Below are 576,716 nucleotides of genomic sequence, written 5' to 3' on the forward strand. Positions count from 1 at the left end.
GCAAGATCTGCACCCAGAAATACAAGGCAACCATCAAATATGTTTTCAGGGAAATTACCCCAGAAGAACCTCTTTGCCTGACATTTGCTAATGCAGCATTAATTATTTCTATTTTGCCACTCTATAATTGGGACAGAAACCAAAGCATTTTGTACGTTGACTCTTGCAGGAAAATCTCTAATAGCCATTTATAGCTGACATGATAGAGCAAAAATAAAAAACCCTGTGCTCAGAAAGGCGAGGAACATCTCGCCTCTACGTTGCCATTTTTAGCTATCCAAATGCACACAAGTATTCAGAGGCAGAGCCTGGAGAAGGGCTCTCTTGTCAACCACAGGGTAACTGATATTGATGGAGAAGAAAAAGCCAAATCTCGACCTGGCTGCGGGGACACTGTGCCCGGGCTGTGACTAACGACAGAGAGCATCTTCTAGGAAGAGATCTTTCATTTAAATTAAACCCTGTTTTCTGCTCACTCATGGTCACGCATCCATTGGCAACCTGAGCCAACGTGACCACTTTATGAATTACTTTTTTCCTCCAAGTGCAAATTAGACCCAAAAGGAAAACAGCACCATCCTTCCCCAAGAAGGCTGCTGTCACCTGCCCCACATTCTCATTCACCGCTGAGTTGAACTCGATGGTCCTTTTGGGTCCCTTCCAACCCAAGATATTCTATGATGCTATGAGACTTCATGCTGCTGAAAACATTTTTGGGGTCCGGAGAAGCTGTTGCTGCTTGAAACCCTGTCGCCCTCCGAGGCTTTGCTACCCCCGCAGACACCCCAGTACTGATGCGCCTTGAAATAACCTCCCGATAGACAGAGCAGGAAAAATACATTTTTAATGAAGTGTTTTTGGCTGAAGTTTTTATAACTGAAAGGCCCCAGAACAAGAACAAAAGCTTCCTTTCAGGCAAAATAAACATTAGATGAGGAATTTAATCAAAACCAGCACAACTTTGAGGTGGGGGAGAGGGATTGTGCAAAGATGATGTATTGCTGTGTTTTGGAGAACATTAGGTCTCCTGGCCCAGGCCACCCAGGACAAGGCTTGCTAGTCCATCGGGACAGCATCTCACCGACTGTCATGCATCTCCCATCCCACCATCCTGATTTTACAAAAGATAAGCGTCCAAACTCTGGGCTCTTGTCAGAAGCCCGTAGGTGACCAGGGCTGGTCTCTTAGGGGGAGACTCAGAGCTGGTCCCACAGAGGATCCCATTTTGCAGGGCTGCAGGGCTCCACTAGCCCCTCACCTTCCCAAACCAAGGCTGCTGCTGCTTCAAAGCCCTAGTTCATCAGGGAGTAGACAAAAGTGGGGAGCTGGCTCTGTGCCTGCAGGGACCCCACATCTTTTTATCCACCAGAGAGGATGCTTCAGACCTCTTTCCTCTTCAGCAGGTGACCCACACAAGCATCACCTCATCCTGCCATAGAGAACAGCCCTGGATCAAAGACCTGCCTTGAATATATATATATAAAACTTTTTCCTTTTTTTTTGCTTCTAATAATAAAACATTTAGTTCTAGGTCACTAAGCAAAGGAGATGGAAGAGGAGAGGGAGAGCTGCTCTGATCTCGTTTGCAGCTTTTTATAGAGAAATGTTCTGCTTAACTGCCTTTCTGAAGAAAAAAAACTGTCCACTGTATGAAAGGGGACTGGCTATCAGCCAAGGCTGCCTGGCTTTAACCTGCCGGAGTTATCAGCTCTGGGGTCTCGCTGGTAACCAAAGGTAAGTAGTAATTTAAAGGAGTGGTGTAAAAGCTCATTTTCCTTGGCTGGAAGAGCCAGATTTTCACAGGAGAGCTGAACAGCAATAACTAGCCCCAAAAGCATCTGTCTGTGGCAGACCCTGAGCAAGGAGATGGGGAGGAAGGGCCCCAGGCCAGCTCCAGCTGGGGGGGAGCAGGGCACTGCCCAGACTGGGACCCTCTGCACCCAAAGCACCCCAGAGACATGAGACCCAGCTCTGCCCCTTCCCTCCCCTGGCGCCCCAGTCTCATCCAGCAAACCACAACAGCTCTCCAGTGACACATCCCCCTTCCCACATGGGTCCTCAATCGCTTATTAATCATTCCCCATCAGTCACGCTCTCCATCACTTCACTGAGTTTTATTCCCCTTGCCTATATTTCCTCTAATTTGTTGGCTATTTCTGGTATGAAGGAATAACTCACGGGTGGTTTCCCCACCGCCGTGAGCTGCGGCACGTCGTGGGAGCCTGGGCAGGGGGTGAGGCATCAATAAGGCAGATGAGGGAAGAGGATGGCACAGGGATTTGGACAGCAGTGGGTGATGTGAAATCCCAGGCACGCAGGCTCACACCCAAAAACCCACCAGTGACCATGACATGGCCACGGCCACGTACAACCTGCTGGTGAGAGCCCAGGGAGCTCACCCAGCTCTGCAACCCAGAAAGCCTCCTCCAAGAGCACTGGCCACAGCGAGGGGTCTGGATTTAGTCTTTCACTAGCACTTACATGCAGGCAAATACTGTAAGAAATCAACTTGCTTTGCCACAGATTGCAGCGTTATCGCAGGAGTAACACTGGAGAAATAAAGGGAAGGGGAGCACGGAGCTAGTGCTGGGATTTGGCTAGATTAAACAGAATATGAATTTAAACTACTGGAAGTTTATAGGCTCCTGTAGCAATATCCTATAAAGCTTTATGCGTATTGATTTAGATAAAGAACAGTTTGCTTATTTTTTATTCTGCATTATGAACGAATAAGCGAGTGAAACCCAAGTCATTACTGAAAAGCAGGCGCTCACGTAAGCCTTACAGAAAATGTCTGTCTCGTGGCTTGATAGCCATAACAAAAATGATTAATAATCTGCTGCAGACATTTATAATTGCGATAGCTTCCTCTTGTGAATTTAAATAGCTTTCTTGAATTACTGCCTTTGACATAATCAATAAAGCTGAGTTATTGCTTTATCAGGCAGCGGGGGTACAGCAGGGGGGAAGCAGAAACCTGGGGAGCCAAAATCCCTCCAAAAATTCTAAGCCAGGGGTTTGTGCCCAGCAGGGCTGGGCCACCGTGGCCACAGATCCCCCCTGGACTTATTTATATCCCCTTAAACAGACTTGACAGCAAGCTAGAGTCAGAATGGGAATCCATCATGGCCCAGCAACAAATATTTAATGACTACTTGTAAACCCAAGCAATATGTTTAACCTTTCCCATTCCCTATAAAAGGGCTCTTATTTAGCCTAAGCGGGCTCTGAAGTTAAATATAGGGTATTATGGCATGCCAGGGTCTTGGGGGGACATGGGGAGAGTTTGTCGGCCAGGATTTCCATCCTCTCGACGTGGAAAACAGCATGAGCTCTACCCCAGGGTAACCCACGCCAGCAGTACAGGGCAGCGATGCTTCCCTGTCCCCACATGAGATTTTTCATAACAACCAGCATCAAGAAGAAATATTTTATTTTCTAGTTTCAGATTAAAACCAGGGATTTATAGATGTTTTTTTTCCTCCTCCTCTGAAGAAAATAATAATATTTCTTTCTAATAGGCAGAAAAAAGCAAGAACTCATTTCAAGCTTTCAGGAGAGTGCTCTGATTTGGCAATACCCTGCTTTAATTCAATGCTCTTTCACACAAACTTCATAAATTAAATACAAATTCTACAAAACCACCAACTAAATAACTTAAAGGCCAGAGCAGAAAATCCCAAAGACATTCTGCCCCATGCACTGTCCTTCTCAACTCATCAATGTGACCATCACAGCACCTGCTTCTCCTCCTGCCCCTGTAAAGATGGTCAGGATGGGTTTGAGCAACACCAATGAGCTTCTCAAGCAGCCTGGAGATGCTTTAGGGACAGATCCTGCTTTCTGGCCCCATCCCATTCTGGTGAGAAGAAGCCTAAAAATGTGATCATCTAAAAATAATCTCCCTGAGGTCAGCAGTGTCTTGGGGAGCAAGCAGTCTCACAGAAGAGAGGTTTCCATTTTTTAGGCCAAACTAAATGTTGACTTTTTATTAGTTTGGGTTTTGTTTTGTTTTGTTTTGGTTTTTTTTTTTTTTTAAGCTGGTTATCTCATTCCCTGACCGGGAATGGACACAACCACCCTGGTGAGAACCCAGTTTCAAATTTGGCAACCCACCACAAACAGATAATGCACTGACAAGTATTTTATAGTCAGATAAATACAGTTTTTTTGTTTCTAAGTTCATGCCTTTGATAGATTCCTTCAAGTGCAAAATATTTAATTTTAATAAATGCTGAGCTATATTAGCCTTAAACTATATTTTTCCATGAGAATCCTCTGCTAGATCTCCCCAGTGAGCAAAACCACCCCCAAAATTAGGAAGAAAATTCTCCTGAGGTTAACAAGGACTTCCCATAACTCACTCTGACTCTCTGTCCTAATAGAGATGGATGAGTCACAGGTGGGGCCGCTCAGAGAAAATCACATTTTTCATTTTGATAGCACCTTTTAACAGAAGCTCTCAAAGTGCTTGAAAAACCCTCAGTGCTCCTTCCCAGGCGTGGGTCAGGGAGGGAAATCCCCCTTCATGGAGAGGACCAAGTCAAGCTCTTTGCTTTTGCTCTCCCCCTGCTCCATCCAGCTCAAACCCAGTACGATGCCACAAAAGCCTCATCGGCGCAGGACAGGAGCTCACGCTGTGCCCTAAGGTCAGCATCCTGGACCAGTGTTCCCCCAGACACAGATGAAGATATCCCCAAGCTTTCCCGCAATCCAAAAAATAATAAATAAATTTTGAAAACCCACTACCATTTTGCTCCATCTGTGCTCTCAGTACCATGGGGGAGACAGCACAACAAATATTTCCAATGGGATCACTTCTTTTAAAGACATAAATGAGCAAAATCTTGTTAAGTTGAAGACTAGATACAAGTATAAAGTGAGATTTTCCTGTCTGGGAAGGAAATGTTTCTTTTTCTTGACTAACCAAACTGTGCAGCATCTTCTCTTGTCACCTTAATTCCCCAATTGCTCACACCACATGTTGGGTAAAGCCTCGCGCAGCAGGAGAGCACCTACCGTGCTCCCAGTAACATCTCCTCTGGGGGGGGGAAAGGGGGATTAACACATGTAATCGAATCCCAGTTTTAGTGGAAACCTTTCTTTAATTTAATCAGCATCACAGATATTGCACTAGTGACGAGTTAAGCTAATATACACGGACACTGTTCATGAAGAAATAAAATGATTGAAAACCAGATGTGACACTGGGGCGGTGGGTTGACTCGTGGAGATGCTCAACACGTGCCTATGGGTTTGCCCAACCCTGAGCCCAGGTGGTAAGTCCCACAGTGCCCATGGAACAACATATGGATGGGAGATAAAACTAAATTTAGGAGCATCATTTTGGGGAGAAGCCGGTTATTTCTCTCAGATGAGGGTTAAGCAGTAACACAAAGTTGCGGCATGAAACAGTCACCAAATGCCAGCTCAATGCCCCTCAGCAATACACCCACGTGGGTTTAGGGTCCCATCAGAGGTGGAGATGACCAGACCTCAAAGCTGCCAAATGAACTACCCCAAACACAGGCTTCATTTGGTGAACAAGATTGCCTCTGCCCCAAAGCAGGTCCTGTATTCCTAGCTCAGCCTCATAAAATCTCAGGAAAATAAGAAAAAAAAAAGTCTACTGCAGCAGCGACTGCCACCGAGGAGGCTCTGCAGGAACGGCAAGTGCTGGCAAGCAGAAGGTAATGTTCCTGCATTAACACCAGAGCGATGACATCTTCAAGGACAAAAATTAAGATAAAGCTCCTGTTCCCAGCCAAAATGATTGACGATGGCAGGGGAAGGCACAGGTTCTGAGGAAAGGGGAAAAAAAGCAACCTGAAAACTGGAGATGCTCACTCAGAACTGCTGCTCAGGGTAGCACCAGGCTGAATCCTGCCCCATCTGGGGTCACCCTGGCTGCGAGCCTGTACTGCTCCTCACCCCCGTCATCCTGGATTGTGTCCCTCTCACCGTGGCCTCTTGGCACCAGTGCCAGCAGCCTCCCTCTCTTCCTCCCCCCACACTGTACCTTGGGGGATTGTGAATTTTTAGGTCATTTCCATAATAAAATGATTTAAAAAGCAGAGGGGCCAGCTCCTGCTCTCGGCTGCACAGAGGAAATTCCTGTCCATCTCTCAGGGGCTTTGCCTCATCCGTGCATCAGTGCTGGAGTTGCTCCCACCACCACCTTTTAATCATTTCTAGCTCTCACTTCCGCCAGCTCCTCATTCAGCTGCTCCACTCACCAAATTTCATGACTCCCTGAGAGCAGAAGAAAAAACAACCTCCAAAAAAAATCTATTAATGCTGAAAATAAACCTATTTAAAGGCTGCAAATATGGGACTAAGTGATGTGGAGCAGCAGAGGAACAGCCAGCAGAGCTCTTGCCCCACAGAGAACCCTTTGAACCCTTGAGCATGCTGGCCAAAAATTGTAACCACGGCATTTGGTGAGTGCCAGGATGTCTGTGACGTGGCTGGAGAAGGTGACAGGCAGGACCAGAGCAGGGACAATGCGTGCTTCATCCCTCACAGCCCGCAGCGACACCAAAGCAGAGCCCACGGAGCCCATCAAAATGATCAGGACTGGTTTAAGTGGTCCCAGTCTGACTTTTAGAAGCGTGCTTTAAATAGGGAGTAATTGGCTCTTTGGGGGAATTTTTGCTGTGAATTCCTACAAAAGACAGCTGCCTTGGCATCCCCTGCCACACAGGTGTGTAAATATCCCTAAACAGACACTGGAGCATCCCAGGGACCACGAGGTACAGCCCCCAGGGTGAAAAGCTTGTTCTGAATAAGGAAAAAGCTTATGATGGGGAAAAGAACTCGTGTTTTTTAGGCACAGATACAGAAAAGGTGCAATAACATGCAAACCAAAGCATGAGCCCTTCACCCTCCCCCTCTGCCTTTTCCAAATGGGGAGGAAACAAAGGTGGCAAGCAAAGCCGGCGCGCTGGATTTAAGAGGATACCTCTGACCTCGTGCTTTCCCTAAATGACGGCACCAGCTGAGGATGAGGGAAGAAGGCAGGAGCTGAATCCAGGCCTTGGGGATGGTTAAGGAAATATCCCCTCCCTCCAATTAGCAAGGCCTGGAAAAGCCCCAAGCACAGCTCTGGATGGAAAGTCTGGAGGTTGACGCGTTAGGTTTCCTCTCACTGCTTCATGTGCCTTCTGCCATATCGCCATCATCTCTGGAACATTCACATCTCTCAAGCTGTAATGCACACGTGTGCCAAGCAGGAATATTTTAAGCAACCCTGGCACTCAGGTGAAATTGTACATGGAATTATGGATGGAGGAAATGTATAGAAATGACAATATGCAGCGTGCTCAGCACAGCCTGGTGCCAAAACATTTAAAGAAGTTATAAGCTGACTGTAGGAATGGGATTTCTGTAGCGTAAGAGTTATCCTCTAAAGGACAGGCATGGATCTGGCAGATCAGCATTCATGGACAGCCAAGAAATGCTCCTCAATCTGCCCGTTCCCCAGGCACCCAGCTGTGTTCGGAAGAGCAGCCACGTAACGAGCCGCTCTCTGTTTATTAAGACATACAAACATTTTTGTGCTGAAGTTTTTATGATCACTTTAGTAGCAAAAATGTAAACTGGGCTTGAAGATACACAGGTTTTAACCATCTGCCTCACGAGGTGGCTGCAAGGTCTGGCTGTCGCTGCACACCATCTCTTCTTGCCACCCATACCCACACTGATGCTTCACACCACCCATGCCCACACTGAGGGCCATCAAGGGCTGGCACAGCACTCTTCCAGGTAAGGCACACAGGGGGGTTTCTGCTCTCACAAACACATTGGAAACTTTCTATAAAACCTGCAAAAATCCAAAGTCCAAGCCTTCGTCTTATTGGGAGGTGACTGGTCTGGGGCACTGACCTGTTGGGTCCCTCTGGCTCAGCAGACCCAAAACCCAGGGGAGTTAAGGAGATACCTAAGGAAGCAGGGTTTGGGAGGGTTGGTTTGTATTTTTTTGTAAACCTCCAATGATCAAAAGATCTTTTCCAAAGCTTGGCCCTGTGACACAGACCCCAGGGAAACACCCAGACTTGGCCCCACAGACATGCCATGGAAGAGCATCTGGGGTATCCCAAAGCCAGGCATGGGAACAGGCATTGTGTCCTGTCTTCCCACAGCACAAAAAGGGAGAGAAGGAGAAGTAACATCTGCCTGGCAACTGCCATCTCCCATGGACACATCTCCTGCAATGGGAGCAATTTCCTCAGCAAACACCCAGAGCTCAGGCCACATATTTAAAGGAATAAATTTAAAGGCAGCGTCTAGTAAAAGTAAGTCGTTCTTGACAAGAACCAGTTTCCCTGTTTCTTGGCTCTTGCCCTGGACTTGTGGGGATGTTGAAGATATCACCTGCTATATTAAGCATGATATGCAGCTTAATGGCCAAAGAACGCAGATCTGGCCTTCTGCCTCCCCTCCCACCCATGCTCCCAGCTCTTAAATAATTTGCTCCCTTCAATGTTTTTATGCTAACAGGTTTTCAGGCACAGCAGAAATCCACCATCAGCAGTTATGGAAAGAAAAGGAGAAGGAGACGAAAAGACACAGACAAGTTCTCTAAACCCAGGAGAACCTTGTTTGCAATTCAATATAAACAGGCACCATATAAACATTAAGTCGGGCGATGAATCTCCGGCTTCCTGCAGCTTTGGGACCTGCCCTGCTGCAAGGGCACGCTCAGGGCCAGCCCCTGTCATCCCAAATCCATGCCAATGTTTTGGGGATCATGCCAGCCCTCAGACCTTTGCAGAAACACAGCCCTCGTGATACATCAGAAATCAGGCGCCCCAAAATAAAGGCATGAAAATCCCTTTGATTGCTGTAGGAAAGGAGGATTCAGCCTCTGGCAGCGAGGACAAGCCTCCACGGCAGCCTCTCGCGGGCCGGCCCCATCCCAGGAGGATGGGGAAGCAGCCCCTGCCAGGGTTTATACCAATTAACGGGTAGTTGAAATACAAATTGCTTAACCAGCAGCCGGAGGTGCCGGGGGACCGCCGGGGCTGCCGTCCATCTCCCCCCGCACCCCAGCAGCTTCAGGCTGACAAGAGCTTAATTGCAGCTGGGGGGAGAGAGGAGCCCTTCCCACTGGCAGCCAAGCTGCACATCCCTGGAGGCATCCTCCCCGGTGAACACGTTGGTTATTTAATAATCTGCCGGAGTCAGGCGCTTTCCCAGGCCCATGAAACACCTCTTCATTAAGAGAAGGGAAAGCAACAGCTTTTCCACCTCCTGAGCAGCAGCGGGGCTCCCACCAAAGCCCCTCACCCCCATGCCATGCAGCACATTTTTCTCATCCAGGCGACCACATCATCTCCACTCTTCATTGCTTCAGCGCGGTGGCTTTTTGCAGGCAGTAAGCCAAAAACATCAGTGCCATGGCCCAGCAGCCGTTTGGCAACGCTGGGTCGTCCTCCGAGATCCCAGCCAGGCACAGCCCCGCTCTCATCGGGCTGCCCACCGCCTTTGCGGAAAAGGGGGAGAAATCTAGCGAATTAATCTGTGCGAGATGCATTACTAATTTGACAGGGGAAAGGAAAGGACCACAGATAAACTTTAATGATATAACTGTATCCTATAATTAACAGTTAACATGCAGGGAAGATAGCCTTCGCATGGAGTCGTTGCTACCAAGGAGAAACGTGGTCATTTATATTCCGCGTGGGTCTGGGAGCAGGTGAGGAAGCTCCCACACACACCACAAGCACTCGCATGTGTAAATAATGGCTCCTTCCAACGAGGGAAAGAATATGCAGCAAACAAAGTTTTGTGCGCTTGCTCAAGCATCTTATGTTTAAATAATACGAGCTAAGTGATGCATTTCTGCTCCGGCACTAATCACTGCCAGGGGCCTGCGGCTCTGTTAGGCAAATTGCCTTCTTCAATCATCTAGGACCATCTATGGCTTCTCTGGACCCACAGTTGTTCATTATTAGCCTCAGTGCTCTTACTCACGCATGAGTTTTTGCGGAGAAAATCAGAAGTGGGGAATTAATAGCCCACACATGACTCGTAACCGGCCTGACAGCTCCAGGCAGTGCTCAGCATCCCCCTGCCACGATGCCTGGAGAAAGGCGGTCTGGAGGAGACGCCGTCCCCCACCTTCTGCCCATCTAACGCATCTCATCCAAGCCTGTAACACAGCCCCGAACCTCGGTCATGCTGGGGAAATCCTGCAGTGACCTGTCAGTGCGGGTGGAGAGGGTTGCCCAGAGGAGAAATAAAGACCAGAGTGGCTGAAAGGAATTTCTAGTGAGTGCAGCAAGTGTCTTTTCCTCTGCAAGCATATTCAGGGCTTTCATTGCCAACCTAAACATTATTCTAACTGTGAAACCAAGACCATAATACATGTCACGGTTGGAGACTAGCAGGTTTTTATAACAAAATCTGGAAAACAACAGTCACACACTTATTTTTAATACATCACAGCTTTTATCTAACTAGGTAAGAGGAGGAAATCCTTCCCCCAGGGCCTTGTGAGCTGCTTGGAAATGGTGGATCCCAGAGCAAACCAGCCGAGGGGTAAAGAGGACACACAGACATCATGCTGCTATTAAGGCTGTTGTACTTTTCCAACGGCTAAAATTGCAAGTGCACATTAAATATCTTATTGAGACTATCAGCACATACAATTTGCGGTCATTAAATGCATTTCCTTTATGTTTCCCTGAGGCTAGAACAAACCTTACTTTCAGATCATTTGCAAGAAAACTCTCCGAAGACTATAATTTACCTGCTGCCAACACCATAAATCTTTAAAATTAGTTGACTGTTTGCTAATGACCATAAATGTGTTCACTAATACAGCTACTTTTTAATTGGCTCATAAGAAGAGATTTGAGAGGAGAGGAATGCTCACATTTTTTTCATAAAAGTCAATATTACCCCAAGACACCCAAGACAGCACTAGGTAAAGTGCACAGCTTCCTTCCCCCTCCAAGCCAAGCGGTTTGGGGGTAATAACCCCATCCAGGCTTGGATAGCTGGATCCAGGCTCGTTGCACTGCCCAGGGCTGGAAGCACACACAGGTACACCAGAACAGCAAATAACCCCAGGAATTATGGAAAAGGTGGGATATTCCTACTGTCAGGAGGGAGGTGGGAATGCAACCAGCGACTCGGTCCAGCACGGTGCCCGGGCACAAGCAAGACACAAAAAAGCAAATGAACCGAGGGGGTTTCCCTGAGCCATACACCCCCCTGCATCCCTGCAGCATCCCCACCGCAAAACCATTCGCTTCAGAGCCGGCTCCATACGGTTACGCTCGCCTCCCGCGCAGGGCAACAGTTCTGCCTGAATTCCCACATTTATTCTTAATTACCTCATGAAGAAGTCAGATATATTGACCGCCGTCTGTTCAATACATAATTCATGTGCCAGGAGAGGCAATTTCCAAAAGTTCACCTTGTTGGATCCTTCCAGGGGAAGGGAAAACGGGTTTTTTTTCTGGGCGTCAGCAATTGTGTGCTGTTAGCAGAGATGGATCCCTACACGCTTTACAGGGGCAGCGGATTTCCAATCACCGTTGCAAAACATGGGGGCTGCAAATATTAGCGCTTGGAGGCATTTTGCAAGGCAGACATTTTAATTTAAATCGATGAGTTATTGATTCATTTTTCATGCTGGAAGGAGAGAGCACAGTGTGTATTTCTGCCACTCGATCTGTACTTCTGATGACCTCAGGCGCACAGTATAAACCTGATGTAAAATATTTCCTTTCCTAATAGGGGAGCTTTTATGGCCTTGGACCTGAGTGTGCAGAAAGTCATCTGGGAAAGGATGCCTGAATAGGAAACCGTGGCAAGGAAGGTAATTAATGTTCAGCGCATACTCTCAAATTAGCCTATCCCTGAATAGGAAGGAAATGAATCACAAGCTGAACTTTTATATAGCCTCAGGGTCTTCTCAGACACTTACAAAATTTCCTGGCGTACAGGAGCTGATAAAGGGCTCTGCTCCCCACTCCTATTGGGCTTGGGGAAGAGCAGCAGAACGAAGCCAGGGAGGAGAGACCCATTGCCCCTCGGGAATCTGCCCCATGCCCACTGTTTGCTTTGGGAAATCAGGAAGCTGGCAAGGATTTTTAGCAGGGTATCTGCACTAGGGAGCTCTGGACACACAGGCAAAGCTGTCATTTGAACACAACTCTTGTCAGCAGAATCCCTCTGCAATCAATCAAAAAAACCAACCCAAAACATCATCGATCCTTCACACCTACTGATGGGAACCAGCCCCTACCCAGAGAGAGCATCACTTGTGTTTCAGGCAGGGTCCCCTGCTGCGTTCTGCTGCAGCGGGCAGGAAGGGGGCAGGCACCTTTCCCCGGCCATGACGGGGGGGAGATGGCTGCAGACACAACACTGTCTCCCAAACAGCCTGAGATGTGGGAAGACATGTGGCGGACCAGCCTGGCACAGATGTCTGCTGGAAGAGGTGCTGGACCACTCCCTGGGATGCTGATGAGGTGGTACCTGCCCGGCATCCCCCCTTCCCTGAGCTGGGACCAGGGCCTGTGTGCAAAGTCCCTGAGGATCAGCAAGCCCTCACCCCAGGGACCTCATCAGAGATCCAAAACCCAGATGGAGAGAGGACATGGGGCAAGACAAAGAGTCAAGGCACAGTCAAGCCCGACACTGCCCACAGCTGGAGCACTGCCCAGCTCTCATGGAAAAAACATTCCCTTTTCCAGCCATTTTGAACTTTCCCGAGTGGCTTCTCCAGCAACAGCTCCTTTGTCTCCCATAAACTCATCCTCTTTGACCCTGAAGCCATCATCGACATTGACAACATCACAGTGACTTCCACAGCCACCCCTGCCATGTCATGGTGGGGAAAGATGTCCGGCCGAGGAAGGCAACGATGACCAGACCACAGGCACCAAAGACCTTGCTTGACTGCAATCTTCCCAGAAATTTCAATCAAAATTACAGAAGTACAGCCTAGCTATGGAACAGGCTCTGAAGGGAAGGGATTTTCCACAGTTTTTCATGAGATACCAGCAGGTCTTTGCCCAGTCTGCGTAATTGCATCCTTTGAAGTCTGGCTCATAAAACAGCAACAACAACAAAAATCACTTTCATGTCTCTAATAAAGCAGAACTATAAAACCATGAGCCAGCTTCCAAGAAAAGCTGCCCTGTGCGAGTCAGAGCGCCAGCCTGGGTTTTAACTGATTGCATAGCTACAGCCAAGGAGGCCGGGAGGAGCTGGAAAAAGCAGTGGCCGAGACAAGCGTGAGCGGAGGGGCTGTGCTGGGGGACGTTGTCCCATCCCCACAAGGGACAGGGCACAGCCCTGGGGCTCGGCCTCGCTGCGGTCGGGGTCATTTAGCTGGGTGCTGCATCCTGGCCAAGCCCGTGGGCAGGGGGAAGCATGAACACTGCCCCGAGGTGCAACGGAGCTGCGGAGGTACTGGACACCTTGTAGGAAGACATGGTTTAGAAAGTCAGGGAGGAAAGCCACAGTTTGAGGGAGTGCTCAGCATGGTCCTCCTGGGTGTTACCAGCATCCCTCAGAGCATCCCGTGGATGGGGGTGCCCACGGCCAGGCTGGTGCACCCCAGTATGGCACCCAGCTCCTCCCACCAGCACCACTGTGCTTGCGCTAGGACCGAGGTTGCTCCATAGGAGCAGGCACCCGGCTTGCTGCACTGTGGGTCCCACCCTGCAGATCTGCTTTGGCCACTGCATACATGCAAAGACATTTTTGCAACGCCGCTTCTGAGAAATACTGCGGTTTAGCTCCAAAAGCAGCTGCCACGTCCCTCCTTTGGCTGCGAGTTGGCGGAAGCCATGTGCAAGTCAACGGCCTCGTGTCTTGTACCACAGCCCACGCGATGCTCCTGCAGCATCTGGGTCCTGCTGAATGCCAGTGGGAGCTGGGGACCATCAGGATCAGCCCTTTCCTCTGCACCGGAGGGGGCTGAACCAGGACAGAGGCCCAGGTGCCTTCTGCTCCATTTCTGTGTCAGCCCTTGGGGACAGGTTTCCTTCCCCCTGGGAGCCATGCAACACCTCAGCACTCACCTGCAAGAGGAAGTTGTCACCACCACGATAAGCAACGCAGAAGACCTCTCTATTCCCGGGGGCACAGCACCCCAGTACCAGCCCCCTTGCACCATCCAGGGGTGTCCAGGCACTTCTGTAGCTTTTCTTTACCCCTAAATCCTTACTCCATAGAGAGGAATAAGGTCTGGGGAAATGTTTCCCCCAGCTGCCTGACAAGAGATGCCAAGGGGAACGTGCAGTCCTGAAAATGTCCCTAATCCTGCACCATCTCCTGCAAGAGCCTGGGTGTAGGAAGGGGCTGCATTCGGATGGCCTCAGCTGCTTGTTAATCAAGGCTTTTTGGTGAAGGAGATGTCGCATCAAGGGCAGTTTTTCTCCCCAGCACTACAGCAAAGCACCACACAGATGCCAAGAGAGATCTTTGCAGGTAAAGGGAAGAGCTACCTAACATAATCTGGATAATCATTTGGGGGATGTTTGTAGAAGAAACCCTTCTGGTAATATTAAATGATAAATTATGTGCCAATAACTTCCCCGGCACCGATCAGAAGACATTTCAGAGACGAGCAGGAGATGGGGCCAGTCCTGACAGTGACAAATTGGAAGTGCCGGCAGACACACCGCCCTTCCCAATGAGACGGTGAGGAAATGCCATGTGTCAGCATTTACAAATTAAACCTGCAAGCGGCTGCTGCAGCTCCGCCAGACACAGCCGCCTGGTTCGCAAAATAAATTCCTCTGAGTCACTCTGGTTCAGAGGCGGCTCTCTCCAAAATTAGGCTGACTACGGGCTCATTTGCAGAGGGAAATGCAAAAGCCACGTTTGTCATGCTGGCAGCAGGGCTCTGCTTTTAACCCCTTGCTTTCTTCTCCATGTAGCTTCCCAAGGGGAACGCTTTGCGCATTGCATTTTGGCCAAGACCCTGACTTTGAGGAAGGGTTTGATGCTAGAAAGGGAGAGATTTAATGCTAGAAAAGACATTAAGACTTCAATCCCAAAGCTCAGAACATTGCTCCCATGAAAAGATAACTGGGATACCCCCAGGTCCCATCCCTGCCAAAGAATGGGGGCACTTCTCGGTGTAGGCTCACTGTGGGAAACTTCAGGATTCTGATCAGACAAGGACAAACAAGAAAAGAAAATCTAAGCAGTGCCTCTGTCAGGGACAAAGGCTGCTCCAAATGCACCTGCACTTGCCAGCAGAGCAGAAGGACCCTTGGCAAACCTGCAGAGAGCTCCAGAAGCAGAACTACCTCGCCAGAACATGGATTCCGGAGCAAACAATAGCTCTTTGTACTGCTAAAACGCACCAGATGGCTGATGCTGTGAGAATCCAAGTTTAAGAGATGCACTAAGCTGCTGTAGAGGAGGAGCAGGGGTGAGGAACAGAGAAGATCAACCTCAGGCTCAGCCAGTGTTCAGGGTGTGGAGCCATAAAGGGCTGCAGAGATAGCATGGTGTAAGATTAATCCCTGGCTTGCTGAGTACCCTTGCAGGCACGTTCCTGCTCTGCCAAGACCTACAAAAGTGTTCAAAGCCGGTGAGAATGGTCTACAAAGAGATCCAGGGAAGAAGCAGAGCCTAGAGGAGAGATGATTTACCAGGCTCCACAGGGAAATACACCTCTTATGTCACACAAAAGCAGAATGTAGATGTAGAAGTAAATAACAAAGGAGAAAAACTAGCAAAGGCTCGTCCCTAGTGTGCTGCAGAGAAATACCTCTCAGAAAAGTGCCCTGTATGCACTACCCCCTACAAGGCTTACAGCAAGAAGAAATTATGCCAAAGTTAGCAGACTGAAGGGGGGAAAAAGCACCAAGCAGTGAGTCAGAGGAAGAGATTTTGTCTATAGATGGTAGAAATGCGACACAGCGCACGAGACGTAGAGGGGGCAGGTGGGGGTGGAAACAGCCACCAAAAGAGGTGACAAACCAAGAAACGCGACAAGCCATGAAATGCCAGCTGTAAAGCAGGGCAGGCATGGGAGCTGGCCTGAAGATCTCTGCATTATACAGGGCAAGACAGTAAAACTACAACAGCCCAGCCAAAAAGCTTGCATTCTGCAGTGCTGCTGTCATAGTCCCAGTGGGCACTATAAACTGCAGAACAGCAGAGGAAAGATAGAGGCGGATATTTTGAGTAGTGGAAAACCAACAATAATATCAGTTATAACCTACTGAATTCATGAATCAAATGAGCTCAAAGTTGAAATGAGTGATTCTTACCAAGGAAAAACCAAAATTTGTGCCCAGAGAGCCACTGAAACCCAGGGAGATCTGCACTAGGGTTACCAGGGCATCGCTGGAAGGGCTGGAGCATCTTCTGAGCACAGGAAACAGTTTGTGCTGGAAAATGTGAAACTGTGGCATCAGCTCTGAAAGATGTGAGGCTTGCACCCTCCGACAACTGGGACGGAAAGGGACGGAGTGTGGACGGCGGGAGAGGACCAGGCACAGCCGGAGGATGCATGGGAGGGGACAGGCACACACACACACAGGCCTTCCTCACAAGTCCAAACACAGCAACGGAACTGAAATACGCTGTTTTCAACCTAAAAACACTATCAGAGCCACGTGCAGGCAGGCTCCCAGGTTAGGGGAAGGGGCTGCTCAGGTTGGTAGGTACGGGAGCTCTGTGTCCACAGCTGGGTTTGGAGGGCAGCCAGTGTGAGGTTGTGTTTCCACTCTCTCATACCTGGCACCCGGCTGAGCTCGCCCAGAGCAGCCTGCAAAGAGTTTAACACTTCCCTCAGCTGCCAAAAACCACGTGCAGGTTTGCACCCTCGCAGCCCCGGCTGTTGCGGGTCACCCGAGACCCAGCTGGCCCCCAGGACAGTTGTGCCCCTCTTCCTTAGTAATAAAGCCCAAGTTGTTCTAGGCAACAGGATGATGGTTTCCCATGAATTTGTGCAATTCGCCCTGGCAGCTTGTCTGTGCTCCCTGCCCACACCATGGGCACGATGGCGACAGGGAGCTGGCAGTCACGGGTGCCACGCTGCCGGACGTCGCTGGGGTCATCATGGGGCAACCAATAAATCTACAAATCCTTGATTTCCGCCTGTGCCTCACTTTCCACCCCCAAGTCGGACACGCTGTGGCTTTAGCTGAGCTGAACTCTTAGGACAGTGGGGAAAAAGCTTCTGGTGATTTATTTCCCGTCCCAAAGCTATGCCTTTCAGAGGAAGTCTCCCATGCCAAGTCCTATCTTAAAAAAAAAAAATAAAAAAATCACATTCATTAGTCAAGCTCACTTGGCTGACTGTAATAAGAATATAATAAACTTTCCATATATCTCTGATAAACTAGACAGTTTAAGTTATGAGCAGAAAAAGGCATCAATTTTTAAAATGTCAAAATTTGCCATGTAACTTGGGCCAAGCACTTGTTCTTAACGAGACGGTGGAAGGAGTTGGATCCAAGTTTAGAGTCGAAAGAGCTGGAGGAGGACAGGCCAGATCACTGCTTGTGGGTCCTTTTAAAGCCCTTGTTTTCACCAGCAACACCCATGGTGTGTTCCCCCGGTGCTGACGGCTGCCACCTCCTGCTCCCAAACAAGGACCTGACCCTGTCCCGCCACAGCTGGGAGGTGCCGGTGACCCCAGCAGAGCATCCCCAGCACAAACCCCAGCCCCCCGGGATGCTTCCCCCACCACAGCCACCCTTTTGCTGCGGGCACGGAGGTAAAATTTGACAGAGGCTTTGCATTTCCAGGTGTGGGACTCTACCCTTTGCCCTCCAGCCCCAGGTATTCAATGCATTTACATTCACACTCGTTCCATCGCAGGACAAAGGAAAACAGTGACCTTCCAGGCTGACACAGGCCCAAGGCCCCAAGGCTCGGTACCCTGAGCTCAGCTTTGATGGAGCCCTGTATTTTAGCATGCACAAAGCTAGCTATGCTCCTCTGAAAAAGGGCTACTGGAAAGTACTGACACCCTCAGGTAGGGCCCAAACTTATGCCAGCAGTCAGGCCCACGCACAGCCGTGGTGTGGGACCTTCACCTGCCATGCTCCTGATGCTGAGCCCTGTGAACGAGCTGTTGGAGGGATGGGGGCAAACCCTCACCCCGGCCCTTGAGCGATGGGCACCGTGGTTGGTAGCACATGGGGTGCAGCAGAGATCAGATGTGGACTCAATCCCTGTGGGGTCTATCAAACCGTCAGGTCAGGGTACAGAGACTGGTCCTCAGGCCCCATCCAAACCGTGAGACAGCCGGACGAGAGCGCACTAGGACTGTGTCTTTACGCATTTTGCAACCTGCCCTCCTTGCAGCTAGGCACAAAGCAGGACCTCGCCCAGGGGGTGAATCTGAGCACGATCAACCTCAAAGAGTGATGGTCTTTCAGCACTTTAATTACAAAGCAGTAGGCAAGAACAGCCCGCCTGATGTTCAGAAGGAAATTGAACTGCACAAGCACGGCAGACGTATTCCTGCACAGCTCCCCTAGCAACTCTGGGAAAGTTTCCAAATTCCTGCACCATTAACATTTAAGGAATCGTCTCTGAACTCTGGTAGTTAAACAGTGAGGAGAAACAAGACACTCTAAATGGATTTGTTCGGTGTAGGTCAGTTACTGAAGGGGCTGCTTAAATCAGGGCTTGCTGTTTCACACTGACAGCAAAGGTCTGGCTCAAAGCACTTCATCATTTTAAGTTTTCCACCTATTATTTTTTTTTCTTTGACCACTATCAGGCAATGGCAATACCTTACAGTCAGGCCCTCCTGCAGCACACAGCGAAGGTGATGGGACACGGAGCCTGTCGGCTGAGGGCTCCTGTTTGTATCAGCCCTGAGGCCACAGTGATGGGCGGCCCACCGGGGCAAGCGGCCCCTCTGCAGTGAGCTGGGGGTCACATCCCAAATGCCCAGGGTGGGTCGGGTCAGTGGCCGTGCCCGACCACGGCAGCTGGTGCCGGTGGGAAGGGGCTGTGAGCGGCTGAGCCCTCGCTCCCAGCACCACACACATCTGCAATCACAGCCCGCCTCTCCTCTGCTCCCCCTCACGCCGCACCAGAAGACACCTTGATGCTCTGGGAAGGAACAAAAAACACCGTGATTTATTTCCCCGCACGCATCAGCTTGACATCTTTATTGGTGTTTGCAGCAGGAACAGACCTCGGTGCAGGAGAGGGACTGCACATACAGACCCTGACACGCGATTGAATTTCTCTGATGCCCCAGCACAGGGTGCTCTGGGGTCTTGGGACGCCCTTGAGCATCCCTTGCTTGGAGTGAATCATTTCCTGGCTAAATCATCGTAGGGCTGCGGCTGCCAGGATGACAGCATGTGCAGGAGCTCTCTGTGCCTCAGGCTGGGGTTGGAAACTACAGAACAAGGCCACCTTCTGGGATTTTTCTTGAGTGCTTATTGTACATTTGAGCTTGGTCTGAGTGACTAGTCTTGGAGGGTAAGTGGAAATTGTCCCTTTCAAACAAGTTGGAGCACTCCAGCCTCAGACTTTAACACCGGCCTGGCCCAGAAGATACCTAGTTTCTTCCCGCCCCTTTTTTAGTTAACCTGCCCAAGGCTACACAGAAGAGCAATTGTAGTTATAAACTCCTGATTCAGTGTCCTCAATCCCAGATGGAGAACCAGTTCTCTGTCTCCACTATCCTCTTGAAAGGTGCCAAACTCATGGATTTGGGCATCTGAATCTAGGAATCTAATTTTTTTTTTTTTTTTTTTTTTTAAAGCCAGCCATGCACAAATTGCACCTGTATTGGCAGCCAGCAGGTTCTGGTCCAGTTTTGTGCTGCATTTTGAGCTTCCACAGCACGATGTGAGTGGTGCACTCGGCCTGGCGAGCAAGTGAGGCCGCAGCTCCCTGCCACGCTGCCTAACAGCATGCTGTGGCACACACACCTTTCCCTTTTCCAGCCCACCCTGGCGTGCCTGGCTTTGCAAGACACCATCACCATATGGCCAGGCTGCCCCTGGAGCAGCTGTGCTGGGGGAGCTCTCCCTGGCCACCTTCTGGGCCTTTTAAGGGCCTCTTATGTCACTCCGTGCCTCTCAGTCTCCTCCTGGAACAGCCTGAGCAGGTTTCACTCTGCTGTGGCTGTTCACATGATGCTCACAGGGGTGATGCACACAAGTCTGTCCTGGTGCAAGCTGCCAGGCAGTACAAGTCTGGTGTGCCCCAAGCCATGCCACAGCAGAAAAATCACAGCCTCCACAGAACAGAGTGATTTCCATGGCCCCTGCCCCTTTCTAGAGCCAGCGAGCAAGAGAAGAGAGAAAAACACAGTCCAGAAAGTGCTCCAGCCCCAGCTGAGCTGCCCTCCCTGTGCACCCAGCGGGATGCACGCACCCGCCCTGAGCATCAGGTAAAGCGATACCACAAGGGCAGTCATCTATACAGAGAGGTTACAGAAATGACTGAGAATTCACCAAACCCCTGTGAATCTGCATCTCATTAGGCCGGGGACAGAGAGCATATGAAAGCCGTTTGCAGGGGGTTTCAGACTCACAGCACTGACAGTCACCGCACCAGCACAGCCAGGGCTTAACCCCAACTGCCTCTGCAGATCTCTGCTGCTGCTCAGATGTCGAGGGCATTTCCATTTCTCCTCCTGCTCGCAGTCAGCTCTGCAGGCCCCCCGGGCAGGCAGCCTTGCTGCCAAACTCAGCTCAGGTGATCAGACACACAGCTGGGAGTTATTGCGAAGGGAGCAGCTCCTCCAGCTCTGCAGAGAGACTAGGACCACCCAGAGCTTCAAAAGGCAGAGTCTGCGCCCAAAAGTCCATGTGCATCCCAATCCTTGTCCTGTGTCCAAGCTGCTGACAGCATCTCGATGCAATGGACTGTGACAGAGGATTAAGGGCCAGGGGAGAGGAGAGGACAAGTTAACCGAGCAGATCGCTTGTCCGGACACCGCCTGCCACCACGGGGCTTCCATCCCTTCTGGGTCCTTCTGAATAGTGCAATGTCAGGGGACGATTTAAGGGTATGTAATGAAGTCAAAGTCAACTCTAATTAGTTCTTCTAGGACCACCCTGTGTATGAAATGGTTATGCTGAAGCCTAATCACCCTGCCTCTCCCGCAAAAGGCACGGAGCTGTGGGGAGCATATTGGCAGAGGGGACAGTTCTCTGGCAGGGCCGGGGGCTCACAAGAACCAAATGTCCTCATGCCAACAGGCATCTTCGGTGCACAAGGTACCAGTGGCTGCTTTAGAAAAACAGATTTGCCATTTGGAGATGGTACAAAGCACTTGTGTTCCTCTGCAGCCGGAATGTTTGCTAGATGTGTAATTCTCTCCACTAACAAATCCAGGAGGGAAAGAAAAAAAAAAAAAAAAAAAAAAAATCTGTAAGGGCTTTTGTACACTCTCCTGGGACTTTGTTTCAAGTCGAATTGCTACTTACACATCTTTAATTTCAGGTGTTGACCTTGCAACTTCTCCTAATGCAAACTGAGGCTGGACTGCAGAGGCTGCTCCTCTCCCCAGCCCTGGAGGCAGCAGCGACTGCAGTGGGTGCTGCGTCAGACAGCAGCAGTTTTCCCAGCCCCTCGGTGCCAGCGATGGGGCTGAGGCTGCCCCAGACTCTGCCAAAGGACCTGGATCCACAGACACTCACCTTGGCTGGGCTGTGGGTATTTATACCCGGCAGTACTTAAAAAAAAAAAAAACTGCAGAAAGCCAGCAAGCTGCACAGCCCCATGCCAAGACCCTGCGCAAGCCTGGCCAACGGGGCACAGCCAGCCCTGATGTTCAGAGGGAAGCTCCAAAACCTCCAAAGCGGTGTGAAATCCAGCCAGGGATGGGAGCAGGCTCAGAGATAAGCCCTGGATAGTTCATGAACAAACAACCCTCCAAGCAGCTGCAGCAGCAAGGCAGGCAGAGCCCCGAAACACACCCTGGCCATCCAGAGCCAGCATGCACGCAGCACCTTTAGAAATAAAAATCACACTTACTGACACACCGCTGCATGATCCAGCACTCCTCGATTTACTATTATGTATGTCAACAAATCAAAATTCACCTGGTCAATAATGCTGCAATGAGAGCCCATCGCTCAGCCTCACCCGCGGCTCGCAGGCACGATGATGCATTGGCATCAATCACTGGGCGCAGGAGAAATAAAAGTGCTGGAATATTGTTGTCCCAGGATTAATGCCTCTTGCTGTGAAAACAAACGTCCCAGACTTGCCTCAACATTCATTTTTGATAAATGATTTGACTTCGCCTTGACACTCCTGTAGCAGCAGGAGACCATTATCCTGAGACAATGTTTTATTCTATTGACGTTATCTCTTAATTATAATGTGAGTGATACCAAAGAGACCGAGAGCCCACCAATTCCTCAGACAGACTTTCTGCAGTTTCTCCTGTCAGGGTATCCAGGAGAGATTTTACTACAGCAGTTCAATGATCTGCTAGAGTCCAGCCAGGAAAGGGCCCGTCGAGGAGGGGCAGGATCCTTACCCAACCCACCTCCATCGCAGCCAGGGGAGCTGCACCACTGCACGCAAGCTCAAGGACAGTATATTTGTATCCAGTAGCAAGTGGTACGGTGTTTGTGGTTATTGTTTTTTTTTTTTTTTTTTAATTTCTAGAAGCAGGGAGATTTTTAGAAAGACAGAAAGGCCATTTGCATATTTTAAAATGAGATTTTTAGCAAGATTCAAAAGGAATTTGGCATTTACTATACCTCAGAATATAGTTAACATTTAGATTAAGTTTTTGGAAGGGATCATAAACCTTATGCTTCAGTGATTATGCCAGTTGCTAACTACTGGCAGGAGACTGGGGAGGTGAGTTACGCGCTCACCTTTGCTATTTTGGAGTTAGTTCCCCTCCCTGGAAGCACCCAGGAGCAGGCAGAGCCCAGACGCTGCCGTGCACAGCTCAGCCCATGCTCCGAGCAGCCGGGGTTGGACTGTCAGCAGGTCTGATTGGAATTAATTGTTTGCAAGATTTTGTTTTGCAAAAACGTTTTGCATGCAGTGAATAAACAAGACGACGGGAAAGCAAAGCACTCTCTCATCCTTAAATCCCTGAATCAGAGAAAGCATGCCTGCTCCCATCCAAGAGCACTGCAGAGAGGCACATCGCTGCTCTGGAAGGAGGAGAATATCAGAGAACAGCATTTTTAATATTTAAACTGAGCCAACTTAATTAACTTGCAAGAAAAAATGGCACGGCATTTTGTACTGGGATGAGCTTCCTCTACAGCAGAAAACAAAAGGGCATGTCTGGTCGCCAGCTCGGGCTCCCATCAACGCCTCCCTCCCAGCAGGGCTGGTGCACGGGGCGTAGGTGCCCGTGCAGCGTGGCAGGAGGGCTGGACCGGGCAAATCAGCTGTGACGTGTTCAGCCGAGCGGGATCAGAGCGAGATGATGGGGCTCGTCGTAACATCTTCATTCCTACTCCGCAGCCTGAAGTCAAGGCATCTTTGCCGGTGACAGACAGCCCTGCAAGTCTGCCGCGTGCTGTGGGGGCAAAGCAAGTAGCAGTGCCCTGACAGTGCGGGGAGGGTCAGGCATCCCACGGCCACACGTTACGGGGGAGCATGCCGGCAGGTAAGGACACCCCTCAAGGAACAAGGAGCTCCATCAGTGGCAGGGCCGTGGGGACCAAGTCCTGCCTCAGCTTCATGGCAGCACTTGCTGCTCTCGTGTTCGAGCCATACCCAGTTCTCCATCAGAGGTTTGAAACCTGTATGTGAAGCTCTCCATAGGGAGAATGTGTTGATTTGTTTCACGATTTCCATTAATTACCAGGTAAATGAGATCCCTGCACACTCCTTGGGCACCTTGCCTCATCTGTTTGGGCTTTTGACAGCTGCTGGAGCAGTAAGTATGTTTTCATCACATGATGCCTGGCAGGGCATCCTCTCCCTCACTCTGACCTCCAGAATCATCCCATCTGCTTTATTTCAGCATCCCCCCTGCCCCTGCCTTGGAATTTGTTCTCTGCAGCTAAAATCCATACTGGTGCAGGCAGGGGATCTCTGAGCCCTCAAGGCTTCAATTAGCTGGGGAAAAGTGCCTTGGAGCCTCAAGGCTGGCCATGGCTCTTGAGCAAATGCCACCCGGTATGCTGAATTTAGGACCTGGCGAAGGGCTTGCGTCAGGCTGAGCTAATGCACGTGAGGCACCAAGCGAATCGATCACTGGTGCGTTAAACTTTCTCTGCTGAAACCTTTCCTGGAAAGCCAATTAACAGCACCTAGTGCCCGCTCTGGCTGCTCTTATTTTGTAATTAAAGTCAGGTCACAGCTGAACAATAACGACCTTTAGGGGAAGGCAATGAGGAAGATGGGAATAATCTTTGATTTATTGCAAGGGAGAGAGCTCGTAGCCTGGCTGCACATGGGACTCGTGGAGTTACACAAGCTCAATGACTTAGAACCCTATTGCACAGCAGGGGCATGAGGCAGGGCCACTGCACAAGGCAGGGCTCCTTCTCTGTCCCAGGAGACTTCCAGTGATGGAAAGCAAAGCAAGCAGGGTGGGAAGTGCAGAAGATGCATGTGGCTGTGACTGTGTTTAGCCACAGTTAATGGGCAGCTGAGGGAGGTCCTGGGGGATGCCCGCAGGGGTGAGCCAGGAGCATGCAGACCAAGGTGCGTGCAGGCACCTGGAGGACACCAAAACCATCCCCAAACTGCCCCTCGAGGTGAGCCCTCTGCTCAAGTTCCACACAGAAACACACCACCCAGGCCAGGCACGCTCCCACTCTACCGCCTACAACGATCCCAGCCCAGCAAGCTGCATTTCTGATTTAACAAGGATGGTTTCTTACTGGGGCAGGGGGATGTTTTAGATCAGGTTAAGGGGTGGGACATGCTCATATACCTGCTCATTTACAGCATGTGACGTGCCCCAGTGATTTATCGGCACGCAGAGGGCCTGCAACCCACTGCGGCTTTCAAGGATTACTTAACACAGGATGATGTAGATCAAATGCAAATGGGTGGATGGTATGTGAACTACTCCAGCCAGCCAGGGCTGCTAAACCCTCTGGTTTCTTTCACAAGGCTTTGAAATGGGGAAATGTAGCTTCAGATAATTTATTTGCTAGGGGCACTGGGGAAGGCAGGGGAATATTTATGAGCCAAAGAAAATCCACAAGGTATGTCTCTGAGGATGCACCCGCCCGGGCACCAAGCACTGTTTAAGCAGGGAGGAGGGAATGTGATCCCTGCCTTCAGCCCTGGCTGCTGGGGAGAGGCGTCACCTCCTCGGGAGCCCTGCCAGAGCCCCCCAGCCAGCCCCGCCGGGGCATGGAAATTAATGCTGTGCACAGAACATCTTCTAGAGAAGGGGGAAGAGCTGTTTGGCAGCTCTTTGCAGGCGGGCAGGGACTGTCCCTTGGGGGGACCCCGTGGGGTCAGACCAGCTGGCTGGTTATCAGAGGTGCAGGGTGAGCTGAACCCCACAGGGGATCCAGGATGCTCAGCACATCTGGACCCAGAGCAGCCCTGCGAGGATCCCACAAGTGAGGGGATTGAGTTACCAACACTGGGAACTGCTATTTGCTAAAACAGTGCGGAAAAAAAAAAAAAAAAAAAGAAATCCTAATCACCATTTCTTTTTGTTGGCATAGAAGGCAGTTTCACTGCTCCCTGTGGCATCCAGCACACTGGAAACATGGTGCTCACAAGGGAGATAGCTAAGAGGGAACGGCTCAGCATCTTAATTAGGGGCACTTGGTGCAGATAAGAGCCATGCACTGTGAACCTGGCCAGCACGGACTTCTAGCCCCTGTGACGTTCCCATGGATCTGCTTCGCTCTGGTTTCTACATACATGGCCCCAAGCCAGAGACTTACTTGGAAAAGCAGAGGAAGTCTGCAGCGAGGGGGGAAAGGGTAATTCCTTGAAATGCTGTCTTTGGGGATGGGATCTGCAGTTGCTGGAAATTCCTTCCCTGGAAGCTCAGTTGCAAATCTCAGCTCCCTCCCTGTCGTGGCTGCCTGGCCCATGCAGTGCCTCGTGCTCAGCACTACGTGCAGCAGGACATCGCGACCCACAGCTCCACAGTTTGTGGGCACAAGGTGAAGCCTCCTGTCCGTGGCACCAGTGGCTCAGCAGGCATTTTCCTGACAAGAACCAGTTCAGAAACCAGTTCAAATGGAAAAGGTAGAAAGCAGCTAGGTCATGTAGGGAGGTTGGGTTTTTAACAAAGCAATGCAGCCACAAGAGATCTTATTAAGCCTGTAAATCCAGCTGGATGCCCCCAGAAACAGTGCTCAGCAGCAGCTTCTGTGCTCACAGGGGTGAACAGCAGAGATGGGAAGGGTCGCCAGCCTGGGAACCAGGCAGAAACCCCCAGGGTAGCCGTTGACCACTGTGGATTGCCTTTACACGAGGACAACAACCATGCTGGCAAATCCTCGGGACTAGTGTTGGCTGCTGGGGATGGTCCCTGGCCCTGCAAGAGCTGTGAAGGGGCAAGAACAGGGCCAGGCACAGCTCTGCAGACCTTCCTTATCCTGCAGACACTGCACACATCCGAAGCAGCAGCCCGTGCCATCAGCATCAAATCTGAAGCCAGCTCGTGTCTGGGAAAATCATGAACTTACAAAAGGGGAAAATAATAAACTTTTAAAAAAACCCCAACCCCTCAGAAATAGCATTGTCTGCCTGTGTCCTAACCCTCAGGAACCATGGGTTGAGAGATCAAACCTGATTCCTCAAGGGACCGATATCACCATTTGGTATCAATTTTCCATCTGACTGCTCCTTTTTAGGAATTGTTTCTCTTGCTCCAGAAAACGAGCGCTCCCAGGGAGCCACCGAGCGCAGGGAGCCCTGGCTGTGTGCCGGCGGCTCGTCACCGCCCCGAGCCCCACGGCCCCGGATTGCAGCGGGTCCTCCCCGCCAGGCACCACCCCTCACGGATGCACACCGCGATGGGAAGGCGAAACACAGACTCAGTATGTGGCCGTGGTCTGGTTTGCCCCAACAGAGCCAAGGTTTGGCACATGAACCGCCACGGGAAGGTGATGGCAGAGCGACCTGGGGAGCCCCGTGCCCACAGCAGCAAGGATGGAGCATCCCCAAAAGAGCATCCTCAAAGCTCTGTGTGATGGGCTACAGCTGTGGCTCTCACTGCCAGGACACAGTGGCACCTCGGTAAAGGAGCTGCTCAAAGCAGGGCATACGTTATATTTTTTCCTTCCCTTTTTGAAGGGCAGAAGAATTTCTGGGTGGAGGAGCTCATGAACGCACAGACTTTTTCCCAGAAATGGTCCAGCCCTGATACTAGTGACTAGCAAGGCAATAAAACTAAGCCCCTGTGTCCTCATGAGCAGGAGGTAGAAGGACATTTAGTCACACTCTTTAAATGAGGCATTGAACACCATAAAGTTTAACGCCAACATCCAACACACACTTGGGAGCAGAGACTTCTCTGCCAAAGCCCAGCAGCCCTCATTCGCTTTCTGCAACGATGATAACACGCTCGACATGGGTCTCAACACATTTGCACGTGTGGAGGGTGTACCCACGGCACGGCTTGTGCCAGGGGTGATGCCAGGGTCGCCCAGCCCCTCCGCCGTGCTGCAAGGGAAGGGATGCAGGCCGATATCTCTGCAGCACGGGGCACCTCTGGGGCAGGCTGGGTGGCAGCCAAGGCGGCAGCCGGCTGTGCAGAGCCTTGTGCTGGCCAAGCACCGAGGGCCAGGGCTGCCGGGCACCTCTCGTGCCAGCACTGCGGCGCGGAGCAGAAAAACAGTTTCTGCTCGCTGTCAGGCTGAGAAAGGGCTTAAACCCGAGCAGACCCCTGGGCACACCCTAAAGAGGGGGGATCCAGGATGAATCCCCAGCTCGCACATAGGAGGGATGCTGGTTGAAGCTGCACATACCCGTCCAGGACCTGAGTCCTGCACCACAATGCGACACAGCAGAGATCCCTGCCCAAGATAGGAATAAACCCAAGCAGCACAGGAGCTTGGGCAATCCCCACAGTACCCAGGCATGGGCAGGCCACGCAGGCTGTCCTCCAAAATCACGTGAGCTTCTTGTTCTTCCAGCTATTTCCTCCCAAAGAGGTTAATTGCGGCCAAATTCAAGAGAAACCAAGTGTCACAATTCACTTCATCTCCTCCTGGTACTTCTTGCCTGGCCTTTAGGCCACACTATGGCCTCACACAGATGGCTGCATGCACATAAAGCTCAGTCCCCTATAGCTGCCAGGGAGAAAAATGCTTCCCTGTCAAACACCATGATACCACCCCTGTAACTACACCAACATCAGCTACATGTTGGTTTCTTGTTTTGGTTTGTGGTTTTTTTTTGTTTTGTTTTCTTTATTTGTTTGCTTGTCTTATGTGTTTTGTTTGGGGATTTTCAAGCAATAAGAGTCACAGCTCTGCCCCAGGAGACATGCCTGCCCATGACCTCTGCAGCAGCAACCTCACTCACCACTTTGCGTCGCTGAAGGATTTTGTCATTGCCGTAAAAGTCCTGCACGTAGGGGACTGGAACCACAGCTTGTGCGTGCTCAGGAGCAAAGCTGGTTGTGATGAGAACTGGAGCAGCTACACATCAGAGCAGAGGAAAGGCTTGCTAAATCTCAAACTACAGGCTCAAACCAGAGCCTCTTCTGCCTGCCAGGGTTTTAACCCAGCACAACCAGTGATGGGCACCTGGGAGCACTGGAACACAGGTGAAGGGGATAACACAGAGGCTGCTCATGGTGCAGGAGGGTCTGAGCTGGATCTGAGCCCCCTCCCCAGCCCTGCAGCCCCAGAGGGTGGCTGGGCTGAGGTTACTTCAAGGAAGGTGGGATACGGCTGGAGAAAGGGAATGGGAACAGCTCCTGTGCTGCATTTATACCATGTTTACACAAGCACCCTAACCCCAGTGCAAATGGGGAGGGCTGTGTTATCTCTGGTCTGTCTTCCAGAGGATCTGGTGGAGGCTCTGTCACACATAAATGGGGGAAAATAAAGTAGACACCAAGCCCTGAAAGTACGCCCCCATCCTTTCTGATCCCCCCACCTGCACTGCTGCCCAGCTGGGGACACTCAGTGATAAAGCACCTCATGGATGGAGATGACCGGGTCATCTTCCATGGCCACACCGGGCTGGGTGAAAGGAGGCTTCCAAAGTTCTGCATGGTAAAATGAGGTGGTTGTGGTAATTACTGAACCTGTGGAGGCCAATTAAAACCCTTGGGAGAACATAAATGACTCTAACGTGTCTTGGCATGGGGGTGAAGGAGATGGTGGTATGCTGGCTCTGCTGCAGCAAAGGAGTGTGTTGCACCAGGGGTGCTGGCTGTGCCTTGGTGTTTGGGCTGTCACAGCCCTGAGTGCCATGTACAACAGCGAAGGGAATTGGCAAGGGAGAATGAGTCAGGGCCAGGAAAGGACTTGGGGTTATGAGAAGCGTTTTAAAATGAATTGGAAACTTCACAGGCAGGCACCAAGGTGACTGAAGCGCAGGAGAAATATAATCGGAGCGCTCTGAGCTGATAAATAACCACATTGCAGCGTGGCCGACCAGCTGTGGCCGCAGCCGGTGCACAGGGAGGGGGGACGAGCGCCAAGGAGCTCTGCTGATCAATCCAGCTTGGCAGGGGTGTAAACCAGGCAAGCGGGGGCCACAGGGGATGGAAAATGGGCTAATAGCCTGCTGGGCCTTCTGTGCTGGTCCCAGCTCTCGTCAGCGGGCGGGGACCTGGGCGCTCTCCATCCCTGCCTCAGTTTCCCCATCTTCAGGTGGGCGCCCGGAGCGGGGTTTGCCAAGCGCCCTGAGGTCGATGCATGGATTCTATGGGCACGGTGAGTCCGCCCGCCCCGGGGAACGCTGCTGGCCTTGCTGCGTGTCCCCCCACACCCCGGTTTGGTGGCATGAGGGGACACAGGGACGGCACCGCCCCCACCCCCCCCGTGTCTGTGTGTCCGCGTCCCCCCCCCACCCCCCCCGCACAGAGCCCGGAGCCTCCGCGGCCCCACAGCGCCCCCTGGCGGCCGCTCCGCAGCGCTGCACCCCCCCAGCACCCCCCCAAAACAAACCCGTACTGTAACAGGCATACCTGTACTGAAAATAAGAGGTTTTGCAGCACATTTTTCTGCAAAGACAAATAACACCACCCCCCCACACCCCCAGATTGCACCAGGACCAATATTCCAGTGTTTTATTTGTTTTCACCTATACAACAGCAATTAGCACCGGTTTATCATTAAATTAAAGCCTCAAGCAGGTGGGGCTGAGGGTAGTTATCTTTGATCCAGTTTTCATTGATGTAGTTAGCTTTGCCCCATGCTTCTGGGTGTTACTGGTGTGAGCTGAAGCATCCTGTGCCTCCCCTGAGACCGTGCCCCTGCCTTCCTCCCATTTTCGGTTGCCGCTCGCTGAGGCCGGAGGCTGTGAACCACTGTCTGCAGGTGGCTAAGTTTGGTTTCAAGGCCAGAGAGAGTTTACAGCTGTAGTTTAAGCATCACTCTCAGTGAGGACTCATGCCACAGAAATAATTCAGTACAGGCCACAAGAAAGGATTTGGCTAGTCCCAATCTACCTGCAAAACACACTTTGGGCATCTGGGCAAGTTCAGCCTGTGGACCAAGTTTGGGGTAGCTGCTACCCTTCCTCTTCTTGACCTGGGCTGCATCGCAGCTGCTCCTGTGACAAGACAGCCTAAACCCACCTGCAGGACTGGGGATGTAGGAGCTGCTGGTGTCAGTTTTAGCTCCTGTGCTCTTCCTGCCTAGCAAGAGGGACAGAGGTGTAAGAGGAACTTAAACCTTGCCTCACTAGAAGGTCACAGGGCTGTCCTAAACAACTGCAACAGCTTCCAGACCACAACAGTATCCACACCACGCACAGTGCAACAAGTTCTCTGGTTAAAGAGAGACCAGAGATTTCCCCCAACTCTGCTTTGTCCTTGCCAGAGGCACCAGCACTGGCCCCTGTGGTTTTCCCAAGGGCTATCCCGGCTCCTGGTTGGAAGCAGGGAAGGCAGGTGAGGTAGCCAACTCCTGATTGGTAGCTAGCCAAGACTATCTCTGGGCCTTGGGCTTCCTTCCTACTAAAGAGTGACCCCAGCCCACCTACCCCTAGTTAACATCCAGCCCCAGATCCCCCAAGACATCATTTCAGAAATCCGCAATATTTTAATCAAAACCTACTAAGGCCATCAATAACTTTCATGATTGCACATAGCTTCCTCCATCTTAAAAGCACAAGTATCTTCGTTAAATACCCAAGGACAGGGTCCAGCTCCTGCCTTCCCCCTCCCCTCGTGCAGGCAGGACGGGCAGAGCGACGCGATGGCCTCCCAGCATCCATGGTGTGTGGCCGGAAGAGCTGACCCTGGACGGCTGAGCAGGCAGCAGGGACAACTGTCGAGCCGAGTGACAAGTCAGATGTACCACCGAGTTTTTTGGCAAGGCTCATCTCATGCAGTCACCTAAAGCAAGAAGAAGCTAAGTAAAAGGGTTGTGGGCTGGGATCACTGGAGCACAAGGTCATGGCACAGAAATTGGGGTTTTAAAAGACACCACTGTACTCTCCAACACATGCAAAGGCTGGAGCAACCCCGGGCAGGCTTCAGGTACCCTGGGAAGAGACATCACTGAAGACAGCAACCAGAATTGATTTGCGGTGTAGTCCAGTCACATCAAGTGGCAATAAAACCATAAGTGGCTTCAGGATAGCATGAGATGAACGGTGGCTTTTAAAAAGATCACTAAATCCCATCAGTGCTACATATACAAACCTCATTTATTTTAAAGGCTCCTATTAAAGTGCCTTATATTCCTAGCAATAGGCAGTTTTAAATTGCAAAATAACTTCTTGGATCAACCAGTGACCATCTTCATTCCTACTGGCCCACAGGGAGAGGGGCTGTGGCAAAGGCCAGCTCCTTGGGAACAACACTGTATTTTGGGTGTCCGGATGAGGTCTCCCATGCCCCAGCACGGGAATGCTGGTGCAGCATTACTGTTCCGTGGCTTTGCCGTGGTGCGCAGGGTCTCTGCTGAGCTGCCCAGAACAACTTCACCTTCCAGAGACCTCTGGAGATCCAAAGCAGGTCTCACCCCCAGCACAGACGCGTGCCGGGGCCAGCGGCTCAGGCTTCAGCATCGTCCTGGCTCAGCGTGGCAGCGTCGTGTAGGAGCGGCGTTGTCTCGGAGGAGGGGGGCAGTTTGCTCTGCGTGGTGGGGTAGCACAGGCTCTTCTCAGCAGTGGTTCTCTGGAGAGGAGAGGACAGCAGTTACAGCCACACACTCGGCAGTGGCACCGTGCTCAGACCTGACCGTATGCAGGTGCCACCACATCCCCACTTGGGATATGCACGCCCCAAACCTCTTGGACTTTCATGGGGCCAAGAACCCTTTTCTGAAGGCTTCTTAATTTGAAGATTTTTGCATCTCCTCCCCTATCAAAACAAAGTTATTTCCATCCCTGCCCAGTGACACCTCTAACACCCCCGTACACCCAGCCTGAAGAGCTGTGTCATCAAGTGGAAAAGCTATACGGCAAAGTCAGCATGCTGCACAGCATCAGAGAAGATGAAAGGGAGATGGACAGGGTCTTCTCAGAGACACAACAGCTTGAAGACCCCCATATCCCAGCCGCAGTAGAGACACAGACAGCACCCATACCTAGTGTAATGGGAAGTGCAACCTCTGGGGAAGGTGAAGGATGGAAGCTGGTGCCTTCTGGCACCACGAGGAAGGCTCCTGCTCCACCTAAAGGTTTACAACCACAAAATAGGTTCACCACCCTCAAAGTTGAAGAGGAGCCAGATACGCTTTCAAGCAGATCACGTGGGCTCCCTGACCCTAAATCATACAAGACCCCCAGGAGGAAACAGCAAGTGACATTAGTGGGTCACTCCCTGCTGCTGGGGACAGAGGTACCCATCTGCGCACCTGGCTGGTCATCTAGAGACATTTGCTGCTTGCTGGGGACCTGGATTCGGGGTGTTGTGGAAGGGCTGTGAGGCTTACCCAACCCTCTGCCTATTACCCAATACTTCTGTGTGGGCACCAACGATACTGCCAGGGCCACACGTTAATTATCAAAACTGACTACAGCACTCAGGTGGGAGGAGATAGTCAGGGCAAAAAAGCTGATTGATATTCAAGGATCACCTCCTCCAAGCTCAAGATTGGTCCATCCCAACGAGCATCCTGAGTCACAGAAAACTGCCAGCAGGCCTACGTGGGTGAACAAGGAGTTCCTGGCCAAACTCAAATGCAAAAAAGGAAGCATTACAGAAGGTGGAAGCAGGTAACCTGGCAGGAAGAGAGGAACGCCCTCCCAGCATGCAAAGATGAAGTTAGGAAAGCCAAAACCCAGCTGGAATCGAATCTGGCCAAGGATGTCAGAGATAAGAAGAAGGGTTTCTATAAGTACACAGGTGACAAAAGGAAGACTAGGGAACATGCAGGCCTGTCGTTGAAGGAGGCAGAGGACCCCACAGACCAGAGGAAAGTCTGGAGCAAGGAAGACATACCCTTGGTGGAAGAAGATGAGATCAGAAAATATTTAAGCAACCTAGACATACATAAATCCATGGGCCCTAATGAGATGCACCCACAAGTGCTGAGGAGCTGGCTAGTATCACAGCAAGGCCACTCCTCATAATCTTTGAACAATTCTGGCAATCAGGAGAGGTGCCCAAAGCCTGGAGGAAAGCAAGCATCACTTCTATCTTGAAGTTCAAGAAGGAAGACCTGGGGAACTACAGGCCAGTCAGCCTCCCTTCAGTCATTGGGAAGGTGATGGAGCAGCTAATCCTAGGAATCATTTCCAGGCACATGAAGGACGAGAAAGTCATCAGCAGTAGTCAGCATGGCTTCACCAATGGGAAATCATGCTTGACCAAGCTGATAAACTTCTGTGATGAAATGAGTGGCTTGGCAGATGAGAGAAGAGCAGTGGATATTGTCTACCTGGACTTCAGTAAGGCCTCCAACACCGTCTCCCGTAAGAATCTTGTAGAGAAGCTATGAAGTATGGGCTGGATAAGTAGTGAAGTGAACTGAAAACTAGCTGAACAGTCAAGCCCAGCAAGTCATAGGAAGCAGCATGAATTCTAGTTGGAGGTCAGTAACTAGCAGTGTACATCAGGGGTCAATACTGGGTCCAATCCTGTTTAACATCTTTATTAATGATCTGCAAGTTTGCTGATGACATGGAACGGGGAGAAATGGCTGATACACCAGAGAGACGTGATATCCTCCAGAGTGACCTCAACAGGCTGGAGAAAGGGGCTGACATGAACCTCATGAGGTTCAACAAGAGTATGTGTGGTCTTGCACCTGGGGAAGAACAACCCCATGTGCCAGCATATGCTAAGAGTCATCCAAATCTTAAGCGGCTTGGCAGAAAAGGACCTGATGGTCTTGGTGGATGCCAAGTTGAACATGAGCAAGCAGTGTGCCCATGTAGCAAAGGCAGCTAACTGTGTCCTGGGCTGCACAATGAGCATTGCCAGCTGGTCAAGGGAGGTGATCCTTCCCCTCTACTCATCACTGGTGAGGCCACTGATGGAGTACTGTGTCCAGTTCTGGGCTTCCCAGGACAAGAGAGATGGAGCTGCTGGAGACAATCCAGCACAGGGCCACTAAAATGATTAAGGGACTGGAGCATCTCTTATATGCACAAAGGCCAACAGAGCTGGGACTGTTTAGCCTGGAGAAGAGAAGGCTCAGGGAGATTTTACCAACATATACAAGTATCTGAAGGGAGGATGTAACTACAGAGCCAGGCTCTTCTCAGTGGTGTCCAGGGGACAGGACAAAAGTCATCAAGCACAAACTTAAACACAGGAGGTTCCATCTGAACATTAAGAAACACTTGTTTGTTTGTTTGTTTTTTTAAACTGTGAAAACTGTAAAAACTGGAACAGGTTGCCCAGAAAGGTTGGGGAATCTCCATCCTTGGAGATATTAAGAGACATCTGGACATGGTCCCAAGCAACCGGCTCTAGGTGACCCTGCTTGAGCAGGGGAGATGGACTAGATGACCTCCAGAGGTCCTTTCCAACCTCAACGATTCAGTGATTTTGTGATCCTGTAATACAAATCCAGATATTTTATACATCAGAAATTCCCTCTTGAAAGCCTTTTTATCGAGGCTCCCTGCATGCAGGAGGGGAGTGACACCCATCATTTGACTACCTCTGTTACCCCCATGAGTTTTTACCCATTCAAAAACTTACCTTTGGATCTCAAACACTTGGAGGGGGTGAAATAGTCAAGAAAAGTGTTTCCTCACACCAATCCTACTTTTCACCCTGATCCTTACTGATACTATTAGGGCTGCAGGTCATGTACACCAGGAGAAACAATAAGAGCACGTGCTTGCAGCCTGGTTAAGTGTGAGTATTAAGGTATCTAAATTGCCCTGAATAAAGCCATGGGACAACATCATGATATCAAAGCTCGCCAGGAGGGCATGTCTGCTAGATGTGGACAGAAAACATTTCTGTTTGATTGGTTTTAAGCAAAGTTTAATCAAATCAGGATGAGAGGAAAGTGTGTTACCTTGACTGGGTACCCACCTACAGTCTGGCTTCCTGCAACACCATCCCCTTAACCGGAGGCAGCTTTTCAGCAGAGGTGGCCTGGTTAGCCTCATTACTGTTTGAGTTCTTTTTATTGCTGCTCCAAAATAAAGAGCATTTTTCCTAGAAGACAATCAGGCTAGTTTACGGTGCACTTGGACATGAATTCCACAAGGGTTCCAATTTTAGGAGGCTATTTTAAATCACTGTTTAACTAGAATCTAGTTATTAATAAAGATTTCAAAATTTAGGTTAAACTGAGTCCTATTTAAGATTTTGGTAAGTGTCAAGCCAGTTTTAAAATGGTCTGTTTGCCTTTTAAATGCATCACCACACAGGCTTTAGGCTATGTTAGCAGAGGAGAGTTGCAGTGCTGCATTTGGGCATGTTTTACACCTGTACAATTTACACATTTTTTAGAACTGCCAGTCCAACAGATGCATTTCAAACTGGCTCCACTGTAGGTGAGGCTAAGATTTAAGTGTTTCACAGTACCTCATCTGGACTGGGTTTAGAGCACACTGCTCCCTCCAGAAGCCAGAGGCATACAAGATACTCCAGGAAGGAGTTTGGTTCAGGGAGGCCTTCACGCTGGCAGACACGTGAAGGTGCGGTCAATGCCCCCTCTGACATCTCCTGTGACTTCAAGAGAGAGGACTGTGCATGATTAAGCAATCATTGCCAGATCAGCAACACTTCAATCAAATGAGGAACACACCTTGGCTGCAAATTGCTGTCTTCCAGCTCTTATCTATTCATTAGGCAGATTTTCATGTGTTGTTGCACAGGTCTCTTAGAGATTTATAAGGTCATTGAGGCTTTTTAATCACTTTCCAGGTAGTCAGACACTTCCTGCAGTTGATTTTTAGTTCTAGCACTTCATGACACTTTTCACTGAGCGCCCAAATACAGCTGGCTTATGCCTGGGTTTGGAATATTTCACAAGCAGATATTCAGTTGACTTGAGTGAATTTAAAATCCAGCCTTTCTTCCTAACCCTTTCTAGCACGGTTAAGGCTCTTTGATACAAGGGATTAAAACTTGCACAAAGCAGGGTGAGGAAATGCCAGCCCAGGGCTGTATAAGGTCTTAGAAATAGCTGCCCAGCAAATATAGACATTTTTCAGATATGCTGGTGCTATGCACCAGCGTGAAGTCTGTTTGCCAGCAATCACCTGCATTTGCTGAAGCAGAGAGGTTGAGCACCCAAAGCCTGACCATCTTGGGAGCACAGTAAGGGTTTAACACTGAGCCCTTGGCCCTAGCATCGCTCCCACCCTGCAAGGAAGCGCATGGAGGAACAAGGGGATTTGGGATCATGGGTTTAAGTCAATTAAGCAGTTGTAGGCTTGGTTAAAATCCAATTACGTGATACTCTGAGAACCCTGGCACTATTTAAAGTGGGTTTGCATTAGCATTTCAGTAAGGGCAATTACAGGAGGTTGAGGAAAAGCAGCCCCTCGCACGTGTTCACCCCTTAGCCCACTCTCATCCTAGGCATTGCCTTTTTATCCCAAGTAGCCTCTTCACTTCTGTAGCTTTAGAGCCAGCTCAAGCCGTCTGACTGTAGTGCTAAACTAAATAAGCTTGCTCTGATACAGGTTAGGATAGGGAGCTAGATCTCTACTTGCAAGAGCTAAAGCTTTTACAGAGCTAAGTATTATCAGATTAATGTTTTGGAGCCGGAGGCACGGATCTCCACCAAGTGTTTTAGCTGGTTTATGTTCTGTCCTTACAGCTCAGACTCATGTGCCAGCCAGGCACCTCCACTGCCCACCCCATCATGAGCCAACTTCTACGCAGCTGCCAGGTCCCTGGAGGCTTCAAAGGTCTTCCTTCGCTTCTCAGTCAGCCCAGATCCACAAAGGCCCTGAGGGTTTAACTTCCAGAGCTATTTGGAATAGTTTGCAGACAAAGCGAGTGAGTTTCAGGGAGAGTCCAGTCTGGGTTGAAAACCGGTCACGGTGTCTATGCCCCTTCTGCAAGAACACAGCGACTGCATTTTGTTTGTGAACAAGCTGTGCAAGTAGCTCCCTCTCCTTGAGAAGGCTCTGTTCAGATTAGAAAACTGTTGGGACCCTGCAGAGATGCACAGATTTGTGCAACGGCACAGACTTGTTGCTTTCTACGGAGGCTAGGTGGATGAGCTAGGCTTGTTCTTTTATTAGCTGGATGAGCTGAGAAATATCTCCTCCTACAGGAACCCACTTTCATTGATGTTGTGTGAGAAATGCTTTTATGTTATCTATTTGCAACCCAATTTCTAGATGGCCGAAGAAGTCCCACTGCTATGTGTTGGCACCTGGCACCATTAGGACATTATTCATGGCATCAGCCAATGTTTCCTCAGGAGTGTTAGATTGTCAGCCCAATCTACATCATCTGATTAAGTCTGATTTGATTAAAATAATTTTCCACTAGACATCTGCAAGTTCTTACCTGACTTGTTGCCATGAGTACAGCTGCTGAGATAATGAGTGGGACACTCAGTCCAAGGAAGATATACTGCAGGTAATCCAGCAGGGATGGGATCAGCACCAGGTTGGTGTAAAACTGCTTTAGGACTGAGCCTTCGATGGATCCACTCTGCTCAAAAAAGCAAAGTTGTCAGTGGCATTTCCCTCCCATCCAGGGCTGAGGCAGACCAGCTGCACAACTCCTCTCCCACCACTGATTAGGGAATTTATGCAAGATTGAGTCAGGCCAGAAGTTTTTACTAAGTAGTTGGAGTCAGCTGGATATGCACACAGCTGGAGACTGCACTCCCTGGCCCACATTAGCATGGAGATGCTGGCAGCTCTGTTCTGGGCCCTATTTAACCCCACATCTAGGACAGAGCCAGAGGTTTGCCAAGTATAGTGCAGGGTTTGTTCAGCTCAGGGGGATTAATGATGTAGCCAAGTATTGCAAAGCCTTCTGTTGGTGCTTAGTTAGTCTGTCTGGATTAAAGATTTATCCAAAGTGGAGTTTTCCCCCTCCTGCAGGAGAGGCTCTGCAGAATCAGGCTGAAGAAGGCAGCTCACCTCTGCAAACCACAGCAGCGGCAGGACCACTGGCTTAATCTTCCCTGTTTGACTAGGGAAGAAAAAAAAAAAAAAAAAAAAATACACACTTAGATTTCTGGTTGATCAGATCACAATTATTGCTATAATTCTTCCTAAAGGGATGGGTCTGACAGACTGATGGTGGCCAGGAAACCTGTGTAAGGAGGTAGCAATTCCTGCTGCTTCGGTGAGCTGCTCTGCCCTTGAGGGACGAGGCCCAGCTTGGGCCTTTCATGCAAGAGCAGTGCTTATGCTTCCATTTGTGCTTAACCGCCTGACGACAGCAGTAAGTGCCACCCCAAATCTGGGCTCCAGGGACATGAACTCGGTGAACTGGAATGCTGAACTTCATGCAGCTCCAAAGCATCTCAGCCACCTGCATGGTAGCAGAAGGCGGTGCAGACAAGCTCACAGCATCAGAGCTGTCTGCTGGTGTACTAGAGCCAGTCAGAGCAGCAAGAGCACGCTCCCACCCTTGTGGCTATTTAACATTTAGCACCACACAACTTTGTTACAGAGCCCTTCTGTTTGCTTTCATAGAGCTGAGAGGGTCTTTTGGGGCAGAAGCTTCAACTGTCAACCCTGTAGGCAGTGTGTTTCGCCTCTCCGTGCCGGGTGTAACGCCTGAGCAGCAGCACATCGCAGGCGAGCTGCTCCTGCACCTCACCGGGAGCAGCAGCTCGTCCGCCGGCTGTCTGGTCGGGTGTGGGAATGCTGCAGGAGCCGAGCAAACAGGCAGCCACACTGCTAAAGGATGGCGGTTTGAAGTCACTGGAATAGCTGACATTTCACTACATGAGCCAACTGGCTTCTGCAACCACGACAATGGGTAATGTTAAAGCTACTTCATCTTTGGGGAGAGCCAACTCTGCAGTGACCCCAGCGTCAGCAGCACTCCCTGCTCAAGGAAGGGAGATGGACATTTCTAAAAGGTGATTACTTACATTATACCAGACACCTGCTTTATGTACAGGTTCAGTTGGAGCTTGATGGAGCAATTCATGGGGATGCCTGTCATCTGCATAAGAAGAGACCAACCAGTTCACCAGTAAAGCCAACATTTGTCTGGAGAGCTTTGCAGAAGAGCAACCCTCTGCTTTCCATCATAGCTGCACTGGGTGCTGCCTTCCAGAGCAATGGATTGGATCATCCAGAGATCCACCTCAATCACCACACACAAGAACAGGAGCATGGCTGGGGTTTCCACCAAAGCACAAGCATCAGTCAACCAGGCACCAGTTCCCAGGCTCTGGGGATGACTGCTCGTGGAAGGACAGCACTGTCCCCATGGCAGTCTGCAGTCTGTCCCCTTCATTTGAACGCTCACCAGCCAGTGAGACTGTTGCACACAGCAGTGTCCAGGAGGAAGCACCTCCTGAGGGCACAAAGCTAACCTGAACAGAGGTGGCTGCTGCAGAAGGCAGCACGCATTCAGTGAGCAGGCAGCACGACCCAGGGAGGTGTTGTGTGACCCAGGGCTCATGGGACTGAATATAAGCAAGTTCAAATTACCAAGTAACATATGCAATCTGTAAGAGACTCCTTAGGCAGGGTGTTTTAGTAGCAGCTTCAGTGTTTTTTGAAACCTGAAAAGCCTCTTCTGTTGTTCATCCTACCAGCAGCAGGATGGAAATGCATCAATGCAAAAGATACATATGCACAGCAAAGGACAAAACATTTCTCATAAGTAAGAACCAACAGATATCACTGTCCAGCAACACCTTAAGGCCATGAAAACACCACACTTCAAAGCGGGTCTTGTTGACACCCATTAAGGCATTGGTTTCTGATGACACTGCAGTTTTGCAACACATTTTTAAGGGCAGAAAGTTTTTATTGGATTGCCCCTGTCTGTACTCATCAGGCTGCAGCTAGATAAGAATATAGTTAATTTTACTGTTATCAGTAGATGTTTGATACTATAATAAACTTAATTAGATTTCCATAGCTGTGATAAGCAGGAAGAACTCAATGCCTAGATAAGAAGCACAGCTTACCTTACCTCAAGAGAGGGGATTGGTTTCTTGCTTGAGCAAACATCACTGAACATTTGGAAGATCCGACCATGTGCAACACAGGCCGTGGGTGGAAGATCCCAAAGTCCCCTCCCTGTCTGCAGCTGGGACAATGATGGCTCAGGACATCCCAACTCATCACCACTAGAATGGTGGCTTCATCCTTATGCTATAGATATGCAAGAAGTGTAACACAGCAGCAGTCCAGTGCAAAAGCAGCCAGTTAAATGGTCAGGTTGAGAGACTGGAAGAAGCCAGCCCCAAAATTGCAGCGACAGCTTCAACTGCAACATGGTCTTCAGACTTTGCCAGTCAGCTCTCACGACAATACGTGTTTGCAGATTTGGGGCGTAACTGGGCTGCTGCTAGATACACCTCCTGGTGTTGCAGACCTGAGTCAGTAAAAAGAACTCAACTGTACTTATTGAAACAATTATGCTTATAATTAATTCTGCAGTTCTCTAGAAGACAGGTAAATTATTCAATTAGTTTATGGCTTTGACATTTTTATCTGCACATGTCCTCGCCAGTCTTTGCACTATGGAACCTGCTCAAACTCAGTGCCACGAGAGCAGAGCAAGGCTATCACGCAGCCGGTGGTGGGTCCTCCAGATCAGCCCAGACCTTGACAGGCTCCCTCCCTCCCTCACTCACCGGGTGCACATCAAGGAAAAGCGCGTGCTGGTCCTTGCTGGGGTGGAGGCCTTCGACAGCACTCACCAGGGCTGGGTCAGCATTGTAGAAGTGGGGATGGGAAATGAATATCGGTGCATCTGGATGAGAACAAAGACACCTTAAGCTCATCCAAAACCCACCTGAGACTTTTTGTTGAGGTTTTTAAGCTGTTGCAGCACTTGTTCTGAACAGGCTTTTATACTCTTCTCCTCCCAACCAGAAAGCTCTGTCCCTCCCTGCAGCTTATTCCATTGCTCTGGCAGGGTTAAGACCCAGCATTTAAGCCAATTCATGCACCACACAATGCCATGGTAATTTGCTGTGCCCAGACATGGGGTTAGGACACTAAAGCTAAATTCTCACTCCTGTGTGACCTGCATCCAAAGTTAAAATTTCATTTGACAGTTACATGGCCTGCCTCTTCCTACCCTTGCTCCCCTGCCTGCTCCCTCCCCAGCCCAGGGGACATAACACTTGCACTGTATCCTTGGGGCGCTCCCACAAGTGCCAGGCTGTTGTAGGGCCATGGACCAAGAGGACTTTGGGCACAAGGATTTTCTCTCTTTCCCTCCTTGCTGAGATGCCTGCGGGAATGCAAGCGAGAACGCCATGCACACAGACCCCTGTGGTACCTTTTAGCACTCCAGCAGATAGCAGAGCCAATTTTCCAGACAGCCAAGCCAGTATCACATCCCCAGTTTAATATTGGTAGGGCAGGGAGAGTCCGGGGAGGAAAGGACTTACTTAGCCTACAGGTACTGACGTTCTGGATGCCGGACTGCATGCAGGGGCAGAAGCCTTCGTTGGGTGGATAGTCCGTGCCATTGGCAAAGAGAGTTTTCGGTGCCACAAAGCGATAGGTGGGCACACCCTTGAACTTCCCAGACTGCTCGTACACCAGTGTCATGGATCTGGAAGGGTTTCAGTGGAAAAGGATCAGGATGAGTCAAGAGGTTCCCAGCCCAGAACCAGGCCCTTATCTTTGCTGGATAAGATGTGGCTGCAACGTAACTTAGACTTTGAGATCAAGATAAACACTCCAAGCAGTGCTTTGGATGGGGAATGAGTATTTAAGCCATTTGCTTTCCATATTTTAGGCACAGATAAAGGGTTGGTCAGGACTAGTTATGGAGAGAAACCACAGACTTATAAATCTGTTTGCAGTATCCAGATGAGATTTGTTTAAAGGCATGTAGTAATCCCCAGGGCTGCTCTCCAAGAGATAATACCCTCTTTGTGCAAACCTTGGCTCTGAGGTGCTCTATCACAGGGGATGGACACTGGCTAAATCTCTTTTGCAGCACAACTCCAGCCTATAGGCTGTCAGAGGGATGGAAAAATTTTACCACATTATGCAGCAAGATTTCTTCTTGATACAACAGGCTAGTGATGTTATGTTGCATTATTGCTACCAGGTGGCCAGGACAGATGCAAGTTTTCATGAGGGAAGTTTGCTCCCTTCACATGTGAGTGAGGCTTGCCAGGATGCACACAAAGGGGATGCTTATTCCCACAGCTGCTTTCTGACACCAGGCCCAAGGATGGGGGATTTGGGGCATGTTCAGCAGTTACATGCATGCCTCTTAGCTGTGCTCACCTTCCAGTAAGGAGGCAGAGGCTGCTGCCACACATCAGCAGGATAAAACATTTCCTACCTTACAGGGACATCCAGGTAGCTGCATCTCAGCATCAGCTGCCCTTAATGGGCAAACAGCATAGTAGAGGAGTCCTGCATGCCCTGCAGCAAGGTGGGTATGCTCCTAGTCTATCAACTGGTGTTTGTGACTCTTTCCTAGCCAGCTGGCTAGCAGAGAGGCTGAGACAAGAGATCTGGGGAGGAGACAGCACTGCCCGGTGAAGAGGCTGAGCCCCTTCTCCTACAGCACTGTCCAGTGGGAACATCATCTGCTAACATGAAACCAAGCTTGGTTTCCTCCACTTCACTTTATGCCTTGCCTGGAAACACACTCTGTTTCCTAGAAGATTTCTGTAGCTTTATAGAAACAGGTACGTGTATTTAAACTTTGATTACTGGCAAACTCTAAGTTCTTGGCTCCCAGTCATTTTGTTATTTGCATGTCCCTTGTGTAGAGAAATTCCTGCACTAATACTTGGCTCAGCTGACTTTGCTTGTTCACTGAAGAGGTCATTGTTCTCTATTCAGCATTTGCTTGTTTTGCAGCACTATCTACAAAGCCTGAATCAACATTATCTCCCCCAAGCTGGAGACAGTTTTGTGCCATGCCTGCTTCCTGGCCTCCCCTCCTTCCAGCCTTGGGGAGTTTCCACACAGGCAGGCTCTGCAGGGTACTTTAACTCTTGTGTGATCAGCTAAGGTCGGGGTGTCTTATACAGCACAGACATGCACAGCAGTGCATGAACTAGGCACAAAAAAAATGAAGCGGCAGCCTAGGAATGGTGGCACAAGCCCGCACACCCTCTCCCCCCGCGACATAACTTCTGCAAGCATTTAGTCAGCTGAAATCATTCTGCAAATAGTTATAGCTGCATTTCCTTATAACAACTCTTACTTCTCCCTCTTGCCTCCCACATCTTATCTAGACTGTTATTTTTCTACTGATTCAACAAGGGCAAGTTAGACTTCTCCAGTGATCTGGCAGGTATTTATGAATACCACAAGACACTGGCAATTAGACAACTACACTGTTTGCAAAGCTCAGATACTGCAGCACTGAACTGCAGCTGAATTTTAACTACAGAAACGACACCTAAGGTACTCGGTGTGCACAGGACAAGTGTTGCATCTCCCGCCACCTGCACAAGGACAAGCTGGAAGCTGTAGCCTCACCTGCAGGCATCAGGGCTGTAGAACTCCAGCGATGTCGGGGACATGAACGGTGGCCACATCTCCCCCGTGGTCCCATTGATCATGTTGCACTGGCTGCTCCGCCAGTAGTTCACCTGCGGGCCAGATGTTGAGAGAAGAGCTCAGAGCGACGAGCTTGCTGGAGAGTTGGCTTCCACCCCTGCATGGGACATCCGCCACCCTACACTGCTTCCATAGCAGCTTGAGAGAGCAACACTGAAGAGCTTCCAAAGATCTTTCCCATTCAAACATCTGCCCAATTAATGGAAAAACAAGACAAGATCCACCTGTCTCAAGTGCTCCTGCAGTGGTTGATCTGTAGATTCAGTTGATTTTAGTTAGGAGCAGAATTCCACAAGGGAAAAATAAGCACCCCTTTAAACAAGGGTATTTAAAGTAACGCCTTAAACATAGGCCACAGGAGCCTGGGACTTCAACCGTTAGAAGCAACCAGCCCCAACAGCATTTCAAGAAAGTCCAAATGACATCAATGATGAGCTGACTCAATGCTCCATGACGAGCCTCTCATCATATGGCTGCCTTCTGGCAATTTGCTAGAACAGAAGTTGCAGCAGTCGAAGTCCTGTAGAAGTCCTGCCTTCAAGCCTATGACCCAGAGATAGAACAACACTGAGAGCTTTCAGTTTATCTTTAGACCAGCCATTGCCCCCGTATTGGAGGTTTGCTACCTGACATTTACCTTCTTTAGTCCATTCCATGAATCCACCATGTGAACTCTACTGATGTTCTTCATGCCTGTGTTCACTGTGAACAGTCCTGAATTGGAGTTGTTAAGCTGCAGAGAGAAGAAATTAGCTATTAATTCATTATAGGCACTGAGACTGCAATATATTAATGACTTTGCATGCTTCATCAACTCTAGGGGTGCTTCACACTGGAAGGTACTGAACTTTTACTTATTTCAGTTGCCAGTGACAGCTTCCAGCACATGCATTTCTGCCTGAGGGGAAAATTAAAGGCAGCCTTACACAACCACCACCAGCTACACATGGCTGCCCCAAACAGTTTGTGAGGGGGATAGCCCAGACACTTAATCCCAAGGCCAATATTGCTGTGATATTAGTGTTCCCAAGCAACAGTTTACTTACCTCTACAAATAAGCCAAATTTCCCCTTGAAAGGAATCAGGCCAGGAACAATCATATTTATTGTATCTATAAGAGGGTCTTCATACCCCCACATGATCTCCCCCACTGTTCGGTTCACGAACGCCTCCTGTTTCAGGCCAGCCAGAGCTCCACTCAGTAAAAGCTTCACAAAGCTTGGCAGGTTTTCCATCATTACAGCCGCTCCCTGGGAAAGAAAACAAACCTCTGAGATGAGAGCCCAATCTTTACTAAAGCAGCAGCAATTCATCTTTGGTGCCCAGCAAGGTCCCCCTGCTGCACTGCTCTACAGCCCTGGAGAAATCCTTTGGATAAACTGAGGCTCACCATATATCCTCAGTTTGGGAAGAAAGCTCACAGGTTTCATTTCCCCTGAGGATGCTCTGACAAGGCTGCAGACTCGAGTTCAGCTGCTTTGCCAGCCCTTCTGCATACTCTGCTTCTGGAAGGGTAACAGCCCAACATGACAACCAACACCCAGAAAATTGTATTTTGTAAGCTTAACCCACCTGATGGCTTGATTAGCCTTAAGCTCTACAAGAATGCAATCTTTGAGTGAGCACTGGGCATCATTGCCCTCCCCACAAGCTCAGAAGCTGGTACCCATCCATGGAGCGAGTTCTTACCATCATCAAAATGTTTGGCACAATGATGTACTCATCTTCACTGCCGTTGGACAAATCTGGCTGGAAGAAGAGTTGCCGGTACTCCAGGAAGGAGACTGTGTCATTGTCATGGAACGTAATATTTGTTTTATACCTGAACTCTCTGCAAAGAGATAGGAGAGATCATGGGAACCTTCCCCCCATGCAGTGCCCCCGCAACGCCCGTGGAGCAGGGATGGGCCACACAGGCCTGGCCTTGCTTCTGAAGAACAGAGGAAGGAGACCAAATCCCAGCAAGAAGCCATGGGAGAGCAGAGGAGGCACAGGAGGTGTCAACCTCGCACCCCAACCAGGAGTAGTGTCTGGCAGGAGGGGACGGCAGCCTGAGAGTGAGGCATCCCTGACAGATTGGATTCTGCAGCAACCGGCAGACACCAGGTGGTTCTTCCCAGCTGAGAAAAAGGGCCTGCAATGCTCCACAGTAGCACAAGGTTATCCCCAACATCACAAGCCTGTTACAGCTCCCGAGAGAGCTGTAGCTCAACTCACCAGCAAAAACAAAGTCCTTTATTGTGGAGCCTCTGTTTTATGTCCCACATTAGGCAAGGGCACTAATCTTGCTCAGCAGGAACACAAGGACGCTATTAAGCTTTGCTCCTTTGTTTATTCTTATTTACGGTAAGTGAAGCCTCTTCCCCAAGCCAAGTGACTGATGCGATCACAACATACAGAATCCCCGTGGTCTCATGGCGTGACCTGCCTAGCAGAGGGGAAACAAGGGCATATACATACTGCCAGGTTTCCCCACAATGCTACTCAAATAGCTTTGGATTAAACCAGTAATCTGCCCACATGAGCTTGCTTAGGCTACTGACCTGACTTTCCCTATATGTGTAGGCACTAATGTGTTTAGTATCACTGTTGACAGATAAGTTCACATGCTCAACTCTACATCAACCGTCATTTCACATTTTGGGTCCAGAGAAGCATCTGGGGCTTCAACTACCATCCTCAGACATGTCGAATAGACCCAGCCCTGCCTGGGTGGGCCTGGCCAAGCTTTAGTGCTCCATACTGGTTCTCATGACCAGAGCATTCACGTTAGGCAGATTCTGGGTCTCACGTTAGACAAGAGGTCTTAGGCCAAACCGTGAAGTTTGACACTGAGGTAGCTCCAGCTCTGGAGCCGGATTCTTAAATGCACAGTGAAGATGAAATAAGTCTACTCTGAAGATGAGGGTCGCCCACCACCACACCAACACCCCTCATGACTATGCTTGGACCATATCAACCCAGGCCTGGCTGCCCAACAGGTCCCAGCACGGGACTGAGCTCCACAACTCAGTGAAGCACAGACCAGCCTTACCACGCCAGTGGCCAGAGGTCCTGCTTGTGGCTTTAGCAAGATAAGAGCAATTAGAGCACATTTGGGTCACTTTAAAATCCTGTGCCGCTGGACTTGCGCCAAGTCTGCTAATGCCATGCCCTCCTGTCAGAGGAGTCAGACAGGAGCCTGGCAGGCAGCATGGTGGCCAGGTTCACATCTAGCTGGGCCACAGGTGGTAGCTGACCTGTAAACGTAGGGTCCACGCTGGGTCAGCACCGGCTTCGCTCCCTGGAGGACCTCCTTGGGGTTCAGCACTTCAAAGAAGTGCACTGACATATAGAAAGGAACGGGAATGTCCTTCCACATGCCGAAGGAGATGCTGTTGGGGTCGATCCTGACGTTCTGCAAGAAAACGAAACAAAACAAAGAGTAAGGAGAGACACAACTCTTGGGCTCAATGAGCATATCCACCCTTTGCTCCACATCAGGCCCAGCCGAAGGTGGCAGTTCCAGCAAGGGCTCTCCAAAGGATCCAAGCGTGTTATGCAGACCAAAACCAAGCCAGATCTAAACTGGGAACTCATATATGCAGAAGCATCAAGTTCATGCCACAGGATGTCTGTAGGCTTATTTATTCAGGCGCAGCTTTCCAGATCCTACCCACAGGATTTTGGAGCTGCTTTGATGTGATGGAAGCTCGCTCTGCGCTAGACAAGCCAGCACTGAATTATTCACAGCTCTGCATGTTTGACTTGCCTGGCAAAAACAACCCTGTCCCACAGGCCTCCACTCGCCTGCCAGGTTTGGCAGCTCCACGCAGCCAGAAGCAGGCAAGGGCTGGGAGAGGTGGCACATCCACCCGCACAACTGCTTGGGTGCCAGCAGGGAGGGCCCATTAGATTCCCAAAAAGCAGACAGAGAACTGGGATGGCGACCCAGCTGTATCCCAACAGTGCCGTGCAGGACACCTTTGCGTCCTCTCAGCTGCCATCCTGCAGTGACTCATAGTTGGTCATAAGGCAGGTCAAAGGCAAGGCACAATCATGGTTTCCATATCACTGTCCTGTTTGCTGGGAAGTGCCTGAAGGAGCCCAAACATCACTTAAGCCCTCACCAGCTGGCCAGCCCAGGAGCTGGCATCTGGGCACATCTGTCTCTACTCCCTCCCTGCCTCCCGGGGGCTGCCTGATGGACAAGAGCCTGTTCCTTCTTGAGCATTTATTTTGGGTGTGTTCCACCATAATCTTTGCTCCCTTTGCAAGCACAAGCCCTTGCCATGGTTAAGTAACCCAGGCATTTTATGGAAGTGGGTTTAATCCACTAATTGGTGAAGGCACGTGGGCATTACCCTGCTGCAGCTTGGCAGCCCCACAACAGCTCTCCTGCCTTGGAGCAGTTCAATCTGACTGTGCACATATTTGCTGCCACAGGGGTTGAGAAGGAAAGCTGCCGGAGGCTTCCCCACAATGCCCCATTTTTAGTCATTTCATGGTGAGGCTGTGTTACCCACAAGCAGCAGGGTTTTGCACACCCTTCACTCAAGCCCAGACCCTCCAAGCCCTGCCCCTGAGTAGATATCTCCATGGTGCAGTGTAACCCACCCAGCAAACCCTTCCCACCTCCACATCAATGTCCACGTGCTGCTGGCTGAAAGCCTCCATCCTGCCAGCCTCCAGGATTCCATGGCAAAGAAGCAGCAATAGGACACATTTTTATGTAGCCTGCTTTATAATCCTTACTCCCAAGTGTCCAATAGGGTATGAACAGCAACATCTGCTTTCCTTTACTTGCTTATCTGTCTTGCACTCCCTGGATCCCTCATTGCATATGCATTTATTTATATAATATGTACACAGTCAGGTGGAGCTGCATCCCAGCTCTCTGCTATTCTCAGCCCTCTCCCATGTGGGCACAGCAGCTCTAGCTACTCCACAGATGCTGCTAAGCAAGATCTACTTAACAGGGTAGCCTTAGAATTAAGCTCCTTGTATGTTAAACCAGACACGGTCGTATGTCTGAAGTAAAAATAGAATATTTTTCACTGATATGTTTGACTCCTCCTGACCAGGCTGACGTCTGTTCCTGAGGAATTGAAAAGAACTAGCTACTGCCTGTGTCCTCCAGACAGGACCAGAAGAGCAGCAGCTCCATCAACAGTGCCCAAATCCTGCTGCTCTGGCAGGGAGGCTTCAGCCACTCTGCTCAGTAAAACCAAGAGCTGAGGTTTCCTCTTCAGATTGAGAGAAGCAGTCAAGCTATGTGCAAGCGCAGACCAGACCTCATCCTCCACATCCTCCCACCACCATCCTCATCGCCCTGATGAAACAGCAAAGGCAGTGCTGTCAGTCTTCTCCCAGCTTTCAGGCAAGACAGCACAAGAGTTTCCAGGTGGAGAAGAAATGTTGAATGACAGATGAGTTGATGTAGTCTCACTGTGTTAAAGATCTTATCTTAGGCGGGTCCCCAGCACTCCACAAAAGCAAGGTTCCCAGGTTTTTCAGGGCCATTGCTGCAGGCAACCCAGCTCCCAATGCAGATTCAGTTTCTGCAAACACAGCAAGAACTGGGCTCCAAGTTCCCTGTTTCTACTGTGCGTTTCCCTACACTTTATTCAAAGATATCCCCGAAACTACAACCCTTTTTGCAGCTAAGTGCTTCTCCATCAGGATACACCAGCTTGACCTTCCATGCAGATCAGGGAAGCTGGCACGGGCAAGCCAGCCTTCACCCACCCAACACCTGCCACCATTTTGGGTTATGATGCAGATATGGAGACAAAGGGCTTGAGATGAAGGGAGGAGACAAGGGTTGGTCTTTTCCTCATCTTCTGTTCTCATTGTAAATTACTAGGATTTAGCTAATCAAGTAGAAAGAATTGGGATTAGCTAAAAAGAGGGCAGAAAGGTTTTTGCACCAAAAAACATCACGCCTGTTCTGCAAGGGCCATTCAGCCTTTTATTTGCAGGTACCAGCTCCTGACATCCATGAAACTGGACAGAGTGACTTTTACTGCTTAAGCCACAGGACTGTCTGACTTCTACGTTTAAGTAGAAGTTGGTTTCCAGATGAGATTTTGTGTCACACGTAACCACAGCCATTGTCTATGGGGTGTTTATTCACCTCTTTCATCAGAAGAACATTTCCAGATGCTGAGCCGGGTAGGTGTGAGCTTGGAGAAATGCCCGGGCAGGGGGCACACCTCCTTTGGGCTGAGAGAAAAAGGTTTGGCTAAATGTGGGAATGAGCCAATTGGTTCATTACAGCAGGATAACTGGTGTCCCGACAGCAAGGACGGGAGCACTGATTCCCACTATTGTGCATCACTTACTGAACAGACTAATAACTCCATCCATGGCCCCACATTTTAACCGTGGGGGACAAACATCTCTTTGGCCTCAGGACCTCTCTTGTGGATAAGACAGGTCTTCAGAGAAGCAACTCTTTAAGTTTTTGGTCTAGGAGGAGATGGTGACTTGGGGGCTGCTCCATGCACAAGGCTCCTTCAGAGGACTCCTGCACATCATCTGTCCCATTTCCAGTTTGGAAAGCATCTCACCACAGTGTATCTGAGCCTGGTAGTCTGCACACCTATTTATGAAAGGAGCAGCTAGCACTGCAGGTAAAGGCAGTAGGGACAGGAGGAAGGGCTGGTGCTCGGGGCAATGCACCAGCACCGTCCCCCCAGAAAACCTCCAGCTGCACGACAAGCCCTGGCTGAGCGGGGGGTGAGAGCCCCTTCAGCCCAGGCACGTTTGCTGTAACCAAGGGTGGAATACCTTCAAGCTCGGATTTTCCTGCACCGAGATTCTGAGGCTGCTCAGGGCTGCAGCAGTGACGCTGGAGCAGAGGCGCTCCGGGGCTCAGCTGTGCCAGGGAAGCATGCCCGTGCACCAGTCCTGCCCGCACCCCGGCTCCAGCACCCCCCACCCCCAGCTGTGCACCACCATCACCCCTGCACCTTGCACCGACCCCCTGGCTGCACACCAGCCCCACACCAAGCCCCCAGCCACGCACCGGCTCCAGCCTTCCCAGCCCCCACGTACCAAACGGGAACCCTCCGCCACGGACACGCACCCCCCTACCCCCGCCTCCCGGTCCCCGCTGACCTTGACGACTTGCTCCTTGACGATGAGGGGCCCCACCAGCAGCAGGCAGACCCCCAGGAGGGCGCAGACCGCCCCGGCCAGCCCCAACCCCACCGACACCCTTCGCCGGGCCGCAGACATGGCGCGGCACAGCAGCGGGGAGCCCGCCCGCCCCCAACGCCGCCGCTTTATGCCGCCGCGGCCCGGCCCGGTGCGGCGGAGGGAGCGGGGCGGGGCGCGGGGCGGGGGCGGGGCCAACCGCCGCCGAGCCCCGCCCACTCGCTCAGCGCGCCCCGGGCGTGGAGCGGCGGAGCGGGTAAACCTGTGGGAAGCGGAGCCCTGTATGTATGTATAACCATAAAACCATCTAGTAACATAAAAATTTATTTAATGTGTATATATATAACCATAATAACACATCGCCATATAAAAATATATTTAAATGTATCAAACATATAAATAGATAAACGTATAAATATATACATATTACATATGTGTGCGTATATATACATATATACGCACACATATATGGCCCAGGCCACCCCCGGGAGGCACCGGGTCCCTCCGTGGCCACTGCATCGGCAGGCAGGTGGCTGCGGGCTTGCTGTCACAGCAGTTATTCGGTGGTTTTGGGAAAGGGGGCACGCGCAGGAGGCTGGAAGGGGCTTCTCAGGCGGGCAGCCATCGGTCAGGGACATGGGGTCCGGCCCCAGGAGGAGAAAACATCCATCACCTCTGTCTAACCCACCTCTGTTTTTCTAAGGAGTTGGGGGTTTTGTCTATCCTGTGCATCTAAAGTGGTTCTGAAGAAAAGCGTGCTTGAGACTCATCCCTAGAAGTGTCTGGAAGTCAGCAGCAAATTAAAAATGAAGAGTTGGGTTTGACAGCCTATTTTAAAACAATTATACCCATTGCCCAAACTCCAAGTCGATCTGAGATAAAGGGTCTAGAAACTAGAGAGCCCCTACCCGCAAACCGCTGTTCTCTGTGACGTGGGGCGTGGGCGTCGTGGGGAGACACAAGCCCACGGCTCCCCCAGAGCAGAGCCCAGCACAGCAGAGGACCCGACTCTCGCCATGGCCCTCACCTCGGCGGAACACCTGCGTTTATATCTTTGCACTTAATTGTGTTTTTTTGTCTTCTAGGCTTTTTACCTTGCTAGCTGCCTCCGTTTAGTTGCCAGACCAATTAACATGCCTCTTTAATACCGGCTGGGTCTCCGGAGGGGGGGCAGCTGCTGGTCATACCCTGTTTCCCCAGCAGCACAAAGCGGGTGCTGTCTTCCTTTACTTTAAATTGTATTGCTAGAAAGAAATCCTGGGAAAGGAGTTTTCCTTCAAAAACCAATAAACACGCGTAACACCCAAGAGATACCCTGAGGCACCGCGGGACAGTACAAACCTGGTGAAGTTGTCTGAAGCCAGAAGGCAGGTACTTCCACGGTTAGAACAAGAAACATCCTTAATGTTTACAAAATGCTTTGCTGTTTTCATCAAACTGAATGTTGCCGTTCTGTGGTTTATCCTACCCGAGCTCCACGGGGCTCTGAAGTGTTTTACTGCCATGGTTTACAACCCCTTGAAGTTTGCCAAACCCAGCGAAGTGCCCTGCAGAGATCAGCGCTTTGACTGGGTTTACAGGACAAGGGTGCGAGCAGGCAAGCCCTGCTTCACCCAGCGGCTGCCCGCCCGCTTGGGTCACACGCCAGCCCGTTACGTATTTATAAAGCTTTATAGTTTTTACGTACGTTATTGTAGTTGTTTTTGGTTTTTCTTTTTTTTTTTCACCAAGGCATTTTAAAAATAGTAATTTCTTAAAACACAGCATTGCAGTCATTTATGTAAGCTTTTGACATTCATTCCTCGAGGGTCCCCATGGCCCCCTTCAAATGCCTTTTTTTTTTTTTTTTTAAACACCACACTTCCAAGGAAAAGCTTCCCAGGCATGTAGAGAAAGGAGTTATTAAAAGATAACCAGACTGCAGCTTCTTCAAGAGCAGCTCCCTTCGATCCAGAAACACCCACCTCTGAAGGGGGTCAGACACCCACATTTAAGGGCTGAGCACAGGCCCTGAACTGCTGCAGGGCTTCGTTTTTCACTGCTGCAAATTCAGACCTTTGAAGAGGCCGGAGCTCAGCCACAGCACACCGCCAGCTCTTACCCATGGTGAGCTCCAGCTCAGTGGCATTCAAAAGCTTCCTCCAGTTCAGCACAGATCTTGATCCAGACTTGTTCCTTTACAAGCCACAAAGTACTAAAAGCATATTCCACCACTCTGCAATTAGTAATAATTAACAACCAATGTTACTTGAGTCAAACCCTGCTACCCCTCCCTTCCAGTCCAGGCACTGCAGGATCACTTCAGGTTCCACTGAGGTCAGTGAGCAGCTGAAATCACTGTTCCAGCTCCCACAAGCCCTCCCAAATGAGAGTTGCATTTTCACTTCTGTAAAAGGCATTTTTAGGTTTTTACTCTTCAGCCTCCCCCTTTCCCTTCTCCATCCCCATTGCAGCATGGTTTACTGCTCAGGAGCTCCTACATTCAGCACCCTCCACCTCATCAGAAAAATACTTCAGCAGAGACTTTTTTGGCACTGCTTTCATAGCATGTGAGAACTCCTCTGTAACATTTTACCTCATGAACACTCTATTTCCAGTTAAGGCACACCTGGAATGAAAGGACATCCCAGAAAATTTTCAAAAAGCTAGTACCTCTGAAATTAGTTTGCTTAATATGCTTAAGCCTCTCAAAAAATGATGTCTACCCTGTAACTGGATGATGAGACTCACACAAGCCAGGACACTTTCCAAACCCTGACCAAGACCCGCAGCACCAGCCGGGACCCATCAGAGCAGGAGGCTGGCCTGCCACAGAACCCCAGCTCACCCTTCCCCAGCTGCCCCCTCAGTGTTGAAACACAAGGCAGGACCTGGCCATCACCCAGTAATGCAGCATTATCCAAACCTCCCAGCACAAAAACAATTGCCGTGTCACATTACAAAGGCACACTTACACAACCCCAACAGCTGCGAAACATCTGCAGACTGGCACTGAACTTCAGCCAGCACTTCAGAGTTACGAGGCTGCTTACACCACCTCAGGAAAACCGCAGCCAAAGGATTAGTCATGCTTGCCAGGCATGCGTATGGCTTGCATAAGGCAGTTTTGCAATACCTTTGTCTGTAGCAGCTATGTAATTATAGCTTATTAGATATCTAGATTTGGCTAATGGCATAAACAGTTGTTCATGTAACTTGAGACACAAACTTTTGTGGATGCAACAGCTTTATTGGAATGAACAAGTGCAGAGAAACTTTTAATTGGAGGCAAGAAACAACCAGCCAGTTCAGTTACCACCCCTCAGGCGCAGCACAAGGTGCAGGGTAGATTCCTTCTGAATGTTATAGTCGGAGAGGGTGCGACCATCTTCCAGCTGCTTGCCAGCAAAGATCAGCCTCTGCTGATCAGGGGGAATGCCTTCCTTGTCCTGGATCTTGGCCTTCACGTTCTCAATGGTGTCGCTGGGCTCAACCTCAAGGGTGATGGTCTTGCCTGTCAGGGTCTTCACGAAGATCTGCATGCCACCTCTCAGACGCAGCACCAGATGCAGTGTGGATTCCTTCTGGATGTTGTAGTCAGAGAGGGTGCGACCATCTTCCAGCTGCTTGCCAGCAAAGATCAGCCTCTGCTGATCGGGGGGAATGCCTTCTTTGTCCTGGATCTTGGCCTTCACGTTCTCAATGGTGTCGCTGGGCTCAACCTCAAGGGTGATGGTCTTGCCTGTCAGGGTCTTCACAAAGATCTGCATGCCACCTCTCAGACGCAGCACCAGATGCAGTGTGGATTCCTTCTGGATGTTGTAGTCAGAGAGGGTGCGACCATCTTCCAGCTGCTTGCCAGCAAAGATCAGCCTCTGCTGATCGGGGGGAATGCCTTCCTTGTCCTGGATCTTGGCCTTCACGTTCTCAATGGTGTCGCTGGGCTCAACCTCAAGGGTGATGGTCTTGCCTGTCAGGGTCTTCACAAAGATCTGCATGCCACCTCTCAGACGCAGCACCAGATGCAGTGTGGATTCCTTCTGGATGTTGTAGTCAGAGAGGGTGCGACCATCTTCCAGCTGCTTGCCAGCAAAGATCAGCCTCTGCTGATCGGGGGGAATGCCTTCCTTGTCCTGGATCTTGGCCTTCACGTTCTCAATGGTGTCGCTGGGCTCAACCTCAAGGGTGATGGTCTTGCCTGTCAGGGTCTTCACAAAGATCTGCATGCCACCTCTCAGACGCAGCACCAGATGCAGTGTGGATTCCTTCTGGATGTTGTAGTCAGAGAGGGTGCGACCATCTTCCAGCTGCTTGCCAGCAAAGATCAGCCTCTGCTGATCAGGGGGAATGCCTTCCTTGTCCTGGATCTTGGCCTTCACGTTCTCAATGGTGTCGCTGGGCTCAACCTCAAGGGTGATGGTCTTCCCTGTCAGGGTCTTCACGAAGATCTGCATTTTTCTCTGGAAACAGACAGATCGCCGCAGTCACCTTCCCCTTCCCTCCCATAGGAAGGAGCCCAGCTCCACCGACACCGGTGGGGCTGAGCTCCACGGGCGCGGCCCCTCCCGCCTCCATGCCCTGTGACGCCACAAGGGCAGACCCGCCCACACCCCCGAAGGGGCGGGGCCATCCGCCCCCTTCCCGCCCAAGGCGCGCGCGCCCGCCACCATCTTGAGTAGCCTCTGCGCCTGCGCGGCCGCCATTTTACCAGTGGCTCTCGTACTATCCTTCCCCGCACCCCCCTCCCCGCCTATCTCCGCGGCTACCCGAGTGCTACCGATGTGCTCCAGCTGTTACCGCTGAAGGAGAAGGGAACCTCCCGGCCCGCGGCCCGCGCCCCCTCAGAACACAACCATCTCCCGCCCGGCCACCCATCCCGCAACTAAGCCAGGCCGCCGCGGTAAGAGGCTCTCCTCGCCGCTCTCCCCCGGGGGTAGGGAAAGGCCGAGCCGCGGAACACTCACCGCAGAGCTCGCAGGCCCAGCCGACCGCACAACACCCGCCGCGACCTACACAGCTACAACTGCGCCACACATTCCCCTCCCCGCCCTTTATATAGCCTCGTCCGCTCCGCCCCCCGCGGCCCGGACCACTCCGCCAGGCACTATTTTTTTCCTGTGGCGCGCGCCACCGCTGCGCCATGCAGCAGGAGGAGGAGCGGGGGCGCGGAGAAGTCAGCGCCTCGCGGAGGAGTGATGGGGCCGCGAGCGCCTCGCGGGCTCGGCGGAAAACCTGGCGCGGCGGAGCGGGGCGCCCTCGGCTGTGGGGACGCCCCCGCGGGTGAAAAGCTGCTTGTCCGAGCCTGCCGTTTCATTCAGGGCTTTACACGCCTATAGTCGTGTCCCTGTTTCAAAAGCATCTCGTTGATTTTCTTGTGAGGGGCAGCTCTGCCCGGGGGCCTTGCTGGGAGGCAGCTTCTGAGGTGCGGGTAGAGAGAGGAACCGTTGTTTTAGTCAGAAGGAAGCCATGCATTTCTATTTAAGAAGTCTGCGATGGGTTTCCACGTGCTAGAGGGAGAGAAGTGAGGGAGTGTGGTGTCCCCCACCCAGGACTGGGGCCAGTGTGAGCAGGCACAAGCCTGCTGGGACTGGCACTGGTGAAGCTCACAGGCGGGTTTGTGCCAGGCCCCTCTGTGCCACCATGGCCTGTGGAGCAAGGGACAGGGAAAATGAGTGTCCAGCCCCAGGGCAGAGACTGCAGCAGTGGGGATGGAGATCGGGCAGCTGGGAGAGGGAAGAGGTGAAGTGAGGGACAAAGATCAGGTGGAAAAAGAGATCCAAGTCCTGCAGGCAAGCTTGAGATCCATCAGTGAGTATATATATATACGCACACATGAAGTGGAGTGTGCATCTGAGGCACAATGGATAACTCAGGACTAAGGCCTTGCCACTGAGTTGAAATAAATCTTAAATAGAAATAGTAAGTTTCTTACTCCGGTCTCACAGAGCACCTTCTGGTAGGTTTCTGATGCACTCAGGTGGCTTCTGTGCAAAACAGCGATTCGAAGGCATAGCTGAGAACAAAATGGGCCTTTGTTTGCAAGATTCATGAGATGCCATTTGGTTCCATCCACCCACAAAATCCTTCGTTTGCCAGCACCCAAGGAAAAACACTGCCTACCAAATGGACACAGATAACACTTGGGGCTGCGCACCAGTCAGAAGGGAGCAGAAGGCCCAGCAACAGCTTTGTGATTGGTTTGAGGGAAATCTGCCTGCATTTGCCTGACACAGGGAGCTTTTACAGGAGGAGAGTATGCTGGGGAGGTTCTTAGCCTCTGCTGCCTTGCATTTGTTTGTATTAAAACTCAGCATTGTAGTAGTAATAATAATTTCAAACGCCAAGGTCGTTTAGCTGGGAAAACAAAATCCACAAAAGCATTTTTGTTCCTTCTCAGGTTACAAATGTGCTCAGTGTCTTGTATCATGTACATTTGGAGTTGTATAAATATAAAAGATTGGGATAGCCTTTCAGATTTAGGTCTTCCCTTCTCTGAAAGTGAATAATAATGCCAAGCTTATTCTTTTAGTTACAGAGTGAGCACTTGGGGCTGGTCTGAAAATAGTCAAAAAGGCACGTGGCAACATATTTTGTGACAAGATGGGAGTTTTGTAACAGGAAGAAATTAAGGTGATACAGTGCTGTTCTTCATCTAATTAGGGTAGGCAGCCAACCACTGAGCATTCTGAGTCAGTTTGTACCTGATGTCTGAATCAAATGGTGGAGCAGCACACCCCTAAAGGTTTCAGATTTATGTTATGTTTGGATTGCAAGGCAGATGTTAAGCCCTAGTGCAATAGAGTCCTTAAATGTGTCTGGCTGGTTTGCAGAACAGTTCTTTCCCAAGCAGGGAGGGGCTTTCTGTGAACAAAGCCCCTCCGTGTTTCTCCTACACTGTCTGTATGAGTGCCACTTGCTGCAATTTCAAGACAAGCTTGGTGAATAGTAGGATGTTGGTCCTAATAGACCGTGACCTATTGTACTGACAAATAGTGATTTTCTGTGCCAACAAGTCTATTACTTTGTGCCTATTGCTACAAACTCAGGCGCAGGAACCATCTCTTTCCTGTGTTCACATGCAGGATACATTCCAGAAGTGCAGCTGCCCAGAGAGATCCTGTCCAGGGAGCTATTTACAGCAGGGATCTTCACACTTACCAGTGCTGTAAACAAATATTTGGCTCAAAATAACAGCTAGAAGTAACTTGAGTAAATAAATAGCACAAGGAACATCTTAGGCACTCTGGCAGAAAATGTCATTTTACATCTGTCGCCTGTCAGCTCTCTCTACCAGAGCTGGATACGCTGTTGATAACAGCTGCTAGCTGAACTGTGTAGATAAAAGCTGTTTCAAGCTCTACGTGGTCTTGGGTCTCTCTGTGTCATACCCTTCAGCTCTCCCAGCTCTGAAGAGTTTCCTGGGCGAGAGAGACCTGTGCGAGCCTGGCCAAGGCGAAGAGATCAAAGCAGGGAGCTTGTTTTCTGAGAGCTGCTCGGGGCGAAGCCTGGTCGAGGGGCTGCCTGCCAGCCTCCGGCTGGAGCAGGACTGCAGAGGCGAGCAGACACTGCTGAGCCGGGGAAAAGCTCCTGCACGGTGGCAGCCAGTGACTGCAGACACTTGTGGGGTCCCGGGTTTTGTGCCTTCCGCTTTGTCTCTGGCTCCGGGAACGTGGTGCGGAGACCCTGAGCCAGCTCCATGCTGACTGCAGGTGAGCACGCAGCCAGCTCTGCTAGGTGCTGGGGTGCAGAGGTGTCAGGCTGGGCTGGTGGGCCAGTGTCCCCCTGCATTTCAGGGTTTGGTGTTTCCTTCCTCCTTGCGGGCTGCTCAGCTTCGGTGATGAAATACCCGCAGAGGCACAAGGGTCTTGTTTTGTTTGCATAGCGTGGCGGCGAAGCTAGTGACCCAAACCAGACATTTAGTGTCACTGGGAAACCGCCACCGTGGGCCTTTTTGGGCGGCACATTCACGGTGCTGTTTTCTGTTTCATGTGACGTGGCAATTTTAACACCGGCACGGGGAAAAAATAAAAAAAAAAAAAATAAATAAAATAGAAAAGGAAGGGCTTTTGTGGAGATGCCGGGGATTGAACCCGGGACCTCATACATGCAAAGCATGCGCTCTACCGCTGAGCTACATCCCCCTGCCCGTGCTGCCCGCCCTGCCCGCCGGCCAGGTCCGTCCCTCCCGGAGCGGCGGGGCCCGCGCTCCCCCCGCGGCCGTGACCGGGGGCGACAGCGTAGGGCAGGGCTCTGCGTGGGCGCGGGCAGCACCCCCACGCACGGAGGGGACGCGGGCAGGCGTGTGCCTCCCCACCCCGGGGCTGCGAGCGGTGAACGGCACTGGATAAAGCTAGGCGTGAACATCAGGCAATTGACAGAAGTACGGGAGCATCTCTGGGTTCTACACGCAAAACTGCAGGGGTTTTAAAAAAAAAAAGAAAAAAAGAAAAAAAAAAAATAACAAACCTCCCCGTCGGGGAATCGAACCCCGGTCTCCCGCGTGACAGGCGGGGATACTCACCACTATACTAACGAGGACAGGTATACTGACACTTTCCCGCGCTGGCTACAGACGAGTAGAACCGCCGGGCAGTGTTGCACGGTGATCGCCCCACGCGAGGAAGCGCTTCCTGTGGCAAACTATCTCCCCACGCGTGAGCGCCCACAGGAACAGCCCCACACACGGAGCGTGCACGGCAGAGCCAGCCCCCCCGCCCCGCCGCAAAAAGACCCACCATCACCGGGGGGGCGAGCAGAAAAGAACGGCTGCCGAAACCCGGGATCGAACCAGGGACCTTTAGATCTTCAGTCTAACGCTCTCCCAACTGAGCTATTTCGGCCGTTAAAAACCGGTTCACTGGCCGATGATACGACCCCGCCCAACGCACTCGTGGGTGCTGCTGGCTCCGGCTTCTTCCCGCCTTCCACATGTGGGTTTCACCCACGCAGCAGCGGCTTTCCGTTCCTGGGGCGCTCAGGGTCTCCCTCCCTTTCCTTCGTACTGCTTTCCAAACCCCCGCAAGGAGGGGATGGCAGCCCAACACCCCCCCCCCCCAATACCAGCAGCAGCGGGGTGCTCAGAAAGCACGCTGCGGAGAGCGCCGCCCCCCTAGCCCCCTCACAAAAATCAGCGCTGCTTGCTTTACCCCACCCCACGCACAAACCCCAGCGCGGCGGCCGCCGGCGGAAAACGGCAGCTGGGCGAGCAAAACGTACATCCTCCCCGTCGGGGAATCGAACCCCGGTCTCCCGCGTGACAGGCGGGGATACTCACCACTATACTAACGAGGACGGACACACCACCCTCTTTTCCCGCTTTCCCCTCTGAGGACGCCGCCGCCGCCCGCAGCGCCGGGCCCGCCCCGCGCGGAGCCGCCCGCGCAGCTTCTGTTCTGCTTCCGCGCCTGCTGCCGGCGCCGGGGCGCCGCGCGGGGCGCGCGGGGCGGAGCTGGGCGCTGGCCTGACGCGCGGCTCGCAGCGTGTTTGTAAGAGCTGTGAGAGAGCCGGTGCTGCAGCGAGGGGATGTAGCTCAGTGGTAGAGCGCATGCTTTGCATGTATGAGGCCCCGGGTTCAATCCCCGGCATCTCCACTTTTTTTTCCTCCTAAATCCCGTTGTTTTTGCTCCCTCTTGCACGCTTTCCCAAAGGAGCCGCAATTAGAGTAGCCTTGATATTTCCCTTATTTCTTCTTCCCTCCCATAAGCACACAGCAGTTTGCAAACTTCTGCTGCAACTCGTGCTAAACAAAAGGAGCCCAGCCAAGAGCTCACGGCACCCTCCTGGCTGTGGTTATTGCTAAACACTACAGCATTGCAGCATTTGTTATAAACACACAGCTACACCAGGGTATTTTCCTTCTTACTCGAAAGCAAGAGCTGATGTTTCTTCAGCGTTAGATATTTTTAACACTTGTGGCCTGATCTGGAGCCTAAGCAGTGCATGCAGGCATCCAGACTTTTCCGTGGTTGGGTTGCACCAGTTTCCTCCAGAATGGGGGGACAGGAGGGTCACTGCTCACCCCTCCTCACAGCGTGGTGTTACAAGCAGCAGTAAATCACCACAGCTGAGCACGGGGTTTACCCAGAAGAAAGACTAGGCGAATGGAAAGGTAAACTAGCTTGTACCTTTTCTTCTGGAACTACCCTAATTTCCTGCTGCAAAACAAGCAGATGGCATGGTTAAAGTCTGCCCTGTTTCCTAAAGGCTGCTGCATTCCCAAAAGTGCTCCAGCCCATGAAAAGCAGGGCAGCTCAGGAGCACCAGACTATACAAAACAGTACTGGCAAACTGTATGTCATAGCAAAGGCACCAGGAGAACCAACTGCTTGCAGCACCAAGCCAGATATGAGGAGATATTAGGATTAAAAAAAAAAAAAAAAAAAGCATTTAAAGCAAGATTAAGGGATACTCCAAACTCATGGCAAACTCCTAGAGAAGCAGAAAAACAAGTATTAGTACTGTACTGGGTCTGGCTGGGCTGGAGTCGATTTCTTCATAGCAGCTCACACACTGCTGTGTTTTGGATTTGTAACTAAATCAGTGTTGATAACACAGCAGGGTTTGGCTGGTGCGGAGCAGTGCTTGCAGGGTGTCAAGGCTTTCTTTCAACCCCTCTGCTTTGCCCAGGAGTAGTAAAGGAGGGGACAACCAGGAGAACTGAGTGAGCTGGCCAAAGGGCAAGTGTGTGCCCTATAATGGCATGCTTGGATACCAGCTGGTCATCGTGTGGGAGGCAGCAAGTGGTTGCCTTTGCATCATTTGGATTTCTTTCTCTTCTGCTTCGTCTTACTCCCTGTGCTAATTAAACTATCTTCCTCTCAACCCAGGAGTTTTCTCACTTTTGCACTTCCTGTCCTCCTGGAGGGATAGGGAGCGAGCAAGCAGCTGTGTGCTGCTGGCCAGGGTCAGCCCACCACCAGGACCAAAGGTTCAGTCTGTGTTTGGAGCTGCAGTCAGGCAAGAGGAAGGTCTGAAATTCTGCTTATTACAGCATCCCACATGGAAAACATTTCTCCCATCCAAACTAAGAACTATACATATTTATTATAGTCCCTATGACTAATATAGTCCAAAGAGAAGCTTCAGATTAAAAAAAAAAAAAAAAAAAAAATCTGTAAAATACAATGGATAAAATTATCCAAACATTAATATTACAAAATACCAGCAGAACAACTGGTAGGGCTTCTAGAAACACAGAGGGCTTCCCAGAAAACCAGAATAACACCCAGCCTTTTTGTAAGCACAAAAAGGTATCGCTAGAAGTAAAGAAAGTTCATCTGTGTCATCAGATTTCCAAGGAAACCCAAGCTCTCGAAACATCTTGGAGAAAAGGAGTCCAGGCACTTCACAGTGCTACTGGTGGCCACTTCTTGGTTAGATCATCATGCATTGCTTCAGGGATCCACTGACAATAGGCTGCGAGCAAATCTGGAATGAAAGAGAGGAGCGATTAGATGGCTGTGGGAGTCAGGGACTGGAGCAGTTTTGCTGTGGCATCATCCTGCTCCCGGGCTGAGAGCAAGAACCAACTTTCCAGCACCGGGACAGTGTTGGAGCTTGGGCACCTGCATGCAGATATAGAAGTATCAATATCAGAGAATTACTGTGAAAGCCATCACTTTGCTGCTGCCTCTATAAACAACTCTTATAATCTGGTACCCTAATATTGAACAAAATCCATTTTACCTGGAAAAAATTTTCCTGTATCCACTGACAGTATCATCATAGTCTAACTTCCCAAAAGCCCAAACCAGACATTTTAACTGTGGTTAAAACTACAGAAAAAAATTCTTAAAATACAAATAAATGTTGCTTTCTAAAGTACAGGGAACTCCAGTTTTTCACAAGAACCAAACAGAGAGTATTGGTGTTTCTGGTAAGAAAACAGCAAATATTTGGAGCTTATTAAGTGAAATCGTCCATTTTTAAAATTGTAATTCAGTGGTGCTCAAGACAGTACAAAGTCTACACTGATATGACTAATGAGCAAGCAGAACACTTACATTTAGGATCTTTCTTCCACGCAGCCAGTAAAGCATCACGATTATCACACTTTTCTGCAACTAGAGCCTGCAAGAGGGATTCTGTCCTGGGCTGAAGTCTAAGTCAGTCCGAAATAAAATGGTGCAACAAAACAATGTTCATTAGCACGTGTTAGTTACAGCATAGTGTTACAGCATTCAGCTTACCTTTCTGAATTCATACTCTTAACGTTTTTAAAAGGCTAAATATAGATGTAGAAACACACAACCTCTAGGTACAGAGACATGTCATTGGCTCAAGAAAGTTCACTAGAAGTAGTTTCTTCCCCCACCAAAACTTTTTGTTGTTAAAAGTAGCAGCAGCAGCTCCTGTTGCTGACAGCATGAAGTTGTCTGCTCTGCAGCTGCATGACACACGATAAAGCAAAAAGGAATCCATAGTTCCCATGCTGAACTCTGAACTGACCAATACAGGACAACACACTTTGTAATTGTAGGACCCTCAGAAAACATCAGTCACTTCTAACAAAGTCTTTCAAAATCCTTTATCAACTCCAGGAAAACTCACAGAAGACTCAGAAAAAGCTTATTTTGGTAAACAAGAGAGGATCCTGGGGGGATAGCAAGCGAAGCAATAGCTGACAGTCCTTTTGAGTGTCACAGTTCTATAAATATAAATCAAAACCACAAGAAAGATATGGTCTGTCGGAAATATATTTAAAAAAAACAAAAACAAAAAACCAGCCCAAACACCCCAAAACCAACCAAAACAGTAGTGCTCATCTGACAGTTTCTTAGACATGCGAGCAGTTTATTTGTATGAAGCAGCCCACAGAGGTCAGTGTGACCAGCAGGTTGCTTGTGTTCTTCCATACTGCCCTTAAAATTGCCTAATTCTCTTGAGACACTATTTTTCTTGGTAAGAAAACTCATTTTCCTCTCCCTGGAACTACAGCCAAGATCATTATCTGGAACACCCTTCCCAGCATTGAATGCTTTTAATTCAAAAGGAAAGGTGTTCAGTGGAGACAACAAAGTTAAGTTTGTTTTTAACAACTTACTTGGACCATGTCTTCAGCATTATGAGGGGACTGGACAGCAGACACCGGCTGTAAGAACTCAACTTTTCAATGACCTGGAAGATTTGTTATAACAAGTATATAATGAACAAGGTCAACTAATAGTTCTGTGGAGACAATCACCAATGAACTGGGACGACTACAGATTTCCATCCCATATCCTCTGTTACCATCTCTCTCCCATCCATGTCTCCGTATCAGTCCTGTCCTGACTGGCTTGCTAGATGACTCTTGTGTCTCAGAATGGACAAAGACACGAACTACAGCTTTTTCCCATTGCAAAAACAGGACTTAAATTTGGGGGCTTCTTCCACCCAAGTGCTGATTTTCATGCTGTTTTGTATTTTAAAGATATCTTCCACATCCCACCAACTGCAACAAACCAGCCACCAGTAAGTTATGTGGAATGGGCACACACAAGGCTCATCTCCCCCAAAAACAGGGCTAAAACCTTATCGATAACATTAAAGTAGTAACATAGCTGGAACACACTCACCTTTCCTTCAAGCAGGAACCTGGCAAAGTATTTGTAGCGATCAATACCTTCTGGGTAATCAACTTCCACAGCAGGGAGCTGCCAGCTAACTCGATCTGGAAAGACAGATCACAGTGAGTCTCTTAAATGCTCGAAGAGGAGGTTACATTTCCAAAGGAGATGGGACAACACAGGTGCTAAGAGAAGTGGAGAAGATCCAGCCACCACCCAGCCAGCCTTGCTCCTTCACAGGGGGAGCAGATGGTCATGAAATGCCCATGCCAGTGGGAAGATGCTGATATTTAAATGCTACTATTCCCATGTGTTAAGCCCTGTGAACAGTCCAAGCTGAGCTTGACCCTTTTGGTCTGCTGACAGTCTTGTTAAAAGCAGCATTACCTTAACTATAGAGCAGCTCTCGGACAAAACTACCAACTGACACTTTTCAAGACACTTACAAAAGACACTTGGTCTGTGACATCGAATTCGGCCTGTTTCGGGGCAGTAAGATGGAGGAGGATTTTCCAGAGGCTTCCCAAAGTGACAGTATGGAGGCAACAGGGTAGGAATCCACTCGGGTTCGACTGCAGACACACCTTAAGAAGGGAAAACACAGCTGAATGCAGGCTTGCTGCCAAGGGCTGCCACTCGTTAGCAGTCCCATGAATACAGTGCAAGGGCAGGATCTCATCTCCATAGATTTACTTGTATCTAATTTTTCAAGTCAACTTTTTCACATCCTGCTGTTCAGAGACCAGTACTAGGTAGCTATTGCTGACAAGGCTGGTGCAGAGAAGCTATTTCAGAAGCTGAGCTTTGCTCCAGCCAATTCTAGTAGACAAAGAATAAACCCGATCCAATTTTACCCAATTCAGATCTAGAATTTTACACGATCCAGATCTAGAAACCATAAGGATCCAATTCCCAGGAGACACAACCACTCTGGAAGCAGTGCTCCATCACAACAAGGGAAACATTCTGCCAGGGCATTTCTGCATTCCTCACCATATCTGCAGAACAAGTAGGAACTGCAGCAGTCTCACCTTTCATATACAGCTTGGTAGTCTCAACAATTTCTTGATACACCACAAACTCTGGGAGTTGTTTGAAGAGGACTGAGCTTGGATGGATGAACACTGGGTCGTCTAGGAGAGCAGTCTTTAAGAAAGCACAGAAGATGAAGCACAGTAAGATGAGTTACTGGCAATCCAATTTCTTGATTGCATCTAATTTCAGTCTCTTCAAGATGTACATTTATATGGTTTCCTTAAGTGATGGGAGTTTTTAATAACCCCATAATTTTCCGCTTCACCTTCTCTGGAGACATCAAGCACTCTGCAGGATGGACTAGTGACACTTCTTAGGTCTTGTATAACAATTCCTACATGAGGACTGGGAAATTGCAACACTGGAAACTTAAATTCTATGAATAGAAGTTGTAGAAAGCCAGCATGTGGAGCCTCAATGCTGCATCCAGCCAGAAGCCTGGGCTTTGCATTGGAGCATCTTTCTGCCACAGAGGGGAAGAGGAATTCAGTCAAATCAAGCTGTTTACCTTGTAGGCATTTTTCCACTTGTCATCCAGGAGCTCTTCTGCCTGAACCCTTCGGGCAACGTGATCCCCTAGCCCTGCCAGCACAATCTGTCTCAAGTAAGTCACCTGAGCTTCTGTTGGGGGCTTCATCTTTGGATCAACATAGAGACCAGCATCAGTGCAGACTGAGTTCACTGTGGGGAAAAAAAGGTAAGTTAAGATTCAATAGAAAGAAAAAGGTTGCAATGAACAGCCCAGCTGATCTGTCACCCTCCAACAGAGAATAAACATAGCAATTCCTCTCAAAACCCACTTACCTGCTGTTGTCAGCTGCCCTCTCAAGCGCCTGATCTCCAGCACAGCTTTGTACCTGAGCCCATTTTCTTCACAGAATTTACGGGTACACCCAGCATATTCACAGGCCCCCACTGCTCCTGGAAGTGAACAGTCAGGTGGAAAAAATGACTTAGCTGATCAGTTCTCCTAATTAAACCAACAGTGGGACAGTACTGTCATTGTCAACACATGCATATCACAGTTCCCACTCGTCATCAGCCTGGGACCCTGGCAGGATGCCCAGAGAACAGCCTAGAAAATATACTGCTGGACTTAGTCCTACAGCACAGCAATGCCTTTGGTTGTATATAGCTGAGAGCTCAGGGTGATGGGGAAAACGGAATGGAAGTAAACAGTACAGAGAAATTGCTGTCTGCAATACCTAACATCACCATGAGGTCTCCTAGCTTTTGCATCGGCCCCTGCCCAGCCCAGATCCTTTGCATCTGTAAAAGCCTTGCTTTCTTCCCCTTCAGTTTCGCCGTCTCTTCCTCGCTTACTGCTGGCCTAAAAGAAACACAAAATGGCATAAATGAGCATTGTGCTTACGTGCAGAGGAGCCTCTGTGTAAGAGAGGCATCAGCTATGGCAAAGGGAGGCACCCTGTAAATAGGATGTCAGGCTAACACACTCGCCTGTCAAACTCTTCAAAAAGCTCCCGGACGGTCATTGCAGACACTATGGTAATGGTGTATGGCAGACAGTCGTGCTGCCTGCTTAACGCCAACATCTTCGCATAGCGGGGGGCTACGGGAAAAGTGGCCATTATTCTGCCCAGGGGACTAATAGGGCAACTCAGCTTTGCTGCCAGCTGCTGCTTCAGCCTGGAGGAGGAAGAGAAATGTCATGTAACTTCTACATTAGAACAAGCTTGTGTTTCTGGTTTTGGCAGACCAATTCATCTGATGTGTTTTCTCAGATTTTGTTATGTGCTGGTCCCAAAGGCTGGGGGAAAGATTCCTCTCTCTCAAGCAGCTCCCACCTGCCCAGTGTGGCACACTCCTAGCAGTCTTTCCCTGCCCAAACACACCTAAGGCCGGTAAAACAAAAACAGGTGAACTAGAGATTCTTAAAATGATGCCAGTCTCTGTACTCTCAGATGTGAGGGCTGAGATGGGAGGACAGCACTGCCCACTGCCTCGATTGTGGAGGCCGAGCAGCAGTGCAAAGAGGAAATTTGTGGGTGACCACAGACATTACCTTCCTGTCATAGGGGGTTCCTTCAAGGCACCCAGGGCTATCAGCAACTCCTCAGCAGCTGCAAGGGCTTCTGTTGGAGGTGGTGTTGGGAATGGGAAGTTGATTACCTACGGACACCAGAGAAAATGCCTCTCAGTACATCATTGACACAGCTCCCACTGGAAAACAGTCTGAATGCAGTAAGAAGTCCTGGAGGGGAGTGAAACCTTCCCCTCTGGTTACATGTACCAAAGAAAAACATTTAGAATGTTTGCCAGGAGCAAGAGGAAAGGACAAATAATGGGAGGAAATGCTTAGAACAAAACATCAGGAAACAGGAATACCAGCATCACCCTTAGCTGTCACTGACTGCAGGCACCGCCTAGGGCAGGCTGCTTTAAGGACTAACTTCTAGTACTGTGCTTTCTGAAAGTGATTAAGTACCTCCAAAACACAACCCCTGTTTGGACATGGGGTTTTTTCACTACTAAGAATATAAGAAAGCTCTTATTACCTGAACAAATATGTCTGCTAAGGCGTGGTGGAATTCATGGCAGCTTCTGCAATGCGCAGAACCAAAATCAAATGCCAGGATCTTGATTTCTAACACAAGGCACCGACTCAAACAATGATGATAAGACATTTGTGTTTGTTTCTGGCTCCCCGGGGCAACCACTTTAATGAGTGCTGTAGTACAAAGCCAATTTATACCTCACCTTTTCTATATTTAATGCTTTCATTTGCAGAATCAAGTCCTCTACTGGTCGCTTTGTTATTTCTGGAGCAGAAAATTTCTCAAAGTCCATGAAGACTGCTGAAGAGTATAACCTAATGGACCAGAAGTACTGCTTAGAGACTTAAAAGAAATCTTAACTCAAAAGATATGCATGAAAAATTGGCAAGGGATTTAAAAAAAAGGCAGCTGTGGGTACTATTTACCTAGCCAAGCATTTATTTACATGGTTGGGGCACACGACCTTATTCACAAAAAGTTGACTTGGCTTGGAGTGGAATCAATGGTGATCTGGCCACAAAAATAAGGGTTTTCAGCAAGAGAAAGGCCCCTGGAAAGCCAAACTGTCAAACCAGCATCACCAGTGACAGCTCCTGTTTGGCTTCACCTTTCCTATTTGAACGAAGAGCAGACAAAGCCAACATGTTTCAAGCAGCACGAGGTTCTTGTGAAAGGGGCACCAGGATGAGGGAAGTTGTCCAATTCACACTGACACTCACTGGATTTTTTGTTTCCCCTATCCCTCTCCACAGCAGGTAGCTAACCTGTAACAGTGCCCTGGTTCTGTCCGGCCAGCCCGACCTGCCCGCTGGTTAGCTGAAGCTTGAGATATCCAGGTGACTCTGAAAGACGAAACCCCAGTAATTTTGTCGTAGAAACGTTTCTTGACCTTTCCACAGTCAACCACATATTTGATGCCTGGGATGGTAAGCGATGTTTCAGCCACATTGGTGGCTACTACACACAATCTTGTGCCAGGAGGAGGAGCCCTGAATACCTACAAAAAACAGATGGGCATGTGAAATGCACTGCCAGCGATGGAAAAATGACAGGCAGTCAACTTGGATGGGTCGCAAAGGGATGACAATGCATACGGCATTGCAGGTGAAACCCAAAAGTGAGACCAAAGACTTAATTATCTGGCTCTGGAGCTCTCTCTATCCAGCTCAGTTAATCCCTCAGGGACATCCACAGGAGCAGACACCAGTGTTGAGTCATATTTAGGCATACTGCTGCTACCTCCAAAGCCCAAGAGGGAATGCAAGAATGTGTTTGAACTGCCTGTTAGGAGTGTGATCCTGATGTGCCCCAGGCCATGACTAATTTTAACATGCTGCAGGACTGTCACTTTTCATCTCTCCCAGTTTACTCAACTGGCACATTAGGGAGATCCCAGCCCAACTTGCCCACCAGGCCATTCAAGTCTGCCCACTGACAGATAGTCCAAGATGGAAATTTTAACTCACGAAGCACATGTAACTTTAGACAATGATCCAAGATGGAAATTTTAACTCACGAAGCACATGTAACTTTAGACAATGATCACATGTATCTGTAAGAATCATTTACTCCTTGTGACAATAAATCTTTTACCTTTGCTTGTTTCTCTGGTGCCAGCAAAGAATAGAGCGGGAGCACATAGAGTGGAAGGGATGAATCAGATTTCTCATCTGTTAAGAAACAAACCGATATTGTTAAATACACGTCAAGTCAACTTCCAGGCTGAGTCCAAACAATGCCTTCACAAACATCACTTCATTTAAAACTGGTAAAATATTTGGTACAAAGCTGAAGCTGGAAATTCTTAATAGCTTTTCCATGACACAGGTCTGCTGTGTTATCACACCAGTTTAGCCAAGGACAACTAGCTTATGTCGTGCGTTTCACAGGTGACAAGAGATACGTAATTTTTATTTCATAAGTGCCAAACCTTCTTCTGAGTCTCCATCTCCTAAATCAAGGTCAATATCAGACCCTGCAACATCATCATCAGTTTCAGCATCTTGGTCTTCATCTCCTTCATCCACTGGAACAACAGAATAATTGTCCAGATCAATTCTGGGGAGTGCCTGAGAAAGACAGGAAATATGATCACAGAGCATTAAGGGGGGTGACAAACAGCACTTATTGCTTTAAAGGCAAAGACGAGCACTTACTCCAAACATCTGTTGACCTAAGGTAACAGAGGAATTGAGAGATTTCACTTGTATTTTAAAGCTGAGGTTCAGCATTTGGTAACTGTGAGACAGGGGGGCATAACCCAAGTATTTTAAACACCATTTTGTGCCAAGCCAAGCTTATTCACTTGGAGGACAGTGGGAAAGGGTAAATTTTTTTTACTTCAGGCCCCTTCAGCTACCAGGATCCAATGTCAGCAGACAATATATCCATAGAATTAAGATCTTCTGCTAATAAAGCACATGGAGGACTTGTGTGGAAGCCAAACGCTACCCTTCGTCACAGATGTACAGTCCCAATTTTGGGTAACAAATGGCGAGATGAGGAGCAGTCCTGGAGCCAGCAAGTCTGTAACTCCTTCCATTAAAATTTCAATGGTCAGTACTCAATCAAAATCAATCTCCTGCCCATAATACTGTGGGATACATTTTAGCACTCTGCTGCTTATAATGCAGCAATTATCAGTGTAAGTAGTATTGCTGGATTTCCTGAGGGGACAGATGTAGGCTACAAGGCTTCATCAAAGTCTAAAACATCCAGGTGAGAAACCCAGCTACAGAGGAGTACTGTTTTGCAGGGAGGTACCTGCTCCTTTCTGTCTCTTGGAGGAATTCTAGCCATCACACATTACCATAACTTTCTTCCGCTTCCTCGATTTCTTAAATTTTCTGATTTCTTCCACTGATTCTTCTTTGTTATCATCTCTTCCTACAAAGACAGCCAGTGGAATTACTGTTAGCTGAGCATGCTTTCTTCTCGGAAAAGGTAGTGGAAGAGTCTGCTCCCACTCTCATCTTTCTGGGGATTCAAAAAGTGTCACAGTGTGAAAGAAGCAAATAGTCATACTGAAGGCAGAGGGCACAGGGATGACACACAAGTTTAACATTATAATTCCATTCAGGAACCATACAGAGGATTGAAAACAGCATACACAGGAACTGCATGCCTTGAGGTTTAGGAGAAAATTAGCTGAGCTATATTAGAATTTGACTTTCTAAAGTCATCTTGGGAAATCCCACTGTCCTGGAAATAAACAGTAAGCGACAAGCAGCAGCGTTTCCAATTTAATTCACAATCAGTAGAGTAAGTGAAGAAATGCAATGGGTTCTGACCAAAGGATCAAATGCATAGACCTTTTCCCCAAACTCAAAACAGCACAAACTTAATCGGCTCTCAAAATTATCCACAATGAGCCCTTTCCTCAACCCTTGTTTTAAATAAAATTTCTTATTTTTAGATGCAAAGCAAGCTTACTGCTCAGTGGAATAAATTCAAAGTTTAGCAGCTCTTTATTCTATAGCATTACCTGCAGTGTTGTTCTTCTGGAATGGAAAGGCTTTCCTTAGCCTTCTACAGAGAGAGTGAACTTCTGCCTGGCCTGTTAAAAACACCAAAATCCCACCTGCAAGAGAAGAATCACTCAACCTCAGCATAGGTATTTCACCTTGGAAAGCTTCAGATCTTGTTCGTGATAAAAGACAGGTTGAATATACTGTGCAGTAAGAAGGAGGAACAGCATGTTTGACTGCATCTGTCTTCTACTACTCCCTTGAGACGCATGCTAACGTAACTATGATCTAACTGAAGGGTAATTTTCACAAAAAAACCCTTCTAGGTAAAAGCACACAATACATCATTACAGTCCCATGCTCAACTTACAAAAAACCCTCCCCCCGAAAAAACAACCCAGAAAACTTTAGACATGTTAAGTGTAAAGAATTTGAGTGGTTCTCAGCAGTGACCTTACCTGAGGGCAACACTCGATGGATCTTACACACCTTTCTGAAGCACTCTCCACTATAGTCATCTAGGGGGGTTTTCTTGTTAAAATGAACAGTTACAGGGAATTGCCTTGCATCTACCTAGAGAGGAAATACAAAAAAAGTGTTTGTTTGCTGTTGTAACTCCAGCACAATCATTACAGCTTTCATGGGAAAACTAGAAAAGTTCACCCTGTATTTCTGTTCAGCTCCTGTTTTTGGTAACCTGCAAAACACCAGACCCACAGAAGTTATCAGTGTTGTCTACCCTGGAAACCACAAAATCAAGCTAGACACCAAAACTTTTCTCTTTCAAATCATCAACCAAGATTGAGGCTTTCTAGTTCTCCAAAACTGTAACTTACAGTTTTTCAAGATAATCAGATTCTGCTGGAGCAGTTTTCTGATAAAAGTGGAAAGAAAAACACCAAGTCCCAAAAGAAACAATAGTCTAAAAGTAACTACTTTTAAAATGGTATCTGAGAGATCTCAGCACCAACTGGCAAGATTAGAATGCTCCTATTTTTTATTTAGTTTTATAAAGGAAGCCTTCATGTATTTCAGCTGTTACATCTGATGCAGATCCCAGTGAGGAGAACGATACCTGAATAACTGGAGGTGTAACAGAAAACAGCCTGTTGTTATCGGTGAAATCTTCAACACGAAGGGTAGCTGACATGACAATCAGCTTCAGTGGCAGCCCTTTCTGCAGGGACACAAACGTGTTATTCTGTGCCCAAAAGCATGTGGCAAGTAAGCTACGCAGCCCACAAAATCTCAGACAACAAAAGCACCGTGTCAAGTGCCAGAGGATACACACAGCTTCAAAATCAACGTGTCTTAAAATACAGTGGCAATCCTGATGCTGACCGTGACCTGCCTCTAACCCACTCCATTCTCTCTCCATCTGTAAGTAAAACAAACCCAGACGCCCAGCGCTGCCCTGCAGTCCACCAGCCCCCAGCAGCAGTCAGCACCAAACACTCCATGATGTGAGCCCTGAAATGTCTCCTCCTAAGCACTGCTGTTGGCGGCTTATTCCAGTGCCACAGTAAGCATCTTGCTCTCTAGCAGGTTGCTGATTTTAATTATTTACACGTGTCTTGTGGCTCTAGAAGTGTGAAATTAGTTGGGTATTGACTGAAAAATGATCTGTTGGTACTGTTATGTACTATTTTTCCCTTTTCTAGGCTCTGTGCTTCTTCAATCATACAGAGACAAACACGTTATCTGAGCGTTATTTCAGAGTTTCTGGCAGATTTCCATCAATTTTCACATCACAGAGTCTATCCTCCCACAGAGTCTCTTCATGTCTAACATCCCCTTCTCCAGCACACCTGCATCTAATACAGAAATACTGCTTCTCTTACCTTTTCACGAAGAGGCACGATGCGAGACAAGAGGCCTATCAAGATATCTGTGTACATACTCCTCTCATGGGCTTCATCAATAATAATGACTTTGTACTTTGAAAGCAGAAAGTCCTGAGAAGAGAGATCGATTTCATCATGTGAAGCCTTACCACCCAAGCCCACTTATAAGTCAAGACAACCTACAGCTATAGAAACACTGACCCCCATCCTCTTGGCCATCATTTCTCCCACGTGTTTGAGCAGAGTTTAATGCGCTTACCCCACACAAAGCAGCCTAGTTCCCAAGACTCCCTTCCTTGCTTTCATTTTACACCGCAAGATAACCTAATGATTAGGAACTTGAGCAGGAATATAAAGGGTTAAGATGAAATACATCTCCGATGCTGAAACAGATTTTGCTTTGAAAGGTTGGTGACAAACCCGTACATAGCAACTGGACTCTCTTCTTAGCTATACAAAATACTTTCCTTTTTATAATACTGAGAACAGCAACTTACCTTCTGAATTTCTTTCAGCAGCACACCATCCGTCATGAACTTGATTTGTGTTTCATCTGTAACATTGCCTTCATATCGGATTTGATATGAAACCACTCTGAGGACATACCAGGGTAGCCACAAGAAAAAACATAGGGAGAAACAGAAAATTTACATTCAGACCAGGAGGCAGCCTGCAGCGTAAATTAAGACTTGATGGCAAGACCAGACAAAAAGCACACCATCAGCTCCCCAGAGCCTAGCACACACAAAATGCTAGAAGCTGGGATATACAGCGATGTCACTTTGAATTATTTCACTGTTACAGAACAGTCTCTCATGTGGAGACAGACTAGGACTACTTCCCACACACCATCTCCGCAAAGCCCTCCCTAGAAAGTAACTTACAATCATTAGTAGCAGCAAATCTGCATATATTTTCATACATTTTTTTTTTTTATAGGCAACCCCAGAGAGGAGTTGATAAGTAACCTACTCACAGCTCTTCACCAAAGACTGAACATGCAATGTGCAAGTCCTGATTTCAGTCTATGACATACACAGAGCATTTCAGCGTTATCTCCCTAGCAAGGTCTCAGCTTTTTTTTCTCCTCACCTGTGCGACAAGTTCATTTCCTTAGCAACTCGCTGGGACATGGACACTGCAGCCACACGTCGAGGCTCGGTGATCCCAATTGAACCGTTTGAACTAAGAGGGTGAAGGAAAGAAAAGAAGGGGTGGTCAGGGGTGGTCAGGCTGCTTGTTTTCAAGAAACACTTAGAAAGATGACAACAGCATTTCTGCACAACAGTTCTATATTAAGTAGCATCACTTACACAGTATCACCTTTAGTTATAGTTAGAAGAAAAAGACAGAAAGGAAGCTTTGGGATTACCCTTCTATTACACGTATATTGACCTGAAGATGCATGTACCACAGGAATATTTTCCCAAAATGTTGTCTCTGTAGTTCCAGCTTGCCAAACTCCAGTCCCCCTCGACAGACCTCTGGTGACAGGGTCCACTTCAGGAGAAATTCAGGCTGGGGCAGCAGCAGCAGATGGATGCTGCTGGATGCAGCTCACAAGAAGCATCTTATGAGGTACCCAAGCTTATACATGTTACCAATAGCATCACAGAGCCACAGCTATTTTCAAAGACATTCTTAAGAAAGATGCATGTTTTCTTTCAAAAGTAAATACAAACCTCTGTAAGCAGAGGTTAAACTATGTGAGATGGGGAGACAACAGAGCCCCGCTGTGAGAAACAGACCAGTGGCTTTGAAAGAATTTTTTACCTTAGATGCTTCAAAAGATTGCTTACATGGAGAGACTTTTGCAAGTCAAACTTATTCCCTTCAGATTTTTTAAAAGCCCATTCAACATGGCCACTATCACTGCACAGAGAATACCAGGTTCAGTTCAGCCATATCAGAAGAAAAGGAACAAACTCAGAAGTGACTGAGCTCTGCCTGAATTCTTCTAATGACATTTGCTGCATCTAAAAGAAGACTCATACCTGGCATAGCCAGCTTCATAGAGAAACTGAGGTACTTGTGTGGTTTTACCACTTCCCGTCTCTCCACATATGATCACAATGGGATTTTCACTAATGGCTTCCATGATGACTTGCTCTTCAGCAAGGATTGGAAGCTTGAGTCTTGCTTCCTAAATAATATAAAACACACATTTTAGTTGCACTGTTTTGTCTCTCGTTCCCTTTTTGTTTTCTCCAGGATTGAAAACTGCTACCTTCCTCAGATTATAAAACCCACAAAAAGGAATTCTGCAAGCTTTGTGGCTCAAAAAGCTCTAAACCAGCTAATATCACACGAGCTTGTCCAAGAACTAGAGTCATCAGAACAGTTTCCCAGAAAGCAGTTGGCAAGCCCTGCACTTTAATTTGTGAAACTTCAGAGTCCCTGGAGTTTATTAATATAGCACTTCAAGGGAAAACTCATTTCACAACTCTGTCTCACGTGTTCAGACACACGCAGAGCTTTCCCCGTTTCTACAGAATGCCTTACCTACAGCAAAAGGAATAAAACTATCCAGCATACCATACAGCGTAATGGAGAGCTACAAGTGACTTCATGAGATTTTCCAGCAAAGAATGACAAAAGACTGCTAATAGATTCTATATTTAAAACTAGAGACAAATGCATATATCCTAAAACAAAACTAGCTTTCCTTCTGCTAGATTAGACAGGCTTAAAGCTCGGACATACACGTGTACGACTTGCCAGAACAAGAACCCTAAGTGCACACTGCTGCCCTGTGGTATCGACGAGACACAAGGTAATGCTACAGTGTCTGCAGTGATCTAATCTGATGGAAGACACCAGAATTCCCAACCCCCCTGAAAAGCACCTCACTGTCCACAGAGCCTCACCTGAATCTCAGGAGATCTGTCCACTGGAATGAAAACCGCAGGCTTGCAAGATGGTTTCTTGGAGGCTGTCTGGCAAACCGGCGTGCTGGGATCAGCTGGCTGCTGGTTAGCTGCTGCCTTCTTCACACCTTCCTCTGGCTTTTCAGCAGTGTTCAAATCACTGGCTGAGGACTTTTCAGTTTCTTTTTTCTGTTCTTCTTCCTCCTCCTCAGAGCTACTGGGTTCTGCCTCGGGCTCCGATTCTGAATCTGAGCTGTGTCTTCTCTTGTTTGCACCGCTGATGCTCCTGATCTTTTCAGGTACAGCAGCCCCTGGCTCCTGTATCACCCTAGAACAAAACATCAACACGTCTACTACCTTTCGGTCAATGTTCTCCAGGACTCAAGCCAGACATGTCTTCCACACAAACCAAAAAATCGCACCATTAAAGTCACTGCCTGAGCCTGAACCCAGGTTCTACTCAAACAGGGAAAACTTCTACACCTGGGGCATAGAGCAGCACAAGAAGACAGTACTCAGAGAGTTTAACCCAGTTCTCCAAAGATCTCCACTCCTGCAGGTTTTCAGAACCCTGCTAGGTAAAGCCTCGCCTGACCCGATTGCTGCATTTGTATCTAAGCACGCTCTATACTGATATTTATTCATTTCTTCAGAAGACATCTTTATGGTTTAATTTATTTCAACTTCTGTCAAAATGCAGCTCTTGATAAATCCAGTGACTAAGGACCACATCAGCTGATGTCTTCCAATACAACAAAAAATTAAATGTTTATCCACCAACTATGTAGTTCAGCATCATTTGTAAGAGTATGCAGATGTAATTGTCACCCACCTTGACCCTTACGAAACAGAAGGCCAAGTTATTTTAATTAACATCCTCTCAAGAGGACATCATTCAAACAAGAAAATAAATACCATGTTATCAGATAGAAATAGAAAATTAACTCCACCTACTCTGAAGAACCTGTATGCTATAAGAAGAAAAAAAAAAAATAAATCAAGCAAAAAAAAAAGCAAAGTAGGCTGCCAAGTTTTCAACCACAGCAATAAATCATAATGGTTCTTTCCAAAGAACACTTTACCTTTTCGTCTGAAACATGCGCTCCCCAATACCCAGTTTGGAAGTAGTGTACAGAAGTTTCATTTCTGCATCAGAAGCTTGAACCTCATTCAGCTTGCTCAGCAACTCGGCTCGCTATTTGGGAAAAACAGCCAAAATCAGTGCTTATTTTCACCAGGAAATAATTTCATTTCAAGATTTGGTTTTGAGTTTTAAAGGGGTGTGCTCTGGCAAATCTTGCTGTGAAGCTGTAAGGACATTCCTGCTGCTACATGGTCAGTCCTCCCTGACAAAGATTTCAGGCCTGCACTAGAGCAAAAATAGAAATGTGAACCTGACCCTTCATCACTGCTATGAAAAGCTCAGCTGCACCCTTCAAACAACAGCAAAGGAAATGGATTTGAACTAAAATGCTGGAGTGAGGGCTGGAGCAATGGAGGCCTCCCTTCAATTCCCTCACGTGAGACAGCGCTGCCAGAAGGTCAGACAGCCACAGTTTTAAGCTACCTCCAAAAATAGAGTTCATTTGTCAAAACCATTATTCAGACCCTAACACAAACAGGAATTTTGCCTGGAAGGCATCTACAAAGACAGAAAAGCTCTATTTGCATATAGAAAATATACAAGGGTTGGAAATATTTCAGAAGCACTGGCAGTAGCAGAATTAGGGGTGCATCAAGCTTTGCATTCTGCAGCAGGACAAAGCTGCTCACACAATCCGTGACAATGCTTTTAAAGTATAATGTCATTTACTCTGCCAGTGATGAACTTCACAACATGCACCTATTCTGTCAGGGTCAAAGAGAGAACAGGTACCAGGACCCAGAAATTATGTGTTCCTGCAACACTTGATCCACTGAGAGGGAGGGGAATGCGTCCCCCCACCAGTTACACTCACAAGTCCCCTGGCAGTGGCATGTTTTTGCGAAACCGCCCAGCAAAGGGATGGCTAATGCTGTTGTAACATAAACTCTTAAACTTCAGCCACTGCACGTCCTTGAGATGCCCCAGACAGTTCACGACCTGCAAACCACTCGCTGGCCCTGCTGAGCAGTCACCCCACCTCTGGTTTCTCACACCATCACAACAGCATCACGCGTCAGGGACAGCCAGCATCACAGCACGGAGGCAACCTCTGCAGATGCTTATTAACATCAACCTTTTCCACACACTGATATTAAGTTCACTTTATCATTTTAACACAAGTCACACAGCTGGAGTCACCAGCAAGCAGCAACATACCTCTTTTTTCTTTTCCTTCTGCTCTAAAACTTTCTGCAGGTTTTTCTTCTGTTTCTTGCTTAGGGGTTTCTTCTGTTGCTGCACAACACCAGCTGTTTTTTTCTTCTTTGCTTTTTTTGCTGGCAGGACCAGGGCATTACTTCCACCAATTCCTTTAAGCGTGGCTTCATCTGAAAGCATGTTTGATTATTCACCTGTGCCAGGCAGATTATTTTCAGCTCACTGCTTAACAGGCTGATCACAAACCGTACCAGATTTAGCTGTTCTAAACAAACACAACCCTCACACCCAGCCAAAAAAAAAAAATCCCACATCATCATCAAGGGTGAAAGACCATGAAACCATGGACCCGATAACCCTGTGCTTACTATAGCCATGAGGGTAATTTTCCTTGATTTATGTAGCAACATTATGAAATTTTTGCCTTTTTAACCCCCCCAGGGTCAGCGAAGCAGCTCAGGTCACAGCGCGTTTTGGGGCGACCCTGCAGCCTCCATCCTCTCCCAGACACAAGCAATTCTTAATACTAAAAATCTGTGTTACTACAATTTGAATAAAAATAATACAATGTGGTGGGTTTGTTTCAAAAGCAGCATTTTAAAACGCAAATGTTAAATAAATTTTCAATAACTGCTTTAATAAAGAATTGCTTACATGCAGTAATTGGTCTAACAGAGCTATTAATGCCAAGCCTGTAAGATACTTTAACGCTTCCAATGAAAGTATCATAAAATACAGTAGAGACATGGCAATAACCCCAATCCCTGCAACCTTACGGTCACTTTAGCACCATTAACGACCCGAGTTAGCAATAACATCAGGCGGGAACAGGAGGGCCAGGCCGGGCCGCTCCCCACACGGGCTCCGGGCCAGGCCCCGCCGCACCTCCCAGCTCCAGCGGCAGCTCCAGCGGCAGCTCCGGCGGCAGCTCCGGCGGGGGCCGCGCGGGGCCCTGCGGCAGCCGAGCCCTCCAGTTGTGCCGGCGGCGGGCCCGGCCCATGGCGGCGGCGAGGCCGATGGGGCTGGCGGCGGGAGCGGCCCGGCCCCACGTGCAGCCGCCGCTTCCGGGGGGCGCGGGGTCTCGCGAGAAGGGGGCGGGGCGGGGCAGCGGCGCGCGCAGGCGCGGGAGCCCGCAGGGCCCCGCGGCCGCCCCCCCACACACACACGCACCCCACGCCGGTGCCGCCAGGGTTTCATGCCGGATCGGGCCCCCCCCGGGGCGGGGAGGGAGCGTGGGGTGGGACAGTCCGGGCTCCAAACCCGCCCTCCCGAGGGAAGGCTCCAACGCGAGTCAGGGCTCAGGGCAAAGGTTCAGTAAACATTTATTTTAAGCTTTGTCACAATACCATAGTTTTGTGAAAGTCGTCTACAAATACTTAACTACCTAGTACATTGATTGGGTGGTCAGATAAGTAATAAATAAAGGCAGGTGTAGCTCTGTAAAAAATAAGTCTGATATATTTGTAACTACTTAACACCATTATCAGTAGAATCTAATATTTCCCTATGGATCATATGCCAAAAGTATACATACAGCATCTCTTCAGACCAAATTGTTTTTTTACATAAACATAATTGTACAAACTGAAACACTATAATCTTGAAATCTGATGTACAAAACAGGATGTGAAATCACCAACATCAGTGCCGATAACGAGTGCTACCATAGCAAATACCATTTCTGATCAAAAGGAAAAGATCAATTCTTAAATGTGCCGTCATCACAGTTCAATGGAGTTATCCAAAAGTTTAAAATACATGCGGACACAATAAAACCTTTTATTTTCCCCGACAAAGAGAACTTATGGTCATTTACATCATTAGCTGCCAAATACAGATCAGTACGTGAGGCAAATCACACTTAAAAAAATTCTACGCCAGCAAAGAGCTAAGGTTGATACTGGTCTATTTTCCACACAAACGATGCAACAAGTCTTTAAAAGCAAATCACAATTTTAAGGACGCACTATTAAGTACAGCACTGAATTACACCAGATTTGATACATTGTACTCTGACACCCAATACCACTTTTAAAAGCATTTACATTCCGAATACAACAGATCAATTATCTAGAGGCGAGGTGTGTACTTTCAAAGAAATTGCTACCCATGTGAGCGTTGCAAAAACATGAATGTCTTGAAAATACTACAGGAGTTTCAAATATTCGGTCTTAAAGTACGAAGTTGAAAACGCTTCAGACCCTATTGGAATTTCTGATACTGGGCAGACTGGAGCCCACCTGAACGTCAGGGCGATGTTTTCTCACTCAGCGGTGGCCAAGGGGAGAGTGGGTGCAGGGGAACCGTTCCGGGGGTGCAGGAGGTGGCAGGGAAGAGCCCCGATGCCGGGGGAGCACGGGTGCCACTACCCACCAAGACGGTGGGTGAGAGAAAAAGGCTGGGAACCACGGGAGCTGGGGCTTGGCCCCATTTCTGCCACCACCCCGGGGCGAGTCTGGCAAATTCTGGGTCTGGGTTTATCCGTGGGTGACGAAGCGCCACCCGCCCATCTCTGGGAATGGGCACCAGATGCTCCTGTCAGTGGCAATAGAAAAGCAGCGCGACCGCCGTCACTGGAACGAATTCTATAAAACAGAGCAAAAACCTCGATGGATAAGCTAGATGGCTCGGTATGGAAAATATTTGTAAAAGGTATTTACAAAAGTTGAAAGAGATTAAATACAATACCACATTCATGTCCCGAAAGCGCTTTCACTACAGTGCATGTTTAAAAATACAGAGCATTTTTAAAGAGTGTATATATATATATATATATCTCGAAGATTAGATTGTGCTTTAAAAAAAAATCACTACGTCTGAATCTAACATGAAAACTGAGTGCTGGGAAAAATACTGATTAAAAATATCCAATTTTATATATACCGCTTCTCACATAACATTTTGCTATACATGGGATGCAAGTAAATATAAAAATACTTTTTTTCAAGCAGCAGGGTGATCAAAATTAAGAGTATTAATACAGGAGGGCTGATTTTACAAAACTAAGATAAATTATCTGAGCAAGACAGGGAAAACTATAATCCAAATTAGCTTTTATATAGTATTTTAAAAGAAATTTTATCATAGACAACTCTTAATATATAAACGATTCATATTTTTACCTCTGACGTTAAATATGGATTACAGAAAATACAATCTATGCAAAACTGACTCATGCACATAGTCCTACGGAAGTCGATGGAACCACTTACACGAGCGAGGTTTGCAGACTTTGGTCCTCAGGCCTCAAATTTAGCAAAACGCATAAAGACCTGACAAAGCTTTGTTAATCAATTCATAATTTCCAGGTTGGTGTTTCAGCCCAGTCCTTTGTGCGCAACAGCAGGGAAAACTGAGTGTACAGGGAAGACTCTGTAATACTATGGAAAATAAGCCCTAAAAAGGAATAAACTGTCATTTACATTTTCACCTTTACAAAGTGGACTATTTGTTGCCATAGTACTTATCTGTTCGTGCGGAAGATTTTAAGTTACCAAAAGCAGTTACTTTGCAACTCTAAATGTGTATTTCTTGAAAAAAGGGGTGCAGGGGGTTTTACAGATGACGTAAAAAATTAAAACGGATTACAACAGTGCCAACTGCATATGAACTTCAACCGTGTTGAACTTAAGTGATCACAGTTTGGAATAAAGGCCATTAACATGGATTTTAAAATAATCCCTCGTGTAAATGTCACATACAACCCAGAGGTTAGGCAAGTAACACACATTTCAAGAAGAGTATTAAACTTCAGCATAAAGAGAAAAAGAAATTCACCCCACATTCAGTTACATTCAGTTCAGCGTCACATCCAAGCAAAGCCCTGCCCAGTGGAAGGAGCAGCCGAAGAGCAAGTGCCCAGCTGTGCCCAGCAGCCCTGGCCAGTCCCGCCAGAGCCGGCGCTCGCAGGCGCAGCGGTAGCACCATGGTCACTATTCCCACTTGTTCCCTCCCCCTGCAGCCAGGCCCTGCCACAGACCGATTTTTGTGGTGTTTTTGATTTGTTCGCTTAGACATTCTGGAATACACAGTTCTCCAGCTGTGCTCCAATTCACCTCCCGTGGCTTCGACACTGTGCTCATCACTCCGGTTCAGGTGCTTCCCCTCCCTCCCCCCATTTATAACCTCGAATGCTTAGCTGACCGGGTTAAACCACTTACCGGACTTTCTTCCCTGAGGTTACCTTTGTTTCAATGCGTAGTCTACCAAGCTAGTTAATTCTAAGGTTACAAATAAATAGAATCCTCCAAAACTGCTTCAAAGCTCCTACATCACTTGAAAATGTGACTGTTTAATACACCCTTCTCATAAGGTGGCTCACTTTCCCCAAAACTCAATATAGTGAGGACACAGACTTCAAGCAAAAAGCTCCTATAAAACTATTACAATTTTAGAAAAAAATCCAGATCTTCCTGAAGATAATTTATTGCCGCTTATTGGTCCTGAGAAAGCTTTAAGCAACAATACATTTGCAAGTGTTTTAACTGCTGCCTTTTTTGAGAAAGTATGTGGGTCCTGAGATTAAAAATCATGTTTTATTCTATGCACTTATGCTTGGAAAATGCTTCACTGTGAAGATCAAATATGAATTACAATTTGCCACGCTACATCTCTTCCTTTTGTGTCAAGTTATTAAAACAGATTTCTTTTGAGACACCAAATTAAAGTTCTCGAGATGAAATGCAATGAAATAATGCCACACGTGCACTTCTCAATTCCTCATCTTGGACTGGCATTTAAGGACTTCAAATTTATGAAATCTTCCTTATTCCTTATTCCCCACCTCCTATTAAAAGCTATGGTGTGAATTTTTTGGCCTGGATACCAGAAAATTCCTCATCTGATACTCTATGAAAGGCAACTTCAAGGCAATAAAATAAGCCAACAATAAAACAAAAACATTTGCAACTTTGAAAAAAATATGCGGACCCACAGCAGTTACTTCTCAATGGAAGTGTTTGGTAGCTTAAGATTTTTTTTTTTCTTTTTAACTTTTTAAGTGTCAAATTTGCATATGTTTAACTCAATTTCAATATTTGAAAGACTACTCAATTTGTTTTTATAAAAACTTTACAAAAGATGTTTTTAAATGCTTGTAAAAGTAAGCGTTTATCTACTGAGAAAAGTCTAGTACTGGATAAAACTCTCTGAATATACAGCTGAATTTTTTAAATGTGATTTTTTTTTACTACAAGTATAATGGCTGAGTGTATAATCTAGATAAATTAGTCTTACACATGATGAAAAGTTATAACTTCACGCACTTTTTACCATGTGATGTTTTGTTGCTTTGTAACTTCGCATGAGACAGTGCTTAGGAATTTTCTAGAGCTGGTGTACAGTGGTCTATAGGGGTCGGTTCATTGGTCACTGCCTCTGTCCAGGTTTTCAATCACCCGAGAAAGACGTATGTTCAGAAGTCTGATCTGACTATCGAGGTGGTCCATCTTCTCCTCAAGGCTGCTGTTGCTGTTTCTTCTCCAGTAAAATCCAACTGGCCCTGTCATGAAGTAGACTGCTACAACAAAGCAGAGAGGCAGGACTGCGTGTTCTGGGTCACCTTCATACTTCTGGAGGATGTACACGCACGAGAGAGTGAAAAGGGCAACCCTCGCAATCCAGAAAAAGCGACCAAACAGCATGTGCAGGAGATAGAAGAAGAATCCAAGGAAGAGAGATAAAAACCAATAGGCAAGTAAAATGGCACCAATCAGCAGAAGAGCCCGGGTCGGGTTGTTGGCAATTGCTGCTGGGCTGAAATAATGAGTCAAGTTGGAGGCTGAAAAACAAAGGAAAATTTACAGAATATTAATGAGTGTGTGCCAAAGTGGTAAGGGTAAAAATGCAAGCGCAGCTTCAATGGGTCATGCAGCGGGGTCACGGCAGTGTTTTCTAAAGTAAGGGGTAAAGCTAGTTCATCCATTTCTGGATGGACATTTTTCAAATCACTGGCTCAGCTCCAGCGATAGTGATGCAATTGAAGTAATTCCTTTAGAGTAGAGGTGCTAAAGGTTCTTTAAAGACAAACTACTGTAGGGCCTAAGGTCGAAGTTCATACTGAGGCTAAAGATCCTGCTTTGTAAAAGTTACATTCTAAATGCTCTCAATCACACCTTTCCTTCTTCTAGCCCTCCTTTATTTCCTGCACCGTTCCTGGCTGTGTGCATCCATTCAATGATGATACCAAGAAACCAACCATGACTTGTAATGCATTTTATACGGAATATCTGGTTTCAGTCCTCTTGTTTGAAAGTACTAATGGCAAAAATCAAAGCCATGTGAAGCAGATAGAAATACCACTGATGGATGTTTAATGCAGCATGAAAAAATGTAATTACTTTCCCACTCGGCCTATGCTTGTAAACATTGATACAGGCTGATATAGTTCAAGAGTTAACAGGCATAACACTTACCGTCGATTCCAAGAACATCTAACAAATCAGTCCATATTCTCCAGAATGTATCCATTAATATATCCACCCCATTCACAAACCTCTCTGTCAACCTTGAGAAAAACTGAGAAATAAAATTGAAAATTAAAAAAAAAAAAATCCTCAATTCCTTAAACACACTTTGAGACTTAGTAGTCACGAGTAGAATTATAATTCATTAAACAAGAATTGCAGGCTAATTTGAAGTCCCTGAGGAAACAAAACGTAACTCCGTAAACGTTATTTGCCTCTGCAAACAATAAATTTACTTATTACAATTGCCCTTATTCTAAGTATCTTAGCATGCAAATTTGTATGTTGACATGATTTTAAAATGCACTTTATTAGCTTTACCATTGTTCTGAAGTTTAAGGAAAGCACTATTACTAGCAATGGACAGGTTGGATGGGGCTTTGAGCAACCTGGTCTAGTGGAAGGTGTCCCTGCCCGTGGCAGGGGGGTTGGAACTAGATGATCTTTAAGGTCCCTTCCAACCCAAACCATTCTGTGATTCTGTGACATTGGTAAAGCAAACCAGAAAATTAGTTTTAATCAAGCAACTGAGAGATGTCACCAGCATCACACTCAAATATCTCAAATACAGGTTATTTTAACGGTATTATCTCTTCATACTGGCTGTGGAGAGAAGGAACAGAGGAATGCAAAGGTTCGTCTGCCTGCATGCCTTATTTCCTGCAAGTTCCTATGTGGCCCCACAAACACGGGATGCTCGGCTGGTGCAGACAGACCATATTTCAGTCGGAGAGCTTCTCACCAACAGCGGTCTGTCGTGGCTGCCCCCCCACCTAAAATAATCTTTAAATGCCTTTTATTAAGATTTTTTTGCAGTTTGCTCCACGCCAAGCCTCACCTCCCGTTTTTCTTCCCCAAAGCAACGCTCCAGCCGTTCCACCGCCTCACCCACAGCCAGGCTCGCACAGGAGACCAGGCCGCCGGCGGGTCCAGCGCCGAGCACCGCGGCGGGGGCGGAGGGGGAACGGCCAACCGCGGGGCTCGGCCTCACAGAACCGGCTGGTCACCCCCGGGAGCAATGGAAAGGGCGCGAAGGCAAAGGAAACGAAGGGTTCGGGGAGGAGAAGCGGGGGGGAAGCGGCCGGCGCCTCACCTTCTGCAGGGCCCGCACGTTGTCCTCGCCGAAGACGCCGCTGATGCCCTGGTACAGCCCGCTGGCAGCGCGGCGAAGGGTGTTTTGCTTCTCGGCGCCGCGGCTCCGCGCTGCCCAAGCAGCGGGGCCGGCCGGGCCGCCCAGCAGCAGGGCGAGGAGCAGCAGCAGCGCCGGCAGCCGCCCCGCCGCCATGGCCGCCCGCGCCCGGCAGCGCCGCGACTGCAGCGCCGCCTAGAGGTCGCGCCGCGAACTCCGCCGCCGGTGGGGAGGCGGGAGGGGAGGGGGAGGTGGGCACTCCCCGGGCGCACCGCCCCGCTCCCTTAAAGCACTGGGTTTCTTGAAATCACGGAATAGTAACTTCAGATTTCCTGTGCAGCTCCTCGCCGAGCCAAAATGGCCTGCACAAGTCTATGGCTGTGGCCAGCCCTTGGAGAAACCTGCCCTGGGATTCAGCTTGTCCCGGTCCCAACCTCTTCCAGAATTTGGCCTGTCACAATATTTAGCCTCTTCCCGATGAAATTTTCTGTTTAATACTCCACCCGGAAAAACTGTTTTCCCTAACACCTAATCAGGATTTCCCAGGGCCATCGGCTCTCTTGTTGTGAGTGTGCACCCCTTCGAGAAGGTTCTGGCTCTGTTTTCCCTGGATCCCCTGCTCCGGGAGGCGAGCAGGGATCCGGGCTGGCCTTTGCCCTCTCTCAGGCACACTTTGCTCCAGCCCTGCTCAGTGGCCTCTGTTGGACTCACCCCGGTATCGATACCCATCTTGCAGCGTGGAGCCCAAACCTGGGCGTGCTGCTCCAGAGGTGGTCTCAGAAGGGCCAAACTGAAGGGAAGGATCACATCCCTCGAGCTGCCGGCTATGCTCTTGCTAACGCAGCCCAGGACGCTGTTGGGCTTCTTTGCTGCAAGGGCGCACTGCCGACTCGAGATCAACCTTCTTGGTCCCCAGATCCTCTCCTGCGGAGCTTTTAAATTACTCAGCTCTCTGTTTGGGCTCTCCAAGGCTCACCACAACCTTCACAGAGAGTACAGCGAGCTGCCTTGCCTGTGTGGGTATCCCTTTCTGAGGAGATTCCCAGGTGCAATCCCCAAATGACAAAAGGAATATAAAAGTCTAATGTCAAAAAATTACATCTCTTTTCAGTGCACTATCACCTTCAGGTCGAGGGATTCTGAATTCTCTTGTGTCCTTTACCCTTGAGAAACTCTGACTCAGATGTATATGCCGAAATTCAGCACGCTTAGTGGTGTGACTCCCTCTTCTGACAGGCTTTATGTTGATTTTTCCTGATTAACCAGGCTAACAAAAGACCAGTTGGGAAGTATAAATTAGACAATGTTATCGGCTCCTTCTGGATAGTGAAACCTAGCCAGGATGTTAGCACAGCGAAGGAAGAATCCCCAGGAGGTAGAAAAGGACTTTATTGCCTCCAGAGCACATTCTGATTCATCTTTAATTGACAGGAGCCTGAGTTAGACAAAACATGAACACAATGATGGCAATATAAAACCAGATCCATAGGTTTGCAGTGTAGACTCTACACCGACTGATAACGTAAGCTGGGACAGAAAATCTTTGCTGAATTGCCCATCAGGAACTTCAAGGTACGGGGGATCCTGGCATGCTCCCCAGAGCCTCTCAGCGTGCTGGGGAAGGGGTAAGCGGCCTGCGCTCATGCCTGCACACCACTCGGGAACTCTGCTCTGAAAACTACAGGGCAGAGCTCTGCTTTTACCAGCCCCTTCCCAGGGAGTTGCCACAGAGCCAGGGGTGCATCTTGCAGCTTTCCCAGTTACTGCAATAACTTGAAATATCTCTTTTTGATTTTATACCCTGTGTCCTGGATGTTTAAATCTCATGGCTCAACCTAAGTCCTGAGTAGCTGAGTAGATATCTAGAATATAGACAACTTTGCTATGGCCTTTCTCCCAGTTTTAGTCTGGCCAAAACACTTACTTTCACATTTAGCAAAATGGCCTAGACCTTTCAGCACTTATTTATATTTGGCCCTGAAAGTGTTGGGCCCAGATCCAGGAAGGTACTTAGGATCTTACTTGATTTCAGTAAGATATGGATTCTTTATATATTTATACATGGTGCTTTCATTCTCTTTTAAGGTGATCCTGAAATTACTGATATGTCAATACCTGCATATGTTCTGAAGTCTATCTCATACTCTTCCCAAAAGGGGTTGGTAACTGATGTCAGGTATTTTTGAGGTATTCTTAGGAGGTTTCTGGTTACTCGCCCTCAGTGTCACGCTGTGCCTAGACTCCCAGCACACAGTGAAGTGTCTGCTTCTGGGGCATTTCTTGCACGTAAGGAATCTTGTGGTACAAAATGACAGCAGTAATGTAATTAACTGTCATGAGTGCTGTTTTCTATGTCAGTTAAAATTCCTTGACTTACTTCCAGTTGTCATGGCCTTCTCTGGGTCTCCTTGTGTTGTTTCTGGTCCAGTGGGTCTTGTTTCTGCGAATTTGGGAATGTTCCTATTTCTCTACACGAGTTTCCATCATGGGATCCCTCAAAATCACTTCTGCAAAGTGCTTGTTTCTTTCCACCCATTCTTTACAGAGGCTCAGATGCTTATTTTAGTGGCCACCTTTGGAAGACTGTGCTCCGGGTTGTCCTTCATATGAGGTCAGGATAATTTGGGAGTCCTCCCTGGTATTTAATTGATTTCCTGACCTGTCTCAATGAGCCTATTTCAGGTACATTTCCCTCTCCAAATCCACAGCTCTTATGAAATTACACAGTATTTCACTCTTCTTGTTCAAATAAATGAAATCGTGTCTGCTCAAAGAATACATTGCATCATGGCATGAAATATTGATCTCAACCACATCGAACTTTTTAATTAGGACAACTGGGAGGTTTCTAGAAAGGTCCTCTAATGAGGGTCTTACTGTACAGAAGCATGAGTGTACTTCTGTTTCCTGATCTACACTGGAAAACACGTAGGAAGTCTTACTATAGGGATTCAACAACAATCTGAGCAGTATTTAGAATAAATTGGGGTCTTCTAGATGTCAAAGTTTTAGCAGATCATAGGTTTCTCTCTTCTAAAATAATTTTTATGCTGAATAAAATGGCATAGCCAACTGGTGTTACTGTGGACCAGTCCTTAATCTCACTAACCCTTATTTTTCCGTCTTTACTTCATCTCACAGCCTCAACCTGTCATAGCTGATGATCTCTTCATGTCTTGCTGCTAGCTCTGTGAGGCTTTTCTTGTAATGTGTCACAGCTTCTTTTCTTCTGCTTTTTAATTTTCTTTTTCTCTTTTCTTTCCTCTTCCCTTTCTGCAAATGATTTTGATTCTGGCTACTTGTACTCCTGCCACCATGTAGAGGTTGCAGAGATCATGGATGTCAAGTGGGTCAGAAGTTTCTTATTCTTATAAACTCATGAACCAGCAGGTAGCCACTCTGAATATAGGATTTTTTTAAAAAAATTTTCCAAAATCTTTAGATTTCCTAATCCAGGTGTTGGATCAATGATCAGGCCTCAGCATACTGCACAGATTGCCATTAGGTAATATTACGAAACTTTTATCTCACAAGTCCATGCATTTCATCACTCACTTTAATTTCACAGACTCACTGCAGAGTAGTTACCTCAGAGACCACAAACGTAGTGTCATCACCATCATTATTACTGTTAATCAGTTCTGAAGGATATTTTGAAGGCCCCCTAATCTAATCTAAAGCAGAAAACATGATTTAATTTTTAACCGATTATTACTATTAGTAGATGTAAAGCAAGTCTTAAGATTTGAAAATGGTCAGTTCTGGTTCATCTTATTCAGGCTATTTCCCTCCAGATATCCTAATCTATTCTCCAAACTATTTTTAGTAGTCACTGCAGTACTCTTAACGCCCTTTTTCTCATTAAAGACTTGTTTCCTTTTCCTTTTTTCTTCCATTTTTTCCAAAGTCACTTTTGAAATAAGGAAAAAACAGTTTGGGTAAGGCAAAACTGGAATGAGGGCAAGGAACATGGAGGCATAACCCACTCTAAGTAAGGATGCAGTAGTAGAACTGCTGTTAATAAATGAGCAGCGCTGTCAGGCTTTCCTAGAAGCCCACATTTTATCACTAAATTCCCAGAGCACCCCTTCCTCCTTGAACAGTAAATGGGTCAGTCCATTTTAAACTACGCCTTTCAGCTCAGTGAGAGGATTTTTGGGTCCCTTCTCAGGTGATTTGGCTGAGGATTTTCTTGTTAGATACATAGATTGCTTTAAGGTGGAGGAATGCTGATGGTTCCCTGCTGCTTTTTTATCTTAAAACGAGTAATACCGCCATCGCCGAGCCGCCACGCCGGGGTCCCCTGAGCGCTGAGGGGAATCATCGAGGGACCCCGCCCCTTCCCGCCAAACAGGATGAGAGCTCCCCTCCGATTGGGCACACCTCCTTCTGATCCAGCCGTCCACTGGTCGACAGAGAAGAGGGTTTCAGAAACCTCTGCGCCGATTGGTTCTTGGCGGTGTCAGCTCTTCCGCCGTCATCCCAGCCATGAGGAGAGCGGGCTCTGGGCTGATGTGGGACCAGGCGCGCGGCAGCCAATCGGACGCGCCGGCGTTGCGGCCGCCGTGCGCCGCGCGGGATCCGTCCGCAGCGCGGGGCCGCCCGGTCCCACAGCGCCTGAGGGGCGGCGGCCGCGATCGGTGGCTCCGCTGCCGCCCTCCTGAGCGAGGGGACGGCGGGAGGCGTAGGAGCTGAGACCCCCTCGGGGCAGGGATGTGGGGGGCGGCCTCATAAAGGGAGGGGGGCGGATGAGACGAAAGTGAGGTAAAAATGGAAAATTAGGGGTTCGCTCCCTGGGAGCACATTGGTGCTGGCCGTGACATGTTCACCAGCTGTTTGCGGCAGGTGTAATTCTCGGAGAAGTGTAGAAAACCTCACCAAATGCTCACCTTGACACGGCAGAGCAGGCCAGGCTATACGTGGGTGAGGAGCGCTAGGGCTGCACTGGAGATCCCTTGCAGAGTGCTGTGGTGCGGGGTGAGGGGATACTTCATAAACCCCGACCCTGGCGGGTTTGTCTCCCAAGCCAGTATATATATCCGCATTGGTTAACGCTCTGTTATCATAATAAATGTCTTCAAAACCTGGAGGGCAAGAAACATTATCTTTTCGGTGGGCCTGCCGAGAGGAGGTTTCCAGGTTGGTGGTTTTCTCCACCACAGGCTGTGACCCAGCTGGAGCGGTGAAACACCTGGGGCCTGCCTGGGTGCTGGGGTGCACGTCCCACGTCCCTCCCCAGTCCCGGGGCCTTGGCAGGGTGTCCCTTCTGCAGATTTCACACCGCCGCTGACCTGTCTGAGCGCCGCTGCCAAGGCAAGGGAGGTGCGTAAAGGTAGATAATGTGTCCCGATTCCACCCCTAAGCCTATTCAGGTCCTCGAGGCTCTGGCAAGAGTTATTTAAAATTACGCTGTATGTGCGGTCTTTCTGAAGGCAAATAAAAACTGCAGGATTGCTCAAATCATGTTGCCATGGCCTGCAATTTTAATAAAGTAGTTGTATTCGAGCAGCACAAAAATCTAAGTGAAACTCATAGCAAGCACACTACTGCTACACATATTTTACTTTCCTATTTACACTAGGCCTGTACAATTTACTATCAGATTCGTATTTTTTGAGGTTTCTACGAATTAGAAGGGAAATCATGACCTTGAAAATAAGTTACATAAGCAGCGCGAACACATGGTGACTTGTGCCTTGTTATGAAGCACTTCATTGCTGCCGCTTCTTGGCTAAAATCGGCTGTTGCGACATCGGGGTTGTCAATAAGAGACAGACTTCATGTTTGGAAAGAAAAATGGTTTTAATCTAAAGTTCAAGATATGTAGGCGGCGAGTGTTCCAAAAGTGTAACCGGGATATGGAGAAAGGCGTTTCATGCCTTATGATTGGGTCAAAGGGCATTCATCAGCGGGGAACTCAAACCCTTCTGGGATTACTAAACCCGAAACAAACCAAAGTGGCAGTAATTTTGCAGAGATCCGCCGGTTTTCTCCCCGCTGTCGCCGCCGCGTTTAGTGACCTTCAGGGGCGCCCGGGAGCCAAACGGGCGGGCCGCGGGTGTCCGGCGGGCACGGCACAGCCCACCGGTAGCCCAGAGCCCCGCCGCCGGGGTCCCTTCCCATCAGGGCGGAGACGGGCGGGTCGGGGATGCCCCGGGGGGCGAGGGGGGGACGACAGGAACCGGCCGGGGGGTGACGGCCAGCTGAGAGCCCCCGCGGGGTGGCTCGGCCGTGCGGCGGGCGGGCGCCTGCCCCTCATTCATTGCGCACCGATCGCGCCTTCCCCCGGCGTGTGTCTGAGTGTGGGGGGGCGGATCGCCTCGTTCTCCCGGCGGAGCCCCGCCGCCCTCACCGCCCCTCGGCGGGCGGGGCGCCCCGCCCCGCACTCTTTTCCTTCTTCGGCGGAAGGGTTATGGAGTGATAGGGCTCGGCGGCCCTTAAAGGGTGCGCCCGGAGGAGGGGCCGCGCAGTCGGGGCTGAGGGGGGGGCTCGTGTGAGGGAAGGTTAGAGGCTTGGTCGGGCGTTTCGCTCGTTTGCTAACCGCCATGTCCCGGGAGCCCGAAATCATGGAGTCGCAGGTGATGTGGGAGCCTGACACGAAGCGCAACACCCACATGGATCGCTTCCGCGCCGCCGTGGCCAGCAGCTGCGGGCTCCGCTTGGGTGAGCGGGGGCGGGCGGGGAGGCCCTTGGGCTTTGGCTGTGGGGGCTGGCGGGGCTCTGCTTCCCAGCAGCGGGCCTTTCCGCAGGGCTCTGAGTTGTCCGTCTGCCCCTAACCCAGAGAGAGGGGATGAGGTGCCCCTGGACAGGTCCCGGGGGCAGATGAGAGGGTGATGCGTCCCGAGGCTGCGAGTAGGATGCTCTGCCTGTGCCTCCTGGAGAGGCCTCAGGTGCAGCATCTCGCTTAGTGGGAAGGTACGTGCTGATGGGAAATGCAAACAGCCTTATCAGCTACTGGTGCTGCTGCTGGATAGCAGCCCAGGCAGTGCCGGCGTTGGTACCTGCTGTGAGCTCCTGACTGCTTGTGTGTGTAGCTGAGGTCCTGCCTGCAGGGATTTCCTGGGGTGAGCAGCAATTATGAAGTGACATCGTGTTTTAAGGGGATGTGGGAAGGAGAGGTTACAGTTGTCGTGGCTGTGAGGTTAATGTAAGCCTTAGTATGGTGCTGTAACAATCCATGTGTGTGAGATTTGAGTAAAGGCCATGCTTATCTTTGTTTATGAAGAATATGTTTTTGTAATATTTAAATATGCTGGAAAGTAAAAGGTGGTGTGCAAGTTGATTCAGTGGTGGAAGCTAAGGGTTTTTTGCTGTGCAGCTACCTAAGCTCTTGAGCTTCAAGCTCTGTTTCATGCTCATTCAGAAGTATTGGTGACTGTAAATAGGTGTTCAGCCCTTTGGCTTGGAAATGTCCTGTCAGCTTTGAATTTAGCCCTGCTTTGAGCAGGGGTTGGACCTCCAGAGGTGTCTTTCATCCCAGGCTGTTCTGTTTTTTCAATAACTTCTAACTGTGTGTGGTGTCTCCAGGGTATCAGGAGTCAGTGCTGCTGTCTGTGTGAGCTCATCTGCATCATGAACAAGGTGGATTCAGTGCATGTCGGGGTCAAACCCTACAGTTCTGACTAGCTTGTTTAATATTGTCGCTGCTCTCCAAGTATTTGGGGACCAGGTTGCTTATGGAGGGAGTAGTTTTGGCAAGTGGCCTGACAAGTTTGTCAGTCCAGTGTAAATGTGTCTGTGTGTAAGCAGAGACATACTGATCTAGTAGTAATTCTATCTAGAGCTTCTAGCAGTTCATGTCGGGGAAAGTCACACACCTTGATTGGTGCACTTACTATATAGGCAAGCCAGGTCATTATTTTGACTGCTGGGGGATTTCACACTTTAGCACAAGTGTTTAGTGTCTTAATTTTCTTGCTATATAGGACACAAGTTACTACAGGATTTTAGTTAACTGTTGGGTAGAAATGTCATGTAACTGGTACTCATGCTCAAGATTGAATGCAGTTTCAGATGGGGTGCCCTTGTTTATGGCTGTAACAACTAGAGCTCTAACTGCATTTTGAAGTGCCTATCTCCATTCAACATTCAAAATGTATTCCTGTGCATATGTAGAAACCTTTGTCAACTTTCATTAGGTTTGAACTGATGCTTATTGGTCTGTGTGCTAGTCAGCAACTAAGAATGGATTCTTTATGTAACATTAAGATGTGAACTGACTGGGGAGGGTTAAGGGGAATGTACCCCTTTAAATAGCATGGCTCTGCCCAAGCCTGAAAATGTAGTTACAAGATTCAGTGCTTAATTGCTGAATAACAGGCCTGTGCCTCGAAGGACTTGCGTGCTAGAGCTCATTTGGGGACAAACTATATAGACAAGACAGAACAAACTTGATATTGCAAGAAGCCAAATTAGTGGTCACTTGCAGCTTTTTGCATTTATGAAATAATTCAGAGACTGTGGTACAATTGATTTTTGAAAGAGGAGATGGAAGCTTGAACTTCCCTTTGGCGAAGTCTTATCCCCACAGCAGCTGATGTTCAGTGTACAGGATAGTGAAGAGTAATTTAGGTGGAGTGTAAAAAAAGGTTGTGTAGGAGGCTGAGATTGAGGCAGTGTGTAGTCAAAAGCTGAGTTATGGAGAATAGTCTTTACCTTTGCTTCTACTATGTCAGTAATACCTAGGGAGTAATCTCATATTGATGGAAAAGACTGAGTGGAATAAGATGTAGAAGGGACAGACTGGGTGGGGAAACAGCTGCAGTGATCAAGTGTGAGTAACAGTGTAGATATGGTTTGCAATTTTTTCTCTTACAAAACTGGACGATGTCCTCCTTGTAGGAGGACTATGCAAAGATGACTTCTGAAGCAATTAGCTGGATAACAGAATGACAAAACAAAGATAATGGGAGAAAATTACTTCAAGAGGTTGAGCTGAAAGCATCAAGGAGGAAACAGTTGGCAGAGCAGGAAACTGTTACTACTGTCACTGATGGCAGATATTCATATTTAATTCGGCTGTTGGCACAGCTTTAGACAGCATGGACATGACTTGGAAATGTCGCTTTTAAGCTGGTGATGAGTAATCAGCTTCAGTTATTCATACCTAAAACTGTTCTACACATTCAGTTTCAGTATTTAGTTTGAATTGTGGGTTTTTTTTGTGTGCATTCCTTCGGTTACTTCATCTGTCTCACAATAATGTAAGACTTAAACTGCTCATTTCCATGTTTTTAATGCCAGGTCATGGTTTTAATATCTAGCTAGTAAACATCTTGTTTCACTTCATTCATGCTGTGTTAGCATGAAAAGGTAAACTGCAATCTGCCAGACCCCTTATGTGTTCAGGAATAATGCATGCTTCCTTTGTAACAGTGCTGTTGATATTACTGTTAGATAATGAATGCATCTAATCTTGATGTTAACATGCTATCAGAGGTCTTTGGTCCCGGCTGGAACCATATAGCAAATGTCTCTTGTCAGGCAGACTTCTTTATCTTTTGCTGTATGAGAGCATTGTGTTGATGATATGGTAGGGAGTGGAAGTGTCAGCAAGCAGGACTGCACTGCTGTCTTTCACTGCTGGGGTGGTAGATGTTGTGCAGAGTTAATACAAAGGGGCCATATTTCTGTGGTGGCAAATGGCTTGTAGCAGTTGGGTGAAATGAAGCCATCTGTTCAGGTGTTCAAGTAGACTATTTCTGTTGATGCCATAGTCACTTGCCTTCAACAGATCTACTCTGTGTGATCAGTTTTATCTTATTGGTTGTTTTGGCCACAAATTTTCTTTATCCAGGATATCCCTAATTGTAGTTTGCTTAAATTCCTGTAATTATCTGCGTAACACTAACAGATATCTATTACTTCTAGCCAACTACAATGACTTATACCAGTGGTCAGTGGAATCCTTCTCAGACTTCTGGGCAGAGTTCTGGAAGTACAGTAATATTGTATGTTCTCGCCTGTATGATGAGGTAAGTGTTTGTCTTAAACAGTCAAGTGTAACACAAAGGGGACATAAACCAGTTTTACAATCAATCTTTTGATCTGTTCCTGGAGCCTTTGCAGTTGATATGAAGAATCAGTGTACAGTCCTGTATTTCCTCATGGTGGATGGTGGTGTTCTGTTGCTGATACACTTTAAGACACTGAAATCCTCAAGTTCTATTGTCCTAAACAATTCTGTTGTAATGTCCTTGTGGTCATGTGCTCTCTCTCATGGACCTTGGCAGTCCTGTCTGCTTGTGAGGAGTCTACCAATATACTGCCTTCTGCTTTAGGATTATGCTGGTAGAAGTTAATCTTGATATCGTAAATGCTGGCATGCAGTCAAGTTCATGTTTATGTTCTCTGAGTCAGCTTACCTGATAAACACACCTGTTCCACACCAGTTTTGTAGAACTGGTTATGGAAGTCTCTCTACAATCAGATGTAGGCTTGAAATATCTCTTGAGGGAATGGTAGTGGTTGAACGCAATCCCAAGTAGAATACCAGACCGTGCCACAGTGTTGCTTTGGGATAAAGGTGACTTCCTCTTGCAAATGGAGGACAAAGCTGGAGCCCTTGTACAGTGCTGGCATATCAACGTCAGCTTGCAGTTTTCCACCTGAGGAAGATGATGGACTAATTCCTTCAAAAGTGTGATGCAGAGGAACCTTCCTGGGATTTAGCAGAGAGTACAGAACTTGTATGTTAATCCTTGGAGGACATCTGTTCCAAGAACACTCATAGTGCTGGCAGTTCTGCAGAGGAAACTGGTATGTTTTTTTGCCTTGTCCTGTCCTACATTTTTTTGTACTGCATATGATAGCTAAGATGTTCCTCCTGCCATGAAACTGCATGCTCAGGTATCTTAATGTGAACTCACCCTTTAGAAGAGTGAATTCAGCAAGAATGTAATAACTAGCCTGTTTTTTCGAAGTACGTAATCTGAAGACTGTAAACACTTAATATTTTATTTTTTTCTATAGATGGTAGTTTGAAATCTGGTTGATTGTATTTGGATACTGTCTATTTTCTCTACATATTCTGTGCTGCTAGCAAGGCTATTCTAAATTTTCACGAGTGCAAATTTTCCTGAGCAAGCAATTCAGAGGAGCTGTTTTGCATCCTTGTATCTGTACTGAGCAAGCTGGACAGTAACGCTTCTTATTCTCTTGCCTTGCAGGATTAGCACTTCTGGAAGTCTGCCGCTCCAGATACCACCAATGGCTGGTGAACTGGAAGGGAGACTGAAACAGGCAGTAGTGGCCTAAAAGTGGATGGTTCCTGAGGATGAGAAGTGTGAAGACAGGGATGTCTAGGAAGGCTTTAACTAGACTACTTGTAAGCTTCTAGGCTGCTGCATACCTATTCTACAAGGGTCTTGCTGTGATGCAAGATCTTAAAACAGGAGAGGCAGATGCAGCTGATAGACAAGGACTGCAAAGGAAGATACTTGACTTGCTCTTTATGGATAATGCTGCTTGTTTCTAACGTTCCCTCAGTGTCAGCTTCAAGGATTGACTCCAGAGTTGCTGAGCCTCAAAGCTGACTTGCTGTTAATTCTTACAGTTGGCACATTTCTGTTGCATGTCAGGAGGAAAGGCTGGTCATAGTACTGCAGCTGTTCTGTGGTAGCTAAAGAGCTGAAAAGTTTGAAGTGTCTTACACCTTGGTCCCTGCTGCTTGTTGGAAGTAAGCATTATGTTTTGAGGGAAATAAAATTTTCATGAACCAGAGTTGACTCCTTTGTTCCTACCCAGTGAAGTAGTTTCTACTTTCACAGGTCATTCTAAGAAAAACAATAAATTTTTTTGTATATATAATACAGGTGGCCACGTTTTATTTACATTTAGCAGTTTTTAAACATTCAATGTAAACATGCTCCTGTTGCTCTATAGCAATTGATATTCATGTCACTTCCGAAAAGAACAAAGGTACTTGCAGTGTGCAAAGCTATCCTGGTATGGCAGGACTGGCATTATGTCAAGTTACAGGTAGCTGCTGGTTTTAAATGAGATGTAGTCTAAACATTTCTGTTCTTGCTAAAAGAAGTACCTGACAGCTGTTCCTGTGGAAGGGCTGCTTTGAGCATTCTGGTAGTATCTGCTCTCTAGTGTTACATGAGGCATACTGCTTTGCTCTTCACGTTATACAGAATATCACGTGTACCACAGTAAGTCAGGGATTATCTGTTTTGTAGTAATGGTGAGATTCATTCTCAAAGGTATAGTCTCTGATTAGGGTAAGCAGAACCTTTGGTGCATGTTAATGCATGGTTATAGCACAATTAGCAAACCACAGCAAGGAGGGGAAATGCAGTAGAGGTATGGACAGGATATTCCTGATGTGGTGCTTGTTTGTAGCTGCTGAGATTTAGGGAAGTAGTCACTGATCAGCTGCTATGAAGAGCAATTGTAGAACAGGAGCTGGTGGCATGAAGTACAGTTGATAGTTGGTATGCTCAGCAAACCACACAAATTGGCCTTGTATGCCTTAGTGCTGCAGTGAGTAGGAGTAAAGCCTTACTCATTGCATGAGGACTGCAGTCAGCAGTACTGTAGACTGCGCTTTCCCTTTCCTGCAGACTTGCTGAGCATTTCTTGGGACTGTGTGAAGTGAAAGTTTTGCAGAGCTCTGTTTTTATAGACTTGCTGGAACTGGGATCTCTTGCTAAATAATTAGCAGACCTTGAGTTTCTGTTGCTTGCTGAGAACTTCCATCTAAGGGAGAGATCAGGTGGTTCATATAACAAAGTACCCCTACCAAAGAATATGGACTTAACTAGGAGTCTTAAGTGTTACCTGAGTAGAAAAAATGGAGCATCAAGTATGCGAGTCCAGCACCTCATGCTAGTGGAGCTCTTTGAAGGGGTGTTACACTTCAGGGAAAAATAGGGTTATGTTAGATCTTGTCCTGGAAAATGCTAAAAACTTTCTGCCCACTTTTTTTCAAGCTAAGGAACTCATTACTGAGTCAGTTTTAAGAGTGGCTTCTAATTACTGCAGTAATATATTTTGGTATAAAAAAATATTTCTGCAATTTGAATTGATAAACTGTGAATGTTGTAACGATTCTAGCAAATTGTTACAAGCAAAGTTGTCTACTTGCATTCCTATTTTTAGAAAATTAATTTGAAATAAAGTAATACAGTAGAGCACTTCCACATGAGCTTTAAATTCTCATATAAAAATTAACTTCAGGGTTTTCTCCAGTAATAAATACATTTAACATCTCAAAGCACACATATTAGGTTTTCTGGAATGAGGGGTATTTTGAGTTCTAGCTGGCTTTCAGAAGAGCCTTTTACTTGGTCCAAAAGAACATTCTTCCTGTAATGCATGTGCAGTCCATGACAGAGAAACTGAGGGTATAAACTGAAGCTTTTAAAAACACAACTATACAATAAAGTTTCAATTTAGAGATTACAAAGTACATGTGCTGCTGGGCAGCTGAATCTCTAAACAGTGGTGTACTTTGGAAGGAATTTACACATCTTTGTGGCTAATGCTAAGGGACTCTTTACCTATCACTGTTACTAAAGGTATAGTTCGAACTGTGACACGAAAGGGTAATGTAATATTTTGAGGCTTCATTAGTTTAGGATGAGAAGTTGTTTCAGCCAAATATATTTTTGTGACTTCTTTTCATTGCATTTTTCAATTCTTTTTGTGTCTTAGTCCTAAACGGGGAATTACTTAATATGGGCTTCTTAAGTTGTTGGACCCTCTTTTTAGAAAACAGCAAATCAAGGATGGTAGAAGCGTGCACTCCCACAGATTATAATACAATATTTGTTATTTGTAGAGATAAGTAGCAGCACCTCAGCACTCTGGATGAAGCTGTGGAGTACTTAAATGTTTATTACAACTTAATCCTGAAAGATGATGGGTTGAGTGTTTTAGTTATGTTTGCCTACACAGTTTACTTATTTAGTCTAGGGTTAATTTGAATTACCATTGTTTAAGTTCCTGATGTTGGTCTCTGTACTTTATGACTCACGGTGGGGAACAATGTCTACTCATACCTTCCTATGCTTTGATTTTTATGAGGGGGAGGCTGGAGTGTATGGCCTGGTAGAGAGCAACAATACACTGTAACTCAGTCTCTGTTTGGGATGTTCCCAGAGGGAAAACCACAGCGTGATTATGGTTTGCGTGTATCTTGTGGTCTGGATGTAGTCATAGTGGTTTGTTTCACTTATGTTTTTAAGGCTGGTCTGAAGGTAGAACTGTCAGCAAGGAACTTCTGGTTTTGGTGTAATGATGTCTTTGCTTGTGATAGCTGACAAATTACTCATATTTTCCAGCCTATAATTACAGGATCTAGTGTCTGTTTGCCATCCATGAACTGGGAGAAATTATTCTTGCCTAATAGAGTATATAAAGAGCTTAGAATTAATTAGCTGATTTCTGTACAATGCTCTGAAAAAAATTACATTACAGTTTTCCAGGAACGTATTATGTCTTTTTTTTTTCAGGTGATTGATACATCCAAAACTATTGCAGATGTCCCAGAATGGTTTAAAGGTAGCCGTCTGAACTATGCAGAAAATCTTCTGAAGCACAAGGACAATGACAAGATTGCACTGTATGCAGCAAGTAAGAAACAATGAATGGCTTGTATTTATTTATAGTTTGTAGGACTAGGCATTATAAAACAGCTCTGCTTTTTATGAAACCTTGAAATAAACTGACTTGAGTGAGGAGAAAAGAGGAAAATGAAGTCAGTAGCTCTTAAGAATCTATGATACAGCTCTGCAAAAAAGAGCAAAATATGCTCTGGGAATACAGATAATTCTGAAAAGTCCTTGGCAAACTAAAGTTTGTTTTCTTAGAATGTACTTAACTGCATTAAGGTAGTGAAGATCGTACTGTGTTCAGCATCACTCAATATTTGAGCTATTACTTCACACGTCAAACACTTGCCTAATGCTTGCCTTAAGGAAGTATTTTGACACTGCTGCTTGATATTGTCCTTCCTACCTTCTTCCTATGCCTTTTATTTTAGGAATACTAAGGAATATATGGGGCATAAGTAGGAGTTAACTTTACTTTTGATAATACAGAAAGGAAGGATAGTTACATGCATGGAAGGCTTGGAATTTCACTTTTCTGGAACACAAAGCTCAGTTTTAATTTTTTGTTATATTAGAGAAGATATAAGTCTGGTAGAATCTGAGTATACTCATAATGTGGATGTAATGTTAAGACAAAAAAAGTCCTTTTGATGTATTTGTTGACTTTAGTAACTTTAAAAACTGTTTCTAATCTATATTAGATGGGATTAGTTTCTGTGCAGGTGTGTGAGTGCTTCCTTAGGGAGTTGTATTCTGAGCTTCCCTTTTGCTGGACCTAATCCTTATCATAAGACTGAACAGTGATGCTTCTTAATAGCTTAACAATAAACAAGGCAGTCTTACAGTTCATTAGCAGAGAAAATTATGCAGAACTATGGATTGATTGTGTAGGTGTTAAGTCTTAGATTGTGATTTCTGATGAACGGAGGTCACTTTTTGATTTACATGTGTGTTACTATTGTTCTGTTGTCTCACATTGTTTTTAAACAGCTAACAGAATTGTCTTTTACTGCTGAAAAAATAATTCAGTTGCATTTTGCTGCTTAGAGGTATTGAAAGAAACTTCTTTGATCATGTGTGTGTGTGTGTATATATATATATATATATAAATATATATATATATATAAAAAATCAACTACCGGTTCAGAGAGACGGGGAAAATCTGTGACCCAGTTTTGGTGTAATAAGAATTGATCTGGTGAAGTCTGGTAGAAATGAGGCTTGTAACAAAAATCTGGCTTCAAAGTGGTGAACTCATTGCTTCCAAATTCAAGATCATTAGAAAAGCTTCTTCTGTATTTAATGGAGGGAAAAAATCAATGTAGTTAAGTACATCTTGTGCAACAGCTGAAAGCCAAACACTGATTTGCGAGTCAATTCTAAATGTATGTAGAATTGATGTGTTTGATTTGTTAGTGTTAAAAGCTAAAAATGCAACTCGAGAAAAAGTGGAGTTAAATATTTTCAGTTCAAATTATTGAAGGAATTATTATCAACTTAGTGAATTATTTTTTGACATGTGATTACATTGTTCCTCTAGATCTTGTTTCTTGTTAGGAAGTCATGGGGTGTACCGGAGACATAGTCACAGGTGAGGATACCAAAAGGAGCAAAATTACTTTCCAATTGAATACTGTATCAGTGCTGGAGTGAACACATTTCTCTACAGTGTACAGACTTCCACCTGCATTCTTTTCATGACCTTCTGCTGTATTTAATCTTCTTAAGATTTCTTAAGTCAGAGTATTTTTTTTATTAACCCCTTGCTGCAAGGTCAGAATGGTGTTTTGGGAACCTCTCAGGTTCATGTGTTCACTAGGGATGATTGTTTAACCAGTGTAGGTGTAAGAGACCACAGGAATGTAAATATAACTTTCCTAAACAAATTCACTTGTCACTGGCTCCTACTGTGACTCTTATTTGTGACTTCCTTCTCCTGGGATCTTTAATTACGGAGCAAGATCAGAGTCCTGTTTCCTTTTATTCTATGGGAACACAGAATCTGTTGGCAGTTCCTGCTCTGCTTATGAGCTACGTGTTACATTGGCTTCTGTGTTGTTTCCCATCACAACCTGCTCTCTTGCTCCCTGTAAGTCCAAAATCACTGTGATGGAAGTCTAAGAAGGCAAAAGAGTAAAAAATCCTGTTCTCTGCTTAAGGAAATCAGACTGATGGTAGCTGTTCTGCAAGGGCCTGCTGTACCAAGGCCCACACTACATTTTTGTTACAAGATCCTTGGCATACGTGTCTTCCTAAGTGCTGGATGCTGGAAACAGGATGGGTCAAATGGTTAGCAGGAGTCACACTGAGGAAGTACAGGAAGGGACCTTTAAGATGACAAACTTTGCCTTTCATAACATTTAGATTTGTTAATTTTGTTTCATGAGTGATTCATTAACAGCTTATGTAATGTATGACATTTAGTATAAAAATGAAAACACCCTGCAGCTCTTTTCAGAGATGAATGGGGTCCAGTTTAGTTTATTTGCTTTGTGGTACATTTGCAAATGCAGATGCTTAAAAAGCACGTTTAACGTCAGACCTTAATAACTGTATGTGCATGATTTTCTAGTCAACAGTGACTTGCTGTAATAAAACCCAAAGTTGGCACCTTGATGCTGCTTCTTAGACCTAATAAGAAAACTGAACAAAAAGGGGAAATTAGGTTGCTCTTTCTATGTTAGAAAGTAGCCTTGGTGAGTGCAATCTATTTATTATGAATGTTCTTTGAGAACACACCTTTTTCCAGTGAATAGTTTGTATTTTCACAGGTGTATGTTCCTGTCTTCAAAAAATGTCCTTATGCCTACTGAATAAATACTACTGGTCAATACTTGATTCCCATTAAAAAGGAAAGCTTGGTACAGCATAAGAGGAACTTGAAAAACAAAAAGTATAAATACTAGTGGAAACAATTCTCCTAAAATTGCTTTATATTATTTTTCTTCCAGAATTAGTTGTTTGTACTAAACTCTACTTATGTTGCAATGCATAATTTCTGACTGGTTCTTTTAATCTTCTTTCCTCAGAGGAAGGCAAAGAAGAAATCCTGAAAGTTACTTTTGAAGAACTGAGACAAGCTGTAGCTTTGTATGCTTCAGCTATGAGGAAGATGGGAGTAAAAGTAGGAGACAGAGTTGTGGGTGAGTAACTTTTTTAAAGGACAGGAGGTGAAATTTTCTTGAAATATGCAAGTGAGTAGTCAGGGTTATAGAAACATGAATATGAAATACTATTTCACAGAAACATTCTAAATAAAAGGCTCTTATGTTGCTATATTTACATTTCTATGAAATACACTTCTAGAGGAAAGGAACCTGGATTATCCTGCAAGTTCTCTAGCACTGGAGTGGGAAGGAAAATACCTCATTCATAGCTTCACTAAGGTCTGCTTCATAAGCACCCTGTGGAAACAGAAATGATAGAGACTTTGTATCTAGCTGAGCCTTAACTCACATGGTCTGTCCGATTCAGGGGATTGGGGGGAATCTTGGAAATTATAGTCTCAGGTTTGTGGTTCTGGTGCCAGGTGGCACTTACTACCTGGGGCTGCAGGGTCAGTGTGGTGCAGAGTGAATTACAGTTCTTGAGGAATGAACTTGTTCTACCTTCTGCCACCGGTACTTCTCGGAGTAGTGTCTTCCAGAACAGTGGTAATGAAGAGCTGTGAGCAGTAACTTTTCAAGCCATATCAATGTAGAGTTTAAGAGCTAGATCCCTGTGATCCATTCAGTAACTCAAAGTTTTCTGGAGTAATATTTCCAGTCCTAAGACTGTCATGTGGATTTTTCTATATAAACAGCTTTTTGTCTTGTGAAACATTTGTACAGTATACAGTCCAGTCATGGAAAAGAGTTACTCAAGCTGTCCTCAGTCCATTTATTTCTAAATTGCTGGTTTTGATCTTCCAGCTGAGCCACTTAATCTCTGTAGTTCATGTGCTCTGTAACATAGTTTTTTCAGTGTAGTGCAAGACTAAACTGCACTATCCTTGAAGCTCCTTCACTCCTACCTGGTATTCTGCTGATGTGCATATCCCTTTTACTACTGGAATCCCATGTTCTTTGAGCAATACTTGGCCATTATCCTAAGTATGTGCAAATTCTTATATGATGCAAACCCGAAGTGATGAAACTATTTGGTTTGTTTTCTGCATGTTACGAGCCACAACTTGAACTCATGTCTTCTAAACTAGAAGGATATGCATTAGTATTTTTATTAAATCCACAAATACAGCCTGCAAATGTAAAATATACGCGAGAGCTCATACTTCATGCATATGGTAAGAGTATTCCTCAGAACTGGTAACTGAACATTTAATTATCACAGCTGGTGGCTTGTTTTTTTTACATAGAATTAAGAGCTAAATCCTTAATTGGGTTTGAAGCATCCAGCAAAGTCAGGAAGGTTTGCGTGAATGAAGACTAGAGGCTCTAATTTTGTCTGTTTTCAATCTTAACACTGTCACATTCATATCTGACAGTTTGTTGAGGAGCCACAGCCTCTGTCTGAAACCAAACTAAGGAATAGGAAAACTTAAACTCTGCAAAGTTTGAGTATTTAGCAGTTAAGTGTGGTGTTTGCTACCTGTCCTCTGATGTGTATGTCAAATAGTAAAAGTGGGTCGTGTATATTTTAAAAAGCTGCCCCAAAGACATTGGCAAAACAATACATAATTATGCATATAACTGGAAACTTGGACATCATTTAACCAATCAATGTCCTAGTCAAGCTTTTGTTGATCGCTTCCAGTGCTTTATGTAAATGTTGTTTGTCATTGTGAAGCCCATTGAATGAACTATTTTTTGACTTTTGCAATTAACTTTCTCCTGCTGTGTACAAAACAAATTCACATGCTCTGTTTTGTAGACTGCTTTTGGAGATTTAATACATTATTCCTTATTGTTTTATAAGTAAAGAAAGTAGTAATAGGACTCAAAACAGCTCTTCCATATGTATAGCTGATTATGCTAAACTGAAGGATTAAATCTTATGCCTAAGTGGCAAAAAGGGTGCTCTCTACCAGTTTCACATCCCATAATATGATGAAATATGTTGTGGGAAAGTGATGAACAATGCAGAACAGTAATTACTGGATATGTTTTCATATTTTGTGTGAATGAAAACTGCGGGTGTAAACACAGTACAAGGGGGGAGGACTAGCTATAAATGTGTGAGTAGCAACAGATGTAGCTTTGTGTTCCTGTGAGTAGAAACCTGCTGTTCTTTGCTGTCCTAATATTCAGGTTAAAGTCCATTTCTTAGACTTTACATATTGATGTCTAATGCTAAATGAGAGGTTTTTAATCTCTGGGTAGAAAATACTGCTCATCAGGGTAACAGATATAATACTAATGTTTAAATATGACCAGGTGCAGTCATGTTTAATGGGAACATACATTCTGAATTAAGATTGAGGAATTTCACTTGTGTGAGATTGTTTTGTGTTCTAAGCTGTGAATGAAAGTCCTGTTGGCAACCTGGTTATCACTGCTAGAACTCCTCTAATCAAAATCAGTTAGGAATGCTATGCTTGGGAAAAGGAGACAACATATGATGCTGTCATTTTGTGCTCGTCTTGTGAGCATTTCTTAGAAAGGTATACCATGCAGGGGAAACGTGCTCTTTAGCTGGAGAAAACATGCTATTGAAATATAGCTGTAGCCAGTGGTACTAATAATTGAGCTAATAATGCTATTGTCATCATAATTTTAATAACAGTTCCTTTTAGTTAATGACTTTTGCTTAGCACAACTGGAGGGTCCCTGACTCTTGAATCTTGTTTGTTGTTTTGGCAGCTCACCTCTTTACACGTTTAAACCAAAAAAATGTAGTTGATGCTTTAAAAAAATAAGATTGTATGAATAAAATAGTATGCTTCAGATACTGCTTATTTTTATTTATACAGTTTTTTATGTGCTTGAAGGTAGCAATTCCAAGTTTCTGTTCAAAATTCATCCTTAACGTCAGGGCTTCCTTCCACAGAAAAGGTAGGACTTTAAATGTGCACTTTGTCCTGTTCTTGGGAGAGAAAATGTGCACCTTGACTGCAGTGGGAAGCCCGGAAGGATTTTTAGTGATTTCAAGAGGAGGTACAAATTACACTCTGGCTGTCCGGTCATGTTACTGTTATTTAAAAAAAAAAAAACACCACCCAAAACCAAAACAACAAAGCAAAACAAAAAAACAACAAACCCCAAAACAAACAAAAAAAGGAAACAAATACATTGAAAATAGAATGAAAGCCACCGTTTGGATCCCAGCTCCCTAAATCTCTGGAGTTAAGCTCCCATCATTTGAGTAGGCTGCAGCTTTCTTTTTTCCCTCGGCCTTTTTGTGTGTTTCCTGAGCAAAAGTTTCCTGTCTGGCACTTCCACAGCAGAGACCTTTCTGCCCAGCTGCTGTCAGTACCCAGTATCTATGCCAGGCCCCTTGAGCATCTTGATAGCTTAAGCACGTTTTTATGAGCAGTTATAGCTTATTTGTGGAAGCAGGCTCTCATTGTGCTTAGAGTCCTTACAGAGCCCTCTACTTCTGATAACAGAAAAGATTAATAAATCTAGGCAACCTCTTTGTTTTCTTAAAATCACAGTATGTTTTCGGGCTCAGGTAGAGCTTTTTGAATTACCTAGTCTTCACAGGCTTTTTCTTTTCTGGGCAATTTCTCACATCCTGCTTTTTTCCACTCTGCCTCTTTACTCTGGCTGGTGAGACACTCTTTTCCTTGTAATCTTCAGTCAGATGAAACCGTATGGGCTCCCATCAGTTGAGCTGTTGCGCAGTTCTACCTCCTTGCCTTCCCCTGGTGCCCCCAGTCCTAGACTCCTGACTCTGTCAGATTGCTTTGCCTTGGGCAGGAGCCCATATCTAGGGAGAGCTTCCCTGTGCAAGAAATCTGATGGGATTTTTAACAGCAATCCAGCTATTGAGATAGATACACACATATATTTTAAATTTGGTCTCAACTTCTTTCATATGTTTCTCTCTTATGCCAGAGGATATTGGCAGTCTTGGAAAGAGCTAAACTATAACATCACAGTCAGAGGTTGAAGCTGTGGGCTTTTCTCCAAATCTCAAATTGAAATGGGGGAGATATGTTAAGTGTTGGGTAGGAAAGTTTGAGTCATACACCCCACTTGTGGTATCAAAGTTCAGGCTCTCCAAAGCTTGCCAAAATCTGCTAGGACCTAATTTGTTACAAAATTTATAGCAGGTGGTAAAAGGAAGGGTGATTCTTCATGTGGTTTATAGCAGTAGTACAGGACATGCTTTTACTCCTTCTGAAAAATCAGCTTTCAAATAGAAGGGAGATACTTTCTTAATTTTATTGTAGTTGCCTAGTTAGCCTGCCAGGTTCTGATGTCCTTTGTCAGTTTCTCTTAAAATCACTTAAAATATTGAGAATTATACACAGGACCATTAACATAGTTTTCTTCTGAATTTCAACTTCGTGCTTTACTGCCTTTTAGACAAGACTATTTTAACTTTTCATTATACTTAACATATCCCCTAGTTTGTTCAATACAATTTACGGTTGCATCATGACAGTAATAGTATGCTAAAGTTGGAGGTGGGTGAATGTGGGCGAACAAGCAGCAATGTCAGCACTTTTTCAGCTTGATTTCATCCTAGTCTTCCCTTTCCATCACTAAGGAGATAACGCTTAATAGTAAACATAATTGAAGCAGATGTGTGATGAAACATCTCTTTTAAAGATGTCTTGCAATACTATTAGTGATGCTTGAACAGTTGGAAGCGACAGATACAATACCTAATTCAAGCTACATAGATCCACATGTGAAGTATTCCTGGTCTCCCACTGGCCATCTGCTTGGCAAATAACAAAGACTGCAGCAGGAATAAAATAAAACTGGGAGTATCTGTGTTTTTCAGTTCTGGGTAGGTTGCTTCTATTATATCCCTGTAGCCAGCTTTGTTCTATTACAAGTCAGCAGTTAAAAACAAATGAATCTTCCCCATGTGTTCACACAAAAAATCCTCAACAAAACATCAGTGAATTACATTGTTCAAAGCTGGTGTTTTATCCATAGTAACTGTATTAGCCCTAGTTGCTTACGTGGATTTAAAAGCTAGCTTTGTAAGAAGATTAGCATGTTACTAATAGTCTCAGGCCACAGTAACGTTAGGTAGGATGACCACTTTAAAGTCCTGCAGGAGTATGAAATGCTATATTAACATCAAAAAGAGAAACTGGAAGTCTGGTCATGGAATTGTCTCTTCTGTTTGAGAGCTGGTGTAGATCACCAGTATACGCCATTGAGAAGATACTTCAGTTGCAACTCCCTACTTTCCTTCTTCCTGATGCAGTCTTCTAAGGCTCAAAGTGAATCTTTGATGCAGGGTCCAAGTTTTTATTTCCTCATTCAGATGATTATGAATGACTGGATGCCTCTGAGTACACATTTCTTCTACTTCATGAAGGTATTATATGCTTGGAAGGAATGTGTTCTCAACGCTCTGAGAAATTAGACTTTTGACAGTGTCCAGTGTGATTATACCAGAAATTTTTGGACTACAGTTTTCACCTATTCTGTTGGTAATGTGCTGTAGTATAAATGAACAAACCTAACTTTAATCTGAGTGTACGCTAGATTAAGTAAATGGTACCTGACAGAAAATGCTGTCCTGAGCACATCAGGCTGTAACTGCCTCTTAAAAAAAAAATGCATACAGTGTTTTTAAGATATCCCTTGTCCTGCTTAGAGATTTGTCACAGGTTTTAAGTCAAAGTAAAGCTTTTATTTCTTTGTCCTTATGGAGATTTTATACATACATACAGGTCAGGAGGAGTGCTGCTAGGACCTTTAGTATGTCCTACTCTGAATTCCTAGTTGCTGGGTTCCCAATTCCTGTGTTTTAAGCCTTCTATTCAATTACTTTCTAGTTCACTCAAAGCGGGTATGGAGATTGTCCTCTATTTAGTAACAGAAGGTAGTTTCCACCTTTCTTATCAGATTCAAGAAATGGGTAAGTTAAGGTACAGAGATAGAGAAGTACCTTCTGTAGGTTTTACCCATGTTGACAAATGCTAGTTTTGATCCTTAGCAGAAATTCTGTATCAAGGAACATGGAGGCTCTAGTTAAATATATGAACAAGCATATGATGAATATTTAAAATAGCTGTAGTATTATTATTCTGTAGTCCAGAGTTTCTGTACATAGGTCACTGTTCTGTGACCCCTGATGTGAATCCAGCTAAAAAAGTTGGATATTTCATCCTCCTGGTCAGCAACATTCCTGTTGACCAAGTTTTAGATGCTTAAGACCTGTGTAAGCCTACTGAATGCTCTGAGGAGTCAGTTGATATCTCAAGGGGCACAGTCAAATGCAGGGAGTTTTACGTACATGACAGTTGCTGTAATTGGTTTGCAGAATCTCTGATGTGAGAAGGAAATAATTTTTATTTTTGAGAATCCAGTTTTAATTTGAAAGACTGATAGGAGAAGTAGTTTGTGTCATTTAGAGTTGGGAGCCGTTGAGAAAAAAGCAACACGAGTTCCTACATTGCTATGTTTGGAGGATCTCTTTCCAGAATAGAACCACATTTTTATTCGTAATACCTGGTGCTGGGGATTAGGACAAATACTCTAAAATCCCAGTATGCAAGCAGGGTGGCTGCCTGCAATGATCAGGTGCAGATACAGAGATGCAGAGTAAATTACCTTTCACGTTTCATACCTTTTGGCAGTTTGGGCTGATATCCTCTAAAACTCAAATATTGCCTCAAAGCCGACTAACAAAGTAATGATTTAATTGTCTGGCTCATAGTAATAAGTAGAGACTTGTGTTCTTGCCTTGAGGGCTTTTGTAGGAGTGATGAAGAGAAGAACTTGATTATAATAGAACCAGTGCTTGTAAGCTACGGCAAGGTAGTAACTGCTCCAAAGCATGAAGAGACGCCTTCCAGTTTTCACTGCATTCCAGCTCCCCGTTAATCCCATCCACGAAATGATCAGTGGAAATATTTAGCATCAATTACAAAAGAATGGCTTCCATCACACAAGATGACATTTTAGTCTGTTCTGGTTCGTATGTTTCAAATCTCAAATTAATCAGGGAGGAAGACTTCTCTTAAAAGAAAAATAATTAAAATTTTTGGGATACTGTACCTTGCATCGTAAACCTTGACCCTAAGGGAAAAGTAGCACAATAAATAATGCCTTTATGGGTGCAAGGTTTTGCTGCGCTTTATATACTTAAGATCTTCACTGAACAAAACACCACAAACTGTAGACAGTTCTAGAGAGTAATTTATATCTTAACATGGTACAACATTTTTATTCACAATTGTGTTTTTCTTCCAGAAATTGTTGGGCTTAAGTCAATGCTGTTTTCAAAGTTGCTAGTACCAAAAGCACAGCAGTTTACAGATTAACTGAAGTGGTCAAGCTGGTTTAAAAAAACTGATTTTAATGATTTTGACTTGTGAAGAAAATCTGTTTAAATTAAGATTTAAAATCTACTTTTTACAATGTTGAAAAAGGATACATTTTTTCAAGCTGTGTAGACAAACTAGCAAAAATCAAGCTCAATGCCTTCCTACTTGCTAAAATTGCTACTAAGATCTGTGATTTTTAGTTCCTGTCCTGAAAAGTGCATCAGTACATCCATAAATATCTTTATTTTGAATAGAGCCTAGCACTAGTGAGTTTTTGCTGTCCGGTAGATACTTGTGGAGCATCTGCAACTTGCACTGCAGTCCAGGATCTGCTAGTGCTCACCACTTCTGCTAAATGGGTTGGAAAGCATTTTTATTGCCATTTAAGTTGGCTTTCAAACATCGAATTCCAATTAAATATCAGAGTACTGCAATTAGGCCTGTCATGTACCTTTTTTTAAGTACTCTTTGATTGCTTAAAAAGAATGATCTAAAACTCCAGACCTTTCATCTACTTCAGTGCAGTTTGTGAATTTCAGTTGCATGTTTTAATTTGTGGGTTGGATTCTGCTCTGTTGAGAGTCGATCTCAGATACCCAACACCTTCGGGAGAGTTGTGCAAATTGAGCCCACTGAAGATGTAGCTTTCTTGACATTGATTTATTCTGTATGCCTTGATAAATTAAATTTAAATCTTGCTGCGAGCTAATGAGAGAAACCTGAAGAGCTCTGTCTATGTGGGAGTGTTCCAGGGCTTGTCCCACTGTATTATTCACTTATCAGCTGAGACATGGCTTTCACTTGTTTGTGTTCAAGATTCTGGCAGTGTCTACCAGACAATGTTTAGCTTTGTAAAGCTGAATCTCTGCTTTTGAACTGGCTATTTATAATCTTTCCTTCCAGATACTTGTTCTTTCTCTGGTGGCTGCTTCTACAGACCTGTTCTATTCCCCTGCATGATGCTGTATTCTTAGTCTCTATGTACCCTGTTCAATGATTTGAACGTACTCTTTTCCCCCCCAGTTCTTTTCAGTGTGCTGCCCTCTTATCCTCAAAGGGTCATTAATCAAGCAGAAATATCTATAAATTGGGAGTAACCTTGTAGATATAAAAACTGATACAACTTTTTATAAATGGAGTGATTTCTAATTCCTTGTGTAATTGATTTGATTTCAAAGGAAGACGTTACAATTATGTGGAAAACTCGTAAAGGATACTTAAGTCTAGGATTTTTCAATTTTTTGTAAATTTTTTTTCAACTGTTTATTGTATATATTTTCTATAAGATTTGGTATTTTTTGTTTTCTTCCATCTCTAACTGTTCAAATTATGTCATAGGTTACTTACCAAACAGCATTCATGCGGTGGAAGCAATGCTGGCTGCTGCAAGTATTGGTGCTATCTGGAGTTCAACATCACCAGACTTCGGCATTAATGTGAGTAGCCTTACTACTGCGTGTTGCAGAAAAGCTGTCGTTGTGTTTCAGACAAATGTGAAGGTGATAAATGCGTCACAGATTGATCCTGTTCACTTTTGTCTTACTGCCACCTCCTGGCTCAGCCAAGTACACCAGATTTTTCTAGGTTCCATAAACTGAACTAGACCCCGTGCTTTCATTTGTCAGTAATGACTTTCAGCATAGTAATTTGAGTATCTTTAGCTAATTCACTGTTGCGATATTTTCAGGTGAAATCCATAGTCTTGGTGAGCTTTTATTATATTACATGTGCAAGTGAGCAGCAATGCAACAGAGTTGTCTGGGGCTTGGCCTTCCCTTCACAAATCTTTCCCCAGGCTGCTTAGCCATGGTCCAGTTTCTTTGCCTAAGTAGTCCCTTCCTCTGCCTCTTATGTGGGTAAACTGAGCAACACCTCAGTTGGTCTTTTCCAGAAGCCTTTCTGTTTGCCAACAAGATGAGGAATTTCAGGCTAATATCACTAACCTGTTTAACTCTGTTTAGTGTAGGAATAAATGCTGTGTAAATTATGGAAAAAATGATCATGGTATTCAAATACTGTGCCCTGTAAGATTTGGGAATATATTCTGCTTTCTTTGGAAAGTCTTTAGCACACATCATAAGCAGCAACAGATATAAATCACTTACAGAATGGAGTGTTGAACCTTTCTTCTGCATGAAAGCAACTGCATGAAATTGTTGAACCGTTCTTCTTCATGAAAGCAGTTGGAGAATGTACTGTTTGTGCATTGCATAACACAGAAAAATATTAAAACTTTTAGGTTATATATATATGTTATATCTGCAATCTCGGTGTTTAACCCTAGTAGCTGGCTAAATGTATGGAACCGTCATCTCTGGACTAGCACTAGAGGGCAGCAGCATTCCACTTTCTTACTCTTGAGGCTGTATCATTGAGGGGAAAAAATGATTAAAAAAGTCATTACAGCATGTAATGATCAATCTGTTCTACAAATATTTTCTGCTTGCTCAGAAAATGACAGTATGGAATATTTTCTTTGCAATGTGATTTGATCTTTCATCTAGGGGAAGATTGTTCATTTTGCTTGCATTAGAGTACTGGTATGTTTTCTGTCCATGATGATGTGCTGTTATTTTCAGTGCCCAGCTTTATTTAGTTTTTGTGATGGCGTTGCTGCTTCAAAGCTAAGTTTCATTAAAAAACCATTGATACCATTTATTCTCCTTTGGCTTGGCAGCATGTCTTGGCATGAATTCAAACCCTAAAATCTTCAGGGAGATCAGCAGAGGTCCTCAGGGATGCAGGCTTCCACCCTAAGGAAAAGATATTCCTCCTTCTTTGCAGTTGCATTAGTCTTGTTAACATAAATGAAGATATTGTTTGTGTTTTGGGAAATAGTGTGGCGTTTTCAACATTTCAAATCCAATTGTGTATATATGTTTTGTGAAACTTAGAAATGTCACTTTTCAGAACTGCCTACGCATCGCAGACTCTGAATGCCATACATCCAAAGACTTTGCAAGCATTCAGGAAGTCTGCTGTCAGAGAACCAGTGAGCTCCCTCCCACACAGAATGCCACTCTTGGCAGCTTTTACTTCATTTCTCTAGTCCCTGTTATCCATATATGTATATTAATAGGAAAGTGGTTCTTTGCAGCCAGTTCATAAGAAATTGTTGGATATGTAAGATTAAAAAGAGGCTCTGCTCTTAGAACTATGAAAAACCTTTGGTGAGCCCTAGCAAATCAGTGCTGCTCCATTCATAGGGCCCTGCACCATTTTTAGTACTGGATTTAGGGCTCATAGAATAGAATGAGCCAGTCTGATATACCTGAGCTTTTCATGAAAGCAATTCCTTGCTGAGCCATCTGGTTGGATTAAAGTTCCAGTGTAGCAATTACATGTTCCATCTGTTTGTATTGCCTTTGTATCATACCAGAAAGCCCTGTGGGATTTGATCCTGCCAGTGCTAATGAATCCAACTGGGTCTGTTAGTAGGATTAGTAAAACCCTGAGAAGTGTAGTCATCTCTGTTTCTGATTCACACTTCTCTTCAGATTTGATTCTTCTGTTAGAGTACCCTTAGTCTTATTGGTCTACATTTTTAAACATCAGACAGCATGGATATGGGGTATGTATGCATGTGCTCAACATGAATGTGTATGTGCACACACACACATGCTGTGTGTAATTTGGCTGCTTGGTTTGTTCTTTGAAAATGGTACGCAGAAGTAGGTATGATAACATATCCAAGAAAGCAGGAAACTTGATTGCATTTCCATTAGAGGGTAAGTTTAATGTATTAAATCTACATTTCTGAGTTTCTCAGCTAATGCATCAGGGTCTTCCTGAAAACCTCTTGTGCCACCAAAACAGATTCTGGTGATTTTTGTTTTAAACTAATTGATAAAGTTAGATGTCAGTGCATTGTCACTGTATTTTCTTATGATGTGAACAAGGAAAAGGAAATGTATCTTCGGGTGATTGAAGAGAAAGTTAAGTGACATATTCAGTGGAGACAGTTGCATGTTTTATATTTAGTTGTATCCCTGTACCTTACCTGTGGTTGAGCTTTTCTAAAAAGACAGCATGGAGAAGTTGTCAGGACAGAAAATCTGTACTTTTGCAGTAGGCACTCTTGCAACCTTGATCAGCTCAGTTTGGAAAGGGGGAGTTTAATAGAGATTAGTTGATTGTGATATTTTTGAGTTGGTCTTTTGATTTAGTGATAATTTGTGTCTCATTTTGGCTGCGAAGTAGAGGACAAAGCAGGAGATAGAGAAGAATAAAGAATGCTGGGAAGAATAAACACATGACTGAAGTCTGATTTTTGCAGCATGATTTAGGAGAATGTTCTTGAACAGTGAGCTGACAATTTTACAGTATTGAGTAATCTTGTAGTTCTTAATGTTTCAAGTAATGTAGCTAGAGAGGGGTGAACATTACTGTGTGCTGAGAGCTTTTACTAAAATGGTTTGCTTCTTGCTGTTGAATACAAAAGATCCATTTCTGGTAGGCTGCTGCATGCAGTGTACCTGAAAAAAAAATAGAAGCGCCAGAAGGGTTTTTCTCAAATGTGATAATAGCTACAGTAAATTCTTGAAATAGTGTAAGCTGGAGGAGACACCTGAAAATTTAGCATTTGAATGTGTCCTGCCCCAGAGATTAGAAAGGAGCTGTGGTAGTTTTTTGTTGGAAGTATGTATGTATGTGTGTTTTCAATATCTAGTTGTTCTGGTAAAAATCAGTGGTACAGTTTCCTTTGTTAATTGTAGCAGAACAAAGCTGCCAATTCATGTGAAAGTGCCACCTTGCAGTATGATAAATGCATCTTCCAGAAGACTGGTGTTTTTCAGTTTTCCATCCATGCTGCCTACCAAACTCCTGGTGCCTTGTCAAAGCAGCGTCAGGGCAGTTCACAAGGGTGTATAGAGCCCCCGCTGCAGATGCAGATAGGAGTCCCCTGGACTGTCAGTTAAATTAGGTGCCTAATTCCTGCTCATATCACAGGTGCTTATCGTCTTTGGATGAGTTTGTGTGATTAAGATGAATTTTTAACTGCGTAGAAAGCTTTGTGAACTTGAACCTTCAGTGAACGGTGTTCTGTGGTGATTTTATCTCTGATATATTTGGGAGCTGTGAAATAGATTGTTACAAACCTGTTGTACTTTGAATATTTTGGGTGAGTAAAAGACAAGCAGGCAGTCTTTTAACAATTCTCCTGTCCTTATTCCTTGCTTGAATTGAGATTTGCATTTAGAATCCAGTGAGTTTTCCTCCTGTAGCCATTAATTTAACTATTTAAACTTGTTTTTCTCTGTCCCCTAGGGTGTACTGGACAGATTTTCCCAAATTCAGCCTAAGCTCATTTTCTCTGTTGAAGCTGTTATATACAATGGCAAAGAACATAACCACTTGGAAAAGCTGCTTAGTGTGGTAAAAGGTATTTCACTACATACCATTTACTCTTACTACTCTTAGTTATGCTGTAGTTCTGTGAGCACTCAAAGCCTGAACTGCCACTAAAAGTGACACTTTTGACAGCTTGTCACTGTCCTTCCTCCTTTACAGTATCTCTGTGGCCACTTAGAATTTCAGAACTGATTTGAGTAAAAACTAACCAATCTTTTGTGTAATTCTAACAGTCTTTTGCTATCTTAGCTTAAATATATCATCATAAATTAGTCAGCAGTATAAGCGGGGGAACAGGGACTGATGACAGGGTTTTGTTTTAAGCCCACATGAAGTGCTGCTGAGGACAGATTAAGAGGTATTACAGCACTAAAGCTTGCAGATTTACACTTCTTTTTAAAAGGCTGACAATATTGAGGAAATCGTATCTTAGGTAACAATTTAGTCTTTCAAGGTTTCTTAACGTTTAAAACTATATTCAATACTCAGTGCATCAGAATTGTTTCTGTTACTTAGCATACTACACTGTACAATCCAGCCGGGAAGAAAAGACCTTCAGTTTATGTAACTGAATGTAGGAAATAATTTTTTTTTTTCTTCCTTCTTCCAGGGCTTCCAGATATAAAAAAAGTGGTGGTAATTCCGTACATCTCCTCAAGAGAAACCATAGATATTTCTAAGATTCCAAACAGGTAATGGGAGCTTTTGAGCTGTGACTGTCCTAACTAGGGATGAGATGGATGCTGATAGCTATTGAAACTGCCTGACCTCTTGAACTTACAAAAACTAGGATTTAGCTAGGTTTCTTACTGTGGGTCTAACTTCATACTGAAAACAATAGTATGTTGCTGTGGATGTTTTGCTTCTACAAAACCACTGTTGGTATTAATAGTTCTCAAATGAAGGCAAAAATCAAGAGAATATAGCAGGGAGAAAAGGGCCTTCAGAAATTAATAATTAATAATTTAAGTGATGTTTTTAGAGAAAATTTGTTTTGCTTATGTATGTTAGATACCTTTTGGTAATGGTTGAGTTTCAGACTGTGAGTGTCAGATTGTTCCAGTCTGCTTTGAGCTGCTAAGACTGGCGGGAGGTTATAGGTGCAGATTTATAGGCTTGATTTTGTTGTGTTACATGGCAATATTACACCAATACTTTACTTTAAAACAAAAAAAAAGAAAACAAAATAATTAGAAATTCCAAGAGTAGAAAGACTAGGAATAAAAATAATATACATAGTTTGAGTAAATAGCTTATTGTAAAAGAGCTATTAGATACAGAGGTACTACTATATATGGGCTGGGTTAATGCTTTAAAAATTTTTTTAAATGTTTCTTTTCCCCCTCTTATGCAGTGTCTTTTTAGAAGACTTCCTTGCTGCTGGAAAAGGAGACCAGGCCCCCCAGCTGGAGTTTGAGCAGCTGCCTTTCAGTCATCCTCTCTTTATTATGTATTCATCAGGCACAACAGGGGCACCAAAATGCATGGTTCATTCAGCAGGGGTATGTCTTCCCTCCTGGAGCTGCACTATCTATATTTAACTACCTGGGTTACATATTTTTTTTTTGACAGTATCATACCATAATGTACTTTAAGGAAGAATTGATTGCTGACAGTTTTTCAGTAACTTGCAGTGAAACTTTGTTAGTGACTGTTTGAAACCAGATATGGATTAATTGTTTGGAACCAGAGATGGATTAATAAAAATATATAATAATCTGGTTTAGAGACTAGTGTGGAGACCTTTCAGACTTCAGCTATGTCCTAAGAGCAATTGTCAATCACAAAAGCATTAGTAGAACTGGCCTGACTGATACTTGTATAAGAACAGCCAAAGAACTTGAATAGGGTGCTTGGAACTGACATTTGGACACTGTCAAGTTGAGGCCCATAGGGAGGTTGCAGTTTTTATTACCTAGAATTTTTTGACCTTAAACTTCACTCCCTATGTTTATTAGTTCAGAGCATGTAATCTTCATCAATTTATTTTTTTAAGGAAGGAAGCCAGAAGGTTAGCTGTCTCTTTGAGTGTAGCTTTTGCTTTGTATGGAAGCTTTGCTTTAGGCAGTGTCTTGGTGTGACTAAAGGTATATATGAAGTTACTGCCAAAATCACCCATGCTTACATGCTTTCCACTTACTATTCATGTTCTAAAAGTTGTTCTAGGCAACTTAAAGTTCAGGAAGTGACTCCAGGCATCGGGCATAGTGTTGAAACTTTAACTCTGCCATAGTCCTTAATAAAAGGCAGGGCTTTTTCCCATTAAGCCATGCAGAATGTGTTGTATAGCACATTTGTACCAACTTGCATAAATTAAACTGCATAACTATTAGCTAGTGTCCATTGTTTCTGTTATTTGCTCTGAAAATCAAGAGGAGCATCTTGGGAGACTGGCTGTTGGTAGCCCAAAGGCAGGATCACATTGATGTTACACCCCTAGTGTGTACATTCTTGCCTTATTTTTTGATGGCAAGGGCTGGAGGCTTTGCCCACAGACAAATCCGATGCTGCCTGTAAATGCTCTGCTTTATTTTTATCAGTAGGAGATCATACCGGCATCGTATGACACATAAAATGTCCCTTTGGAACACAAATGCTATGTGAAAAAGAAAGAAGGAGGTATATTTTGAAGTTTGACAGCTGTTTTGAAGTTGTGCTGGCTTTAGACTGGTTAAGTACTTGCAGAGATGGATTATTAAAAACAGGACAGGTGTTTTGTTCAGCAATGCATGATGAACAGTAGGGAGATGAAAAACACATGTAGATCAGACAACAGGACTTTCCTCTGCAAAGTTCTTTCTCTTCTCATGTTATCTGCACGGCTGCTTAGCTTGCCCTTAATCATGCTTCTGCTCTCCATCTGAACCATCTTTTCAGTTCATACAGAGTTACCTGAGAGTTTAGGTACAGACTACTCATCTTTGCTGGGGAGGAGAGAATGTGATGGTTTGTTGAATATGATACGTTATTTATGAGGACTCTGTGTTCCCACTGAACAGCTCTGTAGTTCCTGTGTTGCAGGGTGACTTTATATTTTCTTAAGTTCTGGTGCTAAAATCTCTGATTGGCCTGGAACCAAATTATTGCATCAGAGGCTTCTATGGTTTGCATGCTTTGTATATGTCAGTTTGAATAGTGCCTACAAATAAAATCAATGCGAAGACATTCTTGGATGTCTTCTGCACATTTGATTGGTTCCTCTGTTTGTTCTTGGCTTAATCTTGTTTCCACTGTAATTAATAGGAGGATTCTAATTGATTTCAACAAGAGCAGAATTAGCCCACGGTCTTTATTTAATTTTCCAGCCTCAGATTAACCAAAGTTTGGTTTTGATAGTTAAAAATGCAAGAAGAGATGACATTTCAGTAAAGACATTTCAATTACTGCTTATTTGCAGCGCACTTCAATGCTGTTTTGCCACTGCACTGATCTTATAGATGCTAATAAGCAGCTTGCGTCAAATTCACAACTGTTTCTCCAATTCTGCAGTATGTTTCTGGTGTTTTTTCTGCACGTACTGTTTTCTTGATGCACAGTGAGATAATGTACATAAATAATGAAAATGAAGCCAGGTCATGGGAGATTATTTTAAAAATAGTGCCTTGGAGGGAGTAAGACCTTTCTGGTCTTAGAAGCAAAGCTATATTGTATTGAACAATTGGGTGTGCTACAGAAAGACATTTGGAGGGTTCTTTCTAATATTTGAAAAATATCAGTAATTAAGATTACTAAATCCTAAAAACAGTGGTTATTCTTACTTCATTCATACAGACTTCTGTTCAGTTATTCCATATTCCCAACTATCTAAGGAGAAAATTTCTTTACAAAATCCTAATCAGTTCATTTCTATCCATCTTAAGGACTCACAAGACCTGGGCTTAAATAGCTGCACTGCTACAGACATCTTATGTAACCGTAGGCAAATCACTTGGAATTTTGCATGCTCAGACTCTTTCTGAACGCTGTACAGAGAACACTGCTGGTTTGAGACCAGAACCAGCAGCCGTGAGTAGCTGCTCCCTCAGCTGTGTAACCTCTTAGCACTGGTCCCTTATGCGCTGACAGTGTGGCTCAGGAGCGGCCTTGCCTACTGATTTTTTTGATGCTCCAGATGCTCAGCACTTTATCAGCTGTATGTTAAACCCAGTGAAGACAAGCAGACCACTAAGTCTTTATCAGCTGCCAGATCTGTGTCATGAAATGTTAAATGCTTAGGATTTATTTTGAGGGTCGTACAAGTACTGTAAATAAAGAAGTCCTATAAATAAACTAGAGAGAGCATCTTTAAGCTCTTCAGGGCAGCTGTGCCTTCTACCACAATACCTTAGTTTCTGGACTGAGACTTATCAGAGTTTGCAGGGGAATAGTTCAAAACCTCTACCTAAAATCATTGTTAAAAAATTTCCTTTTAGTTCAAAAACTGTGAAATAGCAACAACTAAATGAAGAAAAGAAGAAAGACAATATTTATTTTAATTGAATTTGACTTTTGATTTCACTATTTTGTGTGGCTCATTCAGATTCTCCTGCAGGGGCAATGTGGTTACTTTTAGAAATGGAATAATTATGTTAACACCTGCATTTCTTTTGGCAACCTTATTAGTTGTTACGTTAGACACAGTGTTTCTAAATCCTGAATTTTGAAAGAATTTTAAATGTAGATAATGGTAGCTATAGCTAGGTGGCAGCATTGTGACAGTTTAGTATATTCAAACAGTAGTAGGTGAATTCAGACCTGGTGCCTTTGAGCTGCAAAGGGAAAATAACATTTACCCCTTTATTTTTATTTAAGGTTTTCTCCATTTTCTCCCGAAGTGTGTGCCAGTTATACGACTCTCCTTCATTTTAAGTGTTATCTGTAATCTGTTTTCTTTCAGTAAAAATCCTATTTCATGCTTATGAGGCTCTTAATAGATCCACTATAACTACTTGCATAAATGCAAAAACCATCTTTATTTTAAAATCAGCCACATTAATTTGTCACTGCAGTGAAGTGACTTAATGAAGTAGTTTGTAAATTTATTTATCCTAACTAGTTATGTTTTAATGATGATCAGAAAGGTACTCTAGCAACACTTCCAACAAAAGAGAAAAGGAATGTGTTTAACTATGTTATTAATATTGATTCTTTGATTAGTGGGATTTTTCACATTGCTAGTCACTTCAATGTTTACAAGAGATGTCTATAGTTAGGTCTTTTTGTTTCCTAGATGTTAATAGATAAGATAGTTTGGATAAATAGTAGCTGCTGCAGTTTACAGAAACTCTAGTTCCTTCATTCCTTCCAGTTGCCTAGATATACTGAAAATGAAACTCTGTCAAAGGGCTTGTCTTGGAAAATCTGACTGGTAAAAGCATGCTGTTAAAATTATAGCCTGCATGGAGTACTCTGCAACTCTGATGGCCAAGTAGAGTTGGAAGTGAAGGATGTTATTTATTCCGTGGATTAAGTGATGTGCAGTGGGAACTGCTGAGGTCTAATGAGAGAGGCTGAGAAGTTATGTGAGAAAATGGAGAATGCAATTGCTGCTGCTGTTGTAGACAGGCCCTGGGATTTACTTCAGTTGTGGTTAAAGGAAATACTTGCCTTTAATCCTGGAGTACGTCCTGCAAAGTATTGACATCATCAGTTTTTTTGAAGTCTTAATGTGTTGTCAGAGTGTTGCTTTTCATTTATGCGAACTTACATTTTTCTTTCACTATTCTTTTTCCAGGGCACGCTCATACAGCATCTGAAGGAACACATTCTTCATGGCAACATGACCAGCAATGACATTATTATGTACTATACAACGGCAAGTGTGGCTTATTAAGGCATTTTTAAATATTTTTCTTATAAAGATGGAGGAGCTTTTCATACAAATATACAAATACATTTTTATGTATTTTTAATTATTGTTCTGCAAGGGATTGTTCTACTGAACTGATTTTAAAAAAAAATCAGGTGGAATAGTAAAATGCAACAGGGACCTTTCTGATAAAAGGTCAAACCCTTGTTAAACCTTTCTGATCTAATTGGTGAGGAAAATGGATTGATTTTTACAGTCTCTAGGTTTATTGATCTAACTGCCTCATCAATATCACCTAAAACAGGCTCTACCTTCCTGCATCATGCAAAGCTAGACCATACTGAAGATGAGAATTTCTGTTACGTCTTTTTGTTTTGGTGGGGAGGAAAGAAGCTCCACAAGTCAAAATTTAGTAAAGGAAAGGGAATAAAACTGATGTATATAGGAGTTCCGTTATGTGGTGGGCTTTTTTTTCCTAATGCTGTGGTAAAGAAAATTACTCCAGAATCCTCTATTGCTGTAACAGTTTGAGAAAGCTAATGTCTTTCCTCATGAGTTCCTTTCTGAACTTAAACATTACTAGTTGGTTTGCAATATCTTCATGGAGGAGTCATTATAATTACCTTGTGCCACAGTTGTCCTGTCTCTTCACTCATGCTTTAAAGGTGTGTATATAGGGAGGTATGGAATCCCCATTGCATTAGGTATTTGTAAGGATAAATTAAATGAACATCCATCAGGAGCATGTAGATGATACAGTCTTGGGACAGGTGAGAGGATAAACAGTGCTCCAGCCTTATTTTCTGATTCCTAAATAATACAATTAGATGTAATCAGCAGAGGTGGGCACGAACTCAGGTGTTGGTTGAACAGTTTCTTAAAGCAAGAAAACTTCAGGCAAGGAGAGTGGAGGGGAAGATGGCCCCTCTTGCATAAGGGCAGGGAGCATGCTTTGGTCCAGATGATTCCGCCAAGAGGTACACCTGTCCATCATTTTCTAGTTGCCTGTAGCTCTTCTACCAGGATACGACAGCAAGCAACATTCCTGATCCTCTGATAGGGCTGACAGAAAAGTGGACAGCTAGCTGACAAAGATAGAAACTAATGTATGTATTTTCTTGTTTCCAGACTGGCTGGATGATGTGGAATTGGCTAGTGACTGCACTTGCTACAGGAGCTTCAGTGGTCCTGTATGATGGATCTCCTCTTATTCCATCACCTAATGTCCTCTGGGACTTGACTGATAGACTAGGGTATGTAAACAAGATTAAATGGAAGGATAATGGTCTTTGTTCCTGTTACAATGACCGCATATGAGCAACCTCATTAAAGGTGTCATTCCCTTGGTCAGAAACTGTTATGTAGCATGACATAGTTTATCTTTTGGCTTAACCTTGAGTGGAACTAATTTTTAAAATTTTGTACTAAAACAGTCTTTGAGAACAAGCAGAAGAAACAAAGAGCTGATTGTTTCAAATTTGAGTCAAGTATTTGGATTCCAGGCAAACAAAGAATTTTGGTTCAATAGTCAGTTTTCAAGAGCAGCCTTTTGAGAAGTCAGTAATTGGGAGCAATCTGAAGAGTAATTTCTCAGCATACTCAAGAAAATAAGAATCCTTTATTTCAAGCAGCTCAACATAAGATTCAATATAGCACTTTGACTTAAAGACATAAATTGACTGGAAAGGCTCAGCAGGGTTGCTTATATTTTCATATTTTGCTTTTTAATCTATAATGCCTAATTCTCCCTGTTGAGCTGTTTGTTAATTGTTTTACACAGTTCTTTGTGCCTTAAAATGCTCACAGTGCCCTCTCTCGAAGCCTAGAGAAATGGCAGGTGTTGGCTAAACAGCTGTGAAATCCTGTGGTGGTATTTAGCTTTGTACACTGGTTAAACTTCGATTTTTATTTTTTTTTTTTTTTTTTTGGTAACTGTCCTATTTTGCCAACTGGATGTAAAGAGTAGATCTGAATGTTATTGCTGGTAAAATAATGATTTTCATTTTTAATTGATAATTAAAATTAATTCATTTGTGGTAGAAAGTGGATGCCAAAAGATTAACTTTCTGACACTTGATAATTAATAATTTAAACTTCACTTTGTGTTTTGTGACATGTATTATTTAAAGACTGACATTTTGTCTCTAGCTATTGTAGTTGAAGGTTAATGCCTAGTCAGAATTCTTCCAGTAAAAAAAAAAAAAACAAAACAAAAACAACAACAAAAAAAAAAAAAAAAAAAAAAACACAAAACAAACCCACAAACTTAAGACACCCCCCACCCTCCAAAAAAACCCCAGTAGAACAACAGGCAAAAATTTAGAATCAAGAAATAACACAGCTTATTTTTAAGCATTGTTTCTACATGCCAAAAGTAAGTGAAGATAACTGAAATGTGTCTGCATGTCTCACTTTTGTAATCTGGTGCTAAAAGCGGTGGCCATCTGTGTGGTACTTCATAATGCAGTCTGTTCCCAACTCAGTCATATGTTACATATTTTAAAAAAAAGGCTTCAACATGTTAAGACTACCTTCTCTGAAGATGTACCATACTTTCCTTCAGACAGCATATTCTTATAGTATCATCAACATATCTCATACTGCATGACAAGAATTACTTAAGTGGACATCAATTAAAGATCTGTACAAGTGAATTGTATTTAGTCACCATCCACCAACTATGTAGCATTTGGAAGGCAGTAATAGGAGACTAGGCTCTACGTGTGCTGTAGAGGAAGTGTCAAAGAGCTTAAAAATAAACAGAGAAGCATTACGTATTCTAACTGTAAAACAAGTGATAATTTGAAGCATGGAAGAAAAGATATTACACAAGAGTCAAAATAGTTCACGTGATTGTGGTACGTGGTAGCTGGAGGAGCAGTATGCTTCTGTGGGCTTTCACAATGCTGTTCCCATGTACCTGATAAATTGCACTGTGCCCTGATGTGTTTGTGCACATAGTCTGTCCCTACCCAAAAGCCTCTCAGGTCATCCACCTAAATGACAAAGGAAGACATCCCCTTTTGATAATATTGAAATAGCCTTTTCTCTGTGTCTGAAACTGTATTATCTCAAGAGCTGTTCTACTGTTCATCTTGACTTTAGAGTAAAAGCGAAGATAGCAGGAGCTTATTTTAAGTTTTACTGATAAATGTATTGTCCATGTTCTGTGCACTTAGACTGCATCCCTTACCCTTATTGTCCTTATGCATTTTCCTGAGTGTGTTTATTGCTGTAATCAGAAATAGCAGAAGGCAGGGAAGAGGACTTCCTGAAAGTCAGCAGAAGCATTAAACTAGCACTTTCATCAGAGTAGGGAAGGGGTACAGCCTTCATTTCACATTTAGATTGCTATATTGGAGATCTCTACGCTTTTTGCAAGGGTGGAACTCAGTTGTTCAGTTAGCTAGGCCAAATTTCATGTTCAATTAGGTACCTGCAACTCAGACTTTCATCAGTGGAAACAGAACTATCTAAGAGAAAATCAGACTGCTGTCTTCAGAGTGAAGTATTCTTTGTTAAACTATGCCCCAAATTGGCAAAATTTTTATATGTGAGTATTAAACATCTTAGTGACAATTATAGCCCATTAGTGAAGTAAACGCTATAACATATTGTGATATCTTTGGAGTATTCTGCAGTTATGAATTCCTCTAAATGAAAGTGAATGTTTTCCATGAGGTGAGAAAGCTTTGCTTAATATTTAAGGATAGAATTAAAAGTTTCAAAGCTGCAGAAATGACATGTGATCTGACTAATTTTGATTGCTCAAAAGGATGTGTCTTGCACTTAGAAAGCTTTAAGAGACTGCATTGCTTGACTAATCAGTGTACAGAGTGCCTAACAGCCTCTGCTTATTGCAGTGGGAATTGCAGGTCGTTAGAATCTTAGCATATTTAAATATGCAAAACATTTAAACTTTTTTCCCTGTAGGATCACCATCCTTGGAACGGGTGCAAAGTGGCTGGCTGTGCTAGAAGAGAAAAATTTAAAACCATGTAAGCTTCAAAAAGCTATCGAATCTCTTCTATCCACCCTCCTACCTTTCCTCTCCTGTTTCTGGCCCAGTATCTTGTCACAAAGTCCTTTATGTAATTATTCTGGATTGTACTGACAAATAGTTAGAAGCTCTTGTAAAAATTCTCCATTAACCTATTTTGTTGATTTCCTCCTTTTTAAGGTGAAACACACAATCTCCAAACGCTTCACACTATACTGTCTACAGGATCACCACTCAAATCTCAAAGCTATGAGTATGTCTACAAACATATAAAAAGCAGCGTTCTCCTGGGATCCATTTCAGGTGATGCTTTTATGCTGCAGGCATCTTACTAATGCTGTTCATTGCCTGCACACTTCCTTCTTGCTTGTTTGCTTCTGTATATTTGGGAAGCTTAAACCTTGGATCATTCAGGCTTCGTTACAGTTAAACTGGAATTAATTGTCTTTTTAGTGCAGAGTTTTTCTGCATAATTCATAATGCAACGCCATAGTGAAGCTCGTACACTCAAAGGCTTTTAGGTGGAATGTTTCTGACATGGTGGATGCTTTGGGTTTTAGGGGTTTTTTTAAGTAGGATCATTTATTTTGACTGGCTGTCCTTAGGGGTAACAGGGTGAGATCAAGAAAAGGGTCTATTAACCTACAGAACATACTGTTCTGCAAGTAGCTGACTTTAGCAGAAAATACCTCTTGGAGAGGTTGTTCCATGTTCCCATTTCAATTCTTTTGTGCCAAGTAATTGGCACTGCAGACAGATTTTTTTTGTAAATTATATAATTAGAGAAATATCAAGCCCACATACTGTGCAGTTTGTTGTGAGGGCTGCTAGCTGAGGCAACTTCTATTCACATAAGGTCCACCACAGAACTCCTCATTCTGTTTTGTAACAAGGACTGACTTTTTCAAAGGGCTTTTTAACTCCGTGCAGTTGGATTTTTAAAGTCTTACTATTCTGATACTGAAGTCACCTTGGACTGGTCTTAGTGAGAGTAGTGCTGAATCCTGAACTTGCTACTAGAGACATTAATAGTCTCAAATGCAGGAAACTATTTTTGAGTAAAGTTAACATGATTGATTTGTGTTTTATAATTCTACTTCCTTGAAGTCCTAGAAAGACTAGAAATATTTCAGTTAAGTAAGCACTTTGACAGTATCTATTTTTATTAAGGTAACTGTTCATCTTGTAGGCATGGCTCCCCTTTCCCCCTACCCCCTTCATGCTAATGAGAACAAAATATAAAAGCTAACAAATATTGAGTGGAATATCTTGCCTGATTGCTTTAAACTAATGAAAACAAACAAGACATTTCTAAGTGATCTTAAATGTCTTAAGTCTGCAAACTGGGGCCTGTTTATTTTCTCACTCTCATATAAACAGAAATTTCCTTAAATGCGATTAAAGAAACCTTTGGAAGAAGAAAAGTTATGCCTTGAGGGGTATTTCTGCATGAAGGGCATACATGTGTAAAAAGACATATAAAGTAAAAAAAGAAACATTTTATTAAGTCTCATAACGTCCTATATAATACTGTCTATTCTAAGCTGCTTAATGTAGATCAGAAGTATTTGGCAGAGGTGGCAGTTTCCTGTTCTAGAGTAGTTATGTAGTTTTCAGTTTTGCTTTTTCACAAAAGTAGTGTATTCTAAATGGACTTCTCTTATTTTAGGTGGAACAGATATAATTTCGTGTTTCATGGGTCAGAATGTCACAATTCCAGTTTACAAAGGAGAAATTCAGGCTAGAAATCTTGGAATGGCTGTAGAAGCATGGAATGATGAAGGTAACTTACCAAAAATATTATGCACACTTACAAAATACAATAGTTACATGATGTTAAGTTTCATTCATCAGATGGATAAACAGTCAGCTGTTAAATGGGTGATTTCACTTGGAAAACATGTTCCACAAAACCTGCACCTGGTTCCATCTGGTCTGGATGGTACAGGACTCTAGTGAAGATAATCAATGTGTGAAAAGGCCCTCCTTCCCCTTACACTACTAGAGCACATCAAGGCCAAATTCTGGCCTCTTGTGTGCATGTGAATGAGCTACGTTGCTGTGGATGCCAGGCTGGCTTCCACCCTGTGGTGTAACTCTTCTGAAGTTACTGAGGTTAAGTTAAGGATGAGTTTCGGAATTGAACACAAGCTGTTAATACCACCAGTCACAGCTCCTCACATATCTACATCAATGTCTAGCATGTAAGTAATAACTGTATATGCTCTTTGCTTTGGTACTCTGTTTATGGAAGGGAAATTCAAAAAATACCTGTCTTTGTAAACAGGAAAACCAGTTTGGGGTGAAAGCGGAGAGCTGGTTTGTACCAAGCCTATTCCCTGTCAGCCTACACATTTCTGGAATGATGAGAATGGAAACAAATACAGGAAGGCTTATTTTTCAAAATTCCCAGGTAGGTAATGAAAGGCTTTGGATATTGCTCTAACTAACCAAGGATATAGATTGTACTGCTGCTTGTAGGACAGTATAGGTTTGTTTTTGCCCGGTGATGGGCAGGTGCAGCTCTGAATCTAGGTTTCCAGGGTGGGAACTCAATGTGTCATAATATCTCACTCTGTTTTCTAGTGCTTTGTTTTGAATATGGGTCCAAATTAATTTAATAAGAACTTCTGGAAAGCTCCAATCCCATTTTGCTCTTGCTCTTGTTTGGCAGATATGACTAACAGCCTGATAATCTGTAGTGCAGACATAGACTGCTTGATGTGAGTGTGAAATGAGAGTGCTGAATAGGTCAGGGAGCAGTCCTCCATTAATGAGTGCTACTGCGCCTCTGCCATACTGCTCCTACCTAGCTGGAGGAGTGAATCCTAAGGGATAAGTGCTGACCTGCCACCTCATTAGCATGAGGTTTAAGTATATGGTGCCTCAGACATGCATATTCTGCATTCGTACAGTCTTCCAGTGGTGGGAAGAGTAAAGGAACAGGTACTGTGGGCCAGAGCCTTTCTTCCTAATAATTGTGGAGGGCTCTGCTCATCCAGAACTTTTGCTTGTGGCACAGTGATGCTGAACTCCCTGCTGCCTACTGGGCAGGGGCTTTTATAGGAGCAGGACCTCCATCTGCTGATTTTTGGAGACAAACTTAAATGGCAGCTATATGGAGGGAATTCACAAGAGGAGTCAGGACATGCAGCAGGAGATACGTCGGAAAATTAGGGAATGTGGAAGTTGCAATCTGCATGTAAGTCTGACAACAGTAAATGGAAAAAAAATAAATCTGTATGACAGTTTTTAGGCTGAAATCACTGCAGTCCAGAGATGCTGTCTGAAACACCTTTTCTGTATTTCCTTGTAATAGGGGTTAATGTAACAGTTAGAAAATGGTTTTATGTGCACATGCATGGACAAATAATGTAGGTTTCATTTTTCTTTAGAAAAATTTGAGTGGAATTGGCTTTTATTTCTGTTTGTAGCAGGCTGCTGCAGCAGTATTAATCTTAAAAATAATATAAAGCTTACTCTAGCTCTGAAAAGTCAAATCTGATTTTACATTAACACAAATCAAGAACATGAAGCACATAAGCTCCCTAGGGAATTGTTGAGACCTATTGTGCAAGCCTAGAAAGCTTCTTGCACAGAATTGTACATCATAAAAGTGAATCAAGAAAGACTGGTGGGAATATTGTTACATTTGTGGAAGATTCTTCCAATTTCCTCAGAATGTGGTATTCAGAACAGCTATTCATCTGTCTTCTAAAGGATGCTTTATAGCCATGCAAACAAGCAATCAGAAGATAACCTAGGGTTTGGTCCTAATGTGTGATTTATTCTTGTGTGCTAGCTTTGTAGTAAATGCAATGTGGATTGTTTGCGTAGTTAAGTACTGCTACATTTGTTGTGGGTATTTCTTAGAGTGTATCAGATATGTTGTATTTTTGTATGTGTTTTATGAAGTTAACGTGAGTTGTCACACAAATGTCTGCCATGACTGGGTGACTGAGAAATCAGCTACTTAACCTCTGTGATTCTCCAATAGGTGTTTGGGCCCACGGTGATTACTGCAAAATTAATCCCAAGACAGGAGGAATTGTCATGCTGGGCCGCAGGTATAGTATTTTGGTGAAAGTGTTCTGAGTAAACACATGTTAAAATTTACAAACTTTGCCTTAGAGCATAATGTACATGATTCTCCATCATGCCTGTTAGCTTTATAGTCATTTTGTTATATCCAGTATTGTGGATTTCAACTCTTAAATTAATCAGAGCGGCTGGATTAGAGGGAAGGGAGCCCATTTCAAAGTTCTACCCTGCTTTTTTTCCTATGTGAACACGAGACAGGATTGGACTTAGGTGGTTTTGTGTTCCATGGTTTATAATGATCATGTATTAAGAGTTTGAATTGAGGGTACATGCAGCACATTCAAGGTGATGAATCAGGAAACTTGTCTTCTGGTCTTAGCTTTGCCATTGACTTGCTTCACAGCAAAACTTAATTAAAGAAGGTCAGGTATTAAGTTGTGCTTGTGTTAGCAATCAGAGACATTCATGATCACAATTGTGGCTAAATTCTCTGCTTGCATTTAAAAGTTGCTGTTTGAAACAAAGTTGAGTGGATGCCTTGAAGCTGTGACTGGCACTGTCACAAATAGACCTACTCAACAGACATACGGTGTGAGGCTGCTATATATGAAACAAGTTCCAGCTATAGGAGACTGGAAAGTAATGATATGCAACTGCAATATGATGGAGTACTACAAAGATTCTTGGTCTGTGTTGTCATCAGTCATATGTGTGGGGATTTGTAGGCTACTGGAGAGGGGAGGGACTATGGACGGTGAATGAATAGTGTTGAGGTTCCCTGTACAACTTAATTCTAGTGAGCAAAATGCCTTTTTGAATCAAACTCTTCTAAAATTCTGTTTCTAATGTGGCTGCATATTCACTGTATGGAATGCAGAGAGACTTTGTTAATTGTTTCAATTTTTCTCTTTTCAACAAACTCTAATCACATTTTAATGCTTCTTTTTGTTTGTGTGTGATTTTTCAGTGATGGTACATTAAATCCAAATGGAGTAAGATTCGGAAGTTCTGAAATCTATAACATAGGTATGAAATTAACTTTCCACCTCTTTCAGATGTGCCATTATTGCCTTAAATCTGAAATGTAAGCATTGTAAAGGTGTTTGGAAGGATTAAGTAATAAAAGACTTGCCATTTTTCAAATGAAAGACAGTACAGATCATATTAGCATTAACAGTAAAATTTGATTTTGTAGGCTCAAAAATGGTTGCTTTCCTGAAGTATCTGTAGGGCTGGAGATGACTAATTGAGATGTGTTCTCCAAAAGATGTTGCTTTCATATAATAAGGCATACCAGACTAATTATATCATGCAGATTTATAAGAGAATAATTCCGAGCTTTTTCTATTTTTTTTTGCCCCAAGACAAGATCTTGACACTGGCTTTATTGTATTTTTCCCAATAATTAGAAGTAGTTTTTGAGCTTGTGCTTTCAGAAGGCTTCAAAGAAGGTCTGTCTTGTGAAAGGTGGTGAAACTGTGCCTGCGAACATATTAATCTGAGATTTAAGGACCTGTTGCCTCTCCTTGTTCTTGTGTGAACAGGCGTGTTAGTTTTCTGCCTATGCAGTTTATGCCTATGGGGACTGTGAGGAGAGCCAGAGGAAAGGACTTAGTGTAAAAGCTTGTTACTTGTCCCAAAAGTTACAACAAATTTTTTTTTTGTCCTGGACATAAATATATATGGTACTTGAACCTGCATTTTCACTTGAGCAGGAGTTAAAATTTCAGAGAACCCAGAGGGGAAGATTGTTGCAGAATAACCTAGCTAAATTGCCCGTTTTGCCTTTGCAGCTGTAAGGGAGGTGATATTTCTTTTGGTGCAACCACAGAAAACATGCATCCAGAATAATATACAAATGCAAGTGCTAATAAGGACTCTTCCTTTATTTTCAGTTGAAGCCTTTGAGGAGGTTTCTGATAGCCTCTGTGTCCCTCAGTACAACAAAGATGGGGAGGAGAGGGTGATACTCTTCCTGAAGATGGCAATAAACTATGCATTCAGTGAGGATCTGGTGAAAAGAATTCGCGATGCAATACGTATAGCGCTTTCTGCCAGGCATGTTCCAAGCCTCATTCTAGAAACCAAAGGCATTCCGGTATGTCATGAAAAATGCTGCCTACTTTTTTTGATTTGTCACCTTGAATAGTAATTAAGGAGCAGTTGTCATTGCTCTTCAAACCCACATGCGTGGAAATTTTAGCATCTCAAAAGTGTATTCGAGCTTTATAAATAGTTTGTCTGTGTTGCTTAGCAACATCATTTCATCTCCTTTTCAGCTAAGCTTGTTTTTGTTTTTTAACAATACCTAAAAATGCCCATTCTCAGTTTATAAATGTGTTGTGTTTTCTCAGTAATATACACTTAGGCCTTTTAAAGGAAAATATTAAAAAGGTAATTTAACTTCAGCTTTTCTGGCTACCCGTAAGCTTATTTTGTTTTTGTTTTCCTGTTTCAAGTGACATTGTTATGAAAGCTGAGAGCACTGAACAAATTTATAAAATCATTTTGTAAACTATTTCACTTTTACATCTCTTCAGCCACTTAAATGTAGCTCTATCACTGTCTTAACTGTAGCAGTAACTAAAACAAAATCTTTGTGCTTATGAGGAGGGAGAGGGAAGAGAAAAATTTGTATGGCTAAAGGCTCTGCATGCTCAGTCTTCTGGAGCTGCATTACTCTACAGTGCTCTTCCCAACTGTATGAACTCTAGTTGGAATGCTTTTTTTTTTATAGTCCTCTCTGATGCTAGTTTCCTCAACAGCTCTGAGCAGCAGAATGGGGGTGCAGAGTTTAGTTGTCTCAAGTCCATTTGGACATAGACTTGAGTGTGCCTAGAGAAAAGACTTGAGACTTCAGACCAATTGTTTGATATTCTGATACCTTTTTACTGCCAATGTGTGTTTCTATGTGGAAGTGGTCTGAGGCTCAGGACTGCTAGCCTGCAGAGTGCACACAGAGATCTGGTTCTGATCTGTTGAGTTACTTCTGTTTCAGGCCGCTGTTGGCAAATAATACTTGGCTCAAAATGTCTTCTTTGTGTGAGTGTAAAATTCCCTGCAGCTGTTAAATGGCAAAGTCTAAATTTTCTGGGCTGCAGTTTAGCTTCTGCATGAACTGTTGAACTTGTAAACTGTGTAAATCACCTGAATATGCAGCACGAGGTTGATGTCAGTGAGGTGTTTGTGATGGGCTGCCCCTCAGGAAAGCCTGCTTAGATCATTAATTAGCTCACACTTTGACTGAATTTACAATTGAGTGAATTCTAATTACCTTTCAGGTAAATATGTCAGTGGTGAAATGATCAAAGCTGTCCCCCATTTTTCTGTGAAAGCCTTGCTTGGAAGGGAAACCTCTTTCTATTTTCTGTTACTTTCAGAAATGTATCTGAATCCTCATCTGAAAATAAATCTAATCCTGCTATATACTGACACGCTATACTGGTAGAAATAGGATAGTTGTGTTGAAGTGATTAGGACGTTAGTAATACAAAGCATGGTTTTTAATGAGATATCCAGGTATTAAACATACTGCAAACTTAGTGGAATTCTTTCTCCAAGTTGGAGCTTGATCAGTTCTCATAGTATTACCAAATAGGAGTAATAAACTAAAATCACATATAAACTCTTCTTTGAATTCCACTTACTCTTCAAGTGATTTTCAGAAGAAAGATTTGGGTGCCTCAAGTGTAAAAGAGAAGGGAAGATACTGTGCTAAATTTTGGAGTTCTGGGATTGGTGGGGGGTTTCATGCATATTTCTATAAAGCTACTGCATGAAAAGTGTAATTTTATCATTGTTGGTTTTGTTTTTCAGTATACAATAAATGGGAAAAAAGTTGAAGTAGCTGTGAAGCAAATAATTGCAGGGAAAGAAGTTGAGCAGCGGGGAGCTTTCTCAAACCCAGAGACTTTGGACCTATACCAGAATATTCCTGAGCTTCAGAACTTCTGAAGTCATTTGTTTCATTTTTTTGCATCTTTGTTCTGTGTTTGTTTTGTATATACCAATACTGTATGTAAAGAAAAAGCTCTATTTAATACCAGTTCTTTTAAAAGAAAGATTACTTCATTAAGTGCATTATGTGAAAGGCTTGGGTAAAGTTTAGCTCCCTTTTATTGGTTAAATATGCCATATATCTTGGAGTTTTTTCCAGCCTGGAAGGAGGAACCTGCCTGTTTTGGTTTATGTGTATATATATGAGTGCATCTTTTCTAGTTAGATTTACATCAGCAGCCCATCAAGCAGGAGCACCAATAGCATAAGTTAGTTGCAAATAGAGTATTTCTTTCATAAAATGTTTGCTTTCTTTTTTTTAAACTGGATTTCTAGCAACATTTTTTTCAATCCATGTGTTTGTCACATGTAAGGAATATACAGTGATTTTAACTACTTGACCTCAAAACATGGAAGTGTTCTATAGGTGGTGTGCATTTAAATGTTTTTATAAAGCCAAATCGTAATGCACTAAACCCATTTGACTTGACTCAAGAGTATTTTCAGTCTTGAAATATCTTACGGTACCCTTGAAGGTAATTGCTGCTTTATTTTGTGATGTAATGTTTTTACTGTTTTAAGCTTTTAGTTGATAGACTTCTGGGGGTTCAGAAGGTAAGGGAGCAATCACCACCTCCTTATTCCTGGTATAACTCCAGGTTATTTCCATGGAATTTACTGTCATTACTCTGGATTAACATCATTGCAGTTGAAGACAGCATTTTGCTTCCTTGTTTTGAAGGACTTTATTGACTATAAGGCAACAATCCCTTGTGACGTTAGGTGAAGAATTCCAGTCTATTTGTTTATTAAAAGCTGATGGTTTTTGTAACATTTTTTACTAAATGTCATGTTGAAAGTGAAAGACTAAGATGTTTTCTAGCTCTGTATCCTTCCAGTTTATAAAGGGAAAAATACTGTAATGAGCATACTAAAACAGTAAAATGGAAGCACTACAACATTGTTTTGTTTTTCATCAAATACAGTTGCATTAGTTGTATCGAACCTCTGCCATTCAGCATTTCCTGTACTATTTGAGTCCTGTGGGTTAAGTATTTAATGCATTAAAATCATGGATGTACTTACAGTTGTTTTGAATGCATTCAGCATTGATAAAGTGTTCATTGAAAGAAATTGATTATATCTATACATATATATTGCATCTGTTTCAACTTTCAGTTATTGTCTTATTTTTATTTTCCTTTTGGGTGTCATGGAATAATAATTTTTAGCATAATTTGTTATGGATTTTAATGATATTTTTAATCCAAGTCTACCGTACTACAAAATTATTGTTCTCTGACAGTTTTATCCTGTTTTTTTTTATGCAGAGCCTAGGTCAAGTAAAATAATGTTGCTAGTTATGTATGCATGGTTGTTTCATTGAGAAGGTCACAGGTGAACAGGAATGAAAGAAAGTATCTTGAAAATGTGCCTTGTGTCAGTACAGTAAGAAGTTGTAGATTGTGATACGTTAATGCTGCTAAAAGGGATAAATCTGTGCACTCTAAGGTGGGTACTCTTACTTAGTATAAAATCTATATGCTCATACTCACGTTTAGCTGCAGCTAGTGGAAGTTTATTGCATACTTGCTCCACATTATGATAGATCTCAGCTCACTAGGCCCAGTAAGCTGAAGGTTGTTTCAGAATGTTCAATATTGCTGCTGATAATCCAGGAAGAGTGAAACTGTCCATAAATGCAGCTGAGGAATAGCCCCTCTCAGGTGGTCTATGACTGAATCCAAAGAACTGTCGTTGTGGACACCAGCTCCACGATCACTGCAGGTTGCAGAAATGCCTCATTAGCAAATGAGGCTTTAAATGAGCTGCTCTCCATTTGACTTTCTGAACTGTACCAAGTCAGACAATATACCATGCTGGTATGATAAATGTGATAATATAAATACCAAGCACCCATTAGAAAAGTGTAAAAAGGAGCTATCCAGCTGCCAATAACCTATGATTAAAAGTACTTTTAAATTCCTTTCCCCTCTGGCATGCTGTATATAAATTTTGCATTAACTGTGACTTTGTATTCATTAAAACTTCATTATATTGTTCTTTAATTCATGCAAAATGTCTGGAGTTTACAAAGCCCACAGTTCCTTATTAATAAGTAATTTTGGGGATATTTAATTAATTAAAGATAGTTTAGAAGCACAGATACATTAAGAACATATACAGTGCCTAGAGGCTGCTTCTTAAAACCCTTTATCCTTCTGGAAACACCGTAGAAAGTTGTGTTAACAGATATAATTTCATTTCTTGCAAATGTCAGATGTTGCAAAGCTTTTCCCAGACTAGAGTTACGAACAAAAAAAGATATATATTGATCTGTGTACTGAAAGTGACTTTATAGCCATAAACCTTGATGGGTAGTGCAAACTGTGTGCTGTGCAGCCAAATGACCTTCCTGTGCCTCCCCTGGTTTCAGGGGTCTGTTTCAGAAGTGCTGGTTGCCGGCAGCTCATGGGAATCTAGGGAGGAGGAGTGGTAAGTGGGTACTTGCATTAAGCTGTGAGGTGACTTGAGCTTGAAAGGAGGCTGAGGCAGACCTGGGAACACTGCCCAGACTGCGAGTGCAGCTCCTCCCGTCCCAAATCCTGCCCTCCAAACATCCAACTTGCATTTATCTTTGCCTACCTGTAGTGTAAGTGACCCGTTTCTTCGGGTACTGCCATGGAGCTGTGAACATGGCTGTACTCCATCCAGTTGGGGTTAGTTCACAGTATCACTGGCATGAAAGCAGGGAGCTAAAGTCATCACAGTTTGCAAAGGAAAAGCGGAGAACATAATCTTTTTTACTTCCCATCCCAGCTTATAAACTAGCTGTGTTCTTTCCAGGGCTTGGGCATAGGGTGATTATGGCCAAACGTGGTTTCAAGGGGGTCCTTGCAAACTGGTGGCACCCAGACGTGTGGCTACAAGGGTGAGGTCTGGCACGGCAGTGCAGCTCCTCATACCATAGCGTTAGCAACAAAAGCTCCTGGCAGTACCATGACTGTGCTCTGTGATGCTCCTAAGGCGTAAGCAGAACGTGGCTGAGCCTACCTCAGGTGTTTCTATCCAGAAAGACTTGTCAGTGTGTAGCTAGTTGTACCTTGAATGTGTAGCCCACTTGAGGGGTTTTTTATTGCCTATTTTTAATTCGGGGTTCACAGCGTTTTGCCTGGAAAGTTACGTAAGCAGATTTTAGTGGCATGTGTGGCAGGCAAATAGAGCTAATTCTGGAAATTGCTTTAAGTTCTGATGTAAATGTTCAATAGCAAGGAAATTCAGAGCAGAGGTACTTCAGGCTAGGTGCTTTTCTCATTCTTCTCCAAATTTGAGGGTGACTGTTGAATTATGTGATGGAATCAGCCCATTTGCCCTTGACTCTTTGAGAGAGGTAGTTTTATCACTCCCTGTTTAGAAATCTGCTTTTGTCAGCTCCTGTTAGAGCAGGTACTTCCCCCTCCCACTACCTTATGATTTCAATTAATTTCCCTGGTTAGTGTGGTTCTCAAGAAATAAAATGAGCTGGTACACAACAGCCCAAGCAGGGCATAGCTGATAAAATTCTTTATTGTTATGTGCAAGAGAAATTGCTTGTGTGAATTACTTATTCAGTGATTTTAAAAAACACAGGTAATTGCCTGATGGAATGCAACATCCCTGGGGCCATTATTGTCTTTCAGTTTAATGCATACATACTTAAAAAGATATCATTTACAAGGCAGAGCAGTCAGTCTCACAGGTAAACGGGTGTTAAAATAATATTTAAAATGCATTAGTAAGGAGTACCAGTGTACGAGTTTGTTCTTGAGACAAAACTGTAGGGTTTTGGTTTTGGGACACTGGTGCCTGTAGGGAATGCTCTGGCAGGAAGATGGTGTCCAGGTGCTGGGCGGTGTCCAAGTGGATCTTTGTGGAAGATGTTTGGGAATGATCTTCCCCCTGTGACATCCCTGGATGCAAGTGCTGCCGTAGCCCTCACGTTGGGAAGTGCAGCTCCAGCTGACACACATTAGGGTTTCAGTGTGGCTAAATATCAAGATTGAGTTATTTAATATCTTCCTAGATAGCGTGTGAATCTTGGGTGCTCAGTGGGCTGTTGGAGGTTTGTGGTTAGCAACCACTTCTGCAAACGTGTGAGACCTTTGCTGGAGAAGGCTGGCAGAGGAGCACAGTGCAGGAGCGGCATGAGATCAGGCCCTTAAATTCTGCAATTTGTCTCTTTGGTACTCAGAGGTAAAGAGCTTGGGTGAGGTGGGAGAGACACATTTGTCAACCAAGGTATTTGAAATTGCCTGACGTTCTCGTGCTTGGGTCAGAGCATGGAACAGACATTGATTTGGAAGAAGTGTTGTTTTTAAAAATGCTTCATTTATTTCTTTGTTTCCGCACTTTCTTCTAGTGGGTCACTTTATTAAGCGCTTAACCTCTGCCCACCTCTGAGACTGATCAGAGATGTTTTAGTACATACGAAGGCTTTGGTCTTCCTACAGGTGATCTTTGGAGCTCTGCATTGAGCAATTTTTCCACTTAAATCTTTTAGCTCGTTACTGGTTTCCTGAGATGTCTGTCTACTGGCTGGATCTTGTGTCCTACAGAGCTGAGATAAATCCAGAAATGCTTGGTTCATCTTTCTCCTTTGTGAGGAGAATATTTTTAGCTCTTAAATAATTGGGTCTTAGACAGCAACAAGATGCAACTTAATTTTCTTCTACATCTTTTGTAGAAAGAGGAAGCTACATGTCATACCCTGTATTCTTCCAGAAATAAAATGAGGGTACAAATTGCTGTGAAGCATGGCCACAGTCCAGTACAGCAGCCTTAGAGCTGATGAGAGCACACATATTTTTCCTTGCTGGGAATTAGGGGCCTTTTTAGGTTCAAATAATGAGATAATCAACATCAGTTTGAGCATCTTGCTCTACATGATCTGTGTGCAAAGTGGGAGTGAATCTGTTATGCAAAGGGGAGGGAAGCAGCCTCTGAAATGCTATTAGTGAGTCAAAGAGTGTCTCGGAACAATTTCAGTTGCAGAACAATAAGACATCCCAAAGTATTAATGTGGCAGGCTGCAGCTGTCCACCATTTCTCATTGTTGCTTCTGATGGCCAGAGAAATTCTTCCAAACCACCAGTTGGAGATGAACTTAAGTGATAAACCAGTGTTGGTGGGGGTGGGAAAATCCTTGGCATGCCATTGTTTGACTGGGTTATGTAGCACATTAGTGAAAGCTTAATTGGACACTGTACTTCTTAATTAGAAGACGTTAACGAATTTTCATCTTACTACTTTTGACAAGTGGTTTTGCAAAGTTCAAGAGGCTTATCAGCATTCAGCCTGACATTCCAGCTTGAAAGGATAATGTCCCTTGGAAAAAACATCATCTCCAGGATGGTTAATTAGTTTACAATAGCATATTAAAGTATACATGTAGAGGTTCACATCACTAATGAGGCATCTGCTCAAAAAAACCACACTTTCAGTTTTGTTCCCTCTTAGTGATTTAAATGAAGTTAAGAATTGCTTGTTGCAGGCTAACAGTCCCACTGACAGATATATTCCTGCGTGTTTTCATTTTACAAAGAGATTGTTTCTAACACTTGTAGCCTATTGATCTACAGCCTGAGTTTTGCCAAGGAATAGCAGAGTATTTCTTCCCACCGTATGGCTTGCACGCCATTAGAAACATGGCTTGGTTATGTTCTCCCAAGCCCAGGATGCGGCGCTATGGAAAACAGCTCTAACCTCACCCTTTAAAGGAAGGTCTAGTTTATAAGAGCGAGCTCTAAGCTGGGCAGCAAGAGCTGGTCAAGAGAAGGGCTGGAATCAGCAGCAGTGTGGAGGTTCGAGAGTGGGTGGATGGGGATGTGTGGGGGGGGCCGGAGGAGGGAGGTGGTCCTGGTGGTGACCCTCCCTCTGCAGCCCCTGGCTGCTGTGCTGGGTGGGAGCCTGTAGCTCAACGCCCCTTCCTAGGAGATGCCTGTTCAGTTTGGCTTTGGTACTTTGAAAAATACGCTTTGGAAGCTATATGTAAAATGTAATCTCAACTGACCAATTTCTCTTCAATGGGGATGAGAGCTCTAGGGTCAGGTTCAAACAGCTTAATTTTAATTAAGCCCCAGCTTAGCATGGATGGGCTTTTTCTCTTTCTAAAAATCAGAGTTTACCTCAGCCTCTTCTTCCTGGAGCAGCCAGAGAGCCCCAGTCTGTTTATAGCGCTGTTACCTCTCATGATCTCTACCTGCATCTACAACATCTTTTGTTGCCCAGGAAAAGGTGGGGTTTAGGAGCTTACTGACATGTGGAGTTGTGTTTCCTTCCTTTGTGGTGGATTTTAAATTGATGGGACTTACCTGGTGCAGCTGGTCCTGTGAGCACCTGGATGATGGGTCTGGGACAGGCACAGACTGGCAGTTCAGCAAGTGAGCAGCTATGCCCCAAGAACTTAATTGTAATTAGCTTCTTGGGCAACATATTTATTTCTCTGTAAAGCAGATGTATTTCTCCTCAGCTTATGTCAGCTATGAAGAGGTTAAAGCTAAATTGAAATAAACTGCGTGAAGAAAACTATGAGAATTTGTGCTAGCTTAACTAACTTGGTTTAAAAGGTGAGCTGAGTTTAAACAGGTGTGACTTCTAAGCCTTGATGGGGCCTAAGGAGGTGGCCTTGAGTGTGCAAACGTGATACTCAACTGAGAATTTTAATTTGCCTAGTTCTCATGTATAATAAAATATGCTAGATACATGACACTTCATGAATTAATGCAAGAATATAAAGCATGAAGAAAGATTCTCGTACAGGATTTGTTCTTATAATGCAAATGCCAAGCAAGGCTTTAAATGGACCTGGCTATCTAGAATTGTGGAGCCTATTTCATGCTTCACTTCAGGGTTTCTTCCTGTTTCCTGAACCTTTTTATTATTAGAGGTTGTGTGCATGCACATGGGGAGGGAAATTAGGAAGGGAATGCCCAGACCATCACAAGCCCATATAAACCCCTGCACGTGTATGTGAGCTTTTAGCACATCAGGGGCCCTTGTTGTTGTTACCAAGTGATGAAATAGTTTGGAGGAATCGGCGGGAGAGATCAGCCTGTCAGTCCGCTGTCCTCTGTCCTCAATGCAAGTGTTGGTGAAAGGCATTATTAAACTCTGCTGGTGTGAATTGGATTACAGGGGCTGATGGGGCAGGAGAGAAAAAAGCCTGATTGCTTGTGTCCTGGTGCTTTGCCTAATGGGGAAAGCACACAGAGGAATTTCTCTTTAGTTTTGTGCAAAAGGACAAAAAAATACAGGTATTGCCAGGACTGGTGTGATGAGAATAATCCGTGTCTGTAACCAGCGGGGGTTCCATGTGCTGCTGGGTGGCAGCACTGTGGCTGCTCAGTCGGGCAATGCCTCGCTGCCCTGCCCGGGATGCGGGAGGATGCGCTGGGTGTCACGGGCAGAGCTCGGCTCGTCCTCTCTCTGGTTGCTCCATCTCTGTGCTGCGGCCGTACACGGGCTGAGGGTCTGTCCTCCACTGATGTGGCTGTGTAACGCTGTCTTGGGCACCAGCTGTGTCTCACTGTGTGTCTGTGGGGTGCTGGGCACCCCCCGCCCCGGGCTTCCAGATGCTAGCAGGAGGAAGAGATGGCAAGTTCACAGGTGATGCAGCAGCAAGAAACTGCATCTCTGCAGAGAGGGATGCGGAGGGGCTGGGTTACCATGGCACTCTGTATCCTCCTTGCCAAAACTCTCTCTTGCCCATGCTGAAGTGGGACCAGACCCTGTTCTGAGCTATGCAGCCTGAGGGAGGGCAGACCTGGCCCCAGCGTGTTTGTGCCAGCAGGATGACAGATGAAAAGACATCTGCAGGAAAAAAAAAAAAAAAACAAAACAAGGCTGATGGTAAGGTGATGAAACATGGAGAGTGCCAAAGACAGCTACAAACCCACACTGATACCAGGATGTTATCACTCCCCTGGTGAAACCTGTAATTAGATTGAAAAGATGACAGGTGGTTCTGATGGCATAAAAATATTGAGACATGGCTCCAAAAACAGAGATTTTCTCCTAATGCAGCTGGAATTAAAACTGGGGAGATGGGAATAGAGATTTCAATAGCTCATAAAAATAAAACTTTTTTTCCTCAATCTATTTATTATCTTAATCTTTGGGAAAGTAAAGCAGCTCTGTAAATGGGAAGAAGAAAGTTACGGTCACTTGGGCTCCGGGCTGGGGTTACAGTGGTTATAGATAGGGAGTGTGATCAGTGCCACACCATTTAATTTCTCTGGTGATGATTCTCCTCATCTCCCACCCTTTGGTCAATCCAGACCGCGTATACTTCATCCCTGCCCTGTGCATTTATGGCACTTGGCACTGCGGGCTCCTGCTGAAACTGGTATTTGATTTTGGAGTGCAAGAAGTACTAGAAACCTGTAGACATCTAAGAGAAAAGGTTCAACACATTTCCACCCTAGTTTAAGAATTTCTGCCTTTATTCCCTGATGCAAAACCTCAGTTCCTGCTGAGTTCTATATGAAATAATTACTTTCATGTACAAACTGGAGGAAAAGAAGTTTTTAAGCTGTGTGGAGTCTGATGTGACAATTCTATTTGGTTTCGGTGGGTACCTGCTTGACCCTGTAAATTGAAACTCCGAAAGGTCACTCTCTGTGTCTGATCATGGTATTTAATTTTCTGTGCTTCAGCAGCAGGGGGTGAAAGGAAGCTGGAATGGTTTTATTCAAATCTATGTTAGGAACTGAATGCAATGAAAATAACTCAATTTTTTAAAAATGGCTCTAATCACACAGAGAGCATTGCTCTTTCTGTTCTTCTCCATTTCTGCCTCCCTGGCTCCTTAACTGGAAAGGCAGGTTTGTGTATTGACAGATCAGATGTTGGGGTTTTGTGAACTCCTCTGTCTGTACCACTCACTTGTTTTTCACTTCTAGCGTAACAAACCCATCCTTAATAGAGATGGATTCGTATCATAAAGCTGGAGTTGAGAAGAGCTGTAATGTAATGTCCAACTCTGAGCTGCCTCATAAATGGGCTAGTGCTTGAATTTAGGATCATTATAAATGCCATATATGTACATTAAAGGCATTAATGTAATTAATAATTAAGAAAATGCCAGGGTGACATAATTTGGGAATAGGTAATACGCCAAGAATTTCAGCTCCTGGGAAGAAACATTTTGGTGGGAGAGTGTGGCATGATTTACTGATGCCTCCCATTCCCTCCACCCCAAACCTCCTGAACATCCATTATGCCTTAAATATTCTCACACTGAGGTTTTTTTCCAATGGTCTAATTATAAACTTCATTATAATTGTTCATTAGTTTTATTTTGTTCAATTAGCTTAACAAGTTGCCAAATGAAATACAAGACTGGCAATTAGCTTGATCTAATTGTAATGAGCTGCTCAAATTGGGTCACCAAATATGTTCGTTTATAGCACTTTTTTTTTTTTTCCAATTGGTGAACAATAACATAAATATTCAGAGCATCTCCTGATTTAAGTAGTGGAACTTTCCAATTCATTTATTAAAGTAGAAACAAAAATCAATCGGTTTGCTCTTGGTAGTTCAGAAAGGCACAGTCCAGGCACCTGGGTTGCCCTGGCTTAACCAGGCACGGGCAACGGCTGAGTGGGGCCACCGGCCCCTGTCCAAGTCCTTGTCCTGCAGAATAAAATGTGACATTTGAGCTGTCAGGGGGGAGGTTGGCTCTAGGCTAATGTCTGTTTATCTCCTCTGAATTCCAAAGAAATCCTGCTGCCCTGCCTCTGCCATGCAGGGGAAGAGCTGCTGGGCAGGTGCTGAAGGCTGTTGAAACCAGGAGGAGCAGTTATTGCTGTGATGGGCTGTTTTTAAATTTTTTTTTTGACTGCAGGGAGAAGTGCCTCATCAGCTGAGCTCTTCTGGTCTTGGAATGACCTGCAGAGGCTTTGCCCGCAGCCCCCCAGAGCTGCTCGCTCAGTAACGGACCCACAGACGGGGCCAAAGTGGTGTGAGCCCAGAGAGGCTCCTGAGGAAAACTCCTTGAAAAAAAGATTTCAAATTCCAGTTTCTGTGGGGCTTGCAGCGGCAACCCCCATTACACAATCATTGAATGGTTTGGGGTGGAAATGACCTTGAAAGATCATCTAGATCAGACCTGACCGGCGCTCCAAGGGATAAGGATAATGGTGCCGTGGCCTGGTCAAAGCTGAAAGGTAAAACTGTGCTACTGAGAGAGAGGGAAGCCCTGTGAGAGCTGAGCTGTCCCCCTTTGGTGAAGGATGGTGGGAGGCTTTGGGCAGCCGAAGACTTCAGTGTGGGCTACTTCTCTAGGAGGAAGGTTTTGGATGCATTCAGCCCTGCAAAGCAGCTGGTTTTACTGTCATTTTTAGATAACCCTGAGCTTTCTTTTTTTTCCTGACTTCCCTTTTGCCATGCAGCTCTTGGATCTCTTCCTGTTAAATAGCTGCTTAGCAGAAGCTCTTGGCTTGTATGGTCTCGTGGATTTGTTGCCACCTCTCCCAGAAGCTAATATGGGCAGGAGAAATTATTTGGTATGAATAATTCCTCCTGTGCGTCATGTGCATCACAGCTAAATCCCAGGGAGGAGCAGCACAGTTATGGCTCCTTAGAAACCTTAAATGGTGGCCTTAAGAGGATTCAGCCCCAGCCTTTGATTTCTCTGAGGTCTTGTCCTGCCTCTGACCAATGAAAACACAGTGAAACATTAAAGCATCCCAGAGACTACAACTACCTGGAAGTGATTCATAAAACAGTGCTGTGCTGGCAAGTGCAATGGGTCAATGAAGCTGTGTGCCAGCCCAAATCCCTACTTCTTCCCTGCGACATGTTGTCTACCAAACCCATCCCTGACAGATGGATGTGTTTGGTGATCTGTTAACGCAAACTCTTAAAATTTCAGCCAGGGACCTTGTTCCACAGAGGAAGGGGGAGAGGAGTGCCTTGTCCTGTCAGAAAGACAAATCCCCCACCACAGACATTGCACCCACAGTTGCTTTTTGCTCCGCAAACCCCCTTTGATGTGGCGCTGTCTCTCAGTACTGTCTCTAATTAGTTGTGTTTGCCAGCTGGGACACGGACGGTGTCAGCGCTCAGCTCACAGAGCTGGTTGAGATTAAAGATGCCGACAGCGTAGAATGGGAGAAAATTCACACCTCTGCCTTTCACGCCACAGGCAGCTACATCAGCTCTTCAAATATCATCCAAAGGCATTGTTTGGCTTAATGAACGCACCCGGAGTTAACGTCTGCATCTGGGGCTGCTGCAGAAATGTGTTTTTACTTCCAGCATTACTCCTGATGGTGTTTTTCACTCCACTCCTTGTATCCTGACCTGACCCCTTGCTGCAGCTGGGAGAGCCCGAGGGGCACCGGGGTGGCCCCTGTCTGCAGGGTCCTGGTGGCACTGGGCACAAAGGAACAAGTCCTGGGGCTGGGTTCCTGCCTTTGAGCCTCCCCCTGGTACCTGCTGGACTTTGACTCACCAAACACCAGCAAGACCCATCTGCCCGGTGCCAGGAGAGGGCTGCACTCGCCCAAGTCATGTTAAGAGCATCTCTGCTCCTAATTCACTTTGCTCACTTTGTATTAGTTTTATTCCTGCTGGGCTTAAATCAGGCAGGGGCAGATGTATACAGGCTTATAATAAGCTGCTAAAATTGCAAAAGGGCTGCCTGACACATGGCTTTGCATTTGATTCAAGTAGTTACAGTCATAATATCCATTAATTTTTGCAGTGCTCCTGGGGGCAAAAGGATCTTCTTTTCATTACAGAGACCTGAATTTCTAAAGATCCTGGTGTTAGATACAGCCTGCAGGACACTGACTCTGTGGAAAAAATCCTTTTGTTTATATAGATGATGGCCTGGGGTGGGGATGGTCCTGGCACTGGGGCTACCTCCCCTACATTTTATTGAAGGCTCTGAAATGCTCCTGCTCAGATACCCCAGAGCTTCAGTGAGAGGCAAAGGGTGGGTGGACTGGTTTAAAAAAAAAAAAAATTATAGGCAAAAATTTCTCAGTATAAATGCTGAAGCGAAGCAGCGTCACAGATGACAGGTCTTCAAAGCCAAAGCAAGAGTCACGCTCAGGGAGGGAGGAAACCAGGCGGATCCCCGCCTTGATTAGCGAGGTTTTCCAGGCACTGGCTTGCTCCCTTTCTGTCTCCAGGCTGCCTTTGAAACAGCCCTTTTGACGGCTTCAGGCATTTCTTAGTTTAGCTGAGAATGAACAAACATAAGAGAAGAAATCTGTAAGAATGACAGGTCCTGTGTGTGTCTTTTATATGCATTTCTGGAGCACAAAGACTATTTTAATGAGCTGGCAGGCACATAGTGTTGTGTGACTTCTGTTTTTAGCAACTCTTTGGTGATGGAGCTACCTGAGAACTTTCCCAGCTGTGACCTCCATGGAAACTGCTCGATTTTTGGGGTTGGTTTTGTTTTCCGTGGAGCACCAAGTCCTGACCACTTGAGGAGTCCCGGCACGGGAGCATCCACTGATCCCAGTTGCACATGGTGTCGGGGTCTGAGCTTTCCTCATCCTCCTCCCAGCATGGCTGTGTCCCTCCTGTCCCCATGGCCTGTGCCCCGTGGTGGGGTGCGATGTGTGCCTCCTCCCACCCCTTTTAAGCATCACTGTTCTGCTTCACAGGGAAATCCCAAAGCAGGGATGGGTGCTCAGGTTGAATCTGGAGGAAGCCTGAATGGCACCAGCTTGAGCAGCTCTGCTCAGGTCCACGCTGCCTTTGTGGGTGTGGAAAGATCCAAAAATATTAATGAAGATCTCTCTGTAATGTTTCCTGGCAGCGCAGCTCTGAGAAGGAGAGCTGAAACATCCCTGCGCTCTGGAGTTTGGTGGCTGCTGGGAGGACAATAGAAAGTTTCTCAGAAGGGGCAGGATTGGGGCTTGTCTTTACAGCCTGACCACGGCCACCGTCCCTAGCAGTAAAGGAAAGCCAGCTGATGGATCAGCCCCAGGCCCCAGGTTCACTGGTGGTACAGGGCTGGGTGTTCTGATCAGTTCAAAGGCATCAAAAAATGATGCAACAAAATATGCTACAAGGTCATTTCTCTTTGTTTTGACGAAGCTAAGAGATAAAAACAGGTTGCTTGTAATTATGCAAATAACAGCATTTACATGGCATATTTTCTTCATACACAATTATTTCCTTAAAGAATGTTTTTTATGACTGGCTATTAGAAAAAATAAAGAATAATCAAAGAATGCTTTATGATATGAATTTCCAAGAGGCCTTGGGCTCCTGTTGTTTTCCTGAAGATATTAAGTCGGCTTGTGAGAAGTAGATCACATGCTTAGAAAAGCGTGTACCGCCTGAAGAAGAATATTGCAAACTGCTGCCAGCACACGCTGTGCTGCCGACTGCGCGCCCCGTGAGCGGACCCATGTCCAGTGCCTGTGGTGTACACAGTGTTTCTCTTAAAAGAGACTGGGCACGTCTGTCCCCAGTAATCTGTCTGTCCCTCTCGGGTCTGAAGTGCAGAGGTGGGTCCCAGTCCTGCTTCTCCTGAGGTCAGTGGCGAAACTTCTGCTGATGGAAACAGGAACCGGATCCGGACTTTCCCAACCTGACCCTTCCTTGGACCTCCCCATCCAAAACGCAGGGCAGCTCTTCTGGGGAATTGTGCCGCTGCCTTGAAAAACACCTTCCTAGCAGGCAGAGATCTGGGATGGAGCATCCTGTATCAGCTGAGATTAACTCATTCCACTTCATTTTTCCTGCTTTCCCCCCCCGGTGTGTCACATCAGCTCACTGAGCCTCTTGCTCTTGTGTTCACAGCATCCGAATATGAACCCGGCCCTTTTTGTTGAGCAAGTTCTGGAGGAGAGGGTTGCGGGCTGCCTGCCTGCATCCTGCCAAGCTGGTCGCAGTGTAGCGACAGCAACTGAGCAAAACCCTTCAGCAGCAATAAGTTTCTGTACAATCCTGTCCTTGCCCAGTAGCGTCATCAGGGTACAGCGTTGGGGGATGGGTTTTGGCATTTTGGGAAGGATGGGGTGTGAGCTGGGCTGGTGCAACAGCACAACCTTCCACAGCTGTGCAAGCTTGTGAGAGCCCCAGCCTGCTGCAGGAAGCACAATGCATGCACACAGCAAATATCCCCTTCTGTTTATTTTTTTAGGGTTTTTGTTCTGTTTTTTTCCCAAGGCTGAACAGCTCTCAGGCACTTGTGAGATCCCTGTGACTTGGTGAGTTTGACTACTTGGTGGAGGAGGTAGGGTTTCATGCATCATCCTTTGAGCCTCTCTGGCTGGAGCCTGAGGGAAGATGACCGTGTGTCCCCCAGCCTTTTTGTGCTCCCCACTGCCTGGGGTATGTGATCATCCATGGGCCCACTCCCCCTGGCATCCTCCTGGTCCCCAGCATTGTCTTGGCCAAACTGCAAACCCTCCTGCACTCCCCCCAGCCCTCTGAGCTCACAGAGCCACAAGAGCAAAGGCCCTTCCTTGCCATAAATAAATAAGATGTTTCTCTGAGCCTGATCCTGCCTTCGCCCTTTCTGGCACTTCCTCAGCCAGCGGAAGAGAAGGGACATGGTGATGGGGCTGGGGACCAGGTGCCCTAGCCTCATCTCCTTTGCAGGGTCCCTGGCATTGCTGGCTGGTTCCGGGGGTCTCAGCTGGTTGCTCCCAGCTGCAGGCAGCTGCCAGACACAGGACATCTCAACCTGGCACATGAATGAGGGCTTTGCCAAGCATCCCCTACCCTGGCATGTACAGATGTTTTAAATTACACAGAGAGAAATCAGTCAGTCTCCTGCTCAGACCTGTCTTGAACAAATTTAATTAAACACAGGTAAAGGAGGGATCAGAAATTATGGCAATTCATCACCTTTTATTCTCCACAGGTGCTCAGCTGCAGTGGGGCATGGCAGTTCCCACTGCTCTGTGCTTTACCTCCCTTCAGGCGAGCAAAGCCCCCTCCACCTCTGGGAAGAGGCTTTAAGGATAATGAGAGAGAGTAGATGATTAAAAGTAACCAAAAAAAAAGAAACTAAACAAAAAACCCACCTTGATTCAGTTCCTGCCTTGCTCACAGGTTCCCTGGGTGATGCTGGGTGAATCACTTACCTCTGTGATTCATGCCAGCCCCACGCTGCCAGGCAAACAGCAGCTCCTTCTCCACAGCTCAGCCCTTTGTTTTCTCTTTCTGTGGATGATGCTGGGGACCAGAGAGGGGCAGGTCCCAGAGGACCCCGTTTTGTGTATCAGGAGGGTCACGCTACAAGCTGTGGTGCGGATGGTAAAGTTCCTGCAGAGCGGGAAGGGCAGCTCACAGGGCTTGGATTTCTTCAGAGTCGCACTATCAGTGCCGATGTGCTTTCCCGTTGGTAAAACGGGGACCACGATGATTTTTCTGCTCATCTGGTCTAGGTAGAGTGTAACAACATATGGAGCAGGTACAGGGCACAACATCCCACAGCCGGGCTGCTGGCAATAACTTCCACACCAGCAGCCACCAGCGATGCACCAGTCTCAGTCCTACAGACCGAGGATTCATTACCCCAGTGTTTTCCAACATTGCAAAATGGATGCAATTACATTTTTGCAAAATCTGGGCTTTCTCTGACCTGGAGCTAACACTCCTTCTTGCAACTTGCAAGCAAGCAGTCAGCAGACATGGTCTGATGGGACAGCATGCCTTAATGATGCTCTAAATGAACCAGGCTTTCTAAGGAGACCAGATGGCACCACTGTCAGAGTTTCTGGCTATCTGCTCTCTGCACACAGCACTCGGGCGGCTTCTTGCAAGGAAACCGGCTGACTGACTTGCAGCTTCCAGTTGGTGCCGATTAATAGCCGAGCTTGAGCAGGCTGGCGGCTCCTGCCGCAGCCTTTCACGTTTCCACCCGGGATGCCTGCACTGAGCAACGTGGCGCGGGGCTCTCGCAGGGCGTCAGAGCCCGAGCGTGCCGCACCGCTTGCTGCCATGTCTGCAGAGCCCCAGGGATATCCGTGGGGACTGGATTTTGCTTCTCTCCATTGCTGAGGTTTCCTTCCTGGAGCTAAATCGCAAGGACAAGGTGCCCTCATTTGTTCACAAGCTCTGAGCACTTAAAGGAGGAAATGCTAAAACAGAAGCAACTTTCACCTTGGTCCCGTCAAAGCCTCTTCCCACCCTTCAGGCAGTGCCCGGCAGATTTCAGTAGTGGCAAATCCACAAGCTAAAATAGCAGTTTTTTCCCAATCTTGCCCCTGGGGACAGCCACCAGGTTGGACTCATCGGGGACCTAACTGCAGGTTGTGGTGCCGAGGCACCCCGCAGAGCAGATGGGACCTGGTTTTAGTCCCTTTTTTCCAGACCTGCTCACAGGTTTCCTTGTTTTAGAGGCACCTGATGCCTTGATGAACGCAGCCCCTCTGATTTCACAGCATGCTGCAGGTCATGACTTGTCCAGCTGGGAATAAAGTGTTTTGCTTTCCTATAAGGTCGTCCTTTTTACTTAAAACTACACTAAACAACTATGGTAAATTTCCAAAGGCTACCCAACATACAAAATCAAAGTATTTCCAGTCAAAAGCACCAAAAATATTTAGATGTTACCATTTTCTCTCCCCAGACAAAACTGTTTTCAGGGTTTCACCTGGATTCACAAGTTGCTTTAGTGGTCCACAAACCAGCAGATTTAGAACAAATTTGGTTTGTTTTTTTTTGGAATCGCCTAACTGTTTTTAGGTCTGGCAGACTTTTATAATAAATGCTAATCTAACGAGTTTGGCCACAAGGGTACAAAGTGATAAAAGCTATGGGGAGCTTTCAAATACTGTAACACACCTCAAAGTGTAATTAAGTGTAATTTTTTCCCATCGTTATTAAACACAAAAGCTGGCACAAGAAAATATTCAACTCTTGCTGCCCTTATCAGCAGGGTGGCAGCTCCATTGTGCTCAGGGGAGATGGGGCAGGATGGGGAGGTCCCCCCAGCCTTCCCAGAGAGGGGGTCCCTTTTTCACCCTACTTTGAGTAGGTGGGGACCACACCAGCCAAATGTAGCCCAAGTGATGGCATTTCTGCAATCCCCTGTGTGCCGTACAGAACCCCGGGGGTGTTCAGGCTTCTTATTCCCTCTAGGAAATAAGTGTCTAAACACAGCCCAGGACCCAGCCTCCATCCTTATCTCCCCTTAACTCCCAGCTGAGTTTTTGCCTCCTAATACACGAAGATCTCTTCAAAATTCTCGCCCTTACTGTTTACCTAGGGGCACTCCCAAAACCTTCAGTCTTTTGACATTTGAGTGATGTAAAAAACCAACAGCTTTCCATAATGCTGCAAAGTCTTTCAAGTCTTTCATAACACAGGTTGCCTCTGTGTGCAAAATCATGCCGGCACAAACAAAGTATAGCAACATCCTACCGGAATAACTTAAAAGAAAATCTCCTTTGGGAGAAGAATTATTTTGAGGATCACATATGGGAGACCCAGATTATGGCACCAACAGGCTCTGGGTGGCTCGGCTGTCTCGGCGGCATCTTCTCACTCCGCTTTTGCTGCTCTTGCACCAGAAGAAGATAGGAAAAGACAAGCTATGCTGTAAGCCAGCTAAGGAGCTTGGAAACGGCTCAGCGCCTGATTCAGAAACCAGAAGCTCCAATGAATTGTGCAGACTCAGTCAATGAGCATTTATTGTCCTGTTGCTTTGACGAGGAAGCTGCGCTTCATCAGCTGTAGCTATTTATTTAGATGATTCATCTGCAATTCTTCCTTACGCTGTTTTTATTCCCCAATAATCCCCTTCTGTTTTCTCACACCCCTTTTAAACTCAGCAAAGGAAATAAATCCTTGTTGCCCTTATAGTTAGTGATCAGCTGGATTCTCCAAGGGGTTTGCTCTCCCACTGAAACGCCTGCAGCAATCCCCCGTAGCCCCTGTTATGGGAGCAACTCCTCTGCCATGGGCTTACCCTGCAAGGTGCTTTCTGTGCTGGAAAATCTCTAATTCTGATGCTCTTTCTCTGTGACAACTTCTGGTTTCACCTCTTTATTTGTACACAGTCCCTAGAGTTCAGAGGCAAAACCTTCAAAAGAGTTTATTATTGTTTGTATTTTATTTTGTTATGGTTTGTTTCTTGCAACACAAACAAACTAACCTGCAGGAAGAGGATAGGGCAATGCCAGAACAACCATTTTACAATCTGCAGAGGAATCACCTGTTTCCACTTCACTGTCACCTGAATGATATTAGCCTTAATTAAGACAATAAAAGCATTAAGGAAGGTTGTGGAGAGGGGGAGTACGTTTTACAGTTTTATTTTGCTGAGAGAGGCATGTGAATCAGTACAGCTTTGCTGTTCATCTTAATCTCAAGTTTGGAAAAGTATTCACCAGACTAGTCCCATGTGCAGCTAACAGGATTGGGGCTGAGCACCTCCCGGCCAGTGCACCTGGATTTGTGTAAGTAGGATTGGGTCCTTGTCAGCACTTTTTCAGTCTACAAAATTTTTCCCTTTGGATTTTCTTTCAAATTCTCATTATAAAAGAACGCTTAAAAATGTGTAGTAATGCCAGAATAAAGCCTAATTTTTTTCCAGTGTTGCTATAAAGGTAGGGTTGTGGTCAAGGCCCTTGGCTGTGTGCAGGCTTTGCAGGTGTGACGAGGGGGATGGGAGAAGGTGCTGGTCCCGTGTGCTCTGGTTGGGGGGTATCTCTGGTTTTGAGCTGCAAAAGAGAATTGTCTGGTACTGATCTGGGCGCCTGTAACCCCCCTGCCCCGTGCTGCTGCAGCCGGGCTGCAGGGCAAAGCTTACAGATAGCTTTTGGGTGCCCGTTGCACCCCCCTTTCATAGGGGCACAAGCCTCACGTCAACTTGCCGGGGGACGGGGCAGTGCGTGTAGCTCTGCCAGGCTGCTCACAGCAAAGTGAGGGTTCTCCCCCCCGCACTCCCCAAGAAAGAAATGGGGATGTCTAAAGTAGATAATTAACTTATTTTGGATTGCTAAGTTCCCACTAGCAGCTAAATGTTCCTGTTGTATTTTATTATATCAAGTACCAAGTGCAGACAGCAAGATGATCTTCATTACTGCAGTTCTGTGGGTTTTTGCTTTTTTTTTTTTTTTCTTCTTAATTTATTAGTTTTACCTTCTTTGAGGAGACTAAAGCTTTCTAGGTTTTTTTCCCCATCTGTGTGGGCCCAGTTCCTCCAGCCTGTGTTCGATTTCTGTGTGCGTGACTCTCCTGCCACCATACAACATTTCCCCTACGTGCAAGATAAGCATTTATTCACGTTTCTGTTTGTGTGGTGTGGTAAAATATTAGACTTAAATTTTTTATGACATTCATAGGAGTGGTTATGGAGGCAAACAAGATTACAGCAAGTACTACATAAAAGGTTGTTTATGCAGGGAGGGGAAAAAAAAATCAAACTCGGAGACATGTTTGCAAAGCTGCAGAAGAACCCAAGGGGATTTTTTTTTTTTTTTTAGTTTTTCCTTTTCTTTTCCTATCTCGCTGTTTTTATTGCTATCTGAGTAACAACTCTCAGCTCTTAAAGGGCTGAGTTTATTTTCAGTGAAATATTGGTTCCAGCAGTGGGTTATTTTTGGACTCGAGGGTAGGGGTTCCGAGCAGACGGGCAGCCCTCGGCTTCGGCACTAAAGCTCCGCTTGCCGCGCTGCCCACGGGTGCTGCGGACACGCAGCTCGCCCTGGCCGTGCCTGGGCACCCCCCGTGACCCCCCTCCCACTCCCCCTGCGGACCCCTCGGGGTGCCCTTTGCAAGCTCCTGCGCGCATTCCTTCGCACAATTCCCCGCCCGCCCCCGTGGATGCCCTTTGCACGCCCCCCCCCATCCCCCCCCCGCCTTCGCTTTGCGCACCCACGCGCAGTGACGCCGGCGGCCACGAGGGGGGAGCCGTGCTCTTCCCGGCGCTCCGCGGCCGCTGAGGGACCCCCCACTCCCCCCCCGCCCCGCGCGTTTTCCCGCTGCCCGCTCAGGGGGTGCCGGCCCGGCCCCAGCCCACCGGCGGTGAGAAACTTCCCCGCGCCCCCAGCAAAGGCGGGGGGGTGGGGGGGGGGCGGGCAGGGGGTGTCGTACAGAAAACGGCACACGGGGCTCCCCTGCCCCTGCTCGCTCCCCCCCTGCGCGTTCCTGAGACACGCGTGTCCAAGCCGCGGCGGCCACCTCCCCCCCCCCGCCCAAACAGGGGGTCCGAGGGGCACCTGCGGGGGGCCCACCCCACCCCAACCCCCCCCCCCCCCCCCCCCCCCGCAGGTGAGCCCGGCGGTGCCAGCCCAGCCCCGGTCGGTCGGTCCGTCCGTCCGTCCGCGCCGCCGCAGCGCCCGGCTGCCCCCGGGAAGCGCTGCTGCCGCGGCGGGCGGGGGCGGCGCCGGTTGTTTCCCCCCCCCCCATGCGATGCGGCGGGGGCGGCCGTGAACGTGGGGCCGGCGGGGAGCGGGGACACCCCCCCCCCCCCCCCCCGCGGGGTGCCCGGCCCCGCCGCCGGCCGGAGCCGCGCAACGGAGGGGAGCGGGCAGGCGCGGGGGGAGTGGTTTAGCGGCTCCACCGCGACACCCCCCGGTCCCCCACACTCCCCCCCCGCCGCCCCGTTAAGCCGCCCCTCTCCAAATAAATCAGCACCATGACTACTTCTGGGCATGGAACAAAGAGGATGCGCTCCCGGGTCCCCGCGCTGCTCCTGGCGCCGCTGCTGCTCCTGTGCCGAGGTAACCCCCGGTTCCGCCGCCGCGACCCCGGCTTGTTTCCTTTTTTTTTTTTTTTTTTTTTTTTTTTTTGTTTCTTTTTTTTTTTTTTTTTAAACTCCTTTTACTTATTTTATTTCCCTCCCCCCCCACCCCCCCCCCCTCCTATTTTTATTTATGGCTGTTTCCCCTTTTCCAGCCCTCTCACCGATGTGGCTGCGGAGGGCGGTAGGGCCCCCGGCCGCTCCGCGCTGCTCTGCGCGCCCGCGGATGGGACACACGCAGATCCCACAAAGTTGTCCCCCTCCACCTTCACCGCGGCATCCCCACCCCCCGCTGTGGCCACAGTCGCCTTCTCGTGTGTGTCCTCTGCCACGCGTGGCGCGGGGTCCCGGCCCCCTGCGTGGGGGCTGCCCCGCGGCTTCGGCCGCTGTCGGGTGGGGGGAAGGAAAAGTTTGGGCTTCCCAGAGCGCTGGGGGCCGGGGAAGGGTGGCAGTGTGGGGGCTTCCCACGGGGGTCCCGGCCCCCCGCTCCTCCGTGTTGCTTGTTGCTCCTTGCCGCCTCTGGCTGTCCTCGGGTGGGTGTGTGGGGGGAAAAGATGTACGGAAGTTACATTTATTTGGTAAAATAATACTTGTGCCGCCTTTGCTGCGTTTCATTTTAAGGAGAGAGGGTTTCCGTGGGCTGGCGGGGGGCAGGATCAGGCCCTTAGGTGAGCTGGGAGGGGTGGGGGTTGTTTCCTAATTGTGGCCAGCTGGGAGGCAGCGCACCTGGGGCTTGGGAGAGTGCGGCTTGGAGCATTTTGCTTTTTTTCCTTTTATTTGTCTCTTCCTTCCCCCCTCCCCTTTGCCCCCCAGCTGAACCCGGGAGCGGCCTTTTGGGTCCCAGTTGTGGGCGTTTGCTGGGGAAAGGCTCACCCCCAGGCTGGCAAGCCAAAGCGCTGCCCCCGGGAAAGTCTTTGCAGGACTTCTCTCCTGGCGCGTTTTTCTCCGCTTGCTTATGTGAGCTCCCTGGCAGATGTTGTTCTTAATAAATAGGGGTTGTTAAAAGCAAATTAATTAAGGTGCATCAGTGCTGAAGTTGCTCAGCAATTCGTTTGCCTTTACTGTTGCTCGGGATGGTGCTCGCATTTGGCGGTAGCGTGGAGCCTGGGCTGCTGGGGAAACTTCAGTGGGGCTTTAGGAATATGCCTAAAAGCGAGGATTTTAGGTGAAAAAGGAGTGATCCGTGGGAGGGGTAATAGCAGCAGCTGTTGTTCCTGGGGAGGGCACAGGGAATGCATTGTGGTAGGGAAGTGTTTCAGGAAGGGTCCCTACAGGGACAGTAGGAACAATTTGTGAGGAAGGAGGGACAGCCTTGGGGGCACATGTGTGAGGGACAGAAGGGGATCTTTTCACTGCTTGCCCCAGAAAGCAACTGCTTGCCCCTGCCCTCCGGCTCCCTCCTTCCCCTGGCGTGTGTGTGGCCACAGGAGCGCTTGGAAATCCTGTTGAGCAGGGCACAGGGACTGGGGTGCAGAGCGTGGGGCGCAGGGTTTGGGGTGCAGGGTATGTGCTGCCTGCGGGTCAGTGCTGCCCCGGCAGAGCTGTGGCTTTCCGTTGCCAGTGTGATGCCCTGTACTGTGAAAAGCTCTCCTTTTATTCGAGGAGTTAAGAGCAGCAATGAAGCAGGCTTTCTGTGGTTTTTTTTTTTTTTTTTGTGGTATTTTTTTTTTTATTGCATTGACACATTAATGATAATCTTTTTGCTGATATTCCCCCCTCCCATCTCCTTCTGTGTGGGTAGCTACCATGGTGAGATTGGGCTGTGGGAGTAATTCTTCCAGCTCTCTGAGTCCTTAAACATATGGAAACCCACTTTGAAACAGTTTGTAGCTGCAAACCTACCGTCGTACCCATCCCTCTCCCTTGCTCTTTGAATGCCTCCCTGCACAATGTGCACGTTAGAAACTCGCAGTGCGCTTTCAGCTCAAGCTGTGAATAATGAATCCAGCCCCAGCTTGTGCCTCTCTCTCCTCTCTAGCATCCCTTTGCTTTCACAGCGGAGCACTGCCCCTGCCCTGTCCCACCCCTGGGCTGGACCGCAGCAACGTCTGCGTGTGGAGAGGGGGTTTGGGATCTGGGGAAACCTCTTCCGAAAGAGGAGAGTGGCGGCAGTGCCCAGGAACGCCTCCCTCGGGGGCTGCGCTGACCTTCCCGTGGCTCGCTGAGCTCCAAGTTGCCTTTTATCCTCTGGATTACAGGGGTTAACGAACCACATCTTGGTTTGGGTTGTTGCAGATGGGAGAGACACCTGCATGAGTCATGCCGTGGTGCTGCCATCTCTGCAAAGCTCCCAGCTCACACAGACGGTCGCGTTGGGCACTTGCCATTTTTCTCTATTTATTTGCCTTTGCTCCCTTCCCCCTTGCCGGGGCCGGCTCTGGGCAGGCTGCGTTTCGGGGATCGGAGGTGCGCTGGCTTCGTTTCTTCCAGCATCTTCGAAGCGGGTGGCATTTGTTTGCCTGTCAGGCAGGTCCCCTAAATAGCTTTGTGAAGGTCCAATTAAGAGATCACTCTCCTGTCCCCGGGTCTCTGGTGGCCTGGCTGCTGGCGCGCGTGCGGCTGCGAGCAGAGGGTGTGCGTGTGTGTTTGGCAGCCGAAGGCCGCTCACGCCGAGCTCGAGGATGTCTCTTGCTGGCAGCGGGCCCCCGTTTGTTGCTGGCATCTAGGCAGGGTTTTTGGCCGCCTTCCTTGCTGGCGGCGGTGGCGGAGCTGTCTCCGAGGTTGTATGAATAGGTATCCTGTGAATGCCCTGGATGAATTACCTGAATGTTTTGTTTTCCTGCCCGATGCTGTCTCACCGGCGCGGGCAGTGCCGCGCACCTCGGCGCAGGCGTGGGAACTCGGGGCTGGCGGCGGGGGGGGACGGGGTGTGCAAAGCTTATCGAAGGAACCGACTGCCTCAGCCCCTGTGAGATGCACTTGGGCTGTCGTGATGCGTGCGTGGGGAAGGACCTGTGAATTGCTTTTTAGACTCTGGCTCCGGGGAGGCGTGTGTGGGGAGACATTATGCTTATTTTATTATGTGTCCCTGTATCACTCTACATAATATGGAGGCATTTTTTTATGCAGAGGATCTTCAGGAACAAAAATGAAAGACTTGTATTATCTACTGTACAATAGATTTGCAGAATGTGATCGTACAAACTGTTGAGATGTAGGTTATTTTCCCCACGTTTGTGCAGATATCAACATTTTATGCAATGACTGTCCAAACTGATGTGATTTGGGGGATAGTGTGGTGGGGGGAGAAGTCTGAAATTATTGTACTGGCTCTCACTCCAGTATCCATTAGAGCAATATATTTCAGATATTCTGATTTTACTTCCCATCAGTGTAAATCTAGAGCAGCTCCTCTGAAGTCAGTGAAGCTGCTCTGGATTTATGCGTCGCTGCTGTGATCGGTGTTGGGCTCTCTGGGAACGCAGGAGGCAACTGTGTGACTTGCCCTGCGCAGCATTTTTCACTTCAAAAATATCCTGTCACTGATGTTGCAGCAGCCTTTGTATATTTGAAATGGGGAAGTCCACATCACTCGCTGTTTTCAGGTTTTGATTATTTTCTTCAATTTGTCAGGCTTGGTCATAAAACTCCTTTCACTGACACCTGATTTTGACTGATCAATAGAATCTCTTGAGCTTTGAATGCCAAAATAGTTACATTAAAAAAAAAAAATCAATAAAGTGCAATTAATTTGCTGTATTTTATTACTGGGAATGATAGGTGCTCCAAGACTCTCACTCCAAGCCCTATTACCTCTGTGTTTAAAGCAGCTTAGCGTGGCGAGGAAGGTAAGAGTTCAGGAGCAGCTGCAGGAGGTCAGAGCAGCTGTTCGCAGCGCCCAGGACATGCTTTGTGTCTCAGGCAGGATTTTTGGATCACAGATGGAATCCATTTGTTTAATTGCTGTGATGGGTTTGCCATCATGGGTTTGGTCACCTTTGAGCCCAGGCAGATGTCTGGTGTGCACAGCATCTCTGGGCAAGGACTCCCGCATTTCAAAGAGCCTGGCGAGCGGAGTCTGTGCGCCACGGAGCATGGCAGGGATTTGGGCTACGTAGGGTTTTGCCACTTGTGCCTCTGGGATGGAGATTTCCATGCTGGTGACCCCACAGTGAGTCAGGGTCCTCCTGCCCTCCTCTGCAGCTCCTCAGAAAGTTGCTTTGCAGCCTGGCTGCTCAGGAGACCGTGCTGGCTGCTGCCCCAGAGGGTCACTTTGCTGAACAGCGGAGGAAGCAGAAGCGTATTGTTACTTGTAGCATTGGGTTATGACAGCTCATGGTGCTGCTCTTCCCGACCTCAGCAGTCGAGGCTGATAAGGAGCACAAGTTTTGCTGCGATGGGGAGGTGGCTTCTCCAAGCAGCGTGTCTCACTCATGCAGTTGGCTGCAACCCTGTCCTGTCTCAGAGGTGCGGCTGGGGAGCAAACGGGAGGTGGTAAACTCCTCTGTTTTGTGGGAAGCAAGTGAAACTAAAATATTCTGGCGTTAATAAACATCCCACTGAAATAAATACTGTCAGCTCAACAAATTAAACTCGCTGAACTTGATTTCCCCCTTCTCCCCCCCCCGCCTAGATTTAACTAATGTTTGCTAATGACAAGCGGTGACTTGCTTTGTTGGCATAGCATTAGCACTTACCCCTGTCAGTGGCTCAGCTGATGTGCTGGCACATGGTGGTAACGGAGATGCTTTCCTGACTGCGGCTGTCAAATCCTCTTGCAGTAAGTGCCACGGAGCCCGGGGAGTGTGAGTTACCGTGTGGTGCTCTAGATGTCGTGGAAGATGCTTTGATTTCATGCTGTCGGGAGTTTCCCAGCTGGCATTTCAGAGGAAGCGGTTCCCACGTGAGGATGGGCAGGCAGAAATTGCAAGCAAAGAGGTCCTCTGAGATAACTTCCAGGGGTGGATTCGGTGTCTGGCTTTCCCAGGGTATTTCCATTCCTCTCAGTGACGTAGAGTGCCGCAATGAGAAGCGATGCGAGTGTCTGCGGTCGGTAAACTCGGCATGGAGGGACTTCACTGTTTGCACAGTACCTTGCACGATGGACTTGAGTCTCGGGTGCAATGTAAATATTAACGTTTCTTCCGCGCTATCCAAAAACTCTCTTGCAGCATACTTTCAGCTTTTCTTTGTTTATGTAAACGTGTTTGTTTCTGACAGCTTTCAGAGAGCTTCATGAATTTATGATGTGTTCCAGATTCAAGCACACTTTCCTTCTTCTTTTTTTTTTTTTTTTTAAATGTTCTTTCTTCCCAAATTTTGGTGATGAAATGGCAAGAGGTATGCATATTTCAGCAGGCTATTGAGAGGCAATGTAAACACCATCTTTCATGGAAAATCAGTTTGTTCAAGTTCAAAAGCAGCCCAGCCTCCCTGCTTGATCAATTTGCCTGTCATAGGAGATGATTTTAAAAGTGGCGATTACGTCCTGTCTTGTCTCTAGCAACTTCAGGCAAGCAGAGAAAAACAAAGTGTAGCATTTGATTTTAACTCTGTTTTTTCTGAGGTGTGTTTTTTTTTTTTTTTTTTTTTTTTTTTTTTGTGATGATGGTAGTCAGGGGTGAAGCAAAAGTGTGCCCTGGGGGGATGAGGGATAGCCAGGGGCAGAGGGGTTTCCATGAGGCTGCCATCTGCTGAGTAGACTAATTGGAAACTGCGTTTAAACCAGCTCTGCTCATCTCACCCTGCCTGCACCAACTGGCCCTCGAGAGCCGCTCGGCCCCATCGCTTCCCCTGTGGTGGAGGAGACCTGCAACGGCAGAAGGATGAGTTTCTGGTGACGAAGATGCTAAATCTTGGGGAGAGGGTAGTTGGGGCTCTGCTTTTGCATGGCCATGTCCTCTTGCCCTGGCGCATGGTGCTGCCCTTGGGTTACAGACTGTGTGGGGACCAGAGGTGCAGTCACAGGGAGGGGATGGTGTAAAACCACCCGTGCTAGGCAGCTCTAGCTTGACATCAGCGACAGTGCCACAAACCTGCCCTGGATGGAAAGAAACGCTGGGAAAACCCCACTGATGCAATTCAAACTGGGGCTAAATGGAGAAGCAGGGGCCAAAATCCTTACTCTGGCCAAGCCAAGGGGCTCGGGAGGCTCCAAAGAGAGTGTTCCCAGTGGATTCTGTGGGAGATGGTGCCTCTGGCCGAGCAGCTGTCCCTATCTTGAGCTCATTTATCTGCACAATCTACCCAACGTTGGGAGAGTTTGGCCATGGGCTGAGGGAGCTCGGGAGGGAATTGGCCTGGAGAGGAAAAACCTTTCTGCTTCAGAGGGGAAATGTCATCCTCATTACCGAGGAAATAAAATCCTTCAGAAGATTAAATTAGAGGTGCAGATATATTTGGATTTTTTTGTTTTGCTTGTATGGGAACATTTCAAAAACAGATGGCAAAGCAGAGATTTATTTCCTGTTAAGTGCAGAGGGCTGATGCACAGGACCTTATCTGCTTGTGGGCCCTGTAATAAACCTGCCAGCAGGTGATTTAAATCCAGTTTTTCTGATTGGGAGAGTAGTGGAAGAAACAGGGTTTATGTTACTTATGAATTTTATGGGCTATGTTAGATTTTTAAGATGCAGGAATGATCAGGGCATGGCTCTGTAGCACCAGAGCCTTTAATTCCTTTCATAAAAGATCTTCCCCAAGTCAGAAAAATGAACCATTTTACATTATTTAGCAGTTGGGCTGCTGAAACCAGCTGTTTGCATGAGTGACAGACGCAACTATTTTATATCTTGGTTTAGGAGTTGTTGTCAATTAGCCACAGCTTTTGCTTAGCAGCAAGACCTTTGCCACGATGGTGAGGGAGAGCTGCTTAATGGATGCTGCAGTTCTTGAAACAAACGTTTATGCTGTAGCTCAAAAAAAAAGATGAAACTCGCACCAAAAAAAGATGGAGTCCATGCACCCTAAAAGGGAACCCTTGAGCAGATGGAGCAGGTTTCTATGCAACGAGCAGTAATTAGAAACTCAGTAAATAGTTGGTAGCTGCGGACTGTCTTTTGTACTCAGGTTTTTGACTGAAAAAAAAGCGAGTCCAAGATGAGTTTTTGAAGGAGCTGGCCTGGATGTGTGCGTGGGGCAAGTCCCTGGCCAGTGTGAGTGCCTGCTGTGGCGAGAGACAACTGCCATCAGCCCTCGGTGCCTCTGCCCCTGACTCTGCAGACACAGTGGTTTTGAAAGGGACTTAGAGAGCCTGGGGTAGAGGACAGATAAACGCAGAAAGTCTGATTGTCTGTCTTTGAGTGCAAAAAGGACACAATGCAGACCCGCACAATAAAATGGGCTTTTAAAATGTTGCAACAGAGGCATCTAGAGAGGATGGTATAAATGCTCTGGAAGCATCAGGGCAAGCTCGAAGGCCAGCATGCCTCAGCCATCCCCAAGTCATGGGAATTAGAGCTGGAAAAGTTGGTGAATAAGCCGCCTTTCCCATCTCTGATGGTTGTTCAGTACAGCCTGTTCCTGAGCGTGGCTGGTTTTCAGTGATGCAGGCAGCAGGACTTCTGCTGCTTCCTTTGGCAGAGCGTTTCACAGCCGATTAGACCTCTCCCATATTCCACCTACGTTTTTTCTTCTCTGCTTCATTCTATCATTTATTGGATGACCTGAATCCACAACTTTCCATCTTTATCACCCGTCCAAAACCGAACCCGGACAAATGGTTAAACAGCAAGTGGGAAACACTCAAAAGAAGGAGCTGAACTTGGCATATAAACACATTTAGAGTTGGAGGTTATTTGGAGAATAAAGGGCAAGGACTTGAAATGCACGTGGTGATGAACCATAGATTATGCTCTGAAAATACTCAGAAGGCAGTTACACTTGCACTAATTCATCTCCCACTAAGACATTCTCCTCCAAGGTGTTTGGAAATAATGGAGTAGCTTAGTTACTAACATTATTAAATCCTCATCTCTGACAGCTATGAGAATTAATATACAAAGGTTTCCTCCTCTTTTTTTTTTTTTTAAATGCAGCTCAGTTACTCATTTCCTGTCTTTTGCTTAGGAGTAGCCCACTGAAAGATATTAGCATGAGTATTGGTACAAAAACAGGCTCAACTCCATTAAACAAGAAAAACAAGCAAGAGAAAACCAGAAGATAGCATGAATTTTATTGCAGTCGAGGCTTTTTTTTTTTTTTATTCAGCTATTAATCATTCATTGTTCTTCCATCTGTAGATCTCAAAGGGCTTCAGAGAAGTGAGCAGGCTCCATCAAAGACGTTGTCTGTGCTTTCCCATCGGTCCCATGGCTAAAGCCCTGCTGGCTGGGAGAGCAGAGGTGTTGGGTGAAGCTGGAATCTGGGGTTATTTTTTGAAAGCAGCTGATTTTTTTTTTTTTTTTTTTTTTCTCCTTCTTTTTGCTGCTGCTGCTCTTTGAGGAGTGAGGCTCACCCTGGATGGATGGGAGGCTGCTGAGGTGGCGTGGCCAGTCTGTTGGCCCCCATGTGCTGAGCACTGATCAGTCACCTTTTCTTCCATGGCTCAGCCCTGGCTTGTTTTGGCAGCTGAGCCCCTTGGCATCTCCAAGCCCCATCATGGGTGCTGCTGAAGCATGTGGATGGGTTTCAGGGTTGTCTCAGGCTGCCCCAGAGTTGGCATCATCAGGCTGAGTGCCATGAGGAAAGGGAAGAGCTGATTTAACACTTGTTTTTTTTGCTGAGTTTAATTTGCACCAGCCCATTAAAACAGTTATGTGAAGTCCTAAGCAGAAATGAAAGGATGGAGTTAACTTTCTTTATTGCTGAAATCAAAGACTCTCCTACAAAGCAGAGTCCAGCCTGTGGTGCCCACCCCATCACCTCCCTGGTGTGGTGGAGCTGGGCAGCCCACAGGGATTGGGGACATCTTTTCAGGGACTGCACTGAGGAGCTATTCTTCAGACGTGCCCTTTTAAAACCTGGATGTCCACACTGCGCACCTTATTTCACCACAAAATCCTTCATATTTGCAACACTATTAGTGCCATAAGGAGATTAGTGATGTTTGCTGTAAGCCCTGAGGGATGCGGGGCTTTGAGAAGTACCAGCTCCTGTGTGCAGCTTCAGCCATGTCTCCTCAAAGCATCCTGCTCATCCAGAGTTAAAATATCTTCCTTTCTCTGAGCATATTGCAGCCCAACACATTAAATGCATTAGAAAGCTTTATTGCATTTAGCCAATTAACAAAAAGCGAAAGTCAAAGATAAGTCATTGCTTTGGTTCTTAAACTAACCATCAGACTTTTAGATAGTTTCCCAAACTCTCCTAGGCTCTCTGTCCCCACACCTTCTTGCTTGCTGTGTGGCAGTCCCCACTAGCCCTCCCGTGGCTAGCGGTGCCGAAAAAGCCAAGTCCAAGCGTGTATCAGCAGCCGGGCTCCCCATGTGCCCTGGCCGAACGCCCCGTACAGGGGCCTTGCCCACAAGCTGCAGAGTCCTGGCAAGCCCGTCCGACACGAGCAGTTTACTTTTGTCATGGCTGAAAAGCCCTCAGCCCTCCCGTGTGCCCGTGGTCCAATGCGCTTAAAAAGCTGCTGATAAATTGCTGCTCTTCCCCGCCGCTCCCGGTGCGTGGCTGATGCTCAGCCCCAGCTGAAGGTTAGGTGGGGAGGGGGGCTGAACTGACCCTGTATTGCTGCCGTTCCAGCTGGCTCCGTGGTCTCATGTCTGCGGCAACGATCACGGTGGCAGTCATGAGCAAAGGGTGGCGAGCAGGAGCAGCCCCAGCTCTAAAGTCTATCTGTCAAAATGCTCAGCCCGGTTAGGTGTGTGGAGTCTGGGAATTGCCATATCAGACTCCAGTCTGTGGGACTTCATCATCTGAGTTATTATCTCCAAAACACAGTTATCTTCCTGAATGGCAGTCTCCTATTGAAAATGATCTCTTTCAGCAGGGCACTTGCATTTATTTACTGCACAGCTTCTCCCATTAGTATAATCATTACTCCTTGGACTGGGCTTGAATTCAGAGCATCCCACTGTGGTACTTAGAGAATTAATTACAGCGATGAAGGAATTCCTCTAAAGACTTCTATGAATTGGTCTGGTTGAAGTGTTTTAGCTTTGCTTCAATTGGTGCAGTTCTTGTCAAAGGATTGTGAGAAAATGCATGGGTCAGTGATTTAGATTAGGCAAATTGCGTTAGAAAAATTGATTTGATTTAGAAAGTGAGTTTTCAGATCACAGGGAATTGCCTGCTTCTTTCTCTGCTGTGCTGCTTCTCCCTGAGGATGAGCAGAGGCAGATAATTCAGGGTTAAAGTAAGTGGCTATTGTAGAAGGTTTGTCTGAGAGTGGATGAGAGATGGGTTGACACATATCTTTAGATAAACTATTATTGACCCATATATTGCTATCTGTGCATCAGCTGGAGATACGGACGCACAGGATCACTTATAAGCAGCACCATAGACAGTTTATGTGGCTTGCTAAAGAAACGGGTCCTTATTTTTAGATTTGGGATGTTTTGTTTTGCCTTTTTTTTTTTTTTTTTTTTTTCCCCCCCCCCCCCCGAAATGGCATTTCTGTATGGTATACCTTCCGAGCCAATGTGGATCTGGCAATGTGCTGTGTTGTGTGGCTGCCTTCGCCAGCCCGGTGCCTGCCTTGCCTGGCTCTGTGCTTAGTCATTCCTGGGGCTGGGAGTTTGCTTTTCATATGGTGTGTTTTGGTTTTGTATTTTTTTTTTTTTTTTTTTTACTTCCTTGGATCAAATGATCAAACTGAGTGTTTCCTCCTTCTGTCCCTCATCCTTGTCTTAAAGGGACTGCAGTCCCTGGGCTGCAGCGGGATGATGCCAACAGCCAGCATGTAAGGCAGTGTCCCCTCAGAGGACTGGTTCCTAAAAAGCGCCTTTTGATTAAGCAGTTCCCTTCCCTGCACGCTGAGAAGTTTCTTCCAAGTTCTTCTCCCAACTCTCTTCCTTCTGTGTTTCACCTGTGAGAATGTTGGGCTGTGAATACAGTAGCTGCTGGCCTAAGACCCAAAATGTTCATGACCTTCCATGTGTCACTTACCGCTGCAAGTGGGCTCACCTAGCTTGTCAGGGTAGCAGGGATGAAGTCTGCCAGCAAGAGTTTCAGTTTTCACTTCATAAACTTCACTTGTAAAAAATAGTTAAGGAGATTGTTTGTGTCTAGCCATGCTTTTTGTTTCCTTGTCACCTTGTAAAACCCTTGAAATTCCAGCTTGTTTACTGGAATGCTGGAGAGATCTGATTTTTGGTCTGGCTGGCACTGGGGGCATTTCTCTCTGTAGTACCACCACCATCTTCCTTGGCACAAAAATCCAGGGAAGAGGCTCTGGTGTGCAGGTGCCATTCCCTCGCTCCGGTGATGCTCATGTGGCCGGGTGCTCCCTTTGGCTTGGGGGGCAGGTGTGCATCCCTGTGCCATGCGGAGACCCTCCTCTGTACCCCAGCCTCGGGCTGGGAAGTGAGACGGCGAGTGTGAGGAGAGCAAGGATGCTGGGAAGCGCTGGACCGGAGGCTCCCACCAGCAGCTGAATTCAACCCTGTGAAAAAGAAGTTGCAAAAGTGGCAATCCATCTGTCCACTTAGTGGGAGAAACCTAAGATCTTTTCACAGTAATCAGCCCCCTGGTGTTTAAAAAAACCCAAAAATACTACAGGTTTTTGCTTTAATGTGGATAACTGGCAAAATCTACAGCACATTAATGTGCTTAGAGTCTGTGGGGCTTTTTTTTTTTTATCTTTTGACAAATAGAAGATGTATCAAATTAAAAAATAATATCAGGGAAAAAAAGATTGCCTTTGCTTTTTAGATGTCATGTATCTGCCTTAACATTTCAGAGGTATTCTTTCCTCCCTGAAACTCTCTAGTTAATTACCAGCAGAGTTATCAGCAAGTGGATGTTTTTCTTCGCCGCAGGTGGAGTTGGATGGTGAACATTGTCATAGTCACATATCTCACGGTAATACATTCTCAAGGTAATGCATTATGCAGGTGCATTGCCATGCTATAGCTGCTTGGCTGTATCAGTGTCTCCATTAAAACCCACAGTATTCAGGGATTTTAATCTGGTTGTAAAAATTTGCTCCAGGCACAACCTCAGATGACAAAATCCAGGAGTGTTTGTTTTTTTTTTTTTTTGTAATCTCATTTTATTTTTTCATGCATTTCCTATTTTTTTCCTTTCCTCTTAACTGTAAGGACATAGATGAAACAGGCTCCAAAGGTGCTGCTTGATTTTTCGCTTATATGAATTGTCAGGCATTGAGTTGGTGGAAGATTGTAAAGATTTCTGCCTACACATGTCAAAACGGTCATTCAGATTAAAAGAGGGATTACAAAAAGCGAGGTTTGAATGTGGCGAGCTCGAAGGTGTCCATAAGGAGCCAGCCCTTGTTGCAAGAAGTTGCAGGGGAGGGGTGTTCAGGGTGGGCATGTCTGTGAGCTAGGTGCAGGTGGCACGTCCCCTCTGCCCCTGGAGGGTTGCACCCACTGTCCCCAGCCAAGGCTGTAGCCACCTGGGTCCGTGCCACTGGCCTGGCCCAGCGTTTGCTGTGGGCTGGGGCTGTGGGGAAGGGAGCTGGGTGCTGAGCATGTGAGTGAGATGCAGCAGGGCTTTGCTTTGGGACCGGAGTTGTTGAATTGCAGCAGATGCTTTGCTGCTACACAACAATTTGTAATTAAAACACAACTTGCCATCCTGATTAGATTAAGCAGTTAAATTCATTTGCGATATTTTTTTTTTTCCCCCTTGCATTGTGTAATTAGCAACATATGATGCTTACATTAGCTCAATTAAAAGTTATAATGATTAATTTGCACATCAAAGCCTCCCCATGAATCAACGGGTACAGCACACCGGAGCGAGCTCAATTACGGTGCGGTTGTGTGAAGTGCCCGTGTGAACATGTCCCCTGCTTGCTCCCGGGGCACAGTGGTAGCGGCGTGATGGATGCTCCAGCACGGTGGTTCCCGGTGTTTCTGTCCTCCTGGAAGTCAGCAGTGTCCTTGTGCTTCCAGTCCCACAATAAACGCTCGCAGGGTGACGTTTGTCAGGATGTGACAGTTCCTTCCTTGCATCTGAGCTGGGGTGATGCATCCCAAAGCACCTGGCTGATTGTGCACCCAAGGGCACTTAAAAGTAATAATTTTAAGATGACTGGTGATTCTTGTCATTGCTTTGTGAATATAAGCATCATTCTAAAGTCTTTTGGCCAAATTCTGAATGTGTTACCCAGGTTAATCTTCGATTAATGTGAGTTTTGCCTGAAGGCTTTTTAAGTCAGATTGGGCTCTAACTAGTAAAGAACCTCATTTAAGCAAGCCAAAACCAATACGAAAACTACTATAAGCTAATTATAATGAATTATTTTTTTTCTTTCTTATGTAGTCATAATACTGTCTTTCTTTCCACCTTCTGCTGAGCTGTGAAAATATTCTGCAAAATGATATTTCTGAGTTGATGGAAAAGTACACCCCTGTCAACAATATTTTTCTATTGCTCATCAGAGACAGGCTTCATAACAAAAGAGATCCGTGTTGGAAAAGTACATCAGCTGCAAACAGTTTATTCAAAGTCTTCTCAAATAGCAGGGACGGTTTATGAGTTCCTGCTCCAGCTGAAGATGAAATGCAGAACATGGCTTCTAATCTTTCAGAGAAGTGGACAGGGCAGGTCGTAATAATGTATTGCCATTTTCACAAAAGATGGATTTTATATTAAAGGTTCCAGTGGAAAAAGATCTGGAGGTGTTAAAATATTTATATATTGTTTAAGTTACTGTATGATGGTGCCATCTCCTTCCCGAGAGTGCTGTGGGGGTCGTGGACACATAAGTGAGCGGAAAATGAGCTCCCACCTTTTTTGGTCCGTGTATGTGTATGTGCACGTGTGTGCACCGGTGTTAAATTGGTAGGGTGTTAAATGTTTCACTTTTCCAACCATCAATTTCAATTGAATTTCATAAGCCATTAAAGTTCTCCGATGCTTCCTTTGCTGTTCCAGTTACGTGAGCTCCAGCCATTTAGCTGCAGGTCCTGGGGCGTGATTGCTCTGTGGAGCAGCAAAAGTAAATTGGTTCCTGATGTAGAATCTTTTATATATATATATATATATATATATTTTTTTTTTATTAGTTTTTTTTTTTTTTTTTTTTTTTTTTTAATGTCTCTAACTCACTGTGAGTGATGATGTTGGGCTGATGATGCAAATCTTCAAGCTTGGCTTTTTCTGGTCCAGTTCTGGATCTTCCCCTGACAGCATATTTTTTAAAAAGCTTTTGTGCCTAGATTGAATGGCAAAGTCTTATATGTAGAGAAAGAGGATTTCTTTTGTTGTTTATATATTTATCTTTAGAGTCACGGTGGAAAGATTTGTCTGGGGTTTTCTCCTGGTAGATTTGTGTTTTCTCCTGGTAGATTTGAAAAGTTTATTAGAATGATATTTATTTGGATCAAAGATCTTCTGGTAGTCCTCTGACTTTGTTTCAATATTGGGAGTGTGACACATAATGTAAAGGCAATCATTTCCCTTTGTTCCACTTTTTTTCTTAGGATAAATGAACGGTTAAGATCTCTATGCTAAAAAATACTAGGTCGTGGCTCTTACAAAAAAAAAAAAAAAAAAAAAAAATCCGTAAATCCATAACACCCTTTAAATAGATGATTTAATCTTTTCTGTTGGTTTGTGTTTTGCACTGGTGAGTGAGTGTCTTTGCTGCCAGTCTGAGGCTAAACTTGACAAAGTTTATATGGAGGCTGAGCAGGTTGAGTCTGTGGGAAGGAAAACTCAATAAATAATTTTACTTTTTTGGAAGGCAGATCCTGTGTTGGGAGCTGAGCGGTGGCGATGCAGCAAGGCCATGCCCACCATGGTCTGCCAGTAGAAATGTTTTGCACAGCACAAAGTTAGATTTGCCAAAATACAGAATGAATAGAAAAAAGAGTAGTTTTCATTTGCCGTATGACTTTAAAATAGTTCAAACACCTTCTGAAATGGGTGTGAGCAGCTGCTGAGATCTGTTGGGCAGGAGTTCACTGCTGCGCATTCCTCCTCCAGCTGCCCCTGGGGGTTGATGAACAGAAGGAGGTGTCCACCAGTGCTTTGCCAGGATTTCTCTTTTTCCTTTCTTTCCTTGCTTTTATGGCAGTGGATGCGATGACAAACTGCCATATTTTACATCTCTTCCCACCCCCCCCAACAGCCAAACGGTGCTGTGCAGCTGGCCAGCTTTGGTCTGCAGTGGCTTCATGGGGGGAAGCCCAAGTACTGCGTGCTCCACCTTCCCCGGCCATTAACCTGATGTTGTTTCCAGCAAAGCCAGGCATAAAAGATTAGGCTGGGCCTGTTCTCCTTGTTTGGGGATAACTGCAGAGGTTTCATTCCTTTTTCTTCTAATGCTGCAAATCGCTGCTCTCAGCCTCAGCCCCAGCTTAATGAAGGCTGCTGCCTGGGAATCAGTGTGAATGGTTTGGGAAATGCATTTAAATGCTTAAATCCATTGTACTTTTCTCTTTATGGGTTTATTCCTCCCAAAAGGATAAATATGCCCCGAGTCCCCACCTGCCCAGGATGAATGCTTTCCCTGAACCCTACAGCAAGGCTCCAGGCAGCTCTGCAGCAGAGAAGGTAGAGGGGGGTTAGTGCTAATGACATGAGGAAGCGCGGCCCCGCTGCACCCCTTGTGCTGAGGAAGCACAGTTTGCAGTCTGCTTGCTCCGTATTCCAGCTGGGGCCTTGGGATGCCAAGGTGGGGATGGGTAGAGCATCCACCTTCCCTCCTGCTCAGGGGAGGAGAGCATCCTGTCCATCACAAGCAGCAATTACTCAAGCCAACAGCCCTGTTAAATCAACAGGGCAGCTAATTGGATGCTAATACAGTGTGCCTGCTACGGTCCTTGCTAATGCCGTGGCTGCACCACTCGTGTTGGTCTGTCCAGCAGTCAGTGAGTGTCTCTGTTCTTCATGGTGGGGACTGCACGGAGGCAGAGAAGGTTTAAGCTGTGTCTGTGCTAAAAGCAAGGGAGAAGGGTCACTTGATGTGTTTTCCCATCATGGCTGTTGGCTGTAGCCTTGCATTCCCCAGGTTTGAAGGTGCGTGAGCCATTCCTGGTGGTCCTGGAGGGTGTTTGGATGAGGGCTCGTGATTTCTTCCGAGATGGAGAAGCACCATCCAGTTGGACGTATGCTCTCGCAAGCCGGGCCAATTAATTCTGCTCTGGGCGTTGAGCCAGTGGTGGTAGGAAGCAATGATGAATAGTCAGGCTGTCACTTCCTCCTTTGAGGGAGCATTTTGGGAGCTCAGGAGCCACTGCGGTGGGTGTGTTTCCGGAACGGTTTGCAGCTTGTTTCTGTTGGTGAGACACAGAGCTGGCAAAGGTGCTGCTTCCATGAAGTATCCCCTGAGGATAATGTGTGAAGTTGGTTGGTTTTAAATGCCTCTTTAGAAGCTGGCTCTCCACCAAATTTATTCTGCTGTTACTAAATTGTGAGGTCCCAGGGTGGTGACTCTGTGCCCTTGGGATGGTGCGGTTTGGGATTTTTTTTTTTTTTTTTTAAAAAGCCTCATCTGGTGCTTGCTCAGGGGTCACTGATGGGAACTGTGTGCCAGCCAGTGGTGCCCGGAGGTTGTCACCCTGTGGTGGCCTTGCCTTGGCTCATCTGAAATGAACTGCAGGTCCTCAAGACGTGCAGATCTCCGTTAGTTGTTGGCAGCTTTAATCAGAAAAACTGGATTGAGCATCAGTTTATTGTCTTACCTCAGGAGGTGGTCGGTGCAGGCTGACGACGAGGGACAGGACCTATGTTGTCCCTCACCTTTTACCTACAGCCTTTCACTGGCAGCAATGCAAAATCCTTCCCATGGTGTCGGGGGGACCTCTGGGGCTCATGGATTTCCATCCCCCTGCTCTTTTTTTTAAGGCAGGCTACATGCTTTGTGAGAGAGCCTGCTCACTGAGAAGCTTTTCAGGTAGGGATTTCCAAAATGCTGTGTGGATGTTCCTCTGCAGGCAAATAAAATGATTCTGAGTGCTGCTGGTGAGAGAAGGCATCTGGGCAGAAATGCAACACGGACACCCACCCCACCCCCTCTTGCCCCAAAAATAGAATTAAAAAAATGGTTGTGTTTGTGTGGAGGTATAATTGTCTAGGCTGTCTCAGTGGTTGCAAATAACTCCAAGTACATGGTGCTTCAAGATCAAGAGAGTGCCCTGGGCCTTCTGGATATGGCTGTGAAAGTAAAACAAGTGCTTGTTTTTAAAGAACAATGTGGAATATTGTTTATTTTTGCTCCTAATTAGAGGGAGATGTGAGTGGTCTAATTCCCATACTTTAAGAGTAACATTCAGCCGAAATGATGGACAGGGAAGATGAGAAGAGACTGCTACAAGCCAAAAGCAGCAAACCCATGAAGCAGAGCTAGAGACAGCTTTAAAGCTATGAACATAATTGCCTGAGGAGTCTGCCAAGGAACCAGATGCTGTAAATGAAAGAATAACTTCCACGGTTTGGCATCTGCATGCGATCTGGGGGGGAGGAGGAGCAGGGGAACTGCATGGAGGGCAGGGGAACAGTTGCTCCAGCTGCCAAATGGGTACCTTCAAAAATATTTTGTCTGTACTGGTATTTTTGTATGGAGGAGAGTGAACCTGTTGGAAAGAGAAGAGGTGATGGTCAATGCTCCTGTCTTCTGGGCTGTTTGACCTTATTCTGCGTGTTTGGTGTCAGCATTACGTGGTTATTCAGCTGCTGGGAAGATTGGGGTGCTGCAGCAGGTTAAGCAGGTGGTGGTAAAAGAAGATGTGGCTGGGCTGAGTTCTGGAGCCTTTGGCACATATTTCTGCCCAGAACCCTACAGAGCAGTCTGTTTTCCATGCATGGACAAGCTCAGTTGATTTTTAAAATAAGTGGCTACACGTGACTTGTCTGAGATCAAATCACGCTTGGCAGTGCTCTAGTTTTAAAAACCAGACTGGAAAGTTCCTGCTATTTTTCTCCCCAATTTATTTTTACAATTACTGTTAAAATAATTGCAGTCTTAGCAAAGGTAAACAGCTGGGTTTGACATAATCAGTACATAAACAATATCCATCATTTACATGGTATAAAACCTCTGCAACACAACATATTACTGAGGCTGCATCTTAAGGAAAAAATAAAAAGCCTTTATGGGAAGGGGAGCAGAAAATCAGCTGGGGTTCTTCTGCATTGAGCACATGTGGATAACGGCATCAGTGTTTGCAGCAGCAACACAGTCTCCTTTCTGCTTGTGCTTGAACCAAACACCCCAGAAAAAAGTGATAATAACAGTGCTGCGCATGGGGCATCTTCAGAAAGCCATGCAAGCAGTGCTGCCCAGTGTGCGTAAACATAATGTGCTGGTCGCAGCTGGGGAAATCAAGGCAGGGAGTAGTAATTAGAGGTAATAGGGGAAGTTCATGCAATTTCAGGCAAGGACAAGGAGGATAGTGCTGTTTTTTAAGCCAGGGAAAGGAAGGAGAGCTTTGTTCATGGGTTAGGGATTTTAAAACTATTTTAATAGCCTTTGTTTTCTGCTCTTGTTTGGCTTTAATCAGTAGAGAAGAGGTTCAACATGCTCCTTGGGTGCATGGAGATGAGGTGGAGGTGGGAGTGGGATGGAGGGATGGGGGCATCCCAAACATGCCAAGGAGCCTGGCAGGGAGCGGGGGAAAGGTGGGTGCAGTTGGGGGGGGCAATTCAGCCCCTGCCTCTGCATGCTCATCTTAACCTGCTGCGTGTGCATCTGTGTTTGTAGTAGTTGTGGATGTTTTGCCTTGAAAGAACAAAGTGTTTTTGCAACGAGGGGTGGGGGAGGTCTCTGTGCATTGCCGCAGCTTGGGGACACAGTCATGTGCAAGTCAAATAGCCACATCATGTTGAGTGCTGAATGACTCTGCTTATTAATATAATAAACCAGAGGAACACACTGTCATGACAGTCTCTGCTGCGAGAATCCAGGGGGTTATTTTAACCAAGGCGGCATTAAATCTTTCTGTCTCCTGCAAATTGCACCCTGGAGGTCTGTGCTGTAGGGTAGGAGTGTAAGAACATTTAACAAGGGCTTGCAGGAGTTTTTATGAATATGGTGGTCTCCAGAACAGTGCTTTGCTGTCTGAGGTTTTTATATCTTGCCCATCAATATAGTTAAGTTCCTCAGACATGATAAGGAGCAGTGCATTCTCTCTCTCTTTTTTTTTTTTTTTTTTTTTTTTTTTTTTTTCCCTTCTTTCCTTAGTTTCAAGATGAAATTTTCTCTGCTGTAGCACTGATACAAGACCTTTTCTTCAGATGTACTATATGAAAACATGATGTCATCCTTTGCTTTGAAATCTGGGAAGTATGTGCGTATATATGTATGTTCTATATATACACATATATATGCTATAGAGAGATATATGTGTGTATATATAGATTTTTTTTTTCTCTTTTCTCAGATAAAATAGACCTTTCTCATCTCTTTAACAAAAACTGACTGTTAGGTGATGGAAGATCAAATCTACCCTGGAGTCACCTGATGGACTCACAGCCCTGATCTGCTATGATCAATTCAAGGGCAATAGCATTCCTCTCCTGCACCCCTGACACTAGGATTTCGGTCACTAGGCTCACGGGTAGGTTCACAAAACGCTTGGAGAAGACCTGATGTGGGGTCAGTTAATGACTGGCTGCCTGTCTCTGAGCCCACAGAGAGAGACCTTTGTGGCTCCAAACAGCCCCATCGTCAGGGGCTGCCAGCTGTAGACAGGGCTTTCTAAGAGGCTCGGGTCCCTTCTAGGGAGAGAGATGAAAATGGAAAAGACAGATCTCTCAGAGAGAACAAGTTGAGTGGAGACCCTGCAAGTTCCTCTGAAGTGTTTTCCATGGTCCATGTGCCAAATGCCAAGCACATTGGGCTGGTCTGTGTTGCTTTATTCCAAAGTGGAGCTGGAGCACCTTGGCGCTGAGGGTGTGATGGTCTCGCCTTTTCCAGCCTCTGGTGAAAAATGTGCCTGAATCTTTCTGTATTTCCTAGGTGTTGGCTCAACATAGAGGCAGCCCTCTCTTTTCTTTTTCTCACCATGGGGAGGGTTCAATACATCGTTTGAAATAACTTTTTTGCCTCATCAGGGTGGTTCCTTGAGGTTGTAATTGACTCTCAAGCAATGGTGTTTTACCTGGGAAAGTAGCCAGTTGGTATTTTCAGTACAGAAGAATTCTTCCTTGCATTAAAAGGAGGTGGTTTCAGACCCTCCTTGGGTTTTTTCCCTTTATGATCTCATTTTACTTTGCATCCTCTCTACCATACTGTTCACAGTCTCTCTAGCTCCTTCTTAGAAACACTTACATTAGATGGGCTCTTCTTTAGTTTCATCGAAACAGCACCTGCAGGACCAACAGATGAGTAATCTGGAGTCCTCAGCTGCATCATGATGGTCAGCTGAAATCTCCTTTAAGTGACCTTGAAATGAGGGCTGAATTATTACTGATGTTTTTTTCTTTTCAATGAGGATGCGTGATAATACTGAAGGTAAATTGAAAGTGAAGAAGATGCTAGATACTGGCAAGAAATCTGAAGAGGCCAGGAGAGAAGCATTTCCAAAGCAGAAACAAACTGTTCTTCACTCTTAGTTTTTCGTGCCAATTTAACGTATTCATGAAAATTGCCTCAATTTAACTTCGGGGGAGAAGAGAAACTACAGGGTTGGTGTAGCTGAAAGGCTGCATTCTGTTTTAGTAAGTTTGCTGTACTTTAGATTTTCACCTAGAGGTGTGGAGTTTGTTGTGTGTGGTTTTGTTTTTTTTTTTTTTTTTTTTTTTTATGGTGCTTTCTACAACCACTTTTCCACACCTGGTTCTTTTTAAAAAGCGCTCTGCAATCTGCAGGAAAAAAATGCTAAACACAGTTATCCCTGTTTTGCAGGCAGAGGGAACTGGCAGAGATGTGCAGTAACTTTGGTCCCTGCCAGAGCCAGGAATGGAGATGAGCCTTTAGCTCCCGCAGCCCATACGGTGCAACACCGCACACCCCTGCCCAGGAGTCATCCTGGCAGTGTGAGACCGGAGCAGGGGGTGTAGGGCTGAGCCGGTCATCCCACTCGACTCAACCTCATTTTATGGGCCTGCCCTTGGCTACAGTGAATTACCCTCTGTGTGATGAGCAATGAAAGCAGTGGTGAATATTTCAGATTATATATACCTTATATAGCTAGAGGCATGAAGCCTCGACAGACTTGGCTACTCGTCTGGCCTCTCCCTATCAGTTAACTAATCTGGGGTTCAATATCTTCACCCCTCTGGGCATTGGTTTTCCCCTATAGCGCTCTCCCTCCTCTTCATTTCTCCATCATTAATCTGCCCACATTCAGGAGGGATTTAAGAAATACTCTCTTGGCTTTGCACGATGGAACTAGCCAGTACTGCTCAGGTCATGGAGGTACATAAAAATGCACTAGGAGTCTGCAGATGCTGCTGGTTTTACTGATTCCTTTGCAAGGTCCATGCAGCCACCCAGCAGAACAGTGTTAGTCACTGATCTCTCCGCAGGACAGTCTTGCTTGGACCCAGAGGGGTGGGAGATCTGCTGGCATCTGGAGTTATTAGGAATTTACTTGGATATCTTGTTAATGTAGCAGCACCATCTCTGCCTATCCACCTTCAGCAGCTGCACAAAGTGAAGGTCTGGGACCACGTGGGCACAAACCAGATTTTTTTTCCAGGAGGTTTTGATACTTGAAATGTGGGGACAGTTTCCTGCCTAGTACCTGGAAGAACACAATCCTCTGCAATAAATGAGCAATGCTGCCTTGCGTTCTGCTTAGGAAAGGGCTTCAAGGAGTTTTATTGTGTAACTTGTGCTGTGCCTCTTGTCTACAAGCTGGAGACTTTAGTTTCTGGGTCCACTAAATCCTGCTCTAAATTTTAAAAATGAAAAATCCTTAAGAAGAATAATACACTTGTCAATTTTGCATAGCTTCCTTTGCGTAAGTGTGGCCTTGTTGGAGTGATCATGATACAGATAGGTACAGATCCTGCAGCATGCTTAAGCAGGGGCATAAAAGTTTGCAGGAATATGGGTTGTAGATTTTAAGGGCTTGCAGCCCAAAGGCATTCCTTTCCTGTCTTTGCAAATGTTTCTGATGCTGTACAAATAACGGTCTTTGAGGTTTACCGGCAGCTAACGTTATTGCATGCTTTCATTTAAAGCAAAATCAGAGTGCCTGTTTTATATCTCTAAGAGAATTATGAAAGCCCTCTTTGCAGCATTGCAAACAAATGGAGATTGACAGTTATTAGTTTATGATCTAACTGTTCTGACAGTGTTTGACGCAGAGAGATTTTTAGTCATTGACTCTGAGGCATCCCTTGTATGTGCTTGACAGGGATGCTGAATCCGTGATACCATTGCTGACCATTTATTTGGCGCCCACTGGGGACCCTAGGTCCTGGAGGGGTGAAGGTACCAGTACTGGGTAAACTGGGCAAGTCACTGAGCAGAAACCTCCTCTATGCAGCAGATGCTGAAAAGGGGCTATAGAGGCTGTTTTTTCTCCCATGACCTTGTTTGGGGGCATTTGGGAGCAATATAGAAACTGAAGATTGTTACACATATTGCAGGTCACTTTTAATAATAATCATCATTAATTTAGCACCTAATAAATGTCTAATAAATCTATAACTCTGAGTTGTAAAGTTTGTTTCTGCACTTCAATTAAATCTTCAGTTGAAGGGCTTAATGTGAAGAGTAACAAAAAAAAGAAACCAACCTGTTTGGTTGCTATTGCTCTGCTGTTCACTATCTCCTGTGTGAGGCAATTACTGCAGGTCATATAGCTCGTTTTATCCAAGTATAAGCAACATCTCTGCTGAAGTAAGGGTTCACACAGCACAAGTTCTTCCTCTGTGCCCCGTTTGCAGGTACAGTGTGGGCCACTTCTTGCAACCCAGAGCATCACTCTAAAGCCTTGCCCATCATGTCTGGCATATGGCATTGCATCCCTTAAATATGATGGTTTTCATTTGTCACAGCTGTCAGTGACTTGAATCAATCTCTGGCACCATTAATCCATCCTGAGTGGAGATCCCAGCAAAGCTTTCTGGCAGTGGGGAGAAATTCACTCTCTGCTTGTACTTTGCAACAGAAAGAGGCAAGTATGTTATTGATCACAAATGTCTGTGGATGTGCCCAAGCACTTGGATTCCCAGGGCAGACTGCTTTTTGGGGGGACAGTAAGCTTTGCACTGAAGTCACAGGGACACTAGTGGGGAAATCAAGGCATCACCTTGATTAACCAGCACCATCTGCTTCCTGTGATGCTACGGCGTGTTGGGAGTTAAATTTTTGTAAATCACACAGAAAAGGCAGAGCACTTATTATTTTGCATGCAGTTATTCCTCCTGCTTCTCCCATCAGTATTTTGATTGCTGTCGAAATCTCTCTCCTCCCTGGGTGTAGGCAGCAGCGTAAGGATGGGCATGCATGGTCTATATTGCTAAGCAACGCTGCCAGCGCGCTGTGTACCCCAGGTGCTGTCATTACAGCACATCCATTTTGCATCGTCCACTGCCTCAGTGCTGCGCTTGCTTCATTTCGATCTCGTAGCCCCGTCGATATCATTGATTAGGGGAGATTACAGTGATCGTAAAGTTAAGCAGAAAATGGCATTGCCTGTTGCTGGTGGGAGGCTGGCGGCACAGGAATGCTGTTTGCAGGGAATTGATGCTCATGGCTATTGATTGGCAAACACTTTGCATTGCATTGAATGTCAGTCTAGTTTAGTTCATAAATTTATGGATGTCATTCCGCATTTGGCACAAACTTTCCTGCTTTCTGTGTCATTTTGTCTGGAGAGTTTGACTAAAATGACAACGTGATCTGCTACGAACAAAATGGAGATAAGGGAATAAAATACTAGCTTTGTCATTTGCATTTACTCTACATCTTGAAGAGCAGTGTTTAGCATACCTCTGTTTTTTAATTTTACTTTTTAACATGATTTGAAGCCATGGAGACTCATTATATGTTGATATAATTATATTGGTACAATATTGGTATTTGGAGATGGTTGTCACAGAACTCGTTTTCCACGCACAAGCACGTAGTAAACATACAACATTTATTTAATACGTTGGGGACAATTTTAAGTCTTTCAAATATATGCTGGGTAATTGAAAACAAATGTTAGTTTCCCTTTAATAGTGTTTCACAGTAGTCACAGTGCAGTGTGACTGAGTTTTCATTTTAGTATTCTTTGGAGACATTTGAAGTATGTGGCTTCTTAAATCTGAGCTGACTTAGAGCACGGTGATTGCTCTCTGTAAAATGCATTATTGCAGCGTTTGGAGGAGAGTCCGCAGTGAGCAGTGCTTGCCCATCTGGATCATGCCCGGCCTGTTCAAATTGGATGCACTCCTTGCAGCTGACCAACTTTCTGGGCTGCAATTTGGTAAAAACTTTAACAGAGGCTCTTGTGTGGCACCTTGCAGCTGGGGGGCAGTTGCTCCAGGTGGCCTTGGGAATGTTGTGAGCCGTGGCAGTGCGGGGTCTCATCAAGCCCCCTCAGGGCTCTTTGCTGGCCAGATCCAGCCCACGGGGTGCCGCATCTGTGTTTGCGTTTTGCGAGCAGCGAGGCTTGCTCTGAGGAGCTGACCTGCATTTGGAGCAAGGCTTGAGCCGCTGAGTTAGCAGCGACCCAGTATGGCATGTCCCCAAGGGACCACCGGGCTCCAGGTGGATGCTCAGTGGTTTTGCTGTGGGGACAGGACTCTAGGCAGCTTGGCTTGGCTCTGCAGTGAAAACCTACCCCTAGATTGTTGCCGTATGGCTTTTCACATGTAGTCAAAAGAGTGATGCATTTTACTCCCCACAGCATGTTGAATTTGGGCTGGTGATGCTGAGGAGGTGTGCCGCGTGTGGGATGTATCTTGTCTAACAATTAGTCATCTAAAAAGGGCGTTTTGGTTCTGTTTAATCACTGCAGAGGAGTCGGCTGCTTAATTTGTCCTGCTTTGACCTACGTGTCCACACACAGACAAGCGGGCTCCCTGGTCCTGCTGGGTGGCGAGGGGCAGGCGTGGGCATAGCTGTGGGGTTGGTGTCTGACTGGATGGGGTTTTGCACCCCGTGTGTGCTGACAGCCGGCCCTTGAGCCGAGAAGTATTCTCTTCGCCTACCATGTCTTCATGGGAATGTTTCTGAGGTGGGGAAGGGACCATCGACCTCCCTGTGCCACCATGAAAAGAGGGGCCACCACGTTCCTCTTAGAGGCATTTGGTTTTGCTTTTAGCAGAATAAACCACCACTGAAGAATGGGACTTAATGAAGAGAAATTGAAGTGCATTTATTCTTTGAAAACTGAGTCTAAATATAGTACTGTGGAGTTCAATATCTGTTTCTCCAAGATGTTCAGATCAAATATACCCATTTTGAGATTTTAATAATTTCCTCTCCTTTCTGTCAGCCCAACGGCCTCCCCATAGAATTTAAATTCCAGTTGAGCTCCTTTGGGCTCGTGAATCGCTTCCAGTTACAAAGGCACTGTGGCGTGGTTGGGACATGGATAATTTTGTTAGTGTTTGGCAGGGCAGAATAAAGTCTGCCTCGCCTCCCTCCTGTTGTATCAGTTTTTGGTGCTGTCTTGGGGATAATAATAATAATAGCAGCAATACAAGAGCCACCATAAAAGCTGGGGGACCTGACTCAATACATGCAGGTAAGAGAGAGGCTGAGGAAGTGGCAGTCCTTCCCAAGTGCTCCCCTGGCAAGTCTTTACTGTCCTCAGTCCTTTTTTTCGGATGAGCTGGGTCTATGATCAAGCAGCGGCTTCTTTTGTGAGACAGGTATACCCAGAAAGGCCATTCTTATATGCTGTATCAAAATGGAAATTCATTCTCAAACATCCACATTCATTTCTGAAACAGTTAAGAAGTGAAAACTGCCAGCACCTGAGACTGAGAGTCCGTCTGGCCCCCTGAAAGAGCTCAATTTTCCCTTTGCTGATCTGGGCTAGGCATATAAACGTGATCAGAAAAACAGCAGCAGAGGTGCCCAGGCTCACTTCTGTTTACATCCATCCACTGGAGGCCTCTTTTTAAGGATTTCCTAGGCTCCTGAATTGTCATCTTATCATAAAAAGGGGAAATAAATCCTTTGTTTGCCCTGTGCAGCCATTCTCCCCAGATCTATACCTATATTGGAAAATTCTCTGCCTGTCATGGTGAAGTTTGAAAACCAACTTAACCTGTGCCTTGCTATGCATCCTTTCGAAAAGATGTACTGTTTGTTCATTAAATAAAACTAGTGGAGAAAAAAATTTCATTCAAATGTGTTATTTTCTGAGAGTGACATATGCTGTTGACTCACACAAATATGTCTCCTGGAGAGTCCCTCGTGTAAGGAATCTCAGAGCACTTCATCTTCAGTCATTAATGAGATTTTTTTTTTTTTTTAGCAGAGCTATTAAAAGCTCTAATCTTAATTCTCTAAAACCGCAAAAGGTGTCAACTTATACAAATCCTATATTTGATATGTTAATAACCAAACAGGTTATAAGAGGGGGAACAAAAATATAACCTGAGGAAATGCATTGTTTTCTTGGTGTTTTTCCCTTGGTTGCTGTTTATTACTATCCATGTTACCTTGGTAGCAGTTTTCAATGTATCCCTAGATAATAACATGAACACAGTAATATGAAGCATGTATGGTATATAGGAACACATATAGTACAGGAAAGTGTAATGAGGTGTATTTTTTTTTTTTTTTTTTACTTTTCTTTTCCCTTCTGGTATTCTTGAGGCCATAAAGTCCTTACAAGTAATTTGCTGTCTGTCTTTACATGGTCATGAGGATGATGTTTCTGTACCACTACCAGGGATAACCTTTGAGGGATGTGTCCTGTCTCAGGGTGTCAGAAGGCGTGTTCCAGCTGTAGGACTAGAAACTGCATTTTCGTTTTTATTTCAATTGACAATTAGCAGCTGTTTGTGGTATGTGGCAATTGAATTTTACTTCCCATCTGAGCTAAAAAAGTATCTTCTATATCAAGAAAAAAAACCATCTTTGAAGTGGTATGTGCTCAAATGTTTTGCTTGCAGAATGTGAGCAATGGATGGCTCTGAAATCTCAAGTTTTGTCCTGCTTTTGGTCAGTCTTCTGAAAGGTACTCTCAGTTGCCAGCTCAGATGTTTTTAATACTGTATTTCAGCAAAAATCATAATATCATAGAATGGTTTGGGTTGGAAGGGACCTTAAAGATCTCCTGTTCCCAACACCCCTGCCACAGGCAGGGCCCCCTTCCCCCAGCCCAGGGTGCTCCCAGCCCCATCCAACCTGGCCTTGAACCCTTCCAGGGAGGGGGCAGCCACAGCTGCTCTGGGCACCCTGGGCCAGCACCTCACCGCCCGCACAGGGAAGGATTTCTTCCTTATGTCTAATCTAAACCTGCCCTCTGTCAGTTTAAAACCATTCTCCTTCATCCTATCCCCACATCCCCTGATCCAGAGTCCCTCCCCACCTTCCCTGTCCCCCCTTTAAGCCCTGGGAGGCCGCTCGAAGGTCTCCCCGGAGCCTTCTCTTCTCCAGGCTGAACCCCCCCAACTCTCTCAGCCCGGCCTCCCAGGGGAGCTGCTCCAGCCCACCGAGCATCTTCGTGGCCTCCTCTGGCCCTGCTCGAGCAGCTCCGTGTCCTTCTGCTGTTGGGGGCCCCAAAGCTGGACACAACACTGCAGGGGGTCTCATGAGAGCAGAGCAGAGGGGGAGAATCTCCTCCCTTGACCTGCTGGCCACATTTCTCTTGATGCAGCCCAGGACATGGTTGGCTTTCTGGGCTGCAAGCACACATTGCTGTCTCAGAGTCAGTTTTCCATCCACTAATACCCCCAAGTCATTCTCTGCAGAGCTGCTCTCAATCCACTCATGGTCCAGCCTGTATCTGTTTATAGGATTTCCTTGATCTATATGCAGGATGTTGCATTTGGCCTTGCTGAACTTCATGAGGTTTGCATGGGCCCACCTCTCCCGCCTGTCCATCTCCCTCTGGATGGTATCCCCTCCCTCCAGCATGTTGATCACACCACACAGCTTGGTGTCATCAGAAAACTTGCTGAGAGTGCACTCAAGCCCACCACCCCTGTCGCTAACAAAGATGTTAAACAGTGCTGATTCCCACACTGGCCCCTGATGAATGCCACTTATCACTGCTGTCTATTCAGACATCAAGCTGTTGACCACAACTCTGAGTGCGGCCATCCAGCCAATTCCTTACCCACCGAGTGGTCCATCCATCAAATCCATGTCTTTCCAATTTAGAGACAAGGATGTTGTGTGGGACAGTGTTAAATGCTTTGCACAAGTCCAGGTAGATGTTGTCAGTTGCTCTTCCCTTACCCGCCAGTGCTGTAACCCCGCTGTAGAAGGTCAACAAATTTTTCAGGCACAATTTGCCCTTAGTGAAGCCATAGTGAGACTGACTGGCCTGTGGTTCCCTGGATCATCGTTTTTTCCCTTTTTAAAAATGGGGATTGTGTTTCCACTTTTCCAGCCAGTGAAAACTTCACTGGACTGCCATGAGTTCTCAAATACAACGGACAGTGGCTTAGCCACTTCATCTTCCAGTTCCCTTAGGACCTGTGGATGCATCTGTGCTGGGTTTCTGTGTTTAGCAGGGGAAGGGGCTACAGCAGTGGCCTCTGTAAGAAGCTTCTTGAAGCTTCCCCAGCTCCAAGCTGGACCTGCCTCTGGCCAAGGACAAGCCAATTAATGATGGTGGCTGTGCCTCTGAAATAACGGATTTAGGAAAGGGAACCTGGGAAGAGGAGTTGGGAGTTATGAAAAGGAGTTGTGAGGAGGACACCTGTGTGAACACCAAGGTCAGTGGAAGAAAGGAGGAGGGGTAGGGGAGGTGTGCTGGTGCACCCCCCTGCAGCCCGTGGAGGACCCCATGCAGGAGCAGGTGATTGTACCTGAAGGAGGCAGGGACTCTGTGGGAAGAAGCCCCTGCTGTTGTAGTTCAGCACGGGGAGTTCCCCGTTCCCTCTCCCCAGCGCTGCTGGGGAGGAGGAGATAGAGATATCAGGAGCAAAGCTGAGCCAGGGAAAAGGGAGGGATGGGGGAAAGGTGTTTTTAAGATGTGGCAATGCTTCTCACTGTCCTACTCTGTTAAGTGTTGTTGTTAGTGTCTGAATTAAATTTATGTTGTTGTTCTTCCCCTAACAAGTCTGTCTTTTGCCTGTGACTGTAGTGGGTGAGTCACCCTTCCCTGTCCTTATTTTGATTCTTGAGCCTTTTGCTTTATTTTCTCCTTCCCAGTCCTGAGGGGGAAGAAGGGTGTGAGTGGCTGCGTGGTGCTCAGTTGCCCTCTGAGCTCAAACCACAACAGCATCTAATCAGGTACCGTGGACTTGTGCACCTTCAGGTTTCTTAGATGGTCTCAGACCTGATTTTCTCCTGCAGTGGGCAATTCTTCATTCTCCCAGTCCCTGCCTTTATCTTCTACGTCTTAGGTGGTTTGGCTGGGGTACTTGTTGGTGAAGACTGAGGCAAAAAAGATAACAAGTGTTTCCTCCTTGGATGAATATGAGGTGCAAGGCCCTGTCTGGAGGGATAGGGTGGGGCTTTGCTAAACTGGATTTATCTTGGTGGTTTAGGGGGATTAGTCTAAGTGAAGCTGAAGCGTTTCAAATCCTCATCCAAATAATTTTTTCTTCCCAATGAGGTAGTGCTCCTCTCCTAGCAGAGGGAATTATTATTTCAGCCAAGCAATTTAGAGCTGTCTTAGGTGCTGATATTAAGCCCACTCCACGCAGGGTCAGTTCAGCATCCCAATGATGGTTTTGAAGGTTCCAGTTGTATTTATAGTGCCATACTAAATTGAACAGAAAGTAGTTACAGCATGCGAAGGGCATAACAAAAGCTAAAATTCATTTCAAGCAGGTAAGAAATTCCCATTAGGTATTTATTTGTGCTTACGTAGGAAATGCCATTGCAGTGGTGACAATATGTCTTCCCAGGCCTCTGTACCTACCACGAGCTGTGTCTTCATAGCAGGGGGTGGTTCCTAGATAAATTTGTGCTATTTTGTGAATACGTTCGCAAGGACAGTGTTAACTAATGAAGTTGGTGCTTTTCCTTTAGGAAGGGCTTTTCACATTGTGCATGCAGCCTGACTTGGATTTCTCTGGTTGCTCATGTCTCTAGTCTGCAGCCTGTATCTCTTGGGTAGATTGCTTTCTGGGGTTGGTTAGGGATTAGTGGCTATTTTAGGAGCTTTTAGAGTTAGCTTCCTTTAAAAAAGTATTGTATAAAAATTGTGGTTTGTGGTGCAACGTTTTACAGAAAGCAGAGAAAATAATAAATCTGACAGGGTCTGCTCAGGGAAGTTGTCTTTCCCTGCAGTCAAATATGGCAAAGTTTAGTTTCTGGTATCTCTCAGGATGGCTGCATAAGGACTGGATCTTCAAAAGCTTGTCTAACTCTTTGGGAGTCAAGCTCAGTCCTGCAGGATGCTGATTTCCTTTGCTCCTGGAAGATCCTTGCAATGACTTCACGGATGCTCAAGTGCTCAATGTCTCTGACTTCAGCCAGATTTTTTCAGCCTGATGTTTTCCCCTATTGAAGTCTGCTCCCATCATGGGAAAAAGAGAGGGTGATTATTGCTGAGCAGGGAAAGTAAAGCATACCCTTCTGGCTTTGAATTGTGTTAGCTGATGCACGGGCCTGAGGGCACTGCCTTGCTGTAGTGGATATTTAGGAGAGAGCCAGCTATTTTCTGTGGGTTGCAATGGATGGGAAGTCTTTGGGCTTTTGATTTCAAGATGCCTTAGTTTGCTGCTCTTCTGGAGTTGTGAAATACTGTACAAATGCTGGCAAATTAATGACTTGGAAAACAAGCTCTCATAAAGAAATTGTTAGGGTTTGGAGACCTGCTTCGTGACTAGGGAGAATCCTGTGTTTTTTGCCATTGATTACGAAGGTGTTGGAATGGCTAATTTTGTGCTTTCCTCTGCAATATTTTATGACACGTTATATACTTGGCAGAACAAATCGGGTCGCTGCCTTTACTATTTGCTTGTGCAACATATAACTCTTGGGACTGGAGGGCAACATTTGAAATTTGCACAGAAATTGGAATTTAGCTCTGAGGATTCAAGACACTTATTTTGCTTGGATTATGCTCCTGTTTATCAGCATCGGGAGGTATTTGAGAGACCTAAAAATTGAATTCAAGGTTTTGCATTAAAAAAAAAAATATTCTGTTAGCATGAGTTTTTCTTTGTGGAAGTTGGATATTGAGTATAGATCTGACTCTCCTGTGTCTGCAGAAAGAGGATAAAGGATAAACTAAGCTTATTCTTAAAAAGCACATAATAAAAAAAGAAGTAAGAGTTTTAAAAAAATGGTCTGTTGGACTGCTTTGAATCAACAACACTGAACTGAGAACTTCAGAAACTTTTTAGAACAGATTGTGCTTGCTTTCTTTTTATTTCCATAAAAACTAAAACTTAAAAAAAATAATAGCTGCCACTAATGAAAACACTGAGGCAACTATTAACTATCATTTTCGATTAAACCATCTAGCAAAGAGCCCGTGGGAGTTGGCTTGAAGAAGGATATTATTATTACATTGCTTTATAGCAATACCAATTTTTAACCACAGAATATGTTCTTTAGGCATTAAGTACTGGGGAGAGCAAAGAAAATGAAGATCCTGAATTACATAAAGCTGATGAAAATACATTTATGGGATGATCTTTCTCTGCTGGTGAGAGAGTAAATGCTAATTTACTCTTGCTGTCTAAACTGAGCTGGAGTAACAGGCACACCTGTGGTGAATGTTATGACCTTTGTGTAGGGCTGCTGTGCTCCCTCCCAGAGCTGGTAGCGTTTTGTGGATCAACAAAGTACTTCCCATTTACATAAAGACTTTTAAACTCCTCTCTTGAATATATGATTCACTTTAGAGATGTGCAGTTGTCTAACAGAGCAATGGCTGTTGCAGTTAGTAATGTATTTTGAGATCTTTGAGATTGGAAGATGCTATCAAACTCTATGATGTCTGTTATTTTAATTTTATGTTCTGCTCTATACAGTCCCGAAGCCTAATATATCTTCTATTCTGCTAGAGGGAACTGGCTTCTTTTTAAGATTTTACAGGCTGTTTCTGTTGTGCAGTGGAATTCAAATTAGGAATTATTCTGTTCTATTCAGAAAAGAAAATTTTATGTTAGGATGGAAAGATAGTCAGGGTTCAGTGGCAATAAAATGGTGGGGGAACTGAGTCCGTCGCCGTTAGACACCTGCTCTTAGGTCCTTTGCATGCAGATAATAGCTGGGATTTTCAGTCTGGGTCTTGAAGAATACAAGCGTTTTTTGGTGTTCCTTCTAAATTAAAAAGTTTATTTTCAGTCATCGTGCCCCATTCTCAGTGAACAAACTGGTTTAGTCAAACCTTGTCTTGGTTTTGCAAAGGGAAATAAGGGATGCTTCCTGTTACGTGCTCAGAGCATTGGTGTTCGATCGCAGCCTTTAGGGATGATGGATACATGCCTGACAGCGATGCATTGATGCATATTGATCTCAGAAAACTGATGAGGGACCCAGACTTGAGTGGTCCATGTACATGGAAGTAGCTGCAATCTTATCTCACAGTTTAACTGATTATTGAAGGCTGTTCTGGCTTGCAAGCCAGAATGAGTTCTTATTAGATTTGGCCTTTAATGGCAGCACATTTACCTGAGGGTAGAACTGCAATGTTATGGCTCCTGAATGTTTACTGACTCCTCCCTTCTCTCCTTAATGCTGTTCAAGGTGACTGTCAAACCCACAGAAGGCTTTCCTAATGAAATGTAGAAACTGTGTAAATCTATCTTCTGCACACGGAAGGTTTTTTTTTTCCTCTGTTCTTTTTATCTCCTAGTAATTGTTCCCCCTAGGATCAGCTGCATGATATTAAAGAATCTTTTCTTGTTGTGCAATTAGTTTCAAAATGGCATATTCTGCTGCTGCATCAATCTTGTTCTGCAGAGGCAGGCGGCCATGGGCCAGGAAAGACCTTGGCACCGCTCCTGGAGGGGCTCTTTTTGCCCTTGTAGGCTTAGGTTTTGTTAAGACTTGATGGTGAGGACGTGTGCTGTGTGCCAGGTCTGCCTCCCATCCCATGTACGTGTGCTTGGGTGTTTACAGGTGGGTTTTCATCTCCCATCTTCCCTGGGAAGTGCTGACATATTCCCCTGAGATGAAAGCAGCAGCATGGAAAAAACTAAGGTCCAATAAGGTATTTAAGCACCTAAGTCCTATCAAGGTCTGCAGGACTTCAGCAAACCTAGATTTAGTGAAGCCAAGCTTATAATATTTGACCAGGGTTGCATAGGAGACAGTTGGCATCAGACTTGGATCTTCCAGCCCCAAAGCCAGTTCCTTGCTGTGCCATCATTGTCCTTTTGTGGCAGCAGATGATTGTGTTGATGGAGGAGGAGAAACCACCGCTATTTTTGTTCCATGTGCTGTCACTGCACATTCCTGCGTTAGCAGACATGCCAGCAGGCTGTTTTGTGAGTGCCTTTGAGCCTGTGCATGCCCTTCTGTCTCTCTTGTGCAAATTTCAAAGTGCAGCCTCTGCTACTTGTATGGTGGAGGTGCAGCAAGGGTGGGTGCTGGGTGTGAGGTTTGCTGGTTGCTTGTTCCTTAAAAAAAGAAGTAGGTCTGTGCAGTTCCTTCATGTCAATGAACAAACCCAGGTATATTCTACAAGCCTTTCTGGGCTTCTGACTTGTTTAGATTTAGTCAGAAACTCAGCGTGGATGGACCAAATACAGAAACAGCTGAATGAATTTAGCTGGATAAAATTTTCATTGAGGGTGACAGCAAGAGGTAGCTGCTTGGGTAAGCATATTAGAGCTATTCTCTACCATTTTGAATAGGTTTCATATGCCTGCAAGCTCTGGATCCTTTTTTGGTTTTGTTGAATATATCCTACCTGTTGTAAAGCAACCTGGCCTTGTTTTAATAAATGCTACATATCTCTGTACTGTAGCTCCACAGCAACATAAGAAAACTGGGAAAAAACATTCTCTGCTTTCGGCAGGCCTGCAGAGTGACGGAGTTGCTATGGGTTGTATTCTTGCATGCGCCACTGTGAAATTAAAATACCAAGAAGGCTGGGGGGGGGGAAAAAAAAAAAAGAAAAAACCAACCAACCAAACAGCAAACCATAAAATGGCCACACCAACCTTCTTATTACTATCTTCTTCAGCTAAGTTGCAGCACTGATGACTGGAAAAGATCTTTTCATCTGTCTTGCTGTCTCACGTTCAGAAGAGCAAAGCTAATAATGTTGCTTTTTAAAGAGTTTTTACACTGTGGATGTTCTACAGCACTGCTCTAATGTTAATCTAAAGTTTGGACTGCCAGCCATGGGAAAGAATATTTGTTTAATAAGCCACCCTCATCATGAAATCCCATTGGACTTAAGGAAAAGATGCATAGAATAGAAATGAAATGTAGGAGAGGTAAACAGAAATTTAATAAGGTTTGATAGGAATTCCTGTACAAACCTGAGGAGTTTAATAGAAAATGAGAGGTTATTTTTAATCATCCTCTGGAACTCCATAGCACGGTTTTAATTAAATTATGTAGGATGGGTAGGAAAAAAAAACCTAAGGAAAGATGACTAATTTTCTATTAACCTTTATTCAACTTTTTCATAAAATGAATTAAGTTAATGACTCATTTCTGTTTGTGTGGTCTTGGTGAAAGCTCATATTTACAAAGTTTAAACTGTCTCCAGTATTTCCGGTCTGTCCTTGTCCTTCCAACCCTTGTTTGGTTATTCTGTGTCCCAGTGTGGGCACTCAGTAGGAAAATGAACCTATAGAAAACATGAGACCATAGGGTACTAAGCTGTACTGACCCTTTTATTTACTGTGGCATCATGGATTTTTTTTTTTTTTTTTTTCTGATTTATGTGATTCTCCCTGGAAAGGGGATGGTCATGAATTCCAGGTTCCTCCAGGCTGGTTTGAAATGAGTGTCTAAAAGAACGACCTCAGCTCTGGCCATCAGCAAGTTGAAGTGGACCCATATGGACCCACTGGCTTTTTTTTTTTTTCTTCTTTGACTTTGTTGAATTTGATTTGCTGTGCTGCCTTAGTAGCTGTAAAATGAAGTAATTAGAGAAAACTTGAGAAAATCTTCAACCTTTTGGACACTTGTAATTTTTTGCTAGGCCACGTCTGAGCCTGGTAATGATTGCACTCAGATGGGCCATTGGTCTCTTAAATGAAATTTTATCCTATGCTTTGAAAAATGCTTGACGTTTCCTTTAGTATGAGGGAAACCAAGTCCATAGATACCCCCTTGAAAACGGCTTTAGTAATTAATCCCACGAGGCTCATCAATGTTGCTGGTGTCTCCATTAGTTACATGCAGAAATAAAGACAAATGGCTCTTGTTAATAGCCCCAGGAATGCATAAATCTTGCTTGTTTATGGGAGAAGGCAACACAAGGAGACATTATGTTACAAGGCTTTTTGTTCGATTTATGGCATGTTGCCTGCCTCTATGGTCATGGATTTAAGTCAGAAAATGTGCGGATGGGTACAGTGTCCTCGTCTTGTTTGCATTACCCAGAGGTATGTCCTGCTGTCGCTGCAGCCCTGGGGGTGGGAAATGCCTCTGGCGTGGGACGGGGAGGCTGGAGGATGTGATCAGATTGTGGGAGGCTCTCTGTGCTGGCCCTCCCCAGAGGCTCAAGACCCTCTGCCCTCAGCTCGAGTGGGAAGGGATGCATGGGCTGGCTGAGCACTTACCTTTTGCTGCAGGTCTTAGCTTGTTGCCCTGCGAAAGATAAGACTTTTTTTTTTTTTTTTTTTTTTTTTTTTTGTTTCCCATAGAAAAGCTGTTTTTGTATTAAGGGCATGTCATCCTCAGGTCTTCAGTCTCCTGCTTTTCCTTTTCTTCATGGCCCGTGCTTTCCTGCATCCTTCCCCTACCAAATGCGTCTCATTTAAGTTCAAACAGGTGGTATCTCGTGACACTAGAAACATTGGTTGGAAGGGTGTTCTGGAGGTTTCCAGCCCAGCCTCCTTCTTGGAGCAGGACAGTTGCCCACATGAGGTCAGGACAGTAGTGGCTTTGAGCTGAGCCCCAAAATCCCTTGGGATGGGGATTTCTCCTCTCCCTGGGGCCTGTTCCAGTGTTCCTTCTGAGGGAAGACCTTCCTGACCCCCAGACTAAGTCTTCCAAACTGTGACTTGTGGCAATTGCCCCTGTTGTCCTGAGGGATCCCCTTCTGGGATCACTCCATCTGATCTTTACTGTACTCAAATCAAGCTGCTTCTGCTCCCCTCCAGTGCTTGCTGATCCGTTATTACCTTCCCTCCCACCTGCTGAGGTCCCCCCAGTCCAACAGGGTGAACGATACATCATTTCCTGAAAATACCTTAGTTTTTCAGCTGTTACAGCTCACACCTTTCTTTGCCCTTCCATTGTGGCCCTGCTCATCTTTTATTGCTTGTCTTCCGAGAGCACCAGTCCCCTCGTTGGGGACAGACAGCTGTCTGACCATGAGCTGGCTGTGGGTGCTCACGATGGCTGCATTCATCATCTTACCAGAAGGCTGGATTGTTCTAAAGGGGGGCAGATGGGTACTTTTTAAAATCTTTGGTTATCTGTCTTAGAAAATTTTGGCTTAATTTTTCTCTGTGACTGAACAGTGCTTAATGGAGTTAGACCTGCAAATCAGTAATGAAGCGGGAGGGGACCGTGGCTGATCAAACCACTACTCATTCCTCAAAGAGCACAGGAAGGACTGAGGAATTTCCTCTTGATTTTGAAGTAGAGAAGCAACCACTCTGCGTAGCTTGTTTTAAGTTGATGTAATTAATTCAGCTCTTTTAGCTGGGGCTGCTATTTTTATCAGCCCTGGACTTGTGTACTGCTGTAGTAACAGCTCTGGGGCAGACCTCCTGTTCCTCCAGTCCCGAGTGTGAGGTACAGCTCTAATTATATTTACAGTTAATTCACAGTTCACCGAGTGGAGCTGGGGGCCAGTTTCACAAGTTCGCTTTGTTATCAAACTGCTAATAAATATGGGGAGCCATTGCAAGTGAACGCAGGCAGTAAAATCCTAACAAGGGTGGAAACTCATGTATCATTAACTCCATGCTGCAGCAGTTGATGAAAAGCAGAACCCCGCAGGAGTGCATGGGATATTGCAGTGCATCCACCACAAAAATGCTATTTTACTGAAACACGATTTAATTGGTGTGTAGGACTTCCTGATCCCTTTTGAATCTTTAATGATTACTGAGGTATTTGGATGGAGGAGAGTAGGAGATATTCTTGTATTTTAAGTTATTAGACTGGGATCAAGAGATCTGTGCTCAGTTTTGCGCAGTGGCTGGGCTTTGAATTTCAGAGGACACTTCATCTGTGCGTGTCTCAATTCTCTAGTCGTAAAGCAGAGCTAATGTTTGCAAAATTAAGCTGCCATCGTAAACCCTGCCTGGCTGCCTCCAGCCCAGACGGAGGGACGACTCCTCCAGCTGACAGCTCCGGCTGTCTTCTCTGCTGCTGCCTGGCCACGGGCAGCCCTGCTGCCTGGGCAATCACCAGCCTTCTTGCCTTCCCACACTGGGCAGGCATCACATGGGCCATACTGGCAATAACTGGGGTGGGCAGTATGGTTGGGGGATGCCACCATCCCTCCCACAAAGTTGTTTTCTTGAGCACATTAAGCCAGCTCCACTGTTGAAACTTATCTGCCCAGGCAACCCCTGTGCTGTATTTGCCTCTGGATCTGTGTTAGTTCCATCCCCGAGTTTTCTCTGGTGTCCCATGGGTTTTCCTGTGGTGGGATAGTGGCTCTGGGGGAGAATATCCCATAATCCCTCCCTTGCTTTCCTGCAGTTGCATCCGTGCATGGGAGCTCTCCAGTTTGTACTTGATTCTGTGCAACTGTTTTCAAAGCAAACAGTATGAACAAGGTATAAGAGAGGTTTTGGGTGGTGGAAGACTGTGCACATCTGTCTTACCTGTTGACTTAGTGAGCTTTTACTCCAGCACCCCCATTTCCAAGGTTTCTTCCTTCTCGTGTCTCCCCAAAGCTCTCTGTGCCTTTCTCCATTAGGTTTTCTTCTCTTCACGCTGCTTACAAGCTCAACAGTTGGAACTGTTAGGACCAGAGATGGCACTTCAGAACAAGTGATGCCATCATTGCCCATTAGTGGGATGGGACCCTTCCTCAGGGTCATGCATTTTTCTGGAGTCCCTTCGGTTAAAGCTGGGGTTAACTGTCAAATTTTGTAGCAAACGCCACAGTTGCGGTCAGGCCACCGGATCTTATGGAAATACTTTCAGGCTGATTGAGAACCCTGTGCACCAGTGAGGAGCAGGAAGTCTTGGTGTTCAGAAAAATCATGAATCATTGATTTGTCTGACTGGGATAGTGGATATGTAACATGGCACCATTATGCCTTGCTTTCCTCCCAAGGATAGGCTGTGCATTGATTAGAAGCTCATCTGTATTTTCAAATGTTTTAGCCAGGCTGTAGGTGTTGAAGAGTTTTTCAGTGAGTATGACAAAATGTCAAAGCTATTTTGTGGATTAAGCCCGCTTGCTCAACTAAAAATCTCCTCCTGCCTTGACGCTCTTTGTGATATGGATGTCAATGTTTATATTTTAAATTTATTTTTAGACTACTGAGCCAGATCAAAGGGACAAATTGGACATATACAGTGGGCAAAAGGCTGCCCATTAGGAGATATGGAAGTTGGGCAGCTTTCCTATGGTGAGGCTATGCAGGAGGCTAAAGCCCCTGTAGTAACTTATTTTCCTCAAATCCACTCCTGGATGCTTAGTGTGAGCACATAATTTAGGTCAAATTATGCAAAAAGTGAGGAAGAACCCCCTCTGTCCCTGCTTTCTTCCTTCTCAGCTGAGTTTCATCCTCCTGAATCTCCCATGCCTATTTGGCGTGACCTAGGAATCTGAAGGTGGTGTGTCTGTGCATCCCTGCTCACCTGCCCCGTGGTGGTGAGGCTGCTGTTACCTGCTGTGCAGAACTGAACACCATGCAGTTTTCCTGCATTTTTTGGTTATTTGTGTCTCTCTCTAATATACACACCAGCTTGCTTTGCTTGATAAAATACCAGGACCTAGTGACAAGAAGGAACAAAAGCCTAAGACTACAGAATCAGTGCTCTGTGTTTATCTTTCTGTGCTGGTTGCCAGCCATAGGCTCCCTACCAGGTTTTATCCAATTAGTATCTATTGTATTGATTTAGTGTTTGGATTCGAAGCAGGGTTTGAATGCCATTGCCCTGTACGTGCTGACAGAGAAAGGGCGAATGCCTCAGGTGCATTGGTGTCCCATTTCTGAAAGCACTGGCCAGTGGATTTGTCCACCTGTGAGTTACTGCAGGGGAGGAGAGGGCAGAGCTGAAGCTGGAGCAGCTGCTGTTGAAGCTCTTCGTCTGCAGACAGCTGGTGCGTATGGTCAGTGTGTTATTTCCCCATGGACCAGCCCTAAGCAGTGTTCATGTGGGAAAGAGTGACCTTTTTTCCTTTTTTTTTTTTTTTTTTTTTTCTTTCTTTTTTTCCTCTAGTCTGCTCTAGAAGCAGATCATCGTAAGTCACCAAAAGGATGGGGCTGCTATCAAGCCATACCTGCTGTATCAGTAATTATAATTAGCTGTTACAGCAAGAACTATATTGGGAAGACAAGCTCTGAGCCATTGAGTCCTTGCTATTAGTTAAACTCCTTAGGTGCTTATGTTGCTCTTGAGAGTCAGAGTTGAGCTCCTTAAATCACTTTGAATCCTTTTGGACAAAATAGTTATTTGAGCTGGGGGCTTTTTTTCCCTGTAATGCACGGAGGTATTTGTAGAGTTGTAGCCTATATGTTTTAATGGAAGAGACGTGGCAATGATTAATAACTTGGTCAGCCCATGCTGGCCCTTCCACTTCTAAGACAGCAGAAGATGGAAAATGCTGTGCAGAGAAACACATCTCCTCTTGGGATGCTGAGCTGGAAATGCCTGGTGAGGCTGAACGGAATACCATGTAAATGGTATAATAATGCTGCTTAACTGAGGGTTTTATGTATCTGCAAATAAAAATTTTGGAGTTGCATAAGAGCCTTTGTAAAACGTGAGACTGTGAGTTCTTCCCTGACTTCAAAGGTTTAAGCGCACAGTGGAGTTCTCTAATAAGCTGAAGTCCTTAATTGTGAAGTGCTAGGACTGTCTTCATGCTGTGAGTGCAGAGCTACAAATTATTATAGGTTATGTACAATGACAGTGACAAGGTGTTGCGAGTGCTGGAGTTTCTTGAGACCGCGTGCCCCTCAGCAAGGATTGAATTTAGCACACTCCAGTCTAAAAAGCCGCTGACCCAGACCTACTCCTGTGCAAATTCATGGTGGTATTGTCATGGAGGAGAGTTTTGCATCAGGATTTCTGAGAACATGGATAATATCAGGGATTATGGCCTCTATCAGTGGGTAGCAATTAAGGAGTGTCAGGATCATTAATGCGTAATTAATCTTAATCTTTCTATTGCTGTATGTACTTAACAAACTAATACAAAAGCAGGGATCCATGTAGTCATTTTGACACTTATGATAATAGAGGCCAGCAATAAACTTGGTCACTGCATACTTCTATTTTTCCTCATAAATTCTGAGCTCAAACAATTAAAGATTGCTTAAAATTTATTCCCACTAGAAATCACACTGAGACTGATGAGACTAAAAAAGGAAATGCTGTGCTGGCTTTCGGGCTCTGGGCTGCAATAATTGTTTGCTTCTGAGTTGCTGATTGAAGTGCAAGGTAGATATCTGAAAGGAAATACAGAACTTTTCATTCCTTGCTCATGTTTGTGAGCAGTCCTGAGTTAGCAAATCATGAGGAAACTAGCTAAAAAGAAGCAATTTCTTAGCAAATGAATTGTTAATTATTGAGCTCCTGTGAATTCCTGTAATTTTAAAATCATGTTGGCAACGGATCAAAAGAACATGTGGTGCTACAGTGTTAGAGTATTTTTATTTATATCTGATTCACAATTGTCTCCATGGCAATGTGAGAGATGAAGGCAGAGGAAAGAAATGAGTTATCACATTATTAAATGACCCAGTGGAAAAAAAATTAAGACATGTTAAGGATTAATTTTACATTATAGAGCTGCCTAGCAAGCCATTATCATTATAGTTAAGGATTTGTTAGCATTTCTATTATAAATGTGTTTTTGAAGTGTTTATTACTGTTTTAATTTGCATCAGGCTGCAACTTTATATACAGGTTCTCTGAAAAATTAATTCTAATTTTTAAATGCACCTGGTAGACCAGTTTATTAATTTTAGAACATTTCAGTGTTCTGTGTCTTGTGGAGAGTGATATTTCTCTAATGACTAAATAATGGCTTTTTCCCTTCAAAAAAAGAAACCCTAGCCCCTCAGTTGGAGAAGCAGCCTTTACTAGCTTTTTTTAGTGGAATTTGGGACAAAACTGTATATGGCTTTTGTAGAGGTGAACACAGCCCAGCTCTCTCTGCAAATTGAGCTGTTTCTGCTCTGCTTTTGTCAGAAATATTGTCAGTAGATGAATGAATAAAATGGAACAAATAGCTGGTAAAAGTGAATATCTCTTAGAGAACAAAGGTTTTGTTTGTTTTGTGTGAGTTGTTTCCCCTCTCCCCTGCCCCTAGCAGAACGGGGAAATGCTTTTCATTACAGCACACAGTTTATGCAAAATCCTCCTGCTCTCAGTGGATTATTGCATAATGCAGGATAGCATTTTCAAGCTTGGCTAGCTGTGATTAGGAAGCTAAACGGGGGGAAAAAAGTAACAATTTTTGTTCTAAAGCAAAAGCATATTTATGTCTTTCACCAACCAGGGTGCTGGTTGTGAGTGCTGAGCAGGAAAAGGCCAGAGGTGCTGGTGTGCCACGATTTCTCAGCAAGGGCACTGCAAGTGTGAGGCCCCACATATGCCTCTAACGAAGGGAAGACCTCCCCATCGACTGCAATTTTAGGTGCTTTCGTCAGGGTTTTGGGAGCTTCAGATGCCCCAGAGTCCTGGCTGCAGCTTCACAGTGCTGCAGGAGAGTGCTCTGGGTGCGTGTGCTAGGTGGAAGTTGCCTGGAAGATAATGGTAAGAGTGGTACCGCTGTTTAAAACAGAGGAGAAAGAGGAGTCAGAGCTTTATGGACCAGCCCATTTATCATGGATTCCCAGAAAAATCTGTGAGGCTCTGCAGGGCTGGCTCCTGTCCATATCTATTCAATATTTTCATTATCAATTTGGGTAATGGAATGGAGAATACGTTTGTTAAACTGACAGGTGATATAAAGTCAGGACTGCAGATTCTTGGGGAAGAAGAACCAGAGTGCTTTCTTAAAGTAATCTGAACAGATTGAAATGGTGATCTGGAAAAAAAGATAAAAAGGCCAAGTGATAGCTTGGGGCAAGAACTGCTGCAGATGGCAAATAGCAGGCTAGGAAACACTTCAGGAAATGGATCTGAGGTTACAGTAGACTATCAGCAGGACAAAAATCAGCATGTCATGTAACGATAAGAAGGCATTTCACAGGGCTGTGTGCAGGGAAGACACGTGAAGTGATGCTCCTGCTCCAGCAGCCCTGGGAAGGGCTCGGTGGGGTGCGGGGCACAATGTGAGAGACTGTGACTGCTGATGACCTGGCCTGGGAGGGAGGGAAGGCCTTCCAATTTTATTTGAAATCTCAAAGCAATTCAGGTAGGCTAGATGGCTTGGTGTGAGAAGACACTGGGAGGAATGTTGCTTCTCCTAGGAGGTGCACCGTATAATCCAGGACCACAGGAGCACTGAACCTTGCTTTATATTTCCTCCAGAAACTGTGGTATCGTATCCAGCTGGGGTGTTTATGCAGATGAAAGGATCAGTAACACACAGTTTTTCTGCAGATCACTTGCAGGTGTCTCTCTTCTGAGAGCTAAACTAGCTTGACTCCTTTTAGCTTTCAACTTTAATTTAAAAAAAAGTTATTAACTGGGTAACAGCACTGAGCAGGACAGAGCTAGCTGAATTCCCTCTATGAAATGCTACTTTACTTGATTAAGTCCAATGACATCTTTGCATTCAGCTAACTAGCTCTCTGCAGGTGATAGAATAACTAATCAGAGTAAAAACATCAAATGAAATGAAATATAGACTGTAAACACCATTCTAATTAGTAGCTTTATGGGACTCTGTCAGTGAATGATCATGGAGCAGATTTCTTGTTTTCAGTCTTGGGAATACTTGGAGTATTAGTCATGGCTGAATGCCTGCTTGTGTCTTCCTATCTGGGATTTAGGATATTTTAATCCTGGTTCTATGTGCAGGCCCTGCCTGTTGCGAAGTGCTGAAAGCTGTCCTTGGCCTCACACTGGCCCCTGGTTTTGCCTTTGAGTCAAACTTGAAGAAGGTGGCCTGGGTTTGGTGCTATCACTGTGGTCAAATGATTTGCTGTTTTAACCAAGGAGTCTTCTCCTGGTGGTTTTGTTTGGAGTTGGGCTGAAGCTGCAGGTGAACAAAGGAAAGCACAGAATTTGCAGGTGCTGTGAGTGTATTTTTCAGCAGGACACAGGGCTGCAGTAAGCATGGCTGTGTGGGGATTGCTCTGCATGGGTGAGTTGGGCCACGGTTGGGATTCCTGACACAAGTAAAGCAGCTTTTCTTTGCAAACTCCAGTATAACATATTGATGAGGCATTAACATCCTCTTTGGTCCTGGTTTTTAGTAAACATGACTGATCTCATAGTTGTTGAATAGAGTTGTTCTCTGCAAAGGATCACTGTGGATGGTTTGAGCTTTGTCACGCCCTAAGTCTGGGCACAGGCTTTGCTTCAAATGTTGATGGATACCCCTCACTTTTTTTTATTGCCTGCACTTCACTCCTGCATTCCCAGCTCCTCTGTCTCCTCCAGCCACTCCTCCATCTCTGCCGCTTTTTCCTCCCCACACCCTTCCCCTGCTCCCCCCTGGTCTCTCCCTCACGGCTGCAGGGGAGTCTCTGCCCCAGGCCTGCAGCACCTCCTCCTCCTCCCCCCGCTCTGACCTGGGTGCTCGCAGGGCCGTTTCTCACCCTTTTTGCCTCACTCCATGCACCGTTTTGCCCTTTCTCGGATGCACTTTCCCAGAGGCACCACCAGCCTTGCTGAGGGGCTCGGCTGTGCCCTGCGCTGGGGCGGCCCCGGCCTCTCCTCACAGAGGCCGCTGCAGGCCCCTCAGACCCCGGCGCCTGGGCACGGGCACCCAGCGCAGCATTTGAATGGTTTATATTTTGAGCACCTTTATTTCTTCCTCTATCTTTGGAGCCAGATCAGCCCTGCTCTGTTTCTGGAGCCAGCAGCCTTCATCTTGGAAGTTCATCAAGGGTGATTTTCAGTAATTAACTTCCCAGCCTGGAAAAACAAACAGAATTTTTTGACTGCAAAATTACTGCCTGTTATGTAAGCAGGAACTTTTTTTAAAAACCTCTTCACATTTACATCTATATTTATATAGACAGAGAAGAACAGGTGGCTGTGGCTAATGCTATGCATTTGATAGCTAATGGCTCCTGAGCTGTAGGGGTATTGCATGTCTGAGAAGGAAAGTGGTGTAGCAAATCCGGTGATCACCCTAGTGATGGATTAAAATGATATGCTGTGGTGGTACCCAGATATTCTGGTCGTGTCAGCCCACTGCTGTGGGAGAAGTGCCATGGAGGGGCACGTGTGGGCTTTCATGGCCTGGTAGAAGGAGCTGCCGGGGCTATGGCGTGGTTGGGGAGGAGACGTGGTGTGGTTGATTGCTGGAAAAGTGGTAGAGCAGGGGGCTGTTGTTTTTTAAAGCCTTTCAGTAAGATGGAGAGGAGGAATGATTTCCATGACAACAATTCAATTAGGGAGAAAAATTAAGACTCTTGGAGAGGGAATCTGAAGGGAAGGTGTCATTGCCATGAACCTGGGGGGGGTGGGGGGGGGGGGTGGGGGGACAGGACTGATCAAACATTAAAACACAAAAGCCCGATTATTGCTTGTGAATCAGCCCTTTCAAAAGGAAACAAATGATGGGAAGAGCCATGTGAAGCAGGCTGGTGGTGAGGAGATGGAGGGATGGCAGGGAGGGGGCAGGAGGAAGGCAGCACATCCCTGCCCGGTGGTACCTGGGTGTGGAAGGAGAGAGGGGATGGGAGGTAGCCCCATGAAGCCACTTGACTTTGCTCCACCACTGCAATTCCTCTGTACGTATAAGTGAAACGTGGCAGGTCTGGGGTCTAGCTCTGAGCATTCAGGCTCCTTCTCTGTTACTTTATACACATGGTCTCTATTTTTTCAGGCTTTCTTCTCTTGCCCTGAAATTTTGTAGTTGTGTGTGTCCCTGCAAGCTGCTCCCCAAGTCAGCCTCTAACTATTCTCTTTTCTTTTATCACTCTTCATTAGCTGATTTTCTTCCTATATTCTTGAAGCCCAGCTCCTTTTAATGCTAACTGGAAATGGCCTATAATTTCAAAATTACTTGGACCTTGATTATGATTATTCTTACTTTTAGACACTATAATTTTTGACAATATGTGGATGGGGGGAGACTCGGTTCTTGCACTGACACTTTTGATTTTAAAAAGTTTTCTTGGCCTTAAGAAGTCCATCTTAAGACAGTACTGATTAATAGGAGACTAAACAAAAAATGTGAACCCCATCAAAACTAAACTGTAAGAATGATGTTCATTGGGCTATTTGAATTCTGTGCAGCAAGAGCAGGCTTGAAAGGCACTTGGATACATTTTCCTGTCGTAAACCAAACAGATTGTCAACTTGAAAGGTACTTGGTTATTGCTGATAAAAGATGTGGCCAGTAAAAGGGAGGAAGATACACTGGGAATAAATAACCTAGTCTATAAACAATTGGTATTTGTTATATGTCTTCGTAATGCAGTGGTTTTGCAGACAAGTGTACTGAAATTTCAACTTATCAGATTAAAACAAACAAAAAAAAGTAAATAAATTCTTCTTGGGATGGGTGAGATAGTGTTCTGCAGGGTAATCACTCTCCTCTGAAAGTGCCATGGGAATGTGTGAGCATGAAGTATTGCTAAGCTCACAGCAGCTCTGAGCTGTTGAGGGGCTGTGCTGGATCCTGCCAGAAGCTGCAGTGTAACCCTGTGCCTGGTGGCATTGAGACCCTCCCCAGGGCTGGCTGCCACTGAGGGACCCATACCAGCACAGGGACTAGGACAGCAGCAACTGGTTTGAATTGGTGCTTGTGGGGTATGGGGGCATACACAGAGCCTCCTTCACATGAATGAGCTTGTGGCCAAGCGTCTGTGACTGCATGATGTGGTGATGGACAGTGCATGGTCCCAGGAAATGCTGATGGAGAAGCAGGAGACTTCTTTGCTTTCACTAAGCCCAGACAACAGCACTGCTTATAATTAGCATTGCCACCCCCTTTTCAGGATCTGGCTTTCAGCAGCTTTTAACTCTGCCAGTTGTTAATCATTGGGCTCCAACGATCCATGGGCAGAGAGATTGCCACTGAATTGTGAAACTTGTCTCCGCCTTCACCAGGGATTTTTTGTGCAGTGCCAAGGAAATCCGTGCAGCCCACGCTGCCATGGGGATCTGTGGTTGCTTTTCCATGTTCTCTGGTGTCCCACCTTGGCACTTCTGATTTGCAGGAGAGCTGAGCGGCATCCTTGGAAGTGAAGTGCAGAACAGCTGTGATTTGATCATGTGCTGTCACGTATTGGAATTACAGATCTGGGTTTGAGGCACACCAAATTGTGTGCCTGGGATGGTGGGTGAGGTCTTAGGCTTTTGCCTTGTTCAAGCTGTGGAGTTGAGCAGAAGCCTCACTCAGAGCTGTGTTGAGAAGAACCAATAAGGTTAGCTGAGCTCAGGGATGAAATGTGATGAAAGAAAAGCAATGAAGAAATGAGCTGCCTTGTGCTCAGGGCAGCACGGGCAACATGCTGGAAACAAAGCACTGACGGGCAAGGAGAGAAGCAGTGACTTGCAGCTCCCTGAGTGAGCCCTACCCTGAGTGATTTGCCTCATCCTGAGCGAGGCTGGTGGAAAAGGTCTAATTGTATATAGACTGTATCATAATGTGAAGCCAAGCAGCTGTGCAGCCCTTGGCCATGTCCTCATGTTGGAGCTGTGACAGCCTCTGGTGCTCCCATCCCCAGTGTGGTTGTACAGGGAACCCGAATTCAAACCCTTGAATTTTTTGATTGCTGACTTATGTAACTGCAAAGTTGGGGTTTTTTTGTTTGTTTGGTTGTTTTTTTGGGGGTAGGTGTGTGTGTTTGTTTTATTTTTTTCTTTTTTTAAATGTCACCTTATCTGAAATAATGATGTCACCTTAATTTAGGAGCAAAAGCTGCCCAGCAATAGAGTAAAAGTCCTGGACTAATGTCAGATTTTTCAACGCAGCATCTGCACATGATTGTGTCTGCCATTCATTTGCACTTTAGCATGATCCAGCAGTGTCTGAAATGAATGCCAGAAGTCGGCGCATGGTTCTCTTTTTATATTTTTAACTAATATTTACATACAAGAAGGATTTCACAGACCCCTGTGGTGGCATAGTGTGTGTTGTCTTTGGGGAGCTGAAGAGTAGTAATGAAGCCACATGTCTGTGTGGAGGGGCTGTTAAGCAGAAAAAAAAAAAAAAAATAAAATCTGTGTAGGCTCCTGCATGTGGGACATGAGGTACATGTCTTCCTGATTTTTATTTCAAACCTTTTGGGGTAGAGCAGAAAGGGAGGAGAGGAGATCCAACTGACTCATGTTCAAAATGCTCTTCAACCTTGATTGGAAAAGCAAGCCTGTGTGATGGTGCATGAGGCATTGAGAGTGACTGATGAAGGACTTGGGCCAATATATCCTGCTTTTTTTTTTTTTCTTCTTTTTTCAAGAGATGATCTCACTGCTTTTTTTCCAATCTCACTGGGTATTAGGAACCATCTATCTCACTGACTCCCACTCTGTCGCAGTTCGAAGTTTAGTCCCAGGCCAAAAAGTCCCAATAACCCTGGCAAGAATGGAAGGCAGAAGGGCAAAATGCACTCTCACATTAAAACATACAGTTTAGCCATGTTTTTCCAAGTGGCATTGTTAAAAAGTGGATATACTTTAAAAACATGCACAGTACTGAAACCTCAGTTTAATTGCTGGTTACAGATGCTGCTTTTGATCCAAGCTAAACTTGTGAGCCAAGCTGAAGTTCTTACAGAGTTGAGTTTGTAAAATTCTGAAGAGGAGGAAATCAGCATTAAAATAGCATTTGTAGAGAATCTTAAGCAAAATGTGCACTTTTCAGTAAAGGCCTTTGCATCATAAATCAGCAACATCTGTCCTCCTATTCTATATGTTATTTCCTCTCCAAATCCCCTCCAGAATCTGCCATTTTTCAGAAGTATTCTTGGATACATTGAACTGTGGTTGAAGATGCTTCATAAAATATGCATAAGCACTTGTCGCTTGGATAATGCACTTGCCACTTTTGCTGTATTTTAACAAATTAACCCTCCAAACATGACTGATACCCATGGTGATTATGGGCTGGGTTTCTCAAGGGCTTGATACCTACCATGGGTGTCCAAAAGCTGTCAAATTAATCCCCTCCTGTGTGGTGGTTGTGGACTGGTTTTCAGAGAGCTCTTAGGCCTTGCACGTGCCACTGTTCTGAAAGCCTGCCCAGGCTTGTTCCCTTCCCTGGGGTGCGAGCTGAGAGTCCCTAAAAATCTGGTGGTAAGGACTAAATTTGACTTGCAGCTGTGTTAGTACTAGGTCCTGGGAGCTACATCTGGAGAGAATCAGGGCCAAAACTCAGAGGTTTTCTGCAATCTGCTGGAAGGGCAAGGCCACTTTTGCTATATCATGCATTGGAAAAATAACAAGGGGAGGAATTCTGGTGCAAAACTCATCAGTTTGTAGCAGTGTAGGTGTTGGATTTAGAAAAAAACTCAAACCCTCTTTAAAAAAAAAAAAGGCAGCTTGTGTGTTACCACAAGGGAGCATGACCCATGGCAGAGGGGTTGAATGGCATGGGCTCAGTTCTGTCTTGTGAAGTGTTGAATCAACCTCACTCTTGACTGGAGGAGAGTGGGGTTTATTTCTTCAATGGGGTCAGAAGGAGGGTTGTATCCATGTTATCTCTCTGCCTGTGGATGTTTGGCTGTATGTAAAGTTATCTGGAAGGCAGTCCAGGTTTGATCACCTGTGGTCAAAGTGGTTAGTGAAAAACAGAAGTGTCATGGAGGTGCCATCAGGCAGGACCTTCCTACAGTAGTTAGCCTTTAAAGGTGAAGGCAGTCCCACAGCTGATGTGCCACACTGCACTGATTCACACAGTGTGCCACACTGACATTACAAGAGTTGCAGGTGGTGCGAATCTTCCTCTCAACATTTCCCCCCCCTTTGCCCACAGGCAAAGACTGCACTATTATCTCCTGTCCCATATCCTTCATGTGGGGGAACAGCAGTGTTGTATTCTGTAACTGCACATTAATTAGGTGGTTGCATTTAATAACACTCTGGCAGCAAATTTTAGAAGTTGTTCATTTTGTTGTAATAGTCTCAAAACTGTTGATGGGTAAATAAGTGTATGTATATTTCCAGTCCTGAATGAACAGTCCAGTATGAGGATGAGACTATATTGGACCCAAGAAATACTGTTGTAGAGGTGTGTTCAGTTCTGAAAAGTTGCTGCTTTTTGTACAATGTATTGTGGTGATTGGTAAGATCTGAGAAATTCAGAGTAAGGTTTACAGGTAAGCTCTGAGGTGATAACCAGATTTTAGAGGGATGACATAAGGTAGAATCACCTGTCGTGTTCCCCACCACTGAGACGCTGCTGATGTCTCAAAGGGCAAATTAATTCTTTTGATTATTTCAGGTGCAGAGTGTGCTTGACTGCTCATAGAGAAATAGGGCTGGGAGGAAACATGAAGGGTCATCTAGTCCATGCCTCTGTCCCAGGGGAAGCTTAGCTCTACCTATGAAATTCCTTGCAGGTAGCCTGTCCTTATGGATTCCCAGTGATGAAGACCCTGTAGTGCTCCCAGGCAATCTGTTTCAGTGTTTCACTCCTGAGCAAATTATATTGAAGAATAAAGTCCAATTCTGGAAAGCTTCTAAGTGTGAATGAAAACATTTAAAAATCAATACTGTGCTTTACAAGGAGAAAATAGGTGTGCAGTGACACCGGAGAGGGATACCAGGCAGATGTAATGCCTGATCCAGAAGTCCTTACTCAAGCAGAAGTTTCATTTTATTCCTAAATTCTTTTATTTCTGCTTTACTGACTTAATGGCTGCATGCTTCCATTAGCAGGACATCCTGTGCTTTGGGCCACACTGAGGCCGGCTTTGGGGTGGACTGACTGACATGTGGTCTATTTGTTATGAAACCAACAGTCAGTATCCCCTGCTGTGAGTATTTGAGTGGGATGGAAGCTGTCGTTGTTTCAGGGGCAAGTAGGACAGGGACTGCCCATCCTCAGTCCCTGCAGAGATAGAGTCTGTCTTGATGACCACCGATTCCCTGTGTTTCCACATACCCTCATGTGTGGCTGGGCTTTCCTTGCACCTGTTCTGCAGGTGGAGGAAGCTTGGAGGTGTCTTTGTGCTTTCCCTGATCCTTTGGCCCTGCTGGACTAGACAAGAGTGATCAGGAATTACATGGCAGAAGGGAGAAGCCAGCTCTGAGTTTCACTGAAAAGCCACGTTTTGCTTTTTGGAAAATGCATTGCGACTACTGTAAATCAAAGAAAAGCAGGCAGAAAACATGAAGTTGTGTAATGTATGCTACACTAGTCACTGAAAGGTCAGCTGGCTTCATGCACATTAGTAACATGCATAAAAAATTAATGAGTCTCACTAATTGGTTTATTGTGGTGGAATTTTATTAATGAGACACAATCGATTTTTAGTTTATGCTAAAAACATAATAAAGTGCAGTCAAAGCTGGTCTTCACACATTTCTGGTTCTCATTGATAAAATGACAAGATTTGAAAGTGGTGTGGACTACGCTGTTGGAGGCAGCCTAGGCCCAGTCCCAGAGCTGGGGTTTACACAGGTCTGTGGTAGGGCACGAATTCAGCCTTCGCTGCCTCTGGTCCTCACTGCGGCTCTGATCACCCGAGCACCCTGATGCTTGCCCCGATAGCGGTACTGTCAGGAGCTCAGACTTCCCAGGACTTAATTTCCTGCTCTTGCGGGATATCTTTGTATTCAGAAGGTGACGATTGACTTATTTGCTTTACAGGTTTTGTAACGCTTCTTGCTTTTGAAAAATTAACTAGTTTGAGTCTGTTGCAAGCTGTATATGCTGGAAACGTTGTGATTAAACGTTCAGGAAAGAGTAAGATAATGCTGTTGATCAGTTAAAAATGTATTTTTCCTTTTTACTCCTACACTTAGAAGAAGGAATGGATGTTTTGTTTTTATTACAATCTATCTCATTAGCTTCATGGATAAATATACTGCATTTCTGAAAACTAATGCTCCTGAAGAAAAGTGCAAACACGTTCTGTTTAAAATATGATAATCTCTTGCGAATCCTGTACTTATTTAGGTTTAGACAACAGGCCTCTGAGACACTGGTGTTATGGGGAAAACAGGGTGAGCTCTAGGGCTCTACAGGTGTAAGTAAATTGGTTGAGACAAGACCTACTTGCAGTCCATGTCAGGGGTCCAGTTAAACATCTGAACCCCTCCTGGTGTGAAGAAATGCAACCCAATAAATCCAGACATAAGCCAAGATAAAGAAGAAAAACGTTACCTCTTCAGAGCTGTCATCTGTTCCCTCACAGATACCTCCAGTTTCTGTGGACAGGTTCTGTGGAACTCCCTGGCATGTGGATCTTGCATTCCTGGATGAAGCTGATTTAAATTTGGTGCTTTCCCAACCGTGCTGGTAGAGCCTCTCTCAGAGCGTGTTTGACAGCCCAGTGACCTTGGAGCTTGAAGGGAGGCAAAACACAGGATCTTTCCATGTGCAATGTTGTGCCCTAGTTAGATGTGGTTATGTAAGAAGTGCTCTCTTTTTTGGAGAAACGATGTGTCAGGCACATAGGAGAGCACTGTGAAGCCAGTATTTATATTAATCCTTTACACTGTACTTTTTCTTCTCCGTAACTTACTTGGAACTTGTTGAAAATTCATTTGGTTGCAGACTTTGGGAAGCCCTGATGGATGCCTAGCAAACAGGTACATTTTTCCTTGCTTAGTTTCAGAAAGACTTCTGCAACATCCTTGCACTTCAAAGCAGGTTGCTGACAAGCAGTCAAAGTGCCACATTATGACGGGTGGTCACTGCTGAGGTTAAACCGGAGTTTTGTTGTGGTCTTGCATTAGCAGCTTTGACTGACAACTTCCTCCTCTTGAGCTAATTCACCCTCCATCTTTGTGTTTCTGTCTTGCCCAGCCTTGAACTGAAGGCTAGAATGGTGATATCAAAAGGGAGGTTCATTTATACTCTGGTGCCTATAAATATTTGGCTCCAAGTTTCATTTAAAATTCAGTGGAGATGGTGAGGTTCAAAAGGTGTGTTTGAAAGGTAAGGACCAGGATTTTTGTGTTTTATTAAGTAAGTCTATATTTTCCTACTCATTGTTTGCTTTTTTGAAGCTTGCAGCAGACTTTTATAAGAATTCTTAGTAGTAGTGACTCTCAGAAAGGACTCTTGGCAGATTTTTGGAGCCTGGTGATAGAATTTTCCATGTCAGGCAGCAAAGGATGCTGGTCTGAACCCCACTGCACAGAGGAGTATTTTATTCTGTTTGCAGTTCTTACAAATTTTCTGTATGAGTAAGAGTGGCAGAACATTCCTTGAAGATTAGCCTGGAATAGATCCAGAATAGGCTGCCTTTGGGAGGCAGTGCTTCCTGTTGATTAATATAACATCCCACCTTGGTGATCCAAATGTACTTGGTGTGTATGAGATGTTGGGTGAGTAAAGATGGCAAAATAAGTGGGCTTTTTTTTTTTTGGCCAACAGATGGATTTGCAGCGCGGGATGCATCCAGGGCTATTATTCCATATCCAGCATTTCTGTGTAGAGGCAGAAATGCCTGTAGCTTGGTATGTAAGTCCTGTTTCCTTATTTTCACAACAGGACGACAGAGTCATTCAGCTCCTTACCCTGTGCTGAAATGCAGAGATGAAGCTGTGAGTGGTGAGGGTGCCTGCCTGTCCTCAGTGGCTGCTCAGGGTGGGACTGTAGAAGTGTGGGTCTTGCTGTGGATTTCCCTACCTGGTGTGTTTGGTGTTCTTTCTTCTTGTCCTGAATTAGGTCTCGGTGTCTTATCTCTCTGCTGATGCATCTGGCTGGCAGAACAGTGGTATGGATCAGGCAGTGGTTGTGCTTTAGGGCTGAACGCAGCATGATCCCCATGTACTGATGGTAGAGGGATTTCCTCTCCTCTTGTCCCATGACTGGTTTCTCACTCTGGCTGAGACCTGTGCTTGTGCCGCAAGTGGGAAGCAGGGAAGAGACTCAGATTTCTTGCTATGAGGTCCAAGTCCATCAGAATAAGGGTGGTAAAGTTTGCAGATGATAGCCTCCACCCAATTGGCATGATGTTTGTCATCAGTCAGATGTTGATTTTTAAGTTCAGGCAGATGTTGAGGCCAGCAGATAAATATGCTGCCTGAGAAGTTATCTAAATAAATTTTCCAGATCAAGGCACTGTGCAGGAGAGGAACCAAGAATAATTAATCTCAGAGTGCCTGGGAGAAGTGGCTGTTCTCCCAACGCAGGGGGAGAAGCAGAGGTAGAAGAGGAGGTGAGGATGGTCTGTGGTGCAAATGGTGCTCAAGATCGGCGGCATCTGAGGAGCTTTATCTCCTGGGGAGGATGCTGTGCTGGTGGGACCTCTGAGGCAGGAAAGCCTTTCTCTCTACCTGACCCAGGTGGGTTAAGGGCCTTCATCCCAGGGAGGGGAGGGAAAAACTTCGAAGTGGATTTTGGCATTTTGGACCAATGATTGCTAATTTTTTGTTTTTACTTGAAATAGCAAGTTTTCAATCTTTGTACAGTCAAGCTTCATTCCTGCTCCTGCCACCTTATCTTTGCTCACTGCTCTTCCTGTCACGCTCTCCTGGACTGTTGCCTCCTGTTTTCCCTCAGGACTGTTTTCCCTGCCTACTGTTGTCTCTTTTTTCCCCTGCACTTGTTCACAAGCCCAAACCTGTAAGCCTTAAAGTGTATATGAGCTTGGGCTCTGTTTTGTGCCACTCCTGCTATTGGCACATTGTCCCTAGAAAAGCATCCTGCTGCAGTTGGGCACAGTGGCCTCAGTCTTCACCCGTGGGTGTCTAAAAGGAGAGAGCCCTTTCTTTGGCATCCAAGTCAAGCCCACCCCAATTAGCAGAAGTGGGAAGCATCTGCCTTTTCTTTAGTGTCAGTGGGGGCTGGCAGGTATTCAGGCCCTTTTGAGAGCATCAAGCAACTTTTAAATGTGTGCAGAAGTATTGGATTTAATTTGTTTTTTAAGTACTGGCATTTGAAATTTCTGGTTTCAATGCCATGTGTTTGTCAGTAGAAATAAATATATCTGGGAACTTGGATGGAGACCAGTTTCCCACCGAGCTTGGGGGTGTCTGGCTTTATGGATCCCAGCTTAATGACATGACCCATGGTAGTCACTGAAGTCTTGTTGATTCTGAGAACTAATCTTGAACAAAATCCTAGACTAATATTTGACTGCATCCCTTTACAGATTCAACATCTAGTGTTGCGTTTGTAGATTCTTGGCAGTTGCTTCTGATATAAATTTGAAATGCCGACGTTACAAATGAGCTCTGATCCAAAGTGCTCATCCTGCAGGTGAAAGTTTTAGCTCATAAATTCATTAATTGTCAGATCATTATCAAAATCAATGTTTGTCTGCCGCTTTTTTGCATATTTATTTAACAGTTGCTCCAGGTTACATTTCTGATCTGTTGTGGGTGTTGCCTGTTACTTAAGTCCACATACTACAATGAGGCTCCTATCCCAGCTCTGAAGGAAAATATAGGACCAATTTTAATGACAATGTACAATTTTACCAACATGTCCCAAAGCCTGGGGAAATCTGTCTGTTAAAAATTAATGGAGTAGGAAGTCCTGGCATAAAGTAAAGCCTTGAGTGAAATTCCATGGCTTCATGGACTGTTAATTCTTTATTAGGTTTTCCTAAGACTGAGATAAAAGGCATTTTATCTTTTTTAAGGTTTGCATTAACGTGTCATTGAGTTTTATAGATACATTGATCTTCATTTGGCTAATCCAGAAAGGGTAATAGAAATGTGTGTTGTATGCTAGAGCAAAGATAACTTCATAACACCAGATTTTTTTTTTTTTAATTTTTATTTATTAAGTTTTCTTCAGATACAAAACTGTGGTCAATGTCCAGAGTTGTGAAATTCAGCTTACTGTAGATTTCTATTGTCCATCCTGTCTAAGTTTCTCTCTTTACTTTTTCTTGATGTTTTTTTAACTGTCTTTACTTTCTAGCTAATTTGTCAGTGAGGTTGATGTGTCTTCGCTGAAAACTAGCAAACAGGTTTGGCAGTATTTTTTTAAAAATACTCTCTGTGTCTGTGATGGATTCTTGGCTTTCTTGGCTACCTGACAAGTTTTTTTTTTAAAAAGTGTATTCTAGTCTGAGATGGAGCAACGAAGTGTGTCTTTGGATTCAGAGAAAGGACCTGAATCTGACTGATGTCAATAGTTTTTTTTGATGCTGCTGCCCATGAACAAAGATTAAGTGCTGGTTCTGCAAATTTCCAGAAAAATGTACCATGCCATAGGACATAACTGGGACAACGGAGGCAGCAAAAAGAGTGTCCAGGAAGATAAAGACAATTCTTATCCGTTTGTCTGAATAGTGAAATCTTGGCTTGGTAGAAGTTGGAGAGACTTTGGCAAGTCAGGGATTTATCTCTGCTCTTTCGGTCAGCAGCCCTTGGTGATCGTTACTGCCTCGCGCAGCTTGGGAGTCTGCGTCATCCTGGCAGGGTGCTTTTAATTGCACCTGTCTTTAAGAGAAACGAATCATCCTCACCAGAGTCAGTATGTGCATTTATTAAGGAAGCCTCTACAGAGAAAACTTTATTAATAGCTGTCATTATTAATGAAGATTGTGCAGTGGTCGGTGTATTAGTGCTATGTGTGGAAGTGTGTGAAAGGGGAACAAAATGACAGATGATTTTGGCTTCTCTGTTTTGAAACTGTACATTCTTTCATCAGTTCTGCACGTGCATAAAGTAAGGCCAAGGGAAAAAAGAGGTGGCTATGGATCTCTGCAGCTGGAGAGATCTCAGCCCCAGGTTGGATGCTTGTTCCTAGCCGCATCAGATCTCTGCACCTTGACAAATGAGGGGACAAATCAAACACCGAATTAAGTCCCCTGTGCAGCACTGTGTGATGATGACCTTCCCTGCTTGTTAGCTCTGAGGTGGGAAATCTTCCCTTCCTCTGTGTTGGATGGGCAGCAAGGACTGCATTCACAATGAAAGGGCACAGGTCGGTTGATTTTGGAGATGGTCCCCTTCATATCAGGGGTTTATTTAATTCTTTCCTTGCCAACCAGTCTTTCCAAGCCAAAGTGTCAGAGCAGCTTAGATCTCACTTCTCATCTTCAGCTCCCACTCTTGCAGCCTCTGGCAAATACTTATTTTAGTACCAGCTGGCTGTGATCCCTTTGAACTCTCTGATATGAGATTAAATGTTAATTTATTGCATATCATTATAGGATTATATGTTATCTCTAGGATAATGGAATCCAAATGTTAGAACAGCATGTTTGAGATTTAGTGCTTGCACACGTTTTCCTCCACCCAGGAAACAAGAATAGTTGAAGGTAGAAGACTGAAAAAGAGATGAATTAATCTGACTGATCACAGCTATCCAAGAGCTCAAGCCCTGGAAAAATATAGCCAGAAATATTTTTGCAGATTTCAGAAGTGGAGAAGTTTGACTAAATTTTCTAAAAATAAATAAGTATGAAGAAATTGTTATCTGCTTTGGGTGTTTCATGGGATCGATCCTGTGGATAAATTATGCAGTGTGAATTATGTACTCGGGTCTAATTATAAACACCAGACGAAGCAGAGTGCTGAAGTGACCTGTATGCTGAGTTTTTGCAGAATTTTATTCTCTAGGCTATGGGTGGGTGAGCAGTACTGGATGTAATGAGATACGACTTGAACTTGAATTGACTCAAACTTGAACTGCACTTGTGATGTTTCCACACAAAGGTTTATAGGAGATGCCACTAAGCAGAAGGTGAACACAGCTTTTTTGCTGCTCCCTCTCACTGCCCATTACAGCATCTTCAAATGGGCAAATGCTGACATTGAGCTGTGATGGAGCTGCATCCTCAGCATGCAAAAATGCTAGGCCATGCCCATGCACGAGTGTGGTCTGTCATGCACGTGCAAAACACTGGGCTGGCTCTCTGGTGAGCTGAGGCAGTTGGGAGTTTGCAGGGTTGAGGGTGGGAGCAGTGCTGCTGCCTTTGGCAGGAGCAGGACAGGCTCTGCGTTCAGAGGCACATGGATGAGATTGGGGTTGATGAGGTCATGTTGGATTTACGGGGTCTTACTCCAGCCAGAAACCAGGCCTGCAAACTTGTGTTAATGTAAGAAGTAGCACAGAGGAGCAGTGGGCAGCAGGTTGTATTTCTAACCTCTGCACTAAATTATTACTGGTCCAAATTGGGTTACTATTTCTTAAATCTTTTGTTTTCCCTGAAATAGCTGATAATTACTACAGGCCCACCCTATGCATAAACACTCCTGGTATGGAAAGATTGTTCCCAGACTTCCCAGATCTCTCAATCCTCAGTCTTTTTCCCAAGATGCTACAGATTGCTGTCAAGGAATTGTTTCAGTTCAGAGGTAACAGGGCAAATAGGGAAACACTGCTATAAATTAGCGTGTGTCCACACACTCGGGGTAGATTATTCTGGTAGGTGAATACTTTTTGCTGTGGTCGAGGGACTGGCCTAAACTAATCATCATGTTGATGATCCGGAGTTTCCTAACTAGTTGCTGGGTTGGGCTATGATAGCGATGTCCTGTGACTCTTTCTCAGTCTTATAATTGCCCTGTCATTAGGAAAAGAATTAGATCCAGCTTTTTGCCTTCTCAGACAATCTCAAATCTGATCTAATTTACTTCTCTTGACCCTTGAAGAGTTTGAGCGTGCTGTCAACTAATGCTCATTGTCTTTTATTACCTTAATATACTAACACAAGTGAACCACACAGCAAGTATGACCTCATCCAACTTCGTTTTTTGCTTGAGAGTTTATATTCTTTGCCTGTAAGTTAATAATTGTCTGTGAGCACGATAACCGTATTTGGTGCATCACAGTATGAAAACCATAATAAGGTTTCACTTTCTTTACACACCAATATTTTGACAATATCTCCTTGAACTGCCTGCTCCAGAGCTATTGGGAATTTTCCTTGTGCTTAGAAAATCAAACTCTAAATTGCTAATCGTCAACAGACAGAAACAAACACCCAAGAAGTCCTGAGTGAGGCTGCAGGCTCCTTCTCCTCTCCCCAAGAGGAGCTGTTCTCCACGTGTGAATGACAAGCTGCAGCCTTTGATCATTGTAGTAAGAGAAAAGCGGTACCGAGGGATGGTTATTTTGTCCGTTCTGACAGCATCTGCTGTGAATTTGTAAAATATGTCAAATGTGTATTCATAACGTAAAATAATGCATTCAAGTGTGAAAAATTATGCTTTGTTCTGATACTGGGATGTGCTTGAGCAGGACTATTTCAATAAGCAAGGGAGCAGGGGAGGAGGTCAGCAGTCACCCTAGGAATGCAAAGCTCTTTTACTCCATAACAAATTAATGGAGTTGCTCGAGGCTGTTGTCATTCCGAAAATAAAATGTTGAATTAAGAAAAGGAATCTGAGAGAAAACAGAAACTTTTGTTCTGGGTATTTTGGGTGGGTGGGGGAAAAAAAGAAGCTGTCATTAGAAAGGAAGGATTAATGTTTTCATGTGCTGTTCCTTGAGAGGCAGATATAAATTGATAACTTAATGATGTCTGAACTGCAGAACTAGGCCTATGTGGTTGCTCCTATGAGAGTCAGAATGCTCATATTGCTTTGGGAGTCTGGTTAGTGTAATATTGGTTGCCTGTGAGAGCAATGAAAAGTGCAGGTTGAAGATTGGGTTCAGAGAAAAAAGGCACAGATATCTCTGAACTAATAGTGGTGAATCTGTAAAGCCATGAAGCTTTTTCTGAAGCAGCTAAAAGGCTGGGTGGCCTCACAGGTCTCTGTCCTGAAACTTTGTAGTTTGTGCTTAAATTTCCCAGTGGGAAAACTCTGTGATTTAGTGAGATTGCACACACACTTTGTGATATATGTGCATGCGTGTTTGCAGGATGGGGACACAAGTCTTGCTGGAGGCAACAACCTGCACCTCTGGAGTTCAGTGGGGAAACGGAAGTGAAAGCTGACTTCTTTCCAGAGACCTAAACACTGCAAAAATTTAACCGGGATTTGAACTATCTACATAGCTAATAGTCCCAAAAATCAACTTGGGTAGTCGGGGTCACTATGCAGGTGAGAAATCCAACAGTAATGGGGAGTGAAATTGGAATTGCTCCCAACGTTTGGGCAGAGCTGTGGGGCTGGCACCAGACACAGGCTTTTGCTTTGCATGTCTCTGCATCCTGTTTTGTTTTATCATGGTCCCCTAGCAGGGCCGTGCATGGTGTTACACTCTTTCTAGGATTACACTCACAGTGGGATGTGGATGAGTGCTGGTAAAACAGAGGATTTTCTGTGCATTCAAGACATATCTGTGTTCTTAATAACTTTACAGGGGTTTTATTGTAAGCTGCTTTTGTGGTTTCCTGCAGCTGTTTGGGCCTGTCAGTTTGGAGCTCATGTCCTCCAAGAGCTTTGAAACAACAGGATGGAGAATCCAGTGAAAGCCCATTGCTCTGGAGAAAGGCTTTGGACCAACCTTACCTCTTTCTGACAATGCCTTTGGAGAACCTGCTTCCAGCATTTTAATAATCTGTAATTTCTGGCTCATGCAAGGAATTTCTCAATATCACCAAAGGCAGAAGCTTCTGTGGGGAGAATCAGAAGTGCTATAAAATGATGTACCTATGCAACCTATGGATGCAGGACTGTAGAAAGTCTGTAGTATATAGAACTTCAAGTTACTTTGCTTCATTTCATCTTCAGGTGTGATACTTGAGGCCATTGACTGCAGTCACAAGCTGTGGTTTTCAAAGAGAAACACAGCCAAGATCAGGTCCTCCAGGAGCTGAGGGAGAACTGCCAGGGAGGGATCAGCCCAAACTGGGGCAGAAGTAATTGTTATTATTTCTTAGAGGAAAAATTGAAAATGCTGAAGGGCATTTTAGGGAGTGATCCTTTTGAAATGGCATTTGCTTCTTAGAAGGCAAGTGCAAGCAATGCGGTCAGCACTGTGTTTCTCTGTATTGTTTTAATAGTGAACTCAATCTGGGAGTAATGGCAACCTGTGTTAGTGATTTGGGGAGCAAAATAGGCTTCCTGAAAATTTGGGATGTGGAGTTGAGAGGGAATTTCTGGTTCCTGCAAGACAGCTGTGGCATGGTGTTGCAGGATGCTGTTTATACCAGTGCCCCTTGTTCCCTGCCTGCTTCCTTTTGGGGGGTGCCATTTACTGGTGCAGTGAGGGCATTTACCCCAATCCTTTACAGCTGTACCAATGAGTAACTTTGTGAGAGATGGGGATGCACTTTGCTATTCAACCTTAGCTGCTGAGATCAATATCTGCAGCGGGAGAGTGATTTTAATAAAAGGACTCTCTCTCTGCTTTCCTATCTCCATGACAGATAGACCCCAGCTAACATAAATCCTGGCCTTTCTCCTGTCAGTCTCTTGACTTTGTGTGACATAGATGTTTTGACACTGAATACAAATATTTCACAGTTGGCTAATAGTTTAGAGCATATATTTAAGAGATTTACTTTTGCAATCACCTGGTGCCTTTAGTGAATGTGTTTGCCTTGTAAGGCCTTTCTGTTGTTTGCAGTATATATCCACACGTTCCCACACCCACATTTGTTTCTGTTGTTTATGAAATATCACTGAGGAAAAATAAGTTTTGCTTTGGATAATAGTAGTAGGGAGCCCTCTCCTAACCTCCTCTTTAGCAATGAGAACCTCCAGTAGCTGTGACAAACCTTATTTATCAGGTGTCAGGAGGGATGCAGAGGGGTTTGCAGTGCTGGCAGGTGGAAGCACCAATTCTGCACGGGGGTAAGGAGCAATTCCAGCACTGATGCTGTGTGGTGGGGAGCTGGGCGAGAGGTCTGGCAGCCCTGCTGTGACCCCTGGGACTGTCACTCGGCATGACTGTGCCTCTTGACTCCCCCCACAGTAAAGGTGTGCTGCCCAGGTATGCAAATCGCCTTTCCTGAGTTGGTGATGCCCTGGTTTTCAGGGTTCGTTTTGGCATCTCCACCTCTGGCCGAGAATTGCTGAGGGGTGTCTTGAAGGGAGAAGGAGGTTTTTGGAAATCCTAACACTGCTCACACCTGGGGAAGGTACCCTGAGGTGGGCTGTGATGTTCAGGTTTTGTGTTTATGGAATTTCTGCCCATCAAGTGGCAGGTCGTGTAAAACCTCCGTGTGTATGTGCACATGGCTTTAGCAGTTGTCTCTCCCCTCCGGGTAACCAGAGTAGAAACCCTACTTGGTTAATCAGGTGTTTTTAAACTTCAGCTTAGCTTGCAATAGTGGCTTTGTCATTTAGTCCTTTCAGCTGATGAATTAGTGACCTTTAGCCACTGTACTAATGCCTCTAATTGTAACTGGCAGGACAATTTCCCCATTGTTGTTGTATGAGAGATGCAGAGAAACTGGCCAAGAGCAGCCTGTGACTTTTAACTGCCATATCAACACCCCTGTTCAAAACTAAAATGGCAAGATAGGCCAATGATCAGCCCAGCAGAGCAACCTGAGCAATTGTAACAGCGACATTAAATGAGAAAACTCATGGGAGATTTTCTCTCTTGGGCACCCTCCCTGCACTGAGGCTTGGACAGTCAATGCAACTTTGTTAGTTATCTCTCAGTTATCATTGAGATGGCCTTGGCTGTGCTGAGTATGGTATGGAGGAAAACTCCCTTCTAGCACTCAGGGAATTGGTCTGGGCTGGAAAACTCTAGTTCTGTAGTTACCTGTGTTGCCTCTGCCATAGGAGGTGGGAGCTGGAGACGGCCAATGGAGACTCGAAGGAGAAACCCTGTGAAAGTTTGATCTTGTTTCTGCTTCGTTTTTGGAGGGTTCAGTATGCTTGTGCTCTCCTCATGCTCACACTTTTTCTCTATAGGTTCACCATTAGTATTTGTTCTGTGTCCTTCACCCATTGGAATGATCCCCGTCCTAATGGAAATAATATTATACTGCCAGGAGATTTGGGCAAGAACTTCCTAGCCCTGTGAGGCCGTGAACAGCTGTCTTAGGAACACTGTTATCTTGTGCTTTGTATTATCCGTGGATGGGACCACATAGTGGTTTTGCACAACATATAGGTAGCGCTACAGGAATATATTTTATCTAACTTCTAGCTTTTTCTGTTAGACAAGTTTGAATAAATGTTTTTAACAGTTAACACTTTGGCCAGAAGCAATGAGTATGAGAGTGAGTTGGAGATGAATGGAATACGTGATGACATAAAGATTTTATGGGGTATGAGGATGGGCACGTTACTCACAGGTGGTGAAACCATCCCAGTATGTTTCAAAAAAAGCTATTTTAGGGATGTTTAGAGAGTTTTTAAAATTTTTTTACTGTGACTGTTTTTTCTATTACTCCAGCCCATAAACCCAGGTGCCTTTAGTTACCACGTTTCCTGCTGTACAGGGTTCAGAGGGAGCAATAAATGCCTCTAAAACTTACCTGAAATAGCCTTTCTACAGTTACAGATGTCACAGGTTTAATGTCCTGTATCTCAGGTCCTTCCAGGCCTTGACATGATGGTAGCCTTTGGAGGAAAGGGAATCTTTCTTCTCCCTGGTGGAATAAAATACCTACTTTATAACCTGTAGAGATGCTGGATCTTTGGCTTAGAAGCTGTGACAAATTTAACTGTAACAGCCAGTGTTAATGATTCAGGAGGTATTTGCACTCCTTAGGTTTGGACAGCATAATTTTTGGCAATTTCATACTTGGGCTGGAATTGTGCTCAAGTCCGGTAGTTCTCTAAAAGAAATGTTGGTGCTGGGGCAGCAGAAGGTGTCCTGTCTAGGAGAGTGTTAAACCTTCATGAGAGGTGAATTTAAGTTGTTACAGTGTCATAGTGTATTACAAACTTACTCTTATGTCCTCCTAAAATCAAGTTTGTTTTTGTTTCAGACTGTGTCACCTTTAAGTTAAAAGAACTCCAGTCTTTGGAAATAAACACATCCACTTGGACAACCATTCTGCTGTAATGATAATGGTTCAGCTGTAGCTTTATACCTGATACAATCTTACGCAAGCAAATCCAATGTCTGCATGGGCTAGCATGGAAATGAAAGCAGGAAGCACAGTGGCTTTATTGCTTGGGTTGCATGCTATTCCCTGGCTAGGATAAATATCTGGTCTATTTTGATAAACAAGCCTGAAAGTCCTCCTTACTAGTTATAAAGTTGTTAACAATCAGCTTCCCAGAGAATGGCAAATAATGAGGTAGTGGCTTAACAAGGCAGTTCCTCAACCTTTTCTAAGTAGAGCCTCGTTTCCTTGGGGAAAAAAAAAAAAACAGCCCACTCTACTCTGCTGGGTATAATGCTTCTATTATAAAGGGTTTTATTTTCAACCAAGTAAAAAAAGCAGGGTAAACTTTGTGTATTTGTTTGATGCATTTACTTTCCCCCTTCCTGTTTGTGTGCTTGCATGTGCTTGTGTAACGTGTTGTCGTCTTGTTTTACAATTGCTTTAGGGATCACCTCAGGGGTTGCAGAGGTGGGAGCGCAGGTTTAGAATGGCGTAGCAGGTCAGAGCACAGATCCATCTGGCCCAGCAGCCCCTTCCTGATGATAGCACCCAAAAGCAGATACTTGGTAGGACAGAGTAAGATCGGGCAAGCACAGACGGTGCTTCCCCTAAGCATGCTCTCAGCAGCCTGTGGCAGAGGTCTTGTCTTTGCATAACACTGATACAGGGAGTGCAGAGAGCAGTATTCTCTCTGGAGTCCAACACTTCACATGCTTTCCTTGCCGAACGAATGGCAGTTCTAAGCCTTTTTGTTTTTCTTCAGTTTTCCAAACTTTTGCTGATAGAGAACCCTGAATTAATTTCCTAGGCCTTTTGGGTATTGGATTACACTCTGCCTCACTCCTTTCTGTGCCAGCAGTGCTGGAACTGGCATGGGATGCTAATCCTGCTGTACCTATTCACTCAGTCGTAGAGAAAAATGTATAAAAACAAATTGCTAGTCCAAGCTAAATTTAGATTTATTCAGTTGGAGTTAATTATAATCTTTATTTAGTCCCAAGTGATGCTGCCTTATCATATACTTATTATAGCTAGGAAAATTAATTTTTATTCTACTATAAAGGTGAATGTAATAATCTGGGTTCAGGGAAGGGATTACTTTAATAAGATTTATAGGCAGCCTTTCAGACAGTACGGTTTTATTACTATCTGTAGGTGGCCTTGCTGTACATATGTCTTTCAGTATGGATGACTGTGCAGAATGCATGCAAGCTGAAAACCATAGTAAGCACCAGCTCAGAAACTTCTACATCCAACTTAATTTTTTGGGAACAGTAAGTCGGCAAAGCACCTGACTTGATTTGGAACACAATAATACAATTTATTACTGAACTTGTGGCCTGATCAGGGGTTTCATTCACATGCATGGTTTAATTTTGCACTGAAATGTATTTTAGTAGACAAAATATTTATCAGGCCTGACATATTGCTTTCAAGTTTTTTGGAAGCAGAGTGATGGGCAGAGGCATGTGGTGTGGGAAGAGTGAGCCATTAGATCTGATGGGCCAGGACTCCTTTCTTCATAGACATCTAAACCTCCAGCATGCAGGTCTGCACTGGCCACCTTTAGCAGTCGAGTTAATGGATAGAAATAGGCTCCTCCCAAGGGTGATTTATCACCCTTAAGATATAAGTGTCTAGGAGAGGATAAATGAATTCTGAAGATACCTTTTTATGTGATTTACTGAAAGGGGAGGTTGGAGTGTGTGCTGGGTTTAGATACCTATCTAAAATAAGATGGGCTGACTCCTGCAGAGGGTGGCCAGAACATGTAGCTGCAGTGAAACTTGGGTAACAGAAATCTGAGGCATTTGAAGATAAGTACTTGAGACATTGTCCCAAGCCTATAAAAGTTAATTAACTTCTCTTCAGTTTTAGATTATTTGATTAAATAGACTTCTTTTTTTTTTATATATTGCATCCTTTTTCTTGTCTTTCAAAACAAGCTGCCCAACTAGCAGTGTTTTGCAAAGCAAATCTGTCTCCACAAATGTGTAATCAAGATTGAACTTCAGGACTGTAAACTGGTTGTGAGCCCTACATCAAGTATTATCCTTACATCAAGCTAGGATGAGGAGAGAATGAGAAAAGCTTAAAGGTATCCTATCGTCTTTTCTCATGCTACAATTTTTCATATGTTGATAATTTCTGGGCAGACTTTAATGTTAAAAAGTACTGAGAACTCTTCTTAGATCTTTCTTGCAGTGTCATATTTTTAAATTATTCTGTTACTGTTGAAAAGACTATCTGTTATTGTGGTTTTATTTCTGTGCTAGTGTGTTTCACTATATAGCTACCTCAAGTACTAAAGGAGTCAGGTTTGGTTTTGAATGGTAGATGATGGAAGTTGTTCCTCAGTGGGACTATGGAGGGTTTTTCTCCTCCCTTCCTCCTTAATGTAAAACTGAGGAGATGAGTCACAGGATGGGCTCTGAATGTGGGAAGTAAACAGTGACATCCTCCTTTCATGGTTACTTTATTCAATTTTGAATGAGTCAGGGAGAGCATGAGGTGGGTGTTCAATCAGGCTCCTTAAATCCTCGCGTAACCCAAACTTATCCTACTCATAGTGCTCAAACGAGGTCTAAACTTGTAGTAGATTTACACACTGCTATAATCCCTCTCATTTCCCTGCTACCAGGATTAAGAGTCAGAGTTTGCCCAGCTGTAGCCAGGCCAAATCACCTTGTATAATCTCTCATGGCTGGTATCCCTTAACAGCATCAGGTTTTACCTCTTGCATGTATGAGAGAAAGTGGCCTACACAGCTGGTCCAGAATTAATTATTCTCCTATAATTTATCAGTTCCAGAATAGCTTTCATTGTGTAGACATCCTATTCTGGAATACAGTGTGTTTTTATTCAAGGATAATGCCTGCATTTCCAGAGCAAAATAATTATTATGAATAGAGCCATTTTTATAGTGGAATAATGTACATGTGTAGTTTGGTCTTTATGGTCTTCAGTGAGGGCTGGTGGGAAGGGCTGGTGATTTTTCTCCTATACAGACAAGCCATTGATTGCCTCTGTGTGAGTCATGGGTAGTATCATAGTACTTACTGGCACCACATTACTTGAAATTATTCTTCTTTTACAAAGAGGAGTGTCTGTATGATCTCATGCTACAATTCTGATGATGCTGCAGGAAAGATGAATTTTAACATTTTTGCAGTTCTTCCACAGGTGCAGGATTGACTTTCTTGTTTGTTTCGAGAGTAAAAAAATACTGAAAAAGTTGCAATTTTAAATGCTTCTTGCTCCTCACAGCTTCAATTTCAGAATTACTGAGGGTTTATGGAAGACTTGGGTCCTGTTAAGTAGTTAGCTAAAGTAGAGGGAAGATTTAGATGTGGAATTTGGACTTATGCTCCAACAGGAGTTATTTGCCTTTCTGGTTACCATAATATGAACTTTAAGGATTTTCCACTACCACAGCTTAACATAGATGGCTTAGTTTTTAATGCTGACCCACCATTGCCACCACTACTTTCTAGTAGTATACTTGTTTTACTTATTAAAATCATAAAATCTAGGAAGTATAGCTTGGATGAAATCTTGAGTTAGATGAATGGCAGATTTTTATTGCACAGTGTAACCTACAGCTATGGCTTTGCATGTGCCTTAGTCCCTTGCTGTTCTTTGTGGCGTCAGTCCAGGGTCAAGTGAGATTAAAAACAAAAGCGATGGATAATTTTATGGTTAAATAAAAAATTATCAAGACAACAGAAAGGAAGCTTTGATGTCTGAGCTGGTCAGAGTAAGGACTAGGAAGGGGCATCTCCCTGGTGCACAGAATTGTATGGTTTGCTATGTGCATGGTTGCTTCTTCTCTCTGCCTTTCAGAAACATCAGAAGGGTGTTTCCTTTCTGCCAGCACTCTTAGAGTTTGCAGGGTGACCTGGGCTATGAGGCTAGTGCCCAACTGGAGAAAGAGATTTTGACATAAAATGGGAACAATGAAATTTTACAAGTTGATCTGTTTCTCTAGGGCTCTTGGTATTTGGCTAGTCCAAATGAGTGTTTTAAAAGGGGCAAAGCACCTGCTGAAAACCTATTACAAGGTAAAAGTTATTTTAGAAATTCAAGATAAATATCTGAAGTCATGTCCAACAATGTGTTATTTCCATACGTCTTCCCACAAGGTCCCCAGTGACACAGTAGTACGAGAAACAGACTGTGTTCAGCCTTTAAGATAGCACTGCCCTCTGGGTATGCTCATTTGGCCTCCATTTACTTTTCTTCAACTCTTACTCTCTTGTTACATAATTAGGACTAACCCACGTTCTGATCTAAAGTTCTGCCCTCTTTTGATCTTGCTGGAGTGCTTATTAAAGGAGCAGGTGATTTATTCGTTGCTTTGTTGCACACCAGAAAGCTGGAAATGTGTCCTGTTTCTGATTGTTACTGTAAGGAGATTGATGCTGTGGTGCTGACGTGCCGAATTAAAAGGGCGGGGTGTTTGCCTGCCATCTTATGAAGTATTTCTTTTTAGATGTTCCTACAACATCATAAAATGCTGCTAAATTCAGATATCATATTTTGTTGCAGGCTGGTTCTAGGACAAAGCCCAGCCCTGTTTACTGGTGTTTATGGCTTCCCATATAAGCTTTCAGACAAAATTTGTGTCTCATTTTGTTTGAGTTACAGCAGGCTGATATCCTAGTCCTCATACCAGTTCTCAGTAGAGGCACTGAATGTTGCCACTGTAGTAAAATGGAGGAAACGGAAAAACATACCTTTTAAACTTCCTGTAAATCACCTCTGCATAAGGAAGGGGGGGGGGGAGAAGTCCTGTAATGCAAACAGAAATGCATTTAGGCCTTGCCTTGGTTTTGCTTCCTCTTTAGGCTCAGGAACTATGACAGTGTTTAAATCTCCTCTTAAATCTGGTGTGTCTTGGGAGAAGGCAAATTTTAACTCTTCTCCCAGAAATCAGAGGGTACTCTTGCTACTGTGTGTCCTTTGCTTATCTGTATGGCTGCATAGTTTTTATGATAAATGCAACTCCTCAAAAGGATCGCTTTCAAATGTAGTTTGATTTATCTACAATTAATCCAGGAAGGTGCTTGTCTGGATTTGACTTCTCAGTGAAGAAACAACACTCTTCATCCCCTCGCTGCTTTGGCTTTCACAGGAGCAAAGGTCACTTTCAGTGACTGAGTTGTGCAATTGCACAACAGCATGGCAAGCCATGCTGTGTCAAGGTGCTCTATAAATAGCAGAGCAGTAACGGAGCTGCTAAAACATCCCTTGGTGACTTTAGTTCTAGAATTGGCATTGATCTTCTCCATTCTCCCTTCTCCTCCTGCTATGAGCAGGATGAGGTTTGACACTCAGTGTGCTTTCTGATCATTTTGTTATTCAGTGGTGGGATAAAAATGTTGGGGCTCCCACAGAGCAGCACAGGAAGCAGTAGTGGGGCATGGCCAGACGCCTGCAAAATGGTGGTCACCAGCTTCTGCTCTTTGCCTCCATGCCTGTTGTAGGTTGCTGTGTGTTCGTTGCCTTGCGTGGTGCTAACATGCAGTGGTGTCCATCTCTGCTACACAGCACCTACTACTTTCTGTTTTGTTTGTCTCATCCGTGCCTCCTGCCTTTTACACTCCTTGTAGCCCGGTTAGCCTCTTGCCTGGGGAGACTGCCTCTGTCTTCTTCCAGAATTGCTTATTACTGCTCACACCCTATGGCTTCTCATAGAGAACCGGGGTCTCTGATTTCTGCATGCTGCAGGGCATGCATCAGCTGCCCATTGTTCACATCTGAATGAAGAGATATGTGAAAAGGGAAGGGCTAAAGTCAGTTTTCTTCACTAGAAGATTGGTTGTCCTCTACATGAGATACGATACCACAGCAAGCTGGCCCAGATCAGTGCTCACGTGGGGAAGGGAGGAGAAAGTTTCTCATCATCTGAGTTTCTTCATTTCAGCTGGGTGCCCAGGTCTGTGGCTGTGTGCCGCTGTGGGAAGTTAACTGCCCTGGTGTGTTCTGAGGGATGGGCTGAAATGCTTATGCATGGGCATAAGAAATGAGAGGACACCCAAGAGCAGCGACTGCATGGCAGCTGCTCTGCAATTGCATTTGTTTGTGGAGCTGAGAGGAAACTCTGAGCTGATCCCCATGTGGAATCGTGAGAGAGAAGATTATTGATAGTGTTTCGTTCTAAGAATTCTTTTATGCTTTTGTGCATATTTACTCATTCCAACAAAGAATATTCCAATGGCTGCAGAAAAACCTTGACACAATTAAATATACAGCAAAAGTAAAGGCAAAAGTATTGTGATGAAATGAGAAGCATTCAAACAAGCATAGATAATATCAACCCACCGAAAATAAATGAGCAGAATTTCAACTGAGAGGAGTGGAACAAAGTCAAATGGATGAGATTTGCCCTAGAATCTGTCTTCAATAAGTGTAGGCTTTAAAAATACACAACCTGAAAAAATAGCTTAAATATTAGAGCTTTTATCTGAGCTAAATTGTGGCTGCAAGTATCTGAGTCATCTGGCTTGTAACAGGTGTAATTGTTTGTGGGGTTGTGTTGTGTATCTGCTCTCCCCAGTCCTGACAAACAGTAAAATCGCCACTAAGCTTCAGCGAGAGACAACAAGAGCTTTGACCTTAGGATCTGTCATTGTTCCTTTGTTATCTCAGTGCATTATGGAACTGCTTCATTTTAATTCATTTGGTTTCTGTTTATTTCTTCTGTGGCAGTCCCAGGAGCTTGAATTCACCGGCTTTTTGTCAGAATGTATGAATTGTTAATTTGAAAGACCCACCATTTCTTTCTGGTAGAATCGCAGCCCAGATTGAATATATCTCACTATTAATTAGAGATCAGCCTAAACCAAAGACATCTGTTTGATCCCTCCCTCCCTGTGGAATCTTTTCTTGCCTGGGAAAAATTGCTCAGCGCTGGCTGGAGGATTGACCATTGTGTTGTAGAGAAACTTTTGTGGTTTCCAAATGTGTTTCATTCTCTTCTGGAATTAAACCAAAAAATTCATCTAAGCGCCTGAGAACCTTCTGCATGTAAAGGATTTCTCTCCTTCTCTCAAGTTCACTCTCACCTGTAAATCAATCCCACTGAGACCTCTATCAAACCCCATATTTTTTTTCTGTAAAAAGTTTTGGTTTCAAGAACACAAAGCTTTTATCAGTTTGCTGCTAACTTCCAAACTGCTGACCTGACAAAAGTGGATTGGGAGTGATGCAGATTTGCAACCCCTCATTGCATTGTGTGTTAGTAATGTTAGACTAAAGAAAATGTTCTGGTTTACTGCCTAGTAATATTCAATATGCCAGTTTCTTATGTATATTGAAACATGGATGAGCAAAAGTTATAAGTCTGATCTGGCAATAAAAGAACAAAAAACAACCAGTAAAAAGTTTGGGAACTTAGATTGGGATCTGGCCAATCATTCTCCTCCTTGTTTTATCCAGTATTTGATTAATGGCTTTCAAGTAGATATTAGATTGGGGAAGGTGGAAAGGGAGCTTGTATAGCTGATTCAAAGGGATATTTTCAGTGTATGAGCTTTGAGCCAACATTATTCCACAGTACCTGTGTCAGATTGTTTTGTAATTGTGGCTAACAGTATTGATTTCTGGTAATACATTGCTTTTGAGAAAAAACTGAGGGGCATGCTAAGCAAACATTAGAGTTGTCTTTCTGTTTCCTTTTATCTTTGGCCTGCAGTGGTGGAGAGCCGAGGAGGGATCATGGACAGCATACAGAGGTTTTCAAACCTGCCAACGTATCTCCCCGCGAGCTATCACATCTGTAATGCTGATATTTTCTTCTTCCTCAAAGAAGCCAACCAGGATATCATGAGGAACTCCAGTTTGCAGTCTAGGGTGGATTCATTCTTTATATACAAAGCCAAACTGCCACCTGTCCTAAATGCCACGTATGGACCCTTTTCTGTTGAACAGGCCGTCCCCTTGGACCTTATGCTGACTTCTGCATCTTTTGGTTTCACAAATAAATTCACTTTTAATTGGAAATTAAAATCTCACATAATCGACAGCTCAATCTATTCAAACAAACCTAAAATACAAACCTTGTTCTATATTGCGGGGAAGGACTGGGATGACTATAATTCTGCGGAGATGTTGCCTTGCGTGAAGATGTTTGCTTTCCTGGAGTCTAGAGAAGTTGTGGCCAGCTGCAGATTGACAGGTCATCTAGGATTATGTGTTGCAGAGCTGGAATTATCTCCTAGCTGGTTCAGCTCCCCTCCACCCCTGGTTTCAGAGGAAACAGCCTCCCTGGAAGGGATTACTGTGGAGCTCTTCTATAAGATTTATACAGCAGATGGGGAATGTTCTCCAGAGGATGAAAAATGGGAAAACAATATCCATGCAGGTCAAGATAATGAACACAAGGCTTTGTCAGCTATGGAGAGGATTGGTAGCATCATTGTTTACCCAAATCAAGACAAATTAAAACAGTCTGCACTGAGGCTTGATGAAAATGTCGTTATTCGCTTACCACTCAACCCGGTCAGAGAAGGTGATGTTGTGACCTTTCATGTTTCCCTGGCTGATGACTCTCTAGCAGACCAGTTTGTCTTAAGGTAAGAAACTTTTTAAAGTGCTATATGTTGAACAGCCTACATATAGGGACAAATCAATGTCAGGTGTAATTTCATTGGTTACATTCAGTGTTTTCCTGAGAGAACTTAAGCATTTCCTCTCCAACTGGGGAAAGATATAAATAGTCTTGAATTATCTGTGTGGATGACACTTTTTGGAACATGGGAATTGATTTTAAAGTATGAGCTATAAATGTTTGTATGATTATTTTTTGTTTTAATTCTATTTCCTGCTAGTCATAATTCTGCCTCTTAAATTATGCCTCTCTAAGTCAGCCAGGGTAACTGCTGCAATCCATTTTGCTAGACAATTCGCAGGAGGGTTTTCCATTTCTTTGGTGAAGCTTCCTCTCTTTTTATCACTTTCTTATCATCATTCCAATGTACATGGGATACATCTTTCGCAGGTCACGTGTTGAACTATTTTGTTGCATTGTACAGAGGAGAGCTGAGAGGTGAGAAAATGAGACATGCCTCAACTTGTGTAGGAAGTCTTTGGCAGAGCCAGGATTTGGATCCAAACTTTGCATGTCATCTTTGTTTTTTCTGCAAGCCCATCCTGCTTCTTCAAGCTTTTGACTACTCATTGTGTGGCCCATTTTTGGTTTGAAACTGTCTGGTGGCCTTTACTTGTGAATCTGCTTGTAATAGGAGAATTCAGGCATTTCTAATCACCCTGAGGGTTAGTGCTGCATATTTGTTATGTCCTTAGCTGTCAGACTGTGGGTTCAGAGCTGCATAGAGACCAAAGTCAGAGAGAAATGTGAGCCAGACTGGGGGAATAAAAGGGCCAAAAGGTAATTGGAAAGTGTCATATGCTGTGAGAATGCGAGGTGCTTGGGGAAAGCAGTTGCAGCCCGTGCTAGCAAACCTCAAAACAGGTTCATGCCTTACTTCTAACTTTTTGATGTGAGAACGATGGGAGCAGGACATGACAGAAGTGCACTTTGGGGACAGATGTTGAGAAAACAGACAGCAAACCTTATGCAGCACTTTTAAATCGTTCAATGCTTGTGAAACAGCACATGCATATTAATAAACTTAGATTGATGTGTGAATCGGGAAAAGTGGTTCATAGTACAATGCACAGGCAGAGGGAAAGAAATGGTCCACAATATCCCAAGCACTTCCATCTACTCCAGGTCAGGGGGAAATGTGTGAGAAATATCACATGGTTTAACCAGACTTTGAAAGGTTTGGATCAGGAAGGACTTCATATAAACCAAACTTATTCTTGCCTTTATGTGTCTTTACTGCTTTTTCTTTGTTAAATATGGTTTTGGCCAGCGTCCACTGTCAGTAGATGGACCAACCTCATGGAGCAGTTAGGTTTTGGCAGTTGTGAATTGATCCTCAGTGCTATAGAAGAGAGATTATGGAATTTGCCTAAGGCTCTGCAAGGATTTAACCTCAGCTCTTAATTCTCAGTTTTTTATTCTTTTTGCCACACCACATAAAAAATTCCCTAGGTATTAGAGACAGCCTAAGATGAGAATGTTTTCTTTCTATTGGAATTTCTAAAATAACATTTACCTTGTAACAAATGATGTGAGGATAGAGTTTTGATGTTTCTGTTGGCCAGGAAAGCACCAAAAACTTATTGCAGAGATAGTTTTGAAATGCTGTCTTTCAAAAGCAAAATAGTTTCTGCAGGTGCTGAGCACAGTAACTAACCTGGGGTTTCAAGGAAGCAGAAACTGAGGGAGTCAGAGCCTCCAAACTGGGGAGCCCCAGGATAAGCCACAGAGCTTGGCTACTGCTGAGACCCTTGTCTTCTCCCACAGGCCCCCATTACTTCCATGTCTCCAGCCATCAGGAGGGAGTCACTTTGCAGCGCTCTCCTGACGTGCAGAGTGTGCACCCCGGTGCTCCCGAGCTGCTGGGAAGCCAGTCAGGTTTCCATGGGGATTTCCTCCTTTGAAAAGTGTGCAGAATCGGTTCATCTCCAGGAGTTGTTTCTGTTACAATAAATCAGCATGTTTTATGTGCCCAGAAATATTTCCTTGGAAAATTCACTATCGGCTCTATGTAGTCTAGCCTGTCTGGTCTTTTATTTGGCTTTGCTTGCATTGTGCTTTTTATCAGAGAAACTGCAAGTATTTTTGTTTAACCTTCAGTTGAATGCTGAAAGCAAGAGACAAAATGCAATTCTACTGATGGTTCACCCATTCTTCAGGATGGAGAGAGCATGAGCAACTGTTGCGGTGATTATTTCAAATGACATACGTGGGGCCCATGGAGAGATTATTCAGCTGAAGTTTACATAGTAGGCAGCGAATTATGCTGAGGGAAATACAGTCACTATAGCGCCTGCATCTAATTTATGCTGTTTCCCTCACAGGCTTTCCCTGTTTTTCAGCTCAATGTTAATGTCCATGAAAACCCAGAAGGTTTTTATAGACATAGAATTTCTGTGTGTTATAGCCAGAGAAAAATACAGTGAAGTGAATGTTTGCCTTGGGAAATACATTTTTACCTAATATAACTGATTGTTTTTAATCAAATCTATTAGAAGTGTAGCAGGGTGAATTGCAGTCTGGCTCTTATGAAACAATAGATCAAAATCAAGTCATTCTCAGCACAGCCTTTGATTCCAACCTTGAGCTCTGACAGTATGCAAAAGAACAGATATGCTCAATTTTATGTACCTCTTTACTATTTCATGCTGTATTGTGTAGTATATTATTTTATGTTGGATTTTGTTCTAGCAAAACTGACTTCAGTTCTCATACGAGAGCAGATTCTTCCTCGTTTTTGTAAAATTTGGGATTCTTAACCAAGCTTGGAAACTGAAAAGCAATTGGAAACAGTTTCTTGATTCAGCAATGTGCTGTGTTGAAAGATACTCACTTGTGAACCCCCCATCCTTCCAGTAATGCCGCTTACAGAGCCATGCTGCAGGTTATATGTGAAGCTCCAGCTGTCACTTGCAGTCCGTCTCATCAGTCCAAACTGGTTTTGCTCTCCTTAAGCTAAGTCTTGGTTGTTTGTTTTCATTCAATACCTGTAATTTAAGATGGAGTTGGAGCTCTAGTTGTGCTGTGGTCCAGGGAATGTGTTTCATATTGCAATCCAGCCAATGTGGTTTGGTGTAATTGAAGGACCCAGATATGTCAAGGGGCAGAATTTGGAGGCTAAGTGTGCATTTAATGCTTTTGCTGTGCCTGACAGTCATATTGCTCACTTTATTGACAGGTGATCTATACATGTGTGCAGTGAAATTCTTATGACACTGGAGATTAATTTGTGTCCTTGCCAGTCTGGTCTTATTGTAAAATTTACCATCTGTGAACATAAATTTAGCCCATTATGTTAGGTGGGTTGCCACTAAACATAGTTTAACCATAAAGATAGGTGAAATGGGCTATGTTGCCATGATTAAACTTTTTTATGGGGTACCTAGTTTAAAAAAAATTGGAAGAATGAAGCACAGCTTTGAGATTCCAGGAGGACTAATACATGCATCAATGTCACAAATTTTCAGGCACTTTGTCTTTTGATTCACAGAAGTATCTCTGTTACCTTCTTTACTGTCAAACTTAAATGAAACATAGTAAAGAAGGAAAGATGGAAATCATGACTGAAGAAGGGGTAACACCGACTTATGTGCTGCTTACTAAACAGAAGTAGTCTCCTTATATACGTGGAGGAGTTGTAAAAGAGACAGAAAACAATTCCTGCTTAATTGGAAGGATGGAAGTCTCATCCAATAACTCTAGGAATGGCTTGCATTTCTTTGTGGTGTATGTTAGTATTTAACTCCATCTTGAGACTCAAAGGATGTATGTAGAAGAAAAATGGGAGTCATTTTGTACAGCGGGAGAACTTTTAAAGGAATAAATGGACAATCGCCCCATGGTTATAGGAAAGAAACCAGGACACTCTCTTTATAAATAAATGGCAGAGTTTTGTCCCGTTTTCCAAGTCTCCCCATTTAAACCGTCAGCGAGGATGTGCTGGTAATGAAGGCTGAGCACTAATAGCAATTTGTTGAGTCACAGACAAAAAGTGGTTTTGTTGGCATTCGTTACACGTCTCTAACACGAATGACCCATCCTTCTTTTATGCCCAATCAGAATAGAAACAGAGATTGGAGATATTCCAGGAATAATAGTAAGGGGCTGAAACCAGGTAATGAATCCCATGCTAGAGAAATGAAAGCGGCTGCAGTTGGGATGCTGTCCTCTGTCTGGAGGGGCATGGTGGGACCGTGCAAAGAAACCTCACTGTCGTTCAGTGCCTAGGCAACCTCAAGGAAAAAGATTATCTGCTTCTCACTGCCATGCTCCACATATTGCAGGGCAAAGATTACTTTTTGATTTTTGGATGAACCAGTACAAGGTGTAATACACGCCAGTTGGCTTTTACTGATTATTCTCACTAGGAAAAATGATATAAAGGATTTATATTAATAAACATATATCCATATGGAGGAGGTTATGTCTCCTGCTAAGGAATAAAAATTGCACAGGCCATTAAAACTGACTTACAAGGCTTCTGCGTTAATAATGAAAGATCTGTAGAAGTCTGAGCAGTCGTCTAGAAGGCCAGAAAAAGATCATTAAGAGGATGGTTCCTGCCACTAGCTGCCAAGAGCAAACAAGGGAAAGAAAACAGAAGGTCTTAGATTTGGAAATGCATAGAAAATGAGAGCATACAGACTGTGTAGAATGCAGCCTGGCTGCATGTGAAGAGGAGGCTCTGCGTGGCCTTCATCACTTGTAACCAAGCTGGTATGAATGGGGAAGCAGGGCAGGATTATTACTGGCTAGAGAAATAAATGATTAACTGAAGCACCATTTTAGGATGAAAATTCAGCAGAAGTGAAAGTGTTGAGAAAGGGAAAAAAATAATTTCAGAGGTACATCAGGAATGCTAGTTCAGATTCAGAAATAATTACAGAATTAAAGCATTACTGGCAACTTGGGAATATTTGTTTTTTACCCAATGATTTTAATAAACCCAAAATGAATGTTTAAGTTCATTATTTCTCTCTTTTCTCTGAATGTACATTGAACAAAATGTGAAATATGAAGTAGTAATATGTAATATTAATAAAATATATCCAGCACTGCAAAGTCTGGAAATGCCAGAGATGTCTATGCAACCTTAACTCAGTCCCCATGTTTATACACATTACAACATATTCCTTAAAGACAAATTCACATCCCCCTTCCCCCCCATCTCCTGCTTCATTTGGTGCATGCATTGTCTTCCTCCCACTGTTTTCTTTTCTTTTTGTCACTGAATGGGAAAGGGAGTAATATCCTTTCAGGACACTCCTGTGAAGCCTAGGGGAGCTGTCACCAGATTTTTTTTTAGCTTGGATAAACCATTTCTATAAATTCTTTCAGAAAGGGTTGAACCATTCTTTTGTTTTTCATATTTCTATTTGAGATAGGCACGTGGCCCAGAAAAAGTGGCTTCAGCTGTTGAAAGCCTGTCATGAATGGTATGGACTTTATAAATTTCACGAGGTTGTTGTATGAAGTAGTGAGACAGGAATCTCTGTTGACTGAAGTGAAAAAGGCATCCTGCCTGGGTACCTGCAGGCAGTGCATGGTTGTGCTGCACCCACGTGCATGAGCCAGCCTGCCCTGGAAGCAGGTGTACCATACAGCCAGGTTTTCTCTCCTTTTCACATGCTTTAAGATAATCTTCTTTGACCTAGCCACAGTAGAGAGGGAGAAGAACAGAAACCACCCTCTTACACAGTCTTAAAAACAGTTAAAAATGACCAAAAAAATAGCTTCTTCCTAGAGCTTGAACAGTCCTAAAAGCTTAAAAACCGATGGATATCCGACAGTGAATAAATGACCCAGTGAATCCTGAAAGACCCCGCAAGACTACAGTCAATAAAGCTTTTTAATGGAATTTTAGATAAAGGTCAACTATCTGCTACAATAATCAGCCGTCTGCGATCACTCTTCACAGGAATAAAACAGGCAGAGCAGCAGCCCCATGCGACAGTGAGAAGCTCTTGTTAGTTGTTGGATATTGGCTTTGAAGCACTTCCAGACGTGATTGCAGCGTTGTGGTGATAAAATGCTCTTTTTTTATTGAGACATTTTCTGATGGCGACTTCTGTTGCCCTGCAAAAGGGATCCTGAACGTGCTGCTTTGTCCAGAAAAACAGCTGGTTGTTACTGTGGTGTTACTAAGGTAAAGGAGGATGAGACGGTGATGTGAGGCTGTGGTGCTGAGTTTGGGTGACTGTGGCAAGTGTCCCCGCTGTCTGCCCCTTTTCTTGCCTTCCGCAGCCCTGGCTTAGGGATGCTCTCTTCTCCTGTGAGAGCAGGGAAATGTTTGTAAGAGTTGGAGGGGAGGGTTGACCAAAATTCAGGTCTAGATTAATTAAAAATATTTAGCCTGTGTGTGTATTTCACCAGTGTTTTTCACTGAGGAGGTGGACAGTTTGACTGCTTGTTATTTTTAATTTTGACAGTTTGGGAATATTTCATGTGTATGGTGGGGGAACATTGAGTACAGCTGGAATGAAACAAGGACCCACTCTCTGTTGGAATAGGTGTTTAGTTTGCCTTGAAACCCTACTTTTTCTTCTATTTGAGTCCTGCCAGCAGCACAGCTATCTCATTCATCTGCCCATCTGCATCTATGAGCACTAAGGGGTATGGCAATGTTATGTAAATTAATTTGCTGTATCTAATATTTCAGCACCATAAAGTGGTAAAAAAAAAAAGTAAGTTTTGTTGATTTTAAGTCAGTTGGTGTGTGAGCAGGCATCTCGCTTCTGCAGTACTGAACTACAAGTGGGTAAGCAGTGCTGTGTGTGGCAGTGCATCTTGTTTGACACATCAGATTGTTTTGCACGTGTGTGACAAATAAAGTTTATAATAAGAGCCCTGACAACCTTTTGTCTGCCAGTGTGTTAGCAGACACTGCTACACTCTGCAAGCGGAGATGATGTGAAAAGCATTTCCCGTGGATTTGGAAGGTGCCAGTATGCCATGTGACTTGACACAAACTCAGTCTTGTTGATGGTAATGGAAAGGGATTTTTCATTTTTAAATGGTTTGGGTTCTACAAGCTTGTTCGTAGGCTGATCCCCATCTCCTAAAGCTTCGACATGACAGCTCCTGCTAATTAACTCCAGGCAGCTGCTGCACAACTCAATGCTTGCTTCGGGGCCGGGTGCGGGTCTGCAGAGCACTGTCAGTAGATGTGGCATGGTTGCACTGAGAGCCAGGTATGAACTGTGGTCAAAATGCCTGTGATGTAGAGCGTGCTTGGCAAGGAGGCAAGTGGATTTTGGAGGAGGCCACTGCTAAAAGGACACCCTCAGTTTGTTGCATCTGCTCAGACTCCTTCTCTGCAAGGTGAAGGTGTGCTGGGCAATGATCACTCTTGGATGAGGAGCTGCATCTGAGGGGCTGCTGAAGGTTCAGCCTCTCCAGTCTGCACAGGGCATTGCCACTGCTCTTCTCCAAATTTTTCTTTTGCTAGGGGCTATCTTGTATGTAGTTATTGCCTTGAAGGAAGGGACAGCTGATTTACCCCTGCTGTGATCAACATTGGTGCAGGCATGAAATGGGAAGAGAATGCCACCAAAGACAGACTAGGAGTTGAGTTTTGCCTGTGAGCACCTGTCTCTGAGTTCAGTTACTTCTGTTAATGAACAGGAAGCTGCCTTCAGGTGACAAAACTGCTTAAATACACAGTATCACAAAGGGTAATTTAAGGAAGACAGCTGCAAGATAAACATTTTCTTCAACCTTTTTTTATCCTTTTTTTTTTTTTTTTTCCGCCTTGTACGCAGTTTGGGAAGACAGCTCAGAAAAGGTTCCTCTCTTTGAGTGATCATTTCAAGTTCCGGGACACACTGTGGCTTTTTTTCAAACTGTGTGTCCTAGTGAGCAAGTCCCTGGCGGGAAGCTTGGGAGGGGTCTTTGTTTTGGACAATATGCTGCGTGGTCCCTGCTTTGTGCTGCCAGACAATGATGGCATTGATCAGCTTCTTGTACCGCTCTTCATTAGCTGGCAGTGCAGTAAATCACGGTCTTGTTTAGACAAGTCAGACACAACAGTGATTCGGCCGTTGATAGTTACTTCTAGTGCGTAGTGAATAGTATTAAAAGAAAAGTATAAAAATGTGTCTACTCTGAAATTTACTTTCTTCCTGAGATAAATGTCTTGGGCTGTGCGTTTCTGTCATTTTATCCTGGTGAAAAACTACTGTCCCACGAAGCTGATGAAGTATTGCTTTGAGTGAGCACATTGATCTCAATTTCTTCATATTCCCGCTGATGCAACCGAGTTGCTTTTGTCCTTGTGTTTACCTATAAGTTTTTGCATGGTCTGATACAAGAAGACCAGTGTGATTATTTGCTGACACCTATGTGGAGGGAGGAGTTTTGGAAACAGCAGGAGACAATACTGCAAGAAAATTGTCAATGTATCTTCTTGTTTTGGGGACTCCTCCTGCCCCCCCATGCAATTTATGTTAGCAAAAGATTTGTAAGAAATGGGTCTGGACAAAGCAGAGCAGAGGCCCATGCTTTGTGTGAGGTATTTAATGCTTCAGCTAGCTGCCATGTGTGCCTCGGATGCTGTACTTGGCCAGGGTATGAAAGAAATCATATTAACAAAGTTATTGGATCCCAGATGAATCAAAAGAGCTGCAGGAGAAGAAAACAGTGACAAATGAGTCTGCCATCCCAAGGCACAGCAAATGGTGCTTACAGTTAAGCTATTTCATTTCTTGCACCATTCGGCCGCCAGCCCTCTGACGCTGCATGGGCAGTGGGGAGTGAGGCAGCGTGAGGAAGGCGATGCCTCGTGCTGGCAGAGCTGCAGAAAGCCCCCGCGCACTGGGGTCGGTGTTGCTTTGTGCGAGGGGACTGCAGTGGGAGATCTTCTGGAGCTTCCCAGAGCCCAGGGAGTTGCTCCTGGGTGGTGGGGTTCATCTCTCATCTCCCTCCAGTTTTCAGCCTGCCACTTTAAAGTCCCCTGCCTTGAGCAGTGCTGGTGTCAGTGCCCTGTATGGAGCAGTGCTTCATCCTGCGTTGAGAGTTACCTACAACTACATAAGAGGAAAATGTCTCTAAAGTTTATTCTCCTTAGGATCCCTGCAGAGATGCTGTGGATATTCCCAGCAGAGAAGGAATTGGTCAGAGCAGCAGTATTTCCAGGGGTATCCCAAAGAGGAGGGTGCCGTTGGGAGGGCCGTATTCAAGCAGTCCCAGGTTTGTGGGCAAATTTGTCACCCTTGTCACTCTGAGCCTTCAGGCGTGGCTCCAGCAGGTCTCCCTGCTCCTGCTGTGCTTTTGTTTAAGTTGCTCACTAGGACCAAAATATACTTTCCCCTCCCCACCACATCCTTTTTAGAATGTTCCTGCCAAGTGAACTTGCTCGGTTGCTTTTTTCTCACTGTGTGGCCTAAGCTTTTGTGGTATTAATGAAGGAGTCCTCAAATGCATTTTCACTGAATCCCCATCTCTAATTGCACCGGTCCTAGAAGACAGCAAGTGGGAAAGGAAAAGAAGCAGAAGTGTGGGATAGATGATGCCTTGTTCATGGGCTTTCTAAGCATCTGCTCAAGTTAATGAGGTTCTGGGCAAGAAATGTGCCAAGCGGCCACAGGAAGCACACGTATGAGCACTTTTATGCAGATCCCTGATGGAAGATGGTGATAAAATGCACCAAGTGATGCTTGGAGACAGTCTGTAAAGTTTGTCCTGTCCTGGGAGGTGGCAGAGGGTGAGGGAGAAGCGGTAGCAGACTGTGAGAATCTGGACCAGGATCCAAATGCATTTTGAGTTTTGGGTTGTTTCGGATCTGGGAGTTTGGCTCTGGCCCATCTCTAATTTAATTTGCCTGGCCAGAGTCTTCTCTCTCTTATGCAGAAAAGAGGGGTGATTTAATTGACTTCCATAGAGTTGCTTAGGATTTGTGCCAGTAAAACTATTTGAATTTAGTTGTGTGCAAGGCACGTGTGTGTGCCAGTGTTCTGGCTTTGTATATCTGATAATTACTGGGAAATTTGTTAGGGGCAGTAGTAACCCTGGGTGGGTGGGTGGATAGGACACAGATGGATAGGGAACAGTCATGTTTTGGGTACTGCTTTTAATGACACAGAGTAACACTAGTAGTACAGTCTTAATTATGGCATTTCCTGCTGTTATCTCCATAATGTGGCATAACTACCTATGTTCTTCAGCTAAGATGACTTTTGACTCATTTGCCAAAGCTAATAACCCTTTAAAAATAATTTAAACCTTTTCAGAAGTATTTCACTGGTGCTCTTGGGACCAGTAGTCCTTTATTTGCTATGGAGCAGATACAGAATGAATAGCAGTACTGTGGACTCCCTCAAACAGCGACCTTATGTGAGATGTAGTGATTACGGCAATTAAATCCTCTTTGCCAAGGCAACCAGGGCTTTATTTCAAACTGAAGTTAGATTTTTTCCCCCAAAATGAATCTCTTCTGCATGCATTATTAATTTTTCTTTGGAACATTTAGCCTGTACGAGTTGCAAGAGCTCAAATTCAGTATTATTATTTATTAATTATTGCATTGAGGTAACGTCTAGGACAGCCTGCCTCAAGGGGTCAGAGAGCTCAGAGTTCCCCCATGCAGCCAGAAGCAGAACAAGGCCATAACCCTTGTCTCAAGGTGAGGGTTGAAGGCTTAACAACATTTGTAGAATAACTTGTAAAGAGTTTGCATTTGTTTTTTTCTTGACTCCATAATTCATGCCAAGGAAGGTTGGGACATTTTGGTCCAGTGGATGCTTAGGCCAGCACAGTCATGACCATAAGCCTTAAGCTTTTTTACTTAAGTATTTGGAAAAAAAGTAGGCCACATCAGCTCAGGTTTTCCAAGTCCAACTACTTTTGGGTGACTTGAATGCTGAACTTCTTGTTGCCGTGGCTCTTGCTTGGATCAGAAATGATGGTTAAGATGGAATGTTTTCTTCAGCAATGTTGGAAATTCTAGTTTAGGATGGTTTTTCAATTCATTTTTTTTTTTTTTTTGAAGGAAAAAATGTTAAAGAAGCACCTAAAGCACATATAACCCTTGCCTTGAATGTGCTACACCCTCATTTTAAGATTAAGTGAGTTCATCGTCTGTTTCTGCTATTATATAAATAGCATCTAGACTGACAAGAAAACTAAAATGATTCTGTTTAAATCTGTACTGCTCTCCTAAGAAATCTACATTCATTATTCCTGGGATGACTGAAAGATTTACAATAGTTTATAATCTAGTATCATTTCATTCTTCTTCTTGGTATTATTAATCACATTGTCATAAAATGTCAGGAGAACTTTGTTCAGCTTGCATGATTTGGGCTGAGAAAGCCATACTTTAATATTAATGTTTCTTAGGAAATTGGTTAGGTATCTTTGCATTCTGGGAATCATAAAATGAATGAGTTATGTCCTTTGGGTAGACATTAGATGCTTACAGGGTGCTGAAGTTGAATGATTGAAGGAAACCTGCAACTGTACTACCTGGGGGAAGAAGAATGACCATGCAAAGCACATGTGGTTCAGGTCAATATTTGGTTGTGGGTGTCTGAAATCACGAGTACTGTGGAGGCTGGTGTTTGTGGTTGATCCTTCTCCATGTTAGTGCCGATCTGCTGTCCTCATTTGGCTGTGTCGATGGCCATTGGTGTCTCATTGGAGACATGAAACCCCCAGGTCCCAATTATTTGGTCATTTAAAGATTCTGGGTTGCATTTCATGAGCCCGGAGGCAGTCAACCAGTATCCTGGCTGGGTTTCAGCTTCAGTAATTACAACTTGCCAGCGCAGATTCTCTCTGCCTCTTAAATCACATCCGCTATTTTTCACTTCTTTTCCTAAACTGCTGTGTCCCCCGTGCTGTTGTTGATGATAATAGTTCTAATGCTTAGCCTATTTATGTAATGTTATTTTATCTGTAACGTCTCACTGTGTTTTACAAGAAACGTCTGTCATTGCTTTCATTTCACAAATTACTATTTTTATTGCTCGTGTTCCAGTGACATACCTCAAACAGTAGGTGCTTTCCCAAAGGAGGAAGGCAAGGTCCCTTCTTCCCCTGAACTGCTGTTTTTCAATGAGGACCGTGGGGCTGAGGGGATGTTTCTGACCTTTCCTTTAGCTGTCTTACCGGGGCAAATGTATTTGGATGGCCAAAAGCAAACCCAGCAAAAGGGTGGTGTGTTTGGTGGGCAGGGAGGTGTCATCCTGTGTGTGCACTGTGTGCTACCCCCCAGACGGTAATGCCCAGTCCATCTTCCCTGGGGTTCTACCCCTCTGGCTGTCCCGTAGAGGCTCTGACTTTTCCCAGCCCACCTGGATCCCTTCCATCCCGGGCCTTCTCTGTACAGGGGAGATTCAGGAAGATTGCACAGACTGGGATCTGTACGCAGGCCAGGAGAGGGCAGAGTGGACTTGGGTCTGGCTTGTGTCTGAAGCAGAAAACTCAGGCAAAAGTCAACAGCAGGTTGGAAGGGGAATAAATTTGGGTAAGGATGTGGGTAGGTGCTGGCACAGGTGCCCCGGCTGGGATGGGAAGCTGCTGCACCAGCTGTGATCCCCCTGAATGGACTCAACGTGTCAACTAAAAAATGCCTCTGTGGGGGCAGATTTAGTGATTGTTCACCCAGTGGTGTGAACTCTCTGCAAAGGGCCAGAGACTTGGCATTATTTGTTCCTGAAGAGGATCAGGTGTCTGCTGGGGTGTCCTCCACACATCCGGGGGTGCACCCAGGCAGTAGGCAATGGCTGTGTGTTCATGTATGCAATCTTGCTAACCAAATTGGAAACATATGTAATATGTAATGTGGTGGTTTGGGTTGGTTTGGTTTTGTTTTTGTTGTTGTTGTTGTTTTTGTTTGTTTGTTTGTTTTTAATTTTATTTTCTTCCTTAAATGATTTCTGAAAGCTGTACATTTTCTTTTTATGAATGTACTGTGCCCCTTGTGTGTGCTGGACATTGCAAATGCACTTAATAAAGCAAACTTTTTCACTGGTCTGTAGTTTAAGAAGCTATAAGTGAGCTTGCCTCTGCAGAGCAACTTTCTTTTTGTACTTGAAAAACAATGGAAATGTAGTTAATGTTCAGCCTGACAGAGTCTTAGCAAACATATTAAGGGCTTCATTTAATAAAGTCATATTTCACTTTCCTAGACAAGAAGCAGAATAGAGTTGAGTCTTTTTTAATGAATAAAGTCCTTAGTAAGGCACTTGCAATCTTTCTTTATGTGAGGCTCGTTCTCAGTTTTTTTATTTTAGGAGCCAGGGAGATTTAGTGCAGCATTTTCTAAATTGTGTCGTGCTTCCTTTGGAACAGAATAGAAAGGAAAATGTATCTTAATGTTAAACAGACGTGAAACAAAAATGTGGTTTTTCCCAAAAGAAAAGTTAAACATTTGCAAGAAAAATGTTCTTCATGGAAATTTCTATTCTGTTAAAAACACATTTACTGTCAGAAAATAATGGTGCAGGATGAGCTCTAATAATAAACCAATTTGTGTGTACCACGGGAATGGACTTTTTCAGTCTTTTGTTGTAAGTCATGCTGGAAGGGCTGCCACTAGGTTACAAGAGCACAGATATTTTCACACTGGGATTTGTGTCCACATGAATTATGTGAATAACTCTATTGAAATACAACTGGGAAAAAATTCATCATGTGACCTATTATGAAAATGTTGCTTTTTACTCCATTCAGTGATGTGTGAGCAGTTCCATGTATATTTCTATCAAATTTTTTAAAAATTCTTTTTTCTTAAATACCGTCTTTGCACAGTGCCTCAATTGTACTGCACACAGACCATGCGACGTCAGACTCCGGATTTTTGGGTAACAACTACTGCAGCTAACGAATAACATCAATAGGCTGGGCGTGAGCTGCTTTCCCAGGGCACTGGGGTTGCACAGTGCTCTCCTTTCCTTCACTGATCCAGTTTGTTGAGACCAGCAGATGCACCAAAGCATGCAAATTTAAAATTTGCTTTGAGAAAAATTGAGTGTCGTTTTTCCCCAAAACAAGCCATTTATCTGGATATCTCTGCCAGCTAGCTTGCTTGGGAGAATATTTGCAGAAATGGAATGCAAAAGTGGTACAAATGCAGCCAAATTGAATAGATTTACAGATGTAAAAGGCTTGGCTTTTTTTAGGCTTACAAAACTCTTTGGGGTGAGGACTGTCACTCTGTGTAGATTTATAGCGTCTTACATAATAGGTCCCTAAACACACTGGCCTTCAGGTGCCACTGCGGTCTGATGGGTTTAATAACAGTGACAGTGACAACACTGGTCCCACCCAGCTTATAGAACCACAGGTTTCAAAGACAGCACAGGTACTTTTTATCCTCTGTGATCCACAGTCAGTCATGCTCAATGACAGTGTGAAAATTGGATTTGTCAACTAGTAATCCCTCAGTGATCAATAATTAGTTGTAATTATGCACTAAGTGCTATGGAGAGAAAATTGAAGTTTGTGGCCGGAGTAGGAAATGAAGAATGGCAGGTACACCGAGCCATTTGGCGTAAGAGAAATTCATTTAAAGAAGTGAATTTGCACAAAGAGTGGTGAGTTAAACTGTCTTCTGTAGTTGGGCCACACCACACAGCTGCAGGGGTAGTAGTATTTAGGCTGAGCAGGCTAATGTAGTCCTTAGTGAGATTGCTGACCATAAAAGCATCATAACTTGAACAACAAGGAGGTTTGGTTTTTTTAATTATAGTCTCCCAAAAAATTGCTCAGTGTGATGTCATGGACAAACTGTTATTTGTGATGAAATATGCTTTGAAACTTCTACTGTGTTTATAATCAACTGTCCTCCCTCCACCCTGGTTTAAATTTTTGTTTAAATATATGTGCTAGGAGAGACTGAAGTCACTGCTTGAATCTCATGGGACTGTGCCATCCTTGTGCACTCTCTCTGAAAAGGCGTGAGCCTAGACATGTGGCTCGGTTTTGGTTGGAGTAGGAAGGGTCTGTCTTTGCTTCTCTTTCTTTACTTATCTGCTCAAAAGAGCACAACAGACCAGATTTCCAGATGGACAGAAATGTTATTCCAGCTGTGTCTGTGGAGGATCTGAGAATCCAGTTGTGTGTGTCCTGGGATTTCTATACAGACTTTGAAGTTAAGACTGCCATCAGTAACTCTTCCCAGTCAGTGAGTCAGAGAGGGCCTTTGCTTATCTGTATATGCACTTGTGATTTCTGCTACCTCATATGTCTGATTGTCATTTTCTAAACAGACGTGCAAAATGCAACTGTTTAACTGCATGAGGTAGGAGTGAAATAGCTGGAGTAGACCTATTACCCAGTGGTATGTGAGAAAGAGCCAGCAAAATTTATGGTTTCTGAAGGACCAGTGTATTTTTAAGCTTCTTGTATTCCTACACTTCACAGCCAAGATTAGCAGATTGTTGACAGCTCCATGATATATTTGCCATCACCTGGCTGGAGTCCGAAGCAAGTGATAAATTCTTAGTTTGAATGAGCTTGTGTGACGGGCAATGACAGATATATTTTTGTTACTACAAGTATGTAGCATGTCCTATGGTTTGGGGATTTTGGTGCTATTCTTGGTGTAGCCTTGACTGATTTGCTTGCTTTTCTTGTGCTTCTGTTTCACCATCCAAGAAAAGATGGAGAATATGACACATCTCTCATTTGCTAGTGATGGCTCATTCTTTTTCTGCAATGTTGGAGCCTGACACAGGCTTGTATCATTTTCATTGAATTCAGTAAAGACTGTCTGCTGGCAGGAGGCAGTCAGTGCTCTGCAGAAAAAATCCAACATTTCCAGTTGCTGTTGCTGAATTTCATGTATCTTGGGTATATGTCACATGAACTTAGATTCAAAAAGTTGGAGTGTTTTTGGAGTGATAATACTATATTCTGGGAAGATTCCTCTCCCAGAATACACATTCAATATGGGAGAAGGGACAGTGTGACTCAGTTTTGTCCTCATGTGACTGAACACCTAGAGGAACTGAATTCTCAGATTTTGGCATGAGGGTAAAACCATAGTGCTATATATTGGCAAATTCTATTCAAATGAAGAAGAAAGATAAATGATAGTATATTGGATTCCCTCTTTATATTTTCTGGTGTCTAAATTTATCTCAACAAAGTGAAATCTGTCTTCCTTGGGCCTTTTAAAAGATTTCGCATATATCAGCATTAATAGGATGTAGCTGTGTTGAAGCTGGTATTCTGCTGCTTGAGAAAAATCTGAGTCAGGCAAACTGGCTTTGCTTGTAGTGGGAGAAGGAAGAGATGTACAGTGTTACACTCCAAATCAGGGGCTCCTCTTTGCTGGGGGAGCTGGAGCTGACTACGGACCGTGCTGGAGACATTGTCATCTGTGGCAGATCAGCTAGGGAAATGGTGACACAAACAGTGTTCAAAACCACTGCAAAGTGTAGCTGAGAACCGTGAGGTCTGTTTAGGTCTAAAAATTGTGTATCACTTCTAACAGCAACTTTTATCAGCTTAAAAAACAGGAAGTTTGAAAAGCAGGTAATTATTTTACTCCCTGGAATAGGAACATTGATTTTTCTCACTGAAAACCATTCAGAAATGTATGCACACTAACTACTTCAGTTCTTCATCTGGAGGATAAAAGCAGCAGTTTCCAAGATGGGTAATACAGGTGTGTTTGATGTGACTGCTGGGAGGAAGCAAACAGAGAAAAAAAATTGTCTGAGAAGGCTGCTGAGTCTGCCGGGGAGAAGAACGGACAGAAGTGCAACACTGCAGCGCAAAGGCATCCAGAAGCAATTCTACTTGCGTGTGCAGCACGAGGACTCTGGGAAGCTGTCCCTTCCCCTCAGTCCCACAGTGAAGCCGGGACCAGCTCCCGAGGGTTATAGAATATGCGTGGCAAATAGACTTGTGTGGAGCACCATTAGCTTGTGCTGTCTGCTTTCCGTGGCTGGTGTACCATGGGGGAGCATGGCAAAGGTTCATTTCAGTGGAAAATAATGCTCTGCAAGGGGATTTTACAGGACATACACATGCGGCCTCCCCGGATCAGGCCCAATTAATGGATTTGGCCAGGAAGCTGAAGGGAATAGCCAGTTTGGGCAGTGGCACTGCTGTCCCTGCGAATCTCCCTGAGAGCCTGAAGCATCTGTGCCCTCCAAACTGCCAAGGAGGGAGCAGTAGCAATCTTACAAAGTGGGTAAAATAAGAAGCTATGCATATACAGTAGGTATATGTGTAAAAGAGCAAAGCCCCCACCTCTACTGGGTTGTGTATTCATGCTGTTATGGAGAAAGACTCAAACTGTATCTAGTAATGGGTCTTTCTGAATTTGAGAGCATTTTAATGGTAGAATGTAGCAAACAACAAAAAGAATGTGAATATGCTTAAGTAAGATGCATACTTTAAACTTCATGTCGTATGGGTTTAGATTTCCTAGATAGTTTTCTGAGGTTTTAAACCGTGGGTGCTTCCAGAGACCAAGATATTTGGTGCCAAAAGTCCATCACGTTATAGGACCTATGCCATTTTTGTGTACCTTGGGGTGAAGTGTATAGGAATTCATAGACTACAGGTGTTAATATAGTTTCTTTTAATTGTAAGTATGCAAGACATGTATTTGAAACAAAGGAAGTATCCATGTCCATGCACCCAGTTTCTTTGCAACAGCTTAGTTGTTTATGTAAATTATTTTGCGTTTGTGTTGCAAAAATTGAGTTGGAAAATTATGTTGGGAAAACCAGAAGAGGACAGAGAAGCAGAATTTGCCTGAAAACACAAATCTTGGGTGTTAGAGACTGAGAAGCATCAAGAGACAGGGAAACTGGCTCTTTCCATGTCAAAGACATTTTTTTTTTGCTTTCATGCAGGCAGACTAAGGAATTAAACCTGGACAAAAAGCTTGAGGGTTGTGTCTATTCAGCCGTACCTTGAGAGGTGCCACAGGTGGAGCTGCTATAATCTGTCTTGTTTTAGTGTAGTTGTGTTTCATGGGGGAGAAAAGGGGCAGCTGTCTGGCCCGAAGTACTTCTCGTTCAGGTTTGATTCTGCCTCCATGGCAGTTCTCTGCTGCCTGCTTCTCGCTCAGCTACCCACATGTCCTCCTCCAAGAAGGGTAGAGACACTCCAAAGCACCTCCAAAACTCTGATGTGCCTACACATCAAAAATGGAAGGTGTACCTCTCTTGCTACAGTAGTGGTGATCACTTGCCTTAGAGGGGAGAACATATGTACAGCAAATGGACACTTACATAACTCTATTAGCTTATACTGTATGATTTCAACTGTTGGTTTGCCGCAGGAGTTGGAGAAGAAGAATTAAGTAATATAAAAGGAAAGATGACATCCTCAGAAAGACTGCCATTCAGCACATATGCTGGCTGGCCTCATGGTTCAGAGCCGATAAGCAAGTTTGTCCTGAATCCTGTTGCAGCATTTTATGATGGCACCAGCCTAGCAGAAGAATTGACAATATCAGCAGAGGTGGCCGCTGTGGATGTGATTCCTGCTATCCGCTGCCCACAGCTCTGACTGCAGGAGCCTGCCTCTCAATGGGAAAAACCTAGGGCCAAATTAATTGTGATTAATTTTGATTACAGACCATTCCCATTGAAGTGACTCTCAAGATGAATTTGTCCCATGCATGCTTTAAATGGCAAGTTGCTCAGAAGTGCTTCTGATAATGCATTCTCCAGGTTTACTTCAAATATCCTTTTTCTTTCTTTCAGCAATTGGTCCCTGGTACAAATGTAGACACTTTGCATTAATTCCCTGCAGGGCTTCTATGCCTTATTTTTAGGCTTTTGAGTGGAAAACATAAAAGCATTATGGTAATGATCAGGGCCAATTCTTGTGTTCTTTAGTCAGATATCAGGAAAAAAATCTGTGATGCTTAATCATGCAAAAATCCTACTAAGAACTCATTTAAGGGAGGGTTTGAGTGGGGATCTCAAGGTTTGACCTATAGTGCATGATGGATTTTACCAACAGCTAGGTAGTGATTAGATGGAAGAATGTAAGTATAAATGGTTGAAGTGCTGGAATGAAAAAGAGTTAATAGTATTGTCCATTCAACACCACAAGGAGCTGTTGCATATTATTACATTTAAAGAAAATGCAAGTACAATGAATGCACTTTTAAGCCAATTCCTCCCACTGTTCTTTTCATTTGTTTGTGAATATTCTGTGGGACTGACTTGAAGGCTTTGTCTGGTCTAGCAGGAGCCTCTCGGCTGCCTAATAACAGTGCAGAAGGTATGGCACAGCACCTTTTCTTATTTATTTATTTACTTATAAAAAAGGAGTGTTTACAAAAAGCTGTGCTTTGACCCAGGCTTTAAGAAAAGCCACCTGTGCTTCACTCCTTGTGGTCTTCTGAAAGCTCATGTGATGAGAAGCACTTCTCACCATGAACAAACTGCCAAATGTGTTTGAAATGGAAAATTTCTGATTGAAATGGGCATCTTGGAGCTTCCAGCTGCTGGTGACTGTATGGCAAAACAATTGCAGCATTTGCAATCATTTTGCAGAAGCTGCTTATCTAACAATCAGGACAACTTTAAATATTTATTTGAAACTAGTTGGTTTTAAGTATTGAAGAGCACTGCTTTTTTCCACTCTTTGTCTAATTAAAACAGTGTGAAGGCAGCTAGGGACCCTGTTTACCCACATCGTGAATGCTGAAGGTAGGTCAGTTCAGCGCCTTACAGGTCTCTGCAGAGAAGGAAAGGAATTTGGGAATGCTTAGGTTGATTTGAAAGCTGTATCTTGAAGACCTTTCCAAACAGATGTGAACATTTCAGAGAAAGGATCAAGAATAAAGAAAAACTCTGCAGATTTTTTTCCATTCATAGGCAGAGATTGAGCGCTGCAGGAAGCGGCCCATTGCATGGCAGGCAGCAAGCCCTGAAGCTGGGGCACTGGCCAAGGGCTCAAACCTGAATTGAGTTAGTTTTCCTTGTAATTTTTCCCCATTTTCAGCTAAGGTGGACACAGTCCTCCAGCTATGCTACTTCCTGTGTCCTCTGTTCACCCTTGAGCTCTGTGGTTGGGTAGTTTGTACTCAGGGGACCTTTTGGTGGGTGGAAGGGGTGAATGAGAGCTTTGCCCTTCACTTGGTCTCTAGCTCCTCTTCCAGACTTGTTCATGAGTATCCAGCAAATCTTCTTCTGACTCCACAGCTGTATATCTCAAATGCAGGACTTCGGAGGAAAAGTACTGTGCAGCCATTGGGGTGGCTGCAGCCAGCTGCCATGTCATGGACTGACAGCAACTGGGAAAAGAGGGGCTGTCCATCTCTGTGTCTGAGAAAGTCCTGCAAGTATGTGGAGAGGCTCTTTGGTGCATAAAGTCCTCTACCAACTAGAAAATGTGATTTTTGAAAGTTATCCTTACAAGTCCTTCTGACAACTGTTCCTATTAGGAACTCAATCAGTACAGCATTGTGAATTCAGTCAAGTCTTTGCTTGACATGCTATGAATGTATTAAGCGATGAAATGTCAGTCAATCAAAGCAAATTTGCACTTATTCCAGAAAGAAATCTGAATATGTAACTGTTGTACTGGTGATTGGGTGAGTTGAGCTTTTCACAGTCCTTTTGCTGCATAATGAAAGTCCTGAATAGTTGGGTGGACCTCCCAGCTACTGTAGTGGTAATCCTGCCATAGCCAAATTGTTTCTCATTTCTAACCATTTTTGTCCAAGTTTGAATCACAGTGTTTCTGTCTTGTTGGTCCTCGTTTGCAATTGAATGATTTAACCTACTAAGGCTCCTGACTACCCTGTTTGATTTCCATGTGCTCTTTGCAGAATTCTCTTCCTGAGCTGTAGAAGGTAATCGGTGATGAAGATGGGGCCTTCTGGCATCAGCAAATATCTTATCGTTTAGGCAAACCACCTCTTGTCTCAAGTCACCTTGAAGAAAGTAGGCTTTTCAGTAAACAAAAGAGAAAATCTGCTTAGTACATTTTTGGCTTTGATTAAGACCGTAACTTCTAGCAGGCTCTGCTGCTAATCTGCGTGATGTAGAAATGGGTATCTTTTAACAAGCTGCAGCCCAAAATTAATTTCTGCAAATGTATTCACTCTTTGAAGAAACCATACTAAGGATTTGAAATCTGGAAATGCCGAGGCTGTTGGGAAGCTTGTCCAGCTCAGGAAGAAAGAACTGAGATGTAGCATGAGTTGGATGTCCGATGGGGTTGAGTGTATAGGGGTTGGCTGTGGCAGACGGACGTTGGGGCTGAGCTCGCGCTGCCTTCCCTGCTGTGCACCGCAGGACTGCGCACCGGGGTCGCAGGGTGGGCACGGAGCTGAAACCCTGCTTCTCTTCAACCCTCCTCAAGTGCTTTCCTGGCAGGGAGTTGACAAACCCATTATCCTCTCCATGCACTGAGATCTGGCTGTTGAGCCATCAATAATACATGCCATTGTTTCCCAGACGAAGCTTTTCCTTTCTTTGTTTTTTTTTTGTAACACATCTGCATTTGTCGCTGCCACTTTGGCATAGCATTGCCCGGCTGTGTGAGCCTTTCACAACGCATCGCTTTGCTCAGCAGTGCTCTATATCGACGGTGTTGAAAAGCAGCTTGAAGGTTCTGAGGTCTCCCCCTTGGCTTGTTGCAAGCCTGCACGTCCTAAGATTATCCACAGTTTTGTTTAAGCCAAAGAAGACTTCCATGGAAGGAAGAATCTCAGGATTTGGTTTTATAAGCTAAATGCAGCTGACTGCTACATAAATGCAGGGTGGTTTATCTGAGTGATTGCTGCAGTTTTGGCTCCTTTCAGGGGCTCTTTTCTCCCTCATTTGCCTTCCCTCTCCACAGTTTATAATGCATTTGGAGCTCTCTGAGGCCATTTCCATAGTGTTGTGATTCATCGATAATTATACTGCTTTAAATCTATTGTTCGTTTACTTTTCATAAAAGTCCCCAGCTTTAAAACCTGCTTTTAAACTTTTATTTCATTCAAGTTTATATTGGTCTGCTGAAAAAAAAAATAATCCCATGCACTTTTATTGTCTTTTAGCATCTGTTTCATTATCCATTATATTTCAATACTTATTTATTCCAATGAAGGAATATAAATGTTGAAACATTCTGCAGAAAGCTAAATGAACTTCCAGCAGTAAATAGCATTTTTGATCAATTTAATAATTTTTCTTTCTGTCTGTGAATCAATTGTAAATATGCCTCGATTTTTACAACTTTGGTTGCTATTTGAAATTATTCTGCAAAAAGATTACTTGAATTGTTTCATACTAGGTGGGCTTGCAGGATTGCATCTGATCGGCTATAAGTTTAGTGGTATTTTTTTAAGAATAACTCTTCTGTTTATGTAGTATGCTGTGGCTGGCAGCAGGGATTCTCCCAATACATTGACTTGCATGCTTTCTCTCTCTAGATCAGATTTTAACTGATTTGTAGGAGTTAAATGAATATCAATGTCTGTACTGTTTTATTCCTAACTTTGATAAAATTTCAACTCTTTGTCCTTGTGTTTGTTTTAAGATTCAAATTCTTCATCTGCATTCAGATTGCAGTTACTTTTTTCCCCGATATTTTCTAGCTATTCTTAGCGGGTATGACCTGCCATGTCCATTTATTAGCCTGTTTTTAATAAAAAGTCTTCAATATAGCACTCTCAGAAGCATATACAACACATAAAATTGTGAAAACTCTTCCGCTAAGAGTAAGTTTCCCTTCAAATTCCTTTGCCCCATAGAGTAGAACTGACTTATGCATAAGTTCCTAAGGTCAGCAAAATTGTTTCTTGTGAGTTATTTAATGAAAAAGAAATCTAAAATCAATGGTCATCCGCTGAGACAGCATCTTCCTAGTAATTTAAGATTGGAACTTACTGGTGCTTCATGACTGACATCTTTGTATGATTGTCTTGAGGAATTCAATGAGTTGTAGCATACTTCCCCCCCTTATGCAATGCTTTACCTGGCTACGTAAAGGTAATCTTACATCAGGAGTCATGTTCAGCATAAATCGAGAATGTGGAGGAGGCTGCACTTTTAAACCAGTGGCAGGAAATCACATTAAATTCAATGTAATTACATTGTTCTAGAAATGTGATTATGTGTTTCAACTACCAGCCTCCCACTAAATTACTGCAGATCAGTCTCAATCTGTGGAATGAAATCTGCCTGATTTAGATGTAAAAAATGTAATAAATATGAAGAAGTGCATTTTGCATTTATATTTTATATTCACCTGTGACTGTTTATTGCATTTTCCAGATCTAGCCTTTTCCAATGCATATCTCTCATCTGCTGCACATAGGGAAATTGAACCTTGACATCCCTTACTATCACGATCTAGTCTTTGCAGCACCATGTGGATGACATTAACTACTTAATTTCATGTAAAACTGTAGAGAGATCTTAACTGCAGGAATGGTCTGTAAAGAAAGAGTTTCCCCATGTGAAAATAAGATAAAATGTTCCCGGGAGCAAGTACAGCCTTGATTGTAATGGTACTGCTGAGGTTTCACAATTCTAAAAAGTAAGAAAGAAGGATAATATTGATATTTCTGATAGATGAGCTTTAGACTATAGCTTGGGGGCCCATTTTTTGAAGCCAACTGCTAAGTTGTCAGGCAATGTTACACCTGAAAATAGTTGTGCTTGAAGTTAATTGACAGTGAAGATTCAAGTCAGAAAGGCAACACCACCAGGAAAGGGTGGGGCCCTTTCTCAACACCACTTAAAATCAAAGAAACTAATCCATATATTTAGTGATTTTTTTTTTTTGAATGGTGCCTTTGTAATTTGAGGTCTTTATCAGCAAATCAGATAATCTATAGCATAACCATCAAATTAGAAAGCAGTCTCAGCCCCAGTAGTATACTGGCTTTGCTTTTAATATCCACAAGCTATTGACATTAGTAATTGAGAATAAGGTTTTGTATCAGCAATTACTTGCACAGAAGATATTGTCACATTAATGGCTCAGTACTTGACTCTAGGATAAGGTCAGATATAGTGACAGTAATTGCTGGAGGAAATAATTACAGCCACAATCATGCAGGCATCGACAAACACCACTTTTGCGGGAGACTGGACTGAATGCTGAGCTCTTACTTGATGTTAGTGTTGCAATTGGAAAACAATTGTGATTTGAAGGTGCAAAATTGTGTCTACAGAAACATACGGCAGGTTTCTTTGCTTTCTCTTCTTCATCTCTTGATTCTTCTGTAAGAGCAAGCTGAGTCACACGGTCATTGGAGCTGGCTGAGTTTAGTCCCAGCAGCATCTCCTGTGTGCAGAGCACTGCAAGGATAGGTGACTGTTTGAGGGTGGAGAGTTTGATTTATGAATAAGTCTTCTCCAACTGTCTCTTTAACTTAAGTAGAAGATAACTTCAAGCCTCCCTCCCCCACCTCCTTTCCATACTAAGTCTGGGTGAATGGGACTTTCCCTTAGGTTTAATGAGTCTTTGAATATCTCAGCAGTACAATCAAAAGGACCCTGGAAATAAAGGATTCGCAGCTGTAGAAGCTGCTTGGATGTGCCACGAAGATGAAATAGGGAGGAGCATAATTAATCTTTCTGTCTTCTTCAAGATGTGTTAAGATCAGACCAGGTCATTTTCTCTGAAGAGCTGGGGAGGAGCTGGAGGGGAAAAAGGGCTTGTCTTCAGGAATTAATCTCCTGGTCTCCAGGATTAGCCTCCTGAAATATGTCTGAAAGTGACTGCTATAGCAGAGCAAGGAACATTTATTCCATCTTGGTGCATTTTATAAACCATTTCAAATATAATTAAGCCCTTGCCCTGAATTATTTCCAAGCATTGATGGGCACATGATGGGTGGCTTTATTTCATTAAGAATATTATCTTTTTGTTTTTCACTGTTTTATCAGATTTTTCATGGCCTGAGAAGTTTATTTTCTATTAGAGTCAAAAATAATGCTGGGCTGATGAGACTGCAAGCAGGGCTTTCTGTAGCCCTGCTCTCAAGCCTGGAGAGGAGAGCTGTCCTGCCTGTCCCCATGTCCCCCAGCTGCGGAGGTAATCTCCTCTGGATACACTGGAAGAGGAAGACTCCCAGGGGACAGTTCTTCCCTTCCAGGCACAGGGAAGAAGACTCATGAAGGCACTTGTTTTACTTGTCCCCTTGAAGCAAGAGAGGAGTGGCTGCTGCTTTCCTGCTCAAGCATAACTAGTGATAATTAGTTTAGCCCTGGGTTATTGGTCTTTTGCTACATTAGCTCCAAAGAGTGTGTGTGCGGGTGGATATATATGCATGTTTCTCATAGTTAAGAATTCTGGTGGAAAACCACACTTGCACGATCCTCAGCTCAGTCACAGCCAGTTTTTGGCCAGCCCCAGATTTACAAGCAGATGTTAAGCATCCTTAACACATGAAGATGATTTTGTCCCCAGATGCCAAGCTGTGAGACCATCCTGTGGCATCGTGGAGCTGAGAGCACAGCATGCTGCCCCTTGTTAAAATGACTTAACAGCTGATTTCCTTTATTGAAGGTTTGGAATACCCCCTAAGCACAGCAGATTCCCTCGCTGAATTAGATCGTCTTTCTGTGGTTAGAGCCTGTATATCAGAACAATTTCAGTATTCACATCCTCTAAACAAGGCTCATTAATCGCAAATTCATGACTAACAGGGTTAGGGACTAGTTAGAATTGAAAAAGCAGAACAGGAATGGGATGTGCTTAATGCTCAGTGGGATACAGTATCTCACTGTGAGTGTTTTTCACTGAAAACCACTGAATGCATTATAAAGGGTTGTAGCAGTTTTTATAGGTAGTTGATTCAGTACCCCCTGACTCCCCCAGTGGGAAACCATGTTTTTAGAGTGTTTGTTATTGCAAACACAGTGTATGCTTTGAAATGCTGAAAGTTTAAGTGACTTTTTAGTGGTTAGCACCTAGGCATCTGTAGTCTTCATGACGCATGAATTGTTTCTTCTCCCCCTTTTTTTGTTCTTGACCTTTTGCAGAGACAATTTTTCAGCTAGTTTCTGAGTATGTATAGGATCTTGAATCATAAAGGCTGGTCAAGAAAACAGAGGCTAACCAAAATCAAAACTGGAGAGTGGCTCATTCCTATCCTCAAAAATGCTGTGTGATGTCCCTTGCTATTCGTCTTACTGAAATTCCCCGGGGCAGTGCAGCTAAAACCAGAACAGAGAAGTGCTGGTGGCAAACAGACCATTTGCAATGATAAAAGGAAAATGCTAAAGGATAAAGGAAGGTTTAGTACTGGTGTTAGGAGAGGAAAGAAAAAGTCACAAAGGGATTGATCCTGTCAATTTTAATGATTTAGGAAGTGAATTGACCCTCTATACCGATCCACTCTTCTGCATGTATAGACTAAATGGGACCACCTTCCTTTACCACTTAGATTGGTTGCCTCCAACTTTTGGTTGTGGCCTTTTTTTCCTGTTATTTCCCCAACTTTTTGTTACATGCACGGTGCCAGGACCTAGGTCTTTGCTAGAGATTAATCATCTAGAAATGGATTTTGCCCCCTGAAGTCTGTAAACTTTTGAAAAAAAACAGTCAGAAGCACAATGTGCAGCTGCCTTTCTCTCTGTTTTCTTGCTGTGTGGGACCTATCTGCCCATGTGCTATATCCTATTGGAATCCATCCTGAAGCAGGCTGCTGTCTGTGAGTGGTCTTCAGCCCTGCAAACGCTAGAGTTTAATCCTTGCAGTGATTTTTAAATTAAAGAATATTTTCCCAATTCTGCTGGCCCAGGGTGAGTGATTTCTTTTGACAGGAAAGTAAAATGCCATTAGTTTCTTGCATTACCATCAATCACTGTGGTAAACGGCAAGCAATTTTTGTGTGGTGGCTGGTAAATTTTCCTGACAGTTTTTCAAGGCTGGATAAGCTTTCTAAGCTGTGGCAGCACTGTGAGCAACAGACTTTGGAGGGCTGAATCCTCCTGACCTCTTTGCTCAGCTCAGGTGCTGGAGCTGCCAGGGTCTGTCTGTCAGGCAACAGCTTGCAGAATGATATTTTGGCCAGATCTGCAGAGTAAAAGCAGAGAGTGTTGGAGCTTCAGGGCATCTAGAGGGGAAAAACTGTCTCCTCATTGTCATGGTTAGAAATATTGCAGGCAAATCCAGTGAGCCAGCACTTTGGCACTGTCCATTTGTGGGGCTTTCTCTGGTCTTTACTGCAGTAGATTATGGATCCAGCCAGCCTCTGCTGCACAGCCTTTGTCAGCTGTGCTTGGAGGAGAGACAAAGCTTGGGACTTGCAGAATCCTTGCCAAATCTGCTGAGATCCAGAGGGAGATTCAAAGAGTTGTTGGTGAAAGCTCAGTCTACCTGCAGAGAGTCTTCACAAAGCTTCTGAGAAGTACCACCTGAAGAAACCAAACAGGGGCCGTCAAAGATAAAAAAGCCTGTTGGGACAGTGGCCAAAGGGCTAACTAGGGCTACCTGAGCACCCGAGTGGGATAATTTTATTGTAAAGTGCTTACTCTCTAGAAGAATCTTGGAAAGTTGTTGTCTGCAGCTAGAAAACAAAACAAAACAAAACATTATAGTAAAGAAAGCAAAATGGGGGAGAGAAAAAAAAAAAAGTAGAAAAATGTCTTTGATGTTTTATCCCAGCTGGAGGGCTGGTTCTCATCAGAATTCACACATTATTAGCCTGCTTGGTGGTCATTGGTGCCTGGAGTACAAACCACATAATCATAATGCTCACTAAAGTTTTCACTAGCAGCAGAAAAATGCTTTTTTGCTGTAATATATGGTGCCACCTTTTCAAGAAAAGTACTGGTCTGAGCTGTACTGGAAATTGAATTCTATCTTGTGGAAAGGGAGATTATTTCCTGAGCTTTCCTTATTCACCGTCCTAGCACATACTGCTCAAGGTAAAGGTGCACTCCAAGATGATTGATTGGCAAGTGCGAGGGGACCGCTGTTCCATGTGACAGGGATATAAAGAACGATATTTTTATTTTTTGACAGTGAAGGGGAAATGGCATTACTAGCAATATTCAGCAATGTACTGTGCAGCCCCAGTTAGCTCTGCATATTTTATGGCATCCATTTTCTTTCTTCGATTAAACAACATAAAACCCCATAAAATAATCCAATAAAAACAACAACTACTAGTTCAGGCGAAGTTCTTGTGGCCTTTTTAATTCTGGAAGGATTTTCACTGCTGTGCTTTTTTTCGTCTTCCCTCTAACTCCATCCCTTGTGCTCAGGTCAATGTCTCCTTGCCACAGCCTAGGTGGAGTTCATAATAACAACTTTTTCTGTGCTGCTTTTTTATGCAGAGTACTGAGCAATCGTGGAAAAATGTATGATAGATCCCTTAAAGACCACGTCATGCTGTTAAGCAATTGTTGGATGTGCCAAGGGTTGGGGCCAGTTTCAGTAGAATTTGGAGGTGTATACACATTTCAAAAATCTGCTCTGTTTAATGTTCTTTTATTTGTTTATTTCTCTATTGGTACAATTTAAGCAATCTTTTAGGTAAAGATGACCGTTACTGAGTGTCCTCTTGCTTTTAGCCTCATCTCCTAAGGCGAGGACACGTGTCAACGTGATGTTGGCCCATCAACCTCACTGCTGGTCTTCTCCCTGGTCCTCTTTTCAACCATTGAAAGAGGTATATTAGCTGTGTGGAAGTCAGGGTGAGACCCCATTCAGTGCATGCAGACTGCCTCTGTTATGTACTTTTTTGGGCCAGACTACACACTCTGTCTCAAGACTAGCCACAGACTGGCTACTGCTGGCCTCTTCTGGCCATCTGCCAATCAGGGGATTTGCAGTCACAACCTGCCCTGAGCTGAGGGGTTGTGCCATAGTCTGACAAATGCAACAGTCTTCACGGTTGACTGTAGTATTCAGGAGCAACCCCAGAAAGTTTTTCTGATCCTGAGTCATATACATTGATGCCTGATAAAAAGTAATTAATTATATTAGTCTGAATTGTATTTAATAAACTTTTTCCTTACAGGAAATGTACGCGTCTCCACGGTGGTGAGCAAATTCAGCCACAGTGATAGACTATTTTAAATGCTGTAAGCCCCCATCCAGTGTTGACCAAGATAATGCTGTGGAGCTCATTATCTAGTTTTGCAGGGAGAGGGATGGAGAGTTTTTACTTTGTTGTTGTTTAGGTGCTTCCAGAAGTAGTGACCTTCAGGGCTCTTTTTTACTTGTAGAGGTAGAAAAATGACCCCCTTGATAAAAATGCTTTGTCTCCCAGGAGGCCTGAACTCTATTCAGGCTGCAAACATTTTTGCAGTGCTGATTTCTGAAAGGAGCCTTTCAATAAAAGGAAACCTGTAAGTATCTTTGTCTTTGCAGGAGGAAACCTCTGACTTACTTTGATTTTTTCATTATAGTTTTCAAAGTTGTGTTTGTGTGTGATTGCAAGAATTCCAAGTTCAAATACTTTGGACACCTTCAGACTTGGTAATGCGTTTTCTCCTGTATTTCTAGGCTTTAAGGAAGAGTTTCATCTATTATAGCATTGCATTGGTTTCAAGGTAAAGGACATAGCCTGAGTGTTTCAGATCTTTCAGAGAAAGGTTGAAGAGACTGAGCGGGCTTTGATTTTTGTTCTGTAGACATGTGTTACAGAAAACCACTCCAGCATTTTACTACTTCTCTCTACAGAGAAGGTACACCACAGATTGTTTTGTTGGAGAAGAGAGGGCACATACTTCAGTTCTTGGAGATGTCTAAGACAGCAGGCACTCTTGAGCTCTTTGAATAATGATCAACACATCATAACTTGGTTAACTGATCAGAGGCAGTGAAATAAAGGAGAGTATCTCTCCTCTTTCAGGGGAGGCAGAGGTGTGAGCTGGTTGTGCATCCTAATGAGAAAGGGATGTTACGAGTTGTTTGGTAAGCATGAGTATCATTTAGATGTGGAAGAAGACCTGTTGTCTCCTTTTGATCAACAGTAATAATGGTTAGTCCATGTTTTTTGGATACTTTTAAAGTGTAAAGTGTCAAATGAGTTTTAGGAATTATGTATTTCTTTGCAAATTATGGGCACTGTTTCCTGCCCTCCAGGAAGGCAAAGGGCAGAGGACCTGATCTGCTCCTCTGTGTTTGGTGTAGCAGGAGTCACTGGAGCACTGCTAGTGGGATGCTGGGGTCGGCAACCAAACATCAAACCTGTTCTCCTGATGTGAAGAGTTTGCTGGAATTTAAGAGCTTTCAGCACAATCTAGAGCCATGTTTGCTTATACTATAATTAAAGTAATTTGTATGTCAAAGACACAACAATATTTTCAGGTGAACCCCAAATAAATTTTGGCTTTTAGTTTTATTAAGAAAATGCTAATTGCTACAGAGCTCTTTGACCTGCAGTTTTAAGTACCTACTGGGAAATTACAGAAATATATTGAAATGAAGTATCTGTATGATTTTTAAGTATACAAATGCAAAGTGTATCATTAGAAATAGTAATTTTTTCCTCCTTTGATGAATTTCCAAGCAAAGGTGAGTGAACATTTTTTTTTTTCCCATTTTGAAGTTGCCCAGACAGTTAAATGGTTAATAAAATGTCTTGAATTAATAGAATTGGACTCAATCTCCTGCCCCAGTGCCTGGCAACCCTTTTTCTCCCAGAGGGACAGAATTCCACTGTTGACATATTTCAAAGAAAACAGTGTTCACTGTGGGAGATGGCGTTTTCATCTCATATTACATAAAGACTTCAGAACCTCTCAGGTTTCCATAGCAGTGTTGGAAAACCGTATAAACAGGTCTGGTTTGTGACAGGAATAAATAAGAATAAAAATTAATAGCTTTAATTTCAAGACAATTAGGATGTCTTTCTGCTGTTTTTCTAAGCTCTGTTTTCTTACATGAGAAAGCAGATTAAAAAAACTGAATTTCTGCTAAACTATGAAGATGAAATCTTTAAATGTCTTCTCTCCTTTCAAAAAAATGTCAAAATGGAAATTTTCCATTGGATATAGAAATATAATACGATGTTAGACTGCTTTGAAGATGTACACATATTCTTTGCTGATTGTATGAACATAGTCTTATATCTAGAAAAGGTTTCTGAGAATCCTTCCCTTTCACAAATATTCATAAGGGGTGACGCCTCTTTTTTATGAACTTACTTCCCAGATGTGAAGTTCAACTTTTCAGTATTAAACAACCAATAGAAAATTCATCAATCTCTGGCGATTTAGACCAGCTGAAGATCTCTCCTAAAATGTTTAGACATTCTTAGGAAAAATGGGGGGCTCTTGAGAAAATCTGCTGCATTTTTTTAGAGAAGTTGTACATACAGTTTGATGAAAAGGAGGAGGGAGGATTTTTGATAAAATACTCCCCCCCCCATCATCTTCTGTTTTTCATCCTGCCTTATTTTGATCATGCTTCTGTAAAAGCTTCCTCAAAATCACAAGCCATCATACTCAAGGGTAGGATGTGTTAATTTGTCTTCCCTAATAGTTAATTTATCACATGGAAAGTACTCTACTGTCAGAATCCAAATTAAAATCCTGTTTACTCTTTTCATTATTCAAAATCCAATATGCTAGTGAGCTTGATGCTTAGCATATTTTGAAACATCTGATGGGCTGAAAAAAAAAAGGTTGATAGCTTCACCTTTTTGGGTAGAAGACTGGTAATTGTATCATTCTAAATCTTTAGCATTGATCTCCTCCATGATTTCAAAGGGGTGTCTGTTCTCTGAGTTGTTGGGCTATTTTCATGTAAGTCACCATATCTGTTGAGCAACTTTGTTCCTGCCTTGCATTGTGCTGGTCGCTGTATGTATTTTGTCTGCTTTGTCCTACCCGGTGCTTTGGCACTGACTTTCTTCCTCGAGTGCATGTTGGATAGAGATAGTCTGATATACGACAGTAATAACTGCTTTCATAGAAACTGCATTCCTAAATGCTTGACAGGGTTAAATAAGACAGCTACAAAAGGTTATATAAAAATGACAGATGCAGAGAGAAATTGAGGTATACTGGAGGGAGGGAAAGTAAAATTTCCTGATACGGTGTAAAGGTGAGAGAGTGCTGAGGTCGTGAGATACAGAAAGGGCATTTCCACAGGGTGAGCGGTGGTTGAGAAAGCTTTGGCCCTGCGGTGGGGAGGTGTGTCAGGGGGAAATGAGGCCAAGACAGGCAGAGGGCAGTATGTCTGTGTCTTGTTTCGAAAACAAATTTGGGACAATTATGCATTGGACTTGCAATGAAGGGGCAGTCACTGGAGTAGTTTTTAGCATGGATGAAATGCAGAGGTCAAATCTTAAGTAAAACTCCAGCTGACTTTGGAAGTTGCTGACTTGGTCTCTAAATATCAAGCTGTCTTTGTCCTCAAGGGCAAACATGCTTTTTTTTTGTCCCACAAGTTCCCACCTTATTTCACTGGTAACATCTATTGCTGCTGGCTTTATACCAGGGCCATGCTGAGTTTTTTTACCCACCAGTACCATTTGCCAAACCCTTTTACTTGGGGTTTCCTTTTATTTGATGCATTGCAGTTGTCTTCTGTTCCACATTGCCATCTGCCTGACATCTACATACACCTCTCCACAGGGCTTTGCAAGCTGCTTGTTTTACTTTGCAATAAAGCAGCATATTATTTGTGCTTCTACACTTGTGACCTTTTGGAGGGGGCTAGGATCTTTGTGTATTTTATATACTTAGAAAGATAGCTTGACTTATTGTGACATTAATATGGAATCACAGAAACAAACACAGCTAGCCTAGTGTTGCTATTTTAAGGAGAATTTGACGGTGAAGTAGTTGGAACATAAATCTGTGACAGGTCTCTTAAAATATAAAAGAACAAAGAAGTAAAGTGCTTGGAAAAATACTTTAGAAAATAAACACTTGCTTAGCTTGTGAAGATTTAGGACCTGATATTTTGAGTTGTTTTAAATCTGACTGCCGTAAGAGGTGAGGGTGTGCAGGATGATTATCTGCTAGTTGGGCCACTCTCTTTTCACACGTACTGTAAGCCCACAGCAGTGGAAAGCATATTTGCCCACAGATTGGTTTTGCATGGCCACTGCAGGACACGCTGTCTGTTATTAGTGGGCCTATAGTAGGAGCAGGAGAGCTGGGTGGTTTTATGGTGAAGATATCAAAATAATCCTTGGCAGCTCTAGGCATAATTCCTGGTTTTGCCATATGCTTTCTGAGTAACTTTGCGTCATCTCGTTTTCCTCATATTTCTGGATTATCCCTAGGGAATTTTGGCCAGGAAGCTTAGGAAGACACAGAAGAGAGGGATGGTGTCTCTCCTGGGGGGGGCTCTGGTCCCACCTCAGCCCTCCATCTGCTGTAACAGTGTTTCCCAAAAGGTTTTGCTTTCATATGCTCACACCAATGAACTCCTGACTGTCTGTGCCTCCCTCCCAAATGCTATGGAATGCACTTGGATGTGGCAACTATGAATCACATACCCTCTTCTCCTTATATCTGCCAGCAAATTCTGCTTGCTTCCTCCTTCTATATAGGGCTGCTTCTATTCCTTCCTACATAGAAACACTACCCATCTCACCCACAACCCAAAATCCCCAGATGTTATGTATGAATTCGGTGATTATTTTAATTTATAGTGCTTGTCTTAATGTATTTTAAACCACATGTATTTTAACTAGAAACTCCCCAGGGACCTCATTCAGAACTAATTGCTTGGTGTTTGTGTAATTCTTCAAATATGTAAAATGCTCTGTGAGGGCTTGGAATTAATCATCTCTGCTCAGGTTTGGTCTTAAAGATGGGTAGGGGTGTCTAGCTGAAGTGTAAGCCTGGGAATCAGGATATATGGACCCTCATTCTCAGTCTGCAGAGAGAGTGTAATTTTCAGCAAGTTAACTAAACTGGCCTACAGCTTGGATTTCCTGTAGGGGAAGGAAAATGATTTTATTTTTAATTGGGCTAAAAATGCATGTTGAAGGGCTGACTACAGAAATGGTTGGAAATTACAAATGAAATTTATTATCATAACTGTTATTATTAGTACGTCATTGAGAGTGAATTTAGCTCAGATCATGTTTTCCCTCATAATGGGGATGGGGGAAAGATAAGAGGATTTCTAAAATAGCTCTGAAAACAGCCTTTTTTTCTCATCATTTTGAGCATTTTCCATCTGCTGTGAGCACATTCCTGTTTTATTTCCCAAATATCTTTTCCTTCTGTTTCTATTTTAAAGTTCCCTTTGCCAGGATTTTACTTCCCAGTTACTGCTGCCGGGAGTGTTGCTGGGGGTGTATTGCAAGCAAGCATTTACCTTTCAGATTTTGCAGTTAATTGACTGGGAGGCAATGGAAGTCCCTGCACCACTTCTGCTAAGTGCTTGGCTATTGAAATCGCTCTTGCATCCCCTAAGTTACTTTCCAGCCCTGGTGATTACTCATACCTTCTCCTTTCCTTCTGTTCTAATAACTGAGAGGAGAGGTTTAGAGTGGCCGAATTCATGGGGTTGCATACATTTAAGGCTGGGATTGCATTTTAAAATAGTTCCTGGTCGTTCCAAATTGGCAGACTGGGGACGCTTCTGCTTGCCTGCTTCATTCAGTCTATCATATTTCCATCTTTATATTCTACAGTAAATGGAGGACACACTGTTCAGGGAAGAAAACATTGTCAGAGATACCGAATGTATTCTGCAGTCTCAATTGAAAGCAACTTCCTCTATTCTGCCTTTATAGCTGGAGAGGAGGGTTAAATTTACTCGTGAAGCAGTTCTTTCACTGATTCCCTGTTTTGGGTAGCTTTGCCACTTTTTGCCCCCTACCTGTCCCAGCTACCCCCTCCTAAGATCTTATGGGCATAAGTATCACAAAAGGCAGTGCTTGAGGGTGTCACCTTCATGTTGGACCCCCTCCCCACCCCTAAAGAAGAGTGTATTAGAAACAGGGTTCATATCATTTCTGATACAGGCTGTAACCTGGGGGCCCTGTTGCAGGCTAGCTTCAGGTGATCTCATTTGGTATTCCTCTGTCTCATTTACATCTCTGCTAAATATGTTATCAAAATACCACATAGTTTGTAATGCTTTAAAGGTAGGCTAGTAAGTTTTAACAGGACAGTTTTTTGTCTAAAAATTCTGCTTTTCAGAAAGTATTTAATGGAAATGAAATGTGAGTTTTGCCAAATTTCCAACTAGCTTTCATGTTTTGTAGTTTGGGGTTTTTGTTTGTTTTTGTTTTGGTTTTTCCATTTCCCAATTATCTTTATAAAAAAGGAATTAAGCCATCTTAATGGTTGTCCTGGTTTCGGCTGAAATGGAGTTAATTTTCTTCCTAGTAGCTGATATAGTGCCGTGCTTTGGATTTAGGGTGACAATAATGTTGATATAACACTGATGTTTAAATTGTTGGTGAGCAGTGCTTATACTAAGTCGAGGACCTTCCAGCGTCTCATGCTGCCCTGGCAGTGAGAAGGCTGGGGGTGCACAAGGAGCTGAGAGGGGACACAGCTGGGACAGCTGGGCCCAACTGCCCAGAGGGATGTCCCAGACTGTATGGCATCATGCTGAGCAATAACTCTGGGGGCAGCTGGCGGGGGGGTGGCAGCCCACTGGTCGGGGACTGGCTGGACATCGGCCAGTGGGTGGTGAGCAATTGCATTGTGCATCACTTGTATATTCTTTTATCATTATTATTATTTTCCCTTCCTTTACTGACCTATTAAATTGTCTTTATCTCGACCCATGAGTTTTACCTTTTTTCCGATTCTCTCCCCCATCCCACTGGGATGAGCGTGCGACTGGCTGTGTGGGGTTTAGCTGCCCGCGGGGTTAAACACAACAGCGGTAACAGTTACTTCTTGGGTCATGCTTCTGTGAAATACTTTAGTAGGTAGTTTTCATGTTTTCAAGCACAGAAGTGGAAGAATTTTTGTCAGCTGGTAAATTTCAAGGACATCAGATTTTTTCTCAAGCAATTCTATTTATCCTTACAGCTCCCTTTGAGTTGGAAGAGCAGCATTTTCCAGTATTTTATATGTGGGGAAAGGAGGTATAGGAAAATGATCCATCCAAAGTTATAATTGAAGCCTGGCACAGAGCAGAACAATAAACCCAGCACCCAGACTCACACACTAGCCATACTTATTCCAGTTAATGTCAGCTCTGGTAGGAATTTCTTATTCTTTTGCAAAGTCCCAAACACGATAATTTTTGTGTCTGTGGAGTTTGGGGGCAGATTTAAAGATATGAATCACTTATCTGAAGAACAGTAGGCTCAAACCTCCCATATGTAGGCTGGTTTAATTTGAATTTCTTGACTTTTCCTAAGTGAGAAGCTGAATTCAGTTTCTTCCTTCTTTCAACCTTCCTGGCTCTACTGATATCCAAAAATGCAAAATGACATCTTGTCTCAGCCCACCAGAGCAGATGCATTGCAGGGGATTAGACTGGAAATTTTCCTAAAATGCAGCGTTCTGAGACGTTTTTGGAAAATGTAGCTGGGGAGCAGAGTATGCGATGTTCACTTGATGCTAACCCAGCAAGACAGTAGATACACAGCAAGCAAAAGCTGTAGGCACAGTCAACAAGACAGCATTGCTGAAAACCAGAAGGCCTCCTGTTAAGGGACAGTGCCCTGAAGGAGAAGTCAAGTGGTGAGCCAACAGGACAGGCATTTGGGAGAGTCTCATCTGATATCCAGACAGGCAAAAAGCATCCTGTAGCTGTATTCAGACACAAGAGAAGAAACAGCAAAGCTTCCTGACTGAGGAAAGCAGACATAGCTGAGGGGTTAGCGCAAGAGGAAAGCCATTGTTTTGGGGTGCAGAGTGTCTGGAGAGGTTGGAACAGCTGGGCATGTAGATAGATGTGGATATTTGACGCTCTTGCATCCTTACCCCTACAGTGTGTGTGAGGACCACTGATGGAGGTAGAGAGGAGCAGCAGCTTCAGCTTCCATGAGTAATGGATCTGCACAGGGGTCCTGCACGGTTAAAGCCTGCTCAGGTGTGGCAAAGAACTGTCCCATGTCTGTTTTCATCCTTGTTGGGGTGAACCAACCTGCTAGATTCTGATCAGAGTAGATGAAAGTAAATGCTGCAGAGCAAAGATGAGTGCAAAAGCAGTGTAGGAGGACATAACAAGCTTCTGACAGATGGAAAAAGGCTGATGAATCCTGAAATCATGGGTGAAATCCAGCTGTTCTGACCCCTGCTCCCCCCAGCATCTCCTGCCTTTTAATTAACCTTTAGTTAGCCAGGGATTTGACTTGGGTGGAAAGTTAGGTTAGAGGTTTCTAGACTTGTCAAGAAAAACATGGGAAATTGAGGGGTGGTGGGGAGGCGAATTTGTTAAAAAAATATAATTTTTGGCTGGGAAAGAGAAAATTTTAAAAGCAGTGTGGTTTGTTTTTTCTTTTTTTGTCAGGCCCTAATGATTTTTTTTCAAGAGTGGTTGACTAAGTCTAACGAAAAAAATTATTGAAACCGCTCCTGAAGGCCTAATTCTCTATCTCATGTACATTACAAGTCAGTCTGAAATGAAGCCATGGAGGTGTCTTGCAGGAATTATTTGGTCCAGTGTAATTGCTATAGAATAAATGAATGTTCCTCTGAAAAAAGAAGAGGAGATGATAGGAAAGGGAGGGGCACATAAACTTTGAGGCATGTTGTCTGGAGATATGAATGTCTGTGGAGAAACATAAAGGAGACAATTAGAGAAATATCAAGTAAAATTCTCTCCTTACAGGAAACATTTTTCAACAGATTGGTTATGCCGGGCAAGAATTTGGCCTATCAAGTCAATAAAGCCTTACAGGCAAAAATAAGGATATCATAAAAGCAGGATGAATTAATTACTTCTCAGAGGAAAAAACACCCACTGAGTCTTGAAGCTACTTTGATCCAAACCCATGAACTCAGCTAGAACTTAAAGGAAATTCTTAATAGTGTAATGTGAGCACCAAGTGGCCACGAGGCATCAGGGCAAATCCGTCACAATTCACTGTTAAGTAACACTTCAAGTCTCAGCAGTGCTGTTTCATTCCACCATACAACTAAGAGGTCCCTCTTGGCTTTGCTTTTAATTAATTAAGTCACAGTAGTGGCGAATGTGGCGCTACAGCAGTTGCTTTCTGCCTAATTGTTCTCCAGGCATATTTGCAGCCCTCCTGTCAAAATCCCAGCCTTGTTTTAGGAGTCAAGCTGCACAAATGAAATCCCTGCTATTAAAAGCAGTTTTTTTTCCTAGTCCATGGCAATCTGTTCCCATGCTGAGCCCCACTGGAGCATAGACTTTATTTTTTTTTTTTTTTAGCAAATTTTTTTTTAAAGCAAAAAATGGTGACACTTACCAACTACCGAACTGCTTTTAGACTCTAGTCATGCTTAGGAAATCAAGGTTTTCCATGTCAGCATCAGATTATTTTCAGCATCAAGAGTTTGACATGCCCAGTTTGACAGATTCCAGTACAATGGCATAATTATTTTCATCCCTCAATCCTGAATCTAGGATAACATATAACTTCTATCTCCTTCCTGCATTATGGTCTTTGAGCAGTGAAATGCATTTTTTCCATTAAGATTGCCATAATATTAAAAGGCACCTTGCTCCCAAAGGTTTGCAAGCAGGAGGATATATTTTATATCACCGTGCTCTGATTCTCCATCTTAAACTGCAGGACAGACACAACAAATTAAATCAACTTATGCTTAGTCACATCTGTTGTGTTTATATCAAACTGGTGCTGCTGAAGCAGAAAGCATTCTTATTCCCTCCACATTGTTCAAGATGAAAATTAACTGGCTTTGCGCATAATGAAACTCATACTTCATCTCTTTAAAATGATTGGACCTGTTTTATATTTTTAAAGCAGAGTGACTTAACAGTTGCAATGTATCAGTCTATTACTAATGGAAGAGGGAACATTTCCTTTCATCTTCCTTGTTTACCTTTCTGGATTTATTTGTGGGAGGTCTGTAACTAAAGCAATCCCTATTGTTCCCCAACAGAATTAGGACAGCCCCAGGTGTGAAGATCATGGACATCAGAGTCAGTGATGCAGACCAGTGGGGTGTTCAAGAAGAGACGGACAGTGCGAGGACCACTGCCACGATCACATGTATGCACAACGACCCAAATGCAGAGAACAGGTAAGCTGATAAATGCTTTTGTGCATTAACCCTTGCTAAAATACTGTGAGAGACATACAACAGCTTCTTTAATGAGTCATATTGCTCTTTTAATAGTAGTATTTTTTCTTCCTCAGCCTCCTTGGAAAAGCTATAGGTGATCTGATGAGAGTTTTTCCTTTTGTTTCACTTATGAGCTTTGGAAGTAGATTATCTAATTAAACTGGAGGCAGCCAACTAGTCCTGGCTTGCATTTGCTTTTCATGCACCTTCAGGGCAGCAGGAGAATTCCTGTTGCCAAAGAGCCAGCAGAAATAAATGGATTTAAATGGAGAAATATGAAGAATAATTGAAAGCAACATAGGACAATGCTGTCTTCTTTATTTGAAAAGCTATGAAAGTAATAGCTATTAAGTGTTATTCATTATTGCTGCAAAACACCTATGAGTGTCTATGAACTGTCTCATGAATGCTGTGTATGTTTGTTATGGTAATGCTCCCACAAGCTATATCAAAGGTAATGAGAAACTTACATTTTTAGTCAGAATTATGTATTTCACAATCCAAGCAATTTCTCTCCATTATCACGCAGTTACTCTACACTTAAAGTACACTGTGCATAAATTTAGCTTGCAACTGTATCATAATTAGGAAATAACAAACTTTATGTCAAATTTTTTTTAGGGGGTGTCTTTTGCATCCATCTTTTTTCAAAAGCTCATAGAAGGGAGAAAAATGGTTGTTAGTACTTGGTTAGACCTAGGAAGAGGCTTGGAGTGCAAAGAGAGTTTCTACTCTGTTTAGTTTCTGAAGCCGTATTTGAGGAATAAATGAATCCTATCTAGCTCCGGGTACCTGTGATACGAGTGTTGAGGTGAAAGCTCTTTAACGTGAGTTTGCTTTTTAGCAACAGGGATAAATAGGCACTGCTAAGGTGAGAGTCCTCTTGGGTGTGTAAAACAGGCCTGATGAATAGCAAATGAAAAGTGCCTGTTTCTCTCCAGTAAAGTTGCAGAACGGAGGCGACTGAGTGGGACGCAGACATTTGCATTGTAAACACGCGAAGTGAGGGGAAGTGATTCCCTGCTCATTGTCTCTGGTTAAGTCAAGTGCTACAGAGCTTTCTGGCATGAAATGCCAGGCAAACCTTTCAGTTCATTATCTGTTTCATTCACTTCCTCATTTAAAAAAAAAAAAAAAGAAAAAAAGAAAAAAAAAAAAAGGTGGCGATGGGGAGTTCCCTCTTGTTTCATAAGCACCCTTGTCAAAGTTGCAATTCTGAGGTTGTGATGTAGGAAATTCTACCCACCTTCCATCATTATTTTGCTGGAGTTTCATGGGCTACTGTACTGATAAAGCAGACCTCTAGCAGCTGGATTTGGCACTGTATGCTTTGTCTCTAAATCCTTTGTCTTTTGGCAAGATTTCCCAGTTTCTTCAGAAGCTGTTAAAAAGCCAGTGAGTCCCTTTGGTGGGGTGAGAGCTCAGCCAGCAGAGAGGCTGGGTCAGAGGGGAACCTTCACGCTTGCTCCGGAGCTGCACGATGACACGTGGTGGCTCCAGCAGCAAAATCTCAACCTGAATTAGCTCAGGCAGCTGATCTGGGTGGTTGTGCAGTATCCGCTCTTTGCTGAACGCTGCAGTCAGTTTTTTTTTGCTAAAACAACTGTGACCTCTGTTCTGTTCAGAACAAGGTGGAAAGCCATCAACGTGAAAGTGAAATGGTGAGGTTAAAGGAAAACTTCACATCATTAGGTGTTAATGAGGAATCTCTATATTGAAATATAAAGAACTATTTTTAAAGTTAGACAAAAAATAGGATGAACACTGAAATTTATTGCCTTATACGTGGTTTCACTAATGCATGAAATTATACCTGTCACAGTAACTTAGTTTTTATTAAAACTGATTTTTGCTTTGTGTTGAACTGTTAAATTGCACAAAAGCAACGAATCTCAAGTTAATTAATACTTTGACCCTTTCCTTTGTGAGATTAGTTTAATATTTTTGGATTAATTAAAGTATGCAAATAGAAACTGCTGAAAGATCGTTTCCAGATTTGCAAATATTGTAGTGCTTAGAGTAAATATTTAACTTTGATTTTACTTTAATTTGCTTTTTTTGGTCATAATGGTGGCCCTCTTGATTCTTTTGAAGAATGTTAAGTCTTTATATGGGGGTTCTGCTGTTTCATTTAAATGAGCAGAGACCTGAACTTGTTTCTGTTAAGGTCAATGTGGCAAAACTGTCACTAGACCTGATTCATCTGTTCCTCTTTTTAGTAATTCAAGGAGCTTCATTAAAGGCAGTTTACGTATGAATGAGAGTGCAGGATCAATCTATTTCATTGCAGAGCAGAAGCTATTAGTAAACAGAATTGTATTTACCTCGGGGGAGATTTTTTTTTTTGTGTGGGTTTTTTTTTTTTTTTTTTTTTTGGTTGTTGTTTGATTTTTTTCTCTCTTGGAAGTAATTTCAGTTCTGCTGATTTGTCTGGTGTTACGCTGCTAGTAGCGAAGTGGGTAAGCCAGGACTGAGCCTCTGAGCCCAGATAGTTTTCTCTGAGGATGTGATGGCCGAGTTTGCTATGGTTTTGCAACCTGCCTTGAGCTTTGTGAGGGTATGGAAGAGCCCCAGCAGCCCTGCAAGCTGGCTGGGCTGGTACAGCTCTGGGAGGTTCGGTAAAAGTGAGAAACTCCAACAAGTCACAGCTGCATTCGCTGAAATCTCTGACTACCCTTGTTGCCCTTAGCTTGGAGAAAGGTCTGTTCTCTTCTGCTTTGCACTTCAGTTGCTCTTTCTTCCCCAGTGTGCAGCTCTGATAAGAGCCAATGACAGACACTGCCTGCAAGGAGAACAGTGGCTTTGGACTGTGACACGTTTGTAATCCAGTCTGCATTTCTTTTAGCCAGTGTTACCGGCTGGAGCCTTTTCAAATTTGCTTACTTTTCTAATCTTTCTCCTTCTCCCCTCTGCAGTGTTATCGGTATCGTCAGTTTTTCATCTCCATTTCTCACATTTCCCTACGCAAATTGAGTATTCATTAAAATGCTTTAAATTAAGACCTTTCCTCCTTTCATGCAGAGTGCATCATGCCTTTTCTGTGCATTACTTAAAAAAAAATTCCTTATCACAATGTTTCAGGCCGTTTACATTATATTCTATTAAAAATCCATTTTGTCCAAGGTTGTCACAATTCATAGATTAAAGCTTTCCAGAGTGTGTTTTGTTAGGAATACATTCATAAATTCACCTCTTTAGTAGTCCCATAAGCTTGTATTTAAAACCTCTTTTTGATAATGCAGTTGAACAAAGAGCCTAAAAAGAAGAGATTTATTATAAATATATACACAAGTATATATGCACACATCTATTCTGATCTGTGTGGGGCCTTGCTTTGCCCTTATTGCTGTCACCTCAAATGGCTTTTTTGGTAGCTCTTTGAGTGAGGAGATTGATTGTTGCCATCTGCGTTTATTCTCCCTTGTGTTCTCTCCTTGGGGCAGAAGTCTGTGAATCTCATTTTGGTAGTGTTAGTCGAAGCAGCAGCGTGCTTTGTTTCAAAAAGGCACAGTTTCTACTTCAAGCACAAATACTCTTGCACTTTGCCTACAGCTGGGACCCAGCACTTCCATTCCATAGGAAAGGATCTTTATGGATTTGTGCATTGAGTGCAGAGTACATCTTGCAAGGAGTAGAGGTAGTCAGGGCTGGTTGTCTTAGATAAAATCTAGTGCTTTCAGCCTCCCATGCAGAATAGCTGTGTTTGTGAAGGACTGAGATCTTACCCTGTGGTGTAGGGCTATATGTTGAATTATTTCAAAAATGCTTTTGAAATACAAAGCCAAAATTTGGAAGTCTACCAGACACAAATGCCTCCTGGTGTCCAGAAAACTGATCCTATTTTTGTAAAGACCATGCAGGCTTTTTCCACTGTATTTGCCAAAAGATGGATTGAGTTTTGCAATTCTTCTGCCCTTTGCACCTCAGCGGTTTCTGGAAGTGTCTCAGAAACATGCCACAAATTAGGCTGCAGTAGGACTAGGGCAGGAGGGCTTGAAAAGATCCCCTGTGAGCATGGTGCATCTTTGGCAAACTGTGATACCTCATAAGTCAGTGCTGATATCCAGAGGAATGGGATTTCAGGAACTTTGCCAGAGTGATTTAGCATTTTATAGGATTAGGTTATTTCAAATCATTGCTGAGCAGGAGCTGAGTTTCCCTGGTCTCATTTGAAAGGCCCCACGATATGACATATTTCATGATGCTCAGTGTCTCCTTGCTGGAAAGTTGAAGAACAAAATCTTAATGTGACCTGGCCAATGGTTCAGGAGAGACGAGATGGCACAAACACAAAAACTTAAGAAAGAGAGTTGCAAATCTGCTTTGAAAGGGAGTGTATGAAGAGATAATTTTCCTAACTCTGGAAAACTGTCATTAAATTGTATTGGATTGTTACCAGATGAGGAGAGTCTGATTCTCTGACAAACTAGTACTTTAATCAGAAAGCTTAGATTTATGCTAACTGGCAAAGTTAATATTTATGCTAACTAACAAAGTTAATGAAATTTATTTTACCTGCAGTGCTGAGTATAGTCTTATTGAGACCAAACTGGTTCTTCTCACTTAGGGATTATTTTATCTCCATATCTGTAATACAGCTTCCATCTCTCAGGATATCTATCACTGCATAAATTAAACTTGCATGAGGGAGACTGAGAATGCAGAAGTAGGGAGGGTGAAATCTTTCAGAGGGATTTTTTTCAAGTGTCCTCAGAAGTATTTGTTCTGTTGCTTGGAAATTTATATTTTTTTAATTGATGCAGACCAGCTCAGCTGTCTGGCATTTGACATCATCTATCTTTAAACTCGAATAGAATATTAAGATTCTATAATGATCATCCAAATTCTTTACCATTTTAGGAGGTATTTACAAAATTCAAATACTTTAAATGATTTTATAAAATTGTAATTGTAGTGTGTGTATATATATAACTATATCTTTAAATCAGGAAAAACATTTATGTATATATAGGTATGCAAATAGATCCCCTTATTTTAAAATAATTAATTTATTTTTCCACACTTGGTAATACCCTTTGAACCAGAAATGTCACTCAAAAGGAAGATGTAAAGTTGTCTGACAGTTAAGATATGTGCATATATTTATTTAAAGTAAATATGTGTTATTGGAGCTGATGATCAACTGATCAAAGATGTATCATTTGATTTTGTTTTTAAAGCTTTGGGAATGTCTCAAAAATAAGAGCTGTGGTTCTCTCCCTCCTTATTTTGACAGACAGCTTTGAGACTCTTATCCCTTTACTGTGGGAAATACCATTTTTCCCACTACATATTTCAGTCCCCACTTTACTGAAGGCGATAAGCAATTGCTGCACCTGGTAGCCCCCTGGGTGCTGTCAGGCTTCCTGGCTGTACTCGGCACCAGCTCTGCCAGATTTGAGCTCGCTCTCACAGCTTTTTGGAGGTGTTTCTGCACTGAATTCCCCCCAACACTGCTCCAGAATGACATACTTGGGTCCTCTGTTGCTCTTGTGGCAGTGTGGTGCAGAGATTCCCACTGCCTCCAAAATAGAGCCTGCTGCAGTCCTGGTTGTTTGATGAGATGATTTACTGCAGGGATTTGGCCTTCCAGAGGATGCAGCTTGGTTGTATCTGAAGTGTCTGTGCTCTTGGTCAGTATAGCACAGGGCATGCTGAAGCTAGAACAAGGGGTTTGGTTACTTCTGTAAGATAAATAAGCCTATAAAGATGGGTGGCTGCAGCCTGCTGTAGCACACAGCAGTGTGCTGTTAACCACACTGGGGAAGACATCAGGACATGCAGTGAAACACTTACTGATGTGTTTATTGCCAAAGGAACTTGTTTGGCCCCAGGACACTGAGCGTGTAAAGTGCCATCAGCAACAACAGTTGGCTGACAGAAGATCAATTGCATATGTTGCTTTACACAAAAGAGCAGTAACTGGTGCAGACAGACAGCCTTGCTCCGTCTTATTTTAGGCCCATGCAAAGGCAGTGGGCTGAATGCCATGAAGTTCACATAGTACTAAAGTGAATGAGTAAGAGGAGCAGAGGGAGCAAAGAAACACGAGGAGATGTGTAAAGCAGACAGGAAAGAATAGAGAAGAGGCAAGGGAAAAAAATCTGGGGAGATGGGAAAAGGAAAGGTGATGGCTGTCACCCCCTGCCAGACTAGTCTGACGTAGGTGAAGTAGTCAGACTTCCTTAGGGCCTCTTTCCACCATGAAAGCCATACTTTCATGCACCCAAACTTTAGCTACTTTGAAAAGGAAGGTTTTGAATTAAAAAATAGATGACCTTAAGGTGTGGGAAGAAGTCATAAACTCTGTGGTGCAGTGTACTGGCTTGGGTGTTTCCCTCCTATTCTTATGCACTTGCAGCTTTCCCTAGGTCAGAGGTGTCATGGGCAAAGAAATGTGCTTTGAATGTAGAATGTGCATGGCCTATAGATCTTGCAGGAGTTCATCCTCTGGCCTTTGGCCAGACACCAAGACAGCACTGTCTCTTGAGCCATCGATGAAGAGGATTTTATCTTTAATGCACCAGTTTTAAGGTTGTGATCTCTATTAGAGTGATGGAGTCTGTTCTGCTTTGTGTGAAGAGTGTTCCAGTGAGAAGCATCCACACACATTTTCAAATATAAATGACTCAATAGAGTCACAAAGAAAACCTGAATTATAAGAATTTTAACTAACCTTTATTCTTTACATGTATGCCTTTTTGTATAAAAGAACCCAAGCCTGCTTGGAAATGTTTCTGTAAGATAAAAGCACTGACTTTTCACAGGAGCTTAGTGAGGACATAAAAAAATAATAGACAAATTAACAGTGGTAGGAGGGACAACTTATTGTAGAAAGCTGTAGTTCTAGGATCAAATAGGGAAGTATCGTTTCTGGAGGGTTTTTTTTTATCATTAAAGGCCAAGAACAATGAAATTGTCTGTCCATGTCCTGTTGAGAGCCTAATAGCCTGGAAACCACATGAATTCTCTCCTGGCCAGCCAGCTCTTTCGGATGGCTGTTTCTTTCTCTTTTTTAGTTAGGCTCACTGCTGCTCTGGTAAAGACTCCAGTAGAGATGGGTCAGAGGGATTACTGACTGGTAGTCCAGATAATTGCTTCCTGGCCCCAGTTCACCAGTCCAAGAAGGTAATGACTTAGTGACTCTTCTTATTCCCTCCTTCCTGTGCTAGTATAGTACCTTTATTATGGCCCAAGGATATATTTTTGAACAAATACACCTTTGGTAGTTGGAAAAAACCTGTTGCACATTGCAGAAGGAAACCCTAACAAAGTAGATATAATGTTGTCTTGCATATTTGGAAAATGAGGAACATCTTGTTGGAAGAACTCAATAGTCTTCACCTGTAGTCAGTGGAATAAGATGATATTAGAGGCATGAAAATGACTTACAAGATTAATATTTGATAAAGATGTCTTAACTTGCCAAACTAGTAGAAAGCTTTGTGTAAATGCAGAGAAATATGCAGAAAATTCCTTCTGACAGTGTTTGTTTAATTGGCATACAGAGAATTGGAAAAATATATTCTTTATCTTCTAAAAGTTGGATCTGGCTTAGAAGGTTTGGTTATGCCTCAAAAAATATTTTTACATAACCTGCTAGGTAGAATAGTCTCTGATTACAAACTGTCTTTGTACAGGGGAGGTATGATGTTACATGAGAAGCTTCAAACTTGGGCTATGTGTAGCATATCATGGTGAGCAAGGGCCTGAGAAATTACAAGACTCAGACTAAGGAAAAGAGAAAATGCTTTGAGTGTAGAAAGATGTGTGCTGAGAAGTAGCAAGTCCTTTCTTGTATCCCATTCTCTACATTTTTGGTAGTAATGGGAAGAAAATTATGACAAATAGCAGATTTATCATGAAAAAAGGAGCATACGAGTTTGACCACCTGGTCACATTCATGCCCAGTTTTTATCTTTGACTCAAAAAGGCAAATTCTGATTCCTTGGTCAACTTGCTTGATAGATCCAGCAGTTCTTTGTCAGCTGTGTTTGTGTCTAAAGACTTTCTTCCAGAAGTCTAGTTCCTATTTCTAGAAATGGTTTGACAGGCAAATATTTTGCTTATAATTTAAGCCCTTTCAATTTTTATCCCTTTTTTCTGTATTGACAGTTCAGGTGGTATAAGGAAAATGGAAGCGATTTCTTAATACCTGACTTTTCTTTTGTATATAATGTGGGGTTATAGAGCAAAAAAAAAAAAAAAAAAAAAAATCAGTGGAACTTCCTGATCCTTTGGTCTCTTCCTTGATGTAGCAATGAACATGTGAAGAAGTGGCTTAAATAAACTCTTCGCAAGTGTGGTCCACAGAACCTGTTTCAAAGCCTATTGGTTGTGACATTTCTTTTGAAAGATGAGCCCAATCATTCTGAAATGAGCCTTGTTTTTTAATTTGACCTAATTAGTTTCATTTTGGGTATATCGTTCCTAGATGTGAATCTTAATATTGATGTAACAGTTGGGAAAGTTTAATTTCAGGCTAGGGTAGTCTGCATAATTAGGACTGCAAGAATATAGCAGGGAGGCTGAGAGCAAAATTCAAATGCATGCTCGTGAGTGAATGACTGTTCAAATAGTTATTCATCCATAGGTGCTGGCATGCTTTTTCCATATTGGATGCCAAAGGGAATGATGACATATTCAAGAATCAATGGGCTTCTCTGAGTACCTGTTTACTGTCTGCTATTTCCTATGCAGTATGTTTTAATGGTCATGTGGATGACTGCATGTGAGTTACAATGGGAGGACCATGACAAAAATCTGTACAATTCTGGAAAATTTCTAAAGATTTACAGCGATATGTATGCACATTCCAGCCTTGCTTAATTGATAACTTAAAACTGAGAGTTAAAGCCCAGGTAGGCATAGCTGCTGAACTCATCACTCTCATAACAGATGTTCTGATTGAAGGAGCAAAACTGATTGTGTGTTGGATTTTTTGGTTTTGTTTCTATAATTTAATTACCTTTTCTTGCTCCCTTGGAAATTTAGACATGAAAAAGCCTTTTCTTTGGTGTATGCTTGTCTGAATATCCAGGAAACACAATTCTTAGTCATAGTTTATCTTATAAATGCGGGGTCTGCACATATTTTGGGTATCTGTGCAGCACCTTTAGATATCTAACATCACCTTATTGATGGAAAAGTTCCAGTGAGCTTTATGAAGATTACAGAGGGAGGGAGAAGACATGATCAAAACTATTATGCCACAAAAAGCATTACCTGATTCTTCTGTAAACGTTGTACTTACTTATATAGTCCCAGATTAAAAACCTATTATTTTGGCAAACTTAAGTCTCGATTCAAAAGAGCGTCTTTATCTAGGGTGCCACTTAAGTACATACTTGGTTTTAAGTACCTACCTTGGTTCTGTTGATGCCAGGTAAAGTGATAAAGGAGATACTCAGAGTTGGCAATTAGACAGCAATATTTGGAAAATATAAGTCTTGACAGTAAGCCATGTTATATATAATGAGAGGCATTAGCATGTCACACCTGAAAATATTGTGGAAATCAGAAACTGAAATCTGTAGTGCAGAAACCTTTCTGAGTATTTTGGAAGTGTTGCTAAGGAATTTATTTTTGGCAACTGTACACAGAGATGTAAGCACCATAATTAGTTTGTTCTTCGATATAATAGGAGTGGAAAAGATTACTGAATAAATATGAAATCAGGGAGCTGCTATCTGAGGTATGTTTAATTCCTACTTTTACCAATTTATGAGTTTGACTTGTAGCGGAGCCTACTGCATGCATCTGAATTCCATTTGAGATGTGTTGACTTGCTTATTTAACAGCCAGTGCATTAAAGTACAAAAGCTAACAATTCACTTATTAGGCTGTTAGCCAAAATTTAAACTCATTTTATTGTTAGGGGGTGCTGTTGCTAGATAGCCAAATATTAAGTTTTTTACTGTGATTTATTTGAATACTCTGAGCCAAATACATTATAAAACACCCCAGCATTAACTTTGCATAAATTATTTTTTGCTTTAATTAGAATTTTTCACCTATTTTTTCCATTGATATTCATCACCTGTGTTTATAATTTAAAAAGTTACAAATGAAAAATCTCGTAAAATGAAAAAGTAAAAATTGGCTGATGCTTCTGTCTGTGTCAGTATATGATTTTTGATTGTTTCTTTTAAACCTCACTCTTTCATTGAGAAGAACATTAAGTCCCAGTTAATCTAAGAGCCTGCACACATTCATTAGTGTGATGAATCTGTAAACTGAGACTTGAGCACTTTTGCAAGATCCCTGGTCCTCCGGGGTGTCCAAAGGGTCACCGTGTAGTGATTATACTGCTCCAGAGGGCAGCTTGTGCCAGTACAGAAAGGCCAGAGAAAAAACAGACTTTCTAGGGAGGATGAGTAATTACTAAAGCTTTGTGGTAAGAGGCAAAATACCGGGGAGCACATCTGACCATTGTAGCTTTCTGTTGGAGGACACAGCTTGCATCAGGACTGCTTACCAGTTCATCTCACTAGGCTTGTAATAGGAGAATAGTTATGTCCCCCTTGCCACCTGGCTGAAAATGTAGGATACCATTTTATTATAAACTTGGACATACTGTCTTTGGGAACTTGCACACAGGTACTTCAAAGCTGGCTGTGTTTGTTCTTTCTATACAATTTGGTCTATGTGGGTTTTCCCAGGATACTTGTTAATGGGTTTGCTGTGAAATATTGCAGTCATTAAGGCAAATCGCTAAGCCTTTAGCAAAAAAGCTTCCCTTAAAACCAACTGCCAATAGCTTGATCTTACAAAAATTCTTTTTTTTTTTTTTTTTTATTGGTATAATTAATGATCAGGTTTGATTCTTCAGAAGTTCTTGGACTCACTGGGCTTGAAAGCTTAGCACTTACAAGTCTCGCGAAGAGCTTCGTTAGAGGTTGCTCTTCTGCATGTGTTGTCTGGATGCTGCATTTTTTGCTTCTCAGCTTGTGCCTGGATTGTGAGCAGCCCTGAGGCCAGGTAAACACAAATCCTCCCTGATGTTTGCTGAGGTTGTGTTAGGCTGGGGTGCAATAGCAGGACCAGCAGTGTTGCACTCGTACTGACACTGTATTTCACAGTGTGCCTGCAACTGCCAAGATGGGACTGAGACTGCCAGGCTCCCCCAAGGAGATGTCCCTGTCACTGCCAGCCAAGGTGGCTACCTCGCATCACTCTCATGCTTAACACATTTAGCTCTTTAGCCAAGGGAGTGCTCAGCAGTGAACAATCAAAAAGAATTATGTGGCCTTTTCTCTTAGGAGTTTTCAGTGCAGAGATTTGACTCCAGAAGTTACTGACCTCAGCAGTGGAGGTATTTGGAGATACGGGTTCCTGTTTTCACTCTCCCTCTTAGTCAATTTTGTCCATTCTGGTTTTCTAAATCTGTGACTGGTGTATCTTTTTGTTAGACAAGCACTCTTGTTAATGGTGTACCATTTAATTTCTCTAGTGACAAGAGGAAGAAATAAGTTATTCCTCTTTTAAAAAGAGTGATTTAAGTAGGGAATAATGAATGCAAAATGCTGTCATTAAAAATCAGCAGATAAGCTGATGGATCATCTGTCACTCCAAAGCCTTGCCATAAAGGAAAAATAGATGATAATTTTTTTAAAAAATAAAAATGGTAAAGATAAGTATGGAACATGTTGACTGTAAGTGCCTTAATAGTGAAAACTGTTATTTATTCAGTGAACAACACCTTGAAACTCCCTGCTGACAAGCACATTGTAGGAGAAAATAACTTCTTTCAAGAGCCTTCCTAAAAGGAAGGAGCATGAGATATGGGGGTATTTTGGTGGTCTTCTTATTTGACCACTTTTCTTGTTGCAGGTATTAATTCCATACCATAGCAACATGCTGGCATGAAATTGGATTTGCCACAGTATATACTCAGCTGTTTCGAGTGGAAATGATGTGTCTGATCTGGAAGAGGCATTTGGGTGCCTGCAGAGGGAGATCCGTGGGTCTGACCTGCCTGTGTTTGAGTTCAGTGCTTCCAGGTATGATTCATTTCAAGGAATGTACCTAAACCAGCCCCCCAGTAATTGTGCAATGAAAATGCTTTTTCTTTGCACAGAACATCCAGGGAGGCTACTGGGCCAGCTCAGATGGATACATCTAAATTATGTATGATATTAATCCAAGCTTTTGTTTCCTGGAAATTTTTTGCTTCCCTTTTGATACCAGTAAGGAGTTAATTTGTGAGATTCCTCAGCTGGGACTCTTATCTGGGATACAACAGCTTTTCCCTTGGTTCAAGACATGGCTTAACTAAGTGATAGTGGTTGGCAAATGTTAACTGTTTTGCTGAGTGTTCTCCTTATTAACCTACCCTGAGATGCTGAAAATGCATTAATTGAGTTTTCCTGTCACTTCTATATAAACTTAGTGCTCGTGTAACAGTAGAAAAATACTGACTCATTGGTTCATTGGTATGAGGCTGGTTTTCCCACATGGTAGGTGAGTGCCTTCACCCCTGGACTTTTGGGGGGATAGATCTTGTAATATTGCAGCTTTCAGGAAAATGAGATTTTTACCTGAAAGGAAAAGAATGTACCTCTCAAAAACAGTTGAACTTTTTTTTTTTTTAAGGGAAATTGTTTCCATTCTTATTCTTCTCTTCACTTCTGACATATACTGAACATTTTCATTTGATTACCAATTGTTATCCTACTATTGTTGTTTATGAACTGTTTATTAATCAGTACTACAGGATTCCAAAAAATCTTTTTCATCTCTGCTATCTGTGCTAGTTGCTGAGTGCATATGTAGGCCTCTGTCTTCAGAAGGTCTTGGTAGACTTGTACTTGGTTCAGGGACAGGCTTTCAGAGAACTCATTCCAGAGCCTCAGCTGAAGCTCACAAAGCCAAAGAGCAGCTGTCTGCTGTTCTGTTTGCCTTTATTTAGATTTTTTTTTAAATGGGGTGCTCAGCTTCTCTGCAATGTGGCAAGTAATCTAGATATTAGACTGAGCATTGTTTGGAGTTCAGTAACATTGAAAACTTGCCATTTATTTACTTGCATGAAATAGGACCTGACTGTCCCAGCCAGCATCTGGTTTAGCCAGATATAAGTGTTCTGTTCCTCACTACATACCCTAGAACATCTGTTTTTCTCATTTATTACAAGGAGACAGGGAAGAAGTTCAAGCCCTCATCACAGTATATTCTCCCTCCTGTAAAAGCATTTCTATTGGCTGTGTCCAAAGCTTTGTGAAGTGATGCCATCATCAGGGTAATATCAGTTCTTGGTCTCTGAGAAGAAGGCTGCATAGATACAATATAAAAAATACTTTTACTCTTGGTGGTTGCAACCAACAACACTTCCATCCCTGCACCTTCCCAAGTTTCTCAGAATATTCAGTCCAGCTGGGTACAGGTGGTTCACATCACAGTGCACGACAGAGCAGATGTGGTCACTCTTGCTTGACTGCAGGAACTGCCTTTCCATTTTGTTAGGGGTAGCAGCAGAGCAGAACGGGTCAAGTGCAGGGCTATAACTCCCTTCCTGTTTGCCAATCCACAATGACCTTAACTTTTCCGATATTCATGCTTTACACCTATTGTTGCCCCAAGCCAGGTGAACATATGCATATTCTGAAAAGACTATGGTGGAGGGAAAATAAAGTCAAATATATCCTTAGAAGCTGAAAATACAGGCAAATTTGTGTTGATTTGGAGATGCCTTGGCATTTGTACCTTTATACTTTGTGCAAATGTTTAAAAACACTCTGGGGCTCCTTTCTTTGTGTTTTACAGAACAAATTCTCTAATCTTTTTTAAAAAATGTAATAACAATAACTATCATAAAGAGCTGGAGAACTGGATGGGTGGGAGCAGGATTTCTTTCAACAAGTTGAATGGAACAAGAAGTTGATCACCTGCAGTGGGACAATTTGTGCTTTTGCCTCTTGCAATTCAGTGAATTTGTGAAGCTTTTGGGTTGGCGTTGGTTAGTCCTTAAATTTTACTTTTTTGATGGGGGGATGTCTGCTGGACTTTTTCCCTCCACCTCTTACTCCACCCCCAAGCTCCAGCAGAGATCAACAGAACTGATGTGGTGATATGAGCTGTAATTCTGTTTCAGCCATGATTATATGTCAGTCTGCTGCACACCGTAAGTGGTACTTCTGGATTCCTGCTGTGAGTAGTTGATTAGATTCTAGTACCTTTTATTCTATACATAAGGATTTTTTTTTTTTTTAACAAAGTACAGTAACACACAAAAGCCCCAGTTTATGCTTTATTCTCTTTTTTTCTAGTAATACCTCATGCTTAAATACAAAACTAAAATGTTTTTTGGTGTGCCTGACCTACCTTAACTCCATCTGTTCTCCCATTCCAAACAAAATTGAATTTAAAGGTTCATGTTGGCCCTAAATTGTAGGATAAGTCTGTGACCTAGGTATAAATTTTCTACAAAATGTGAATCTTAAGTTGAATTCTGAACTCTGTCTGACAAAATGACTGCTAACTGCAAATTTATTTGTAGTCCTGCTTGTTACGTTTTTCTTTGTCAGCACAAGCTTTTTTCCTCCAAATATATTATTGAATGAAAGAAAAAAGCTATTCTTTTTTTCTGTTAATGCTGATGCCTGTAATCCATCCTGTTCATTTTCTGTGCTGCTATTCTCTTTGTATGGTTCTTCTCCAGCTTATGTAGCACAGAAAAACTTAATTGCTTAAGTCTGATGTACTTTTCTATTCCTGGCAACAGTGTAGGTTGCTAAACCATTATGTGGGAGATGCCTTCTGGAATATGAAGTGTGTGTTGCAGTTGGGATATGGCAGGGTTAGGGCCCAGTCCAGGAGGAGTCTTTTAATTATCTTTTTGGATATTTTCTATAGAGCTGCCAATTAGGTTGTCATTTCCTGAGCAGTTTTTTCAAGTGGAAAGCATTCTTTCTGAAAGTATCATGTTATAGGGCTTTCTTAATGTACCACTTAATTTTGGGAGATCAGGAGTGAAAGCCCTGAGTTTATACCAGCAGCTGATGTTTGATGAAAGCCAGGAAACACCTCTTCGTCTGATGACATGAGGACAGACTCATTTCCCTTTATAGCAAATCACTTTTGATTTCTTGCCATTCAGAGTAATATTTGCAAATAGTATGCTTGGTGCTGGAGAGTGTATAACACTGGAGACAGATTGTGCCCCAAAAGACTGGGGCAGCTTATGTTTACTCATTTGCACATACTGTACCTAAGTCTTAATTTTCTTTTAAATAGAGCTTTAATTGGGTCTCTGGATGAACACTTATGTTCACTTCTGGTCAGGTGCAAAATGGTGTCTTGTATAATGAAGGCTCTTCAGAAGCTCAGACCCTGGGGTCAGTCAGGATTGAATTACTCCCTGATCTGCACCTGGCTCTTGGGCAACTGGTTAAACTCCTCTGTAAGTTTTCAAAATTCTATAGAGGAATGACTTGTGTGGTACATAAGCTCTTTGTGGATTACACGAATGAGGTTAATTTCAGCTGTAGTTCTACTTATTTACCATAAAATACTCATATGTACAGAGGAGTTTCATTAAGCAGTGATGGTGATGCATATTGACAAGTCTTGCAAATTTTATAATTTCTTTTCAAATATTTACGTTCTAAGTCACTGACTCCTGAAGTCAAGTGATTTTGAAGAAGGATTCCACTTGCATTTAAATGTAAGATTCTGCTTGTTGTGACTGATGAAAAATCTTGAAAATTTCATGAGACTCTAAAGATGAGAAAACAAAGAAAGAGCACTTAGAAACTTCAGAAATCCTTAGGATGAGCTCATGAATGGGCAGGATCTGATACATGATTTTTGCATGTTGGTGATGCAGAGGATGGCTGCTCTTAGAGTCCTTGCATTAGGAACAGTTGGACTGCATGCCATGGTAAGGAGGGCTTCCATGTTTTCGGGCATAAGTGACCGGTCTTCTGAAAGTGGTCACTTGATTTCCTGTCTTGGCAATTAATGATGGAGCAGACAGTAATTTTAAGATGAGCATGGTGAGTCTGCTTGTTAATACACCATGAACACAAACACTCTAAGTTCTGAGGATCCCTGCACTGCTAGTTAGTATTTCTGTGGTTTCACTAATCGCTTGAACTGGGAACTTGGCCAAAACTAACAGAAGAGACTTCCAGTACAATAAATTGTTTTAATTTTGTGATCTGATCTTATGCATGGCTCAGTGTTTCTGAAGGCAAGGGTAGAATAAAATCTCATTTTGCATGATAACATATGCAAATCAGAACTTTTTGGTCCCAGATGAAGCTCTGCTTCTATTGACATGGTGCTAGGAAAATGCTGTTAAGAATAAAAAGCCACTAAAACTTTATTTTGCTGATAATATTTCATTATTGCTTTGTAAGCTACCTTATCCATAGGGCAAAATCTGCCAGAGAGATAAGATCACATAACTCCTGTTTGCTTGTATCATTCCCTTTATGATTTATAGAGTGCCGTAGATGTTCATGGCATTTTGCAGACATATAAAAGATTGACATGTTCTTGCCTCAAAGAACTTAAAAATTCTGCAGTTTAGCAGCAGTCAGCAGTTCCTCCTATCTGAATTTTACTTTTAATGGATCTGTATAAAATCACTATTACACAGCCACCAAATGAAATGGCATTTTATTTTTAGTTACAAATGCAATGTTTTTAAAATGTTTGCCAAAGGTCCTAGACTGCCTATATGATGGGGTAGAGGGCTCTATTCACTGTCCCAAAGATAGAACAGAAACATTACAAAATAGCCCCCTATCCTCTGATCAGGAGTGATTACCTGAAATATCCCAGTGATTGCCAGTAAGGGTACCACATAACACTAAACGTGGTAGGGACATTTTATGATATGGGAAAGACTCACTGCTGAGGAAGGGAAGATTCATAGCTCCTTTCACAGCAGGAGCCAAACTGAGTTCCAGTGGTAATGGCTCCCAACCATCAGTGGTTTATGTGAGATTTGAACTAGTGACCGAGCAATGAAATGTTCTGTATCCCGTTATCAACTTCTTGAGTCTCAGAACAGGCACTGCAGACTTCTAGCAAGCGGCTTGGGATGATTTCTGTAGCTCTTACAGAGGTCAACCAGCTAATTCTTCACAAACTACCCTGAAAATCTTTCCAGTTAAGTTTAAGGGCCTAGGTGAATATAGTTTTTGATGTGGATGAAGTCCCCATCTGAAAGAGAATACAGTCACCTGCTCAACTCTTTACTTAATAGTATATAAAACCGTTTCCTACCATTGACTTGAAACAATTGGATGTCATGTCATTACCAGTATTTGCAAAGTAACTTTGCTACTTGACACATCTTTACATTCTGCATTATATCCTTACAGTAAAATGTGAGTGAAGTTCTACCTTTATACATTCAATTTTAGGGCTTCCAGGCAGTTGTATAAAGAAAAATTCTTCTACATCCTGCCCAGGTAATTTAACAGAATTATATATATAAACATAACATTAAAAGCAATTTTCTGAGCCTCATGATTACACTGATTTTGTTTGTCTCACACCTGCGTGTACTGACTTACCATATTCTGTCACTCATAGTAAACTCTGTTCCACAGTGTAATGTGACAGATGCTAATGAATATGATACATCATAATTTTTGAAAGCAGATACTTGGAAAGGTCTTACAATCACCTTATTAAATGCTTTGAAAATTATTTTTATTGAAAATAAAGTAAGTTTCTGGGGATGTTAAGGGGCTGTACACTTGATCCTAAGCATAAATGAAATTCACTTAAATTTTACGGATAGCTTTGATAAATTCCAGCCTAAAAGATTTTTGATCAGCAGACTGGTGGGAGGCTGGAATTATTTGGAGGGGTTTTGTTCCTAAGGATGTGAGTGAAGAAGCTCCTGCTAATTTCAGTGGGAACTCGAGCAAGCTGTTATGCTCTTGTCCAGTTACATTTTCTCAGTGCAAGACAGCAGCAGGGGTGGTTTTGTCTGGATTCTTGGGTATAACATAAGGCACTTGGAGGATTGCAAGGTCAAAACTACTCGAGTTTGTCAGACACCCTGCCTTTCCCTTTGAACAAAAGCTCAGCAGAGAGCACAATGTAACAGAATTAACAAAACACAGGTTCAAAGACAACAAACTTTAAGGACTTTGGGAAAGGACTACTGTTGATTCTTCTGCGGGCCTTGAAGTGCAACGCTTATTACACCGCTGCAAATATTCTTACATGGAAGTGTGAGGATGGAGATGGGTATAACAACTGTCTTGTAATTCCCCGATATACAGTTTTTTATTCCATATTTGCTGTGGGAAATTAGTGGATGTGTGCTGTGCTCCAAATCTTTGTGCATCCACAGCTCTGCTTTTCCTTTGTTCCAATTTCCTCTCTTTGTATTTCTTTGTTTACCATCACTGGTTGCATGCAATGGATAGTCATGCTCTGGTATCAGCTTTTTGTGTTTTGCTGGGTGGCACCTTCCTTTTAGGAACAACCTAAAAAGTGCAGTGAGAGCTGATCTTACTATTTGCAGGCTTTGCTCTGGAGTTAGGGGGAACTTGCGTTGGTCAGGACTTGGTTTTCACCCTGTCTCTACACTGGTGAAACACCTTTTGACTTCTGGTAGCAACTCAGTGTTGTCCAGTCATGTCCTTAGTTGAGGAAGAAACAGCTGAAATAGATTTTAGCAAACTTTTAGCTGCTTGTCACCCACTTTAACCAGAAGCAGAGTGAGGTGAGGAGGGCAAGGCGCAGCCTGAGCGGAAAAGGCAGGAAATTCCAGAAGCCGGACACCCTGCTTGTACTGGCTCCCTGCTGCAGGTTTGCCTTCCAGGGATGGCACACTGTGCCTGGCTCTTGCCCCAGGGATTCGGGAAGCACCAAAAAGTGCAGAGGAAGTGTGTGAGGAGGCATTCCTGTGTGGCACTGAGGCGGGCGCTGCCGGCGCTTCCTGCTGTTGTCCAGGGCTTCTCGCTCAAGGCTGCCCTGGTAAGAACCAGATCAGCATCTCTCTGATATGCACAAATGTTTTATCAGTCATGCTTTAAACTACAGGGATCGTCGGCATTTCAGTCACAAGCTCATCTGGGGGGAGTTAATATCCTTCCTGACTGAGTACATTGCCTAGAGGGACCATTTTGTGTGTAACACTCTGGTAGAGAGAGATACCAGGCGCCGAGCGGTGCAGGGTAAAAGACTAATGTGCACTATGTTAAATGGTGTCTTGGGTTTTGCTGGGTCCCTATTCATAAAACACAACAAAGTGGCGACAAGTATAAACCTTGTCAGCTAAAGGAGCTGCTGGGAATACCAGAGAGTACTTAGTGACTAAAACAAATCAAATTTTGAAATCCTCCCTTCCAAAGGAAAGCACAGAGGGGATTTAAATAGAGTGAGCAAGTGTATTTGCGGTAAAATGGCAGTGTGTGCTTGAGTGGGGCGGGGGAGAGAAGGTTCTAGGATTAGCTTGGCTGTACCAAGGCAGAGCACTCTTTGATGGGGTTGGTGTGGTGGTGCCAGTAGGCACTTTGGGAGTAGGGATGTGGAAAAGCAGGGCTGCTTGGAGGTTTGGGTGACCATATTGAGCAGTGAGCCCAAGGCCTGGGTTATCACTGTGCCCTTGGCCCACTCTGTGGCAGTGGCAGTTGGAGCAGCAGACACTTTCCAAAACCCTTCTGGATGCCAAGACTCTGCCTGCTCAGTGTAGGGTCCTACTGTAAGGGGTTAACTATACATTGTGCTCTTGTACCCTATTTGGTTCTGGAGAGATTATTTTTTTAATTGTAATTAGGCTGTCCTTGTGTTTGTGGCTTGTTTCCATATGGGACTTGTTCCTGAGAGAAGCTGTTCCAGGAGTTTGGCTGCTCGCCTGGTGCTGGGGAGCTAGGCTTCAGCTCTCTGATAAACCAGATGCTCCCTCTGTGACTCTGGCCAAGTTGCTTAGTCTCTCCGTGCCTCAGTTTCTAATCATAAAATAGGAATATTAACATCTACCTTACTCACAAGGGACTTAGGAACACAGTAATCAGAGAGAATTGAACACCCAGAGAGTGTTGTGGGGAATGGTACATGTTCCTCAGACAGGCAGAGAGCTGCACCTGTGGATTTAACTCTTGGCTTGGACCATGTCCTTAGTTGAGGGAGACTAATGCAGCACGTGTTGACTTCAGTTCCCCAGCAAAGCTCTGACTGAATTTGAAGCCTTTTATAGCCACAGAAAGAGGAGTAATCAAGGTAACCCTCTGAAATATATGCTCTCTTCCTCTGCCTAAAAATGCAAATAAACTTCCTTGGGATTTTCAGAAATGCTTCATACCTAACTCTTGTTGAGTTTTGCAGCAGTATGACAGAAAATTCCCCTAGGTCCTTACAGTTTATGCCTTCTGGTACTTAGGTCATTCATTTCACCGTTTAGTCATGGACTATTTATTTCCTTGCATTGTTGCCTCGTGAGCCTCTGTTGTACCACCATTAGATACCTCATGGTATTTGACTGAAGAGTCTCTCAGTACTCTCTGGCAGCTGTTGGTTTGTCCAGCAAAGCCTGCTCACTGGTATCCTCATATTCTGGAGGTGGAATGTGTGCTATGCAGGTTGGGACATTGAAGGCCTGCCAGGGATGGGCCCTTTCTTTGAATGGGCCATGATGGTGTGTCATTACTTGTGTATCACCAAGTGGCCCAGAATACTGGGCTGAAAGTCAATTTGTGTCTTGCTTTGTTTTACCTTTTTTCTCTTTCATTTTTTCTCTGAACTATAGCACTGTCTCTCCTAAGGACAGGATAGGGCCTTTGCTCTATTACATGGAAAGATGTTGAAAACTTACAGAAATTTATGTTCCCTTTCACTGTTCTCTACTATTGTATTAACTTGTTCAAACAGCTCCAGCAGAGTCTCTCGTGCCTTAAGTTTATCATGTTAATCTCCCCTTAATTAAATCCTTCATTCCATTCCCAGGAACAGATGGGACGCCCAGGGCTGTGAAATATTTGGGACCTCCTGAGAGACCTGAGTAGTCCTCCATGGTCTTCCACCCCTTCACAAATTCGGCCATCAATATCAGTCGTCCCCATCAAGGCTTTCTGTGGGGGTCCATTCAAGGACAATGTGGATATTCTCTCTGCTGCCTGTGGAGCACTGTAGGGTCATGTTGGCCTTACAGTGTTCCCCTCCCTCTGCTACCTATGTCCTTCTCCCTGCATCTCAGCACCCCTATGGAAGTGGGAGGGTGAGCTGCCCCTCTTTCCTGCAAGGATTTCTGATCTTATAATGGATTTTGGCTTAGCAGGAGCATACACCATACCTTATTTAATCTCTTGCTTTGTAACCAGGGCAGATGTCATCTTTTCACATAGCTATATATGGTTTCTGTCCATTTTCCTTCCTCTTAAAAATGTGCCCTCTCTCTATACAGTTCCACATCACAGCTTCAATGGGTACTGTAAGATCTTTCTCATGTAACACTAAGACCAAGTGGAGAAATCACCTTTCTCGTTGCTTTAGCATTTGCTCTAACAGTAAGCACCTTATAGGACTGATAAAATGGGAATCTTGTACTTTTCTGCCTTGTGCTAGATGTTGATGTTCACAAGCCTGTGAATGGGTACCAGGCAAAAAGTAGTAAACTCTGCCTTATTGGATACACCATATGGCAACACATAGCCCACATTATTGATGAGAAATCCAATTACCACTGGATTTCATGAGCTTTTCTACATGCTTCTTTGGTATAACATTGGAGTATTCTGCCAGAAATTCATAGCAATGTGTGTTCTTGTCATGCATCCATAAACTAAGCTAGATACAGCACAGCTGATGAAAATGGGATGTTGACAAGGGAAGAAAACTGAAATACAATAAAACTGACCCCTTTCCTCATGGATATTGTAAAAGATGTACTACGGTGTGCTCGTGGTGGCAGTTATGTTTTGTCACTACGGTAACCAGTTTACTTTCTTGGCTTGTCAGCCAAACATCAACAGTCATCCCTGTCTTTGGATCGATACCTGCTAGCAGCTGTAGTTTCTCTGATAGAAAACCTGATGTACAGTTTTGTTGGTTTATCCCCTCTTCATTCCTTCCTTCACTGGTCTAAGCCTTTGGTCCAGCTTTGCAGATGCCAAAGGGTTTTAAGTGAAATGCCTGCATGCTTTTAGTCTGGAACAGAACATTTCAGCCATCAGTTGGAAACTGTGGGAGATGGTTCAGACACTGAGCTCAGCTTGTTCAGATTTGATATGTAAAAGATGAGGAAGAAGTCTGAGTGAAACCACTTATGGAGGGGGGTTTTGATCTGTTTTATTTGCTGGGTCTTGGAATACAGACAAATCCATTAAAATGAGACCATAAAACAAGCCACTGGTTTTGGTATATGTACAAGTTTGGCGAGACCCAAAGCAGAGAGTAACAAGATTTAAAGTAAGTATCCTTCTGAAATTATAGTTTCGAACGGGGAGCTCCACGCCAATCGATGGGAGTCTGCTTTTGTTATGGTCACAAAAATCGCGAGTCTGACTCATGCTATTACAGTGATGCACAGTGTTGTCAAGGTAATGGATTTGGGCACTTGGCATATACAGGAAGGGTGTAAAAGGCAAGGAGGTATTCTGCAGGCCTCCAGGAACAAGGTTCATATTAAGAATTTTTCTTTATGGCTGAGATAGAGAATACTCAATTTTTGTTGGAAGTGAGAGTTTTATGCCCTGGCTTATTGCTGTTGTCGTGCACATCACCCATGGGAATGCTGTTCTTTCCAATACGTTGTGAACTTCTGCTGCCTTGCCTCCTCCTGCTGGTACCTAAGAAGCTTCTCTCCACAGGGCATAAGTGGAAATTAGAAAGGGGGAAAGAGTAGAAATATCATGCATATTTCAGTTCCTTAGGAAATGAACTTGGCTCTAAAGGTGTTGTTCGGCTGAATTCTGAAGAGATGGAGGTAAGGAGTAAGCCTCTAAGGACCATGTTTACAATCTATCAAGGCCTTTTTTCCTTTTCTATCCTTTTTTCTTTTCTTTCTTTTTTTTTTTTTTTTTTTTTTAAATGGTAGCAACAACATTTTAAAGCACTGTTTAAAGACACACTTGAAAAGATGGACCAAAAAGGCAAGTGGCATTTCTGTTATCAAAACTTTGCAATCCAGTCAACCTGATTATTTGTACTTTGATAAAGAGAGAAACTGATAGGAGGAGAAAAAGAAAGCAACTACTTCTTAAAAATTATCAAGATGAGGGATTGCTGTCTGCAAAGCTTCTTTAAGACAAATCCTTCCTTATATAACCCCTTGTCTTTTTTCACTAACTTAAATGAAATCAGAAGTTGACAGTAAAATTGAAATGTCTGCACTAATGAGATAATCTGATTTATAATGAGCAAATAAGGCAAAGGATGTGTTAAGTATTTGAGTAATAGAGCAGAAGGCTTGTCTGGAGAAGTGAATGCTTTGTGGGAATGCAATGCAAGATCAGAGTCAGGGGCTCAGAGGAACAGCAGTGAGTAGTATGTATTAGTAGGTATGCAAAAGTCAGTTCAAGTCAAGGTTGGGAGTAGAGCTATCCAAACAACCAGCCTTGCCTACTCTGTAGCATTTTTTTTTTTTTTTTGTTCTATAAGAGACAAAGAATTGCAAAGGATAGGAAACCCAGAGAAAGAGAGGAAAAAATCCATCCAGAGGTTCAGGAAAGGAATGTTGCAGGTTTTGGAGACTGCAAAGTACTGACATGAATTGCCAAGAGTAAGTGGCCTGTTTATCCAAACTCAGTGTGTGTTTCTCTTCTGAGGGTCCTAATTCAAACCCCAACAAAGCCTCTGGGAAAGCTTCCAATGATTTCTGGGTTTTTGGGTTAGGCCTTTGGTGGGAGAGATCTGGAATCATGCTTTGATACAGGACAGGACTTAGGTGTAAAGAAGTGTGAGAAAAGCACTTATGCCTATGTTTAACTGCAAGCTTACAGTTAATTATTATGAGCATCATGGCTGAGTGTTTATGAAACTTCTTTGAACAAAATCCAAGGTAATGTTTGTTTTTATGTGTTACCAACAGTATGCACGCAGGTTCTCTAATAGCCTCTGGTTTTGCCTGAGAGGGGAGATAGCTGAGGCTTGCGTTTGTTGAAGTTTTATCTTGTGCACTTTCTGCAGTTCAAAATAGATGAATTAACGTAGTTTGAAATGTCAACCTTTTCCATGAATGTTTAGGATTCACAAGCACTTTTAGATTGTAAAGCCATTTTGGGGGGGTTTGTGTTACATTTTGCCACTTCGGTCCAATATCCATTGTGCTTGTTGGTGGTGAGGCTCTGGAATGTTTACGGCTCCCAGAGGAACAGTCAACCAACCACTGCTAAAACAGAGCTTACAAATGGGATAATACAGCATGTTAGCCTGTGGTAGCTAGCAAGAGGCCTAGATGATTGGTCACCTCCAATGCTACTTTGTCCTTTCGTGCGTGTTAGGAAATCTCTGAGTCAATTTGGAGTGTTCTGAACTATGTTAGCAGTGACAATATTTTACTTTCCAAGTCACAACACACAATGAAGTTGGATTATACATGTAACAATTCACTGAGGCTAAATAAAGTGCTGCTTAAAAATAATAATGGTGGTAGACATTTAATCATCACAATCCAAATGTAAGATATAGCAGTAATCCTTTTGTTTCAGTAAATTAAATGCCAGCAGGAAAAGCAAAAGGAAGCGAGGCTGAGGCACCATGAGAAACATGGCACAATACATTAAAAACCAACTAAGGAGGAAGGTGATTCATTAAACTAAATGCCAGCTTTGAAAGCAAGACTCTAACAGCCTATTACTGTAAAACAAATATTAGCTTATTACGTGGTCTTTTGTCATCCCATATTCTGTTATTTCTCCTTTGTTAGGGAATACAGAGATCTGACAGCAGTGATGGAAAAGCTCATGAGTGGCAAACTTCAGGTTGCTTGGACAGTGTCAGCATTTGTCAGTTTAGGTAAAGCTATTAAAAGTCAGCACACTACTGCTAGAGGTAAAAGTTTGATGTTTAGGAATCACTCTGAGCTCGAAATTTAACCAGTGATGCCAAGTCTCAGATACTTTGCTAATGAGCTTTGCAGAGCTGCAGGGACCCATTCAGATTGTAGCACTTGTAGAAAGCTACAGATTTTATATATTGTGTTTCTGTTTTCAGTGTTACTTTGTTACTGGCAGTCTATTTCTGTTTACCTTAAGACTTGAGTTTTTAGGTGAAGATACTTTTTCTAGCCAAAAAATAAATAAATCCTTCAGCTCTTTACTTATGTTGGAATGTCAAATTCAAACTATATTTCCTAAGAGAAATGATTGCATACCGTAATATCTACATAGAAATATCTTACAGTTCAGTGTCTTTTATTTTGAAGGATCTCCAAGTCCTTTATAAACTCTGATCCACATTTCCTTCTCTGATCTGCAAACTGTATTTCACAACTTTTTACTGTGTTGCCTACAGTACTTGGAATGCTACTGATGTTGATTTACCTTGAAGATTGTAAGGGTTGAGTTGTATGTATAGGCTGGCTCTCTCATTTCCTCTGCATAGTATATATATATATTTGAGCACATGATAGATACTTATAAAGCATCTTAGTTTCACCAGAGCAACATAGAGTGACAGTAATGTGGTCCTTTCATTCATCAGAGAAATATACTCTTAGCTGTGTTGAAAACCAGCTGGTCTTTAATAACACATAGGAAACTGTGCAATAATCCGGCAGTCATCACAGTACTTTAGGAAGCGGAATAATGCAGAGTACAACAGGCCAGGAACGCAGCAGATACAAATCGGCATAGTTAGCTGAAGCTGGGGGAATGATGTTGATGTCTGTTCATTTTGGTTGTCGTATTGAGCTAATCAACATAACATTTTACCGCTAGCTGAGATTCTGGCCCAACACCACATTTTCCAAACCATGCTGAACTTGAATATGGAGTTTTAAATATAGTGTTTTATTATATGTATATATACATAAACACCCAATTTTAAAGAGCTTTTCTTATGAATCTCTGTTGTGAGGGAGTGAAATATAATCTCTTGTCCTGGGCAAGTAGATACAAATTACTGATTTAAATGCTAGCAAATATGAGGAGTCTCTCAGAGAAAACCAATATCCGGTGGAAGGAATTTTTTTTCTCTTTCTTTCTTGAGTCTGTTTTCCCTATCTTCGATGCCTTTATTTCATCACCTTTTCTATTACTCTATTTGACATATAGTCATAGGCTTTCCAAGGGAATGGAATATTAAATTCATGGTCATGTAAGAGAGCTTTTTCCTGATTCATTGTGGGTGTATAGAGCATCACAATGAGTCTTTCCTGGCTCTTAGCTAAAAGGGACTGTGGGAATGGCCAAAGGGAAGAGAAGAAGAGTCTCTCTGCTTTGTTGCCAGCAGACAGGCCTTTCCCTTCTGCCACTGGGAGGAGCATGAAAACAAGAGAAACTACATCTTCCTCCTTAGGAGTAGAAAGCTGCGACTCCCAGAATGGGACTACAGTTGATATATATATATATATATATATATATATATATTAGTTTTCCTGCTGATATGTGGGAATTAGTGGTCTCATCTCATCATGGGATGTTAATGAATAAATTTTTTTTTTGCTTGAATGTTGAGATTATTGGGGCATTGTTCTTTTGTTTCCTCTGTTAAGCCTTACAAACTGCATAGGGATGTTGGACATTTGTCTATGTGTGCCATTAAAAATGGACTGGTTGTCACTTTTTGTGCAGTCCCAGCCCTGTAACAGCTCCTGGGCTGGAATGTAGCTGTAATTCTGCTGGCCTTGCTTCTGTTCTGAGGCTCCAGACCAGATATGTGCCCCCTTAACATGATCTAAAAACTTAAAGGGTGGAGGGGGTGTTGAATGATTTTTTTTTTTTTCTTTTTAAACTATTATTTCCTCCTGCTCTGTTTTCCTCTATTCAGTTAAATTAACTGGGCAGCTATAAGCAGGTTGTAGAAAAATGAGTATTCTCTAACAGGCTGAATATTTGTTCTTAGATGCAATCATGCAGTCTGGGAGCTTGGGGGCAGAGGCTCTGCCCATAACAAGACTGCAGGAAAAGCAACGCTTATTGAAAGAGGAGTGATGCTGGAAGAGTCTGTAGTCCTGCTGTACTAACATTGATGTTTCTGGACAAAAAAAAAAAAAACAAAAAAACAAAACAAAACAAAACAAAAAAAAAACCAAAAAAGCAAACCTCAAATTGCATTAAGTGAATGAATCTAGACACTTTTCAGTGCATAGGGGGGAATACTAGCTTTCCCACCCTGTGAAATAAACTTATGCTGATTATTCAAGACCTGCCTGTAAGGTCTGAAGTTTTGATGGCTGCTTCGGATACAAATGCACATGTATACAAGGCAGTGTAATGACTGGTATTCACAATGTGGAACACAACAGGATAAAATGTCAGTGTAGTCACTTCAACGTTCAGTACAGTAACAGGGCAGCACCATAGGGATATGGTCCCATATCATGGAAGTTTAGAAATGACAGCAAGGGTTTCTGCCTGATGCTACAAATTAACAATAAACCTCAGGGGCATGGTGTAATTATTTACTTTGCTAAATAACACAGAGGAACTATGGTTTAATTACAGTAGTTTAGCTATGCAATAGAATTACAGAGACTGTAGCTTCAGTGCATTGCATTAATGAGCCTTGCTAACGGTTACTTCTAATATTGGATAATGTTTCTTTTGTTTTAAATCATCCTTTTTAAATGAGTTCCATGCAGATGAGAAGGAACCTTTCCAAAGTATAACAATGGATTGTTTTTGTTTCCAAAAGACACAACCCAACAACACACTTGATACTACAATTATACTCGGTAAAGCCAGATGCATTTGGCTCTGCTCTTGTGTCATTGACATCCTTTTTGTACTAGCTTTTGATGAAATTTAAGCAAAAAAGGATGTAACTGGGCATCTTCAGATGGCAAGAGTCTGTATTTCTCAATCCTATCATCACTCCAATCAACTCTTTTCATTTTAAGAAGATTGGAAAGGAGAATAATGCACATTAAGTAATAGCGTTTTCCGAACATTTAGGGCATACTAATTAATAAATAGTTCATTACAACTTTAAGGCCTAATTTTATCTTTATTGAAGTCAATGGCCCAGCTCCCTCAACTGAACAAGAATAGCATTAGCCATTGCTGTGTAGTGTCCCAGAAAATAGATCTTTCTTCTGTTGTTACTAATTCTGCCACTTTTCTAGCCTTTTATCTAGCCTGTCTATCCCACCTGCTCTAGGATGACCTTTCTCCCCACAATTACAAGCATGCAGATGCTTTTTTAGGTGCTGGTGTCCCACTGACAGTCCAAGAAAGTCTCATTTCAGATGATGACAATTTTGTACTATGATAGAAGATGCTGTACAACCATTTGTACTGCTGTCACCGTATAATTGTTGAAGGTATTTGTAGTCTTCCCTCTCTTTCTGCAATAATTTGCAGCTCCTTGGTTTTACCTTCAGGCCTCTCTTACAACTTATACCAAAAGCTCTGCTTTTCTCTTGCTCTCTGCTCTGAAGAGTCTCTTCTAGATTATCCTCCATTCTGTACTATTTATTTTTGAGAAAGGAGAAGGTTGTTTTGGTTTTCTTTATTTTCCCTCTTCATTCCAGCTTTTATTTTCATTATTTTCAAACACTTCTTACGAGCCTCCTTGTGTTGTTGCAGCCTTGGTCAATAGTTCAATATAATCTGCCTCAGAAGCTGTTCTGCACTTTGGTGGTGTGTACTATACAGGAGATAATTCTTACCAAGCTGGTTTGAGCTGGGAGCCCTCTTTTTACTGGCTGTGATCAAAGTAATAGTTAGAGCTTGCTGAGGAAGGCTCAGTAAACCATTTTGTGGAAGTGAGGGCAAAATCGTGATTTAGGCCTGGTTGGCAGCCAACCACAATGCAGCAGCTCTCTCTCCCTTCCCCTCCGGCAGTGAGAAGGGACAGAGAGCCAGGCTTGGGGTTCAAGATAGGACTGGGATGGGGAAAAATTCCCCTTTATGATCACGAGCAAGAGGCAGACTCATTAGGGGAAGGAAAAAATGAACATACATTTATTACAGACACTAACAACACATAACAGAGTAGGACAGTGAGAAGCATTGCCACATCTTGAGAACACCTTCCCGCCACCCCTCCCTTCTACCCGGGCTCAGTTCTGCTCCCGATATCTCTACCTCCTCCCCCAGTGGCGCAGGGGCAGGGAATGGGGGGTGCAGTCAGCGCTGCCACTTTCTTCATCTTCGGTGAGGGGAGTGTCCGGAACTTGTTCCTCCTGCTCCATCGTGGTCCCCCTCTCACAGGAGACAGTCCTCCACAAACTTTCTCCGACTTGAATTCCTCCCATGGGCCGCAGCGTTCCCCACACTGCTCCGTCATGGGTCCCTAACTTCCTCCAACTGGATTCTCTCCCACGGCTGCAGCCCTTCCCGAGCTGCTCCGGCGTGGGACTCCCCCGCATGCTGTAATCCTCCCAGCACTGAATTCCAGCAGCGGGGCTACCTTTTCCCACGAGACCCCGGCCTTCTTCAGGCACAGAACCTTGATCATGCAAGCAGAAGCCACAGGCCATCAATCAATGTCTGCTCCACCGTAGATCTTCATGGGTGGCGGGGGGGGCCGCCCTGCCGTCTCCCCACAGGATACAGGGGGGTCTCTGCTCCGGCACACCTCCCCCCTCCTTTCTTCCTCTGTTCCTCCACTGACCTTGGTGTTCATGCAGCCACAGCAACTCCTCCTCACAAGTCCGACTGCCCGTCACCACGTCCCTTCTTAAATACGTTATCGCAGAGGCCCAGATGATTGGCTCAATTTCCCAAACAGAAGTGGAGCTGACTTGGAGCTGGGGGAGCTTCGAGAAGCTTCTCACAGGGGGCCGCCCCGATAGCCCCCTCCCCTGTCACCAAAAAACTCCACCACTCACTCAACCCAGGACAGTACTGTACAGGAGATAATTCTTACCAAGCTGGTTTGAGCTGGGAGCCCTCTTTTTACTGGCTGTGATCAACGTAATGGTTAGAGCTTGCTGAGGAAGGCTCAGCAAACCATTTTGTGGAAGTGAGGGCAAAATCTTTCCAACTCCAGAAATTAGTCATTACCCTTTAATTAATTTCCTTCAAATTCTAGACCTAAGTGGTATCTTGGGCCAACCGATTTCCCAAATAAACTCCACAGTAAGTTGAGTGAGCTGCATACAAATAAAAATAATTCTAGAATTCTGTTGCTTTTAAATTCCATTACATGTCCCATGTTTTCCTTTGCTATGAGAGGAAGGAATCTGTTTTTTTATTCAGCTGTTCAGCACTGTTCTGCACTTTATGTAGCTGTGTCCCATTTTCTTTTTCATACCCTCATGAAACTTTTAAGCTATGACAATATGAAGCATGAATAGTGCGTGGATGGAGCAGAAGACTGCATGTCAAGAGTGGTTACTAGTTGGGCAGGAGCTGGCAGTGATGGACATCTGCATTTCTCAATCAAGTTGGCTGCCTGGAAGATGTGAGGCCTGGGGGACTGAAGAGTGAAGACTGTTCCTTGTACTTATTTTGAAGATATTTTTTTTGGTAGGTTTTTCAATTGCTCTGAGGAACAGTTTATTTGCCTTTCGCATAGGTGTTACAGTGAGCTGAACTGGAGGAGCGTTTGAAAGAGAGAAGGGGATTATGGTTAGTGCCTGCAGTTCACACCTGACAGGCTGTTCATTTCATTTTAGTTATGGATGCTGATCTAAGCTGTGCATCTCAACTATGCATGGTAAATTCATAGTTAGGGAAAATGTGCTTTCCTTTTCCTGCTTTATACCTCTGAAGAGATCAAATGCTTTTTACAGACAAGCTGATAAAATACCTGAAGTGCTTTGTGTCGAGCAAGGTCACATTAACATGGAAATCTAGGTTGTTCACTGATACAGCTGTCCAGTCTTAGTTAAGTTTCATGTATTGGGAGCTGGTAATTCTTCAAACTGTCAATTTTGGGGGTGGATGAGTGACTAAAACAGATGTATTAATGTCTGGCAGTTGGAGTACTGTAGCCTGTGGTTATACAGACTAGGTTAGCATCTTGCCAAGATTCAGAAAATAAATGGAATAAGTGGTAAAAAGGGGAATGCTATGTACAGCAGGAGAATCTCTGTTTCCTCTCATGAAGAAAAGGAAACAAAAGTCTGATTTAGTGCTAATTTTTGCTGTCAGGAGTAAGAATAAGACTTGTAATACTTAGAGATATAAGAGAAGCTGTCATTTTCTTCTCAGAAATGTGGCTGTAAGTCCTCATGTCCTAGACCAATTGCGATTTGGGTAATCACATTTTGTAGACCAAAATTTCCATTGTTGTTTCAATTATCCAAAGCTATTGATTGTTAAAGGTTATGAAGTTATTTTTCATTTCAAAATCTAAGTAAATGACACAAAATAACTTCTTTATGTTCTTGCTATTGTGGTTGTGAAATTTGGCATGGAAAGAGTATGGCAGGCACTTGGGAACTGCTGTGGTATGCTGGGAGCTGGACAGAAGAAAGACGTTCTCTAGTCTCACTACCTTGCTTTTTTTTTTTTTTTGTTTTGTTTTGCTTTGAAACAATCTCATCTGTTCTCAGTTGTCTGTATTTACTTGTGGAACTGGACAAAAAATTTATTTGTTCATGGAAAACATGAATTTTGTGTCAACCAAAATTAGTTATACATTTAGACCATTTAGGCTAAAAATAAGGAAAGATATTTAATTCATATTTTCTCTACACCTTGGGAAAATAGATGGGTTGGCATTTTTTGGTTTTTTTTGGTTTGGTTTGGTTTTAATATCCTTGGTTTGAATTGTTATTTTCTTTTTAAATTTTCTTACTGTGGCTTTCAAAGGGTACAGGCTCTGACCTTCCAAGAAGGATAAAAATATTTAATTTTTGTTGATCTGATCTGAAGAAATACTGCAACATTTTTATTTTTGAGATAGTCATGTTAAAAAAAATCAATTCTTTACACAGCTGTATTTATTAGGGACTTACAGGACCACAAGTGTATTTGCAGAGAACTGAGTCTAGGAGCCATCTAGGTAAGACAATAAGGGCACAACAGTAAATTGAGTCAGGTTTGCCCCAAGAAATGCCAGGGGTTGTGTACAAGGAAACCTTGTGTAAGCGGGAAGGACATCTGAATTCACTCTAGCTCAGGAGCAAATACAAGCAACAGCAGGACTACAAATGCAAATTGCATTCAGACAAGTCTAAAGAAAACTGCAGCAGAAGCGGTTAAACCAGCCTGTTTGTCACCAGGACCCCACTGTATGCCCCATGCATTTCCCCTTCTTATGACCAACACACTGTATGTTCAGAGTTGCAGAAGTGATGATCCATAAAATTCATAAACATAATAAACTCAGACAGCAGCAGTGGAGTCAGAGAAGCCTCATGCCACAATCTCCTGCTTCCCACTGTTAAAGATGTGTAGCCAGAGCATTGTTGATCCGCCTGGTACAATCAAAGATGTTTGCATGCTGCACTGAACATATGCTGTAGGTACTCTCCGCAGGGGCTGGCAGATTGCTTCCTCTGTGCAACCGTTTGTGTTGCTGCTGCTGCTGCTATTCTCCTGCCCAAATGCAGGTCTGAAACCGACACAATAATTTTCAGTTCTGCTTTAAGTATTCCTGATGCTGGGACTCTGAGGACTGCACTTCAAAAAGGTATGATTTCTGAGCCAGCCCTAATAAGCAGAAATACGCAGAGATCTGGGGACTTGTATTTTGAAAAGGTTTTGTCATTATTTTGGGCTAGAATTTTAAGAGTATAGTTTACCAGCTGTTCGAAGAAAAATTCAAACCTAGCTCTGGTTTGACTTCAAACCCAAGCTCTCCCCAAAAACTGCTGAAGACAACCCTTGTTATTTAGCTCCTCTATGTGTGATAGATGAGCAGCTTATGAAGTGTACACTTTGATAACAGCTTGATGAAAAAATTTGCCTTATATAAATAGTGTCATGAACTTGGTGTGCCATTTTGCCTTTATTAGATGTATGTGGGCTGCTCAGATCTGCAACATGCACTGTGTGATCCCAACAGGTCTTGGAGGTCCCTTGTTGTAGGAGGCTGGGCCCAGAGGGGAGAAGGAAAGAAGAAGGAGTTAGAAGAAATTGTTGTGCTGTGTCTGTACAATTCCTAGCCACTGTACTGTACACTGCTGAGGTGTTAATCCACTTTCTGTATTAACAATCCCTCTTTCCTTGCAGCAGAAACAACTCAACATTTTACTCTACTGTTTTTTTTTCACTTATTTTTTTCCAGCGGCCATATGGGCATTTTGGCTTTGAGTTGAAGCACAGGACACTATGGTGCAAACAAGCAAACTTTGCATATGGGCTGCTGCTTTGTTACGGCAGTTAATGTCTGTTCAACTGTGAGGAGAAATCTGTTTAAAGAGGATACGAGATAGCAATACAGCTGGTTAGGCAAAAGTTTCAACTTCAGAAAATTCTTGAGAAACTTCTTAAGAAGAATGGAGTAGATACCAGAAGAACAAAAGAATCATCCTAACTGACACTGTATTATTAGGATAAAATCACTCTCTGGATCCATTCAGGCAATGATGGATGGGATGTGTACACAACATTGATCACTGCACATTTTATTTCCTTAGCCTGTCTGTTACCTACCAGGAGGGTGTACTACCAGATTCTTAGGCAGTTTCTACTTACCTGTGAGAGGCCCAAATTTCACCTACACTGAGACTCTTTTCCACTATTTTGGCAGTGTGAAAGAATCTTTCTATAGCTCAGAATCAACCCCAAGATCTTTAAGCTCATTTTCATTTCCTATCCAGCATCAATCCAAAATCAGAATGTATTATTCTTTTCTTTGTCAAGTGTCAGTATCTGTTGGATTTTTCATGTAGTTTTTGTTTGTTTGTTTTAATTATTTGTATTTTCCTTTTCCTTTTGGAGGCCTAACCAGTAATGGTCTCAAAGATCACCAGAAATTGTTTCTGCTGGAGACAAGAACTAGCTCTCCCAATAAAGTGGGTTTAGAGGTTGATTTCTAGCCTGTGTCAAAAAGATATCTCTTTGTCTTCTAGGAGTAGACTACAGAGGACTAAAGGATATCTTTTAATTTATATCATTGGAATATATGGTAAATATGTTAGGAAGTAAATACATCTAGGAATTGAAGAGCAAAGTCATGGGTAGTGTGCTGTGAGCACCACAGAAAATCCATGTCAAACAAGTCCAGAATGTGCCCAGTCTGGCTTCTTTGCCATTTCTGCTTGGGCCATCTCTGGCTGCAGCACTACTGCTCATCATGTGATCCTGAAATAATCTGTTGAATTTTAAACAAATCCAGACCTTCAGATTGTGTCTCTTGTTCAAGCGAAAGGCACAATTATCTTCTCTATTAAATATGCTAATGAATCCAAAATGCTGTTGGGTGAGGGGCAAAACCATTGTTTGATTTTAATGAAACATATTTTCTTTTTGCATTTTATTTTAATGAGAGATGTCCTATTAAGCTTAATGCAGTCAAACTTCTGATAAAAGCCCTTATCAAAAACCATGCCATAGGAAAAAAAATTAATTTAATTGTGGCAGCTAAACAAAATGGACCATTTTCTTGGGTTGGAAGTGAAAGAGAATATGATCTAATAACACCACACTTATTAGTATTTCTGATATGTAAATTAAAAGCATTAAGTGAATAGCAAGATGATCCATAGCTTCCCTAGGCAGAGTAATAAATGTGAGCTAGTTTTTTTTACACAGAAAACTGATATAATTAGAAGACTGTTAACATTTTTTTTTTTAGCTGCGTGAAATGAACAAGCCACAGGAGACCAGTTCGTCATAATAATTAAAGTTCAGGAATAGTTTTATATTACCATAAGTGAGATTTGATAGATAGCTTTTTAATTTACTGTAAATAGCTGCTTCTTGGTTTTGTTTGGGGTTTTAGCTTTTTTTGGTTTTTTGTTTTGTTGTTTTTTTTTTTTTTTTCAATAAAGCCTTTTTTTTTTATTTATCGTTTTTAATTTTAGCAGAAACATGTCTCATCTTTGGGCAATAGTTCTGTTTGTTTCAGATGCTCCATAGTCTGTTATTTGCCAAGGGCATACATTAAATATCTTCTTAATGTGAGGAACATATGGGTTACCACTTCACAACAGCAAACAGACACAACAATTTCTCTCTCATGCAGAGTACACATTGAGCATGATCATTGGATATTGCTGAATTTCAGAATTTCTTTAAATTCCAAATGGATTCTTTACTATAAAAGTTTATGAAGTGTTGAGTACAAATTAATGACAAGGAAATTATATCTGGGTTAGGCATACTTTGTACTCTTTGCAATTCAATAACATTTACCATTCCTATTATTTTGGTGTGGCTGGCATGATTTGCATAGTACAGTAGGCAAATATGACCATGCGGCACAATGAGACTACGTGTCAGACACGGCCATTCCTCAGCTTGGGTGTTGGGGCTGGTTCCATTATGATACATGCTGAACAACAGCCAGCAGAGGAGCTCATGAATCTCATGGGAGAACATTGTTATGAGAGACAGAGGAAATTACATTAAGGCTTTCTGTTTCAAAATATTACTGTTTGGGGGCATTATGAAACCAACAAGGTGGTAGTTTTGGTTTGGTCACTGCAATGAAAAATCCCTTGGGTGGATCTCATGGTTGTCCCTTTTGAGACGGGGCAGGGTCTGCTCCCCAAATCTTCTGGTGGGTACAGAGGCAGGGCAACTGTACTGCCCCTTTGCCCTCACTTCCACTGACTTCGGTTTCAGGATAAACCTCAAGCTGCGGGTCTAAGGACATGCAACACTTATGTCCCAAACCCTGTGTAAAAAACATTCCAGAAATGGAGGGCCTCTGATATAGGAAACCCTTACTAACTTGAACTGGGTCCTTCAGGTAGCTGTTACGATCTCTGAAAATCCTACCCCAAGCATCCAGCATCCCCATAGCCTGTGAGGCTGTGTGATCCTTCTGGCTGGTGCATGGCCTGCTCTGAAAGTGAAAAGTATCTTTGTGCAGTGCCTGTAAGAGCACTGGAGGTGACATTGCTCTTCCATTCTAAACTACATTCCTTTCTTCACCCTTGGCTCTTAAACCTATCTTCACTCATGTTCTTTCGGCATATTCTGTCCTGTCTTTCCATATTCAGTCCTAAATCCCTTTTTGATATATTTGCAGGCTTTCTTTAGTTGTTCCTGCGTGGATGATTTAGGGCCAGCAAATAACTTTTTACCAGAGTATGCAAGTGTCTTCTCCAATAAATAAAAACCACATCTTGCATCAGTGGGCGCCTTGGGACTTGTGTAACAATTCCACTCCTGTTTAGTTCAGATAGCATGGAACCACAGTCCAATTGTGTTGTATGTCACAAAAGCCTCCCGTTTCAATTCAGGACTGGTTTTCTACTTTACTTAAACAATAGGACATCACTGTTTTGGGAGGGAGAAAACAAGAAGCCATTGCAATCTGTTTTAGCTTGTGGCTATTCCACTCTATATAGGTTTCCAGAAGAGTTTAAGTAATTTTAGTTATGTAGTGCAAATAGTGCAAGAAGCCAAACCTAGAGTTATAAGGATTTCTCCACAGTCATTTCAGAGCAGCTATGGGTGCTGTGAACCCACAGATACTGTCTATTCCTAAACATTGACATTTGATTTATTTCAGCTTTCAATCATAATTTAAAAAATATATATCTGTGTCAAGAATTGTGTTTTCTCAGTAATGCTCAGGGGCATACATTCGGAAGCATGCGTTACAGACTATAGAAATGGAAGCGGAGCACAATCTTTCTTTCTGACACTTGCAACACTTTCTAGATGTGAGCTAGTGAACAGCCATTCTCAAGGAGCTGTATCTCAATAGCGTCTTTTAGCTTTGTTGTGGAATGGAGAGCAAAGAATAGTGTAGATGGACCATAAATAAGAGATAAGACTTAGTATTGCTTATGAAACAAGCATCTGGAGAAAAGGGTAAATTCAGGAGTCAAAGAAAATATTTCTGGCAAACAGAAACTTTATCTGAATGTATTGATTTATCTGTAGATCATAAATAAGCTGGCATTTTTATTTCTCCAAGCACTTTAAACTTGTCGTGATTACTTTTTGCTAATTTCCAGAAGAGGAGTTAAGAATTGGTCTGAGTTAAAACTACAGGGAAAAGTTGAAATGATCTGGATTAAATTCCTGGATCTGCTGTGGACTTAAAGGCTATGCTGCATCACCAAATTATTCCATTTGGCTTCGATTCTCCATCTTTACAGTCAGGATAACAGGACTTCCCCAAGATAAAGGGCTGGCATGATAGGAACTGAAGCCATGCTTGCTGTGCTGATAGGAGCTGATTGACATAAATGTTGAGAAAAATCTGACAAGTTGACTTAACAATGCCTGTCCTCAGTGAGGTAGAGCCAGGAATTCAAGCAAATCTTTGTGGTGAAGTCCCCTTCAGTTACTGCAATGGTATTTGTGCTATTAGTTTAAGTTCTGTCAATGTTATGGCCCTTGCTATAAAAACAGCTGTAAAATTTTGCTTTACATTAAAACTCCTCATAGGAAGCTGCCACTTGGGAGGCAGTAGACCTTCACTTCAGTTCTCAGCTTTGAGAAGAGATGAAGCAGTGAGGCTGGGTGATAGCCCTTTCTGTCTTCTAGGATGATTTCTTGGTATACATAACCACTGTGCTTTACAGTAATGAAACTTGTGGTGGTGCAGAGCTGCTGCTGGTGCCTCACCCTGATCTTTTTCTGGTTGGGACCTAGTGACGGAGGGGAAAAGGATCTGTACCCTCCCAACTGTAGAGAATCAGTTGTCTGTATGGGGACTTGGGGACTGAATCTTTGAGAGAGCACAGGGGTTTCTGTACACTCCACAGGGCCAGATTTTCCAAGGGAACTCAGCACAGTTGTGTTATAGGTTCAGATTTTTAAAAGTAAATTCATAGCTACCATGTTGGATGATTTTTTTTGAAAGCCCAGCTCTGGTAATGAGTACCAGGCTCAATTTCCTGGTAGACCTAGTATTACTGTTAATGATGCTGCTACCTGATTCAGGGCATGATTGTGAGATGAAATTTCTTCTTTTCATAAAGATTTGGAAGTTTGCGGATGAGAGGTGTTCTACAATTACAGTTTATGGGATTAAGAAAATAGTTTATTGATAAAGATGTATTTGGGGAGGGTAACAATTTGCTTCTGAGTTCTCATACAAACTAACCTTAATATTCGTCTGCCATCTTGAGGCACTCTAGGGAGGAAAGTAAATTCCCACAGTCAGACTGGAAAGAGCATTCCTATAATTCTGATTTAGTACCACTTCCTATTAGTCCCAGCCTCTCATCAGCTATACTCAGATAATAATTTATGTTTTAATGGGCAGAGCACTTTACTGCCCACAGGGTTCTAAACCAAGCTAGAATTTATGTCCCACGCCTCTGAAATACCATATATTTATTTCCTTGGCACTGGGGGGTGGTGGAGTTGAATCTGTAAAAAGCCCAGCTCTGTCTCTGTGCTTTGCTGGGAAGGGACTTCAAGTGTGGTTTTTGTTTGAAACCAGACAAAAGTGGTGGCAGATGCAAGAGAAAGCAGTTTAGTCCTGTAATGAGGATGGAGGAGGAGTCATGAAAGCAAGCACTGTCATAGGGTGGTTATGCTGTTTTTACCTCGACTTGCCTGTAAATCTATTACTTCCTAAAGGCACAGCCTTCTGTTTTTTTCTGACAGAGGGCAGGGAATTGCTGCTTGCAGCTGCTGTGGGAAGAGTGCACTCCTGGAGGCACGGTGCTCGGGGCCGGCTGCTGGCCAGGGCACAGGGTGCTGTGCTGGCGCCTGGTGCTTCTGCTTCCCCTTTGCTGTTGTGTTGCAAGGAGTCCTGGTAAGATTTTCCTCAGCACAGCAGTGAGAAAGTAGCAGAAGGGCTTTTTTAATGAAATAAGAGTATTATGTATATTTAAAGCTATTTATATTCATACAGGTCAAAATCCTGTGAGAGGCAGAGGCAATGGGAGAAGGCACTTTGCAGTGCTGAAGCGGTGTGAGACTGAGGAGGGAAGAGGGAGGCGGTGATCCGCTACATCTCCTTTTTTTTCAGGCCTTAGCACACCAGCCCTCTCCATCATGTCAATTTAGAGCAGCTAACCAACACTTGGGGCTGAGCTGGGAGTTGGTGCAATTCTGAGAGCCCATTTAGGCGTCGATTTCTCTTTCCACGTGTTTTAGGGCTCAGCATACCCTGATGTTAGAGATGGGGAAAAGCTAGCCGTGTGTCTTGCCTTGGTCTTTGACTCTGTCAGTTTGCTGCTCTCTGTCCTGAGGAGAACAGAAAAGTTCATTTTCTTGACTATCCTAAGTGTTGGAGAGGTTTTCCCTTTCCTTCTAGCAAAGAAGTGTTAAGAGAATACCCATTTTTAGTGCTGAAATTATCACTATTGCTTGGAGCAGAGTGAAGGTGAAGCTCTTGCAGCCTAATGCTATCAGGAAGGACAGTTTGACGGTGATTGCAGTGATACCAGTCCTTGACAACTTGTGATGTGTGCCAGCCAGAACTTGGAGCTCTGCAGTTAAAATTGTTTCTAAATTATCTGCAGGCCTCTATTTCCAGAATCTCCAATTCTAACAAGTCTCAATTAAAACTACCCACTCAGGCTATCTGACTGTTAACTGCTTTCAGTAAATCCTCTTCCACTAGTTTCCAACTAGTAAACTCCACCAGTCATTTAAATGTGTGGCAGCGAAATTTCTTTGCTCTAGGTGTAGGGTAGGTTTCTTTTATATAACTTATAAAGATAAGTTATATAAAATCAACTGTGGCAAGTTTTTTCTATTTTACTAGACACACAAACATTTCCCAACATTTGAAATGCTGTCAGGCACTTGGTGACAAGAAAAGTGTGTGTGTTTGTGTGCTACATGAAATAATTACTGTTTGTAGTGCAGAAGACTGGTTTAATCTAAAAGAAAATACAGATTTTTTTTTTTTTTTCTTAAAAACATATTACAGCTAAGAAATAAATTAAATTTAAGAAGTTGGAAAGAAACATAAAAAACAGAAAAAGAAGTTGCAAAGGAGAAGAGGAGCTATAATGGGAGGAAAAAAAAAAAAGTGTATCATTGGAATTAGTATTTACAGCAGGTAGTGCTTCCAAACCATTGGAGAGGTGAGTAATTATAAATGACAGGTGCTGTAGAAACAAAAATATAGTCCCTACTGCTAGGCTTTTGTGAACTTGGTGTGAGACAGAATGCAAGGAGGGGACAAAGGAGGCAAATGGGAAGAGGAAAGGTGTAGGGTTGCTGGGAAAACAGAAATTACAGCTTGCCCCTGATGGATATCAGCAGGGGCTGAATTGCAGTCATCACAACTTGAACTTTTCAGCAGCTTTGCAGAAAAACTGGGGCTTTATCTTGCTTAAAATGAAGAAGTGCTGATGCACAAAGTAAGGGGTGTTGGAAAGGCTGACCAAAGCTTTGACAGACTCGACTAACTCTCCAAATCTGAATCTGGTCCTGTCTCTGTGGCATCATTTACGTGCTGTGATGCATTGCAGAAAACACAAGTTACACCATGTTAGATGCCCTTCTGTTACCCTGAGGGCTGGTTGGAGTACCCCCACTTCTCATGGCCTGCTACTAGTTGGCAATCACGTGTAACAAGTTTTTGGTTTTATTCACCTATCTTGGGAGTGCCCACTATTGTACTGGACTGAAGGCAGGCAGCCAGCCAGCCCTGCCAATGAGATTGACAGTGCTCTGTCTTAGAAATTCCTGTGTTATAGAGGGTATTGACTGATTCTCTCACACAGACGGGGCATCTCCTGTCCTGAGAGATGCTTGAATTAGGAGGTATGGTTATCACTACTTTGTTAAAGGCATTTCAGCCACTGAACATCCCATTACTGATAGCAGCTGCTGAGATGATATATTTAAAAATCAGTAGTGTTGTAGATATGTTTTTAACACGTGCAAACGTTTTTCTGGCTTTGCCCAGACTCACATCCCCAATGTTGGCTTTGTATTTCACCTTTAAGTGAAACTGGTAGCAAGTTTTAAGTAGGGAATTCTGAGAATTTTTTGTATCCCAGCAGAAAACCAGGCAGCTGATTTGTGTTTTACTGTCTTAAAGGCATGGATCAATTGCCTATGACTTGGTGTGTAACCTTGTCACGTTCATCTGGATATGGAATGCAGTGGAATGAGTCAATTGAAAGCTTGTGGCTAATAGTTTGCTGTAGTTTTTCTGCAGAGAAAATTTGGGAGATTGTTTGTGCATAAATAATTGTTAAACCAATCATTAACACATAGACCTCCCCAGCTGAAACACTGGAGTGCATGATTCATCCTGACTCCCCCTGCACCTGACTGCTGCAGCTGGGCTCTGGCAGCCATTTGCTCTGTGTTGAAGGGAGGGTACTCTCTCTATTCACCAAAGACACACTATAATAGTAACTGACCAACATAAGGAATTAATTAACGTGTCTCTTTTCTAAGAGCTCTTATCCTCATGCCCTCTTCCCAGCAAATCCTACCTACCTTAGGACCTCTGCTGGCTTGATAGTACCTCTCCTTCCCTGAGGGTGCGCTGCTTTGATCTCGCTGTTGGTGAGCTTTGGGTTGCTCCTTAAACTCCTCTTTGGGGCTGGATCCTGAGTCTAACCTGCCCTGTGTATGTTACTGTGCTTAGTGTAGGTCCTTTAAGCTGTAGTTAAAAGGAAGTCAAATCTTTCTTTCCTGATGCAGGATCATGCCCTTATAAAATGAAAGCATTTTACATTTATTTAATCACTGCTGCCTGGAGGAATTTCTCTGAGCATTTAATACACATTATTGTTAAGAAGCTATTAAAGAGGTTTAATTCATTTATATTAATTTATGTTATATCACAACAGAACATCCAATTCCCTCTAAAATTACATTGTGCTGAGCACCAGAATTCCTTTCTTGTAACGCTTGGTTGAAGGCTTATTCAGTCATACTGAATTCATACAGTATTATGGTTACTCCCAGGTTTTTGCTGCTGCCGTATGGGACTTGGAGATATCTGCCTCTTTTAAAACATATTAGCCTATTTTAGCAACAGGCATCTTTCCTCTCAGATCCTCCAGTTCTTTGCAAGACACATTGCTTGTTTGTCACGTCAGCACTGTATTAGCCTTGCTTTGTATATTAGTATCTCATCTTCACAATTGCAAAAATTAAAGACTTCAGCTTTTAAACAGGTAGATCTTATTCTGCAGGAGATAATAATGGCAGTATTGATACAGGTCCTCACAGAGATCAGTGCAAGCTTGGCTGTTTGGGGGGCTGTCTGGCAAACCCAAATGCACACATTGATAGGGTTCTTGGTAAGTAAAGTCAAAGCTAATCTGTTTTCTTAGATGGAGGAGCCATTTAGTTCTCCATCCTTACATGAGGTCCAATGGCATGATCTGAATTAGCTGAAATTGTCAGGTTGACTGCCTGAAATACTCCCATGTCAAAAAAGAACATGATACTATGTCTTTTGCAGCCACAGAAATAAATGACTTTGGAGTGCTTTCTAAATTAAAAAAAAAAAATTATATAATTTTTAATCATTTAATTTCCAAGTACCATAATTTCAATTGCCTTTAATGGATATCTTTCTAATATTTATTATTTAAAGAACTACTTTCTTTAACTGAATTTCTATAAACTGCATTACCACCAACATATAGGACATTCAGTTATGAAACTAAGGATGCAAAAGGTAATTTCAGTTAAAAAGGTAAAAGTTAGCAGCTAGAAAGGCAACATCTCTGTTGTTTTGCAGGAAAGGGAATATATCCACTGGCATGAAGATGCCTATCTCGGTGAGAATGAGTCAGGTCTGAAGAAATTAACATTGTGTCAGGTGAATAGGGAAATTACTGTCTTTTCCAAAAAATAATTGGTGGCATCACTTGAGACCAGCAGCTGGCAGGTTCAAAACGCGAAGAGCTACTGCTTCACCAACTGCATAACCTGTGGAAGACCTTGCCAAAGATGTTACAGATTATAAAAGCTTACACATGGGTTTGGAGAGGGAAGGGGCATCTTTACAGAAGAAAAATCCATTCAGTAATATTAAATTTTTTCTTTTCTAATTACTGTTTTCTTTTTTCTTCTTTTTTTCCTTATATTCTTTGGCTAGCCCCTGCACTGTTGACTGCTGCTGGCTGGCTCAAGGCTTGGTGGGGGGGTGTTGCTGCATGCTTGCCCCATCCTGACACTTTTCCTTAGACATCCTTCCCCAGGGATCTTTGGGATCATAGTGAGGACAGAGATGTGTCTGTGGTCTGACTTGACTCCTAACCAGAACAGTTACACCAGCACAAAGCTGATGTTGAAGACAGGCCAAAGATAAAAGGAATAATCCTTATTCCTTCCTCTGCACAGCACTGCATTTTTCTTAATTTATTTTGAGATGGTGAAATGAGCTGGGACTGGGCAGGGATGTGACCTGCTGAACCCACAGTGTTTCTCATTTTCAGTACCTCCAGAATGAAGGAGCACTTCAGGAAACACAAGAGTCTGCTCTGTGTGGGATGCTTTCTCTTATTCTGTCACCTCAGTCTAGCTGAGTAATGGTTATTTATAGCGTACAGTTCACTGGCCTGCATGTGGCTACTTGGCTGCAGAATCAGGTCTTGTCCTTTAATATGTCCCTTAGCTAGAAGCCATCTGATAAACTGCTGACACAGGATTTGAATTTTCCTAAGGCAAAGCCTCTATCTAATTCTAAAATAGAATTAGAGGTGGTGTGGGCATGCCTTGGTTAATGTAAATCCATAGAAGGAAAGTTTAAACTTTTCTGGTACGTTGTCATGGGAAGATGTAGGCTGCAAGCATCAAAATGTGAAGCATCAAGATGATTGCTTACTTTAAAGCACTTACTGTAAAAAGCAGAGACAATGCACTTCAGTGAACCTACTAATCTCCATTTCTACTCACCTCCCTGCATAACAGGCTACTGCGGAGAAAAGCAGGAGTTGGCTTGCCTTTATTTTCGATTACAGCACACTGCAATCGCATCATTCCTGTTTCTGACACACCCTCTATGGGGCCTTGCTCTTCTACCTGCCACCCAGGGAAACAGTCTGTCAAATCAAATGACTGCCATGACTTTAGATTCAGGCAGCTCCATTTTCCCCATTAAACCTCTACATTACACCCTCTTTCAAAGCCTCATTGCAATCTTCTTCTCTTCTTTTCCCTGGGAGTTAAATCAGCAGATGTTGTATCATCCACTGCAAATTTTAATCTGCCTTTGCTTCAAGGATATCTTGGTCACTTAAGACTGAGTTAAGTAGAAGCAAAGGAGGAGGAAGAGGAGGAGGAAGAAACAGATGGTCACTGGTGTTGCTGAACACTATCATCCATGAAAATTGGCAGCCACAAAGCGTGGTGGTGCCAGACTGCAGATGTACTGACATGGGCTTCAGGCTCTCCATTTACTGTGAAGCTGCGCTTGCAACAGTAGGGGCTTAACACTAACCCACAGAGACCGTATGCATCGTCCTCAGTAATGAGAGCAGGCCAGGGCGGGCCTCTCTCTGCACGGCATTGTGTGTGTGCTTCAGGAGATAACTTTCTGAAGTTTTTGTGGTCCCGTTGAAGGAAGGTTAAAAACAAATTGAAGGTAGATGTAGTTTCTGCTTTTGTTCCGCTACAGTTCCTGTGTGATTTTGAGCCACTCATGAGAGGCCTGATTCTTCAGCTCTTGCAACCTCCTGGGACCTGTGTTGTCTCCTTTCCTAAAGAGATGAGTTGAAGAGGGTTGTGTTCTGTTTTCAACCAATTTGACAAAGGTAGAGTTTTCAAAGATACTGAATTCCTGTAAGTTTCATGAAATAAAAATGCTAGATAGAGAAGAGAGTCTGTATTAGGGCTCCTTCTGACAGAAAAGCCACAGGACCATCTCTGCGCATCGGACACCAGAGAACCCACCAAGGAGAGCACTGTTATGAAAAGCCAGTGTCAGGAAATGTTTCACTTGGATCTTAGACCTTATTAGATCCAATCTGAAGCTTAGTTGTATTAGTTCTGCTACTCCCTGAACCTCTTGGCATTATTGTAGCATAGATGTACCACATTATTTTTATTTTTCCAAGTAGATAGTTATTTAATGCCTATGTATATCATCACTTTAGGTGCTTTTCTCTGATTATTTGCCCTGGCTAATGTTCACATTTCTTTCCAATTTAATATTGTACATTTAATATTATACATTTTTATAGATAAAAAGAAAGAGTCATGCTAAAATATATTACCAATCTAACACCAGTCCTGTTTTTTTTCCAGAAGCTGAGCTAGTTTTTTAAAATGGAGTTTATGAACTGAGCTTGTTTATGCAACTTATTAAGGGTTTTCTGCTTAAATAATTACACAATAAATGTCCCTACAGTTCATGTATTCTTATAATTTCAATTTGTGTCCCTTTGGAGTCTTCAAAAGCATCTTTATTTCAACTGAGTAACAAGCATGTGTCTACTTTTTCTATTTTTTAAAAAGTAGCAGTTTTCCAGACAAGACCTCTTTTATAAGACTGTTTATAGAGATCTATATTTCAAGCAACAGGGACTGTGGTCTATATCTCACCCGTGACCTACACCTGCAAACCATATAAAATCATCACTCAATGGAAGCCTAAATAGGATACATTAATTCTTTATCAAAGATTTTTGCTCTGTACTGTATCATAACAGGTGACAAACCAAAACAACAGTGAGTTATTCCACCTAATTTCTTGAGTTGGATGTAGCAAAAGCTTTGTTTTGCTTCTGCTGTTTTGAATTGTTCACAGGCTGATTGTGATTTGCCCACATTGTTTAACATTTGGAACGATTTTCCAAGTAACTTTTGCAAATTGCTTTATCTGTAGATTTGTGTGCAAGTGAGATACTGTGAGTTTTCTTACTGCATGCAGTAGTCATTTTGAGTAGGTCAGTTCATGGCCAGTGCCATTGCTTACTGTGGCTCTGAATAAAACCGTTCTTGAAAAGGTTTTCACACCTGCAATATGTGAAATTCTTGTGAATGTATTGCACAGGCAGTAAGTGTGGTGAGGCTCTTCTCTGGGTAGGAGGTGTCTTGCAAATGTGACGTAGGGTCTTACTTGGTACACACAGGTTCTATTGTCTTGCTCATCCATGTCTGATTTGCTTGTGGTTGAATAGTAGTGAGATTTCCTCCTGGCACTGTATGATAACTGCTTTTTTGGTTTACTGGTGACAAGTCCAAAGCTGTTATTAAAAATGACAATAAGTGGATATGAAGTGAAGATAAATTGATTTTGAAGGAGTCAAGGCCCAAATAGGCCGAAGTTTCAATTTTTTAACTCCCAGTTAAGTTGAAAGTAAATTGAAACATATTCAATTTAAATCAAAAGATAGAAATGTTTGATTTTTAAAGCATAGGCAGTCTTTTAAGACAACAAAAAAAGGCCTTTCAAATTTATTTTGTTTTTCTACACTGTAACAACTGAGATGCAGGCACCTGCAAAATGTGCTGCTGCAACTGTACTTTTTAGCCCAAAGAATTATCTGCTCTACATGCATTTTTCTAGCTTGGAACAAATCTGCAGGCATCTAGCTGAGTAAAATGAAAGCATATATGCACTGTTGTGCCCTAAAGAAAAACTACTACATGGTATAAAAATAAACATAGAAGACATGATGAGTTAAAGGGAAGATACCATGAGATTGTGTTATTTATAATATATGCAAATAAATTTACTCTGATAAAGCTGTCCTAAGTTTTTAACTCATGAGTTTGTTAAAATAGTGAAAGGTAATTATCCTTTTAAATGTAACAAATCAGTTTCCAGATTGCAGTGGTAATAGTTAAAAGTATTTCCCATAAATTTATTATGGCCATTGTAATGACTATTAGCTTTAAATTATTTTTTTCTTTTTCTTTTTTTTTTTTTTTAATTACAGGGCATATGATTTTTTTTTTCCCCAGGGTTAAAAACCAGAAGTGTAAAGGGTGTGGGAAGGAAATATGTTGTGTGTGAGAGAAAAAGTATCATTATGCTACTAATTGCAGTACTGATGGTTCAATTGGTAGCAATTGCTCAACTGTTCCAGAACTGGAGCAATGATCCAGGTGGATCAAGGACAACTTTCTTATAAATCAGAAAATGATGGCCCTCCTGGTTGGTTCTCGTATCTATAGGTCTCTATGATTCTTTGCAGAAACATTGCTATTAGTTCCTATGTCTGATTTGATTGAGTACGTGCTGTCTTCCTAAACTTTTTTGTATACTCTGAGGGATATGATTCACTTCTTCCATTCTAAATTTATGTGGAGTATCATATTGTGGCTGTTAAGGGGCTGCTGCATTCCATGTTAGTGAGCCCTCTGATGTTTCCATGGGAAGTGGAAAATCAAGGTAACAGCTGCCATCAAGATAGAAGACCAGAGCCCATGTACCTTAAATAAGCAAGCCCTGCTGAAGGAGCCACTTCTGTAACAGCCCTGCGATAACTAGAACTGCTCAGCAATTTGTTTTTAGAATGGTTTCCTAACAGGAAATCCATGATATGCTAGCTTTTAAGCAAGTGTTTAGTGCTCAGGCAGGAAACTATTAATGCAATGCCTTATTTCAGGTAAATTTGCTCTGAACTGTAGTATCTAATTTTATTGGACTGGTCTGAAATGTTTCAATTGAAATGCATTCAACAAAGCCATTAAAAAGCTTGATCCCAGCAGGACAGCACAGTATTTGGTTCCTGTGTTCTCTTCTGGGTCAATAATTCTAGATGAAAAAACCTTTCCCATTGACTCTCTGCAGCCTTAGAGGCTGCAAGAATCTTTTAGTTGTAGCTAGTGCATCAGCTGGCGGGCCAGAGAGATGTGGTGTTCAGGTATCTGGCCAGGAGTCCCTGCAGAGAGGCTGATGTTGTGCTCCATAGGGCAGAACCGTCTCTTTCCTCGGTGGTCTGAGACGTCGGCAGCGCAGGGTGCTGCAGGGCACAGCTTGTGTCTGTGTGGCACGAGGACTGCTGTCAGCTCCGGTGGCTGCTGCCCAGCGTGAGCAGGATCAGACCCGCTTTGTTGTACGAGCGGAGTCTCAGAGGATGTAACTGAATGGGGACTCGATATAAAGGAAATAGCATTGTGCACATCTTCAAGGATGAGAATGGCATCGGGCCTTATCTGATTGCTTTGCTTTATGGAAAATCTCCTGTACCCACAGGCCTTTGGAGCAGGTGGCCTTGGTTGTTTTTTGATTGTCAGCTAAGGACATGAGTGCATCTATAGAGACCATGACCAAAGCACAGGAATCGTTCTGAAGATTATTTATGCATTTACCTTAATCAGAAGCAAAACCACTTCATCAGGCACCCAGGGAATGCAAAAGTGAGAGGAAAAGTGGTTTTCTTGATGAGATAAACACATTACAAGTTACTCATTATACATAAAATAATAGCGTATACCACGTGTTCCAGGGAGTTCAGGCTGGAAGATGTGTCACCAGTGCTGTGTTCCTCTCATTTCCTGTGTATTCATCTAAAAGGTACTGATTCAGCCTCTGTAATTGTCTTGTTATACACTTAAAAAAAAAAAAAAAAAAGCACCCCCAAATTCCACAACAAAACTCTTCAAACTTTTGCGCTGAAAGCTGTGCAGTGTGCTTGTATGTGTTTTGATTTGAATATGAATTGGAAGAACAAGAACTTTCAGTACTCCAATGGGTAGATGAATAGATGAGTGAAGAGAGGAAGAAGAGTAAATAAAAAAAACCTCTAAGTAAAATAAAAAGCTTGTAATAAGCCTCAGTTTTGTGCACCACTCGGGGAGCAGAACCATCTGTCCTTTTGCCTCGGACACCATCCCTTTTATTCACATCATCCTCTCAATTTTAAAATAAAAGGAAAAAAAGAGAAGAGTTTTTAGGGATGCCTCATTATCTGTATTTTCTTTATGGAAACGACTCCCAGTGCAACTTGATGTTTACTTCATTGCCTAGTGTCTGAGCAGGGGCTAGATGGGAAGGAAAGCCTTTTGGATACATTTTGCAGCTTGCTGTTTTAATTACAGTATTGTCATCTCTTGGCTGCTTGCAGATCTCGAAAGAAACATTGTGGCCTGCTGGGTTATTCACTAGACATTTGTGTGATTGATCTTCTTGCAGCTTTTTCCTATTGTGATTTTTTCATTTCTGGAAGCGGGTTTCCAGTCAGGCTTTGGATGCTGGGTAAATAAGATTTGAAATGGAGGGCGGAAAAGTCATGGTCCTTGCCTAAGTGGATTATTTGTCTGTTCCATGCCACCCCTGCTTCCACGGCAGGACCTGGGCAGGGCTGTGGCCAGAGATCAGAGCTCTGCGTCTCTGCTTCATGCCAGGGAGCTTGGTCTGGTGCTCCTGGGGGCTGAGCTGGAGATGAAGCTCTCATGTCCCACGCAGATTGTGTCACTTGTATGGGACATGGACCCCTGTTTTCTTCTGAAAGTACGGGATGGAGAGGGCTTGTTCTCAGTGAACTGAAAGGGTGATTTGGAGAGATGCCACCAAATCCAGCACTGCAGCTCACAATGTCCTGCTTTTCACTCACCAGAAATACTTTGCTTAGGGGAAGGTGATAGAGAAGTAAAGTCTAGGAGGCAAATTTAAAAAAAGATGAGGAGAGGGGATTCCAAGAAATAGAAGCTTCAGCTTTAGACTGCTTCCATGATGACCTTTGTGTTCTCAGTCCCACAAGCCAAATGTGAACAGTTTGTACAGACCAGTATTAAAGGTAGTGGAAAACCAATGTGACTTCAAGTACTGTGTAAGGGGAAAGGAGCCTTTTTCTTGTTTGTTCTGCTTTGTAGGTCTCCTTGGAACACTTGCATTTTAACTTTAAAATTGAAAATTGTTTCATTTTAAATTAATTTAAAGTAATAGCTCCTGCAATCACTCACAAATGGTAAAAACCCCTAGTATTAAGACAGTTTGATGAAAACAGGTGTTAGTAAAATGCTCTATAGACTGCCTTCAAATCTGCTTCCTGATTTTAAAGGTTTTTCTGCTTTTTTTGCATTGCCTCTGCTGAAAATGATATGCAGAAGTACAAGTTTTGCAGCTAAAGCTGATAATCTACACCTACGTCCCACAACCTGCTTTGTTTATATGGTGCCCTGGTGAGAAGTATTTTGAAGGGTTGGAGTTCTGAAGGCAAAAGGTTTAAATAAAAAGGGGTGTTGGAAAGTACTTTTTTTTTTTTTTCCTAAATAAATAAATTCCCCATCTTTTTTCCCTTTGATTCTTTATTTTTTTTTTTTTTTTTAAAAACAAGCCAACATTCCATTGATTTCTGAAGTCTCTCACTGTTTTCATAAATTCTTCTCACTCTCCTCTGATGTTTCAGTATATCAGGCCTGCCAGACTTTCTTGATTGTTCCACAGTCCTATGCCAAAGGTGTCATTGTTTCACCCCCTAATAAATAATAAGGCATTACTTTATTCTTTAAAAGAAGCAGACTTATATACATGCAATGTCTGCTTCAGTGCCTCCAGTCAAACTGGATAAAACTCATTAACCTGATGTTCCTGTTAAAGGCAATTTAAAAACAAATATAACTCAGAAACCTAAGAATGCTGTTTAATGCCACATTGTGAGAAACATGGGAGATATTGCTTTCCTCTTGCAACCCATTTCAATATTCAGCTTATGAACAGAGGAAAATACCCTCAAAGTTTTGTCTTTCAAAAGTAATTTTTGAAAATGGACGTACTAGCTTTTGACATTTTTTTTTTTTTTTAAACAAAATTTGACCCCTAAATTTGACAAGATGTAGGTGCTGTAAGCAGATTCGCAAAGCAGGTAAAAAACCCTATATTTTTAAATATGTTTTATTGTCCGTATTAATTGCACTAATAATAATTCACTTTATATTTCTGGTCAGGGTATCGCAGCCAGCACAGCACTTGTGTTTGCTGCTGTCTCTGAAGTCATCATTAGGAAGTGAGCTGATAAAAGATTACCCTAAAATTCTGATACAATATTGAGGATTACTGTTGGTCCTTCACCCTGTTTAGCTTATGCAGTGTCTTGTGCTTCTTGGTGGTGTTTTCTTCCCCAGTTAGGATCCTCTGTATTCTAGGTGATGGTCACCAAGTGTTTCAGAAAGCTGCAGTTTGGTAATGGTGAATATAAATGAAATTGTGGTGGGTGGCGAAAGGAGCCAAGCCAAGGGGACCTGGTGGTGCTGCTGGAGCATCAAAGAGGTGGCAGAGTGGGGGACAACAAGATGTGGTTGGTGTCAGGGCTGCCAAATGGTGACAAAAAGGGAAATGGAAGTGAGAGGCCAGGGAAGCATCACGGAGAGGAATGCTGCAAGGAACAGTGGGTATCTCAGGGGACAGAGGTGAACTTTAAATGAGCAAGAGCAGAAGAGAAGCAATTTCTGTGCATTTCTGAGGCCACAGGAAGGGAGCAAAACTGGAAGAGATAGATGTTGCCGCCTTCTCCTAGTATGTGTTTAAATCCTTATCAAAGCAGTTTATCAACTGATCTCATTTTCAATTATAACCTGCAGAAGCATTCATATAATTAGATGTGCTGTTATAATCCTCTTGAAAACAAAATATAGGCATGGTGCAGCGGATAAATTGAAGTAGTAGGGAACAGCTAATATATATTTTAATAAGCAATAAGTCTAAAGTGTGTATCTAATGAATTCTAATGGTATCTTGTTTTTCTTAGATTTATCTTGTAAAGGCAGAAGTAAGCTTTGTACTTGATATTCTAGCCAGAATTTATTATATTTTGATTATTACTTTTTTTTTTTTTTTTTTTTTTTTTTAATTTATGGTCCTCCTCAGGAAAAGAGATTAGATTTAGATGCAAATAGATCTTCTGCCCACTGAAAGCAGCTGTAAAGCTCACATAGACTTCAGAGAATTAAACTTCCTGTGTGTTCCTGCCCTGTACATTGAGCATCTACTCTAGGGAGTAATCTCCTAGATACTTCTTGGTCAAATAACTAGTAGATCATACTTTGGTCAGTATTCTGACCCCGAGAGATTGTTCAAGGATGCTGAACTGGGAAGCTATCATTATAATCCAATAAGGGGGCTCAAAACAGTGAGCTGGCAGTGAGATGTGAACATGCTCTGCAAAAAACCTCCCAGGGAAGGGAGGATGTGGCAGCGTAGAGGGGCCGTGGCACGGAGCTGGTCACCGGTGGCTGGTGCAGAGACTCACAGGGGAGCAGGAGCAGGCAGCCAGCTGTGGGAGAGCAAGGAGGGATCTGCTTGGGGACCACCAGGTGTGGGGCAGCATTTGCTGCAGCTCAGGTCTCTAGGTTAGGTGAGGCCAAGTATCAGGACCTGCCTGAAGTAACACCATGATCTGGGGGGTGAGCTGGGTATAAGCCTTTTATTTCTCTTCTGTTTGATCTAGTTACTTTGAGTTTTTCCTGTTTAGTAAGTTACATATTCAAAGTTTATTGTGATGAAATCTGGCTTTGAGTTACAAAGGCTGTTGGTCTTCTTTAGGGAGCTCATTATGAAGAAAAATCGTAGGCAGTGGATGTCAAAGCTCTGGCTGACCCAGGAGCTTATTATACCTGGTTTTAAAAAAAGATAAAAAAAGTGGTCACAGCATGAGCTCTCCCTCCTCGTTTTGCAGGGGTTACACAGGAACTGGAATTTCCTTCCAGCATAGAGAATGATCCTGCCTCTTTGGGCACACACATTCTGAGCTGCTCATGCTGGCTTTATGTCCTCTCCCTCCAGAGACACCAGGGCATTGTGGTTTTCCTTCCAGTGGGAAGAGCTGGACAGAGCTTCTTCAAAATTCTTGCAGTAAATCCTTTATTAAATAAATCCTGAGCAATCTTCAACACCTAATTTTCCCTCTGTGGATGGAACGTGAGAACAAGAGTGATGAAAGCTGAGAAACAAATGAAATTCGTTCTTCAAACAGTATTATTTGCAGTGCTGTGGAGTGATTTGCACTCTGTCTCCCTGCCTGGTGCAGATTAGCTGGAAAACATAAGCTGACTGGTTGAGGACCATGCAGGAGAATGCCAGGATCTACAGGGCCTTTTCTATGGCACAATCTCCCTGATGATTAATTTACTATAGGGCTTACCTCTCGGGGTCTGTTAATTCCCATCATCCTTTTTTATCCAGCATGAAGTGTTGGGCTGCTCATCCAGGACACTGGGTTTGCTTTACCATGGTTTTGCTACTGAAGTGTTTTATGTTCTGTTCTACAATCAGGTTGCCCTTTGGCTGTTTTTCCCCCCGCCTCTTATCTACATTCAATAAACAACTTCAAGTTGTTCTGTCCTGCTATTTAGCAAAGATAAATGATTTGGGAAACAGAATTCTCCCAGTTCGGCTGACTGTCTAGAATAAAATTATAGAACACATAAGATAAGATTAATAAAAGCACCAAACTGCTGGGTGGATATTCCTATTACTGTATACAAACAAGACAACATCCTCCTCTACCAGTTTCCTAGTTTGATAAATGCCTTGAGCTGATTTAAAAATGTGTAGGTTATTTTTAACCATGGTAGCAGAGCCATCTGTATTGTATCTGATGAAGTTCTGTGATAGAGCAAATTGATTTATTCTATCTCCTTACAAGTTATACTAAGCTTTATGTTATAAATAAGCTGGTTTGAAGTACATGATGTCATTGAGCCTGAAAGTCTTTAGATAAATTTGTACTTAAGAGGTTTGTGCTTTCTGTATGAATTTAAATTGGTGCAGATTGTTATATCTCTCTTCTGTCTCTGTCTTGTGGACTGCAAGCTCTCTGAGGTCAGGACTGTCTTTATAGTTGTGTTTGTATAAAATACACAGAGGGCCCAAATCCAAGGCTGGTGCTCTCATATGTTACAGTGATAAAAATAAGAGCAATCAACAAAAACAGAACCACACATTTGATGGCAGGATTTTCAGAAGCACTGCAAGGAACTGTGTGCCTAAATCCGACCGTTTGTTGTTATCAAATACAGGGAATTAATGAGGAGCTTGTTTCACTTGAGGTATAAACAGACCTGGCTATAGCAGAGGTGTGCCTTATGCCACAGCAAGTCTGAGCTGAGGTCAGATTTGAGATCTCTGCTTTGATTTCTGTTCCAGGAGGTGATGGGGCTGGTGGCAGCGCAGACCCAGCACTTCTGCCCTTTGCTGTGCTCTGAGGTCACTGGGGCTTCTGTGAAAGTCCATGGGAAAGGTGCCCATAGCAGTAAGAAGAGTGAATTAATCAAATGCTGGGAAGAATACAATTAATCCTGTTTTAGCTGACTGCTTACAGAACTAGCAAAAACAGTTGCTTAAATACGGTAGAACTTCTAAAAGAGGTGGACTAGAATCACTGTCCTTGTGTTTAAGGATAGTTTTTGAGAGACCGGTATTGAAGACAGGATGTTGCCTAATGAGTGCCATGTATGGTGCAGATTTCGCTGTAATTAAAAAGAGAATGAGCAATGCTTTAATTGAGATCTGAAGATTAAAAGCTAAAAGCCCAGTATCCTCTATTACTTATTGTCAGATAGGAATTATGTTGCATATGTTTAACAAACCATTGCATTTTAAAAATGGAACCATAAAAAAGCTGCTGTAATTTAAAAGCAGCCAATTTACTAGGAGTACAGTTTGCAGCTCTGTCACTTGCTAATCAGTCTGTTAAACATAATAGCCATTCTTGTCTGGAGGCAGTTAATCATGTTGTGAATGCACTTATCAGTGCATATTAGAAATACAATACAAGACTTTCTGACAGAGGAATGGATGCAATTACCGCAATCAGTATACATTTAGCTACTGTCTTATACCATGTTTTTCTTCCCATTTCTTTTTTTTCTTTAGTCCGGCAGTGACAGATTTTCTCTCAGAAAAATATAAAGAACACACCTGAAAGTGTTGTTAAACAAAACAGACATACTCAAATGCAACCCGTTGATCTAAATGAGAGATGGCTGCTGGCTGGTTGAACTAGAGCATTTTCACTGATGGGCTGGGAAAATGTGTCTGTGGAGGCATTTGTTAGGTGGTGGGGAGCTGAAGTTGCTGCATTTGAGTTAGACTAAAGGAGCTCAGCGTATGGATGAACTTTTTTTTTTTTTTTTTTTTTTTTGCTGTGCTTCTCTACATTTAAATCAATAGCAATAAGGGATCTCAAAGTTTTTGAAAGGGGATATTGAAGAAGCATGAAAGCTAATTGCTTCCAGCATGACTACCCACCAGCAATGAGTGTAAATACAGCTGTCTCAAAGAATGCCAGGACTCGAAAAAATCTAAGGATTTCAGCTAAACAATTTTCCAGGGCTGAGTGTATTCTTGTGCAGGGAGGAAGGGAGTTGGGAGGGGGCAGAAGGATGGAAGGGATTATGAAATCCTGAAAAGATTCAGGAAAGAGAAGAATAGAAAGGGGATAATTTTGTAAATTCTGCTTTACCTTAACCCTTAATGTTAGGGATATTTTATGTTGCTTAGTGTGATTTGCATTGCTTGCAGGAACCTGCCTTCTGTTTCTAAAAATCCTTTTATCTGACTCTTTGTTCTTCATGTTAGTTGGTATTTTTGTTTAGGTAACATTTTTAATTGTATCAAGGAAAATGAAAAAGGAAAACAATCCCCAAATTATATGCCTATTACAGTGAGTAATAAGGGAGTCTATAACATCAGATCCATCGCACCAGCATCTTTGTTACTGTTCTGTTCGAGTCATATATTGCTCAGACTCCCTGAGAAAATGTGTGAGACCCTCGGTGCGATGTCCTTAGTGGGGATTCTTCCCCACGGTGCAGGCTCCTGGCCTGCCTCATGCTGGTGAGCAGCTCAGCTTGGGTGCTCAGCCCCACTCCATCCTCATGTTGTTAAAGCCTTCATTGATGAGGAAATTCATTGAAACGAAGTCCTGGGGGGACATTTTATTGTATAAATAAGGGAGTGGGGAAGGCAAGATGTAACACCATTTCTCCATTTTCCTTTTCTAATTTTTTCTTTTCAGAGCCTAAATGAATTAACCTCACTTATTACTCACTTGTGCCTGAATTCATTTATTCATGGTATGACCTTAGCTTTGAGCAATATCCCAGCAGCACCCCATTAGCTGTCACTACATTTGAATTCATCACGTGTTAGGAAATCATTGTCTTGCAAGTGTGACAAAGTAGTGATTACCCTTTGAAAAATGTGACCTAGAGACATTAGGTGATGACCGCTGTGTTGACCTTACTTTCATGCCATTAGAAAGTAATTGTGGAATGATTTTTAAAAAGAGAAGTATTAAATCCACCCCTCTTCTTTTTGTTATTTGGAGTTATCTTTCCACTTCTAGGGAAATTTGAATTCATTGTTAGGATGAAAATAGGCTTTTAATGGAGTAAGTTACATTATAACTGCTTGTTTCTCCCTTGCTTTTAGTTTTCTGGTGAAGATCAGGACTTTAAGCTGATCTCAACTAGCAAAGGGTGGAGGTATATGGAATTACTGCAGATGGCTCTTTCTGTTCATACACTGAAGACCCTAATTCACTCTGTGTTTGCTCAGCTGGATGAATTAATCTTGTTTATTAATTAAAACATGGGAAACATGTTTCTATGCCAGTTTCACTTTCACATTTTTACTCTCTGTTCAGTGGGTATCAACAGTGGGAGGAAAAGCTTAACTCTTTACAAAACATAATTATCAGCCTATAAAATAAAACAATTTTATGCACAACATGTGTGTCTCAGGGAAGTGGGGAGAGAGGAGGTCCCATTTTTGTTAATGTTAATGGACTACACTGATCCATGCCTTAACTTCTTTGAGGAAGTTGTCATGGCCATTTATTTCTTAGCAGAAGTGTGAATTAGCCACAGGTAACCCTGCACATTATCTCTCCATTTGAGAGTACATTAGGTTCAAAGAAAGCTAGGTCTAATTCATTGGATGCTTAATCTTATTTAAGTCTGAAGAGAATGTAGGAGGAATAAAATAATTCTTGCCCATGTTCCTATTTTGATTTTTTCTTCAATTATTTCGTGCGGGTGGTATTACAGTAGTTTCTACACCAGACCCAACTGTGTTTTAATTTCCCATTGTCTTTGCTAGCTGCTTGGCATTCTGTTATTTACTTGTTTACTGTCTGCCCATTAAGTTCAAAAGGTGTTGAATTAGGCTTTTTGAATCCTCAAGAGGAGAGCACCATTTATCACTGTTTTCATGTATCCTCCGGCACATTAGGTATATTCATGTCACAGTCTGCAGCTTGTCTCCACTTTCATTCATAAATGCAGCGCGTGGGGAGTTAGCATCTTTAGATCCCCTCCGGTTGATTTTACTCCCCAGGGAGATCCAGCTGTCAGCCTCAACTGTAATTCTGAAATCAAAACAGCAACTGGATTGCTAGTAACTTTCTCCTCAGTCTAGTCGTGTTTTTCTTTTCTGATGCACTTGATGTATACAAAAGAGTCTGATTACTTAATGCTAATTTCAGGCATACAAAAGTCCTAAGGTGTTTAAAATGCCAAGAAATCATATTGTTGGAAATGTGGTTTGAGCCATCAGGGTGTATCCAGGTGGCTTACCCAAGCTCTTATCTCTATCTAGGGAGATGAGGAAGCTGCATGCATATTTGTAAATATAAAATTCAAGAGCCTTACACAATTGTACAAGTTCAGGAGCTGTTACATAGATTCACTGCCTGAGACTCACAATAAATTTGGAAGAGTGTACAGGTAGACTAAACTGTTGCACATCTTCCATTTTATGTTTGGCTGGGGAAGAGCAAGGCTCTGAATGAAGCATCTTCAACTATGCTGAGCTGGTGTCCAACAACCTAGTGTAGAGATAGTGGAGGAGCAGAATTGAAGAGTGGCCTTTTTCTTCTGTTTAATTACCTGCAGTAAGCTCATTTATTTGGCTGTTATGTGGTGGCAATATAGACAGACACAGAGTTTGTCCCACTGCACTGGAGTGCATCACTAAGGATTTCCAGCAGGTAACTTTTAGGGTATATTCCCTGTCTCCACCATCAAGTCTCCGAATGCCCCTGACCATCCACTCTGTTTCCTTTGAGGTAAAGTGAAATATTTCCTGCACTGACTTTACATGCAGCTTGGCTGAAGATACCCAAGCCTTGGGTTTCTCAGCTGCAGCACAGGCTGTGGTAAAAAAAGGTCCCTCCAAGAGTTGCATTCTTTTTCTCTTAAAGGTCTTTTGAGAGTCTGTGGAGGGAGGGTCTTTGTATGTGAGTTCCTGCATTGCAAAGAAGTTCTTATATCACTGAATTTATTATCTTGAATTTTCAGTCATTGCTTCTTTAAAAATCTATCTCTGCTTTATAAAATATTTCACCTGCTTGCACAGCAATGTTGAAAATATACCATGTGATTATGGTATGTAAATATGTAAGAATTTCTGAATAGGTAAAGAAAAATTATAAGCACCATTTGGGCTGTTGATATTTATTAACTGGTTAGGATTCAGCATAAATCTTTCATCATAAAATCATTCTTATTTTTTATACAACAATAGCTCCCTCTATATTTGCATCCAACATCAGCTAAACCCTGGCCCCAATTTCTTACTGGATGTGTTTGTTATATTCCCCAGCAAGATGCTTTCTCCTGGCAGAGAAGCTTTATTTTACAAAATACACAGCACAGCAATAAAGAGGTTCTAAATAGTAGACAGAAAAATATTCCAGTGCAATCAAAATTCTTTTTTAAGCCACAAAAGATTACATGCTGTTTCAAAAGGGGAGACTCAGGACAAAGGAACAAATGGAGTCCCAGTGCCCAGCAATACATGTTACCAATGGAGCGCACCAATTACACCCATGCTGAATTTGGTCCTAAAAATCCTGTTTCGTTAAAGGGTAGCTAAAATAGTATCTAAGGACTCTTTTATCAGAAGAATTTCTGTACACTGTCACAAGGGTGGAAGCAAATAAAAATAATTGAAGCACTTGTCTCAGTTGTCTCCAGGGTTGTCATGATGATGTTGATAAAATCAAATAAAGTGGAAGTTATTGCAAGTTGTTAGTGAGCAGCACAGTTGTGAATTGGCAGTGGAAGAAGCTGAAGAGCTTAAAAGGTTTGCTCATTATCTGGATTTATTGTTTTCAGTTGTGGGAAAATGTTGGCTAAGCAAAATAACATGAATAATATCCCATCTTGCTAGTGTGTTTTGAACAAAAATATTTTCTTCTTGTTTTTACGGCTTTTACTGGATTATTAAAAAGTGCTGTGTCAATCCATACATTCTTAACACATTTAGCAGCTTGGTTTTATCCTCTGTAGCCATTTACATTGCCCATGCATCTGTGAAGAGCATGAATTTTACAGCAGTGAAAGGAAAACAAGATCAGGCACTAAGAAATGTTTTGAAAAAACCCGTAGTTGCTATAAAATAAACTGGACAGCAGAACAAGTTCTCTGTTAGACAACAGAGCAAATTGTACGTTGTGATTTTGAAAGGCATCATGAGATGAAACAGAGCAAACTTTATCCATTCCTGCAGCTTTACTTGCAACCTGCCATCCATCCTGTCTTTGTGCAATGTTTGGTACTTTGGCCTTGCACTTCTGTGCTGTGGCATGGAAGAATAGTGATCAAGGCTTTTTCAAGCATTTGTGTCTGCCTTGCACCCCAACTGTCCAGTTTCCCTCAGCAGAACATGAACCTCTGGGCGCTACACATAAGGGGCATTGGCACTGTGTCATCTGAACCTTCTCCTGTTGATGCAAAAACATGCAGAAATAGGACGCACAGGTAGTTTGCCCTGGTTTCTAGGGATGTTCATCCACACTGCAACACTTGACAGGCATACTTGCACTTGTTTGTTCAAGGCTTTAGTCAGGCCCATCTCCAGCACTCTTCAGAATGAGGCCCTTTCTCAGCAAACTACCCTGAGAGAATGGTGTGAATAGGCTGTTTCCAATCTTGTATACAGCTTTGTGTCCTTACAGCCTAATGAAAATGACATATTCTGGGAGAAAAGAGTTTAGATTTTAACATCCATTATCAAGTGAAACTTTGTATGTAACACAATGTGTAGCTCTTTCAGTCCAGTAAGTTGTTCTCAGGTAGGATCTGTGCTAAGGGATGTTGTAGCTGCTAGAAGATATCCTGGTTTTAAAGGTGTTAGCTGCTGCCAGTTCCTGTTACCCAGTGCCCACATTGAGGAAAGCGGCACTTACCCAGTGCCCACATTCAGGAAAGCGGCACTCAGCAAGGTATAAGGGTTGACAGCATGCAAATCTTCATAATTCAGAAACTGGATGCTGCTCTGTTAGTAGGTATTTGCTTTCACTTCCTTCATCTTGGGCTTCTGGGATCTTATTTTCCTTTGAGAGAGAAGGTCAGGACCTTTAATTTGGATCTTTTCCCCAAGAGGTCCTGGCTGTCTGCTGCTTCATTTGACTTCAGCAGGAAATTAGGGTCTTGAGCATTTCCGATCAGTCATTGAAAAGCCTCCTCTTGTAAGTGTTTGCTCTTCAGTAAACCCTACTTATGAAATTAATCCTCTTGAGATCAAAGGAGTGAGACCTGTATTACTGAAATATTTTATAAACTAATGTGCCTTGCTTATGTAATCCTGTTCTCATTGAATTTGGTGACAATTTTTCAGAGAGAGAATTGACCACTATTAACCTTGAAAAGATTCTCAAGCAACATGGTACCAGACATTTTATTATTTTCAATTACCTCGTGTTTAGAGTTTTGTTTACACTGCTCTGGGCCTCATAAACAGATTGCCATTTACTGAAAACATTATTTTATGAATGAAGGAAACTCATGTTTTCTTGTAATAGCCAACTGCACTAATAGAAGGGTCTCCACTTTTATCAACTAAATTGTTGATGAACCAGCAGTGTGAGACAGCCAACCCTCTGTGTGTCAGTGGCACACCCAGCTGAACGCTCTGCAAAGTGCTCTGCGCTGTCATCCTTCACTATGGCATTCTGCATATTTAATTCTCTGTAAAAATACATAGGGCAGGCTCTTCAGTTTGGTTAGCAATGTAAATCTTTCTTAATAGCTAATAATAGGCATTTGTTTATTTAAGGTAACTACTAACTATTTAGACTGTCACTGCCATCATAACATCAATCACTGTGTATCATTCCAGCACTTAATTCAGTAATTCCATGTTTGGCTTAGACAAAAATTAGGAATAAATTAAATTCAGTATTATTTCAACGCTAGGTGATTTTGTAGTACTTATTAAAACCTCTAACATTAGAGCTATGGTGAACCTTCACAGTAATCTATTATTTTGTGAAAAAAAAGCCTATGCAGTTCCAGATAAATACTTAATAAGGTAATAAATCATAGAATCACAGAATGGTTTGGGTTGGAAGGGACCTTAAAGATCTCCTAGTCCCAACTCCCCTGCCCTGGGGAGGGCCCCCTTCCCCCAGCCCAGGGTGCTCCCAGCCCTGTCCAACCTGGCCTTGAACCCTTCCAGGGAGGGGGCAGCCACAGCTGCTCTGGGCACCCTGGGCCAGCACCTCACCCCCCACACAGGGAGGAATTTCTGCCTTATGTCTAACCTAAATCTCCCCGCTTTCAGTTTAAAACTGTTACTCCTTGTCCTATCCCCACACACCCTGATCCAGAGTCCCTCCCCACCTTTCCTGTCCCCCCTTTAAGCCCTGGGAGGCCGCTCGAAGGTCTCCCCGGAGCCTTCTCTTCTCCAGGCTGAACCCCCCCAACTCTCTCAGCCCGGCCTCCCAGGGGAGCTGCTCCAACCCCCTGAGCATCTTCGTGGCCTCCTCTGGACCAGCTTGAGCAGGTCCATGTCTGTCTTACGTTGGGAGCCCCAGATCTGAACACAGTAATCAAACGTAGAGAAACAAAATTTGATACTGGATTTTTTTTTTTTAAGATTCAGTTTTAAAATATATTTATATTTTTCCTACTCTTTGCATATACTGGCAGATTCACGAACAAAATTAGTAGGAATATAAGTAACAAGGTAACATGATAGATATCCCTCCAAAACTGGTATGAATCTTTACAAAACATTGGAATGTAGTAATGCAAGAGTTCTCTAAGGTGCTGAGGAGCACTTGAAACCCAGGCCTCATTTTTCTAGCGGTTTGTGCAGGCTGTGATTTGTTCTGCTGGGAGAGTGTTTTTAACTGAGGAGAGGGTCTGCCTCTGGGTGGAGTGCTCACTCCTTTATGGTTTAATGTACATGCAGAGGAAATACTTCAGGTTCCATTTGGCAAGTGGAGCCAGGCAGTTGGACTCTGCATGCCTGCAGCTGTCCGCCTGGATGTGTCCCTTGCAGGGCAGTTTTGGGACTCAGCGACATTTTCCTGTCCTGATTAACTCTTCTTATTCAGGAGTTGGTTGGAGCTGGAGTTGGCTTCATTGTGCAGAAATCTCAAGGTTTTGGGGGTTCTTCTAGCACCTAGCAGAGGCAATATTCCAAAAGTACACAAATAGGATTGTAAATTGCAATTTGGAGGAGAGGGCCTACTTACTGGAGTTTGCAAGAGGAAATAAATCCAAGCCCATGGTTTCTTTTTCTCCTCTCACCGGAATGAAAAATGTGTAATGAATGTCTCATGTCTGAAACACTGGGCTGGATTCATCAAAGGGAGTTAGTAATTACCAAATTGAGAGAATCATGAAGCGCTTTTCTAAATTTGAAAGGCTCATCAAGAATAGATCAGGAGCAGGCAAAATTAATAGTTATGAACTCATTTCCATAGAAATGGACTTATTAGCAAGCATGCCAGCTGCCTAAAATTATAAGGTCTTTTCCTTGTGCTTGCAGGAAATAATCTTTTTTTATAAAAGTAATTTTGACTTTTTATTTTTTATTGCTCCTCTAAACTAGGGTGTTTGGCAGAATCCTTCTAAACCAGGAAAAGACTTCACTAGACAATAGAAATTTTTAACTAAAAAGAGAAGAAAGATGTGGAAAGGAGAAGCGATTTATAGTCCTTGGATTCCATCAGACTCTTCCCAATAGTGCAAACTTATTTAAGAGAAAAATGGAATAAGTCTCAAGAAAAAGCTGAAAAATCTTTAAAGGATAAAGTTTGGTTTAGCGGGATTTAATGGCTGATAACAGCGTGAGTTATAGTCGTTGTCTTCTCTGCTAGTGGATTTTTCCACTGGTAGCACTTTGTCTTCACCAGGCAGTTGCAGATCGGCAGTGACTACAAAGACCAACATACTGGCCACCAAGTACAAATCAGACTAAAAGCTGAAGATTTGCCATGGCAGGATGGAATGACTCCTTTTAAAAAGGGTTATAGTGTAATGCTGCATAGCCAGGAGAGAAATTTAGATACAGGTTTTGCTGTGTGGATTTATCAGCTAATGGAGCTGACATAAGTAAATGCTAACCTTTAAGGTCTTGATTGTGGTTTAATTTATCTCTGGTTTTACTTTAGCAACCTCCATCAATTTCAGTGGAGAAAGTCCATGATCTCCCACATGGTATTATAGAGGATGGTTAATAAATTGCAAGAATTATGAATATAGTACCAAACTTCCTGCTAGGAAAGAAGTCCCTGTAGGAAAAGAGATGCGGCAGCCAGTAGGAAGGCACTAGTCTGAAGAAGAAAGAAATTCACTTTCCAGATTTTATCATGGGTTCGTTATAGTTGTAACCTGGGAAGAGACTTAGAACAAAGAAGGTGGATTAGTCCATGGGGTACTCTGTGTTCCAGATACGGTAGCACTTGTCATTGCTTGAAGGCTGAACCTTTGTCCTAAAGAGGAAAAAAGAGAAACCATAATTTTAGGGAAAATTCATTAACTGTCTGTTCTGAAGGTAACTGGAAAACTGCTGGTGAATAAGAGTCATGAAAGTTGAACACTGGTTTGCTAAATTTATATGTTCAGTAGAGAAACTCTGTAAGTGAAAGATGGATAGATACAGTAAGTCTATCTCTTTCAGTAAAAGTCCAATTGAAAAGAAGTGTATCCTTCTTTAATCAATATCAATATGTCATGCTACATGATTTGTTTCTGAGATAAAACAGAAAACGTTTGATAAGCCATGTTGTATTTCCAGGTGATGATAAGGATTCTCTTTGGAACCAGGACCTAGGAAGTCCTGGGAGACCTGGGAAGTCAGCTTTGCTCTAGTTCATACGGTAATATTAGTTAGATCTGGGGAAGGTTTATGATGTGAGTTGCTGCTCTTTTCTAGATGCACAAAGACTAATTTCAAATCCAGAAGTGTATAACCATGTATGCCTTTAAATGAAACTTATGTCTTTTCTAGCTATACAGCCATGCTAAGGATGCAGTGAAGGTCTTTGCATGTTTACAAGCACAAGAGTAATTTTACTCCCCGGCAAATACTTCAGCTTGCTATATAGGCAAGGCACACACATGCTTTTCTTAGGGACATCTGAGTCTCAGTCTGTGTTAAAAATAAAAAAAACCACTATTATGGTTACTTTTTGGATGTGTAAAAAGAAAAACAGCAAAGGAAAAATCAAAGGCATGATGGACTGAGCTCAAGGAAGTGCCAGTGTGAAAGTGCAAAGACATGTGGAATGGATTTATCCATGCAGACTAAACTGACGTATTATTTAAGTGGTGAATGTAAAGCAAAACCTTCCATCAGTGGTTTTGTTCCAAATTTGAAACCAGTCGTGGGTGTTTTTATGAGTGGCAACTATTGACTTGAACAGATTGAACCTAAACTGCAGATCTAAATATAACTTGACAGGCCCAATATCTAGATCCATAGTTAGTGTAAAGCTAATCTCTAAATTTTATTTCTGTGTTGTGAGCAAATTAATTTTATGTAATTTAGATAAGAAAACCTGACAGAAGTGATATACAGGAAAGTATGAGGTTGAGTACTCCACTGTGTTGCCCACAATGGTTATGTTTTTAACAGAAAGGGTTTAATTACATCTCTAGTATTGTGTAATAATATTTGTCTTAAGGTTTTTGCTGATTTTCTGGTTGGCTACCCAAAAGATGCCTTAATAGCTTCTGGTTTTGCCTGGAGGTGGATATTATTTTCTGTCAGCATGGAAAGTATTTATCCTCCAGGCATTGAAGCATATGTTTGTGTTGTTTGTTGTCAGAAAGAAAACATGAAAATCAATAATTCCTGTTCAGATGTTTTTCCTTTAAAATGTGCCTTCAAAAACATATGGCAAAACCAGATTCTGCCTCTGTGCAGTTGGGAGGAGGAAAAGGATGTTTTAAATCTTTGTTTCTAAGTGTCTGTTCTTTGTAGCAGCAGGCTAAAACTTTCTATGAACGCAGCTCTTGGAGTCACTACTTTAGAGTAAGGGCACACAAACAGTGTACCGCGGGACAGGATAGGGGGTGAAATTACAGCGGGCGCGTGGTTACTGAGGGTGCCTACCTGAAGAGGACACATCCCTAGATTGGGAACAAGCTATCTCATGCTCTCAGTAACAGCACACTTATGTCATTACAGAGTGGCCTAACATGCTGCCAATTCAGATTTTAACCAATTTTACAAGCATGTACCCTGAAACTTCAGTAATATTGGTAACATTGGTTGTCTCTTCAATGGGATACTGTGTCTGCAGTTAGCTTAGCTGCCTTCCCAACCCACCTCCGTGTTTTGTAAGCTGCATCAGGTCTCCACACTGCAGGTGTCTGGGAAATTGGGGCAAGAACTTCTGTACTGCTCTGTAAAGTACCTTAATTTTTGTGGAAGTAAAGTGCTGGATGAGCAAAGGTCTGTTTTCTAAAGAAGTCCCTGCTGTGGATATGCTGAGTGCTGTTGGTTAAATCCTGGTGTCTGTTTTCGTCTCTGTAACATGAAGATAAGATCTGTCTTTCTAACCTGAGGATTAATTATTAATATTTACATAGTGTTGGACCAGAGGAGGGTGCTAACTGTTACTGTTAGCAACAGAAGCAGAAGTAATTTTTAAATGCTATGCATCTATATCTATTTCTTTACCCTTAAGCTTTTATTTTCAGATGAGAAATATATAACGATCACCATATAATTACAAGTCTGCATGACTAATGAGAAGAATGTTTTCATGAACTGAAAATAAGGATAATCTACCCCTCATTTTTTTTGTCATATATAATTTCTGCAAATCCACCGAGATAAAGACAAGTTTGGGTTTGAAAGACTTCCCCACCCCTCAGGAGCTCATTTCTGATACAGCATGAGGAATGGCCAAGTATTCTGTTGTTTTGGAGCATCAATATTTGCAGCAACAAAATTATAATAATGCTATATTAAATAATTCAGCAGCATCTGTGCAATGCAGTTCCCAGGGTTTGGGCCTTATTCTGTAAATTCATTGTGATTATGGAGAATGAGTGACTGAGTTTAATGGGAAAAATGCCTCCAATTCAGGAAACTGAAAGATACGGTATCACCTTATCTATAAAGTGTAGCTGTTGCCCAGTGTGTAGTTTGGTTTAGATTTCTGTCAGTGTCTTCAAGTCTGCATGTTGAATTTAATAGTGAATATTCTGGTGAATAGAAAAGGTAAATCAAAATATACTTTTTGTTGTTAACATCCTACTGATGGTGTGGGAATTTTCTTTTTTTTTTTTTTTTTTTTCCTAGAGCAAACATGTCCTCCTACGAGATCCTGCAGATGGACTTTGAGATTGACAACACTAGCAGCCTGGCAGGAGCCCAGCAAATTACCTGGCAGGTGGAATACCCTCGAGATGACTCCGTGAGTGAACTGGTGGTCTCCGAGATCTTTGTCAGCCGAACAATGTTTGTGGGAATTGTTCCCCTTGCGATGGTAAGAACTTGCTGCTTCTTCTTTTTGCTAAATGTTTCCATTGATTCTCATTAGTATTCAAGGGAATGTGAGCCATTTTATTATATGCTACTTCCTATGCACCTGCTGCAAGTGATTTAAATGCAAAAAATACATTTCAATAATATTTTATTTACCTGATATGCCCATAATGGCTCCTTGGAAACCATTTGAGTCTTTTGTGAAAATCCTTTACCATTTGTGGATTATTGGCCTGGTTCATGATAATAGCTCCTTTGGAGCCATTGTCTTCTGGTGTATTAATGTGACTGCCATGCATGTGCTCTAAGGGTAAATGTTGCAATTAGTTGGGACATTTTCAATGAAATAAATTAGCATGCATGTGTGGGAAACTTCATTGCTAAACCAAACAACTGGACTGTTTTCTGATTTGCGTTTCCCCAAAGAGCCACACAGTCTAGTGAGCTGTGAAGTGTCAATTTAATAAAAGGTCCATTTTGAGTTACAGAGAAAGGACAAAATACTTTCTGAAGATGTAGGTGTTGGCCATATTTTCCAGGCAGGGTTTAAGGTGTACGTGTGCAGAAAGCTTGAAGCTGATGTTTGTTTTTTTGTGGTTTTTTTTTTTTTTTTTTTTTTTTTTTTTTAATGCAAATATCTCCTTTGAAAATCAATGAACCTTTTGTAGGAGGGACCTTTGGCCTATGTTTGGGCTTGATGGACTTTTAAGTACTTGAGCTTTAAGCTTAAGCATGACCAGTGATTTCAGTGAGGATATTCTGTTATAGAACTAGAGAAACAGCCAGAGAGCCTGGATGTTACAACAGTTCCCTCAGAAACACTCTGCTAATTTTTGTTTACTTTCTCATGAGCATTTGCCCTTCATTTCTGAGTCAGTCTGTGTTGGTTTTCTTTCTGTTATACCATATAACCAACAAATACTGGTGTTTTCCTCTGCATGACCACTAGCTTCTCTTGTTAGGACAATAGCAAGGAAGGATGCTTGTAAAAGTAGACAAGACTCTAAATAATTTTAACTTTAATTTCCTACTGCCAAAGGCTACACTTACAGGCAGTGTGGTGATAGAGGAGAAATTATATGCAGAAAAGTCAATAGAGAATTTTCTTCCAGTGCTTTTTTCTTTTAAGCATGTAGGAAATGAAACAAACTCTAATCTTGTGGATGGAATATTATCAAGTAGTAATAGTGAATCAGACATAATAATAACAGACTGTGGTGCATGAGCAGTCTTGCACATAGCATTGCTGGTTTCAAATCTATAGCATGGAGTTCGTGCTCTTCAGAGAACCACAGATAGAAAAGAAAAGAGGATCCAACTCAAAAGCCCATTGTGAATGTTGGATCAGAGCTTTGTCGCTGTCTCTCCCAGAGTTTTGCCAGGGGTTTATTTCATCTCTTTGCAGTTATGGCAGATGTTGGCCACTTCGGGTGTCTCTAAATGTCCTTGGACAAAATATGAGGCTGAACCTGAATTCAAAGTGGAGCTAATCTAATCTGAGACACCTTGTCATTGTAAACTAACCACGGAGTAAAGGAGAAAGGTTCTTTTGTGAATTTATGACCTTAGTCCTTAAATGGGGGTCTCGTGGGCTGTTACTTTGCTGTTGCATGTGAGCATCCTTGACTGGCTTGGCCCAAGGCTGATAGGAGACTTGATGACAGCAATGGCAGGAACAGCTTGTATTTGCATTTATTTCCCTTATGTTTGCCAGTTTGCAGTGCTGCTTCATTTAACAGTCACTAACTGGTGCAAGTTCTGGCATTGCATTGCCCAATCAGGAGCAAAAAATAATTGCTCTATGCATCATCCCATGTTGTTCAGAGAAACACGTTTCCGAGGCCCACAGTTCCTGACTGAACTAAATGCATCTTAATGTTAATTCCTCTTCGAGATTTGCCTGACTCATTGGTAAAGCTGTCTCTCTCTGAGTGCAGGTGGTATCTCTAAAGGAGAGTTTTGTCATCTCATGGATGTTGGTCCCCAAGAAGAGCACCACAAAAGGGTCCAGAAACCAATGTGTTTCCATGCCTTTGCCATTGTCTTGAACAAAAATTATTTGCTGTTCCTTTTCAGTATACCCACTCTTTCATTGTAAACATTGAATTTTTACAGATGAAAACATAGAGTTCCTTGGAGAGTTTAAGGTTGGAGCAAAACATTTAGGCCTTGATTTGCAGGAGTGAATGTTTTGATGGGATTACAAAAACTTCATGGTGTTTCAGTGGTAATGACACCAACATTTGCATGAAGAAGTATAGCTTAGTGTCATGAAGAGGAAAAATTTTTCCAGTAAGACTGAGGTGGATTCAGTAAGAGCTTAATGGAGGAGAAATTAGCTGTGAAATCCTACAAAACAGAAATGAACTTTAACATGTGGATCTCTTTCTGTAGACCACTTGGTTCTTTTAATAAAAAGACATCCTCTTCCATATGGTTTGGGATATTCCTGTTTTGTTGCTGCAGTTGGTCATGAGTTTATCTTTGTTGTCCATGCTACTTTCTTAAACAAACATGAGAAAGTTGAGAGCCCCCAGATAATTTATTCTGTCATTGCATTGTGGTGACTCTAGAGATAGCAGTGGGGATATTTTTCTCATTACTAGCTTGCTTTTTTTTGTAAAGATATGGGAGACTGCATAGTAACATTTGAATAATAGCCTGATGAAAAGAGCTGATTTTTTGCTTTAGTGAGTTTATGAAGCCCTTAACATCAAATCTCATGTTCTTAACATTTACGATTGGTAGCAAGCTTGAAAGGCTTTTTTTTTTTTTTTTTTTTCCGGTCTTTTGCTTTTGGATTTTTCTAAGTGAAGATACAGCTGATTTTTGCACATTATGTAGCAAAAAATAGCTCCTTATTAGCAGACAATCTTGCTGTAATGAATTGATATTGCAGATTATTTCTGGATACTCCTTTGGTATCAAATCAGCAGCGAATTAATAAGTACTCTTTTGAGATGCTCAGAAGGAAGCAAGGCCAGGGAGAGAGCCTGCAGGTGAAACTCTGGCCAGGGTAGCCTGGCCAGCTGTGTTCCATGCCTGCTCTTAGCCTCCTGAGATTGAAGTTACATCTGACATAGCTCAGTGAATGACCATTGTGTTAAACTGCAATGTCTATATGCTGTGACTAAGCAGGAACAGAGATTTTTAAGTCTTAATTAGAGACATTAGGAAGTAACTGGAAACTTGTTAACTTGTGATAAAAGTAGACATATTTAGTGTAGCAAAGCCAACTGTACTTCCTTTTGTATGATAACTGTAAAAATACTGTGGGTTTCTGGGGGAGGGGTTGCATGTTTTTCAGAAGAGGACTAAAATACAATCCTAGAACATTGGGAATTCCTCTCAGACTGTCCATTTTAATTTGAATGATCCACTATATAATACATCTTATTGTTATTTATGGCCAAATTCAGTGCATTCAAAATATGTAAATAAATAACATGTTTTCACTAATAAGAGAAAATAAAACAAAATTTCATCCTGAAAGAGAGCCCGCTTTCTGCATCATCTGACAGTTCTCCCCAAATCCTTGAGCGCCTTCTAATTGAAACATCCAGTTTCAACTGCACAGGGCCAGACAGTGGGATTTCCAAGGGAACTACATCCAGATGGAAACAGCACAGTCCAGTAATTTAGGATTTGCTTTCTGAAAGTCTTATCTCTACTTCTGGGTAAGCAATGTAGACTCTGTGCACAGTGGGAAAGGTGCACAGAGAGGATGCTGTGGGAATGCAGACCACCCCTAGCTGACATGGCAAAGAAAAGAGAAAATATCAAGATGAGTGATCACAATTGTATGCAGCCTATACTTCTCAGGAGCTGATTTGGACGACAGCTGTGATAACCCTACTGCTGCTGTAAGGGTCGGCTTTCTTTGTAGAGTTGTTCTTATGGCTCTGCTTGTAAATCAGTTGCCTGCTGAGAGGCTTCAGTCCTATAGCACTTATTATAGAGGAACATAGTGGGGAATACTCTCGTTAAGCTGTACCGTCATTTCCATCATGCCCAGCTGCTGAGAAGTGTGGAAAAGGAAGTGACCCAGTCTGCATGCATACAGCCAAACTCGTGTGGGAAAACTCATTTGGTTTTACTTGGGGAATGTTTTGAAATGGGAAAGGACATAAGAGGGTAGACTGTAACTTTCAGCCTGTGTGCCTCCAACCCCTCCCCACTCCCCCCACCCCCAAAAAAAACAAAAATAAAAACAAAACCCACAGTTTCTGTTTAATCCAAACTTGGCTTTATTACCTCTTAGCAGGTGACTAGAACACCAGTTAAAAATCAATTCAGAGTGCAAAGCACTTATTGTCTCACTGGCACTGTTTCCAGCCTCACCTAGGATATGATCCCAGATGTTATTGCTGTGTGCATTTTACACCATTTTAGAAACAGATTGTTTATTTTGTCTAGTATTCAATGTGATGTATGCTGAGATGATCAGACAGGATTCTGGGCCTCACATAGATGTCCTACCTAGCCTTTGTTTTATGAAGTAGCCAATCTCCCAAAGTGCTTATACCAATAGCTTGCCTTTTTTTCCTGGAAGATTGTTTCTGTAGATGAGGCTGAATTGGAAAATTCACCCCTTCTGAGCATGAAAATTGGATATGTGCATAATTGTCCTGCTGTATAGCTGTAGAGGCATAAAAAATAAATGTATCAAGACATCATAAGATACCCAGATTTATGTATGTGGGAAATATAGATTCTTTCTTAGTTACTTTTTTTTTTTTTTTTTTTTTTCAGACTGCTTTAGAAGTGGTCAGTGAAATTCTAAGTTCTTTGGACAACAGGCTGAGAAAACACAAAGCTCAAAACATAGCAGCCTCTGAAATCCTTCAGATTGCTGCTGCTTTAATCCTGGAACCTGTGCAGCTAGGTTCCTGTTAGGAGGGACAGTGGATTTGAAAATGAATGAAAACCATATCTGTGTGTATATTCCTCTGTAAGTACAACTTTGCAAGTAATTCTAAATTCATTTTCTGTGAACTATGGCACATAAAATACGTGAAGATTCATTGTCCCGTAACTGCTAGAGCATTTTCTTAGAGCTAAAAGGGATTGGATGGGCCTGTTTACATAGGGAAAATAAATAAATGCTGATTCCTAAAACTCCATGCAAATTAACAAATTATGTTTTCCTTAAGTACTCTATTATTATTTAGTTTTTATGTAGTGTTTTATATTTTCAGAGCACTTTAGAGACATTAATTAATCACACCTGAATAAACCAAGCTTGAAGAGAATGGAAAATTAAATAGAAATTAAGTCACTCAGTTTTACTTGTTTCTGAATGATTTGTAAGTCACTTATACACCTAAAGGTACTTTTTAAAACACTTTAAAATGTCCTACAATGCTATTGCTTAATATCCCTAAAAACTGTTTTGGTTAGAAAAAAGGTAGGATTTATACTGCCAAGAACTAATGACAGCACAGATGAGTGGCTTTGAAGAATGTAAATGCCGTTTTATCACCTAAAGCTGTTTTTAACTATTTAAGCCAATTTAATTCAGGTAAAAATGCATGGATGGGAGGATTACTCCCTTAATTTGAACCTCTTTAGAAACTGGAATATTTGACTCCTGGAGGTGTCTTTGGAGGAGAGTGGAAGGAATGGTTAGTTTTATCCAAGGTTTTGTCATAAGCTTTTAAGATAAAAAAACGTTGAGAATTTTACCTATAGAAAATGAACGAGACTGAACACTGTACTGAGGTGGCTAATGTGGAGATAGCATGCAGGCTTCTAGTTTGAGCATTACTGCACCGTCCTCTTGCAAGATACAAACACATCCCTGAATACCTTTGAGGATCTGGGCCCGGCTGTTCAGTTTAATGTTCTATGATGCACTGAGTGTCAGATGAAAATGTCAATTGCTTTGCTTCTTTGAGGCTTATCTTGTTTTCTTTTTGACAATAAATGTCTCTGATAATCAATTCTTCCAACATCTGGTGTGCAGATTGGCATGTGGAAGTGATGCCCCAAAAAGTAGAAAGGTGATCAGTTTTCATCATATTGAGTAGAATTAACAGATCAAGGTGGGGAATTGAAACACAACCATATTTGAAGCTCTTTTTGGTTCCACTATTTTGTTATGTTATTGAACATCAGGAAAAAAAAATTCCTTCTGACAGTACAATTATTAACTATAAACACTGCAGGTGATTATTTTAAAGTAAGTTTTATGGCATTGAAATAGCATGCGATTTGTGAATCTGGTTGATGTCTAGTGCATCAGAAGGTATGATTTAGGCGTTCAGCAGATCTGTCAGAAGATTGCAAAGGTGGATCTAAACTAGACGCCTTGATTTGTCTTACTATAATAATCTTGCAATATAATAATTTTGTAAAGTGGAAGTGTATGTCCTGCTAATTATAGAAATTGATAGCCGAGATAGACTGTTCTATCCAGTGGTGATACAATTCTCACAGCTATCTCTTTTGATCTAAATAGATACAACCTGCAATTTCCATAGTTATGGAAAGTTGTTGGTAGCAAGATAGTCGTGGAATCTGACACTCCTGGGGTACAAGAAACAAACACTTCACCAGCTTTGAGCCTGTCGTCCAGGTTTCTGTTACAAATAAATGTGATTGGATTAATCTGTTGTCTATCTAATAGTTGGGTAAAAATAATAATAAAAAAATCCAGGTCTTTTAGAGAGTTTCTAGGCAACCAGGAATTTAGTCAAAGTAAAGAACAAGACATTGGAGAGATGTATTTTAACTGCTTTTTACAAGAAGGCTCCAGCTGAGGCTGAAGGCTTGAGGAACAATAAGTTTAATAATAGACAAATATCTAGCATTCTCTTCTTATCTAGGTAAATGATGGCTTGGTCTGTAGCTGGCAACATTGGTGTTTTAGATATACGTGCTACAGCTCCTTTCTTGTATAGTAATAGAATTGTAATTCTCAGACTGTCATTATTCTAAAGTGTTTTTCAAATGCAACAATCAATATTTCACCAGTGTTCCAAGCCCCTCAGCCTGAAACATCTCTATATATCCTACAAGTATTTAATCTGGGTCTTCTGAAGTCTTGTTTCTTCCCCAAAAATGTAAGCTATTGGTTGACTAATGGTTTACTAATGTTGTGAATCACTTTGAACCACAGATGGCTATATATACTCTAGTGAGTTTTCTTTTAAATGGGAGGGTGAATAATAGCATCTCCAGTTGCTGCTAGCAAACATACTGACAAGAACACTTGGAAAAATAGTCCTTAAAGATGCCCATTTCTATAACTCAGGCTGAAAGGGGATTGCTGAGTGCAACACTTTGCTTATTTGTTTTAGAAAAAGTAGAAATGCAGGGTGAAAGTTTGTTTGTTTTTAATGTACTGCTGGCTTTGGCTGCCAAGTATCCAGTAAGGAATAGGAGGGTAATTGCTTGGGATGAATGCCACCAAATCCGCATTTGCAGAGGAGATGGCATGGCCTTGCGTTCTTATTCACGGAGAGTCCACTGTGCTCATGTTCTGGTAGATCTTCCCAGGAAGAGCTGCATGCTTTTCCAGCTTAAGGATTTGTTTAAAAATGTAAAATATAATTGTGGGAAGATTTTCCAAAAAATGATTGACTAAATAAAAAACCCTCTCTAAAATATTTGTTCTTGTGTGCCCTGCATAAGAGAGACAAGACTTGAGTGCCTGGATTGTGCTGGGAATGTTATCACGTGCCTGGAGAGCAGCAGTCTCCATGTGGAAGCCCTCAAGGAAGCTGAGGCCATGGCACAAATTCAGGACAGATCCACATGCAGCCACATCTAGACATGGCCTGCAGTGGTTCTCCATGCTGAGCGATGGCTGTGTGACCCTCTAGTCACATAAGCAGTCACTCTGAAGTTTAGAAATCGTGTTTCCTGGTACTACTTCTCTTCTTTTGTAGCTTTTGTCTATGAGTCTGCTGAGATTACGTCCTGTTCCATTATTCAGATTCTGCCACGGCTTTAATTCATGACTATTCTTGTGCCCTTCTTTGGGGAAAAGATTTATTCTGTGCATTCATTTTAATTCAGTACAAGTTAAAAGATGTCTGAAGTAATGTGAATTTGAGTGTCCATGTTCCTACATAGAATACTGCTGAATCTAACTATCAAAAAGGGAGTGTTTAAAAATAAAATAAAAAAAACCTTTAAAGAATTTATTTCTCCTACAGAAATCATTTTTGCTAATGGCAATATAGCTTATATTCAGACACCAATTAAAGGAGCACATTCATGCCAAGATGGAAATTGACCCAGACTTAGAAAGAAGCTTACCTTCACCTTAAACTAAAATAAGAAAATGTCAAGCTTTAGCAGCCTCTTTTCTTCATTCTCTCTGGGGTCACTTAGAAAAACCCAGAACACTTAATCCTGGAGTGTCAAAAATACCAGAATAGATCAGTCATTTCTAGCAAACCCAGATGATTTAAATATTTTTTTAGAGGTTGGTTAAAATGTATTTATGTGCAAAATGTCCCATATGTGTTTATCTGTTGCACTCAATGCATATTTCTTTCTTGAAATAATTTGACCTTTGGCCTTCCAATTCCCTTTAAATTATACAGTGCATCTCTATTTTACTTTAAATGCAAAGTGAACTGCACAGAACATGATTTTGTCATTGACAAAATCCACCATTTTGCGGGAAAAATATTTAAAAGTAAATTCAATATAGAGTAGATCTTCATCCCAGAAATATCAGAGATTATCAGGATTATTTTAAAATAAAACTGGAATCTGTCACTCCCAGATCACAGATTTCAGTGTGAATTTTAACATTAATTAATGGGAGTGGAATTAAAGCTTTGAGCTTCCCTAAAACCCTGCACTGAAAGGATTGATTTTAAAGTCAAAGCAAATTAACTACTGTGGAAAGAGTACAGAATAAGAAAGAAGAAACTCTTCTTTTGTATTGTTGTATTTCCAATGCCCATAGCGAGTGTTTTATGTTTCTGTAGCAGAGATACTATCTTCTGCAATTATTACCATCTTCAAATTAATTGTCATAGGAATTAAATGATTTTGTTTTGTAAGGCTGTTCTGACAACCACAGGGTGAATTTTATGGAGAAAGATGAAATTTTAAAAGATCTCTTGAAACCTATCAGCCAAAATACAAACTACTGAAGATTTTATTAAGTTTGATCTAGAGGAAGACTTTGACTCTGAAATATTCTGGAAGGGAAGTGTGTGGGGAGCACGTCATGAGGAATGCCCACATGGGCTTTGCTCTGACTAAACAAAGCCAGGAGATTTCAACATGCTTTGTGAACAGACATTCAGAAAAGCTATTTTGGATTGATTGAAATTGTTTAACAGTTGAAAAAAAATTTTCCTTGTAGTGTTTGATTAAATTTGATTAATAATGTGCAAATACTCAATGTTGAAAAAAAGCTTTTTCTTAAGTATAAATGTTCCATTCTGAATATGGCAGAGTAGGACCATTTTGGTAATGTCATCCTTCTTTCTCGTGTTCTTCTGAAAATGAAATTCCAAATCTCCTTAATTTCATGAAGTGTTTCAATTTTAACTGGACTCTATTTTCCAAAGGATATGACATTTTTTCTCTTTCAGTCTCATTCTGGGCATGTGAACTAGGTTTTGGAATTGCTCAGTGTGAATCATTATCCCCTTTTTCCTCTGCTCAGTTAAACATATTCCATTTAATTTTGAGAGTAAAAAGAAAGAAAGAAACCAAAAGAGAATTTGCTATTTGTGGGACAAAAATAATGGCATTTTGAGTGTTTCCATGAAAGCAATGTGACATGACAAATTTTAAGAAGCTCTGCGAATACTATTAATATTTATGACGCACTCAAGAAAATAGCTATTGTGTGCCACATCCATCAAAGATAAGAATTGTATTCAACTGTGTTGGATGATAAACATTGAATGACAATAGCAAGAGATTATATGAGGGATCTCATACTCATGTTTTATGCCTGCTTGTGTAAAATCACCATGTTATTCCACTATGAACCAATAATTTTCTTTCATGAAATTAGATATACTTGCTGATACTTGTTACAATCATAGTCCAAAATATTAATGAATATGCAGGGAGTGCTGATGCCAAGTGCTTCAGAGATCCTGTTGAAAGCTACTCAGGATCAAGTTCTAAAGGCAGCATTTTCCACTAATACTCCTCTTGGAAATCACTCTGAAGCTTACCAAATTGCAGAGATTTGATCACATATTGCTATTTGTTTGCAGTTTGGATGAATGCTAATGATTACCCCATGAAACGAAGGCCCTTCCAGCATATCAAGATGGCTTTTTATATCCCATGTTTCTCATTAAAAAAATTCCATCTCTCCACCACCAGGAATGGGGCAGAAATGCCTGTGCCATGGGAATGCCTGCTCTGATCCCAACCGGCATCTGTCTTTGGATAATGTGCCCATGGATATCCTAAGTCTGGCATTGCTTTTCTTCATTGTCATTGCTGTAAAATGCAGTTTTGGAACTAATTTATGACCACCAGGCCAGCAACTGCTGGGGAGGGGTAAAGGGGACATCTCTCCCCACTCTTACTCTTAAACACTGCATGTCTCCTCCCTGTGCCATGTGGCTGTGCCTGGCAAGCTGCTGGCCTCATCCTCCCCTGCTCCTGGTCGATGCTGTGTCTGATCCTGTGATTAATCTCTTTGACACAGAGGCTGCATGCATTGCCACTTCCATGTTCCTCCTGCCCTGCATTCTTATGAAAAGTATAATGCTCCAGAGATACTTCTTTCTGAAGATCAGACTAATGATGCCTGAATTCTGCACTGCACACTCCAGTCTTTGGAAAAAAACTGTAATTCAGAGTTGAGTGACAAATACCTGTAGCATCTTTGGTCAGGTGTTTCTAAATAAAGATGTATTTGGAAGAGCTAACATGCTGTCCATATATCAAGGGTAGGAGGACATCCAGGTGTTCTTGCATCCAGAGTGATCTTGGGTCTCTTTGATGTGTGTGGAGAGTTACTATTCTTAGAAAATCCTCTCCAAGGATGCACAGGCACTAAATTCTTGTTAGAAGTAAGTGGTTCCAATAATAAATGTGCAGAGGAAAATGCTAAGAGGTGCTCTTCTGCTGAGATGATACAGCTGTGATGTCTCTGGAGGGCTATTTGGTTACCTTTGTTCCTTTAGGTTTGCTTCTTCTATCTTTATGAAAAATTTGCTGATGGGAGTTCAGTGCAAGCTGATGGAGAGATCCCTTGACAGACTATCAAGAGCGGTAGGACCTCCTGCCGGTCAGGAGTAAGGGCACAGCGAACCTCTTGACAGAGTGATTGTGAGAGGGACGAGCTAAGCCAACCTGAAGTGATTTTTTGTGAGCAGTACAGACCATTAACAGGACCCAGACAGGGGAAATACAGTGTGCTGGAGGGAGCTACAAAGCTTTTACTTAGTCTACCAAAAATGGGACTACTCTTGTTCCTTAACAATTACCCAATAATTTGGCTCATCTGTAATTTTTTCCAGAGTGCTCGTTTCGGTTTTATTGCCAATTAACTTAGCATTCTAGTCTTGGTCTACAGCTGATTGGCCAGTAATTTGAACTAAAGCCCTCATCAAAAGGGCATAATTTTTAAAACAGAGAAGAAATCTCAGAGATACTGAAATTACTGTTAATTAAATCAGCACATGAATATAATGGGCACACGTGAGCAAAATTATGTTTGTTTTTGAGCTGTTCTGCTAGCTGGAGAGTAAGTCTTATTAGGACTATTTAATTGTTAGCCTGTATTTATAAGATGTACAGTGAACTGAGTCCCTTATTCAGGAATTAATTTTATATTTTGTATACATGTATGAGTGATACATATAGTTCTTAGCTTATGCAAACAGACCATGTTCTTTCAAAGCAGATGCTGTACTACATCTCTTATGAACATGCTGCACTGAAAGCTTTTATTTTTAAATGGCCATTTATATTTAATGTAACTCCTGTTCAAAGCTGGCATTGTCCTTAATGTAGTTACTTCTGATTTACATGGCCCCAATACCAGTTAGGTTTAGGAATTATTTTACATGTAATTTCTATGTTTTTTAATTAAATTAAAATAGCGTAATAAAGATGGAGCAGAGTAGCAATCAGAGAGCTTTAGAAGTTGTAATGTAGCCTATAAGCAGCTATTGTGTATAAAGAAATTTCTTCCACAGGTGCCTCAGCTTTACTGAAAATGCTAAGCTACAGCTTTATTAAGATAATCACGATACTCTAACATGGTGCTTTGGGACAGCCTTGTAATATTCTGTGTTGCTTGGTCCTGAAGTTCTTGAAGTAGTAGTTTTACAGCTCTGCCTCCTGTGGAGTTGGAAGGCAAAACTTCATTTTGTACTGGTTGGCACTTGTCTGTGAGCTCTTTCACAATCAGTCAAAGGCAGAAGACAACACTCCCTCATTGGGGTGACAAGAATGAGGGCATCAGCACTGGTGAGGGCAGAGAGGAGCAGGCATTGCAAATTCCTGATTATTTGAGAGGTAATAAATGCATTCCCTGGTGTGGCTAGGGGAAGAAATGGATTCAGTGAGTTTCAAGTGATGAAATGTTGGCATCCCACTGGAATCTGTGGTCAAGGACAGGGAAAAGCTAATTGAGTTTTGCATAATGTTTAGGACCTTCTAATTCTGGGTTGGTAATTGCATTGAAATGGCAATGACTCTTGTCATTCCAGCTTGCTTTCCACAGCTTCTGGGAATACCAGTGCCCAAAACCTCAGTGCCATGAGACCAATACTGGCAGGTCTCCTGTACTGGAGCTTGGGAGAGAGCCCAAACCCGCTCTTCTCAATTCCTGAAGAGGAAGAACCTTGCCCTGACTTACACACCGATCACAGACAGTATTTGTTGCTGCTGCTTGTGCAGTCTCCCAGTAAGGTTGTAGTAAAGAGTAGGAGGAAAAAGGCAGAGAATATAATCCAAAAATCGCACTTCATTATTCTCCATTCCTTTTGTTTCCTTGTAGTCAGGAGCAAGCTAATTCCTGTAGTGTTGGCTTGGCTCTGCAAAAGAGGAAGAGCCACAAGAATTGAATTTTGATAGGAAGAAAATGCAGAGCATTTTGGTGTGCCAAGCATGGGTTAACAGGCTTGATGTACTTCATGTTGCTAGAGATTTAAATGACAAACAGGGTATTTGATCTCTGTCTCTCATTAGTGTGTCATTTCTTCCTTAGAGTTTGGATGTCAAAATGCATTTGATCTGCTTCACAGTTAAAAACACTCATTGTTTCAGCCTCCATTTTGAAGCTCACCTAATGAAGAACAAATTTCAAAGGGAAAAGTATGCCATTAAATTCTGTGTCAGAATAGGGAGCTGTAATGGTTGTTTAGCTTTTTACCTCTAGATTGCCAGCTCAAATCTAACTCTGCCGATAGAAATCAGGAATGTTTACCATGTAATATTACCAGGTTTCTAGGGACCAGCAATTTATGTAAAAAGCAAAACTCCAGCCCTATGAAGTGTGATAGCCCTATGACTGTGAAGTACTGCGAGTCATGCTTATAGAATTCGAGATAAGAATTTTCAAGAGCATCTCATGGCTGGATTTTTGTAAGACATCAGGAGCTACTGATAGTCACTTCATGGGATTTCATGGGACCTTGCTGTTTAACTCTGTCAGACACCTCTCTGCAAATGGTGGCTCTTGCAGATACTAAAGAAGGGTATTTTCAGTGTACTTTCAATGAGTTGTCTGTGTCTAAGTCCAGTTATGTTGACAAGAGGACAGGGCACAGTGATAGTGGTGAGCAGGAACTCAGCTGTCTGGTGCTGGCTTCTCGGTATCTCAGAATAGCATCCTTCAAGGTGCTGGGATGCGGGAGCTTCCTAGTGAGGCCTGTGCTGAGAAGGCAAAGGGAGTGCATCTTATGTCGTGCTGGGCAATATCTTTCATCCAAGTAGTGATGTCACAGAGATTTTAAGAGAGTACATAGCTTATGATGGTAAGGAGAGATGTAAATACCTGTTTTCATTTCAGACAAATGCCATATATTTCCAGTGTTCCCCCAATTCAGCTATTGCTTATTTTTTCCCTTTGCTTGTGGGCTTTTAGACTCAAAGTGAAGATGATTTACTTCCCACTTCATCCCTGGTTTACAGACTGTGAGGAGCAGCCAGCTCTTAGTTCCTCACTTTGAACCTTTTCTACTCTACTCAAATACTTGTAGAATGGGTATAACTTTGGTGATTAGAGCACAGGGGAGACTTGGGGTCCAGTTTGTCTTCCAATTACTTTTCTAGAAGTTTGTAATGCACATACGTACATAGGGACTTTAGTACCTCAGCTTAAAAGGAGCCTATGGAGGGATTTTTACTGAGGAATTTGTATAAACAGGCACATTAATAAAACTTTAGCTGCATTGGAAACTCCCACCCAGCATCCAGGTCTAGGCTCTCCTGAGGACGGGTGCTGTTCAGCAGCAGCTCAACTGAATAGGAAGTGAGCAACAGGTAGTTTGCAAAAATGAGTGTGTTAGAGATCTACAACACAGCTAGAAGTACTATGATAAATTCCCAGAAATGTGTGCATATTTGAGGTTTTATAGAACAAATTGTAGCATTCACAAAGGTTCACATTTATCAGTTATTTTCAGTTGTAAATTTGCCATTTAAAATTTAGAATTAGTTATTGATTATAGGTTGCATAAGTTGTTTTCTTAATTACATAACTTACATAACAAAATGAGCTGCAAACTGGTTGGTTTGGTTTTCGGTTTGTTTGGTTGATTTGGGTTTTTTTTGGTAGGAGCACTTTTGTGTTGTTGCTAGTTACATGATTATCTGTTCAAGAAAAAAATGAACAACAATCCCAATGGTCTCCATAGTTTATATCTCATAATGTGAATTTCAAACTACAAGTTAAAATAGCATTGTTTGGTGGAATACTATTCAGGTTAAGAATTCACAGAAAATAATTCTGATAAATGAGTACATTTTCAAGTTTTCCATGGTCATGATCAATTCTCAAAGAGGAAAAGGAATGCAAAATTAATCAAATAAATTATTCATTATATTCACTCAGCTATAGCTAACAGTGAATTGTCTAGACAGTAATTACTAATTTTTAACCTATGCATGTTCGCATAACACTATTGTGTGAATAGCTTCACTGTACAGCGGCTTGAGATAATAGTAATGGATGTAAGTCAACTAGCAGGTGATTTTAATTGGGAAATTATATTGGATTTTTCTATTGACCTTCCATAAAACATTACATAAATATTGAATCTTCTTAATGTTTTTCTCCAGTTGAATATATAGGCACACAGTGTTCTGTGCTAATTTGATCAGTGGATAAGCAAACATTTTTTTTTTTTAATTCTGCTGTAAAATTCTCTAGAAAAACATTAAATTCATAATACAGCAAGAATCTACAAGGAGTCTGATGCAATAACATTTTCCATTTCTGTGATGATTTTCCACTAACTAGTTTGTATGGCTCCTTAAGGATGGTTCACGTTTATCTGTTCCAGTTTACTGGTGTGCTGTAATGCACTCCAGGGGGTGTAAGGAACAGAAACCTTAGTCCTTCCCCTTCATTGCTATGGCAAAAAAATCGAGACTTTGGGGGGATTCCCTTCGTTTCCTAGGCAATGCAAAACCTCTGCAGTGACGGATCTCACCTCCTGCTTAGTTACCAGCTGCCTGGGGGGACGTGGTTGCTGGGATTTGTGAGGTGGAAGCTGGTGCTTCAAAGGGGACCTCGGAACAGTTTCACAAGAAGATGCCCGGCCACAGCTGCTGGCAAGGTCCTGCAGGCCTGGCAGCACTCAGCAAAACCGAATATCAGTTTTGTGGGTGTGACAGTGAAGAAAAGAGGTTTTTCTATTCCTTTGACTCTTTTGCAGAAATCTCTGTTACTATTACAGTTAATTAAAGAAGAGCGAGACTGAAAATAAACCAGAAAATCATAATCTCGGATGGATTTGTTACTAAAACAAGTGCCCTGTGGACTAATTACAAGTTAGTAATTTTGTGGTGCTTAACTGCTCTGAGTTGATCAGAAACTGGCATTTATGAAACTCTTCCAGTTCACTTAGGGTAACTTGCCTTAAGAGAAAAATTGCAGGAAACCCACACAAACGAGTGGAAATGATGCAGAAACTAGGACATTGTAAAAGAATATTTGCATAAAATTTTGGGTTTGTGTATGTCAGTTTAAACTACATCCTTCGGGGTATGATTTATAGAGAGGTGCATTAAAAACTAACCACGTGTAGCTCCCATTAACCCTAATACATGCTCTGATTCTGACTTCCTGTGTGCTTAATGTTATCTTAATGCAATTTGATTTGATATTTAATTGCAGTAATTTAATTAATGATTCTGTAAATAAAAAGGCTAAGTTGTGCCCTCCTACACACACTGATATGCACAGCAAGCAGCTCTAGTGGCTCCTGCGAGACTTAAAATTATGTGTCTTAAAGAAGAATTTAACCCTAAGGATGTATGATAAAATGCCCAAATCCCAGAATAACATTGTAATGGTGTTTGCACTGGAAATGTTACAGTATTAGTTCAAGCTTACAGGAGAGTAGCATTTAAAAACCAAACCTACAGATTTCTCCCTAATACTTGTTGACAGGATAGGTCACAGAATTGCTTCCTTGTATAACAGGATTCTATTTAAAATAGTTTGCAAAGACTTAGTTATTAATAAAACTCTTCTTAATTGGATAACCTGCTATTAAAATTGTTACAGAATCCTATTGGCTTAATGGGTTACTTACAAGCCAGAGTTTATACGTGTTTATAACCCTTCTACTGATGTACCTATAACCTTCTCTAACACATGCTACTCATGTCTGTTGCACACTTAAAATGCCTATTAAATATTGATTAGTCTCCCTCATAAGCCATTTATAAATAGAAGCATGTAATGTATATTGAACCTAAACTCATTAAGACTACATGGTGTGCAAGTTAATAGTAGCAATCTTGAAAAGTTAGGGAGTGCATGAATTAAGGGAATTATATTCATAAACTATTTTCTTAGTACAAGATATCAGAGCTCCCATTGAATCTACTTCCCATAGCATCTACTGAAGATTTTGCTCTTTCTAAAAATCTGTTTATAAGCAGAAGGTGACACAATGTAACTTCAGATCTACCAGGTAAGCTGAATTATTTTTGCATGTTTTTTAGGATAGAGTGGAGGTGTGTAAACTACAGCTCCAAATATTTATGCAAAGGAGGAGAAGCATCATGTGTTCAAATATGGAAGAGATCCAGGGTCCCTGGTGTTGCTGTTGTTAAATGCCTAGGTATTCTGCTGATGTTAATGGAATTCTACTGTATTCTTTATATAATAAATCTCAGACAGCTGTTTCTAAATCAGCCCCTAAACTGAACCAAATTCAGCATAAGTAGTGTCCCACTTCAGCATAATTTCCTGCTGTTAAGTTTAGAGGTAAATCACATTTATGTCGCTTCAAATCCATACCTGGTATAAATGAAATCTGAGTAAGAATCCTTGCCTGAATTTGCCTTGCCCTGAACTTGCGTTGCCATTTAACTTAGTACTGTTTCAAATACCCCTAATATGTACTTTAAAAGTAGGTTTTATTTTGGAAATGGCACTTGACCCCTAAGGATAGACCGGAATTGTGTGTACCACCATCCTGTTATGATTAACAGGATATTTAGATAGGCAAGAGCAAACTCTGGTCCAAAGTCTGATCTACTCTGAAAATATTCAAAACAATGTGGGAATGACAAGTACAAAACCCCCAGGCAGTAAATGGCAATCAGCAGGCCTTTTTGTTATGTAAAGGAAAAAAAATCAGATAGATGGAAACAACAATAAACCAACAATGATTCAAAGTGCTTTCTTTCAAAACATCTCTTGCAATTTCCAGCTGCCTCCCTCCTTTGTCACATCTCACTTCTCAGATAAACAGCAGAATTGGTAAGAGTCTTACTTTGCCTTTGCAGTTTTCACTCATTACTCAGTGTCTGTACCTGACCCCCAGCTCTTAAATGTCCAACAATTAAACGACTTCCAAAGAGGATTACAATGAGAATCAGAGGGTATAAATGTGATTTAGCATGGAGTGCTGAGCATGACAAATCATTTTTGTGCCTAGCCCTTACTTCTTCTGAAATGAGTTTCATTTAGAAACACGGAACAGATTCAGCCATGTTCCATGGCCAAGCGTCAGATGCAGATGTGCAAATTCCGCAGATCAGCTCTTGCAAGACTTACTGAGGCTGGAATACCTTTACTTAAGACCAAAGTGCCACCATTTTTGCCAGCTTCTTAGTCTTGGAAGGAAATAGAGACATGCATGCATGAACCAACCTCCCAGGTTATTTCTTTCTCTTTGGAAGAGCTTGACTGAAAGCATTGTGTTGTGGAAGGAAAGCACAAGGACATTGGGTGGTGGACTCAGGATTCCTTATTTCTGTGACTAGAAGAGACAGGAGATCTTGATGCAAAAACTTTCTAAAACATATGGTCTAAGTGTACAATGGAAGGGAAGAATTTCCTGGGTGAGTTACTCTGAGAAGTTTGTTTTAGGCTTTCACTACTACAGAAACTGGCTAGTGTTTCATTGATAAATGAAGAAATCTCTCGCACCAGAAAACAGTAGTAATAGCATGCATGTGTGTGTTTGCATGTGTCTGTGTACTGAGTTGCCTTGGAAACAAGGGGAGAAAGCAGCATGAACCAGGACATGCTTTCCATTTAAGGAACAGTTGTGCTATTGTAAAACTATGTACAAAAATAATCAAATTAATTCATCCATTCAGTAAGCATCTTGCTATGGACAGCAGTGTGCATCATGAGTATGTGGATTCCATGTAAAAATGACAGAAAGCTACTTGAGTTTGGTTTTGAGCATATGTTGAACAAATGAGTTAACACGGGTGATGTTGCTAATAATGTGAAAAAAAAAAGTATGCAAATGATAAAAAAAAAAAAAATTGGCAATGCTCCAGGTGTACATTAAAGTTACTAAGATATGCAGTAGACCTAGAGTATTCACATTGCAAAACAAAGCAGACCATTTTATCTTACATATAAGCACAGCTGTTTCAGCATATTGGCCTCAAAGACAGTATGTTGAAACATCTGTCCAAGAGTTTTGGAGGTTAATCTACTCAATTAATCATTGTGTATTTTTTTCAATTTATAATAATGTTTGTACCGTTCCTTGTGGGCATGTGAACAAAATACTAAATATAAAGTTCTAGTCATCAGTGAAATGCATATCAGAAAACTTTGTGTGAGAAGAAAATTTGTCTTCAAACTGACACTGTGTTTTGGAGAGATAAACATGCTGTCAATACAGAAGCCGATCTCAGCAAATTATGGTGGGTTTTTAAACATAAATTTCAGGGGAGAATCACTACCAAGATTGGTCTGTGACACAGAAAGCCTGAACTTTTGCATGGAATTCTGTGAAATAAGTGAATAAGGACATTCTCTGTTGGCTGGCGTTTCCAAGTCATCTAGGATCTTCTGCCTTGAGTAACCTGCAAGCTGTAATGTCATGCGGTCTAAATCAAAACTCTTCAGGATGCAGCCTGGAAGTGCAAAACAGCTAAACCATTCTGGTCTCCGACAAATAGCCGAGGGCTGTCTGCGTGGAGATTGCACGGCAACCTGAGTTGTCTCGCTCTGGTGCATTTGGATGTGTGATGCTCAGGACCGGGAGCAGAGCTGCACGGTGCTTTCCTCATTGCCCACGCAAGAGCCTCTTGGAGCAGCTGGAAGTCGCGCGTCAGCCCCCTTCCTGTGGTGCTGCAGAGGCGAGAACAAGAGAGATGACATACAATTAACAAAGGTGTGGTGGTTGCAATTGTGAAAAATAATCTTCAGTGAGACTTTGCCCTGGAGAGAGATCTGTTCTCAGGTGTGTTGTGCTCTGAAAATCACGCACACATGGAAAGGCTACTTGCTCCCACCTCATCTGAATTAATTTTGCAACATTTTATGAATGAAGTCCTAGAACCTAGCACATTTTCTGCATATTCACTGCCTTCAAATTGCAGACAGCCACTGTCAGAAAAATCCTCTGGCAATCCATTTTACCAGAAATAGATAAAATCTAAACATCATTTCCAACCTTTCTAAATATCACTGCACATGCAAAAATAGCAAAATCTTTATATATCATATCCCAGTCCACCTTTCATGTCAATGTTTTTTTTTTAATCAAATGTAGGGCTTCTGGCTTTGTTTTCCCCAAGAGACCATACAGAATAAGTGGGAAGAGTTGCCATAAAAGTTGGTGAAATACAGACTAGAGCAGCTACACACAGCTATGTTGAATGTGTTCCAAAGTCTTTTCCTCTGCACTAATTTTCCCAGATTCCAGGTTTATTCCCCTTTGGACTGAATAGAAATGCATGCTGGAATGAGGCTTTTTAGATTGAAACTCTGTTTATGAGATTCTTGGCCAAGAAAAAAGAAGACAAAAAAACCCCAACAAAACAAACCAGAAATGCTGCTGCAGAGGAGGAAGCTGCTGCAAGCTATGGCTGCCTGGAGACAGCGCTGTCAGATGGCTGCCTCGTGAAATGCTTCTGCTTAACATGTACGAGGTTGATTCTGTGTCAGGCTGTTGCTTTTTCTCAGCCTGATCAGTGACACAGCCCAGCACTACCTGGCCAGGAGACTTGCGCGTCATCTTTTCCACTCCTGTCACAACTTGTCATTAAGAAGAAGTAAGGTTGCAGTTTTCTTCTGGGTTATTCTCTGAAATAGCTTTTGTCAGATTGCATTGGATATGCGTACCAGGAAAACCCAAAGCTAAATCAACTACAACTTGCACAGTTGCCTTCATTAGTAAAGAGGAGGAAAAACAGCATTAAAATGCCAGATACTGCTGTATTTCAGATAGCGTAACCTGTGGGCAGTTAGTTAAATGTCAATGTCATTTAACAAAAATGAAAAACAAATAGAAAGGTATGTTTGATGTAGTTGTTGTGGTCCTGTGACTTTAGAAGTTGAGCATCGGTTGACCACTTTGTGTCATATTGGCCATGAAATGAACAAACATTTTTCCATCAAAACTAACCTGCAGTAAAGGCAGAGAATGTGGAGTGAAATGCTTTTTCTTACAAGGTACTTTCTGGCAACAATTCTTGGGCTTTTGGAAGATGAAGCTGCATCATAGCAAATGAACAAAGACATACTGAAACACAGTTTTTGTTTCAAGGTCCAGTTTATCCTTTTTCAGATCATTCCCATCACCTAGAAACTTTGCAAATTCAGTAGTGTAAATGAGATACTTTACTCACTATATTCTTGCTAATTTCTTCATGTGGACTTTCTTGTTCCCAGACCCCCAGGTTCAGCTTTTGTAGGTGAATACACTCACCTAGGTTTTGCATTCATATCTTCATGGCATGGATTTAAGCATAAACATGCTTCAATTGTGAAACGACCATTGATTTTATTCCTAAGGTGTTGCCCATCAAAAACCTGCGAAGAGCCTGTTGTGGCTGTGCTGAGACGGTGTGGGAAGTGGTGCAGCGCTTGGAAGAGATGTTCTGTCTCTGGGTCCACAGTTCACCATGAGGTCTCAACACGTGCAGAACTGAACTTCCTTTGCTATGTTGTTGTTTGTATTCTTATGAAGTAGATGTAAAATTTTAGTGGTGTTTGAATGAGAGAGTTTATAATTTGATTTATGCAAAACTCTTCCTTTTTGGAGTAAACCTTTGAAAACAAATTGTGGGAAGTACGGGCCCACATCTGTGCCACGTGAGCACTTTTCAACCACTGAGGAGGTGAGATGTCATCAGGGAGGGAGAATGTGGCTGAATGCTTCCAAGGTATAAGAAAGGAAGGGAAAAAGCCAAATTATAAGAAGTGGAAGGTGAGGAATGGATGGTCTTTTCTGTGTGGTAAATGTATAGGGGACCTTTCAACCTAAAGCACTTTTGAGCTGGAAATACATTTATGAAGGTCTTCAGGTACAACACTTTTTCCTTCTTTGTCAATCCTTCTCTAAAATTATGTGTCAAAATGCCAGAGAACCTTATCTTTTCTTAAGATATGTCTTCTGTAAAAAGCATTTTCCCTGGTATTCATCTGTCCATTTAGCAGGAGCAATGACTATGCAACAAGAGGACCCCATCAGCTGCAGTACAGGGAAGAATATGGCATTAGACCTGGCCTTCTTCCCTCCTTACAACCGTAAACAATTTGAAATCGGTACTGTAAAAGAAGAAATAAATGTATTATCTTTTGGAAATCTGCCCATTTTTAGAGGAAAATTAAAGAATGAATGGTTAACACAGCCAATTTTAAGGAAGATAAATTTCCTTAATGGAGGCAAATAGCAAATATTCATTCCATTTAAATAGTCCGGTGGTGATGATCTATTTTCTCCTTGCAACTGAGTCAGGCTGTGTAATTGTATGTCTCACATTAGGTAAAATGGCAGCAAATGGGAGATGTTTTCCTTCATCAAGATCGTTCTTGTAGATGAGTTCTTCAACATGAATTGGGTAATTCTCTTTTTCCTGTCTTGCTGTACCTAGTTTATCTTTCTGGAAAATCAGTATTTTTCCCATTACTCATAATGTAACAGGTTCTAAAGAAATAGATTGTATGAATTTGAATAGTGTCTTAATGACTTCTAAAGGCTAATTATGAACGTAATACTTTGGAAGCAAAGATAGAAGTCTTCTTTTCATTTTCCTTCTGTCCTTAAGTGAATTTTGTTGAGATGGAAAACCAAGTCAGCTACTACTTCATGTAGTTTACAAACAGTTTAAAACTAAAAGTTTTAAAACTACGTTGGAGTCCCTGCTTGGACTGAGTTTGGTGCTGAGGGGTAAGGACAAAGAACCATTGTTAAAATTCTTTATCAAAGAAACATGCTATGATTTTGAAATATACTTGCTTTCATAGAATAATATGTAGAGGACCTTTGACTGTTTACAGAATGCTTCTATCAAAACCCAGTAATACTCTCACTTTCTATTCCTGAGAAATACTAAAGTCGTCCCCCTTGTCTGCCATTGTCTTGCCCCATTTCAAACCACTTATGAGAAGACATTGGAAGCTCTCTCAAAGTGGAATCTTTTGCAATAGTTTTATATTAGAAAGTATTCTATGATTTTTCTCTTGAGTGCATTCAGCTGTCTGTGGCATTAGAGTATATGCTAATATGCCATCATCATTTTCCACATCAGAAAGGTGACAAGTAATACAGTATTTCTTTTTTTTCCTTGCATCTGTTATTGGTTGCTTTATTTGTAGCCCTCTATATTTCTTTACAGTCACTGATACTTGTTTTGCTGCACAGCTGAATTTCAGTTAACCAACTAGTAAATCAACTGTTTGAGATGTTGCATGCTCAGCATTTCCTTGTTATGCAAAAAGGCCGTTTAGTAGGAAAGATGTGGGAACTGGTATTTAAACTGTACAGAACCAGCAGCCTGAAGACAGCAAGTTTGAGGATAACCTTTCAGAAAAAGCACGGACCTAGGGCATTTGGAATATGAATTCAGTTTCTTGATCAGTCACTGGCCTGGTTGGATATTTTCTGTCTCAGTTATTTTAGCTCTATAATGAAGATAGCTATCCTGTTGTCCTTGGCAGAGCTGAGAACTGTTTTTGAAGTGTTGTAGAAAGACAAGATACTATAACGATTAATTTAAATAAGTCATTCAATATGTAATTTTTAGAACAGATGAAAGAGAGACAGGGGAAAAGATGAAAAATTAAATAGTTTGATCCTGATTTCACAGGACTTTTACATTTGTGTAACTTAATGGTCTTTATTATAATTACTCCCTCTTGCACTAGCCTAGTTGAGAGCAGAATCCAGTTAGTCTGGTTTGTTTTTTTTTTTTTTTTTTTGCTTACAGGTTCTTAAAACATTCTTTAGTTTGAGGGACTATATCTCCTAAAAGCTGATGGACTCTGGAAAAATACTGATGTTCTGAAAGCAGTGGCTCCACTTCTGAAACATGAATGATATTGTCCTAGTCTGCAGGAAATAAATATACTGCACAGGAGTTCACTGAGAAATTCAATCATGAAAACAAAAAAGGGATTTCATTCTGAACTTGAATGAAAAAGAGGTTGTTCTTTATAAAAGTTGAGCAAAAAAAGAAATAATTGGACATAGGGGCATGTCAGAATAAGGCAGTGCTTCTGAACAGGTACAAGGTGAACAGGCTGAAAAATTGAAGAACAAAATTCAAGCTAAGAAGAAGCAGGGGAAGGAAGAAAAGAACCTCTAGTAGTCCTTAGATCAGTCAGAAGATTCTCAAAAGCTCACCTCAAATAAATCAATAAATATTCTTATTTGAAAAAAAGTAATAATTTTGAATTTTACCTTTTTTCAAAAGAAAATATTCTCAAAGGTGTCCTTTTTATGCTTTTTAATTTTTGTCAAGAAACTTTTTTTTTTCCTCCTTGTCAAAAAAGTTTCCAGGCAGTTCTAAACACAGGCAGGAGATATCTTCTGTAGTATTTAAGTAGAAAGTAAATGTTGAAGGCTTGAAAGGCAACACTTCGTTCAAGTGGAGTGGCAGTGCAAGGATGGGCAGCGTACAGTCAATGGATGCTCCCAAAATCAGTGAATAAAACTGCGTGTGCAAAGATAGAAAAGGCTGGTGCCTGGACTGGCTACAGATATGTTGTCCTGCTTTTTATTTTCACTGCATCAAATACAGCAGTAGGCAGCTTTATGAAGTGAAATAGATAAAAGGCATGGCTGTATCATCTGTGGAGTCCATGTCACTGTAGGAAACGGTGGTGTAAAAATTGTTAGGTGTACCTTTAGCTCTTACGAGTAAAGAAGCTAACAGTAATGTATAGGTACTGATCTTTTATAATTATGAAAGAAGAAGGGGGGTAGAGTTTCTTTCCCCTGACTCTAGACAGCAAGTCTAAACTAGACATCTGAGCCCTTTATTAGGCAATGGAGAGAGATAAAAATTCCACCGTGTCACTTATGCTGTCCTAAGACATGTGCCTAAGACAGGAACTGCCAGAGAATGACTCACTCGCCGCAGGCACTTTGAGGGGAGCATGGCCTTTCTGAGAGAGAGCAGGCAGTGGGAAATAGTCTGCTTCCAAAGCGTTTGCTGCTGAAAAGCCAGTACTGCAGTGTGTGTGTGTGTATGCTTCACATCTGAGAGCAGTCAAATGCAAGCCCATGAAATTACTTAAATAGGTAAAATAAGTAAGTACAGCAGTCTGGTCCTGACAGATAAGACAGACCATCTTCAAGAAAAAAGAAATATATTTATTTGGGTAAGGCATGGGTCTTTCCTGTCAGATCCGTGTTCTTCAGAAAGTTATGCCCTCCTTTTTGCTGGATGATGACTGTGAGCATCTAGTAGATCTCTATTCCATTTTAAACTCCATAATGCACTTCTCAAATATAGTTAATAAGTATATGCATCTAGCTCTGTCCAGAAAATACAGTTCTTTATTGAATTTACTCAGTACATTATGAGCTTTGGACTTATACCAGTGTTTGAACTATGCTGAAGGAGAAGAAATAAAATCCAGTTCTTCTGAACCCCCTGTCTAGCAAATGTTAGACATCTGTCTTCTGTCAGGGGATTTCAGAGGACTTTGCATGATCTCGCAGTTGCTTTCCCCTGTATCCTTTTTCTCCTCATAAATAGGTATTCTTAAGCCGTAGCTGCTCTGTGACTGGCTTAACGAAGCAAGTCACCGTGTCCGAAGCAGAAAGAGAACCCCTATTCCTTCTGTGAGAGGATGCTCCTGCAGGATGTTGGGAAGTCGTGTAGACATGCTGTAATTAATTTGTGCATTCTTCTATAGCATTAAACAGCTGTTATTACAGAAGGACATGGATTTCTGCCCAGGTAGCACTCATGGTAGAAGATGAGCACACAGATTGCGGCAGTAAACTCATGTGATACGCAACCTTATGTTTCAGTGTCTGTAGTTTTGCACTTGTGAAACTGAAGCCTTTTCAAGCCAGTGAGTTGCCAGCTCTCCTATTGCACCAGTGGCATAAAATTTCCCCCAGAAAACCCTTCTTCCAGCACGCTTCAAAAGAAATTGTGATGACTAGGAAAGGAATTAGAGGTGTCTGAAAGAAATTCTTCACAATGGCCATCCATCAATGTTGTTAAATATTATTAAGCCTGTGGGACAAAGATACCATCAGAAAATTCTGTCTTTGACTACTGTTGGTAACTCAAGTGAATACAATAGTTATGTTCCATAAACTAGGCATAGCATGGCCTCCCTAGATTTTTCTATGGAAAAAGCAATGCCTTTGTGGAGTGTTTATATTATTATTTCATGACATTTGAAATCTATCATTAGTGTATCTGTTTGTACTGAGGCTCGTGTCATTGCTCTTGAGTAGACAGCTCTACCCATTTTGTATCCTCTTGATTTCAGGGGGATATTGTTTGATTTCAGTTGGAGATGACCCACAGTTTAATTAAGTCAGAATGTGATTTTGTTTTTCTGGAATAAAAAGGGAAAAAAAAACCCCGAACTTTAAATGAACTATGAAATTCTAAAAAAGCTTAAAAATGGTTACCAATCACTTACTATTGAGAAGAACTCGCACAAGTCTGTCTGTTGAATGTTCAGATACTATACAGATCACTAAATTTAGTGTGAAATCCAGTGTGAATGACTGGCAGAATTTGCCATACTTTCAGGCTGACTTTAGGTCCTGTATTTCTTGGTGTACCAAAAGGTCCTGAAACACAAACTGGGAGCTCTTGGTGTCTGTTCTCTGTGCACACAACTAAAACCAGATGTGTGGTAGTTGTTCTCCAGCTGTAAGAATTCTCCATTCCTTCTACTTCAGGTATGCACTTCAGAGCAACGATGTCATGGTGTATAACACAGCAGGTCTGGAGAATAAACTCTACTGGGATATAATGGGCTGAAGTGAAATAGCATGAGCCAGGTCTCAGGAAAGGTCTTTTGCTCATGCAGAATGCACTGATACTTAGCTGAGACAGTGGAGACTGCCTGACAGGTTGCAATTACTTCTGCCAAGTGTACCAGGCTGCGTTCTGAACCTTTGCTTAATGGGGGCAGATCTGTTCTGAGTTATAAAAAATAAAATAAAACTGCCTTGGGTCATAGATATGACAGTATCTGTGCTTCTAATCAGGTTTCACCTTTAGCAGCAGGTTTTGCTTATTCATCCTACATAAACCTCAAAATGAGCTGAATTTCCTTCATAAAAAGACATGGAAATGGAATAAATCTCAGCTTTAGTTTCCATGAACTCCCAAGACAGAATTACCACTCCAGCTGATCGTGTGTGCCAGGTACACTCTGCTAAGATAAGAGCTTCCTTCTGTGGCAAAAAGACAAGTTACAAAATCAGATTCCACTTTGGAGTCTCTCTATCGTGCTTTTTCTGTGCTATACCAAGTTCGTATTACAGCACACACTAATATACATCTAGAATAATATTCAATTAGGCTAATAGTTGCTGCTTACATTGTTGTGTAAGAATCAGTGATTAAGAGCTTCTCTGTATGGTTCAATCTACATTCACTAATTTTTCATGCAGAATGTATGCACCTGCCTCTTCTTCCTTTGGGATCCCTATATGAAATAAGGCTATTATCCAGGTAAATAAAAGAGATAAAGGATGACCTTTAACTTTGACATGATAGCCTGTACTATTTGTGATTTGCCATCTGTCATAACCAATCACTCCTAATAACGATATGCTGGATAAGAAGCTGAAATGAGGAGACAGCCGGAGACAGAGGAAGGTTGGAGGGGAGTGGGAATGACCTTCTAGCAACGCGCATGCTTGTCGGGGCAGGAGGAATCATGTGTGGTTACACTTTAGGTCTCACTCTGACACCTGAAAACTTGGTAAGGAGTTGATTCCACAAGTGCCTCCACTGAAATGATGGTTGTGGAATAAGGAATTAGCCTTTGTTCGGCCCTTTATTAGGATTCACAATGTAACTCATTTCACATGCAGTCTCTGCAGATGAGGCAAATTCTGGGCAGGCAGGATTTCCAGTTCAGCCCACAAATAACAACTGATCAGCCATCTGCCAAAGCAGCTAGCCGCAGTCCTGCTAGCATTACTGTGGGGTCTGGCTCCTTGGCATGAAGTGGACTGACTATATGAATGTGGGGAGGAAAAAGGGTCAAAGAACAATGTGAGCTCTTTGCAAGATTGTTTATGTTTTCTAATGTTGCATAAACACATAATCCCAGTTGTTCATTCTCACTACTGGATGACAAAATGGTGTATTTTACCTGATATAACAGTGGAAAATATAAATAGCTTTCTAGCAACCAGGCTTTATTAATATGTATTGGAAACCTAAAATGGTATTCAGCTATGAGGGGGAAAAAGTACAGAATTGCTTTGAATTATAATAATTTCAGCAAAGCATCTAATTTATATGTTAAGCTTGCTTAATGGACTTATATTGCCTTGCTCTTTGATCTGAAGAAAAAGGTGGTGAATAATTTATCAAATAAAAAATCTCTCCTAGCCCAGCCCACACGTCACAATCTGCCCTATAATTTACATTTTTTAAGAGATGCCGTTTCCAGGCAGGAGAACTGGTTCCTAAAGATTCCTTCTAATATTACAAATGTATTTTTGTGAGGTACACTCTGGGGAAAAAATAATAAGGAAGGAATGCAATTCTGCAGACAAATGTTTCAGCTCTATGCCTTCTTCACTAAAGACAGTCATTTCAACTAAATGCCAAAAGGCATTTAGCTGTAGCATTTGTCAGTGGAACAGGGTTGGCTTTAGGTTTCCCTCCTGATTTACAATTGAGTGTTTATTGGGTTTACTGTACTGTAGCATGTTTTGTTAACCTCTAAAAACATATCCAGCTTGTGCATTAATCACAGGGATGATATCTGTCATGGTAAACTGAGTTGGTGTGGGGCTTTTCTGCTCTGCCAGACTTCATGGGAAGGATGCTGGCTGCCCCCGGTGGGCAGGAAAGATGCGCTGGCGGCGTAGGGCTGGGGTAACCTGTGTCCAGCTCCTGGCTCCTGAGATGCTTTCTTGTCAGGTGCATAATTGATTTCTCCATGTCTTTATTTTTCAACCAGAAAAGAGGGGAAAAACTGTGTCGTGTCAGGTCACAGTAGCTGGGTGAGCTGCCATAGAGTCACATGCCTAAGGAGGATTTAGGTTGGTGTGGTGGTGTTTAAAGCTTCATTATTGGAAACTTTGTGCCTGGAGTTCCTCAATTGGTTTGTGTCTACCTATTGCAGTTATTCCTTGGGAATCCCTCCTTCTGGTCACATGTAGGTAACAGCAGTGCAGGTAATCACAGCTCTATCATGACTCCTGACATGTCTCCCATTCACATTTCCCCCCCCGCCCTTTGTCCAAAGCAGGGAGTTGTCAAACATTTACTATGGCTGTGCACAGGGTTTATTCATATTTAAATAAAGCCATTATCCTGGCCTTGAGTTTCAGTAGTTTTCTGCTCTTTCTCTTGAGTATTTCTCTCAGTAGTGCCATCTAATCAGCTTTAGGTTTTAATTAAACAGCTGTCATTTGCTTCCTAGTTCTGTTGCGACCTGATGTTGTATTAAATTTTAATTTAGCCTAGGCTGGATAAGAAGTAGATTCCTTCAGACAACAAAGAAACACTATTAGCAGGTTACAGTTGTAATTAAGAAGAGCCCTGCTGAAGTGCTAATGCATTCAGGTACAGAGAAGGAGTTGGAGATAAACACGTAATTATTATTCAGGGATAGAGCCTGCAATATGAATGTGTAGCTTCCACCCAGGCTGCTTGAATTGGAGGTTTTGGTCAAGATCTGGCAGCCAAAACCCTCAACAAAATAAATAGGAAGAGATTCCCAGTTTTTTACCTGGGACTTTGTAGTGTCAGGAGTTGCAGGTTTGTGCTGGTGGTCTCTATGTGTTGTTCCAGATGTTTTACTGATGCTGTGCCATGCGGGAGGACCTACCCATGTAAATCAACATTATTACCCTTCTCTTCTCTACATATCAGATGCTGTTAGTGATAACCAGCACAGGTGTCTTAAATTCAATAACACTTTTTTTCTGCAGTAAACCCTACCATGGAAATAGAACCCAAACCTAACAGAATTTAGATGAAATGCTATTACTTGTTGAAGATGCACTGAAAAAAAAAAAAAAAAAAGTCTGTTTATAAATCTAATGGACAGTCAATTAGTTCAGTTCTGCCTTCATATTTCTTCCTCAGAAGAAATGTATTTTTTCAGTCTATAAATAGCCAGCTCTTAAAAAGGTCTTTACACAGCCTATTATACTTGTGTAACACTTGATCCAGGCATCAGGCATCTGAAATATTGATTTATATGGTAGAATTACTTACCAGTGAAGTATAGCTTTTTTGAAGCAGCACTAGCTAATTAGCACAGTGGGTACCTGTACACGCTGGGAAGGAGGCACTGTTCAGGACAGTGCTTGTGTAATGTATTTCAGAGCACCCACAAATAGTGGGTTTGCTAGGCGTCGCTTTTAAGATCTTTTCTCTCATGCTCATCTTCACAGTGAGTTTACAAAAGGAATGCAAATGTCTTTATAAACTTTGCATTATCCTTCAGAGCATCAAAGTCTGACTTCAGCTTGGTAGCTAAGCAGCACCTAGAGTTAAAAGGAGGCTTAGAGGTTTTGTTTATCCTTTGTCGCAGGAGGGTCAACATGAGAGTGTTACAAGGAATGGGACAAAAAACAAAGAAGAAATTAGTTCAGGCTCATTGAAACCTGGTTCCAAGTCCACTGAAGTCAAAAGAAGCCTTTCATCTGTGACTCAGTAGGGCTTTGGATCAGACTGTAATTGCATACAACTGCTGCCTGCCCCTGACATGTCAGGGTTACATAGCTGTGCTAACAGAGAGTGGGTTTGGAAGTAAAACTGGTCGCATGTTTGTTGTTTGTGACCTTGGCAAAACCAGTTTCCCCTGATGCACTGAAGAAGACAGTCTGTTGTTAAATGGCGTAGAAATAGCATACTGGCAAATGGCTTCTTGGGAGAGTTTTGACACAGGACCACCATGTCTTCATCATATATCTGGCATATGTCTATATTGGATTGATGGCTTAGGATTTATGGGATATTTGCTGCTGGTTTAGGGAAAGCTACCTCTACTTGGACATACTTGTGGATGAAGCACCCTCAGTTTCTCTTTGTCTGTCTTACGCTTCTTTATGCCTGAGGTGCATCTAATTGTTTTCTTTCACCTGGCAGTGAATTTTCTTAGATTTGTTCAAATCTCAGTCTTTGTAAAGGTTTTGCAGTTGTTCTTTCACACTTTGACTTTTGTCACATACTTCTCTCTTTCCCAGTGTCCCTCCCTCATGGATGGCAGCTGGTTATAAATGAGCCCATTCAGCATAAACAAAAACTAGACAGTCATTTACTGTGTAAAACATCTGGTTTGCGCCTTGCAGAGAACACAACAAAGACAGTATATTTATTTCATGATGTATTATTCAGAAAACCATCTCTATTCAGGACAGCACTTAAATGCTTAAATCAAATTGAAGTCTAAGTGTCAAGTTGAGCACGTACTTTTAGTGCTGTTCTGAACAGAAATGGACTCAAGTACATGCTTAAATGCTTTTCTGGAACATGACTGCCCATAAAGCTCTAGTAGACTATATTAGTTAGCTGGCACTAGTGTTATTAGTACTTCAACTCATTTAATTCCGGGTGCTTTTTGTAGAAGTTTCTGAATATTGATTAATAATACATCTTAGTTGCAAGTATTTATTGGTCTTCTCCAGCTTTCCTTAGCTTGTGGTCAATGCCCATTATTTTCTATCAATCTAGCTAGCAGACAGAAGCAAATGATAGTGAATATATCTCCCTATGCAAGCTGCCATCAAATTTTTCACTAAAATCCATTTCTTCTTCCACCAATTCTAATAATGGAATTTAAAGTTAGATTAGTTTGAAGCAACTTTTTTTTTTTTTCGTCCAACTGGCAAGCAATTAGTTTTATTGAAGTTGAAAAATGAAAAGCAGATTGATTCAAAGCAGTATTTCCTATTGCAGGCTTTTCGAGAAGGCCGAACTGAATCTCTATGAAAGCACAGATCATTCCTTGCCCCGCTTGTGTGTCAAGTTTTGGGCCCGCAGTAAGAGCTGCTAAAGCCGAGATGAGCGGCTCTGTAGGCCTTTGGAGGCTGTTCCCCTCCAGTCTGCAAACCTGCTTACGCAAGGCAGGGACCTCTGTAGCAACTCATTTGAAGTAATCAGTCAAACTGCAGCCATACTGAGACACAGAGGAAGGCTGTGTTAATGGAGTCATTAGAGTGCCAGCACTGTGAATTCATCAGGAATAGAGATAAATGTGGTAAAGCATCTGTAGGTGGGATTTTGATGGGGAAATATTTAAAAAATTATGTATGGATGGCATTGCTTAACTAATAATACCCTACCTACCTCATGCATAGTTTCTCTCATCATGTATTTATGTCCCAAAAAGGGAAAATGGTCAACTTGCAACACTGTTAACTGGAACAGTAAGGAAGAAATGCTGTTATTGTAATGCTTGCTAATCACCTCCCAAATCACTGTCATGATTTGTGGCAAAGGGGTTGGAAGAGTCACCGACACCCTCTGGAGATAGTACCTGAATGGCATGGTGGTTCTACCAAGCTGCAGATGTGCCTTTGTATGTAATTTTTTTACAGATTTCATTGCCATTGCAGTCAGACCTGTAAATGGGCTCAAAAAGAGTAAATCTCTATATTTGTCAAAACCAGAAGCTGATGGTCCAGATACAACTTTTGACTTAGAAAGCTGTTCAACCATTGACTGCAGGGAGCTTGAAGGGATTGTGCAAGGAAGGGTTTCTCCTCTGTTCCTGTCCCTGTCAGAGACAGGGTTTTGGTTCATCAGACTGACGCTGCAGCATTCCCATAGTTTTATGCTGCTCTGATGCCCACCCCTCGTTTGTGTGTGTGCATACAGGACACGGAAGTCCTTAACACGGCCATTCTGACGGGCAAAACAGTGTCTGTTCCAGTCAAGGTTGTTGCTGTGGAGGAGGATGGGTCCGTGGTCGATGTTTCAGACTCCACTGAGTGCAAATCAGCTGATGAAGACGTCATAAAGGTAAGGCCACCTGCATGATGTGGAGAACGGAATTTTCATCTTTTTCTCCTCCGCCATATTGGGACCTAGCCTACATTTGGGATTTTACATCAACCAGTTGTTTTATAGTCATGGCTGTTTATGTGGTCACAGGTTGTTTCCACTGTACGATGAGAGTGGTCTCCAGAGGTTATGCAGGGTTAACACCTTTCCATAGACAGATGTGGAGCGATTTGTGCTGGTGTGTTCCATACGGGAGAGAGGGCCAGGGATGCTGAAAGAGCAGTCCTTTGCTGGCCAGCCAGTGCTGATGTGAAAGAACTTGTTGTCTGATACATCACACTTGGGAAAAGTCAACTCCCCACACAGGGTTCTTTGTTCTTGTGTGGCTTTGCTGCATCCATCGCTTAATAGTAACAATGCGGGATATTGTAACCGTGTACCAGCAAGGCTTCCTACATGCTTCTGACAGCATCTCCTGCTTTCCAGTCAGGAATTTCTTATAAATAAAGATGTATAACTGTACCAAAATCTGGAGGAGCATAACAGAGAATAGAAAATAACAACCATATCACAAAAATTCTTAAAACAAGATCTGGAAGCTTTTAAACTATTGTGGTTTGGTTTTTGTTGTTTTGTTTTGTTTGGTTGGTTGGTTGGTTTTTTTACATAATACGTTCAACTGGTTCTCCCTCCCTGACATTGAGATGAAAATAGCATTAATGTGACTTTATCAAGACACTGACTGCATGACTTCTGACACTATTGCATGGCTTTCAGCTTTTAGCTCATTATTATTTTTAGGCATAAAAGCTATCAATTGTGTCATGTGTGATTGTATTCCAGACCTGAGCACTTCTTTAAATTCTCTTCAGATTGCATTTGAAACCCACATTCTATACCTGTGTACTTTTAACCTATTATTATAACCTCTTTGTAGGTAAAACTGCAAAGGTCCTAACAGATAGCTTATACTTTGTCAGATAAATGTTCATGTTCTTTAGCTGGCTAAAGACTTGCACACAGAAAAGTTATTTATTTTGAAGATGATATGTTGGAACAAAAAATTCACCTTTTGATGACTCTGAATAAGCTTGTTACAAATTTTTGGAATAAATTACATCTTCTAAAGCAAACAAAATTTCATTGTATTTTAGGTCCAGCAACAAAGAAATTCCTTTGCAGTTAAAGAGCTTATGGAGCAACTGTACTTTTTGTAGATATTTCCTCTTTCTGAGACCTATAGGTGGGTGAAAGATAACATCCATTTGATCCTAGGTAGCTATAGAAAAGGCAAGATGGGTTTGGGCAAAAGCCTTAGGGAACCTCTGCTTCCTTCCAAATTTTTTCATTAAGATTTACCTCCATTTAACATGAAGGCAAATAATTCATAAATAAGATTCAAATTATTGGGTAGAGGCATGCGTGCCATTGTGTCCTCAGAGAAGTTGATAGTTTGGGAATTAGTTATGCAATAACGATACCTAGCACTTTTCAGACCTCAAAGAATTTTGCAAAGGACATGGGTGTAATATTTCCTTTTTATGGAAGTAACTGTTCCAATGTTTAGCCTCAGCCAGTGATGGAATAGGTCTCTCGAGTCTCTAGCCTGTGTTCCAGCTTCTGTATTTTCCCTTATATATCATATGGGGGGAAAAATAATTACGTTTTCTTTTTCTGGAAACCAAATTTCCTTGAAAGTCCTTACCAGAAGAAACATGAACAAATATCTTTAGGACTAACTTAATTGTCAGAGGAACAGACTCTCTTGATAAATTTTGCTATTCTTTTTTTGCTGTGTACCATATGGCTATTATCTGATTAGTGGCTATTATTTATCAGTTGATAAATATGAACAACAAATTGTTCATATTATAAACTCAAGCAGCAAGTTATATATCATCAACATAGTGCTGAAACTGTAAGTTTTTGCACTTCAGAAAACCAGATCCAGATCTAAAAGATGGTGTATATAGACTTTTGTTTCTATTAATTGAGTTTCTAGTATTTCTAGGACTTGCTATAGTTAGAGAATACTGGACTGAACCACATAGGAAAAGATCAGGAAAAAGACTCCCATTCCTCTTCCACTAATAAAGTTAGTAACTGTAGATGTTAGAGAGACGTTGTATTTCAAAACACTGCCTGTCTAAAGTCCATTTAGTTCAATCAGCACTTGTCCCTTTGAATATGGATATGGTTGTCAAAGCTGGGCATGAAGTTGTTCTGGTTCCCAAATTTAAAAGGCCCACTGAAGCTGGCAGCTAAATAAGGCTTGACATGACCTCTGTGATCAGAGACAAGATTTCCAGTTGCAATTGTGGATTTATACACTTCAAGAAAGCAGAGCTCTTGCCCTTTGACCATCTTTTTTGCTTTTTCAAAACAGATTGTATGTCTAGGTGGAATTAGGTCTGCTCCAAAGCACCTTCAAGCTGATGAGTGTCCTCCCATTCCTTTCAGTGATGTGGATAGAGCAGACCAAAACACAGACCAAAATTCTGCACAGATTTCACAATACTTGCACTACAGTTCCCAGGTTGTTTGGGTAGTAAATAAGTTGGTATAATTCAGGTCTTCATTTGACTGCTCTGTGAGATTATTTGTGTATCAAATCACTGACAGAAGAGAATGATTCTGGGACTCTTTCCCAGATATGGTACCTGATTCTCTAATATAGTGACTTAGTGAACAAAACGAAGAGGTCTGAATGCAGTCTTCACTGAGTTCATCTTGCCTCATCCTGGTGATATAAAATGGGAGTAATGTTATTTTTGTGAAAATTGCAGCATATACTTATAATGGATTTCAGTTACAAATTACTGAGAGGTGCTCTCAGCCTGGATGCTGTTCAGGCATAATTTTTTAACTGGAAATATATGTATTGGTTGCAAGATTGAATCCATAACGATTAATTAGCTGAGTTACAATTTAGTACAGGGTTTATGTGCCTATATTTTTTTCAGCAAAATGCATATTCTTTTTACAAGCCCCTTTGGTAAAGTCAATATTGACTTTGCTTCCAAATTTGTGTTGCCTTTTCTATGTAGGTTGTACTGCTAACCCTCTAATAGGAGTTGTTGGGCATTTTGGATGTAATTGCCTAATCTTAAGCTTCTTTTCACTGTTAATTCTGCCTTTATTGTTTCTTTGTAATTGGAGAGATATTCATATTCTTTTGGGCAGAACAGAGTGTGTTTCATTCTTAACCTTTCATTTCTATTTAATAGCTAATGGTTTAATAGACAATTAATGAGACAATTCTTTGATCACTGCTGTAACACCATTATTTTCAATTAAGACACAATAAATTGAAGCTAGTTTAAATAAAAACAGATTTTGGCCCAGGCTATTATGTATTTATACAAAACATGCTTCTCTGGGCAGCTACCTAGATATCACGTTGATATAAATACTACTCTGAGATGATCAACTAGATAGATGATGTACAAGTGATTTATTTGTAGGCAAGAGATATGAATTTTTCCTCTTCTAAGTCATATATTCCCTCAGCCTAACAGCTTAATAGCTTCCCAGCAAGACAATATTTCAGTCCACATTTTTCAAAGCCTACCTAATTAGTGGTAAATATAATGAAACACACCTAATACTTTTCGACCTTGCATTTTCCAACCTTAGCATGACTTGATTCTCAAAGGAGTCTCACAGGTAAACTTGCTCAATTCAGCTACAATCCCTGGTCCCTACAATTGCTGATCCCTACAGTTGGACATAGGTTGTAATACTGACCAACCATTTAAACTTGAACTGATGACCCTCTAAAATGTTTTGATAGAAGCATTGCTGTAAGTCAGTCAAACTCTTATGCTTATTCCATTATTGAAAAAGAACATTTAATACTGTTGGCATTTGAAGGAAAAGATTGGCTTTATTATTAAGGCACTGGAATGCTTCTCAGCATTAATTTCCATATCTCTTGCTGATTTCTTGTGCGACTGTGGGTAAATCACTCATTCCCCTTGGAATCTCGCTTCCTTATCTGCAAACAGGGTGGAGAAATACATCCTTTTCCCAGCCTCAGCCTGACTTGTGTAGTTTCTGAAGCTACAGTTGAATCTGAATGGACAAAATCCTTATCTCCACTGGAGTCTCATTAACTTTAGTGGACTTCTGCCACAGACTCACTTGAAAGACTTCTCTCCCAGTATTCTGATTTTCCTGCAAACCACAGCTAGATAGCATTGTGAAGCTGTAAAGAAAGAAGTGGTGGAAACTTGATAGAATTTATGCATTAATTATTCAGCTGCTCTGGTGATGGGCGACACACTAAGAGGTAAAGGAGCTGTAGGCATGGTGGTGTGAACCTTTATGTATGCTGAACCACGGGACCTCAGTCTTCACTGGTGGGGCAAAAAAAAAGCCTTGAAAAAGATTAAAGCACTTGTACCACAGCAAGGACCTCCTTTGCTCATCTATCCTGCCAGGAAATATAAGCACCGCTGACATTTTGGAGGCCTGTTACGGTGGGTTTCACTTGCTCCCCACTGGCCTTTGAGCCATAGGTAGAAGGAAATAAAGACCAAGATCAGTGACAGAGGGAACACCTTGAGATGGTTTATTACAGAGGGGAGTCTAACCTGAGGGTCTTTGGCACAGTCGATCTCTACAGCTGCTTAGGAGCTCCAAGCAAGGTCTATGCACTCCTTTTTCCTCCCTGTAAAAGTGCCTTTAGAAGCCTGAACCATAGTAATTTCACATGAAGAAAAATTCTGAAAACATTGTAGTTATGTGGTAGTCATAAACATCACCCACGAAGCAGCATCCAGTGAGGAAATTATAATGAGGACAGCTTCTTAGTCCAAATGTTTATCTCAGTAGTGTACAAATGAAAGGGAGACAGCTGCCCAATTAATTCATTCTTAGATTAGTCATATTTTCATGTCCTTTGGAAGTTATGCAGAAATTGACTGATGGTTCAAATTAATCTCTGCAGTAATTCAAATGGCTTCCATGGAATTACACCATGGACTAATTTAGCCTAATTTTTTTGTAACAGAAAGGGCCCTCAATTGAACAGAAGGGAGTCAGAGAGCCTCATCCTGCCTGTTTCTGCCCACATGTAAAGTGCAATACAAACAGGCTCAATCCACCCAGGCAGAGGCATACATTAAGAAAAATGGTGCTTCAATAATATACTATGAACTCCATCTGTGTGAGAATGCACTTTTCTTGTTAGCTTGCTAGAGGAAAGTACTTCAGTGAATTATTTTTCACCTTTTCATAATTTCCTGTCTAATTATAATGAAAGTAAAATTCAAACCATGCCTACCTCTTACTTTTCTAATACAAACCTTATCTTGAACTCTCCATAATTTATGTTAAAACAATAGAAGACCTAATTTTCCTAGCAGCAGCCAGCTAGGCTTTATCTAGTGTACAGTAAAAATAGCGTAAGAAAGGCAGGAAAGGCAATAGCTGAAATAGATTGAATCTGAGGAAGGTTCTTTCCTCTTCCAGACAAAAAGCAGATGAGCAACTGAGAACCATATTCAGCAACCCTGGGCACTGTGATCTCTAACCCCAGCACAGTAACTGCGAGAGAGAACCACGGGAGAAAAAAAAACCTAGGGAAAGGGAAGAAGAATATCACACTTCTCCAATTTAGATTATACTGAATTTTTGGAAACTGTTCCTTGCTGCAGACTCACAGCACATTCTTAGGACAATTTACAGAAAGAAGCGCCTGCCTGGAGTTGTTAAATGCAACTATTTATGCAGGAGCTCCGAAAACAAAGCCAGAGCTTGTAATTTGCAAGTTCTGCAGCTGCTTCGCCATTAAAGTATGTGATCAAGAATGTAATGTACTTGTACATAAAGTGGAGATAATCTTATTTCTCCTCCTATCATATTTTTGAGCACCTATCACTACATTACCCAAAAGTTTTATTTTGTGGTCACCCGTGCAGAAATTAGCTCACTCCAGGAGACCAAACTCTTTCTGGAAGCAGTGAAAATACTCTCTACTTGTTTATATGATGGATTTACTTTGGTGCCAGTTGGTTTATTACACAATTCATTTTGAGCTAGATCTTATTTTTTAAGTGATTTTTTTCTCCAGTGCTGCTGAATGGTTCAAGATTGACAGCCCTGGAGGCTTAACCACTCTGTTTTGCCCCAGAACAGGGGACAGGCTGGGGCTGTGGCAGGCAGCTGTTCAGCTAGAAAGCTTTTGAAGTGCGAATGTTTAATTTGGTGAGTCCGTCTTCCTGTCCATACTGTCCTTATAATCTCACCTGATTAGTGCCAGTGAGTCAGTATCATCAGCTCCATGAAATCAGCTGTTAACAGCCCCAAGTCACTGTCAGCTTCATCTCCATCCATCTTTGGGAGCTGGGAGGGAACGGACTCTGCAGTCCATTACAAAGCCCCTGAAATAACTCCCCGATGCCTGGCAGAGGCGAGAGGTTTACGGCAGTGAAGCATTCCTCAGCTGAACAGAAGGATTACCCTGGAGGTGAGGATCCTGTGTGGGACTGATGAGTTCTGGGTTACCCCCCTGCTTTACTCCAGACCTCCTCTGTGAAGCTGCTGGTCTCTGACTCAGGATGATAAGGATACTCCCAGGCCAGTAGGATTTATTGGCAAGAAACCTGTTGAAGACTGTGCATCTTGTCTTTTGTATCTGTAGATAGCTGTGCCTAAGTCAGAGCAATAATTAAATATCATTGAGCTGCTTGCAATTCATCAAACTTATAATTAGAGTTTCTTATATTTTCTGGTTATTTTGGCCAAAAATCCCACCCTCTTTGCCCCCATATGAAGTTCGTCTTTATGAGTCATAAGAGATAGGCAGGAGAGTACGGCAGATCTCTCTACAATATGTCGACTGTTGAATTAAGGATTTTGATTTTTGTTGAAATATCAGAGGTTCTGACATTCAGGTCAGCAGATTCTGCTAATTAGTTTTCTAGCTAGACAAAGTATGATCAGAAAACAGTAACATAGCCACCTACTGCATATTAAAGATTTATCTTAAAAACCACTCTGGTTACACAGCAACAGGTTGAAATCTATATTGTTTTACGATTGTGCCAAGATAAAACTTTGGGTCTAGAATCATATTTGCACACAAAACAGCTCCATGTGTAGCAATAACGATGCCAATGAGGCAATCTCACAAAATCACATATTGAAGAATTAATATTCTGTACACAGTACACATTATACGCAGTTTATAGCAAAATATATGTGTGTATCTTCCTGAAGCTATTTTTAAACACACACAGTCTTCAAAGCCAGCTTGAGAAAACAGTGTTTTGTCTGGGAGAGGATACGTTAAGAACAGACCATGCCGACATGTGCAATTACACAGATTTCGACAGAGATGCTTATGGTGTCTTCCAAGGGACCAGCTGCTGCTTCGGAGGAAGAAAACAATTCTATGGCTTAGCATTTGGCTGCTCTGAGAGCAGACATGCAAAGGGCATGGATCCCAGTCCTGGGAAACAATCATTAGCCTGAACCATGATATTGCTTAGGATAAACTCTGAATATTTTATACTAAGAGGTGCCCAGAGTAAACAACTCAGTCCAGGCTCAACGAAAGCAAATGCAGCAATAAGCTGCTGTTGTTGGGAGATGACAAACTTCTGGAGGCTTTTTCTCCTAGTTCTATAGAAAAATTAACTCTGCTTTATAAACTTTAATGCAGCTGCCCATTTAAATATTTTAATTGCAGATGTGTGAACCTCATGGATTCCAAGGCTTTTATACCTCTTGAACTATCATTCTGGCTGGGCAAATTAATTCAGATTTCCATTGCCATCAAAACCCCTGGGGCTAAAATGTGCTCTCAGCTAAAGTCATGCAACTGTGTGAAAGGCATTGGAGTGACAGAGGTGTTCCAGAGGGCAAAATTTATTCCATGTGAAAGTTAAAACAGCTATTAGCTGTCAGCTACGGGATAAGAAAAAAGTCTTTCTCTTCTGTGCTCTTCACTGACATGATAGTTGAGAGAAGTGAGACTGGGCAGCAAATAGTGCTTTCTGGATGGCATAGCATCCCATTTTAAGCAAGCAATAGTGTTTTGGTCACCAAAAATGTACATTAAAATGTAAATACAATGCTGAATCTTTCAACCCACAAACAGGCTTTATTTCCAGAGAACTTTGTGCTGAGGCAGCTTGGCAGCGATCCGCACAGTCAGCAACCAACCCTTTGCATTCCCCTGGCTCTGTGGGTCACAGTCGGATTTTGAATGCAGCTTGAGTATAGGTTTTTGTAGTTTAACTTATCCACACCTGGGTTTTAGTAATGTGTTCTGAGATGCATTCCCTTGAGATACATAATTGGAGTTGAGGATGGAGATGATGAGGCTGACACGCCACCATCATTTTGAAGTGCAGTTAATTTATTTGACATAAAAAACACCTACCTTTGACAGTAACCAGCTCCCTTTCTCCTCTATGGTAGAAGGCATTTTTTTTTCTTGCTATGTTTTAAGTTATTAATATTTTTGCATTCTCATCATATGGAATTGGTAATCAAAATGAAAACTATTTTGATTTCCTTCATAGGAACAGCAACAAGATGAGAAATAACATGTAGCTAGCCAGGTCTGTACATTTGCGCATCAGGATTGGGGTGTATCTGAGATTTTGAGGAGAATGGGGAAAATCCAGCCTTAAAGAATAGTAGCTAAATACTGGATTAATGAATCAGACAACTCATTAAATAAGGATGAAAGAACAAAGATCAGGTTATAAATGATATTTCTTTTTCCATTTGCATGAAGTACAAGGAATGGAAGATAGGCACTGGGGTGTGGCTTTTCTCTTCTTCCAACTGCATTTCCTACTCTAGTGAGAGTCCTGTTGGCTTCAGTGGGAACAGTGGCTTTGGGGCTAAATAAATGGCAGGATTTAACATTTTGGTTTGTGTTGTGGATTCTTAAGGTCTGATTTATACTAATGTTGCTGTACTGCAACATTCACTCCCACATCAAACACTTCCTTTAATTGCTAGATAAGTGAAGAGTGGCTTTTGTGAGTTGAGTCAGGCTATTGGAGCATGGTCCAGGTATATCTTCAAAAAAGTCAAAAGTGTCAATCAGTGATTAAAACTTTAAAGTTTGCATTTGTTCAATAGGCAGTAGAAACTAAATCCATCACCTCTACATTTTACAACTCAGTGGGGCAGATTTGGAATTCTGTGATGCTTGGCTAGGGAATTAAGTAGCTTTCCACTGAATTCAGTGTGAAAATGAATCACTGTTTCATTAATATTAGTTAAAATTAAAATTTTACTCCTTTGACAAATTTCTCCTGAGGAAAAGCACTGGAAGTGCTCCACAATTCTGGAACAAATAAGAATATTGCTTGTGTGTTTCTGTTAAACCAGTCAGTGGTCAAACAGCTACCAGCATTGGCACTGACAACTCCATCTCCTAGAGTCCATGCCTTGGAAGAGAAGCAGGAACTTCAGTCACCTTAGTACTTCCATTCCAGACAGCTGGTCAACATTTTTATTTTACATTTGGTACAGATCTATTAACAATTGTATGTCAAAAACTTGATTTTGTTTAAAAAGTATGGTAGTTTAGATTCAAACGCAAACAAACAGCACAAAAATAGATTCCATCGGGAAGCTGTGAGGCAATAAAATAGTGGTGCATACAAGCCATACATAAAGATACATATATGTATAGAAATTAATAGATGCATGGGGGAGGTGTATAAATGCTGTTCTCCTATATATACACATGGACAAACATAGTAACTATGGTCAGTAGACATGTGAAACAAAGTCTTTACTTAGAAGAGTTTACAGCAGAGTCTAATCCTGCTCTGATATTCTTCTGCATCCTCTACACCCACCTCTTTCTTTGCTGTGATTTTAAAATGCAGCCTCCAATAGGCATTTTTACAAACTTGGTTTATTTTGTCATTCCGCAGGAAGCACAGTAAATCCCTCCAGCCCCACTGCTTTAATCTACCGTGGCCTCTGGAGCCGTGGAAAGGATGGGCTTCACGCCAGGCTGGAGAGGTTACCGCTGTCTCATCAGCGGTCTGAAATGGCTGACATGTTCGCTGGGTGACACGTCCGGGTGGGAGATGTCCCGAGACCCAGCGTTTGTAATTAGCAGGGGGGAGGCACGGTGTCTGGAAGGGCGATTGATGTGCCTGGGTGGTTTGGCTCGATGGGTGACAGGCTTCATACACACAGCTGGCACTTCTAGAGGTGAAATGATCTGATTTGGTTGATCTGCTCAAAACAGGGGAAAGTCAGAGCTTGCAGGGATGCTCTGACCAGTGAACGAGAAACACTGCAAAGATGGCAAAGTCAGTCAGACAGATGCTATATATAGATGTATGTCTTCCTATGCACAAAATCTATGCGGTATACAGTACAGATATAATGGTCACTCCTGTTCTTGTTTTGCTCCCATAATAATTGTGCAAGTAGCCCCATTTACTGATTGAGAGCAAGGACTACTCGTGTGAGAAGCATAGCTGAACAAGAGTTACACAATATAGATATGTTGGAAGGTAATCCTTTACTGAGTTACTTGTACAAATATCCAGTGCAGCTTAGCAGTGAGGAGGGGAATGATATTACCCAGGGAATGGAGATTGCCCAGCAGGACAGGACTGCCAGCAAAGGGGAGTTCTTTGTTTGAAATGCATTGTCAGAAATGATAAGTTCCTAGCAGGAAATGCTATCTCCTATTTATATGCTTTATTTATTTGCTCTTTTTCAATTGCCGCTTCTGAGATTACTGTTTGAGCTTAATTTGCAACCTCTCTCCAATGGCTCTCAGGCTTTCTTCTAAAACTGTAAGAGAAAATCCTTAAGACGCACAGTTCTTCCTTAGATCTCTTACACTCAACGTTATTCACTGCAGAGCAAAATTAATGTATGCCCTTCCTTATTGTTTTCCTTCTTAATTCATTTCTTCCCATAGAGGCTCAGCAAGCACCAATTTTCCAAGCGAGTTTTTAATCGCCTGAGCCCAGCATGATTACTGTCTTCCAATCTAGTTGCCATTTGATGCAATCAGTATTTCAGAATACAATGATTATCTTTTTTTTTTTTTTTTTTTTTTTCCCCAAAACTGAATGCTATATGGCCAGCTGATAACATTTGGCTGCAAAGAAGCATAAAATACTGATAGCGCTATTTGAAAGAATATAACCTTTGATTGCGAGGTCTTCCCCAGCCAAGTGCATGAAGGTGATGTGAAATGGTTTCATAAGATGGGGCACAAAGAAATTTATTATTCTGATGCTAAGAGCACAGGCTGGGGAGGCAGTGAGGGAAGAAAGGAGAAGACGGGAACGCAGCGTGCTGAAGTATTTCTCACTGCTGGAATGTTTGCTTTGAAAGGGCCTTTCAAGAGTACATGTTGCCAGGGGAGATTTTCTCTCCACATCTTTTATTGCCACCCCACAAATAAAAGATTTCAATACACCAATACTGGAAAACTGCAGACTTAAATAGTCCCTGCCACGTAGAAACTGTAGACTTTTAGATTTCCCCAACCTGTAGTGAGTTTAGCATGAGAGATTATCAGTGGAAAATGAGAAAATCCTTCCTGGGAGTAAATCCTTCATTGCTGTGGTTTTAAGCACATTTTGTGTGCTATAAATGCCAAGCAAACATTTGCAAAATTACTGAGTGAAGATCAGGACCTGAGTACCATAAGAGAGGACAAAGTAACACTGAAGCAAATAAAGGATAGAAGGGAAACAGTGGCTGTGAATATGGGGCTGCATTTTTCTTGGAGCAGACTGCCAGAGTTGTGTCTCTCCTCCTTACAGCCTATCCTGCGACACCTCCTCTGTTAGTCTCCTCCTGCGGAAGCGCAGGGATGGCTTCTGTCTCTATGCAATGTAACACTGGGAGAAAACCACATGGGTACAGCTGGATCCTAAATAATTTCACTTAACCATGGTGAGATGGGGAGGATCCAGCCAGCATCATTACAGTGGAAAGTTGAGATACTGGGAGGCTTCTCTTTAGTGCTATTTGCTTAATAAAGCAAATGCCCACAATGTACGCATGTTTTCCAGTATTCTTTGAGGATACCATGCAACTATAACTGTTTAAGTTACAGCTTGTTTGTTTTTTACAATGTTGTTGGTGAGTATGGTTGTCTAAAGTCTAGTAGACAGCCATTTGCTGAGACCTTCTGTTCTTCACAAACTTGACAATGTGGCTTGTTTAATCGCCTTATGTTATTATTGATATTTTCATCTCATGTAACTAATTTTGCTGAGGAAAAATATAACATTGCCAACTTTGATCTCCTTAATTCTTGTAAGAAAATGCCTCCAGCTTTGGCCCACTTGAAGAATACACAGATGGATTTGTATAAGAGCATGACTCCTTGCGGAAGATTGCTGACATTGTGTGAGTGTCTGTGGGTCAGGATGGGAAGGGATCCTATTTTGTGAGACTGAAGAGATTTTGAAGGTGGCTGCTGCTGCCTGTCTTTCAAATAATTATTTATCTGTCTGTCACTGGGAATTCAGAAAGAGCTGCAGCAAGCTCAGGGAAAAGCCTGAAGTACCTGAAAATAAATGTGATTCTAAATAAAGAAGGCTAGGATGAGACTGAAAGACAAGAAAACAACTAAGGAAAAAAAATTACAAGGTATCCTGAAAAGCAGGATTCTGACTGGAGCAGCTCTTCCCAAGTCCCTAATTCAGAGCAGGATGTCGGTGCAACCTTGTCTAACCCTTTGCTGTAGGTACAGCCACTGTGCGGGTGCTGCTCTCCAGGAAGGCAGAGGAGATACCACCAGTGCTACCTAACTGTTGTCAACTGAGTTGGCCTTTTTACCTCATGAGAAACAGACCCTTTGTATGAAACCTTGTCCGTGGCTTTTGAAGACTCTGGTAGTGCCTTTCAGGTACTGTAAAGTGTGTGAGATGCAAGCCTTAAAGCGCGAGTGTGTTTTCTAGATAGCCACCTCTTCAGCAGCACGGGAAACCACAGGTGTATTTTGGTTATTCTGGTTTGAAAAAAATCTTCACTGAAGAATCCCCTTGAACCTGAGTGCATAGCTAGAAATGAAGTGAACTATAGATTGGCAAGGCAGAATATATCTGCATAAGAATGGTCTTTAATGCTCAATCAATAAGCACAAACGTCCTGCATTGAACATGAGTTCACTGAAAACCAGTGACTTACACCAGCCGCAGAGACTGTCGTGTTAGTCAACAAGGAAGGCAGCAAAGTGTAGAAAAGCAAACATCTTACTACCACAGAAAAGGATGTTCTCTCAAGTTAAATCAATAGGACTACATCTATGACCTGCATAAAACATGAGACTTTAATGGAGTTGTTTCAGTAAAAAGAATCTAATAGCTTTGGTAGCCAAAAACTGACTTCAGAGATGCCTGCTGCAGGGGGATGTCATGCTATAAAGATGAGATTATTGTCAGGCAGAAATAATTTCCTTTAAACTCATGAGCTCTCCCCTTCCTGAAAGTTTGGAGTATTTACATTGAAGGACCATGTCAGTGGTGAGGACCCTTGTGTCCTTTTTCATGTTATCCTTTAGCAAACAGGAAATGAACTGGTTCTCCCCGGTACCTGTCACACCAGCCAAAGTGATTTCGATGGAAATACTCTTTTGGCTTTGTCAAAGATCGGTGCACGTCCAGGATGTGCTCTCTCTCCAGCGTGCCTGCAGGCAGAGCTCCAGCCCAGGATGTTGTAAGCTGGGCTGCTCAAGCAGCATAGACAAAGGTGACAGGGACATTGTGACTCTGGCCCCTGCTGCTCAGTGGTAAAAGACATTCCTTAGCAAAACGGGAGGTGTGGGGGAGAGGTTCCGGTTACTCTAGAAGCTCGAGAGCTCATCTTTTAAAGACAGTTTTGATAATCCTTCCTTAGGTGTTGAAATTTCCTCAGGCACAGGGGGAGACACCTCCCTTGTGGCTGTGTATCCCACTGGATCGCAGGCTTCTGTGCAAGCACAGCAAGTCTTCTGGCTTTGAGACACTGACTGTCCAGCTCTTAAGTGTCTCAAAAGGGTCATTTTAGGCATTAATTGCCAGCATAAATTAAGAGGATGCAGGGATCCCAATCTCTTAAGCCCCTCTTGAAAGTCTTTATGTGTGGAGAATAAAACAAATAGGGGAAGCCACATAGCTATAAACTAAGAGCCTAAAGGGTCAAAAATGAAAGAGCCGAAAAGAAAAAAATGGAAGGAAACAACTGAAAGCAGAGAATGTGAAATCTAGCAGAGAATAAAGTGAATGGACAGAAAAAAAATATGGTTATTGGCAGCAAGTGTAGTTAAAATACCAAACAAAACTATTCAGAGCCTTCCTTTGCCACAGAAGAGGGAGATCAATGCAAGAAACTATTTGAAGATTTCAGGTTGAAATAGGAAATGAAGCCACAGAGGACGAGATGACAGCTATCCTATCACAGTGTCCAAAGTGCACTTGCAGCATGAACAATGTAAAAAAAAAAAAAAAAAAAAAATCCATGGGATGTCAGCTGAGAAGCCTGTATTAAGAAAACTCTGAGACCAGTGAAGGAGAGGGAACATGAGATTCTTAAAGAAAATAAAGGCAAAATCTAGTCAGCCTTCAGTGCTGATTTTCACAGAGAGTATAAAACCACAGTATAGCACCTGTTACCCTGTGGTAGGGATGGCTTGGATACCATATTAGTTGCTTAGGGCTTGTGTTCTGCTTAGGCAGAAGTGTGACAGTCGTAGCACTGAATTACATTGTCTCTGTTTAATTTGTACAAATGGAGAAGGAAGTGTCTCCAGAGAATGATAGTACAAAACAAAAATTATGTATTAATTAAAAAATGAAATCTGTGCTTCACATTTACTTGTTTTTTGTAGCTATAGCAAGCTACGAGATGAAAGTAAGATTTTGTGCATGGATACCTCATGTCTGGATTGCACCTCTGTGGTTGTTCATCTAATCATCTCCCTCTGAGTAAGCCCGCCTGGGACCGGCAGCGTGACTAAAATTCAGATAAAATGTCTGCTAACTTTAAACTAGCTAGTTTGGGTCACAGACATGGCAAAGAATTCATCTTGGGCTAACAGACCTGAGCCTGCAATACATGTAATACGTGTAAAATTGTAATACATTTTATCCAGAATGCAGGCTAACTAACGTACAGCTCGATCAGGTACATTTGCCAGTGCTGTCAACCTGCTTCGTATCTGGGTTACTTAGCTAATTTATTTCCATTGCTTTCCCTGTCTCTTCTAGTGATTTTTAACATAGGCTTTTCTTAGCCCTTTTTTTAGGTATTTTTAACAAAGCACCATTTTTAATGACACCATTTCTTTCTCAGACATCATCTGGGAGTATTTTCTTTTCTTTACATTGTCTACATCTTCATGCATTTGGTAGCTCTATGTGTGTAACGACAGCAATAAACCCAATAAATTTACTGTCTGCTTGCCCCAGTATTTGAGCAGCTTGCAACCCCCCCTGTCATTTGACCCTCTGAACGGGGAGTGGCAGGATCTCTATCCTGGAGACAGGCACCATGAAGCTGGCAGGCTCCTTCCATGCTGCAGAGACTTTAAATGAACCCCTATTTCCTGAGGCCCATTCCAGAGGCTTTTAAGGAATATGTCTGGGTGATTAAGTAAGTGTGGCATCATTAAAGAAATATAAAGAAATGCACATGATCAAGACAAGCAACCTTTCCTAGTTTGCTCATCCTTTGCTTATACTGCTGGTTGAATATACTTCCTGTTAAGTCCATAATGCGCCTTTAGGCTTTCTGGTTAGGAAAGAGAAATCATAACTGCTAGTAAAAGAGCTGAATATACTCATATGTTTTCTGTGATTCCAGAGTTTAGGATACATTTTTATGTTGTACGTAGCTTTTACGTATACTTGTGATGAAGTGAATTGGTCTAACTATAAGAAAAGAAAGAAACCTGTTTGTTCTGTTCCTGTGTTTCTTACATTCTTTGACTGTGGCATGGGGTTTTTTTTTTGTATCTACATAGCCGTAAGGGAAGATGTTAAAAAACAAACCAAAAGAGAAAAATCCAAAAGTACAACAGAAAACTTATGGCAGCACTCTGCAGTTTGTCACTTATCTTTCATGCATGAGTTGGAACGGTTATTTTTGCCCAGATTCAATGGGAAAACTGAAGAGCTTTACAGATCTATCTTGGCATTTGGATAGAATTCATACGAGTACATGCGCTGTGGCTGTAGATGGGAGAAAGACTGACAGATAGGAAGAATGCTCAGCTGTAGCTGGATTTCAACAGTCTTATTTGGTGAGAAAGCAGCTCAGTCTACCCAGGTCATATGGGCTTTGGAGCAAAGATGATCCAGTGAAGAGATCAATGGAGGAGTCGGGTAGCTCTACACTGATTTTTCTGATAACTCAAGCTCTGCGTTTAACTTAAAGTCAATAGCAAACTATTGATTTTGATAGGTCATGGTTTCTGAAGAGCTCTGTGGAAACAGGTAAATATTGTGTCATCCAAAATGTGGGCATTTTGACATTTCTTCTCACTGTCATTAGGTTTTAAAAAATTCTCCTCAAAAGAGAAAACTCTGCTGTCTGTTATGTGTTTTGCAGACTCTAGTATCCCTAGGTCTGCAGCTCCCAGCGAAGTCTTTCTGCTGTGATGTCTGGGAGCTTTGGACCTGGCAACTGCTGCTCAGTGCAGGATCAACTGCCCCAAAGCTACTTCTGAGCCACACACCATGTCTCCTCAGGGCTCCTCTTCTGTTTGAGGGTTTTAATAAGCTGTGTTCCTTTCTCAGTAAAAAGGACTATGACAGTTAATTCTCTTTGTAAAATACATTGAGGTGGCTAGCAGAGAACCTCTAGAGAGATACAAGCACTGTTTGATGACTTGTGGCAGGTATGTGTCATGTGGGGCTGAATTGCATGTTTGAGTAGTAATGTGTAGGGAAAGATGTCATCCTTGGCAATGCCATTTCCTTAACACTATCCTTTGCTCACTGTGGAAGACACTTCAGGATCAAGAGCTCCAGCATGCTAATGAAAGAGGAAAAAAAGGTGGGAGGTGCTAGCAGATGTCAGTGACCTCTTAGTCCTTCAGACCCTTTAGATAGAGAGTGCTTACACCATTGGTGCATGTCAGTGAAGAAATATTTCCAGCTTCAGTACAGCATATTCCCTGCTATCAGTGCAGTAGCCAAACATTTGTACTACAATGGCACCAGGCATTTTCTTATTCTGCTCTGCATAGACACTCCAGCCAAGATGTGCTGCTTTCTCCCTTGCTGGAGTTTGAATTTATTGACACAATAAAAGTCAAACAACAGACGGCAACAGAGCAGACTTCACCCTGAGCATTCTCCCCAGACGGGGCTGCTCCTGAAGGATTTGTTCTGTTCCATTCCCTGCTTCTTCCTGCACCAGAGGGACAGGTTCCAGGTGGAGAACACAAAGGCAACTGCTACTGTCATCAGATCGGCTTTTCATTCTTTTAACTCATGAGCTATCTGCAAACCCCTCTGTGACTCGGAAGCGGTGCAACTGCTGTCCCTGTGTGGGTAACACAAGGGGAGCTGTGCCCCAAGGCACCCTCTGGCTCGGTTGTCTCTGATCTCACAGAGGCTGTTCCCTCCACCCGTAAGCTTCCCTTGTTATTACCTTGGATTTCACTTCCCCTGGTCTGGCAAGAAACCTTAGCTAAGAGCAGGAGGATTTGTACATGTACAGCCATCAGAAACAGTGGGGTCTACAGGGGCCTATTTTCAAGTGTTTCCATCTGACTGAGGTGCAGTTTATGTGTACATGGTATAATAATTCCTTCGAATTTATATGCAGAATTTAAGCTTCTAGGTTGAGGCTGTGTCACAATTGAAGCATGCCATCTTCAGCACAATCTTAGATCTGTTCATATATAGAAGCAAATCCAGCACTTATCATTAAGGAGTTAAGCTAAGTCTCATGATTGTGTCATTCTGACATTAGAGAGATGAAATATTTTCTTGGAAAAGATCTGCTGTGTCATTCAGTCATTTCCTGACAATTTCAAGAGCCTCGAGACTGTACACTTGAATGGAAATCTGCCCGTGTTTTTGATACACTGAGACTTTTTTCTTTCCAGTGCATTCATCCTAAAGGACCTCCCCCTGCTTCCCCGAGCGACTGTCCAAGAGCATTCCCTGCAAGTCCCCGTCCGCAGGAGCACAGCTCTGTGTGGGCACTCACCAGGGAGATGACACAGTACAGTGCAGTGGGAAGTTCCCAGAGCCAGTGCTAGCATGGGAGCTGGGACAGGAATGGAGATGATGGGAAAGAGCAGAACTGCCCTTTTTACCTTTACCATCTGCTCCCCTGGAGCCAAGAAACATTTTTTCTCTCATCTTCCCTGTGCTGTAGATAAAGCCCCCTGTATTGTTACAATACTGCCATCGTTTAAAAAGTACTTTTTGCTATGCACAGTATCTAGGAATACTGTAGTTACAATACTGGTCTTACGGGTGTACACAGACCCTCCCTCCAGAAAAATGACAACACTGGCTAAAAATTAAGTTCACAATACTTTGGGGGCCTTTTTGGAGCCCATCTGTATTTTCAGCCTTTAGGAAGTCCACATTTTTAAACTGCTCATAGTATCTCCTACAGCTAGATGCTTTTTTTTTAAAAAAAAAAAAAAAAAAATTAAGTTTAGTTTTTCACAATATGATTCCAGGAATGGGTATTTTCATATTTTGAGTGTTGTTCTAAAATTACTAGCATTAGCAGGACTGTAGTGCATGCAGTGCAACAGGATCTAATGATGTCTAGAAATTGTTTGACCGTCTTGTACATGCAAGGAACTTGCATCATCTTTGTATATATATATACATTTGATTCTTTGAATTACATCCATCTATGTCACTTGGCTTTTTCTATTTACTGAGGAGGGAACTCCCCTAATGCTGATCTTCTGCATCATCATATATTAGATGAATAAAACAGGCTAGTATAGTCTAGTCTCGCAAGACCAGAGAAGGAAGGTAACTTTTTTAGGTAAAGGCTCTTGACATTCTCTCCAAATAATTTTACTGAAGTACTTGGCTGAATGAATGCAGTTTGAGGGCTGCTTTTGTTGGCTGTGTTTGCTGCCTGAATGTCCCTTTTTCCTTTTTTACTAATTAATGAATTATTTGTTGCTCAGAGAATAAAAACTAGCTGGGAAGACTTAGGCATGTCAGTGCAATAGTATTTAGGCATTGGACCAGAGTTTTCTTTACAAAATAAAAGTGTATTGCTATATATTTAAAAGTTCTTTTTCTATCTTTTTCTGGTATTCTATTGATCCTTTGGAATAAGGATGGTGCACGCTTTTGTTACTGGGACAAGCAAAGCTAGATCAGCATAGTTAACATTCTTGACTTAACACATTACTTTTAATACTATGTTAAGCTCACAAGCTTTATTACTTGTCTGCCTAGTCTTCCTCTGGGCTTGGGGCTTTACAGTACTGTTGTAGCTGCCATATATTCAAATTGCATTCATAGAGAAGGGGTGCAGTTTTCCATCGGTGGGAGAAGTTGCATAGAAGGCTCCTTTCCTCTATGGAGTAGTCCAGGACCAGCACAAGGACTTCATGTGCAGTGGCCCCGTTGTGAGCATCCTCCCATTTACCCACAGTGTTTCTGTGCAGCTGGGATGGGCTGAGTGGCCACTGTCCTACATGAGGGCTGGACACCCTTCACGTCCTTGAGCTTTTTGCAAACTGTGTTGTAGCATCAATGAAATATTTGTGGGAAATGAGGAAATCTGGAGGTGACTTGCATTCTCCAGGAACACTGAGGAACCAGCAGGCACAGAAGAGCTAGTTAGCTTCAGCAGTTACAAATGACCTGCTGTTTTTTTCAAGTACACATTCTTTAGAAACCTCTATTTCCCCTGTTCAAATTTCATTGGAAAAAACGAGGGATACACAATACATGAAATTGAATGAATACGCATGTAATTGTTTCTTTTTCTTTTAATTTCATGGAGCCTTAGATCTTAAATTTCAGTCACAGGGATTAGAGCCATGAATCATGAACACTAAGTTTACTTAGTACACAGAAGATTACTTTTAAAGCCCATTATTTTACAAAGAACTTCAGTGGAACTGAAGTATGTTACATCTGCCTGAATATTCTCCCCTCTTACTTTTCTCAGTGATGTGTAAATTATTCTGTCAGCCTATAACCCTGTTTGTGTGAGTAATTCAAGTGGAGGGTAAAAAAAAAAAAAAGAGGGAAAAAAAATACCTTAGTTTATAGCTCAAACATATGTGTTAGCTTCACCTAATTAACAATTTTTACAAAAACAGGTTCAGTGTTTGCAGTTAGAATTGGTGCAAGAAAAAGCTGGCACCATATGCTGGGGTTTCACCAGATAAATAACTCTGAAGCCCTTCTGGGATACCAGCTGATGAATACGAAGCACAGGGATATTTACTTAAACTAACAAGTGTTGGTAATGCCTGATCTGCATAAGTTTAAGGACCAAATCCTTAAGCAAAAGCCACCTCAGAGAAGCATGGGCTTAGAATTTATGCTGGTAAGAGATCCTTTACCTCAGTGCAAAGATTGAAGATGTCTGCCTAGAGTTAAGCATGCCTGTCTGGGAAGGATGTTAGTCCAGGAGAGGTACTGCATCACAGTGATGAGGCAAGTAGAAGCCATGCTGGCTTGCATACTAGATTGCTTAAAAGAAACAGAAACTCATGGAGCAAGAATGGGAGTGGCACAATTTTGATTGCAAATGGACAAGGAAGCAGGAGATCCTGCTCTGAGCTCTGGTCAATGTGTTCCCATCAATAAAAGTAGTGGTTGAATGAAAAAAAAAGAGTGTTCATGAGGCTTCCCCCAAACACAAACTGTGCTGAGATTTAAATGAGCTTGAACGACGTGAGATAAGTTTCATGTGCACCTGCTCTTCTGCATCTTGGCAGTGGAACTGCTGCTCTATCGGTAAAGAGATAATTGCAGTTTGTCCAAACAACTCGGAGTATGACATACCAAAGAACTTCAGCCTCTGAAAAACACTGCCTAAAAATCTCCCTGTTCCAAGCTTGTGTCACCGCTGACTGTCATTGTATTACAATAGATAGAGAACTCCTCGCATGCTTTAAAACTCCTGGTCTGAGGCCAGTAAATCAGTAGAAAGTGTCTAATTTACTTCAGCAAGGGTTGGATCAAACCTAAAAAAGGCACACTGTATCCCCTACCACTTACATCTCATTTTTCTTTCACACATCTGGTTTCCCAACTGCCTGTAGAAATGTCTGTGCTAAGACCAATAGCAACACAGCCACCACTGTCTTTTAGTTATTGGTATCAAATATAATTTCTTCTGGTGCAGGGGAGCTGGCATTCCCAATGAACCAACCACTATGTATTCCAGCTACTGCAAACAAAGACATTATCTTCTCTTCTAAAGACACCAATGTCTTAATATGGCCATTGATTTGACCTAATGAAGATGATCTCTTTCTCTTAGTCTGTACACGGTGATGATAAATCAGCGGGGAGAGCAGAAACAGGAACTCCTAATTCTGACAAAATTCCTCAGCTTGATTTTTGTAGAAAAAAAAGTACAATTAAAAGCTCAGCTGATTAGCAAAGGAACTTGGTACATGGAGCAGAGAACATTTTGGCAGCCACTGTATTCTGCTATTAGCTGCCCCCCCAATCACTTTCAGTATTCACTCTACATAATCAATAAGAACGGAACGCCAGAGCGTCTGCCCTTTCTCGCAGCTGCACCACTGCTATGGATGCACAGCGGTTATTACTGAGCCTAAATTAAGTCAGGCCAAGCAGGAGACTGGAGTCTGAAAGCACATCCACCTTCTTTGGTCCTCCCCTTTCAACCTGTGTATCCGCCAAACTTGTCATCTCCAGCAGGACCGCCCCTGCACGGCATGCCGGAAAGTGAATGAGAGCAGCTGCTCTGCACCTGGGACTGAAATCCTGGCAGATCTCATGTGTTGTTTAATAATTTTGCATAGATCAACAGTTTTTGAATAGTGCACACTTCATTCAGTACAGCAGGTTTTTAAACTCTCATTGTACATTCATGGATCATTGCACCTTTTCTAAGCCACAGCAATTGTCTCTATTGTTAAACCAAAATGTTAATGTCTTCCATGCTGTCCTTCCCTCTAGTTCAGTGCATTTCAATGGGGGTTAAAAGGTAAAAAAAACTCTAAAATTTCAAATATCCATTCACATCATTACAAGCTATACCTAGTCTCATCTCCCTCCTCCCTCAATATCCTGCTTCTCTTCATCAGTAGTGTTAAATAGTGACATCTACAGAGAAAATGAGCAGAGGCTTCTTCAATAAAACAATAGGGTGTCACTAACTCTATTGTGCTTACTGCTGCTGAGCTGCTATTAAAATGGTCTCATGTTGTCCATGTGGAGCTCTGTGCATCTGTGTAACTGGTAATCCCCTCTACAAGCCTATCGCTCAGACCATCGTGTTTTTCTGGTCTCTTGAACACACAGCACTTCAGTTTATTATCTGGTTTTCCAAATCTGTGCTTTCCTGGACAAAAGGTTTTACTTTCGATCTTGCTTCTAACTCATCACTACGTTTCAGACCTGAGTCTCAATTAGTTTGTAGTTTGTACCACTGCCATAAGTAGTCTTCAGGCTAGGCCCAGTCTGGCAAACACACTTATGGAAGTTGTTACTAGCTGTATCTGTGATGTTCGGGGTGCGGCTTGCTGTAGCCATGGGGATTGTTTTTAAGGGGCTTGAACCGGGTCTGGGCTGGGCTGAGTACTGAAGCACTTGTGCTCCCACTAACTCCTCACTTTCAAAGCAAGTGATTGTCAGATTGTGCTTCTGTCTCTCATGAGAGAAACTTGAGGTCCAGACCTGTGTTTAGACTCTCCTTTACAACAATAAAACTGGGAAGAATGATCATTACAAAATGATAATTTCAAAATGACATGGATTTCCCAAAGGATTCATTTGTGTGGTTTTGGCAATCTCCACCTACCTGGTTAAATGACTGATAAGCTCTGAAATTCTAGCTTTTGATGCTTGATCATCCTCCACTTAGTTCAGTAGGATTGACAACAGCAGTTGTAAAATCAAGACTTTGGGTAATTAAAAAAAGAGCAGCTGTATCTGAAAATAACCCAAACACAGCAATATTCTTGACAATAGATGATGTGGCTGGCCTGTTGTTCCAGGATACCACAGTGCTGTGGGGGCTGAACAAACTTTCCTTCCCCAAACCAAATTTCCCCAAACAACAAGATTAGGGATACCTCTTGTTTCAGCATAGAAGTATGTGGTTTTCTAATTGATAAATGTTGCATTTTAAGACTACTTAAGATGAAGGGCAATGGAAATGCTTCAGGCTCATCTTGACATATTTCAGTTTTTACATTTTCTCCAGTGAAAGCTGGTAGTGTGTGTGTGTGGAAATCATTATATTCATATTTGTAAGTATAGCTATTGGATTGCATTGAATCATGCAGTTTGTATACTGTTTCCATGTAACATTATTATTTACTGATAAGGTGAAAAGCAAACACATATCGAACACATAGGATGGGGAATACTTGACTTAAACTGTTGCTATTGTTTCAAAGTAGGAAACAAACCTTATAATATATCTCAAGGGATTCCTACAGCCAACACTTACATCTGAAACTACAGCAGCTATTCCAGAGAACAGCACTTGGAGAACTGATTTGCCAATAAAAACAAATTAACATGAAAAGAATGTTTCAAAAATGACACTTCCAAGACTACTCTGCACATGTTTAAAATTAAAAGGGAATAAAACTTCTGGTTTTGTTAGTTTCAATTTCAGTATCATGTCATTTGCTGTCCTTTACTCTGTATATTCTTAATCTACCATTTGCCTCAAATTGCTCAGAGACGGTATCTGCAGACCGCAGTACACATAATTAGCTGGGGTGGGGGAAGCAGAACTATTGTCAGAATTAACTGCATAGAAAAATCCCTGCTTGTGATAGAGGCTGAAGTGAATGCACTGTTACGCCCAGCCGGCCACGTACAGTGCTGTGGTACATACCATGCAAGGGCTGCTTTGGAAGTTGCCCTGCGCTGCTGCGTGGGTGTCAGAAGCAAGAGCAGTGTCTCCTCCTCTCGGGTGGTTCTCACTCCGCTGGGTGCTGGGGGCCAATCCCACACCTCACCGCAGGAGTGCTGCGTCGTGGTGCTGCCTCAAGTACAGGGCAAAACAGAGACTGGCAGATTGGCCCAGAAGGGCTTTGCAGAGGTTTGCGTGCAGGTACCAGCACAGGGCGAGACACTGGACTGGCTGCCATGCAAGCCCGGAAGGAGACAAGATGTTCTGGGGCAGAACTGTAATTCAGCCTCGGTCAGTTAACTTTTATTTTAAAAGGGAAATACAATCTAGTGAAAATTTCTGCTTTTGCGTTATCTCTTGACATGTGCATATGGGCAAATATTGTGCACTAGAATAATTAACACATCATGACATAACATACCATACAACTACAGCCAAAATCTGACATTTTCTAGACTAGTATCAGGCATAATTCTGAATGTCAATAAAACCAGCATTTCTTAGCTGAAAAGGGTTTGGGAAAACCCTTTCTTTGTTTATTTGTCTCGAGACATGAAGTATATCTTTCTGTCCCTTTGTTGGTTTAGGAGAGACTCCAGCAATGGCTTCAGGCAGGCATAGTGCAGAAGGGGGCAGGAACCAGGGAAGGCACAGAGGTAACTTGCTGTTTGAAAGAAGGAGAAGTAAGAGGATAGGAAGAATAATAATCCTTCTTTTTGTCTTCCACTATTACCCAAACACTAAGCCAGATTCCTCAGGCTAAGGAAGCCATTTCAGACTGTGCTTCAAAAGCAAACATGGAACACTAGTAAAAATAAAGTACAAAATTATCCAAACCAGAAAAAAAAAAAAAAAAAAAAAGATACAGCCATGCTGTGGACATGTAAAAAGATGCAAGAGGCAGAAGAAAAATACACAGCATAAGAGTTTGAAGTAGCTCAGCAAGTCCTTCCTAACGGGCTGACAAGACAATGCCAGGAACAATGCCACAGAAAAGGCGGACAAGAAGGCATTCGGGAATTACCACAAAATTACAGTTTTAAGATTATTATGAGAATGAGCCATTTACTCTAGGCATTATTCACTGTAAAATCTTGTTACAAATGTTCTCTTTATAGCCTCAGACACAATAATGAGACTTTGCATCCCTTACACATTCAGTGCAAAGCAGCACAGTTCCTCTGACCTTTTATAAACATCTGCGATTTGCTGGTCTGTTATTCCTGCTGCTTTTTCCACAAGAGCTCTGGCTCCCGAGGCCGGTGGTGGGTGGGCAGTTTGCAGGGGGCTTCTGTGGCTGCAGCCACACCGCGTTCTGGGCTCTGCCTCTTATGCTGGACATCAGAAATAGCATTGTCTCAGGCAAGGATTGGGGTTTGCTGTTGAAAAAACAGGGTTACAAAACTGAAGGAGTCTGCACATCTGTCCCATTAAGCTTAAGTATCTTTAAATGCCAGTACATCTTGACTCCAGGCAAAAACCTCCTTTTGTAAAGGCCAGTTCTGCTGAAGTACTGGTGAAGGCTAATTTGAGAGCAAGTGTAAAAAGGACCTCTTTTCAAGGGTGAATTTGAACTTCAAATCATTTCAGGACCTGACTGGATAACCAAATGGCTACAGCTCTCAGCTGAAAAGACTGTGTGTTAAACCCTATTCTGACACACATTGCATGTGCCTCAGTTTCCTCTTCTATAAATGGGTTGTAAAAATACCACCATCCTTTTGGTTTTTGTATGTTAAAAATTCACAAATGAAAAGTGCCATAGTACAGTTTGGCAATGGACTTAGTACCACTCTTGAATCCACTTAGTCACTGTTGCATCATACCAAATTAAACAGAATTAATTCCTTTGGGTAGTAGTTCTTCCTTTAAAATTCATTATACATGTGCATACACAGCTGTGTGTGCACACACCATTCAGGTCGGTGTCAGTGAGAAGCATATGTCGGAAGGGGAAAAAAGATGAACTTGGAGATAAGGTATGGGCTGGGAAAGCCCTGAGGTGCTGCTGACTGGAGCTGCACGTGTGCTAGGGCTCACAAAGCCATCTTGTTCTCTCTTCCCACACAACAGAGTGCTGGGGAAAAAATGGCTGTGCCAAGCAGGCATTCAGCAGCAAAGTCTTGTTTAACAAAAAAACTCCTGAGTGGTTAACAGCCGCAAGGATTGTGACTGCTTTCTGTTACATCTATCTCATTCAGGCTCCTTACAAAATGACCTGCAAGCTGAGGGTAAGGTACGAGCTTTGGAATCAAATCTGCATGTAAAGATGAACCACACAGCAGGCATTATTTGTTTTCTTGTCAGTTCACATTCCCTCCGTTTTACCTGTTCACCCAAAGCGTGTATAAACCTCTGCTAACCTGAATATCAAATGGTTTCCCAATTACTCTTTTGGGCTGCTAGCTACTTTTGTACTGGATTAGTCTAAAACGAGGAGGCTGTGACAGACTGTACAGGACAAATTGTGCTTTTTACAATTACTTGTGGGGATTGGAGCCAACCACCTGCTTCCAAGCCCTGAGAGGTTAACTGCAGCTCTCTCTCTTTCTCTTGACCTGCATACCAGAGCACGTCGCCGGCCATCCTGCCCTTCTGGTTGCAAACTGTCTCAAATCACACTTTCTGATTTTGTCAGGCAGTTGACAATGGATGGTGACAGACTGTTTAAAAAACAGACTTGCTCTGTGCATTTTAGATGAGAGGGTGGCAATCTAAGTTTTTGCTGTGTTTTCTCACTGTGTAGTATTTGCAAGAGAGATTTAACAGCGTTTTTCCTCTTAGTTCCCTCAGAACCAGCAGCTCAGATGAAATCTGTGTTAAGTCTCCTGCTAAAGTAACTCTGCCTGTGTTGCCCTGATGCATCAGAGCCTGCCCCGTGGCGAATCGGAGTGCTTTCTGGTGTAAACAGGCACATACTCCCCAAACTCCAACAGCATCTTGAGCCACTTCTGGCAGTCAGAGTGTGACTAGAAAAGTATGGAGGAGACTTAAAAGGGGAGAAAGTGAAGGGGAACATTCACTGTAGGCCATTGGCCACAGAATACAGCTGGCACCAAGTCCCCAAACCTCATCATGTGTTTCTCACTCCCTCCTAACTTTGGAGGGGTGTCAGAGTGCTGTTAAAATGAAATCACAGCTCTAATCTGAGACCTGGATGAAACATTCTTTGTCCTGGGTCTGTAGTAGATCCCAAGTTGAACAGGAGTGCTGGGCGTTTTTATATATGCTCAAGGTTCTTGTTTCCTTTAGATGAACCAAATATACATTCAAGTAACAACTGCTGTAAGGTGCAGTGAATGAAACATGGAAGTAATTAAATGTATGTCAGTGTAACAGAGGCTTCTTCAGGTGAGCTTTAGTCTAGCCTCAGTGGTTAACACTGGTCATGATTTCACATACTTCATCACAGGATTTTGCTGGATTCCATTGACTCTGTGGTTTTCACCCTATTTGCAGAAACTTAATTTTCCTTTGGTTTGTTTGTACCTAATAGAATAAACCCAAATTCCAGATAGAGAACTGAAACAACAACAATACCTCTCCAAGTTTTCTTAACAAGGCTGGATTATTTTCTGGAAGATAGTTTTCAGTGAAATATGAGCTCTAAAATCTACACAAGGCCACTGGATGAACTTCTATAGCATAGGTATATATACTGATTTATACTTACCTCTTGGTCAGTATATAACTGACTGAATGACTCTGCCTAGACATATAATCTATGAAATTTGTAAACCTAGGCTGATAGTTTTACAGCTACAATTAAAGTCCATCTTTCAGTTCCCTAATTTAGCACCTTTCTTGCCTGCTGACAAGAAGACAAGAACATGTTAAGCAGCAAGAAGAGAATCTAAAATATTAGCTGCTGTCACATCAGATATTAGTTATTCTTCTGATGTGGTCTGGATATTTATCTGGATATATAAATCCAAAACACAGCACTCTACCAACTACTAGTAAGAAAATTAACTCTATCCCAGTCGAAACCAGGACACCTAATTATTTCTGTCTTGTATTAATTCTCACAAAACTCTACACGTGTAGGCTTTATGATTTAGAATCCCAACTGCTCTTTGAATTAATAGGCTTGCTTAACGTTATGCTTAAACTTTCCAGAGACACTTGTGACACATTATGATGGGGAAACCAAGATTCTGAGTATGCTCCATCTCATCTGTGATATTCCTGAGCCTGGAGTCCATTTTAAGCTCTTTATCAGATAGCTAGATTTATTTAGTTTTTAAAATTACTGTACTCCTTAAACATTTACGTGGCAGGAGTATTCTCTCCAGAAGAGTGACTTAGTTTCCTTTGCCCCATCCCTCATAACCTGACTTAGTCCCTTTGTAAAAAAGCAATTGATTGTAGTTTCAGTACTTTGATTAGGATCTCAGAAGCTGACTTGAAAATGGCAAATGTGGAAATGTAGCTCTTTTACTTTATATATGGGTATTGCATATGAAGTGAAAAAGATGAGAGAGTGAGCTTTTCTAAGAAGAATCCCAAGGCACTTGGCAGTATTTTTAGCAAAGCTGTTACCTAATAATAAGCAGTACAGGAGAATGACATTAGTTGTACAGTGATGTTGTAAGAGGGACAATCTAGAAAGTTTGGCTGCATGCTCTCACTAAGTGTGAAACGGTCGTTTGGTATGATCAGTGTTCAGTGGATATTTACCAACAGATCAACTGGCACAATGTTTCCCAATTGTTTCTCCTTCCATGCTTGGCTTGAGATTTGCCAGAATTTTCAATGTCTCAGGAGTCTGGAAATAGAACTTGTCACTGAATGACCTGCATAAAAGTTGCTCATATGCTTTTGCTTTTGCAGTAGCTGATTCCTAGACAAGTTACCTGTAAATCTTAAAAGTATTATGAGAACCATTTAGGCAAAATTTTGTTATTTAAATGTTCTCCGTATGATAGTAGAACTCAGGTATTGTTCATCTGACAGCAATATACCATGTTAGAGCTCAAGAGAAAAATGATGTTATTCCAAGATTTAAAGCAGCACAAACTTAATTTGAAGAAGTCATATGTGAGGACTGCTTTTGAGAGAAAAAATGGGCTGCTACATATTTTCTGTAATTTTTCTTGGCTCAGTAACCCCTAATTCCTGTTAATATCAGAAAAGATTTGAGCTACATTTGCAGAACAAACCCAGCCTGTGTTTCAGCATATTCCCCACTGAAGTCTACATGAGTTATCTCAGTAACTCCAGTAAACCAGAATTTAATCACTGGCTTAGCCAGACTCCCTTCAGATCTGAGTCCCAGTGCATTATACAACATGACAGAGAACAGTCCTGACAAGAGAACAAAGTCCATTTCAGTAACACAACTACATCTCATAAGCCATGGTTTTAAAAGATTAAAACCACAGTACATGGACTGTTGGAGACTATCACCTCTCTCTCGCTTCAAAGCAGAATGCTAACCTGTATATGGATACAAATACATGTATATATGCATGTACATATATACACATATACACCTATATGTTAAAATGTATGCATTAATCTAAATGTGTGTGTATACATAGGATCTAAAAGTACATACACACACGCACATTCATAAATATATTTTTAAAAGTACCTCACAAAGAGGGAGTTCTGTCTTTCCAGGGTGCAGGTCAAATGTGTCGCTATGTCACGTTCCTCCTGTAAATAGGATCTGTGCTCAGGACCCTGATTTTGTGCCAAAACATCCCTGAGACCAGGGGATTAGATGAGTTGTAGTATAGAGCCCACGCGCTAGTTTTGGCAGTAATTTCATATAATGACACAAAGCAACTATGAATACGTTTTTCTAAAACAATTACAGAGAAGTTCTAAAAATTAATGCTTCTGCTGCACTTCTGCTCATGAGCCATACGGGGTTCTTTGTCTTTCAGCATTACAGTGCTCAAAGAAAAAGGAAAGGATTCTGTTTTATGATTCTGAGTCAGTCTTTTTCTTACTAACATATGGCCCCATTTTTTCCAGGTTCTTTAAGCAAGTTGTAAACATAAACTTCGATGCACATGGAGTTTGATTCATGAAGAGTTTAATTTGCCTAGTATAAAAGATTCACATAGGTTATATAACATCATTAAATTATTTTTGCAGTTTGAGTAGCATCCACTGAGGAAAGCAGAACTGTTTCCCTTGGGTCCATTTATCACTGTTTGCTACTAATTAGAAAACTGGAAATGCAATATGCATGACTCACATTATCAGTGTTGTCTTTGAACTGATGTATCATGCCTTGTGCTTCCTCAGGAACTTTTATTCATTTCCTAATTAATCTTTCTTCTTTCCTTTTTTTTTTCTTTTCTTTTTTCTTTTTTTTTTTTTTTTTTTTTTTTTTTTTTTAAGGTTTCTGACAGATGTGACTCCATCTTCGTTAATGGCAAGGAAATGAAAAGCAAAGTGGATACTATTGTTAACTTCACTTATCAGCATTTTACCACCCAATTAGAAGTGACTGTCTGGGTTCCAAGGCTCCCACTGCAGATAGAGATCTCTGATACAGAGCTCAGCCAGATCAAAGGCTGGAGGATACCGGTCACCTCCAATAAAAGGTATGCTTACAGCATTGGCACAGCCCAGATATGTGCCCGGCACCTCTGATTTTAGAACACAACAAATTTTTAGAGTATTTCTCAGAATCTGAAGTCTCCTGTTTAAAATTAGCTTTACAGTCTGTCTTGGCCTTCATTAAAACATCCAACAATGGTATCAGTAGGCTACATTTTATCCTGATCTATACAGTTTAAAAATCAGTGGCTTTGCCTGGAGCATTAATCAATTCCACACAATCTCAGGAAATCATATCATACAGTTCAATGTGCCAATCTAAGGAAAAGGACGTGGACCTCCCCCATCCTGTCTGTAACATCATGTGTGTATGTGATATTCAGCATTGCCACTGCTTAAGTTTCTGTCTACAGTGCTAAATAAAATAGGGCCAAGGAGGGAGTGAGGGCACTGGCAGGGGGCTTGGACTAGATGATCTGTAAAGGTCCCTTCCAACCCAAAGCATCCTACAGCAGATCTGGCTGAAGCATTACTTAGCAGATCTGAATTAGACAAAAAAACCATGCTCCTATCGAAGTCTATATTCTGATGAATGGATTCTACCAGGAAAAGTGTGGATGGGGGAAAAAGAAGGGGAAGAGGGAGGGGGATTTTGAATTCTGTTCCCATTGTTCTCTACTGAAAACACTCATTCTAGAATAACCATCATTTGGACAATTTGCAAGATTAAGAACTTCCAGGAACACTGCTATATTGGTGGATTTCAGGCTAAGTTGAAAAATACTACTGGAGAACAAGGCATGACACCAGCTCAGATTTATAATACAGTGAAAAAGCATTTCTGGCAGCAGTAACTGCAGTGCTAAACACTGTGGCAGTTCTAGCTAAAGCACTCGATTTGCCCAGAACATCATCTCAGCTATTGAAGAGCCTTAAAGAGCCCAAACAGTCAGCAGTGGAGTAGAATTATCTCATACTTCATGAGGGCATAAAACTAAGGGTAATAGGACACAGTTTACAGGATACTCGGATAATGAGCTCCAGAGCAGGGGACTGACTGACCTCTTGGCTATGTGGACATTTTTTCTGGCTATGGCAGAAGAGGTGGTAAGGATCTGGCACAAGAGTAATGTGTGTGTTTGCTTCAGTGATAATGGCAAAGTTGCCATTTGTGGCAGGAAGAGATGTGTTACGTGAGGAATGAACATATGCCAGCTGCTTAAAGTTTCACTTAACTTACCTTCTTCTGCCTGTAACACGCCTAGTGCTGTAACACTCCTGTAGGCACAGCTCCTACTAAAAGCAGTGGGGATTTTGCTGAGTAAATGGCTGCAGGATTAGGCTACTAATGTTTATTATAGAAGTAAACTTGCAGGAGCAAGCTCAGTGAGTTAGACATTCAACTGTGGTTAATGGTTGTGGACATTCTGACTTTAAACCCATTACACACAGTGCTGAAAATTTACCCCCTGGTGTCTAGTTCTGATTTATTTGTCCAGCTGAAATAAAGATAATGGTCTGAGAGTCTGCTCTGTTTGCACGTTGGCAAGCAGTGCGAGTTTGCTGCTGCTCAGATTGCATCTGAACTGCTGGCACATCTTCAGCAAGCATTTTCCGTGAGAGGTAGAAGAGAAAGTATGGACACTGTATCATTCCCCAGAATTGCAGCTGGTATTTTATGACATTGTGTGTCATCAGTCCATACCCGTGTGAATGGGAAAGGTTTCAACTAGAAATAAATTATCTCTTGTTTTATGGAACATTCATGTCGATTTTTTTTTTAACTTTGGGGGCTATTCTAAATCAATAGGCAATCTAGGACTAGCATTGGTTGTGCTCACGCTGACATTTACTTTGTACATAAGGTTTTAACATTTCCTTTATTTTTAGATTTGGATGGGTTGTACCTGAGATTTAGTGGTTTTTCCTATTGTTTTATTTTGGTTTTTCCTCCTTCATTTTTAATCTGCTTATACCTCCATCTTCTGCATAGCTACCAGTTTCCCAATATCCTAAACATGGGGGAGTTTTTATGATGGGTTTTTAAATGGTGACCTGAAGTACAAAAGACATTTGGACTACAGTCAGGAGCTGCAGGTTGGTTTCTTGAATCCTTATTCAGTGATACAGCCAGAAGGCCACATTCGCTTATTCTGAACAACAGTTCAGCCTGTAATTCTTCACAGGTATACCCACCCGGTATGTACAATGCAGTGTTAGTGCTGTACAGTGAGAAGGTTGTCTTGTGCGATAAACCTGAGAATAGGTTTGAAAGAGAGAGAGTGGTTTAATCTTTAAAAAGAAACCAAATCCAAGCATTTCCCAGCAGGTGTGGTCGCCATAGCATTATATTGCTTCAATTTAATTTTCATGTGAGAGTCAGGATTTGCAGTTTGCATAAAGATTTTGATATCTATCCTTAAAGGAAACTAATTTGAAAAGAAGAAGGCATCTAACTTGTGGATTCTTTTGAAAGGCCCTGATAACAGGCTTAAGCTGTTTTAAATTTAGGTTCAGTCACAGATGGCCCACAGGTCAGCTGAAACTATATCACTGTCCTCACGTTTAGTCACGGAAGGATTTGTAATGTGTTTTCTTCATTCCTCACCACAGAGAAAACAATTTTCTCAGCAAACTCCAAACATTCCTTCATCTCCTCTGGCTCCCCCCCGGCCTCATTCCCACATGCTCAGTGTGGCTGTGCTAGTTCAGTTGTCTGAGGAGGGGCTGAGCCAGATGGCAAAATATAACTGGGTTTACTTTTAAATGTTTTTATTGGTGCTGTTGACAAAAGAAATGCTCGTGAAACTACTGCCTCAGCATGGCTGTTCTTTATCTGAATATAGCTGCTTCTATTTCAGATGTGAAAAAGTGTTTATATGCCCTAAATCACATCTGTTCTTTCCAATGATGTTTGTTATCTAATAAAATGTACTGCTTCTCCCTATAAACCCTGTCATGTTTGTAACTGTAAAATACATGAGATTACAGACATGTTTGCTTATCTAACTTCATGAATCATTTCCACAAAGTAACGAAAAGTTCTTTACAAAAATTCTGCAAATGCCACATGCCTAGCTCTGTTTGAACTGTGTCAGTTTTCACCTGGTCTGAACTGCCGTAAGAGCAGGAACTTTCTAGAGAAACAGAAAGAGGAAACAGGTTGCTTTTATGCCAGAAACTGGAAAAAAAAACCACTCTCCCCTATGTAAGAACAATAATACAATTTACCAGATCGGTCTGTAAATATATGGCAAACCTCTATTATTATCCAGAGGACAACTTGATCTATGCTGTGCGCTGCTGCAGATAGGAAGAGCCTCCCTTTCCCGATGACAGTCAGCTCCATGGATCAGCTCCTGACTGCTGCATGGTACATGGTCCTCGAATGAGCATGGACTGACAGAAACTCTACTCCTGCAATGGGCTGCAAAAAAGCCCACAATCTCAGCAAGTGAAAGATGCATATTTAAATTAAAGTCAAATATTAGAGTATAGAAGAGGTCCAGGCAGACTCTGCTAATCTAACAAGAACATTTTGATTCCTCATGCATCTGCAAAATAATTACCTTCTGGAAGTTCCTGCACTAGCTCTATGCACATACATATTTACAAGGGATGACTTGCTTCAAGTTGCATTAATAGGAATTGCATGGCTAAATTCTCACAGAACAACATAGAAATTTAATTTCAGTAAATATTTGCAACTGGGCTAGCACATTGTTTTCATGAGGCTCCTAAGGTAGATCCTAAGGTACATCACACAGCGACCCTGGTGTATGTTTCAGGATCAGGCACATAATTTACTGGACTTTTACCAGCATCTGGCTGTACTGAACAACAGCTGATAAAGCCATTACTAAGCTGTGGTGATGGCAAACCTCTGAGCAGCATTGAGCTTTGAAACCTATGAAACAGAGTTAAGCCAGACATGGCACTGCTTATGACTGGCAGTCAGTTGAACTAATGGTTAATGAGGTGCTAGCTCTGCTTTGATCCTGTCAATTACTAGAGACAAAATCAGGAAAGTTAGCCTAAGTTAAATGCAGGCAAAAATAAACTGCTTTAGTTAAACCTCTGCGTGAGTGCTACCACTCAGAAATAAAGCCATACTTCAAGGTGAATTAAGTGAAATTGGATTCAAACCATTCTGTTTGTGAATAACAACATCCACACAAAACTTGAACATGCTGTAATTTCACTCCTTTAGTTAATTGACTTTAATGTTCTATGGAGATAAGGCCATAGAGATTTTTGTTACTAGGTACACTGTATTTTCAAGATCTGTAAAGGTACCAAATTGCATTTCTTCTTTAATTGTGAGTAGAGCTATGCGCGACTCATTTCTGTAGCTTCTACTAAATCAACTTCTAGTGGCTTGTATTTTGTATCCGAAATAGATCTTTTTTTTTTCAATTAGGGGTGTTGCAAATGTTTTTTAAATACATGACTCTTTTTAATGAGCATTTCAGATTCAAAACCAGGAAAACTGATTTCTTTAGGGGTTTTTCAACAGAAAATTAGCATCTGGCCCAAGAACGGGATGCCTGGTTTGAGAGTGGGGCAAATTAAGAGACATACTTACAACTGCTCACAGACAGTGTCTGTAATATAAAGTTGACAGATCACTGATTAGATCAGTGCTAGCAGGCACCCTTGTAACAGGGCTGATGTTTTAACTTAGCTGGTAAAGGTTTTCTCTGTGTGAAATGTAAATTAAATGTAATTCTGGCAACCTTGGTTCACTCCAGAAAAGCAAAAAATCTTCCAAGCAAGTTTGCCAAGCAGCAAGAAATAGGATAAGAAGGATTTTGAGAGATATTCAGAGCTAACCTTGAAGATGACCAAGAGGACAAAAAGTACAATATGCAGCAATAGCTTGTATTCATGAGGACAGTCTTAAAAAGAAAATGAGCTCACTCCTTAATGAAGGATTTTAAGCCTACTGAAAACACTGAAGTTTAAGACTCTAAAGGGAGCTATTGCAATTCAGTGGATCTCAAACATTTTGTTGTGCCCATGGAGACAAAACACTGAAATGCTCTTACTAACTGAATCATGGATTTGTGGCTTTGAAGTGGAAATGGATATCATTTGTTTAAAAAAAGAAAGAACTTGAGTTGGTACCTGGTAAAGCAGATGTGCAAAGCTTCTACTGAAAATTCAAACACCTCTCTTTTTACTTTGCACTGACATAAGAAACTGCCTTGCCCATTCCATGGTTTAGGGATGCTTTTCTGATGATGCACATTTGCATGCAATAGAAACTAGGTATTTCTAAGGAGAAGTATACAGATACAAACACCTATAGATGTTTTTGTAAGGAGATGGAGACTAACCTTTGTTTTTTAGAGATACCACAAGCTGGACTTGAATCATCTTTTTGTGGTTGGTAGTACTGGCTGACCACACAGTCTTCAGCCTGACAATAAGGGCAGGAGTGCTCCATCTGCGGCCTTGTGCAACACTCCTTATGTCTGGTCATTCTTCCCACAACTCACATTGATGAGCTGTATGGGACTGGGGCTGAAAAATTCTTTCCCTCGAAGTTGTTTTGAATGTATTTCCTTTTGAACAGTTCAGTAGTCTAAAGTTTTAAACAGTGAAAGTAGAAATAAATAAGCACAGAAATAAATACGAGTAATAGTAACACATTGGATGAGTAAAACATCTGGTTATGTAACAGAAACAGAAAACACAGTTGTGTAAAAAAAATTAAGTCCGCATGAATGTTGAACATGTGAACATTTTTCTTCAAGCCACAGAACACTGGTTCTGTGTCTCTTTCCCCATGAGAAAACTGGTTCCCATTGGTTCTGTGGCTCTTTTCACCAAAATCCCATAGGTCAGATTTCTTACATGAATAGCTTCTGCACATTCTTCTCCAATTCTGCACAGGTACTAACGTTACTGTCTGTATTACTAAAAGAGGGTCAAATCCCAAAATCTCAGCGCTAAATCTGGTTTTCCCAAAGTCGGAGATTATTCAGAGCTGGGTTGTGGTTGAGATAAGCTGAAGAGGGTCAGAAGTGGGAATGTTAAGGAGTTCATAAATTCTTTTATAGCATTCTAAAGCCAAAAACAATCTAAATAGGCATGGGCCATGTAAGCTCTATGAATACCCCCCTTCTAGTTCTTTCCTTGCGGCTGTTTTGCTGACAGTCTGCCTTCAGCTCGTAGTCCAGATTGACACTTGTGTTGGGAAGGAAAGCACAATTGAAAGTTTCCTTGAAATACACAGCTAGTCTAATTCTTTGTGTAATGTAAACCCTAATTTAGGATCCTGTTTTTTTCTTAACAATTCAGTGGTTATTCAACATTGTTTCATTCAGTAACTAATAATGGACACTGTTGTTTTATACACACAAAACCAAAAAGGCTGCACCAAATACCATTTACTTGAGGCCAAATATATATATATTCGGCTAACAAGTGATGCATTGAAAAGGTATTTCCAGTGTATTAGGTTCTGTAACACCAGGACTTTCTATCATTTTGAAAAGCACAAGGGCTTTTCTTAGATATGTTTTCAGCTTACTGTTTGCCAACTTTGTCATAAAACAATTTATAACAAAAGCAATTCTGTTTTGTAATAGTTTTTCATAGCCAGCATTTCAAATGAGAAGATAAAGGAACACAGTAAACAGAAAACTACTTCCCAAAATACTGTGAAAAATAAGAGGCTTACCCTGTATTTCTCACCCTTGCTATAGAGGTAGCTTCAGGCTCAATAAATAAGTAAATGAGGAAGGCAAATTATTTCTGAGCAATGAATTCCACAGCACAGGAGCATAATGAGCAAAACTGTGACCACCTAGTGCTTAATACCTGACTTGAAAATGATAAGAGAATCCATGTGTTTGTCTCAAGTAATAAACAATAGCAGGGAAAAAAAAAAAAAAACACCAAAAAACAAACAACCACCAAAAAACAACAACAACAACAAAACAAAACAAAAAAAGCCAAACAAACCCCCCAAAAAACCACAAAAAAAAAAGGAATTGATGGGAAACTGGTTTTTAAACCAGACAAAATTCTGTGAGGTGTGACAGCACTGCTATCATATACAAATCACTGTGATACCTTATATAAGGTATCCATAAGGAAAGCTGTTAGATTGTCACAGGTTTTATTTTGCAAAGGGGACAGATGGTTAGAAAATGTTAAAGAAAGTGTGTCTAAGGCTGCAGTTGTTTCTGTGAGGTGAGTGGTAGTCTCACCAGTCTGGTGTGGTGTACTTGGAGTAATTCATGTCCTGAGTGGTAATTTAAGTGCCTAATTTGGATTTTTGGAAGCCCCATGTGGTGATTACATAACTAAAAATACCAGACACTCGCATGAACTGTATGAGATTTAAGGTGAAATCATGGTATATTTCTGAAATGCAGAGGGCTTAAGGAACCTATGAGCTAGGGATATGAGATAAGGTGGGGTGGTGTTACCTAAGCAGGGAAACCAGAGTGTGTTGGAGTAGTTTTGAAGAGATGAGCAAAGTGACACAAATGTTATAGGCAAAGGCGAAAAAAAGGATGTTAAAACATTTTCTCCCATCCCTCCTGAGCTGCTACAGGGGTTTGTTCTAGAATTGCCCTCTCATAAACATTTCACGCTACTTTCCTTAGCCCTCTACAAGATTTGAGTGCTGCTTGGAGACACAGCAAACAAGTGGTGGCTCCACTGAAATCTCAGTGATGGCAGACATATTTTTAAGTTGCTGGGAGGTCCCACTCAAACAAAGAATTCATTAACATAAGTGACAGTAGCTTTTAAATTGTACAGCTCAAAAAAGCTGTACAAGCATCTCACCAGATTTAGTAACCTACACATCCCAGATCTGGTTTCCTATTTCTCACACAGCAGCAGATGATGATAACATTAATCTAATTGAAAATACCATGCAACTGAGACTCCGCAGTGTTGTGGGGAGACTGTGGCAATGCAGATAACAAACTTGGATCTATTTACAGGCCTACCCGTGACAGTGAAGATGAAGAGGATGATGAGAAAAAAGGAAGGGGTTGTACCCTGCAGTATCAGCATGCCATGGTGCGAGTCCTCACACAGTTTGTAGCTGAATCCTCTGAGTTTGGAGGCCACTTGACCTATATGCTAGGCTCCGAGTGGCAGTTTGACATCACTGACCTTGTGACTGATTTCATGAAGGTAGAAGAACCCAAGATTGCTAAGCTTCAAGATGGCCGAGTTCTGATCGGTCGTGAGCACGGCATCACCACGGTCCAGGTACAGCCTAAAATGTATCTGCAGCTTCTGTACAGAGAGTTCTGGATGCACCCATACAATAGCTAGTTAGCTTATAAAATTAATTGCTCTCAGAAAAAAAAAAAAACAAGCTGAAAAAAATTTACATGCTAAACATAAAAGGAAGTTTGAATGGGTTTTCATTTTTGCTATTTGGCACTTCCATAAAATACCTTTAGGTGAAGCTTCTGAAGCGATTTATCCATGTTAATGTGACTAGCAACACAGTGAGATTTTTCTGAACAGTGAAACAGGTTATATGATGAAAATACCTAGTTTCTTTTAAGTGGGACCTTATGAATTTAACTGTTAGGAAATTTGTCCAAAGATCTACATGCATCTTTATGTGCTTAAATGTCCTTGGAAAATTAGTCCCTTTATGTTCACAAAATGAAACACAAAAAATGGACACAAAAATAATTTTCAGAAATCTTTCAGAGTGTTCATGTTCACCACCTGTGTCTCTGTCTAACTTTATGCATACTTCTTAATCAAAATAAAGGAATACAAAAGCATTGGGGCTCTTCATATTAACCGGAAACATCTGTAATGGTCCAGTCACACTAAGTTTCCTTTGTAGGCAACACAAAGAAACAGGTATTTTCAGGGCTCAGTGCCTTTCAGCCTACAACAAAATATTACAAGGAGGTCAACGGGATTTCTGCCCTTAAATATGTCTCTTTCACCCCAGTGACTATAAAAGAGCAGAAGGCAGTGAGCTCTGATGCAGGTAGCTACGCTGTAGATTTCTCATGTTAGTTTGGACAAATCACACCTCAAATATTTTGGGCGTGAACCAGCTGTTTCTGGCATCAGTAGAAAGATGACTGTCTCCTCCTAAGCATGTCAAAAACGAGGTCTTAGAGCAAACTGACAGAACTATTTTGGCATTGAAAAATTCAGACAGGCACCCAATGGGATCTTCAACGTTCTTCTGAAAATCTCACTTTCATTTCATTCAGGTCCTCTGTCCCTATAAAGGCATCAGGCCAAGCTCCTATCAGCCAGGCTTTGTACACTTATTTATTCCCTTACTGAGTTTCAGCGTTAATCAATGTCTTACACTATGTCTTGTGCTACACTGCATTCATAGGAGGTTTTCTAGAGCACACAAAAATTACTTTTTTTTTTTTTAAAAAACTAATCCATTTAATTTAATTTATAACCCATTGTTGAGATGAAGCTGCAATTTTGAAGTGACTGGTTATTTTATTAAATTATTTTTGTAAATAAAGTAATTTAGCAGGAAATGAGTGTAATGTCTTGGGGGAAACATCAATTATAGTTTATACATGGATGTGACAAACCCAAGATTAATCCAAAGTCTTATGCTGATTAGAGGCTAACCTTGCTTTATAACACAGTTAGTTGCTGTTTCATGCAAGGCGTTTGCTTTCTTTTTCAAGGTTCTGTCACCTCTTTCTGATTCCATCTTGGCAGAGAAGACAGTGATAGTTCTAGATGACCGTGTAACCATTACAGATCTAGGAGTACAACTAGTTTCAGGATTGTCCCTCTCCTTACAAATCAGCAAAGGAAATAAGAGAGCTATCATTTCTACCACCACTGCATATGATATCCTTCATACTCCAAAACAGGTACGATTCACAATAGTATACAGAATTAATTTATTTGTTTGTTGTGCTTTGTCAGAAGCTAGGGAAAAGTTACTTGCTATAAATTTCAGACAGCACATAAAACGTGTGACTTTGTGAAAAGCAGTAACTTCACATAGTAAAGGCTTACTGACCAACTCCTACAGGTGCAAACATCCATACAGAATGCACACTAAACTCTTCAGAACTAGTTTGCAGACCTGTACAGCACAGGGAATGTGATGGACATGTCTGTGCATGCATAATGCTGTAGAAAGCATGTATGTGCCACTCGATATTTTTTTCTATGGGAAAATATAGCTTAGCTATGTAAGCAGAGGTAGAAACCCCATGCCTTAGTCTTGCAAAGTCAGTTCAGCCAAAAGGACTTTTGGCTGCATGTTGAGAAGTTTTCACAATCGGCACTGTTAAAATCTGATGAGTTTGTACTTACTTTGAACCATATAATCTGAGGAATTAAATAGCTTTCAATGAGATACCAGAATAAATTACATACATCTTTTTTATTGTATCTATTATAGAATTGAGACTCTCTCACTAGAGAAGGTGTAACTATCTTTCTAGTACTAGTAATTAGCAGTAAGAAGACAAATTGTTTTGGTCAAAACTTCCTTAAAAATGTTCTTTTGTGGGTGTTTCTGTAGTTCCCAGAAAAGACTTACAATCACTTTTGTATATTTCACATAATCTTGTATATTTGAAAGCATGACAATAAATTTAAAATATTGCATTGTGTTCTTAACATAGTTAGTTTCAATGGGCTGAATGGGATCACCATTCCAACACATAACAGCTCTGCATGTTGTATTAAATATGGCATTAGAACTGCAGTATTACAGAAATTCCCCATTATAGGTCCTTTATAAAATTAATTAACTGGGACTTTGGAAATATGATTATTTTTGTCATGAGGCCCTGGCACTCAAAAGAGGCTTCTCACTTCAGACTGAAAAAAAGACTTGTAGAATTTTTTTTGTCAGCATTTTTTATTAAATTTAGATGATCATGTTTTTCATAGATACTGAAGATGAGATAAATGCCTAAGTGGTCTAGAGAACACAAATCTGCAAGAAGAAAATGAGAAGCAGAGTAGACATTTTGTTTTTCTTTTTTTTAAAAAGCAAAATGTACCAAAGTTAAACTATGTATGTATTTTGCCAATGTCAAACAGACTTAAAACAACTGAGTGTCTGATATGTGCTCTCTTACCTTTCATACCTTCTTTTTTTCCCCTCATTCTCTCTCCCCCCAGGAAGCCATAGTCAGTGCTTGGATTTTGTTCAGTGATGGGTCAGTGACACCATTAGATATCTATGACTCCAAGGACTTCTCGATCACCATCACTTCGCTGGATGAGATGGTAGTGTCTGCACACCAAAACCTTCAGTCCAAATGGCCTGGGGTAGTGGCAGAAGGGGATGGGCAGGGACCTCTGATTAAAATTGAAATGGTCATCAGTGAGCCATGTCAGAAGACTAAGCGGAAGAGCATTCTGGCTGTTGGGAAAGGAAATGTCAAAGTGAAGTTTGGTCAAAAAGATTCTGACCAAAAAGGAAGCACTAATGACATTGATGACACGGACAGAGATTTTAAAAGCCATGGAAGCAATTCTATAGAGAAACCTGCAGAACAAGAGAGGACAGCACAAGAATGGTCCAAAAACCATGAGGACATGTTCAGTCATGAAGACAATGCAAACAAAAGCACAACTTTCATATCTCCCATTGATCAGGAGTCCCTGGAGGATGGCCAGCTCCAAAATAACCCAACTGCCTTCACAGGTTTCCCTACACAAGTAGAAATACCAGGAGAAAACAATCCCAGTGATCTCACATTGACTTCAAGAGGATTAACAGATTTGGAGATTGGCATGTATGCCCTGCTGTGTGTTTTCTGCTTAGCAATCTTGGTCTTTTTGATTAACTGTGTGGCATTTGCTTGGAAGTACAGGCATAAAAGGTTTGCTGTGAGTGAGCAAGGCAACATCCCCCATTCCCATGATTGGGTCTGGCTTGGAAATGAGGTTGAACTGCTGGAGAACCCAGTTGACATTTCGCTCCCATCAGAGGAGTGCACTACCATGATTGACAGAGGAATGCAGTTTGAAGAAAGCAACTTTCTCCTTAATGGGAGTTCTCAGAAGACTCTTCATAATCATATCCTCAGATCTTCTGAGTACCTTTGTGAAAAAGAAGTTAAAAGTGAACCTATAAATCCTTCTGGGCCAAAGCAGAAGCGAGTAAAGTTCACTTCCTATACAACAATACTGCCAGAGGATGGAGGCCCCTACACCAACTCAATTCTATTTGACAGTGATGATAATATTAAATGGGTATGCCAAGATATGAATCTTGGTGATTCCAAGGAACTTAGGGACTACATGGAAAGACTGCAAGACAATATGTAAAACTTCTTTCTTATGTTTGTAATCACCTTTATGCCTTCTGTTTATGGATGGTGGAGCAGTCAGTCCAGTCAGCAATAGGAACAAGACAGTCCAACCTTGGAGTTACCGGGATGATAACCTGATATCACTGAGCAGGTACAAGAGGCTGGCTGAGTTAAACCTGTTTCACCACAAACCAGGATGTGCCCCTAAAACAGCTACCTGTAGGTGTTGGAGGTGTCACACGCGATGGCTGTTTTTGTATACTGCCTGGTACTAGCAAAATGCTAATACAACTACGCTCAGACTCAGAGGAGACTTCATTTGTTTGTCATCTCTCATGATAAATGGCAAATCAGAAAAGAAAAGGATATTTGTTTGCATTGATTTTTCTAGTTGTTGTCCTTTGTAAAGCACAGTGGACATTTCTTGCTTACAGCCTGAAACAAGGCTTACATTAAAAGGGATCTGAATGAATCTAATTTTATTGCCTATGTGCAATGCAGCCGAGTATTCTTCTTATTTTTTACAGATATAAAAACCCCCATGTGGTTAATTTCTTTTCCTATTGTTTATGAATTTTATTTGACTGACTGAGGGAACATTAACTATTTTCTTTGAAGGGGCTTATTTTCGGTTGTACCAAAGTGTAGTACAGTAATATTTGTAATGATTTAAGTTTTCTATTCATCTGCATCAGCCCCTAGAGATACCTCCTTCATCACTGGTTATCTTTCTCCTTTCCATATGGGTATATGGGTCCTTAGGATTTGAAGTATAGAAAGGTATTAGAACTCTTACTGGGAAAGGGTTGTATCTTCTTACAGGGAACTGTAAATACAATAATAAACCCTGGAAAATAAAAATCAAGGAGTAGCTCTGGGTTTACTTTTGTCATTGCTAATATGAAAAAGTAACCTACAACAAAACAGCACACACTTCAAAGGAAAATGTTTTGCTGAAACAGCAGCTTGGTTGACAATACACATTATTACCAGAATGAGAAAGTCAAATGTGGTACTGAAATGCATAGAATAGGAGGATTTCCTAGCAAATAAGCAGAAGTTTGGAGTCACTGTTACTCTGTCCTAGTTAATACATTGATGGCAGAGTTTTAGCAGGACAAAGAAGTCCATGTTCAACAGCTAACACCCCAGACCTTGTCTAAAACATCTCTGACTATTAAAGAGAAAAAACTTTACACTGTGTTTCATTAAAAAAGGAAGAAGGAAAGAAAAGACGCACTGGGCACATTATAAAGTGACTATTCCCAATTTTAGCAAGGAAAACATGCTGGAGCTTCAAAGCTGCCATTTCATATGCATTACATGTATTTTTTTTTACTGAAGGATGACTGAAATAAGTTGAAAATTACAGTTAGAAAAAAAATGAATCTACATAATATTTATAAAAACCAGTAAAGCACATGTTCTTGTGATTGATCCTGTACAATAAACACAAGATCCAAATTACAACTGCCTTATATACTGTAGTTCCCATCTTTTAGATATATCAATATAGGATTTGAATTTTATAATTCAGTTCTGATATTAGAACAGACCAGAAACCTTAACTATGGGAAATTCTGCATTTGGATCCTAATCCATAACTGGGAACATGTTTAATATAACTATTGCAAAATATGAGAATTTTAGTGGTGAGACTAGAAAGTGAGGACACCAGGCTTATATAAGTGATTAGAGACTTATGTTTGCTGGCACTGAACTGCATAGTGAGGGGATGGCATCTGTTATAATCTAATTTTAAGTAGAGAAAATAATATTTCTCTAGCGCAGAGATCCTTCTATTTCATAAGGGATGCAGCACTTTGCGTCAAATGAAATCTTGGGTTGTTTAACAAATGTTCTCTATTCTCTAAATGATCCAGACCTCGTAAGGAAATATTAATTCCTACTATGATCCTTATTACTAACAACATAAAAATACCTTTTTAGAATTTAACATCTTTTCCCAACATGTTATTTTGTATTTTGCCCAACCATAAGGCAAGAATGTTGTTCGCACAACAGTAAATGAGTCTAAGTCAATTTAGTCTTGAAATCAGAGGAAACAACATATTCATGTATGCATAGCCATCAGTTTACCAGTAAAGCAATGCTCTTGCAGCAATGTACTGGGCTCACGACCCCGGTTCTGCCAAGTACACCAGCAGCTGTGGAATGCCATCCCTAGGCAGTGCCACACAAGCACACCGAGTGCCGAGGGACACATGGGTGTGCTCAGCTGCTCTTCTGACTCATTAACAGGTAACGGAAGGCAACAGCTTCATTTACTTCCATAGGAAATTTCCCTTCAAGGGCTATGGCTTCAAAGACAGGATCGCTAAGTAAAGGTGCTTCCTACTGGCATACTGGTGTGTCCTTGAACTTGTACCTGAGGCTTAAGTCCTGGTTGTCCATAGTACCTACAAGCAGCTATAAGTTCAGGCTATATTCTAGTGTGTGGAGGAAGGACAGTCCTACGTGCACTGTGGTCATTGCCAGAAGCCACCACAGGAGACCTCAGGCTATTTCAGCATTTACTTGCCATGTTGCTTGCAAACCCCATGCTTTCAGATCTTGCTGGCAAAGACAGTTATACATGCAGGGTTCCAGGACTGTTAGTGTCGCACCAGAAATGCTTCCATGTTGGTGTTTACTGAGCATGTATCCGAAATACACTCTGGAGTAGAATGTGACATGTAACTAGGGTCAGTGTTCTGTTTACCACAGGGGGGGAAAGTCCAGCACAGCATCCGTCAGTGTGGTTGTGAAGTTCCTCACTGACTCAGTGGCTGAATATGAGGCTTCTGTAGAGTCATGACTTTTGCAGTCATAGGCATCATACTATCCTAAAGTTAAATTGCAAATGCAGCCCGTTAGAAAGGAGTACAGCCACTATTGGTGATCAGTTAAACAATAGAATTGGATACAGCTGGCCAGAAAAGACTCTTACCCAAATCTGGCAAGAAGGGGGGGGGGGGGGGAAATCTACAACTGCTGATTCATACATCCTTTTTTTTTTTTTTTACATCACTTCTTACAAGAAAGTTCTTACATGCAAAACAAAACAAAACAAAACGAAGTGTAAAGAGAGAATTCTATTCTCAGTAAAACTGGGATAACACCAATAAAGGTGGCATTATTCTGGACTTATGCTGGTTTAAGCACTTATGCTACTTCTCAGAAATTGAAAGGAAAACAATTAGATTAATATATTTGATGCAAAATATAGTTCTGAGTCAATCAGTCCATTTTAAATAAAGTATCTCAAATTTTAGTTTCAAAATTATGACATACATTAAATGTAAGTTTAATTTAAAATTATTAAAAACTACAATTTTCTGATTCACCTGATTTTTTTTCAGTGACACTTCTAAGATAAAGTATTTTATTAATGGAATATATATTCCACTTTGCTGTTAAATGAACAGCATTTATATATTGATAAAAGAGTCTCTGCTTTTGAGAGTACAAAGCAAAGGTAGCCAAATGATCAAAAGGCACAACATGTATGTATGCAGGAAACTAGAATTGTTTAAAAAAGAAAATAGGAACTATACTGACAGATTAATTAGAATTATGCTTCAGTAGGTGCCCAGGAAAGCAACACCTGTAATTCAATACTGAACAGCACATCTTACTAATGGCATGTATAGAGAAGACATTGTGAGCGAGTTTCTTTGCCTGCTATCAAGGAAAGACAGTATGTAATAACAGTATCTACACCAGGAGACACCCAGGAAAAGTTATGTAAGCAGATTGGATTAATGGAACATGGGGAGTTTGTGAACTTAAAAAATAAAGCTGATGCCAGACCCTCAACTCTTGTAATCAGAGCTGAGTGATTTGTGGCAGCTGAACACTGGCATACAGAGAATGGAAAAGTAAGAGCTGGTAGTTATCTGTGCAGAGCTTTTTAATTCATTTGGCCATCACATACAGCCTAGCGCCATGTGGCTTGTCTACGCCTTCTTTCTCATTTAAGTAAGAATTTAGGAAACCAGTGCCCTGCTCTCCTCTTGATGTAGAACCACGTAGATTAATGTTTTGAGCTGCTGTTTCTTAATTCATCAATCTTACAGCCATACGACACAGTACAAACAGTCCATTATACAATGGAAAAAACCCTGTATTTCAAGGTAGAGTACCCTATGAATAAAATACCAATTTTTCATAGCGGATATGCTCTTTTCTGAAATATAAACCATGTGCACTACATTGAAATACACTATAGTGTATTGTGAAATGCATACATTAATTGCTGAATCTATAACACTGAATATGTATATACATCACACCCAAGATATTTATACAATATAATAAGTCTTAGATGTATAACATAATGAATTCTGTACAAAATAAACTGTAAGTTAAGACAATGAAAGAGAACTTTTATATCTGTGTAATTTGTATGCTGATTAAGTTATTCAAGCCTCCATTTTCATCTTTAAATATGCTCTTTAAAAAACCCCTTATTTTCTATAGGCAGATGTCTGAAATAAAGACTTCACTCTTCAGAAAAGAAGAAACTGAAAGACTGTGAAAGAAACAGATTCTGCTGAAGAAATAAACATAATGTTCATGTGGTTTTTGTTTTTTTGTTGTTTTTTTGTTTGTTTGTTTGTTTTGTTTGTTTGTTTGTTTTGTTTTGGTTTTGTTGTTTTTTTTTTTTAAATACCTGGCTATACCATTTTGCATTTATACTGGTCAGGGTGATATGCTGGTTGGGTTGAGGGTGATGTGCCCCTGCAGTGGGAACAGTCAGTCGGCAGAATCACCAGGATACAGATTGCTCATCTGCCTCCATGTTCAAAACAACAGAAATTCCCGGATTATGCAGTCCAAGAGTCTCACCCAACCTCCCCTGCAAATGCTGCTCCATCCCTCTCTTCCTGCAGTGATCCTTTCCCAGCACCAAACGTAAAAAGCAGATGAACATATTAAAGACCATTGTCTTGCAAGGAACAGTAAAGAGGGATGTTTGGATTTAAAGGAAAAGGAAACAAACTTAACTTGTCCCTTTAGCTCTCATCACAGGTCAGATTTCCGATTCAGTGTTCCGAATTTCCTTGTGTTCCTATTAGGATTAGAGTCTTAAAATTATTAAGTGACCACTGACCTCATCTCAAGAGCTACAGGAAAGTAGCTTGCTAATGCCAAAACAGGCAATTGAGCCCCAGTATTTAGGTTTTGCTCAGGGTCCTGAGGATGGTGGCAGAACCAGAAACACAGACTCCCCTTGAACCTCCTGGAGCAATCGCGCCTCCACAGACAACACAGCACAGGACACCAGTGCTCAGGAGGTGCCTCCATCCTCCTCCCGCTGGTTTCAGCTGCACCACGTCGGAGGTCTGGCTGTACAAACTCACTGCAAAGGTACAGGCTGCCTCTGTACTAATGGGAGCAATTTAACATCACCTGAATGATTTAATGATCACTATTGTCATTTCTAATGTATTGAAACGTGTTTTTATATAAAGTCAATTGGATGAATGGATTGAAAACTGTCATTTAGGAAGTACCTCAGAGAACTTAAACTTTAATGTGCTCTGGGCACAAATTCCAGTCGGTCACCACTTAGTATTCTCAACAGTAAAATAAGAAACATTTTCCGTAAATGACACTTTTTTGTACTGGCAGTTATATTCAGTCCTTATTTGACCATTACTATGACACCCTTCCCCTTTGCAGCATTTTATTAAAGAGATGCCAGTGGATCTATTCACACTGCAGTGCTCTCTCTAGTCAGTATAACTACAGGTATCAGACGATGAGCTTTTATGGAAAAATAGTCTACAGTTGTATTTTATACACATACAGATACGCACACACTCAACTGTTCAAAACTACCACAGGTATACATTTTAACTACCAGTCTGTGTGAAGTGTAATCAAAAATAATTACCTGCAGTCATTTGGAAAAAAAAAATAGCCTAATAAATAAACTTTTTTTTCTTCCAAAAAAGTGAGCCCTCAGGATTTGGCAGGCAAAAGGGCCGCATAGTAATATTTGTCACAAATTAAATAGGCCAAATCCTGAAGGCTGTCTCAGTTGTAACTCCCACTAGTCTTGTTAGAGCTGAACTGAGACAGGATGAGACACAGACAATTCCCAGTCAGGCCTGGAGCCTGAGAGGTTGGACATGTCCTCAGCATTACACAAAACTGGACCCTGCTGTTTCCAATCAGGAGTACCTCCAGCTGGTACCAAACAGAGCGAGTGATGGTGTTTAGAGTTTATATAACTGTTGACACACTGCATTACATAGTATTCATGAAGTTTAAGAGATTTTCTTCAGTGAAAATGGAGCCAGTGTGCAAAGTTACATAGTAGTTGTGCACCTTCCCAATATAGTCCTTATAGTATAACTTTTTTTTTTTTTTTTTTTTTTTTTTTTTTTAATTCGAGTGATCCATGTGGCCAGTGTCTGCAAAAGTTTGGTTACTGAGGGAAAAAAATTGAGCTGTCTTATTGAAAGAGGCAGCTTATTTACGAAATTAAAATGGGCTGGATGATGTTTTGAGACTCTTAAAGTGTATCACAGTGTTACTTGCTTCCAAAAACATACATATCAGTGTAAAGATTTATAAACCAGTGCAGATGAAGTCTTTTATCATACCTTCTGATGATCTTGGGTTAGTCTATTTAAAAATCAACGGTATAAAAATGATATAAAAACCAAGTAAGAAGCTCAAGATTTAGTGGAAATAAACAATGGATATTTTTCATCCTCCAATTTAAAACTATGGTAGGCAGAGCAGAATGCACATTCCTATGCCATGGTATTATCTGATTTCTTTTTTAATCAGTAGGATTTAAAAATGAAAAATCATCGGCCATATGAACAAAATTATGATCTTACTGAAATCTATAACTACTACAAAGCATTTTTTTTCAAATAGATCTATCTATATTATATTTATAATTTATGCATTCATTGCAAAGAATTATGTCATTTTATAATATGTTTACACTGATATCTTATCCGTTAGTTATTTCCTGTGCCCAAATAGCACACATGAAGGAGTTACAGTATGCTGCGAGTAAGATATAATCTTGGTCCCACTGGAATCATGACGACTTTAACTACAGTCAGGATTTCCTTGTATTCTGGGTACCACTGCTAGCCAAACCAAAGCCCCCACAGCAGTTGCACTGGCTGAAGTCTGACTCCAGCCAATGGCAAAGGGAACACACATACACACCAATACTTAACAATATTAAAAAGTTCTCCTGCTTATTGTTCCAGACTTCCTTTTTTCTGAGTACATGTGCCAGTGGAATTTATAGTGTCTGTATATTCAAGTGTATGAACTTATTAAAGTGAAGCTAATACTTTGTAGAATGGATTTTTGTATAAGTTTAGGTTTTTCTTTTTTACACACTTCCAGCTTAAAATGGAAAAAAAGTCCATTACAATGCATACCCATAGAAGGGATCTATACACTATGCGCACAATACTGACCAAAATACCAGATGAAATACAGAGTCTGGGCATAAGTCTAGAGTAGATTAATGCCAGACCTGACATAAGAACTGAAGTTTTTTCTACAGTTGAAGTTCATGGTCTATAATATTTGCAGTGATTTTCATCACAGAAAACATCAGCTGTCATGAAAGGTGCTTAAAAAAGAGAAGCATGAGTTAATTCCATCTTCTTTAAAAAGAACAAACAAGCAGAAATCCAGAAAGCCCATAATGAAAGCTTAATCTCCCAAAAAGCACAAAGAGGCATTATTGTTCATTATGAATTGGCAACTTATTAAAATATTCAAAAACATTGTAACATATGTAAACAGATGCCACTTACTATACTGCAGGCAATAAATCAACCTTTCACTTGAAGTAAAATATGCTTCCTTCCATGGAAAATTAATTTTGACAAGGTACTTCATTTTATTTCCAATAGATATATTAAGAGTGTGTTTTATTTTCACAATTTAATTCAATTTTGGTATATAGCAAATGGTCAGAGTCAAAACCCAGGCAGGCAAGCAAACCAAGTAAAGCCACCCGGCTAGTGAAAGGAAATAAAACTACAGACGGGAAGTCTCTTTCTAATCCAGTAAAGCCTTTGTTAATGTTTTCCCTTGGTTTGTATAAACTGGGTATAGCTATCTCTCTTAATCCCAGGTATAATAAATAATACCACTTATACTATGCTACATCTGCATGTAGCGTACATGCATACATATGGCATCATTACTAGTATCTAGCTGATAGCACTAAATTGGCTAATTTAAATGAAAATGTTGTGGGGATTATTTTTTTTTTTAAATCTAAATCACCAGTTCACTTCAAATCCCTGATTTACAAAGACAGGTTACAAGAATCTTTTTTCTGGGAGAGTTTAGCAAGGACTGAAGAGATTGCTACACAGCAGGATACAAAAAGCAAAATTAAGAACTTTATACAAAGCCAGAGGGTGCTAATTCCATTGACACCAGTTATTGAATAAAATGGGACAGCTAGGATCCCCACCTGCTCTACTATAAGCACAGAAGGGCGTTTTCAGCAGTTTTTCACTGAAGAGTAAAGACACACTGGTACTGCTATTGCCCCTCACCTCACAGAAGTCTGCCTGCAGAACAAGCGAAGGGGCCTGGACAAACAGGAAACGCAGAGGTGCTGAGCTCCCTTCAGCTCATAACCTTCCGAGCAGGGGAGGCGAAGGGGTTCAGCAGGGGCTGGCAGAAATCAGAGGTCACCCAAACACCACATCGCTGAAGATACCCACAGCAGCACTGTTAGCACCTTGTCTGCTGGCCACAGCAGATCTGTCCCACACCGGGGCCTGACTGATGACTCGAGGCGAGCCTGACTCAGGGGAGGGCTGTGGGTAGGACTGTGCCCAAGAAAGGAGACAGCAGACCATTGCTTATCTGACCGGGATCCATAGGATGACACTCAGTCTTCCTCACACATTACAAATCCACATGGTTGCTTTTCCTCACCTTGCTGAATCTCACTCTGGGATTTGCCATACATTTGTGCAAAAGCACCATTTTGGGTTGTCATTAATTAGCTAGTAAGTGCCCCATATAATGATGACACAGAAGAAAAAGATACAGTGTGTACACACACATACGTGCATTATGTGGCTCATTGTTTCTTGGTATTTGCTAGTGACAGTCTATACTGATGTTGTTTCAGTGCCCTGTAGGTCCCTGTGTGTAACACAAAAATGGCAACAGCCACTAAGGAGTCTAGCTCTGTTACATGGCAAGTTACTGAAGGGACATTTTGAAAACACTGCTCACACATGGCTCTGACAAAAGTCAGGCTCCAGTGAAAAAAAAAAAAAAAAAATCTAACTTTAGCATTGCTACATTGGCTCACAATAATGGCCATCTAATGCTGACATCCTACTGAAGTCTATAACCACAACAAGATGAATCAGCAAACGTCAAGAAAACTTAAAGCACGGGTTTGTGCAATAACATCTCTGTCAGATCAATGTGAAAAAAAATGTTTTCAGCCAATGCCAGAAAAATACAGGCTGTGGTTTAATACAGCAAATGTGGTTACTTTTTCAAAACTGCTCCATAATGTAAAAGCATGGACATATATCCAGTTGCTTAGGTACATGGTTACATAATTACTGGAAATAAATGCATAAAATGGCTCCTTTGTCTGGCATATTTGTAAATACTGTGCATGGTACCTGTGTTCACCCTCAGTTCAATGTGGCCCAGTGCAGAAGAGGGTTGATCAACTCCTTTCCTGGCTTTAAGCCATCTCTAATGCATCATTCTAACTTAGCAAATGGTTTAAAAGCACCAAAGAATGCATCACCAAAATATAGACTAGCAAAAGATTTCAGGCTTTTAGGGTCTGTGCCAGAAGCTGAGCACATAACTAAAGCCATTTAATTTGCTGCCCCACAGAAGCTGCATTCCTCTAGATAAGGTTTCTAAAAGCCAAAGTTTCTAAGGGCATTCCCTAATTTGGAGAGAGTTCATCTTATCTTGCTGCATTTCCTTCTGTTGACACCACCAGCAGAAAAGCATATGAAAATCGAAACATTGGCAGGGTACCTGCTCACAGGAGGGATGTAGTAACGAGCTATTTCAGGATGCCTGATTACTTTTCAAACGGAAAGATGCTGGTGCCTACCACGCCGAGAGCCGTGCGACTGCTCCACCTCCCGGCCCCTGGGGGGGCGGCAGATGGGGGTGCTGAGGGGGCCCTGCCTGCACCCCAGCGCGGGTGCGAGGTACATCACAAACCAGACAGCGGCAGCACCGGCGGAGAAAAAAGCTTTATAGCGAACCCAGAAGCCTCATGCACGGGTGAAGATTTTGCACATCAGTAACAGATTATAAATCAGCCAGCCCTTAACAAGTTTATCCCACACCCAGGAGCCACAGCGGCATTCCCAAAACCACTGCTTCCACTTTAAACTAAGCTTCATTTAAATAAGGACACTTGACATAGTGTTTTCAAAGGCAAACAAAGATCAAAGCAAGGATTTCACTGTATGTTCAGCTGTTATTTGACTTTGCTACCTTTTTTTTACTGGGGCTTACTTTGTTCTGCTCTTGGCCATTGTAACTCATGAAGATGTTTAGTATTTTAAAATGAAATGCTTGTGATCTGAGCCAGTGGGGTGTGTCCCAATGGTCCAAATAATCAAAGTATGGTTTTGTCAATATAATATAGTCTGTAAGTCAACTAGCTCCGTCGACTTGCCAGAAGCTGATACTGTCCCTACCTAGAGACATACAAGTGCGTGGGGCTGCCTTCTGCCTTCATTTTCTGCCACTTTTAAATATGAAAATTCTGAAATTACTTCATACAAGCCCTCAGAGCCATTCAGTCTGGTCATAAATTTGGACTGATTCTTGAAATTAATCACCTGCTGCTTATGTTCAGAGTCTAGTTTTTTAGCAAGGATTCAGGACTCTTCTACAACAGAAGTTCCCCTCTCCTTAGGACCTGAGCTACACTCTAGCAAACAACACTCCTCATATTAAAAATTCAAGCCAGAAGATGGGTCACGTTGAGAAGAAGCCTAGTATGACTCACATTTAAATGTCTTATATCTGCAGATTACCTAGATATTAAGTATTTCTTCAGTTAAATAACTGGCAATTTTCATGGATTAAAGAAAAAAAATATTTCTACCATCTGTCTTGGAAATCCCTTTCGTGAAAGGTAACAAGTAGCACTACATGAGCATTTTTTTTTTCCTGCCAGGAAATTAAAAATAGAGGCTAGAGACACTGAGGTAGCCACCTCAGTACAGAAGTTGGGAATAGTTGACATTTTCTCAGTAACAGCATCACATACGCTGTAAATGATACATCATGCAATTACCTGCATGGTGTAAAAAGAGAAAACAGAAGAATCCATTAACAGCTTCTTTCATTTTTTCATGAATGGGGCAAATGTGTTAGAAGTGTGCCAGATCTCCTAACTACTTAAAACTATATGCTTATTACTGAATCTATTTCTGCCTGGTTTAATCTTTTTTAACACCACTTTTATATACTAAACCGGGCTTGTCTTGCCTTTGAGGCTTAGTTTGGCTTTGTAGTTAGTGAAAAAAAGAAATAATCTCACAAACAAAAAAATGTTGCAGTTGTCTTCCTACACTGCAGTAGACAAGAGAAAGGCAGCAGTAATGGACCCGTCTGCTGCTTAAGGGGGAAGAAGAGTGCACAGACAGGGAGAAATACAGCAGGTACCAGAGATTTGTCTTCCCGAACAGTGTTAACAACTGTCACTAGTTCGGATTGAGAATGTGGCCCCAGTAAAAAGCTACTAAGGTTTTTCAAACATTCTTTGGCATTTACATGCATTTTGACATCTCTTACAGTATCCAAATACCTTTAACAAATTTTTTTAAGCAGGAAGAAGGCTAAATCTTCCTGCAAACTAACAGGGCTTGTGTTCCCAGGTGCCACTGGGTAACATTCTTCAAAGCATCATAAATGATTTATGACCTTGACCTATCAGTCAGGCAGCAGGACTAAGTCACATTTGCAGGTTTTTTGCTTAAGCATCACAGGAAGAAAAGCTTATCAGAACCACAATGACAGATATCCATCACTTACTTTGCCACCCATACTGAGAAGCATCTGGTTCAACTATTTCGTTATTGAGCGATATTAGCTTTGTTCTCTTTCCAGCAAAAGAGGGCACTTGTCCATATACTTAAATTAGAAAACACATGCTCTGTCATTTCTATTGTAGTCATAACTTAGTGATCCATTAAATATGAACCAGTTCACTGAACAGAGAAACTAAAATGATGAACAAACCCCCAAATTAGTAAAAAAAAAAAAAAAACAACCAAAAAAAACCGCCCTGGGCAACAGCTTTTTATTTTTAACTCCCATCTAAATGGATGCATCCAACATCCAATTAGTTTCAAAACCATGCATCTGCTTCCTCCTCCTCTTTTCTTTCTCCTTTGGAATGGGGATGTCTTTCCAAAGCCTGGAAAAGCTACTTAGCACTGGTGAGACCACATCTGGAGTACTGTTTCAGTTCTGGATGCCCCACTATGAGAAAGAGACATATCAGAGCAGGTCTAGTGAATGGCCACTAAGATGATTAAGGGATTTGCAGCATCTGACACATGAGGTGAGGCTGAGAGAGCTAGCACTGTTCAGCCTTGAGAAGTCTCAGTCTCTCAGGGGCAATCTTAACGATGTTTGTAAGTGTCTACTGGGAAGGAATAAAGACGATGGAGCCAGATTATTCTCCATGCCTTTCAGTGAAAGGACAAAAGGCAAAGTTCACTAATTGAAATACAGAAAAAAAAACCCCTGATACGTGGGTGTATCACAGATGGGGCAGAACTATGCTTTGCTGTGTCCCCACTGAACAAAATACACTTCAGGCAACGAAGAACTAGGAGTAACCCAAACTACAGAAGGAAAACCATAATTACATGAGCCTCAGCTAACATTACCTGCTATATATCTTGGTAGCTATTAATATTTAACTGTGCAACAAGTGCTTAGTTAGAGGGTGTTTTGTGCACTGGATTCTGGGCAAGGAACAAAACACAATTTAAGATTTGTTTCCTGAATTACCATCCAGTAGTAATAGGCATCGTATAGACAGGTACAGAGACAAGAAATCTCATGGGAGCTAGGGACTAAAGGCAATGCTGAGCCAAAGCTCAGTACATCCCACAGCATGCCAGACTTGTCTGCATGCAAAGGGGGTTTTTAAGGTTACCTACACAGTGATTCTGGCTAGGTCAAGGCTATGTAAACATGTAGGTGAAAATCCTATTCATGGAGGTGCTAGGTAAGACTAAATGCCTTTAAAGACGTGCATTATGTTTTAATATGTTTGAAAAAATGTCTAAGTCACAGAGGCAATGCACAAGCATACAGTAGGGTGGAAAGAGGAAAACAGTAAAGCAGCAGGACTCAGTGCTAGCCAAATGGCTCCACACTTTTTTTAAGTGCAATGCTAGTTCAGCATCTACTGAAACATCTGTCTGAGGAGGGATCTAACAAAGGATGGTGTTTTGGAAGCCAGAGGAGCATGGAATTATGACGGCCTGAATACAACAGCTCTAAATAAAGCTGGCAGGACTTGTTTCAGCTCCCACAACTGCTCAAGGTGAAGGTACCATGGATAACATCCTATACTGCCCATCCCTTAGGGAATGCTGCATGCAGAACTCTCAAGTTGATATGGCCTACTTTTGACAGTGGCTTCCATAAAATGCTTTCTCTTCTCCCTCTGTAGATACACACCACTGCCCAAGGGAGCAGAGCCCTGGCTGGCCACAAACCATCTGTCTTCTCTCGGCCACAGATTTTACAGCAACAACAGAGCAGGACCCAGATCAGACTGCACTGCTTGGTTGGTTCCTCATGGCATGTTCCAACCGACTGTCTGATTTAAGATGTTTCAAAAGGGGCTATTTTTAGAGACATGTATTATATACTTCGCACATTTGCCTCCTACAGAGGCCGCCCACATTTGGTGCTTCACTGACCCTGTTCTAATGTTGGAAAGCACCTTGGATGTCCCTCCCTCCTTTGGTGTAATTTCAGGATAAATTAGAGGAGATGATGTATAGTGATTTTTTGGCATTCCTTTGTCAAATACATACCATCTGAGTCTAGAGATGCAATGTGCCATTGACAGAGTATCTTCTGTGGGGTTCCTGCTTTTGTGCATGCCGTATTCAGGTGTTAGCATGTCCCTTGCACACTGGAAAAGGTAAGTAGAATTTTTCACCACCTTCTCTAGATTTTTTTGCACTGGTTTTGTTGAGATAAGGTCTTTTTCTAGCCCCCTTCACTTTTCTTCTTCAGTTACTGTAAGAAGCATAGCAACTTTACTAATTTATTTGCAGAAACCATTGAAGATTACATCTACTGTGGTCAAATCCCCTTAAGTAAAATATAAACCACTACTCTGAATGTAAAGCCTAAATCAATAATGGACATGAAATCATCAAGTTTAATCTCAAACACAGTGAAACCAAGTAATCACTCTTCTTGATACAAAACTAATTCTGTTTGACAAAAAAATACTGCTAGTCTGTGCCATAAACCAATGGAACAAATAACTATCTTAACCCTGACAGTTGCTGTCCAAAATCATTACATCTCCTCTCCTTAGCGATCAAGCATGTCACTATAGTACTATTTCAGCTCAATTCCCCTTCTATAAAACACATCATACACACCAGAACTTTGAAAGAAATTCTTTTTAAGCAAAGCGTTATGGTATTTTCTGTTCTTCCTATTTGCCAATATTGCACAGGTTGTACAAGGAAGACACAAACACCACTTAAGATGTTCTTTGGCATATAGCTAGATTGTCTCTCAAGTTTAAATGTCAGTGATGAATGAATCTGAGCCTCAAATGCAGATATAAAATTCATATCAGGGTTTCTTCATATCAGGGTTTCATATCTGAGGTTTCTTACAAAATATGCATTAATGTAATTTTTTCCAGGAGCTGCACGTTTTTCTCCTATACTGGCAAACAAAGAGTCAGAATTTAGAGGGCTTTGCCAAAGGGTCCACCGACACGTGCTGCTTTTTAGGCTGGTGCTTAAAATGCTGCAGCATTTTTTAGTACACAGGTGACTTAAATGCACGCCAACACCCAGCCCAGCACATATGGACATCTGCAGACACATGCTAAGAGTACCTGGCCACATTCTTGTCATGTTTCTCATAACTAGAGCTCCTTGTGTAATCTTGACACCAAGCCCATAAATTCCTGATGTTATTGATAGATAATACACAAGACATCCAGGATACGAAATCTGCTTCAGCTGCCCATACACTCCAGGGCCTGCAATTACAGTAAACTGAGGCTTGTTGATCTTCAAGGTGATAACCAACTAAACCCCAAAACACCATTACTCCAGAAAACAGGAGTGTTATTTAAGTAATAGCTTGTCCTTGTAATAAAATGGAAGGCAGGCCTGCAGAATGGGAACAAGGACTGACTGAGCAGACGCACCCAGCCAAGGCTACAAACAGACAGCGCTTCTCTGCTGCTGCCTGATGGCAGGGAGGGTATGAAATAATGTACACCCAGGTGTTTGCTGTGGGAATGCTAACTGTTTGCCAGAACACGTAGCACTGGCAGCAACAGAAAAAATCAGGGGACATAATCAGTTCTGTTCCTTGAACTTCCTTGCTCAAGAGCCAGTTCATGAAGAGATTACATGTTATTATTAATTAATTTAACATCACTGAAGTGTTGCTGTATTGAGGAAGCTTCAAAAATACAAATTTTTGGTATACATTGCAAATATGCACCAGTGTCTCAATTATTTAAAATAACAAGAGGGACCTAATTCCTTTTAACTGTTAGCATTTAACCACTATATATAGGCTACATACAGTCAGAAATCTCATCAGGAAGAAAATACAAAACAAAATCTGCAGATCTTCTCACCAGTGCTTCTTAGTTCCTAGTTGCAACTGTAAGAAATTACGTGAAAATCATCTTATGAACCCTCAAGTTTTGATAACATCTTCCATGCTTTTAATACTATTTTAAGCATGAATCCACAAAACACTTTTCAGAGTAGCAGTAATGTCTGATTTCTTTTTTCCTGTACTGGCAGAATATTTCACACCGAGTTCAGCACTAGGTAGATCCTTCAGTCTCCCAAGCTTTCAAAGCTCTGGATTTTCAAGCGATCTGCTCACATTCAGACATCACATGAGAGCAGAGGTAATTCAAGGATCTGGACTTGTCTGTGATTTACCTGTCTGGCATACAGCCTCTGCTCTTGAAAACCTCACTCGGGGGGTTATTATTTTTGTCAAAACTCTTCCAGTGAATAACTCCACATAATAACAGCCAGGCCAAAGAGCAGAGACTGATCCAAGTCAGGTCCACTCCCATACAAGTCAGTGAAAGCCTGATTATCTCACTGCTGAAATTCTGGGGTGGAAGTTAGTGAACAAGAGCCAATGGCTGTTATCATCTTGTTAATGTCAAAGCTTGATTTTTTTTTTCCACCCCTCCTTTCAGTATTTCTGAAAATTTATACCCTGTCACAGTCCTTGATAACAGTTTGGTATCTCTGAAGCTGAGAAGCTTTAATATTCTGTGTGGTTTTTTTTTTTTTCCCAGCACTTCTTTATTTTAATGAAAAAAATTACTTGATATGGTCATTTTATTGTGAGAGGAGGAACAGGAATACTTGCTATTGTGTAAGCAGAAGAAACATTCCAAATAAGTGTTGCAATTTCATAATTATAACTTTTTTGGGTGACTGTTACAGGAATGAACAGCTTTAAAACAGAATGGGCTTTACATTCTCTGCAGGTAGGATTTTTTAATTTCATTTTTTGCTTGGGTCTTGATATTTAGATTTAGGAAGATCTTAAAAATGGAACCACCAATAGTCTAATCCCTTGTCAGAAAAAAAAAATGTCTGTTTCTTTACACTTGCAAATGTATTCAGTGATAGTTTAGATGCATAATTATAAAGATTGTGAAAGATAATGAATTTAGTATTTTAAACAACATGCCAGATTTTAAATGACAATTATGGCTTTCCATGGTTCAAGAATCAACTTGCTGTTTTTCTTCTGCTGGAGAAACACTCATCAGCACCACGATGGCATTCTGGCAGTAATTATCTGGAGCTTAGTCAGAAATAGATTTCCTCTATTACCTATCACAAATGATGTAGAAACCTGTCTGGCACTGATGTACAAAGCTTGAATCCTCTGCATGAAAAAAATCATCCTTTCCCCACCCCTCCCTTCACTGGACTACTTCTCACAAAGCTGGATACATCTGCAGTTTGGACAGGTAGAACAGCATCGTTCTTGTACTAGTACTTCCCCCTGTCCAGGAGGGTATTTGTCTTACCAGGCTGTGGTTCAGGGAAGGAAAGGATAGGGATGGGAAGTGGGGATTGATTTCCCCATAGGATCACTGAGCCCCATACTGTACTGGAAGCATGTTTTCCAGCTTCCCAACACACATCCTATTTCAAAAAAAGGACAGGATCAAAGCTGATAGACATCCATATGACAGTATTTGAACACCCTGATGATGAAAATGCTCATGTCTGCACTGGGAGACCTAGATTCAATGACTGTTTTTGATCTGGAACTCTTTACTTCTACCCGATTCTCCAGATAATTCAACTGTTTTATTCTACTTGAATCAGACAGTGATTATTCTCTGCTGTGCCCACTCTCTATTGGAGAAAACTCCCAACAAAAGGTTAATCAGAAATGGTGGGTCCCTGTAAATCCCAGTGTGTTTTCAGAGAGAGTTCTAAAGAAAATGACCAAGAGAAGTTGCAACGGGATTTATGCTATTTCTCCACAAGTGCAGCACGAAGCTCCAATTATCAGTTTTCTATGTATCAACAAGCTCTTTGACTATATTCTTTTCCCAAATTGCTATCTGCCCTAGTTTAAACTGTCACAGCACACTGTTACACACCATTTTACACCATGCCCAGTCAGAAAATTTGATGTTTCTTTGGCGCTTCTAATTACTGGTGTTGATAAAAGCAATTGGTTCTTGTGGGTGAAAATTGCATGTGGCTCTGTAAACAAATGGTATGGTTACTCTACAGAGTCTATCATTGGGAGCCACAACTTGTTCTCCTGTGAGTAGAAAAAACTGAAAAGTACTCTGTCCTTAGAAATGGTGTATATTTGCTCATTCATATGGATTAGTAAATCAACTGGGATCGTGTCAAATAGACCATTTAAAAAAAGGAAAAAGTCTCCCCAACTCCCAGGTAATGTTTCTACACCTGAAAAATGCTGGTTTGCTTAGGCAAAATGTTGCATTTAACATTATAAACACGATGAAATTTCACTGAAAAATATTAGGAAGGAAATGTTTTAATTAGGTTTCCATTAGAGATGGGAAGAAAACATATGTTTAAAAGTCTTTTAGAAATTAAGGTTTTGTTTTGATTTCTGAGACTCAACTGGAGGTTTCCTATTTTCCTCCTTCACTGCAATAAAACTCTTGGTGATGGGGATAGTTTGGACAGAAATTTCTAAATCACATGGCTTTTTCCACTTTAGAATGAAGAATCAACATGGAATGGTCTGAATTTCCTGCAGAGCCCAAATTCTGAGTTTCAGCTAATGCTAATTAGACCTTGTAATTACTGAGCCAAATTCAAAGCCTGGTGTAACCCTGCCATGGTAACTGAGCTGCTCTAAGAGTGAGCTTGACTCTGTTTCTTCACCAAATGAAAGGAACTAACTAGAAGAAAAAAAATGTCACTTTTTAGAGTCTAGTCTTGATTTTTGTGCTGTTCTAGGCAAAGCGTGTGGCCCACTATGATTGGAATTGGGTCCTGACAGAAGATCCCTGCAGGAAAGAATTGCCAGGACCTTCACTCCAGTTTTAGCCATGGGAAAGAGAGGCTGCACAGGTTACCCACCTGTGATTAAGTGGATTCTAGCACCTGATGAAAGCTTTGCTCAAAACAGGATAAATTTTTAATCCCTCCAAATTGCCTCTGCAGCTGCAGAAGGTTTCTCTTTCTTTTCTAAAATATTGATAAGGTGGGAGCAATATTCTGCAGGGAGAAAAGATCAGCATTAAAAATGAAATCTCAGCCTACTAAGCAGCTATCATTTTTATGGAAGTTGTTCATGGATTAATCTTCATGGATTATCTTCAAAATGTCAGTGTTGTCTGTTTTTCCTGACGAGTATCCTAACTTCACATGGTGATAATGTGCATCTTCTTGTGATCTTTGAAAGGCTATGAAAATGTAGGTGAAACATCTTGTGACATAGATTCCAAAGTTAATGACAAGCTCTGATCTTGCCTATCCAGCATACTAATACAAAATTTCTCCTAAAGAGCAACTTTTCTCCTCTGATTTGCATTTTCTGCTAACCCACTGCTTTTCAAGGGTCTAAATGACCATGAAACAGGGTAATCTAGACAAAGCACTGCATCAGAAGAATTTTTAACTAGTGCTTTCCAGTGTTCCAGGGAAGTTTAACCTAGGTCTTTATCCGAATCAGAACCTGCAGAGACTTTTTAAAACCTCTCCTCATAATTACTGTTTACAGTTAATACCACAGTAGTACCCAGAACAGAGCTGGTTGACTATTTTCCAACAAAACGCATTTTCAGAAACTAAAGCAACTGAAATTGCAACTTAAAATGAGAGAAGGTTGGTTTTGATTAGTTTTATGGGAAGGCTGGCCAAGTCTGGGGTGGAGTTTCTGGTCAAAACACAGAGCAAAAGTACACCTAACGATCCCCTAGCAGGGTCTACAGGGACTTGAACTTTGTTCTGCCACACTCAGTGAGTCACAAAGCCTTAGGTTCCTGGGATACTGGTGGAATTTCTGCATGTAAAGTATTCAACTGTATTCGGTTCCTTCTGAAACAGACTTGCAATTTCTGTATGTTTGAAATACCAAAAATATTTCTGGCGCAGCAGAACAACTTCCTAACCAAGGCAAACCTGCAAGGGCTAGTAAGTGGTGGGATGTAGTAGTGTGACTGTGCTAAGTGCTACTGAGACACACACTAAGTAGTCAGCCTCTGCCCTCAAGTACTGTCATCCTCATGTCAAGTGGAGAACAGGCCAACTGCCATATGGTCATACACAGATTTTCACCCACACAGAACTGAACCCAGAACATCAGGACCCTGTCCAATGTCTTTTGCATGAAATTACCATTCAGCTGCCTTCCAGCTGACTGGTTATCTAGTATAAGGTTGTATCATAAACTGCAAACAACCCTAAGGATGAAGCCATTGATCTCTAAACTTGATTTTTGTTACCTGTTACGCTCTCTTTTAGAGTCAGATTTATTCTGCTTTTATTATTTTATAAGACAACATGCTTTTTTCTTTGGAAAAACTTTGGGATTTTTTTCTTGCTACTGGTGTAATATTTTCAATTAATGGTATTTGTAAAGATCACAGATGGGTGAACAGGCTTGGAAAAACCAAAAAAATGACCTCTACCAAAATGTCAAAAATGTGTGAAGCAATCCTGTCTTTATTTTGATGTTACATAAAAATGCAAGTACTGACTTTTCCCAACTAGAGCTTGTTAGAATTCTTTTAATTAAAACCTTCTGAAAAACTTTTTGACTTTCTGTGGAAGTGCTAAAAATTTTGAAGTGTCATCTTTGAATTATCAGATGATCCTTAAAACTTAACCCTTCTTAGCTTCTTAATTTTCACCCACTCCAATGTTTTTCATGTTTCCATAACATAAAATTACTTGTAATTTCAATTGTACTTCTCCTTTATATGTTTAGGTTGAGCCATTGAAAATCTACATTGCTAAAGCAGGTAAGAACTGCAGTTATCTAAGAAATGTAAAGAAGGATCAAGCATAGATCCATTAGAAATTTTTCTGTCAGAACTAGTTTTCCAATGGAAAATTCAGTTTCAAGGGAAACTTTGCAGAAATTTTTTTGCAGAAAATGCTCACTGAAAAGCTGAACCATCAAAATGCAGTACATTTTAATTCTTATATACTGCAATTATACTCTATGAGAACTGTACTTCATTTGCCTTTTTCCTGTTCTCCTCTATGACTGGAGCTCTCCTAGTCTACATCTTCCAGTATGTGGAACAGACACTTGGCAGACATGATTTATTACCTACACTCTGGTCATAAGCAGAGATGCCTCATGGGATGTACAGCCCAACCCTGGAACAAACACTACAGAGTGGCAAGTTAAGACAGAATGACAATGCCTATGAGGAGCCAACACTGCAATAAAATACATAAAGTTTTACATATATATAATTAAAATCTAAATAATATAGATAAAATACACGATTTCAGCCTTTCACAAAAAATTCTACACTTGCAAAGGAAGATAAATTCTACCTCCTGACTCTGGGTAAAAACTCAGTTAGTTTATAATCCCTCAGTAACTCAGAAGCAAATTCAGGACTAGAATTCTGCAATGAGATTTTTGGATTGTTTTGAATGAATTTCCATTGCATGTTCATGATTTGAACTCTTAATCTGCTTCCTGCTTTCAAACTATTGAAAACTTAAATCTGATTTTAAGTATCCCATATTCTGAAATTTGCCAGTCCCTCAAGGGTCAGCATGTGTAGATGACTTCTAACCCAGGCATCTATGCTGTTTAAATGCCCTTGTGTCACCTAATCTAATGATGCAACTACCCTCCTTCTTGCACTGTTGTAGGTGTATGTGGAATTTTCTCTAATTCCCAGCTGCTGCCACCCACATTTAGAACTGAGCAAAAGAATTTCTCACTTAGCCCTACTATGATTCCACCTCACTTCTCAAATTTGAGCAGTGAGAAAATAATTTGAAAAATCAGGAAATCGAGAGCTTTATTAATTGTTAACAGGTAGCTGAAAATTAGCATACGCACAGCTATGCCACAATGAGAATTATCATTTCACCAAGTATTAGAAAAGACTGATAATATAACTCTAAGACAGAGTTATAATTATCAAAAACATTCCACTATGTGACATAATCCAATACAACTCCAAACCTCTCTCACTACCTCTTTTGATTAAATCTGGATATAACGCTGTAGTATCTTGAGCTAATCTAAGCATGGATGGGAAAGCCATATCAACAAAACTGATTTTTTTTTTTTTAAGTTAGTTTTCAGCTGGATCGTTTCCCTACACCTTCTTACTTTACAGCTGTACACACAAGGCAAGGTATGGGACTGCACAACCAAGCGCAGGAAGACAGAATATATGGCAGCCTTCATCACTCAGTTTTAGCTGCTAGATTAGAATTCACTAGTTAGAAGTAGAAGTTACAACTTAGAATTTACTAGTTACCTTCCTTTCTACTTCTGGTTGCATAATAGCAGACCTTTTGAAGTAGGGCTATAGTTCGAGAAGCATTAAACTGTTACTGTTAAATTGGCCTGTCTGCTAGCAGAAGTGTCTAGGGTAGCAGGAATACTGCCAAAACATCCTGACATCGCAGCAAAACACTAACAACATTTATCCAAATGTGTAAATCACATTGCAAAGATCATAGCAGGTTTGCTAAATGCTAAACTTCTTGTTAAAGCTGCACTAGCAACTCTATTTCAGTCAGAAAATACTAGGGTCAGCCAATCTGTGAGCTATGGTTTTAGACCAGGTCTCCTGTCTTACTCTTACACTACCAATGAACACATACTGTCACCCCACAAAGAAGAAAAAGGTAGCAAGAGCCTCCTACTCAGTGGTATCTTGGGGAAAAGAGGCAAATATATGAACAGTTGTCACCCATTAAAAGGAACGTTTCATTTTACATTAGGCCAGGTGAGAGTATTTGTCAGCAGGCTCCAGGAATTGGCTCTGATGTTGAAGTAGTCCCCTGGGTTGAAATGACTAGGGTACAGAAGTACTTTATTCTTCTGTAGCACCTGATGCTTTGGCTTCACCACTGCCTGTGCCCAAACTTTTCTTTAATCTATTGCCTGGGCCAAAGGAGAACAATTTCACTCAGATCTAGGTCTCTATTATAACACTGCTGCTCAGCTACTTCCCTCAGCTAAGCCTGGTCCAAATGCATCTGTAATTGGAATCAGAAAAAGGAACATTCAGCTACAGTTAGCAGCATGTTAATTATTAAAGGCTGAAGGGCTCCACAGTTATTAATATTACAGTGTGAATTTCCCTTCCTCATTTGGGGAGAAGAGGGGACTCTGCAGTGCTGTTTAAGAATTGACAGAGGCAATAACACAATTTGGTTCATTCTCCACTGTTGACACAGTCACCAAAGTAACTGTGTCAAACAAAAAAAAGGATGTGCTTCTCTTTATTGCCAAGCTTCCTCAAAGAGTTCAGTGCAGCACTTACAAGAACAAAAGCACAGCTACGTATCCCTGGAGGGAACACAGAAATTCTGGTCTTCCTTTGGGACATCTAGAGGTCCTTCTGTATGCCGTAATAGAAAAAACCCATTTATGTACATACTTACTTTGAATATCTCTATGGAATTTTTCTCGACCTAATTAGGTATCTTGATTTTGCTTAAGCATTTTTTTCTATGGTGTTGCAGTAGTTGTGCCATGCAATCCAGAGAGACACAGGCTGCTCATAACAGCTTATATGGCCATTATTCACTTCCAATTAGAAAAGAAGTACATTCATAGATACAGATTCCAGATCCTGTTGCCAACATCCCTGTCACTAGTTTTATTTCCATAGGACTCCTGTGTATGTCACTAAATCCTACTGCTCTGCACAGTGAAGCTGTAGCAATGCTAACTTGACATGAAGTGGGCAGAATCTGAGAAGTCTGCAGTAACTACAGAAAGTTTTGCATATGGCAGAATGAAGCATTTGGGCTTCCTCCAACAAGACTGTATGAGAAGTCACTATAAATAACTTACCCTATGTAGAACAAAACCATGTTTGCACATATGCCATAACAAACAAGCCATATATGAATAAATAGTAAGTTTTTTATTTTGGAAGACAGAAAAAGGGAAGGTGTTCCCTCTCCAGTTCACTGAGTTCTTTCCCTCTGCTTCCCAGTTTCTGCGCTGCCATTAGCCATTCTGTAAACATCCATCGCTCTACCACCACATTAATTTAGAGACAGTGAGTTGTTCCTAGTTGCGTGCCACCAATTGGTTATTTTTAAAAAGCACTACCTGAGATTACAGCCCCACGTTGGCACCATTTCCTGCCCTTGACCGTTTACAGAGACACCAAGGTACGATGCTACCTGCCTGACACAGTAATGAACGAATGTTGGAGCAGGACTGAGATGTCCACTCACACAGCACCATGAAACAGCATCTCAAAGTACATTCTTGTTGAGAAGACCCATTCAGAGCAGGTCAAAATACAGATCATTCAGACTGTAAGGAATTCAGACCTCCAGAACATTTTTTTTCCCACACTGAGAGTCAAATATGATGTTTTCCCTGGAACAGCATTTGAAAGGCTTGTAAAAATTATTCTTATTTTTAAAAATACCAATATGTTTCTTTTTCCACAAAGTAAGACCATTTAACTTTTGAGAGTTTAAGACACCGGGATAAAAAATATAAAATTAAGTATTATATTCAAATTGCATATCCATATAAACTAATAAACTGAATCAATAAAATAAAGGAAAAGAAGCTAAATTGCAATTATAAAGTCAAACTGAGTAATTTACATTTTTCTCCATTAAAAATTCATTGAGAAGTGACATGTGCCATGAAATGTTTCAATTTCAGCAAAACTGCTGTTTTCAATGGAAAACTTCCATCCAAACAATTCTGAAGTGTTACATGGGTTTTTTTTTTTTTAAGTTTCCTTGCAACAACAGTGCCACCCTCTGGCTGTTGCAGAGCTGTCTGGGCACAAGGCCACACAACAGCACTTGCAACTCTTGTTTCTCTAGGGCTAAAAAAGGGTTCTGATCTTGTACTGCAATCCCCACTGACAAAAATACTGCAATTGAAGAGCTGACTCTTCTCTTCCATAGCCTAAACAACAGGAGTCTGTTAACCAGCTTGTTACAGCATTGCCAGCCCTGCAGAGGATGGTGTCTAGTTGATTTTCACCATCATTACTACAGCAGAGGACTGCTAACTTGTCTCCAACTCCATAATAGGACATGAAAGGTATTTGAAGAGTCATCTTCCAAAAATCATTAGGATATTTTAATCTTAATCTCCGATGATCAGTTAGTGCCCCAAACCATAATTTCTGGAATATCATAAGAACAACAACAATATGGCATCTGATCAAAGGTTCATCTAGCTCAGTATCCTACTCACAGAAGGGAAAGACTGCCCAGTCAAAAAGTGTAAAAAAATCAGATAAGTGATCCTATCCCTTTTAAGACCTCTGAGCTTCCTCTGGCAGTCAGTGACTTCTTCAGCTGGAAACTGCAGCCAGGCCATTTTCTTTAAAAGCCACTTATACCTAGCCAATCTCTCATTAAATTTGCTTGAGACCATTTACAGTTTTGGCTTCTATGACATCCTATGGTACCAAGATCTGCAGTTTAATCACACTTTGTATGAAAAATTAATTCCTTTTATTTGTTCTGAACCAGCAGTTTGACAATGTCATTGGGAACCCCTGTGTCTTGTGTTACAAAAAGCAATAAAGTAATGAATAACTATTTTCTATGTACCTTCTCCATCATCTTCATGATTTTATCTCTCTCACACCTACTCTAGCTCAAGCTGATAAATTCTGTCCTGTTTAATGTCTCATTCTCTGTAAGCTACGTTCTGCCTCTGAGCATCTCTGTGTCTTTTGCAAGTGTTTGTCACTATCCACGTGTGGTCACGCTGTCCACAGTGTTCCAGCCAGTTATGGGGGCACCACACATTATAGGGAAGCACAATTACTTTGACTCTGATTTATCTAATCTTTCCTACAATTCTATTTCCTTCTTTGACTGCGGCTAGCATTGAGCTGTATTTTCAAAGAGCCACCTTCACAATCACATCAATGTTGTATTTTGCCCTCTCCTATGCTTTGTGCCAGTGGTGTCAAGCAACCAGCCTGGATTAAGTTCAGGACACTAAATCCTTGATTGGAAAGATGGCCATAAGCTGCAGGCTGCCTGGTGTTCCTGGATGAGCCCAATATCATTATCACCTTAATATATTCAAAAGACAAACAGAACCAAGAGCTACAAATAAGCAGCACGTCATACTCGGGTCCCAATTCTGCAAACATTTTTAAGCATAGCATTTTCCTGATTTAGGCTTTGATAGCCTTATTGTAAGTTCTTACAGTATCAGAGATATCATTTGTAATCATATAGTGATAATTTCTTCACTAAAGCAATCAGTTGCATGAGGCAGAGTACAAGAATTTGCACTTTTAAAATTGACTCAGTGTTGATGGAAACTCTGTCAATATCTTAACTGACCAATAAGAATGTGCAGAATCTCAGGTCTGATAGTAGTTTTCCAAATATTTTCAACAGATATTGCATTGTTACATTCTCCTGCACTTCAGTAATCTGCAGGGTGCCTGCATCTAGCACATTACAGTCTAGTTTCCTTCCAGTTAAAATGCTCTAGACAAGTATCATATGCCAGAGGCTCAGTCAATTCACTGGACCATATTCACTCCAGATGTAAATCTACTGCAATGGACTTCTGTCAGAATTAAATGGGCTACCTCTTATAGGAAAAGAAGGTGATCTTGCTAATGTGTTAATATTGTTGTTTGCAGATTCTTTGTTTCTGCTTTGATATTGGGTCAGCCATTTTCCTTTTTACTAATTTACATTTTTCCTTGTTTATAATATTTTTTGTTAATTTCTTGGTAAGGGAAATTTAAACACAAATCTAAATCAGAATTCTGAAGCAGCTATCCATGGATGTCAGGAGATTTACAACAACATGGAGGTTTTTCCTTTTCTTTCTCATTGTGTAGTGTGTCCTTTCTCTTCCCTTATTTCAGTAGTGTCTGCAGCTTGGTACAGATAATCTGCATTTTGTCTTCCTTTCTATAGTTTTCCGTATGTGCTATAACTGTTTTTGTGCAGCAAGTCAGCCCTCCACCTGTTCATGCCAGCAACTCCATAGTCAGACCTAGTATGGCTGACTGGAGTAACTCTTCAGAGTTACAAAGGGCTGCTCAAGAGTTGCCTTCTCTCTCTCCTTCAATCATTTATTAAAAAGACCTTACACAGTGGATTAACTGATTTTCCATCTTGCTTAAAGTCACAGAGCAAACTGAGAAATGACATGCACAGAAGCAGGCTTCACAAAATGTGAAACCCCTTTTTCTGCATCCCTTCTGCCACTACTCCTGTGGCAACTCTGCTCTTGAATCCCTCAGCTCTGGCACTTAACAGCACAGTTCACATACCTGTAAAATACAGCCTATAATTCTCATGTGTCAGTTACCAGGTAAGATTTTGTGAGTTGACTCCATAACATTACTGTTAATACATAATTCATGATTAATAGCAGCCACCCGAGATTAAGACTCTATTATGAAAAGCACAGCAAGCATTATGAGAACCAATCCTTGCCCCACAGAGCCTGGCAATCTAGGCAAGCAAATACTGGAAGATAGTAAATAGAAACTCGAAATGGGAAAGCATTGTCCAAGAATTTACAGCCAGTCAGTGTTACAGTCCAGCCTTTACCACTACAGTAATCACTGCCTTAGCTCTAACTGTGACTCAGGGCCTGTTCCCATTTTCACAAAAAGCCACTTCAAATTTTGCTACTGTTTCTGAAAGCAGTAGGATCAAGCTGAAGAGAGGCAATACTGAATGTCTATATGTGAGTTAATGGGGCTACACACTTAATAGGAAGTGTTTGGCTTTTATAAAATCAGATCTTCAGTTACTGAGCTTTACTGCATACTTCCCATAACACAGAGGGTGGTTCAGATGTCTCTGCAGAAACTTTGTGGTGTCTCTTAGGTGACGTTTTCTCAGAACACAAACATAAAACAGAGGTGAGATTTCCTACTGCAGATTTGTTTGGCGTGAAGTCTTCACATGTCGGTATTTTTCCCCTCATAAATGAGATACCACTGTCAGGTTTAGACAGTTCTTTAGATTCATCAGATGAAGAAAGGGGACATTTTTGCTGACAGCCTAGATTCTAGCCCATCTCTTCAAAACTGAAGGCATGAATATTAGATATAAACAGATAGCTCTAACGCTCTGTCACAGGAGCCAACTCTAGTGACATCTTTAGGAGACCCATTACTACTTGCTTCCTCTGAAGCTTTCTATGCCATCCTGTAATGTGGAGGTAAATTGCTTGGTAGCATCACAGTTTGAGGAAGAGCCTCTAAAAGCAACCTTTGGGACATCAGTTTAGACTTGTACTCTCCATAAATCAGAAAAGGTAGTAGCCTTTCCATTCAAGACAGTGTTAGAAGAACATATTCCCCTCACAAAAAAGAAATCATTCAGAAAGAGGTAGATACAAAAGAATCTATCATTACCAGTAGATAAAACTAAATAATGCTTCAAAATTCTCCAGTAACAGCATCATCATCTATCAGTTCCTTGGCTGGATCCATCAGCCTGTTCAGATACTAGCTCATACAAATCCTGCCTTTTCTCTTTTTCTCCTGCCCTCATCCTAATAAATGCACAAGCTCTCATCCCTACAACTATATCTTCTTTCCCCCACAATACAAAGTAGCTTTGTCCATAATGGAAGTGGTCCTTGACTACTCCAAACCATGACTAGGCACTAGCTGGAAAAGAGTCAGCTGACACCGGCCTTTACACTGTGAGTGTTAAGGATGGACAAGCACCAGTGTGGGAGCCTGTGCCCAAGGCCCATTTAATTTATTAGTATAGATGCAGGCATGGAGTCCCAGGCAGGAGCCTGGAAGCACGGTTCTCTCTCACTATTAATACCAGAGACAGGTAATTATCTCACTGTCTGCAGGCTGGAAAACAACAAATCAGATTCTGAAATGTGTTCAGCACTTACAGCTGGGGTCAGATTTTTCAAAAGAGCTCTTCATCTGTTCAGGCACTAAAATAAGTGACCAGCTTCTCATAAGAGCATGCCAGATACTGAGCTCTTTTGAAGATTATTTCCAATTAGAGATCATGAGAAACATGTGAAAACCTGCCCCAGAATCTTCAGAAAAGGAACTACTATTCAGAAATAGCTATAACTGTAAAAAATGTACCAAAACCAAGCCATTTTTTCAGGATCACAACGGTCTTAAATCAAGAAGTAGATTCAGTATGTCAAAGTTAGAAAGATTTTGCAGGAAAAAAATTAAATCATTATTTTTGAATAAATTCTAAAAAGAAGAAAAATAGGTTTTATATTAGGTGAGACAGAAAGAACTGCCTGTATAAATATGTAAAAAGCAGATATAGTGTAACTTTTAGGAATCCAGGAATCATTTGTCCCCACTAAGTTTAACACAGTCACCTTGAGCTAGCAAAAGTTTCTAATTTTGATCTGCAAAGAATCCGTATTTAATTGGAAGCACTCTTCTGCCAGTTCTGTCATAAGAAGCTCAACACAGATTTTTCAAGCCATTACAGAGAGAATAAATGGCGATGCTTAGGTACTGCCTTTGAATCTAGGTCCTTCAATTTGGTTTTATTTCCCTCTTTAAAATTAATGATATATTCCACATGTCTGTGGAATAATGGGAACAGAAGTTAAGCAAAGAATATAGCTGTTTCTAACTATTCACTACTTCTACAGATTCAAACCATCCATCTTCCCATAATTGTTATCATGGTAAACAGTTCTTTAAAAATACTGTGTTGACATTCACTACTATCAGCTTGCACAACTATATTTCAGGTACTTAGGATGCTGAGTGTATTGTAAGTACAGGACACCACTGCTCTGGGTTCAGGAGAAGGATGCTGCTGGCTGTCAGGCAAGCAAGATCAGGCCTAGGAGACTTCCTAGCTGGCTATGCAAAAACATAACTCCTTGTTATTGTACCTATTTGAGAAAAGTTCTGTCTGGCTCCAGTAAGGAGGTCAATGCTAAATAATAATTTTGAAAATGCAGCCTTATATAATCATCACATCCACTTAACTGATCAGTCACAAGACCAGCTAGTGCTCTCTCCAATTAGTGCAATAAAGAATGAAACCTGCCCAAATTAGACAACAACAATGTTTGCAAAACAGCTCCTTAAGACTAACAAGACAGGAAAAATGTTTAAAGCAGTGGTAAGACCACACAATCCTGAAAAATATTGAGACAAAAAGGAAAATACTATCATGTTATGATAACAAGAAAAATTAACTCCTCTATGACAAATTATATGCTAGTGTTCAGCTTGGCACTAACCAAGACTGTGAAAACACATAATATAATTACTCTAACACAATGATTAGCCAGTAATTAGCACTAGCCTATCTTACATTAGAATCCTAGCCTTTGTAATACGTTTTTATCTTTACCTACATTCATTTAGTACAAAAGCTGAGACATGCACATCATGGCAAATAATTAGGGCATGGATTTCAGCTTAGTACTTTGCAACAGTGCACTACAGTTCAATAACTGGAATAGAATTTAATGTATAACATAAGGGCTAATTCACATTATCTGCTAATTATTAATTTGTTTCTTTACCATTTGATTAAAAAGTTGTTATATACTGCCATCAGTGGGCAAACTAAGGTTCCTTTATTCCATGGAACAATGCTTTTGGTCATATATGCCAGATACCTCTCAATATACCTGGAAGAGGGTTTATTCCTGCAGATGGAGGGGCAGGCAGGACAGATTTAAATTTGATTCAGTCTGCTAGAATCAGCTACAGCTGCAACAGCACAGGGAAGCTTATTGCACCAGGGCAATTTTATCTCTGACAATGAAACATTGCCATCGTCAACAGTGTTGAAGAAAATATTTGTGATGCTAAGTGGTGAGAAGAGGAAAATCTCAGTTGCTTCTAGATTTTGAAGGCATATAGTACAATGGAGGACAGTAGAGAATCTGTCTTCTTCCTCAGCACCAATTCCATTATCACTAAGAGAAAAACTCACATTCTAAGAGTAAAATTTTGGCATGGACAAACTATTCTGGTTCCCTTAAATTCATGAAATGACTTAACCACAACCTCAAATTTCAAAGTCACAGGCATGCACTGTGGTCACAGAATCTGTCCTTCTGTGTGTTCTTGCTATGAAGTCTCTCCCAGTTTTGTCTTTCAGTGGGTCAAGACTATTCTCGCTACCTAGGAATAAATACCATACGCTGACAGTCAGGCAATCCTATTAAGACCTGGCATTGTGAGTTCCTCAGAGATAAGTCTCCTGTACTACGGTTCTGTAGCATTTCTAACCTCTGACCCTTCAAAATGCAAGAAAACACAACCAATAAATGAACTTTCCTCTTATTTATCATAAATAGCATGAAACATTTAGGCAAACATGTAAGAGCATCAGTGCCTATTGCTAGTGGTACTAGGGTTTGTGACCATACACATAAAGCCAGACATTTGCTGAAAGTTTACAAAAATTTTTTTGAAGTGAGAGAAGATAATGTTAGGGCATGGCACTCCCCAAATATCCCCACAACACAAACATGCAGTCTTGTGTGAGGGTGGCACAATGGCACATGGTAGCTGAGATACTCCCACATTACTTACAATGCTTTACACTGCTGCAGAACTTTCCAATCAATTTTCAGAGCACTGCATAAACATTTTTGCTAAGCCAATCAAGCTCCTGACTCAAACACTGTGTCCTTATTCGGCTGTTCTTCCCTTCTCCAGTATATGGGTCACAGATGCTCAACTCTTTGTGGCTCTGTTACCCATGTGACTTACTGTAAGCAATGAAACTTAAGATAAAACCTTGGCAGATCCTATTAATACACAAGGTGACAAGAATTCGTGACCCAGGAGAGGCCCTATCATTTGCTGGCAAACTCTTTAAAGCGACTCATCCTCCTAATGTAGCTTCTCTCTAAGAATAGAGCAGTACTAAAAACAAGATCCGTCAATTTGGTTTTCCTGCGTTCCTGGTGTAAGTCAAATCCAGAATCATGTCTCCCAAAGCACCACTTCATTGCAGCCACCAGAATGGCTACCTGCCTGTGACAGGAGGCAAGCATCTGCAGAACACACTCATGTGAGAGGTGCTAATAGTGACAATAATGAGCTCAGCTATTGAAGAACATTTTTGGCCCACATGCTAAGAGCCATCAAATTACATGTAACTACTGTAATGCGATTGGAATTTTTTTTTGAGGAAGTATTTTAATATTTGACATTAGGAGTTTCTATTATGGTGCTGAAGAAAATCTCACTGGGGTGAAAAATGACACTTCTGATGAGAGTCTTTAATTTCCATTCTGTCTGTTTTGTGTTTATCTCCACAAACAGCAGGCACATTGTTCATTCATTCCATGTTACATTTTTTCTGAAACACTTTTTCTTGAACAATAAAATGTCTGATAAGGGGAAAAAAAATTACAGTATGTTTCAACTACAGCATGTTGTTGCCCTTGAAGAACAAGAATAAACGTCCCTCCCATAACTTTACCATCAAGCCACCCAAGTCATTACAGGAAAAAACATGCAGAAAGACTTTAATAATTGCATTACTTCACTTACAAATGTTGCTGGTTTTATTACTTTGCAAATATCACCAGACAAAATCAAGTTATCTGTTTTGTATGGCTAGCTAAATTTTTTTTGGAAATGACTAGTGGAAAACGTGCAAGATTTCAACCACTTCATTAGGACAAAAAATAACGACATTCCAGATAATTATACTTCCTCCAAAACAATTTGAGATACTCCTGTCCAAATGGTTTCCCGGATTCTACTCATTGTTGCAGAAACCCAAGCTCCTATTAACAACTGCCAATTACACAAATGGTGAACTAACAGCCTGTCCACCCTTCCATATCATACAGGAACAGACATTAAGGCTGGAGTGTCACGGAGCACCTGTGGTCTGCATTAACATTCCACTGACTTTAACAGGTAAACTGTATCTCAGAATTTGGCTCCTGGACTCCATATGGTTTAAAGCACCTTATTTAAGTATTAATCACCTTATATTACTACTCTAATACTTCAACTGCCTACTTCAAACTCTTCACCATTTCTGCGTTAATTTTCTCTAACAGAGAAACTAGTGTGAGAAAGTGATACATTATTTATGTACACACACCTGGCTGGGCAAGTACTAAATAATCCAGTAATATAGTGATCACATGACTACTGATTTTGGAGGCACTTTCTCTGGATAAATTGAGATAGCTAAGGTGGGGCTTACCTGTTAGAAGGCAGATACTCTGTCCTTCCAAAACGTCAGATGCCTTTGCAAGTGTCTGCCAGAGAACAAAAGGGAACTGTGTTACCACAGATTTCTTAGCCCTTTTTAAATCTTGGTTTATGCTTTGCCGGTCACTGTCAAGAAGATCAGCCTGAGAAGTTCTCACTCTCAGATTTCAGCAGTGGGAAGTGTTCTGCACTGTTCTGCTCTCTCTGCAAGGAGGTGGTGAGAAATATCAGCAGCTCCCAAAAAACACATTTGCAAATTATGATCTGGCTCTAGTACAGCTCAGGCACAGCAACATTTCTTGTTGCAGTCCATTTAGCATGACATTGCAAGCTGTAGGAAAACAGGCCTTGGAAGTTCATTATCATCAGGATCCAGCTAAAAAATATTTGGAACAGATCCTGAAATAATTACAAGAGTATCTGAATAATGTTACAATTAACAGGAAAAGGTTGGTGAACAGTTTCTTTCCTGCTTACCTCTAGAAGAAAGGATATGAGCCTCTTTTGAAAAATATCATCAGCCTTCAAAACCTGCCAAATGATATTATGAAAAATTAAAACTGAGATTCTCATTCAGACATTATTAAAGCAAGTATATACATCCCTCTATGTGGGAGTCACTGTCTCGTTCCCAGTGATGACACTTCCCTGGTACATCGTTTTTTATCTATCTTGACATTGCTCATTGCTTTAAAGATGACTGGCATCTAAAATACGGCCCAGTTAATCTCACTAAATTTCACCCTATCCATTCATCGTGCAGCATTGTTTAATGAAATCTGAACTTTTTTTAGCAGGACTGCAAAACCATGACTGATGAAGTCTTATTGGAGCCTTAGCACTGCAACACATGGTGGTGAATGCTAAACAGTGAATAGGTGAGGAAGAGAATGGGATTTTATTTTTCAAGGGCCACAGTCCTGCTTGATTTCCATACAAGAATGCAGTCACCTGAAGATACGGTAGGAGTTTTTCTTCCAGTACAGCCTGGAAGGACCCAACTTCTTGCCATGTAAAGCAAGCCATATTGGCATAGGGTCAAATAGTGCAGAGAGCCTGATGCCCTTCTGTAACCACCCACATAGGCTCGTAAAATAAAGACAGAGAACCTCAGACAGCACTCCCCTTTTTATTCAGTACTGGAGTGAAGAAAGCAAGCTTAAGGAGTGGTAGAGGGAGGTACAATTTCCTTTGTTGCTATTGTATTTTAACATTACAATGATGACATAGAATGAATTTTTTTGAAGCTTTACGATAAGATACCACCAAGGAATGGTGACAGCAAGCAATATTACCATCTGAGGACTGTAGCAGCAGGTAAAAAATCTTTCTTCCTCTTCCCCCATGCGCCAACCAGAAATTCACAAGTATGGTTCTTGTTCTCAGGACTGTGCCTATCATTTGATGGTCTAGGAGATAACTAACGAGTATTCGATCAGGAATTAATCGCTGAAAACACAAACAGCATTTGACAAATTGGGAAGTGACACAGGGTATTTCTAAATGCACAGAAAAGCAACCAAAATGTAATGGATTTGCATACTTGAATCCTTTATGTTAATTGGAAACCTTTGCTTTTGGTCACAATCTTTCCCATGTAGCCACAGAACCTGTGAATGAAGACCTCTGCCCTTTGCAGTCACTGTCAGCACAGAATTCCAGTGGACGTACAGATAAATGCTGTTGGCAAATACTCAACACAAGTTTAAGCACAGGGATCAAGACAAACTATTGTCTGTCTCTTGATATAGTAATTGATTTATGTCCTTCTTAAATCTGGGACATGGAGCTATTTATTAACAGCAATTTACTTACTAATTATGAGAGTCAAGACCTATTTGGGCTCACACGATATTACAAAGTGCTCTTACCGACTTATGCTCTGAAAGCTATGCATGGGATCAGATTTCTACTGTGTTGGATGTGCAAAAGAATTCAAAGTCATCCCAGAGTAGTTTGCAGTCTACACCCACTTTCATTATGTTCACTAGAAGCAAAATTAAAAGTGGTATAAGAAAACACTATGCAGAAACCTTAAGATATATCCACAGAGGAATGTCCCTACACCCTTGTGATAAATGGATAGTCAAAATCCAGTTATCCATTAGCAACAGTATAGATAGCGAAAAAAACTTTGCATTTAACTTTGCAGAAACACCAATCTTTGTTGTCAGAAGTCAACCCTTTCCTGAACTACCAGGTATCTGGATGCTGTTCCAAATATATTAATGTAGATGACTAATAAGCAAATGAAGAAATGCAGAGCACAGCTGGGCATAGAACATATATAGCCAATAATTCAGTGGATTCCCCCTCTCTACTTGAAAATTCTATTTTAGATCAGAACATTAAAAAAAAGCAACCAAACCCTCCCAACCCTATCAAAGCAAATGAATTCTGGTGAATGGTTCCTGAACTTTCCATGTCTCAGGGATACTTTTCCCCCCCCGGTATTCAAATTTTCAATCAGTTGGCACTGGACAACTAGATTATGTGTTCCTGTGATTAGATAAATCTACAGAGAGAGAAGATCCTGGCATGAATACTCATGGTGGTGAATGCAACACTTTTATTTATTTCCTCTACCCTTTTCTATTAAAGAAAAAAAGTATGCATTCCTGTCACAGTCAAAGACTCAGAATAATAGTAGAAAATAAAATCTAGGGGAAAATACAGATGAAGAAAACTGGTTTAAGGATTCAAATAAGTATTAGCCAAGTTTTGCTTTGCTGTAGTTCAGATTCATAAACCCACTTCCAGTGGAGTAGGAAGGAAGTGATGATGGATGCTATCATTTGCAGTTGGGTCCAGCAGCAGTGAGGCCTGGTTTGGCTTGCACCATCTCACAGTGTTCAAAACAGAGCATGTATGGTGCAGTACTAAATCCACATCAGGGCAATTCACATGCAGAGCCACTGAGAGCTCACAGACTGACATAGCTGAACCCTGCCAGGTAGCTAGAGAAAGGCTCTTTTGGACAACTCTTTGGAGAGTGACAGCTGGTGTAACCCAGTGGGGTGAGAATGACTGATACTAAAGACCTGGATCATCATGTTTTTCATTTCTGATAGCTTTTGTAAATGCTTTCAAACAGTGTGATAGGCCACTGAAAAGGGCTTTTGTCTTCTAAATGCTCTTTCAAGAAGGAAGCAGTAATAGAACATAGAGCTGTGATACATTTACTGATCAGTAAATATTAACAATTAAAGGTATACCATGAAGTTTTACTAATTTTTTTTAAAAAATGTATCAGTTCACAACACAATCCATCACTTAAGGTCCAAATCCCCTGGCAAGAAATCAATGCAGCATGAGTCATGACCTTGAATACATCAATCTCTTACAAGGAACAGAAGAAATTGTGGTAATACTTGTTTAAATAATTCCATTGCTGTGGTACACATTTTATGATAGGAGCTCTTGTACTGAATCCCATAATTAAAGAACGGGCATCTTTTCTTTGTCTGGACTTGACTATATACAAAACAGAAATGCATACACTGCAGCCGGTGACTCTGCTCTGTTGAAACCTGCACGTGAAGGTGAGTACGACCCTTCTGACCACTTCAGCTACCTTCCATAGAGCACTGCTCTGTGGAGATCTAGCATGAAGGCTAAGAAATGAAGGGGGAGCCCCACTTCATCAGCACACATGGCAGAACACACCAGTCCAGCTTACCAAAAATGCCTCCAAAAGGTGAAGATGGCTCAAAGCCAAGAATATCACATAAGAGAAGATATGAGTAAGGCCTTGTTTTCCTAGGTGTTTCAATTTAGGGACACAAGTTTTTATACTCAACATGCAAGAGATGCCATGAATTTTCACTCAGTCTTATCCATTTGTTGAGGCATTCAAAGAAACATTCTGTTGAAATTAACTCTTAACTCATAGCTCCTCCTCATTTCTCCTGCTGTGGCCTCTATTCCCAAACAGGTATGCAGTCCTTTCTTTATATACTGTAGCAGTCCTGACAGGTGTCTCCAAGAGAACAGAAAACAGTCAGCCACCTATTCCGATAGCAGGTTGAGAGCTGGGGAGTGGTCAAAGATTTGTGCCTTTAACTTCAACAGCAGCACAAACACTGGCTGGACAAGAACGACCAGGCTTGGGTGTTTTAGTTTGCTACGCTGAACTACTTGTTGCTGAGGTATTGTATTTCTTCATTCTGTGTATAGCCTTAGGTATCGACACCTAGCTCTGCATATTCTGAATACTTAAGTTACCCCCTGGCTAGAGTAAATGCCAAGGAGACCCTGCAAGGGCAGCCAAGTGTCACTATCCAGCTGGCTGAAATACTTTTATTTTAAATAAATTAACTGGCTGCCTTCCACAGAGGTAGGGAAGGGTAGCCGCTCGAATGCTCTCTGCCCTCAATTTTTTTTGTCTGTGTTCAGTTTTGGATGGCTGTTCTATGAAGCTTGAGTCGCTTTGGCTTGCTGACAGCTATACAGCAACACAGCTAAATGGATACGGGTATGGATGAAAGATGCCAAAGAATTAGATTTGTACTTCAGAGGTGGAACTTCTAAGGCCAAATTTGTAAGCTTGTAACAGCAAACATTACTGGAAAAAGGAAAAATCACTGAGAGACGGCAGAAAAAACACTGCTTGAGGAAAGAATTGCAGGCTGGGAACTAGACCTCTCAGGATCTGCAACAGATCAGTCTGGCAACCCTGAGCACATTACTGGACCTCTGTCTCACACTTCTCCTCTCTAAGTGTTCACACTTACTTGACAAGTGTTACCTTGTTTTGAGTTCCTTAAGTAATGGAGCTTTTATTAGTGGAAAGTAACTTAAATGACTATTAAATTTTTTTTCTATCTCTGCCAATTTTTGGCTACCTGTAGTATAAATTACTTGAAGATCATGAAGAGCTGTTAAAAAGAATCCTGCTCATTTACTGCTGTTATGATTGTGTATCGGTGATAAACATTCAAAGAGTATTTTATAAATTGTGACAGTGGAAGGCAATTTTCTACACTATGGCTGAGATAAAAGGCAATGATGACTATAATGCATTTCTCTAAGTAAATATAAATCATATCAGCTGTTTTGGTGTTTGGCTTAACTGTTTCACAGTTCCAGTTTACTAACTCCTGAAGCAAAGATCTTTATTTCTGTTTGGATCAAATTGATATAGGAGGCCCCACTAGAGAGAGATACTTCTTTCATATAAATGTTATGTGCATCATAGTGGATTTCTGAATTCCTTGATATTTTTAAATTTCTTATTAACACAGAGATATAAGCCCTGTCCTACTGAAGAAAATTAAGTTACCCCAGATAAAAAATATGGCACACCTTCCATCATTTTTTAAAAAAATTAATTGTGAATCTAAACTGAAAGCCTTACTATTTGCCATTGCCAAGATAAAAAGTCATGCTGGGGATATGTCCACAGACATTCACTTTCATTTTTCTCCTCTTCTCATAGCACTGGTTGGATTTCTTTTCGCCTCAAAGACAGAAATTAATCACACACATATAATAATGGAAACAAGAACTAGGATATGAACTGGAGACATTTTGGCCTCCAAACAATAACTTCTCTGGATGAACTAAATGTCTTCGACTCAGTCAATAGAACACTTCTATCTATAGAGGGTAATCACACCCTCCAGCACAAACGATAGCAGATGTGATGTTTGAGCCGGGAAAAAAGAAAACAAGAAGGTTGACCCATCAAATTACACTACTTTAATATACTGGTTAGTTGTTAGGTTGGAAAAAAAAGGGCCAAACTCTACACGTGATTTGAACATCGTATTTTTAAAAGTCAGAACTCTGAAAGAAGTTGTAGATTTAGTGTTGTATTATAGAGGCACTGGCATATAGTACTAATTTCCTCCATTAGGCTCCTGCCCTTATTACCAGAGACCCAGTATTGTAACAAAAGCTGCCTGAAATACAACTTCTATAACAGACTTAAAAGCTGAATGCCGGCTAGAGATGATTTTTTTTCTTTTTTTTCTTCTTTTAAACCAATCTGAAAACCTGGGGCCATATGATGTGGCACCCAGCACACTGCCTGTCGTTGCAACTCATCTGAGCTAGCATGTTTCCTCCCACATTGAACCAAGGTGATGTATCATGCCTACTGCTGCTCTAGAGCCCAGCTATAGCATTTCCCCCTGAAAAGAACACATTTTTTTGATGCCCTGCCAAACTGGTCAAGTTCATCTTTAGGGCCAGGTTCTTCTATATTGCAGCACCAGTACCACTTGCAGAAACTCTGCTTTCTGATTTTAAGGACTCCTTCTGTACTGCAAGAAAAAGAAAGCTTCTTTAGCAAGTCTATGCTCTTTTCAAGTACTGTTAAGAGGTTCCTTCCAGAGTTCACTCCTCTTATTATTTCATGTCTTCAGATGCATTGGCTGAAGATGAACAGACACGTTTTCACCCAATAGCATCAGCAGTGTTTCCCCAAACAGCACTATCAGCCCCACCGTTTAGGCTGAAAGTTAAATCTAAGTTACAGGGAAACGTGAAAAGGAATCTGCCCAAATTATCTACATTGGAGAGGATCCTAGCTTCTGACTTGGCTCTGATGAATAAATCTTCACAGCATCTTAATAAGTGAACAGTAAATGCATTTAAACAGTCACTTGGCCATGCAGAAGTCTAGTTCCTCCAGTCCTTCCAATCTTTCTTTTGATGGATGCCAGCATCTATCTAGTAATCCATACACATCAAAATTCCACTATGTATAGTGCAGTCCTAATTTAAAACACTAGTGTAAAATTTCTTGACAATGGATGAAGGAGGGGTGACAAGGTCACTGCTTCTAGATCCTTCAGAAGACAGACGCCCAAACCTCCATTCATAGCTGCTTTGATACAGTAGCATTTATAGAGTTGAAAAAACAGATAATTTTCCATATTTTAGAATCCAGATTTTTTTCTCAGTAAGGTAAAAGGAAACAGTTCAAGTCAATACACTTATGTCTCACTTATTAAGTATATAGTGAAGCTCTGTGTGCTTGACAGTATGCTGAAGTAGCAATTAAAATATTATATCAATTTTGGCCTGTTCAGAAGGACTTGGGTTCACTTCTCAGATATAAAAAAATGCCTTAAATCTAATACAGGAGGTGATTGTACACTTATAATCTAAATGAGTTGTGATCTACTCCCTTCATAGCTTCGGTTAATTAATTGAATCTCTTTGCCTAAGTTTCTTATGTGCAGAACAAGAAAAACAACTTTTTCCTTTCCCATTCATTTTACTTCAATATTACTATATAGCCTCTTTAAATAGAAGCTTTCTTTTATCTTCACAGCACTGTAGCTGCTACCTTACATTGGGGATGAGGAAAAGCAGGTTTTAGCAATTATAAGAAAAGGGGAAACCACACCCCAAAGACTTTCCTCTTTGATTACTTAGGTTCAAAAATGGGCCAATAGTTACTATAAAAGCTCAACAGAAAGACTGAACACTGGAATGCCCTTCTTGCCCAAATGGAAGGGTTGCCAGTTCAAAACAAAGTTGTTCTTTGCCAATTGTCTAACTATGTTGCACAGCTTTCTCACAGAAGCTGACACACAAGAAAGCCTTTAAGACCAAATCAATAGGTGGTTCATCTCCTGACAGCTTTTCCTAAGGTCTAGATCAATGCTAAAGATAAAGCCAGAACATTAAGGGCTGGCAAAGCAATTGGTTTGGCACCAGCATTAGGTGTTTGCCTGAGTTCATTAATGCATCATTCTTTACCAAGTAACTACAAGGTCCCACACTTCCTGGAGGGGGTACAGAGCCATATTCTCGTTCTATTATTCAAGCTTGAAAAGTTGTTAATGAAGGGTGAAGAACAGTGCATGTGAGGACAGACATGGTGTGTTAAAGTGGGAGCTCTGAGAAACTAACACATAGCGTATTTATTCCATACACTGCTTCAACAGTCTGACAGTGTTAAATTATTTTTTTAACAAAAATACCAGAAAATCAAGAGTATTAAGTTCTGAATTGCCCTAATTTCAACTTAAGTCTTCTAATGTCATGAAGTATATTTATTTTCTAGCTGTCCTAACAAAAAGACCCAGAAGAATGAAACCACTTTTTAAAGCCTTTTCATGAAAACAAGGTTTACTATTCCTACCTTCTCTCATTTCCTTACACAGGATACTCTCTTGTCAAGTAAAGAATAATCTGAAATTGTCCAGCAGAACTTAAAAATAAAACCTCAAGCAAGGGCTCAGACACAGAGGTAACTATAGAGTAACCATGTTGTTAAATTGAGAGCTAAAAGTTTCAGTCTGGGGCTGGAGATTAAGGGAGGAAAGATGTAACAGGAGCAGGAAGGCAGTGATCACCCAAGCCAGTGGCTGTGGCAGACACAAGGGCTTTTTAAGCTGACAGAGTATGCCAGCGTTGATGGCCTGCAGAAAGGAACTAAAGCTACAAAAGGATATAATGACAAAGACAGAGAGATGGTCTGATGTCTAACTGGGTTAGAACTTGCCAAAGAAAAGAACAGCATCACTACTAAGAAAAAAAAGTGAAAGAGGCCTGCAGGCAGCAGTAGGGAGGAATGACCTAACAGAAAAGACAGGAGATGAAAGGGATGGGCTGAAGATGACAGAAGAATGATACCAAAGGCAACAGGAGCTTGATGGAATATAACCATGTTCCATGGAAAGAGTAAACATCAGACAAAAACCTGCTGGGCAGAAAAATACGCAACTACCCATATAAAAATTATTAGATGTTAAAAGAAAGAACAGTTATAGCTTGTTTTTATATAGACACACATTCAAAATACTGGCACCAAAACCTTAAGAACAGAGAATATCTTTACTTTGGCTTGAAAGATACTTAAAAAGATTCTTCTAGTTAAAAATGCCTTTCAAAATTTTATAAAAAAAGCTACATAGTCTTACAAGAATACAAAGTCTGCTAATAACTCACCCACTAGAATGACAGGAGAAGTCTTGTACTTCAGAGGATGGTTTCTATCAAGTGTGATATTCAAATACCGCATTCCAAAGGTTGAGGGATCTAAATTCTTTTCACAAAAGAAATTTACCTGGATAACACGTAGAAAATATTGTGGCAACATTTTCAAGTTTTGGGACACTATTTACCCTCAGATATGCATGCTGGAAACTCATATGGGCCTACGGTTTATAATGTTAATTAAAAAAACCCCACCAGTGAAACCCCTTTAATAAATAGCTACAACAAATACTACAGGTACTGTCAGACCTTTGTGGAAAGGCCTTCAGAGGTTGTTTCACTTAGAGGTTTAGATTAGACATCATCACCTCACATTTTCATGAACTCATGAGCTTATAGACACATCCAAGGAAAGAAAAGGCTTTCCTTTCTATATTCTCTACCAGGAGCAGAGAAGGAAGAAGGGGAAACCATTTAAGAAAAATCCCAATTTTCCAAATAAAATCTAAAAAAAAACCCTATTACTTTAAACTGAATTCTTATTTCGAAAGTCCTCATTTGTCTTCCTCCTCCTCTATTTGTTCTTCTGAGCCTGTTAAATAAAACTACAGGCAGTGTTGAAATTGTATTGCCATGGCAAGTTTATTTCAGTAGTCATTCTAATGTTTGCCCTCGATAGAACAGCATGCAGTCCACATTATTGCCTTTTTCTATTCTCCCCCAGCTCAAGAGGTTTTCTGCGCATGGGAGTGCCCTTGTATCTGTATGCTGAGATCTGATAACTGCTGCTGAAATTTTGTTATGTGGTTTTCAGCTCAACTAGCAGCACTTAGATGCTGGAGGCTTCATTCTGATCTAACTTACATTGCTGTAAATTATATTAACTCCATTAGGGTCCATGAAATTATACAAGATATGAAATAGAGCTAAGTGAATCCAAGATTAGACCTTATAATTTCCCCTCCTTAGAGGACAAAATAAATAATCTCCAAACATATGTACACAGACATAGTCAAAAGGGAATTCTAGTTCAGTATCTGTATCCTAAATAGAAAGATACTCTGCCAATATGAACAGCTTCAGTGGAGCAAATTCTAGCTTACATCACATGAGGTTCTAGATGTATATGATCTAAATCACGAACTACACTTCTGATTGTGCAAAAAGAACTTACTATTCAAAGCAGATCAGTAAATGGTTCAGTAAAGATCTCATTTAAACAGGATAAAAAGAAGATTTCCTTTTAATCATACAACATTGGAAAAAAGTTATGTAAGCAACATTAAATATGAGTATTGCATGTAAATGGATAACGGAATTATGGTACTTAACAGAACTGAGTATCTTGAGTTTAGTGATGATCAAATATCTTAAATGAATATGTGGATCTGTGAGAGATGAGGAAATGTAGACTGACCTTGTGGAGCTGTTTTTTTGGGGTAATGCATCCAGGATGCTGAGGCCGAGTGCAGAAACTGCTTCTGTGAGAATGAATTTCCATGATCAGCTCGTAGTTTGCTAGCTAATGCATAAACCATCTCCTTATAAGAACTTTAATAATTTCATCACTGACTATATAAAGGGATGAAACCAGCCATTAATGAACTAGAGGAATAAATAAGTAGGACTTCATTAAATTGTTAGAGGCTCTTCTGGACTATGGAACCATCCTATCACCTTTCCCAGTCAGTTACAGCATGCGAAGGGCTAGATCTCATGTAGTAAACAGCTAGCCAAGTGAAGTAAATGTGAAAACATGAGTAATTTCTGTGTGATATTCTTCTGAAACTTAATTTACCAAAACAACAGGACTAGGTTCCTTACCCATTGCAGTAATTTCCCAGCATAAATGAGATTACACTTGAAGGTAGATTTCTACACTCATACAGAAGTCTAAGAAATTAATAGACTGCATGCAAAGTAGGACACAGGGTCTATATCTTTATCCAAGGTGACTGCAACAATAGCACTGCATTTCCAAACATCATCTAATCTTCAAGTAAATCCACAGAAACATTGTGAAAGGACTGCTATTTTTACCCCTCCCTCTCTGAATTTCTCAACTGAGATCCACTGGACAAGATTCCAGGTTCTAGCAGATCTTCTAGGTAACTCTCTAACACAGCAGAGGAAGTCATAGTGTGGCAATTAAGAAAATGTATCAACTGAAGGAAGAGTTATCAATATGATAGTACAAAATTGGCTTTTTGTAAAAGGTGGCATTCAAGAATATGGGCACATACATTTGAATTCAAATTTATCTTAAAGAACAGGCAGCGCTCCTTTAAAAATCAGCTGTATACCCAGGAATGTAAAGATATTCAGATTATCTGCCAATGTATATGACTGCTTGCTGCTGGAAATTTTTTTTTTTATGGCATATAATTGACTTGCCACTGTAATAACTTTATCTGACTATGCAAGAAATATCTCAGATGACAAATAAGTCTGAAGACCTGATTTTTCTACTTTTGTTGAAACAAGTGGTCCTCATTAGCAGTTTCATGTTTTTAACTAGAACACATGCTGCATGTACATGCATATATAGGTGCAAATATATGCATAGAGTGTGAAGAATTGATAGAGGAGCATGTCAATGGTGTTTAAATACAGAAAGAAGTGCTGTTAAGAACAAGGCAACAGTATGTTCATCGTAAAAGATGGAACAAAAGCAATAAGGTGAAAAAAAAAAATGCAACAAAGAAGCTCCAGGGTAGATAGCTGGAAGAGCCTTCAAACATTCAGGCTTTTTCAGCACTGAAATTGGCTGGAGAGTGTGTGGACTCTTCATCTTTGCAGAACCTTAAGAACAAGAAAGAAAAACACTTCTCTTGATGGATGCAAGGTACTTTATTCTGCCATAAGGCAAGAGGATCATCTAAAAATACCTCTCAACTTCCATAGAGCTTTGAGGCCTAGAATATGGTCAAGATGACATTTGAACTCCTTCCATGAAAATTAATGTCAGCAGTAGTGTCATTTACACCTGATTTTAAAAACTAAAAGTAACAGAAAGGAGGTAAAGCTAATTTCTTCTAATCTGAATCACAACTGAATGATTCTGAATTTAAACCCCAATACCCTTAGGAAACACAGAAAAGCAAAAAAAAGCTAACACTACCTGGCCTCCCCAGCAGCCTACACAAAACAGCTGACTTTTTCCAGAGAACTATGTGTAAAGTACATCAGACACAGAAGGCTTTTTGTTTAAATATCAAGGAAAACAAACTTTGAAAAGGAGAAACATGCCAAGTCCTTTTAAATCATTTGGATTTTGACATGCTATTTGTTGAAACACTTTCCCTCATCCAAAATAATGCCACTAGATAGCAAACCTTGAGAAATTCTATATTAGCCAAGTGAGAATGCTAATTTTTTTCCATTTAAAATTAACTTCCCAGAATGAGATGTACTCCATTTTCTATTAAAGCATCTAGCATTTTAAAGGTTAGGCTCAAAACAAAATGCCTCAATGTAACTGAAATGTTAAGCTTTTTTTTTTAAATCAGAATGCTGCACAGTGGCACCAAAAATAAACGTTCATTTTCAGAAGCTAAGAAAGCTCCTATGAAGTGGAAAAGCCACCTTATACACAATTCTGTTTTAAGAAGCACAGAATAAAAATCTTTTTTCCCCTAAGTCTTCAACTCTATTTTCTGATGTTGTAAATGTAGCAGTTCTCCAATTTTCAACTTTTTCTTCTAAAATAAATAGGAGAGGATCAAACCTCAATTTCCATCATACAAGACAAGCCTCAAAGAATGTCATAGTATCTACATGATAGATATCAGAAATCTTCTGTTCACATTTGTAATTGTGTACTGATAACACTGCTTTCACAAACAATGTGACATAATCACTGTTCATAACATAACCCTGGGCTGTTATCTCAGTGCCACAAGGCATCTCCTCTGGACAAATCTTACTGATCTCTCTGACAAGAACCACAACTTATAACACTTCTAGGGAAGTCATGACCTTCTAATACTTAAGAACTGGTACCCTTCCCCTATTAATTTGATCAAGAATTGTATTTTGACTGAACACGTTTTGATTGATGTAGGATCAAAAGTTGTGGCAGCAGTCATCCCTGGACATGCGCCCTGGCTTGAAACAGAATTTAATAAGCATGAACTGCAGAATAAGGAAGTGAAGACACAAAGTTCTGAAGTTAGAAGTTCTAGCAACATCTAGTTCTTCAGGATGGCTCCATTAGCCCATTGGTTAAACACCGTTCAGCTAGTGAGCCATGAGAAGAATCTAGGAATTTTAACATCTTTGACAGGTGACCTCCACAGCATTGGTGATGTCCCTGCAACTTTTGCAATTTAGACTAATAGCAAATTTTATCCACAGTTTCTTGCACATGTTCCTCAGAATGATGAGTTCTATAGTTTTCCAGCTTAAAATAAAAATTATTTGGTTTAATTGTAGAGACAAGATACCGAGTTGTACACAGGGCTTTCAAATGAGTTTTGCCTGAGTAAGATGTGTAAGGGCCAGCCTCACGGCATTTCATTCACTTAGAACGCATTTGTTGATCATAATAGATAATTGTGATGCCAGGATTACATCAGTTGTTGCAATTTGGACAGACTCTCCTTTCATGGATTGAAATGTGTGAAATTCAATTGCTCTGGTGAAGTCTTAATTTTATACCAATTTACTTACAAACATTGAAAGGAAAATAAAATTTAAAATGTGCAAAAGATTAAAGCACTCTTGTGCTAATGAGAGCCATCTGTTTATTTCTTTCCTTTTAAAAGCATTTTCAATAGGTGGAAATGAAAGACTTCAGACACATTTTCATGTCTTGAGCCTCAGCCACAAAAAAAAATAAAAACACAGACTCATCATCTTCAGTCAGCAAACTTGCAGTAAAAAAATAAGCCTCATTCCAGCTTGCCAATTGCTTCAGGGCCAATTTTAATTGCACCACTGATGTGAAAGAAGCTTTGCCCCACACCAGGATTCTTATCAATGTCAAGAATGCTGTCATTTTTACTTTGTTACCATGTCTGAATGGCCCCCTCTGGTCACAAATTGGTCACCATATGTTGCCCAGTATTTAGCGGGTGGCCAGTATCAACAAAAGCATAGCAGCCAGTCCATCTCAACTCTTGGCAAGCAGGGGCAATAGGTTGCTCTGCTACTGCAGCATTGTGGCACCAGTCTTTGGGACTTCATCACCAATATACTGCAGTATCAGAAGGTCTGCCCAAAGCAGTCCATATAAAAGCACCATAGAATATATATAAATCTTACAACATAGCCCAGAGGACTATGGTCATATCAGGCCATGTTTAAATGGAACAGCAAAAAGTCTCTCAATATGAAGTCTGACAGTAAAAACAAACTGCACATCAGTGGACCACAGGAGCCCCAGCTCCAGCATGCAGAATAAACCAAGAAATTAATTGGCAGTTCATCATTTTAAACAATTTTTGAATGCCAACCATATATTAGACATCTATATAGACAGATTTATAACACTGCTTGGAATTGCACCATGGTAGATATATGCTTAATATTCAGCCTAAGGTGTCTAATCAGACATATGCTGCAAAATGACATAAGTCTTAGTCATCAACTGATCAAGCAAAAAATTACTGATTTTTTGTGGAGGGGTTATTTTACAGTTAGATCAGCCACCTCCTTCCCAGTATAATTTAATGAATGATGGAAAACAGGAGTCATGAGCTGGTGACAGCCACCTGGAGAGCTGCAAATGCAGTACCATCACATATTGTCACATTCTGGTCTAAGATGTAGTAGTGGTCAAATGCAAGTTAACTAGTTAAATAGCCAGACAGCCACATTCAGAGAAAAATAAAGACAATTTGAAGTGTCATCACATATATAAAGGATCTTTTCTATCCTTGCAGAATTTCTTAAAGTTTAAAACCACCAAGATGCATAGATTAATGAAGATTAGGGGACTCTTAAGAACCCTTATGTTTTATAACAACTGCCACCTATACTCTGTTGTATAACTGGAGTTGCAGATTTTAGGACTATTGACATAAAGTTCCCAATGTATCATAATTAGAGCAGCATCTGTGCTAAATGACCATATGCTGTTGCTCAGGAAGAATTAGTAGAATGTTTCCTGGCCTTTAGAAGTCTGGTTCTTACACAAGCTCATTTGGACAGTACCATGATGTTCTCTAAGGACTGACAGCAGAACGACATTTTCTAAGGACTGTGTATTAATGGTGGAAGGATACAGAGATCCAGGATTCTTAGACATTGCTTGTCACAGGCTATTCACTTGGTTTCAGTCAATGTCTTTTGCCATGTTTGTTAGCATCTACAAAAAAACCAAACAAAAACAAACAAATCCCTCCTAAGAGGCCTACTAGGGCATGCTGAAAGCAAACAGCTCACTTCAGTTTACATGCAAATATAAATCTTTTGCATAAGTTTACTCCTATTGAAAGCTTTGTTTGGATCTGTATGGCTAAAAAAAAGTTCCCATCATTAGCAATTATAGTTGAAATAAGCAAGACAGAAAAAAGCATAATAAGCAGCCACATAAGTACAGACAAGAAGTCAACAGCCCAGCCAAGGCTGGAATCTGTTTTCCCCGAGTGCTAATCCAACAACCTAACCATGGGACTCCACTGATTTTTTTTGCAGAGCACATGTATGAAGAATCAGAGGAGGTGAAGGAAGAATTCTGAAATGTACATTTTGACAAGAAATAAACTAAACAGGGTGTGAAAGACTTGTAGTTTGTTGACGAGTATACGAACCCACATTCAGCCAAACTAAGATTTTACTCCACTGACACTATAGGATATAACCAACTAATAGTGATGTATGGATTTTCAGTGGTGGCCTACTGCCTGAGGTGTGATTTACATGTATACAAGCATCTGGAGCACACGTCAGATGAATAAAATTACTGTATTCTTTAAAGTATACAGATTATGAAAATCCCCCAAACATTAGTATTCCACCTTTTTTTTCTTCTTTTTATTCAGTTTGGCACAAATAGCTGCCTAATAAATTAACACAACCTTGATTTGACAAGCTTTTCCCCAGTTGCTTTACAATGTCAAGTACCAGGGCCACTGCCTTCAGCATAGCCTTGACCATTTGTCATTTTCTTATAATTAATTACAGCTCTCTCAACCAAGGCTGCTACAGAAAGTGATAAGACTATTATACAGCTTTCAACATCCATTGTCTATGGGATTTGCACTCTCTTCATTGTTCTCCAAGGGGGCATTGTCCTGTGTTTTGCATATAAAATTAATTTTACCATTAATAGGAAGCCAAAGCGCAATTTCTTGTGTAACTCTGGAACTTTTGTTTCTTGATATTTTTCTAGCTAATAGCTGGCATGGTAAAGAATGCAACACATGCTGACCTCAGAATATGCAGTACTTACCCATGCTGTATTGGATCACTAATGACTTGAGTCAAACTCCAGAATTTGCAGCTTGCAGAAAACACCAGTATTTCAAAACTTGCTTCTCATCTGAATCAGAATACTTTTCACCTTTAGGGTTCCCGCATAAGTGACAATTAGGAAAAAATGTCTGTGTTGGAAATTTTGTAATCTAATATTTTCTTTTAAATTTCCTTTTATAGGTTTCAGTTGGTCATACCTATTACTTCTTTACATCATCTCATGACACAGATATCTAAACTTCTGCCAAGTATGGAGTTAAAGAATTTCAAACAGGACTTTCCCATCCTACTTCCTCCCTCCCAAATATTTATCACATTGTTTGAAAAATTTTTATTCTTACTTATCCAATATTGTCTTGATATTTGGTCGCAGATTTCTCAGAGTAATTTTTACCATACCATTATCTTGGATTTCCTAATTATGTGATATTGTTTGTATTACAGTAACACCTGCCAACTCCTTCCAAGACTGAAGTCACAGCCACCTGAATCAATTCCTCTCCTAAAGATTGATACTTACACAAGACAGACAAAAGGTAAAAAGTGAAAGAACACCATATATCAGAAAAAATATACTCAGCTGGTTAGAAGCAGACCTGGAAAAAGAAACCAGGTCTCTAATTTTATTTCAGTATTCAGCCTACTAATCCAAGCTATCAGTCATGACCTTCACCAAAAGAAAACCTGCCAGCCATGTTTCCAACAACACAGAGTATTTTCACCTTTTCTTTTCTCAAACTGTACCATGCTTTGAGTATTTTCTGCACGAACTTTCAGTACACTACTTCAAGAAGTAAGATTTCTTTTACTTTTATTACACAATTAGGTAAATTGGACAGATGTTCTACTTTATTTTCTCACTCTTTACTGCTGGCATCTATCTGTGTCATTCCTCACTAGTCTGCTCCTTTCAGCTTCCCATGTTGCTCACTTGGGTTACTAATTGTTCTGTTTTTGCTTCAATGGCCACAGTTATTGATTGTGCATGGTGGGAATTTTTGATCAAGTTCTGCAGCAACACTAACACCAAATCTGTCAGGCAAGGTACTTCCTTCTCTAGATTGTGTCCTGACCTAGATAACTAAGGGCAAATGGGTTCAAGGACTACACCTAATTATACTACAGTAAAACCTGCCCTTATCTCTACTTTGCAAGGACAGATGATAAATTTCTGATACTTTCACAACAGGGTGTGGATACATCTGCCTCATTATTAAGCACCCTGAATAAATCAAAATCTGGCTATTTTCAGTACAGTATTTATTTCCAGATGCATTTGTATGACTATAAATATATTTCTAGACACTAGTATGTGTATTATAAATAGCATTTTAAAGAGAACACATTTTAGACATCTCTTCCTATTTCTGGAAAGCTTTATTTTAAGAAAAGTAAAGGTAACCATTGAATTGAAACTTAACCATTAACCTCAGGGAAAATATTATAAGCATTCAACAGAACTATGAAGCATTTATAATTCTTTGCCTGAACAAGTTATCTGAATTATATTATAATACTTCTGGCCAAGTAACATACACCATTTCCATGAGAGCTTGCGAATGCTTTTGGTTTTGCCCCATAAGCCTCCAATAAAGTCTTAGAATTTTTGGATGAAAGCATGAAACAAAATGATGCCAAATATTCCACTTTCAATTAAAAAAGCTAGCTTTTATCTAATAAATTATGTTCTCACCTTTTCAATGAGGAAGTTGGGATATTTTTAAAAAAGCAAAAATCTTCCTCTTAAGTTCTTTATTCAGATTTGAAAAGATGATTCTTATCCAAAAATATTTCCCAGTAAAAGTTAAGAAAGTGTGAAACCTTTTAAAAGCTTCTCTATTAAGGAAGAAGAGATAGTATAGCAATAGGCAAAAATAAGAGGGATCTAAAAATTTCATCTGATCCATCATGGCAAAGAATTTTTCATTAAGTTAGTCTCCTTGACCAATTGCTTCCACACTTTTAAGTTTTATTTGATACATGAAAGTAAAAGAGACAACACAAGAACACTGCAATGCCAAACCCTCTTGATCTACAGCCCAAGATTGTTCCAAACTCTCCACTCAGGTGTCCACTCCACACAAGCAAAGCTCTCATTTGTCTGAAGTTCTACTATCACCAGCTATTATATTTGATGTTTTATCTTTCGGGTAAAAGCATTGCCCAGCATTTTAAAGCAAACAAGTTCTGCTGCCATTGAATTTATTGGCAAAAGTTCCTTTGAAAGGGATCGACCCCTTAACATGTAACATTACACAATTCATGTAAAAAGTCACATTTCTTCTGTGTAAACAAATGTTGTACCATTAGATATTTCCCTTTTTTCTTAAATCCCCATTCTATCTATTTCCACTAATCACTCTCTAATGAGACTCTCTGTGAGATTTCAGGCAGTTTACATATATTTAATAATACCTTCCTCTCCAATTAATCCATTGTTCTGTCAATATCTTAGAAAAGTGACTGAAAGATCAAAGTAGTATTAGTATTTTTATCCAATATTGTCTCTCTGCTACTAATTTTGTGGGGCTATTATTTGCCATGTCGAAGTATCCCTCTACTTTTAAAAGAAACAAAATATCAAGGTAGACAGACATAGTGGTTTACTCCCAGAGACACCTGCTATTATTCAGCATCTCCAAGGACAAGTAATTCCAGTTATAAGGAACAGTTAAGCCTGACATCAAGTCAGAGTTGCCAATGGTTACAGAAGCGTTTTCACAATAAAGGGCCGTTCTTCAGTTGCCAAATTGTTACTAATTCAACCACTGAAGTAATGCAAGTTTTTATCTTATACAGTGTGTGAAAATGACCTGCTAAAAAGAGCTATTCCTGAAAGGTTATGAGTGTCCCACCATACACACACAAAAACATTATAAAGATACAAATTGCATGGAACAGTTTTGATAACAAAAACATGTACAGCAGGACTTTCAGGGCTTTCTCTGGTTTTATACCTGGCTAATGAATGGATCAATAAAAAGAAGCACCTTGTCAAGGGGACTAACCCCTTGTAGAAACTGTACAAAGTGTAAATTATGCTTATCTCAGTTTAAGTCAAGTTCCTGAGACTTGAAATGATCTCTGCAGCTCAAAAGGCACCTTTCTGTTCTCATTTCTAAAAAGGGACTGCAGGTGGTTGCTTTCATCACCATCTTCAAGGTAAAGCCTTTAATGCAGGTGCTCTTTTGCATGTCCAGTGTACCTCTTCTATTGTGGGGTTGAGTGGTCCTCTGTGCTATGACAGGAAAAAGGATTAAGTAAATGTATTTCAGTTCTTTACCACCAAAATAGCCTCTTTAGAATTAATGATGGTACAGACTCCACAATTTTGTAAAAAAAAGAGAGTTGATTTTGGTGGCAGACACATTTTTCCAAAACTAAGCAATGAATGACAGCCAGAAAACTCAGCTTGTCAGAAAACAAAAGCCTGCCTAGTAGTGAAAAGTTCCTTTGGTGCTGCCTCTAGTCTAGCACTTCTGGCACTTCAGAACTCCCTCAGTGCAGTTAATACCCCAGTATTCCAGAGCCAAGGGCTCTCAGATTTTCCTGAAGTGCTGCGTAAAGCCTCAGCCATTACTCCTAGAAAATTCCCTTTATAGAATTCAGAATTCCACTCCCTCTTTGGTGCTTAGATCCTTCAAACATTTGTGTGCTGTTATGTCTCTCTGTAGCCGCTGCTCAGCCAAAGTATATGTATTTCACTCTTTTAATGTTTCCTTTTATATGAGTCCCCACAGCTCACTCTTCCCTCTGAACTACCTCCAACATTCAATACCTCTTTCTGATTCCAGAAATCTGACAATGTTTGAGTTGGATTCTGTTTCCTGCAGTCAAGAACATTCTGTACTGAGTTATTCTTGTGATTTAAACTATTTCTATGAACATATTTTAGAAGTTTTATCTCCTGTACATCTTTTTTGATGTCAAACTACAGTCGTGTGTGAGGGGGAAGCACTGATACGGAATTTATAGACCTAGTCTAGATTAGAGAGGCACAGAAGTCTGAAGGGAATGGGACCTGGCGGACAACAGGAGCTGGTGCAATTCTAAGTTTAGAACTGTGCCAGTACTTCTCAAACATCCATCTGCCCCAGCGTACAATGCACTGAGCATTTCAGAACCCCCTTTTGCAATGCATAATGTTGTTTAGTTACTTCATCACATAATCCTCCAAGTTGAAGTAACTGTGAAGCACACAGTAAAATGAAACAGAAATGGGTGGGGTAGATAGCACAGCATCGGTCCCAAAGTCAACGAACAGTTTATTTTATTTGCATTATTGACAGGCATTGGGTCCCAACAGCTAAAAGCTCTTTTGCCTGGATCTACGGGTATTATGATTTTGGCAACAATCTCTGTGGCTTCATAATCCTACAGAATCACATGTGGCCAATCAATTTTAATAAGATTTTTCCAGAAAATTAACATGCCAATTCCACATCATAAAAGTGATGTGAAATTTCAAGAACGGCCTGTTCTGCCAAAATTCACATTTAAGTTATTTTTGAAAACTCAAAAATGCTTCTTTCAAAACTCTTCTAGTAAAACTTTTACATTTTTCTTTGAAATTATTTTGGCTCTAACTTTAATTTATTCTTTTTTTTTATTGTAAAAAAGCAAGAAATCAAAGAAGTCAAAATTCTCAAAACAAAATCTCAGATGGAGAGTTTAAATTTCCTGAATGCAGCTTTAAAGAAAAGTCAAAACCAGCCATTTTCACCCTGAACTTCATAGTTGCCACAAGGCTAAAAAAATTTCCATTTCCATTCTGCTCTACTCACCACCTCTATGGACAATGCCATAAACAGCACATATGCCTAACCTATAATTTTTTTCCTCCACTGATCTGCCAATTTACTAAATTATAACAGGGCAAACAAATGTATTTGTCAAAGCTGCAATAAGATGTATCTGTACTACCTACATTGTTTAACTGTTATTAAAGAATGAGTAATCTTAACACAGTATTAACACTATTTTTTTCTGAGTGAACAGTCTACATTATATTTATTTTTGCTAACCCTGATTAAAAGGATAATGAGAGCCATAAGAATTATTCTGCTTGATTGTCCTTCTACTGACACTCCCACTAAACTATGCTGTCAATAAATTAGCTGATGTACTAAAGCACTTTGACTCTGTTGATACACAATGGTAGTAATTTCAGTATGGCTGAAAAATCAGAAATACTTAATGACAGATACAATCACAGTCAATGCTTTGTCAGGTTTCTTTAGAAACACTGTTAAGCTCAAAAAATACAGAGAACAAAGTGTTTGACTATATCGAAAGACAAACACTACAAATAAAACCTTTCAGACATAAGAACACAAGCAAGCAAAAATAATTTACTCTTATACTCACTACCACTGTCTAGGACAGAATCATGTATGGTCATTTTTCTTTCAGAGACTGAACCTGAAATGTATATATTCCTTTCTTCCCAAAATTCTAGTGAGATCCATTTTAGAAAATAAATTTTTATCTTAACATTCATTAATGAGCTGAAAGAAAAACAAGACACTTTTCCTCTAGAGAAGACATGAGGTTTTGGGAATTTTTAGTCCTAGCAAAGGTGTGCCAGAGATGAATAAAAATTATAACCAGATTTTCAAGGGATCATGTTCTTCTCTGGCAACATCTCTTTGTTCCTGGTGAGACCTTCCAGCTGTGTAGCCACAAACCAAATGTGACTTCAGCTAGGTATCAATGTGGCAGATAACTCTTTCCAAAAATGTGGCCTTGTTCAGTCTTCAAAGGACACTAAAGATATCTTGTCTGTTTCTTTCATTTTATATCTCATTTGAAGGACAGAGAAGACATGAGGTACTGAATAAAAATGGTGCCAGAGTCTTCAGTGTAAGCAGGGTGCAGCAGAAAGAAACACGAATTTGATAAATTACTAAGGGTGAATTGTTTGGAAGCATTTTATGTGGAGCCTATTCTGGCAAAACTTTTAAGGACAGATGCCTTGCACTTCAACGTTACTTTGCAATGCAGAAGAAACAAAACCATTGCTGAGCCACAGCTCGGTCAAGCTTTACACTTCAGGACAGCCATTTCCTTGAGGGTAACTACGTAAATACTTTTTTTCTGGACAAGGGTTATTCACTTGAAGTGCATAATGTAAATGAAAGATGAGGGAATTTTGCATGAAAAGGTAAACCTCTACAGGACACAGCAGCAGACGGCATAAACTGTCTCGCCACCCAGGGAATTAATAGCAGTTAAGACTAAGTCTAAATTTAACTCTTGGAAAAGCAAGAGAGTTGGGTTTGTTTTCAATGACTTGATATTCAATGAGCTTCATTTTCCTTCATATGTTACACAATCCTGGTTTATATTTTATTTCAGAGATACAGCCACAGCCAGTGTAGAAGAGTCCATATCTGTCATAGTGCCAAGAAAAGTAATTTTAAGTTTGCTTGTTAATAATAATGATAAACAATTTACAGGAATAAATTACAGGAAAAGTAGTTATACATGTAAGGTCATACACACACAAATAGATTTATGGAAATATTTGTGTGAGGAAAGCAGGAGATAAGCAAGTCAGTCTAACCATCATAAATTACCTTAACTTTGTAATCTAATGACACAAAATACCTTGGAACTTTGAAGACAAGCATGACCAGGCATGAAGTTAACCCAAATAAACTGATTTTCCAGCAAGAATAAAATTCAGAAGGCAGCAGTCTAATATATATTAATATCCAATGAATAGTTATTAGGTCTTATTTTTGTAAAAGGATATAGAATATTAAAAAAAAAAAATCAAACAAATATCTATTTCAGTCATTACTAGTGCGCTGTCACTGACCTAGGAAAGCTAATGTCAGATTTTTGGGTGCCTCAAATATATACTGTCAGGTTTCTTATTTTGGATTTATGTAGAGAAACTGTCTGCTAAAATAATAATTAAAAAAAGAAACGCAACTGCACAGTTTCACCAAGAATAGATCTCAACATGCTCTTTTCTCAACTCTCTGTAGGAAGACAGAGGAAGGAAGGAAGGAAAGTAATTGCTATGTAATTATATCATAAATACATCAGCTGACATTGCCAGTAAACATGCTATCCCACATACAGTTTCTCAATGGGTGCACCTCTGGAGCTCATGGAAGCCTAGACCATAAACAGATAAAGACGCAGGCAGACCAATTCAGGATGCACTCCCCATTCGCACACCCCAGAGCCCAACATCCTGAACCACAAGCTTATTTACTACCTTCCACCTCATGTCCAGACATTTTCAGTCTGTAAGCTCATTCAGGCCCTTGAGCATTAACAGGAAACCACCTGGCAGTGGAACACCTGAGTTCAATTATACTTCTAATTTCTGCAGCTCTCCCAGACTCTACACCTGTCTGGTTATTGCCTTTGTCTTTGATTTTTGGCAGGTGTGACCCTCAGCATTTAAGAGTTCTCCAACTAGAAGCAACTGCACATGATAAAAGGTTATCAGCAAATAGGCTAAGAGAGCTCACAAGAAAGTGATATAAAATGTTTTCTATGGCATTAACAGCAATGCCCAGAAGACTAGCAATGAAGTTACCTACTATATTCACAAGCAAAAGCCTATATCCAGAGGAAAACTTACCTCTTAAGAGAACACAGGGATACTGAAAAGTGAATGTAGTGAGCATTCTCCCCAGCATTTCTTTATGCTATTTCAATGTAGGGTGCCCATCAACCCCTGCCCGATGTGCTGCACGAGACACCAAAGCCCAGAAGAAGTTCAGGAGTTACTGGGTCCTCCCCTACTGTAACTGGCATTCAGCCCTGTGGGACCACAGAGACCCCACTCTGAACCCAGCACCACACCATCAGCCACAAACCACAAAGTCCTTGGCTCCAGCTCCTAAGGCAAATGGCAGCTCAATGTGAGCGCAAAGCCCTCTGGGGTTATAGTGCTGGCACACACAAGCTATTAAACCACTGCACACCTTAATCAAAGGGAAGAAAACTACACATACATACAGCCATCCTCCTGCCAGTCCTGGGTGCTTGGCTGGCCAAGTCAACAGTCTCCTGAAGAGCTGCAGTTCACTGAAATAGGCATCAAGCCCCAGCCCCCCACCACTGCCATTTTGTAGCTTCCCTCACCTGCCTCAGTCAGGCTCAGCCAATCAGGCTTAGGCTGGGGGCTGAGGTTTTCTCTGATTGGTGCACCTTCTCACGTGGTCCACTGCCCCGCCCTCTCGTGAGGAGGTGGTGACCAGTAGAGCAGGAGGGGGTGATTGGGCTAGTGCTGTGTGGTGTCCTGAGAGTTTATGGGGAGCCTTTTTTCACAGGGTATATTTAGCATTCAGTAATTATTTAAGCTACTGAAAGAAAAGTTCCTCTTTCTATAGCTCAGTGACTAGGAAGTTCCATAAAGTGGAAGATTCTTGTTTAACATAAAAGGCTTATGTTTCCATCAGCGAGCTTAGTTTTGAAGAGTCTGTGTTTCTTCCTCATACACCAAATCAGCAGGTGTTTGAAAGAGCCCAGTAGTGCCTAGCGTGTAATACCTCAGCTCTGCTGCAGAGCTGAAGCTGCATTTTCCTGCATGGAGGCACCACGTGTCTGGGAGAGCTGCATGAAGGTTACTTCAACACAGTCAGGCTGCACAGGCTGCTGGCCGGCTGACTCCTGTGCTGTCCTGTAGCATCTCCTGCTTGGCACAGTGTTTGTCTTGTTCCTTCCCACTGCATCCACTGTCTATATAATACAAACTTGAGTTTCCCTTCTTTTTTCTTTTTTTTTTTTTTTTTTTTTTTTCCCCCCAGAGGCACAGGACTGTTTTTTAGTACATCTCTGAGTGCATCTTAATACAGAAGAAATATTCATTCTCATTCAACCGTGTCAGAATGTTTGCTCTAGATTTTAGGCTGTAGAATGCAGATGGAGTTTTGTATGAAACGCAGGCTCGGTATCTTAACCTTGGCAGTGCCTTATGTGATGCACTAAATAAGCAGAGCAGTGAGTTTCAAACAGCGGGTCTGCAGCATTGATGGTTTCTACACTACTGGGTTTCCACCAAATAATATGAAGAGCTCACTGGTATTCCACTGAGTATTCTGACAGGCATGTGTTAGCTTTTCTCACTTCCAACAGTTAAATCATATTAAAATAAATCAGAAAAGCATCAAATAGTTTTCTAAAGTCACCAACCTGTGGAGCAATTGCTTTAGCCACTGTGGGGAAGCCATTACCTTTTCCTGTGTCAGGGGAAACAATATACATGAAAATGGAGAGAAGATCAGGCTACCATACACCCACCCAGGATTACCAAACACACCTTGACTTGTTCCAGCTTTTGTCCGGGGACTGCTCTTTTTGCTCATATTTCTTAGATCTGCAGGCACAACAGACGGCAACTCATTCTACTTGGTTGTGGCAGATGTGCAGTTTTCTCCTCCATTCACTTAATACAGCTTGAGAGGGTTGTAAAAAAAAAAAAAAAAAAAAAAAAAAAGCTAACCTGTCTTGTCTTCCTTCCTGCAGACTGCGTCCTTGCAATACGTAGTCCACCCACCTCCTTGGATCTTTTACCCTCTTTTGTGGATGGCAGAGGAATGAGAAAAATAGTCTTATAACTCATACTGTGCTGGGATGCGTAGGATCAAATAGCACTTGCTACCAATCCTGTTGCTGAGGTGAAGAAACAGGCAAATGAACAAACCAAAGGAATAAGATCTCAAGTGTGCTGAGGCTTTCCATATTTGATGATGCTGCTATCACTGGATGTTTTGACTATAGCTTTGAGATTTGTATCAGGACCCTCTTAGAATAGAATTTGAGTTTGAAGCCTCAGGTCAGGCAAAACCCACAAAGAGCTCTGTGCGTACAAGTGAATGCTCCTTTGGTCTCTGCAAGATTTTTCATCACACAACTTCACTGTGTAGGATTGTGGTGTTGATTTTGATTCTGCTCACATAAACATATCCAGACCAGACCATTCCAAATCACCAGATTTCGACTGGAGCCAAATGGAAGATGCAACGTAAGAGTCTGTGAAAGGCAGCTCAGGCTTTTTTATACTCCAACTTACACAAATGGTTTGATAAACTTCTTGTGAATTTTGAACTGCTACTGAAGCACTGTAGAGTGAATTCACCCATTTTGTGGTTTGTTTTGGAAGTTTTGCATTCCTCTCAGAAAAAGTTACCAGTAATGTATAATAGCACCATTTTCCCTTTAAAATATGACTCCATAATGAAAGCACTTGGGTCTTCCAATCAAAAAACCTATGTTTATAGGCCTCTATTCTGTAGCCAGACTTCATGATGTGAGAGGATATGGATGTGGGTTTGAACTCCTTTTCATTTTGTATAATAGACAATAATGGCTAATCATATATTGCATTTTTACATGGGGGAAATGATCTCATTATATCTGATTTTGATCCTCTGTGATTCCTGAGACTCAGTAAATGGAAAGGTTTCCAAGTGAGTAACTGCATTCTTGATGAAACTGATCTCTTTTTACGTAATCCCATAAAAGACATCTTTCCTCATATTAGTTGGTTAGCACTATGTAATACACAGTGTTTCATCATTAGCTAGCCTAAATGGACATTCATTGGATTAACATTATAATGTTTAAATTTCTCCTCCAAAATAATACATTAGAGATTTTTGCTGTAGTTTTTGCTCCGAGGCATTACTGCTTGTAATCAAAATCTCATTAAAAGGAATTCATATATTCCGTAGCCCAAAGGATCTCAATTTCATTCCTTCTTCTGTCCCTGTGCCTTCCATGCACTGATTTATATTGGTGTTTTACCTACGGAAAAACTGTCCAATTTGGCTCTTTTAAGAGCAAGTGTCAGAGGTGCACATAGAATTAGACACCAAGTTGTTTACATACACTGGGGAGCCTTGAAAAAATTTTACTTCTCTCTCTTTGCCAACTTAAGTCAAACTTTTAAAGTAATGAGAACTTTTTTACACACACAGCTCTGATGTATGGTCAGATGATAAAATCCTTTGACATAATAATCTATTTGACTAGAAGGAAACATGACTTTAGATATCTATCTGGCCTTGTAACTAACTACCTTATCTTCTATTTTTGCCTATCCTCTTTGCCTAAATTTCTTCCAAATATCTGATTACTTTTAAACTGAACTCAGTGATTATTGGAATAAAATCCTATTGAAATGAGATGTGAAGTCTTTTGGTTTTTATATGGAGTGGTATTTGCCTGTCACCAAGCAGAAAAAAGAGAGGACACTTTTCAGTAATTGGAGGTTTATGAATCCATTTTTTTTTACTTGAACATCAGGATGAGAACGACATCTGCATTGTTTATTTTTTTAGGAAAAACAGCTTAATTTTTCTCCTTTCCATCAGAAACTGACATGCAGGAGACATGAAAACTTTGGATGGGCAGAGCCTCTTGTCTAGTTTGTGTTTTTTTCTGTATTTCAGGTAAGTCTTTCTTCTGCGATCTGTAGTGGTACAAAGACACCAAAGTACTAGGTTCTTCAGGTAAAATTCTTCCACCTTACTCTACATCACCAAGGTGAGATTGCTCTCCGAGGGCAGCCTGCATTATCTGTAGATTGACAGTACTTTATGAAAGATTAAATGGTGAGCTAGTTTCATTTGGGACATGAATAATAGTGTCAGTCTAAACAGACAGAGGATGCTAAAAAGTATCATTGCCTTAGTATGATCCATGAGGAAATGAAGTTCCTGTACCTCTTCACATTAATAGAGAAATCACAGGTGGAGTCTGAGGGAAGACAAAAGTGAAGTTCAAGTCCAGAACTCAAGCTGTGTTCTCGACCCCTCTTTTAAACATAACTGTCCTCTTTACTTGGGATAGTCTTTTGATATTTTATCCACATTGTTAATTCACAGCCCACCTTAGTGAAGTTGTTGCTTCTGCATCTGATAAATCTTGTGTCCAGAGAGCATAGCTTTTTTCAGACAATCACAATATACAGCCCAATTTGAACATGATGTAAAAAAAAATAAAAATTCCAACTAGCTCTTTACTTCAGTTTTGAATTCTGTATATCATATATTAGTATCCAAACCCAGCAGATACAACATGCTGAGATTCCCTAGGAACCCCTCTTAGCTCATTTTACAGATTGACTGCCTCAAATACAATTTTGACAATAGATCTATTATACTTATTTCTTGGGCTCCCCATTTTTATCCACTCTGGGTTAATAGTGTCAAGGTGGTGACGAAAGAGTTTGATAGAACAACATTTACAAAGAGTGCAAGTGGGTAAGTCTTTGAACTGCTAGAGTGGCACAAAAAATACTGACCTCCATTTTTGCTCTATTTGGAATACTGAAATATTTTTAAGATGAACGTGATGCTTGAAAGTTGTTGGAGGATTCGAAAGGCTTTGCTGTTTTGTGTACCTTTTGGCCCCTTTGAACTTCTTTGCTATATGCACCAAATGCAGGAATGCTGTTTGTTTCCTGAACCCAAGCTGACAATTCACAATGCCCAGTTTCTTTCCTTGGCTGGAAAAAACTTCATAGTTTTCCATCCCCACCTTTAAGCTACGAATTTTCTTTGTGCTTGCTAATGTAGGGAACACAGTTTAATGACCTTCCCAAGTGATAAAAGCAATTCATCACTAATTGTTTTTAGAAATAGGTTTTCCAAGGTATCAGTTTAAACTAAGCTTGTTTACTGATGCTCACTCATCCATATAATTCACATTTTGCAACTAAAATCACTTTTTCTTTAATATAATGAGATTTTAGAAAGTCCTCTACAGGTTTCCCAAATGTTCAGAGAAAATACCAGAGTGGCACATTGGTATGTTAATAAACATTTTATTTACTTCACATTCACAGGGACCTGTAGCTGGAAGAGGATATAACACACAATTTAGGAAGAACTCCTTGAAGGCAATCTTATTCACGGTCCTTCAGAGCAATGAGTTTTAAGTTTTTTAACCTCATGTAAAATCTTTGAGAATTCATTGCCTCTCATCTAGTTTAAACAAACCTTCTTTACACAATATTTTAAGGCTGTAGAAAGTTCTGCAATGAAAGATGCTAGAGGTTTATCTAGTTGACTGTCTAGTAACAGATTTTCTGTTGAACTTAATGTTCATCAATAGTAAAGTAATAATGAGCTCATAGGGGATGGTCTTGCTTAAACTTAGGGAGTAATTGCTGTGCTTGTGCCTTGAAGCACTCCAATTTATGACACCAGTGTGTACAGAACTAAAGCACATGTTAAATCTAAAGCAGATGATTAGTACCAACAATTTTAGTGAAATTACTCATGTTTAAACATATGCATCTCAGCATTAGTAAATTCCTTAAGGATATCTTACGTCTCCAGTTAGATTTTATAAAATGTCCATCTTTGTGTGAGAAGGTGATTAAGCTGTGGGTAGGTAGTAGGATACCTATGTTTTAATGGCACTATTCAGATTTTTTGTCCTTAAAAATTTTTTTGAGATGAAATCTTTCCCCTTCCTTCCTTTTCAGTTAATTGGAGGTTTTTCTCTGATATTACTGCAGACAAACTTTCACATATAGGGAGTTTTATTTATCTGTCCAGATGCTGCCATCACCATAATATATGGCTGTTGCTGCTTTTCTGTAATACTTATATCCACATACAAAGATAAAAAATAAAAATATTTTCCATTAAATCCACTTACCTTTCTCTGGGAAAGAAATCAAACATTCTCATTATGGCTTCTCTCTCTTTTTTTTTTTTTTTTTTTTTTTTTTTTTTTTAATCACATGCCAAATTAGCTTCATTTGATCTTACTTACCTTTGTCCTGAAGCTATCACTTTTGTCTCCTTTTTCTGAAAAACAGGGTTTGTGATTTTGGGAAAATGAGATAAACCTTTTTTTTATGTTTTCTCTGATTGCATGTGTGCTTCCCTTGGAAGACTGTCTCTTGAGGACAGAAAGATACATTGATGTGGGAAGAGGATGAAACTAGATATAGGAATTCACACTTTGTAAGCAAATTTTAATTCTGTTTTGATTTCAGTCACTGACAGAATTCACTTGCCAGATTCTATGCTCTTGACAATTATTTTGAAATTCAGAAGCACTCCATAATCTCTCTCGTCTTGTTTTTCCTTATGAGTTTCATCTGAAATTGGTGATTATTGAGCATTAGTCAAGCTGCCTTCACCCTAAATGCCTGCAATTCGGTAGTTTAAATTTAGTTTCATGGTCCAGATGCTATTTAGAGCTATATTTATGCTCACAACTGGAATTGTAAACCTTCCTCTAGCCTCTGGCTAAGGGACATATGTACTTAGGCAGATGTTTCATGACGACAGAAGAAACCATCTCCTAAATACATGACTTGCTTAGAAAATGTATCCTGTTTCCCCAAATGTCAGGAGATGATAACACTGGTAAGAAATCCACTCTGAAACATCAGTCCATTCTTTTCAGATCACATACAGTGATCTGTTAACATTGGTTATGAATTCATGTTACTCGGGCTACAGTTTTCAGAGAAGTCTATGGCACTGGGCTTTCTTTAATATCTTCTGAAAACACTTGTCCCTGTGCTGGTCTGTGTAGATACTGTGCCATTCACATTTCACCCTGATAAGAATTACCTGGGTTAGGATCAGATAACCTTTGTCTGCCAAGACAGTCCTGGAATATAGCCTTATCCCAACATGACAGTCTTCCTTCAAGGTACAGACAGAGTTTCTTATCATGTGCCCCAACATTTGGGAAAGAGTGCCTCTCACATCATCTGCCTTCAGATGGTCTTATAGTCCATGTCCCGTTTTGCTTTTCTTATACCTATACATATGCCCCCAGACTAAATATGTAGTACTGTGCTTAGAGTACCTGGTTATTATTTCCTGAGTTGGAAAACACCATTGTCCTTTTAGATTTGAAGCCAATCTTTGAATAGCTCTTGTCACTCCACAACAATTAAGGCAGTCACTGAAGATAGAAACTCAGAAAATCGAGTTCCCATGAACATTTCAGAGATGGAACATTGCAGTATAATTCACCTCGATACCCAGTCTCATGATAGTAGGTGCATATCCTTTAAGCTATTAGTCAAAATGTTTTTCATTCTTAATATCAGAGAAAAAAAAAAAAATTCTGGTTAAGTTAATGACAATGCCTAAATAATAATTATGACATTGGGTTGAACCATACATACCATGATACATAATTATTTTCCTGAGGAAACCATTCATCTTCCAACTCCTTAATACTCCAGCATTAAGCTCCTTGAGCAAAAATAGCTATGCAGCATTATTCCAAACTTTACAGTAGAGGTGTAGTGCAGCTACTAATTATTTGTGTTGCAAAGGGAAAGTAGATAATAGCTAAGGAAAAAGGTAGATAAAATCACCTACCCTAGGTTGCTCACAAGGTCAACAACAGAACAAGGTAAATGTGATTTGTTCATTTCCCCCAGTAACTAAACCTCACTTTCATAGAATCATAGAATGGCTTGGGTTGGAAGGGACCTTAAAGATCTCCTAGTCCCAACTCCCCTGCCCTGGGGAGGGCCCCCTTCCCCCAGCCCAGGGTGCTCCCAGCCCCGTCCAACCTGGCCTTGAACCCTTCCAGGGAGGGGGCAGCCACAGCTGCTCTGGGCACCCTGGGCCAGCGCCTCACCGCCCACACAGGGAAGGATTTCTTCCTTATGTCTAATCTAAACCTGCCCTCTGTCAGTTTAAAACAATTACCCCTCATCCTATCCCCACACCCCCTCATTCAGAGTCCCTCCCCACCTTTCCTGTCCCCCCTTTAAGCCCTGGGAGGCCGCTCGAAGGTCTCCCCGGAGCCTTCTCTTCTGCAGGCTGAACCCCCCCAACTCTCTCAGCCTGGCCTCACAGGTGAGGTGCTCCAGCACCCTGAGCATCTATCATACAGTATGAAGTTCGGGCCAAAACTAATACTACAGTGAGACCTCCAGGCTAATCTTACACCTACAAATCCAAGAATCAAAAACTACAGTATGAAGAATACAGTCTGCCCACTGGGAAATTGTATGATACCGTCATCTGCTCTTCTCTTCTATATCCTCTATATCACAAAGGTAAATGTGTGGGACCTATCCCAGTATGTATGATATGCCAGTTCATTTGATACGTCTCACCCTTATCCTTGATTGTTTCTTCATTTCAGAACTGAGAACAGGGCCAGAAATATGATTAACTGTGAAATTTAATATATGTCAATTTATCTGCAATTTGCTGTTTTTAGCATATTGTGAACAAAAGTGTAGAATTTCTCGTTTTTTCTTATCCTTCACTTATGTCAGAAATGCCAGATTCCTGAACTGTACAGTCAGAGAGAAAATAACTGCAGTGTCCTTTCCTGAATCAATCCTGTCTTTGCTGACATGGCAAGATGTCACAAAACTCTGAAGATGAAAAATTGCTTACTGTACATGACAGCAAATTAATAACAATACAAACACTGGAGCGAAATCCTACATGTGTTACTCAAATCTGATGTCCGTCAGCTCCAACAGAACTTATTTGGCTAATACCATAGGCTGTATTCTTCATGCTATATAACAAATTTGCAATACTATAACACAGTGAAACTCACCCCTGGGCACAGTGTTTGCACACGTAAAACACAAACCAGTAAAGTCCAGTTTTGTACCTCAGAAGAAGGCTTATGTGGTACCACATTAATGGGATTTCTAAATGTGTTTCAAGCTGGCCTAATTTGCCTCCCAGGAAAGTAATTCATATTCCATTAAAGTTACTGGTAAAATTTCTAAGTTAGGTTTGAGCAGACTGAAATTGAAAGCAGTAAATTTTGGAAGGTCTCTTGCCAAGGCTAATAGTCACCACTGAAATAACCATGGTGAGATAGAATTTTCTTTAAATATTCATAGCATGCTGAGGCCCTAACCAAGATCAGTGTCTCACTGTCCAAGAGGAAAATAACAGACAATTGTATTCTCATGAATTTTCTACCTAAATATACAAGGACAGGAGAAAAGGAATTATTATTAATAACCCAATTTTACAGATAGCAGCTGAGGTTAGCAACTTGTCTAATGTATCCATTCCTGCACTTTAGAAACACAACAGATTTTCCCTTCCAGGATTGTTTTCTCAAGATATCAGAGACATATGTGAACAAAGGCTGTTGTGGTACAAGTACCTGAAGGTCCATTATTGCTTCCATTAAAGACAGTGGAATCCAGGGAGGGCAGGAGTTTGCCTGAAACAGTAAAAACAGACGGTTGTAGAAAAGGGACACAAAAACTCAAGTGGATGATATAGCTGCAACTTCTAGCTCCCTCCAGCAACTTGCCAGCCATTCTTTGTATCTTTTTAGTTCTTTGGTTTTCAATTCCTTTTGATTTCCCTGATACCATGAGCTAAGTAAGTTTGATTAGTGAAGGACAATGCACAAGTAAAGCTGTGTACCTAAAAATCAGTGGTGAATTTAATTATTTCTTCTCTGATTATTCATCTAAAGAATAATAAAATCCAGAAGCACAGCTGAATTCATTCAGTAGATTTTGATTTATATTAATGAAAGAGAAAGGCTCTAAAGATTCACTGCAATAAAATTACTTCAGCATGGGCCCAGCAGTCGTGTTGGACTATCCCATCTCTTCCCTACCTTCCCTTTATTTTCTGTCTTAGAAGTTATTAAATGACAAAGTTCTCAGAAGTAGCTTATAGCACTTGTCAATAAAATGTTTCTCACCATTACAACTGCTGAAAAGTTGGCAAAACAACTGTTTATGTTATCATGCAAAACATTTTCACTTTTTATTTGTAGAATTTTTTCTGAGTTTTCCAAAAAGCAAAAAAACCTTTTCTGTCACTTATTAAAACTATAGAGACTCTGTCTGGTAGCTCTCTACTGGGCATCCCTCTCAAATCATTGTGAATTCTGCCTGGAGAATGGCAGCAGGCCCAAATCTACATGAAGCTCCTTTTTAAATATGACATTCAAAGTGAGCCTGAAATATGACAGATACACAAAACAAGACCTCAGAGGTTTTGTCCAAGAATCTGAACGAAACATTTTTCTGAAATTGAGAAAGGTTTAGTAATTCAGTTTTGAAGCTCTGTTCAAAGGCCTCTGGAATGAGAAGCATATTCCCTAGGGAATTTGGAAATTTCTGTTTCTGAAAATACCCTCTGCTATCTTGGAGGGCTGTGAAGATCAACAATTGAAATGGCTTACCTATCTGTACAGAAAACTCTCCATGAGAAATCATGCTGTAAAGGGCCAGCTACATGTGGGCAGCTTGAGCCTAAAAAAAATTTGGCCTGTTAAACTGTAATTTAAGTGCAGCTCCTAATGGACATAGACTTGGCTATCATTCTTAGCCTAACAATGACTTTTATCCCAATCATAGGACTTTACACAGAACAGCACAGCCACATTTTTTTGCTAATTTATCCAGTCTTGATGTTTGCCTAGTCTTTAGGGAAAGATGTCTGACTCTTGGCCCCTGTCCCTGCTAACTTCCAAACTTCCCAGAAAATTACTAGGAGAATTAAATTCATCACTGTCACCAACTCTAACAGGAAACAAATATGGCTTCCAGACTAGCAATATTGCACCTCTTTGGATATATTTCTCTTTATTTCTCCATCCTTGACTTCTTACTAAATTAACTAGGTACCCATTTTTCCTGTTCTTAAAGCTGGTTCTGTATTCATTGGTTTGCTTAGAAAGATACTGGTTTTCATGATGTTTAACTACAGCAGAAATACATTGCATCAAAGACTGCCATGGTCCTTGGTCAAAGTAAGATGTTTTCCTAACTTGCAGCTGAATAGGAGTACCATTTAAAAATCTTGCATTTTGGGGGTAATTCTGATCAGGGATTAAAAGATGCTCTAACCACTAGATAATACAAGCCTTGAGCAATGCAGCACATATGGTTACTGCCAGGTGTTTCCATATCCAGTTCAAACAGGAAAACCCAATCAGCATTTGAAAGCTCTTGCAGAATCAAGGTCCCAGGAAGAACTCCATGCTCTCATAGAAGGCCTGGAAGCTAACTGACAGTATCAACTTTGACCTCAGCAAATCAACCCTCATTTACCTACTGGAAAAGAATTTTGGGAAAAAAGCTAGAAAGTCACTGTTGATGTGCTTGTGATGCATTTATCAAGAAGGATGTTAAGCTGCAATAGAAGAACATTTCTTGCATAGAACAGATTAAGAAATCAAAGCCATACATCTTCCATACATTTTCAGATCTACGTTTGAAAGACACAGTGCATGCTTTGCTGTCACAGGATAAGGCTGACCTTGAATACAGGAAAAAAAGAAAAATGTCAGTGACGTGCCAGAAATGATTAATGGGAAAGAAAAGAGAGCTCTTTCCAAACAGCATTAGTGATCGGGTAGGGGGAAACTGTGAAAAAGACTCTAAACACATCAATGCGCAAGCCAAGAGAGCACACAACATTTCCATCCCCTCTAAAGCTACCTGCTTCTTTCCTCTGAAATTCATCCATCACCCCTTCCAAAAGACCTCCACAGAGAATCTTTTCCTGGTTCTGATCTGATAAGTGTGACCAAATAGGATAACAAGGTAAGGAAACCTCACCATACTCTCATTTCAGGTGGAGTACCTGCAGAGAGGAAAACAGATGCAATTCTGCTTTTAAATCGAGACCAGAAAGAAGTGAGAAAATGTAATATGGACTCTCTTATCTCTGTGCTGATAAGTGGTATTGGATGCCACCTCATAAGATGATCATAGAGCTCATAAAACCTTTCACCACCAAAGGCTTTTCCATGCCCAGGACAATGAGATATCAAGTCACAGGTGGTTTGGTCCAAAACTATCTTTGTAGGTGCTGAATGGTAGAGAAGAACAAGCTAGAAGAAGGAATGCTGATCAGTGAAACTAAGAGGAACCAGAAGCACAGATGATCTGAACTGCCATACTTGAGAGTTCTCAGCAAGTACCCTGACTTTTGAATGTGAATGAGATCACCCCCATTTTATTCCCAAACTAATACATGAGAAAATGAGTGCAAAACAGAACAATGCAGCAACATGTAGCAGGGTGATTACAGCTTCCAGTTTTGCTCTTTTGCACCTACTGTATTTCTGCTTTTCTTTGCTTTCTTTTCATTGTTTTCATTTCAGTTTTGAACTTATTAAAAACAACAGCAATTTGAGTGTGAGGTCTGCCATGGAGTAACTCTTCCGTCATGCTGTTTTACTAGCGAGGAAACCTGACTTGCTTCCTAGACCAGATTCTGCTCTCCATTGCACAGAGGCTCAGATGCGGTAATTAATTTTTTCTAAAGTTACTGAGTATTTTTGATTAGCAAAGAACTTAGCCTTGCTCAGGTCGTGTGATAATCCCAGAAATGGACATTCAGATTTCAGTCAACTTTTGGGAATTTGTAGGGTGATAAATGATTTCTTTACATATGATTGCTGTTTGCTCCCTTCCTTTAATCTTCCCTGAGGCAGTGGAGAGATATGTAATAAATTTCTATAGACTGTATTCTCCTGCACCTAGCACAATTAAAAGAATTTATCAGAAAGAGTGCTTCAGAATTCTCTGCATCAGCCAAAACTGTGTAGCTTGTAGGTTTACTTGTTAATGTAAAACTACAGATGGATCAACGATCAACCAAGATTGATTTCAGCTGAAGATAAAATGCCAGTCTTGCATTTCAGAATGGAACCAAGTGAGATCTGAGTTCAGCAGTGCAGCTCTCATGGGTGACACTCATATCAGAGGGGGTTGTTCATAAGCAGCAGAATCCACTGTCCTGTCATCTAGACTGGATGTTCTCAATAACTAACTCCAGAAAAAAAAGCCATACAAAAGTCAGCAGATGTTAAGTCATGCTTCTGAGGCTAAAATAGGTCCTCATATGTTGTTTTTACATTCTGTTTCCTTTCCCATTCCACACTCCTGTACAATGCATCGTTGAAGACTATATTCAATCTGTTTAGCTGACTTGCTTTCCACATTGTACCCACCATCCATTTACAGCCAAGTTTGCAGTTGTTCCCATCTGAACTATAGCCTTGAGACATCCTTCATGCTCACACTGAAATTTCATGATTGTTCCAAAAGATCATGTCTTGCAATAATCAGACGATTTTGGAGGGCCATCTGTTTTTTTGGCTTTCTTGGGAAGTGGCACCCTCAAGTCCCACACATAGATGGAATCTTTCAAGTCAGTGGTCTTATCTGTACAATGAACCTCCTTCTGTCTCAAGCTCATCTCCTTGCAAGCACGCAAATGCTGAAGTTTGCTCTAAATATCTGCAAAAGCCACTATGTGAGTAATAAGAGAACTGAAACAAATATTTTTGTCTGCATTAAGGAACATGAATTCCCCCTGAAGCTCCCTGAATCATTGACAGCCATTAAACTTCTTCCTCCAAGCACTGTTTTTGCCAGTGTATATTTTTAATCCTGTTCTTGCTGCAAGATGGATTTCAAACCATTCCATGCAACACAGAAAAGTAAATTGAAATTAGTATTATCTAAACCTGTAATTAAAGTAGTATTAATTTTTCTTCACTGAAAAATTAAAGGGAAAAATCCCACACTTGACAAAAGAAAATGCCTTGTCACATTTTTAAGTCAGAGTTAATTATGAATTATGGATCATTTTCAAGAAAGCAATACAAAAGTACCCACCGGGCCTGTATCCAAAGTAAAAATGAATTTATGACAAAGTTGATATTGACCCATCATTTATAAAGTCTGTTAAATTCATCTTAGACTAGGCTTTTCATGGAAGATGATTTATTAAACAAAGTAATATAAAATGTAATGAAATAGATTAAGTCTCTTTTTGAAATATTGTTATCCATTAGATCTGGTAAATTTAAGTCTGTTTAAACATGAAATACCACTTTAGCAGATACTCCAGCTCTTACCTGAATGTGGGGTTGCTGATGCTTTAGTCTCCTATGTTGAAAAAACTTTGTCAGAAGAATAGATGGCAGTAATGATTTTATTTATTTTGGGACTTTAAATTAATCATCTTTAGGATATCTCAACAACTGCAAATCTTTTCTGCCTCCACAAAGAATACAGATTTTATCTAATTTAGATGCAGAAGGGTTCCACCCCGGTTATCAGGGCAGTTGATCAATGGTGTTACTCAGTTAAGCAGTCTTTCAAAGAGCCTTGCATGTTCACCAGGGGTTTATCTACACTGTAGTGGCAATGGTAGCAGAAGCACAGGAGACGCTTAATTTAGCATCAAGAGAAAGCAGTGACAGTGAAGATGCATCAGCAAAAACTTCACCATAGGTAAATGGCTGAAAGGTATTCACTGGCAGGCAAGTACTTGTCCCTTGGAGCATGTCTGTGTTGTGCAAGAGGGCATGATGCCATCCTCTCTAGGCTGGTGACAATCCAAGCCAGGGAGACCATGTGTTGAAGAGCAACATGGTTGTCAGGCATGTGACAGGTTGTTGTGCGTGTGAGGATGTGCATGTGAGGATGCCATGTCATTGCAGTGCTGGCACTGGGCTGCCAAGCTAGCGTAAATGGAGCTAAACTGCTTCTAGATCTGAGCTGATGTGTGGTTACCTCTCCTAAAGGGTTTATGGGCTACCCCACCATGTAATGTATTTTCCTGACGTAGTTTATGTCTCCCCAATGTCTCCCTAAGGCTGCTGAGTAGTCTAGCGCGTTTTACTTTTGGATAAATCAAGTCATAGTGCAAATAGAAATAGATGTATCTTTTCTTGACCATGTTGTGTAGACCTTGGCTCTAGGTACATTCTCGAGGGAAAGGAGGCTGGAGGCAGCCCATGGCCCCAGCTAGTAGATAAATGTTTGGGAAAACTAGTGACATCTGTTAACTCTAAAGGAAGACATTCAGGGACAGAGCCAGGTACACACATTAGAGCCTAGGAATGAACTGAAGTATGTGAGTAGCCTCAGTGAAATCAGAATATCCTTCATGGCACTCAGATAATCTATTACTGCCAAATATAAATATGTCCTTCACTGCTGAGTTGTGCATGTGTGCTTTATGGTGTAAGGTCCCATGCATTTTCTGCACACCTTTGGCTGGATCTTTGGTTACTAATCTGTTGCTACAAGTGCTAGGATTCATTTATTGAAATAAATCTCTGTCATACTGTCTTGAATGGTTTATAACCTTGTTTCTCTATGTGCTCCAACTACATTAATTCTGTTGTAATGACTCCTGTAAAGATATCAATTGAATAGTAATGTTTTATCAGTTTTACTTTTGCCTATTTTCCAGAATAATCCATTCTCTTATCTCACTCTTAATTTTCAGCCTTTGAACATTTCTAAGCTTCAGTGTTTGTGCATAATGCAAAATATTATTGCCACAGGAAAAGCAGTTTCTCTTTTTTTTTTTTTTTAATTTATTCATAATTAAAACTCTCATGTTAGTGACAGTTTTCAAATCTGACATGACATTTTTATAATCTAGTTAATATCTCAAAAGGTTTTTCTGCATTGCAGCCTGGGAATTATGCAAATTATGATAAGACAAAAAAAGCATTGCCTCAATGTTGTTTAATCATAAAGCTATGACTGAAGAATTATTATTGTTTTTATTATAGGAAAACTACATTACAGCTTTTTTGCCAAAAGCAGGTGATAGCTCAGTACATTATGCACTGTAAGAATTCTCCCTTTCCTACAGTTTGCTTTTGTAGACAGAAAGACATAATAGTAGATTCACTGCCACTGCAAATATACTTGCACTTAGTCCAAAGCTAGGGTTGAAGTTAATAGAAAGATTCAGTAATGGGGTTGGGATCAGGCCCTTTATAAATATTGACTGTCATACTTTCTTCCCATTTTTTTCCATGCCACTTGACATTTTACACTGCAGGATCTTATATGTACAGACATGTGTGCACACCATGTGTTCAGCCTTGGCTGGAGCAGCTAGATGTTACTGCAGACTAAGTACTAAATGGGCAGTTGTTTCTTTATAACAACTCTAAATTTTTAATTTTGTATCTCTACAGTTAATTACTGAATTCTTATCCCTATATTGGGTTGGGATTAGTGGGACTCCCTCAGTGCAAGGGCAGCTATGAAATGCATCACAAAAGTAATCCATACATCTCATTTATCCCTTAGTGGAGATTCACTTTGGCAGAGGCATTTCAGAATCTCCACAAAGCTCTACTTACAATAAAATAATATGGTCAGAAGGCATGAAGGGCTGGTAATTCAAAGATACATGCTGCTCTGTTCACTACTGGATCAAAAGACAAAAGTACTGAGGTTTGGCCTTATTTTTTTAAGGTAGAGGAGGGGCAGAAGAGGAGAGACTGACCGATATTTGGAAGTCCCAGGACTGTCAGTGGAAAAGGATGGGACAAAGATTGAAGATATGGCATGGCCCAAAGGTGCACAATATTTAGAAGAGAGAATTATGGATTCCTTTATTCATTTCCTACAGCCAGCTCCACTAGAGCTTTTCTATGAGTGAAGGTAAATAGTGATATGAGTGCCTAAGCTGAGAAGCATGCCTAGAGCTGAACTCCTGCAGCCAAATGATTTATAGTATATTTACTTTTCCTGCCCATCCAGCCAACAGTCACCTTTAAGATGCCATCATTACTGTGTCACTGGAGTCTATTATTTCTCCAATTTCTTACTCATTTTCACTCTGCTCTTTCTAATAATTGAGGACCAGGCAGGATTCATTAAACTGAGACTTAGACTATCATGGAGTTCCTACAATATCTGCCTTTGCACGTGCCCAGGTGGCCCAAAATATATTCAGTTCAGTTACCTGGTGCCTATATTTGCTTAGTGTCTTATGTGACATGCAGAACTGGACAATTTGTCCCACCAGGAATCTTTCTCAGACCTGTGCAGAAGAGCTCCTGCCACTGCAAGCCTCAGGGTAGCTATATAAAACTGGCTTGTTCCTCTGGGATAAGTAGATAGGATTTTATTTTGAGGACTCATGTCACCAAATGATCAATTATGTCTTCAGATGCAAAAACTGACCCGAGGCTTGCTCTTTCCTGTCATTTCCCTTCATCAGAAACGAGTCATTGAGAGCGAAAGATCAAAAGTAACATCAGTGCAAGGGAGCAATGAAGTGCACAGTTTGAGTGTGTGTACCTGTGCTTCTCACTGTAAAGGACTGCAGCTGAGTGCTATGAATTTTCAAGAAGTAGCACACAGAAACAGAGCTGCTCATTCAAACCCCACAATGATAGAGCTAAGGATTGTCCATGGGGAATGACTGACCACTGGGCTCGAGGCTAGATGCTGGCTAATAATTCCTGCTTGATCTAAACAAACTGCCTAACTCCATTGGGTCTTAGCCACTAAAATCTACTTGCATAACTCAGGCTAGACTACCTCAAAATCAAAGAGAAGGCACTATGAGTAATGTCTCTAAAGTTGTAGGTTCTGTCTCATGGCTTCACCAGTGAGGACAGCAGTTTTTTTGAGTTCAAAAGCATCCATGTTTGCTTGTTGCAATATTGAGTTTGTTGCTGCCTTGTGAGGACTGCGTGCACAGTGCTCAGAGTAAAGCATATTTATAACATGTATTTGGGTAACCTCCTTCTCCAACTGTACAATATCTGGGGCATAAACCTTCCCCATTTCTTACACATTTTCAAATTGTGCCAGGCTATGGGAGAACTACAACAGTTACACTAATGGCAAGGTCAATTTTGCATCTGTGCTATACAGAATACAACACATATGTGTACATACTACTGTAAACTGGAATGATACTTAAATATGAAATTTTAAATGTCATACATTCACTATCTTTATAATAGTTTACAAGTATCTGATGTCAGAAATTAATTTATGTACCAGAATAATTCTTATATAACTGAGAAATGCCTTTAGCATAATTTATGAAAGTTGCTTAGCTGATATTTACAGCAGCTGCAGTAAATCCAAGATGCAGCTTCAAACATAACTCACAGTACCTCCCTAAGATGTAACCTAATACTGTCAGGAAGCGTCAGCTTTAAACAAATAACACAACACTGTACTAAATAAAGATTATGACAATCTAATGATGATCTTCAAACTTGAGATGTTTAGGCACAACTGAATTGATTGTTTTTTTCTTTTTTAAAAGAAAAAGATCACCCAGAAAAACAATATTTCAGAGGTCAATCAGTTTACAGCCCTCAAACATATTTTTCTATATCGTAAAATTTCGCTACATAAAGAACATTATCAACATTTGTCTTGTCCCACCAAGAGGGGAACAGGAAAGATGACACAGCATCTCAGTTTTAGTGAAATAAATACCAGTAATGTCACCAGTTGTTAAAAATAATCCACCAAAATTGCAAAGTAACACTGGGTTAGTTTAATGATAAAGCCCACAGTCATTGCATTGTCTTCCTATTTCATTTAACAAGATCATGTATCTTGGTTTTTTTTTTTTTTTTCCTGTATAACCATCTTCTATGCTTTATTTTCACATTCTAGTAGTGTTATGACAACCACAATCCCAAACAACCTTAATCTTCCCTCACTCTACCACAATTTATTTCTCAATGGACAAAGAGGGTTAAGGCAAAACCAGGCAGAGAAGTGAAGTGTTAAGACCCATGTCACACAGTGGCTTGGTACCGGAATCAGAAATAGAACCCAGGTCTCCTGAGTCACACACTAGAACATTATCTCTAAGATAACACTGTCATCAGAAATAAATACCAGTTGTAGGTTAACTGGTTGATGAGCACACACTGTTTTGCAGAAAAGTGACAGGCCTAAGCATTCTCATCTTGTCATGACTGCTCCTTGTCAAGGAGAGAGATGTTAAGAGAGGAGATGTGTTGCCTTTGGAGATAGAAATTTTAGAAGGAGAGAAAGGGGTCACCAGTCCCCTGGGGAATGTGGATTTGGAAAACAAAGAGAAAATTCCTAATAGGAAAACCTGATAAATATTTTCTGTTTGAAAAAAAAAAAAAAAAAAAAGGACAGAATTTAATACTTCAATATAAATAAAATTTTAGATCACTAGTAAATACAGCATTGCTTTTCAAAGGCTAAAAATTTAGGTCTCCTTTCTCCCACTCCCTCTTCTTTTTTCTTTGCTTACTCTATTTTGACACCGTAAAGTCTCGGAGGAGGCCTTTTTGATATTTTAAATGCGTTTACCTGGAAAGTCAAAATATACGTTGTAGATTTCCACAAAATCAGTTCCAGAAACAGTAAAAAGGAAGGCAACAGGCATACTGCACTGTTCAACTGTAATAGTTTTTGTTTGGCAATCCTTGGTAAACCAGTAAGTGAATACACTGAAAGAAATTTCAAGCATCAGATGATTTTGAATAACAAAGAACAATGTATGGAGCCAATAATCCTTACTTTTCTCTCTTCATCTCCAGGCAGGATCCTATACATAATTTAGTATTTCAGGCTTTATTTTACTGTCATAAACAGTGTACATAGTCATTGCATCTCCACAGTCATTTCACTTGTCCACATCCTTCTGACATGCAACAGGCTGTCACACAATGTTTAAAAAGATCCAAACTGTAAGAATTCTCTTGCTTATTATTCAGTACACAGCCTTGTATACCCACTTCAGAGCCAGAAGCCATCTGGTATCAATTTAAAAGTATCATTTGGTTTTCTTCCCATTTTCTTTCCTGGTTTGGGTTGAAACTCAAGAGCAAATAAGGTAGGAAGGGATGTATGCATGAGGAGAGGTCTTCTAGGATGTTTTAGAGGAATAACAACTGGAGTTTTTGTTTAGAAACGTGCCCTGATGCACACTCGCTCACCCGTCTTTACTGAAAGATCAATCTGTAATTAAGTGAATAGAGAAAATGCCTCACTGGTACCCCTGGCTTCCCAGGTACTGTACTACCAGACCAAGACCCTCAGGAGGACAGTCCTAAAATTTAACTTTGCGTTCCCTGATTACATTATTGGAGACAAAGCCTTCACCAAGATATACATCAAGATCTCTGAGGTGAAACATATAAAACACAAAATATGGCAGGTTTTCTCATGCAGAATGGCTGCTTTCCTTTACCTGTGCCTCTAGGAATAAGGCCACTTTATAAATAGTTTTCATTTCAGCAATTAAGCAAGAGGTCTTACCAGCAAGCTAATATTTCAGCAGTTTGTATGATTGCCTTAATAGAGTTCAAATACTCTTTATCCCACTGCTTTGATCAGCCAATCTGGAATTATATTCCTATTTCTTAATGCTAAGTGCAAATTTAATTTTCAGGCTTGTCCCATCTTCACTTTGATATCAAATTTCTTCCCTTTTGTCCCTGTTGTACTGAGGTTGTGATAATGATTCATGATTAACCACATCTTTATGTATCACTTAAAATGCTTGCCTCAGGAAGATGGTATTTTAGAGAGGAAGAAGTATAATAAATTGCTAAGTACATTATTATGAGACATGGAACAGCTTAGGTAAATAATTAGCGTCTTACCTTGTGTCATGACAAGGTATGAATCAGAGGTAAGTTGTCATGCTACAGCAAAAAAAAGATTATTCAAGCATAACTTTAGATGCCCATGGGGAAGAAACAGATTACAGCCCATCCTGTTGCTTACTTTTTATTCTCCTGGCTCTGCAGAAAGAAAATATGATATTACAGCTGACTAGAATTTCTGATGGAATGCAATGGATTGTAACAAGTTTATCAGCTGAGCTAGTATCTTCCACCACTGGAAAAAATAAAAGGCCTGCTTGTGCAAAAGCTATCATTTCAGTAATCTATGTCATTACATTTCTGTCTTCAGGGAGCTGAGCATGTACGCAGCGTCTAGGTTCAAATGCCTATGTAATGGCTGATTGCCTCCCATTCCCCAGGCAAGTTGGTGTTCTGCTGATGATGTTACTAGCTAAATAATTGGGAAGTGATCTTGTGCAGAGAGTGTTAACCTAATGCTTAGTGAGATTAGTGAAATAATTAATTGTATCTATTCAGGACATAACTGGCTGGTGTAGAAGGGAAATTGCTTTCACTTCAGAGTAGGGAGAGCATACCATTGAGAAACATTAACTTCACCATAGATTAGGCAAGGATATAATAGTTTTTCCTATTGCATGTCACAGGTGAATCAAGACACTTGTAGGAGAAGTAAGAACAAAAGGAGAGTATTGAAAGAAGTGACAACAGCTGTCTGGAGCCTCAGTCTGCCAACAGTGGCAACACTCATTGTATCTTTACAAACAGCATGTTGGCCATTCACTGACTATGCCTACACAAGACGGAGCAGTGCTGTGCAGGTTGCAATGGGTTTGGAGCAGAATACCTGTATTTCTGAAGTATTGCTACTTCTCTGAACAAGGTCTGGTATGTATGCAGAAGATAGTCATGGCAGTGTAGACATGATCACTGCAAGATGGAATAAGAATCAACACGAAACATCTTTAATATCTAGAGAATCACATGGGGGCTGTGCATTTCCAAAGGCATCCAACTGCCACCCCTTCACTTCCCCTTGGGGCACCAGAATCGCTGATATAACCAAAGCTACTGCAGCCAAAAAAACAACAGGGAGAATTAAGACCTTAAAAGTTTTATATTTTTATATTTATGCTAATATTTTTAAATGATCATGCTATAATTGTTCAGAAAACTGTTACTTAAATGTAATTCCATGAGCAAAGGAAGATAAAACAGGCATTTAATGCACATTTGGTTTGCATTGAATTAAAAAATTAAATTTTCTGTTCAGTTGAACTAGTTTTCTAGACTGGAAAAATGCTGTAGATTCTTGTACCTGACATGTAATACTCTTTTGTGATTAGATAATTAGTTTAATGACTACTGAAATTATCTCACTGTTTCTGTCTGATTTTACTGCATAGATTAAAAAAAAAAAATAAAGGCAGGAAAAGGGTCATATATGAGTAGTTGGGTTTGACTTACAAATCTTATCCAAACCACATTTTAATAGTGAACTGCAACAACAGTCACTCCCCAAGAGCCAAAACAAAAAGTGTTTTCATCAGTACATAAACATAAGGACATATAAGAAGACATATAAGAACAAAAACATAGGACATATACTCTGTTAGGGTAGGGTGGAGTGAGGAACAGGGTGGAAAGAAATAATGAGAGGTGTATGTGACCATGGAAAGTCAACAAGCAAAGGACAGAAAAAAAACTTCAGAGGTTGCCTGCTCAGATCCCATTCTCAAGACTGTCAACAAGGTTCTGTTTCCTGTGATTTCCTGAATAGTTCCTAAAGAAGGTGTCTAAATGAGCATGAAAATACAACTTTTCTCAGCTTTATGAATGATGCCTGCAGTGCATACACATACACCTGCATAGATATGTATATGAATATGTTCATGAGCCCAAAAGCAATGTCTAGAGAGCTTTTAGTAAGTGTTCAAAATCCAGATCACTGCATGGTTTTAAAAATACTTTATTTGGGCTACTAAACTGGCAGAACTCTGGTCTTGACCTTGTATATGTCTATGGGTTATTCACTATAGTTGATTTCCACTGTACTTGGACTTTAACAATATAGTATCAGAATGCACCATTTACAACCTCTGAAGATAAGTCTAAACTACTGACTGTGTCTCAGGGAGATCTATACCTTTTCTCTAAAGAATACTTTTTAGTTTCATAACTGAAATTTTATGATTTCTTTAATAAAAGAAGAAAAAGCAAATGTTGCAGAGGTCTCAGTCCTCCTTAACTAGCATGAACATTGTCAGAGAGAGAAAGAAGAAAAGTGTGAAACTTTTAAAGTACAGTGCTCTGGAAATAAAAAGGCTAGACTCGTAACTATTTATAATTATTTAATTGGGACTCTTCAGTTAATGTTGCATTAACACTTTGCATAATCTAATCTCTGCCTTACAGAAGTGCTATTTTAAGGTTTAAAATTTCATGTCGCAATTTTCAGGATAAAGAATTTTGATTGTAATGATAGATCAGAGACTGTTTGAGAAAAGTGACACGAGACAAGAATGTAAAGCTGTGATTTTTCTCCCTGGTCACAGTTTTCCTCTTGCACTATGCTCCATAGAATAAGGAGCAAGGAGTGAACCTTCAGTTGGATTAATCTTACAATTGATTCCAAAAGGTTCAATGATTAAAAACAACTGTACAGAACCAACATTCAGAAAAAGAACCAAACAGTATGCAGTAGTAGCTTTGTTAAAAACAGGAAAAAAACCCCTCAAGCCAGAGGAACAAGCCTGGTGTTTAATTTATATAAATTGCAGCCACCTGCTCACTCAATTTTCAAAAGAAAGCTTTTTCTGCATGCTAGAAATCACATTATCTAGCTAAAGGAATCTCTGGGAGTCTTACTCATTTAATCTTCCATCTAGGGTTGCCAACCTTTCCCCTTAAACTATATGTGTAATTAGAAAATTAGTAAGAGATTACCTCCAACCAGCTAACCATCACCTGTCTCTAGACAACTAGATACATACATATAGTAAGTGCAACAATACATGAAAACAAATGTATAAAGGCAGGGAATCCTGCTGCACTAATACAATATTGATTGTTAATGCAGGGCACTGTACTAGTGCCCATGGAATAAAATTCTGACATACAGTCTAAGGAGCTGTTGGTACGTGCAGCATTCTATATCTCATTTGGCACTAAAACATTTCCACAAGGTGGGTTTCCAGTTGATTGTCACTAGCAGAAAAGCTGAGTGTCACTTAAAAGATATAGAAATTAGTAGAATGAATATAAAGAATAGATTAATGTTACTAGTTCATGAAACCACTTAAATGAGAGCTTACTTTGTTATGCTGTATAGGAATAGACTTCTCCATTGGGAGCTAATTTTCAAAACCTAGTCACAAGAGACTCGCATGATCCAAAGTGCTGCCCAAAGAATAAGACGAATACTTTTATCCTTGAATAGGTCACCTATTGCCTCAAGCAAGTTTATTTTTGGTGTTGAACTGTTTGCAGGTCACTAGAACATTTGGTTCTTAATTACTGGGCCAAATTCATCCCTTGCATAGTTTCACAGATGTGTAGGGAAAATGAATCCTGCCAACTTTTTAAAAGTCTTTATAAGTACTTTAAAAATATTTCTTAAAAAATATTTTAAATATGTTGTCTTGGAGGGACAACTTGAAGTAGGATATATTTAGGAACTGAAGGATGCTGGACTAGCAGTGACAAATATGGACATCTTTCTGTCACTTCTAATCTTAATTCATTCTAAGGGAAGAGTGAGGGAAGAAAGGATTGTATTTACAAGCCTCTGTTATTTTATGTCAATTGATATTCTCCATGGCTGCTGCTCATGACTCAGATTTCTTTACTATTTAGATTCTTTATTCCTTAAAGTAGTCAATAAGTGAATCATTGCCAAGAGCTTTTACAATTTAAAACATGCTTGTGACAGGATTTCCAGAATGAACATGATTATTTCCCTCTGAGCTCTAGTACGTGTTATCAGTATTGGAATAGCTAAAGAAAGGATAAAGGAAAACCATGTTCTTCTCTGAATTTGATACACTGCAATATGTCATGCATGTCTGCTACATATACATACCAGTATGTAAACCAACTTTAAAATATCTAGAAGTAACCTAGCCTAGATGCACATAAATCTTTATATCCATTAAACAATAACTGTACCCTGACTGAAAGTAACTATCAGATTTTCTCCCTCAGTATGGCTCTGCCCATCACATAATGTTACAAACCACGTCAGGATGAATTAAGCCCTGGGATAGGAGGGCTCTGGGATTTCAGTTATCAGAGATATTTAAAAACTGTCAGGAATGGTTAGGGTAGAGCTGATCCCTCCTCAGGGTGGGATATAGGCCTGTATGACGTCTTGAGCTCCTTTTTAGATGTATTTTCTATGACTGCCTACAATTCCATGAGATATAGCCCCTAAGGAAAAGCCCTTAGATTGACATACTCTATCTTTACTAAATGAAGTGGGGAATAAAAATCTCTCAGCTGCAAATAGCTACCTCAATACTGCTATGCCAGGGACACTCCACATCAGCATGTGCAGAGACTCTAACTGCTGTCATCAAAGCTCAAACAAGAACCTTTCAAAGCTGCTTCATGGCTGCCCTAGTAGTGTGGGTTGCTAGAGATCACCCCAGTGCTCCTTCCAATTTCACATGAAAAGCTTGTTTACATTCCTCCTTCACAGAGGAAGAGAAAGATACGTGTTCTAGAAGCTGTGAACAAAGAGAAAAGCAATGCCATGTGTTAGTACTGCTGTTGTTCTTCTTCATTCAGAACTATCCTATAACACATTTCTGCCCAGATGCCATCTCCAGAGTTGCTCTTCTACCTTTAGTTTACCTCATGGTTTCCAAACTTTCATCTTCATATTTTTTCTCTATTTGGGAAGAAAAAAAAAAAAAAAAAAAAAAAAAAAGATTGCAAAGAACATTTCCATGCAGGAAGCAAACTACTGTCAAACATCTGTGACTAAGGTCACTACTATCTTCTTGTCTGGTCTCTCCCTTATTTTGCAAACTTGTTTCTTGCAGCTGAGCTAGCACTTTTCTTCTGAATTGAAATAAGAAAAGAAGTCCTCTGTCACACTTTCTGAAAATGAATCTTCCTGTAAATGGCATTTTTTTTCCCTCAAAATGATCATAGAGTAGGACAGGAATGGGATGGGTTCAAAAACATGTTCAATGTTTTTGAATCAATGTTCATGCATCAATGCCATCTATTTCCTACCCGGAAGTCTCTGTAAAGCAACAGTTTGATTCAATCATATTTCTAGTAGACGTGCACTTGACTACAAAAAATCAGGTCCAGATAGCACTCAGCAAAAGAGCCAAGATCTCAGCAAGCATAAAAGCTGAACTCGCTCCTGTGGCTGCAGGAATGCCTAAAGACCAACCGCTGGAATGTGACAGCACAGGGATGTTTACCCTAGTGCAGTCTATACTTTGCCCACCCGATGAGCTCAGCTTCAGCACCAAAATGGCTGAAACTGGGGCTTCACACAAGTTGTAGTACCCTACTAGAGAAACTATACACCCAGGGTATTTCAACCCTGGATGGACAGCATACTTCCATCTGTATCCATGGTTAAACTGAAAGAGGAGCAACTGTTTAGAGCCCATGTGATGTTGTGTGTTGCCAGTATACCTGAAGGATGTTGCTTTTTATGAATAGATATAAAGCAGAGCTAATTCAGTCAAAGCTGGGACTTATTTGGGAATTAAAATAAGGAGATGGAATTGCAAATACAACCGCAAGCTTAATAGGAAACTCAGAATCAGAATCTTCATACTAGTGATTAATCTCTAGAATCATATTGAAATGTTGGTGATATAAGAAAAGAGTGCTGTGAGCTTTTGGCAAGAATTAGAACTATTGATTTTATTGGTGTGCAGAAAATATAAAAATAACAGTGGCTTAACTCAAGGTATTTTTTACCTTGTTACAGAAAACTTTTGCAGGTGAAGGAACATGTGGGAGATGAGGGTTTCTACCTGTTATTAAGTCAGCCCATTTCACACTGACTTGAAATTCTGCTATTTGGTCAATAATAAATGATCAATTCCACTTTTAACATTTTTGCTTACAAAATGTCTCTTGAAGGTAGTGTCTCTAAACTTTCATTTGCATTTTAATTAAAACTGATTACTAAAAATTAAAAGGCTATTTGTTGAGTTTATAATAATTTAAAAAATTAAAAAATAAAGATGCATCAAAACAACATCAAATTAAGTACTTTTTGTCGTTATTGATCAGTGTATGAGTACCTGAGGTCACATTCCTCCGTGATGCAGATGGGGTTTACTCCTTCAGTCCTGTGGAGTTCAGTGTGATTCTGCCCATGTATCATCCTAGGTGGCCTCATGAAAACACTGTAAAATGCATTTTAGCATCTGATAAGTGGTGATTTATTTTCTGAATTGTATATACTTCAGTATTCTCATTTATATTGTGCATTTGTTGTTTGTGGGTGATTAATCTGATTTATGAACTGATGTTAATGTACATTATTTACTTGTATAAACTCAGATTTTGTGCTGCATTTTCTAACAGTAATTAGATATGGGAACCCTCCTGGTTCTGCCTAAGAAATGACTAAAGAGTTTAAGGAGTCTAAGTTAAGAACTTGGAGGAGAGGGAATTTCCATGGTAATCAGTGCTGCATACACTGAAATTAGCAGTGGCCTTCCTAATGGCTTGTTTAGCAGTAGGATTTATGATGATGCCTGGATATACCTTTGAGTCAAATTAAGACCACTAGCTTAAAGCTAAAAACATTTCTTTTTAGAAGAAAATGATCACCATTTAGAATTACAAGCTGACACATCGCTCTTACTACTCTTCCTCAAAATGTTTTTACAATCACTTTTGTGACAATTTCTCCCCTTTTATCAATTTTTCATAGCATTGGAATTAAATCTTACCAAGAATTTTACTGAGCTGTTTCTGATTTCTGAACCAGTCCTTTATGGTATAATTCCCCCTTTATATAAAATCTTTAGAGTTTCCAGCTCCTACAAAAACAGACGGAAAATTTGAGGGCTAAACTGTAAATATGCAAGTCAAATTCCCTCAGCACAAGCCTGTGTAACTTGGATACTGCAGTTCCACTCCAGTGAACATCTCATTTGCAGCCCATGTCACGAGTTCAGATTATTATTTTAAGAGCAAAATGACAAATAATTGCAGGTAATGCTATGCAACTTACCATCAAATCAATACAGCAGAATGAAGAACGAATGTTAAAAGCAAGAGCATTTCCCTTTTCATGCTGGAATCTAGCATACATCAGATATGTGTATGTGTTTAAAGAATGAAAAATACTTGAGTGGATTATAAGATATTTGCCTTCTGTCTTAAAGATGTTATGCAGAAAGACTGAAAAAGCAGCTATAGCTCCATCAGGAGACATTATATTCTCATGTTCCATCCCTATTCTCTCAGGGCTTTCATATTTGGCTGTTGAATTGGAAAAGACTTGACCATAATTTCATATAACTGTAAATACCAGTACACTGCAAATGATAGTAAGAAAAGGACAGATAATGAAATATAGAAAACTATGATGAGAATCATACAGCTGTTAGAAGGGAAAGGGCAAATCCCAGCTAGTGTAGAAATTAATGTGTTCAATTTCTCTCAGAGTTTGCTTTAATTATCTTTATAATGGCTATGTCTCCATTTGGTTTTCAGTGGCTTTTGAACCTAGAGTACCCAAATATTATAGTAAAAATATTTATTACTGAAGAGACTAATTCCAGAGCAGAACCTAATATTTTTGTCATCCAACATCAGGGAATAATGTCCTATATCCCAAAAAACTGTTCCACTGGAATAGTTGGGAGTGATTGTAAATATGTACAGAGAGAGAACAGATAAGGCACACCAAAAGTACTGTGCTAATGCAGAAAAACCACTCTCATGGGATTAGCACCAATACTGGAGTTCTGCTCCAGAGATAGCTTTATTAGAGTGGTGAACAGAGCTACAATACTTCTACTTCCACACATACAATCTGTTGAACTCAGGGATAGAATTAGGCTTAATTAGATTCTATTTGGAAATCTCAGGTTTTGTGGATAGAAGGTGTTGGAGAAAACCAAATTACTAATTTTTTAATTCATACTATTGTTCCTTTCAATTGCAGTACATATGCTACCTACGAATGGAATGCAGAGAGATTTCATCAACACTCAACTGCAATAGCAATATTCTAGTGAATATCTGCTTCATTCTATTTCTTTTTTCAAATTTGTCTTGCAGCTTTGAGTCAACTTCATGAGTATGAGTCTGATCTCATTGGTAGTTTAATAGTCAGGAATTGCATCACAGAAGCCAGCAAGAGTACATCAGTGTAAAATTAGGATTTTTTAGATCCAGCATCAGATCTGCTATTTGTTGCATTCAAGTATGAAGATTCATAAGGGAAAAAGGCATACTGACTAGTCATAAACCTCTTATTTGAAGGTAAAGGTTTCTTTAAAAAAAGGTCAAGTATAAAAATACTATAAAATACCCACTCTCAACTTCTATTCCATCTTGCACAGTAGGTAAAAAATCAAAAGGGGAAAATATTCCACTTCTAATCCCAGGTCAAGTGTTTCTTACCTAAGGATTTTAAGACCAAACCCTCTGTCCTTCAGCATGTTATGAGATTGTAGTGGAGGCAGAAGGCAGGTCTCCAAGGAGAACTTTTACGTTGAGAGACTGAGGTTTGTATGTTACTGTCTATAGGAGATGCAGTTCTCTCATCCTGACATACGCCATTAAGAAAGCAGTGGTCCTCCAACTCATTTTTATGAGAAAGAACGTTGAAGCAGACAACCTCAAAAGAGATACAACCATGAAGTGAAATGGACATGATTTTAATGCAGATTTGGGATACAAGTTTACACTTGTTTTCAGAAGCAAGAATGATTAATGGAGTACAAGCATAGGAGACATGAGTGAACTTTAACAAACTCTGTAGCATGCTGAAGGATATGATTTGTGAGCTGTATTTTCTCTGTGGGCCTTTCCCATCTATGCATCATAAATATGCACACTGGCTACAAAATGAGACAGAGAATTCTGTCCTGGCCTTAAAATCTCTGATCCTCCTCCCTCTTCGTCTTGCCTGTCTGTGCATGTCTTGTCCTCTTCTTCGGATAATTTATAGGTCTATCTTCTTTATAAGCTAAGATTGAGGATGGAACATAAGAACTAATAGTTGGACACTGTGAATGCCAATGAACTGCAGAACTCAGCTGCCATTCAAATGTTTCTTATTCTCTCCAGGCGTAATCTAGATAGAGCAGATGGCAATTTTACCATCTACCCTGAGAAAGGAGCAGTTCATAGCTGCCCTGAGAAGCAGATCAGAGATTAAGTGACACCTCAACCTCTTGTTCCTCTGATATCATATCTCTTTTTCTGTAGAGAAGCTGACCTCTCCTTCTGCATGCAGCTACTTGAGCAGACTGCAGCAAGGACTGGGAAGCAAGTCTCTGAACCCATCCATCTCTCCTCCTTGCCTATCTGCAGGAGTTTAGCAGTCTCTGCTCTCTTCTCATGAGCTGTAACCACTGAACAAGGCATGACAGAGACATGGAGTGTGCTTGCACTCTCCCCAAGGTCCCTAAATAAGCCTGGGACAATAATGTTTACAACAGTATTTCCTGCTTACAGGTTTGTAAATCTAGGTGGCTTTTAAACTCCCCTTTTTATCTCTCTTGGTTTTTGCTTGTAGGCATAGCTTGTTGTGAAGTTCAGCTCCTGGACCCTGTGGGCGTTTTTCATCCAGAGACTATTTTTGCAGAACAGCAGCTGGAGTGTACAAAAATGGTCTTTACTCCAAAGAGGTTCTGAGATCCAGGCTTCTGGTAAATGTTCATCTCAAGAGAAAGCTAATTGTGCTACCAGCAGCGTAGAAACAATTCTGGCAGCTTGTCCCTTCTTTCCTGAGTGAACTGTGAAATCCAGGAAAGATCTGACAAGAGTGGAAATGTTTGCAGTGCAGGTTAGCAAGAGATGTGACAGTCACACTGTAGTACCTGAAACCAAGGTCCCTCAGCACCTCTCACACCCTAATTAAGAACAGGGAATACTGCTTTTCAAATAAGGGGATTGATGTGGTTTTGTTACAAGAAACTGCCCTTCACCGACTTGATTGCTGTAAGACTGTTCTCGAAAATATGCTTAAATATATCCAAAAGGAGTCTATCCCTCTTTGTTCATTCTAACATAAGTCAGCATAGAGCCTCATTGACTTCCAGTTGCAAATGTAGAGCCTATAGTGATTTAAAAACCAAATCAAATACTGATCTATTACTGTTTATCAGAAATGAAGTAAAGAAATTTCTATATGAAAAAAGGCTCTTAAGTCATCAAGTGAAAACAGAAATTATATCACAAAGCCTTTTTTTCCAGGAAGAAATAATCAGGAAAATAATATCTTCCTTCATATATAATTGTAGTTTTTAATCCAGCTAAGCAAGAACATATGATCTATTCATATGGAAGGCCTTTTTGTCAACAGATTGTAAACTAGTTTAAAAAAAAAGAAAAGAATCCTTTGATTTTAAACTGTAGATAAAAGTTAAACCCACAAAGCAGCTGAGAGGAAGCAGAACAATCAATCATTCCCCTACTTCCAAATGCAGCTAATTGCCTCCAGCACCATCTTAGCACTATGGAACAAATCAGAAATCAAAAGCTATTTAATGTCAACACATCTAAACTATAACAGTGCTTTTCACCAAATTATTAGAAAGCAATTTTCTTTAATTCAGGGATGGAACTTGCATCAAATTTCAGCCTTACCTAAGCTTTGGCAATGAACCAGGAGAGTAAATGCCAACTTTGGTTCCACTGAGAATATTTTTCTTCTTGGATTTCAGAGACAGCTCTGTTTCCTGCATCCACGGAGACCTGGTTTACCCTCACGGGCACTTGGCACCTAAATAAAGAAATTCTATTACAATTTCACTTTCTTTCCCTTCACATTATCTAAGTATTCCAGTAACAATGTATGGGCAGGCCAAATGTTTGAGATACAGCAAACTGAATTTTTAAATCATGCTTCTGCTCTTTTTCTTCCTTCCATTCAGAGCTATTTCTACAATCGGCACTAATGATATGGTCAGGGAATAGAAACCTAAAAGTTAGCATATCTTATGTTACCTCCCTCAGATCAGATGCGGTAAGTGGCACTGTATGCCCTTGGCATATTGCAGTGGTGAGAATAAAATACACTTACATGCGCTTCCAAAGTCACAGAGTATTTTGGTCACTGGAAAAATCCCTATCCATTACTTGCATACAGTATGCTATATACTGTAGGTTAGCTGAGACTTTTCTCATTAAGTTTTTTTTTTTTTTTTTTCACAGGGAAATGTTTATTAGGCCAGCCAACTTTTGCCAAGGAAGGGATTGGGAAAGGGAGCCAAATAAAAAGAACGATGGTGCGTAAGGATTTGTGTCTTACTTTCCACTAGGCTGGAAGTTTCCTATTCTATTTGGTCTTGAAATACATGAGGAAGTTTTGAACTCTAAGGAAATGTAAAGGTCTTCAGCTCTTCCTCATGGAAAGGGTATACATTTTTTTGAAAATGCAAATGATTTTGAATTGCAGAAAAATCAGTTTCTGCCTGTTTCTATCAGATCCACACTTAAGAGCTCCAAATTTCTTCCAGTAGAGGGCTGTGAGTTGCGTACAGCACTTCCTAGGCAGTTCATTACAATGTTTTTGCAACCAACTGTGATTTTCACCCCAGGGACATATATGCTATACTATGAAATGGAATGAGAATATATGTTTAGCCAGGAATTTTCATTGTACATAATAGATCAGTGGCCATTTTACTTCTCCAACGTTAGTGCTTTCCTTTCAGAAGTGTACATTGTCCAGGCACCTGCAGCTGTGTTTAAAGCAGCTAGGTTTCACACAGTCAGTCTTTGTTCTCAGTTTTGTTTTAAGTATAAAAGTGGGTTCTGGGTTGGTAAAATATATCCAATATATCAAAAGATGGCAATTGCTTAAAAGCAGCAGTTTCCAAATAACATTTTTACAGCACAGAATTAGCTCCTTAGCTATTTCCGACATTAGATCATGTTTTGGAGACATTGCAGTGATTGTGTTTTGAACCAAGAATGATTCTACCTCACTGAGTCCAAAGCCTAGTGTAGGAGCGCCTGTACGTGAGGCAGAGAGCAGGAGTTACAATATGCTGTCCTGTGGTTCCCAGTGTACTGCATTCTACTACCAGCATGACTTTCTTTGTGTCTGCAGTGTAGCAGAGTATACCATTTCATTAAAGAGATACTAAAGATACTCTTAGGCCTTCCTCCTCTTCAAAACACATCTAAATTACATAAAAAGTCAGAGAACAAGCAAAATCTCCTCCAATAGCAGTGAAATGTGTCAGAAACGAAAAATCAGTTTCAAGTTTTGGAGAACTTAAATGTCATCCCCTCTCCCCAGCCAGGTCACTTTTCCTCCATTCCCACACTCACACCCTCTCTTTGTCTCTTGCATTTGTCTGTGTTCATCAGGACCGCACTGTGACCCCCACCAAGTGAACTAATGCTGTTTCGCTTTGTGCCAAGGGAAATGCAGATGAAAATGGCAATGAATGCCCTGGCCTGTGTTGGTCATGGCCTAGGCCTTGGTTTAGAGAGCACTCGTGAGATGTATGATGCTCTGTGCATGTGAATACAATACAGAACAACAGTAAGCCTCTGAGGGTAAAATAAGGATATAACTGTGAAAAGGATGGGTGCATCCACACTTTACAAGAAACGGAAAAACTGTTATTGCAAAGTTTTCCATTGCAGAAGTGACAGGCCTTAGGGCAGCTCAGCTATTCCTGGTGACGTCGGGGAGCCACTGGAGCCCTGTCAGAGCAGTGTGGCTGAGAACTGCCCAGGCAGTGCCCCAGGCAGGTTGTGAACGTGCGCACTCAGAGATTGGCTTCCAGAAGCCCAGGTTTGAGAGGACAACCAGGGAGAAAGCAGAGCATCAACAACAACTCCAGAGAAGCCAGTGTCATGGTACAGTGGAAGGCAGGCAGCATGAACAGCTCTCAGAAAGTGGATCTTTTTCTCTTCGGGCTTTACCTGAAGCTCCTGTGAAATGTTTAGAAAAGGGCCTACCTCTGGAAGGTCAAAGATCGGTAAAATATATGTCAGAGGCTTCCTTCAAAAATTTTAGCCACATGGGTGCTCTAGATAATATTCTTTAAGATAATTAATTAAGATGAACAATTAATTAAGATGATTATCTCTTCAGGATAAATATCTTCCACAGATTTTTCTAGGGGACAAAAAAAGCAGAAATTTTTTTAATCTTTTTTTGTGTGTGCCACACTAGATTTTGCAGAATTTGGCAGCTTGAAAATGCTGATATGATTACAGTGATTTCTTTCAGTTTTGCACTTCAAATTCTATCTTTTTTGATAAAAAAGGAAGACTCTTCTGTCATTAATTTTCACACATTTTTCTAAAAATGTGATGTCTCTTTAGCACTCATCTTTTGTTGTCATGTTACAAGTCTAATTGACATTTCTGTCAGGCCTGGGGGGCATGGCCAGCATACAATGTTCTCAGTCTCAGCACACACTTATCAATAACAGCAGGAAGGGTTGGTCACATGGACTGAAGACAAGATATTAAAAATTGAAGTTAACAGAAGAAAAACACTAAAAACTTGCTTCAGTATCCTCTGACATCAATAAGCATCTTTTGATTGGATTCAGCAGACTTCAGGTCAAGCCCATAAAGCATCCTCAGAAGGATGCTTACTGTCTCTAGCCCTATTAGCATGTAAGAGAAAACTTCCTTTTTTTTTTTTTTTTTTTTGTACAAGTTAGTCAGCTACTGCCATATCTTTTTACTTTACCAACTATCATGTACTTTGGTGCCTGGAGACTGCCACATCCCTCTCCTTCCCTGAGTAGCTCAGTCATTCAATAGGAGAGTCAAACTAGTAATCCTGTCTGTATTTCAGCTCCCTCCTTCCCCTCATACTGATTTTATGCTTTATTCCATACCATTAAAAGAAGTGCTATCACTCATCTGTCCTACTAATGCAACAAATGAAAAGTGCATCTCAGAGGAAACAAACACCTTCAGCAGTTTAAAATGTCATTCATAGTTATGTTGCAAGAAAATATGAACTACATTCGAGATGAGTAGCTAATGTAAGGTAGGTTAAATATCTTGGGCTCAGAGGAAGTGCTGTTTTCACACTACATTATACTATATGTTACTGGTGAGCTCTGTGAATCCATGAAATATGAATGCATTTGCCTTACAGAGGATAATCAAGTAGCTAAATTAGGGTTCACTTCACCTCCAGCACCTTCATCTGTTTGTCAGAATTCCCTTGACATGCATCCCAATATGCTGAGTTAAATATATTCATAAACATGATTATTTATAGGATAAAGGCAAGCTTCTATTCTGGACAGGATGTTTTTCAAAACAGGGACTGTCCTCTGTTTGGTGTTTGTATATCATCTAGTTGGATCATGAATGTAACATTGACAGCAGACACTGGTGCTACAACAATGTCAAATTATCATTGTGATAACCTCAACACGTACAAAGCTCCAGCTGCTTTTTAGACTTTTACTCGAAGATTATTTGAGACAGTGGGAAATCTGCCATTGACTTCAGCAGACTTCTGGATCAGGGCTCTCCAGAGAGACCATTTCCTGAAAGAAAACCTAGCAGATCTAAGCACCAACATCCCTCTGGAACGGAACTTAATAATTACTTTGAAAGGCTTGTATTACTTCCATTTTGTCATAAATTTAGTGGGAGATTCTATGTTGCTTCCTTTCTACTGCAAATATTTAAACACATGCACTATTTTATTATTAATTTTCTTTCTCTCTTTTTCTTTTTTTTTTTTTTTTTCTAAATTTCCCTGCTCAGGCTATATGCCCCAAAGGGATCAAAATAGAACAGGGATAAATGATAGCTTATTAATAGAGGAAAGGGAAATATTCTTCTGATAACTTCTTCACTTCTCTGTCCACTGTTATACTTTGCTTTCACAGCTCTTAATGATCAAATTTATCATGAACTGTAAGGCACTCCTATGACATTGTTGACCTAATTTTTGGTCAACAATACTTTGCTGCACAGGCTCCCGGTCTTGTAAGATAACAACCTCATTCAGTCGATATGGGCTGGAAGTATAATAGGTTGAACATCAGCCAACCTAAATGGAACGTCTGTCAGCAGACAAAACACTGCACTGGAGACTGAATGGTCTAGAAGGAACAAAGTGAAGCGAAGCATAATTAAATATGCAGGAGCTATTTTTGAATCTATTGAAATAGAAGACAATTGAATGGAAAAGAGCCAGGAGAGATTCAGTTATGTTAGAGATAGACAAGAGAAGCTGTCACAACCTTGCAGCCCTGTAGTTTGGTTTAACCAAAGAAGAAATGGGGCTAGCAAAGATGATGTGAGCTGCAAATGGACCACACAGCTGTGAGACCTTTAGAAAGAAGAAGAGTGAATAAAGAACTGAGCTCCTAATTAAAAAAAAAAAAAATCACAACATGAAGAAATCACAATATTGACCTGCTTTCTGCAGATCTTTGGGTAACTAGAATAATATTTGGGCTTTAATGCCCTGGTACTGAGAAAGCAGCTGTGACCTCTACATGGGAAACACTAAACAGCATAATGGTTGTTACCGGCCTGTGTGACATTGATATGTGAATTTTGCTGGTTTCGGATGTCAGCAGCAGTGGATTAATCCAATTGTGACAGACAAAATGATGTTGCTACACACATAAACTGGCTGCCTGGTCTGAAAATTTCATTTTGATGTGAATTTGCTGTTCTTTCTTCAGTACACTGCTATACCCATATTGCTGGATAAATGCTCAGTTCAGTGCTAGTCATTGCTGAGCTAATCCCAACAGCTTGAAACCAAACTGGCTGTGCCTGTTCTTGTGCTTTGCCTTAATCTTTGAGAAGATACAACATGACTGTAACAAGTTCTTTTGGTCTCAATCCAGTCCAGCAGGCAGCTTCTAAGCTGTAACACATTATCCCCAAGCAAAGTGAGACTCATACTACATAGAACAGGCAACTGCAAATTAGAAAGTGTAAACTGTGCTCAGGAAGATGGATAATGAAGCCAGCATCACTCTTTTTTAGAACAGTCCTACACAGTATAAACAGCTGTAAAGCAGAACTGTCCAGTGCAGATTTCTTTGGATATGTGACTGAAATTCCTCTTAAGCTGGTTGTTCAGGTTGGGATCCAGCTTAAACCAGTGTTAGCCATCTTCATAGTTAAGAGACAGAGGGGAAGGTACTTCCAAAAGATTAATTATCCCTGTGTTTTAGAAACCTACCACTGGCTCTTGAAGGAAACTGGGTGATGTGCTTAGTATTTTCAGCTGGCTGAAGCTTAAGTTACCCAACATAACAACACAAATTTTCTGGAAATTTGGCACCAGTGTTTTTCCTTGTTTTATGTTTCTGTTCGTGGAAAGACTTCCTTGGGGGTCACTGCAGACAACACACAATGATTGTTGAGCTAAGCAAGAAGAAAAATTTTTGCCAAGAACCAAAGCCAATGTATAGTATCCAAATGAACTCTTAAAAATTGTTCCCTATTTTTCAGTCCTTTTGTACTTTTTGAATTTAATTACTTTTTCCAATTTCCCATACATAATGTGATTATTAGTGGTAACGTCTATGATTAAGACTTGTAAAATTGAAGAATTATAGTCCAAAGGACTTGAACTCAATTTTCTGGAGTTTTTAGTTTGGGAGGTTCATGAAACTAAACAGAGATTTAGGAACATGCTGGTTAGTTATTTCTTGCACAAAGGATCTTCATCAGTTAAACTTCTTATAGGTATTTGGACGAACCATGAAGTTTGTAGAGTTTTTTACAGATCATAAAAATAGATAAAGGAAGAGAAACTATAAAATCATTCTTCCTAGGGAGAATAAGTAAAAATGACAAGCACCTAAATTTTCTTTTTATAAACTATTTAGTAATATTTATTTAATGATTGCCAATTCAGCTACTGCAGCATTCTTTAATAACTCATAAAGCATATTTTAAAACAGCCATGAGGTTTAATGATATCACAGTGGAAGGAAAATCTATCTTGACATGAAGCTTCTGAAAGCAATGGGTAAAAATGAAGCTGAGGGTTTTGGAAGGGAAAAATATTCTTTTTATTGAGGTAAATGCTTTCTATCAGCTTCTTCGTCTGTGTACTGTAGCCAGGCAGCTATTATATGCAATTTGAGTCTGTCATCTAAAGAGCATGATGCATATTAGAGTGGGTAAAAGTAGTTGTGAGCAAGTTAAATTTAGACCTTATTACCTGCATTATGTTAATGCCTCTAGGTGCTAACAGATTGAAACCCGTTGTGATAGACACTGTACAAGCACATAGGAAGACAGAAGTCATTCAGGGCATGGACTGAATCAAAATAGACAAGACATAAAAAGGGTAGGAGGTTTGGGGATGAAAGCAGAGAAAAATAAAGGAACTGGCAGAGCCAAGGGAAAAAACGGCTTATGATTTTTTTGGCAAAAAATATATTTCATCTATAAGTGAACATTTGTCAAAGCTGTAAAATGTTTTCATGAGCTATGTTCTTCCCTAGGCATGTGAAAGAGATACACGCCAGTTAGTGTAGACCCAGGCTCAAATCTGGTCTTCAAGGATTAAAAGAGTTGGATCTTTGGTCTCGTAAAGAGTGACCTAATGACCAAGCTACTGTAGTTTCTTCTCCCCCATGATGTTTCTGTAAAGACAAAATAGTGAGGCTTTTCAAAACTTCACAGGGTTTTGTGCCATAGGAAGAGAATCTTTGAAACATCTCCCAAGAGAAACATCAACATGCACCCTCAGAACCCACCCCCGGTGGCTCCGACCTCAGCCCCACGCTCTCCCCAATGGACTGTGCAGTCTTACACTTTAGAAGCACTGTTTTTCTTTTGTTGTCATTTTTCCTGACTGTAAGAACCACTGCTGCCTTTGGATTTTAGCTTTCTAATCTGACCTTATTAAGCAAATAAGAGTAAGTTTGTAAACTTTTCTAAGTACATGCACAGGAACTTTATGTTTCTTAGAACCATCAGTAAAATAGCTCACTGACGGCTCTAACCCAAGTTTAACTCAATATGCCTGGTACAACATGTAGTAGAGTTTAACACAGAACCTCAAAACAAACCAGGATTACTTAGAAGATTACCCAGATCTACTAATAACAATCACTGACCTCTGAAGTGGCATGATGATAACTTGAGGCTGTGACAAATGAGACAGGGAAGAGAAAACCGATACTGGTCTACTGATTATGGTCATATGCTTTTATATAATAGCTAAAAACTTGCACAGAATGATTTAATGTAAGGAGACACAGATTATGCGTGTAGATATCAGATTAGTAGATGACAAGCTCCACCTTATCATGGCTTTATTTCTTTAGCTGTTATACAATTTCTGTTTTAGTGTCCTGAAATGTGACTATTGCATAGTGACAGACAGAGAGAATTCTCATGTTTGAGGATTTGGAATGGCTGTCATTACACAATGGTTTGAAGCTTCTCTCTAACCTTGCATTGCAAGGATGCTAAAAAATATTCTCCCAGGAATAGTCTAATTCCTCACTGCAGCAGCAAACAAAGTGCTGTCATTTTGGTGAGTTTTGTTTTGAAGCTTATACAACGGCTGATGGCATGCCTGAAGGAAGGCAAGTATCTCTGAACTGTCTATGTTTCCCCAGAACTCTTTACATTTTAGCAGAAGAAAAATTGCATCTTCTTTCCCCATTCCCTTTCCAATTGTATCTGTGCTCCCTGCATACCTGTGAGGCTGTCTGATATCACCACAGGGTAAGTTGTAAAAACGAATGCATCAGAAACATTGTCCTCTGGCAAGTTCATTTTAACAGTGTCTTCAACTCTACCAAGCTTAATAATGGCAACAGGAAAGCCTAACGAATACAGCACTGGGCTGTGTCTTGGATCTATCAATGGGAATTTACTTTATTACTGGAGTACAAGGATGGATGTAAAAGTGATATGCAATATTGAAGTATAAACACTTAAGCTTTGATATTTCACCATATTTCTCCACCTTGTCCAACTTCTCTGAAAACTATTGATAGAAAAGCCAGCTTCGCTGGGTTTACAGTAACTATGTCCCTTCCTCTGTACGATGAAACTGCAACTTGCTTGTCATGGTCACGTTCTGCCTTCCCACTAAGATACAGAAATGTGTCACCAAAGAAAGCTAATTCCAGTCTAGACCCAAGAGCAGAACAAAGTATGAAACTGTGATTGTTTTGTTTTGTTTTGTTTTGTTTTTTAAAAAAACAGCCCTCCTTTTTTTCCTGTAGCTGTCAGAAAGATGGAGGATCTTCTAAGTTTTATGATGAAACAGTCTGAACTTCCAGATACCTTCACTCTGCTGAGATTTGCTTTGCATACTAAATTGTCTCAAGCCCTGTGGAACCCAAACAGTCATTACGCAGCTCTCGCTACATTTACTCATCAAACCACCTGGCTTGTTTCTGGTTGCAGCCTGGATGTCAGGGGACAGCAGGGGGAGAACTGAAGACAAGATGCAATTCCAGAGCATTGCCAGTTCTGTGCAGGAAAACATTTTTCCATAAATAAATGCTGATAACAAAGAAAGAAGCCTTAACCAGGCCAGTATCTCTTCTTCCTTTCCAGTTCACCTTCCTAACTAGTTCGTTAATTTTCCGATATTTTTGAAGAACTGAATTACCAAAGCTAAAGGGGTCAAGTTAAGCCCGTGAGCACTGAAATCAAAACAATACTGTAAAGCAAAACATCTGAAACTGTCACAGTTTGGAGTTGGAATATGTGCCAGAAGCAAGTGAGTTACATAGCCAAGGTGAGTACCAAGAACACTGCTTTGCAATTTTCTATAGCAGGTTATATGGCCCCTATTCATATAAAGGCCTCCAAGACTTTAATTTGTTTATCCTCACAACATATTACACTACGGTGAGTGAAGAAATATTTCTCCATTCATTAAGACAGAGAGGGACTGAGAGACCAGACCATCATAGAATATATGTAGCCACTTATTTCCTACTGAAAAGGCATTAAGGGAGAATTACAAGTAACATGCTTATATAATTTATTTACCTGTATTGCTCTTACCAATAAAACTCAACAAAAACATACTAAGGAAAAACAATATGAACATCTTATGCAATATGAGAGCTCAGCAAAGGTACATCAGAGCATGTACCAAATACATTCCTTCATTTGGCATGCCCCTGACCCATTGTGTTTCTTAGTGACTGATTAATATTTATGCAAACCACCACTTCAGTTAGAAACCTAGTGGGATTAATTGGATGGAAAAGTACTTGCAATGCATCAGAAAAAGGAAAAAAAAAATCAAATAGAGCTTTTCTCTCTTTGTCTATTGCCACCAAAATAATGCAGGCAGTTACAGATTTAGTAGAGGGATGTACCCCCTAAAGTGTTTCCAAACTAATAATCTTTGAAACGGATTTGCAGCCTTGGAGAGGAAGCAAGGACACACAAGAGAATAAGATTTGATTTAAGATGAACACCAGCTCATGCACTCATTTAAGTAGCCTGATTTACCACAAAATGTCACAGGGTCACATCCAACCTGTATACTCAGAAAAATCTCTGTTTTGATTATTTTACCTGTTCAACCCCATGGGCTGCATGAAGTTGCATGAAGTGAACCTGGTGCCTTGATCCTGGAATATCAAATCATTAGGAGTAGGAGCAAATAGCTGCTACAGCGCCATTGCTAGCTACCCTGTGGTAGCATGGCTGTGTGTCAGGTATTGTATGCACATGTACAGCAAAGGGCTTCAAATCTCAGTTTTGCTTTTGTTGCCGTCAAACTTCTAAGGAATATCACACTGATATTTCAGTTAACATTTATGTGTGTGTGTGTTTGACAGGCTGGTTCATGTTTAAAGAGAAAAAAATGGTATATGGAGAGGAAAAAGAGAGAGCTTCTAGTGACTCCAGGATAGTTTAAAGCCCTTGCTGCAGACTGTGAGCCATGGAATTCCTTCTGCTTCCTGACTACATTCCAGTGGGTTCGTGTAACTTATCTCCTATAGATCACAAACTTTCCCAGTATCAGGAGAAACTCAAGATCACAGACAGGAAGCTCCACTTTTCCAGACTTTGCTTAAACAAAAAAAAAAGTTAATCACTAAAGGCACCCTAACTCAGTGCTTTGACTGGTAGTCTTGTTCTCACTAAGAATGCAGGGATCTGCTGCTGGTGGACTTAGGGCAAAATTTTGCCCCTACCTCCTGAGTGTTGCACAGATACAGAATTAAGCTGATCTTAGACTAGCTGCTGTTGCAATAGGTTTCCCCTCTCACAGATTAGCTGCTGTATCACCTAGATGCAAAACAGTGGGGTAGATTCTGTCTTATTCACCTCTAATATACTGGCAGCTCTCAACATTATTCTGTCTAATCATCTTCAAAGAGCACCAAGCATGAGGGGGAAGCATGGTTGACTTGCTAAGCCTTTCACATAGTTACAAATGTGATAGTAAGTCTGTATTCACAGAAACATTTCCCAGATCTTGTCCTCATTTTGAGCACTCCATGCTGACTTAAAGTTTTACTCAAATGTCAGATAAATCTGATGATAAGGGTTAGATCTGGAACTCCAGGTATGCCTGGACCAGCACCTGGATATAAGCAGCACTGAACTTTGTCTTATATTCACAAAACTGTTTAGATCAGAATCATTGATTTATGTAATTTTGATCATTTTAACTATTGGGAATAATGGTCTGGTGGTCTGGACTCAGATTTCCTCAATACCCTTAAAGTAAAGGCTGCATGGCAAGCTGGGAGGAAAACCCTAGATTGTGACCTGTTCCTCAATAGCAGTTTCATTACCAGCCCAGCAGCCATGGTTCCCTCCATCGTTCCAGTTTCCTCTACCTCCATGTAAATGACACACACATGTTCATGTTCATTGTTCAGCATTTACAGCTCAATTTTTTAAACTCAGCTTAAATATAAAAGAAGATATTACTTGCTATAGGCTTTAATGTTACCATTATATTTAGGCAATGGCTTAACAATATTTCAATTGCAAGACAGTTGTCAAGAATCTATTTTCATAAGACACAAACTCACTAGCAGTAGGTATGACCCAGAAATAAAATTCTCACTGGGCCCATACCCATGAAAATAAAGATGCAATTAGATATTAGATCTCTGCAATTAAACAGAACAATGCAAACATATATTTCCATTTTATTTTGTAACTTTTTCATTTGTATCTCCAGCAGTGTATCCCTTACGCTAAAAACTGAGCCATGAAATGTAACATTTACTATAGAGCCTCAGGAATGGCTGCTGCTCTTATTTACACCCAGGAGGCCTCAGATCACAACCTGATATGGAGCCAGTGCCAAAAGCTGTGGGATGGATATATAGAGTCATTAGTTTAAAGAAAAGCAGATCCAAGAAATAATACATGTTGTTAATCATTATGGCTCATCCTATCTGGGAGACCAAAGACAAGCCCCATTGTGTTAGCAGACTGTAAAGTCATGCAAAGGGGAGAGAGAGTCCACGTGCTCTGGTCTGCAATTCAAGAAAATATGTTTAAGTAAGTGACAACAAAGAAGTAGGATCAAACATGGAACCCTATTACGGAAGGTCTTGCACTGTTTTTCATTAGAACTCTGTTTACCTACATCATACGTTAGTATAGAACCTGATAATTTTTCTATAACACTTTAAATAATTGCCTACATTTCTCACTTACTATTTCGGCAGGGGATTTTACCTAACCAGAGTGATGACCACTGAACCTGCTTTGTCTTTCTGCAAACATAGCCCTCTTCAGAAACAATGAAGCTGGATCTTTCATCAGTTTTTCTACAAACACAAGTCTGTTATCTCAGAGAAACTTTTTGATCACCTGCATCTGAGTAAGAACAGAAGCAGGCCCTAATCCTCTTCTACGTTCGTGAGCTTCCCAGTCAGATTCACAGAATGAATACATAAAAATCTGAGAGTTTTCTTGTAAGAAATCAAATCCCTTTCTTCCCCTCATTGATAAAACAGTGGGTCAGTTGCTTAAAAATTAAATGCATCTCTCCCCTCTCCTTTTTCTTGCCAATGGATCCTGTTTTTCCTCAAATCCTGGCTCCAGATACCACCACACTAAAACACTGCACACAGTATGAATAAATCAGGCCTTCTAAACAAAAAAGTTTTAAAGTGTTAAATAGAAAACTCAGCTTCATTCTGCTGTCCTTTAAAATGGTTATTGTGGATGATAGAAATAACTGTTTGTCAACAGAAAAAAATTTTATGGGGCAAAATGTTTCAGCCTAAATTATTCAGCTAATGGTTATTACCTCTGCAAAATGGAATAAAGACCCATGTGATGCTGCTATGGCTAAAGCAATTTTGCTGCAGTACCTACAGAAGTAGTGTGAAATGTGTCCCTCAAGACAGCACTCAGAACTTCAGCTTTCTTGGAGAAAGCCACTGCAGAGGCACTTGCATAGTAGATTTGAAGAGTTTGATTACACTCCCGCGTACGCTGCTTTTTCACTTTTGGCAGGAAGTTAGGAGCTGTCTACATGAGCTCAGAATTTTATTTGCAAGATTCTGCTGCTGGTTTTAAACACAGTTTCTTGCAATGCTACTTCTTTCTTACTGCCATTTGGAGGTGTTTTCTGGTTTGATGGACAAGATGCTGGGTATGTGCTTCCTTCTAACAGCATAATTCACAGATTCCTCATCCTTCTTGGCATATCAAGCGGGAAATGGCTTATTGTGCACTCTGTGTATGTGCACTAATTTTGGCAACCTTCGCACTTAGCATAAGGAATGTAGGATGCCTTTGGCTATATGCCCTTCTCAACCCCTAAAAAAAGGCACCTTGTCAGTGGTTAGCAGTGCTGTCAGAATAGAAAGTTTTTCTCTCAGTTTCTACTGAAATGGCTTCAGTTGGAGTGGGCCTAGACTAGGTTATGGATGGGTTCTCTACCCGAATCTTGCTCCTGCATGAGCTGGTGCAGCTCCAAGAGGGTCAGGGGAAATCCTGCTTCTTGCACAACCACGGATACACCCTGGCTGGCTCTTTGCACTTTCCGCTGCTCCTTTCATGAGCAAACCTCTGTTGTATGATACAAAGGTGTGCCTCCCATGTTGTCACACGAGCTTTTTCTACCTCGATCAGGACAACAGGTTTTCCTAGGTGCATAATTTCCTTTCCCACCCACACTACTACCTTCTGCTTAAACAGCAGATGGAACAGTTTATTGCAGGGAAGGAGGGCTTTGACACAGCTTTAAATCCCACACAGACAGTACTGTTTTCTCTTCAGGCTGCCCACCAACAGGAGATGCCTGGTGCTGCCTATGTGCTAGCACAGGCGCACCCTCCTCCTTTTGTCCTCATTAGGAGTGTGTGGGCGCTGCTTTCCACCAAGCCTCAGTGTGCCCATTCTGGCAGTTCTGCATTGTTAGTGATACCAACAGGTTTTGCAGCACCCTTCGGGCTGTCCCTCTGCCACCACCATGCACCATTGAGCACAGGAAGAGAACAAAAAGATGCCGATCACAATGTATGGATATTATATCTCAAAAGCTCAGATGATCCTGCAGCTCAAATAATTACCGTCTAAAGCTTCCTCACATATATATACACACACACATATACATGTATATAAATGGCTTAGTTCTTCGGTGGAACAGTCATCTATAGTGTTAACATAAATTTGACTACCTGATAAAGATTAGGATTTAACATCCCAAGTGTGTGTTACAGTGAGAGATCCACAAGACAGGACTCATCTGGAAAGTCTTTATCTAAGCTGATCTAATCTCAGAAGTGAAAATTCTGCTGCTGGCAGAAGATCTCATTTTTTGGGAGTGCTAAGTGTCTGTCATCCATCCATATTTCTTTGTCACTAGGCATTCCTAAAAAACTTAAGCCAAAATGTATTAAAATATGCTTCTGTAGACCAGTCATGGACCATTTACCATAGTTTCACAGCACAGCAGTAAGCTATAGATCATAGTTTCAGATCCATTAGCAAGGGATTTAGCTGTTCAGTAGTTATGAACTTTGAAGGGGACAAGTATGGTCCCCTGCTCACCATTACTAAACAAATTGCTTAAAATCAGGCAATGTTAATATTAGGAACACATATATTACCATAGAACCACTTTCTTTAGTGATTGATCATGTACCACAACAGACACTGTCAGAATCTATTTCAAAAGTGATCATGCCATTTTTTATCTATGGTGGAGATCGGAAGATATAACAAAAATAACAATACTGATGATAGAGTGGCTGAAAGCAGAAGTTACTGTTACTGTAAGGACTGTATAGCACATTCTTCTCCTGGAGCAATTAACAATAACTCTGAGCTGGAGTGTAAAGCTGTGATGAAAAATGAGTATTCAATATCTGAGGGAAGAGAAGAGGATGCTTCCTGAGCAGTGGGAACATTTGAAAGTATATTTTCATACTCAACATTTCAGCAGCACAACCAGCTGCCACCATTACCTCTTCCTTCTGCTTGCCCTTTCCCACCACCAGTATGGATGGATGTTCAGCTTCACCGGATCCTGACTGACTGATAGTGGCTTAAGGCTACAACAAGTAGCCAGGGCTGCTAAAGTACTAGCCACCTTCACATGGATCAAATTTAGCCATTTGAAGAACACAATTAAATTGGGAAAGTGAAAAAAAAATAAATAAAGATAACTACACATTTAATGAAGCTCTGACATTTCCTTTTGTAGTATCTAATGACTCCAGTGGACCTAAATCTCTGGAAGAGTCAATGTGACCTAATGGCTCACAAGCTCAAGGTTAAAATTAAAACTTCTAATGACATTAACTAAGATTGAAGATACTTCATCTCCTTTCAAGATAAAAAAAAAAAAAAATCAAGTGCTTTTGAAAATGCTGTCTTTTGACTTCTAAGACATTCAGGATGTCCAAGAATGTACAGGAGCTGTGAAAAATTTGAAAGCACTTTGGACATTTAAAAAACTATCTTAGATAAGGCACTGGAATATATATTCTAGGAGTCAATCCATAAGTGGAAGAAGAATAAAAAGGTTATATGCCATTTTTCTTCACTATGTGCATGATTTCACAATTCAAACAAACATCAAACTCAGGAAAAGTTATGGATCATAATTTACACATTAAATGCTAAATATCTAATTGATTAATATTTCTCTATCACATCATATCATATTTGCAATTCTTAATATACCCACTGGGAGATACAAACTGAGATCAAAAGCTTCTATGATAAACTACTGGTCAGCAATTGCTTAAAAGGTCCTTAAATATTTAGTCATCTGCCCACTTTTTAAAGTAAACTGACATCAATGAAGGCAGTTTTTTGTGAATTTTCGTTGTTTCCCATGCAGATGATGCATCCGTACCCTGTTGTAACCACAAAATCTACACACATACTGACAAGGTGATAACCTACAGAATCATAATAAAGATGTTTTAAAACTTGGATTCACTAAATGGAAGATTTGCTACAGTCTTCAGCATCACCAAGATTCACATCACTGTTAATCTAGATCCTCTCAGGCAAAACAAGTGGTTTTGTCACATCTAAAATATGAGGCAAACTTAATATTTTTTACCTGAAATACTGGATTTTTCTCCTAATTTCATAATGAAAGAAAGATCAACACCACTGTCAAGAGATTTCACTTTTTTGACATTGTAACAGAAGTATTTGACAGAGGAACTACTGCAGTTTTAACGTTGATATATAAAAGAGATGCAAAGCTAATGTTATTTATTTATGAAAAATTATAAAATAAAAAATTTCACACTCAAAGCCTGAGGTAGGCAATAATTTTGTCCAGCTGTGGTCAGATGGTCACTGTGGAAATGAAGGTGGTAAGTTAAGAAGTATCTTCCTCTTTTTTATTACCATCTATTTATCTGAAGAGCTAAATAAATAAGTAAACATGAAAAAGGATGTAACCCACAAAGAACAAATTTCCACATTCAAGATCAACTATTTTTAGAGGTGCAGAGTGGAGGACACAGACTGGTCCCTTTTCTGCAGAAAGAAAAAACCCAAAGATTATAGAGTTGAAGGTGGATTATGAAACAAAAGCTTGATAAACCATACGGGAAACATAAATAGTAGTTTAGCTGCAAGCCATGTGACACACCATGTCATTCTCTACTCACCTATAACTGCATTGAGCTTTGGAAACTACACTTCAGGAAAAAAGTTGACTCATTCCAGCAGTGAGAAAGATCAAAGTACTAGACTTATGAGGTAAGGTTGAAATATCTGGGGCTGTGCAGACTAGAGGAGAGATAGCTAAAAGAAGGAAAAACAGTTTTCAAAGTACATAAAAGGCTGCTGCAAATGAGAAAAGGAATAAGCAGTTTTTGCATTCCTATTTTATGGAGAAGCAATAGTAATGGGCTGATTCTGCAATATGGGAGAATTAGATTAGACATAGGGAGCATTCTGTAAAACTAAGGATAACTAAGCCCTAGAATAGATTGTGTGGGGAGATGGGGAATATCTGTCTTTGGAGATTTTAAAGAATGTGTTAGGCAACATCTGACACAAACTACATAGGTATAATTTCTCATGCCTAGGGGCAGAGAGATAAACCAAAGGAGTCTGTGGATTATGCCACACACATTAGCTCAGAGTGAAGCTGGGATCTCAGAAATACTGCACAGACACACCCAGACCACATCAAGGTCCTGCCAGGCTTGGGAGATCACTTCAGCATTGCTATTGGCCTGGCCAACAGCCACAGCAATTCCAGTCTTGGGAAATGGTGATGTGCCCGTGATGGTGATTTTCTCTGCAGGGTTTACCATTATTGCTGCAGAAGAGTGTGATGCCCAGAGCCACCTCTGAACCAGTGCTGCACCATGCTGGACTCCAACTTTTGGAAGGTGGTGTGAGTAAGACACAGACACACAACGTGAGACCTGTGATGTTAATGTCTCTAAACCCATTTCTGTGGTGTTGCTTCCCTCCTCCCCCATGCCCTGCCTGTGAATTTGAATGAATTATACTAGCTGGCATGACAAGGGAGCATTAATGGGCCATTTACCACCCAAGAAGTACATTAATGGGTCAATAATGTATACACAGCAGTGTTCTACTGTTAGGACTCACTAGATAGTTCATATTTTTTAAAAAAATTACTCTTTTTTTTTAAGTAAACAAAATTTTTTACTTCAATTTTTCTCTCTTTTGAATAAATCTTTAGGTTCTAGGGGAATAACAATTCATTAAAAGAGAATGAAAAGAGAGGGTAAAATAAGAGCAGCAGCTTTCTATTAATCTGTGGACATAATTGTCCCAGCTGATGGACATACATAGCTAGCAGGAAGAACATGCCAATTCTGTGATCTCATCTCTTCTTACAGGAACATGACACAGGTTCACAGAAGCTTCAGCTGGCATACTAATGGCCTTAATTAATCAGGACTGACCAGAAGAAAGTTGAAATCAGTTAAATTGAGGGCTCTCCCAACTCCTAGTTATTATGTGGAGAACTGAAGATGCCTAGCACTTCATACAAGTAGGCTTTGACGGAAGAAAAGTAAGATAACTCAGTACATGAACTTGTACCTGGATTAGTCTTTGTATGGAGGAGAAACTGGATGGAAAGGTCTTCACAGTCCTTCTCTCTCAATGGAAGTGGTGGTTTTTGAATGCATGAGGCACTGTTGGGTTGTTTGGTGCTGAAATGAACAAGAAGAATCGAATGTTGACAAAAAGTCATTATTGCAATATGAGAGATGGCATAATTTTTCTCTTCTGCATCATCTCTTACTCTTGTCTATACAAGTTTGGGAATGAAAAAATAAGGTTTTAATACCATCAGAGAATTCATTGTTCTATTAGAAATGTGTCTTTTGCCAAATGAATGCAGATGTTCATGCCAGGACAGGAGTTCTTTCTAATTGGAAAACAGCTGAAAATAGAAAAAAAGAAGTGCATTCCTACTATGCTTTAAATTGCCCGTAATCCTTGAAACATAATCAATTGTATTCAGCTACACTGAAGTCTTTTGCTTGATTACTTCTCAGCCTGACAACAATAGCTTGGAATTTCTACAAAAGGAGAAAGTGCTTTTGTAAAGATAATTAGTCCACTTTGGTGTGCTCTGAGATTTTTTGGAAGAGGACGTTACCTGTCTAGTTCTTATGCATTCACTGAGCCTAAGAACAAAAAGCAGTAAAAGACACCAGAAATTTTTAAAATATATTCTGAATGTTCTCCAGAAAGTGGACCTGACACTGGGATCCATTCAGAAAAAGAGATACACTGAGACTGGGAAAATGGACAATATTATTCTGTTTGGAATTCTTACTTTATGATCACTTGTGAGCTTTATTTCTTATAAATAAGTGGAAATGTTGTAAATCACAGGTAAAGACTGTGAAAGTTGAGTTTTTCAGTTACTGAAAATAATGACATGGACCCTGATTGCTATGGCAAAACTCTTGCATGTATGAAAGAGGCCTACTGAATCATTCGGGTACAAAGGAAAGGGTCAAGAACAAGAAGAGCAGTGTAACTTGAATTTCACCAAGCTTCAATTTCATTAGAGAACTTAAAACAAAAAAAGCAAACAAAAAAAACCAAAACAAAACAAAAAACCAACAAAGCAAACCAGAAACCTAAGAGTGAAGGAAATAAACAGATGGAAAAAGGCTAGCAGTTACAGCCTTGCTCCATTTAGAAAATTAATATGTAAGACAGCTTCAGTGTTTTTCCTTTATGTTCTTCTTTCACTGCTGCCTGTGTTTAAGAGAGGGCCAGCCTGTATTTAAAGATGATCTTTATCTTCTTCTTTTCTCTGAAATACAAGTATGTGTAAAAGAGGTCACAACTCAGAAGATATCATCTTTGTACATGCTTGGAGTTCTATTACATAGAGGGCTCAAAGAAAGAAGGTATGAAAAAGTTTTTCATAGTAGTTTGAGATCCAGAAAGCAACTGCTCAATGCCAGAGCTAATGACCTGAGCACTGATGCTAATGTGAGGTCAAAGATCAGGTTAAGTACTTATGACATATTCACACACTACCAGGATCAATGTAAAAATGGTGTCTTGCTTTCGCAGGATTTTTTGTGGCTCTGTGTCCGGGTACTTGCAGGAGCCAGACTCTCCTGTAAATTGAAGTAAGGTCTTATTAAGATTTTATCTAATCCCTACTAAACTTAATAGCCCAAATGAAACTTGTTACTCCATCCCACTACATCCATAAGGCATTATTATTGAGTTTGTAGTGAATAACTATTTATTATTGTCTTCATTTTCAGCCACAGCACAGTATATTTTAACATAGCAACCTTCCAGTGAGTTGGGCTCCAGGATATATGATTGCCTTTTAAAATAAAAAGCACTGGTAATATAGTGAGAGAAGCAAGCCAGCTTGCAGCCTATAGATTTTCAGGAGGAAATGGTGATTGAACTGGCCATGCTAGGGATGGCTTTTAGTTTGAGCTGAAGGAAATGGATGTGGCACTAATTCCATGTTACCTATTGAATGTTAATTTCAGAGACATTCTTTGCTGAGTGTTTGAAAGGACAAAATTTGAATTCTAATTTCCACAGAAGGAAAAGGCATTTATAGCAATTGCCTTTGTGTAATTGCTAGAGTACAGACTGTATGCAGGGGCATAGGACAATGCATCTCATAAGGAGTCAAAGATAAATGACTTAATCTGAGATCTACAACTCTAATTATATACATCTCTCTATCCTAAAGGGTTTTATTTTGCTACAGTTGCTTTTAGAACCATTAACAAAATGTTGCATTATATCTCTGTTAGTGTGGGGGCATGTGCAAAGACTGCATATATGCCTAAAGCCTATTTTTATATTGAACGAGTCCTAAAGTGGAATTCAAATCCAGTTTGTTTCTGTTACAATGCTGTGATCATTACAAGTTATTATGTTTAAAAAATATTGATAATCACATTTATACATTGAAAGGTTGTGTAAGAAAGGAATAGAATTCATATTAAAAAGGTGAATTAGGAAATATTTACAAAGGAGCAAACAAAGAATGAATCTGACTACATATGCATTATCTCCCTAGCAACACAAATCTCAGCCTAAGCTTTCTCTTTAAACTTAAATTCTGTTGGTTACAAAACCAAGATCTCCTCTGTTTCCACACTGAAATTGATACTCCGACTTCTCAATCCTGATAGAAATTTGTAAAGATTTTCTTGCAAAGATGGAAAATAATGGTTCAGCTGAGAGATGCACATCATCATCAGCTTTTCAGCTTTTCAGCAAGTCTGTCAAGCTATGTGATGTAATGAATTATGGGAAAATATTACTGCCACTCTGAAGTTTGAATAGCTAAGGATGGCTCAGAGGCATTCAGAAAATTGCCAATCAACTATGGAAAGTTTGATATTAAAGTGCTGTCCTCTGCTTCTGCTCACAAAGGGTCACAAAATGCACAGAAACAGGTTCCGCTTCTAAAGTTCTCCCTCTATCAAAGCTCCAGCAAGTTAATACTTGTATGTAAAACTTTTGGTGGAAGTAATCAGTACCATGTGCCTGCAGGTCTACAAACCTTATGCATGAGTTCATACCAATGCAGGTAATTCCTGTGTTCGACCTCCTATGGTTGAATAAAAGTGGAATTCCTGAACAAGTGATTCTTTTGAGGACAAGATATTCTAAGCACTATGTTAGTATAAGAGAGAGGAGACATACCTTCTACTTGTGTTATTTCACACCTACTGGGTAGATATATTTCCTATGGAAGAAAAGGGCTGTATATCTTCATAACAACAACAAAAAAAAAACAAACCCAAACAAACCCAAAACCAAAACAAACCAAACCAAAAAGCAAACAAACAAAAAATCCTGGGAGAATGTTTACATCTTTTCTAAATCAACATTTGACTCGGGATTCTTACATTTTCCAGGAGAGCAGAGTACCATCTGCATTGCTCACTTCAACCCTGAATCAAAGTCCTTAAGCATACAGATACAGGAATTGCAGAGATGCTTGTGCAAAATGATCAGGATGTGAGCAGTGCTGATTGGTAAGCATTGCAACCAAATAACAACTGCATAATTTTCAGAAAGAAAGTCAAAAGCTACAAGTGCTTCTATATATTAAATGACAATAAGATGCTTATATACCCTTCTTGTAAATGTTTTAAACCAGTGGAATGTGTTGTGGGAAAATGAGAAGTAGTATAAATAGATTAGCCGCTATCCTTCAGTTAAACACTATTAAGTCTGTCATCCGGCACAGTGGGGGTTTGCATACCAAGAGGTTAAAGTACAACAATACAGAATTCCCAAATAAGGCTTTGGCTGACTGAGAATTTACCTCACAGTCCTATTGGACATTCAGGACAGGTCTGCAGTGTGAGAAGATAATCAGCAATTTAAGAAGCCCAAATAATAGACCACAGCAATTATTTGACAGAAATCAGAGCTAATGGAACATCTCACATGTCTGCATGAGGCTGTTTGAAGATCAACTTCAATCAAGAAGGTAATCTGTTCTCAGGAGGCTTCAACAGGAAGGACACAAGGGTGTCCAGATGGGATCACACAATTAATTGTAGATTGATGCACTACTGATTTTCACAGTTTTCCAAGTTAGCTGGTTAATTCTAAGGTAGCATATGAGAAGTAGCCTCTGCTCACATCTCCATCACTTTCTAAGCTTTGGAAGCAGCATGTTACATTAAGGATCATACATGAACTTAAATGATTTATGTAGCCTTTTGGAGATGACCTGGATTATAGTAATTCAAAGACGAAAATGTTTTCAGAGGGCAAAGAAGAGGAGGAGCAAAAATTTAGCAATCTATCCTTCTCTCCTAAGCTCTCCATCTAAAGTGGTACTTCTCAACCTTCTTTACTATGTTACACAACCATTTTTATTTGTAACCAGATATAAATAAGGTGTATTGTAGGATACTTTCCCTATTCTTTGCATCCTTCACTGGGAGTGTTTAAAATTTAGACAAGAAAGGGATGACTGATTTTGTTTTTTTGATAACTGCTTTGTGAACCACCTCCTCAGAGGCCACTAGAGACTCTCAGACCACAGACTCATGTCTGAGTAACACTGACCTAAAGTAAATTCTTTCAATAACAAAAAAGTCGCTCCACCCCAATGGCAACAAGGGAAGACAATAATCCTGCTTTGCAATTTTGTCTACTTCTGGAACTGAATGGCCATGCTCTGCCCCCTTCAAAGGACATATTCTAAAGGTTACGGTCTTGTTCTATAAAGCAAACCCTTTTGTTTCAAAGTGGTTGAAAACTTAAAAGTCTTATCCGACTTTTACAAATCCATGCAGGTTTCATTCACTATAAGCTGTCTCTCTTGTTTTCTTTAGAACTAATACTTGATAAAAATGGATCTATGCCTGTTAACATACAGCAGCTGTTCAAAGAGAAGCCAAAGTGAAAAGAAAAAAAAAAAAAAAGAAAAAAGAAAAAAGATGCATTTTCACTGAATTGGAAATATGGTATCATTTTTTTTGCCTGTTTTTGTCCTAGTCAATCAACTCTTGTACCTACATACAGTCTTCAGACTGCCACATCCATAATCTGTAGCACATGAAGAAAAAACATATACATGTACACAAATAATCAGAAAAGACTTCCTTGGGGTTTGAAACTAAACACATCGCACCGTGGTGAACATCACTACGTTTTTATGCTAACAAATACTATTTATTTTAGGAAAGGAATACTCCTACCACAAAAGATCCTGTAAAACAAACTGTGCAGCCTCAACCACACAAACTAAAAATCTCAATACTTAGAATAAAGGATGCACTTAGCCCTTTTCAAAACATTCTTGAGGATGAGGATAATTTAGTTTGGAAAAAAAAAAGTCATAGCAAAACTGTAACAAAATAATTTGTATTATAAACTGCTACTACAAGTGATTCCTGGTGACCAACAGACCTGAATGTTTATCTTACTGCCGCCCAACGCTATGAAAGGTCATGGCCATGAAATTTTGAGCACTCAACATCTCACCCATTTTGTTATAACGGTAGTGCTATTTGGATCCACACCATTTGACAATGCACTCACCCTAGAATTTCACATCAGATTTTAATGACAAGGTGTATACTATAATAAAAGAATAAAAAAGCCTTTGAACATAGACAAGTAGAAATGCAGGCTAAAAAAAGAAGAAAAATATGCAAATTAGATCTAAAGTGGTTTACTCGGTAAGTTTTCACTGTAAGTCAGAATTTCAGGGCAAATTACAATTCAGGGTGATTCTACCAAAGATGTACTGGCTACTTAAGAGATCAATTGCCCATACCATGTGTTTGACCAAGAACTGCAGAAGAGCAGACTAGCTGCATGACCATGCCATAAACACCATTTACCATATATAACTTCAGAGCTCTCAAAATAGGTTATAGGCATCAAGCCAGAAGAGAATTACTGAGAACAACCATCAACATAGATTCTTTGTTCTCTTAATCTTTACAGTCTAACTTTGTGTTCTCCAAGCTACTTGGCCCTTCAAAGCAGAAGAGGTAATTGAATTTCAATCATATCATGGTCTGATTCAAAATAACACATAATGGCACTCATTTCAATATTGCACAGAGCTGATTTTTATTCTGGGTGTAGTGTCTGTTCTTCGCTGTAGGAATTTCCATATGCTCCTTGCCCTGAATTTCAAAGAATAAGTTTGTCTAATGAAGCTGAATATTGAGATTTTTTCCCCCATGACTTATGGGTGTAATTTGAAAGAGGGGAAAAAAGTAACATGTAAATGAAAAGCACGTACAACGCTATGTGATGATAAACAGCCCTTACAATTTGCTTAGCTATAGCTTGTTCTTCATTCCCAGAGGCACTAGTCACTTTTATTATGAGATGACAGCAGAGTTTTATTCTCAAGATTGTGCAGATTTGTCAGCTGACTAGCTCATGACTGTATATTTCAGGTCAGAGAGCAACACAAGCTGGGGTCTATTTTTCTTCTCACGGCTGTTCTCTCCTGTCATTCTTTATGCTGATTTCCATTTCTCTTTCCCACCAATAAGTTCAATTTTTCCAATTTATTTATTTATTTTTCTAAAGCAGATTTTAGAACAATTTGCATGCCTCCTTTCTCAGGCCATCTTGTGCATGGTCCACCCTCCATACCCTAAACACAGACCAGTTATGCTGTGCCCATGAACTGAGTTGACTTGTATGTGGATCAACATATGTCTGCTTCCTCGTTCTTTCATCATGATATCCACCTTCACATTGCAAGTATTTGGAAGTCATATTTTATGTGTTACTGCAAGCAGTCAATTTGCTGTAGTACCAGAGTTAAAGGACACAGGAGACTATTAGTGACATTTATCAGTAACAATTTATGTAACTTAAAGGGTAGAGTCCTGACTGCCATTCATAAGCTCAACTATCAGCTCTGCTGATGGTCTGCAGAGTTACCTTGGGCTAGTTGCTGCCGCCTGGTGTTTTATTTTTCCACATGTAAATAGGCAAATTACGCCACTTTGTGAAATCCTTAAATCACATATATCTTGTATATGAAAGACTGGATGCCTAGATAATAGTCTCTACTATTTTAAACAAGCTTATAAACATCTGGTAGGGACATATTCTCTATATCAGCTTCCGTTTCCACTTTCAACCAGATTGCTAGCATCATCTCTACAACTCTGTTGAGCATTTTGTATTTGGATCTATCAGGACCGGAATGATAGTAAAAATAGACTTGAAATTTGCTCTGACAGTTTCTACAAATGCTGACCTCCTTTTTCAGGGCTATCAAACTAGCATTGCTCCTTTTCACTGCTTTTGCTTAATAAAATAAATACGAATTAAGTACACAATCCACATCTGCAGAGACAGGTCAAGAAATCAGAAAACTTGGATACATACCAGCCAAGCCAGATGGAGCATTTAGTTAGCAAGAAGGACATTAAAACGCTGTATTAAAACTTCAGTCAAAACGGTTGTTTTTCAGGGTTGGTAAGATCATCCTTAAATATTGCTGCTGAATTTGGCTACATCAGTTACTTTTAAGATGGGCTTTGGAAACTTCAAGGTCCCAAAAGTGAAGAGGATATTGAATCCTCTCCAGAAATTTTGCTTCACTGATTAAAATCTCTGGAAGCTTCCCACACAGCTCATGCTCCATTCACCAGCTCACAATATTGAGAATATCTATGCCTTTGAAATCATCTCCATCTAGTAATGTACATTTTTGAAGTCATTTTAGCAATAAAATTCAGACTCCATGTTGCTCTTGCAATACCACTTGTAAGAATCAAGACCATCTTTCCATACTACAAGTTCAGGGTCTAGTTTAAGAATGAAAATCCTCCCAAATCTGAACATTTTCAAGTAGATATTTTACTTGTCAGATGAGAACATGGTTTTCACATTACCTATGACACTTGAATTTATTTATTTGTTCCTCAAAATCTTCCTTTGATAACCTTACCAAGTGTAAATTTTATTATTTACCATTCTCAATTTTATCTTCAGGAAAAAAAGAAACAATTTTTTAAAAAAAGTAACAATTTCCAGTTTCCTCTCGAATAGGATGGGAATTGGAGGTTAATCCCCTGAGGACCATCCCATGGTTTTGACCATTACAGGGATGAAGGATGAGATGAAGCGTCCTGGAGAGATGGGTTTTGATGTTCTAAGCCATCTACTGGGCAAGTAGAAGCTCATCAAATTTTCTCACAGATTCTTACTTGCGTTCATGTGATAAATCCATCGATCCAAAATGATTTCAATTGAATGTCTTAAACTTTCCATAATTTCTGTTTTCCCTTACAAAGAAATGACACTCAAGCAAGAACCACTTCTGCATAAAATTCCTGGCCAATTTTATATCAAATACTGATAGAGTATTTGATGGGTAACAAAGCTGAGTTTTCACAACATCTTTTTAGATTTTTATGAACATGCATACACAGCTAAACACACATGGAGACTGGACATTTTCCCTCTGAGAAAATAAAAATTGAAGTTTGTAGGTGGCTGATTGTGATGAGATTGTTAATATTTCCTCTCTCATTTTCCCTTTTCTTATATTTTTCCCCAAAGAAACAAAAAATACACCTTGGTCTTCTTTAATCTGTTTGAAACGCATGTTGGCGAAGAAGCTGTATTACACTCATCTGTGGAGGCAGCTGCTCGCCCACCCCTCTGTCTGGAGAAGAGATAAATACAGAGGCTCAACAGAATTTCTTCGTTTTCCAGTGTGCTTGCCTACTTAATCAAAATCCACCACTGCTGCCAACTGTCAGCAGATTTACAGTTTATAAATGTTGTAGTTCAACAGGCACTAATGCTGTATGTTATCTTAAAATAATAGCAACTTTCATCTTGAGCAAAATCGAGATTTTTTGTGTGAGAAGCATCACACTTGCTAATGTTCAGTGTTATTTTAGTTTTATAACAGTCTGGCAGTTTAACATGGGGGTTGAGCATTTGTATTTTTCATGAAGCTGCTGGAGGATAAAGCTACTGACTTTTCCCTGATATTTTCCTAAGATTCAGGAAACTTGAGCAGGGAAGAGAAGATATTCATATTGTTTAACATTATACAACTAAATCTAAGCCTCCCTAGACTTGAAAGATTCAAGGTTCTTCAGAAACCTGTTCATGGAAAAAGACTAATACAAGTACTTTGGATTAGTTTGTGTAGGGTAGCACCTTCTTAGCTAAGAGGGAGACTGATTTCCCAGTTTAGGCAACAAAGAAGTTCTAGAACTGGAGAGGATGAACTCCCTTTGGGTCTGCTCTCAGTTCTGCCACTTCCCCCATATTTGAAGGCATCCTGCTTTGAGCAGAAGTTTGGACTAGAGATCCCCAGAGGTCTATTCTAACGTGTCTTTGCTTTGATGTAGAAAGCAATCTCTTTGGGACATAAATCAAGTCCTAGTAGCTTTAGATACAGTATGCAACATTCTGGAGCTCTGCTTTTCTACTGAGGTGGGGAAGTGCAAACAGCAATGTAATAGAAACATTAAAAGATATAAATGCAGTACCCAGGGCTTGTCAGAAAGCCTTTTACTGGAAAAGATCTACTGAATCCAAGTCCACCCTCCCAGATCCCTCAGATTAGAAAATTGCAACATGCAAACAACTTAAAAATATATATTTAATTTGAAGCATCATAAAAAAAAAGAAAAAAATAACCTGAGAGAAAGCTTCTAAACAAGACAAGAAAGTCCCCACCTTTCTTAAAAATAACAATCCTATCAGATTTAGCAGCAGATAAGCATTTCAGAGGTAAAGCCTCTTTACTGCATTCCTGTGAGCAAATCCTTAGTCCTGCTTTAGGGTCCATGCAAACCTGGGGCACATGGTGCATGGGTGCATTTGCAGAAGCAAGTCCTGACACCAGGAAGCAGTAATAGAACTTTCTTTAAGTGGCCAACAGCAGGCCAAGGAGTACTATGCTCTCATAAACATCTCCTACAGAAACTGGTGATCTTAGTATATTTCTCTGATAGAGGGTTTTGTTTTATTCCTTCCATTGGTTATTAACAATCTCCAGAGCATCTCACCTCTTCACTGCCATAATTCATGGCATTCATCCTACAGCTGCAAGAGTCAGTCTGTTACAGAAAAACACACAGACATCCTGCAAACAGAAATAGCCAAGTTACCTTTAACACACAAATTGAAATGATACTTGACAAAAGATTTTCAAGCATGTACCTTCTGCATGAGCCAACATAAACACAGAACTTTGGAAAAAGAAGAGATATTGCGAGCAGATTTCAGTCCCTCTCTTCTGAATCTTGCACCTGCTTTAGAAGCTTAACAACACTAGTACATGAGCAGAGAGTTGACTATAGCTTTGATGGAGTGTTATTTTATTAGCATCTCAGAAAACAACATCTGGTTGCATAATTGGGTGTGGGCTGCCTCTTATGGGATTACAGTGACTTGGATGAGCAGGACTGGAGTCAGTATCAGTTTTGATCAGGAAGGCAGAAACTCATCCCTTCCAAACAAAACTAGCTTAAGGGGGAAGACCCAACCATAAGGTTAAGAAAAAAATCATTTGGGGACTGCAGGTTTAAATAATGCCACATGGAGATTAAAAGTACTTTATTTTGAGCATGGAGCAAGAGACACAATCTCAAAGAAACGGTCAGAGCCATAAAGGTCAGGTGAAAAGAGACCCAAGTCCTGGTGGCAACAAGCTTAGAGAACCTAGCCAGTTAGTTCAGATTTATAGGCATGAACCTACAAGGCTCATCAGGATGGGCTCCTGTTGAGAGCAGAATGTAGCATCCTACATTTAATAAGACACTTTCAGCAGAGATAAGTCTAGATAAAAGCAAAAGGAAAATAAAATGGGGCAAAAGGAATCCCTTGCCATGGGAACAGAAACAACAGGCAATTGGCAAGGAGATGTATTTTAAGTAAGAATGTGGGTTACTGAAAGTCTTTTATGTGATGGGGAGAAAGTCCTGAGCATGATTTCTGCAGAAGGAATCCAGGGCATATGAACTCCCCAAAAAACCCCAATGGAGAGCAAAGCTGGTACTCAAATCTTGGAGATGGAATCTCAAATGTCTGTACATACAAGTGGAGACAAATAGTTCTGTTCTGAAGAAGAAAAGCCAGATTCAATCAATGGGGAAAACTCTTGCAATTAGAAGACTAGCAAAATTGTAACTCAAATGCTTCTTGCAAATACCAGCACAGAATATCAAAATGGCACTAAGTCAAAAGAAGATCTGTTGCATCCCGTAAGCTTGACTGACTCCAGCAGCCCTTTCATCTTGTCTTCATTCTTCTGTCAGACGTGAATAGTTTAAAAAGTGACAGGATTTAAAAATTATTTTTTTTTTTTAAATGAAATCAGTGTCTGTGCTTTTGAATGAATCATCAGCTGTCCACTAGCACTGAACTGAGAGTCTGAGGATATGACGCAAGTTAAGTTAATGCATCCTGAAGTCTCTGTGTATGGGCCACCCCTGTAGATAACCTTCAAGCTGACATGGTGGTACCATGAGAGCTCAACTCTTCATCTGAAAACCGAAGGTTATAGGATCCCTGATTCTTCACCCTTTCTCCAAAAAAAGCAGCAGACAGAAGGCAACATCCCTGTAGAGGAAGTTTTCTCATTGTTCATCATTCACTCCCAGTCCTTGCTGGTTATTTATCTACAGCAATGGGAGATTCTGCCTGGAGCTGTGTGTGGCTACGCCTTCTCTCCATCCCCTTCATAGGGAGAATTTAATGCTAATGTAAAGGACTATTTATATGAGGACAAGTGCAAGCTGCAGATGCTAGGAATAGGAGAAAGTAACACAGAGCAGGATCTGGAAACACACCAGCCGAGAATTTTCAGAGACTGGCTTTGTGTTTGCAGAGCAAACCAACCTGGCCCACTCATCAGCAATCCCTGCATACTTTTGTCCAGAGGAGTCCTGGAAGGTTGCTATGGCCATGACTTCAGAACTCACTACGCAACACTTACTCTTCTTCCTTCCCAATATGGTTTCCATATCCCAGGTCTTGAATTCTGTTTAGTTAGTAGGCTGATAGAAACACAGTTGACATATACACAGTGTATTTGCACAACAACAGATGAAGAAAGCATTGAACAGTAGTCTAAGAACCAGAAGACAGTTAAGGTGAGGGGGGATGCTCTTGCAGTATCCCATGTTTTTTAAACTTCACAAGAAACATTATCTCTGACTTTACCACTTCAAAAGAAAGATAATTAGAAGAAATCATCGAGCAATGAAAAATCATTATTAAATCTGCAGCAAGCTATCCACTAGGGTGTTTTGTTAAGGTTAGGTTTTTATAGAGGAGCCTAAAACACTAACACAATATTGACAGCATTTGTAATGAGGAATCAACACTGTGCCTACACACAAAATCTTAGTAAAAAGATAAGGAGCTTTTTCAGGCAGAGCAAGAACAATTAAGAATAGCTATTTTCTAGCAATCCCTGATTGAACTGAGACCCAGTTACCCCTCAGGAAAACTAAACCTCAGGATTGGCTGTAAAATTTTCTTATACTTAGACTGATTTTTCAGTCCTGGGACAGGAGGAAGCATATTAAAACGTTAGAGTAGGCAGGAGAGCTTGTCCCTTAAATAAAGGAGCCTGGGAGTGCACTTCCCCATATTCAAACTGAACAGGTGTGGAAAAATATCTTGTTTGTCCTTGCAATAAATTCTACCATTTAAGTAAATTAGAACAGAATTGAAGAAATGTGGCATGTCTAAGTGTAACTAACAGCTGGGAAAAATCGCACAGCAGCTGCCAATATCAATAATTTATTATTAATTGGTTCCACAGCAATTTCTTGAACAGTCATGCCAAGAAGCTGTGCAACAGGATAAGAATGTTATAGGGAATGGTAAAATCATGCATTTCTGTACTGCTGTCCTAGAATTTCCCCAAATATTTGTGTATTACCCACTTGGCTGCAGGTGGTTTTCTTTGAACATTGTTACAAAATACAACCAAACAAAAAAAAAAGCAGCAAAAAAGACAAACAAATCCATTAATTTCTGTTCAAGTACAGAAAGACAGAAATGGAGGTGGAATACGCTTTAACCATAAATCCATTTTGCAGCCATTGTACAAATAGATATGGTTTCTCATAAGAATTAAAAGGGGTGTTGGAAACCTGCCTGCTTGAATTTGTGGGGGCCAATCCCACTTCTGTTTTGACATTGTATGTTATCAATTAATTTGACTGAACTTCCTGGGCAAGTTATTAAGTTCCCGTGCTACTTGCTCATTATCTGTAAAATTGGGCTAACAGAATTAGCCCTAGTACTTTACAAAGGAGATCAAGGATTATATAGAACTACAAATAATTCACAAATCCTTTTTGAAAATTGCATGCCAACATTTTCCTCTTATCTGAAAACCTCCAACCTTCCTTCAGTGTCATTAAATGGAGACTTATTCTAATATATTGTTTTGTAAAAACAAAATAGACAGCATTTAAGATAATTATTTGCCTACAATCATAGCTTGACTGCCATTTTCCTTGTTTTCTAAAAGGAATCTATGTTTGAAGGTGACCTGCATTACTGCAGTGTTAATAAAAATGCACTGTGTGTAATCAGTTATTATTTTATCTCTAAGCATATTCAGTCACTCAAAAGGTATAAGCATTCTCAAGGGGAGCATCATGCCAGTAAGAGAAGACTCTTCGTTAGGAAAAAAGGGGGTCAAATCTTTCCCCAAAGTACTAAGTCCCTGGTGATACTGATCTATTTAAACACTGCACAATGTATTTCATATTTAGATTGTTATAATGTCTTGAACTGCCACACATTTTATGTTTTACCACAAGAATAACTTATTTTCCTGTCACTGTAGATGCAGGTGCCTCTGAGATCCCACTGGCCACAGTTTGGGTGAAAATCTTTCTCATGAAAAAGAATTACTTAAAAATAATGCTGAGCTGCTGAAAAACAATTTAATTTTCAAGAAAAACTGCCCAACCATTTGCAACCTTCTTGTTTGCTTTCAGTCATGCTCTCTTAATGTATTCCCAGAAAATTTGAGATCTGTAAACAAAAGCATCTTAGTTTTTTATGCTTAGTCTTGGAAGTACAATATATGTACATCATTCTAGGGTTACAGCGAGGACAAAACCCTTTATTTCCAGTATTTCCCAAGAACAATTTCATGATGAAATGTAAGTAGCTATGGAAACAATCTCTTTTGTTTCCTGTACAATAGCCTAAATTTCTAACAGCTTCCGCTTATAGAAAAGGACACCATTTCCTTACAATGACACTCTTGCAGTAACTTTTTTCACTGATACTCAACATGATGTGTTCAGCTGCTCTACTCCAAAATAGACAAAACAATGAGCTTCTTGCTCTGGAGCAGTATGCTTGATCAGTGGGGAAGGCAGGGAGAGAAGGTGGCTGACTAACACAGAGCTTTCAGTCTGAGCTGTGCAAAGGGTGTAAGATCTATTTAGAGGATGTACTACAGCATATAATATCCCGCATTATATTTTGATTATCTGTAAATAGTAATTGCATATAGTACCTGTGGTCCTACCAAATTAAAGTTTGAAGTCCTATAAGGTAGGAAATTGGATATGGTATGGATCAAGAATGAAGAGATCTAGGTGAAACCCCTTGATTAAACTCAGATATCTGTGTAAACCTGGGCAAATAATTTCACCTTTCCTCCTTTCCAATTTTCATGGAGAAAATGGGAATCACACATTATGAGAGTTGTGTAAGGATAAATACAGCTGGGTTCATACTTTTATGCCATCTAATGAAAGAAAGATCTACAGCTCATTTCTCAATAATTATCTCTCCCCCTGTGATCTACCAGGATGGCGCCAATCTTCTGGGTCACTTTTGCCCTGTGTTGGGGACTACAGAGGCCACAAGAAGTGGCCACTGACACCTTCTCCCCATACAGCACCCTAAATGTGGCAACTACCCACAAGATTGAAATACAGTTTTTACAACAAAATGTATTTGAATTGTATCCTCTACAGGCATTAATAGATGGCATTTAATTGATTAACAACAGGAAGAAGTTATGTCTTTTTAGTCTTTATTCCTTGGTCAGAAGTAATTTTTATTCCTCGTTATAAGTCTTGTTATGTCTGTGCATTGCATGATTATGTATTTAACAAACCTGTCCTATAAATGAAATTTTTCAATTCTACAGAAAACATCCAGCGAACCATGATTAATAAGCTAACAGAGAATACAAAACATTTTAGTTCAACTAGCACATTCACCTTCCATTCCTTAAAACAGGTTTTCATATCTATAGGCAAAAACTCTTCAAAACCAGAAAAATCTTAAAAATAAATACAAATATACATACATAGGTATGTATTTAAGAATTTCTTTGCACATTGTATAGCTTTGGCCAGAGTGTGATGGACATTTCATAGAGATGATAGCACAAAAGAAAAGTGATATTGATTCACGTTGTGACTGGTTTGAACTTTATAAAATATATGAATTCAGTAAAAAAAGAATCCATGAGTAACTGATCAATCTTTCAGTGTCAAAATCAATGTAAGAACTGCTTTTGAGGAGTCAGCAGCAAAGAGCAGCCATAGCTGCACTCTCCCCAGTTAACTACTACTTTTTGCTCTAAAGGCAAACCAAATATGATCAGTTCCACACAGAAAAAGTATCACAACTTGTGGTCACACACTGAGGTGCTTTAAAGTTTTCTATCTTCACTAATTCCTGGGAAAATACAGAGTCTTATTTCAATTTAAACCTGTCCTCCATTACCTGAAGGCCAGACCTATAGTAGATGAAAGTCTGATCTGGGCCTGGGAAGATCAGGATATCCCTTCTGCCTTTACAGTGATTTACAGTGTGACCATAGTAAAAGTCACTCTATCTCCTTCTGCATCAGCTTCCTTTTCTACAAGAATAGGGCAACAACACTCACCTCCTAGAAGTGTTTTAAAGTCTTCTGATGGAAACTGCAAACCGAGAAAAAATAGTCCGACTATCCTCTCCAAATATTTTGAAGAATGAAGCAATAGATTTTCTTCATCTGATTTATTCCCTCCCCAGTAGATTTTATTCTTATCTAAGACTTCCTCTTGAAACCCCATTTGCTTGGGAATCTTTTGGAACAGTATATACTTTATAAATGCAAGATAATACCCAGCGTTTTTAGGCTTCTGCATCTAACTAACATTCATCCAAAAATGTAAACAGATTGAAAGTTTTGTCATAAATGCTCCATTTCTTTTCCCACCGTTCCATAGCACTTGAGTGGGGAAGCAAAAGAACTAATCTAACTACACTTGCTTATTGATAGGTTACAGAAAGCTCATTAAATCATGTGCATGAGCTGGATGCCAAACATGTCAACTGCAAAATTAATTCAGAAACAGAGGGAATATCCTTATGCACTTAGCGCTTTGGGCACCAGGGTATTTGGCTGGGATACATGAATGCTTCCCAGTCTAGAACAGAGTCAATAACAGAAGCCAATATTCTCAAGTAATATTTGAAACCTTAGGAGAGTCAGAAAATCTTCTAGTACTTTCTTGGTTTAAGTCACTTGATGACAGCTTCATTTCTAGCATATCCAGATGTCATATAAAATGTGATTTAATTTTCTGTAATGTTCTTTCAAGGGTAGGGTTAATTTTTCTCATTTCTATAGTGTATTAACATTTAGTGAATGAATTCGACTCCTTTTCTCTGTGGATGCACACTACATAAGGTTACTAGATGAAAAAGACTGCTTTAAACTGAACCCAATGACACCTTCAAAGACCCCTGAGTCATTCCAATCCTTACAAATAGAATTCCTTATGCCTTTGGAGATGAATTCTGGTTTCTTATGAAGGCTCTGATGTACATATTGGCCTGGAGTGTGCCTAGCATCAGTATTTACAATTGCAAAAATGGCAAAATAGTTTCAAACTGCAACTGCAGGAATGGAAGACCCCACTCTCATCCCCTTTTGTAAGCTGGCATTCAAAGACTTATGAGTAGGTAACATTCTGGCATAGCCATTGAACTGAAACTAGAATCCAACTCTGTACAACACTAGAGAAGGCATATATTAGTGCACCAGGGCAGTTTGACAAATGTAAGTAAAAATCACTCTTCTAACAATACCTCTGTGGCATATCTTTCAGTATTATACCTTCTAAGGATCTGTCCTTGTTTCAGCTGGGATAGAGTTAATTTTTCTTCTTAGTAGGTAGAATAGTGTTGTGCTTTGGACTCAGTATGGGATTTGGTATGAGAAGAATGCTGATAATACACTGATGTTTTCAGCTGTTGCTAAGAAATCAAGGACTTTCCAACTTTCCATGTTCTGCTCTTGTGCAAGTGTACAAGAATCTGGGAGGGAGCAGAGCCAGAACACCAGACCCAAACTGACCAGTGAAATATTCCATATCATGTAACATCATGCTCGGTATATAGAGGAGGGTTGGCTGGGATGGAGAGAGTTCTCTCTTGCTTCCGGGATTGTGGTTTCGGGATCTTGGTATTTCAGGATCTCTAACTGGGAATGGGCTGGGTATAAGTTGGTAGGTGGTGAGCAGTCGCATTATGCATTACCAGTTTGTACTTTCTATTATTATTATTATTGTTTTATTTTATTTCAATTATTAAACTGTTTTTATATCAACTTACGACAGGATTTTTAACATGTACTTACTGATTGGAGGCCTCAGATTCTTCTTACTGTACTGTCTGCCTGCTTTTTGCTGACCATTACTGTTTAAGGCAATTTTTATTGGAATAGGTTGTATAGTTAGCAACCAATTTCTGTAGCTCACTCACTGGTTTTCTGGATACTCGTGCATATTTAAAGCTACTATTTTTTATTGATTGGCTTTTCCATCAGTCAGTCTTCCCAGGGCTGGAACAGTAGCAGTTTCTAGCTCTACTTTCAGGTATACAATCTCGAGATAGCAGTGTCCTAAGGAGTGACCTAGACCTTTTTCAATCATTTAGCTTGTGACCATACACAGTACCATTCAAGCTACTATTCAAACTCTACTTGTGCCACATTATATTTTTAAAACCACATGCAATCTGGATTTTCATTTCAGCCCAGCTCTGGTGTTCAACCCCAAATAAGACAGATAATTAAACATGCTAATCCTGTTCACATGCTTCTGTTCCACCATCATCATCATCACATTTGAACCGTAAAATGGTAGAAACAGTCAGAGAATGGCATGCATTGAATAATTGAAAGCAATTTCCCTGCATGGAAAAAAAATTAGAGAACACCACTAATGGGGCTCTCATAGATCCTGTGAGTTACTTTTCGTTAAGACAGGACTACTTTCCCTGATTCCAGGGAACATGAGGCTGTTTGAAAATAAATCCAAATTACGAATCTTACCAGCAGTCCTGCATTCCCAGAAGTATCTCAGCAAGCTAGTCATCATGCAAACAAATGGTTTCAAATTACCTACTAGAAATTCCAATTTATTTCAAATTGTTAAAAAAAAAAGAGGAAAAACATGTATAGATGTTCTTTGTCTTTGCTTCTTTCCTATATGCAGACGATGTCTCAGTAAAGCAGCAGTGGTATGATGCAATGTTTACCGCTGCTTTTGAAGGCATGCTGAAAAAAAAGATGGTTCTCTGCATGCCTCTAAAATCCTCCAGAAAAACAACTAGGAACATTAAGCAATATTTTCAGCTAGATTAAGATACTATTGCTCTAATAAAAAAATAACAACTACACACAACTATTTGAAAAAAGCTAAGCAGAAAAATAGCCAAGTAGGTAATAAACAGCCTAAGTGATTTCAAGGTTTAAACAAGTTACTTTACTTGGAAGACAAAGATACCTTCAAACGCATCTTTATAACTAGTATCAAAAATCCAGATTTATCTTGCTGATAAAAAAACATAAAGCAGCAGAGCAGTGGCTAGATCTGATACCATTTTCTCTGTTCATAAACTTCAGCTGAAGAAGGAAGTTAGGAGACCTCTGTGTTTCTGAATATTTTGTTACATAAAGCATATTAAAAAAACCCCAAACAACATCAAATAATCAAAGCCCAAACATGTAATCTAAAGGCCTAAATTTCTAAAATAGCTGTTGATTTGGGGGTCTTAGTTTGAGCATACTGGAAGGGATTTTCTAAAAATTACACTTTTTTTTTTTTTTTTATGGAGCCTGGCAGACGTGTTTAAATAAAGTCTAGTCTGAGATTTTTGCCTGTGCGGCCAAGTTTCCCAGCATTGTAGTATATTGAGGGTTGTTAGCTGAAAGTTTCTGGAAGGGAAAGTTTAGAAGTCTGTGCACCTGTAGAAAAAATGAAAAAGTCCTGATCCCTAAAACCTTCTGAACATCATCAGGAAGTCCATCCTGATCAATTCCAAGAGCAGAGAGAAGCCCTCCCTCCTTATATTTTGCCTGGCTTGCAAGATCTAACTTCAGAATTTCAAAAAAGCTTTAGCTGTGCTGCTTGTGTCAGACACACCTAAAAAGTAAATAAAAATTTTAATCACAGCCTTATATCCAGAGATAGACTAATGATTCATTTTCAAGTTAAACATGAAGGGGCTGGAATATTCCATACTCCTTATACAATAATTTTAGGGAGGATGAGACAGGGTGTGGTCCTGGATACCAGTAAGAAAACTAGATGAACACATTTGGCAGCTGCTACAGGATATGAAGGTCTGGATTCACAATCCATAAAAAATAAAAAGCTATGCTGTAAGGGCATTTATGCCATGCTTTATTTAAATCTAGGTATTACTGGGTGGTGATGCATCTTATAACTGAAAGCAATTGTGTTTATTTTCTTGACACATACCCAGCTTAGATCCTTAGTCAAATTGATGGAGATTTTTTTAAATTATTTTTTTCAACCCATGGTCTTCAGATACATAATGGCACAGAAATGCATACTGCCATAACATGTTTGGAGCAAGAACCCCTTCTAGATTTACTCTACTGAGCAGCAGTTTTGCAAAACATTGCTAGGCCACCTTAAATGATCTTTTGCTATTCTAAAATTATTAAGTCTTTGGCAATGTCTGATGTCCTGACTTTTGCAGACAATATTTGGAATAGCTACTTATTAGAAGGAATCATGAAATTGTCCTAACACACAAAGATTTTATTTGCAACTTCAGTGAAATCAGTCCTGTTCTGCTATCAGGAAATCAAGTGTTTCTTCAAATCATGCCACAAAGCCAGTTCTCAGCTTGAACTCTCCAGCTTATTTTTCTTACTTTGAATGTTCTATCTCCCTGGTTTAGCACTGGATCTCTTTCCTCTCCTAGTGACATTCCCTAGAAGAAAATCACCCCTCAGAATTTTTATTAATTTATCTGTTTTGAGACACTTACTTGAAAGAAAGGTTGTGGGTTTATAAATAGTGACCAAGTATCTCAGGAAATGTTCAGAAGGTCAGAAATCAGCCCTTCCCTGTTTTGATATCTCATCTGAATTCTGCTCCAGTGCTTCTGTTGAAGTCTCTGGCACAAAATTTTTGTATCCCTGGAAATGGTTCAGATACACTTCAAGAGCATTTTTCAATCTGTCTCTTCCTCATAGTTTTACCTATAAGCTGACTTTGACCATTACCATTTTCTTTCAAGCTGTCCTTTCATCACAGTCTTCACTGCGGTCTGACAGCTATTTTGCTTCAGTGCCCTGAAGAATCTTACCCTGTACTGACCCCTGTACTTAAATTCAGTTCCTGCTTCTACTTTCACTCATGAATATTTAACTGCTGTAGTTTACACCTGCTGGATCTCATTTCCTGTCATTAAGATCATTCAAGTTTACTGTGGGAGAAAGAAAATAAAGTGCTTTGTGATGTCAAATAATTCTCTGAAATTATTCTCCTTGTAGATCTAGTCCCATCATATTTCTTTTAACCTCTATTTCCACCATCAGGTCTTGCTCTGATGATCCCTTTAGTCAGCTGCCACCTTTTCCCACAACGCAAGCCCTTGGATAAACCTTTTCTCAGTATTCCTATCCAAATTAAAATAGAGAGAAAAATCCCTTAGAGAGTCACCTTTACTGTCTGGATTGGGGTTAAATTCAGAGATGGTTCTATGAACTTGATTCAGAATTTATGATCATTTCATTCCTTGCACCAGCATGAAAATTAGATTGAAGGGACCAACAGCACTTTCCAGTATCCATATATCCATGATAAAGAAATAACTTCAGAGGCTGAACACCATTTTTTTCTCTTTGAAAGAACTGATGAATGACTGGTGTCATAAGACCTGCTTTGGCACCAGTGATGCAATCCTGTCAAACCCTGCTTCCCTCTGTACAGCTTCCTTAACCACAGAATCACAACATAATTTAGGATAGAAGGAATCTAAGGAGGTGACCTGCTCCAACCCTGATCAAAGTAGGGATGATGACATTAAAACAGCAATAGTGATCAAAAAAAGAAAAAAAAGAAAAAAAAGAAAAAAACAAAACAAACAAAAACTAACCCACAGAGGTGGAAAAGAATGAGTTATCATGCTGCAGCAGTCCAAGGTTTCAGGCCTTGAATGAAACAGCTGACAGCTCCTTTGGTGTTAACTGTTTTTCTGTGACTTTCCAATATATATCTCTCAAGTAATTACAACTCTGGATAATTACTCTGTTAACAAATTAAATTATTCCACTAGTATGCTCCTTACGTCAGAATACTGTCCTTTTTGGGGAGCTATTTAGGTCAGAAAAATTTTTTCATCTTGCTGTTTAGCCAGTTCTAGTCCAATTTATAATATGTTGTTGTGAAGACCCACTGATAATCTCTCTCCATCTTGAAAAATGGACATTTATCATTTGTCTCTTACTTCTTAAAGCAGTTAGTCCACAGAAAGAGCCTTCCTCTTAGCCCATGACAGTGCAGTTACTTTCAAAAGTTTTGATGATGAATCTTATTTGAAAGTTTTTTGGAAATCCATCTTATGCAGGACAAACCAGATCACCCTTCTCTTCATATTTATTGATTCCATTGAAGTACTCTAATGGATTTGTGAAATATGACTTCCTTCTACAAAAACAATGTTGTATCTTCTCCGGTATATTTATTTAGGTGTCTATCAATTGCGTTTATTAGAGTTTTCTACTATTTTGTCCAGGACAGGAGTTAGACTTGCTGGTCTGTATTTTCTCAAGTTTATCCTAGACCCTTTTTAAAAGAAAAAAATCCTTATTGTGGTTTTATATTTCCCACCTTCCATTCTTTACAACCACTGCAGAGTTAATTTCAATTATTTGGAAACCTTTTGTCCAGACTTTTGGTTGCTTTGATAGGGTAATGCTTCAGTTTTTTGAAACAGGAGAAGAAATAGCAGAGCAATTAATTCATTGTCACAACTGTTTATGACAAGTCTGGCACAAAGAGAATTATCTTTTTAACATTGTTAATAAGACAACCGGAATTTTGGCTTAAAACTCACACTTTCTACCATGGTGTTGCAGAAGAGGTTAGGTTTTTGGTGGTTCCTGCAAGCTAACACCAGCAAAGGGAATGGAACATGCCATTGCTTTCTTACTTGCAGAGGAAATAAAATATAGAGCAAGTTTGTTCCTTTACTGATGATTAAACAGAGTATCTTGTGGTCAAACTCTAGTTACGATAAGAATGACAATATTTACTTAGTAAAATTTTACCAATTTTGCACTGAAAGGTAGAATTGTTGAGAAAATAAGAATTTGAAAGTTTTGTAACTATTATAACTGTAAACCACATCACTAGTTCTAACTACATGCAGGTCCTTTGCCTCAGGAGTTTTTTCCTTCAGTCTTCAACAAGTGGAGACTTACTTTGTTATTTGCTGATATTTAGACACAAGAATAAAGCCAACGAGCTGTAAAACAGAATCTTCCATTGTTATAGCTTCTGCAGATTAGGAATGTTATTTGTTCAAAAATTGAATGGCAGTTCATTATTAAAGCAATAAACAGTTTAAAACTACTTAAATGTGTAAAATGGTGTAAGTTGTTTAAAATTAACACTTTATTTCCATAAAATAAATCTGATTATGTGATCTATATTAAGATTCAGGGATAAAAACAGATTATGCAGGTTCTAAATAATGTACTTTGCTGTTGAAACCTGATTCTTATTTGCTTGTTTATGACTGAAACCATAGAATCATAATACATTACTGTTTGAAGTATATATTTTACTAAATCAAACCATAAAGTATATTCATGTTGTATGATTTAGCCAGTGAACAAACTTGAGGCAAAACTCATCTGCTGATAGTTCTAATGTCCTTGTCTGGTAAAGGGACAGTGTTCATTTATAAAGATAGGAATCCTGAAAAGTATCTCTAGGTATTGAAATACTTGCAGTGTTAAGTATACAGTGTTTTAATGAAAAAATCATGTTGCCAAGCAGATTATATAGGCTGTAGTATTAAACACCACTACAGAAAGAGAGGTCTTGGGAAAATTGGGACATATTTCCAGATTAAATTTACCAGATGCAGTGTGATTTCACAACAGAAACATTAGATAGAAAGAGTAGGGCTACCTTAATAGACCATATGGTCACCATCTAATGTCCCCATAAACCCTGGAATACAAAACTGACCTATAAAACACAAATGCATGAAATAATGCCCACTGCTTTCCTGTTCTTATAAGAATTTAGTTCAAATCACTTCTCACTTCTATGACTATACTATTGACTTCGGTGAAATTGCTTGCATCAATAACCAGAAAAGTATCAAAAACCTAGTAACTCATGTTCTTTTCTCAGTCTGCCTCCTACTAATACATACATTATATGGCCCAACAAAATCATTCTGAATTGCACAATAATTTTAAATATATATCAAGGTCAATCTGAACGTAGAGAAAAGAGGTGGCTTTTTAATTTCATTCTTCACATTACAGCACATAAAGGATAGGTGCCAATGGAATTAGCTATGATACCAAATGCTGATTAGTAATAACTACTATGAAATACGTTAGGGAAAATGGAAGCAGTTCTCCTAATTCTAGTTCTACCTTCAACTTTTCCATAACTGTAAGCAAAAATTCCTGGATCCCAGCACTGTGTTGAGACCTGTTAACTGGTACCTTTATATAAAATAAGGATTTACAGTATTTTTACAGCATCTTACACAACAGAGCCTACTCCAAAAAACACAGGTCTTAAAACATTAAAACAAAAATGAGAAGTTTTTGTATTAGCCCTTAAATGGTAATCAAAACTACAACCCCGCTCCACTATTACCATCAGAGACAATCCTGGTCCAAAATTTGTTTCTTTTTTTGTGTAAGTACCATACTCCAATTATCACCTGAAGGTCACAGAGGAAGTCATCAGCAAGGAACTGAACTGGATCTAATACTTTACATTAAAAAAAAAAAAAAAAAAAAAAAAAAAAGAACAAAGTCACCACTTGTTGCCTGTTTGAGAGATTGAGGACCAATTAATACTTATATATTTTAGGACACAGAGAAGAACTTCAAGCCAAGACACATGAACTGTACTATGCTGCAAAGTGTTTCAGTGCTCTAAAATATTTTCATACTCCAGAGGTTGGAATAGGCTGTGAATTTATGGGTTTTGTTGCTATGGTAATTTGTATTGTCAGAGTTTTAACAACCTCATCAAAAACATGCATTCAAGAGCAATGTGGCACCTCTACATAATTTAACACCAATCCATTCATAGCTTGTGGTACCATTTGAAACACTGCGCAGGGAAATTAAAAACAAATAGAAATAAAACACCACAATACTGAAACCAATAAATATTTAGGCTGAAAAGGTGAGCAGTCAGTGGAAACAAAAAAAATATTTTGAGAGAAATGATGGAAGCCACTAACACAATTATTCTCCTACCAACAGCAACAGCAAGGTTAGCCAACATCAGTAGTAATTAGATGAGAACTACGGTTTTGTTTGTTTATGTGTGCATGTCTGTGTCATTGAAAAGCCATTTTAACCAATGACTTTTCAAAAATCATATCTGTTAGTCTTGAAGTACAAAGTATACATGTTGACAATATTTAGTTAAGGCAGGTTTAAAATTACAGGCTAAAACCTACAGAATATTAGGATTACTACACATGACAAATTCTTTTTGAGTTCAACTTCATTAATGTCTGTGGCATTTCATCAGGGTGTAATTTGGTCCTGTATCTAAATTTCCTCACTGTCCTAATACACTATCAAATGACTCGTATCATTTATTTGGTAGCTTTACATGCTGCTTGTGCATCATTTGCAGGAAAAGATAATTACATTTCAGCTCTTCAGTTTATTTTTCTGCTTGAACTTTATTGCATTTTAATAGTTTTTCTAACTCTCTCTAGTGCCTACATAAGGAATGGAGAAGGGACTTCAATCAATAATTATTTTTCTGTTGCTGCTATCATTTGATATGCAAAAATGGCAACACCTTCAACTTCCTTATGTTTTTAAGCCGTATTAAGAGAGGTCAAGTTATACAGGGCCAAAAACTAAACACTGTGTATTAATTTAACTGAAGCTAAAAAAACTTCAATCAAATAAGAATCCAGTATAGTGTGAACTTGAATTCATTTCAATATCTGACAGATGCACAAAGTGTTACAACATGTAGTTCCCCTCTGAATGCCTAGTTATACCCTGGACTGTTTTATTTTCCTCTGGACTGATTCTTTGCATCTCCTTCCAACATGTATTCTAGTTTTCCTTCAGCCACAATAGCATAATAGCTGCTATTTTAGTATATCAACATGGTTTTAGACTAACTGAAAACAAGACAGCAAACATTTATTTATTGCCCTAGCTGCCACTTGCAGCTAGTATATATAAAAGTGGTACTGATCCTTCTGGCTTCTTACTGCTACTGAATAAGAGAGAACAACTTAGAAGGCAAGTGCTTCAAGGCACGAGTATACACCGGCATTTTCATGGAATGGACAGCACATTCAGTGGATTTGCAGAAAACCTTGTAAACAGAGAGCTCCAAAGAGACTGGAAAAAATCCTGCAGGAAATCAAATTTCTTTTAACACTGTGATGTTGGGGTTCATAGTGAGGTCAAGCCTAGAAATTGCAGCATAGGTAAAAGCTCCTGCATCAGCAAAAGTGTCTTCTTAACAAAACCAGCTCCCTCTCTGCTGCTAGAGTTGCTCTGATGGCCAAATTGTTTCTTTCTCAGTAGAAGGAAGAGTTCACAACCTGGAATGCCTCATAAAGGAACTTCTTAATTTTGGATCTATCTCACCACTTAAGACATACCACCCTGCTAACTAACCCAGGTCTCTGCCATGGCACCAGAGTAAGCACACTTATTGCTTTCCAGTCCTCAAGGAGTTGAAACTCCCTCAGTGCAAGGAGCTAGAAAGAGGCATATTCACTGTGAATATTTTAATAGTCTTGAATACTGTAGGCAGTAATCAGTTTCCCCAGGTGCACAATTCTAAATGAATCTCATGCTAAGTTTTTATTTTTAGAGAAATATAATGATCAAAATTCAGAATAGCAGTCATGGTTGTCACAATTTCAAAGGACTCCAAAAATAACCAGACTTAAAACATTTAAGGTTAATTAAGGAAAACAAAAAGATTTATACTGTACAGAGAATCCTTGTGTAAAAGCTGTGAGTTTCCATGGAATTAAAAGTGATCTAATTTCTTTGATGACCTTGTGATGTGAGTGGGGATGGGAAGGTAGAAATATACAGAAAAAATAAGAGAGAAGAAAACATTTATGTTAGGTGGAATTTGCGAAGAAACTTCCATTTATGCCAACAGTCTCATCACCTATGGAAGAATAAGCAGGATTTGAAGACCATGAAAAGATGCAAAAAGAATTACAAGTCATTCTATCAACTCTTCTTTACTGGCATAGCAAGATCTTCTGAACGTTGCTCTACCAGTCCTTGAACACCATGAACTGTTGAATTATCCTTGATGTTACACGTCAGAGACTATTCTTTTCCGGCTGTATGCTCAAGTCTACAAGTGTTATTTTAACACTTCTTCTGCAGCCACAAAATTACTTTCTCTTCCCTTGTTTTAATTTTTCAGGCATTTACCATCACCAGATCCTCTATATTAAATATTAAAATATACATATTACTTTTCTTTATTCTCATTTAAGCTACTGTAGCCACCAGCAGAGACAAAGACTTTCTGCACCTCTCTAGAGCAGATAATCTCTTCCTGTTAGCAGAGAGTGCAGTTGCTTAGGAGACTGTAAGGCCCTGTAAGATTTTTAGTAGCTGTGATGTGGGATGTTATTGTATCAAAGCAAGTTTTAGCATTAATAGAATAATCACAGCTCAATTCCTCTTTAAAACACTGGATTGTTTCTTTGTTCCATCTCATAATTAGAGTTTGTGTCAGAGACTAAACAAGAAGGATTCTCAGGTACCTGTCTCAAAATAATGAGAACTCGACTCTGTGCAAGGCAGGCAGCTGTCTACTTAAGTACCCAGCCTGGGACCAGGCTGTATCTTCTCCAATTCAGTGAGCTATGAAAACATATGAAAAAGGAAGCTGGTCAGCAAACTCTTCCCAAAAAACACTTTCAACAAAAACATTTCTTTCTCTACTTGAAACGTTGCCTACCCTAATAGAAAATCTCTGTACTTTTGTAAACTGCATCCCAGATAGCCAATGACTAGACCAGTCAATATAACATTTAGCCAAAATTTCAGTGTCAGTGATATTGCAGTAAAGTGTCACCTTTGTACATTTTTAGCTCATTTCATATAGATTCTGGGCACAAGGCCACCAATCCAGAAAAATACTGACTGAGGAAAGACTTGACCAAATGCTTTCTGTAGCTCACAGTCTCACAAGAGCCGTTCAGGATTCAGATAAGAGACTTCATGTCCATCTCTGCACTTGAGTACAACCAAACAACATTTCCATAAATACTAGGGATTCAGACACTTTGTAGGTCTGTTGTCAAGCTGTGTTTCACAAATATTTTAAGAACAGGCTATATGGTAAACACTCCATAATCCAAACTGTAAAACAACCACTGCTTGGTGTGCAGAAGCACAGCTGTCAGTCTCAAATGGCATTTGTGGGGTTGACTTTTTTTCCTATGAAAGAACATTTTCATGTTTCAGTCTGGAAGAGGAACCTGCCCTGTATTTATACAGCATTTTACAGTCCTTTACTGACAATTATCAGATATATCCCCATTTTTCTGCCATTGCTACCTATACTGGGGCTAGGGTTTTGGTCACTGATCTCCTTGTGTTTGAAAACAGGGGCTGGGAAGGGATGGAGTAATAATGACTGGTGTCCTGTCACCATCCCTTTCTCATAGTAATGGCCTACCTATTCCAGGAGGTACAGCAGGACAATGTGTTGTGTCAGACTGGTGTGGGTAGGGAAGGCAGTGATGGTAGAGGCAAAGGTGGAAAAAGTTGACTGATTCATAATTCTGTCATGAACATGGATCCTATATGGTTTGAGAAAAGTGCTGCCCTTCACCATGGCAAATTGAAAAAACTTAAACCTAGCCTTCAGTTTTCTCACAGTAAGTGAGGCAGGACATGCCCAAGCAGAGATTTTATTGTTCATTTTTGCAAGCCATTTTCCAGTCATAAACAAAGCCAGAGTTTTCTGAAGAAAATGAAGTCGTGAATAGCTCTGTCCAATTATTAAAAAAAATTCTTTGAAAATTTTGCTTACAGACATGAAAGGGAAATTTGACTTTCAGAACATCATATTTGGGGGGAACAATGAATTCCTTTTTCAAAGTGAAATGTCACCAAAGTTTTCAACAGAGGCTATCACAGCAAGTACAGCAATTTATTCAATATTCTAGAAACTGTCAAGGAAAAATTGGTGATAACATGACAAAATTTGCAATTCAATTTGTTTCTGTTCTTTTAATTTTTAAATTAAATCTTGATAGTTGTAGACAGGACTACTTTTCTGTATGGCAAGTGAACAAGCTAAGTTCAGATGTTCCTTTACCCTTTTTCTTCTCCTGGTTGCTCACAGAACTTACTACAGAAGAACCACATGTGCTGCGTTTGAAGAGGAAAGGAAATATCTAGTACAAAATGTCTCCTGTGAAATGGTGGAAACTGATATTATTCACTTTATCATTTGACATCTAGCCAATTAGCAGCAAAGGATTGCAGGAACTGATCAGTTAGGTCCCATAACCTGATTAAAGTTAAAAGGAATTTTAAAAAAGAATGTAAAGAGGAGTGCTGATTTTCTCTACAGCAATGAAGTGATCATGCCATTAGCTACAGTAACTGAAGAACATTTTCTCTAAAGCCGGTCAAAAATAAGTTGAAGCAGTTTTGACAGAAAAAAATCCCTAGCTTTCTGCAAAAACTCATATTAGAAAAAATTTCCATTCAAAATGCTAAATTTTCTTTAAGTTAATTTGGAAACAAAATATTTCAACAAGCAAAAGTTTTGTTGCTTGTTGAAATTTTACATTGCATTATGGAAACAACTTTCCAACAGCTCCATTCTTTAAGTCTGTGAAAATCTTCAAAATTGCCTGCCACAAATTTATAACTCTGTCCATTGGACTACTCACAAAAAAAATCAAGAAGGCCGTTGAAAAGTGTCATAAGCTCATTAAATCATTTTTGCAAGAGTGAATCTTATAAGTATAGTAATTAGATCACTGAAGACTTTTAATACACATACTACATTGTGTTGCACCAAAGTTAATCTTTGTACTGACACCTGGCTTGCTGCAATGCCTGTAGAACCAAAATTATAAAAGAATGAACATCATAATGTGCTCCTAATTGTGCTAAACCTTAATACAAGACGGGGTCAGAGAGACAAGGAGCTTAATTGATTTTATTCCAGGAAACAAAGACAGCCTGCAAAGAATCTGCTGCTATGATATCAGTGGGAACAGTCATTAAAAACTTATTAGTGGGAGAGGTCCAGGCAATAAGACACAAACACAGAACATTAAAGGAAATAAAGTTTGCCCAACTAGAGCAGTATGGTTTTATTTTCCTCACTGAACTTTCTTCTATACTATAATATGATTAAGATAATTACCACACTGTAATTGTGAAACTTAAGAGCCTATTCAGCAAGTGAAGATAGGAATTTAATGGCTGCAATGAAGCAGCAACATGTAAGACTAAGGCAGGCCTGGGACACAGCTGAACTCTGGGAAAGTTTGGTTCTACAGTCTGCACTGTGAATGCGAGTTGCACAGCTCTTCCTTAATTCTGCATGCAGACAGGCATTCACATCCTTTTGGTAACTGCAACATAAACCCATTAAGAGATGAGATAGTGCCTACTCCCCCGTGAGCATGGAGGAATGATGACACTCCTTGTGACAGAATAAGCTGCAATTCGAGGCTGCAGAAGAACAGGGAACCTCAAGCTAGCAGCAGCTCTACAGCATGAAAGAAGTCTCTGGTACCCCATAACACAGAGGAAATTCAGAAACCTGTTGGATGTTTAATGGTATATTTATCAACACATCAAAGGAAAGAAATAATTTACCTGCCACCTAATGGGCAAATTAAAGACACAACAGTATCACAGATAGGATTATATCTTGTAATGTAGTTCCAGTGGCACAGCTGTTGGAATTTTTTGTAGTTAACACTAGTGAATATATAGACTCAGGAGGGCCCTGGTCTGTCTTCCCAAAATCCAGAACAACTAAAATTGCCTGGAAATACAGCCCATTTTCTTGAGTACCATTCACCATCATAGAAGTATATTTGTAATTTGTATTTTAACAATAATGAGCATTTTATGTCTTAAAGTAATATCAATGCTATGATCCAGAAGGCTTTTTGGAAAGACGGTAGTTTAGCACGGTCACACTTGGGAAAAAGCATCAAAAATTACACCCGGATAAAATAGACACAGATCAGCCTTTCCTCCCAAGCCATGTGCAAAGGCTAATTCAGTGAGATTCAGCTGTGCTTGTCCATTTATGGAAGGAATTATAAACATTGATTATAAACTCACCTGATCAAACTATTGCAGCTATGGGGTTATTTCAATTTACTAAGGTGTATTATGTCATATATCATAATTAGTGTTTAATTGCAAGCCCTTCCATCCCTCTTCCCCCCACCATGAAACAAAGACCGCAAGTCTGGAGCTTATTTGTAAACTAAAAGTGTTACAAAATATATCTGAGGAAGAAAATTGTCTTGTGGTCTTTCCTATGGAACTTAACCCTGGTATTCCCACATCTCCATTCTCTTCTCCCCACACCAGCTACTAAGCACAGTAGTTAAAAAACAAAGGTTTCAACCCCAGTCATGTGGGCTTTTAAAGCATCTATAGTACCTTGCTTCTTCCTGAGTTGTTTCCTGGGTTTCTGCTCAAATTGCTGAGCAGTTTGGTCTCTGAAGGCAATTTGCAAACAGTCCTTCCTCCCTAGGTTCTTCAAAGAACAAGCTGCTGAGCAATTACTGCCTCTCAATCTGAAAAAAATAAAAAGGCCAGCCACCATCCCCAGCCATGAAAAACACCTGTAAATGAGGCTTACTCTGTTAAGCACCTCTTACTTCTCACTCTATGACTGGAGGGATCTGGCAACTCCCAGGGACCTTCAGCCCTTCATTCCCATCTCAGCCAGCCCAACCTTGGTTATAACATGGCTGAAGCTGCAACTGTCCATCTCCCACAGAGTTCAGCTTCCCTGCCCACAAAGTGCATGGGGCCAGCTAACCTTGGGGACAGAGTCGGGAGTCCAGACCCGCTACTGGTGACAGTGGCTAGAAGGGGTCTTGACTCTTCAACACAGAAACAAGGAATATTCAAATTACAAAAAACCCCCCAGGTATTGTGGGAGCATGGTTTGGACAAAGCCAAATATTTTTAAAATCCCACCTTATAATTATATGTATCATCTTACAGATACTATCCAAAACCATTTATCCTATTGTAAATGCCTGGCACAATCCTTAGGAGACAAATTAATATTTACTGCCTTTGGACAATAAATATAAATAAGAGTCTAAACAGACACAACAGTTCTATGTAAGAGTCTGAAGAAAGCTAAAGTATCTTATCTACATGTTTAGTGTGAAAAAGGTTAATATGCTTATTGTTTACCAGAAATGTCCCTCTATATTTAACTATTTTTAATTTTGGATAATATTTATTCTTCTTATGATTGTTACTGTGGGCTTTAATGAGAGGGTTTGTTTCTGGGCTATTGTCACTTAGACAAATCCAAGTTTACACTCTTTCAACAGTCAGATACAAAAGGAAGGTAGCATTTCTGAAAAAGATAATATCTTTCTGATGACCAAGTATTAAGAGCAGACAAGTGGTATTTCAGTCAGATAATTTGAGGCTAGTGCCTAAAATTAATAATATATCAGCAGAGTCAGTGCCTGTGGTGAGGTTACTGGAGGTCTTTGTTTAAAAAACGTTTATTGTTTAATATATCCTTCAGGGTAAAGCAATGTGCCAGGAATTCATAAGCCATACTGCTGCTGCTCTCTCTTTTCAAGTGCCCTCCTTTCAAGATTGGCTACAGCACCAGAGGCAGAGGGGGAAGAATAATAGATCGCAGAATCCCTGTGGAATACGGGTTTCGGAGAACAAGCAGATGAGAAGGGGCTTGCATGCTTCCAGCTCTGGGAGGCCTGATATCAAGAGAATAGGGCTTTTTCATTAAAATAAAAAAGCAGTGAATTATTAGGAACCCAGCAGATAGTGAAGTTATTCACTGAAGGAAGACTAGACAGCAGAATAAAAACATTGACTGAATGACTGGCAGAGTGGAAGGGAAAGCATGAGAGAGCAAGAAAAGCCAAAATGTGAGCAAAGTAGCTGACCTGTGTCTGCACTACCATGTCTTGCCAGTTTCTGTCCCTGTTGACTTCTTAAGGGATAAGGAAATGACAGCATGGGGAAGATCACAGCATGAAGATATACTCAAATGAACAAGTCAATGAAAATCAAATAAATTTCAGAGCATAGCTGCAAAGATAAACAAGAGTGGAGAAGGGAGAGGCTATGGTGTGGTTAATGAACTAGGATTCAAGACACTGGGGTTCAATTTGGTGTTTTGCTGTGGATTTTTCATGTGGTAATAAGAAATTGAAGGCCCTTGAGATGCAGTAAGAAGGAAGACTTTCCTTATTTCTGGTGGCAGTAAGGAATAAATGTTCACTCTGCTGGAAGGACTTAAGACCTTCTAAAAACTGCATTGGGCTCTATATGGGTGCTTTGTAATGGCAATGCAGCAAATATCCAAGAATGGCAATAATTAAAATTGTTTGCAATAAAAAAGTAAACCGGGGCACAAAGCTGTTAAGAAACTTTTCCAAAATCGTACACAGAGACATATGCAAAGTCATGAACAGATCCAAAAATACAAATCCAGTATTCTTGGATAAAATAAGACTATTAAAAATAGAGTTTAAAAAATCAGACACAAATGAGAAACATAGCAATTACTTCTTTTATACCAGAGGCCTGTTTTGTATAGTCCAAAAAACGCTACCCCATTCCAGACTTACGGTACTTAGATTGAGAGGAAACTTTGAATAGAATAGGTGGAAGAACTAGTTTCCAGCAAAACAGCATGGTGTAACTCTCTCTGTAGAAATTGCATGTCATCTTGCAACAGTCATACCAATAGGAGCCACCTCTCGTGTGCATGTCTGCTTTTGTGAGCCTGTCAATCATTCACCTTTTGATATATGTGTTCAAAAAAACTTGTACTGCCCACACATTTCCTCTCCAAAAGTAAGAAAATACCTTTGTTTTGGTCGGCTATAATTTTCTCTTCAAAATACACCTTTATAAGTTCTAGTGAGAAATGGTGCTGCACCAGCCCAGAAATACTGTCAACTTACAACTTCAGCACCTGAGTGAGCAGTGAGAGCCAGAATTTGCCTGAAGAACAACAACAACAACAAAAAAATCCAGGAGAAATGACATTTCTTTGACATGATAGTCTGTGAAATTTTTGCATAAGTTGAAATTTGTAAAGGAGCAATTAAATTGATGTGAGAAAAAAAAAAAAATTTCCTTTTAGTGCAAGAGTAAGAACAGGTAAACAGGTGGAATAGAGGAGCTCAGGTGCCTGAGATCCAAGAGCACAAGGTTTTTATTGTTTGCCATACAGCATTGCAAAGGTATGGGAGAAGGTGAGCAAAACAGAAAAGAGAGGCCACAGAAAAGACCTAGCAGAACAACTCCTGAATCTGCAAATCAGAGAGCAGAAGTGAACTAAAAGATTCACTTTGGAGAGAAAATCAGTGTTCAGACACACATTACATTGATATTTATACTGTGTTGTATCTGCTTATGTGGCAAACCATTGGTGTGATTTCTGACCCCAACAAATCTCCAAAGTGACTACTGTCCCACCAGTCTTATGTGGGAAGAAAGAATTATGCACACGGCAGAGGCAGGAAAGAGATGTCTGTCCAAGCTGAACCATATCAGACTTTTCAGGGAGTCCACTAAAGAATTAAATCCAAGTGCACCATGCTAGACTTACTAAAATCAAAAGAAAATCTTGAGTATCTTCGCTGAATTCAGGTTTTATCTAGTTTCCTTGCTCCCCATCCCACACCTTGACATATTTTCCTACCTAGAATATTTTATCTGTTCTGTATAGTGTGAAAAGCCTGATCTGGCAAGATCTTAACTCTTCTATTTCTAGTCTGAACTTAAATCTGGTATCAGATTGATAACTGCCTGATACAAAATAGAAATAGAAAAGGCAAATGTTCCCCGTTTTGACTTCTGATTTGATCAAATCTGGTTCACCTGCTGTTGCCACTGTTAAATAAAGGCGACCAAATGATGAAACTCTTGCTCCTATGCAAATTACCTTATTCCGAGAGTAGCTCCATGGAGATTACACACAGCTCTTCATGGGCTGAGGTGTTGTTTGAAGGAGGTGAAAGAATCACGGTCCAAATCAGTGTAAGTAGAGAGAGATAATAATGTTCTCACCTAAAGTAAAACAGATAGCATTTTACCACAATGAGGTCTTCTTTGGGAGTGTAAAGACTTCACACATTTCAGTTTATTGTGTATCCAGAAAATAAGGATTCTATGTCTCTCTCTGCATAAATAGACTCATATCTTCAGACACTTTTGCAAATACAAAGATAACCAGCAGATAGATCTGGTGGATCCAATGTTTTCAGAAAGAAAAATAAATCAAAAATAATACTCCAGGATAAATACCAAACAGCTTCGTAAATGATATTGCAATAAAATTACTATGATGTCTGTGGTTGTGATGCTGATGTCTCCATCTACAATGTGAATAGCAGGGTTTTTTCTCTTCTTCAAAAATACCCACAGCCAAACAGAAATGTATTGTTAATAACTGATATTGAAGAAAATTTGGCCCAATCTGTATGCAAACTATGAGATCTGATTTTCTCTGCTCGTTAAAGAAACCTACTGTTGAAAATTTATATGTTTTTTATTTCAAAAGCTTCTGAAGTGTTTCACCCACCAAAATGATAACACACTTTTGAAATATGGTTACCTTGAAAACAGAAGCCGACAGCGGAAACAGAAGAAATACTATGAAACTGTGATCAAATGAAAAACGTGTGTTGTTTCAAAAGGATTTTACATAGGCCATGTAACTCTTTCCATACAAAATATTGATAGTTTGTCAAAAATCTTTTATCAGTAAAAACAACTGTCTACTGATACAAACAAAACAAAACACAACACAGTTTTAATATTACAAAAAACGAGAAAGCACATCTGAATTAAAAGAACGTGGGACCTTAAATAAAAACTCCTAAACTCTCATCCTGGTTTTGACACTGACTTTTTACATAGCCGTAATCACATCACCAGACCTAGCAGTGTGTACACACCCCCACCTAAACCCTCCCCAGGGATTAGCTGTTTAGTAAAATTCTGATACACTTACTGAGTATAAGTAATGTGTTATTCAACTAATTTTATTGAGTCACGAAAGAAAGTGAATAATCTGATAAGCAACAGTATCAGGATCTGACTCTGAAACATTCTGATCCAACACTTATTGTGGAAAGGCTCATACTGTTCTCAAGACAATATGTGTTGAGCCTTATGTTAAACTGACTATTTGAAGATATAAAGATCTATGTAAATTCTAAATAGGGCTATTATTTAGTGTGTTTTCATGTTAAAAAAATATCTTACTATCAGAAAAATTTAGAGGCAAATAGCTGCAGTTCCAAACAACTGAAAACCAGATGTAGACCACAATCCTAAAGCACAAAGAAAATCTAGATAAGCTAATCTACAAAATTTACAGGTAGCTGGATGCATGACTTACACTGGAAAGTTAATTGAACAGGTAAGCCACCTTCCATGGGAAACAGATTAAGCTATAAATTCAAGCATCATCAATCTAAAATTATGCACTTAAAATTGCTTCTTCTCTTGTTTCTGCATTTCATTGTGTTGGATCATTAGTTTTTATTAAAATATGACAATGCTGTTGAGTATGCTACTAACTAGCTTTTACCAGAGAAAGAAATAGAGACAAAAGACCATAAACTTATCCTACTGAATGTGATCTGGCCATAAATACTATTATATGTCCTTATGGCCTGACTTGACTTTATATGCTATATAGCTGGAGAAGAGGGAGCAAGAAATCACACCCAAGCAACATCAGAAAAATTTGAAAAAATTATCCAGATGCAGCAAGAAAGCAAGTGAAAAGGCAAATGTAGGAAATCCCCTGACTGGGGAGAGAGGAGGGGTAAGCAAGCGGTCATTTTTGATACCACACTGCATTTTTTTAATCATAAGTTCAGTTTTAATTAGAAAGCTCAATTCAGAAAAATGCTTATGTCATCAACAAATAGCTCTTTCATTTTGCCAGTGCTTAGAACTTTAACAGGTGGTTAACTAACTCATTATTTCATGCAGGCTTTTTACCTACCTTTGTTTCTGAAAAATAATCTTTATTGTTACATGTTTTTTGGTAATACAGCAGCTGCTGTTTATGCTAATTCTTGCTTACTTGCAAATAGACCTATGTTTATTTTGTGTCATGCCAGCTGCCAACAAAGGCATTTGAAGAATAATTTCCATACTCAAAACAAAGGCTCTACTCCCCCTTCTTATTGCTCATTTCTTTCTTTTGTATTTCAGACCCAACCTGTATTCAACTGTAAATGTGTCTAATGGTAAGATAAGAGATGAACTGAACCTGAAATGCTTGATGGTTCCATGGGTATCCATTGATTAACCCAAATATATCCATGGGCCACTCTGAACTCCTGCTGTCCCTATCGCTTTTCTGAACTTGTTCTCCAAAACATGGTGCTCTCCAAAATGCTGCTAAGGACGCTGTGACAGTTGCGTTCTCAAGTGCCAGTGTTCAACTGTTGCAAGAAAACTGACTTGAAAGTTTTGGTTCTTACCTGTATTTGACATGAGTCACTCTGTACAGCCTTATTATCAATAATTTGCAGGTGTAGCCTCACTACACAGAGCATGTCACTGTATTTGGGTGAGGCTCAGAGAACTACAGAGAGGGACAGCAAACTTGAGAGCTAGTCCTGATTTTATCACCCACAAACTGCTCCTATAAACAACTTCTTCTATTGATCCCCTTTATTTTCTTAATAAATTAATCTTGTTGGAACTGAGACTGGAAGTCGTGACTTCTTCCAGCATCTAAATCTTAGACCTTTCACCAGCTCAATCTTCTGTAGGCCAATGCTGCAGCACTATTTTTCCAAAGCATCTGGAATAGCTTGTATTTTCCTCTGAGATTTGAAATTGATAGTATCTTACCTCTTAAGACAGTGCATTACTACCTATTAGAATTTAGTACATTTAATATTAAGATCAGCAGAACCCCTGAGGACAAAGCTCTTTAAAATCAATCATTCAGGGACTCTTAGTCCTGATCAGCAGAGCTCCTTTATCCCCTATTGCTTCTATAGAGAAAAAAATGTATTCACAGCTCCCAGAGAAACATATGCACGTGAAATGGCTATTGAGCAAAATGAAAAGGTATTGATTTATTGCTTGTACCTAACCAGCTGAGGCATGGAGAACAGATATCGCTGCCAGCTCCTGATCAACGTACACCTGCACTGGGTGCCCGTGCCCAGGCGCCGGGGTCTGAGGGGCCTGCAGCGGCCTCTGTGAGGAGAGGCCGGGGCCGCCCCAGCGCAGGGCACAGCCGAGCCCCTCAGCAAGGCTGGTGGTGCCTCTGGGAAAGTGCATCCGAGAAAGGGCAAAACGGTGCATGGAGTGAGGCAAAAAGGGTGAGAAACGGCCCTGCGAGCACCCAGGTCAGAGCGGGGGGAGGAGGAGGTGCTGCAGGCCTGGGGCAGAGACTCCCCTGCAGCCGTGAGGGAGAGACCAGGGGGGAGCAGGGGAAGGGTGTGGGGAGGAAGGAGTGGCAGAGGGGAGCTGTTAGGGACTGACCACATCCTTCTGTTCCCCATGATTTTTTAAGTGATTTCCCTGTCTTTATGTCAAGCCATGTGATTTTTCATCTTTGTTCTCTGTTCTGTTGAGGAGGGGGAGTGAGAGAGTGGCTAGGTGGGCATCTGACAGTCAGCCAAGGTCAACCCAACCCAACACCCAAAATGCAGATGCACATTTTTTTGTTTTCTGATTGTTTTATGAACATGTAATCATACAAGAAAATTGTTTCCCTGATTTTCTAGAATGACTTTGTAAGCACACCTTTCCACAGCTTTCACCCTTAAGTAGCAGTTCTTCCCATGACATGGGTAAATATGTTCTCTGATTGAGAGATTCCACCTGGTGGAGTATATGGCAGTTCCAAGTTGTAAATGTTGTGCTATTTTACACACCATCCATGGCCACAATATCTGTGTGCCTCCTACAGACATACCAATGCATCCTTGCACCATGTCTGGCACAGTGAGATTAAACAATTTATACTAGGTAAGACTGGAAGTCTGCGGCAAAGCAGGAACTCAGCTGAGAGCACTTAAGTCCAAGTTAGTTACAATAATCACCAAACCATCTTAAATTGTTTTATTATGTGAAATAGAAAACTTCTGGGGACAACAGCTATTTCACTGTTTCGGAATTGATTCATAGCAACTATTTGTAGACAAATGACTTAAGAGTGTGTTGTCACCACCACATCTCATTCAAGAATAACTTCCTGAAATCGGCATTCTCTTATTGCCAAGTGTTTCCTGGCCATGGATACTTACATTTATAAATCTAAGCAGGCAGAAGAACATGCCAGTACAAGTTGGTGATTTCATCTTTTTCTGCTACAGTTACTTCCCAGCCAGCAGACATGAAGAGCATCACTGAATATATTCTCACTCAGTGCACTCCATATGTTCCCTAGGACTCAATCTAAGATGATGCCAACAGAAATACAGTTACCCTACTGTGATATATTTTATCCTATGTTGGCTGTCTAAAAGTCAGCTATCTAGGTTCAGTTAGAACAAATGTTACCCTAAAAGGCAAGTAATCCAGTTACAAGTAGTTAATTAACAATAGGGAATTTGATTTTATCCTTCACAATTTGCCGTATTTAGAGAGGGAGCGAAGATAATTCTGTGATAAAAACCATGTTTATACTACCATTTTACGCGTACATACACACCTCTGCTTGAAGAAAGTGCTGTATAAATGTTATATAACATTGCTACAGAAATCAAAAGCATAATATTTGCGTATATACAGTGTTAATCAGTTGTAGGAACTGGAAACTGGACCCAACTAGTTCTTCTCTTGAAAGTTGCGATTAGCTAAAATATTTACATGAGGTATGTTTTACTCAGTGAAACAGAAGTTGTTAAAAGGGAAAGGATCTATGCCCATTCCATGTATCTCCACTGCACCCAGAAGTATGCTGGGCAAAAAGACAGGGACAGATCTTTCTAATCATGGCTTTCTATGCTGCTCGCCTCTTGGACTGGTTAAGCAGAAAGGAAAGACGAAAAAGCAAATATGAAAAGGGGGATGTACCACAGTAGAAATAATCCTGGCACATGGAAATTTATGCGCAAGCTCTCTTCTGCCTTTCAGTCAATCAGGACTTCTCTCCAAAGCTGAGTCCTGGTAGAGAGAAGTGCAGGTAAATCAGTACAAAGTGAACTACCAGAGTAGGAAGAAGGTACAAGATATGGTCCCAGCTGGACAGACTTATGTTAAATCCCCATTTCAGAGCTCTGGTATGCCTTGAACTGAACGGCTTTCACTAGGCAGGAGACTCCACAGGCTGGTGCTCCTTCAGATCCTGCAGCTATGAGCCGGTCTTGCTGCTTCAAGGCCAGCAGTTGGCAGATATTCTTTGAAGCCACCAGAAATATGTAAAGAATTACAAGCTACCAGCACGTATATATTCAGGCTTCAGATCTGAACTCTATTTTTGGGGAAATGTTCTGAATTTCCATGTGGTAAGCGAGAGAGAGAAAATTGGGTGGAAAAGGGAGAAGGAGTGCAGTAAAACAGAGATGATCTGTAAAATTTGCCTTGCCCTGTCTCTGAGAGTGGCTGATATGTTATCAAGGGGTAAATGGGAATACCAACTTTCTGTTTAAATGTCTTCAAGTGTTTTTCTTTAATAACTTGTAATTCCTTGGTGAAAAGAGCTGCTGCAACAATGATTTGTGGTGGTAATTCTAACAGTGAAAAACACTGTTGGAATTATGAAAAATAAAATCCTGCTATGCTACTGGATCACAGTATCTGTGTCAGCTGAGAGGAAAATCTAGCAGAACCAGGCAAGAAACAGCTTCTGTCTGTCTCTGAGGCTGTCTGCTATGAAGCAGCTCTTGAATAAGGAGCAACCGGACTCCAAAGTGAGGTCTAATGAGCAATGTACAAAGGTTGGTTTATGAATGATCTCTGGGCAGTGACGTTACCGTGTACTCTCATCACCTGCTGCCCAGCAGGACATGTGTGCAACCTTATGTACTGTGAGCAGGACCTGTCTAGGATCCCTTGTCTAGGGATCCATTCAGCATTAGGAAGGCTAAATATGTACCTTTAATCTTTCCAAGTGTATGTGCTCAGCATCCTAACTTGCAATTAAAGTTGACAAAGATGCCACTGAAATCTGAGTTTGTGGTGTTAAACTCTTACTATGCAGCCTTTACAGGTTTGAGGCTGGAGGAGCCCAAATTTTGCTCATAATTATTTAAATAAACTTAGATATGTACATGTAATACCTGGTCATGTATGCAACTACAGGCATGGGGTGGACAAATCAGGCCTATGTTGCTTGCATACTTTTGCATGCCCATTTGGCTTTGATGAAAATGAAGTGCATCATGGTTGGGGGATAACTGTGAGCACAGCAAGCTCACTACCCTGCGCTTCAGGAGAACAGACTTTGGCCTCTTCAGGGATCTGCTTGGCAGAGCAGCATGGAATAAAGCCCTGCAGGGGAGAAGGGCCCAAGAAAGCTTGTTATTATTCAGGGATCACCTCCTCCAAACTCAGGAGAGATGCATCCCAACAAATTCAGGCAAAAATGATAAGAGGCCTGCAACGGGGAGTTCCTGGACAAGCTCAAGCACAAAAAGGAAGCCTACAGAGAGTAGAAGCAAGAGCAGGTAGCCTAGAAGGAATATAGAGAAATTGTCTGAGCAGCCAGGGGTCAAGTTAGGAAGGCCAAAGCTCTGATAGAAATAAATCTGACCAGGGACATCGAGGGCAACAAGAAAAGCTTCTATAGGTACATCTGGGATAAAAGGAAGACTAGGGAAAATGTGGGCCCTCTCTGGAAGGAAATGTCAGACCTGGTTACCTGAGATATGGAGAAAGGTGAGGTACTCAATGACTTTTTTGCCCCAGTCTTCATTGGTAAGTGCTCCAGCCACACCACCCAAGACACAGAAGGCAAAGGCAAGGACTGGGAGGATGAGGAACCACCTACTATAGGAGAAGATCAGAGTCAAGACCATCTAAGGAATGTGAAGCTGCACAAGTGCATGGGACCTGATGAGATGCATCCAAGGGTCCTAAAGGAACTAGCAGATGAAGTGGCTAAGCCACTGTCCATCATATTTGAGAAGCTGTGGTAGTCCAGTGAAGTTCCTTCTAATGGGAAAAGGGGAAACATAAGCCCCATTTTTTAAAAGGTAAAAAAAGAAGACACAGGGAACTACACCTCTGTGCCCGGGAAGATCATTAAGTGGATCCTCCTGAAAACTATGCTAGGGAACATGGAAAATAAGGAGGTGGTTGGTGACAGCCAACATGGCTTCACTAATGACAAAGTGTGCCTGATAAATTTGTTGCCCTTCTACGATGGGGTTACAGTGTTGGTAGACAAGGGAAGACCAACTGATGCCATCTACCCGGACTTGTGCAAAACATTTAACATTGTCCCGCACAACAACCTTGTCTCTAAATTGGAGTGACATGGATTTGATGGACGGATGACCTAGTGGATAAGGAATTGGCTGGATGGTCGCACTCAAAGAGTTGTGGTCAATGGCTCAATGTCCGAGTGGAGATTAGTGACAAGTAGCGTTCCTCAGTGGTCAGTGTTGGGACCAGTGCTGTTTAACGTCTTTGCTGGCTACATGAACAGTGGAACTGAGTCCACCCTTGTTGGAGAATGGCTCAGAGACAAGGGTCCTGAGCCCACCGAGCAATTGTATGATCAGAGCCTGCTCTAGCTGCTGATGCTGAGCCTCACTAGTGTTTGCCTGCAGCTGCTCGCAGCTGCTGATACAGGAGGAATGTCAAGGACGCTTCAGCCCTGTGTACCGTGGTGTGTCGAAAACAGGTTAAGGGGAATTAGGAATAGTGGTCTGAGAAACCTAGTGTTATGATAACGGTGGTCTGAGAAACATTGTGTTACGGTACTGTCGTGTATTGAAAACAAGTCAACAGGAATCAGAAATCGTAGCATGAGAAACTTAGTGTTATGAGAAGCTTGGGCTGTAAGCTAACTGCAAGTAGGTGGACCGTGCGAATACGACCTTTAGAGCTTAAGCCAATCAGCTAGTGACTAGTAGGCATAATAATTATCATTGTCTGTATAAATATATGTACCCTGGACCAATAAACACACACGTTGATTGATGCTCTATCGCCCACACTGAACCCGTCTCGGCGTGTCGTTCGTCCGCGGCTCCGCACACCCTCAGCAAGTTTCCTGATGACATCAAGCTGTGTGGTGCAGTTGACACACTGGAGGGAAGGGATGCCATCCAGAGGGAGCTTGATCGGATTGAGAAGTGGGACCATGCAAAACCTCATGAAGTTCAGCAAGGCCAAGTGCAAGGTCCTGCACTTGGGTCAGGGCAATCTCAAGCACAAATACAGGCTGGGCGAGGAGTGGATTGAGAGCAGCCCTGTGGAGAAGGACGTGGTATTAGTGGATCAAAAACTGACTGTGAGCCAGCGATGTGTGCTCACAGCCCAGAAAACCAGCCATGTCCTGAGCTGCATCAAGAGAAGTGTGGCCAGCAGGTTGAGGGAGGGAATTATCCCACTCTGTTCTGGTCTTGTGAGAACCCCCTGCTGTGCTGTGTCCAGCTCTGGGGCCCCCAATGTAAGAAAGACATGGCCCTGCTTGAGCAGGTCCAGAGGAGGCCACGAAGATGCTCGGTGGGCTGGAGCATGTCCTCTGAGAGGCCAGGCTGAGAGAGTTGGGGGGGTTCAGCCTGGAGAAGAGAAGGCTCCGGGGAGACCTTCGAGTGGCCTCCCAGTGCTTAAAGGGGGGACAGGAAAGGTGGGGAGGGACTCTGGATCAGGGAGTGGGGGGATAGGACGAGGGATAATGGTTTTAAAGTGAAAGATGGCAGGTTTAGATTAGACATAAGGAAGAAATCCTTCCCTGTGCGGGGGGTGAGGCACAGGCACAGGGTGCCCAGAGCAGCTGTGGCTGCCCCCTCCCTGGAAGGGTTCAAGGCCAGGTTGGACGGGGCTGGGAGCACCCTGGGCTGGGGGAAGGGGGCCCTGCCTGTGGCAGGGGTGTTGGAACTAAATGATCTTTAAGGTCTCTTCCAACCCAAACCATTCTATGATTCTATGATTTTCTTCAGAAAATATTTCATAAAAGATGAAATGTTTTCTGGTTGTTTTGCTTTACCTGAGAAACTCTGCAAGCTAATTCTGTGAGAATGAAGGTTCTGGCTTAGAAAATTGGGATGATGCAGTCCTGAAGTGTGCTTTCATTTGACAGGTTCGAACTTTTGGAAAGAGTTCCCTTATGCTATTAACTACTTGTACTGTCTGCAAATGAAGTAATGAATAAATTATCATGAATAAACACAAACATTCAAAGGCAGACACAGCAATAAAGTAATAATAATGAAACTGTGAACATTGTCTTTTTCTATGGGAAAAAATCCTAACATCCTAGTTGGCAAGGTGGAAATCAATGCATATGAACAGAAAAGGTTAGACATTTTTGCTAAGTTATCTGTTAAAAATTGGTTTAATGGTAAGCAAGCAATAGCTCAGCACAAGTTGTTTACATAGATTCTACATACACCAAATTTACACAGATCAGCACACTACAGGCAGGCAGATTGCTGTGGAGGCATTCACATAGATCCAGTATCCTGAGAAAAATCTTGATGGGGCTCACAGATACCAATCGATAGTATTGAAAATACAGAAGCCAAGCTGTACATTCCTGAATTATGTAGTTGGTATTTCTTTCACCTCCAGTCATCAAACTATATAAAATTTTAAAGACCTATAAATCCTCCTACAAGTGCTCCATCTAGTCACTGTTTCTGTCTAGGAATAAATGTATTGGAAAAATATAATCCATGTATCTCATAGTGATTTGATCACATTCTTCTGAAGAATACGAACTTAGTCATTGCTGAACAAAGAGTGTTGGTCTGACACACTGTGCCCTGTCTCAGCAGGGCATCCTTTAAAGGATTTGAAGCTGGGTGAATCCAAAAAAGGTGGAGAGGCACAGCAAAAGCAATTAAGTCAAGAGATCTTCATTATAGAATGCTTCACATCAAAGCACAGGAACTGATGAGAAACTGGCATACAAACACACAGACATTTAGAAAATTTAAGCTCTGTTTGAAATCAGTGGAGTCACCTGAACTGGATTTAGCTACCTAAATGCTCTAGTAGATCAGCACCCTAGTTCCTTCCTTCCAGCATACAGCCTGCCTTGCCATGCATTTTGAGTCCACTTCCGGCTACAGCACTGGCTGGCCGTGCAATGTGCCAAGCGATGCATGCACGTATCTGAACACAGGATCGAGTCCTGAGAATCTGTCTGGTGCTTCCAATTAGTGGTTATACAATAGGACAAGAAAGAGAAAACACTGTGGAGCTATAAACTCTTTTTTGTTGTCATTGTCTAGAGATGGGATCAGAAAAGAAGCTTCAGGCAGAACATCTGTAATGTGGACAGACAGATGTTTACAGTTGCAGCTCTGTGCTTTATCTTTTTAAGAAATTAACATATATTCATGGAATTTCTTTCCCCCTCATGATAAAAAAGGTAATCCTCCCTTAAAGCAGTTCAATCTTCAGCTTTACTGTAAAATGGGGAGGTGGGTGAGATTTATTTGTTAAACATTGCCATAAATATTTAGCAGAGCAGTGCTCAGTTGAGAAGAGGACATCTAAACAGATTGCTGGTGAGCTAACCCTTGGAGATTTTCCAGATTTCTCTCTCTTCCCATTTTTTTTTTTTTTTTTTCCTTTACAGAGAAACTAAATAAACATTTGAAAGGAAGTGCACGACTGGAACAAAGAACCCCCATAAATAATTCAGAAGAAAATTAATAGGATTCAAGATACCAGTTTCTGATTATCAACATGGATGCTACTTTCTATTTTATTTTTTTACAGTAGCAACCAGCTGGTACAGTGCATAATGCTAATCAGTTAGAGTCTTTCACATTTTTGAAAGTCCTTGGAAACACATCCCCATCAAACTGCTTTGAAGTTCAATTTTAATTTAGATGCAAACTATCCCAAAAGTACTGATAGTCTAAAAAGCACCTCTGGCAGTCTATAATTATAATGCAATAGAGCTGTCAGATTTGATTAGAATGTTGTTTCAGTCACTCAAGTCCATCAGCACCGTTTAGCCTCACATGGTCATTTAAACATTCCTCCCCACCACTCAATATTTACCCAACACTTGGGTATCTAGTAGATAGGGCTTTATTTACCTGATGGTTTTCAATCATCCAGATCCTCCAGAACATCAGAATGATAAAGTTGTGCAGAAAAGCACATTCTAATCCTCCAATCTCCTTATTGTACAGATATTCCTGTTGCAGCATTTCATCTGCAAGAGATTCACAGCATAAGGCTTAAAACAATCTACTAGTATTATAGTTTAATAAAAGAGCAATATTGTATCACAATGCTGGAGTTTGAAGAATATCACTATAGCTGAAAAGACTCATTCCTACCCAAATAAATAACATTTGGAGGATAATAATAATTCTCTTGGGAAGAATTTCTGTGCTTCTGAATCCATCATGTGTCCACTATGCAAGTGCAGCGCATTCAATTGACTTCTGTGGGGCTACCCTAGACATGTGCCTGCACCAGGCTAATTAATATTTGCAGTTCTTGTTGCTTTCAACACATGCCATGAACAGTGAAAACAGAAGAGGTGAATTGCAAAAAAACACAGACAGCTTAAACAGAGAGTCTGACTTTAAATATTCAAAATAAAAGCTGAAAGATCCTCTCTTGGCCCAAAGCTCCAACCCCTCACTCTTATATTCTAGCTTCAGGAAAGGCACTGCCAAGTTTGAGAACTAAATTATATTAGGAATATCTGAAAAAAAAACCCAAATCTCTTCCCCAAGCAGAACAGCAACACCTAATAAAGGGATACTAATTCCTTTCCATCTGTGGGATTTATTCGGTAAACTTCCCTGTGCTGTTACTCTTTAGGCCCAGGCCCAGTACATTGCCTCTCCACTCTCCCTGTGTATTCATTCTTTTCCCCTATTCTTGGAATCCTCTCTCTGAAACAGACACTGTGCACATAACGTCGGAAAAGAAGGAGACTTTTAATATCTTGGGACATGCATTTCCTTCAGCTCCATTGTCTCAGTTATTTAAAGAGGTGAAGAGAATCTGGCAATGCTTGGAATTTGGCAATGTTGGCTAATGTTGCCTTTCTTGATTCTGTCTCTTCTAGATGCTTTTCAGAAGCAAAGAGAAAAAAAATCACAATTCTGAGGGTTCATCCTTCAGACAGCCCAAGTGCTGTGAATCACACAGACCACCTAAGTTCTTCCTACACAAGCTTTTCCTCATGCCCACCCATAAAATAAGATCTCATTATAGTCTAAAGCTCTTATTCCTAGCCAGATCTGAAGGTCACAGCAGCAGCCCCATTGATTCTAGTACCCAGAAAAAGTTTAACTTTCCATCCCTTTTACTGTGTGCCTCAAACACACTGATAGTCTTTTGGGTCTGTTCAGGGTCATGCTGAAAAATAAACCTATTAATAGAGCAGGGTTTCAAAATATTTGAAGAGCTAATTCAGCAGAGTTTATACCTCTTGTGTAGACTTCACTGGAGCCAGCATTCTTCACTCTGTATTCAGTCACTCTGAATATCATTCAGGGCACTTCACTCAGCCATAAAAGAACTGCAAGCAGAGATGAATCTCATCCTTTCTTCTTTCAGACAGCTAGGAAGCCACCAGCCTCCCATTTTAAACCTAACTACTGAAGACAGCTTAATGAGGCTCAGGGAAGATCACCTTGAATATTAGCCAACAGCCCATTGTCACAAGTAAAGTTTCTTGCATCAAAAACTGTATAATTCTTGAATAAATCTTTTTGATTCTGCTTACACTGGGGTTGTGCTCATTCTTGCTCCTTCAGCTGTCACAGTGGGAGGTGTGAATGTGTGTGGGATGCTTGGGGTGAGAAAGACAAGGGTATCATATGAAAATCTTGGTTGTAATCATTAATTTAGGAAAAGCTATAGTAAGTAGTGAAGAACAAAGGGTTTAGAGACAGATTCTTTCATTCATTTATAAGTCTGTAACAGAGACAGACCACACCAAATAAAAAGCCCTGCATATGTCAGTTCTCAGCTTGCTGCTAGCTGGTGAAACTTTCCCATGTTTGCCTGTGGGCATCACATGCATGCACAGGAATGCATCTTTTTGTGGTGCCTCCAGAAAGGTAAAAGAGAAAGAGCCTATTACAAGAAGAAATTAAGAGCAAATAAAAATCACATAATTGCAAAAACGTATATTTTCACACAAGCAGGGAATGTATTAACATTCATTTCTCCATAATACAGAGGAATATACTGGAATCTGAATTCTTGAAAAACTATTGCTAGTGTTGACTGTAAACTGGCCCAGAAATAATTTGAAAGGTTTTAGTATGATTGTTTAACTATACCTTCAACATTTACTGCCTGCCATTAATCAGACATTTATTACTAAAAACTTATCTCTCAAATATTCGCCTATAAACCAATCACTATAATTAGGCAATGGGGGTGCTTTGACCACTGCTTGATATGTGGAGCACAGAAGTCTCATCTCCACCTTGAACCCTCTCATCCAGTTGTTGCACTTGCCTGCTGTCCTTTCATGTGTAGAAGCTATTTCAGGCAGAGGGAAATCTTTCTTGTTGCATGCTTGCACAGCACCTACCACACTGGGATTCAAGTGTAATCAGAACACACTTTCTGGTCTTGTTATATTAACTGGTCTTTATATGAAAATCATGGGATTAAATGAACATGCAACAGAAAAGCAGTCTACACCAGAAAAAAATGTGTTTTTTCTTTTTTTTTTTTTTTTTTTAAACAAATCATGCAAGTTTTCTCATTTCTCTCGTAGATTAAGTATGTACTTATTCAAGAGAAAACATCTGTCCAAATGGTGAGGAAGGAGAGAAAGCCATATGCCTGACTGAACTGCTGCTTAGGAATAAGTAAAGAAAATCTAGAGGGCTGGCTTGGGATTTAGTTCTCTGGAGGGGAAAAAAGGAAAAAATCACCACAATCTGTTCATGTACAAGAGAGGGACAGAGGAAAAGACAGGAGGGCATAGCGATAGGAACATCTGCAGATGTAATCTTTTTGTATAACAAGCAGCATGCACTGGTTTAGGACAAACATCTGTGCTATATGCAATAGAAACATCCGCACCAGTGTAAGCAGCTCTCCCTCCTCCCAGTACTGGCATAGGAAAGAGGTGGGAAGGACACATGACAGACTGAAAACAGATGAGGGACAGATACTCCATTAAATGGCACAACATCCATTTCCTTCTATGTGCTCAGTCTAAAGGTAGTGTTAATAGAGGAAGCTGTAGTCAGGCAAATTACCTGTCAGATGCTAGAGGCTTCTAATGAAGAAAGATTCAAAAAACATGGGAAAACGCAGCCAGTAAAACATCTCTGAATGCAAAATGAATGAGAATGCTTGGCAGAGATGTCTAGCTCTTTTAGAGTGGAAACAGGGTTTGGAACAGCCAATGGAATATATATACCCCTGATTTTGTAAATACCCCCCCATAATTTATTTACTCTGCTCCTAGGGTTACAGGTTAAGACATTCTCAGAGAAGTGATGAATACAATTACTTGCTATAGGTGTGTTACTGGAATGCAGTAGGATAATATGGGAGTGATAGCTTTATCACTGGACCACAATTCTGGATACCTTGTTTTAATTGTGCAAATAACTTGCATTCCCATATCACTCTGAAAGCTGGGTGTTTGTGTGAGTCGTCCAGGCTACCTCCACAAGATGAATGATACCTCTTGAAATAAGTAGGATAAATCATACCCCAGAAGTCCCCTTCTCTCTACTGAATATAGAGGGAGTCTAGCTTATTTAGACCAGAAATCTATTTTTCATATTTCTAAAGTTCTGTGAGATAAGTCTCACCATTTTTCTACCTTTTTTCTGAATATCTGAGAGCAAACTGGGAATAATATTTCCAGTCACACTGTTGCATTATGAAGACATCATCCATTACTGTTCCAGTGACAGTCACATGCAATTGTACCAACAACAGCTCTGTAAGAATATAAACAGATTAAAAAAAGGCAGAGGTTTGAGGGATTTTTATTTATTTCTGCTCTAGGTTTCAATGCTAGTTTTATTTCTCCTATCTAACAGAACCTAGAGATCCACTGAGAACTGCAGTTATAAATGGAATTCTACACAATATCAAAGGCAATGCTACAAAGCAATTTTTTTATTTGGATGTTTTTGAAAAAAAACAAAGGGAGGGGATTTTGGTCTACGTTCTAATAGTCTCAATTCTCTGAAGTTTGACAGGAGTAGTACTGAAACTCTCTTATCGGTCATGGTCCATTTCTATATTGGGCAGATGGAAAAGTTTGCAGCTTCACAGACACTGCAGATTTGAGCTGATTGCACTTCTAAATGTAAGAGTTTTATGTCTGAAAATGCAGATTTGAGAGCACTGAAGCGCTTCACAAACAGATATCAATTTCTTGAAAACTGCAGATAAAAATTAGTTGAATACGGTTGAAACATTTGTTTGTCTTAAAGTATGAAATAAATGTTTTAGGTAGCTATGACTTTTAGATTATATCCTGAATGATACCCATCAAAAAGATACAACTGAAATATGTCAGAATATTAAATATTTCAGCAAATTTAATTATAAGATCTCTGAAACTTCAAAGAAATTTTGGTACTTTTTTTTTTTATTTGGAACAAATTCAGAGTAATAGATGTTGATTCCTCAAGGAGCTCAAATCCCATTTCAGAGACAGCTCCATTATCAACACAACCATATACCCTGCTGTTATCTATTAGTTGTACAAGGGTCATGTCTTGAAGGGGTATCAGAGTGAAGACATTACACATTTCAGGGTATCGTTTCCTGTGTTCTTCAGCTAACTTTATTTTCAATTGCATTGTGAGTCTGAGCAAGGCACAGTACAAAAAAGTCATTTAAAGATGGTGATGATTGGTAGGCATCTAAGATTTTGAGTTACTCAGATTTCTAGGGAATTATTTGTTATTTCACTACTGCAAATTATTACAGCATTATGCAAGCCATTCTTAATGCCACAGTTCCACATTTAATCCACCACTTCTCAGGAGGTCTTGGCCACCAGGTGCTATTTTGATTTAAAATGTACACAGGAGAGATTAAAATGAGTAGAGTATATTATCTCTGCATGCATTTGTCACTGACAAAATTTATTAATTGCACATGGAAATCAATGCAAAGCAGTGTTGCTTTCAACCAAGTTACAGAATTAAATACAGGGCCTATAAAATCTGATAATCCCTTATTGAATCAAACACATTGCCAAGGTCACCAAAACTAAGCAGTCTGTGAAATAGATCAGAGCATAATAAATCACATGCACAATTGTGTTGGTGGATGTGTGCATTACACTATACATACTTTATAGCACTTGCCATTAAATATATCTGCAACTACCATATTATTATAAATAGGATATATTTTCCATTAGAAATTGGCAATGTTGAAGAAGGAGGGGATGCTGTTGTGGGACTCAAGGAATTAAAGCTCATTTCTTGGCTTAGTCTCAGAATTTGTACAAATTACTGAATTTTTCTCTAATTTGACTCCTTATTTGGAACTAACACTGGATCAAGATATTTGCCTTTCCCATGGAGCTATTCCAGTTGGAGAGTTCTTTGCACTGAATTTCAATAAATGAATTACATATGTCACCAAAAAGGGCTCTTTCAGTAATGCAACTGTCACCACAGAATGTCAGTGATTAGCACTGAGTAAAGATTTTGAACCTAAAATTTAGATGGTGATTGCCCATTAAAGAAAATACAAGGTTGCTCAAATTGAGCATCAGTCATACATTTCAATGCAGTGTGCAGCAGTTTAGACAAGCACTGATGGACACTGATGGTGTCATCTGGCTGCTCTCTACACCAGTTTGACTAAATATTCTCTCCTCTTTGCTGTTTGGCTATTTACTGCAAGTTCCTCCTCTTGTCTTGTTTCTCCAGGTAGCTATCACCTTCCTAACTTCAACCCAGTGGCAAGACTGAAGTTACACAACTACACACATCACAGAGTGAAAAGGATGCTTGCAGACATCATATTGCACGCTCATCAGTACCTGCTGTTGCTTTTCCACACCCTTTATTCATCCCATCTCTTTGGATCTGTAAGGTCTTTGGGTCTGGGATTGAATTTTGTTCTCTAACAGAAGTGGGGCTAGGGGTAAATGACCTGATGTTTCCTAAACCTTAGTCATTTCCACGGTAATGTGATATTAGGACTCACAGGTAGCCAATTATCAAATCCATATCATACTTAAAACAATGCACAAATTTATTACTCTTAAAACAATGCACATCTATTCCTCCAGTAATTCTGGCTGTTGCATTCTCAAGAGTTCCTTTGATTTATTGGCCCAGTGTGTTATTAAAATAATGAATTATGCGTTGGTACATTGCATTTAACATAGTATACACAGGGGCAAATACATCTGCTAGCTATTAATCAAATATTCACTAACAAAGGTTGATTAACAGCATTTTACATATTTACAGCAAGAATGAAAAGCATAATGGAGCTCCGCTGAAGTTAAATGATAATAAATTATTAAAATGCATTTATCTGTGCACTGATTAGTGCGTGGGATAGACAGAACTACAGGTACATTTTTGTTCATCACACAATACCATTTACATACCGAACCAGACAAGACATTTATTACATTATTTTTAGTTTCTGGGAGGAAAAAAAAGAAAAAAAAAAAGCAGCTCCCAAAAAGCTCTGTACAGCTGTGCACATTTTGAGTCAAATTTAAAGCGTTTCCTCACATGTAATTTTAATGTCCACCAACCTACTGGCCTAAGCTTTCAAATCAACTGTGGTGTTGATGTGTAGTGTAGAGCCTAATATTTGCACACCCTGATGCCAAAGTCTGCTGTGACTTTGGGTAACTACTGTAAAAATGCCCAGTCTTCAGTAGGTATTAGATGTGAAGATTTGCCAAACAGGCACCAAGAAACATGAGGCCTTTTAAACGGATATATAAGAACTTTTTTTCTGTTAGGATCTGGAATTACAAAATCATATTCCTATATTTCATATCTGTAGAGAAGGCTAGGAGCATTTTCTTTTTACTGAACTGATTTGCACAGAGCTAAGCTGAATTTTCTTACATAGGCCCAGCTCCCAGCTATGACAACGATTCATAGTTTGGAGTCTATGTACCCTGCTAAATCCTACAGTAGAAAATCTGAGAGCTTCCAGGCAGCAGGACTGGTCTCCCTTGTTAATTATTGGCAGTTTCTTTAACTAGACTTCAGAGAAAATCACATTTTTTTCCTAAATTGCCTTTTTATTGATTTTCAACAAAACAATATCACAGAAAGCAAACATGGACTATAAATGAGAGCTTAAACATGCAGTGCACATACTGTTGAACAGGGGAGAAAAATACAGTATGTTAATAAACCCAGCTAAAAGAATACAGACAAGAAAGTAAATAAACAGATGCAGGAATTACAGGAGTTCAGAATTTGAGTTCAGGGAGAGGAAATTAGGGTTTGCATTAGAGAAAATTACAGTACAAGGAAAAATATTACAGGAAAAATATTTGCAGCTGGTGTAAATCAATATTGACTCTGTTAATTTACTCCAGCTGAGAATCTGGTCCATGCATACTTATGTTAGTACTTAGAAAAACAACCCATTTGTTCTCTGTGGAAAATAATTCCATATGAAAAAATCTTTTTCCCTATCACTCATCTAAGAGCTCATTTGTAAACCACTCTATAGAGAGTAAATCACTTATCAATCTTTTCCATAAAACAAAAGCAGAGATAGAGTCTCAGGTTTAATCTATTGTGAGTGGCACTGTGTGGCCAGGAAAGCAATTTATAAATAAGAGTGCAATTAAAATGACCTTCAAAGTTTTGTAGTATAGTCTAAAGGTGCACAAACTTGAGAAATCTAAACAATGTACAGCATATAAACTGCATGTCTTTTACAGATATTTCTCCTTCGGAGTCTTAGCTCACTTCCAAGGACACAGCTGGATAGAAGGCTTTTGATGCGTATAACAAGAAGTTACACTATGTTTTGTCCCAGTGGTTAAGTCTTCTTTGCCTGTATTTACCTGGGGGTATTGTGATGAATTGGATGTGGAACAAAACTCTGTAGGAAACCAGGCTTCATTATCTTGACTCCTCACAGAACAACTTGGTTAATTTCTTCGATGACAAATCAGGGTGCCCTATATGATGCAGGGGTGGTATAGAGATTGGGGTGTCTGCACCACTTCACGGGAGAAGACCAGAATTCAAAATGATCTGGATAGCTAAAGAAATGGACCAAGATCAATAGGATGAAAGTCAATAGACAAGTGCAAAGTACTACATTTATTGAGGAGAAATCAAACGCACAAGTACAAAATAGGGAATTACTGGCTAGACAAAAATACTGCAGAAGAGGAGCTGTTTTACCACAAACTGCATATGAATTAACAACATGTCACTGTTTCCAAAAAAGGCAAATCTCATTCTGGGGTAAATTAAATGGAGTTTTATGCAAGATGCAAGAAGAAGAAGAAGAAGAAGGCGAAAAAGAAGGAGAAACCTCTCTAGAGATTTTTAAAACAGGTGAAAGAAACATGTTTTGGGAAAGCTAAGGATACATTTGATCCTACCTCATCATGGGCATGCAAAGAGCAGATTTCATGAGGTGCTTTGCATCCTTAATTACTATGATCTTATGCTCTCAGATAAAACTTAAAAGTATGAAACCAGGCAAAAGCAAACATATCAACAAGATGAATTCCTGTTTGCATAGATGGGTACCTGCCCTGCTGTCCAGCTAATAACTTCACCCAGACAGTGATTCAGGATTCAGGTGAAAACTACATATTATATTCTGCACTGAGCTCCCCAAGTTTATGAACCTTTCAAGAGAATCTAGATTAATTTTAAGTGCTATGAGCTATTTCTATTTTTATTTGGTTTTGATGAGTAGTAGGTTTTTCTGAATTGTTCTTGGAGTTTATCTGGTTAGATTTCAAAAGATAAAATTCTGTAGAATCCCAAACTAATTTTTCAATCAAAGCCACTGTATGTTGTGCAGTTATTTTGAGATGTGAAAATTATAATTCCTCTCTCCCTATCCAGAATAAACTTGGAAAACATTAGAAATCTGTCAAATTTCCAAGCAAAAGAGATGCTGTAATCACACTGGGGGATATTAATTGCAGCTCCTGATTGAGCTCTGTAGCGGCAATCAAACCAATGCCAGCTCCACCAAGAGTCAAAAGTGAGAAGCTGTGCTTACCACAGCAAGCAGGAGGTTACAAATGTACAATAATTGCAAGGAAAGGTTAATTGACTTACATTTCTCATTAACAATGAATTTTTTTCTTTTTAATAATTGTGCTACTTTTCTGCTTGCAATTTATACAAAGGTGCCCAAAATAGAAGTAACTGTTTTTGTAAAGACAGATTTTTAAACTTATTTTTTTTAAACTGTAAAAAAGAAATATCTTCCATAGGTTTCACTTCCAATTCCAAATCATCAGAGGTCATGTAATAGTGTGACCAACTGTCATTATAAGGTGAAAGAAAAAGTATAGGGTGCTCTATCAATAAAACAGTATGAGAACAAAGTTTATTAATTAACCCCATCCTTCTGTTCATAAAAGCAATCAGAAAGGTGGAGCAGCAGGATCAAATGGAGCAGACCTGGCTCAGCTGCAAACAGAATCCAACCGAGCCATCGCTCTTTCGCTAGTGCCTCTGTAAAAGGGCTGAAGCAATACGAAGGGACTCTGACATCTCTGTTCAGGTGTGGGGAGCTTTTCCCTATCATAGCAACCGAAAAAATGTGTGTGTTTCCAGATATGTGGATGTGGCAGGAGCAGGAGGGGTGTGATGGAGCACAGCAATACAAAATCTGCAGGCAGCACTGTCACCGGCTGGGGTGACTGGAGGAGGTGGCATGGGGAGCCCTGGGCCCCTTTGCTTTGATGGTTCCTCCCAGCCAGGCCATCCCACCCTGGCATGGCTCTCTCCGTTGGACTAACACCAGGGCTTCTGCACAGTGCACTGGATTAGGAACAGCAGCAGCTGACAAACAGCCTGCCAGAAGGAATGGAAATTTGCTGCAGTGTGTTTTGAAATGAGCTGCAGGGATCAGCAACTATGGAAATTGGTGCTGCCACTGAAAAAATACCCCCAACTATGTCCCCTGCAAACCTCAGTGAACTGGGGAGCTCAGCCCAGGTCCTGCCCTCCATCTCTAAATCCAGCTCCTTAGCATCTACGACCTCTCTTTCTCCTTCAGGTCATCAGACAGTTGTGCACACACATGACAGTGTGTGCTGGTGTGTTGTAGAGTCAGAGTCAGACAAGAACATCTCAGAAAGTGGGCTTAATGCTATATCACATATTATATATATATATTACTTAATGCTATATTAAAAAAAGAAAAAAAAAAAAAGCAGAGATGTCATAATTGCTGCCAGCCATTCCTTAATTATCAAGAGAATCCCATAACTTCTATAGCCTGCTGAGTCTTTGCAAAGTGCACTCTGAAGCTAAGTAGCTCTCTGTCCCGGTGGCTAGATACGATCACAGTAATCAGTCTTTCCTACCATATGTTGTGCTCTGTCATCTATGCACTCATTTTTCCTACACCTGAAATATTATCAGAAATGTATGGTGTACTAAAGTTGCTGCAAAACCTCTAGAGCTAGAGAACAGAGCTCCTGTTAGTAACAAAATTAATTAAGATATTAATTCAAGAAATCTTGACATCAGATGAGAAATGGATACAAGGAGTGGCACAACAAAACAAAGAATGGATGTTTTGGTGTGACTGCTGTATGATGCTCATTACAAGCTATCATTGAAAATGTATGAGAGTTTAGATGGGACACTAGACACATATGTATTACTCTAGAATATATTTTCAGACTGTTTTGTTATTAGAAATAAACACCACATTGTGCTGATGATGACAGATTATTTTTTAAATTTAAACTAAAATTGGATTATAATATCTGCTAGAAGCTTTTTGTAATATGAATTGATCTTTTTTGGTACTCAACAGAATTATCTTTGTTGGCTTTATCTTAAAATTACAAAAACAAGAGCAAGTTTGCTTTCTGGAAATATACAGCTCTCAATGATTGAGAGAATATTTTTGATCAAACACCTGCTATCTAAGATGAAGAACACATACTTGTTCTGAAAGATTTTCTCTAAGTTAGACATACAAATATTTCATGTTATATGCTAGAACGACTAGAAAAATATAGGAACTGACTGCTAACCATTACATGTAAACAACCATTTTGTTGGTTACAAATCTTACCCCGCTACTCATTATTACCCAATCACAGCTGGGAATGCAAGCTTTTCAAACTGTGTTTCAACCTCTTATTGACTGACATCATCTATGTCTGTGGCCGGGAATTAGTAAAAACTCTGGTGTTAGTATGTCTAAGAGCTGTCAGTACCTCAGTGTGCTTTATGCATGACTGGAGTTGGAGAACATGAGGAAAGAAATGTGAAATAAGGTGTAATAGGATGTGTTTTCAGCTGTAATGAATGTGTAGATCCCTTGTGTGCTAATGGTCTGGTCTGTCTGAAGTATCTTATGAGATTCTGAGCTCCTGCAACTCTACTGCCTTGAAGTTACTGATATAATGGAAGTTATGTGACTATGCCCATTAGTTGTATAAGCTCATGCTTAATAGTAAATATTGGTGTTGTGAAACACGAGTCGTGTTCTTGATTCTATATGGTTCCAAGTGCCAATTTAATAAAGGCCCCATCATTGAAAAGAGCTTGTATTAACAGTAGCTTTCTGTGACAAAGGGACTACTGTATCATTTAAAAATTTCAGTAGCAGGAAGAATGGTAATGAAACATACATTTTTCTTCTCTCATATCTCCTACTCCAGGACTACAAATTTTAAATTTTTTTAAGGCTACAAATGAATCTCCATTTAGATACTATGTTAGCCATTTTGCTTGCAAGGCAACTCACATATGGACCCATGAAAATCTTGTCCACACCAACATGGAGAACGTATTACTGGTGCACCTCCTAGTCTTTCATCAACTCATCTTTATAACAGCCCTCTGCGGTAAGGATTGTCATAGTCTTATTTTACAGATGCAGAACTGATGTGCAACCAAAAGGGAAGAGGTGTACTTCACTGTAGCTTGAAGCAGAGTGTCAGGTTGGGAGCCTAAACACTACTTACAATCAGTGGAGTAGAACAGGCTCTTCCTTGGGATGTCTGAGTCCTGCAGCCAAGTGATTGGCCTGCAGTAGAATTGCCTTTCTCTTTCCTTTTCCTACTTAGTACTACTTGCAGTTCAGGCATCTCAGCTACATGAGATGAATTTAGTCACAAGCAGCATGCCCCGGGCCATATAGGAAGGCTGGAGACAAGACCTGATCCCAAGCTGCTGAAATGCAAGACTAGTGCCTAGTAGAGATCAACCGCCCTCCAGCTCCCCTCCGGAATCTATGGTAAGAGGGAAAAAGGGAAGTCATTTGCAGTGCACAGCAATGCTCTGCTTTAGAAACTCCATGTGTAATGCTGCTTATTTTTGAACACTGTCTACCGGTATGTTAACTACCTACCCTTCTACATAGAGAACAGCCGTTTTAGAGTATCTCGTGACATATGCTAGTGTCAGAAAGGGAACCTAGAACTCCTCACACCCAGTCTTGAGACTTAATAAAGCCACCCATTCTCTTTGTCAGACAGAATTTACTATTATGTTTTGTCATGTCTTGAAATAACATTGTTTTAACATATTCACTTCAGCTGACTGCAGCACAGCAACTATTTTGCAGTGACTGTCAAGCTCTTAAAGTTACTGTCTGTGATTTGCACATGAAATTACTATGTATCATCTCTTCAAACCATAAACACAGGTAACTCAGACTTGTCAAGAACTGTGTATTAAATTTATCCCTAGTGTCACTTGGGAATTCAATAAAGTTTTTACTAGAGATGGATTTGGTCCACTGTCTCTTGCTTCTTGATATATTGGGATCAAAACCTCCACCAGGGATCCTACTGTGTATGAAATGGTTGCATTTGTCAGTGTTCAAACATCCAACTAATACTTCCCAGTGCTTCTTCCATTCCAGAAAGAGATGTGGCATTTAGGGACATGGTTTAGTGGTGGACTTGGCAGTGCTAGGTTAACAGTTGGACTCGATCTTAAAGGCCTTTTCCTTCCTAAACGATTCTATGATTCTATAAAAACATAAACTGAATACAAGCAACTGCAAATGCAGAAAATTACTTGATCATCACCAGAAATTCATCAAAACCTGACGGATCACTTATGAATGGATTACTTTTTCAGATAATAGTTTTCTATTAAATTTTCCTTTGTGAATGTAGCTAGACTGGGATGCTCTAAAACCAGGTCATGATATTTTTTAGCTTTCTAAGTGAGATATAAAAATGATTAGTATTATTTCCAGTGGAGTCCTAATCATGCAGGAAATAGAGTGTAATTCTGGGTTGACAGTAATTAATTTTCCAAGCTCAAGTTACATCTCCTGGGACTAACACTGCCGCATCACTATCATTGTTTAGAATTACACAGTATTCGTGAAGTGCCTCTCTGAATACCTGCTACCTCCATGAGACTTTTGTTGTCAAAAGTAAATTGCAACACTCCCTGATTTTCAGTGACACTAAGGCCTTTTACTTTGTTTAATATTGGTAAAGGCTACATGGTTCTCTTTCTGTAATACTCTTCTCAAGCTAGCAAAAAACTCACAGAAGGTCAACAGAACACACTTTTATTTCCTTTCCTACATCAACAAAACCTTGTAATGAGCCTGTACCAATATCTATCCTCCTGCTGCAATGCATTGTTAGCATTCAGAGCTTCATAAACTATCATAACAATAACAGTGGCACATGCATGTCCAGAAGATATGTAGGTTAAAATTATACTTATAGTATGCTTTGAGTTTGGCCTTTTTTTTTTTAAAAAGAAAAGTGAGTTTAACACATCTGGTATAAGTTATCTTTCAGCCTTACTCTCAACATACATACAAGATGACATATGGTAAAAATATAATTTTTCTTTTTAAAAAGAGTTTTCTTTTTGGATTTCTTAAAAAGAAAAAGAACTTGTTTTTAACCATATGTCTCTTCTGTGTATATATTGGAGTTGGAACTGTGTGGTAGCTCAGACGAGAAAGAGACATATGTTAAAAGCTGTTCTCTTTTCTCTGTTCAAGAAAATAAAAAGAAATAAATAGCAGTTGCTCCAACAGACACTAAAGTCAAAGTAATACCTCACATTGATTACAGTAGTAATCAAGTCAAAGTCATGCTATTCCTTAGTGTGATTATTTGCTTCCTTTTCTAAAATTAAGCAGAGTGGTTGCCAGTGTGCTATGTTCTGGTATTACACAAGCGGTAATATAAAGAGAGCGTCAGTTAGACAAGTTAAAGGGATTCAGCAGAAGTGAAGCATGACGAATTAGGAGAAACAATCAATGTAGGCATCATTATAAAAGTCGTATGAATGATTTAAGCAACTTAAAAACATCCACAAAAATCTACAGTGCTGTGAATTAAGCAAAAATTACAGATTTCAAAAAAAATTTTCATTAAATGTTTTGAGCGAATCTGTCATTCTTGGTGACATGACTATAATTTCTCAGACACTAACATTTGCTCTTTTCTTCTACAATCTAGCACAGTGCTATACTAAGGATAGTTGCAATAATAGCTATTTGCTTGAATTAATACTTGAATGATTATCTAAAGAACCACACCTATCTGAATATGGGGCAAAGGTCACGACAATTAAATAGTCATTGAAAGGATTAGCAAACCTTAATTACTTCTAATTTCCTCTCATATGATTTTTTCACAATGAAGGATAGATCTGCCCCATTCCATCCCTTACATATTAGACCTTTCTAATAATGGTATTGGCCACAGTGTCTCTCATAGTTTTCTTTTCTTCCTTTCAGAAAATGTTGATGTTTCACAGGGCAATTGTTTTTCACCAGGTTATGGTCACTGAAAACCACCATTTTCAAGAAACTAAAAGCAACCTATCATCTCTGCTTTCAGATACAGCCTTGTCACCACTGCATCTTAATCTTCTTGTAAAATATTCAAATTTTCCAGGAAAACACATATTTTTCTAGAAAAAACCTCCCATTTTTCTATTGTAAAAAACAGAACTGGAAGAATTTAAATTTGTCACATGGCACTCAAAGTTAAACACTATTCTATAACTTTTTTTACTTAAATAGTAGACATGAAGAAATACAGGAAAAACAGGAAGAAACCCAAAAGGTAGACATATGTGTTTTGCAAATTCTGATAGAAAAACTGGCTGGCTGTGTTACTTGACTCTGTGGTCAACCAATGTTGAACACATGCACTCATCTTTCTTTTACTTGAAACTGTAAATTTGTCCAAGTCCGAGGCAAGTTTTAACCTGTGAAGTAGCCTCCATTAATCCTGCTTTTCAATGTTCAACTGGCAAGTCCTGCAGGTTTTTTTTTTTTTTTTTAATTTTCAGGCTACTAAAATATTTAATTTAAGGTATAGCTTTTCCATTAATGAAATCAAAGAGTTTTGGTGGAAACATTCTGCAAGCTTTTAACCATTAGGCCATTTAAAGAAAGTAGTGAGAGGAAAATCA

The 576,716-nt window shown here is 41.5% G+C and overlaps 6 protein-coding genes and 5 non-coding genes across 13 annotated transcripts; 3 read left to right on the forward strand and 8 right to left on the reverse strand.

Moving 5' to 3' along the window:
* Nucleotides 1–31,083: 31,083 nt before the first annotated feature.
* Nucleotides 31,084–51,448, reverse strand: SCARB1 (scavenger receptor class B member 1). 3 transcript variants are annotated; one of them, XM_033008237.2, is made up of 12 exons: nucleotides 51,235–51,448; nucleotides 47,373–47,530; nucleotides 45,823–45,964; nucleotides 45,180–45,383; nucleotides 44,771–44,866; nucleotides 44,053–44,165; nucleotides 41,988–42,154; nucleotides 41,223–41,341; nucleotides 39,498–39,571; nucleotides 38,533–38,584; nucleotides 37,949–38,095; nucleotides 31,084–32,185 (listed from the first exon to the last, which is right to left on the reverse strand). In XM_033008237.2, exons 1-12 carry the CDS (start codon nucleotides 51,352–51,354, stop codon nucleotides 32,063–32,065), a joined length of 1,515 nt encoding a protein of 504 aa, XP_032864128.2. In that variant the 5' UTR covers nucleotides 51,355–51,448; the 3' UTR covers nucleotides 31,084–32,062. The 3 variants fall into 3 exon arrangements, with proteins under 3 accessions (XP_032864128.2, XP_032864129.2, XP_032864130.2); XM_033008238.2 differs by lacking the exon at nucleotides 31,084–32,185 and adding an exon at nucleotides 34,917–35,016; XM_033008239.2 differs by lacking the exon at nucleotides 31,084–32,185 and adding an exon at nucleotides 35,027–35,632.
* Nucleotides 51,449–54,481: 3,033 nt separating this feature from the next.
* On the reverse strand, nucleotides 54,482–56,323 carry UBC (ubiquitin C). Its single transcript, XM_042805587.1, has 2 exons — nucleotides 56,217–56,323; nucleotides 54,482–55,712 (listed from the first exon to the last, which is right to left on the reverse strand). Exon 2 carries the CDS (start codon nucleotides 55,704–55,706, stop codon nucleotides 54,561–54,563), a length of 1,146 nt encoding a protein of 381 aa, XP_042661521.1. The 5' UTR covers nucleotides 55,707–55,712; nucleotides 56,217–56,323; the 3' UTR covers nucleotides 54,482–54,560.
* Nucleotides 56,324–59,321: 2,998 nt separating this feature from the next.
* TRNAA-UGC lies at nucleotides 59,322–59,393 on the reverse strand. The gene has a single exon. It is a non-coding gene; the product is annotated as a tRNA-Ala (tRNA).
* Nucleotides 59,394–59,718: 325 nt separating this feature from the next.
* Nucleotides 59,719–59,790, reverse strand: TRNAD-GUC. Its single transcript has one exon. It is a non-coding gene; the product is annotated as a tRNA-Asp (tRNA).
* Nucleotides 59,791–60,019: 229 nt separating this feature from the next.
* TRNAF-GAA lies at nucleotides 60,020–60,092 on the reverse strand. The gene has a single exon. It is a non-coding gene; the product is annotated as a tRNA-Phe (tRNA).
* Nucleotides 60,093–60,471: 379 nt separating this feature from the next.
* Nucleotides 60,472–60,543, reverse strand: TRNAD-GUC. The gene has a single exon. It is a non-coding gene; the product is annotated as a tRNA-Asp (tRNA).
* A 227-nt stretch (nucleotides 60,544–60,770) lies between these two features.
* Nucleotides 60,771–60,842, forward strand: TRNAA-UGC. Its single transcript has one exon. It is a non-coding gene; the product is annotated as a tRNA-Ala (tRNA).
* Nucleotides 60,843–62,222: 1,380 nt separating this feature from the next.
* DHX37 (DEAH-box helicase 37) lies at nucleotides 62,223–79,910 on the reverse strand. Its single transcript, XM_042805588.1, has 27 exons — nucleotides 79,716–79,910; nucleotides 78,831–79,000; nucleotides 77,611–77,723; nucleotides 76,529–76,856; nucleotides 75,656–75,804; nucleotides 74,754–74,846; nucleotides 74,159–74,255; nucleotides 73,659–73,772; nucleotides 72,893–72,994; nucleotides 72,276–72,390; nucleotides 71,835–71,930; nucleotides 71,160–71,236; nucleotides 70,281–70,419; nucleotides 69,944–70,020; nucleotides 69,115–69,347; nucleotides 68,553–68,664; nucleotides 67,858–67,964; nucleotides 67,293–67,481; nucleotides 67,040–67,164; nucleotides 66,639–66,755; nucleotides 66,343–66,515; nucleotides 65,831–65,945; nucleotides 65,246–65,383; nucleotides 64,809–64,903; nucleotides 64,295–64,368; nucleotides 63,255–63,352; nucleotides 62,223–62,679 (listed from the first exon to the last, which is right to left on the reverse strand). Exons 1-27 carry the CDS (start codon nucleotides 79,828–79,830, stop codon nucleotides 62,597–62,599), a joined length of 3,444 nt encoding a protein of 1,147 aa, XP_042661522.1. The 5' UTR covers nucleotides 79,831–79,910; the 3' UTR covers nucleotides 62,223–62,596.
* A 225-nt stretch (nucleotides 79,911–80,135) lies between these two features.
* On the reverse strand, nucleotides 80,136–86,596 carry LOC104363515 (BRI3 binding protein). Its single transcript, XM_042805478.1, has 3 exons — nucleotides 86,388–86,596; nucleotides 85,244–85,346; nucleotides 80,136–84,609 (listed from the first exon to the last, which is right to left on the reverse strand). Exons 1-3 carry the CDS (start codon nucleotides 86,577–86,579, stop codon nucleotides 84,191–84,193), a joined length of 714 nt encoding a protein of 237 aa, XP_042661412.1. The 5' UTR covers nucleotides 86,580–86,596; the 3' UTR covers nucleotides 80,136–84,190.
* Nucleotides 86,597–92,830: 6,234 nt separating this feature from the next.
* On the forward strand, nucleotides 92,831–135,662 carry AACS (acetoacetyl-CoA synthetase). Its single transcript, XM_033008359.2, has 18 exons — nucleotides 92,831–93,086; nucleotides 96,294–96,397; nucleotides 100,886–101,006; nucleotides 104,014–104,127; nucleotides 112,722–112,819; nucleotides 116,652–116,766; nucleotides 117,346–117,427; nucleotides 118,090–118,237; nucleotides 122,449–122,529; nucleotides 123,652–123,776; nucleotides 126,457–126,521; nucleotides 126,704–126,826; nucleotides 128,193–128,306; nucleotides 128,811–128,936; nucleotides 130,521–130,590; nucleotides 131,532–131,590; nucleotides 132,460–132,662; nucleotides 134,381–135,662. The coding sequence occupies exons 1-18, from the start codon at nucleotides 92,969–92,971 to the stop codon at nucleotides 134,516–134,518; spliced, it is 2,004 nt and encodes a 667-aa protein (XP_032864250.2). The 5' UTR covers nucleotides 92,831–92,968; the 3' UTR covers nucleotides 134,519–135,662.
* A 19,359-nt stretch (nucleotides 135,663–155,021) lies between these two features.
* Nucleotides 155,022–409,711, forward strand: TMEM132B (transmembrane protein 132B). The gene is made up of 9 exons (XM_042805547.1): nucleotides 155,022–155,250; nucleotides 226,417–227,296; nucleotides 266,190–266,330; nucleotides 332,850–333,036; nucleotides 365,922–366,065; nucleotides 396,423–396,628; nucleotides 404,552–404,825; nucleotides 406,250–406,441; nucleotides 407,712–409,711. Exons 1-9 carry the CDS (start codon nucleotides 155,166–155,168, stop codon nucleotides 408,864–408,866), a joined length of 3,264 nt encoding a protein of 1,087 aa, XP_042661481.1. The 5' UTR covers nucleotides 155,022–155,165; the 3' UTR covers nucleotides 408,867–409,711.
* Nucleotides 409,712–576,716: the final 167,005 nt, after the last annotated feature.

The sequence above is a fragment of the Tyto alba genome, unplaced genomic scaffold (genome assembly GCF_018691265.1).
Source record: "Tyto alba isolate M040663 unplaced genomic scaffold, T.alba_DEE_v4.0 Super-Scaffold_44, whole genome shotgun sequence".
In the NCBI taxonomy this organism is placed as follows: Eukaryota; Metazoa; Chordata; class Aves; order Strigiformes; family Tytonidae; genus Tyto; species Tyto alba.

What these genes read in the sequence shown, in the direction of transcription:
- UBC (XM_042805587.1), bottom strand. Translation starts at nt 55,706, where the DNA reads ATGCAGATCTTCGTGAAGACCCTGACAGGGAAGACCATCACCCTTGAG.
- AACS (XM_033008359.2), top strand. Translation starts at nt 92,969, where the DNA reads ATGTCCCGGGAGCCCGAAATCATGGAGTCGCAGGTGATGTGGGAGCCT. An exon ending in GCTGCTTAGTGTGGTAAAAG is followed by an intron (nt 116,767 to 117,345) that starts GTATTTCACTAC and finishes TCCTTCTTCCAG; the next exon opens with GGCTTCCAGATATAAAAAAA. An exon ending in GCATGGTTCATTCAGCAGGG is followed by an intron (nt 118,238 to 122,448) that starts GTATGTCTTCCC and finishes TTCTTTTTCCAG; the next exon opens with GGCACGCTCATACAGCATCT.
- SCARB1 (XM_033008239.2), bottom strand. Translation starts at nt 51,354, where the DNA reads ATGTCTGCGGCCCGGCGAAGGGTGTCGGTGGGGTTGGGGCTGGCCGGG. An exon ending in CGTGGACCCTACGTTTACAG is followed by an intron (nt 45,965 to 47,372) that starts GTCAGCTACCAC and finishes ATCTCTTTGCAG; the next exon opens with AGAGTTCAGGTATAAAACAA. An exon ending in CGTCAGTACCTGTAGGCTAA is followed by an intron (nt 41,342 to 41,987) that starts GTAAGTCCTTTC and finishes GTTCTCATCCAG; the next exon opens with ATGCACCGATATTCATTTCC.
- DHX37 (XM_042805588.1), bottom strand. Translation starts at nt 79,830, where the DNA reads ATGGGCCGGGCCCGCCGCCGGCACAACTGGAGGGCTCGGCTGCCGCAG. An exon ending in AAGCATTAAATATAGAAAAG is followed by an intron (nt 67,965 to 68,552) that starts GTGAGGTATAAA and finishes TGGTGTCCGTAG; the next exon opens with GTAATCAACTTCCCATTCCC. An exon ending in ATGCTGAAGACATGGTCCAA is followed by an intron (nt 63,353 to 64,294) that starts GTAAGTTGTTAA and finishes GGACTGACTTAG; the next exon opens with ACTTCAGCCCAGGACAGAAT.
- LOC104363515 (XM_042805478.1), bottom strand. Translation starts at nt 86,579, where the DNA reads ATGGCGGCGGGGCGGCTGCCGGCGCTGCTGCTGCTCCTCGCCCTGCTG. An exon ending in ACGTGCGGGCCCTGCAGAAG is followed by an intron (nt 85,347 to 86,387) that starts GTGAGGCGCCGG and finishes TTTATTTCTCAG; the next exon opens with TTTTTCTCAAGGTTGACAGA. An exon ending in AGATGTTCTTGGAATCGACG is followed by an intron (nt 84,610 to 85,243) that starts GTAAGTGTTATG and finishes TTTGTTTTTCAG; the next exon opens with CCTCCAACTTGACTCATTAT.
- TMEM132B (XM_042805547.1), top strand. Translation starts at nt 155,166, where the DNA reads ATGACTACTTCTGGGCATGGAACAAAGAGGATGCGCTCCCGGGTCCCC. An exon ending in GACCCAAATGCAGAGAACAG is followed by an intron (nt 266,331 to 332,849) that starts GTAAGCTGATAA and finishes TTTTTTTCCTAG; the next exon opens with AGCAAACATGTCCTCCTACG. An exon ending in CCGGTCACCTCCAATAAAAG is followed by an intron (nt 396,629 to 404,551) that starts GTATGCTTACAG and finishes ATCTATTTACAG; the next exon opens with GCCTACCCGTGACAGTGAAG.